The sequence below is a fragment of the Gymnodraco acuticeps genome, unplaced genomic scaffold (assembly GCF_902827175.1).
Source record: "Gymnodraco acuticeps unplaced genomic scaffold, fGymAcu1.1, whole genome shotgun sequence".
Taxonomy (NCBI): domain Eukaryota; kingdom Metazoa; phylum Chordata; class Actinopteri; order Perciformes; family Bathydraconidae; genus Gymnodraco; species Gymnodraco acuticeps.
In genome coordinates this window covers 1-537,500 of record NW_022990398.1, presented here as the reverse complement: position 1 = coordinate 537,500, position 537,500 = coordinate 1, and the positions used below count along the sequence as shown (strand labels likewise).

At 41.3% G+C, this 537,500-nt stretch overlaps 21 protein-coding genes across 36 annotated transcripts in view; 9 read left to right on the top strand and 12 right to left on the bottom strand.

The window, feature by feature from the left end:
- clmpb (CXADR like membrane protein b) overlaps positions 1–59,563 on the top strand; it is a 77,402-nt gene extending 17,839 nt beyond the window's left edge. For both annotated transcript variants that reach the window (XM_034224773.1, XM_034224774.1), the window contains exons 2-7: positions 30,708–30,859; positions 42,774–42,978; positions 48,244–48,411; positions 49,704–49,826; positions 50,283–50,424; positions 54,501–59,563. In XM_034224773.1, coding sequence (XP_034080664.1) covers positions 30,708–30,859; positions 42,774–42,978; positions 48,244–48,411; positions 49,704–49,826; positions 50,283–50,424; positions 54,501–54,834 — 1,124 coding nt within the window. In that variant the 3' untranslated portion in view covers positions 54,835–59,563. The remainder of the gene's footprint in view (positions 1–30,707; positions 30,860–42,773; positions 42,979–48,243; positions 48,412–49,703; positions 49,827–50,282; positions 50,425–54,500) is intronic.
- Positions 59,564–75,886: 16,323 nt separating this feature from the next.
- LOC117551722 (lebercilin-like protein) lies at positions 75,887–94,576 on the top strand. 2 transcript variants are annotated; one of them, XM_034224699.1, is made up of 10 exons: positions 75,887–76,016; positions 86,057–86,244; positions 86,625–86,890; positions 87,988–88,230; positions 89,027–89,164; positions 89,242–89,311; positions 89,400–89,491; positions 89,686–89,797; positions 93,655–93,720; positions 94,050–94,576. In XM_034224699.1, the coding sequence occupies exons 2-10, from the start codon at positions 86,076–86,078 to the stop codon at positions 94,412–94,414; spliced, it is 1,521 nt and encodes a 506-aa protein (XP_034080590.1). In that variant the 5' UTR covers positions 75,887–76,016; positions 86,057–86,075; the 3' UTR covers positions 94,415–94,576. The 2 variants fall into 2 exon arrangements, with proteins under 2 accessions (XP_034080590.1, XP_034080591.1); XM_034224700.1 differs by lacking the exon at positions 93,655–93,720.
- A 71-nt stretch (positions 94,577–94,647) lies between these two features.
- Positions 94,648–100,752, bottom strand: get1 (guided entry of tail-anchored proteins factor 1). The gene is made up of 5 exons (XM_034224701.1): positions 100,643–100,752; positions 98,679–98,844; positions 96,720–96,787; positions 96,123–96,237; positions 94,648–94,965 (listed from the first exon to the last, which is right to left on the bottom strand). The coding sequence occupies exons 1-5, from the start codon at positions 100,730–100,732 to the stop codon at positions 94,892–94,894; spliced, it is 513 nt and encodes a 170-aa protein (XP_034080592.1). The 5' UTR covers positions 100,733–100,752; the 3' UTR covers positions 94,648–94,891.
- A 485-nt stretch (positions 100,753–101,237) lies between these two features.
- On the top strand, positions 101,238–104,630 carry LOC117551724 (glutamic acid-rich protein-like). Its single transcript, XM_034224702.1, has 5 exons — positions 101,238–101,465; positions 102,565–102,588; positions 103,330–103,407; positions 103,515–103,658; positions 103,747–104,630. Exons 1-5 carry the CDS (start codon positions 101,442–101,444, stop codon positions 103,849–103,851), a joined length of 375 nt encoding a protein of 124 aa, XP_034080593.1. The 5' UTR covers positions 101,238–101,441; the 3' UTR covers positions 103,852–104,630.
- Positions 104,631–107,357: 2,727 nt separating this feature from the next.
- On the top strand, positions 107,358–138,181 carry brwd1 (bromodomain and WD repeat domain containing 1). Its single transcript, XM_034224703.1, is given in 49 exon segments — positions 107,358–107,875; positions 107,974–108,032; positions 108,141–108,170; positions 108,859–108,918; positions 110,047–110,197; positions 111,295–111,393; positions 112,228–112,388; positions 113,193–113,414; positions 114,391–114,491; positions 115,951–116,021; positions 116,328–116,428; positions 116,754–116,794; positions 116,899–117,000; positions 117,760–117,913; positions 117,991–118,125; positions 118,445–118,573; positions 118,717–118,865; positions 119,067–119,143; positions 119,267–119,485; positions 119,908–120,091; positions 120,357–120,438; positions 121,878–121,976; positions 124,459–124,529; positions 125,345–125,582; positions 125,794–125,910; positions 125,993–126,100; positions 126,192–126,316; positions 127,518–127,600; positions 127,711–127,822; positions 128,516–128,577; positions 128,677–128,832; positions 129,272–129,392; positions 129,496–129,621; positions 129,715–129,781; positions 129,987–130,037; positions 131,086–131,211; positions 131,297–131,449; positions 132,657–132,811; positions 132,938–133,089; positions 133,176–133,302; positions 133,946–134,145; positions 134,227–134,562; positions 135,468–135,641; positions 135,743–136,510; positions 136,513–136,619; positions 136,621–136,674; positions 136,676–136,791; positions 136,793–137,036; positions 137,038–138,181. Coding segments are annotated over 49 exon segments (6,723 nt in total). The 5' UTR covers positions 107,358–107,838; the 3' UTR covers positions 137,149–138,181.
- A 1,547-nt stretch (positions 138,182–139,728) lies between these two features.
- Positions 139,729–179,724, top strand: LOC117551766 (mitochondrial intermediate peptidase-like). Its single transcript, XM_034224784.1, has 19 exons — positions 139,729–140,172; positions 141,265–141,438; positions 142,412–142,500; positions 142,626–142,712; positions 142,849–142,912; positions 143,214–143,396; positions 146,293–146,449; positions 146,651–146,699; positions 147,684–147,744; positions 148,097–148,149; positions 150,470–150,623; positions 151,098–151,175; positions 151,767–151,974; positions 152,591–152,700; positions 154,096–154,170; positions 154,704–154,820; positions 159,256–159,377; positions 160,370–160,443; positions 179,211–179,724. Exons 1-19 carry the CDS (start codon positions 140,026–140,028, stop codon positions 179,309–179,311), a joined length of 2,103 nt encoding a protein of 700 aa, XP_034080675.1. The 5' UTR covers positions 139,729–140,025; the 3' UTR covers positions 179,312–179,724.
- Positions 179,725–181,244: 1,520 nt separating this feature from the next.
- Positions 181,245–205,694, bottom strand: tnfrsf19 (tumor necrosis factor receptor superfamily, member 19). Its single transcript, XM_034224787.1, has 10 exons — positions 205,432–205,694; positions 202,982–203,073; positions 201,837–201,950; positions 194,602–194,780; positions 194,005–194,090; positions 187,719–187,883; positions 184,236–184,364; positions 183,619–183,721; positions 182,642–182,859; positions 181,245–182,002 (listed from the first exon to the last, which is right to left on the bottom strand). Exons 2-10 carry the CDS (start codon positions 203,045–203,047, stop codon positions 181,998–182,000), a joined length of 1,065 nt encoding a protein of 354 aa, XP_034080678.1. The 5' UTR covers positions 203,048–203,073; positions 205,432–205,694; the 3' UTR covers positions 181,245–181,997.
- A 2,368-nt stretch (positions 205,695–208,062) lies between these two features.
- On the top strand, positions 208,063–240,431 carry sacs (sacsin molecular chaperone). Of its 3 annotated transcripts, none has more exons than XM_034224671.1 (12): positions 208,063–208,247; positions 214,976–215,037; positions 215,253–215,369; positions 216,121–216,271; positions 220,464–220,554; positions 220,632–220,717; positions 221,364–221,475; positions 221,955–222,101; positions 223,544–225,017; positions 225,312–225,403; positions 226,303–226,329; positions 227,400–240,431. In XM_034224671.1, the coding sequence occupies exons 3-12, from the start codon at positions 215,347–215,349 to the stop codon at positions 238,943–238,945; spliced, it is 13,749 nt and encodes a 4,582-aa protein (XP_034080562.1). In that variant the 5' UTR covers positions 208,063–208,247; positions 214,976–215,037; positions 215,253–215,346; the 3' UTR covers positions 238,946–240,431. The 3 variants fall into 3 exon arrangements, with proteins under 3 accessions (XP_034080562.1, XP_034080564.1, XP_034080563.1); XM_034224672.1 differs by lacking the exon at positions 208,063–208,247 and adding an exon at positions 208,284–208,396; XM_034224673.1 differs by lacking the exon at positions 226,303–226,329.
- A 572-nt stretch (positions 240,432–241,003) lies between these two features.
- On the bottom strand, positions 241,004–261,681 carry sgcg (sarcoglycan, gamma). Of its 2 annotated transcripts, none has more exons than XM_034224790.1 (8): positions 261,531–261,681; positions 254,488–254,689; positions 253,211–253,315; positions 249,297–249,384; positions 247,800–247,919; positions 245,784–245,856; positions 244,295–244,418; positions 241,004–242,600 (listed from the first exon to the last, which is right to left on the bottom strand). In XM_034224790.1, exons 2-8 carry the CDS (start codon positions 254,680–254,682, stop codon positions 242,433–242,435), a joined length of 873 nt encoding a protein of 290 aa, XP_034080681.1. In that variant the 5' UTR covers positions 254,683–254,689; positions 261,531–261,681; the 3' UTR covers positions 241,004–242,432. The 2 variants fall into 2 exon arrangements, with proteins under 2 accessions (XP_034080681.1, XP_034080682.1); XM_034224791.1 differs by having other exon boundaries at positions 249,324–249,384.
- A 3,386-nt stretch (positions 261,682–265,067) lies between these two features.
- Positions 265,068–267,778, bottom strand: rps25 (ribosomal protein S25). Of its 2 annotated transcripts, none has more exons than XM_034224663.1 (5): positions 267,710–267,778; positions 267,032–267,121; positions 266,515–266,698; positions 265,235–265,408; positions 265,068–265,130 (listed from the first exon to the last, which is right to left on the bottom strand). In XM_034224663.1, exons 1-4 carry the CDS (start codon positions 267,710–267,712, stop codon positions 265,239–265,241), a joined length of 447 nt encoding a protein of 148 aa, XP_034080554.1. In that variant the 5' UTR covers positions 267,713–267,778; the 3' UTR covers positions 265,068–265,130; positions 265,235–265,238. The 2 variants fall into 2 exon arrangements, with proteins under 2 accessions (XP_034080554.1, XP_034080553.1); XM_034224662.1 differs by having other exon boundaries at positions 265,239–265,408; positions 267,710–267,777.
- Positions 267,779–267,857: 79 nt separating this feature from the next.
- trappc4 (trafficking protein particle complex 4) lies at positions 267,858–271,129 on the top strand. Its single transcript, XM_034224660.1, has 5 exons — positions 267,858–268,195; positions 269,463–269,637; positions 269,937–270,040; positions 270,449–270,575; positions 270,666–271,129. The coding sequence occupies exons 1-5, from the start codon at positions 268,021–268,023 to the stop codon at positions 270,742–270,744; spliced, it is 660 nt and encodes a 219-aa protein (XP_034080551.1). The 5' UTR covers positions 267,858–268,020; the 3' UTR covers positions 270,745–271,129.
- Positions 271,130–271,371: 242 nt separating this feature from the next.
- On the bottom strand, positions 271,372–277,135 carry slc37a4a (solute carrier family 37 member 4a). The gene is made up of 8 exons (XM_034224659.1): positions 276,371–277,135; positions 274,890–275,122; positions 274,142–274,385; positions 272,785–272,943; positions 272,617–272,702; positions 272,291–272,404; positions 272,074–272,212; positions 271,372–271,753 (listed from the first exon to the last, which is right to left on the bottom strand). Exons 1-8 carry the CDS (start codon positions 276,516–276,518, stop codon positions 271,584–271,586), a joined length of 1,293 nt encoding a protein of 430 aa, XP_034080550.1. The 5' UTR covers positions 276,519–277,135; the 3' UTR covers positions 271,372–271,583.
- Positions 277,136–277,308: 173 nt separating this feature from the next.
- Positions 277,309–285,476, top strand: cfap45 (cilia and flagella associated protein 45). The gene is made up of 12 exons (XM_034224658.1): positions 277,309–277,518; positions 278,067–278,177; positions 278,891–279,000; positions 279,388–279,532; positions 279,616–279,786; positions 280,107–280,285; positions 280,697–280,826; positions 282,212–282,358; positions 282,503–282,616; positions 282,873–283,066; positions 283,266–283,490; positions 285,328–285,476. The coding sequence occupies exons 1-12, from the start codon at positions 277,516–277,518 to the stop codon at positions 285,392–285,394; spliced, it is 1,596 nt and encodes a 531-aa protein (XP_034080549.1). The 5' UTR covers positions 277,309–277,515; the 3' UTR covers positions 285,395–285,476.
- A 71-nt stretch (positions 285,477–285,547) lies between these two features.
- LOC117551693 (clathrin heavy chain 1) lies at positions 285,548–328,135 on the bottom strand. Of its 6 annotated transcripts, XM_034224652.1 has the most exons (34): positions 327,648–328,135; positions 322,962–323,169; positions 322,571–322,573; positions 319,194–319,462; positions 317,973–318,134; positions 317,715–317,828; positions 317,297–317,470; positions 313,278–313,475; positions 312,250–312,450; positions 311,684–311,836; positions 311,094–311,216; positions 309,364–309,501; positions 309,009–309,173; positions 308,744–308,924; positions 308,491–308,654; positions 307,053–307,178; positions 306,718–306,860; positions 305,713–305,947; positions 304,071–304,193; positions 303,809–303,954; positions 303,371–303,554; positions 302,967–303,159; positions 302,500–302,657; positions 302,240–302,404; positions 301,855–301,962; positions 301,078–301,245; positions 297,982–298,131; positions 297,724–297,855; positions 297,493–297,603; positions 297,173–297,343; positions 296,197–296,418; positions 294,425–294,445; positions 288,148–288,223; positions 285,548–287,111 (listed from the first exon to the last, which is right to left on the bottom strand). In XM_034224652.1, exons 1-34 carry the CDS (start codon positions 327,687–327,689, stop codon positions 286,978–286,980), a joined length of 5,061 nt encoding a protein of 1,686 aa, XP_034080543.1. In that variant the 5' UTR covers positions 327,690–328,135; the 3' UTR covers positions 285,548–286,977. The 6 variants fall into 6 exon arrangements, with proteins under 6 accessions (XP_034080543.1, XP_034080544.1, XP_034080545.1 ...); XM_034224653.1 differs by lacking the exon at positions 322,571–322,573; XM_034224654.1 differs by lacking the exon at positions 294,425–294,445 and having other exon boundaries at positions 327,648–328,134.
- A 1,170-nt stretch (positions 328,136–329,305) lies between these two features.
- vaspb (vasodilator stimulated phosphoprotein b) lies at positions 329,306–361,837 on the bottom strand. 3 transcript variants are annotated; one of them, XM_034224649.1, is made up of 15 exons: positions 361,372–361,837; positions 343,249–343,420; positions 340,250–340,430; positions 339,334–339,366; positions 339,127–339,190; positions 335,550–335,647; positions 334,921–335,222; positions 334,012–334,145; positions 333,837–333,888; positions 333,661–333,688; positions 333,001–333,040; positions 332,773–332,829; positions 331,420–331,492; positions 330,909–330,966; positions 329,306–330,827 (listed from the first exon to the last, which is right to left on the bottom strand). In XM_034224649.1, the coding sequence occupies exons 1-15, from the start codon at positions 361,374–361,376 to the stop codon at positions 330,793–330,795; spliced, it is 1,332 nt and encodes a 443-aa protein (XP_034080540.1). In that variant the 5' UTR covers positions 361,377–361,837; the 3' UTR covers positions 329,306–330,792. The 3 variants fall into 3 exon arrangements, with proteins under 3 accessions (XP_034080540.1, XP_034080542.1, XP_034080541.1); XM_034224651.1 differs by lacking the exon at positions 332,773–332,829; XM_034224650.1 differs by lacking the exon at positions 339,334–339,366.
- Positions 361,838–374,396: 12,559 nt separating this feature from the next.
- snrpd2 (small nuclear ribonucleoprotein D2 polypeptide) lies at positions 374,397–380,740 on the bottom strand. Its single transcript, XM_034224637.1, has 3 exons — positions 380,600–380,740; positions 378,212–378,391; positions 374,397–374,773 (listed from the first exon to the last, which is right to left on the bottom strand). Coding segments are annotated over exons 1-3 (357 nt in total). The 5' UTR covers positions 380,602–380,740; the 3' UTR covers positions 374,397–374,598.
- Positions 380,741–384,299: 3,559 nt separating this feature from the next.
- Positions 384,300–385,460, bottom strand: foxg1c (forkhead box G1c). The gene has a single exon (XM_034224634.1). It carries the CDS (start codon positions 385,458–385,460, stop codon positions 384,300–384,302), a length of 1,161 nt encoding a protein of 386 aa, XP_034080525.1.
- Positions 385,461–389,775: 4,315 nt separating this feature from the next.
- pglyrp5 (peptidoglycan recognition protein 5) lies at positions 389,776–392,619 on the bottom strand. The gene is made up of 4 exons (XM_034224633.1): positions 391,747–392,619; positions 391,010–391,205; positions 390,579–390,697; positions 389,776–390,049 (listed from the first exon to the last, which is right to left on the bottom strand). Exons 1-4 carry the CDS (start codon positions 391,793–391,795, stop codon positions 389,877–389,879), a joined length of 537 nt encoding a protein of 178 aa, XP_034080524.1. The 5' UTR covers positions 391,796–392,619; the 3' UTR covers positions 389,776–389,876.
- Positions 392,620–393,579: 960 nt separating this feature from the next.
- Positions 393,580–397,963, bottom strand: polr2i (polymerase (RNA) II (DNA directed) polypeptide I). The gene is made up of 6 exons (XM_034224632.1): positions 397,790–397,963; positions 397,601–397,655; positions 396,491–396,564; positions 395,272–395,346; positions 394,019–394,070; positions 393,580–393,847 (listed from the first exon to the last, which is right to left on the bottom strand). Exons 1-6 carry the CDS (start codon positions 397,849–397,851, stop codon positions 393,785–393,787), a joined length of 381 nt encoding a protein of 126 aa, XP_034080523.1. The 5' UTR covers positions 397,852–397,963; the 3' UTR covers positions 393,580–393,784.
- A 33,191-nt stretch (positions 397,964–431,154) lies between these two features.
- LOC117551750 (hydroperoxide isomerase ALOXE3-like) lies at positions 431,155–464,802 on the bottom strand. 3 transcript variants are annotated; one of them, XM_034224766.1, is made up of 15 exons: positions 461,705–461,732; positions 447,698–447,859; positions 446,926–447,130; positions 446,726–446,807; positions 446,509–446,631; positions 446,254–446,357; positions 443,010–443,182; positions 442,714–442,857; positions 442,383–442,586; positions 440,115–440,201; positions 436,102–436,268; positions 435,865–435,986; positions 435,637–435,737; positions 431,816–431,986; positions 431,155–431,714 (listed from the first exon to the last, which is right to left on the bottom strand). In XM_034224766.1, the coding sequence occupies exons 2-15, from the start codon at positions 447,848–447,850 to the stop codon at positions 431,535–431,537; spliced, it is 2,016 nt and encodes a 671-aa protein (XP_034080657.1). In that variant the 5' UTR covers positions 447,851–447,859; positions 461,705–461,732; the 3' UTR covers positions 431,155–431,534. The 3 variants fall into 3 exon arrangements, with proteins under 3 accessions (XP_034080657.1, XP_034080656.1, XP_034080658.1); XM_034224765.1 differs by lacking the exon at positions 461,705–461,732 and adding an exon at positions 464,713–464,802 and having other exon boundaries at positions 431,156–431,714; XM_034224767.1 differs by lacking the exon at positions 461,705–461,732 and adding an exon at positions 464,713–464,786 and having other exon boundaries at positions 431,157–431,714; positions 446,926–447,126.
- LOC117551751 lies at positions 450,294–452,322 on the top strand. Its single transcript, XM_034224768.1, has 2 exons — positions 450,294–450,395; positions 450,569–452,322. Exon 2 carries the CDS (start codon positions 450,699–450,701, stop codon positions 452,142–452,144), a length of 1,446 nt encoding a protein of 481 aa, XP_034080659.1. The 5' UTR covers positions 450,294–450,395; positions 450,569–450,698; the 3' UTR covers positions 452,145–452,322.
- Positions 464,803–537,500: the final 72,698 nt, after the last annotated feature.

Sequence of the window (537,500 nt, the reverse complement as noted above, 5' to 3'; positions counted from 1 at the left end):
GTGTGTGTGTGTGTGTGTGTTTTTTGTTGTAACTCTGCATTTCAGCTCAGGACAGCATAGCATATTCGCACATCCATGCTAATGTGTTATGAAAGTCTGAATTTATGATTATTTGTTTTTATAGATATATTAGCGTGCAGGTCTTTCAGTGCATTAGCACGACCATTAGCCTTCTCCTGTCTGGATGAACCACTCTCTTCTGCTTTATCCTCTCGTTGCATGTGAGCCGCTGTTGGTAAAAGAAGGAAAAGTAGTAGACATATTTGCCTGATTCAAAAATGATATACCCAATTTGGTACTTAGTGTTAATTATTTTATTTCTATGGCGGGATTTGATCAGCAACTCGTGAAAAAGAGTCGTTGTTCCTCTCTTTTCTTTTCCACAGTGTGATACATTGGAGATCATGGGATTGAGAGGCATTACAGCACACTATGATTTAGGTCTTTATACCTCATCCTTGAATGTGTGCTCTGCTATGCAATTAGAGAGAAAAGACAGTCATATGTTGGTTGTAAAGTCTGTGAGTGTTAACCCTGCAAACTCTTCATGTGAGCTGAGCAAGCAATATTTATTATTATTGTTAAAATACCCAAATCGGATAAATATCAACTGAAATTGACACTGAGAGTCTATTAGTATATGAGTATATATATGTATATATGTATATGAGTATATTCACACAAACAAACATGAATGACAAAATAAAAAGACATAAGAAAATATAACAACACACATACAATTGAGTAAAATGAAATGAACCAAATACAAATATTAAATGTAATATATCATATTGTTACAAATGATGTAATATTATGACAGATAGTGGTAACTTAGCTGAGGTTGCAATGCTTCATGAACTAATCAGCAGATTTAGTTTTTCAAATGATATTTTGGTCTTTAAAATATCAGTCAATTAGGAAAGTCACATTTTACAATATATATTCCTCATGTGAATGTTTTCAAACAACAACATGGGGAATATGCAAAGAAATGAAATGTACTATAACAGAAAACTAAGACCAGCAAATATTCACAATAAATCGGCTGGAGTTCAGTAAAATGTTTACATGCTTAAAAATTGACCTGGTTAAATGTTTAATGTTAAATGATTAAAATGGTCCATCTCTTAATCTCGCTCTCACAAGTTAGCCAAGCATCACAAATGTACAGACAAAATATTGGTGTCTGATCAAATGAGATCAGACAAGAAACAGCTGCCCAATGCACAGTGTTGATGTAAGAGAAGAAATTGGCAACTGCTTAAAAAAGTATTTATTACATTTGTTTACGCTTTTTGCTACACACGCGCCCAACGATTATGTAACCTAGAAACAATGCTTAATGATATTTCCACGGATTGAAAGCCTACATGTGTGATGGAGTCATTAGAGAAGATATTTAGATAGACACCTTTAACTTTAAGACTTTATTAGTCCGAATCTTTACGGGACAAAGCCTGTTTCAAGCTTTGGCTGTGGAGCAGATTCCACAAGCATGAGGCAAAAGAGGCTAGAAAAACATGGAAGATGAAGAGGGAGAGAGGAAGAAGAGAGAGGACGAAGAAGAGGGAATAAATGTGGGGCAGAAAAATAAACAAAGAGCCACTTAAAAGGATATAAATGATGAAATAGTGCAGATGTTTGAGAGTGTTTAGCAGTTCCTGTTGTGAAGCTCTCAGTAAGTCATAATAAACAGACTTAATGTGCAATCAAAGACACCTGGAGCGCCTCCATCACGTATGAAGTCAGGCTTATAATCATTGGGGGGCAAGTGTGTGTGTGTGTTTTGATTGATTGATTGAAAAGTTTATTAACAGCTTGTATATTGGGTACAGTACAGTACAGCTCAAAACATACAATTGTTAAGGGGATGCAGACCAGAGAAAGACTTTCGTCTTGTTTACATCAGGGTCCCCCATTTCCAATTCATCATATCATTTAAGACATATAAGACATATTTGACATACAGATGGCTTATTTACAATTTACATACAGGTGGTTTTTTACATACAGATTGCTTATTTACAATTTTCATTTTAGATTTCGTTCTAATACATCCTAACCGGACATTTAAGACATACCAAGTCTACAGATATACAGTTAGTAACAGAGTCTAAAATGCGAGTATATACATAGATGGGGGGGGGGAGCTGTCCATTGAACGACAGGTTGAGATTTGTACCATTACCGGGGCCAGTTTTGCAATGCTCTCCCCCGAAGGTGCTCTTTAAGAGAGGTTTTGAAGGTAAGTATAGTTTTACTTTCCTTTACAGTTGTGGGAAGAGCGTTCCACCTTGATGTGGCATAATTGCGAAACGTGTATTCCCCCTTTTTTGTGCCAAATCTGGGTTTCACATGATTTGTGGAGCTCCCTCTGGTGTTATGATCATGGTATTCCTTGACCTTTGGGAAGAATTTTGACATGTAGATGGGTACCATAGAGGTGTAGTGGATCTTGTAGACCAGGCCCATTGCAAGTAGCTGTACTCTGTCGTCTACTCTAAGCCATCCTAGGTTGTCAAAGTGGGCAGAGGTGAGGTGGGTTCTAGATGAAAGGTCAAGCAGTAGTCTGACCAGTTTATTTTGCGATGTTTGAATTTTTATTTTTAGCGCCTTGGAGGTGCTATGGTACCATGACGTGCAAGCATAGTCATAGTACCCTTGAATGAGTGCTCCTGCCAGAGTTTTCAGGGTGTTTTTGTTTACCAGAGAGGAGATCCGGTATAGGAATCTAGTTCTTTGATTGACTTTTTTTATTACATTGGATGCCATTTTGTCACAGGAGAGGTTTGCCTCAAGAATAGATCCTAGGTATGTAATTTCCTTCTTACTTGTGACAATAATGTCACCCCACTGCAACTGAGAAGTCGTCGGATTTGCTGAGATTATGTTTCAAACCGAAGAGAATGGACTCTGTTTAACCCAGGTGTAATGATAATTTATTATCGGCGAGCCAGGTGCAGATTCTGCGTGCGTGCGTGCGTGTGTGTGATTCCTCTGTCTTTCTCTCCCACAGCTTTGCAAATGAAGGTGTGACCGAGCCCGAATATGAAATCTCCAAAGCCAGGACAAACACCATTATTGGCATTTCCAACACAGACCATATATTATTTTTCTGAGACGGGTGTGCTGCATTTTATATGACGCCCGTGTTTTCATTGGCTCTGGCTCCTGGTGATTATTCCTTCAGAAATGTGTGGATGTATGACTTCATGATCCAGACGATTAGAATTGCACTTATAGTATGTGTCTATGTTCAAAATGGTTGCGGATCAGAAAACCTATAGGTGCTTTTTAAGCAAAGAAATGCATTAATGACACATTTGTTTAAAGTGAAATTGGAGCAGATCGCCTGGGAAGAGCTGTATTTGACTTTGGATGAGTGCTAAAATTCAACATCAGAAAGTGATTGTGTAATCAAATGGCAGTAATGTCAGTGTAATTCAAATTTATAATCAATAAAAGACAACAACTGTGTCTGAAAATGAAGATCTTGAGTTACTTTTGGATTCTTGGGGAGCAACCTCTGATATAATGTTTGTGGAACAACTGGGCTGAAACTAAGATAGTTGTCCCAATTTTTTTTAAATCTCTGGAGGTGTAAACTACACACTAGGTTTGAATAAGTAATGTTTCCCCCCTTTCGGCTGTGGACTGTGAGAATTATGCAGCAGGTTGCAGGAGGTGTGTTTACCTTGGACTCATCTTGGGGGTGAAGCTTAGCACGGAAGCCGCAAAAGCTCACAAAATAAAAGGCTTTTATCCCCGATGTTGTTCTCCCGCTCATATCCAGGGCCACATTTGTGCTTGCTATACAGTTTCCTGGTTGTTTGTGCAGCTGGCCTCTGGAGGTAGAGCAAACAGAATTCAGCAGAACTTTGAAGTCCTCCGTTCTTTCCTTGTTTCTGGATTTCTCTCTCATGTAAAGTTGCCACCCAGGGTTTCTTCATCTCCGCTTCATTTGGCAACGCAAGTCTGGTAAACAAACCTTTTGAGCTCTGACTAAGGTTCCTTTAAACAAGCAAGCAGAGGGAATCATCCAGCGGCGATGAAGGAGTTGAACCAATCTAAATATTTTATCACTTCCAATTCTGCGTGCTGGCTCGGTGGAAAGCGGGGAGGAGGGAAGATGAGCTGATGTACAGTTTCTCCAAAGTGACTGCATCGACCAGACTGAAATTATTACAGAGAATTTCATTAGACAAAAAAAGGTGTGTGCTAGAGGCGGCTTAATCACAGCCCATTGCTTAGAGGGGCCTTAGTATGCTTTTAGGGTGCTTTCATGTGGTGTGTTATATAGGTTTTTGTGCATGTCAATGGTCTGCAAAGACTCAAATCTCAAAGTTCGCCACAGAGGGAGTTTCTCTCTCCCCCTGTCTGAAATGCCTCCTTTGGACTCCTTTGTTTCCTTCTGTAACATACATGACATCACTTTGTAACACTCACGCTTCTATTGGCTAGTGCTCCAACACATTGTACGTGATAGGGTGATATGGTGATAGGATAAGGAGCTGGACATCTCTAAGCGCTTATCCAATCACAATTTTTTTTTCGAGATGGCTGTTTGTGATGATGATGATGAAGCCATGTTGAAAGTGGCCAGTGTGGGAACCAATCCTTATCACTTAAGTTCGTGTGGCTTTTGCCAGATGGAGCTCTTGATGGTCATCTCTGAGCTCCAGCACAGTGAAGTATGACACACTGATGATGGAGGGCTCTTAATGGTTTTAAGTGTTAAACGTTGCCTCCCCACACATCCTCGAGGACTGTTAGAGTTTATGTTAATTCGCTTGTTTAACAGCCTGGCTGACCTCTCTTGGTCGGTCTAATATGTATTTTCTCCAATTGTGCTGCCCACAAATGATCACAGGTACTCTAATCCGAGTTGGGGTTTTAAAAAAGCACCATTAGCTGATGTACTAGACCCTTAGGATTTATTTGCTTTTGGTGGGGCTAAGATGGCATTAGTTAACCCTGTCCCTTTGTGTGAGTTAAAGTGCATCTGTCTGGGACCGGGACAATTTAACTACATCAGTGTCTTCGTTGAGACTCTCGCTGTCCCTACAAATTATCTCTTGCTCCACCCTGGGAGCTGGAGCGCAATGAACCATTTGAATAAGAGAGACACCTCCCCCATTACCCTCAGATTGAGCTTGGCATCCCTCACACTGCCACACTGGTCATAGAAAGGGCAGAGTGGAACTCATTTGTGTGGAAAAAAGGGTATTTGAGGGCATTAATCTGTCTTAAATGGATAAATCTGGTACATGTAAGCAGCTCCTCCTGCATCCTAATCAGTAAACACACCATTTACCAAAGCTCCTTTTTACAAATGCCATTGCAACACTGAAAATTAGCAGGGCATACAAAAGGACAACAACAGCAAAGCTTAAGATTCAGACATGACTGATTATGACATGATTTAGTGAGTGAGAAGTGGTTTTGACTCACGGAGAGAGCCATTGAGGACAAGCATCAGAGGTTAACAGAGTGAGGTTTGTGCTGTTTCATCGCTGCCTATCTCTGAGGAAAACATGACACTCAGCTCAAGGTGTGTGCTGTTCCTTTTTCAGGACAAGCAGAGATCACAAGAGCTCTGGTCAATAAAACACTTTCTCAAAATAGCTCCTTACTTTGTCTCTCTGTTGGGCTTTTCCCCCCAATATAATACTCTGTTTGAAGGCAGAAATGAAACATGTCTGCAGCACAAATAAAATGGAGGAAGCATGAGGCCCTGGAGGTGTACCAGATCGAGCTTTGCATATATGACAGTTAGTTTGCGTTGGTTTGCTGGAAGCTGGAGGATTTTTGACACCTCGGCTCCACCTCATCTGCATAGCTGCTAATTTGCTAATCACAATAAAGCTGCTAACAATCTAGCAAATCAGGAGGAAATGTGAATCCCTTGATGACAGCAATATTAAACCCTCTGGCGTGCAATCAACATGGTTTTATTTATTTTGTGTTTTCTTTTATTCAAGAACTATTCCCCATCAGTGTTAATCATCTCCTCTTGTACTTTATACTGCTATGTGTTACGTTTTTTTAAATTATTTTGTTGAATTAGCAATTCAGATGAACTGCATATCCAACACAGTACATTCAAATCCAGCTCCATTTATTAAAGCGGACCTATCATGCAAAATGCACTTTGTGATGTCTTTTATACATACATATGTGTCCTCTGTGCGTCGGGGAACTCACGCAGCGTCAGAAAATAAAAACCTCTCTCTTTTCCTCCGTACCCAAATCTTTTAAAAACGGGTGTACACGAGCGGATACAGATTTCCATCCGCTGTGACGTTGGTGGACCCACAGAAAGTTGCTCTCTAATGCCTGACGTGTTTTGGGCGTAATCTCGTCTTTGTTTACATTAGCAAGCCTCGCTAACACTCTAGAGCTAACCTGTACTGGAGAGCACATGTGTTTAAAAAGCAGGAAATAAAAAAGGAACTCACCTTGTGATAAACCTGCAAGCGAAAAAGCATTTGAGCTCCATACTATTTCAGAAATAATCCTTGATGTGGTTTAGAACAGGATGGCGTTTTATCACAGCAGAATTTTACTTTATCTCCGGTAGAATTCTGATTAGGCATTAGCTCCGCCTCCTTTTTTTTCAAGCTAAGGACCCAAGATCTGCGTTTCTCTAACAGGGCTTCAAAAGAGGGGTTTGAGCAGTATGAGGCATGGCTATAATGGGTGATCTGTTTGATATTTTGAAAAAAAAACTTCACAGACATGTTTTGCATAGGTATGGCCCTACAATATATTATGTGTTATATATATTAATATATAATGTGTCATAATTGTCTTTGCTGTGGATTCTAAAGAGTCCGAATCCATTTTGTTAGAGGAGAAAGGTTCAGGGACGTCACTCAGATGGTATGTGGACATGGAAAGGAGAAGACGATGAGTTTCTAACCTTCGGAGAAGCTTGTGAAAGCCTCGATGGATTCACTAAATGAGGGGCCCGGGGGCCCGGGGGATCGAGGAATCCGGTTTCTCCCTCACTGATGGGCCAGGCTGGGTTGGACCAGATGTTTGTGGACATGCACGGAATATGGTAAGGCAGCATGCGGCAAGATGTGAAAAACCTTGGCAGTTTCGAGGCAGCTTTCTCCTTGGCACAGTGTGCAACCTGGTCTTAAGCCGAGCCCTCTTTCTCTCCAGCTCCAGCCCCGACCCCATCAAACATTCCCATGAAGTCATTATATCCAACCATCAACCATTTTCTCTTCCTCTTCCATCCCCCTTTCTCTACTAACTAATGGTATGCCTTAACATAAAATGTCAAAGAGCTTTTTTTTTCTCCTCTACCCCAAGGAATGATGTTATTTTATTACAGAGCTATGATATTTCTCTAACATGCGCTTATGAAATAAACAACCATGTCTCGACTAGCGGAATGGAAAAACAGAATTTAATTACAGCAATTACCAATCACTGTCTTGAGTGCAGCTCTTTCTCGCTGTATTGGCATCCGGTGGATCTTTGCAATCATCTCAGCAGAGGCTCCCGCATAATACTGACTGTCTCTCCCCCCTCAATGTGCATAATCAGCTATACTGAACCTAGATTGAAGTTTAACCAATAGTAGTGCGAAGATAGATTGAATTAACTGTTTGTCCACCGTCCTAATTTATCTTTCTAATACGTCTGGAGTCAAGGTTGTTACTTCCTCTTAGCCCCTTGGCTATATCATCCTGGCTTTATGGTGCAGCATTTTGCTAACGTGTCACTATCAGGCCTCAGGGGTCAACTAGAGGGCTTGATCGTTTACCTTCTCTGTCTATACGGCCATGCTTCGACCACCTGACCGATGAAGGATGCCTGTTAGCATCACAGGGAGCGCCCATGCGTCCCTGAAGCTGATTAAAACACAGGTTGATGGGCGTTATTTACAACACGGCCCTTGTGTGTGTGTTGCGCGATCTGTTTACGCGTGCATGCGTCTCAAGGACTCTAGCCCCGGCAGGCTCCTGGTCTTGTAACCCTCCCCCACCATCTCCTCGCCCTGCCATTGATCATGTGGGGGAATGAGAGAGGGGAAGGCAGCCCAAGATGGCTGTCATGTCTTTCTGCTGGATGTGTCACCTCTTTAGCCTTGGCGAATAGCTGGTTGAAGGTTGAAGGCTGCTGACATATGCTCAGACCATGATATGCCAGAATGGGTCATGTCTTTGTGCAAGTGAGTGTCTGGGTGCTCATGATGGGTTTGTGTGGCCTATTAAAACAATTGTATGTGTTTCAATGTGCATGGGTGTTTGTGTGCACCTTAGACGACATTGCAGTTGATAGCTTGTCACTGATAGTGGCCCCTCCGTGAAACGAAGGTCACTGTACTCTCAGGGTTTCATCTGGCACTCTCATAGGAGTACCGCTGTAGCTGTCAGCTAATGAGACAGTGGAGGGGAGCGAGGGAAACAGAGGATAGATAAAAGAGCCAAGAGAGAGGAAAAGAGAAAGGGATATGGTGTGCTAATGAGGGAGAAGAGAGGAGGAACGTGATGAAAAACTATGAGAAAAAGAGAGGAGAAAACAAAAAATGTGGAGTAAAGGAGTGGACAAAACAAGAGGAAGGAAAGAAAGTTAAGAAATGAGCCACGGCAGAAAAAAAGGAGGGTGCAGAGAGATGTTGAGCACATGGGAAAACAGCAGACAACAGGGACATGGAGGGGGAAAAAGCAATGAGAGGATGAAGAAAATGAAAAACAAGAGACTGTTTTTGAGCCTGCCATAAAATGCAACTGTACAGCGCAGCAGAAAAGCATTGCAGGAACAGTATGGGAGTGGCCTTCTGCAGTTTGCCATGCACCACACCTCCTTTCAGAGATCACCTTGCAATCTTTCCTTCTGTCTCCTTGTCTTTCGGTGCTTGTCGATCTGTTTTGCTCTCTTCTTTGACTTCTCCTCCTTTGCCCCCCTCATTCCTTCAGAGAGAACTCCCAGACAGTGCCTTGAGGCCACCGTACTCAGGAATGATGGATTGGGTCGAGGGTGCTTGGAACGAAGGGGGTTGCAGAGCACTGCGGTGTAGCATGACTGATGGGAACATGCATTATTTTCCTGGAGGGCCAGAATGTAGTATAAATCGCCCGCGCCCGCTGAAAGGGCCTGCGTCACAGAGAAAGGGCAATTTTTTTTAATGGACATTTTGTAACCCTGAATCATGACCGGCTTCTCCTCTCAGTGTGCATTAGCTCATGGCAGCGACAGAGTAGGATTTTGGCGAATGTTCAAGCTTCACTACAACATTGGTTGCTTGATGGCTTGCCCAACAATCTTCCTGCACAGACTTCAGGGCAGAAAGTGTGTCCGTAAAAGGCTGCTTGGCTCAGACACTACGCAGTGACTCACCTCCACCATGGGACGTCATCCCCAACCCACTCGCCCTCCTGTCATACAGCATACATATGCATTGCTTTGGCCACCACCTACACTCCCTGTTTTTGTTTTCCCTTCTCCGGGGCGAGCCCATTTTACACACACACATGGAGTCATTTACAAAACAGCCATAAACATCCACCCAGCTGCTCTTGCAAAGTCAGATCATAATGGTTTAACTTCAAATCAATATTCAAGACAGCGAATTCCCTGCAACTTGGTTAAAAACGTCTGTAAATGCCGCCTTCCGTACGACTGGGCCTGTCGTGCTGTGCATATGTACTGTAGCCCCGGCCCGACTCATTCATTTATAATGAGTCTGTTATGACTCCCCCGAGTCATGCTGGAGACCAGAGTCTAACTGCTCAGTCAACCAGAACCTCCTGTTGGAGCAGGAAAGCAGGGATGTGTCACCGTACAGTGTGCGTAACCTAAGAGCCGCTGTTATATAAGCTTTCGGTGCATAAGGGGGCTGAAAATTATAGTTCTATTTAGCGCACCACAGTTGGTTATAATTGTTAATGTATCATGGCAGAGCAGAAAGGAACAAACCTCCCGCTGTGGTGTTTATTTGAATTGAGGCTCTACATGACCCATTTGAGTGGATTTCATAAAGTCTGAAACCAAAAAAAGGCTGTAGTTATGATTGAGGAACAATTATACATCTAACATTGTTTCAGAATGAACAGTATGTGTGTGCATGGTTCAAAGGGGTTGGGGTTATACTCCTTTCAACACCCATGACACCATTTCCTCAATCCTTATATGATTTGATTTATACTTGGCCAATTAAGAGCTTTTAGACTCCTTCATTGCCTGCGGTTTCATATCTTCCTAGCTTTATGTTCAGGTCATTTAAGGAATAAATTCATAATGAATATAAGGCACTTAAGGAAGCCCACGTGTCTTGTCCTACACTTCCAGCGTCAATGAGCAGAAGATCTTTATGATCCTTATATGTAGCACGTCTGGAATTTTACCGCCAAAATCATGCCGCTTGATTTATGTAGCCTACATGCAGAGCAGTCAATTAAATGTGAGTATTAATTGATGACCTCCGTGCTTCCTCACGTGCTTTGCCTTAAGTGGTATACTCATAGGTCTTCATGCTTTTAAAATGATGTCTGGGAGCTGGCCAGGAAATTAAGATAAGCAAGTAATCAGATATTTTATTCAAGCTTTTTAAAGTACAATAATCACAATCATACTAATCGCAAAGGTGACACCCTAGATACGATTGGCCGAGGTCACAGGTCGTTGCATGGTCCACAATGCAAAAGGTACTCCAGAACCAGAACTGTAGGACTAATCGGCATTTGTGAACAATCACTACAAAAACATGCCAACCTTTTCCATGACAGTTGTTCTTCTTAATTATGTAGGTTTGTTAAATTAGCATTTAGCATCTGCATTATGGGACACAGTGACAATTGCAACAATATTGTCTTATTATAGATGATATTGTGTAATTGCTTCACTACTTCTCTATTATCAAACAGATCCTGCAGCCTGATATTATTTTATACAATTCTATAATATAAGATTGATTATTTTTGAAGTTACAGATTCTTGGTTTGTTTTTATAAACCTCAGTATCTTCGTGTGACGACTGTTGTAATGTCCTCCATTATTTTGTTACCACCAAGCAACACATGATTCTCCATCTGCTCACCAACTATTTCGGTTATTTCAGATCATCTCAAGCTGGTGCATTTTTGCCCTTCGTTAAGTTGTTGTCACAGCGCAAGTTGTTTGAATACATTCTTGGTTCAGTATTTACTTTAACAAAGTGTCATCACTAATGTTAATCCCTGTGCCATTACTGATTCATGTTAAGGTCTATTTTAATACATCACATCATCCTGTGTTTTATTCAATACGCTCAGAATGCAAAACAAGTGCCAACCCATTTTATGTTGCACGTCAGAAGACAGGAATCATCTGTAAAAGGATGAGTGTATGTATAATAGAGACAGGACTTAGTGTGAATTAACTTTAGCTGTTGAGATGCTGAAGGCATTCGCTGCCGTCACAGTCCAGCCATCTCGACTCGGTTTGGATCTGCTTGAGTCTCTGAGATGTTTTGGAGATGGGATCAGAGGCTTTGTGAGGGGAAGAAGCTGGTGCCAAATGACTAAAACCTAAACACTGTAAGAGCACACTTCATCCCCCGTCTCCTGCCGCGTGCCCTTTGTGTCTTTCATCTCTCCCTCCTGTTTTCACTTCTTTCTCACCCTCTCCACCATTCCTCTTCCTCCAGCCCTGCTTTTTATCTTTCATTCTCCATCTTTCTGTCCCCGGCCCTCCCTCCACTCCTGCTGTGAACTAGTTGGTCTGCAGAGCCTGAGGATAGGATGTCAGGAAGTCAGCTCCCATGAAAGGCCTTGGGTCGCCACCATGCCTGTATAAGGCCAAAAGACTGGCCAATGTCACCTAAGTTAGTGAGTGTGTGCACATGTCGGTGTTTATCTACGGCCGTTTGAGTATACGCACTTACCTCGGTGTGTTCTTGTGCACGTAAAAGAGGTTTCGAGCTTGACTTTATGTGCATGTGCCCTCACTTATTATGTCATGTCAGCGCATGTGTGTATTTTTGTGTGACTGCAGCCTAGCAGCAGGCTGACGTGTGCCGCAAAGCCACAGGGACCGAAGGGTTCTGCTCTCTCTCAGCTAATCCAAACAAAGCTCGGGCTGAGCCAGAATGAGGAATGTCGGCGCTGTTGGTCATAGACGCAAAGGGTCAACCCGGATGAGTGTGTTTGTTTGTCTGTGTTTGTGTGCGAGAGTCCTGGCCTTTCTGTCCTTGAATTCTCCTGCTTTTCGCCAGTGTCTATGCACTCTTGTATGCGAGTGCCTGAACACAGCTCAGTATTCTCACCGTGTACTTGAGCTGAAGAGCTGTGTTAACTTGCAGGAGCCTCTTTGTGGGCGGGCTATTCTTATCCCCAGACTTACCTGATTGCCATGTATAGTCACAGAGAGATGATAAATTCCCTCTTGCTGGAACATAGTCGGTCTGCACCAGAATCATACACAAGGGAGTTAAGGAAGGGAAAAAACCCTGTTCACATCCGCACTTGCACACAAGGTCACAAACACCATTTCAACACTTTTATTTCTCTCTATATCTACGTGAGGTTTTTATAGTGTAGTGTTTATTCTTCGTCTCTGTGTGTTTATGTGAGTCTAAGTGCTTCCTCTAAGACGTCAAGCTCCAGAAACAACTCATTTGATTTCCTGAGAGTAGAAACCACATTGTTTTCCGATTCCATTAACATTTGCGCAACACATTCTCATTTTGCAATTTCTTCAGATTCCAGTTTTCAAAATTCCTCCAACCCCTCATTGTGGATCTGCAGTTTTCTCGGGTGACTGGTGGAATACAGTGGAGGTTTGGAAACTTGACTGTTTGCCTGAGCCAGAGGGATCATTAGCAGCTTGTCATCAACGGGGCTATTGCATGTCATGAGTTTTCCAGAGAGCTAATGGGCCCTGATGAGAACACATGAGGTTTGCATCCACGGCCAACTTACTCTGAAGATCACAGCAAACTGTCACAGCACACTGTTCCCTTGTCTTGAACCAAATACCATCACATAAAGAGGGATTTGAATGCACAACCCAGCATACAAATTAACAATTTAGCTGAAAGAATGTAAACAATTCCCTCAGAAGACATGACCCAGATGTTTTACTGTGGAGTGTGGGCACAGTGGGCTTGAATCCTGATAGCCACTTCCCTCTGAAGACTCTTTATGTATGTGAGCAAACAATAGGAGCTAATTTTACTGGAGTGTTTCCAAAGCACCGCGTGGACAAGAGGTTGTTGTGAGGCCGCTAGTCTGGCTCAAGTGAGACCCATCTCACACATTAGTGTCACTGTGGTCAAATGGCAGAAAGAGATAGGCAATAGTTTGGCATCTGATGGGCAGTGAGCGTCTGGAGGCTTTGTGTCTTTTATAAGGATCCTCATTAGCACTAGCATTAGCATTCTTCCTGGGGACATTCAAACACCCATTTACACAGTATAGCAACATTAACACAACAAACATAAACAAACAAAACAACACTTTAATTACAAATATGTCATTTGTGGAAAACATGAGTCTAGAATAACCTTAAATTGAATATGTGTGTTTCCTGCACTTTCAAGCATATTCAGTTACAAGAAAATAGACCAATAAAATGGTAATACGATAGGTCAAATTCTCTGCCAAGGGAGATTTCTAGTTTCACCCTTTGTTTACAATTAGTTTCTAAATGTTTACACTATCTCTCAGATCATAGTGTACACAGACACAGATTAATGTCAAAATTAAGATAATGTTTTTATAAAACTATTCATATTTTCTTGAATAAAATGCACAGGCCCTACAACTGGTCATGGCTCTGTACATGGCGGTTTTTTGGGTCGTATTTGTTTTTGCCTGAGGTAACACGAACCCTTTTTCTGTTGAATATCATGTCTGATTATAAGTGTTTTGTATACTCAAGTTTGGTAAACGTGTCGCTGTTACATTTCTGACCAAATGCAACAAAGCAAAGAGGAACAGAACAACTATCCCATTCTAATTTAGTTTATATGTTGGTATATTTTTGTATCTCGTCTTATGGATACATTCAGTCTTTGTATAACCTTTGTGAACACAGCCGATCTGATGCTACACACTGTGTCTCATTACATGATGTTTGTGTCCTGTAATGTCACGGATGCCCTTTCCGGCTTTGTTGGGCTATATGCTGTATGTGTGTGTGAGACAGAGACAGAATGTGTATATGTGTGTGTGTCTGATTAGTCTCCATGTGTCCCCAGAGCCCATAGGCTATGGACTTTAGAGCAGCTGTGACTGGTTTGACCTCTGACCTCTGAATGTTTTACTCTCAGGGTACATCCCAGGGTACTGCATTTGCTTCTGCAGACTGCTATTTTTTTTCTTGACTGTATTTGAGATTAAGTGCATAATTTGCCGTATGATCTATTTTTCCAAATACATTATCATCTGTACTGCAGCACCGAACCCCCGTGGGACCGGGAAGTATAAAGCAGTGCATCAGTGGCCCTGCAGAAGGCTTTTTATGTGTGGTGATAATAAAGAAAACAGCATTATTTTTGCCGTGGGAAACGTTTTCCTTCTGTGCACTTTCCTCCACACTTCATCATGTTGAAATCTGGCAGTAATGAAACAATGCAGCAGTTAAGCAGTCCATTTAGGACGAGGATCAGTCCATTTGCAATGGCTCACTTTCAAACACTTTAACTATTTGGCGTGGGTTCTGGTGCACTGTACCATAGCGCAGTCCCAGAACTAAAAATAGATCAAATACAATAACACGACTCATTTAAACCCCCTCTTTCATCCATACATAGCTGCCAGACACAAGTAACACTGCCATTTCACAAGAAGGCCAATTAAAAGCCAGTGACATTCAGGTGTGGGAGACGGAGTGACATTAAAACTAATTCCTGCTCAAAACCAGTGACATTACAGCAACAGTCGGATAACTAGAGAACTACTGCGTTCTTTAGACTCACTGCTGTGTAGGGAAACTGCCAGTGGGATCTCTATATGTAAGGCAGCCCTTCAAATGTCATTAGGCATTTCTCTCTGTGCTTTTCGAGATGATCTACATATACTGTGTACAGGGTAGCTGGGGGATTGAAGGGGAGGGGCACGGCCTCCCTCTAGGCGTGATCAGAATTTGAATCACCTTTATTACAGAGGACATTAACATGTTAGATGCATTTGTGATGCATGTGTTTAACACCTTAAGCATACACAATGGAGACATGTTAGTTAAAGATATGCATGCTGCCAGTGTGTAAAGGGAAATGCAAATTGGGACTGTAGTGACGAGAATGCATTATCTATTCAGTATGGATCTGCTAAGACAGAAGGGGACCCCCCTCACACACACATTTCCCTGTTATATGCTATCTCTTGTGCTCATGCAGATGTGATTCCCACCCTTTGCATTAGCGTGGGATTGGAGCAAGGCAGCGATAAAGGACATCTCAGGGACGAAGGACGTTGGGGCTTGAAGGTCACACCATGGAGTCAGTAGCACATTGCTTAGGGCAGCATTAACCCCTCAGTGTGCATGCAGACGTGCGTTTACGGATCTGCTAGGTATGCACAACCGAAGCAGTGTGTACGTGAGTGCTCACATTAATTAGGTATGGATGCTCTATCTAGTGAGTGTATTGGAAGAGAAGAGGACATTCTGGCTTTACGCTGGATGTGTGTTTGCTCCCAAAGACCTCGCTCCAGGCTAAACTCTTCTGCTCATTAAACCATACAGGAGTAGTCTTCTTACCCATCACTCCCGCACAGAGAGCCTTAATCAGCATGCGATGCAGCGCCGCGCTCACTGCTTACACACCGAGTGAACATCTGCATTAAGAGGTCCAGCAGATCGCACTCTAATGTGCTTATATGCTCACACCATATGCAGACACACACTGCGTCCGGTGCATGGGTGTGTTCTCACACTGGCTCAATCTCAGGTGGAACGAAATCCTCTTGTCTCCCAGACCGACCTCCTCTTCTATCTTCGCATTAGCCTGGCTTCTCATGCGGACCCATAAGTGTCACATCACATCATAGCAAGGCACCACTAATATAAATATTAATACTGAGAGGATGAGAGAGAAAAGCTTTTTTCCCTCCCTTTCTCTCTTTTTCCCCTCAGCAAACAGATTAGTAGCTATTCCACCAGGGATAAGGGGAGATAAATTGTTCCTGATTGGCTACATTGGAGTAAATAAACACATGTCTGTTGCAAATGGATCTATTCTACACAGAAAAAAGGCAATTTTTATCTAGTCATTTCGCCTCGTGTCTAGTCTTTAAATCGTACTTTCCAAGATAATTGAATTCTGCCAGTGGGATGACTCCACTTGTTTTCCGGAGCAGTTTTTTGGTCCATGAGTGTCCTCAATACTTTGTACGATCAATTTTCACGGTTTAAAAAAAAAAACATATTTATTTTTACAGGATGCAAATTGTATTTTTTTCTCGGTACATCGCTAAATTACTTGGATAGATCTCTAACTCTTGGTCTCTCTTGGTAAAAGACTCATCTTTGTGGCTTCAGCTACATCACCTCCTCGATCGGAGCGGTGGCGTTGTACTTGAACCCCGATGCCTCTTCAGATGGAGTTAGTGGTTAGGGATGCACCGGGGCCAGCATGTGGCACGTAGGAGGAAAGCTGAGATGTCTGAACAGTTTCTTCTTCTGAGCTCAGGGCAGAACATTGTCATCGTCCTGGCATTGGTCCAGCCATGCATGGCACAGGCATTAGGTACTCTCGGATGATCAGGCGCCATGCAGGGGCAAAAAGTGTGCTTTTACCGCCTCGACTGTGTGTTCTTTATTACTGCTGATGTAAAGGCACAGTGATAAGAAAGGTTTATGATAGGTGGGGATTAGTAGAACTGGTTGGCTGTACACTCTTAACCCTCTCCATCTTTGTATGTGTTTTTCTAACAATCCCAGGTTAGCCAGATGGACTTTCCTTTATGGCAAGATCAGGATTCTATACTAATCTTGAATATGATCATCCAAGACACACACCTGCTTCTTTTAGCCCCATCATAAGAAAGATTCCCACCCAGAATTCCCTGTCTTCAAAACCTGTTGCTCTTCGGTTTCGTGGCAACACATTCAGAGTGACTTAAGAATACATGAGACTGTTTGTAAATCATGTTAACCAGACAGACATATGGGACTTGTAATCTCCACCTGGCATCCTGAATCCCTCCTCCAGATAATAATAGTCGTGCCTGCATACCCATGGAAGATCCAGGGTATTGTTACAATGAGGCCGTCTTCTGACATAAACATGCATTAACCAGTTATTAGTGTCAGCACAGTGTAATATGCAGCACATACTGTACTGTAAGCACACCTGGTGGAAAGATAGACACACATGGTTTATTCTGCAGGCTGCAATTGAATCCTTCCTCGGCCAGAAAATGGTTTGAAATACAGCCTCAGTTTCTCATCTATTTGTTGTGTCGGTAAAAATGTTAGAGAAAGTGTAGGATGAAATAATTGCTTCCTCGAGTGAGCAGAACATTTTCGTTGGCATGGCCCATAAACCTTTCACTGGTCAGGGGCTTTTTTTGACCTCTGTGTGGGATCCAAAATGCCACCGAGCCAAACGTCTTTCATTAATCTCGAGACAAAGGCGCCTTGCATCAGCACAGCTTGCAAAGTGAGAATCATACCCCAAACTTTTAGAGGAAAAAAGAAAACACCACCGAGCTGGACTGCTCCCACCTCTGTTACAGCACACTGCCTACACTGTTTCTACCCTGCACCTTGTTCTGCTTTTAATTAGCAAGGAAATGGCAAGGGCTGATGCATAAGGGACAAAGCACTTAGCATGTCTGGCCCTAACCAAGATTTTTCATTCTGGTTCCTAAAATAAATCCATTTATTGCTCCCTCCCGGGTATGCTTTCTCATGCCTAAAAGGAGCACGATGTTGATTATAGCAGGAGCTGCCACACTCTGTAGACTACCCAAGCTTAAGCTGTGTGGCCAAATTTAAATGAAAGGACTGTGGGACATGAATTTGCATAATACACACATGGAGGAAAAGAAGGAGCTCAAAGGTAGAGCCTGAGATGAAGCGACTGCTACTTTTATGAAGCAAAAATTAAAGTCCCTTTGCCCCCCTCTCATTCCAAAAAAAGAATCTCCAACAACACATCCAGATGCGTTAAATTACTCCTTCAACTCGATGACATATCCTCAGATACACCTCATTCCTCCTAATGTTTAATTCACTTGCATTTTGAGCACAGGGCATGTTTTCCTTTTTCCCCGCTCCCTCCTTTCTCTTTGTCCCTGTGGCGATGTCACAGGGGATTAAGTCACAGAGGCCAAGAGACTTGTTTATGATTCATCTGCAGCGAGGAGCCGGTAGTGGTTCCCACAGGGCAGGCAGCTAGCAGGCTACCTCCTCATCTCCCTCGCTCTCCTGTATGCTAACAAGGCACACAACACTGAAAAGTGCCTAATGCCTCTCATAGACATAGACATAGAGGGGGAGTTCTTGTAAAGTCAGATCACACGTTTCTGGATGACGTAAGTCTTAATGACGTAAATCCAACGTCACGGTATGCGATATTACAATTATATGAAGCGAGGCTGCTAGCATAGAGCATAATGTTTGTCATTTGTTGGATTACTAATAGATTTTTACCGGAATACTGTAGATTTACCATTAAAATAGGTTAGTTTCAATATATTAAAGGGGCCCTATTATGCTCCTTGGGGTTTTCCCATTTCTGTAGTTTGTGATTTTGTGCATGTTAATGGTCTGCAAATGCTAAAATCCCTGTGTTCCTTCCAGAGGGAGTTTCTCTCCCACACTCTTCCCCCCCTGCCTGAAAGGCATCCATTGGACTCCTTTGTTTACTCCTGTAACATAGTGACATCACAATGTAACACTTGCGCTTATATTGACTAGCGCTCCAACACATTGTATGTGATAGGCAAAGTAGCGGGACATATCTAAGCAGTGGACCAATCACAGCCAGCTAACCAATGTCCTCTTTAATCTCTGTACGTTGAATTAATTCCTTTGGCTACGTTGTTGTGCATCTCTAAAACATTCCTTTCCATTTTCCAAAGTGTATGCCTCAAACTAGTGTTGTCGGAGCACCAAAGGTAGAGTCAAATTTGAAACACCACTTTAATAAATGATCCTCATCGATGACATTGAGGTCTCCTCCAATCCAGGCTAGACTAATTAGGTGTCCGATTTTTAACAACCTGTAAGAGTTGATTAACTGCTGTAATAGTGTGCGTGTGTATAGTGTTGAGGCTTGTTTTTAATAAGGCGCCTCACAGTAGGTAAACCACAAACAGTGTTGAAGGTTAGTTTGAAGCACATGTTCAACCACAAAACAAGCTAATCTCCTGCCAGTGTTTTCTATTGCTCCGCTATTACTAGTCTCCTTTGTTGGTAATGAGGAGTGGTTTGTTATTAGTGACAGAGACTACTGTAGAACATTGTAATTCAACATCGCTGTGCTGGTGTCAAGGGAACATATTACCACTGTTCAGTTGGACTTACTTTTCTTTTAATTGCTCTTTTAATTAACTTGTGTCTAGCCTTGGTATTGTCAGAGGATGCCCAAGTACGCCATTTAGCAAAATGTAATGAGATTAACCTCTCGTTGACCAAGCAAATGCTGATTAAACATTATGTCCAAATGAAATGAGCTGGGCCTTATTTACTCATGTGCACAGGCAGGCGGCAGGCAGGCGAGCCACAACTCTCTCAGCGGTAACATTGCTAAAATGTCAAGGGGATAGAGGGGAGTGTGTTTGGCAATGAGTGGCGAGTGTGGCCGACCAGCTGCATTTGAAGGAAAGAGAGAGAAGCCAGCGCTGGAAAGTAGTACGAAAAATTCTCCCACTCTTCATCGCTATCTGAGGAGAGGCGACTGCAGACAGTGGATGAAAACTGGCCGCTAATCAGTCAGTCACACTCACACACATGTGTTAAGCTTCACACACAGACACACACCTACAGACTCCTTCTCTGTCTCTTGCTGTGATGTAGACCCAGAAAGAATTCAAATAACACTCTCTTTACTCAATCTACCCACACACACATGCATACAATGACCTCCAGCATGAAGACACACTCATTGGGTGAAGCACTGTAACTGGTCAAGGCAGAAGAAAACAACACGTGGCATGTTTGGATGTTTTTTTCCTTTCCTCTTAGTCCCACTGAATTCTTGTCCAAAGTTTGCAGCATTGCACAACATTGACTGTAATGTGTGTGGACACAAACATGAACATTATGCCTCAGAGATCCTGAAAAAAGTCATATCCTCTTCAGTGTTCAGAGTTTATTGTTGACTTTTTTCCCCAAAACACAAACCTTTTAAGAGCATAATGCTCTACAGGACCTCTTAAACTAACCTTACATTCTCTCAGGAACATTATTCATTCAAGCCTTACTCTTACGGTTTAACATTTGGCCCTAAAATGAAAAAGTTATAGTGATGTATCTATAATTCAAACATTGACACATATCTTGGATGTCTGTCTACAAAAATCTAATGTCTCGACAGTATCATTGCCTTTTGTTATCACGGTGATCTATACTATACTATGTTATGTCTAAATTATGTATGATGCTAATAATTCAAGCTCCACAATCCTTGCAGTTAGCCCTCGTTTCCTTTGGCACATCAGTGCATAGTTTCCACACGAATGGCCTACTTTATACCTCCTCAGTCGCCCCTCAAAAAAAACACGCAATTCAAGATTCCTTCTTGTTTCAGGCAGAATCAAACATATTCAAATCCATCTTTCACTTGGGATTTTATCACTGGAAGTTTAGGAACTTTCTTCGCTTTATCGAAGGAAACCTTTTTACAGGGGCAGGAGGAACGAAACTTTATTTGTGACCTTCGCCCCGCTTTCTCCTCGCCCAGAGTTTCTTCGAGCAAATGTCCTTCCCCGAGCTGGAATAAGCTGCCTTGGCCCAGCTAGTCCCTCACCTCGTTTTAATCAGGCTTTGGGGAGTGAAATATGGGCCTGGCGAGCAGGCAGTACCCAAGCTCAATTCATCTGGTTTCAATCTTCTTTCCGCCCTCGGATGTGGCCGCGTGGGCATTCCTTTTCTAGACACGAGGGGGGTGGGAAGAAGTGGAGCCGAGCAGCACAAAGGGCAGGCGTTTGTTTGGAGGAGTGTGTCAGTCTGTGTGTTTTTGTATCACTGCTAGGAGACATTGAAAACTCTGGTTACTTTTTAAAAAGCTACAAAGCACTAATGCGTTTGTATGGTCCTCTCAGAGGGACACAAGAAAACACTTAAACCGTCTAGAGCCATCATTCACACACAAGATACGGTGTCTTTTTCATTATTTCTCAACGCCAATATTAATGCACTTAACCTACTGTTAAGTATGTTTCACTAGGTTTGTTTTAAGTATGCTTGTGTGTCTAGCAGGTGAAAAAGGTTAGTTTCCTTTATGAGTTGGCTTAGCTCATCTTAAGGACAGATGGTCTGCTGGTCCATTAACTCTCCTAAATGAGCCTAAGTGAGGCCTTTCCTGGAAGCCTTGCAGCCCCCTGTTGACCAATAGTGCAGTCACCACTCAGCCTCCGTCAGCCGGCCCACAAGTCAACACCTCTCAGTATACAGCTGCCAAAACAGACGTGGCATCTGCTCACCTCTGGGAAAATGGCAGCCATCGACGTGTCCTTCCTAGTCACGGTTTGGATGGATAGGTTATCTCTTTGTCCTTTGCAGTTGCAGCTAGAGCGGCTGTAACAATATCATCCTGTTGTTTGTGTATGACGCGTCCCCAGCTTTTTATTTTCTGCTTAACCAAGCAAAGTCATATGTCAGATGCATACCAGAGGACTGGCGACAGCACTAATATGTCAGTGACGCAGCGTGTTAGAGCTGGGCGGATGGAGAGAAGGAGTTAGCGGCCCGTCTGTTTTCAATTAGCCGCTGAAATGTACAACATGGGAGCTGCTCTGTTGTGTTCAGTTCCTATTTTCCCGTGGACACAGCAAAGTAAATTAGAATTTTTTTTTCCTGAAAGAGGCTTCGCCGTCCAACCCCAAGTGAACTTGGACTTTGGATGGTGACAGAATATCGCAGTGACCTAGATAATGGAGTTTAATCTGCGTGTGTAGAAAGGCGATAAAAAGAAGGACGTCCAGAATCCCCACACCATTCTGACTGTGAGCTCCCAACATGTAGTGCTTATGTATCCAGATTGGGGCTATTTTACAGACTGAGACTTAGTGCAGCTCCAAATATAGCATATAGCTCTGGGCTTGTTTTCTCTCTTCTTTGTCACGTGCACAAAAACGTAACCATATAGCCCTCTGTGGCTTTTATTGTCTTCCCACAAGTTGTTAAAGGCTTCTTTGAAACACCACTGGAGTATTGAATTGCATTTAATAAAAGTCAGGAGTGTAGCACTTTATAGTCCATGAGGTGATATTGGTTGAATTTTCATCGGTCTCGCACTTTTGTGCAGCATCCATCATCGGAGGGAGCCCGGGCGACTGCGTTACATTCCACTTCCTGTGGTCATACACATAGTCAGCTCTATTTTCAACCTAATGGACATTTAAAAAATTGCAGATTGCAGCAAAATGGACTTGGCAGCACAAAAGCTTATTAAGTATTGATCCGCTGAGGTCAGTGCCCATGTCCAGTCACTCCAACAATGTGAGCGGAGTTCGTTCACACGCTTGCCAGCCACAAATTGAGATTAGACCACATAAATAACGGGGGAAATTGAAGAGCATTTTGTGTCACGGGGAAAATAACTGTGCCCACGGTTGTATTATGTGCCAAGAAGAGAAGCAGGAGATAAATGGTTGTTTATGTGTGCACTGTTGGCATTATTGGTGTTTTTATCAAAGTTACCCCATCTGTCCGTGCTCCGGCAGTGCTTGGATATTATATCAAACCACACCAGTGCCCAGCAGGAGAGCTTTAAGTTGATCAGCAGCAGGCAAACCTGTCTTCTAGTGTTTTAATGAATACAGCTCATCTTGTTTCTCTCTGCACCATCTGGCAGGCATGCATGGTCAAAGAGCTTGAAGTCAGCAAAGAACAACTTTCCACTGTCGTGTCCGTACCTTTACTGGAGATCTCTGTGATGAATATTTTCCGCTCTTATTCACAAAGCCCTGCCAACAAAAATACTGCGATGCCACACAGACCAAGAAATAAGCTCAGCCCCGGGACAAAACCCTGTTGAATAAGAAGGAATGGGAAAAATGTTCCCTTTGCAGGAATGGAAATTGTGAGGGAAACCAAATTTGATATCTGTCGGAGCAAATATCCTTTCTCTAACCGGATTTGGAGTTGTTTTTCTTTGATAGCCCAAATTGCTGACTTACCACTTGGAAATGAAGGAATCATTTTCTATTCAGCTTTAGACACATGCTAGTGAAAATGAGTATCATGGAAATGTGTTGAGCAACAGCGAAAAAGAATAAATCACTTTTTGAAGATTTCTTTATATGTCAGAGGGATTACTCTCCTCGGTCCTCCATTAAATGTCTTCAGCGAGCGACGGCAGGTTTATTCAAGGCCATGTTCATGCTCTGTAGGGAGGATGTGCCCTTAACACACACACATACCCACACACAGCTTCTATTAGCTTCATTTTTACAATACTTTGCTGCTTGATTCTTATAGTCGCTCATGCAGAATAAAGTGAATGTGCACACATGCTGGTCTGTTTAGGCTCCTCCAGATGTTGGGTGGATCCGTTGCTGCAGCAAAGTGGAGAGGTCACTGTCCAAGCCCCATTTAACTGAAGCATGTTATCTTGTGCAAAACAGACCGTTTGACTTTTGGACCTTGCTCAGTCTGAACACTTTAAAGGGAGAACATTGTCTTGAATGGTGTCTTTTGAAGCCAAATGTAACCTTTTAAACAACACAAAGGCTTCTGCTGATTACTCTACAAGTCAGGCTAAAGTGTTTAAGAAGCATTAATTAAAGTGTATAATGAGACCATCCTTTCCAAAATTATGATTTAATTTTCCATAAAGAAAGACATTTAAAAAAATACAGCCAATGACAATCAATGTGTTCTTGGTGATAGAGAAGTCCACTGCTCACATTTAAAGCTGTGTTTTTTCTTCAAAAGCCACATAAGGTGGAAGGAATTAAAAGCCTGTTTGCTGTGGCTGCGAGGGAGTGCGGTCGTCTTTCAACCAGAAGGTTGTGGGTTCGATCCCAGCCCGTGCAGCCAACATGTCGATATATCCTTGGGCAAGATACTTAACCCTGAGTTGCTCCCGATGGCATGGCCAACGGTGTGTGAATGTATATGTTAATTCCTAGAGTAAGGTACACTGCTCTGTATGAATGGGTGTGAATGGGTGAATGACATGTAGTATGTAAAGCGCTTTGAGGGGTCGTAAAGACTGGATAAAGCGCTATATAAGTACAGTCCATTAACCATTTATTGTGTCAGTGTTCGCTTTCTCTACGTTTCTGTAAAGAGAAAGCCTTAACCCAGCAAAGTTGACTTGTGCATTGAAAGAAAAACAGTGTTTTCCATACAGGAGAGAAAGACTTTGAACCAAAGTGTAGCCCTTTATGAGACGCTATGTGCTCCTTGGACCATTTCAGGCTAAAAGCAGAAGATTTATGGCGCAGCTATAGCATCTTGGACACACCCATGAGTGTGGGTGACGCCACCAGATGCAGCGCTGAGAAGATGTGTATTGCACTTTAATACTCTCTCTCCCTTGGAGGATTGGCGTAATTAGCTTTTTTCCCCCCCATCTCATCCCTACTTCCTTATTTTGCTGAGAGAAAATGTAGAATACTTTGGGGGAATTAAAAGTACTCTGCGCAAAACTAATTTTGGATCTATTTTGGGTCTCCGTCAGTGGGATGGTGTCCCAATCGCTTGACATGACAGCAACGATGAAACCATGAAAGGCATGCAAATGAGGGCAATAAGAGTTGAATATACCACAGGGCCGTACGTTATTTAGACCTCAGTGGTGATTTATCTCCCATGTCCCCCTTACCATTGGTCCTTTATCTCTCTTTTTCCAGCCAATCCACCCTTCCAGGTTCAAGGGATTATCGTGGAAATTATTCCCTTTCTGTTTTGGTCCTCAAACCCATCCATTACTGCTCAAGCAGACTTCTTCGAAACCTCTCATCAAAAACGAACATGAGCAGGATGGCTTTTAATTGTAGATGTTTTCAACCTCCATAAGACTCACTCAAGTAGCCTTCAAGGTGCTCCAAATAATGCAAAATAGGGGTAACACTCTGAAGCTAAATTGCATATAGTCAAAAAGTAATCCTTTCTTTTCTTCTGTTCTGTAAGCAAAGCAAATATCTCAGCTGTCTCTGGTCCCATTCATCAATGACTGGTACAGTGTATCAATTGTACAAGCTGCTTGTTAGTGAGATGTGAAATCTTTCCCTCGAGGAGAAACATAACAAGTCTTGCAAGATATTCCTAAAGCAGTGGCACAGATGTTGTAACAATTTCCATGTGAGGGTGGAACAACAACAGAAATATTTAGGCTATGAAGAAAGAGGAAGGAGTTATTCCGGATCTTCTTGTAAGCTATTGCTAATTAGCATTTAGCTCTTATTTGCTCCGTAATGACACTACAGACCTTATTGTAAAGGGTTATCAACAAAAGCTCCATGTCAGCAGAAGGGAGCATCAGTCGCTGGGTGTGAGACGAGGAGGATTATGGGATTTTATCCCTTCAAAGACTCAGCCTCCAGTCAGGGGGGAAAAAAACAGCCCCTTTGATTTTTCACAATATATTCATGAGTTTGGACCTTGAAACTACAAGGAGACTAGTGTAGTGTGCCATATGCAAAACATGTGTTTTAATGGGCCATGATAACTTGGTGCATTTAAAGAGATTTACCCCTTAAGAAGCTGTAATTAAAAAGGGAGCTGTGGCTGTATGACTTCTCCCGCACAGACACGGGGGTTGTTTTTGTAGGCACTCATTTTGCACTAACAACTGGAGGCGACTTCTTGTCTGCTGAGACATCTGAAGAGAATGTTGGTGTTTCAAGCAAGTCTGTCTCGCAATCTTCAAAGATATCAGGAAAGAAGAAAAGGCAGGATGTAACCTACTCTGTGAATATCTGTGTCACTTGTAGTATTTATAGCGTATATGTTTGGCATCTCAATAGCCAATTCAGGTCACACAGGATTTTCTGTATTGGTGCGGGCCGACTCTTTTAAACAGTACGCTGAGCTGTGAATATTTCACTATTGTCTCATCAGCCCTATGCTCCTCTCAGCATGTCCCCAACTCAGCTAAAAACTGGCTTCATGTCAGCAATATGAATGGAGGAATTGTATTAATATTTGCCTCGTCAGATTTTGATAGTTACATGCATAAAGTCCTATGTGTTATAGAATATCTATGGAGGTCATAGCCCAATCAGTTCTCTTTCTCTTGCATTCAACCCAGTTTCTTGATAAGTCTGTAATTTACCGGGGAGCAGTTCCTGGCAGATCTAAAGGGTTGGAAGATGATTGCTATGTTTGCCTGCTGCAGTGAGACTGTACACATTAATCAAATGTGATTTGAGTCTTGTGACAGCTGTATTCTAAATCAAAGGTTTGTATGCTGAAGCGATATTTACTGTCGTCAAAAGATAGTCATTGCATCTGCGTGTCGACATCAAGCTATACGCACGTCAAGAAAATGTAGACGGGCCCACGTGTATAATGGGGCGAAGCCTGCGAGCTAGTTCACGCAGTCAACTCGAGCACCAATGATACATTAACATGTGACGCACCTCGTCCCTCTTACAACCAACCAAACACATTCTCCTAAATATGCCGCTCTATTTAAGCTGCCAGGTCTTCCTGCCTCTGCCTCGCTATGCTGCCACTGCTGTGTTCACTTGCTATTGCTATGTTCATGTTCCTGCTGCTGTGTTTCATGTTGCATGCTCGCCTGCCCCACCACCACCCCAGCTTCCACCTGTAGGCTCGGGGGATAGTTATCTAATAATCACTCAATGTTCTTTGTAAATCTGTGGAGTGATGAGGCCCGAGCCTAGACGCCAAACTCAAACTATATGCTGCTTATAATAAGCATATTAAGAAACACGTGAGTTGTCTGACTGAAATGTACATGAAAGGCATCTTGAATGCACACAATAGGAAATAAAACTATAATACCTCCAGTCTTTTTCTGCCATTGTGCTTCTGCTTACCTATATCTAAAACCACCTTTGTGATTCTATAATCCATCCTCCACACCAGTGACTTACAGTAAGTACTCAAAATAAGGCATTGCACCATCTCTCCAGCCCTCCCTCAACCCATTTCTCTCTGCCCTTTCACTTCTCTCACCCCCTGTATCTCCCCCTGTCCCTCTCCCCTCTGATCTGCTGTGTTTGAGTACCAGAGGTCAGAAGCTTTGGACATAGCACAGGCTCCAGCCGGCCAATGTGCTGACTGAGGGGATATGGGGCTTGACTTTGGGCGCTGTGAAAGATCCAGGCCTGCCTTGTTTGTCTGTCTGTCCGTCTCACTGGCCACACTATAACAAGATTGCAGCGCTCTGTAAGGCGGATTTACTGGAGCACAACTCCCCCTAGGGCCTTTTCATAGAAATGGGTTCCTCCATATTTTACTGTAGCCTCTCACTCCCTCTCTCTTTGTCGTATCTGTCTCTCTCTAATGCTCCTTCTCTCTTTCCTCTGGTGTTAGCTTCCACTTTCTTTTGTTAATGATATGCTTCATTCCTTCCTTTCTTTTGGTAACGATTGGACTTTGCTACAAATGAAAGCACGAAGCTGAGCCAAACAGAGCTGAGAAAAGCAGACACAATGCGTGAAAAAAAACCCGATGGAGGACATGGCCTGGGATTTGGCACCAGCTACCATTTCACAAGTCCTCTCGACATTTATCTCTCCCTCAAGATGGCTATGTTTATGTAGATAGCCTTTGCCATGTCCTTATGGAATCTCATAAAGACATGTGGTTCAGGCGCAGCACTGAGATGAGCAACGTTATCTCAGTTTCAGCTCAAATGGTCCTTGTTTGTTATGCTTTCTAGGTCACCTTACTGAGGATTTGAAAGCTAAGGTCATAAACCCAAACTTGACTGAGCAAACCATTTTTCATACTGTGTGTTCATGAATTACGTTGTCTCATAGTTTGATGTTGACACAAATGATGGGGTCTTGCAGTCCAATCATCCCAGCTGTGCACACGGTAAATGAGGCCAACCCAAATGCAAACGCACATGAAGGCGAGCTTATTTTGGGAGCACTGTGTCATCCATTCCACAGCACAAAAGCCCCTCTGCAAGACCATAAATAAGTCGGAAAGTGGGGTGCAGCCACGGTGTACCAACCAATCCCCCTTTTGGATATGTCTGCCAACTCTTTCTGGCAAAAACTAAGACAATGTTCTGTATGTCACAGATACAGCATATTTGCTGTACATTTTCCTCTGTAGAACACACGTCATTTATCACTCAAATCCTCATTGTTGGCCAATGACTCAATGCCAAAGATAGACACAATTTAAAGTCAGCTTGTGGAAAGTCTATACCACGATTGCAATGCCCCCGATTTCACCCTGGCCCTGTCTATCTTTCGGGTTAACTCTTCCATTCACGGAGCCTATAGTTAAAGCGGTGGGCCGTTAAGTAGGAGGTGGGAGGTGAGAACAGAAGAAGCCGCTCTTATCAGGCCCGCTACACAGTTCTGGGTTCAGCCCGGGGCCCCTGAGGGTGTGGGAGCGCTGATTACAGAGGTTAGCCTGGGGAGCTAAAGGGGAGACAGTGGGAAATGGTCTCCCAGCTGAACCCTAAAATACCATCAAGCATTTACTTGCACCATTAGATCCCACCAACACACACACAGTCTTACCATTCTTCACCTTGAAATGTCTTTTCACTGCAAAACTCTCTTTTCTGACATCCAAAGTAATATCGGTGGGGAGCCCCACAAGATGAATGACCCTGCAAAGGCCACATTAAGAAGTCATAAGCGGGGATACCTTCAGGGTGCTGAAGCTCCTCTGTTAGGACGGGTATGCCTTACTTTTCTGCTGACTAATGATTTGAACCGAGCATGTGGTCCAACAGAGCAGAAGAACCTCAGCAATGCATCCTGTCACTCCTGGGCTGCCAAATAGACTCACAAACACTCAACCGTGAAGTGCCCTCTCGCTTTCCAACTCGTGAATACCAATTGGAAAACTCAAACTTGATTGACAGTGAGTTGCCCGGAGCTCTGGCTTTTAGCAGACTCACAAAGTAGAGACGGAGCTTTAACAAAACTTGAAGAACTGCTGAAATCCAGCAGATGATGTGATCCGTTTGACTGAAGCTCCCTTGGAAGAGGTTGTTTGTGTGAGGCTACTTCTCTGTGTCCTGCGTCAGCACTGACTCATTGGTTTCACAGCGCAGAGCTGACATTTTCATTGGCCCTGAGATCACTTATGGGACTGGGTGTTGGCTCCTGTGAGGGTGGACCAGGGAACAAGTGGACAGGCGCCCAGTGAGTGCTGATGCATTCACTGGCCACATGTGGCCTCCGGTGGAACATTTGACAGCATGCGATCGGGTCTGTTGAGCACAAAGGAATTTTTTCAAAGATTGTCACTGGGTTGAATCACTCCACCGCAGACACAACACCTGTGAATGCTCATCGTTTCTTTTTAAATAAATGCTCCACACACAAGGAAATATTCAAATGTCATGCTATCAAGCAGCAGATTTATGAAGAAGAGATTTAACAATATTTACACAACCTGTACATTCCTGCATGAATCTAATGATCATCTGCTGGCTGGATGACTTTATTGCAAGCACTCGGGAAGAGCTACTGGCTTGTTCAGCAATTAAATTAAAAGGCAAGTTGAATGTTGTAGAGCCAAAAATATCTTGTCACATTTGAGTGCGTAAGCTCAGTGCTGGAGGTACTGTACGTTCTCTCTACCAGGTGGAGGGGTCGGATATCTAAGCAGTGCACCACCCCCTTCTTAACACACAAAAACACACACAGACAGAATCCATCGCTGCAGCTTCCAGCAAACCCCCCTGACGCCTCTGGCTAATTCCACTCAAGCCCGCCGGGCTGTCCAGCATCCTCCAATATATTAGCCTTGCTACTCCCCCGCTGAGACTCAGGCCCTAACAGTCTGGCATGTGCCCAAAGTCAATCTCTTGTGCCCACAATTATAATTATTGCTTCTCTACTGCAACGCAAGTTCTCTAATGTGTAGACTTTGGGATTTTTTGGGTATGTGTCTTTCTCTGATTGCATGTTGTGTTTTAGAGAGTGTCAAATGTCAAGCCCATTTTGACTGCTTTTCGTTACACATATGAGTAGTAGTTAAAGTCACTTCAGTAGCTGTATTTCTTCAGTTTTTAAACAGTGTCCATGTGCAGGTAGTCCTCCTCTGTAATCAAAAAGCTGTGAACCTTCCCTCACAATTCCCCCGGCTGTTGCTGTGAATAACAATGTGTTCTTTGACTGCCCTTGTCAAAAAGGGTTGACGAAAAGATCATCATAATACCTCTCTCTGACCTCCTGTGCCAAACTCTATTACCCGCAAAAAAAGGATGCTCTCTGTTCAGTGTCCTGTTGTGACGTATCTCAGCAGCTGTCAGATCGTGATTGGGATTCTGGATCATATCTCTCGCTGCGTCTCTATTTCCTCTATCGGCACAGGTTTTGCTTCCAATCTGCAGCATCTGCCTTTTGTCTCAAGTTTGGATTGTGCAAGTGTCCCCATCTGACATCTCTCTACCTCTCCCTCCCTCTCTCTTTTTCCAGTCCTATGCAGCCTGCTGTTAGTGGGTGCCCAGACGGAGATGAAGAAGGTCGTCGGGGACAATGCCACCTTACCATGCCACCACCAGTTCCCGTCATCCAACTCTCTCGACATCGAGTGGCTACTGCAGAAGCCAAACTCCAAACAGAAAGTGGTGAGATAAGATCCCCGTCCCGTCCTCAACTTTATATTGTCATATGGTGTTGTCAAAACATTCAATTCAACTCAATTCTGTTACGATGTGTGTAGGAAGCAGGACCCAAATGCAGATTCAAGTGACAAAAATAACTCCTTTATTTCAAGGCTAAACGATTTAACAAAGACTGACCAGAACACTCACCGCAGACCAAGTCATTACACAAGACGAACCGACAAAGACAGACAGAAAAACCAGAACTTAAATACACACAAGACTAATCATACAAACAAGACACAGGTGAGGAGGGAGGAGAAAACACAGGGACACCAGGTGAACACAATCGGGTAAATTAGACACACCAGGGAAACTAACGACAGGGAACCACAGACAGATCTAAACCAGACAAAACACAACGCAGACAGAAAACCAAAGACAGATCTAGACAAGACACAACGCAGACAGAAAACCAAAGACAGATCTAGACAAGACAAAACACAACACAGACAGATAGTGACAAATTCTAATGCATTTATAAGGCACAGTATACATTTGTCTCAGTTTTACAGTCCATACATATAAACAAAACAGAAATGATAGATTAAAGAATATATAATCAATTAAGCATAGGATAAATCAACTGGAAACCTTGGATTTTCACTGTATCATTGTCAACAATTAATTACTGTATCTAATTGCCAGGCCAACAGTAAACAGTAAAACCCAATCAAATAAAAATAATGCTTCTTTAATTGGTCATTTACAAAAGGAGCAGCCTGGTTTCGGTCTCCTTCGTTAGTAAAATTGTATGTGCAAAAAAGATCTCATTAACTCACTTTTGATGACCTCAAATATGGGGTTACAGATTAGAGAACATTAAATATAGTTATTTTGAAAGGACAGTGATGACATTTCAGACCCAACATTTATTTTCTTCTCCTCCTTCCTTCTCTCCTTTACACATCCACTCAGGTCATGCTGATTGATTTCCAACAGGAGCCATAATAGTTACACATAAACTCAATGCCGAAAGTTAATGTTGCACTTTAAGTTTACGTGCCGTTCACAAAGAATAACCATTCCCAGAATGTTCCCAACTCATTTTGTAGATGTAACCTTGGACCCTCTAAGTTGTTACTTTCTCCAAAGTATTAAGGGTAGAAACATAAAGTGGCAATGATTTAAAAAATGTATTTAAATCTTGAACAAAGAAACAGTCTTTATTCCCTTTTCGTCACTTTTCATCATTTCTGACTGTTGCTGAATATATTAAAGGTCCCATGTCTTGGCCATTTCTACTGATCATAATTCCATTGTTGAGGTCTACTAGAATAGATTAATATTGTGCAATTTTCCAAAATCACATTGGTTTCTCATACAGCATGTCTGTATAGTATGTGTATTCACTCTCTGTTCTAAACGGCTTGTTGGAGCTCCTGCCCCCCCTCCCTGTGAGCCTAGTGGCCGTCTGCGAGACAGCGAGACACAGCAAAACCCAGCCCGAAACCAGCCCGAACACACACACCCGCAGCCTGGCTGGGAGTTTGTGTGTGTGCTCACACACCGACTCACAGACTCACAGAAATCGGTGGAGCTGCAGCTGTGTGTGTTACTTAATGTAACGGCTCCGCGGATGTAACATAACGGCTCCACGGATGTGTCCATTTGGGTATGGGCACGTCACTGTACCCAGGAAGAAAACAATGGAAAAGCGAAATCTCCAACGAGGCGTTCTGGGGCAGCATAGACAGGTCTTTTCTGTGTTAGAGTTTTACTCGCCACAGGGTGTACTTTGAGGGTTTGTGACTCTGCAGACCGTTTACATGCATAACAAGCTACATAACACACAAGGGGACGGGTAATAACCGGAAAAGCATGACATGGGACCTTTAACGCTCCAACACATTGTACGTGATAGGCTAAGGGGCGGGACATCTCAAAGCGTTGGACCAATCACAACAGAGCCGGCCAGCTAACCAATCAGAGCAGACTGGACTCTGGTTTCAGACAGAGGGTGAAAAGAGGTGCTGCAGCACAGAAGTAGTAGAAATGAGAAAAAAAAGAGCTTTTAAACATTAAAGCATGGGGACATGTCACAGTAGAGGCACAACATACGAATATGATCCTGAAAATGTGCAGAATATGTATGTATTCAAGCTAGTTATTGCTAACTGAAGCTAATGTTGGATAACAGACAGAGCAGCATCCCAGCAGCATTTCTCCCTAAAACGGCTTCAGCAGAGACTTTAGATTGTCCAGAGATTTTGCTGTACACTGCTTCCCCAACACACACTTGACGTGATACCCCACATGCACTCCCTTAAGCTCCAAGGAAAGCACACAAGTTTTCCGAAACGTCAGCTCATAGAATAGAGAGTTTACGCTGCATATCCGTCACTCTAAAGTGCTCCTGCTTTCTTTGCAAGTTTTGATAGTTTTTTGCAAATAACATATGTTGTTAAACCTTTGATTGTTAAACCTTCACATCCTGAGATTCACGATATCTGAGCATACAAGCACCATATACTTTCTGTGCTTTAGATGATTTACTTAAGTCAGACCCCAGCAAACTATAAATTGTTAGAAATAGATCATTTATGTTATCATTATGTTGGGAAATGTTCTTTCACTGATATTTCTTTGGGTTGTGTGTGTTTATAAATCAGTAGATGGCCTCGTGGATTTGAGGCTCCATCATGACAACTTCATATCAACTCTCCTAAGTAAACCTGGCTGAAAGTCTGAAAATAGCTGTATCTGAAGACGTTGTTTGTATCGTTTCACTGGTTTTGAATCATTGCCTTTCTTCACCTAAATTGAACGTAGTATCTGATGACCGCCGTAGCGTGCAATCTCACCAGCTTTCTGTCGGAAAAAGCGATTCCTTTCTCTTTGAAAGTGGTTTGTTCACGCACTGATGTGTTGGTTAGCACGTAGAAATGTGATAAAGGAAGAAAAAAAATGTGTGGGCTAGGATTGAAATAAACGGAAAAACAAGTGTCTTATGCTTTGATGATTCAGAAAGGGCGCCTGCCACATTGCGATGAATATTTAACGGGAAGATAACATTCAAGGCGCCATTCATTAAAATCAAACGTCTGAAAATTTGATTAGGAAGGAGACTGTGCCTGTAGCTGAATGAATAAATCATCCTTTTGTTCTGCTGGAGCCGAAGGGCTGTGTTGAGGGGGAAGCAGCATCTTGTCAACATTTAGCCTCTGTTAACAAATGTACAGCCTACATGTGTTTAAGGACAGGGGCTCGAGACATTTCACCAAATTGTATTGACTTATGTAAAAATTCTACATTTTTACTGCGCTGACCTGCACCCAACCGTCCCTCAGAAACACAACGGTATTAGCATAGCAACAGCAGTGGCACAGTCCTGGAAGGATGACATAGTGTTTTTACAACCCGGTTTCACAGTCTGCGTACAAATGACACGACTTTGCAAAGGCGTGCAATAGATACGCAGAAGTCCGATTTTGCGTGCATATGATACGCTGACCTCAAACATTAAAACAAAGAGCTCTGTGGCTTCAGGCTTGATCGCCGTTCCAATGACAGTTTTAATGTTTGCGGTGCAATAAACGACACAGCAGCTTATTGGGTTAGGGTTAGGGTTAGGGTTAAATAAATGGCAAAGATATGTAGAAAATAAACGCATTTAAGATACGTTCATAACAAACGTAACGTGGGAGAAAATTGTAGAAAAAAAACGTATTTGACATACGTTCATAACAAACGTAACGTGGGAGTATCATATGCACGCAAAATCGGATTTCTGCGTATCTATTGCACGCCTTTGCAAAGTCGTGTCACTTGTACGCAGACTGAAGAGAGTGGGCTGGTTTTTAAGAGGCCCCATATGCTCATTTTCAGGTTCATATTTGTATTTTGTGTCTCTACTCTGACATGTTTCCATGCTCAAAATGGTCTTTATTTGTATCAGAACTTTGGAATTTTAGCCTTAGCAGACCATTTACATGCACAAACACCTTGAAACACACTACAGGAAAGAGAAATCCCCAAAAAGCACAATAGGGCCTCTTTCAAGCTCAAATTCTGTCCAAAACTTAGCATCCTTTCTTGGAAAACGTGATAATAGTATGTTATGTTAATAGTTATGTCGTTGATTTTCTATGTAAATTTGCTGACCTTCCAGCCCACAATTTAAAATATACTTTATTGGCATGTATTCCCAGACAATTGTAGCCATATGAGATGATTATTATTCATGAATAGGAAAGTGGAGAGTGTCAAACATTGGCAAAAATGCAAAACGTTTGGTTTTCCATATTTGCTTTTGTTCTGTTGTTACTATACTATTCAGATGGTTAACAATATACCACATTTGGGACAATGTAAAGGCCTTGAATATTGAATCTAAACATTGGTGTGCTTTGTGATCTAGTCTGAATAATCCTTAACAAACCATTGCTTTATCTGAAAAAAAATGGTATAGCTATCATCTTAAAGTATATGATAGGGAAATGAGATAAATAGAGGAATCTGATATTTGATATTTTCCGGTAAACGTTTTACCTTGAAAGTCAACAGGAACATTTTACTCTAGTTGGTAAAAAATGAATCAAGCTGATGTTTTATCTAATTTACAAAAGCTCTGGAAGGTAGAGTCGCTCCATGTCTACAGCATTTTCAGATTTTACTGAATAAACAAAAAACTCATTTGAATTGCAAACAATGCTAACAGCTCGTGGCACTTTGACTAAATTCTGCTTAAATTCCTCACACTCACTGGCACTCTCACTATCTCTCTCTATCAGTGTCATAAATATGTGTTCAGAGCACATCCCGACAAAACCAGAAGCATAAATAAACAGTGTAGTCTATACAAATGTGCAAGTGAGGAATACATGTCCAGAGTGCAGGGGAGGCAGCAGGAGGGCGCCCAAAGGCAGATTTAATGTCCCACTTTGTTCAGGTGCCAGGGCCATGTCGCTCTGTGCCTGTAGCTGTGGCACAGAATGTATGTCTGTTTGTATTCAGTCTACATGCTTGCATAGAAGTGCCTGTGTGTGTAGGTCTGAGCATGTGTGTGTGTGAGTGTGTGAATGGCCAGTCGTCACCTGTGCTCACAGCAGGTGCCCCGGTCTCTAAGGCCCTGATGTGCTGTGGCACCGGCATTTAGCAGTCTCCATCTGCAGGCTCTCACTCGCCCTGAGTTATAGGCCACTGTGACAGCTGTGTTTGTTTGTGTTTGTGAATGTGGATGCAGAGAGGGGGGGGGGGGGGACAAGTAGTGTGTATAGAAATAAGCCATGCAAAGACATTAACAGGCAGGCAGAGGAGAAGAAATTAAAGCTTTCAAGTTCAGGTTTACTGATGTTTAGATGTCTGCAGTGAAGGTTCAACAATTCAGATTACTCCTTTGAAGAAACCAGTCGTTGCAAACATCAATGAACCTTGTGCTAAAAATAACAAGAGGCAAGAAAAAATAGATTGTGTCGATCGCAAGTCATAAAAGGAAAACCTTTTTCCGTACCAGCCTCATTTTAATGTTTGGTTCTAAGTTCTGATAAATATTCACTTCATCTGATTTGTATTGCTTTTGCTGGATATATTTGATTTGTTTTGTTGTATTTTTCAAAATGTACCAATTTATAAGTTATCTGATGTAATTATCTTATAATACATACTGTACATTAGGGTGGTCCTTAAAATTGAAAGTCAGAAAGTCTAAGCTCCAACCCCCAGAATTAATTATATTAGTCAAGAAAACTCTCCTGGTGAAGTTTTTCCTCAATCTGACAACATTTACCCCTCCCTCATCGACCTTGAAGTTTAGCCTCAGTTGCAGCACCGTGGCAGCCCTGGTTGATGAGGGAGGGGTTACATGTTGTTGGAATTTGAATAAAATTCACCAGGAGAGTTTTCTTGACTATCATAACAAATTCCTAATGTACATACATACACACACACACACACACTCAATCAATCAATCAATGTTTATTTATATAGCCCAATATCACAAATGTTACATTTGTCTCAGTGGACTTTACAGTTTGTACAAAATATCAGTATGACAATACGACACCCTCTGTCCTTAGACCCTCACATCGTACAAGGAAAAACTTCCGGAGAAAACCCACAGTTTAAAGGGAAAAATGGGAGAAACCTCAGGGAGAGCAACAGAGGAGGGATCCCTCTCCCAGAACGGACAGACGTGCAATAGATGCCGTGTGTAAATTGAAAAGATAATACATTTGCAACATAGGTAGTCCAAATGTTTGGAAATGCATGTGTGTATAATAGGAAGATGAATCCACGAGGATATCCATCCAGGACCTATGATCCAGGACCACAGCCACGACTCAAGATCCAGGGCTCGCGATCCAGGACAGAGGAGCGCAGGATCATCCATGACTCCGGATCCCGGCGTATATAGACACCAAAAAGAAAGACATTTGGGGAAGCTGGGTTAATCGGAACATGAGAGTACACAGGTATAGACAGAGAGAAGGAAGAAGTAAGATGTCCCCCGACAAACTAAGCCTATATCAGCAAAACTAGGGGCTGGATCTAATCAGCCCTAACTATAAGCTTTATCAAAAAGGAAGGTCTTAAGCGCACTCTTAAAAACGGATAGGGTGTCTGCCGCCCGAACACAAACTGGAAGCTGATTCCACAAATGTGGAGCTTGATAAGAAAAGGCTCTGGCTCCCATTGTACTTTTAGAGACTCTAGGAACAACCAACAACCCTGCATTCTTGGAACGCAATGCCCTAGTAGGACAGTAGGGTATAATGAGTTCTTTAAGGTAAGATGGCGCCTGCCCATTAAGGGCTTTGTAGGCGAGAAGAAGAATTTTAAATTCTATCCTGTGTTCTATAGGGAGCCAGTGTAAGGCAGCCAGAACAGGAGTAATGTGGTCCCTTTTCCTAACTCTGGTTAGTACACGAGCCGCAGCATTTTGAATCAGCTGAAGCGACTTGACTGACTTCTTGGTACACCCTGATAATAAAGAGTTACAATAATCCAGCCTTGAAGTAACAAATGCATGGACTAGTTTCTCTGCATCGTTTTGAGGCAAGATATGCCTGATTTTTGCAATGTTACGTAGATGGAAGTAGGGCGGTCCTTGAAATTGATTTTATGTGGGCGTTAAAGGATAAATCCTGATCAAATATAACACCAAGATTCCTTACAGTCTCACTGGAGGCCAAATTAATGCCATCCATAGTTAATATATCCTTAGATAATTTGTTTCGTAGATTCTTCGGGCCAAGTACAATAACTTCAGTTTTGGTCGTGTTTAACATCAAAAAGTTTAAGGTCATCCACGTTTTTAAGTCCTTAAGGCAGTCTTGAATTTTATTTAGATGATTAATTTCATCAGGCTTGATTGATAAATATAGTTGAGTATCATCCGCATAACAATGAAAGTTTACAGAATGATTCCTTATAATATTGCCTAACGGAAGCATATATAATGTGAACAAAATAGGTCCGAGCACTGAGCCCTGTGGCACTCCATGGCTAACTTTGGTTTGCGTGGAAGATTCATCATTGACACGTACAAACTGAGAGCGTTCAGATAGATAGGACCTAAACCAGTCTAAAGCAGTTCCCTGTATGCCAACTAAGTGCTCTAGTCTTTGCAATAAGATATCATGGTCGATAGTATCAAATGCAGCACTGAGATCGAGCAAAACAAGAATAGAGACACGTCCCTTGTCAGAGGCTATTAGAATGTCATTTGTGACTTTAACCAGAGCTGTCTCTGTGCTATGATGTGTTCTAAAGCCAGACTGAAAAGCTTCAAATAAATCATTGTTTTTTAAGTAATCACACAACTGTTTTGCGACCGCTTTCTCAAGAATTTTTGAGAGGAACGGAAGATTAGAAATAGGTCTATAGTTGGCTAAAACCTCTGGATCGAGGTTGTGCTTTTTAAGAAGCGGTTTTATCACTGCTACTTTGAATGATTGTGGAACATAGCCTGATAATAAAGACATATTCATAATATTTAATAAATAAGTGCTAATTAATGGAAAAACTTCCTTCAACAGCTTAGTTGGAATTGGGTCTAACATGCACGTTGATGGTTTAGAAGAGAGAATCATTGAATTTAATTGTTCAAGGTTTATGGCTGAAAAGCATTCTAGTTTATTATCTAGTGTAATATTAGAACTTACGTTTCCGGGAGCTGTTGATAACACTATACTGGTCAAAGGCAAGAGGTCATTAATTTTGTTTCTAAGAGTAACAATTTTATCGTTAAAAAAGCACATAAAATCATTACTACTGAGTGCTATGGGAATAGAAGGCTCAATCGAGCTGTGGCTTTCTGTCAGCCTGGCTACAGTGCTGAAAAGAAATCTTGCATTATTCTTATTCTCATCTATTAATGAAGAGTAGTAAGCTGCTCTCGCTTTACGCAATGCTTTCTTATATTCATTGAGAGTAATATGCCAAATTAAACGAGATTCTTCAAGTTTAGTAGAACGCCATATCCTTTCAAGTTGTCTCGACTTTTGCTTTATTTTGCGGGTTTCGGCATTATGCCATGGAGCTAGTCTATGTTGTTTTATTTTCTTCTTTTTCAAAGGAGCAACAGAGTCTAATTTTATTCGCAGCGCATCTGTAGCACTATCAACAACATGATCAATTTGGGGTGGTGTACATTTTGTATAAGTTTCCTCCCTTACATGCAGACATGCTATCGAGTTAAGTATTGGTGGAATCTCTTCCTTAAATTTGGCTATAGCACTAACAGATAGGTTTCTGCTGCAGGAGCTTTTGACTAATGCTTTGTAGTCTAGTAACAGTACTTCAAAAGTTACTAAGAAATGGTCGGATAAAGCAGGATTATGCGGTTCGACTAATAGTTGCTCAATTTCAATACCATAAGTCAGAACAAGGTCGAGAGTGTGATTATAGCAGTGGGTTGGTTTATTTACACTCTGACAAAAACCAACAGAATCTAATATAGAGTTAAATGCAACAGTAAGGCTATTTTTATCATCGTCAACATGAATATTAAAGTCACCTACGATAATTACTTTATCTGTTTTAAGAACCAAAGTTGATAAAAACTCAGAGAATTCAGATAAGAATTAATAAAAAAAATTAATAAAGAACACACGCACACACACACACACACACACATACATACATACATACACACATACATACACATACACACACACACACACATACACACACATACATACATACACACACATACATACACACACATACATATACACACATACACACACACACATACATACATACATACATACATACACACATACACACACACATACATACACACACACACATACACACATACATACATACACACACACATACATACACACACACACACACACATACATACATACATACATACATGACATTGCATAACAGGGGCCTCTAATTATTGCAGTTTAAAACTAAAATAAACTTCTGCTATTTATTTAGCAAATTAAAATAATTATGACTCCATTAGATTGCATAACCTCACAGTTGTAAAATGTATAGTGCTTTCGATGATTTAAATGTGGTAATAGATCTGACCAAAATTGAACATGACCCAGGACCTAATTTTCATTTATTACATTGAAATCAGTCCAGTGTATCTTCTATCCTTTATTGCAAATAACAAACTGGACAAACTGAGTAAATAAAGAACACTTTTCTGCTCCAGACACGGTGTGTTCACTTTGAGCTGTGGACAGTTTTCCCAGTGAGAGACATTTGTTAGTTCTTAGCCTTTATTTTAGCTAAAGTGCTAACATCACATTAGTGCCACAGTGGGTATTTTAATCTTTTATCCCAGCCCCAGAATAGATTTTATTTGGTCAATTTGACGGCTCCGCTTTATAAAGACCAGAAGGAGATAACAGCGCTCTCAGATAATTAGCTAAATGAACACTGGCAGGATACTGGCATTCCAGCAAATGCGTTCATTTGTAAAATATTATTTCCCAAGTGCTAATTTTAAAGTGATTGTTAACAATGTTTCCCATGAGTGCTGGTATTTCTCTCAACATTGTTCCAGGGCCTATGTGGATATGGTGGAGCTGTACGTACAGCATCATTATAGTTATATAAAGCCATTTTAAATGTTAAAGTCCAGGATATTACTGTAGAAATTACAATAAGTTAACTAAATGTGTGGTAATGGGATATTAAAGGCTTTATTGTTGCATTATTTGGATGAATACTGACATCACCAACATTTAAAGAGTTCAGGTCAAAGACGAAATTGAAGACATTTTTTTCTAAAAAAGGAAGTCAAGCGTTTTAAGTGGAAGTGGGACAACTGTGATTTGATCTAGTTCTTAGTGCTGTAGAAGGAGGCATTAGGGAGTAGTCTCACAAGGGTTTGGTATTTAGGATTAGGTCAGAATCAGTGTTGGCCAGTACAATTACTCAAGTACCTTACTTTACGACACATTTGAGGTACTTTTACTTTACTTGCATTGTCCAATTTGGTGCTACTTTATACTTTTACTACAATTTCAAATATTGTCAGTGCACTTCTCTCCATTAATTTAACCGTGTACGGTACTTACTTAAAACTATAAATGAACTATGGAATAACTGTCAGTTAAAAAAGACCTTGAAGTTAGCTCCACCTCTACTGGCTACACACACTCAGGTATTCAAAGTATATTTTGATTCTTATACTTCCGTACTTTTACTTAACCCTTAGATGCATAAGTGGGTCTTTTTTGACCCGGTGAGGTGGTTTTATTTTACCTTTGTAATTACATATTTATATCATTTCATATTCCAGCTATTCCTCAAAAAACATGTTTTGGATATCATGCCATTCAACATTTTTATTTAGATTTTAAGAAATGTTAGTTTTTGTATTAATACCCCAAGCTTCCATAAGTGGGTCAAAAATTACCCGCATGCATTTCCTATGGAATCCTATGGGGGAAAAAAAAAATTCAAAATGTAAAAAAAAATTATAAAATTATAAATAGTGAAAAATTAAATATAACATATTTCTAGTGTGAACCAAAATATAATACTAAATATTATACAAGTGACTTTTCTTAACCAAAATGACAAAAATGGCATAAAAACACACTTATGGAAGAGTGTAGGGTCCAGCCACTCGTGCATCTAAGGGTTAAGTAAACAAATGAATGCAGGACTTTTTTTTCTTGTAACAGAGTATTTTGGTGCTGTGTTATTAAGACCTTTACTAGAAGATATGAGTACTTTGTCCACCTAAATTCCTGAGCTCTTCACTTACATATATGTATAGCACATACACAGTTTACAGTCTACACTTTTATATATTGTTACAATAAGCTGTTTTTTAAAGTATTTAAGTTTACACTCTGTTCATCTAATTCAATTGTACATGTGCAAAAGTGAACTTATTCCTATGTTTTAAATGCAACTGGTGCCTCTTGCACTATTTTCTTTCTCTAGTTTATGTATTTTGCTCATTAAGTGTAAAGAGATTCTGAAAGTTTCAGGAGAAAAGATTATCTCACTTTTTGTCCTGATCCATTTATAACCTGTGTGAAAATGAGCGGATCAGATTTTGGCCACTTTATGATATCATAACGATGTTTTGCCCCCTTTTTTGGCTCCTTATTTTCATCTAAAGTAACAGACAGAGAATCAGCACTTTTGAAACAGGGCTGAAACAGAGGGGATTATGGGTAATGCTGGCATGATCTGAGGGGTATTTCAAGCCAAACACTTCAGAGACATGTTTTGTATATATCTGAGACCTATAATATATTGATGAAAAACAGTATAATAGGGGACCTTTAAGTCTACTGTATGTTGTACTGTTGGAAAAGCCTTTGACTTTCATTGTGTTCATGATTAAGAAACCTGTGAATCATTGAAACCTGCTGTCAGAATGCTCCGTGAATTCAGTGAACGATGCTTAATTTAATCTCAAATGTTATTCTCTTCAATTATCTAGATCATCACCTTCTTTGGGGGCCAGGTGTACACCAATGAGGCGACGAGCAGCGAGGCCAGCCGCCTGTCCTTCGCTGGCGAGTACCTGGGGGGGGACGCCTCCCTGATGATCAGCGACCTGCTGCTCAGCGACTCCGGGGAATACTACTGTAAAGTGAAGACTGGGGGAAAGTACCACTGGAGCCAGGTCAACCTCATTGTGCTGGGTGAGTGTCGTCAGTAGTGGCGGTTCTAGACCAATTTTACTGCGGGGGCCAGGCTGGGGCCAGTTATTTCATGAGAGGGGCCCAATAAAAGCGGGTTAAAAAGACAAAGACAGTATAAAGTAATTGTGTAAAATAAACATAAAATACAGTAATTGGTATTTGTTTTTGTAAAGTTATTTGTTTTTGTAAATGTAAGTTACAGTCCTTTGTAGTTTTTTCCATTTATAGTATTTGTTTTAGTAAAGGTCCCCTATTATACTGTTTTTCATCAATATATTATAGGTCTCAGATATATACAAAACATGTCTCTGAAGTGTTTGGCTCGAAATACCAAACAGATAATTGTAGCATCCCATAATCCCCTCTGTTTCAGCCCTGTTTCCAAAGTGCTGATTCTCTGTCTGTTACTTTAGATGAAAATAAGGAGCCCCTCCCCACGCCCCTCTGAGAGATATTTGGTTAAAAAGAACTCAATGGTGCTGTAGGAGGAGATTCAGGTGATAAGGTGGGGGGGGGGGTTACCTTGGTTGCTGATTGGCTAATGGTTATACAAGCCAAAACATCATTATGACATCATAAAGTGGCCAAAATCTGATCAGCTCATTTTCAGACAGGTTTTTATATAAATGGATCAGGACAAAAAGAGAGAGAATCTTTTTTCCTGAAACCTTCAGAGTCTCTTTACACAGAGGGGACACATGTTGATGTGTAAAATACATGAACAAGTGGATTTTGCATAATAGGTGACCTTTAAGTGACATAAAAAGTATTTACTTTTATATAAGGTTATGAACAGTTTAATCTCCACCGTACATCCGGGTCTCTGATTTGATCTAGTTCCAATAAATCGTAATATTGTAACCTTTTTTTGGAGAGGGGCCATAGGGGGGTCCCTGGTCAGTGTTATGGGGGCACTGGCCCCTGTTGCCCCCCCCCCCGGAACCGCCCCTGGTTGTCAGACACATTGTATGAGACATGAAGAGACCCACACCCATTTGTACACACAAACAAACACACACACACACACACACACACACACACACACACACACACACAGACCTAATCACTGAATCATTAGCCTGGCACATTTCCTCCTTCATGCTGACTGTCCTAATGATTCAATTTGATTCAGACAGTGTGATTTGATTTTGCTCGTGCTGTTTGGGTTCGTTTGGATTGGTTTGTTGATGAGGTGAGACCAGAAACATGCGACAGGGTCTGGAGAACTATGATTGATGATGTTTATGAGTTATACGGGCAAGCACCAAGTTAAATTATTGATATGCCTATTGCACTCGCTAATACATTTGTGTCCTCTGTGGGAGAAACAGACCCTTCTCTAAGTTTGAGCAACATCCTGTAATAAAATGTTATGGTTGAAGTCATGTATTTGCTTTTGCAACTATATTAAAGTCAGTCTTGGCGTCATAAGCCACAGCAAAGTCACCATTGTTCATTCTTATTCAGTCTTCTTGTTTTCCTAATATCCCAGAAATACAGATGGTTTTTAAATGGCTTAGCTTACAACTATCTCAATGGTGGTGATATGTGTCACTTCTCTCAGATTGCTAAGTAACTCTGAAGGACAGACAGCAAAAAAGGGAGCGTCTTCGCCACAAAGCCAGCCACAAAGTCCAGCGGGAGGAGCACGAGCGTTCTCAATGTCAGAAAGCAGGCGATTTATTAAAACATCATGGGAGATTAGTTCAACCCGCGGTTATTGGTTTTCTAATGGAACATTCTGTTAATCCTCTCGCACACACTCTCCGCTCTCTTCCATCAAGACATTTCAGTGTAGTGCCTCCATTTTTACAAATTGCCCTCAGCTTTGCGGTGACACTTTCGATTTTGAGAGAGACGAACATTTGCATTTTTCCCTCGCTCCCCACGCTAAGATAATAGCTTGGCAGCCGAGCTAGTAGCTGGCTTGGAATGAGATGATGTGTGAGTGTACGTATCTGTACGCACGCCATGTGTGTGTGTGTGTGTGTGTGTGTGTGTGTGTGTGTGTGTGTGTGTGTGTGTGTGTGTGTGTGTGTGTGTGTGTGTGTGTGTGTGTGTGTGTGTGTGTGTGTGTGTGTGTGTGTGTGTGTGTGTGTGTGTGTGTGTGTGTGTGTGATTGATTGATTGATTGATTGATTGATTGAAAAGTTTATTAACAGCTTGTATATTGGGTACAGTACAGTACAGCTCAAAACATACAATTGTTAAGGGGATGCAGACCAGAGAAAGACTTTTGTCTTGTTTACATCAGGGTCCCCCCATTTCCAATTCATCATGTCATTTAAGACATATAAGACATATTTGACATACAGATGGCTTATTTACAATTTTCATTTTAGATTTCGTTCTAATACATCCTAACCGGACATTTAAGACATACCAAGTCTACAGATATACAGTTAGTAACAGAGTCTAAAATGCGAGTATATACATAGATGGGGGGGGGGGGAAGCTGTCCATTGAACGACAGGTTGAGATTTGTACCATTACCGGGGCCAGTTTTGCAATGCTCTCCCCCGAAGGTGCTCTTTAAGAGAGGTTTTGAAGGTAAGTATAGTTTTACTTTCCTTTACAGTTGTGGGAAGAGCGTTCCACCTTGATGTGGCATAATTGCGAAACGTGTATTCCCCCTTTTTTGTGCCAAATCTGGGTTTCACATGATTTGTGGAGCTCCCTCTGGTGTTATGATCATGGTATTCCTTGACCTTTGGGAAGAATTTTGACATGTACATGGGTACCATAGAGGTGTAGTGGATCTTGTAGACCAGGCCCATTGCAAGTAGCTGTACTCTGTCGTCTACTCTAAGCCATCCTAGGTTGTCAAAGTGGGCAGAGGTGAGGTGGGTTCTAGATGAAAGGTCAAGCAGTAGTCTGACCAGTTTATTTTGCGATGTTTGAAGTTTTATTTTTAGCGCCTTGGAGGTGCTATGGTACCATGACGTGCAAGCATAGTCATAGTACCCTTGAATGAGTGCTCCTGCCAGAGTTTTCAGGGTGTTTTTGTTTACCAGAGAGGAGATCCGGTATAGGAATCTAGTTCTTTGATTGACTTTTTTTATTACATTGGATGCCATTTTATCACAGGAGAGGTTTGCCTCAAGAATAGATGTGTGTGTGTGTGTGTGTGTGTGTGTGTGTGTGTGTGTGTGTGTGTGTGTGTGTGTGTGTGTGTGTGTGTGTGTGTGTGTGTGTGTGTGTGTGTGTGTGTGTGTGTGTGTGTGTGTGTGTGTGTGTGTGTGTGTGTGTGTGTGTGTGTGTGTGTGTGTGTGTGTGTGTGTGTGTGTGTGTGTGTGTGCCTCCAGTGGTGGCAGTGTTTGTGTTTTATGGAACTTGCACGGTAGCGCCTGGATGCTTGCACTGTTCTTGTGAGTGTAGAAAAATCAGCATGTGCAGATGTATTGACTTAATATGTTTGAGTATGAATGTGGTCACATTTTTGGGAATTTGTGTGTGTGAGTGTGTGTCTGAGGCTCCAAAATGCCCCTGCTGCAGTTAGGCCTAACTGACCCTGACAAAGCTGCAAGAAGCACACACGGATGAGGAGGGGATGGAGAAAAAGAGGGTTATAAGAACAAAGGCACATGAGATATCTGGCATTATTGACCGGACTCACAAACTCTCTACATTTTAGCATTTTGCATTGCAGGAATGAGTTCCAAAACCCAGGAATGAGTTAGGCTTTTACCACTTCTGGTTCCTTTGTGTAAAACCAGAAATCATGTGGTTACTAAAAGCATAAGAGAATTTCATGTTTTATACAAAAACGTTATGAAAACCAGTTGTGAATGTCCGAAGCTTCTGTGTGTCATAAAAAAGCTGTTGCTAACAAGCGACTAAATGAGACTGCTGAAGGTCATCATGCCATAAACAAGTCCGCCTTTAGCTGAGCAGTGGTGACATGCAGAAATACAACGTGATGCAATGTGTTTATACCCTTACGTGGGCTATTTCATTCTGTAGATTTACACTTCAAAATCATAAAATGGTGTGGAGATTATCCTGCTGAACAAAACGTGGCTGTATCACAAACGTTTGTTTGCCACAGGCCTTACTGTATTTTCTGCATTATTCCAAAACCCAATTGGCTTTTTGTTGTGGGAGCCCTTGCGATTCCTACTTCCAAGTCGGCCTTCAATAATACGTCATCACTGCGCCAATCTATAACAGAATAACTTCTAAACATTAGTGACAAGCAGCAACAGCCAAATACCTCAAATCTGACCTCCCTAATATGACAGCATAACAAAAACACAAAAGAGACGTTCAAATTTCGCACAACACTGATCTAAAAATATCCCTTGGAGGGAGAAAACAGTGTGCTGTGTTCTTGCTTTTCTAGCTTTGCAGTGCCTCTCAGCATGTATCTAAACAGAGCAGCTGTACAGGGCTCAGCGGGCGATACTGTACTGCGCCTCCAGCTACTGGACCATGACCAAAACCTTTGACCTGTGGAGAACATATGACCACAAGCGTCCACAGCCAAGTCTGCGGTCACATTGATCCTTTCCCTATGGGACTGGGGGTTTCTATGTGTGTTACCAGCCCTGGAGGAATGACAGTGAGGCGAGAATCATCCCTGTTAAGAACTCTAAAGGACACTAGTTACAAATATATAAATAGATATCTTCAAATAAAGTCTGACTCGCTGACATTTTATCTTTTGCAATTTAACAAGCCTTTTGTTTTCTTAGTTTCTCACCTTTATGTCTTTGCTCCTTTTATATTGTGTGTTATGCTGAGGTGATACACTCGTGTTAGACTATTTCACTTGGCTTTACATTATGGCATAATTTATGTATCAGTAATTATGTTTTTTTTGTAGAAATAATCAATTTTATTCAGCTAATTTAGTCAACATACAACCTAACCATTGATAAGGATTGGGGATACATTTGTCTTTTGTATAGTAAAAATAGTTCAAAATTAGTAGATGTGCTTTTATTCCCATTATTTGTCAAAGGCCAAAGCTTCAGTATTAAACATCTCTCATTTATGTCAATGAAATAACTACAAATCCTAATGTTTCATGTTTCCAATAAAAATAGAAAATCCTATTTAAAAAAAAATAATTAACATTAAAATGAATTACAATTTTCTAAATAATGTTATTTATTTTAAATGAAACATATAACTGATACAGAAAAGCAATATGTTTGATAAAAACCTTATTAATGGCTGAAATGTATGAACTTAAACGACAGACCCTTGCTTGTTGAAGCACATTTGTATTGACACGTTTCTGATTCCCTTGCCTTCTTTCAGTCAAACCCTCCAAGCCGAGGTGCTGGATGGACGGCAAACTCCTGGGGGGAAGTGATGTCAAGCTGAGCTGCAAGTCGAGCGACGGCTCGGACCCCATCAACTACAAGTGGGAGCGAGTACTCGACAAAGGCAAGAGTCTGGGCAAACTGCCAAACCTGGCACTGATAGGTAAGGAAAATAATTACCACTACACTGACTTGCTGATTCATCATACAAGGCTTCTGCAGACGAATGCTACAAAGATTCAATTTTATTACATATAAGTAATTTTTATGGGCAGCATTTATCCTAGGAAGTGTTCTGCTGAGCACAGCGTCTGTCTTTCTTTCTTCTCCTCCCAACTTCACATTTTATAACTTTGCGAACACGGACACCTAAATCTGCCCAGTACAACTACTATCCTCTCTGATTCACCACATCATTAAGTTACAATGCTTTACTAAAGGGCACTTGGATTGTCCCAATTAGGCCACCGATTCTGCAAGTGTTTCTCATCTAAAGAACAGTGCCAGTACTACCATCTACAGCTAAAGACCACATTATGCATACTACATGTGTTTTTCCGGGAAATCAAACAGAACACGTCCCTGTGATTCCTTCTTGAACTCTGTTGGGATGAGTTATATAAACACGAGGCTCCAGTCTGATACTGTCATCTGCTGGAGATGTCAGTGACGCTGAGATGTCAGTCTGGCTCAAGTGATCTATTCCTGCCTGCATTCAGTGAGAATAAACGGAGCGTTTCCTTGGATTGTGTGCAAAGTGGAGAAAATCAAATGTAATACACTGGCAGCTCCGACTACATCCTGCACCAAAGATAATAAAAAATTGTCTCTGTAGTCGCCCTGAGGCACGCTTCAGTCACATGGTGTCGGTTCTGGCATTCCTTTTGGATCATAACCAGGCATATCCACCTCTAAACAGTAACAGAGACAGTTTATATCAGAAAAGCTAATGGTAGGGTAATTCTCCCTTCTGTGTATATTCTCCAAAAACTGCGTAAACACCCCCAGGCTGCCAACCTCTCTGCCTCAGTTTTCCCTTCAGTGTTCAACTGGCATCCATGACGGCTTATGCACAGATAAAAACCTTCAAATGAATGACCTTCACCGAGCAACACCTGTTTAGTCTAATTAATTTTCATTGGACGATAACACACCGCGTCGGTAGCCATTATTTATGAGTCTGGTGAAAGGTAATATCACATGGTTGTCATTGGTGGGATGACTAAATATCCCGTGGGGCTCCACAAACACGCTCCTGCTATTCTCTTCAAGTCCTTCGCCTCGCTCTTAAATAAACACTCCATCAATGTCCCTCTGCTCAACCACAAAATACATTTCAGCTGTCTCTCGAGTGCTGCAGATGTAATTGACGTTGTTGATAAACGTGCAGGAATGTGAAACAATATAGAGCAGACACTTGCACGCAAATATTTATTTTTGTTTTAAACGTTGCAGATCTCAAGAACCCCGAGCTCGTGACTCTGAGGAATCTCACTATGGACAGCACAGGAGTCTACAGGTGCACGGCGAGCAATGACGTGGGGGAGGAGAACTGCACCATTGAGGTCACAATGCAACGTGAGTTTTGGGAGAGGGGAAAGGGAGAGTCGACCTCTCAGCGTTCTCCTCACACCAAACTGCCACGCTGATTGATGGTTATTGTTTCAAACTGCAGCTGGAAATACATGTATACCCCTCCCTGCCTTTCCATCCACCTCCCCTTCTCTCCCTCCCCCAGTTCTGCAACACTTCAGGGACTCACTAAACACAAGCTGGTGGCTACTGGTCAACACCAATGCCCCAACATATATGTTTCACTGTCACACTAATACCTTTTCTGGAGAGGCCCAGGACTGTCAGGGTCATATGTGGAGAAAATGACACATATAGTAGCTCAGCAGAAATAACCCTTGTGTGAGATTGGATTTTGCCACTCCCATGTTGGGGTACTTCCAGGAAATGAGCATGGAATATAAGTATTTGTGAGCGATAAAAAAAATATATATTCATCACTTCCTTTTTTTCCATTCACAGACGTGAGGGATGTAGGAATGGTAGCAGGTGCGGTGGTGGGCATTTCCCTCGGTGTCCTCATTGTCATATTAATCATCTGGCTCGTCTTCCGGAAGAAAGAGAAGAAGAAGTACGAGGAGGAGGAGACTCCAAATGAGATCAGGTGAAATACCACTCTTTATTCTTCTTATGTGGTTTAGTCTTATGTGATTATGAGTGCTGTCATATTTCTCCATGTGTGCTTTCATATCTGCATCTGTTAGTTTAGTTCACACTTTTAAATTAGTTTAAAGGGGCCCTATTATGCTCCTTGGGGTTTCCCCTTTCCTGTAGTTTGTGACAAAGGTTGTTGAGCTTGTAAATGGTCTGCAAAGGCTAAAATCCCTTGGCCAGCACTCAAACACATTGTACATGATAGGCTAAGAGAAGAAGAAGATTGAAGAAGATTGAAGATTCAACTTATTGTCATTATGTAGTACAGGTACTATGTAACGAAACGGTTTCTCTGCATTTGACCCATCCTAGTGTTAGGAGCAGTGCGCTGCCATTATGTACGGCGCCCGGGGAGGCGAGACATCTCTAAGCGGTTGACCAATCACAACAAAGCCGGCCAGCTAACCAATCAGAGCAGACTTTCAGACAGTGTAAAAAGAGCACAGGTAGTAAGAGAAAAAGAAATACCTTTTTGTCACAAAAGAGGTACAAAATACTTAAATGAACTCTCTAAACATGCTACAATTTGTAGAAATTCAGATAAACTACTCCTCTACTACTTAAAGTGCTAACCTAATTTAATATTAGGTCATTATATGAATTTAATGTGTGTAATATCTTCTTTCATCATGTTTAAAGCCAGTTAAGTGTTTTGATTATCTGACGAACTAAACTGGAACATTAACAAAACCATGGATAAGCCGATGCAATATCTCTTGCAAAAAGAGATTTCCAGTGAGGGAGAAAAAGGCATACAGTAGGGGGGCTGATGAGACAGAAAAAAATATATATTGCAACCAGAGATGGGGTCGTTACTAAAAAAAAGTAATATATTACATATTACTTTTTTTTAAAGTAATTTATTACACTACTTCGTTACTCTCTGCATAAAGTAACTCGTTACTTTACTCGTTACTTTACTCGCAGGGCCGGCCCGCCCCTCCCTACAGGCAGATCACGCAGACTGTGGTGCACCTACAGTGTAAGCGCGCCACAGTTTTGCCTCTGCGAGACTCCACTTGCACCCCCAATTACTATTGCATTAAGGAAGACATAACACAAGTCTTTCTTTTTATATGCTCTAAAATAGGCTACCAGCCACACAACAAGCTAACAGTCTGTGAAACGTCAAGACACTAATTAATGAAACCAGTTCAAGACGCATTATTCTTATCATTCTTTATGAGCGCAGTAACGGTAAGGTATCTAATGACTTATGTATTTAGTATTCCATAACTTAGTAACAGAGATGATCAAACTAAAGTGGTAGAGACATAGCAGAATTCCTACAATGAAGCGGGACATTGAACTGTTCACCCGTGAGAGGGCGATCAACAAAAGAGAGCGAGCGCCCCGTTGAGGGAGTTTACAGATGAAAAGACTCATCCATGTTTATGCAGCACTGCACGTGGAGATGTGGTCTCGCAAATCGCGCAGATTACATAGGCCTACATGTATATGAACCTGCGGCGGAAACCCCTCTTGTCTGTCAGTGAGTGTGATTATTTTATAAAAGTAACGAAGTAACGCGTGTCGGGGCAATGTTAGTAACTGTAGTGTGATTACTGAATTATAAAAGTAACGCGTGACACTACTTCGTTACCGACACAGTATTATTATTACAGTAACGTGTTACTTTGTAACGCGTTACATCCAGCTCTGATTGCAACACAGTGTGTGTGGCATCAGAGCAGAGGGGCTGAATGAGTTGGAAAAAAAAATCTGATTGCAATATATTTTTGACTAATATTGCAATATTATATGCAATAATAGGTGTATTGCCAAGTACGTTTACACATACAAGGAATTTGCTTTTGTGAATAGTGGAGCGAACACATATAATATAAGGAAATAAGCTGTAAATTGACGATCAAAAATAGAACAATTATAAAAACAATTAACATGTAAAAAATATATATATATTTACACAGAAGTGGAAGGATGTGCAGATTTTCAAAGAGGTAGTGTTAGATAGGGACCTCACAGTATCAAAAGTAACAATCATTTGCACATAATTAGTCTTATTTTCATTGCTGGTATTTATATAAGGTTCTGTTCAAAACAACGTTTATTTTCTCTTTTTAAGTCTTAAAATAACCACAATATTTAATTTAAAATGGTATTTGTATTTCTCACTTTAGTCTGTGTCAGCCCCTGTGGACTGCTAATGAAACTTGTAAAAGAAACTGCCTTTTTTTGTGACAGACTGGAGTGGGTGCATATTTACTGATGTAACAATGCATAATACAGAGCGGATGAGGAGACAGCAAGCAGTAAATAATGTAGATGTGGTGTTTTCTGTTTTCGTACCATGTTCAGAGTCTGAGTCTTTCCTCTAATGAGTTGAACCAAACCTTTAGTGATGCAGAATCTCTTGGATTTAGACCAAACCTCTCCGCTGTTTAAAAACTTTCATTTTTTTTCAAGAGTTATAAAACCTTCTCTGGTGAAAGTACCGAACAGCACACAGTGGAGAGGTTTCTATTTCTGTAGCGAATATAAGCCTTATATCAATGGGATAATATTACCTGCTGACTTCGCCCCGCCGCCCACACACCCTGGTTACCTGGTGACAGAGATGTATAATAACTGCAAAGACCCACTGCCATTCCAATCCATCCAAATTCCATCACAGCATAAATTGTATTGGTTTCCGTGATTAATGCTACTGAAAAGTGTTTTTTTTACCAGGAAGTTTCTATTCTTCTGTGCTAAAATAATTGAGTTACAAAGCAAAGGTTTTATTGTGTTCTCAGCAGAAACCTTTGTGTCATTTAACAATCGTATCTGGGAACTAGTGACTTCCGCAGATTTCATTATTCAATGCAAATTTGTTTCACAAAACTAAGATGCTGAAATAAATGAGGTCTTCATATTAGATCAGATTCAACTTTATTGTTGAATGTAATCTATAAAACTGGTCCCATGTGAATATGGTATTTGAATAGTGTAAGGGAAATATACTTTGCTTAGCTCTTGTCAGCAGGATTGTGGAAAAAATCACTCGCCTGATTTATATTTAACTTTGGGTAAGAATATACCTTGGAAAAACCCAGTAAATATTTGAGCAGATAAGTATCATGGGGTGGGTACACACATTGTTCTATACTTTGGTAACCTTAAGACATGGTGCAAAGACATGGTGAAGGGGCGGTGGTGGCGAAGTCGATAGGGACTTTGCTTGGCAGCTGGAAGGTCACCAGTTCAAGTCCCGACAAGACCAAGTGCTACCGAGGTGTCCCTGAGCAAGGCACCGTTCCCTACACTGCTCCCCGGGTGCCGTTCAAAATGGCAGCCCACTGCTCCTAACACTAGGATGGGTCAAATGCAGAGAAACAATTTCCCCACGGGGATTAATAAAAAGTCCATCTTCATCTGAGATACGACTAAAAAAAACAAGATATAAGGCCTTGGCATTGGTCTTTTCGCTTTGAGGGCCTCTATAGTTGTCTTTCTCTTCTCTCATTTAAAGGGGCCCTATTATTATTGCTTGTGTTAGGGTTACCTCTCCTGTAGTGTGTTATATAGGTTTATGTGCATGTAAAATAAACATACCCCCCCCCCTTTTACTCGCGCTTCTATTGGCTAGCGCTCCAACACATTTTAACTGATAGGCTAAGGGGGCGGGAAATCTTAAAGCGGTTGACCAATCACAACAGAGCCACATGGAAACATGTCACAGTAGAGGTACAATATACTAATATGAACCCTTTAAACCTGCTACAATTTGTAAAAATTCAGATAAACTATTCCTCTACTACTTACCTAATTTAACAGTAAGTCATTACATGAATTTTATGTGTGTAATATCTTCTTTCATCATGTTTAAAGCCAGTTAAGTGTTTTGATTATCCGACAAACTAAGCTGACCTAAGATCTATTTGAACATTAAAGCATGGAAACAGTAGTGGCACAAAAACTAATATGAACCTGAAAATGAGCAGAATATGTCCTCTTTCAGAAGCATAGCTGATATAAGTAATACACTTTGTCATCACTGTTTGATGTCTGTGTTTCTCCCCACAGGGAGGATGCTGAGGCTCCCAAGGCCAAGCTAGTGAAGCCCAACTCCCTGTCCTCGTCCCGCTCCGGCAGCTCCCGCTCCGGGGCCTCCTCCACCCAGTCCATGGTGCACAACAGCGCCCAGCGCGGCCACCGCCCCCGCCCACCGGCTGTAGCAGCTCTCAAGGAAAATGGACAGCCTCCAGGCTTCCCCCAGTCCCCTCCAGCCTACGCTTCAGTGGTGCCCAAGACCCCAGAGCCCCCCGCCACTCCCAAATACAACTCCAGGAACACGTCTGGGCCCACACCCCCAACCCTCATGGTCCCCGCCCAGACCAAGGCCTTTCAGACTGTGTAGGACTGAAAGCCCACCCCCTCCTGCAGCCTCATGAGAACCCCATCCCAGCCCAAACCCCCCGAGCCCCCTCCCAAAGACTGAGACTCTTCCATAGACAAAGAAATGCAACTAGTTAAAAGGATGTAATTACAAGAATCAATACTATAAGTCTAAAAGTACTTTTAATGAATGCATACTTAAAAATGGAAACAAGACATGCTTGCCCCCAACTGAATTACATAAAACAACAAAATAAAATAAAAAACAAGACCCGAGATGCAACACTGTTCGTGTCTCAAGGCCAAAGGCAAAACTTGTTTGTCGTCTCTTTGGCTTTGGAAGGCAGAGGGAAGTATTGTGTGCAGCGTGGTGGAAGGAGCCCCCTACAGTAGGAGAGCTTTTATGTATTCTTCAAATCAAAGGGTTAGGCATGCAGGAGAGGAGAGGCGGGGGGAAAGGAGACAGTAAAGACTGGATGACGAAGTGGATCCAAACTCTCAGCCAGACATCAATGGAGTCATACAGCTGTTGAGCTTTGAAAGATGGATAGAAGCACGGTGGAAACAAAGAGGGTAAAAACGTGAGTGTGAGACTGCTTTTTTTCTCTCTGGGAGGACGGGAGGGGGTGATTCTCTGATTCATGTCACCCTGCACCTCCGACTCGCTGCCTCCAGCACCTGCTCCGAAACCACAAACCCTCCCAACGGCCGGGCCGGTGTGCCCATCCATGTGGATAGACACCGTGTGCGGCGTGGACATCATCCGCCTCACTGCTCTCGCTCTTTTTGTGCTCTCGTAACGAACCCGTGAAAAACCGCAGCGCTCCTGAGACTGACTCACAAACAGCTCGTCTGATAAACCAATCAGCAGGGGAAACTTCAGGTACAAGGATGTAGCAATGACAGTGAAGTCAGATCAATGGAGTTAATATGACCCCGCTCCCCGCATCCTGTCTATGGACATCCTTTTCTGGTACTGAATATCTTTCCTGAATAATAAAATAGTATGTATTAGGCCTATAGCGAGTCAATACTTTAAATATAGTGGATAAGCATCTATTAGACCAGCTGGACTTGTTTTTTCTTTTCTTTCTGTTTTCCTGTGTTTCTTCTTTCTCTCTGAACAGGTTGTAAAAGGGGTGACAGACAGCTATATGTCCTTTCATCCATATGAAGAAGTGCCACCAATCCTTAGGATGGGTTAATTATTGTTTTCACTCTTTTGTTTACCTGCTACATTTCTGAACTGAAACCAAAATCTGTCACCGTGAATGTGAGATGTACAAAGATGGCGGATCCCATTCCTTTGAGGTACTGAATCAATATTGGAGCTAAGGCACAAAGAATTGACCTTGACGTTCAATTTTACAATTTCTTTGTCTGAATGAAGGGAGTATGATTCCAGAGACTTCAATTGTATAGGGTGTGTATGGTATCATTGACAGTGCTCTCCCTGGATCCATAACAATGGAGTGTTTCTCGATTGCTTTCTCTCTGAATAACCGGCACCTGCTTGGTTATTGGTCGAGCCGTGCTATCAGCCAATTCCCCTTTTTGTCGTCTCCTCAGACAGACCCAGTGCAGTTTGATTGAAAGTATCTGAAAAAAGGGGGCAAGTAGCCTATCTCGTGTGCCTTTGCAATCCCTCTTCTGCTTTTCTTTCTTTCTCCTTATCTCCAGCACACCAGTGGTTAAGTCTCTGTTCACATCCAGCTTTGAGGGTCAACAGTAGCAAATACTGAACGATACAACGTCACAGAACTTGCCCTATAATAACAGATGTAGCCTATAGGAAGCACCCAGCAGAGTAAATTATCCATGGGGAGAAAGCATTCCCATGCCATGGGACAATGTACTGTACATTCTGTAATCAGTCTTGTTTTATATTGTATATACAGATAGATATACGCACATGATGTCATTTAATTTAAATAAGGGTATGTGAGAGGTTTACCTCTTACAAAAAAGTCAAATGGGAAACCCAGAAGTGAAATTAAACCTTGTTTTTTGTGCACATGTTGTAGGAACAAGTGAATTCTGATGTCACCTCTCACATATTTGGTCTGTATTAATGTAACTATTATACTGCAGGAAAATAAGAATATAAATCCATATCCAGCAAGATGCTCATGAGATGTAGTATAGATTTTATTGATCCCCAGAGGATAAATATTCCTATGTTTGGTGACTACGTGACCTATTCTAAGGCACCTCTATCAAAATGTCCCCTTGAGCAGGAATGAGGCGTTAATCTTGAAAATAAATTGCCATGTTTCCATTTAATCTGCAATGACTATTTAAAGTCATTTTGGTTGACCCTAGACTTTAATCTGGCACACCATACTTGTATTCCCACTTGTGTATAAATCACCATAGAAATGTGTGAGGCCGTTCTTCATAGTGTCAAAGGAAATAAGAGGTTTTTATTTTTAAAGTACTCTCAGGATATACTAATTACGCTCCAATTCAGGTTCTAAGAGGGACCACTTATCAGTATGTCCAAAGCGTTCAATATTATAGCTTGGCTTTAACCCTCAAAATGTCCACACTGATCCACAAGATGAATAGAACCTCAAAACTTTGGAAACCAACATCTGTCTAAAAAGCACCTGTGTTTTAACTTCACTTGCGGGATTTCTCACGTGACTTACCTGTAGGGGAAGTTAAGAAAAAAAAAAAGGCTTTTATATTCAACTACAGACAGCGGTTCATACTGAGCAGGGAAGCTACTGTGTGTGTGTGACTGTGCGTGCGTGCATGCATGCATGCATGCATGTTTGTGAATGTGTGTGAGTGTGTCTCTGTGGGTGTGTGCATGTCAATTCAGTATAAGCCCTTGGGCCACACCCACACACTCTCATGTTAGCCATTCAATGAGTGAGGAGGATCCAGTCATGCAAAGTAACCTCTATCCAAATTGATATGACTGCAGACTGGCAGGGTATATTTTAGTTTTCACTGACTTTTTATGCATATTGAACTTGGCTTCACAGGCAACAGTCGTGTTTTTGCTTGTGGGGGTGGTGTTTCGAGACAAAGTACGTCCATAATTCATAATATTGTCAGCTCTGGAGGCCACTTGTACGCTCTCTCCTTGCTCTTGCTGTCTTTTAACATGGCATCTCAAGGCGCACACACATCCAAAACCGCTTAAACTTGTATATACACACACATAAACAGGTACACATGGCACATTCAGGTCCGCACGGAAACACAGGTGTGTGCTTCATGCACATTCACAGTTGCACATGCACACACACACAGTTTGCACAAACAAAAGCCCAGAAGTCATGTTATTTCAGCTCCTTCAGAATCAATTTGATGGATTGAATGTCTGAAGTTATTACGACTGACTGATGGAACCAGGATACAAAACGCAGCACAGAAAAGGCTCACTCTACTCTGCATCACACAGGACACACACACACACACACACACACACACACACACACACACACACACACACACAGCTACTGTAACAAAACACACACAAATGTGCATGCAAACACACATGCACTCAAACTCTCCTATGCATTTCAACAATCTGGATAGTATAAGCTTCAAGAGGTTTTTTTCCCCATGGGAGTCTGTGAGAGTAGTACTGAGATTCAGGAGAAGTATAACAGGATTGATTACGAGCCATTGAAATTCCCTGCACTACAGATGAAAGTAGCAGTGGAGGTGGAGGACGGGATGCAAGTCTTCCAGTTGTTAAATTCCTCCAAGCTTTTTGATTTGCTTCCCAGCAACTGCAGGTCTCAGGTGGCAGGTTCCCCAGTTTATGAGCCCTCGCGTTGCGTCTCTCCTCTCATGTGTGCAGCTTTGTGGCCTGACAACTTGTGCTCTTTTCCAACAAATGAATTTTAAGGAGCTTTTGTCAGTTCAGTCAAGAGTGCAGGAGGGAAGTCTTAAAACGGCGTCAGCAGCACATCCAATATCATTCTTTAAAACAGTATCCATCAGCACTATACGTATATTGTCTTATTATCAACACTGAAAGGTGCAGTAAACATTAAAATCATTAAGTGGTTATCCTGCGTTATATGATAGGTGTATGAATCTCATGTAGCCACTATTTTTTATGTTCTATTAAGCAGTTTTATTTCTGATTAAAGCTGTTGAGCAGAGCAAAGTGATGCTAAGGCTGTGGTTTGGCCTTGTTTGTCAGTATAGGGGAATGTGATGTATTGCTTCTTTTGAGTGAGGAGATGAATGGGGGCTCCACCTCAATAAGGAAAGCAACGGTACCTGCATGTCAAAGGAGATTGAGCAGACGAACGGGAATGCTTTGCTTTGATGTAACATAACTGTATTCGACTGAAAATATTAGAAAAAAAAATCTACAATTGTAAATATACTCACAGAAGATTTTCTGAAGCTTTATTTTTGTCTTCTTCTTTGCTTTGAACTCATCATCCATGTACTTTGCACTTTTTTTGTGTGCTTTGCTCATCACGGGCCTGCGTGGGATCTGTGTGGTCCGCGGTTTCCCTTGACGACATTGTCTCGATGTCAGGGGAAGACACGCTGAGCGTCACTAAAGGGAAATGTAAGACACTTTTGTTTTCTTTACTCTCATCTTTTCTCTGCCGTGGCTTCTCTTTGGTTTTATAAAAACAGTACAGAAATGTTTTGTTTGTTCGTTTGATGAAAACAATCCATGTAAATATCACAAGTAAAAAATGTATATTTTTACGACTTCTGAGTTATTACTCTTTCATTTGCAAATAAAATATTCAATGACAACTTAATTGGTCTTGTTGCATCTTGATTTGGAGTATCGCCTTTTTTGAAAAGAGTAACATTTGAAAAAAATCAAGAATCACACTGAATATTTGTAACACTCCAGTCCTAAGTGAGATATATGTGTTGTGTCTTTTCTGTGCAATGGGTTTAGAAAAGTATTATTGCAAGTCTCCCTTTCATTGTCTTCACTCGGAAAGTCCCTGCTAACGTATTCACATAACAAATTCTGTTAACTAACTTTTAGGTATTTTCAGTTGACATGAAAAAACATGAAATACCTCAAAAGGACTCTATGGATTGCCATTGCATGTTGGACAGATATACATAGTCCCCAAACTGTCTTTTTAGTAATGTAAAGTCACTTTTCACTTATCTTGAAAATATCTCAAAATGGATTTATCTTGCCCCCCTTCAAGATGACGTAAAATAGCTTGATCAAAATATGAACATTTCAGTTTCTCATTTGGAAAACCTTGAAAACAATTGAACTTCCCATCAGCCTCTGCTACTCTTGGTACACTAAAGAGTACTTCTTAGTGCTTATTAGCAAAGATTAGCATTCCATCATGCTAATCATAAATGTTGAACATGGCTAACACCTGCTAAACACCAGCATGTAAGCATCGGCATGCTCACAACAGGGCTACTGTTTGGGCATTTATAACTGAATACAGTGGCAGAATGTTTAGTAGTGATTTTTATTTCTTTATACAAATGTTGTATTCATGTAAGAGTAATGAAAAGTATGCACTTTCATTTTAATAAATAGGAACCATTCAGATTCTTTACACATCCATGGCTTAAACATACCACAACACTAGAATGGGCCTTTAAAGTATGTTGTTACACATATAGACGTCCTATTTTATAGAGCTGTAACTAAGCCCAGTATTATCTCTGTTCTTATTATCTGTGTTCTTAGAGTAGCTGAGGATGCAGACACTCGGTAGAAGCCTCCTATTCTCCTCCTTTTCAACGTGACACTCAAGCTTGTAGCAACAGGGTCAGCGATATCCATGACCTGTCAGCCACTTATTGACTGACATTTATCTCCTCCCTCTAAAAAGTTCTTCCTATGTTGATAATCTATTGAACTGCCAAGATGGATTGCCTTTGTCGCCCCCGGTTAAAGAGACAGTGTGTGACTTTATCTCTAATTCAAGGATGCACACAAAAGGTACGAAAAATACTGGCAAGTGGGTTAAAAGAGTGGAAATAATACTCTGAGTAAATGCACTTGAACGCGCCATGGAGGATAATGCAATTACAGGCATCAGCTTGTTGAGGATTGGGCTGCAGACTGCTCGCTGAATTAAACACAGCATCCATATTAAGCAAGATCACATTTTTAAGGCCTGATCACTTTTCACCACTTTCTGTTTAATGCCTCTATGCCTTTTGTTCCACATGACTAGCCATGTGTGAAGACACTGTCATAAGCCCTGGCATGCCCACGCACACACACGTATAAATACAGGCTGTGTGTTTTGCTACTGCTTGGACCATCAGGAAACTCAAAACCGTTATTTGTATTGCCTCAGAATTATTATTTTTTTAAATGTTGTCTATTTTTTTGCCTATTTAGGTCACATCAGTGTTGTTGCAAATCATCTAATAGCATGATGTGTCACAATCGGGGATTAACACGGACACTTACACACTAATTAGCCCCAATTCGAAAGTGATAAATATGTTATCACACAGATAGGACATGTTTTGCTCTAAGCGAACTTTTTAGACTAATTAATACCAAATCTTTTTGCTCTTGGTCTTTCTCTGTAATCTGCTAAAGTAAATACTCGCAGATTGCCACACAAGCCCTTCAGAATTGAAGTCCGTGATATAATTGCACCCCCTGGTGTTGATTGGGGATAACTCTGGTGTTATCTGTGACGCGTATCGGCTCTTAATGAGATGAGAGAAATCATAAATCACACATCATACACCATCAGATTAGTTATTTGGAAATCTCATATATAAATGAAAAGGGCAGCTTCTGGCAAATGTGGTAACATGACAGTCTAATTTCAGGAGCTGAGCCATGTTAGTAAATCCCTTTTTAATCTAAATGTGTGAGGCCTGCACAACGTTTTCCTCTTTTGTTTTTATCTTATCACTAATCACCAGATCCCATTTCCAGCGTCCAGACACAAGACAACTGTAACCCAATTCAACCAGGATTTTTTTTATGGTTCAAGATTCTAATTAGGAGATAAGTAATAAAGGAAGTTATTCCTTCATAGCCACTGCAAGTTTTCCTTCTTAACTCGAAGAAAGAACATAACTGTAGTAATTTTAGTGGGTACAGTGGCTTTGATTAAAGCTCCCTCTGGTGGACTCTTTAATGTGCGCCACTATACACAGAGGAGTAGGAGGGCAGCATTAGAGTAGACTAATGTTACTGTTTTCATTTTAATAAAACACCTTAAATCCATGGGTTTTATTAATCCGAAAGCAAATACCCTTCAGCCGTAAAAAGAGTGAAATATTTTAACTCACCACCGATGGTATTAAATTGACTTCCTTTATTGTCGGTCTGTTTGAATAACACTATAGTCTCACCAGTGCTTTGTGTGTATTTGCTCTGATTATCTCTGGGTTATGAAAATTGCACTGTGACCCAAATCTACTGCACAGTTCACTCTCTGACAACTACACTAATTATAGGGCTGCCATCATTTCAGATAGAGAGGTTAATAGCATGCTATTTTTGACACTCATCCACTGCTCCTGCTTTTCCACTTTAAATACTCAAGTTTACTTTGCATATAGATAGATTAAGGAGAAATTAACCATTTATGGAGACTACATTGTAAATGAACGCATACTGTGACAGGCTTAATTATGATTAATGCAAATGTGACATCTCTGAAAAATTAGAGCATTAATTTACATTGCTATTGTCTGACCATTAAAGCTTAGCGAAACTATGTTAATGCAGAGCTTCTCATTTACGAAGAATCACATTTGTTGGTGCTGTGTCCAAAAATGTCTGCACGCTAGCTTCACAAGCTTACAATAGTCTCAATATTTTATCGTTAAAGAATTAGATGTTCCTTGTTAAAGCGAGGAAGCAAGATGCATGACTATCAATTCAACTAGAATCTTAATTCTCAAAGCTATTAGTCCATCTAATTGAAAAATTAGGCAAAAAATGATAGATTACATTTTGAATAGAGCAAGCAAGTCAAATTAACTGCAGGCTAAATTAGACAAAGGAGATCCATAATGTTATGCTCTAAAGAGGAGAAGCACTCAGCTGTGGATTTCACCCTCAGACTCTCAGACTTCAGACATGTGTTATTTCTCCCAAACTTACAGTTAGAGCAGTAAGCGATTTAAGGAGCGATGCCATTCAAAATGCATGCCCTTTGCTAACCCCCTCTTCGTTATTCAGGAGCACCGAGAGAGTGCAGGGGCAGAGGATTTGTTGGAATATGTTAGTTTATTGCCTGACTCATTGATCCTCCATCTGGGATTTGTGCAAGTTAGAATCTATGGCCCCGACATGAGCTGTGAAATATCAGTCTAACTGTGCAGTGTATTGATAAATCCATGGCGTTGCCCGTGGTGCTGAACTAGCAGACAGATTTGTAATTGTGAGTTTGTCTCTGAGGCCCGTCTTTGATCTATAATATTCTCTAAACCATGGAGAGGAACCATCAATACAGAACCATAAGAGATCGTGGGGCTCCGAATGAAAAGAGCCAGGATGGTCCTCTCTGTAAAAAAATGAACAAATGTCATACTGATAAGGGGGACTTCAGTTTGCAAGATCAAGATCAATTTTCAACATCACAAATGGACTGTGAACAAATCAGTGTTTATTGGAAGAATCTGAAGGGCTCAGGCCATCAAAAGGTTGCTGCCTTATACAGAAAAACCTATAAGTACAGGCAGAGCTAAGGAACGGCTTTAATTATATTTATGTAAGCAACAGAAACTAATATTGTTGGTTTTATGTCATACACAATAAGACCTATATAATTTACTGTAACTACAGGCAAAATGCTACCCTATATTGCTTTGATAAAATTATACAAATTTAAACAAAAATTCTCGAACACCTGCATACAGATTTTCCGGTACCACTTTTCAATAAGACTACCCTTATAAAGGGTTCTCGAATAGTTTGTAATTAATTTATTAATTAGGTTGTGAACACTTTATAAATCATTAATAAGCTTTTATAAGACATGAGATAAACAGGGCAACTATGACCGGTTGCTTGCCAAATAGTGAGCCCACATTTATCTGTACTGCTAAGCCTTATATTGGCTACTTAGCTTACTTCGTCTTCTTCATCAGCCAGCATCTTTGGTATCTGTTGCTCACCGAGTTGATTCTCGCTAAGTAGCCAATATAAGGCTTAGTCATCTTGCCAAATAGTGAGCCTGTGTTGATGTGTGAAAACTATGTTAGAACTGGTTTATAAAGGGTTATTAATGATTAATAAAGTGTTTACAACCTAATTAATAACCTAATTATAAACCCTTTATGAATCCTTTATAAGGGTAGTCTTATTCTGTACTTTGCAATCTTGAATAGTCAGGTGTTTTATGTGCTTTAAATTGACCTTATAAATAAGTCAGTCAGTTTTAGGGGGTAAACTGTGTTCAAATGCTCTTTATTTTTTATTGTATGTGTTCATCCCATTTTTCTGATAGACAAAGAGGACGACGTTCATAAACATTATTCTTGTAGCTCGTGAGGCACAAAGTGAATGAAATAACATTAACACTCAGCTGGAAGCCTCACGAGGACACCAGCAGGTCCCCAGACCTCCCTTTGAACACCTAGCCTTTCAAATAGCAGATACAAACACGCTCCTCTTGCAGTATATAACAGTGTGATCTCCAGTAAGTTGTGTCCCCGCTCAGAGAACTTCCAGATAGCAAGTTTTGACATTATTAAAAGTGTGCAAACCGGTACAGGCGACATGGCCTTTGGGGATTTTTTCCCTCAGTTCAGGCTGGAGGTGCCACCGACAGGACAACACCGGCCGCTCGGTAGCGCATGGACACCTGTGGGCAGGGGCGGACTGGGGGGGAAAAGTGGCCCGGGGATTAATTACATGCGCGGCATGTATCGGCCGGCCGGCGAATAAAGTATGTTACTTAACAAAAAATCCTATGCATTTAATGTTATTTTCGACCATTATTCATATAGTAATCACATTACCTGAGCCCTTGAGTTGCCTAGAGCAAAATAGTTACAGCATATATTTAGTGATTTTAATGTTAACAGATCATTGATGCAATAACATTTGGACCCAATTTTCCTGACTTGACGCATGGAATAAAACATGGTCGTAAGAAGCATCCTCAATGTGGGTGAGACAATTTAACAGGGGGTGTGGGCAGGTGGTGGACCTCACCTCCTCTAGGGGGTCCGGGGGCATGCTCCCCCAGGAAGAGATTTTTTTAAATGTTGAAGTTAAATGCATCAATCTGGTGCACTTTGAGAGCTAAATTAGAGACTAAATCTATGGCAGTCAGTAGGGGCTTGGACAGGGAGCCGTAGGGTCGCCGGTTCAAGTCCCCGACCAGACCTACATTTGGAGTGTGGACTTCTACTTGGAGGGGTCCCAGTTCACCTCCTGCCCTGCCGTGGTGCCCTTGAGCAAGGCACCGGACATCCCCCTTCCCCCCTCACTCTCATTGCTCCCCGGGCGCTGTACAATAGCTGCCCACTGCTCCTAGTACTAGACTCCTGGTACTAGGATGGGTTAAAAGCAGAGAACACATTTTACTGTGTGTGCTGTGTGCTCTGCATGTGTGACCATTAAAGAGGGTTCTTCTTCTTCTTCTTCTTCTTCTTCTTCTTCTTCTTCTTCTTCTTCTTCTTCTTCTTCTTCTTCTTCTTCTTCTTCTTCTTCTTCTTCTTCTTCTTCTTCTTCTTCTACACCCATATAAAACAGAACTGTAAACAGATTTACTTTTTCTTTCAACATGTATTTGAATAGCAAGTGGAGGCAAAAGTGACTGCACCCAAAACAATAAACCTGCTAGCTAACTAGCCTAAACTCAGTAACAGAATGTGGGCAACACGTTCTTCTCCACAGCCTGTGGAGAAGAGGTCACAGCCAGTGACCTCTGAGTCAGACGTCACTTCCCCCTTTTCTATCAAGCTAGGTCTCTCAGTCACTCACTCCTGATTGTTCACTGCACAGTGACAGCTGCTACGGGCCTGATGTGTGAAAGTGAAACTATCTGATAGATAGAACATAGGTAGCCTATCAAAACGGCCCAGCCCAGCCCAGTGGGCCACCCACACCCCACTGGGCTGGGCCGGGCCGGAACACTTACAAATGTGGGCCGGTAGGATTTAGGCAATTTTTTTTTATTTTAATTATTTATTTTTTTTAAATGTGGCCCTACGGCCCACGCACAGCACCGGCCCACCGGGGAAACTATAGGTTACTTACGTAACCCCAGTTCTCAGAGTAACATGAAGTGAGATGTCTCACTATGGGATGCGCCTCATCGCGGAGCAAACAGAAGCATCAATCTCATTTCGCCAATCCTGATTGGCTGGTGATCTTGACGTCAACGTCAGGGAATCACCCCCTATAAGTAGCTTGCACCACGACGCATGCTTCATTCAAAATAAGCACCTCTTCTCGCTTCACCATAGCAAGGAGGGCCGTCTGGTGAGACATCTCACTTCATGTTACTCTGAGAACTGGGGTTACGTAAGTAACCTATAGTTCTCATTCATAACACTCCGTTCGATGTCTCACTATGGGAAATTGTAGCTCCCATATTGCCAGACGAGCTTATCTCGAAAATCACCAACCAACCAGAACTTAACAGGTAGAGTCCTGACTCAACGAGGTGCCCAGCACTACTCGGGCCACGCTTGGAGCGGAGACGTCTAGCCTGTAAAAGCGGACAAAAGTGAGCGGCGAGGACCAGCTCGCCTCGCCGCTGCACAGATGTCTTGGATGGAAACACCCTTGAACAAAGCCCAAGATGTAGCCAGGCCCCGAGTCGAGTGAGCCCGCAGACCCGAAGGTGCTTGCAAACTCTGACTCGTATAGGCCAAAGCAATTGCCTCCACAATCCAGTGGGAGAGCCGTTGCTTAGTAACAGGCTTGCCCTTGTGAGGGTTAGCCCAGGACACAAAGAGTTGGTCATTAAGACGAAGCTCCTTTGATCTGTCCATATATGTGCGTAAAGCACGGACTGGACACAACAGATCCTGCTGCTGTTCCCCGGAGGAAACCAGCGGCGGAGGAAATGCCTCAATGTCAATTGGGGTACACGAACCAACCACCTTTGGTGTAAAGGCAGGGTTGGGCTTCAACAACACTCTCGTTTGCCCTGGGGCGAACTGAGTGCATGAAGGATGTACAGACAGCGCATGAATATCACTGACCCGCTTGGCGGATGCCAGGGCCAGTAACAGCACTGTCTTGAGTGACAGATGTTTCATGTCAGCTCCTTCCAGGGGTTCAAATGGGGTCATTCTGAGCCCATTTAAAAACCACTGCCAAGTCCCATAAGGGCACCAGTGACCTGGAGACAGGGAGGAGCCTGCGAGCTCCCTTCATAAAACGGCAGAGCAAAGGATGTTGGCTAGCCGTCTTACCCTCAAAGCCCACATGGCATGCAGCAATAGCAGCCAGGTACACCTTGATCGTGGAGAAAGCTCTGTGTTTATCGATCAAGTCCTGTAGAAATGATAAAATCACCCCCACAGGACATTGAAAAGAGATGTGTCCTTCTTGAAGGCACCACTCCTCAAACACCCTCCACTTACAGTCATAAAGAGACCTGGTGGAAGAAGCTCTCGCACTCTGAATAGTGTTTATCACCTTCTGAGGGAGTCCCACTGTATTCAGATTGTACCACTCACGGGTCAGGCCCATAGAGAGGCGAAGTCCCTCCCCTTCCGAAAGCCTCCATGGGACCCCGGAAGCGGAAAATTATACATTGAAGTCAATGGAGAGAGAAAGGTTATCTTTTGATCCCGTTTGAATTGTGCTACGAATGACACATATGATGTTTGTCAATTTAAAAGAACATTTTGCAAGTCAAAAAAATAAAAATGTGTCGTAAAACTGTGAAGTTACACATTTTTTCGTGTGAAACCGCTCAGTGAACTACAGGTCTCTCGTCTCGCACAATACGCGTCACCAACATAAAGATGGCCGTCACGTTAGCACATTTCACCACATTCTTTCAGAATGAGAATAAAAGTATTTTACGAGGTGAAAATCACTACAAGTCTGGGCACGTTGAGAGCTGTACCTATATGAAAGGGGAGTTAGTCGGTTCTGTAAGAGCCAGCATGCGGGACCGGCTTTACAAGGTTTCGGTGAGTAATATGAGTGCAATGTGTAACGTTAATGTCAGCTAGCTAACATTAGCTAACAAGGTACACTAACGTGTTTTGTTTTAGCAACTAGTTTTCTCCTTAAGAACTTCGTGGTCTCTGTGTATGCTGTGGATAACATTAGTGTTCACAAGAACAAGGTACACTCCCGTGTTTTGTTTTAGTTGCTCTTCAGATTGAAGCGGCCAGTTTTATATCGACTATACTGTATGTGTGATCTCCTTTTTCTCGTTGTGTCATTTGAGTTTATTTGCTGTGTGTCGATTCAAGGATTTTGGTTATCTAGTCACAGCTGTGTGTGACTCCCTCTGGTACACCGGTATGTGTTTTCCTAATGTAGAGAGCATTGATTAATTAATAAACTACACACTGAGTCTAGATCCTGACCAAATCCTTTTTTATTGTTGATCAAATGTTTTTCAAAAACGTATTCATACACATTTAGAAAAATACAATGTACAATCACAACCAATACAACACAAATTACAAAAAATACAGAAAAACAAACAATAACAACAGACAAGAGGACAAAACTATGGAAAAATAAACCCTCCCACCCCCAGATCCGGACCATCCTTGTATTATTGCTCATTCAATCTATTATAGCATGCTAACAAATGGTACTTACTTTATTTTTACAGATCTGCATGGGAGACGATGGCGCGATGCAGAGCGCTGTCTGTGATTGTGCACAGGAGATGTACAAATGCAGCCACGCTGCAGCATTGGCAATATTTGCCATGTGGCAGATCAGCTCCACAGATGTTGAGTGCCAGTGGAGGAAGCCTGGCACTTCCAAAGTAGTCCAGCCGGTGTCTCAACTTTACCATCAGCGAGAGGAGACATACAACCCACTGGCCAGAGACATCGCCAACTGTCAACTGGGGGGTTGTAAACGAGGCCGAAGGGGTGAAGGCTTTTGTGGAGGCCTATCAAGTGACAGTGTTCGAATCGAGTCTGGTCTCTTTGTGAGTGAGTCGGGTGTTCTGGGAGCATCACCCGATGGACTTGTGCAGCCATCTGCCCTGCTGGAGGTGAAGTGTCCACACAGCCAGAGGAACATGACCATCGCGGAGGCAGTCCAGTTACCATCCTTCTGTCTCCGTGAGGAGGGTGGGTCATATATTCTCAAGGAGAATCACCCATACTGGCACCAGGTCCAAGGGCAGCTGCACATCACAGACCGGAGTCTCTGCTACTTTGTTGTGTGGACCACGAAGGAGGCGATCATCATCCCCATCCCCAAAGACCCTGCATGGCATGGAAATCTCCTCCTCCTGGAACAATTCTACACCCAGCATATGCTCCCTGTGTTGGCCAGTAGAGAGGAGGACATTTCAATAAACATACTCTTAACACCCTCGGACTCTGCGTTGTGTTTCGTATGTGTGATGGGGTGTTATGCAGAGGGGAGGAAAACAGGACACAGCAGATTGGGATTGTGGTGGAGATGCTGAGCAGTTATTTAATTGTTGCATGTAATTATTATTATACTGCGTGCTTCTTAGTTATTCCATCTTTTGCTGTAACATGGATCTGTATGTATATTTACTTGTTATCTACCACACTTCCTTCTACATCATACACCATCATTATACATGATGGTGTATATAGGATATATATATTTGTATACATATCTGTAAATTGTATAATTGTATTTAAACGTCTTTTTGATCTCTCAAACTGAGTAAGATTGACAATAAAGTTGACTTTGAAAAATATATATATTCTTTATGAAAATAGTTGACTGTTGTCAAATGAATCCAAATGAAACGTTGGACTGAACTACAACTACGCCTTTAAATCTCTACGGACTGTTTTTCAGTGGGATGGCAAGTTCCTATCTTTAAACATTTATTAGTTTTTTCTCAGAACAGATTTAATTTTCTGAAGTTAATTTAACTTTGCCGACCATGTAAGGTCATCATTAAAAGGTACAATCAATTTGTTAGGGTTGACTAAAATAATGAAAAACATTCATTTGGATAATTTACTGACAGAATAAGAAACTCAATGATGCTCTACTCACCTGTTCCCTTTTTATAAAGTGAAACAGTTGAAACGATAGATTTTAGTAAACTTAAAAACAACCTTCTCCAAAAGCTATCAAGGAATATACCGAATACTTGTTTTAGAACTTTATTACATATTACATACAATAGTTTGAATGATCCATAATTGACAGAAGCTTGTGTTTACACTGACCTGTTACTCATATATTAATGTCTTTGTAACTTCAGTAAACCACTACCTCACTAATTTCTTTCATTCATCACGGTTCAGTAAACTAAGTGATACATGAACCAGTTTAATCATTATAATAACGTAGGATTGCAACTCTTTGAAAATGTATGTGGCTCTTAAAAGAGCTGTTGTGTTTGGGTGTGCTGGTCTCAGGTCAGTCTAAGCCCTCTCTCCGCGGATGCGGCGGGCCAGCTGGATGTCCTTGGGCATGATGGGGACCCTCTTTGCTTGGTTCATCTTACTGGGGGGCAGCTACATGGATGTCGGTGCAGTCCACAATCATTGCGCAGTTGAAGGCAGAATGAATTTATTATTGACTCCGAATGAAGCACAACTTCATGTCATACAATACAATGACTTTATTTGTAATTGTGTAAAAAAATATGAGCATTGATTAGCAAGCAGGACCTGCAGGAACAGAGAATGGTGATGGAGCTGGGAAGAGAGAAGAATAAAGAAAACAGATCAACTTTATTATCGGATATTAAAAATTCAATTTCAAAACAAGTTGCCGCTCCTACAGTTTTCTAGTATGTAAAGATGATTTCACATGACCTATGCAAAATATCACACTCAATACATGTGTGTCTCTGGGGGGTGCATTGTGCCTTTGATGTATATAAATAATATATCATAACCAAATACTATTACGTACAGTGGAAATCAGGTTGCCAGAGCAGGTCAGTGTGCATGTTCCTCAATGTCTCAGCAGTTACAGGTGAGGTAAAGAAAATAAAGAGAAAAAGGTCAGTAACAACACTTTAAAGTAACAACACTTTGAATAATTATCTCTTCTAACAATTTTCTCTCAATAAGCACACAACGACTGTCTTTCCAACAAACAGATTGTCATCACAATGAAACACGTCCAGAAGAATGTCATGCAAAGCTCCATGCCTGCCTTCGACTCTCCCTGAACTGCTTCCTTAGCACCCGGTGGAGGGCGCAGTAGGCTACTCTTCAAAAGTTTCACGAAATACTTACCATCATGTTTGGTTACTGTTTAACATTTTGGTTTACTTCATGTAATAAAATAATAACTTCATGGTAAGGCTACTAAAAATGACAAGGCTAAGTAATGTAATGCTAACTAACGTGCTCGCTACTCGTCGCTACTAGCTAGGTAGCTAACTTGACTATGTTCCATGCACAACATGTATATTACCTATGATATTACCTGATATGTCTGATCCAGCGACTCCTGGTCCTTTCATCAGACGGGAAGCGATAGAAGGAGCAAGTGGTATGATCACTTTTATGACTACAACCTGGTACAAAGCACACAGGCATCTTGTAAAAGTGAATTTATTTTTAGCGATCTATAATTTATTGGAGGGAATAAATCAGTTATGAGATCTTCTTCTTCTTCGCTTTAATTACGAGTCTTATTATAAATCACCGAGCATGCCTGTGACATCACTTACGCGACCCAGAATGGGATTTGGGATTTGTAGTCTTTGTAGTAGCGTATTTTTCATAGTCTTATATTTCAGCAGTTTTACGACAAAATGTGACTTTTTTGACATGGAAATGATTGTTTAAGATTGACAAACATCATATGTGTAGTTCGTGGCACAATTCAAACGGGATCAAAAGATACGTGTTCTCTCTCCATTGAATTCAATGTAAATGTTTCGCTTCCGGGGTCCCATGGTCCGGAAGTAGATGGGCGTGACTTCGCCTCTCCATAGTGCCCCGCGCTCTGGGCGTGGGTGAAGGATCGCCCACCCCCCCCTGCCTGAGACAATCTGTCCCTGCGTAGCCCTCTACGCAGGGACAGATTGTCTCAGGCGGGGGGTTGTGCTGCCATGGCTGCCCGCACAACAGCTGATATATCTCCGCCAGCCCGTACGTTGCGGGCTAGGGCGGAGCCATCAGGATAAGTGTGTGGCATTGCTCCTTCACTCTGGCCAGAGTTGGGGGTATCAGAGCCAGGGGTGGGAACGCGTACAGAAGACCCGGAGGTCAATCGTGTACGAGTGCGTCCACACCTAACGGTGCGTTTAAATCGTGCATTAAAGAGAACAGCTGTCATTGAGCATTTTGTCTTTATGCGAGCAGATTTAACACGGCTCTGCCGTAACGCACCCACAGCGGACTCACGATCCTTGGATGCGGAGTCCAGTCTGCATAGAGTGGTGCACCTCTGGACAGTAGTTCTGTCCCGAGGTACATCACTCCTGGTACATGCGTCGCTCTCAGAGAGAGGAGACGTCTGCCGCTCCAAGGGATAAGTTTGTGTGCCAGTGTGTGTGACTGGAGACAACGCAACCTCCCTTGGCGGTTCATACACGATACTGTGGTCGTGTTGTCTGTCCTCACGAGGACATGGTGTCCTCTGAGAGAAGGCAGAAAGCGTTTTAGGGTGGGGAACACCGCTAAAAGCTCCGGGTGATTTACGTGCGCCCGCTGGAGGTCTCTGCTCCAGAGACCCCTCACCGGGCGACCTTCGTAAATACCCTATCAGCCTGTCAGACATGCGTCCGTGGTGACCACCTTCCGTGAAAGGACAGCACCCGTAGGCGCGCCCCGTACTAGAAAAGTCGGGTGCGGCCAGTGGCGTAGTGCCACTACGTATTTCATAATAACCAATACTCTCCGCACGCCGTGGCGCGCGGGGTTTAGTTTTATTATGAGACCCATGTTGAGCAGGTGCTTTACGAGGACATTTGTCTGCGTAATCTGACTCTGCTCGGCGGGCATTATAGATAAAACCCTCCTTTCTAGGAGAGAGAGAATCTCTCTCTCCAGAATATGGGTTGACTCTCCCCGAGTCTGTAGCTCCGTGTAACTGTCTTGAGAAACCCAAGCAGATGTCGTGAGCATCTCCCGCTGTATGCTCCTTAGAGCCAGCTGAGATGTCATGTCTCTTCCCCTCTGAGTCTCTATTTGTTGTGTTATGGGGCCCTCCAGTGTCTGAGCACTGTGGTGCCCCATTTCGACAATCCCCATCGACACAGCGCATGCGTGTGGCGGTGGTGCCCTTACGGCTCCAGCCGGCACTGCACATGCGCGTGACGGTGGTGCCTTCACAACCCCAGCCGGCACTGCGCATGCGCGTGACAGTGGTGCCTTTACAGCTCCAGCCGGCACTGCGCATGCGCATGACGGTGGTGCCTTTACAGCTCCAGCCGGCACGACCCCAGCCGGCACTGCGCATGCGCGTAACGGTGGTGCCTTTACAGCCCCAGCCGGCACTGCGCATGCGCGTGACGGTGGTGCCTTCACAGACCCGTCAATTGTCCGCCCTTTGAGAGAGGCCGTAGCTGCTCTCAGAAGGGGAACAGTTGACGGACTGTTTATTGTTTTTATTGTTTTTCTTTTCATTTTTTCGAGCTGCGCCCTTGGCTCGAAGCCTGGATGCGTCAGCGGAAAATGTTTTATGACAGAAAAATCAATAAGTGTGTGACATGTGTTTATGCGGACTTGAGGATGGTGTTGAGGCATCTCTCGAGGCGGCGGGAACACATTTAGAGCTGGGGAACCGTAGACTTCCAGCTCTGTCACAGAGGGGAGAAGGAGGGGCTGTCACGCCGCTCGCTTCTTCTTCCTCGACTGCTGGCCAAAATTCTGGGTTGGCTGCGCCTGGGTTGCAGCCGGAACCGGAGATTTTCTAGGCCAGTTCGCCCTCGTCCCCTGCCTGGGCTGGGGACTCGGGGCGGACAGCGACCTCTGCGTTTTCGGTATTTTGAACCGAGCAGGGTTCGGGCAGCTTGGACGAAGGGCTGCCGCTGCGAAGGCAGCGGCTGGGCCCTTCGAGGGAGGCAGGGGTGGAGGGCCTCGTCCTCCTTCTTTTTTGACTCGCATCTCCTCTGCATGGAGGCAAGAGCGGAGCCGAAAATCCCCTCGGGAACGATGGGCATGTCCAGCACCTCCTCCTTTTCCCGGTCTGGGAGGTTGGTGAGGTTGAGCCATCTAGCTCTTTCCTGCACCACCATGATCCCCATTGTTTTGCCCGTGGCCTGGACGGCGCAGCGTTGGACACTGAGACAAATGTCTGTGACCGCGGCCAACTCGTCCAGAACGGCCGGTCCAGAATTACTCGACATATCCTCACAGAGCTCCGCTTGGTATGCGGTTAGCAGTGAAGAAACGTTCAGAGCCCTGGCGGACAACGCTGCGGCTCTGTAGGACCGTTCAGTCATGGTCGACTGGAAACGGTCCACCTTCGCTGGCAGCGTGGGGTTCCTGCTTGGTGACGGGCCCATCCTCGGTAGGAGGTGGGCTGCCACCAGCAGTTCCATCGGCGGTATGCGGAGCAGGCCGAGCCTCTCCATACCGTCGCAGTCTAGGGAGGAGGCACCCTGGATTAGGGCCTTGTTGCTAAAGGGTCGGTCCCTCCACGAGACCGACACCTCATCCAGCATCTCCGGGAAGACCGGGAGGAGTTGCCTCCTTGTCCTCGTTGCTTGGGGAGAATGTTTCCCCTCGTAACGGGACCTGGCGGTCTCCTTGGCCCTTTCGGGCCACGGGATGTCTAGCCTGGACGCAGCGCGCTGACACGCGGCCTGCAGGTCCATGCTCAGACAGGGCGAAGCTGGTGTGCTATCGCCCGGGAGAGCAGCCATCGCTCCCGGCTTTGCCGTTTGAGCCGATGACATGAAGATATCTTCTTCTTGCTCATCCGAATCAGACAGGAGGGACTCAGAGGTGTCCTCTTCGTCCTCCATGTAGTCTAATTCCAGGACATCCTCTGCGGGCGAGACCATGGTGAGGTCTCGCCGGGAGCTCCCGCCTGGTGAGGCGTGGGGCTACGTTCCCGCATCTCTTGCCGCCACCGGGTCCCGGCCTGACACGGCGTGGGATCCCGGTTCCGCAGCTGCCGCTGTTAGTGAGCCCTAGACCGACACAGTGAGGGGCTCGGTCTCTGCGGCGGACGCCCCCGTGTCTTGATTGCCTAACGGCGAATCAGTGGACATGAGGGAGTCCTGTTCCAACAAGCTAGCTTGGTGTGCTAGCCGTCGGTGGAGGCTCTTTCGGGTGAAACGGGCACAATGCCCGCACGAGCCGGGGTTGTCGATAGCCTCCTGGGCGTGTTCCAGCCCGAGGCAGGACGAGCAGATCTGGTGTGAGTCTGTGCCTGCTATCTTCAACCCGCAGCTGCATGACCGAGCCTCCGAGTCCCTGACTCCTCTGGTGTGAGGGGGAGAGGCGTCCATCTTGTTCGCCTCGTGGCGTGGAGAGGACCCGCTCGTAACAGGTACGTCGTTGAGAGAAAAGTGTTACCAACCCGTCCTTAATCCGGAGAAAAAGGGACGGTGTGGGTCCTTTGTTCTCAAAGAATATTGACTGGTGTGTCAATATACTTCTAATCCTTTTCTCCTCCGTGAGAGAGAAAAAGAAAAGCGTCCTCGCTACCGTGGTGTCGGTAGTAAGGGGAAGCTAGCTAGCAACAGGTGCGTAGCTAGCTTGAGAAAAATCAAAAACTTACCTTACTTTCCGGGGAAAGAAACGGCGAGGTCGATTTTAATACTAACTGGCGTTAGTATTACCGTCTTCTTGCGAAGCAGAAGGAGTAGCCGGCGAGCACCCGTCGACCGAAATGTTTTGGATTTGGGTTCAGTCTGTGGACTGTTAAGCTTGTCCGGCTACTGTAGAGATGTGCTCTGAAGCGAGAAGAGGTGTTTGAATGACGCATGCGTCGTAGCGCAAGCTACTTATAGGGGGTGATTCCCTGACGTTAACGTCAAGATCACCAGCCAATCAGGATTGGCGTAATGAGATTGATGCTTCTGTTTGCTCCGCGATGAGGCGCATCCCATAGTGAGACATCGAACGGAGTGTTATGAATGAGAACTCCCGGTATTCCCAATGGCCGCCCCTGTCTGTGGGTAATGTGGGAAGTTATTCCTGTAGTGACAGAAAACCACACAGGTAAGGTTTGTTTACACCCGTGGGGTTGATGTGACAAAGTGTGAATATTTTTAAATATGCTATGATATAAATCAACTAAACTACAAGACAGGTAAGGTAAGCAGAGAAAGTTAGGCCTATTACTGTTTACTGTCATTGTACATGAGTACAATGACAGTAAACAGTAATAGGCCTACTGTAAACTCAATGATGCATTTTCGCATGAAGTCAGATTGTAGTCGTTTAATTATACAAAAACACATGAGAAAACAGTTACTGGTGCACTGCAAACAATAATTAAATGAATGTAACACTTGTGTAGGCAGCACCAGTGCAAATTGTTAATTGTTCTTAGTAAAGTAGTCCCTTTCAGTGTGGATAACTGATACAGTATGTTTCTCAAAAGGGAGCTACAGCTTTTCTTTCTTACCAGCTGTTTCAAATTGTCTTGATTACAGTTTCACTGATTGCAATGTGGGAGTGTAACATAGCATATAGAGCTTTTTCACAGCAGACATTTTTGGATGTCATAGCATGGAAAGTGCTTGTGTAATTGCTCTTGTAAACAACTGCTTTCCATTTAGTTAAGCTAGTTCCAGGCTCATTGGGACTTCTGGTGTTACTAAGACATCCGACCGTAAGCACATTTATTTCGCCTGTGTTTTTCTTCTGACGAGACAAAATGTTATGTTGTAGAAAAAGGTCTCTAGTGAGTTCTTTAATTTGCCGCAACTATAAACTGGAACTACAGAGGGTTTTATTTCAGACCACTAATGCCAGTTAATGTATGACATATCCTATGTCATTATTGTCATATTGCTAATGTAAACTAAAGGCTAGAGATACAAACAAACTGCAGTAAATAGCTTTCATTTTCTAGGAGTGTGATGTAATACCCTGGTTTTATATAAATATTGTGCTCAGTATTCCAACTTTTCCATGTTAGTGTTTGTGTGTGTCTACTAAAAATGACCCTTTTATATACTAAGAATCAAACTAATTTGTTTCACAATATTATTATATATTTTCAGTGTGGTTGTGGTGGGCCTGCAAGAGGCTGACAGATAGTTTTATGAAACTTTAGCTCACAGTAAGTTAAGGTTTATAGAACTATATTGCAAGATGCTAATATGACTGTGGTGTGAGAGATTGCTGTGAAACCGCAGACATCCCAGCCTTGTTGCTATGGGAGCCGTCACCTGGGACAGTTAGGATCTAATTGGGGCTTTGTCTAATATGAAACCTGGCTGTTAGGAGCCACAGCGGTGCGGTGATTAGGCATCTATCTTTTCTTCTGTTCAACAGTTTGCAGCTTTTCCGACGTCATGAATCTATCTTGTAATTCTCTGCATGCCAACTGTGTCAGAGCCCGATTACACAGCTCAGTGAGAGTGTTAGAGCGCTAAGGGGCAGCCGTCTAATGATGGGGCTTGTGAAGAGAGCTTCTGGGCTCTTAATAGTTTGTTCTGTAATGTGATCAGATTAAATCAAAAGTGTTGGAATATGCCAAATCTCTTACGACATACGCTCACTCTGGGCTGGGTTTCTCTATGGTGCTTTCTGGCCTAAGGAGCTGCTTCAGTGCTGTTGCTATAAACACACAGGAATCATGTTCACAGGGAAATCAATTTACAATTGTGTGTGTGTGTGTGTGTGTGTGCGTGTGCGTGTGCGTGTGTGTGTGTGTGTGTGTGTCTTTTCACACTGCAAGAGTGTTTTTCATCTTTGATCTATTTGAGCTTACAGAGACTGTTTGGCTCTATTGAGTACCAAGTATTTGTTCAGGTGCACCAGCTTTTCAGGGGTGAATTTAAATTGAGGTTTTAAATAATTGAGGTGCCCGCCCCTCTAGCTTTCTCTGTTGCAGTGAAACACTGCAGAAATGTCACTGCTGTCCTGTCAGTTTGTTTCTGTTTCTTGCTTTTAGCTATTTATAAATCTAAGGCATTATTCACTGATATTCTTTTGTTTGTATTGCCCTCAAATATGCTTGCTGCCTTGACAAAATGATATATAGAATGTCTACAAAAGAGGAAAGTCATTGTGAGCTAGCTAAGGAAGAGCAAGGTCGCAAAGTTAGCTTACGTAAGCATTAGCTTTTCTAGCTACTGTAGGTTGAAAACGGTATTTGTAATTTACGCTAGTTCTTATAGTAATTGAGAAGCTGATTTTAGCAAAAATTATGCTTTAAACTTTACTAAGTGTGAAGAAATTAAAAGCTAACATCTTAGTTTATTTTGTTTTTAGAATGCTGAACAATGATGGGTTAATGACGCCCTACACAGCATACTCCGCTTTATTCATCTATTTTAGTCTAATGGAATAATAATTTAGACTTGAAGATACAAGCGATTAAAACGATAAACTAATTAAAAGATGTTTACTGAGGTAATAACTCAGTGAGAAGTAGGGTACTTTTCTAATAGATTTCCACTTAATCTGACTTCTTTTACTTAGAAAACTCGTGAAGTGGCCATTAGTAAGAATGGAAGTTTCCCATTGTATGGTGTTCACATGCTGAGCGATAATGATACAACTTACAAGACTCATGCTATGTACGTTTGTGTCAGCTCGACTTCATCCATGGTAATTCAGCAAACCCCTGACTCCTGCCCTGCTCTTTTGGTGCATACTGTAGAGGTTTGGTCAGCAGGAATTTAACTGCCAGTTGATTAAACTGCTCTTAGGGAAGCACTTATAAAGAATGCATCTGGTCCAGCACATAACACTTCCTCTGGGCTGGCATCACCCCACATACATGAGCATCGATGTTTCCTTTACTTCACCTACTCACTACCAATCAGCAGAATTAACTGCTGCAACCTATGATGTTACACAGTACCTGTTTGAGATGCCAAGGACAAGGATAGAAAGAGAGGATTCATTCAACAGCAACATATCATATGGTGTACGTTTCACTTATAAGGAAAATTATACTTGTTTTAAGAGAGTTCTGTTCATCCCTTTTCAAATATATTGCCTTAATCAACTTTGAGAATGTTTTTTTGTCCATTTGTGTCAGAGTTGTATACATGTATAATTGAGGGCATTAAGAGAAGTATATTTTGGAATCACATCCCGACCTGTATTATATACAGTATTATTATAACCAGTGGTATACATCCAGGAAGCTTGTGTCACAATGTGCAGTGATGGTGACATGGTTAGAAATCTTCCTGTTGTCATTACTGTCAGCACCTCTTCCACTGAGCTTGTCACAGCTCATTAGGAGCACATACTTCTTTTGTTACCATGACATTAAGTCAGCTCTCAGGTAGCACATGGCTCATGCTGATGGAAGTGAACCTGTCTGAGGTGAGGGGACACAGTCAGGGATTTACTGGCGCTTTTCTTTGCAGTGAGAATATAAAGTCTAGTGAGGCTGACAAGGCTGGTGGAAGATCTGCTGAGACCTGAGCCAGAAATAGTTTCTTCATGAGTTTACAAACAATTTTGTGGATGGTTAATTGGAAGAAGAGTGACAGTGGACACATTAGCACACATGCACAATGAATGGATGCAGAAAGTGTGAGGTTAACCGAGTGTGGAGAAAATTCTTAAGAGAAACTGATAAATGATGGCCAAAGTTTGTCTTTTGTTATATTTAATAAAGTAATAAAGAAATTCAATATATAAGTGAAATCGATCCCAAATGTAGGAACAGAGCTACTTCATCCTCAGAGGATAGAGAAGTTCTGCAGAACACAGCTTACAGTTACACTATATAGTAGAGAATAGCCAACTGGTCCCACCCTTAAATTCCTTTAGGCATCATCTAAACCAGTGTTTCTCAAACTTTTTCATACCAAGGACCACTTAACCAATAAAAAAACACTCGAGGGCGCTCACGGACCACACTTTGAGAAGCACTGATCTAAACATCCCCACCATTAAACCATAAAACCCCCTCATCCTTAACCATTTGCATATCCCCCTTGTAGGAGCCATTTTATGGGTGTTGTTGGTGTGTCAGTTTATTTAAGTTATATGTATAGTGCAATATTATTTTTGAACACTTGGTGGCGGGGTTTAGCTGCACCGGGTGTATATAAAAAGGTCATAGGTGACAGGAGAGGAGGACACAGAGGGAAGAGAGCATACCGATTCCACCAGCCCAGCAGATGCTCACCACACAACTAAACTGTACAATTAAACCCTGGTATGTAAACCCTGAATAAACCTCATTATAAACTGCAACAAAGGACCGGAAAGTCATCTGTTTGTGTCTGCGTCTGGATCACTCTTCAGCCCTTCTGTGACGTAATGACAAAAATATATTGGACATAGAAACAGGAAATTGCCATTACACCCCTTTTACACTTCCTTTTGCCCTCCAGAAATATAAATCCTTAAAGGTCCCATGACATGCTTTTCTGGTTATTATCCGTCCCCTTGTGTGTTATGAAGGTTTTTATGCATGTAAACGGTCTGCAGAGTCACAAACCCTCAAAGTACACCCTGTAGCGAGTAAAGATCTAACACAGAAAAGACCTGTCTATGCTGCCCCAGAACGTCTCGTTGGAGATTTCTCTTTTTCCATTTTTTTTCTTCCTGGTCATAGTGACGTAATGGTCATAGTGACGTAACGGCTCCGCGGATTTCCACACACACACTCACAGTGTGCTCAGGCTGAGTTCCGCGGTGTCTCGCAGACCCCACCCAGCAACCAGGAAACGACACCAGTAATCCAGCTCACACTGTCCGCTCCTCAAGCCTCAAAGGGCGGAGCAGCGAGCCCCGCAACGTCCCGCCAACACGGCACCCAGACTCCACGCAGCATACTCATCTGTTTGTCATTACTGGTGTAATTTTCTGGTTGCTAACAAACGCCATTTTAACACAATCACTGATGTTCCGCTGTAACGATGGTGGACTCATCAGAACAGAGTGGGCTCATATAGGGAGGGGGGAGGCAGGACCTCCAACAAGGTGTCTAGGACAGAGAGTGAATACACATAATATACAGAGATGCTGTATGAGAAACCAATGTGATTTTGGAACATTGAACAATGTAAATCTATTTTAGTAGACCTCAACAATGGAATTATGATCAGTAGAAATGGCCATGACATGGGACCTTTAACATATGTCTCTGTTAAACACATACAAGACTAAAAATACAATTCAACAGTGTAAAAGGCAATCGGAGTATAAGACTATTATAATATTATAATAATAATATTTTGATATCACTTAATTATTCGTTTAATACATTTAAGTGAAGCTAAGGTACATGTGATGGTAGCTAGTTAGTGCTCTTACCTGTGAGGCCTCCTCCAAACAGCATAATAACCAGACTGTATCATTAAAACTAAGTACCAGTTCTAGATCCTTGACTTTAGACAAACAAATCAAAAGACAAAATGTATTTAAAGACCAATCTTTATTTGAATGTGCCTCTTAACCTGAGATATTAGTTATACAGTAATATTATTGACAATCTAAAAAAACTGAGCAACTCAACAGTCAACTCTATATTTCTTAATGTCTAAAGCGTCTAAATAACGTATCTATGCCACAATTTTAGATGCGGATTTTGTTAAACTAATACGTTTGCGCTGTGGACCAACACTATACATTGACGGGGAAGGGGGTAGCAATAAAGATTACACCATTAAACTGTTACACAACATAACAGAAATAATATCGATAGCAGCGTCCCTAGCAACCACCTTGGTGACAATGAAAACGTTGTATAGACACAATTTCCTGAAGTAATCTTCGTAATAACTAGCAAACTAAAGATCATGTACATCCACTGCACACATAATCTGAAATAACAACTCATATTCCTCGCATCAAATTACATCAAAACGCATTTTAATGGCCAAACTAACTTTAAAATAGGCACCGAGAATAAAACGAAGTTCGGCCATGTTGTTTTTCTGCAGGGAGAAATGTGAAGATCACGTGACAGACGCCAGCCATTGGAATGAATGGTGAAAAAAAACGTAGCGATCTTACAATTTCAGAGGCGTTTTTGTAGAAATACTACGTCCTACGTTGTGGACCAACGTAGTTATTACACGTTTTTTTATGAGACTGGGTTGGGGGGGTTTGTGTCAGAATCTCAAACAAAAAGTGAAGAAGCGCAAATGAGAGAGCTGCAGCGAGAGCAAAAGTCTGATCATTGAGAAAGAAGAAACAAGAACTGCAAACAAAAACCTATGTTAAAACAAAGAAAAAAGACTTATAGTTTACAAGGGGTCGGCAACAGGAGGACCGCGGTCCGGATCCAGACCCAGACGCCGACCTATACGGACCCGGACCTATAATCAATATCAATACATTAATAGGGGATTTCAATTTTGACGGGGCGATTCTATTTTAACCGCTGCCGACAGGGGGCGAAAGAGACGAGTGAGCGATACAGGGAGGGAAACACAGAAGAAGAGATGAGAGCGCGGCAGAGAGAAGCGGAGAGGAAAGTGAGTGAAGAGAATAATTAGCGATACAGAGAGAGAAGCAGAGAGGAGAGTGAACATGCGTGTTAGCGGCAGACAGGGTGAGACAAATAATTACACATGTCGCTCTCCAAGAAGAGGAAAGTGGACAGTGAGAACAGAGCTTTTAACCCTGAGTGGACGGACTCATTCATGTTCATCCTGGGAGCACAGAGCAAGTGTGTCTCATTTGTTCAGAGACCGTGGCGCTCATTAAAAGTGCTAAAACGCCACTATGAGACAAAACACAAAGTATTTGACCAAACATTCCCTTTCAAGTCAGCACTGAGGTCACAAAAACTAAATATCTTTCCAGGGCAGGCTAACCACTGAGCACCTGCATGTGTGTATGAGAATGGCCCTGACACCATTTCAGCCCAAATGTAAACTCCTGGCAGGACAAGCTTAAGCTCAATTCTCGCACTGAATAAAAAAAAAGTGAGTGAGGGACTGCAATATAAGAGGGAAAGAAAAAGAAACTTTAAAACTGTTCAATTGTTATGATGTGTAAAGACTGATATTGTTCTATATTCATCTGAAACTGTTAAGTCATGATGTGAAACGGTTAACAAAGAAAAAGGGAAACTCAAGCTGCTGCTACATTTTATTTTATTCATCTAAAATTAAGTACTTTTAAGATGCACACATTTTCAAAAGCTATTTTATTTATTTTCTCTATTTTATTTTGAAATGCAGCCCGAGAGGAACATTACACATATCCACAGTATTTTACTGTAGGCCTATATCTGTATAGTTCAATGTTCATTGACAATACATATTGTTGTTTATGAATTGTACTTTATTTGATTGGCAGTCAGTTGTTGATTACATGCAGATGTTGATAAAGCTACAGGCTACTTCAATATATATCACACTAATTCATAAAGCAAGTTAGACATTTTGAAGTTCCGGACCTTTGCATGGGGACATTTTCTCTAACTGGACCTTGTTGAATTTTATTTGAATACCCCTGGTTTACATGATTACACAAATGATTTGTTTGCAATTTATAGTTTTATTTTTGAAATGTATTTTATTTTGCTTGAATCAGTTTTTTTTCCTTTTAAACTCATAGTTTTGCTTTATTCTGAGAAAGTGTTGCTTTATCTTTATGATACAAAACTAATCCCATACAGTTTGCGCTCACGTGGGCAAAACTCAAACGGACTATAAACTTTAAACACAAGTCATGTGCACATTTACTACGCCACTGAACATACTTACATTTAAATGTGTAGGCCTACTGCCTGGATTCAGCCATTTTCCGCCAAATATTTTGGAAATTGGTCCGTGCGCAAAGCATTGTGGGGCTTTTAAGACTGCGGAGGATACACATGTGCATCCTCGAAATTTCCCGCAACGAAGGACTCAGTCCTCGGTATAATTCCAAGGATCCTGGACATTGGAACATTCCTTCGGCAGGATTCGATGACGTAGCATCCTTGAAATAGTGGCTCTGAAGGATCCTTCCGAGACATTGAGAAACACCCTTCACTTGGCATGGAAGCTATTGAAAACATTAAGACTTTTTGAATAGGATAAATGCTCAATTTCAATAAATTATTCATATAACTAGAGGGAAAAAAAACTAAAATCCCCAAAAGAATGTATGACAATAAATGAAAAATAATGCTACACACACAGTCCTGGATGTGCATTCGGCTGCAGGTAGAAGCTGCAGCTCTGTGGACGGTGTGTATCGGCTTGTTTTGATATAAATTAGGTTGAACCTCCCTGTCTTCCTTATGGTTGTTAAGAGACGTTTTTTTGTGTTTTGATATCGTTTCTGTTGGAGTTATTGAGCCGTCAAATTCGAATCCTAATTTAAACAAACTAGGAAAGCCCTCACTCCACCGTCTTTTACACTGGTGTTATCGGCTCTGAGAGGACATTTAAGCCTGACTCTACGTCTACGGCCTCTCGCTTGTATTTTCCGTCGATATCTTAAAACCTTTAGGCCTATCTATCAAGTGTCTTTTCGGATCGCTCAAAATATCCTTTGACCGTTTTATAATTGAAAAGCCAAAAAAGCATTGCAGTCGTTTTTCTAGTTTACGAAACAATATGTTTTATTGTTATATAGTAGGCCTATTTGTCTTTGTTTTCCATTTTACAGTATTTATTTTTCATTTTCACCGCGGGTTACCAAGACAACCGCTCTAGTAACGGCGCTAATGTAATTCGGCGCTAATCTGCTATTAATTTAATCTAACTCATTGTTTACAATAGGTTAGCTATAGGTTTGTGTGGAGCAGGTGCTCATGGTGGACCAGGACAGAAAATAAAAGGTATGGAGCTGGTTTATTTTTAGGTTAAATCGGTACAAAGAAAAACAAATACGTTTGTTAACCCCTGTTTTGTATATTGGTTGAATTAGTGGTGGAAGAAGTAGCCTACTCAGATATTGTTGTAGAAGTAGAAATACCAAAGGAATAATCTGTTACAAGAAAAGGTCCATTATTCACAATGTTTGGTAAAAGTTCAAAAGTATTGGCTTCAAATTAAACATAAAGTAACAAAAGTAAAAATACTGTGTTGATAGGCCCATTCCAACATAATTTTTTATATGTTTGGATTATATTATTAATTTATTATTGTAACTAAACTAATTTGAATAATTGTATTTACTGTTGGGTAGCTTGAAGTTAATTTATTCCAGGTGTAACTATTTATTTAAGTAGAGTAACCCAAAAGTCAAAATAACATGATGTATGGAAGATACGTCCCCAGCTGACACAGAAAGCGACTCAGGTTCTGGTCCAGGCTCTCGTCATCTCACGCCTAGACTACTGCAACTCCCTCCTGGCTGGTCTACCTGCATGTGCCATCCGACCTCTGCAGCTCATCCAGAATGCAGCGGCTCGTCTGGTCTTCAACCTTCCTAAATGTTCCCACACCACTCCGCTCCTCCGCTCCCTTCACTGGCTTCCGGTAACTGCTAGAATCCACTTCAAGACACTGGTACTTGCTTACCATGCTGCGAATGGATCTGGCCCTTCCTACATCCAGGACATGGTTAAACCGTACACCCCAGCGCGTGCACTACGCTCTGCATCAGCCGAACGACTCGCTGCACCCTCGCTGCGAGGGGGACCCAAGTTCCCATCGGCGAAAACACGTGGGTTTGCTGTCCTGGCTCCAGGATGGTGGAATGAGCTCCCCATTGAGATCAGGACGGCAGATAGCTTGCACATCTTCCGGCGCAAACTGAAAACTCATCTCTTTCGACTCCACTTCGAGCGATAGAACTATTAACAAAGCACTTATATACTAATAAAGGACTGGCTTATCTAAAGCCAGTTGAGTAGCACTTGAAATGTTTGGCTCTATGAAACCTGATGTACTTATATGATTCTGTTTTCTTCAAGGTTGTGTCTTCCTGGTCGAATGTACTTATTGTAAGTCGCTTTGGATAAAAGCGTCAGCTAAATGCAATGTCATGTAATGTACCTTCTGAAGTGTAATGGTGTACAAGTGTAAAGTGTTATAGAATGCAAAAATTAAACTACAGTGCATTTATTGACTTCCATACCTTCCTTGACTGCATGCTAAATTATCTACTTAATTTTCCCTTTGTGAAAGACCCCTCTATCTTCCTCACTGTTCCTCTTCTCTCAGTGTGTGAGCAGATGAGCAGATGACGTGTGTGCGGCAGCAGAGCCTGATGCAGCAGGTCCTCCTCGCTCTCAGGGAGGAGGGCGATGGAGACGCTCTGAGCTGCAGCACTGACTGTGAAGAGAAGGCTGACTCGCTTACATACAAAACCCAGGAAGTCAAGACATCAAATGAACACCGAAGACAAAAAGGTATTTCTTTTGACATTACATTTTAAATCACATATAAGCAAGGTAACCAAAACAGCTTCCTTCCATATATGCTGCATAAATGCTAAAAGGTTTAAGTGACCTGAATTGAATACACCTGTTTAACTTGTGTGTTCCATATTGTTAGAGCACGTTTTGCTGCATAATGTGTAAGAAAAAGTGCCATAAAGCTTTATTATTATTATATATATATTTATTTTTACTTATTATTATTTTACTTTTAAAAATTACATTATTATTTATTAAAAATATATATATTTTATTATTTGTATTATTATTATTACTATTATAACCTGTGTAGTAAGACTTGTTGTTTATTTGTATTGAATTTAATTCTCACTATTATAAATGTTTCTCTTCAGGTAACAAAGAGCCCCAGAAGCAGAAGACCAATCAGAATGCAAACCGCCACGTCCTGAAGCTGCCCCCGATCAAGACCACGCAGGTCTTGCAACCGAGGATCCAGTCTGCCAGCTCCACCTGCATCAGGGACCTGACGAGCCGCGTGGTGGATCTGCTGCAGCAGCTGAGCGCAGCCCGGACAGAGACCCGGCTGCTGAAGAGCCTCCTGCACCGCCAAACGGTGGCACTGCAGCACTTCCAGGATTCTGAGAGCAGCATCTCACAGGTGGGGTGGTTTTTGTCCATTTTGGTATTGAATTTGTTTTAACCAACTTCTTATTAAACTTTCCAGTCATCTCAACAAGATGTCACAAACATATAGATACATATTATATTAGTGTAAATACAGAAAGAAGACATTAGCGACACCCATCCTGCCTTTCCACACAAATTGTAGATGTTGTTTGTTTTCAATTAGGAGTTCATCTCTTCACACAAATGTAATAATAACAATTAATTATCCAAACTTGTTTTGATATATCCTTTGATCTTTGTACACTTAATTGCATTAGGTGGAAGTAGATCTTATTATGAAGTAAAAGTAATAATATGTCTGTGTGAAAATACTCTGTTACAAGTAAAACTCCTGCAATGTTACACATTTCCAAATCTCCAATTAATGTAATGTTCTCGAGGGTTTCTCCCTTAGCATTGTTTACAGAGGGGATACAAGGTTCTGATATGAGTTGGAAAATATCCATTTTTTATAAATATAGTATGTGAGTGTTCCCACCTTGTGATGAGGATTTCTTTTTGGCAGCAGTTTAGCCAGCGAAAACATGGTATGTATTTAAGCAGGAGGAGAAGTGTCATTGAGATCTCTTATGCAAGAGAGTCCTGGCCTAGATACAAGAACCTTAACAAGAACAAAGAACATATCACTATCAGAAACGCCGCCATACATCATCTACAGACAGTCATCCTCTGCGGTCACTAAGAAGAGCTTTAAATCTGTTTCGAGGGACCAGCTCCCTGAGTTTCAGTTCATATTGCAGCTGGTTCAGAGCAAATGAAGCAACGTAACTGAATGCCCTTTTTCCAGCTCAGTGTGGACTTCATGGACAGTTAGTAAAAACAAGTTCTCTGAGTGAAGCCTATTTATACCTGTACATTTCAGCAGCAAGAATAGCCTTTTCAATAACATGATACTATGTCAATCACTTGTCTCCAGAACTGTTTAACTGCAGTATATATTACCAAAAAAAGCATGTCTACCTATGTACCAATAGTCTTTTGATTACACAGAAGGATTATTGATCAGATTTGAATAATGAAAAACATGTGACCAAAACGTCTTATCGGTCCTCTTGGTGACATCCCCAGATCCTCGCCAAGCACAGCAATGAGGCCCGGGTCCTGCAGCAGCTGCTCAGTGAGACCCGCGCCTGCCGGGACAGTCTGGCCCGGCAGCTCCAGAGCACAGAGATCAATCTGCGCAGCACCAAGGCCAGTCTGCAGCACCTGCAGCTGCTCAGCCAGGACCACAGCCTGCTGCCCAGAGAGAAGCTCTCCCTCAGGCTGGACAGGGCCTCTGCTCAGCTGGAGAGCAAGGACCGGAGGATACAGGTACGGAGGGGCAGGGGGGCGGGAGAGACAGACAGACAGATCAGATCAGAGGTCAGAACTGTAGTCCAGGGTCACTGCAGAGCTCCTGACAGCACCCATGATCACAGCCTACAACTGTGGATTATATTTGAATACCTGGGAATGTAAATGGGAATCTATATGATTATGCTGCAGCTGAAAGGCACTCTTCTCGCAAAAGTAAAAAAAGGTTTTAATCCTTGAACTTTGAATGTATTGACTTTGTAAGTACAACAAAGAGACAGGCCTTATCATATGACTCAAATCCAAGAGCAAAAGGAAAATAATGTATGCACATCATGCAAGTAAATCTTGTTCCTTTTAACACTGGGTCCTGCACCATTCCCTTTATATTTTGCACATGTTCTGTTTACCTCCACCTTGCTTTAAATCTGCAAAGCTCTCAACATTCATTCTAGTGTGTGTATTTATATGTGTGTAAATATTTCAATTTGTTTTTATAGTTTTTATAATTTCTTTGCTCTTTCCTACAATATATTCCTCTCTTACTGTGTTAATGTATGCATTACTATACACCAGAACAAATCTCTCGTATGTTTAAACCTACTCTGAAATAAATAAATAATAGAAAATCCTTTAATACAATGGATATTCCTGCCTGTGTACATGACATAAGCTGCTGCTCATAACCAATTGCCCCTTGCGGGATTAATAAAGTTGTTGATTGATTGATTGATTGATTGGATATGTCATTGTGAAATAAAAATAAAACAATCATTCTTGTCATGCCCTGGTTTTTGTTGTTGTTGTATTTCAGGACTTGGAGAAGAATCTTGAGTTGAGCCAGGCCTCATTTAACCGCCAAATATTCGCCGCACAAAGAAAGATCAACGAGGCGAAGAAGATTACCGGCTACCTGCAAGAGCAAATATATCACCTGAACAAAGAGATCCAGGTAAGTGAAAAACAGCTGTTTCAGCATTAGACATGTCCTACTGACTACTACAGATATCATTTGTTCCCTCTTCGCAGGATCGAGAGAGAGAACTGGAAACACACAATATTTACTCCCATAGATTCCTGAAAGGATCTCCAACAAAAGGTAAACAAACCCAACAAGCTGCTCTGACTGGTATTTACTTTGTTTAAGTTTAGACGTTTTTTCTCTAAGAGTCTTTTCTTTTTAACAGGCAGCAAAAGTAAGATGGTTCAGACGGATCCATTAGTCCGTCTCTCCTCTGCAGCTGGGACTCTTTTGGAGTTAAAATATACAGAGAAGCAGGTACGACTCAAATCATTTATTTTCTGGATTTCTTTCACAACATTTGACTCGTTTTCCTACATCTGCTAGAGTTAACTTGTTGATATAAGCTGAATGTAGTTGTGACCTTACAAGATGTTTCCTTACTTCTGGAGACTTATGTAATTTATGAATTTATTTTACTATCTTACATATAGATTCTGTATACCTTTCAGGGTCCTTACAATCCAGTAGAGGAGTCTTTGGTTATAGACAATCCAGAGACGGGTCTTTCTGCAGATCTCACGTTCGAAGAGAATCACCCAGAGGAAACTGAGACCTGTGCAGGTGAGCAATTCATTCATGTTGAATATGCAGCATCACAACAAACAACGTAAACATGCACATGTGTCCAGCCATCTTCTACCGCTTATCTGGGGTCACTGAGGAAGTAGTTCCAGCAGAGGGCGCCAAACGTCCCTTTCCCTGCCCACATCAACCGGCTCTGACTGGGGGATTCCAGGGTGCTCCCCTGCGTGGAGATAACATCCCTCCACCTGGTCCTGGGTCTGCCCCTCTGTCTCCTCCCTGTGCCAGTGTGCCTGGAAGATCTCTCTAAGGAGGCTGCCATGTGGCCTCCTTACTAAATACCCAAACCACCTCAACTGGCTCCTTTCTACGTGAAGGAGCAGCCGCTCCACTCCGAGCCCTCCCAAGGCTGCTTCTCAGGTCGACTATTTTCATTTCCTCGCTCCTCGGTCCTCGGTCTCACCGGAAGTTGATTTGCCTGCGCCATCTTGAGTACCGTCCCATGGCTCTTATTTCTGCCGGAGGACCGAGGAGCGAGGAGCGATCATGGAGGAGCGATAACCGAGGAACCACCAGACCATCCTCCGATGAAATCCTCAGATACTCACCCCGCCCCCTTACTGTGTATCGCTCACTGATTGGACGAGGCAGTGCATGCACTGATCTGATGCTTCTTGACATGAGAGCAATACCCCAGCGGAGTGAAGAAAATACATGAACCTCACGGGACTCACTCCTCAGTTTATACCGTGTTTTGTTTCAATTACTGTATCATTTAGTTACAAATATGAGATATATCTGAACAACAAAGTGGTCAAAAATCATTTTATTCATTTATTGGAAACATTTTCATGATCGCTTTTTTCGTTTTACATTTTCATTTATTGTCATTTCCATTCAGTCAGTCATTAAGTGCTATTTTAAAATATGAATTTGCTCCACACAAACAAACAAAGTGTGCAGTCCAATGAATGTTAATCTAACTGGGTTTTGATAGATAACATATCTGTTTTTGATCTCTGAATAATTGTATTCCTATTGTGCACTGCACTCTAATCAATATTAATCAAACTATTGTTCGTTTAAATACATTTTAAGAATGGCGTTTATCTTTTTGGATAATTACTTCTTATTTTATTTCATGTATTTGGATCTACAACAGATGATACTAATGTTTATGTCAGTAAATGTGCACTAACAGAGGCGGGGGTGTTTGTGGAAATAACGGGGACAGAGCTGGCTGCTGTCAGACGATCAGCTGTGCAGCGTCATCACAAACGGACGTCGCTTGCTTCACGTGACGCTCCAGAGGAAAGGACGTCCCATTGCTCTTAAAACTAATTTCCCTGCTTCTCGTGGTTTCCTTGCGTCCCTCCATGCTTCCCTGGTGGGAGGGACTAGACGCAGGGAAACGACGCAAGTGAGGGAAGCAAGGATTTCATTTAATCGACCTGAGAAGCAGCCAAAGTCTCACCTTCCCCCTAAGAGAAGATGCCAGCCGGCCTCCATAGTTAACCCATTACAGCCGCTTTGATCCGCAGTCTTTTAGACCATAGGTCAGTGTAGGAACAAATATGGACTGGTAGATTGAGAGCTTTGCTTTTGGGGTCAGCTGTTGGCAGCTCCAACTGCTGTGATTCTCCGGCCCATTGATTGATTGATTGATTGAAAAGTTTATTAACAGCTTGTATATTGGGTACAGTACAGTACAGCTCAAAACATACAATTGTTAAGGGGATGCAGACCAGAGAAAGACTTTCGTCTTGTTTACATCAGGGTCCCCCATTTCCAATTCATCATGTCATTTAAGACATATAATACATATTTGACATACAGATGGCTTATTTACAATTTACATACAGGTGGTTTTTTACATACAGATTGCTTATTTACAATTTTCATTTTAGATTTCGTTCTAATACATCCTAACCGGACATTTAAGACATACCAAGTCTACAGATATACAGTTAGTAACAGAGTCTAAAATGCGAGTATATACATAGATGGGGGGGGGGAAGCTGTCCATTGAACGACAGGTTGAGATTTGTACCATTACCGGGGCCAGTTTTGCAATGCTCTCCCCCGAAAGGTGCTCTTTAAGAGAGGTTTTGAAGGTAAGTATAGTTTTACTTTCCTTTACAGTTGTGGGAAGAGCGTTCCACCTTGATGTGGCATAATTGCGAAACGTGTATTCCCCCTTTTTTGTGCCAAATCTGGGTTTCACATGATTGGTGGAGCTCCCTCTGGTGTTATGATCATGGTATTCCTTGACCTTTGGGAAGAATTTTGACATGTACATGGGTACCATAGAGGTGTAGTGGATCTTGTAGACCAGTCCCATTGCAAGTAGCTGTACTCTGTCGTCTACTCTAAGCTATCCTAGGTTGTCAAAGTGGGCAGAGGTGAGGTGGGTTCTAGATGAAAGGTCAAGCAGTAGTCTGACCAGTTTATTTTGCGATGTTTGAAGTTTTATTTTTAGCGCCTTGGAGGTGCTATGGTACCATGACGTGCAAGCATAGTCATAGTACCCTTGAATGAGTGCTCCTGCCAGAGTTTTCAGGGTGTTTTTGTTTACCAGAGAGGAGATCCGGTATAGGAATCTAGTTCTTTGATTGACTTTTTTTATTACATTGGATGCCATTTTGTCACAGGAGAGGTTTGCCTCAAGAATAGATCCTAGGTATGTAATTTCCTTCTTACTTGTGACAATAATGTCGCCCACTGCAACTGAGAAGTCGTCGGATTTGCTGAGATTATGTTTCGAACCGAAGAGAATGGACTCTGTTTTACCCAGGTGTAATGATAATTTATTATCAGGCGAGCCAGGTGCAGATTCTGTCCGAGCTCGGAGCTGAGGGTTTTTTCAACCTACAACCTGCTTCCTGCCAGAGACCAGCAGGGCTGAGTCGTCCGCGAACAGGAACAAGTTGCAGTCACATGCTGATGACATGTCATTTACATAAATTAGGAACAGTAACGGACCTAATATGCTTCCTTGTGGAACACCACAGCTCACTGGGAGGGGGGGGACAGAGTACCGTTTACCTCCACCATCTGTTCTCTCCCCTCCAGGTAGGATTGCATCCAGCTCACCGATAGTTTATCAAAACCAATTGCTTTTAGCTTGTCAATCAGAATGGGGTGATTGACAGAGTCGAAAGCCTTTTGTAGGTCCAGCATCACCATGCTGCAGTACTTGCCCTCGTCCACCTCTTGTTTGATGTGGTCGCTCAAATAAAGAAGGCATGTGTCAGTGGAGTGGGATGTTCTAAAACCAGATTGAAATTCATAGATTAGTTTATTTTCCGCGAGGTACTTTTCGACCTGTTCATATACTATTTTTTCCATGACTTTCGAGATGGAGGTAAGTATAGAAACAGGGCGGTAGTTGCCTGGGTCCAATTTGCTGCCGTTTTTGTGCAGGGGGGGAGTTTGTGCAGTTACTCTTGCAATTTTGAAGTCTTTGGGTACTTTTCCCTGTTTTATGGAGAGGTTAATTATGTGAGCTATGACTGGTGAGATGGCGGTTGCTGTGTCTCTGAGGAATTTGGAGGGGATATTGTTGTGGCCAGTGGCCTTGTTAGGTTGGAGGGCGCTCAGTTTAATGAGTACCATCTCAAGCTCCATTATCCCCTCACTCAAGACCCTAAGATACTTGAATTCCTTCACCTGGGGCAAGGATCCTTACTCGGCGTGGACAGTCAATCGGTTTCCCGTTGATAACCCTTGATCGAAAAACATAGTGGTACTACCTCACAATCCACACTAAACAGCATTTTGTTATCTTTGATTATAGAACAGTCTTTTACAATTTAGTTTTGCTACTTTTACTTAAGTAAAAAAGTACTTCTTCCATCTCTGGCCTAACAACACTTTTTTGTTATCTTTGATCATAGAAAATCAAAAGTCAGAGTGTTCTGCAAATCTCACATTAGAGGAGAATCAACCAGAAGAATGTGCAGGTGAGTACTTAATGTTAGCCAATAACCAATCAGAGCAGACTGAGCTCTGGTTTCAGACAGAGGGTCAAGACGTGCTGCAGCACTCATTGAATCATGAGGGTTTTATTCAAATGTGCAGCATCTGTGGTCTTTTTCTAAATCTATTGAAAACGTGTGGTAAAAGTTGGGATTAGGTAGTCTTAAAAAGGGTTACAGATTTAGGTGATTTATATATTGTATGCTTTATAAATAGACGAACCCGGAGGACATCAGTTGCTTAGTTGACAAGACAACACAAAGGTCATTCAGTATTAATGAAAAATAAAGTCTAAAACCTATTTGTTTTTCAGATGAGCAGAGTAGTGCAGATGAGGGCAAAGAATATCTATCTGAGGGAGACTATGCTGAAGAAGAGGCACTCGAGGCCCCTGAGGCATCAGCAGAGGAGCGGAAAACAGAGGAGACATCCTACATTCTGGAAAAATCTCTGAATGCTAATGGAGGTGACCGACAAGGATACACGCTCCCCAAAATCAGAAGCAGCTACACTTTTAAACAAACTATTGAGAACATGCACATTGGAAAACCGGCCTACAGCATCTTCAGTGCCTATCAGAGCCCGATGGAGACCCTCAGCGGCGAGGGGGGTCCTGAACTCTGTCTACCTGCTGGGAAATCCAGGAAGGGTGTAGCAGGCAGCCCTCAGGGCAAGTAGAGGGCAGTTTGAAACACAACGAGCAGGTTCATCAGGAGCACTTCAGTCCAGGCTAAGCCGCTGATTCCGGGGTTCAAAAATGTAAGAACCATTCAAACTGTACAGCTGGGAGTTTCCTCTATTGTGACATATTTCTCTGAATAAACGATTGTTTGACTCAAACAGTTCATTGTGATAGATCTGATTTGTTTTGCTTTGGTGTCTCTAATTACTAGAAATAACAGTACAATGAATACAAGCTTTTCGTGTTTTATTTTTCTTAAAAAGGCATTAACAAATCATTGTTTTTAAATAATACAGTCCAAACATCATCCAAAGGTCAAAATTCACCAAAATAATATAGAGCAATATAAACCAGCCAGAACTTAAACGCACTGCATTTTAAAATGTTGACCTGGAGCAGCAGACAAAAAAAAAAGACGAAATACAGAGGCTGTCTTCATCTTGAACGATAGGTTAGGATGCCAGTGTTGTCACTCAGCTGACGGCGTGCAGACCCAGAGACACCACCTTGTTGCAGACCACCAGCCAGCAGGTGATCCCCACTCCACCTGAGGAGAGAGAAGAGCTCTGTCAGTCTGTGGATAGAGTGTTGGAATAATAAATGCATGATAAACTTGAAAGAGAAATCAGGTGGTTTTTTTACTTTATTAATACATGATTTCTGAATGATTGGCCTGAAGTCCAACAGATTTCCGACACTTAAAGGTGGGGTAGGTAATTCACTTCAGACACACTTTGTTATATTCCATGGAATGCTCTTAACATCCCGATGGCAATGAATATATTAAATGCTTTGACAATAAATACACAAAATGTCATCTGTGGAAGCTGTAATACTGTAAAAAGCACGACAAATCATCTGAGCCGGCCCGGCTAACATAACTGGATGGCCTACCTGCCTGTCAGCCTTCCATCTGTGCACAAACTTATCTCGTGCCCTCATTGGTCATGTGCGCGTTCGTGTGTGTTGGAGGAGGGGCTCTGTGAGGAAGTCTGACGGAAGGGGCACATTTTTTTCGGGCTGCATACTTTCAAATTCTAGCGCACTCAAGCTGGTTTCTCCATTCTTACCTACCCTACCTTTAACTTAAGCATGAACAAAGCCTCTGTATAATGTGAGCGACACATGGCATATTATCTCTGCTGCTATCAGTTCCTACAGTGGAGACCCTGTCCACTATCTCCCACTCCAACAAACTAGAGCATGGTTCAGCTAAAAGCCTTTCCTCTGTTTTCACCACACCTAAAGAACTAGTGCATTGTGGGAGTTATGGTTGAGATAGTGATGGTTATACTGATGTCCAGTGGTCTCCAGTCAGTGTAACACACGTCTCTTTAGCTGATTCCTTCCCTTTTTCGTCTTGTCACTGCCATGTGATTCATGATCAAAATCAGTGCTTGTAGTACGGGAGCAACTTTGGGTCAAACTTGCTATTGTGATTCATTTGAGTCTTTTGTTTTGCTATTAACACGTTAAGGTGTCCAGATGTATTGCGAGCGCTAACACATACACATCAGCACTGTGTTTGTATAAATGCATAAAGAATCCATCTAAAGAAGAAGAATGGGTTTTCTACCTATGGATTTACACTTTTCTGGAGTATTATTTGTGTATTTTATATAGTTAGAAATGTGTTGACCTGCATGTTTCTTTTTTGAATAAATGATATTTTATTAAATGAAGTATGGAAAATAGATTGATTACCTGCCACTCCTGTTGGAAAGGCCACCAGGCGCTCCACAGGGGCGATCCATTTACTGGGGACCACCGTCACTGGGTCAGCGTAATACTTCCATATCAAGGAGACCATCAGGGCAGCCTGGGAAATAAAGACAGAATAAATACGTAATGCATTTTCTATTTGATTTATGATAGAAAAAAGACACCTTATATATTGCGGCAATAATATTCCAAACAAAGTGCCGCGAGGGACTAAACAAGAGAAAAACATTGTGGACGCGCAAAAACTCAGTCTTTCCATTGACCTTTTATTTCCAAAGCAAACATGCAATAGTCCATACCCATATGCGTATGTTCTTTTATCCGTACGTGCGGTCAACATAAATTGTCCTTCTCCAGCTCACTCCCCCTCCATCTATCACAAAGTGCGCAGGTAAAAGCAACCGGATATAACCGCAAACGTCACCACACAAATCCAATGACACGCCCAGTGACTCAAAAACATGTACCGTAACAAACACAGAAAAATACTTCATATGTGGCTCCTACGTTATATATCAAAGATTGACAGATTTGTCACAGTAAATACAAATGTTTTGGATTAAATATTTAATGTCCTACCTGCAGTATGTAGAAGACGATGTTCACAACCCATTTCATTTTGGCTTGCCCTGCCGTTCTTGATTTCACTGCAAAATAATAAAATACACAACTGTTAGACTCAATGCAATTTAATTTCAAAACATATCTAATACCATCATTTATATTTCATTTTTTAAAAGGTGGTTTTACAATAATCTGTCCAGGGACTACAGATAAAAAATAGCCTCTTGGCAAACTGACGCATTTACGAAAATGTTGATTCATGTGCACAGTCTCTATTCAATACATTAACACAATAAATTAAAAATAAAAGTGTTTTGTGGTGGTCAGCTTAATATAGGTATACTACATGAGTAAACATGTTGTTCAAACAGTGGAGAGTTCTCTTGATGAACACAACTGCAATGACAATGAGTCAGCTCATATTGGCTACAGCTTGATCAAGGGATATTTTAAACTGTCAGTCGAGAGAAAGAACATATAGAAACAGATACAATTAAAAATTGCCTTAGCGCTTCTGTATGCGTTTCATACTGACGCTCTGATAAGGCACTTCCTGTCTGTGCACAAGATAATCCTGAGGGAGAACATCAGCCGGCTGCAGCTGTCGCCACTGATCTCTTCTGTCACTTATTTAAAACCGTTAACAATTTCCTGCGGCTGTTATTTTTACTGTGTGGATCTGATTTCCTAGGCTTAATAGGAAAGTCAAAATACGGTTTACTAATAAAATATGTGGATCATCAATATAAAAAGGGATTATAAATTCAAATTTGTTCAAGGGTATTTTGCATTTTAGTCGCCCATTTCACGTAAATGTTTTTTTTAAACTTTATTTAAAACCCTCCTGTTGTCTTCGGGTAAAATCTGACCGATTTACTACTTTCATCAATCATAACTTTTTTTGTTTTACATTCGATTGCATTAAGGCTTTATGATATCCTTCACAGTAGACATTTAAACATATCAAATTGCTGATCACCACTTTCATTGAATTTTGGACACCCATGGTGTTCTCGGTCAAAAATGACCGCCATAAAGAAAAGGAATTAGTAGCCATCCGGATCAGATAAAACACACACACAAACACCCACACACATACTCTAGATGTGTGTCCCACACTTATGTGCCCAATCCCCCATGTAAATCTCACCTGGCACACGCAATACATGTTCAGTGTCTATTCTTTGTATATTCACTGCAGTTTTTCATGTATACCAGTAGTCTGAAACAATATTTACAGCTTGAAAGGGTGTTAAATGACATTTGGTGATGATTAATGTTTTTGTGTTAATGTAATAGCAGTTAAAATTGTACTGCGAACACCAAAGTAAGGGGGGGGAAACAAAGACAATAGGAGGGTAAGATAATTTTCTAAAAACATCAAAAAATATTTTAAATAAATTACAAATTTGTAAAACTGTCGGGGATTTTTTTTTTTTTTTACATTTAAATGAGTTTTGAAATGGTACCATGTCATTGAAACATCTATAAATACGGGAGAAATGTGAGAACGAGATTTGTGAATGAAACATTTTGCCAATATAAATCAGATTTCCCCAATTCTTTTTTCTCTGTTTGGTTATTATAAGTTGGCCAATACTGGAAAAAAGGTTTTAATTATGCTTTAAGAAAAGAAGGGATGTTCTAGTGTTTCAATATCTGCATGACAAAAGGTACATGTTTTTAAATCTCAATTAAATCCTTGGTGATTATTAATTAAAAGGGTACATCTCTAAAATGTATCCCTTTAAAATTTGACTTATTTGACTTTTGGAAAGGTTTTGGTTCTAATCTTTATTGAATAGTTATTTGTATATTTCCCTTTTAGCGGCGGGGTTTCCACATTTTTTTAAATCAGCGTTTTTAAATTGTAAAAAAAAAATGAATGCTACTTTATTATTTTACATTTTGGGGCTCATGTCAAACTGTGTATTCTATGCATGTCACTCATAATAACTACGTATTTTCTCTCACCATGTGTTTTCAGCTTGTCAGTCATCTTGTTGATTTTGCGCTCCAATCTGGCATATCTGGCAAACTCATCCATCATGCTTATTGAGAGCTGCTCCTTCTTCATCTCCTGCACCTCAGACCTCATCTCACTCTCCTGCTCGGCATCTTTTTGCACCAGTCTCGAGAACTTTAAAGAAAGACACAGAAAGACAAGACTTTAAATGTAATGTGTATATGTGTAGGGACTCAATACCACAGTTAAAGGTGGGGTAGGTAATTTTGGAGAAACCAGCTGGAGTGCGCTAGAATTTGAAAATACACAGCCGGAAAAAAATCTGCCACTTCCTTACAGAGCCCCTCCTCCAACACACACGAACCTGCACATGACCAATGAGAGCACGAGATAAGTTTGTGCACAGATGGAAGGCTGACAGGCAGGTAGGCCATCCAGTTATTTTAGCCGGGCCGGCTAAATTGGTCGTGCTTTTAACAGTACCACGGCTTACACAGATGCATTTTTGGTCAAAGCACTTAATATATTCATTGCTATCGGGATGTTAAGAGCATTCCATGGAATATAACAAAAAGTGTATATCGAGCCGGTTTCTCAAACTTACCTACCCCACCTTTAATGCATGCCCCTGCTTGCATTGGTGTAAGCAACAAAGTAGATTTACTCAAGAACTGTACTTAAGTAGAATTTTGAGGTACTTGTACTTTACTTGAGTATTTCAATTTCAGGCTACTTTGTACTTCTACTCCACTACACTGCAGAGGTAAATATTGTACTTTGACTGCACTACATTTCTGTAGTAGTACCTTTAGTTACTTTGCCGATATGAATTAATGATACAAAAAATATGATCAACACTTAAATACAACTTTGAAACCTGGAGTAAAATGTTCAAGCTATACCCTGCAGCAGACAAATTAATTAAAACTAGCTGCACCTTTACCAGCTTGACAACACATTAATGTATCAACATTTATAATCAAAACATATAATGTATATGATTCGGAAATCTGCATAATGAGTTCTTATTGTTTTTTAACTTTATCTATATTTTTCATGCTAATACATTTGTACTTTTACTTAAGCACAATTTTGCATGACGAACTTTTACTTGTGCTTTGAAACTGTAGTATTGCTACTTTTACTAAAGTAAATAACCATAATACTTATTCCACCTCTGCCTGCTTGACATTAAAAGGCTGTATCACTGACCCAGTGCTTTTTAAGCTATCTCTTTAGCAGTTACACATTGCCTAGCGTTACAATAGGCTATTTACATTTGAACAATGATGCAGAACAAAATGTTCCCCCCTATAGGCACTAAATAGCGGGATCTCAGAGAAGACCCCACCCTCTAACTGTAGCACAGCATTTACGTTTTTTTTTTTTTAAGCTAGCTATACATCAAGCCTCCAGGAAGTGAGCCAGCCATTGAAGCAGATTTGTATGAATCGTCTTAGTGGCCAAATGGTGGTACGATAGCATCCGTTACGTATTCGTCCGAAAAACTATTTTCCCCCACTGACTTACATTGGGAAAGAGACGTCTGTATATCAGCGTATACGTTTTGAGGGGCTAAATGAACTCCGCAACACTAACAATTGTATAAACCTTATTTAAATCATTCGAGTCGTACATTTGTCAAATGCGCTAAAAGCAGAATCGAGAGTTATGTTCTCCCTCCATTCATTTGACTAAACAATGAGCGGGAGATCTCCAGTGCGCATGCTCTGTGGGCAAAAGTACCCGGATGATCAGCCATATTTTGGGCTTCATGCGCCACTGAGCGACTTTCATAAGAATGAATGGTTTCCACTTCTCTTTAAACAGCCATGTAGCAAAAAGCGTAGAGTAGGCTAAGCTAGTGAACAACAGTCTGCAAATTTAACTCACATCATACATAACCTAGACATATTAAGTAACTTCACAGCACGCACGCCATATTTTTTAACACAAAGACCCGTATACATACGAAAGAGGATATGGACGGAAGGAGTGTTTTCATGAGGTTGACCAGAAAAACCGAGCCCAGCACAAGGAACCACGCATAGCTGGCCGCCATGTTTGTTTCTCCTCCTTGTTGCAGTTACAGAGGAGTTATATAACAGGCTAATTAGGTCATAATAAATAGCCCATACAGGGTTTTCTTGTTTTGTTTTTAGCCTAAACACTTCATAATAATTTGTGTTTATCATGAGAATTTCAGTATATTATTTCGTTTGTTATCTTTAGGCTGCAACTGTTATACACTTCATTGTATAAGGGTTTGTCAGTATGCATGTGAATACTTGGCGTGCTTGGGTGATAGCTTATTATGCATGATCCTTTCAATCTTGTAGCTCATAACATGTTCATGTTTGTCGTGCATTTTTTCAAGTAATAAACACAGACACAGAGACAATCTGGGAACAGGCTGTGATTAAAATGTGAGAGTTGGCTCGGGCACTGGCAGAATGATTGACACACGGTCCTGCCCACACAGGTAAGATGTTTTGGTTCAAATGTGTGTTTCCTCGACCTCAAAGCCAATCACTGGAAGCAAGGGGCGGGTGGTTACCCTCCCTGCTAGGTTGGTAGGATAAGGGATAAAATATACAAAGAGGAGGATCCAATCCGGTTGGAGCTAGTTCTAGTACTGGCCGGACGCATATGTTAAGTTACAGACTGATCCGGAGGTGTAAGCAGCAGAGGTGTACCCACATTCATTTAGTTTCCGCCACTGTGAAAGGCTGTGTTTTTCTTCTGTCTCTGCCGCACCACTTAAAGCAACAATGGGAAGAAGGAGCGCCACCAAAGTAAGTGAAAATGTGAAATTATGATAAATACACTCGGACTTTTTTTTTTTATAAAGTAAAACATTTTCAACGGTTTATTTACAGTTCGCTACAATATATGTGTGTTACCACGGCATACGCTTTATAAATGTTCGCTACAATGTGACCATGTGGCTGCATGAGGTCCATGGTTGCTGTGCTCAGGTCTGTCGTATCTCCGCTGTTGATACAGGGAAGTGGCGCCTTTTTACTTAGTGCAGTGAAGTGTAACACACTTTTCTCATCGAACACTGTTGCAAATATGCACGGCTTCCCTTAATACTGCGACTTTGTGGATGCTTTGTTAAAATGCACAGCTCATCCGACCGTGGTTTAATATTATTTAGTCCTACCGTGTGCTGGGATCAAACAAAGGGGTGTAACCACTGTCGATGAACAGGTTGCCTTTTCGGAGACATTTATTGCGCAATTGCCTCGGGATACTTGAACAGATTGCATGCATTACTATTTATGTAGGTATTTGCACTGAGTAAATATCGAGTTGTTATTTGCAACACACGGTGACCTCTGCCTGCGCCTTACTGTAACACTGATCATCCAGATCGTCATCCTGTGGCCGGAGGCGTAAAAATCGTTTCTTTGGAGGTGTCATGGCAGCTGATATATGTTTGGAAAGACGGCGACACATGTTGTGGTAGCCCGAAAAACCCTGTCGACGGTTTTTTTTTATTACCGATTTGCCACAATAGAGGGGCATAAAGAGGATAATCGTGATTGATGAGCGTTTTTAGGAGCGCATCGTGAGGTGGGGGTCCCCTCTTCTTCCCCTTCCCGCTTTTATCGGTTAAAAAGTAGCCACAGCACCAGGCTTACTCAACAAAAAAACATGCCCGTCTCGTGAATGATAAACAACAGTGTTCGGCGGGAAGAAACTAGAACTGGATGAACCTCTGTAACTCAGAAACTTCCCCACTTCTACGTTGCATAATTTCTTTGTGACTTGAGGGGAGGGAGAGTTGCCCATCCCCCTCTTTGCGCTACACACCCACTTTAGCTCAGTCATGAATGGCTCTTGTTTCTTTTGCATTTTTTAATTGAGTTCTCCCTCTTTCCTCCACAGAAATCCGCAGAAGCAGCCACAGAGGTTAGTATGCACGTGTTTACCCATTTATTGCACCATACTGTCCTCGACACCCCAACTTTAACTGAAATGAACATTTTGTTCTACTTTTGATCAAGACAAAGAAAATGTCTCTGTTGGTTCAGACTGACTTTAAACATCATTTAGTGCATCCCAGTTATACTACTGCCAGTAAAAAACAAATATTCTAGGGATGAAATATTGAATTAAATGGCTAAAATGCTGATATGATCCAATCCTGCTCTGCCCACTGCATTGATCAGCCACAAGGGGGCACTGTTAACATTCACCCCAAATCGTTTTTCTTCTTTGGTCATTTTAATTTCCGTTTAAAAAAAATATATTTTATAGTTTGGGCCATTTCACACCTATATTTTGCTTCAAATTGCACTATGCCTCACATTTGGCCATTTAGATTAAGTAAAATGAGCCTTTGCAGTCTTCAATATCTGAATTTGGTAATCAATAGAGTTCCCTGTTGAGTGCCTATTATCAACGTTTATTTAGCAAGTAATTGCAGTTCATTGTGAGTTTTATTGAAGCTTATTTGCATATAAGCTAGATATTTTGATTAGCTTAAAATGTGCATGTTTTAGTATATACCTTTTCACTCTCACAAAGAAAGGAAAAGGCACTTATTACTCCCGTTAGGACTCATAGCATTTTTCGAATGGGTTACATTTATTTGTGGCATTATGTGTATCAATTACTTACATCTTGTGTTTTGTCTTTTTTATATTTTAGCAGCCACTGAGAAAGTCTCAACGGTTGTCGGTGAAGGATACACCAGAAGAGAAACCAGAGAAGCCTGAAAAGACAAAGGTAATTACGAGACGCATCAAAAAGCACTGTCTCCATTTCAAATGCACTGTTTCTCTATTCTCTATTGCATTCATTTCATGTTCCTTGATTGTTTTTTGTCATGGTAGGCACCTCCCAAGAACAAAAAGGTAGCCAAACCAGTAAAGGCCAAGCCAGAGGAGAAGAAGAAGAAGGAAGAAGAGGAGGAGGAGGAGGAGGAGGAGGAAGAAGAGGCCACTCCTGCAGAAAACGGAGAGGCCAAAGCTGAGAAGGTATGACAGACTTGTGAAATTGGGAAATATAAGTAACATTCAAAGAGAAACTCGATAATAATGCATGTTTTTCTTCTCCATCCTCCAGCCCGCTGCAGCAGAAGACGCAGAGGAGGCGGAAGAAGCAGATGAGGCAGAGGAGAAGGACGACAAAGCTGAGGAAGCCGAGGAGGAAGACAAGGACGCCGAATAGCCGTGACACACCTAGACTAACTTGCCAGAGCCCCCCTGTACCTCGTTTCTTGTACAATGCAGAGACTATTTTTATCTACTATTTTCATAAGACAGTAATGTTTTTAGGCACGTGATTGCAGAAATGCATTTTTAAAGAAACAACTACAAATTTCATTCAGTTTCTTCTCAGTCGTTTTATTTTTTTCGTTCCATTGTTCGTTCTCTCTGGCTTCTTACTTTGCCTTTTTGTTAGGTTTGTAGTTTTCCTGCATGACAAGAATTCGTGCCTATATCAGGAATTTGATGTTCGGCTCCGGGGGAGTTTACCTGAGACATTCCCGAGGCGCTTTGAGGGATTTTTGTAACCTGTACTGTTTTTGGATTTAATACAGCATCAAGTGTTGGTATGATTGAAGAGTTGTGCTAAATCAGTCTTGTTCATAATATTCACTTTAATCACGTTCACTAGTACTGGATTTTTTTCTTTTCCAAATGCTGTCAGAGAAGGTACATGTGAGGATGGTTGGACACATCCATGCTCTCCGCTGTGCTCAATTCAAGAAGCATTACAAAGCTAATCGTGCGTGTTTTAGTTAATCCTATTAGGATTACTGTATTCACACCTCAGTCAACAAGATATATTCGCCACCTCTCTGTGGATATATTCTTTGTGGTTTTTTTGGGATTTATCTACCAATGTACAGTTTCCTCATTTTTTTAAAAAATAAAAAAAACAAAAATACATTTTCTTTGTTATGAATGGTATGAAATGCCAAATAAAGTGGGAATTCCTGTAAACTGTTTCTCAACTATTTTGTGTGGGATTACATCATATGATTGGTGATTGTTACGTGTTGTAGATGTTCACCATGTCTAACCTGAAATTACTTTTTGTATTCACCACCAGGGAGAAGTATGTATATATAGATAGATATATATATATGTATGTATATATAGATATATATATATGAGACCAATGATAAGCTGGCAGATTTGATCAATACCAAATTTGTGAATATTTACATCTTATACATTCATATAGATTTCATTTACTTTAAGTAAAAGTCCTGCATTCTGACCACATACTTAAAGTGTGAAAGTACAAACTATGTAACCCATATGTGAATACAGCATCATGCAACTCTGAATATACTGTAGCTGCAATATCTAAACTGCACTCTAGTTGGAGCAAAACTGCATTATTGTACTATGTTCAATGACAAATCTAAAATATAATATGGTTAAAGAGTCATTATGCATATTGAGTACTTGTGCATTTATACTAGAAGTATATATAGCAGCTATGCACTTCTACTAAAGTAGCATTGTGCATTCAGGACTTTTCACTTGTAATTGACTATTTTCAGACCCTCTACTTATACTCAAGAAAAGGATGAGTACTTCGTGCACCTCTGATGTGAAGACTACAAACTAAAGTTTATGTATCAATCAGGAGCTAATTTATTCTGGAGGGAACATTGGGATTTTAGCCTTTGTGGACCAAAACCTATAGAACACACTACATGAAAAGGATCACCACAAAGAGCTTAATAGGGCCCCTTTAAAATGTACTTGACTCAACAAGAGTCAGTGACACAGGTCCCCTCTCAAAAAAGGATCATGAGTTAATGCAGTAAACCAGTCAGTATTTTCTTTAAGTTTATGGGGCAAATTCCCAAACAAATGTGCATGTAATCAAATTACCCAAGGGCAACATCACACGAGGTGAATCTAGAGCCTTCGGGGCAATAGGGCTCTTTGCCATGTTGACCTAGCTTGGGAATTTATGTCATATCCTTCAGGATATCTAATACATGATATACAGTATGATTACAAAGATAAAGCATATAGAGAACCATAGATGGAAGAAGTATTTTTGACGTAAAAATAGCAATACCACACATAAGTCAATTCACACATATGAGGAATTTGCCTTGGTGTACATAGTGCATACATAAACACAGTTGAAGAAGATAGTTGTAAGTAAAGGACCATAAAATAAAACTATTATAGAAAACTTATTTAAAAAAGAAATTCATAACATTAAAATGTAGAGAGATATCTACATAAAATATACCAAAAAAACTATGTACGGTACAGTATGATATATGACTACCTGTACTTGGCATTGTTTATTAAGATTCCTTTTCAGAGTTTTGTGTATTTCATTTTTATATCATGCGTTATTTAATACTTGTGGAGCTAAAAGATCCAAAATACACATTACGGTGTTGGTTTTAATAGCTACTCTTTATACATTTGCGTCCACTAAATTCCCCAAAAGTCAGCACTATGGTGCCTCATTTACATATTTAAACATAACATTTCATACAATTTAAAAAAAGAAAAGTCTTAATGTAAGTAGCAGACTAAGTAGATATATAGATTAATAGTAGCCTATGGAATTATACCATAATTCCTCTTTTAATTATTTTGTTCTCTGTGCCAGAAATCTCCACTTCAGTAGCATTACACCAAGCATACAAGTTTGTATTCACTATTTATATTTTTAATTATTCACTATTTATAAATTATATTCCTGATTTCTGAAGGTGTTTACTAAGGGGTTTTATTAAACATCATTCATAGCCAGGTTTAGCATATACAACTTTTGTTCCTAGGAACATGGGGGAAACTTGTTTTTGTTACGGTTTTTTATCATACGGTCTACAACAGTTGACATTAGTGCGGATTTATGGAGGGATAACAAGACAAGAGATATCAAATTAACCTAGGTAAAAAACAAAAAAAAACACTTGACTCTAACAAGTCAACAAAATAAAACAAAATGTAAGAATTTTGGATAAAAATATTAACATCGTTATACCTGGCTTTAAGTAATATTCAGATTTCTATCCCGGTAGTTAGTGTAAGCTACTTATTGTATAATTGTATACATAATACAGTATTTCAGACTTGTACTACAATACATTTGTACTTATTCACGTGTAGTATCTCCCCCAAACATGACGTTTTGAGATATATATTTTTTTACAATAAAAAAAGAGCTGGTTTAATTATTTTACAAAAATAATAAAGCATATATATATCGTCAAGAGCAAATTGGCAACCGTTACTATGACGTCATGTGCAGAACTCACGAGCTCGGTGAGAAAAAACAAGTGGGCGGCCGTTTGTAATATATATTTGTTGTTATTTCTTTAATATGTTATTTTTTTTAACATTTGGATTTCGAGACAATACGTGACTCACATAAAATAGTACCGATGTTGCTAACGGACGAGCTAACGCACACTTTAGTCTTTTGCAGAAAGTGTTCTTCGCTTCCCAACCCCCTTTTTCCTGTGTTACTCATGGATGTATAAAGAGAACTGGATACAGCGCCGGAAGCGGAGATCCGTTCATTCATACGAGAGCCGCTCAGTGGCGCATGAAGCCCAGAATAGAGCGACTGTAGATTCAGAAAGTACCCGGATCATCCGCACTGAGCATGCGCACTTGAGTTCCCCTTAAGCCCCGCCTCCGATCTGCCGCTCTCGGCTCAGCCAAATTAATGGTGGGGATATTGGTGGTGGATTCAGCTTTCAGCTCTTTTTACAACTTTTACAACCTAATGATTGAAATAAGGGCTATACAAGTGTTCGTACTGGGTAGATTATATATCTAAAAAAAAATTATGCGCGGATTTACTGACGTCTCTTTTCCAATGTAAGTCAATGCGGAAAAGTCTTTATGGGCCTAAATTACGTCACTGGAGCTGTAGTGCCACCGTTTGACCACTACGAGCGTTCCAAAACTCGGCTTCAACGGCCGGCTCACTTCCTGGCTGCTTGGTGTTACTCCGCTGTGGCGGAAGTAAGTCGTATCGCGCTGGGGCCCTCATCCTTCCAATGGCGACTGCAAACAGGCTGAATAGAAAGCGGGAGCAACCGTGGAGGGGGGTCAGAGCTGTGTAACCGAAATTAAATAAATATATCCTCGTCTGTGTAGTCCTAAAGTTAGCCTTAACATTTGTTTCACCTCTCCAAATCACGGCCGAATCACAATGGCCAAACATCGGAACATTTCGCTCCTTGAGTCGGGTAAGCCGCAAAAAGTAAACCCAATGATAGCTTAATTTACAACGTGAACGCTCCTGCTAATTGATATCTTTTATTTTCTCTAATCTGTTTAATTTCAGAGCTCTATTACCTGATTTCTCGTTTCCTAACAACGGGTCCATGTCGAAGAGCAGCTGAGGTGAGCTGCTGTGCTTTGACTAGAACAGTGTGTGTAGTATTTTCAAAATAGTTGCCTTAGCTAGTTTTGTAATAGAGGCAATCTAATGTGTGTTTTGATCCCTTGCAGGTCCTGGCGAGTGAACTGGAGGAACATCAGGTGTGTATGTCCCTGCTGCAGAGGCTGCTTGTTATCTGCTAGCTGCTGTCTGTCGGTGCTGAACAGTGGTGTAAATTAACTAAGTATATTTATTCAAGTACTGTGTTTAAATACCATTTTGAGGTACTTGTACTTGAGTATTTACATTTGTTGCTGCTTTGTACTTCTACCCCATTACACTTCAGAGGTAAATGGTGTACATTTACTTAAACCTTTAGTTACTTTGCACATTTGGATTCATTATGTGAAATATAATCAACACTTAAATAAGACTTTAGTTACACCTACACAAGCTACCATACCAACTAATTCAAACTAGCTGCACCTTTAGCAGCTTTGATAGACCTTTAATGCATTCATAATTATAATCAACACACATGATCTATATTATTCTGAAAATGGGTCAATCTGCATAATTAGTACTTATAATTGAATGCCACTACCTTTCTACTTTTACTTGAATACCATTTTTAATTCAGGACTTTTAGTTAATACTGTGGTGGTGCTGCTACTCTTACTTTAGTACAAGATCTGTGTACTTTTCCCATCTCTGCTTCGGACTGATTCTGGACCTCAAACTTGTCCCACTTATTTTTTAATACCTCCATGACTTTGATCACCGGCTCTTTTTGTACTATCGTAATGTGTAGCTGCTGGTGTTCGCTTTAACAAACTCTGTTTTCGACAGCTATTACCCGGTAGATTGGACTGGCTTGGAAACGAGCACCCGAGAACATACGAAGACGTGGTGAGTTTTAACTTAATATCTGTGTTTATGTCTTTGTTATTGTGTTGTGACAGGACTCTGTGTCCATGCGCTGTGCTTGTTTACGCTCTTTGTTCTATTTCCTGCTTAACTACTGTGGGATTTTCTCGAGTCGGAATGATTGACAAGGTCACAAGTCGTTCCCGCTGACTTAATTTGTTGGATTGAACGACATTTTGGCTCCGAAAACTGTATTTTGATAGATGGTTTTATGATATTTAGCCCCGACTGTTGTGCTGCAGAAAGGGTCGGTTGTTCGGCTTCTTTGCTACGTCGAGGCGGCTCAACTGGCCAATCAGAGGCCGAGATGCACTGTCTCTGCGTTGTTTTGCATGTGACCTGCGCTGTGATTGGTCCATAAAAGGAGAAGGTTCTGCATAATAAGCCCCGCCTCTCAGAATACGAGTGGTGAAGCAGCACATGAAACCACCAACTACGGCTGTCAGTCAGACATTTCAAGTCGTTCTTAGAGCAACCTGGAATATTATTTACAACACTTTATCACAAATGCATTCAAATTCACCTTTTATATATACTCTCAGACCAAGAATCCACCAACAAATGTGTTTTATGCTTGCTATTTTTATGAGGAAAACTTTCAATTACTTGACAATACATCTGTTTTTCATTATATCCTTTAAAACCCGAGTAAGGGGCAGTTTAAAACGAATTTCACGTCTTGATTAATTATTTAAAAAATATCAGAAAACATTGAAGTATGTAATTTTACACTAAATACAACACAACTCTAAACCCTGACATACTGGACATTTAATATTCAGAGTAATTTGTCATATCTTTATTTCTTTTACATTTTTTCAAATGTATATTTACTGTAAATATTTTCTCTTTATTTTTAAATGATATAATAGTTCTATTTTTGCTCCTTCTTTACCGCTTCATTTTTCTTACTGTATTTATGTAAGCAACATTTTGCACTAACACAAATTCATTGTCTGTGTAAACCTACTTAACTGTCTCTGATTTACAAGAGAGCAGGGTGTCTGGGGTTTACATTTCATACTCTATTATCTAAACTGCCGTTGATTTGACCAATTCTTTAAGCAGTGATTATTCACGTCACTATTCTGTCTTTGTTTGCCCTGACAGGTTGCAGCAAACAGACATATTTCACCAGACCATTTGCTACAAATATGCAAGCAGATCGGACCAATTCTTGACAAAGATGTGCCATCATGTGTCCCAGGAGTTCACTCCCTCCTGGGGTCCGGGAAGCAGTCAATGCTCAGGACGGCAAAAGGTAAACAGTCTTAATGGAAACTATAGTGTGGATGTTACTGAGCTTCTACATGCATCTTACCAGGGTGGTTACTTCAACAATGATTTCAGTTACAATTACTAGTTACCTATACAAAAAGAAAATGTCATCAGTATTATGGGACGGGTGGCGCAGTGGTCTGTGCATCTGATCATCAGATCAAGGGGAACTCCAGTTCGAAACCCGCTCCTGCCGCCACTGCGTCAGGCCGTTGTGTCCTTGGGCAAGACACTTCACCCGGATTTGCTCCTGTGGGTAATGTCCACAGTACATGTATGATACTAATGTGTACTTGTAAAAGTGAAGATGGACGGTGTGGCGCAGTGCGCTGTGCAATGATCATCAGATCAAGGGGTGAAACCCGCCGCTGCTGCGTCTGTAAAGCCGTTGTGTCCTTGGGCAAGACACTTCACCTGAACTTGCTCCTGTGGGTATTGTCCACAGTGACCATTGCATGTATGATATGTGTAATGTGTATTTGTAAAGCCCTTTGAGCATCTGGAAAAGTGCTATAATAAATGTAAGGAATTAAAGGAATTATTATTATAGTATCCTAATCTATTAACTAACATATGATCTGATTAACTAACTGTATTATGTTAGACAACAGAACCTTATAAAAGAAGAAACCAAGATATTTAGCATAATTTTATCTATAGGAAAATCTGCCTTTCTTTCAGCATATTCAGGCAGTGACCTAAACACCATCAATGAACACATGAGCACATACTATAGTTTCAAAAAGCAGAAATAAGATCTGATCCTTTTACAACAAACGCAATATGCTCTTTTCAGGTTTTTACTAACATGTTGCTAATTATCCACCATTTTTAGAAATGTAACAGTAATCTGATTATTTTCATGTAACTGGACGGCATACAGTTACCATTTTCCTGATTACGTAATCATGTAACATGTAATCCGTGTCTCCCCAAGCCTTCCTTTTACACTGATAATATTTACTTTGACGTTATATAAAGATATGAATAGTTTCTTGGCTTGTGCAGATGGCAGACATGATCATATCCTCTCCCACACACAGCTGGTAGATCCACTCTGATCTGTTTTGTGTTTCTCAGACTGCGACAGTGTGCGGTTCAAAGCTTCATCATATGCAGCCCTTCATCGGGGCAGACCACCAGAGAGGCCTTTCAACTGCAAAAAACCTCCACACCTCGGTAAGTCCGACCTTCCTCAATATTTCTCTATTATTCTTAAAGGCCCATGTCGTGCTTTTCCGGTTATTACCCGTCCCCTTGTGTGCTATGAAGGTTTTTCTGCATGTAAACGGTCTGCAAAGTCACAAACCCTCAAAGTACACCCTGTAGCGAGTAACCCAGAAAAGACCTGTCTATGCTGCCCCAGAATGCCTCATTGGAGATTTTTATTTTTCTTCCTGGGTACTGTGACGTGCCCATACCCAAATGGACCAATCCGTGGAGCCGTTACGTCCGCGGAGTCGTTACGTTAAGTCCGTGGATTGGTCCAAATTGACCAATCCACGGACTTCCTCACACACACACACTCCATCTTTTCTCAGTTGCAGCTCCACCGATTTCTCCTCCCTGAGACGGCGGGACGCGGCAAGGCTGTGAGTCGGTGTGTGAGCACACACACAAACTCCCAGCCAGGCTGTGGGTGTGTGTGCTCGGGCTGGGTTTCGCTGTGTCTCGCTGTGTCTCGCAGACGGCCACTGGGCTCACAGGGGGGGGGGGGCAGGAGCTCCAACAAGCCGTTTAGGACAGAGAGTGAATACACATACTATACAGAGATGCTGTATGAGAAACCAATGCGAGTTTGGAAAATTGCACAATATTAATTTACTGTAGTAGACCTCAACAATGGAATTATGATCAGTAGAAATGGCCATGACATGGGACCTTTAAATTAAATGGATTAATGGGAATTGGAACATTTACTTGGAGCTGCTTGGCTTTTTTGAATGCCTCTCCTTGTCGCAGCCATTTAATTGTATTACTGTATTCTGATGGTTGGCATCTTGTCACCTGCAGTGGAGATCCATCGAGGCAGAGAGCTGACAGGAGTGCAGCGCTTCAGCTCCATCAACCCCATCAGCAACTATGAGCGCATGCGGCTGCATCGGCGGATCCTGGGCCATCTGTCTGCAGTGTACTGTATCGCCTTCGATCGCACCGGTCTCAGGATCTTCACAGTAAGATTTCACCTGGGAGCACATCCCAGTCTCTCTGACCATATACCTCAATATCAATAATGTAGTGTTGACTGTTAATGCTTTCACACAAAATGTTAACAATACAAGTAAATCATAGGCAAATTATATATATTTGAAACAATCTGCTGAATTACGAAAATTACATCACTTATTGTACTGCAGCATTTACCACTGGATAAGACGGCACCTACGATATTATATTTAGATGTAAGAGGATTACCCTGCCCTTGCAGTGCGTATTCCTTGGTAAAGCTAGACAGCTAGCTCACTTGCACAAGTTTTCCAAAAAAGAGACGAGGCTTGTCTTTTCTTGAAATTTGAAAACTGTACTGTATAAAATAAACACAAGATGTGTACTACTACTGCAGATACAGTGACATTTCACAAACAGAGCTAGCTAACATACTGCTAGCTTAAATACCACATGTTTAGCTTAACACATGCTAACACATAAACACATAAAATACAGCAACACTCATCAATGTCTACTCCGTACAAAGGAGTCACATCGTCATCGTCACTCACTCTGTGCCAAGAAAAATGACCCAACGAATGGACTGATCCACCTCAAAGGCACCACAATGATATCTAGTCTCGTAAAACAATATCAATCTTAAATTGAACATATTGCCATGCCTTATTTGGGACTGCACCTACATATGATGTTGTTATGATCTAAGTTGCTCCAGTCATAGGAGGATTTTAATCGGTAGGTCGCCACCATCTTTGAATGCATACTAGAATAGATTATTAAACAAGAAATTGGTATGTTTTTTTCGTCAGGGCTCAGACGACTGTTTGGTGAAGATTTGGTCTTCGTTCGATGGAAGGCTTCATTCCACGCTGCGAGGACACTCCGCAGAGATCACAGACCTGGCGGTTAATTATGAGAACACGCTCATCGCCGCAGGAAGCTGTGACAAGACCATCCGTGTGTGGTGCCTTCGTACCTGTGCCCCCGTGGCTGTGCTGCAGGGGCACAGCGGATCCATTACCTCCCTACAGGTAAACACACCTCTGGCATGATGATGTACATTTTCCATCCATCCATCCATCTTCTCCCGCTTATCCGTGGTCGGGTCGCGGGGGTAGCAGTTCCAGCAGAGAGCCCCAAACGTTCCTTTCCCTGGCCACATCAACCAGCTCTGACTGGGGGATCCCAAGGCGCTCCCAGAACAGCGAAGAGATATAATCCCTCCACCTGGTCCTAGGTCTACCCCTTGGTCTCTTCCCAGCTGGACGTGCCTGGAACACCTCCCTAGGGAGGCGCCCAGGTGGCATCCTAACTAGGTGCCCGAACCACCTCAACTGGCTCCTTTCGACGCGAAGGAGGAGCGGCTCAACTCTGAGTCCCTCCCGGATGAGTGTACTTCTCACCTTATCCCTAAGGGAGACACCAGCCACCCTGCGGAGAAAACCCATCTCGGCCGCTTGTATCCGCTACATTTTATTTTCCAATAACCAGTCTTTAAACCCTGCCAGAGCCCATACATTGTTCCCGTTATTATTTACTTCCTCTCTGTCTTCTGTTGTTCGCGTTAGTGTTTACTTCCTGTCCGTCGTCATCTGTTGATCTCTCTGACGTCCAGTTTAGCCACCATGAATCCAACGTTTATTTCTATCCACAAATATATAAAAACAAATATTCACAGTATTCCACACTAATACATTCATTCATACATTTCATACTTTAAGAAAACATTGGGGGGCAGTATATGCTTTTGCTGCATTGACACTACCTTAAAAGAAATCAGGAGGAGGGGCGGTAGCAGCTCTAGCAAAGACTTGTTTTGTACAAAAAAGATGTCCCCATCAGCCATCATTGCATCATCTCTTTCTTGCAATGACATCTTGCCTCGGCTAAGTGTACAAACATGTTTGCACAGGATTCTGTGAGGACGCTTCATGAAGAATGCATAGTCTTGATTTTAATATAAATTGAGTGATTGAGATGTTGATCTGTGGATTTGTTGTTTTTCAGTTCTCACCGTTTGCTAAGGGCTCAAAGCGCTACATGCTCTCCACTGGAACTGATGCTACCGTCTGCTTCTGGCAGTGGGACGTCAACAACATCAACTTTAGGTGAGTGCTGCTTTTAAACGGAACATGTTCAAGAGGCTTTATTATGCTTGTTGCGGTTTTCCCTCTCCTGTAGTGTGTTGTATACAGGGTGTCCGCGGGGTCTTAAAAAGTTGATAAATCTTTTTTTTAAAAAGATAAAAAATTAAGGCTATTAAACGGCATTTTCCAAGGTATTACATTTTGTAGCTTGTTTTCAATAAGTATATAAATTGTCCAAAGAGGTTGTATTCTACAGTCTGCCTGAATGTAATCATGGCGTAGGTGTGTAGTGTGATTCTGTGTCGTTTATTTATGGCATCCCGTTGGGTTTGACGTCATCTGAACAGGACATCGCGCGCTCACTGCTTGATAGCGCGCGAAGGTCCGTTTACGCCGGTTGTTAAACAACATCGTTATGGGGAAATGCAAGTCTGCGTCCAAATGGTGGGAAGATAAGGAGGAAGGACAATCAATACTGTATATAGTCAATGTGAGGTAAAGTGTGTCGTGCGTGCGTGCGTGCGTGCGTGCGTGCGTGCGTACACTTCGCCACTGCTATATCGATATTTCGGCATGATTTTGATACATGCATTGCAATTAAATCACTGCAAAATGTGTTTATTTTGGGTCCATACGACTGTGATAAATAAGATCAATTCAGCTGACTTGTGACCTCTGAATCACGCTCTGTCTTAGCAATGTTTGTCCCTGGGTGATGTGATGAACCCAGAGACTGCAGTGTTTGGCTTCTTTACGTATCTGGGACTACGACACAAAACACAAGGCAGCAAAAGTGGTGATTTTGACCATGCTTGATTAATCGTTGTTAGTATCTACATGGCGATAAGCCGGCACGTCTAGTTTGAGTGACACAAGTAAACACAAGTAATAACGCGGGAAACTTGATGCCAATTATCCCGTTGTGTCTGGTGTGAACGTAAGCTTATAAAGAAGCAAGTAAACTGTTATTTTAACATTGTTCATCAGTTGAACCGACGAGGCTAAAAGCAAACATGGGCTGTTATGTAAACGTTTACTGCAGCAAGGCGAGGTGTTACTCACAAGCATGTAGTTGTAAAGACAAGCAACTACTTAAAAAGATAAACGGTAAGATATCAGCAGAGCAATACTCCTTTCCCTGCAGGTATGTAGAGGAGTCCTGCATGACAAAGATATGAGACCAGTATCTCACCTGACTGTAAATCCTTTCTGTCATGCAGTTGGATGAGGTTAAACTCCGATAGATTTGAAGGATAGACCATTAAATAAACACAGATGAAAAGGTCAGCTCTGGTTCTGCATGTTGAACATCTGCTAACGGAAAGTCTCTTAAAGGACTCAGAGATCTTTTATTGTTTTTCTGCCAAATATTGTGTGTTTTTACTTAGTATTTTAGTTTTTGTGTTACATTCAATGCATTTTTGCAGTAAAATATATCCTATTCTGTATAAAATCTGTAACATTTTCTCCTGTCCTACAGCGATCGGCCACACAAGTTTACAGAGCGTCCGAGGCCAGGAGTCCAGACGGTGTGCTCCTCATTCAGCCCGGGTAATTTTTCACATTCATTTTTAGGTAGACTGTTATTTGAAATATTAGTATCTGTTGTATTGAAAAGGCCTGAATGTGTTCTCTTCATGTGATAAGGCATTTCAAACTTGTATTCATTTACTTGATCTGTCCCCAGATGCTTTTCGTTCAGAATAAGAATTCATATTTTTACATAAAATATAATAAACAGGCGTATATGGTATGCCTTTAATCTAACAGAAAAATAATAAATACTATTATTATTATATATATTATTATGAGCATATCTTTATTACCGACATTAAAGTTAACTTTTTATATTTTCAGGTGGGATGTTCTTAGTAACAGGAAGTACTGACGATGTCATCCGAATATACTACCTTGGAGGCGGGAGTCCAGAGAAGATATCCGAGCTGCACGAGCACACGGTGAGAAACGTCTCTAAAGCCAATCTCTGTGTAGCATGATGCAACACACAGATACCATTTAACATGGTGGCTGTGGCGCAGTGGACTAGTACGTTGGTGTTCGGATCAGGGGGTCACAGGTTCAAACCCCACTGCAGTCAGCATGTCGTTGTGTCCCTGAGACACTTCAGCCCAAATTGCTCCTGTGGGGATTGCCCACAGTGTTGTAGTGTAAGTGGATTTGGATGAAAGCGTCTAACATGTAATGTAATGTAACATATTAAACTTTCAGCAGTTACATTACAAATGACTCATGATCACTCTCCATGTCTCCGCTCTCTTTTAGGACAAAGTTGATAGCATCCAATTTTGCCACTCAGGGGAAAGGTATAGTGCAATCACTTTGCTTACTCATCATTGATTATCTGTCATACTGAATTAAATACAGATGTGTACACAGTGGTGTGATGTGTGGTGTTGTCCTGTCTCAGGTTTGTGAGTGGGAGTCGAGATGGAACCGCCCGGATCTGGAAGCTCCACCTGCGGCAGCAGTGGAGGAGCCTCCTGCTCAACATGGCCGCCACTCTGCCGGGGTAAGGAGCTCTTTAATGTTCGGCAGTGAGGATTCCTTAGGGCCTGTGTGTCCACATGGCGTCTTTGTTCAGGCAGTAAGGCGCTGGGCAGAGCCTACTCTATGTATTTCATCAAAAAACACTTCATTTTTTTATTGGAAACCGATATCTCGATGTATCGTTGCTGTTCTATGAAAGACCAGCGTTTCCCCTTTGGATTTTATCAGCTGTTTACGCTACTATATATGTGTGTGACCTGTTTCTTCGCTATTACAATCAACCGGAAGATGCTTACTCTGAAACGTTGCATGGATGAGCTTCACTGCTCAGTCTGACAGTCGTATAGTGAGGGAGGAGGACGATAAAAGTCCCACACTAACCGCCAGGGTCCGTCCAGCAGATCTGCTCTTTGTCATGACAGTTTCCATTCGCCAAACACTGTCAGAAACAGCATTTCTTTTTTGGAGGCGGATGCATGTGACGGCATGTTCTCGATGGGATCAATTGAAAAAAGACGCTCAGAAAACATGCTATGTGGAGACGGCCCTTAGATGTGTCCTCTGTATTTGTGTTCATCTGAAGAAGACATGGAGAGAGAACTAGAGAAAGATGAACAGGAAATACAGAAAAAAGGGATCATTCAGGAAAATACATCATTGGATACAAGCTGACAATTTGTATTCTCGTTTGTGTTCAGATATAATGAAACTATAAGATCATATATAATGAGGTGTACCTTACTGAGTGTTTTTTTTCTGATTTGTTGTGTTTTTTTCTCAGCGTTGAACCAATGAGCGAAGAGGAGAGCTACTTCAAACCCAAAGTCACCATGGTAGCGTGGGACCGCCACGACAACACAGTCATTACGGCCGTTAACAACCATCTCCTCAAAGTGTGGAACTCCTACACAGGACAGCTGCTACATATCCTTAAAGTAATCATGTTTCTGTTACTAGAATACAGAGCTAACCCCCCCCCCCCCACACGGACTAACAGGAGCTGTGTTTTCAGGGCCACGAGGCCGAGGTGTTCGTCCTGGAGCCGCACCCGGTCGACCCCCGGATCATCCTGTCTGCCGGCCACGACGGGAACGTCTTCATATGGGATCTGCTGCGAGGAACCAACACACAGCACTACTTCAACATGGTACAGTGACACTATGAGAACATGACATTACATCATGGTAAACAAAACCATTCTGTGACACGATAAACAAACAATACTAGGGATGCACCTTTTTAAATAGGCAGGCATTCGCCCTATATACTGCCATAGGCAAAAAACTGTGACATTCGCCCATGGCAGTAGCCGGGGTTTACATATCTAGCTGGGCCAGGTGACCAGGGATTAAAACACTGACTGAGGAGATGTGCTGTAACTTTAAAGTCTTTCACGGTGTAGTTCTCTGCTGCTTCACGATCTACATAATGACTTTTGTCCTGTTGTGATTTTGTTTCTCTCACAGATTGAGGGCCAGGGACATGGGGCCGTTTTTGACTGCAAGTTCACCCCAGATGGTCATCGCTTCGCCTGCACGGACTCTCATGGCCATCTGCTCATCTTTGGTTTCGGCAGCTCCAAGCCGTATGAAAAGGTATGGAAACGTGTCACATGCCCATTTCAATTTTTACAAAAACAATGTATTATTGTAACCGGATGAAAGCTTATATTTGTGTTCACTTGAGTGACCAAAGCTTCAGGGTGTCTTACACTTCCTCTCCCCTGGTCTCCTCACAGCTTCCAGACCAGGTGTTCTTCCACACAGACTACCGGCCGCTGATCCGGGACACCAACGGCTTCGTGCTGGACGAGCAGACGCAGCAGGCCCCCCATCTCATGCCCCCACCCTTCCTGGTGGACGTGGACGGAAACCCCCATCCACCAAAGTAGACATCCAATGTTTATTTATACCTGCGGCTCATGTTTTTGAATGTTAGGTCCATGCAATCAAATAATAAAAACCGTCAGGAAGTAGCAGTTCAAAATATTGGTTTGAGTTAAAGATGGATGACCCTTCAGCTGTGTTCAACATAAAATATGTCTTCATTTATTCATGCAGTTAAGTAATGTCTTTACTTGATTTCCAGGTACCAGCGTCTCGTCCCAGGCCGGGAGAACATTGCTGCCGAACACCTGGTTCCTCAGCTGGGATACGTCGCCACCAGTAAGAATTGAACCAACCACACAATTGTATTTTTTATATCCATTTCACAGTTTTAGTCTGGACTTTTAAGTTCTGTGAACCTGTGCTACCATCTCACTTCCTGTTTCATGACTTTGCCTCCAGGTGACGGCGAGGTGGTGGAGCAGGTGATCAGCCAGCAGACCTCAGAGCACGACGAGGCTGCGATCAGACGCAGCACCCTGTTGGACGAGGCCATCCGAAACCTGCAGCTCCAGCAGGACCAGCAGGGGGAGGCCGCTCCGGGGGCCACAGCAGCACCGGAGGGGCAAGCTGAGGCTCAGGGACTATTCTTGGTACCGGCACCAAGCACCCCACGCAGAGGTATCAGTGAGGACTAAAAACCTATCTTTTAGACACTAGAATCAAAAGGAAGTCACAATCCGTTTTACAATCTAGTGTTGTTGATGAACTTACTTCATAAAAACATGCTTGTCAGATTATAGCTGAAAGCTTATTTCTGTCTGCAGTCCTTAGGCAGGAAAACACATAATCAAAGTGGCCTATATTAATGAATTTATGAACATTTTGAAACATCATTGTTTATACAGACAACAAAACAACATAACCTTGTTAGTTACATGCTACAATTATGGTCACTCAATTACACACATATATAAAATAATGAAACAAGCAAATGACTATATTAATCTTGGAGAAATATCTCTTATAATGAAATAACAACATTGTAAGGCTACACTTACAGCTTCCATTTACTGAAGGTTAATGTTTGTCCTTCTTTACAGCGTCTGTGAATGAACGAGCGGACGTGCAGTCGCCCCCCAACGTGGGTCTGCGCCGCAGCGGGCAGGTGGAGGGGGTCCGGCAGATGCACCAGAACGCCCCTCGCAGCCAGATGGCCACAGAGAGGGACCTGCAGGCCTGGAGGCGCAGGGTGGTGGTGCCGGAGGTGGCGCCCAGCAGCTACAGGTACCTGAGAGGGACAAACTACATCTACCATCCAGAGAAACCAACCACACACACAGACTTTAGGTTGACCATAATTAGCTAGTTTACAGAGGAACATTTATCATTTTTAACATCCGTGTGAAGCTCTGCTACCATCCCACTTCCTGTTTTGGACTGAAAAAGTCTGAGCTCTCTGTGGTGTTTTAAAATGTTTAAATGCGCCCAGCAAGCAACAGCATTTTTTTAAATGTTGCGCTAAATGTTGTTACTATTCATTGTTTTTCAGGGAGCAGGAGAACTTTCGAACAGCCAGAGGAGATGAGGAGATGTCTCTGTACAACGCCAAGAAGAGACGCATTATCTGTCGAGTACGTTTCTGTTTACTTTGCTTCAATGTAGGAGGTCTAAAATCAGTCAGTGGCGCTTGGACTGGGAGCTGTAGGGTCGCCGGTTCAAGTCCCCAACCAGACCTAAAATATGGAGTGTGGACTGCTACTTGGAGAGGTCCCAGTTCACCTCCTGCCCTGCCATGGTGCCCTTGAGCAAGGCACCAGACACCCCCCTTCCCCCCTCACTCCCATTGCTCCCCGGGCGCTGTACAATAGCTGCCCACTGCTCCTAGTACTAGACTCCTGGTACTATGATGGGTTAAATGCAGAGAACACATTTCACTGTGTGTGCTGTGTGCTCTGCATGTGTGACCATTAAAGAGGGTTTCATCCCTCCCAATTCTCCTTCTTCTACTTTATTGATCTCAATTTGGGAAATGTTTGGCATTTTAAAATAAAAATTCAAAACTAGAAATAAAATAGAAAGTAGAAAATATACATGTTGAATTATATAGGTATTATATATACAAATATATATATATATATATATATATATATATACACATAAATATATGACATAATGAAATATTAATATTGAACAGATTATATAAATGTACAATGTGGTTTTATTCCAAGAGTAACTATGGAAATATGGTAAACATGTACCCATATTCTGTAATGTATCAATAGAAAGTCTCTACCGTATTGTAAGAAACGGCAGGTTTGAAACCAGATGGAGGAGAAATGTATGATCTCTCACAGCCAAGGCTCGGTCACCTTTTTAGTTTTTGATATAATCTTACATACAAGACAACGTCTGTGATATAAGATGGGGCCTGACAGAATAACAAGCTCTTGTTGTGTGGATATAAAATATTTCCAATATGATGGGTGACAGATGGCGACAGCGCTAATGCTAATTTGGTTTGGTTCTTACTCGTCAAGTAAAGATATCTCCAATAATATTATGAGTTCAGATTAAGGCATTGTGACACGGCTGCTGCTGCGTTTCCATATGCAGCGAGCGCACCGGAACAACACTCCGGGAGTTTTTTTTGTGCTCAAGTCATTTTTTGTCAGCCACTACGGCTATGCCCAGAATGAAAAGTAACTTTTTGAAGTGGGAAAGAAGCTGTGATGCGCCCCTCCTTCAAACTACTGTATAACACTGTTAGAATGACCCACATACAATCATAGATCGATGCAGACTGGTGAACTGACTCTCCTGCTGCCCTGGACTCTGACTCAGCCCAGCCCACACAAGTGGTGCCATGCAGGGGTGGAGTTTAAGAACCGGGTCGAACCTTTAACCTACAGTTGTGGCCGGTTTTGAATGTTATGTAGCCCATGTCAATTAACTCTTTCCATTCAGAAATGTTATTGTTTTTCAGTCCCAGTCCGTCCCTGTATGATTTGTTTACAACAATTTCTGTACAAATATTCGCACTGGTGTTGAGTCCGCTCCATCTGTCCCTCAGGACGACTCGGACGAGGATGAAGTTGCGAGGCGAGCACACGGAGTGCTGGAGTTCATGGACTTGTCCTGTGAGGAGGGGGAGGAGACGGCCAGTTCAGAGGTACACAGCGAGGTATCACACCCTCCACTAACACTGGGACCAGGGGCCTCATTTATAAAGGGATATACGCTCAAAAAATGGCGTACGCCAGTTTCTACGCAATGTTTGTGATTTATAAAATACTAACTTGACGGGAAAATGTGCGGTCCTCCACGCAAACTCTAAAGCCCCTGTCACACTGTCCCGAAATTGACACCCGATGGACACACGATAAAGGAAATGTTCAAATTCGGCTGTGATCGTAGCAACATCGGGCCATTCGTGAGGGCATCTAAGCCATCCGGCTCCATCAGCAACTTCGTGAGCGGCAACTTCGTAAGGCACTCGTGATGGCATCTTGTCAAATCGTGTCATCTTCGTGTTATCATCGGTGCATTCGCCCTCACTCTGATCGGGGCGAATGCCCGATGGCACCGATGATAACAAGATGCCCTCACAATGGCCTTACGAAGGGCAACATTTACACACGAATTCAACACGAAAATGAACCTTCGCAAGGTCCTTCGGCAATTTTTTGGCATGCCAAAGATTTTGCCACCGCTCACGAAGTTGCTGCCGGAGCCTGAGAAACTCCACCGGCGGTCATACGAAGGCTTAAGATGCCCTCACGAATGGCCCGATGTTGCTACGATCACAGCCGAATTTGAACATTTCCTTTATCGTGTGTCCATCGGGTTGTTTTATTGCACAACAAAATCATGTAAATATATTATGTAAATAACCCAATTTGTGTTCTGTGAAACTGAAAAGGATATAATATATTATTTTGAAGGACAGTTGACAGGAAGTTGTTGTTGTTATGGAAACAACATTACGGAGAAAACGTAATATTTTCTACATATAACGACGGATAAAGTAAAGAACAAAGTCTGAAGATATCAGTACAGTATCATAGTACTGTAACACAATTATTTTTGGTACTTTCATTGCAGTTGTATGTCTTAAATGTAATGTTGCCTTCGTGTGTGGTTCGGGGCCATCTTCATGCAAAATTCACAATTCCATATTCGTGTGTCCATCAGGTGTCAATTTCGGGACAGTGTGACAGGGGCTTAACCCATGCGTACGCACTAAGCACAAACACGGGAGAGACAAGAAACTACGACACCGTTAGCAGAAGGAAGAATGGAGAGAAATATGTGGAAATAATACCATCAATAAAATGTTACCTCATTTATCATATGAAGAATTCATTTTCACAAATTGATTAAAGCCAATCTTAAAATGATTAAACAAACGCCTGTTTGCGACTCCTCAGTGCACACAAAAACATAACTTGGAGAAATAAATAAATACGGATATGTTATTTAAAACCAACTGGAATATGTTGTGTTAATATTATGAAATGTTTTCTCATAAATGATGCGGTAAGCAGGAGGACAGAATTACGTCTAAACTGACGCCGTGTTGCATTTCTATAGGTTGTAGACGAGCATGGTTTTATATACTATCACGTTTAATCGTGTTTTATGCCGTTTGCCAAGACTTGATAAGTCGCTCGTAAAACACAGGAGGTATGGAAGCTAAGAACACCATATGTGGTCAATTGTACAGCTAATATAACACAACACATTAGTTGTATTTCCTTTAACTGGTGGATATAGAGTTGCTGTGGGGGGGGGGGGTTGAGACGCACAGGCTGCAGTGGAGACGCTGCGCACAGCTGATCGACAGCTGGGACACAAACCACCAAATACAAACAAATAATTCAGATCCAGTCGTCATGACTCCACACCGGGGGGATTCCCGACTATTTCTTACAGTCTCTCATCAAGGGGGGGTCTCCTGTCCCCGGTACAAACACACTGCCTGAGGAAGGATGTGTATTGTTTTTGTCATGAACCTTTTTCGGACCACTTATTTATTTTGGTGACGATCCGACCTCCATGCTGCTCCCCTGTTCAAACTGCATCCACCAAACAATATGATTTATCTCGACCTCCCCAAAATAACCAAAATCTGACACGATGTGAGATGTCTGTTTTAGCTGTTCCGTCGTCATTTCCTGCGATCTTCTTCATGCAGTCAGTCAGAATGAATGGGCGTTTCTTTGACTATTTATAGGCAAATATGGGCGTTACGTGAAGCCCGCAAAAGCTGCACCGCATTTCGAATCGATTGGGATTTATAAAGGGAAACCGGCGTAGGAAGTGCCGTACGCACTTTCCTCGCCGGTACGCAATGTTCAGTGAATCGGAAAATGTATGTACCTATTTTTCGGATTTCTACTACGTAAGCAACCTTCCCACGTGAATCCTACGCACAGCGTTATACATGAGGCCCCAGTGCTGGGAGGGTTACTTTAAACATGTAATCTGTAATCTTTTTTTTTTGTATCCTGTATACGTAATCCCGTACATATTATCCGTTACTCCCCAAGCCTGTCTGTGACTCTGTTAAAGTGTTATTTATATGCATCTGCTGTTTTCTGGATCTGCTGGATTTGAAACAATTCCCTTTTTTATTTATTGTATCTCTTCAGGAGGGCGAGTTGGATGGCAGTGAAATGGATTCATCCAATGATGAGGAAGAGTGGAAAAGTGACAGCTCAAGGTAAAAAGTCGTTAAGTGTTCTTATCTGAACTTGTTAAGAGTACCAGATAAAGATAAAAAAGTTTCATCGTTGCACAAACATTGAATCACTACTTTTTAAAGAGGACATATTTTACTTACTTTCAGGTTCATGTTCTTATTTTGTGCCTCTACTGTGTTAAGTTTCCATGCTTTCATTGTCCCGACCATTAGCCTATCACGTACAATGTGTTGGAGCGCTAGACAATAGAGTGGTGCAGTGACGAGTCCTAAAACCCGCAAGTGAGTTAGCATTTGACCACTTCTGGTTCCCTCGTCTCAGAGCCAATGGGATTTCTCGCAAATAAGGTCTGTGGTTGACACAAAGTCAAGAGACGGATCACGTTTTGTTCTACGACATTAAATCCATCAGCAGTGACCCCACTGGTGATTTTTGAAGAGTTTACGTGTCTGAAAAACGATGGTTGTTAACAAGTGGCTGAATAGGACTACAGAAGTTGTCGAAGCCGTTGTACGTCATTACACCGAACACCTAGACACCCCCGCTAAGTTTGTTTTCCCTGTTCTGCTTGAAAGCAAGTACCTGCCTCCTGCAAACTGTTCAAACGCTTCAACTTCCATTTTGAATCTGTATTTTTGAATATGGATCTTAAGTTGGCGTGACGTTGAAGTCGTGCGACCTGCTGTAGTTCGTTTATAGCATAACGTTAGCATTTTGCTTCTGGCGACTAGATTTAGGATTCGAAAATTCTAAAAGTAGCATAGACATGTTCTATATTCGTTTTTTATTGCCTGTAATCATTTATGAGACTTTGAATTGTTTCTTTCTTCGACAGCCACACGTCCAGCGAGTACTCTGACTGGACGGCGGACGCTGGTATCAACCTGCAGCCCTCCACCCCGTTATCATCGCGGAAACGAGCCCAGCGCAGGATCAGCAGCTCCGAAGAGGAAGAGGAGGAGGAGAACGAGGAAGAGGAGGAGAAGCAGCAACAGCAGCAGAGCGACGAGGAGGAAAGAGCTGGCAAGAAAAGCAAAGGGAAATCCAAGAAAGCGAAGAACAAGACGCCCAGAGTGAGTTTTGATTCAGTATCCAAACTAATGCTGATGTGTCACTGACTAAATCCCTACTGGCTCAAATGACCGTAAATAGGCATCCCTAGCTAATAACCATTGTTCAGTCTTTGTTTCTGTCAGTGAGGAATTATTATGATATATTTTATAACAAATATTATAAAATAGGTTCATATTCACTTGCTTATCGTTCTACATCTTCTCCTTTCAGCGTCCAAAGGTCAGACCATCCATCAACAGAGAAGTGTCCAACGAGTTCAGACCGTCACCGTGGATCACCGACGTCATTCCCAGGAAGTCTCCTTTTGTTCCCCAAATGGGCGATGAGGTACGAACATGAGATGTTATAAAGAAACATTTCTTTAGTTGGGATGTTTAAAAATGCTGTGAATCTGTGTGTGTGTTGTCAGGTGATCTACTTCCGGCAGGGACACGAGGCCTACGTTGAGACGGTGAGCCGCGGCAACCTGTACCCCATCAACTCAGACAAACAGCCCTGGAAGAAAATGGAGCTGCGGGTAAGAAATATAAAGTCTCTCTCTCACAAAAAAACACAAACCCATTGCACTGACGTCAAATTAAATGCACTTCCTGCTGTTTGTATTCCAGGACCAGGAGTTTGTGAAGATCACTGGGATCAAATATGAAGTGTCTCCTCCCACGCTCTGCTGTCTGAAGCTGACGCTCATCGACAACGGCACCGGAAAAATATCAGACAAGTCCTTTTCTGTGAAGTGAGCAGCTCAACTTCATTTACTGCCTCCTTTGTGTGAAAGTTTTGATCCATGTTTTACTACCAGAAGCACCCCAAGAAGAAGGGGGTATTTGCCTGAGCATTATTTGAACTGAATGTACTTGAATTCAACCCCCTTGAAAAGGATCAAATTTGTCTCGATTACAAATGATGAAAAGAGATTTTGGTCTGTTTGTTATTTTAATTCAAAAAGACTGATGCTCTAAATTATGATGATAATAAATAACTAAAGGGCGGCCGTAGTTTTGGTACTGTACAGTGTTCATTTTTGTTTTAGTCTTAGTCTTTAGACGAAAATGGTTGTTAGTTTTAGTCACATTTTAGTCCTTTTTATCCTTCATAGTTTTAGTCGACGAAAACTCAAAACGTCAGTCTTCAGTTAGACACATACAGGTTTCTGAAATTGGAATCAAGGTGACAGCATCAAGTGTGAAATTCGTAAAGCAACATTTCACTCTCAACACTTTACTTGTGGAATATCTAAGGACGGTTATCGTTAAGGTTTATAACGGTACTACTACTCTTAAATCCTCTAAGGATAGAGGGTGTCGTTTTTCTCATACTGATATTCTGAACAATCTGTGCTGTTGTATTTGCTGTAAAGTGTCTCTACTGTAGGCTATTTTTATTATATGTACAGCACTTTGGCTCGACCAAAAATCGTTTATAAATGTGCTATATAAATAAAACTTGATTTGATTAAAAATCTGCACGCCGCTGCAGCGTCTGTTAGGCCCCGCACACACAGAGAGAGAGGCAGAGAGTTAGGCCCCGCGCCCCGCACACACAGAGAGAGAGGCAGAGAGTTAGGCCCCGCCCCCCGCACACAGAGAGACACAGGGAGATCGCCCTTCTGGAGTGAAGAGAGCGGAAATAATGATATTGCAAGTTAGAAACGTAAGATGCATTTTGACAGACAAGACGGACAATTGGGGGAAAATATCCTGCATTTTCACACCTTAGTCCCGTCTTGTCAACGAAAACAAAATATATATTTCATCATAGTTTTTATTATCAAGAATCTATTTTTAGCTCGTCATCGTGGACGAACATTTTTCGTCATAGTTTTATGAAATGGAAGCGAAGTCATCAGCTTGATTAGTTTTTCTATGGATAAAGTTGTATGTTTGTAGTACTCCCGCATTACAGTGACCACTGACCCCCCCCCCCCCCACACACAGGTATCACGACATGCCGGACGTGATCGATTTCCTCGTGGTGAGGCAGACTTATGACGAGGCGCTCCGGAGAAACTGGCAACCGAGTAAGTGTGTGCATCCTGTTGGAGATGTTTGCTTCAAGGCCAAGAAGCATCCTCTGTATTTTCTTTATCAGGCAGTTTACGTCCTCTTGAACATCTTCTCTCCTGTGCAGACGACAGGTTCCGCTCAGTGATAGACGACGCCTGGTGGTTTGGGATGATCGTCTGTCAGGAGCCATACCAGTCCGAATACCCCGACAGCCTCTTCCAGTGCTTCAAAGTCAGGTGGGAAATCATGCTTCTTCTCATAAGAGGGTAGATATAGTGGATGGTGCGGGACGTGCAGTGTATAGAAATGTGAAATTGCAAATTACACCAGAGTGAAGATCTGTATTTCCCTTCGGAGATGAATGAAATACATCTTAATATTCTGAAGCAAAGTTTGGCCACTGTTTGAGAGCCTCCTTAGATTGCCACAATAGCAAAAATGAGACTATATAATTAATTTCGTACCAACATGTTTTCAATAAACGTTAGTTGTTCAATTCTAATATGTTTTTGTGTTCAGTTGTATTTTTGCAGTCAACAGTATATCTAAATGGTATGTCTGCCCACTAGTGGTTATAAAGAGTCACGACAGGTGTGTTATCTGTATGTTATTTGTAACATGCATTACTATTCGGTAAATACACACACGCACACACACACACACACACACACACACACACACACACACACACACACACACACACACACACACACACACACTGTTGGCCATCAGCAGCAATTTGGGGTTAAGTATCTTGCCCAAGGATGTATGAACATGTTTCACTGCAGGGGCCGGGATCAACACCACAACCTTCAGATTGGGAGATTAACACATTGTGTGTCAATGTAATCTGAACTGGGACTAAGAAGGAAGCAGTCAGTGTTGCTGCAAATAGTGAAAACTGACTTTGGTTTTTGTGTTTCCACCAGATGGGACAACGGGGAAACAGAGAAGCTGAGTCCTTGGGATGTGGAACCGATTCAAGATGATGGTAATTAACACTTTCTACTTTAACCGTCTCAACCACACGCACAGCACAGAGCAGGGTCATTGAGGTTGGATGCATATTGAACTAAGTGTGTCTCTGCAGCCCCGCAGCCGGAGCTGGAGGGAGGCGGGATCCCTGTGACGGAGGAGGAGATGAGGGAGCTGATGTACAAGCCTCTGCCCGGGGAGTGGGGGGAGAGGAGCCGGGACGCCGAGTGTGAACGCATCATCGCCGCCATCGACCAGCTCATCACTGTTGGTGTGTATGCAACAACAAAAAGGACACACACGTACCCTCTTTCACATGTCTGGCCACAACTAAAGGTACATCCTGTCGCACAAGTCAGGACTTTAATATCTCAAACACACAGAAGCATGTAGGATGTGTAAAGACACCGACGCACTGGAGTCAAGCACCATGAATTTAAGAGGCCGTATTCTGCTTTTTATGGGTTTTCTATCCCTGTAGTGTGTTTTTTATATACGTTTTTGTGCATCTAAAAAGACTCAAATCTCCGCCCCAACTCCAGTACACGCCAACCACCAATAATAAGTGAAATATATCACATTGAGACATTACAAACAGCTCCTACAGATACAATTTTGGTTTATAATCTTAAAGAATATGATGTCCTTCTCCAAAACGCCCCCCTTGCTTCCAGAGTTTATGAATCTGACTCCTGGTGGTTGTGTTACAGAGATCGCAGCTCCTTTCTCTGGCCCTGTGGACTTAATCCAGTACCCCACCTACTGCACTGAGATCGCCTATCCCACGGACCTGGGCACCATCCGGCTGCGTCTCCTCAACAGATTCTACAGGCGAGTCCTCCTTCATCCTGCCTGTCTTCAGAAAGTCCAACAGTTGATGTTTTGTTTGTGAAGACTCTGTACTGACCCCCCCCCCCCCCCTGCTGACCCACAGGCGTCTCTCAGCATTAGTTTGGGATGCCAGGTATATTGCACACAACGCCCGCACTTTCAATGAGCCAATGAGCAAGATCGCCCACTCTGCAAAGATCATTACTAACGTCCTCCAGAAATTTGTCAAGTAAGTTTTACTTCTTTATTTCTCTTAGTCCCGATTTACTGGCACTGTATCGTTCATTTAAATGTAAACATGTTTCCCCTTTGACTTCCCCAGTAATCCGAGCTGCACAGATATCATGGAGATCTACAATGCTGTGGAGGAGATGGATGATGAGGATGAGGTAGGTCTGCTTTAAATTCAAACGGCTTGATAACAGTTTGATTTATAATGCTGTCAAATTACTATATTAGTTTAACTGACAAATAGAGGAAGGAGACTGATAATGAAAACCTAATTTGCCTCTAGAGAATACAGTTGATATTGATGTAGGTAATTGTCTTCTGGTTAATGATCAGATGTAACCTTGATTTGGTTACTGCCTACAGGAAGAGGATGCAGAAGCTCCAGGAACCTCCTCCGGACACAGACTGCGACAGGTACACCCATGCATAAAACACATAAGGCTCGTCTCGATACCCCTCCTCGACTCCTCTCTTCCCCTCCTCCGGGACTTGACCCAGAAATCGATCAAGACACGCCATTTTGAAGGACGTCCCAATAGCTGAAATGCACACGGAGGAGTCGAGGAGGGGTGAGGGAGGAGACGAAAGGGAGGATACACAAGAGCAGACTACGCGGACGTGTTTTCACTACTCGCGTATAAAAGTCCCGCCCCCACCTTCACAGCTGGTCGAGGAAAACGGAGAACTGGAAGAATGAGTGGAAAAGCGTCACATAAATGTCTAAGTGCTCACCGCTCCGTGCAATTAATTTCTTAAGGTTATACTAACAATTTAAGTCATGTTTAATGATCTTGAACGTCACTAAAACATAGCTATTAAGAAAGCTATTCATACATGGCTAGATCTTGATAAATAACAATTATTTTCATAGTTTTGTGTTAAAATATTCAGGAGTTAAATTATTTAAATGCACAGTCCTGAATGTGGGTTTGTGGTGGATGTGGGGATCTACAGGACACACATTTTCAGAGTAAAGGCTTGATTAGTATAATATACTTATATTTGTATTGAAATGTACATTTTACACCACAACGGATCACAAAAGCAGGACCAACCATCATACATTGAATTCCTTGACTAACAAGAGAAAGATTCATTCATTTAAAGAAATATTTAACAACAAGTGGGCCGGTTCTAAAGGGTTATTCAGTTGAGCCCGATGAGAGGGGATACAGCTGTGCACATGTCATCATTAACAGACGTCGTTTAAAAGTGACGTTTGCGTGAACGAGGATGTCCCAATTAATACCTGAGGACTCCTCTGTCCTCGCGTCTCCTCCTCGTGTCTCTCGCTCGGATCTTACGGAGGCGGAGCAAAGACGCAAGGCAGGGACGCGAGTGAAGGAAAGGAGGAGGTGAAATATTCAATTGAGACGAGCCTATAGACTGAGACCTGGACTGATCCAGCTGGGATGTGTTTCACGTCCTGATGTTTCTCTCTCTGTCCTCTTGCTGTTTGCAGCGCTCTGTAGAGGTGGTGCTGGACAGAGACGCCTGGAAGAAGAAGTGCAAGAATCTCCTCAACTACATATTTGAGTGCGAGGACTCGGAGCCCTTCAGACAGCCTGTGAATCCTCAGAACTACCCAGTACGTTTACGCAAAAAAACCACAACAACAACATACTGACGTCAGCAGGTTATGTTTCAAGTGTCTTAACCATGTGCTTTTCCAGGACTACCTGAACATCATTGACACACCCATGGACTTCAGCACCGTGAGGAGGACACTGGGGGAGGACCGCTATGAAAACCCCACAGAGCTGTGCAAAGACATAAGGCTGATCTTCGCCAATGCTAAAGCTTACACTCCCAACAAACGCTCCAAGGTGAGGACGTGATCATAAAAGTGAAATGGATGGAGTTCAGCGAATAAAATCTTCTTTTGGTACAGATTATGGCTTGAAATCTTAAAGAATCCCTATTGTGTTTTTTGTGTTTTCCCTTTCCTGTAGTGTGTTCTATAGGTTTTTGTAAATGGTATGCAAAGGCTACAATCCCTGTGTTCCATCCAGAGGGAGTTTCTCTCCTTTTTTCTGTACAACAGCCCAAATATCATCTCTAACTACAGAAAGACGATTATATTAACCCTTAGATGCACGGGTGACTGGACTCTTCCACAAGTCGGTCAAAAAGGACCCGTATTAGAATGTGTTTTTATGCCCTTTTTATCCTTTTGGAAAAATGACTTTTATAATATGTTGTATTATATTTTTGTTCACACGAGAAATATTTTATATTTAATTTTTCACTATTTATCATTTTTTTTTTTACATTTTGAAAAAAAACGTTTTGAACATATTGATGTAAAGATCTCCGCTATTCTGAGACCCTCACAGCATTCCAGTCCCTTTTCAAAACTCATCTCTTCTCCTCTTGTCTACTCATAGCCCACCCCCCATCAATCCATGCCGGTTGATCAAGTTTGATAGTCCTATACCCCCACCCTAACCTTCCCTTAAATTTAAAAGCGATTTTGAGTCCTTGAAAAGCCCTATACAAATATAATGTATTATTATTATTATACTGACAGGTATCAGATCTTGCTGTGTAAACTAATCTTCCAGGTGTCCCTTGTGATGTAGTCTGTGTGCTCTGCAGTGAATGTATTCCCGACAGCCACAGGTGATAAGAATCAAAGGTTCCCGTAGGATTCCATAGAAAATGCATGCGGGTCATTTTTGACCCACTTATGGAAGCTTGGGGTAGTAATACAAAAACTACAATTTCTTAAAATGTATAAAATTTACATTTAAAATGTGAATGGCATGATATCCAAAACATGTTTTTTGAGGAATAGCTGGAATATGAAATGACAAAAAAATGTAATTACAAAGATACTTCAAGAAAACTACCTCGCCGGGTCCAAAAAGACCCACTTATGCATCTAAGGATTAACCCGAAGCACAATATGTAATAAGCTGAATATGTAATGGAGAAACAAAGATACAATTCACCATCCTATTTTAAATAAGAAATGTGTCTCCTACTGTATCCTGTAAACTTATCTGACATGTCCATTTTGTCGTCTTCTAGATTTACAGTATGACCCTGCGGCTCTTGGCCTTCTTCGAGGAGCAGATCAGAGCGATCACATCCGAGTACAAAACGGCCATCAAGAGCAGCGACAGGCTCCGCCGCAGTCAGCGCTGCCGCAAGAAAATGCAGCCGCACGATCAGTCCACGTCCAGGTCGGTTTGAGTTACACGTTTATTCAGCTAATGTAAATGTTAAAACAATAATCTGACAGGAAACGGTTCAGGTGTATGAAGTCAGTCCAGGCCTGTGCCTTGATGGTTATTCATATTGTTTTCCAGTCAAAAGAGAGCTGCAGCTAAAACTCAGGAAAAAGTGGAGTCCGCGTCAGTGACCAAATCTACCTCAGCCAAAGTGGGTGTTCCCGATCGAGCCAGGAGGAGTCGCAGGAGGAGCTCCTCCGACGACTCCAAAGGTGCTTCATCAACACCAGGTACACATAGTGCTTTCTTCTGGCAGAAACTTTAAAGCAACACTGGATTACCCTAATTCATTACGTGTCATTTGTATTTGTTTCAGAGTCTGACAGTGAGAGCGAGCCGAGTGAGTCGGAGGAGGAGAAACGTCCTGGCTCCTCGAGGCACCATCGACTCAGACACAAAGCCAGAGTTACGAGAAGCAACCCGGGCCAAGCAGAGGAAAAAAGGTCAGTTCAGTTTCAATTCGGTCTAAAATACTGATAGCTAGAGACGGTCTCCTTCTTGTTCTCCTCCACTTCTTGTTCTTCATTTTCCACTATTTCTCTTTCTTCCAATAATCAGAGAAAACAGATTACGATTATGGCTGGCAACGATTACGAAAACAACGTAATCAAAATAAAACGATTTATCTTTTATTATTATTATTACTTCTTTTTCTTTTTTTTCTTAACTTAACTTAAAGTTCAGGGTAATCAACTGTTAAAAACATACTGTTCACATTTTTTTCTCCAATAAATTGATGTTTTAAAAATAAATGGATAACCGTTTTTAATAATCGTGATATCAATTATTGACCCAAATAATTGAGATTATGATTTTTGCCATAAAAAGCTCACGGCTTCATAGCGTGAAGGTCAGTTTACGCCGGTTGTTAAACAACATCGTTATGGGGAAATGCAAGTCTGCGTCCAAATGGTTGGAAGATAAGGAGGAAGGACAATCAATACTGAATATAGTCAATGTGAGGTAAAGTGTGTCGCCAAGGTAACCGGTTAAAACTCAAAGTGGCGATGAGGTCTTAAAATGTATCGAAAGGGTCTTAAAAGGTATTACATTTGACTTCAGGATTCCTGCATATACCCTGCTGAGGTTGTGTTTGTGGATTTCTGCTGTTGCAGAGAGCGATAGTGAAGAAGAGGAGGAGGAAGAGGAGGACGACGACAGTGCGGCTGGAGAGGATGGACATATGTCCTCTCAGTCTTCAGGTCGTCGCTACCCTAGCAGGAGTAAGAGCAGCAGGAGCACACGGCTGACCAGGAACAGCTCTAGAGCGGAGAGGAGGCGCACAGGTACGACAACAGACAACCTCACACTCTGTAAACACACACACACACACATGTTAAACACTCTTCTTCACGGCTGGTTTTCAGAGGGCAGAGCAGAGGCGAACGGTCACAGCAGCCGAGCGTCTCGCAGGGCAAGGCGCCACCACCGGGACTCTGACGGAGCCTCGTCCCCGGGCTCCGACGGGAGGAAGGGGGTCACGCTGCGCAGGTCGCTCAAGAGGAAGACGGCGAGGGCAGCGGTGAACAAGATGAAACTCCTCAAAGTGTCGGAGGAGGAGGAAGAGGAGGAAGAGGAGGAGGAGGAGGAAGAGGAGATGCAGATGAGGAGCAGCAGCCGCCTCCGCCTTACAATCCGGACCAGCAAGCGCACCGCGGTGATCCAGAGCAGCTCCGACTCTGATGAAAAGCCTTCAAAACGGGGTAGGAAAACCTTTATCAAACAATCCCGTTTATGAAACTGTCTGATTCAGAAACAATTGGACAAAAACAGAGGAAAGGCATTTAGCTGAGTCATGCTCCAGTTTGTTGAAGTGTCACAGGAGTGTGAGATAGTGGACAGGGTCTCCACTGTAGGAACAGATAGTGCTGCAGTGTGATAGCAGCAGAGATAATATGCTCACATTATACAGAGGGGGATCACAGCTGCTTTGTCCGTGCTTTAGCTAAGAGACTTCAGGCCAATCATTCAGGAACAATGTTATAGTAAAGATACAAAAATACCATGCGTTGTCATGCATTTCGTTATTCAGCGTGTCCGCGGGGGCTTAACAAGTAGATAAATCAATTTAGTGAAAATTAAGGCTATTAAAAACTGCATTTTCCAAGGTATTACATTTTGTAGCTTGTTTTCAATAAGTATATAAATGGTCCAAAGAGGTTGTATTCTACAGTCTGCCTGAATGTAATCATGGCGTAGGTGTGTAGTGTGATTCTGTGTAGTTTATTTATGGCATCCCGTTGGATTTGACGTCATCTGAACAGGACATCGCGCGCTCACTGCTTGATAGCGCGAAGGTCCGTTTACGCCGGTTGTTAAACAACATCGTTATGGGGAAATGCAAGTCTGCGTCCAAATGGTTGGAAGATAAGGAGGAAGGACAATATATAGTGAATGTGAGGTAAAGTGTGTCGCCAATGTAACCAGTTAAAACTCCAAGTGGCGATGAGGTCTTAAAAGGTCTTAAAAGGTCTTAAAAGGTATTATGTGACTTCAGGATTCCTGCATATACCCTGTTATTACAACACCACATAAGGAAGTGCTAGGATCTTAAACTTGGTATTATTCATGAATCACAGATTAACTCTGCCCTTGTTTCTCTTTCTAGCTTCTCGGGAAAAAAAGGAATCAGGTGACGAATCCGAGGAGGAGGAGGAAGAGGAGGAGGAGGAGGAAGACCAAGACAGCGATGCTTCATCCTTCTTCCCAAATGAACAGAATGGAGACACGAGGTCCCGCAAACAGAGGACGTCAAGACAAGCTGCTAAGGCGAAGGGAAATGGTAAGGAGCATCCTCATCGCTTATCATTAGATTTCTTGTTGACACTTGCTTGGAAAGGTTTCTGTACTCAGTGGGATTCCTCTCCCTCTTTCCTCCTGCAGATACTCTGAGCCAAGTGAACGGACACCGCGTGAAGCCTCACAGCAACTCTGAGCCAGAGGAGGCTGCAGAGGAGAGCTCTGGAGACGAGGAGGAAGAGTTGGTGTCTCGGAAATCCTCTAGAAGCAAAGCAACCACTTCCGCCAAGACGAAGAAGAAGAAGATTGAAAGCGAGGAGGAGGAGGAAGAGGAGGAGGATGAGGAGGAGGAAGAAGAGGTAGAGCACACTGAACACAGGACCACAAGACACAAACTTCCCGTCAGCTCAGACGAAGAGTACAAAGACCACAGCTCTCAGAAACGCCCACACCAAAACGGAAGAAACGTGGAGGAAGCCATCCACAAGGACTCTAAGAAGAAGTATAAAGTTTCACCAGCCAAACAAAAACCTGCCTCAACCAACAAACCGGACGGTGCCGAGTCAGAGGAGCTCAGCGACCCTCCGAAGAGAGCCAGCCCGCGCAAGAAGAGCCTGAAGAGAGACGAAGAGAGCCATTGCTCCAGCGAGGAATCTGAATCCAATACTAAGAGGTCGACGAGGAACAAGACGAGGAACAAGACGAAGTCCAAGCGGCCTCGCAGCGAAACCTCGGCCTCGGAGAGCTCCCAGCAGGAATACAAACCCAAGAGGAAGTCGAGGAGGAAACGCTCCACCGGCTCCTCGGACGAAGAGTCGGACAACTCGGACAACGCGTCCAACAGACGGCGGAACCTCCGAGCACTACCGAAGAAGAGTTACATCAGCGACAACTCGGAGGAAGACTCTGCTTCAGGCGCAAACAGGGGAGTGGGTAAGGTAAAAAGACGGCGTCCAGGGAAGGCAAGCGAGAGTCGAACAGAAGCTCTCCCAACGGAGCCAGGAGTCAGACGTCTTCCAGCAAAAAAACGCATTTACACCTCAGACTCTGAAGATGCGGAGGAGGAGGACGGAGAAGGACAAGCCGGTGTCAAAGAGCGATAAAAACAGCAGGTCCTCGAAACGTTCCAAAAGGGAGTCCAAAGGAGAGGGGGACACCTCGTCACATTCTGAATCCAGCAAGGAGGAGGAGAGGAGGAGGAGGAAGGAAGAGGAGATGTTGGGAGCAGGAAGAAAAACGCCAGGCAGCCAAACTAAAAGACGGCACTCGCAGCTCCGATTCGTCTTCAGCCGCCGAAAACTCATCTGCCAGCTCAGGGTTTCGCAGCAGTCCAAAGAGGAGGAGTCACAGGCGGTCGGGCGTCGCTGAGAAGACGTCCGGCCGCTTGCTGAGGCCGCGCCGCCGTGCGTCCGCCTCAGAGGAGGGAGGAGAAGGAGGACAGCGACGAGGAGGAGGACAGCAACGAGGCGCGCCGCAAAACACAGCAAAAAGCACGCGTGAACACCCGCAACCGAGGGAAGCGGACGGTGAGCTATCACGACAGCGAATGAAGGACGGGAAGAGAACTGGAGACCTTTAAATAAAGACACGATACGGTAGTAGCACTGGAGTCCTGGAGAGAAAATGCTGTGAATCTGTTTCATTCAGGGATATTTATATTTTCTATGAAAAACATGTTTATAGATGTAATACGAATTCAAGCATTTGAACTGCTGGGTCTTTTTTTCTCACAGCGAAAACACCACCGCCCCATTCTGCTCGTTGCGACTGTCCGCGTGGGTGCTACTCTTATATACCTCTCGTTTAATCAAGCATATTGCTGGCTTGCACTAAGATACACTGTAATGAGGTATTTCATACACTAGTTTTGCATTAGAAACTCAGGGGTCAAATATGTTTACTGTAGTCTCAGACATGCGGTTGTTTTCTGCGCAACAGAATACAACTCCAGATGTCCAAGCACACTCACTGGGACGAAAAGAAAAACCATGCTCAGACGTTTGACTACAGCACTCCTTTGTAAATCCACACACTCAATGCTCGTCTGTATTTTGAGTTATGAGCCAAAATGAACTAAATATTCTTTCCCCCATTGCATTAGTTTTTTTTTCTCTAAGTTAGTTTGTGTTCTAGATAGATGTAAATATTTGATCGAGGAAGACGTCTGAGGTTCAGTAGACATTTTTATTTAATTATGTTTTTTAATTTCTTCTCTATCTTTTTTTACAATTAACTGCATTGTCTTGCCATATGTCACAAATTGGTACTTGTTTGCCAAGTACAAAAGTACTCTTTGCAAAATACTGTGATTTCTCATATTGGGAAGGCCTGTTATTGTTCTGTGTTACCTACTTTCAGTGTTAAATTCTTTTTTTCAGAGTTGACTTAAAAACATTTTGCCAGTCACATGGTTTAATTTTGTTAACGGGGAAGGTTTCTAAATAAAGTCGCTTTATGACATTTTGCTTAATGTTTTTCATACTACACCTTTATTAAATCACAGGAAAACTATTATTGCGATGTGGTTGTGGAGTGCAATGGATGAGTTATTCCTCACAATAATAAAGACATCATTTCAAGGTGTGTTATGTTTCTGACTTTGTTACATGTGTTGCAGGTACAAACTTAACAGACAGGAAGACATGAACTAACATGTGCTTTTTATCCTGGCTTGTAGGGAGGTAATACATTTGTTGACACATTATATACAAAGATATTTCTGCCCCCAAGGATTTTGTTCTTAGATTCAAATGAATAGTTTGGAGATATATCCCTACACTTAAGTATCGAGTTCGCAATATCAATCCATGTCTATTTATATAGCCCAATATCACAAATGTTACATTTGTCTCAGTGGACTTCACAGTTTGTACAGAATATCAGTATGACAATACGACACCCTCTGTCCTTAGACCCTCACATCGTACAAGGAAAAACTTCCGGAGAAACCCACAGTTTAAAGGGAGAAACCTCAGGGAGAGCATCAGAGGAGGGATCCCTCTCCCAGGACGGACAGACGTGCAATAGATGCCGTGTGTAAATTGAAAAGATATTGCATTTACAACATAGGTAGACCAAATGTTTGGAAATGCATGTGTCTATAATAAGAAGATGAATCCACGAGGATGTCAACAATCCTGTGGGAGCCATCGGGGAAGTAGTATGATGAGAGTCAGGCAGGACTGCAGAGACTGGTTCAGCCACGACTCGAAGTCCAGACCAGGACCTCAGCCACGACTCAGGATCCCGGCGTAGATAGACACCAAAAAGAAATGTGGGGCAATATGTACAACATTTACAATATTTTTGAGGGTTTCCTTCTGTCGTGTGTTATATAGGTTGTTGCTTGCAAATGGTCTGCAAAGGCTAAAATCCCGTTGTTCCCTTCAGATAGAGTTTCTCTCCCACACACTTTTGCTCTGTTGTAATCCGGTATGTGGTATAGTTAAATATCATTTTCAACAGGATATAAATACTCAGGTAAAGATGTGTTGTTGTTATTTACTTTATTTTCCAAGTGTCACTCAAAAACTTTCCAGGGTCAAGACAAATACTTTAAATTGTTTTAATATAGATACAGATTTTTCACGGCTTGCATCAAATATAAACAAAACTACAAACAAATGATTTAATTAACTAAAGAGTGAGGGTATTTTCAAGTAACAAATAAGTCAAATAATGAAAAGGGGTTTCAGGGCTTTTTATTTTTCATGTAATAACGTGATTTTGAAAAGTATTAAGATCTCACTTCTAGTAATTTTGGCTTACCCTTTAATTGTTTGCATTTTATGGAAAAACATCCAATTATTTATCGGAAATTCAAATTAAAAGGTCAACGTGATGTGCTTTAACGATTGTTAGCTTATTGGTCGAAATTAACAAGCTTTTAACGTGAAAGGGCTTCTTCTGACGACATCACGTAATGTTTTTCTTAAACTGGTCGCACTTTCGACTCTTTTGATTAGCAATGTTTTTAATTTCATTTGGTAACACTGGGATAATAAATAACTAGTGCAAAACATGTCACATTTATATGTTCATTTATATTTGTTAGGAAATACTTGTTTTATTAAATGTTTGTACATTTAAGTTTTTTCGCGAAAGTAACACCTGTCACCGTTATTTACATTTACGTTGATAGATAGCCAAGGAGCTAACATGTGAGTAGCTGCTTCTGTTGACTTGACAGCTACACCTCTTAACTCATGACAATAAAACAACTAGCATTTAATGAAGAGAAAGGTTTAGAATAAACGGACATTAATACATTTTTTGTTTTCCTTTTTAACATATCCTGCTTCGGCAAAATAAGCTAACGTTGAAGCTAAAGTTAGCATGTCCTCTGTCAGCCACTGTCAACACTACAGGCTTCAGTAAAGCTTCAGTAAAGCTTCAGAACATCAGAAGAGCTGCAGCTTCAGTACATCATGTCTTCCTGCACAAGGTTGCTTTACTTTGTGAAGCACAGAAGCTTGTGGGCTCATGTTCGGAGAAATGTCACAACATGGTCTCCTGTTGGAGCTGCTTTCAATGCCAAACCTCAAAGAAGACAAAATCTGTTGGAGAAAAACGTGGTAAGTATTTGGGTACCACTTTACAATAAGACTACCCTTATAAAGGATTCATAAAGGGTTTATAATTAGGTTATTAATTAGGTTGTAAACACTTTATTAATCATTAAGAACCATTTATAAACCAGTTCTAACATAGTTGTCACACATCAACACAGGCTCACTATTTGCAAGATGACTAAGCCTTATATTGGCTACTTAGTTTACTTCGTCTTCTTCATCAGCCAACATCCTTGGTATCTGTTGTTCACTGAGTTGACTCTCCCCCCATCCATCTTGATGTTTCTTGGCATCTCTTTATGACCATTTATTGACGAGTTACTAACATTTATAACTGCCAAAATGGAGCCTTATTGTAAAGTGTAAAACACATTCCCATTTATTAATGAGTTACTACCATTTCTAATAAGGCTTAGCAGCACAGATACATGTGGGCTCACTATTTTGGCAAGCAGCCGGTCACAGTTGCCCTGTTTATCTCATGTCTTATTATTATTAAGGATTTATAAAGTGTTCACAACCTAATTAATTCATTAATTACAAACTATTCGTAAACCCTTTATAAGGGTAGTCTTATTGTAAAGTGGTACCAGTATTTGTTTTAAATGTGTCACTAAAACGTGTTACAACACTGCTATGTTAAAGCACATAACCTGCATTTAAACGGGCTTAAATGTGTGTTAATAAGCCATATTGATTTTATAAAGGACCACATTCTATATATTTTATTTCTAAGAAGCCGTTTTATAGATTTACTAAATTGTTGTTTATAATTGGGGGTATATTGGGTGGGGAATGAGCCATTTTAAAGAATGTAATATTACATTTTAAACTGATTGTTTTGCATACTATCAAGTGAAAAATGTAGTTTGGATTAACAATGTCATGACATTCATGTAACTATTTATTATTGTTATTAGTGGCTGCCAGTTCACTTACTTTTATAATACTGCCACTTCTTTATTTGTGTACTGATTTTATTTCATTTCTTTATTAAACATGTTAGTCTAGTGATTTTGATGTTTCCCTTTGCTGCTGTAACACTGTAAATGTCTTGCTGCGGGACAGATAAAGGATTTCTGGTTCTGCTTTCAGGGTTTGTTTGGAGTGTCTGAGCTCAGCTGTCCTGCAGGCTTTCAGGCGGCCACAGAGACGGCTCTGAGGAACACACGGCGGCTGGTGGACAAAGTTATTTCTGGTCCTTCGGGGGTGGAGACAGTCGAGTCTTTTGATCAGCTCTCAGATGAGTTGTGTAAAGTGGCTGATCTGGTGAGTGCTCCTTCTCTCTGATGACTACTGAAACTGTGCTGCTCTCCACAACTCGTGTGCAGAGGGGGTGCAGTGATGGCCTTTTTTTGTAGGTTGACCCGGAAGTCAGCATCTCCCTGGCTCACTTCAAAAAAAGCGAATGGGATTTCTCCATTGGATTTTGTATTATTGCAGAAAATAATCTCAAACGTTTATGACACTTACACGTTTTATTCAGCAGGATTATCCAAAAATATACACCACTTTATGATCTTTGAAGTAATAAGCTAACGTTAAACTATAAAGGAACTACAGCACCCTAACATGACTTCCCGTCACCACCGCTAAGCTAATGTTGGGCATGATGATGTTTAGTCCTCTGATTTAGACACTTGTTAGCAAACGCCAATTTTTGTATTCACTAGTGGGGTATTTACTGACGTATTTATGTTGCATAAAAAAAAAGTAACATTTCTTCAGCTGGTGTTAACCACAGACCTTATGTCAGGCTAACAACCAAAAGCACATTCAGGAAACCATTGACTTCCAGACGAGGGAACAGGAAGTGCTAAAATGCTCACTCATATCTGGGTTTTAGGACTCATTCCTGGCCCGCTCTATGCCCCATGTTCCTTTCTCCACTCTGAGATCCTCAGATGCTTCCCTCCTCATCGTTCCAAGGTCCAAATGTGTACTTAAAGGAGATAGGAGAGCCTTTGGAGTCAGGGCTCCTGGACTTTGGAAATACCTGCCAGATAAGATCAGCGCTGAAACCATATCTCCTCTTTAAATTGTCTTTGAAAAACCTGCTTTGTAAATATTACTTAAGTTAATTGTAATCTCTGTTCATTTGTATCCTTTGAGTTTTAAAGGGGCCCTATTCTGCTTATTTTAAGGTTCATATTTGTATTTTATGATTCCTTTATACTATCACTATGCGTCATGTGGTTCTTGGGTTACCTGCAGACCAACTTGCTTTTCTCTTCTCTCACAGGCAGACTTTGTTAAAGTAGCTCATCCAGACCCAGCGTTTCGCGAGGCTGCAGAGAAGAGCTGCATAGAGATCGGCACGGTGGTGGAGAAGTAAGACGAACCTTTCAAAAAGCAATCATGATGCATTTGTACAAATAAATGGAAGTATAAAGTAGCATAAAATAGAAATACTCAAATATAGCACACATGTCATTTTGTAATTGTGTTTTTTTCAGATTGAACACTAATGTGGAGCTTTGTAATAGTCTTAAAAAATTGCTGGATAACCCAGACACCGTGTCTCAGCTGGATCCTGATTCCAGGTAATTCCACTGCCATTTTGTTTAAAACATGGATTAAATAACAGTGTTTCTCTTTCTTTATTATCACATCAATATGTAATGTTTATATCATATCTAATGATGTAAATAATGATTCATTTCTGTTTGTTGTTTCCAGACGAGTGGCAGAGTTGTTCATGTTCGATTTTGAAATCAGTGGGATTCATCTGGATGAGAAGCTGGTGAGATGGTTATAATAGGTGGTTGTTATATTTCCTAGGGGGAAAGGGAAGTAATAAAAGATGACATAACCAAAACCACTGTTTGTCCACAGTTACACCATACTAGACCATATAGCATTGGTGTAGTCATAGAAGGATATTTTCCATGGGACAGCGCATGTATTTTGATGTGGTAGCCAGCAGGTACATTTTGGTTGTTCATCTGGGAAAGAAACAGACAAGTTGTGAATAAAACATAAAGACAGCATGCTTGAATATGCCTCCACCCCCTGCTGTGTTTACTAACTTCTTTTCTCCACAGAGGAAGGAGGCGGTGGCTCTTCATGTGAAGCTTCTGGATCTAAACAACGAGTTCCTGGTCAATTCTCACCAGCCCAACAGGATCGCCAGGTCTGCGATTCCCGAACATCTACACCTGCACTTTGCCAGTGAAGGAAGCTTCATCCAAGTGGGGGGATTACACGCTGACTCCCCCGATGACTTGGTATGTGCCTGAAATGATTTGGGAACCTTTATACTTTTTGTTCAGCAGGTGGCGCCACTGCCATGTGTCAGATTGTAGGACTGGATGTAAGGGCAGGTTGAAGATGTGTAATATATACTCTGTCCTGACAACATATGATACGCCATGAGTTGTAAAATCCTGAATAAGCAGAGTAACTTACATGATCTGCATTTCTAATGACAAACGTCTGAATGTTGTGTCATGTTAAATGTTGCGGCTTCAGAATTGTGGGACAGCATTTTTCCTTTCCTTTCCTTAAGGATGGTCCAGTGTATCCTAAGCTAAAGAAGATTTCAAAGGAGGCATTGAAGCTCCTTTCCTATCATCTAGAGCAGTGTTTCTCAAACTTTTTCATATCAAGGACCACTTAACCAATAAAAAAACACTCGCGGACCACCTAACTCCACAAATATAAAAAAACACATCGTTTTTCTAGAACAGATTACAAATCGCCTGAAAATGGTACAAACAAGTGGCAACATGTGTGATGAAGGTGTTGCGCTGGGCAAACTTAACCTCGCTCCATTGCGGAGATATTCCCGCGAGAGTGCGGAAAACTGAAATGTATTTATTTATTTCAAATGTGAAATGTTACCAATATACTCACGGACCACTAGGGGGTGCTCACGGACCACCAGTGGTCCGCGGACCACACTTTGAGAAGCACTGATCTAGAGCACACGTGTCAAACTCAAGGCCCGCTTGGTGGATTTAATTTTGGCCCGCAGGATAATTTCTAATTACTATTAGATCTGGCCCGCCGGTATATTGCACACACACTAGGGCTGTGCGATTATGGCAAAAATCATAATCACGATTATTTGGGTCAATAATTTATATCACGATTATTTTGACGATTATTCATTGACCATTTATTGAACTTTAAAACAAATAATATTTTACCAATAAACAAGATCAACAAATATGTTGGAGCGCTCTTCCAAAACCATACTAAACATATATTATTAATATGATAAATAAAAATAAATTAGACCAAAATAAATGAAATCAAACATGATGCAGTGCACTGTCACAACCTACTGAAAACTCCTTAACATATAGCCAACATTTTGGTAAAACATATTCAACATATTCCACTCAGTTAAACGTTGAAGGCTGGCCCACCGTCATGGTCCAGAAGTAACAGGAAATAAATGTTGAACTACAATTTAAGACCAAATAAAAATGTTTAGGCCACCATGGCAAAGGCTGGTAGGGCTGCTCGTGTTATCTCTTAAAGATGCTTTGCAAGAAACACCAGCCTGTTTACATGGTCTGGTTTCAGAGATGAGCGCAGGCAGGTGACGATATTGCCACCTGTACTGAAGACCCTCAGCCACGCCCCGACACAGGGGTGACGCCGGCCAATCACAAAGCTTTGATGCGTTCAAGTGCATTATTCTGGCACAGGAAGATTATGTTACAGGACATTAACGATAAAACTGAATATTGTTGTTCTATTTTTAGACACATCTCGCGATCGACTGGTTGGGCACCCCTGGGCTAGACCATAGGTATGTTGTGGTAGCAAAGTAGTCAGCTGAAGCCACATCTCTCTCAACTTCCCCACGGCATTTGTCATATAGTGCAGGCAGCGCAGACCTGCTGAAATAATACCGAGACGGCATCGCGTAACGCTTGTCCAACGTGTTGACAAGTTGCTTAAAGCCCTGGTTGCTAACAGTGCTAACTGGGCACATATCTTTAGCGATGTGAAATGTAATGGCAAAGTACTTGCAAATAGTGGAAATAGTTTGACCCTTCTTTTTAACGAGTTTCTGCTCTTGTTCTGACATCTTCGCTCGCGCTGAACACTCACAACACATGTCACTCCCACGTGGCCGAGTGGGCTTTTAGGGAGGGGCGAAAGCGCACCCAGCAAAAATAATCGTATTTTGTCAATTATGCTGTTTTCATAATCGTCGCAAACCATAATCGTAATCGCGATTAAAATACGATTAATTGCACAGCCCTAAGTCACACACCTTCACTCCATCCTGAGGATTTCCTCCGCTCAGAGCCTGACCCCAAACATTGATGAACTTGCACCCAAGATGAGATGCCAAGTATCTGGCTTGAACTAGCATCACAGAGCAGCACACTGAGTTTAATGGATGTTTCCTTCTGCACTTGTTTTCTTGCAACAACAGGGCATGTTTGTTATTTTCTTTGAGGGGAATAGTTTTGTTGAAGCTGCTGTCGGCCTGTGGAAAAATGTAATCATATAAAATGACTCCGGAAAAGCTGCAGATAGAGCCATAAGAAATGAATGCAACTGATTATTTAATGTTTAATGTTGTTTTTAAAGGCAATAATTTAATCCGAATCCGAATCCCTTTATTAGTCCCACAGAGGGGAAATTTGCATCGTTACAGCAGGAAAGAGCCACAGACAGCTTAATGTTACATATGTTAAAAAAAGTACTAAGTTATGATATAATAAAAAAGATAAAAGTAAAAAAAAAATACAGCTTTGTTTGTTCCAGGTTTAAAATGTGCAATAAGTTCAATTAAATAAGTTTTGCAATAAACATTGAACCAGTCCGGCCCTCGACTAGTACCGATTTTTTAATGTTGGCCCACTGTGTACTTGAGTTTGACACCCCTGATCTAGAGAATTCAAACAGCTCTTATCATGGCTGACACTTAGAAACCTCTGAGTCATTTCACTTCGTTAGGAACCTTCTTGAGAGAAATTGAGAATTCGACCCCTTGTTCCTCACATGATGTGGAGCAGTATAATGTAAACGTGTGTTTTCTAGCACCACATAGTGGACACAGGAAGTGGTGCAAGATGTGCGTGGGATAACGAGGACCCATTCAGTTAAATATTCTGTAATATCATGGATTTTGTTCTGTCCTGGTTCCACTTGCAGGTTCGAGAAATCGCCTACAGGATTTACCTGTATCCTAACGCAGATCTGATGAAGTGTCTGGAGGAGCTGCTGAAGTGCAGATACAAAATGGCCAAACTGGTGGGCTACGAGTCGTACGCTCACCGAGCCCTGAAGGGAACCATGGCCAAAACACCAGGTTTGTACCTCTCTCTGCTTCAGCATTAATACAGTATCTTTCAGTCAGTGCCGTGACTGCAAATATGATTTCAGTATTGGCATGAAACCATTTTTAAAAGACACAGATTAATATAAGATACAGACATTATTTTTGCTCTTTTTGTGCTTTTAGTCTCCGATTATTTACAGGCTGTTTATTCCTTTTTGTTTCCCTTTGCAGAGACGGTGATGAGCTTCCTTCAGTTGTTAACAGACAAGCTGTCAGACAAGTACGGTCTCATTTTAATAAATCATTAAGAAATATTCAGATAAATTATTCAGTTTGATATTTTTTCTGAATAGTTGTGAACATTTTTCTCAAAATGTGTTATTTTTCGGGGCCAGTGATGGAAAATAACTTAAAAGCGTTTGTACAATTTTGAGGTAGTTGTACTTTTAAATCACTATATTTATTTGACAAGATGAGTTACTGTGAAGGTTCATATTTCTGTTAGAAAAATATAATGGATTCCTGGAAGTACAACATATTATTTAAGTTAGCTTCACCTGTGACAGCTGCAGAATTGTTATTTCTTTAACATAAATGCATCATTAAAGAGGCCATGTTGTGCTTTGGGGGGTTTTCCCTTTCCTGTAGTGTGTTCAATTGTGCTTGTAAATGGTCTGCAAAGGCTCGCTCCTATTGGCTAGCGCTCCAACACATTGAACGTGATAGGCTAAGGGGCGGGACATCTCAAAGCGTTTGACAAATCACAACAGAGCCGGCCAGCTAACCAATCAGAGCAGACTGGGCTCTGGTTTCAGACAGAGGGTGAAAAGAGGTGCTGCAGCACAGGCAGTATGAGAAAAAGAAAGAGCTTTTTGAACATTAAAGCATGGAGACATGTCACAGGAGAGGCGCTAGATACTAATATGAACCTAAAAATGACTCGACTGGGGCCCCTTAAATTAGAATCCAGTCGTAAATGTACACAAATTCAGTTAGTTTAATAAATATTATCAGTAAATCAGTTTTTTGTCACATTCCCTCCTCTGGTTTCTAACATCTGGAGTCGTTAAACAGACCAAAGATATGTGAGTCAGGTGCACCTGAGCCTCTAAATTACCCACAGGATAAATGAATGTCCAGGGTGTTTCCCCGCCTTCAGCCAAATGCATGCTGGGATATGCTCGCGCATAGGTGGGTACTGGAATGAAGCCTCGAGTCAATTAGCTCACGACTTGTTGTTGTTTTTTCCTTTAATCTCTCACAGGACAGCCAAAGACTTCACGATGATGAGTAACATGAAGAAGAAACTCAACCCACTTAATGCTGTGAGTCATATCTTCTTTCCTATGAGGATATTTTTAAGTTCTTTTGCTGGTTTTTAAAGTCTGTCTAAACTTAAAAGGCTGCAGGACAACAGGGGATACCTCACATAACTCATTTAATGGATTGTTTTATAGTAATAAAGACAAAATAAACACATAAGCAGCAGCCCAGGCATCATAACCATTTTTATACTCAATGTTTTTTGTTTTTTTTCATATTTACCTGCAAATATTACACATTTCATATTAAAGCGGCAACATACATTTGTTACATTTACTTTTATAGTCACTTTAATTAAATGTAGTCTATTTTATTGTGATTCTTTCATCACATGTTAAACATTTGTTGTTTTAGGAGCTCATGCCGTGGGATCATCCGTACCTCAGCGGTGTCCTGCGTGCTGAAAGGCGAGTCGTTTTCTATTCGAGTTTTTTTATTATCCTGCTGTCATTTGATAAAGTCAACATGATCTGTATCTCTTTTGGATGTTTGTAATTTCATATTCCAGCAGGGTGTGAGCTGTTGTCGGGTTTCAGCTCATCCTCAGGTGTTACAAAAGGTTTCACAGGGAGGAGAATGAGAGTCATCTCAGTGTCTCAAACTCCTTTATAATCCAGGACAAATGAATCTGCTGCTCCAGGGGGCTTTTACTCTTCAACAGTTTTTAAAGGTCTCCTATTATGCTATTTTTAGGCATATAATATGGTTCTAATATGGGAAATTATGTATTGAAGTCAATGGGGAGAGAAAGATTATCTTTCGATCCCGTTCCACGAATTACACACATGATGTTTGTCAATCTTAAAAAATCATTTCCATGTCAAAAAAGTCACAGTTTGTCTTAAAACTGTTGAAATATAAGACTATGAAAAATACGCAACTAGAAAGACTACAAATCCCAGAATCCCGGTCCCGCATGCTTGCTCTCACAGAACCGACTAACTCCTCTTGTGTGTATTTACAGCTCTCAACATGCCCAGACTTGGAGTGATTTTCACCTCTTTTAATACTTTTCGCCTCATTCTGAAAGAAAGAAGTGAAATGTGTCAATGTGACGGCCGTCTTGGTGTGTGGTGCGAGACGGGAGTTGTAGTTCATTGAGCGTTTCACACAAACAAAAGTGTTACTTCACAGTTTTACGACACATTTTTATTTTTTTGACTTGCAAAATCATCTTTTAAATTGATCATATGTGTAATTTGTGGCACAATTCAAACGGGATCGAAAGATAATCTTTCTCTCGCCATTGACTTCAATAGATAATTTTTTCCGAAATAAGGTCCCATGGAGGTCCCCCGGAAAGGGAGGGACTTCACCTCTCTATTACGTCCAAAACACGTCAGGCATGTTTTCTGATAGCAACGTTTCTGATAGGGCCGTGGGTGGGAAGCCAGCCCACATTTCCGATATTACGTCATATCGGACGCAAATCTGGATCAGCTCCGTTGTAGCCCCGTTTTTAGAGATTTGGGCACGGAGGAAAAGAGAGAGGGTTTTATTTTCTGACGCTGCGTGAGTTCCCCGACACACCGGGGACACATAGTTATGTATAAAAGACATCAAAACGTGCATTTTGCATGATAGGTCCCCTTTAAAACATGTTGCCGCCCTCACCAGTATCTACTCTTGTAATAGTTTCGAGATGTTTTGATTGTAGACACACTTTTTATTAGACAGACGCAGCAGAGAGATAACAGGAAATGAGGGAAGGGAGAGACGGAGATTAACAGATGTTTCTCTTTTCTTAATGAGCTGCACTTCTCCCTCCCAGTGCTCACTAGAGACAAGACCGGTCCAAACGTCCTGGAGGAGTTATATAAACAAATATTTATTGCAGACATGGATACCTCAAGAGAAAATAAATATCAATAACATATTATTACTGTGATGTTTTTTAATAACATTGTCATCCTAGTAATCCACAATCTTTGGAAATGTAACAGTAATCTAATTACATCTTTTATTATGAAACTGTAGGGGAATACTTAGTTGTATCCTGATTACCCATTACGGTAATCCTTTACTCCCCAAGCGTGGAAATGCAGTACAGATTGTGTGTGTGAGGTTAACGGAGCAGCAGTCTGTTTTTCATCACTGATAAAACACTACAAGCATTTTGGTTTGGTGGGTTATCTAAAGTGCTTCATAGCGTCCATATTTAGACCCCCTCCCTTTTGCCCTGAGCTCTGTCTGGTAGCTTTGTCTAACAGTTGATTTCACAATAATCAGGGGAGTTTTAGACATGTGTGTTTGTTGAGCAATTGGGGAAAAAGCAGTCACTAATCCGACCGTATACATTTGTTCCCCTTCATACAACAGTTAAAAACATGAATTAACTGTCTCTGGCATACATTACATTACATGTCACTTGTTAGACGCTTTTATCCAAAGCGACTTACATACTCAATACTGTGGGCAATCCCCACAGGAGCAACTTGGGGTGAAGTGTCTTGCCCAGGGACACAACGACATGCTGACTGCAGTGGGGTTTGAACCTGCTGTGACCCCCTGATCCGAACACCAACGCACAACCCACTGCACCACACACCTCCCCTTTACAAGGCTTTCAACCGATTCATAAAAGTTGTGATCCTTAACGCTTCAAATAGATAAGGCCATAACAGCTGATCAAAGGCCTTTGCAGCGCCTCACCTTTCCCACCGGAAGAGAAATATCTATAATGTTCGTTTGGATTTGTGATTCTGATTGTGTTTTGGTAAACGGCAGGTTCAACATCGAGCCCAGTCTGTACAGCCCGTACTTCTCTCTGGGCGCCTGCATGGAGGGTCTGAACCATCTCTTCTCTCAGCTGTACGGCGTGTCCCTCATGTCCGAACAGCCGAGCGCCGGAGAGGTCTGGAACGAGGACGTTCGCAAACTGGTCTGTGCTTAATAATCATATCAAGATATCTAGGATAAAATATGTGTCCTCTTAAATTATATGTATAGTTTACAAATGCTGCTTTAGTTTAACACATGAAGTACAAGCAAACAGTATTTTTGTCAGCCTGTATATTGTAACACTGTAAAACTGCTAGTAATCCTTATTCTTTTTTATTTACCTGTAATGTGTAAGGGAATTCTATTTCATGTTTCCTGCTTAAGTAATCCCGTTGCATGTAATCCATTACTCCCAATTGTGTGTGTGTGTGTGTGGTGTGTGTGTGTGTGTGTGTGTGTGTGTGTGTGTGTGTGTGTGTGGTGTGGTGGTGTGTGTGTGTGTGTGTGTGTGTGTGTGTGTGTGTGTGTGTGTGTGTGTGTGTGTGTGTGTGTGTGTGTGTGTGTGTGTGTGTGTGTGTGTGTGTGTGTGTGTGTGTGTGTGTGTGTGTGTGTGTGTGTGTGTGTGTGTGTACAGGCTGTGGTTCATGAGACGGAGGGATTATTTGGATACATCTACTGTGACTTCTTCCAGCGGCAGAATAAACCTCATCAGGTGTGAAAACGTTATCATGTTTAAATCTTCTTGTTAGTTTCTCCTTTGAAATACGGGCTCATAAAATGTAGAGTAGAATAAATACTCAAAACTGTAATAATGTATTTGTTTATTCCACACATGGCAGTTATTTTAAAACAAAACATGTACACTTATACTGGTTGTTTTTGTTATCGCGCATGGTGGAAAGGAGCATGGAGAAGACAATCTTATTCGACCTTCCCCTTCTTGCAAAACAATAATAAAATAAATAAAAATGAAATAACCATTAAAAAGTAAAATAAAAGCAATATTCTTTCAGTCACAGTTGCTTACAAATACTGAAACATAAAACCAGAACACAATCAAAAGTCAACTTCATACTGTCTAATTACAAATATAATCTTATAATATATACATATGTTGATTAAAAACAAAGTAAAACATAAAGACAGAATCAGAATACCTTGATTCGTCCCACATAGGGGACATTTACGTTGTTACAGCAAAAGGGAAGATCGAGACTAGACTATTAGATAAAGGGCATGGAGGAGTCTTCCACGGCCCCATCTCACCTTCATCCTCCTCCCCCTCCTCCTCCTCTCTCTGCAGGACTGTCACTTCACTATCCGAGGGGGCCGCTGGCTCCAGGAGATGGGTAAGTACCAGCTGCCGGTGGTGGTTCTGATGCTGAGTCTGCCGCATCCCACCCAGAGGGCCCCCACCCTGCTGACCCCCGGCATGATGGAGAACCTCTTCCACGAGATGGGCCACGCCATGCACTCCATGCTGGGACGCACCCGCTACCAGCATGTGACAGGTGGGGAGGGGTCACTCATAGTTTATATTAAGAGAGATAAGAGAACTTTATTGATCCCAATTAGGGAAATGTTTGTGTTGCAGCAGCAGAAACAGACATGGCATTGTACAATAACAATTAAAAGAAATAAACAAGAAAGTAGAAAATATACATGTTGAATTTACAAATTAACAATAACAAGATATAAAGCAAGGTATTGTATATACATAAGTATGTGACAGATGGAATATTAAAGTGAATATATACATAAAATGTACAGTGTGATTGTATTCCAAGAGAAACTATGGAGCTACACAAGCAACTTCAACAAACTCCTACTGTATACATTTGTACTAACATATTCATATTCATCCATTTAGTGTCTACTACTTTTATTTTTTATATATATATATGATTATATAAGTGGGTGTACACGTGGGAATGTATGTATATATACATGTATTTATATATTTGTATTTGGCATGTTGGGAAACAGAAATGTGTTCTTTCTGTCTATTATTAGTAAATTAAGACATTATTTTTGATTATAAAGTATTTTGTATTATTCACACGTTTCATTCATTGATGGATATACTGTGTGTGTTCTGATATCTGAGCCCTGACGTCTCTCCTCTAGGAACCAGATGTGCGACTGATTTTGCTGAAGTCCCGTCCATCCTCATGGAGTACTTCGCCTCCGACTACAGAGTCGTCAGCCAGTTTGCACGACACTATGAAACTGGACAGGTAACCATAACCCCATAAACGAATGAGTTAGGATTTTACCACCTTCCTGTCCCCTGGTCTGGAGGTCAAGGCAAGGCAAGGCAAGTTTATTTATATAGCACTTTTCAACACAAGGCAATTCAAAGTGCTTTACAAAAAATGAAAGAGATTAAGAAAATGGCATTTAAAATCAGTCATCAAAAAGAAAAGCTAATAAAATAAACATTAAAAGAAAAAATACATGGATAAAAGTTACAGTGCAGTTTAAGATATGAATAGTTCAATTAAAAGCAGCGACAAAAAGAAAAGTCTTCAGCCTGGATTTAAAAGTAGTCAGAGTTGTAGCGGACCTGCAGGTTTCTGGGAGTTTGTTCCAGATATTTGGAGCATAATAACTGAACGCTGCTTCTCCATGTTTAGTTCTGACTCTGGGGACAGAAAGCTGACCAGTCCCTGAAGACCTGAGAGATCTGGATGGTTCATAATTTAGCAGGAGGTCAGAAATGTATTTTGGGCCTAAACCATTCAGTGCTTTATAAACCAGCAGCAGTATTTTGAAATCTATTCTTTGACACACAGGAAGCCAGTGTAAAGACTTCAGAACTGGAGTGATGTGATCCACTTTCTTAGTGTTAGTGAGGACTCGAGCAGCAGCATTCTGAATTAGCTGCAGCTTCCTAATAGATTTTTTAGTGAGACCTGTGAAGACACCATTGCAGTAGTCGAGTCTACTGAAGATATATTACAAGGTTTTTTTTAACGTGTTACTGGTTGTCGGACACAAAATCAGTATTGTTACCCTGAAATAAGTCAGTAAATTTAAAAACAGTGGTTGCTAACAAGTGTCTAAATGAGACGACTAAACGTCATCACGCCCAACATTAGCCGCTTTTAGCTTAGCGGATATCCTGCTGAACAAAACGTGTAAGTATCATAAACGATTGTTTGCCACAGAGATTTGATTCTGCTATAAACCCAATGAAAGAAATCCCATTGAGCCAGCGAGATGCTTCCTTAAAGAACAGCCTAAGCCAATACGTCATCACTGCACCACTCTATAAAGTTTAAAGGTTTTTAGAGTGATATCGTCCAATACATTATAATTATAATGATATCAACAGCTTCATTTGCCAGCTGATTTCTATTCCATATTTTATTCCTCCATTTCATTCCATTGCAATGTAAATACTTTTATATTTTACTATATATTTTTAATTATTTTTAATATATTTCCTGTTCTTTACCTGTGTTTTTAATTCTTGTTTTTATGCACCACGACACCAAGTCAAATTCCTCGTACGTGTAAACCTACCTGGTAATAAACCTGTTTCTGATTCTGATTTGTCGTTTTCTAAAAAGGCAGACCTGTACGAGAGGAGAATGATGTCTTACTGTGTTTTCTATTCTGTCTTTCAGCCTCTGCCTAAGAGTATGGTGGCTCGTCTGTGTGAGTCTAAGAAGGTGTGCGGCGCTGCAGACACTCAGCTCCAGGTACAATCACACAACCTCACACACCTTCACCTTCACAGATATCTAAAAGTATGTTTCACTTTTCAGAAAGAGTTTTGAACAATGTTTGTAGCTTAGGAATAGGGTATTTTATTCTGCTGTACAATACTTAATTACACATTCAGTTTTTTCTCATTCAATTCTCCATTAACTTTGAACTGCGTCTTGTTTGGCTTTTGAAACCTATCTTTTTCAGATATTTTTACCTAACATTTTTAAACATCATATTAAATGTTTTGTATGATTTTAACTGTTAATTATTATAAATATTATCATTATCAGCACTACTATTGTTTTTGTTTTTTTATATATAGGTTTTTTAATTATTTATATTTATTTATTTCGACTTTTAAGCTGGTTATTTTGACAGGAATAACACTTCTTCAAAATTGGTAAATATAGGAAGTTCAATGTCTAGTTTTCCCCAATTTCTATGCAATTCTTTACCCCTAACTCTACCACTGCAGTTCACATTATTAATATATTTTTGATGTTGTTTTTTTCTCCCTGGACAGATTTTCTATGCCGTCCTGGACCAGATCTACCACAGCCAGCCTCAGAACCGCTCCACCACAGAAATCCTGCAGGAGATGCAGAATAAATTCTACGGCCTTCCTTACACGCCCAATACGGTACGAACACGCCGTCTTCCTGCCATTTAACACTCTACTTCTTTTGAGTAGCTTGTCTCTTTTATACTGTGCCTTTTAGATCCATTACAGTCTTCAAGGTTTGATCATTTAGGGAACTTCTGCTCATGGCTCTCCTTTCACTTCTCATTCAGATTACGTTATTGTCCGTTAAATGTACTTTAAATGGAAAGATGTACGGTGGCCGACCGGTGCAAACGCGCTACAGCGGCACAAAACCTTTCCATTTGCATGTGTTGTGGTACACTTGTGTTTTTATATTGAAGCTCCAGGGCATTTCTCCTAATTGAAGTGTTTTGCTCAGTTGTAGCACGTATACATATGCATCTGTCGGCCACTGTACATTTGTCTTTGGCACCAGCAACTAAAACAACACTCCCTATACACAGCACCACATACAGTTCACACACAATGCACTAAAAAAGAGACTTAATGGCAGTCGTAGTGCCAAGTGGATTTTTCTTCAACTGGTGTGTAGTCCATTCAAATATCACAACAGAGCATGAAACACAGTAGTATAAACAACAGATACATTAGTATACACTAAAAATAGGGGTTAGTTGCAGTATGTCCTAAGAAGCATCCTTGAGGCTTGGTGAGGGTTAGTTGAAAGGAGTCACATCACAGACTGAGGAGTCCTCTTCCCTTTCTCTCTGCTTTTATATCTCTTTCCCAGGCGCAGCAGCGGTTCAGGGATTAAAGCCCTTTTTTTTTGCAGCCCTGCTAAAATAACAAAGTATTCTTTGAATGAGTTCTCCCCGGGGGAAATATTTGAAACTCTTCCTCCCGGTGCTTTAATAAAAAATGAAAAGCTCTCTCCCCACTTTTGCAGCTGTGGGCGACGGGCTGAGGCCTGGAGGGAGAATCAGACGCACACGGTCACACTTTAGCCAGGAATGGCCTTCATAGAGCTTTTACTCTGGGCTATAATTATGTGGGAATGCCATCAGGAATAGAGATTAAAGAACTTCTGTATACCCTCCTTAAACCCAGTTTCTCCCACTCTTCTTCTTGTGTCCTGCTTTGTTGCTGCTTCTCTGGACATTTATGCCGTCTAGTTTCCCCCCACTGTCATTCCTCTTTAACTTCTCAAACCACACTGAAGCAGACTTCTCTCCTCAGCGTGCGCGGCAGGATCAGTTTCCTCATTTGAACTCCACAGAAACGTCAGATGATTGCGGTGTAATTGGGTCAGAGCAAGTGAAAACAGATTTGTTTAGATCCTCCAACGACCCAATCCACTTTAACTTTTTTTATATAAACTTGCGGCTCTGTGTCTCCCTCTCCTCTTCTTAGGCAACGTTTCCACCGCAAAGTGAACATTTGAGTGGCTAATAGGTTACGGAGAGCTGCAGATGATAAACATTGGGGTGATGCTGACATGTGTATAGTTTACAGAGCGGGGGCTATCGTTTCCCAGCAGAGAGAGGATCAGCTGTGAGTAACACAGACCACATGCTCGCCCTTGAGTCGAAGATAATATTTGGAAATAAATGGCAGAAAGCAAGATGTTCCTCTCGCCTTTGTTGACATTTCTTTAATCTGCGATTCTTGGCTCGTCTCATCGGGACCATCTCTCTCTCTTCTTTAATGAGCACATGTAATCCCCACTCTGTTGTACAAATGTGGAAATGCATATTAACACCACAGGGTTAGAATGGTCAGAAAATATGTAAAAAAATAAGTTAATTACTAGCCAACAGTTTATAAAGGAGTGCTTGTTACTGCACAATCAATCATTTTACAGTATAATTAGGAAGGGTGTTTAATGCAGGACTTTTGAATGAAAGGAACAAAAGGTGCCTTTAATCTCACTTAACCAGAGGAACAGAGTAAAAAGCATGTGCTGACTTTGTCTTTTTTTATGTATGTATCAAAAGACACCACCCTCTTCAAAAAGATGACATTAATCATTTGATGTGAGGCGGTTGGAAACAAAGAGGATGTTGGACGTATGTCAGAGCGTGACACAAAAAGCCAGAGGAAACGGACTCAAAACCTCTTCAAATGAAAGTCTGGTTCTCCCATTAGATGATAATATAAGAAAGAGTGGAAGATGTGAAACTAAAAGTTCCTTTGCTTGAATTCATTTAGTTTTTATGCATCAGAAAAACCGTTTTATCAGTTTAAATGAACTCCTCTAAACTTCATGACACTGTGTTACTGCTGCGTTAAGCTGACAAAACAAACTGGGTCTGTTTTAGCTGGCTCGAGTTCTCTCCTCTCAGGAGAGCTGTTTACTCTTATTAAAGTCACCGCAGCCCAGAGGAGACTCATCAAGTCGACACTCAGGAGCTTAAGCTTTTTGAGCGCTGTTGGAAAGAGGGGATGAGCTCTCAAACAGCTGTCAGAAACTTAGTACACTTTGACATCCAGCCACATCATTTTGAAGGTATTCATCCATAATGAGAGTGTATGTGAAATAGAGCTTTTATGTTGACAGGTGGCTTTTAGTGATGCTGTTTTCAGATGAGTTGCAGTATTTTCATTTAAAGTGGACCTATCATGCTATATTTGAAACATATATTGTAGGGCCATACCTATATAAAACATGTCTGTGAAGTTTTTTTCTCAAAATACCAAACAGATCATGCATTTTAGCCATGCCTCATTTCGCTCTATTTGCTCTTTTCCAGCCCTGTTTTTGCAAGGGCTGATTCTGTGACTACAGCGCCACCTACAGGCCTGGCATATGTACTACAGTGTCTCCAGCGCTTTCGAGCGGTCTCTCATTCCCCTGATAGGTGGAGAGTTGCCCATACTGTATAGGCGGAGCACCCCTTTTCTGACGTCAGAAACATTCAAATAATAATCAGCTCCGTTGCAGCCCCGTTTTTAGAGATTTGGGTATGGAGGAAAAGAGAGAGGGTTGTGTTTTCTGACACTTGGTGAGTTCCCTGACCGGGGACACATATTCATGTATAAAAGATGTACAAAAGTGCATTTTGCATGATAGGTCCCCTTTAATGTAGAAGGACTTAAAATGGCTTTATAACAGCTCAATGCAATACAATACATCATAGCTTTATCCATTTTAAACGGCTATAGAAACAGTTTTACTGCCTTTGAATGAACAGTTTTAATCACAATGACATGCACCAGAGTTTTCTTTCCCACAGGTAATGCGTACACAAAGACAGTACATACATCATTTTCATTTAAACAATTATTTCACTCGAGTATAAATCATCACAAGTTATTTCTGTTCTGTGAAGGTGGAGGGAGGCGTCTGCAGTCTGTTATGGTTTTGTTAACCGTGGCAGCTGCTGTCTTTTCAAACAGGCTGGATGTTTGAGCGTTCGCCAGCTGAATTCCCCCACAGTCTGCAGAGATCATAAAATAGCTGGGGGGGGGGGGGGGGGGGGTTGGGCGGCCTCAGGCTGAAGAGAGGAGAAGGGGGCTTTTCAACCATTTAGGAATTTCCATGTTTGGTCCTTTTTAAAGGAGGAGCTGGCAGGTTGTGATTAAATGTTGAGAAATTGAAGTCTATTTGTTTCACCGTTTAAATATCAAAGTTTTATGATTTATATTTCATTAATATCCACTTCAGTTTTAGTGCTGGAACTAAAACTGACAGTTCCCACATTTACGGCTTTTACATGCTGTAATGTCCTAGCACTGATTTATTATTAAAATATAACACATAGTTTAAATCTGCTATCATTTCTCCCTCGGTTTGCTCTTCCACTTCCTGTCGGCCGTAGAAACTGTTTATCCAGATTATCTTAAATGGGCCCTTTTGGGGGTTTCCCTTTCCTGTGGTGTTCTATAGTTTGTGTGCATGTAAATGGTCTGCAAAGGCTCAAATCCCTATGTTCCCTCAAAAGGGAATTTCTCTCCTACACCCACCTTTACTTCAGTAACATAGTGACATCATGTAACACTCGCGCTTCTATTGGTTAGTACTCCAACACATTGCACGTGAGGCGGTTGCAAGGGGCGGTGGTGGCGAAGTCGATAGGGACTTGGCTTGGGGACTGGAAGGTCACCAGTTCAAGTCCCGGCAAGACCAACTGCTACCGAGGTGTCCCTGAGCAAGGCACCGTTCCCCACACTGCTCCCCGGGCGCCGTTCAAAATGGCAGCCCACTGCTCCTAACACTAGGATGGGTCAAATGCAGAGAAACAATTTCCCCACGAGGGATTAATAAAAGCCCATCTTATCTTATCTTACCAATCACAACATAGCCGGCCAGCTAACCAATCAGAGCAGACTCTGGTTTCAGACAGAGGGTGAAAAGAGGTGCTGCAGCACAGGCAGTATGAGAACAGTAAGAGACATGTCCCAGTAGAGACACTAAACACTAATATGAACCTGAACCTCAGCTAAACATGTCCTCTTTAAGACATCCTGTATTTTTGCAAAGATGAAGGTGATAATGTTGTAGCTTTAATTTGATATATTATTCCCTCCATAGGCGTGGCAGCAGAGATTCAGCCACCTGATTGGCTACGGAGCCAAATACTACTCCTACCTCATGTCCCGCGCCGTGGCCTCCATGGTGTGGAAACAGTGCTTCGTCCAGGATCCTTTAAACAGGTGAGGCACGGTTAAAAAAGGAAGTGGGAGCACAAATGTTCAGCCTTACTTCATTCTCTTTGTGGTTACCTTACACATTGTGCTAATGCTAACAGTCACACAACAATGTATAAGCGCAATGTCAACCTGTTTTGCGTTTGGAGACTGGAGTCCGCCTCCCCTGCATTCTGTTTTAGCCGCTTGACATTGAACATGACGTTATTATGATACTCATGTCTGGTGTCTGCTTTGATTCACACACACTCACTACTCCCCTATCACAAGTGTTCGCCCCTGGACATGACACAAAAGCTTTTTGTTTGGAATAACGATGCCTCAACGGTCTCTCTATCAGGGGCCGCCCTGCAGCGTTTTCCCTCTGTCTCTCTTAGCTGTCTCCCTATCTTCCTTTCCCTCTGAGATTGTTTTAGTTTCACCTGTTGTTGTCAGATCTCTGTTTCCTGTCACCTGTCTGTGGTGAAAAGGCAGCTTATGGGACTTGGTTTGAAGTCGACTTATACAAATCTCCTTACCTCTTGTCCTTAACCTCAGTAATAAACAGTTAAGGAAAGAAGTGAAGTAACATTCATCAGGACTTAGGAAAAGAGACTGCGGTGACACTGGGAGACGTAATGATGGAGGATGTTACCGATCTGCTGTTTCCGTACAGAGGACTACAATAAGACATCTAGATACTTTGTTAAGCCTTCCTATCAGGTAGTTTTATGCAGGCGGAAGAGAGACAAATATATTCTTCATCACCATGGTTGGAATTGAAATTAAGAAAACGTAATGGTTGCTTCTGTATGATAGTATTAATCCACATGAAACCTGATGAGTGCAAATATCTCAAATAAATGAAGAAATACAACTTTATGCAATATATGGACAACTTGTGAGGCCTGAACATCAATTACTGCGCATATAACCATTAAAATATGTTGAACAAAGTTTAAGAAACCCTGCACTGCTCCGACTGAACACTGAAATGTTTTTGATTTGTATTTTTTCAGGGAGATGGGTGAGCGCTACCGTCGGGAGATGCTGGCTCATGGAGGAGCCAAGGAGCCGATGCAAATGGTGGAAGGTAACGAATCATTTCCAACACTTTTTCCCCCCCAATAGTTAGTTATCAACACTGTGTCTCATCTTATACATGTGTGACGATTAAATATTGCTTTGAATCCTCTATTCCTTTAAATTACCACTGTTAAATCCAGGATTCAAATCACCCCGAAAAGTTTGATGAAGCACTTTTTTTAAATTTGATTAATCTCTAAGTGGTTTGGGTTCCATCATTATTACATTACATTACATTACATTGCATTTAGCTGACGCTTTTATCCAAAGCGACTTACAATAAGTGCGTTCGACCAACAAAATACAAGCTTGAAGAAAACAGAATCATATAAGTACATCAGGTTTCATAGAGCAAAAACATTTCAACTGCTACTCAACTGGCTTTAGGTAAGCCAGTCCTTTATTAGTATATAAGTGCTTTGTTAATAGTTCTTTCGCTCGAAGTGGAGTCGAAAGAGATGAGTCAGATTTAGTAATTGTTCTTCTAATAGTTTTGGGGGGCTCTCATGTGACCTTTTGTCCCCACTGCCTTGCTGCAAGTCTTCTACATGTGGCTGTTTGGTGCTATAGCAGTTTTAGGATTACCAAGAGTTCCACTGCAGGTTTTGTGTCAGGTCAGGTATTAAGGTGTCAGTCTGTGAGCACCAGTAAAATGGGCTTAGTGTAATTACTGTAACGTGATGCTGGTGGATTTGTTTTGATAGCCTGGAGGCTCGTCTGCTCTTCAATTCATTGTCTTTCAGCAGCCTCCTCTCATGAGAGGCTGGAAACGTCCTCAGAAACATACTGGTTGCATTTTGTGGAAGAGAGTTAGAAAGTTAGATGAAGAAAGAAACCACATTTTAGATTTTAGTGTACTAGTTTTTGATTTGTATCCCTACGGTGGCCAACAGGTGTAAACAGCTCTTAAAATATCCATTAGGAGGAACGTGCTGCAGCTTCACAAACGATACAAATGTAAAAACACAAAGGTGCCTTAGCGCATGCAAATGAAGAAACAACTTCACCAACGTGATGAAACATACACAGCATTTACTAAAAGTGCTGCAGAAGCAAAACGCTGCAAAAAGCTTAAAACACGGGGGGCTTGTTGACGTTCAGGAAATATAAAGTTGGCCAACTGTCACTGTTGGAGTTAGTCTGTTTCATTATTCTAAGTGTGGGGCAAAACAAGCTTGCCTCTTTTTCCCGAGGCGTCCGCATGGCGCTGTGTTCTCACTGGAGTCAATTGAACTCGGACCCTTGATGAGACTATAGGATAGATTTCCATTATTAAAAGATCTCCTCACAGTCTTCTACCCTCACTGCTGTAGGTTGTTCTCACCTGAGGGGAGGTTTAGTTTGTCATCAGACAGAAGCAGCTGTGAGTCCATTAGTCAGCTTGTAGTTTTTTCAGGTGCTGATGTGGTTTGGCTCACTCTGTAGCAAATATTTACACATTCACACACCTCCCACAGTGTCCTCCTATCTTTGTTTACAAGAGCAAACCAGAGACTCTGCCAGTCCTGCTCTGAAGTCAGTTATTTGATATGTTGAAAAAAACTCTTACCTCAACTACTTCTTTTAAGCAAAATCCAGAAGGCAGACAGACGGATGATTATGGGTTTGAGCCCTAAAAACTGCTGAGTCTGCAAGGGTGCTTTCCCCTTTGCGTTTAACCAACATTTTTCAGCCAGGCTAGAACAACTTTGATCCAAAATATCTCTACATGTACTGAATGGATTTTCATGAAAAGTAATATTCCCCTCTCAGGAATAGTTTTGTAAAATGTGATTATCTTAATCAAATACCGGCAAAACTAATGACATTCCAATCAGCCTCATAGAGTGGTGCAGTTATGAGTCCTACAACCCTGAAATGAGTTAGCATTTTACCACTTTTTGTTCTACGACATAAAACATGTGGGTAAATACTCCACTGGTGGATTTAAAGATGGCTGTTGTTAACAAGTGTCTAAACGCCCAACATTAGCCACCTTTAGCTTAGTCTTTTCCACTACAGAAATACGTCATCCCAGCACCACTCTATTGCGATCGCATAATTATAAATGATAGATATAGATAGATAGAACTTTATTAATCAAAATTCATTTTCCACTCTGTCGTACACACATGCGTTTTTATACAGGTAATAAGTACACACTTTTTACAACATGCACATACATATACAAATACACACAGTTATATGCACACATGTACATGCAGTTGAGAGGTCAGAGCGGAGGTAGCCAGTCTAGCCGGCGCCAGTGAGCAGTTAGGGGTTAGGTGCCTTGCTCAAGGGCACTTCGGCAGTGGCCCAGGAGGTGAACTAGCTCCTCTCCAGTACCAGTCCACACTCCGTATTGTTTGGTCCGATCGGGACGTGAACCGGCGACCCTTCGGTCCAAAGTCCAACCCCCTACAGACTGAACCACTGCCGCCCCATAGATACTTTATTGATCCCAATTTGGGAAATGTTTGCGTTGCAGCTGCATAAAAAACAAACAAGGCAATGTACATAAGAGAAATTAAGACACAGAAATAAACAGTCCAACATTTTTCAGAAATATAAATAAAATAGCATAAAGGTGATACAAATGATGTTGAATTATTTAATATTGCAAACAAAGGCTAATACCAAAATATAAAACCACCAGATTCAGGGAGAGTTTCATCCCACAGGCCATAAGGATATTAAACACATTAACTTTTTAAAGAACGTCCATAAACATTCATCTGTATGCATTTTGCTAATGATTTATCTAATATATCATATTCCTTTTACTTGTATATAGACTCTTTTGCACTATTTCTATTTTATTTGTATTTACTTGCACATCTCCAAACATTCTCTTGCACTTATCTGTTTTGTTTGTTCTATGTCCTATATATTCATGTTGCACTGTTGGAGGAGCCTGTGACCTACGTGTTTCATTGCCATGTCTACTCTGTAGCTAATGTGCAAATGGCAATAAAGCCTTGAGCCTCAACGAGGATGTGGACTATATTCTGGCAGCTTTTAACAATTAAAATGGAGTTAATCATTTTGTCATTTTAGCAGAAGCTGTAATTTATCTATATGTCACGACAGCAAAAATAAACGACTTCCTCCCGTTGCCCTCTGCCCTTCATCGTCACCTCCTCGAGCCAGCGTGTCTGCACAGGACAACAGAGGAGGAGGTGAGAGGAGAGGGAGGATCAGGTGACGTACAGTCAATCTCTCCCTCAGGGTCACCTCCACCCCCTGCATGGGATTGTGTCTGTGACAGATCCAGCTTCTGAAATTACAACCAGCAGCAGATAGGATCCTTGTTATAGATCTACTGTCCAATTAACTGTTGTTGAACTGACAATATTTGCTTTTATAGGCCCGCTTTGAAGTGAGTGCTCCTCTAATTATAGGCCAAGCCCTGAATAGTTATCAGGGTCATATTGATCCCTCTGGCTCTCTTTCTGAACCATAAGTCATTTTACAGGGCTGTTAAAATGTCTGCTTTGGGAATAATACTTTTCATTTTGTGACAGAAAACATGGATCAAATAAAAAAAAAAAAGCCTTGAAATGGAAAATATGTTCCAGTCTGAATAATTGGCAGTTTCCCGTAATTTCTGATAATGATCTTAACAAATTCCTCTCTTTTTATCATAATAAAATCTATTCCATGTCTGGAGAAATGTTCAAACTAAGATAAAAACGTATCTATCTTTTATCCAGCCGACTTGTTGGCTACACGTGTCCTCATAATTCACCCTAACATCATGAAAGTTATTAAAGTACATCAGGGCATGTGTTGAAACATTTAGCGTTTATTCGCTCCGGGGTTGAGCGGTTCATAGAAACCATCTTGAATTCCTATCGAGGAATGGAAAAGGATTTGGAATAATAAGAAGGGCTCTTTTATATCTGAGGCAGTATTAGGGCCAGGAAGGACACGGTATCCAACCTAGTACACATAACTCTCTCAAACAAAGACCCTTGTAAATGGAGGTGTGTAACATTTCCCCTTGGTGAGGTGGTCGAGGGGGCAAGAGGTCACATGGGGAACCGGAGCAGACCCCGGCGAGGCTAACCAGAGGACGGTCTTTATCTGCGGGGCGGCTGCAGGTTTCCCAGGAAGCATGGTGTTGAAATGTAAACCCAGAGCAGCAGCAGGAGTGGCTGAGCAAGAAAAAGTGAGAATGAGGGGAAAGGGAAGGAGAGAGTGAAAGGGAAACCACAGAGAGGGCTTTCATGGCCCAGACGGTTCACATAGCCCCGACGGCCGAGCACAGAAAATGGATCTACTACGGCTCGGTGGCCCGGCTCTTTGTCCGGGGGCAGCGTGGCTGAATGGTCCTTATGACCGCTCGCTAACCACTAATAAACCCCCAGTCAGAGCACGGTGGTCTGCACAGTCCCACAGCACTTTGTGACAGTGATGTACCGTCTGAACCGGAGGGGAGGAACCTCACAGAGAACATGTGGAGCTGCACAAATACATGATTTATAGCCTTTACTTAAAAACCAGACATGATTTGTGATGAAAATGATCGTTCAGTTCTCCATACAGCATGTTCAGAGCATGGATGCATAAAGAGAACTGGAAACAGCGGTGGAGGTCCTGGTCATTCCTATGAGAGTTTCTCAGTGGCGCATGAAGCCCAAAATGACCTGACTCAAGTACTAAAGTATACGTAACTGAGCCTATAGAGCATGCACTCTAGCATTAAGCTTAAGCCCCGCCTCTTACCATTAACCACGGCCATTAAAATGCCCCGCCTCCAATCGCAGCGTCACAGGCATGGATGTATAATAAGAACTGGATACAGCGTGGGAGGCGGGGCCTCGTTCATTCCTATGAGAGTTGCTCATTGGCGTATTAAGACAAAATTGCCCAACTTTTGAGAGAGCGAAACGTCACGAAAGTATTCATATAATCTGTTCTTATTGAGCATCCATGGGTAAAGGTAAAACTCATGTAGTACTGAACACGTAACATGAACGTGCCGGGCGGCGCGGTCCCGTGGGTTAGATCCGCGTTCATAATGCCGAGGAAAATAACTCTCAGAATAACGTTATTAGCACATTTTACAACTTGAGGAACGAATGTTTTTAATAAGGGCTATACAAACGTTCATACTGGGTAGTTTATTTAGTTCAAAAAAAATTATCCAACGATTTACAGATGTCTCTTTCCCAATGTTAGTCAATGGGGAAAAAGTGTTTACGGGCCCAGCGACTGATACGGAAGTGTAGTACCGCCGTTTGGCCACAACGAATAGTTTCCTCAGAGTCCGGCGTACTTCCTGGGGGCTTGGTCACAGGCGGTCTCGGCTCAGTCCAAAGAATGGAGGGAATAGATTTGAACACAGGGTCGATATTTGATCGTAAATCAAACAAACATTAAAGCTGCCTTCACATGATACTCTGTACAACGACTCTGCACTGACTGGATCACACTCTATAAGTAGCTAAAAATCATATATTTGTCAAAACGTTCAAATATATTAAACCCTTTTGGATCCAGGGTACAAGCTATTCATACAGTTTGGACATATTAGCTTCCATACATCTGATTGTGCACTTTGATATAGATTTATTTTATGCAATGAGTGGTTAGTTGATGTAGTTTTGAAGTGTCTATCCTCAATAACACTGCAGGTTTTTCTTCTTTTGTAGAAAGGGGCCTCCCTGTGCAGTTGTTTGTCATCGCCCTTGTCTTGCTTGCTTTCTGGGCCTGTCTTAAGTGTTGTTTGTAGAAAAAGCTTCCTGAACTTCAAAGCAGTAATTACAGAGGCAGTAAGCCAGAGTCTGCCTGGAGGATTGACAGAAGGAACCGCTCTTCACACCTCGACATGTTTCGAATGGTTACAAGCCGCAGCTGAACGGCTTCTGAAGCAGCCACAAACGTGTTTTAGAAACGTCTGATCGGAAACTCTGCAGTGACTTAGCAAAATGTTTTATTCTCCTACAGGGATTGTGACACTACGATGGCTCAAGTTACTCCAGTTTGTTCCCGTTTTAAATGCATTAATGTGGCGCACTGCTGCTCCCTGCAACCTGCAAGTGGGTGTAATTGAATAATCTATAAAACAACCAATTAAATCCTGAAAGAGCAGAAAGCCAAGCCCGAGGGACTGTGGGATCAATGGCTCTTATAAAAAAGCTAGTCTCAGCTGAGCCTTCTGATTGGTTAGAGACACTTTCCAACTGTGCGCTTTATTGCTCTTAAAGCAGAATATAGTTTTGTTTGTTTCAGCTATTCTTGCACTAAAGGTTTTTGTTCAACTTACTTCCAGTGAGCCACGAAATAAATATATGGGTTTTTGTAGAAAATCTGCACTAATCCAAAGGTTGTTTTGAAAAAGCAAACCAATGTTTAAAATGTTAAGGAGGCCCTATCATGAATTAGGGGTTTTCTATTTCCTGCAGTGTGTTATATAGGTTTGTGTGCATGTAAATGGTCTGCAAAGGCAAACATCTCAAAGTTCCTTCCAGAGGGAGTTTTTCTCCCCTGGTTTCAGACAGAGGGTGAAATGAGGTGCTGCAGTATAAAATTACCTTTTGAACATTAAAGGTCCCATGACATGGCCATTTCTACTGATCATAATTCCATTGTTGAGGTCAACTAGAATAGATTTATATTGTTCAATGTTCAAAAATCACATTGGTTTCTCATACAGCATCTCTGTATAGTATGTGTATTCACTCTCTGTCCTACACGGCTTGTTGGAGCTCCTGCCCCCCCCCTCCCTGTGAGCCCAGTGTGCTCTGATTGGTCGCGACGTTGAGGCTCGTTGCTGCGAGGAGCAGACAGGCTTCCGTGTCGGCGATACAGGAGAACAAGCACACACAAACACTCTCAGCCGAAGTAAAAACAATAAGTGTGGCTTGATATTGAGTAAGAAAAAGGTTTATAACGCTGTGAGAATGGGTCTGCATTTCTCTGCAGACCCAACTTAGTAGCCCGAAAAACGTTTACCCATTTAAACAGTTGTGGTAGATATACCTTGTTTGTTTTAAACATCATAAATACACAAATAACAATGAATACTTACAGGTTGTGTACCCGAATCTCCCGCTGGTCCAAACAAAGTAGGAACAGCATCGTTCTTCAGTGCCCTACGCTGTACGTATCCGGCATGAATCGCTGAAAGGTTTGGGAAGCTTTGTTTCGTGAAAGGCTGGCAGAGGGTGTGGCCTCTGGGTATTGTTATGGAAATAATTATCATAGATGCCAATTTGTAACATACAGGACAAACCTTGATGTCTGTTTACCTTCTTTAAGGACACAGGCTGCTTAGCCAATAATGTTATTGTTCCCATTCTGTGACCGGTCAATACTGGGTCACAGATGGTCTGTGTTGTGGGTACACTGGGACACTTCCTTCTCTGTATTTGTGGACTCCAAGGTGAAATCTTCGAGGTCATAAGTGTCCGACGCAAGTAACTCAGTGTTCCCACACTGTTTAGGCTATCTTCTCAAATATGTTGTTTACTCTCTGCGAAACCAGTTAGATGGGCTGGCAAGAGAGAGGCTCTCCAGAATTGACGTGGCAACTCTACCGTGAAGTCAGAACCTCTGACTCTTGGACTTGTGATGTGAATCCTCCGGCCGTAACTCCAAATAAACCATCATGTGTTTGACATCAAAGCTACTGCTCTTCCCGTGTCTCCTTCCTGAGTCGGTGACTCCCACTGCATAGCTACACAGAAGTTTCCTCTACAGGTATTCACACGTAGCAATACCCAGGAAGTAAACAATGGAAAATGAGAAATCTCCAACGAGGCGTTTTCGGGAGGTATTTTCTGTGTTAGAGTTTTACTCCCTACAGGGTGTACTTTGAGGGTTTTTGACTCTGCAGACCGTTTACATGCATACAAACCTTCATAACACACAAGGGGAAGGGTAATAACCGGAAAAGCATGACATGGGACCTTTAAGGCATCGAAACAGTAGAGGCACAAAATACTAATATGAACCTGAAAATGTGCCAAATCTGTCCTCTTTTAAAATCCTGACCAAGATAGTCAGCATCACAGTTACAGACAACAGATTGAAACCAAGAACATAAATATTAACATTTATTGCATAAAAAATATGTATATATAATATATACATATTTGTTCTTAGCAGAATGAAGGTCAGAATCAGAACTCTTGTATTTGTCTGCTTGGGGTGAATTTGACTTCTCTCAGCAGTACGTTTCAGATAAAAGGAAAAAGAGTAGACTTGCATAATAAATAAAGAGTCCAGCAAACATTAGTAAGAACATAAACAAATCATTACAAACAAATAAGCACAACAGAGAAAACTTTTTCCAGGCAGTAACTCCGATAAATGAACCAGCAGTAGCTGCAGGCTGCGCAGCAATTTGAAACATTTCTACTGAATCCATTCCCCCAGAGCTGTCATTACCCAGCCACATGGTCTTTATTTCACTGATACCCATCACCCACCACCCTTTAAGTAAATACACTATTCTGTTTACTTGAGAGATGTTATCTCAAATTCTAGATGTACGTGCAGTTATAGAAACAGGACAGCTGAAGCTTGGGTTACAGAATAAGCCATTCACCAGGATTTACATGTTTAGGAATTTTGTTATTCAAGCAGCTGGCATTAGTGGAAAAGCAGAGAGGTTGTACACTGTTGACATTCAATTAGTTTCCATTTCTCACAGGAGAGAATCGCTTGTCTGTTTTGAGTGAACTCTTTCAGACGAGAAGAAGTGGAGCTAAAGAAGAGTCTGTGATTTCCCACAGCAGCTTAGAAACATTGTGCAGGGAGACAGAAAGAGTGCACTGCACTTTGCCCCCCCACAAGTACTCTTGAAGTACCCTCGAGCAAAGTACTTCAGTGCCAACAGCTCCGATGGGGAAAGCAGAGTTTGGCCTAAAATGTACATTCTTATAATCAGCCATTTGTCTAAGAGAGATCCACTGTTATTTAAAATACTTTTATTTCACGGCTTAGTTGAACACTTGATTCTGATTGGTCAATTTAGACATTCCAGAGGCCTGCTATTTTACGCTAGCAGACCGTTGATAAGAAGGATCAAGGGAATATGTGCAGTCATATCACTCCGCAAAAAGAAGTCCGGTCAATTCAACGTCAGGTGTGGACAACAAACATAAGTCTTCATCCGTCAGAATACGCTGTGGAATACTTTTTGAATATTGTATTTTATCTTGTGGAGAGCAATAATCTTTGGATTCATGATGGCTAAACTTCAAAAGAGGTTCAAAAGACAGAGAGCTGGACATCAGAGAAATCAACAGAAGAAGACAGAGAGGAAGTAAACACTAAAGGGAACAGCAGAAGAAGACAGTCAGGAAGTAATCACTTACGTGAACAGCAGAAGAAGACAGACAGGAAGTAAACACTAAAGGGAACAGCAGAAGAAGACAGTCAGGAAGTAATCACTTACGGGAACAGCAGAAGAAGACAGACAGGAAGTAAACACTAAAGGGAACAGCAGAAGAAGACAGACAGGAAGTAGGCTTGTTTGAGACGAGCTGCGGCTCGCCTCGAAAGTAGACGAGAATAGCCGATCGCAGCCGGGGGAGGTCTCAAAAAGCTCGCCTGAAGTCGGACAGCTCGGAGTCGGCTTCGTCTTCTTCTTCTTCTCTCGTTTTTTTGGGGGATTGCAAACAACTTTAAGGTGCATACTGCCGCCTCCGGAGTCGGCTTGACCCGGTTTGCATTTATAAAGAATGCACAAATGTGTTTAATCGTTAATGTCAGATATGTACTAAGTAAATACATTAATTTATTGCATTACATTACATTGCATTTAGCTGACGCTTTTATCCAAAGCGACTTAAAATAAGTGCATTCGACCAGGAAGACACAACCTTGAAGAAAATAGAATCATATAAGTACATTAGGTTTCATAGAGCCAAACATTTCAAGTGCTACTCAACTGGCTTTAGATAAGCCAGCCCTTTATTAGTATATAAGTTATTTGTTAATAAATCTAACGCTCGAAGTGGAGTCGAAAGAGATGAGTTTTCAGTCTGCGCCGGAAGATGTGTAATGTTTCTGCTGTCCTGATGTCAATGGGGAGCTCATTCCACCATTTTGGAGCCAGGATAGCAAACCCACGTGTTTTTGCTGATGGGAACTTGGGTCCCCTTCGCAGCGAGGGTGCAGCGAGTCGTTTGGCTGATGCAGAGCGGAGTGCATGTGCTGGGGTGTACAGTTTAACCATGTCCTGGATGTAGGAAGGGCCAGATCCATTCGCAGCATGGTAAGCAAGTACCAGTGTCTTGAAGTGGATTCTAGCAGTTACCGGAAGCCAGTGAAGGGAGCGGAGGAGCGAGGAGGAGTGAGCAGGAACAAGATTAGATTCAACTTTATTGTTATTGCACATATTACAGGTACTGAGAGAATGAAATGCAGTTTAGCTTCTAACCAGGTGCAACAAGCAGTGAAGTGAAAAGTAATGTACACAATCTACAGAATAAAATATAGAATTAATTGAATGATGAATAAACAGTGAGGAGGGGTATGAATAGATATACACAGCAGCCTGTGAGCAGTATGAACAGTGTATGAATATGCTTATATATATAAAGTATGAAAACGGTAAGCAGTGCAAGTATAGTATAAAATATATAGATATTAATTTCATGATAAACATTGTGGAACAATGATGAAAAATGTGAATGGATGTGGCGACGTAAAACCACCAATGAGCGCTCAGCTCGAGATACCAGCGAGTCGTTTCCCATCAAGCATTTCGCTTCCGCAGCCCGTGGAGAGGAACTGCGCCGCCTCGCCGCGCCTCGCTCTCAAGGCTGCGGGCGTCTTTGTCCCGCGAGATTTCAACGTCTCATGTAGGCGAGCCTCCAGAGCAAGTCGGACAAAATGACTAACCATCATGCAAAGCACTAGCAAGACGTTGATCGCAATTGCGCAGGTCTGCGTCGGTCTCGCTTGTCTCAAACAAGCCCAACGTTACGTCCCGACTAGGGGAAGAGGAAAGCAACATACACCAGATTGGAATTGGTAATAATCATAAATGGTTTTATTATACCAGGGTGAAACAAAATGGCAGGCAGGCAGCCTGAAACAACCAAAGTGGCCACAAGGGCGCAAGTTTAAATGAACAACCAAACAAAGGGAGGACTCTAAAAAGGGAGCCTGCTTACATACAAGGTATATACATACTAAACAAAAATAACCCTCACTATTGCAGTGGTACAAACTAAAGAAAAGGAGGCTGTAAGAAAACACAGCTGAGGTAACTATCACACAATACTAACCACACAATACTACCACACGAGTTAACCCCTGTTAACAGAATCACAATCAATCCCAGAGCACGTAGCGAGAAACGTCTGTTCACATACAGAGCCTCCAGAGTGATGATTTTTACCAGTCTTTGTAGTCATCTCCAGCAGGTGTGCGCCGTCTGATTGGAGTGCCCAGCGTGCTCCAATCACAATCTTCAGGGGGCGGACCAGGAGATGGCAGCCAATCACGTCAGTGCAATCGCACAGCTCATTTACATATAACACAGCTTAACACAATTAAGATGACCAGGAAGGCAGCAGTCGTAACAGGAAGTAAACACTAAAGGGAACAGCAGAAGAAGACAGACAGGAAGTAAACACTAAAGGGAACAGCAGAAAAAGACAGACAGGAAGTAAACACTAAAGGGAACAGCAGAAAAAGACAGACAGGAAGTAAACACTAAAGGGAACAGCAGAAGAAGACAGACAGGAAGTAAACACTAACAGGAACACAGTATGGGCCCGTTGGTATGAAACACAATCATTTGTAAATCAATGAAATCAGTTTTGTGACCGGATCGCTGCACATTATCGCTGACTTAACAACACCTGCCCAGACTCTGCTGCCCTGGTTGGCTCTCGCCTCAGGCGCTGAGATGACTGTAATGTAAGCTTTGTTCTTTAACGTCAGTGGCTTTATGAATGGAAATGGAAACTCTTAAATATGAGACGAGTCACACGGTAAAGCCTCTGTCCTGATGAGGCTCTCCTCTCAATGGACATAAAGCCCACCCTACTGTATGTTTGGTTTGGCTCTGCGTTTCCTTGTTCCTCCAATGAGTTCGTCCAGTGTGTAGAGACAGAGGTTCTGACAAAATAACATCTTGCTATTTATTTGAGTTGTTTTTTTTCAGCTATTAGCACAGCACATATCATCCTATTCACTTACACAGTGTCTCAAAACCTGAAACAAATCATTCATTCATGGGATTTAGGAGAGCCAATCCTGTAAATGCAATCGAAAAATGTTTGTTATAAAAACCAATACAACTCACAGTCTAGGTTTTTATGAATGAAATGAGAAAATATGCCATAAAAGCTGTTGAATATTGAACATTACATATTACTTAGTGATGGCATTTATTACATTTTTGCAGTTATCAGTTATGCTGTTATTTTCCAAATCATTTCGGCCAAAAACATGCCGATATCCTCTTGCATCGCTAATAGAAATGCAATAAAAAAAACGTCATAAATATTCATAGTTTAATATGTCATAAATTGTATTTGTTATGTAAAAGTCATAAAACTCTTAGTATTTAATTTTAGAATACATTCATAGTGAAGTATGACATAAGTGTAATGATGCACGCTCTGCTGATATCTCATTACTCATGATGGCCGACTGCCATGCTCATCATAGTATTTTATTTGAAAGTGACAGGACAGATATTAAAGTGTTTCTGTGACTTCTCACTGCAATGCGATTCATTGTAAACATCTTCACTGGAATTACTGGATCAACCCTGGGTCAAACTTGGCAATGTGATTCATTTGCATCAATGCTTTTTAACGTGTTAAGGTCTCCAGATGAATCGTTGACAGCCCTAAGAACGACACATTGTGCAGCCCTGCTTTCTGTGGTTCACACTGTAGTTTACTCTCTTTACAGATAGCACTGCGCCACCATAAACATGTGCAGACCCCCCCCTCCCTGTGTGTATCTATACCAGCAGCTTCTCACATCAGATCCTCCTCCACAGTGTTGTTATGACTTTGAGGTTATCTGTGCATTCCTCTCAGACTCTCCCAGGGATGAGGGCTGAGAACAGACTCACTCCTCGCCCCTCGTTGTGTCCCCCTCTCTCTCTCTCTCTCTCTCTCGGTATGAGCGCCAGGTGCTGACACCCCGCACTGAGGGTGATGAGAAGCCGGCGAGTTGTTTTGTTTACCCGACTCACCTCCTTCACGATCACGCCTCCAACTTTCTCCCTGGGCCTCCTTCATCACTCTTGTCATGTAAACAAAACACAGAATTTATTTTCTCCGCAGCCTTAGGTGGTTGCGGGTGAGTCGATAAATTCTTCTTTTGTTTTTTTACAGCTGTGTCCTACAGTATCGCAGTACTATTCAATTCAAAGGTTTTATTGTCATATGCACAAAGTTAGTGTAGAAATGGCAATGAAATTCTTCTGACCTGAGCTCCTCCAACAATGCAACATATATGATAAAACACAAAAATACAAAGTAAAAAGTAGTGCAAAAAGTCTATATACATGTTAATAGAATATAGGATATGTACAAGAACAGAATAGGAAATCAAATAATGTAAATACTACATGATACAAGTGTTTGTCCACCATTTTAAAGACTTAAAAACTGCTCCACCAAATGAAAATCTGCTCAAAGATTGAGAGAGTCGTTTTGTATCACTTTATTTTCCCACTCTAATCCCATTGGCTTTTTGAGGAGGGAACCAGTGAGATGCTGCCTTCGGGGTCGGCCTCCAAAAATCCATCACTGCTCCTCTCTATTATCGCTTATAAATGCAGCTTGAGCTCCACTTTAAAGGGACCATCAAGTGACATTCAGTGGTCACAACAAAAGAAATGTCCCGCAGCGCTTTAATTAGGGTTATCATTAATGGTTGGAAATCATCACTTTCATGTGGCTTCCTCGGCCCCTGGGATCCAGGGGCGTTGCGGTTGTGATGCGTTTAGGGACCCCTGCATGCTGGTATCATCTTATAGCTGAGGGGCAGGGAGCGCCCGGTGGGTAAGAGGAGATGATAATCTCCCTCTCTGCTCTCAGCGGGCCAAACCTGCGCTCACTTTATACCTGTTCCAGAATAAAAGAGTGTGTGTGTGTGTGTGTGTGTGTGTGTGTGTGTGTGTGTGTGTGTGTGTGTGTGTGTGTGTGTGTGTGTGTGTGTGTGTGTGTGTGTGTGTGTGTGTGTGTGTGTGTGTGTGTGTGTGTGTGTGTGTGTGTGTGGGTGGTCTAGCATTACTATACTTGGGGGGACCTAAATCTGTTTACATAGTCACGTGTGGGGACTGGCTTCCCTTATGGGGACAAATTGGAGGTCCCCATAAGGGGAATCATTAATTTTAGGGTGAAGACTTGGTTAGGTTTAGGATTAGGGTTAGGGTAAGGGTAAGGGTTAGGCTTAGGCATGTGTTGGTTATGGTTAAGGTTAGGATAAGTCTCCAGGAAATGCATGGAAGTCAATGTAATGTCCCCTGAAGTGATGTATACATGGTATGTGTGTGTGTGTGTGTGTGTCCATATCTTCCTGTGTGTCCATGCATTCAGGTTCCCTGTGTGAAACTCTTTGCGACTCCATTCATGCGTGCCTGTGCAGACATGCTTGTGTGTGTTTGAGTGTGTGCGTTGGAAGTGACCCATGCAGGAAAGAGGGGGGGGGGGGGTGAGTGCCTATTTACATTGGCAGTTACACAAGGGGAAATGAACTGACTTCAAAGCGGGCGTGCAGCTGAATTGTAAAGCGAGTGAGGGAGTCCTCCACGCATGAGCGGCCTCTGAAAACACAGACAGACATTCCCAGCGCCGCACACTCATATCTGCTCTACGGCAACACACACAGTGTGTGTGAGCGCTGTGTGAAGCACTGTAACATACAGAGAGAGGAGGGAGATTTGTATGTTGTGCCTCTACTGTCACATGTTTCCATACTTTAATGTTCAAAAAGCTCTTTATTTTTCTCATACTGCCTGTGCTGCAGCACCTCTTTTAAATATATATATATCCTTTATTTAACCAGGTAAAAGACTCATTGAGATTAAAATCTCTTTTCCAAGAGCGACCAAGAAGGGCAGCATGTACAAAGTTACAACAAATAAAACACAGACATGACAGGCAGACAAATACAGCTGTAAAACACAAATAAAATGGCACATTAGCCAGTCAATATGCGAAGTAAAACAAACTATTAAAATCATTCAAAACTGGCAAAATTTAAAACGATTTTAGGATATACGAGCACTCACATCTACCAATGGTGTCGTGTTCTCTGTCCTTTAAGATGGACCTGAATTCCCCCATAGTGATTACATCTGAGAGTTTCAGCTCCTTCTGTACATTGTTCCAAGCTGTGGGGGCAGCATATCTAAAAGCTGTTTTACCCAGTTTTGTTTTCACTGTAGGGACCAGCATCTGAATAAAATCTTGGGAGCGCAGGCCATACAGACTTTCTCTTTGACACATATATGTGCAAATGTAGGAGGGAACCAACCCAAACAGAGATTTATAAATAAAACCCAACCAATGGGAAAGTCTGCGAGCAGACAAAGATGGCCAATTAGCAGCAGCATATAAAGTGCAATGGTGTACTCGATATTTACATCCAGTGATAAATCGTAAGGCACAATGGTACACAGTATCCAAGCTCTTTAGGCATTGGTCAGAGGCATTCATGTATAGCAGGTCACCATAATCTAATACAGGTAAAAACGTTGCAGATATCAAATGTTTCCTTGTCTGAAAAAATAAACAGGATTTATTCCTGTAAAAGAAACCTCATTTTATTTGTAGCTTTGAAACAACATTTTCCGTGTGTAACTTGAAAGACAAGTTCTGTTCAATAAGAAATCCCAGATATGTGTAAGTAGTGACCCTCTCAATGTCAGTCCCTTGTGCAGTACACATCTTGGGTAGAATAGATGGTAACTTTTTGCCATTCGAAAATATCATCACTTTGGATTTTTCAGCATTTAATACCAACTTTAGTTGATATAAATGGGTTTGTATGACATCAAAGGCAGACTGGAGGAAATCTAGACTTTGCTCTATAGAAGCGGAGGAACAATAAATAACAGTGTCATCTGCATAAAAATGGTAAGAAGCATTTGCTAAATGATTACATAGATTATTTACATATATGGTAAAAAGAATGGGTCCTAATATGGAACCTTGTGGCACACCCTTTGCTATCGGGAGGAAGGAAGAAAAGGACCCAGAAAATTGGACGCATTGGGTTCTCGCTGATAAATAATTTAAAAACCAACCTACAGTATGCCTAGATAAGCCGATACTGTGAAGTCTTTCCGTCAGGATGATATGATCAACTGTGTCAAACGCTTTGACAAATCAATAAATAGAGCTGCACAATACTTTTTCCAGTCCAATGCCTCAATTATGTTGTTCACCACTTTAATAGCAGCAGTTGTTGTGCTGTTTTCTAAAACCGGATTGGTGTTCTGACAAAATATCATTTGTGTCCAAGAATAATTTAAGTTGTTCACTGAGAAGCTTTTCGAGGACCTTCGCTACAACACATAATTTTGAAATTGGCCTATAATTATTAACAGATGAGGGATCCCCTCCTTTCAGTAAAGGAAGAACATATGCAGATTTCCATATGTTAGGAATCTCATTGTTGGAAAGAGTTAAATTAAAAAGATAAGTAAGCGGCTCAGCTATAAAGTCTGCTGCTAATTTAAGAAAATGAGGAGGAAGTTTGTCCGGACCTGCCGATTTGTGTGGATCCAGATTCTGCAATGCTTTATGGACCTCTATCACCTCGATAAAAGTAAAATTGAATGGCTGAGCCATGGGATGGGATGAAGGTGGTGAGCAATCAACGTTCTGTCCAGGGCCCGAATGTAGGGACTCAAACAAAGAACCAGATGAAATAAAATGTTCATTAAAGCAGTTGAGAATGGCCGATTTGTCAGTGAGGGTTTGCGAGTCTGTAACAATGCAGGCTGGTAATTCATTTTTAGTTTCTGTTCCAAATGAGTTTTTTATTACCTTCCAACATTTCTTTGGATCATTTAAGTTACTAGTAGTATTAGAAATGTAGTACTCAGATTTAGCCTTTTTAACTAGGAAGGTGAAATGATTTCGGAGCTGTCTAAAAACAATCCAATCCACTTGGGATTTCGATTTTCTGGCCCTTGACCAGGCAATATCGCTTTCTTTTAGAATGCTGGCCAGTTGAGGACTAAACCAGGGATTTTTTTAGCCCTTTCACCCTACATTTGCGGAAAGGAGCATGTGTGTTTATAATTCTAGTAAAAGCCTCATGAAAATAATCCCATGCCAGTTCAACATCCCTAATGAGAGAGATCTTGTTCCAATCAAAATCCCACAGGTCATGAAAAAATGCTTGCTCGCAAAAATGTTTAAAGTCACGTTTAAAAACTATTTGTGGTCTTGTTTTTGGAAGCTTAGCTTGCCTGATTGTAGCTATAGCGCAATGGTCACTCATATCATTTACAAAAATACCAATATCCAAAAACTTATGAGGCGCATTTGTTAAAAATAAGTCGATAAGAGACCATATATCTTGGTGTTTAAGATTAGGACGAGTTGGGCTATTGATAAATTGCATAAGATTAAAAGAGTCACAGGTTGATTTAAAACTATCGGAGACAGAGGACAACCAGTCCCAATTAAAGTCTCCAGCAATTAAAATCTCATTAAAATCCAAGCAAGATAACTGATGACTCAATGATGATAAAGCCTCAATGCTTGCTGAAGGGGGTCTATAGCACCCTACAACAGTGATAAACTGACCCTTAAGAAGTTCCAATTTCAGCGCAAGTAGTTCAAATTGTCTGCTAAGAGACACAGATGATTGGATGGTAGCATGACATTTTGTTTTTACATAAATTGCAACACCACCACCTTTTCTGGGACGGTCACAACGAAACACATTGTAACCCTTAATTGCAATGTCTTTGTCCGTGATAGATTTCTTTTCACCCTCTGTCTGAAACCAGAGCCCAGTCTGCTCTGATTGGTTAGCTGGCCGGCTCTGTTGTGATTGGTCAACCTCTTAGAGATGTCCCGCCCCTTAGCCTATCATGTACAATGTGGCTGAGCGCTAGCCAATAGAAACGCAAATGTTACATAGTGATGTCACTATGTTCCAGAAGTAAACAAAGGAGTCCAATGGAGGCATTTCAGGCAGGCTGTGGGAGAAAAACTCCCTCTGGAGGGAACACATGGATTTTAGCATTTGCAGACCATTTACATGCACACAAACCTAGAACACACTAAGGAGAAGGGGAAACAGCAAAAAACAGAATAGGGCCTCTTTAAATAAAAGTAAATGGTCTGAAAATACTCCATTAACGATAAAAGTCCTGAATGCTAAATGTTACTTTAGTAGAAGTATTATCCGTTGACAGTACAGCTTACAAAGAAGAAATGAAATCTGATCATTTTACAATGAACACAACATACTCTTTTTTACTGTAATCCCCAATTTATTGAAATGTAATCTGATCAAGCCTTTTTTTATGTAACTGTAAGGGAATACAGTTACCTCTTATAGTATCCTGATTACCCATTACATGTAATCCCACACACACACACACACCATTTATACATCACTTCAGGGGACATTACATTGACTTACATGCATTTCCTGGAGACTTACCCTAACCAAGCCTCACCCTAAAATGAATGATTCCCCTTATTTCCATTTTGTCCCCATAAGGCAGGCGAGTCCGCACACGTGACTGTGTAAACAGATTTAGGTCTCCACAAGTATAGTAATGCTAGGACACACACACACACTCTCTAAAGCCTGCTGTGTGTTCTCTAACAGGGATGCTGCAGAGACAGCCCACCATGGAGGAGTTTGTGGACGCGCTGGATTCTGAGCTCAACCCGAACTTTGAGACCTTCCTCATGGACTCTGAGAGCTGAAGGACGACGCTGTAACCATGGAAACAGACGAGAACTTTTCAAAAGAGACGATGCACTGATGCTGCACACAGGATGCACGCTCATTACTCAGCATCTCTCTTCTGTCTGTAAATGAACTTTTTCTATGTTGCTTTCTCTGTTAAAGTCACATTGACTTATGATTATATAATGTGGGTAATTATACTGATAATATAATATGGTAAGAATAAACTACTTTATACTTGATAATCTCTGAATGTTGATTATTGCAGATTATGTGAAATTGTGTCCCATTGACAGATCTTCTGGGATCCATTTTGTCATATTGTTCATTTAATATAAAAAAATGTAAGTTTGTACATGTTTTATCACCTTTTTATAACACTGAACATTAAATAATAAGCATGAATTTCACTAAAGTCACATTTTTCATCATTTCATTTGCCTTTTATTTCCATTGACTAGTTCCTTCCCCTCATGCCATATTTTCCTCTCAGCTCACATACTGGCCGAACCTTGTTTTTTCCTGATCAAATCAGCGTGAGGAAGAATACTTAATCTGCTCTTCCTGTCATGTGATCATTGTTTAGACTTCAGATTAATACCGCTCCATCTGTTTTGTCTGTCAGGAGGACGAGGTCTGAGCGGGACGTTCACTTTATGTAAAAACCTTTCAGTGAGAAACGAAAAAGTTGTGTTCAAGTCTTAAATGGAGTTGTTGCAACACAGTGTATAAAATACTGTTAACTTCACACAGCGTTGAAGCTGTTTACACACCACTTTAAAGTAGAGACTCCTATCCAGCTTGGTTAACAAAGCTGCCGGCATCAACAGACTCACTCATTATGGGCTGTGGCTGCAGCTGCTCCCTGTTACAGTGGCTTTGCCCGCAGAGATATGAGACCTGTATCTGGTCCTGACCTGAGCAGCTAGGTTACCACACACACACACACACACACACACACACACACACACACACACACACACACACACACACACACACACACACACACACACACACACACACACACACACACACACACACACACACACACACACACACACACACACACACACACACACCACACACACACACACACACACACACACACACACACACACACACACACACACACACACACACACACACACACACACACACACACACACACACACACAGCAGCCTGATTGATGGCCTGGACATAGAGAGGTGCAGGAATGATTACTAAAACACATACATTTGTCAGGATATGACCACTTCCTGTTCCCTGAAGTTAATGGTTTTTGAATGTGTTATCCTGAAATAAGGTCTGTGGTCAACACACGCTGAAGAGACTTGAACGTGTTGTTCTTCGTCAGTAAATACCCCACTGGTGGTGAATTTAAAATTGGCAGTTGCTAACAAGTTCCTAAATGAGATGACTACTTTCCCCCAGGAGCATTTTCCCTTTGATTAGTTTTGATTTGAACAAAGACAAGACAAGCTTGAAACAGAATATTAAAAACTTGTTGTACCTTTGAGCTACCTGGCCCTACAGTGTAAGTAATACAGTCCTTTTAACCATTATTTTCCTCTCATGTTGACCCTTGCAGGCCAGAGAAGCTCAAGTGATTCAACTGAAAAATAATTTGAGCTGTTGTTTTTGCAAGAGATAAAAACACCCGGTCCTCTATAGCCTCATGGTATTTCTGGAGATTGACTTTACGCTTCAAAAATCACAAATTGGGTTGTTTCATGAAGACTATCCTGCTGATCAAAATGTTGTATTATTATAAGACTTGCAGATATGAGACCTAGTGAAAATGTGCATTAAAAAGGAATGGGGTGTGGCTGAAAGGCTGAATGGCGGCAGCCTGAGGCATTCATTAAAATCGTACTTTCTAACTGCTTACAAGAGATACATAAATCACTTTGAATGAATTCACTGGAGAACAACACAAGAACTGCTCACTATTTAAACGTATTCAAGTGCTTTATTTACAAAAACAAAATGTTTACAATAACACTATAACAGGGGGAAGGGAAACAGTCTATGTTACAAAAATATTGACCTATGTAATATTTTACAGTATCTACATCACATTCCTCGTCTTAATTGTTCCATGAAAGATTGTCTTCAATGTGCAACATTAATAAACCACTTTCTGACACTTTTTTCTTTTTTTCTTCACGCCTCACATTTTTCTTACACACAAAAAGCTTCATAACACCAGCTGCAGGATCAGCGGCCATGTTCTCCTACATGTGAATAATATGCAAAGCAGCGGCTCGCTTTGATTCACCGTCATAAATCAATACTCCAACTTCATTCAGTTCCAACTTCTGGGCCAGTGAGTTCACATTCTGTGTGTGTGTGTGTGTGTGTGTGTGTGTGTGTGTGTGTGTGTGTGTGTGTGTGTGTGTGTGTGTGTGTGTGTGTGTGTGTGTGTGTGTGTGTTTTTTATCTCAGTGCCCCGGTGCTTTCCTCAGCAGTGCTTTTGTTTGCATGTATGTACATACTGTATTCTGACCCTGTGAGGAGGGGCTCTGAGGTCAGCACAGCAGGAGGCATTTCAAAGAGGCGGCTGCACTTGATAGTGTCTGTATGGTGGAGGTGGTGGGGGGGGGGAGGAAGTGGCTGCTGGGTAATCTGATCCGGGATCTGGCCGCGGCTGTTGTTGAGTCCGGGGTGGTTCAAGGGTGCAACACGAGCCAAAGACATCCATGTCATCCTGCAGAGAGAGAGAGAGAGAGAGCAGGAAGAGGCGCGCGGTGATTAGTAACAAATCTACCCAGAGGCACGGGGGGGGGAATCGTCTTGTCTACATCAAAGAAACCCGTCTGGTATGTCTTGTTTTTTTAACCAGCTGCTCCTCATGGACATCAACAGCAGAGGACATCACACAGCAGGAATTACAAGCAAGCAGTTCATGTCTAAAGTAATTATAGAAAAACTGCAGATTTATTTAAGATATCCTCTTTGTTCTCCAGAGGTGGAGCACAGATTATTAATTTAAGTGTAAAACAAATATTGATATACGTCAGTAATTACCCCACTGGTGAATTTCAAAACGGCGGTTGCTAACAAGTGTCTATGAGACTACTAAACGTCTTGACGCCTAACGTTAGCCGCCTTTAGCTGAGCGGTGGTGACATTAGCTTTTTGTTTAAAAAAATCATAAAGTGGTTTTAATATGTGAAGATTACCCAACTGAACAAAACGTGCAAGTTAAATAAACGTTTGTTCGCCACAGAGATTGTTTCTAATCTAAAATCCCATGGAGAAATCCCATTGGCTGTTTGTCGAGAAATGCTAACATCTGGGTCGGCATCCTAATGGTCTCCTGCAGGACAGTCATGCGTCTCCTCACCGTCCTGACTTGATGCCTGCTGTTTGGGGAGAAGTGCATCCGTCACAGCTTCACTGTAGCTCCGTCTGCTCCTCTCAGGTGAGTTCTCCCTCGACGTACACCTTTCCTCTTCCTCTCCGTGCTCCACACTCTCTGCAGGCTCTGGAGCTCCTCTCATCCCAGCGGCCTCTCTGCAGCCTGACTCTGGATGTCCTGCCTCCTCATCCTGGTGTGTATTTCTGTGAATCATAGTTTAAAAAAAAAAGCTGTGGTTATTATCTCCAGGATCTCTGTTCACAGCCACACCCTGTGGTGCTTAACTTTAATGCAAGATTCCCCAGTTGTTTCCCAGCGTCTCCTAGAATCCAATTAAATGTAGAAAATTCCCCTCTGAGAAATGTTGACTGTCCGCCCGGTGCTAATATGCCAGCACTGAGTAGGTATTGAAAGCAGTAGCTGTATTGTTGCTTTCTGGGGCTTTTATTTTGAAAGACATGCATCATCCAGCGCTTACTGTTCAGATACAGTTCCTTTCTGAGTCTTTTATTTTGAAAATAAACCTCACCTTGAGCTTCCTGTTAGGATTTAGATACTTTCTGAGTCTTTTATTTTGAAAATAAACCTCACCTTGAGCTTCCTGTTAGGATTTAGATACTTTCTGAGTCTTTTATTTTGAAAATAAACCTCACCTTGAGCTTCCTGTTAGGATTTAGATACTTTCTGGATCTTTTATTTTGAAAATAAACCTCACCTTGAGCTTCCTGTTAGGATTTAGATACTTTATGGATCTTTTATTTTGAAAATAAACCTCACCTTTTATTTTAATTTGAAAGATAAAGCCTTGAGCTGAGCTTCCTGTTAGGATTTAGATACTCTTTGGGGTTTTCATTTTGAGTTCTGTTCAGGGGCAAAAATGTGCAGTATTTATACTTTAAAAAGTGAAAGATTATCACCGTTATTTCAATGAATTTTTGTTTCAGTATATTGTGTTTCCTCACCCGTCGCTGAGGCTGGTCTGGGACGGGAAGGCGCTGACGTCCAGGCTGCGGCCCAGACTGCAGCTCTCCTCACAGCACAGAGACGGGATCAGGTGCACCGGACCTGAACATCACACACACATCAATTCACCCACCTGCCATCACACTGTACAGAGTGGTGCAGGAATGAGTCCTACAACCTGTGAATGAGTCAGCGTTCTACCACTTCCTGTTCCCTCTTCTCAAAACCAACTGTTTTTTAAATGTGTTTGTAGTTAGACGCTTGAAATAAGGTCTGTTGTTAAGAAAAGCTGAAGAGACTTTAAAGTTTGGTTCTACGACTAAAATACGTAAATGTTTACCCCACAGGTGAATTTAAAAACGGTGAACAAGTGTCTAAATGAGACTAAACATCATCACGCCCTACATTAGCCGCCTTTAGCTTAGCGGTGGTGATGTGAAGTCATGTGACCGTGCTGTGGTTCCTTTACAGCCTACCGTTAGCCTTTTACTCTAAAAACCATAAAGTGACGTTTATATAACTGACGGGTTAGTGGCCTAAGAACTCTTTACTTTGGACAAACGGCCACTGAAGTGAGGATACACTAATAGTTTGATGTTCTGCAGCTGAGACGTACCGCAGGTGTGTCCGGGGCCCAGGTGGCACCGGCAGCAGTGTCTCTGGGGGAAGTCGTGCAGCCAGCGGGGGTCCAGGCAGGACAGCTCGGCCCCGCTGTAGGGACAGTCCTGGGACCGCAGAGAGGCCGCTGAGGGACCACAGTCATTAGAAACAGCAACACACAGGACAGTATTGATAATATTATTTTCCTTTATAATGGTTTTTACATCACACTGAAAAAAACTGAATGAAATGTATTATGTCAACAGATTTCATATAACTGTATTAGGTTAGTTGAAAGCAATAATATTAAGTTGAACCTCATTTTTTTTTTTTTAAAACTTAATATTATTGCTTTCAACTAACCTAATACAGTTATATGAAATCTGTTGACATAATACATTTAATTTAACCCTCCTGTTGTGTTCGGGTCAAATCTGACCGATTTACTACTTTCATCAATCATAACTTTTTTGTTTTACATTGGATTGCATTAAGGCAAGGCAAGGCAAGTTTATTTATATAGCACTTTTCAACACAAGGCAATTCAAAGTGCTTTACAAAAAATGAAAGACATTAAGAAAATGACATTTAAAATCAGTGATATCCTTCACAGCAGACATTTGAACATATCAAATTGCTGATCACCACTTTCTTGATTTGATTTGTAACACCCATGGTGTTCCCGGTCCCAATGCGGACCGCCATAAAGAAAAGGAATTCATAACCAATAATAAGATGTGTTTTCCCCCCCTTATGTGCCCATCCCCCCACATGGATCACACCGCGCACACGCAATACATGTTCAGTGTCTATTCTTTGTATATTTACTGCAGTTTTTCATGTGTACCAGTAGTCTGAAACAATACAGTATGTACAGTTTGAAAGGGTGTTTCATGACATTTGGTGATGATTAATGGTTTTTGTGTTAATGTAATAGCAGTTCAAACAGGACCGGTCAAATTTGACCGCGAACACCAAAGTAATGGGAAGAAAACGAACACAAGACGAGGGTTAAGTCAACATTTTAGCAGTTACCTGCGACAAAGACTTGTTTTGAGTTGCCAGGTTGCAAAAGTGACATTACCTATCTTTTGGAAATGTTTATTAACAACCTTTAAAAGTATTTAGTTACTAAATGTTTTATAAACCATGTAATGAGAAGTATGCAAATCTTCCCCTTTGCTAAAGTAAGGTAGTACTTTTATGACCTGTAAAGAATAGCCCGCCTTTTTACTCTCTTTTCCTAAATTAACTAGATTCTCATCATTTTTTTATATACTATATATATTTTATTTTTTCCTGTTGGTCGTTTTGTTCTGCATGTTTATTTATTGCATTTTATTCGTTTTATTTAATTTTATTATATTTTATTCTTGTTGTTCATGTTTAGCTTTTTCAGAAATATGTACCCTTTTGCTTCAATAGAATAAAAACCTTATTAAAAATGGTAACAGAAACAACCTGGAATTTTGATTTGTTGTCTAATTGCCGCCGTCAGGTGAAATCCTCTTGGCTTCAGATCTGACTAAACTTCTTTCATGCTCTGTAAAGTGTTGAGGAATGCCTCACAACCCTCGGGTCCATGAGGGCGATTAAAATTCTTGAGTATAATTTAAACTGTGAGTGTTTAGTAGCAGCTTGGGCGAAGGGTGGCCGCATGGTTGGAGTAAAACAATAGTTCACTTGTGTTCACCCTGCACTAAAACATGGGTACAAACAGGTAACTGGTCACGCCTTGGTAACTTCTATCTTTGTTTTCAGGTTCATCAGGAAAACGTGATGTCATTAACTCCTCGCCCCGGGACGTTTCACATACTCCAGCGCTTTTAGTCTGATGAATGCGGCTCATTATACAAGTTCCCACAAATATGTAACATCGGGGTTTAATGAAGCTTAACACTGGAGATCACGGCTGACAGATGAACTGGCACCGTGTTTGTGAAGCTGACAAAAGAGCGATTATTAAGGGATTATTATTATTATTAAGTGCCACTCATATTTTAACATGCACTTTCTTGCACAACTTTAATCGCTGTGGTGCACAAGGAAATAAAACACGGCAACAAAACATGGGCTTCTAGTTTCTACAGAACTCAGTAAATCTCAAAAACACATCATATATCCAGGGGTGGAGGAAGTACTCTAGTAGTCATTCTAAATTGTAAAAGTACTCTGTTAGGAAAAGTCCTCTATTCAAAATGTCACTATAGTAAAAGTACAATAGTATTGGCATTACATTAATCTAAAGTACCACATGTAAAAGTTTCTAATGTAATTACCTTGTTGTACATGAATCAGTTAGTAGAGATGCATTATGTTTATCACATGTTTTCTAATGCAACATCTGAAAAGTCACTAGAGCTGTTTAATAAATGTAGTAGAGTAATACTCAAATATGAACTTAAGTGCAGTACTTACGTAAATGTACTTTCCACCACTGCTAGCTCATCACTATGTACATCTTCATTGTTTAGTTGTTCTGAAAACTGAATATGTTTCAGAATATGTGCAAAAGTAGGAACTTAAGCAGAAGTGCATGAATAGTGTTTTCTAACTTCAAGCGTTTACATTGATCTTTGAAGACATGTATCAAAGCACCACTCATCAGAGGTACACCTGTCCTGATTCAGCCAATTCTTTTTATCAGAGATCAACTTGAACAGACTTTGTTCAGCTCTGGGAGCCGTATGTGCACATCATGAGGGATGGGAATGTCTCTGAAAGGAAACTGTGAAATGATGTTGTTTTATTTATTTGATTTGTATGCTTTTAATACTCAAATCAAATCAAGTTTTATTTATAAAGCACATTTATAAACGATTTTTGGTCGAGCCAAAGTGCTGTACATATAATAAAATTAGCCTACAGTAGAGACACTTTACAGCAAATACAACAGGAATACTAATACCTGGTGCAAGTTGAGGGTGTGTGTATGCGTGTATGTGTCTGTGATGTACATGGTTTTTGGTTGTTGTTCAATAGAAAATACCAATAAACATGAAGCTTAGCGCAAGTTCAATGAGGAAGACCAATACCCCCTGGTGTTACACGTCACTTCAATCTCCTCTTCCATTAAGTAATCAGGGGCGTTACTCCCCAGCTAGCCAATCATCGCACCTGCTAACCCCTTTAAATCTGCTCTTCCCTCTCTGTCAGTTGTCATTTCAGGTGTCAACGCACAACCCTCCTCCACCCCTTCGCCTCCTGTCTCCTAATTCAGGGCCAAGCTAATCCTTCTTCCTTCAGACCAGACCGAACCACTTATCACCACCACCAGTGTCTAGACCCCGGGGGGGTTCATCGGAGCGGTTTTCCCCTCCCGAATGATCATCCTACAAACCGGGGCCTAATCTCCAAACATCAGTTAATTCATTGTTGTAATCTGTCAATCATCATTTTCTTATACCATGTGTCCCGGTAATAAACATGTATTTCATACATCACGTCTCTCCTGATTGAAATATTGTGAACAAGCAGATGTGCAGAGGCTGAGACTCACCGCTGGGCTTCTTCTCCAGCAGCTGCCTCTTGCAGTAGATGACGCAGAGGACCAGCAGGGCGAGCAGCACGGTGGCCAGCGCGCTGCAGATCACCGCCGCCAGCGCCATGTCCCGCGGGCTGGTGACCACCGGGGGGAGGGGCACCAGGTTCACTCGCCCAATGCCTGCAGGGAGAGGGAGGGAGAGACATGAGAAACACGATAAGGGTTTATACATGAGAGCAAACCATCAGGGTACTTTCAATCTACGTGATGCACCTTTTAGGGTGAATATAGAGTTGTGCAGGAAGGAGTCCTGAAACCCGGAAAAATATATATATATAACCAAAAGCTCATTTACTGTAAAAATCACATATATACTGTATACATATATGGTTCTTTAAATATATTATGATGTTAATGCTTGTTTACCTACTTAGTTTTAGTTGTAACCAAGTATTGTAACTGTAGTTTTGCTCCTTTTGCTTAATTAAAGAGGCCCGATTCTGCTTTTTGGAGTTTTCCCTTCCCTGTAGAGTCTTCTTTAGATTTGTGTGCACGTAAATGGTCTGCTAAGGCTAAAATCCTTTGTTTACGTCTGTAACATAGTGACATCACTAAGTAACATTTGCGCTTTTAATGGTTAGCACTCCAACACATTGTACGTGTCCCGTCCCGCTAAGGGACGGGACATCTCTTAGCGGTTGACCAATCACAACAGAGCCAGCCAGCTAACCAATCAGAGCAGACTGAGCTCTGGTTTCAGACAGAGGGTGAAGAGAGGTGCTGCAGCACAGGCAGTATGAGACAAAGAAAGAGCTTTTTGAACATTAAGTCGTTTTTTTTTAGAGGAGAAGCTACATCATATTATCCGTCGGGTAACGTGAGACAAATAATTTCGTTTGCGCCTTGAGCCAGTCATCTCTTTGCTGAAAATCTAATGAAATAGGTGTTCAAAGAGAAAACGCCTGTGGTGGATTCTCTCTGTCTGGTTCCCCACAGAAGATGATTTACAGACACCTTCTCCCCCACCTCCCACCGCCCCGGGGCTTCCTCACCGCTCGTCACACAGACATGAAATCAGGAGAAAGACATGTTGGTCAGGCTTTTGAAATAGGAAATATATGTGTGGGTGTGTTTCTTTTAACGCTTCTGTGTGTCACTGTGTCTGCGGTGGTGAGTTAGTGCAGTGATTTCACGATTAGGCCGCTTTCAAACAGCTCTCATCTTCAAGACCCTTCAGACACTCTCATACAGAGTGGAGCAGGAGTGAGTCCTAAAAAGCAGAAATTAGTCAGCACTTTTCCAGTTCCCTCGTCTGGAGGTCAATGGCTTTCTGAATGTGTTGTTGGTAAACCTTAAATAAGATCTGTGGTTAACACAAGCTGAAGAGATTTTAACGTTTTGGTTTACGTCACAAAATACGTCATTAAATTTAAAAACGGCGGTTGCTAACAAGTGTCTAAATGAGACGACTAAACGTCATCACGCCCAACATTAGCTAACTTTAGCTTAACGGTGTTGACATGAAGTCATGTGACCGTGTCGTAGTTCCTTTATAACCTTATGATGCTAACTTCCAGGTCATCCTACACAAATACGTCATCACTGCACCACTCTATTAAAGACTTTTAAACCTCGACAATGCTGGTTATAGATCCCAAAAATACAGAACACCAAAGTGTAATACTTCTAAAGGTTAGATATCACAGTTGATCTGGCACTATTTTAGTGTCTGCTACAGGTAATTATCCTTTCAAGACCTCTTCAAAGAGAGAAGCAAGTGATCCAACAATAGAGTAGTCACTCTCAAATAAAGGCTAATCCTCCACCACAACAAAAGAGAGTAGCAACATTTAAAAACACAACAGAATGTAATGTTTAAATACGTAGATCACAAAACAACCGAACAGTATGACATGTTTCAGGACTGTTTTGCTATGGGTATGTACATGCCTCAGTCATTATCAGTAATCAAATACAATTCTCCTCATCAATGTACGACAGGGAGGATGTGTGTTATTGCAGAGCAAATATTAGAAGTATGCAGGTTTGACGCTATGAAAAAAAGGAATTGTGAGAGATTGTTGATGAATACGACGATATAAAAAGATGAATGGCTTTTTGTTTGAGAAAATCTTTTTCAGTGAGCGCTGCTGTTTGCTTTTCAGAACATTAATCATAGAGGTCCAACCTTTTCATAACACATAGCTCTTTGTCATGCACTGTAAACATTACTTTAGCTCTGAGCAGCTTTTTCATTCAACCACATGGGGGATGAGGGTATTTTGACATGCCTTCCAAGGGAGGACAAAAAAAGAAAAAATTCTAAGAACGAGTTTGACCCAGAGGGTCTAACTAAACTAACTAACTAACTAACTAACTAACTAACTAACTAACTAACTAACTAACTAACTAAAATACATATAGCGCTCGATTCACACAGGTGACAGGTGCATATTCGTTTTTTTGTTTCTCTACTGGGACATGTCTCCATGCTTTAATGTTCAACAAGCTCTTTATTTCTCTCATACTGTATGTGCTGCAGCACCTCTTTTCACCCTCTGTCTGAAACCAGAGCCCAGTCTGCTCTGATTGGTTAGCTGGCCGGAGAGAAACTCCCTCTGGAAGGAACACAGGTCTTTTCACACCATTTACATGTAAAAGTGAAATAGCTGAATCCAAAGTTCTTGGTATAACATCATGCATTTATATGTTCTAATGTATGGCCCTTCTACACACAGGCATTGGTGCTGAAACTTGTCTAAATATGCATAAAAATCACATAAAATAGAAAACTGAATACACCAGAAGAGAACAAAAGTTTGAAACCCCTGTGAGGTGTAAAGAGGTGCCTCTTATATTTGGAGTATGTGGCATCCCATAAAGTCAACATGCAGGGAGGAATGAAAGGCTGCGGGTTATTGGTGTGCAGATAATATCAGCAGGTGTGTGTGTGTGTGTGTGTGTGTGTGTGTGTGTGTGTGTGTGTGTGTGTGTGTGTGTGTGTGTGTGTGTGTGTGTGTGTGTGTGTGTGTGTGTGTGTGTGTGTGCTGCAGCTGCTGCGCCTCAGATAACAGGAGGCCTTTGTTTGGGTGGGGGGGGGTGGGGGTGGGGTGCAGGTGATGCTCACCTTGGACGAGATAAATGTGACCAGAAGAACAAATTCAAGCACAATGGAGAGATGTTACATGTTGAAAATACAATACCGTGTCTGTGTTTATGAAGATTATCACGGTAATCTCTGCTTTGAGGGCTCAACAGACTGAAATATAACACGAGACGGTCGGGGAGTAATAGATTACATGTAACACATGTTTGTATCTTAGTAATTAGGATACTAAAAAGTAACTATATTCCGTTACAGATGAATAGAAAAATATGTGATCAGATTATATTTTAAAAAATGGTGGATTACTATCAGGATTACAATGTTAGTGGAAACTAAAAAGCGCATAGTGATTGTTGTTTGTTGCTTAATGAAAGGCAGGTTTTCATATAAATAAAATCTCTGAACAAATGACCCCTAATTATCTTGGTTACTTCTTTCCAAGGTCACATTGTTCTGTTCTCCTACATAATACACTCAAGTAAAAAACATCTGGTTGATATTTATTTTATCTTGGATCTATCTGCATTGCATTTCCTATTGAGGTAACCCAAAAGACAGTAATCAGGTTCCTTTTATATTGTGATACTCAGATGAGGTTAATGGAAGAGTAATGCTTTAATTAGAACATCTTATGTTTGTCTTTTTCATTCCTCAATCATGCTGTTTCAGTGTTTGTGTGATGAACGCCGGCCTTGACATAACTGTCTGCTCGTCCGTCCATCTGTGAGCTCTCGGTTCAGACACTAGGAGGCCTGCATGCCAGACAAAATGTCCATTGTGTCTGGTAGTTAGCTCCTGATGGGACTCTCAGCGGAGCATTTCCAAATGTTTGAAAGTCCTGCGCCTCCCTCCCAGTGTTATCTCCAGGAGGGTGGTGAAAACTTGAAGGGCAGATCTTTTTCTAAAAGGCCACGCTGGCCGGGGGCAGCGGTGCATCTATGCAGGGGAGGACTGTAAATCTTAACTCCCCCTTCCTCCTCTCTTTCCCCCAGTGGCTTTTTGGAGCCGAGTAGAGAAACAAGACTGTGTTTTATGGATTCCTTCAGCCTCTGTAATGTGTTTTATCTGCTGGAGTTTTTCACTGTCACGGTAGATCTTGCAGAGCTGACTAAACCTTGCTAACACACACTGAAATCATGCAGACAGACACATGCATACTTGCCCTTTGTAGTTTATCCCTGTATTGTTCTAATTACTATTTCCAACTGGATTACACAAAGCAGGTATGCATTTCATCTTTCTTTGCTCAGTAGAAAGAGAAACAATGGTTTGAGTTTGAAGTAAAGCCACACAACATCAGTTATCAGGATTCCTCAAATTAGATGTTTGTGAGAAATGGGGAAAATAGAAAAAACAAGTGCCTTAAAGGTCACCTATCATGCTATTCTAGGCAATAGCATAGGTCTCAGATATATACAAATATATAAAAACCATGTCTATGAAGTGTTTTGCTCAAAATACCAAACAGATCACCCATTCTAGCCATGCCTCATATCCCTCTATTTCACTTCCTGTTTCAAACGTGCTGATTTTGGGAATAAAGTTTTTAAAAAAAAGAAGTTGATAAAAAAAAGGAGGGGGCTGAGCTCATGCGGGAGATGCTACCGGCAAATACTGCGGTGATGAAACGCCATATCATGGATTATCAAGGATTCTTTCTGAAACAGTCTGGAGCTCAAAGGCTTTCTCTCTTGCCGGTTATACCACAAGGTGAGTTCCTTTTTATTTCCTGCTTCTTCACACACATGCTCTCCAGCACAGGTTAGCTCTGAGTGTTAGCGATGCTAATGTAAACACCGACCATATTACGTCCAAAACAGTCGGGCATTGTTTCTGATAGCAACGTTTCTGATAGGGCCGTGGTAAAGCCAGCCCACATTTCCGATATTACGTCATATCGGACGCAAATCTGGATCAGCTCCGTTGTAGTCCCGTTTTTAGAGATTTGGGTACGGAGGAAAATAGAGAGGGTCTTATTTTCTGACGCTGCGTGAGTTCCCCGACACACCGGGGACACATAGTTATGTTTAAAAGACATCAAAAAGTGCATTTTGCATGATAGGTCCCCTTTAAATATATGTGATGTAGTTTAGTTTAGCACATACAGTAGAGGGAGAAATGTCCCCCAGGTGAATTCATTCTCTGAACTACAGGCCATGATGATGAACTGAAGATTAGCTCAGGTTTGACTGAGACTTGTTTCTCTGTGAGACTCCTGAAGGGTCGTAATGTGTGCATTTGCTTTATTATACATCGTTTTTTTTACGTTATCCCATTACATGTAATCCATTACTCCGCAAACTGTTTCCATTTATCTCGCTAACCCTGGCTGGGGTCCTTCTGATGCTCACGCTGCCAAAAAGTGTTCCCAGAGAAACAGCTGCAGCCTCCTCTACCACCAGGAAGTCACACTCAATTACCAGAGGTATAAGTTCACTGGCTTGTTGGTTTTTATGTGGAAACCTGAAATCATGAGGTTGTACTTAACCGTTTCTAATGGCCGGAAGAAAAGACGTTAATTGGATCTGCAGCCTACTGGAATGTGCGTCCTGCTCTGTGAACACACTGTAACACACCTCCGTCTTTCTTTCTTTTTTTGCACAAAAGGTAATACATTGTGCTGCCTTCAACGAGCACACTACTGTACCTGTTGTCGTTTTTTTTTTAATGCTGCTGAGACATGTTTTGTCTATAAATATTAACAGAGGTTTTGTTAAGGAAGTTTGCTCATTTAATCCAAATTGAATGCTGCAAATGAGTGACATTCTGAGCTAATATAATCCAGCGTTGGCAAATCCAGCATTATGTTAGTGGTATCCATTTCAGCTTTTCAACTGCTTAGCTTTGTAAATCCAAGCATTTATTTGCACAAATGGCGCTGCAGCTTGGCACAGGGAGACTTACTGAATGAACTGCTCTAACGTCTGCAGTTCTGGTTACACCAAAGACCTTGAGCGTGCGTGAACAGGCTTTTTTTTCATGTTTGTGGCACTGCAGCCTGCGTTTTGGTATCATTTGGCTTAGAGTTCAATAGTGTGCTGTTTGCTTTTGGACTATTGTATCCTAGTTGTTTCATCTTAAAAACATATTGTGGGGCTGGGATGAATAGCCTTCATTCATGGAAACATTTAACAAAATGTCCCACTGATGTGAGGCCAAGCGTTAGAAGAGGAAAAAGAAAGGAGAGGAGCTTACAGTGCGGCTCATAAGGAGGCGGAGGGTCTCCACAGGGGATACACTCCATGTCCTGGAAACCACTTAGTTTGGTCTTCCTGTAATATCTGTTGAACACACAAAGGGAAATATTTTAAATCTGTCATGAACATTTGCACATTGTGTACTCACACTACCTCACTGGATTAACATTTTAATCAACAGAACAGCTACTTTGCACAATTTGTAATGTATGTATTACATAAGTTTTATTTAACACGTTGAATATAGAGTATTTTAATTCTACCATCCTACCTACCTAACATCCTTCTTACCAATATACCTTCCTCCCTAGTTACCTACAGACCTACCTACCTTACTACTACCTACCTACCGACCTACCTTCCAAACATCCTTCCTTCCTACCTACCTACGTTTGTACCTTCCTACCTAAATATTTACCTACCTACTTATTTTGCACTACCCAATACTGTTGTAAAAAATCATTGTGCAATATTTACTTTACTAATTTATCTGGTAGCTACTTTATTACGTTTTAGATCTCACTGCTTCTTCCACCTTTTCTCTATCGTCGTTGTGAAAAGTACACTTTTTCTGTGCTGTGTGTGTCGCCCTCACCCTGCCAGACAGTCTCCACACACGGCGTTGCTGGTGGTCGAGCAGTTGCCCTTCTGGAGGCGGTTGATGAGTCCGCAGTCCAAGCAGGGCTTGCACTTCTGCAGACTGCGGTCCTCCTTGAAGCGGCTGCTCCGGCAGGGCACGCACCGGGCATCCTCTCCATAACCAAAGCCACATTCCTGGGGGGATTAACGGGAGAAATACACCGCGTAAGAGGTGGGGTTGGTGATTTGGGGAGATGTGCAGCTGGTGAAAAGAGGGCTTGAATGTGGACTACCGGGGGTCTGAATTAAAGAATGGTCTTGGCTCGCAGGATCAGAGGAGAACAAAGGCCGGCCTCTTTTGAGAGTCCATTTTACACTGGCAATAATCTCCCTGACTCTCTCCGTTTCAAAGAGCGGCCTTCCGCTGCAAGACCCAGAAAGGCCAGTCATTTGAATAATAAAGGACCTGGGGGACACCCACTGTTGTATTATTGCAAGTTTATTGCTGCGTTTTTGTGCAACTCCCTCTCCAAGCAGACTCTGTGAGTGTCCCGTTGATTGAGTGGCCAGTGGGCAAAAGGAAACGCTTCAGGAAGGGGGTAAGGATTATGGAGAGGTATATGGAGAAAATAAGTTGAATACTCTTTTCGTCGTCTTCAACAATTGAAACAGCACTTTAAAAGCACAGCTTCCTCCTGCTATGTGACTGATCTAATGCTCAACCACCTTTTGAGGATTTGTTCACCTGAAACCAAGACGTTTTTGAAAGATTATTTTTTGGGAAAAATATGTTTTTGCCAGCTCTGACAAATGTAGACAGAAAGAAGAACTATGTTTGGTTCGTTGAATTATTTATTTTAGAATGAGTATAACTTTTTCACATTCCACATTGTTTTATACAACAACCGGCAATGTAGAAATGAGGACCTCTGGTCTGATATATAAACGACGCGATACGAAAAATACAATTTAATACGATACGACACGACACGATACCAAAACAACTTTATTGTGTTTGTCCATTGATCATAACACCCAAGTATTTATATGAATCAAATACCTGCTTGATTATTTCAGTATGGAGGACGATAGGGACTTTATTTCCTCTGTTTTCTTTGTGTTAATCTCAGAAGCAACAGTGGGCGACCAAATCTTCTTTCTTCTGCCCTTCCCCTCTTTATCACTCATCAGCCACCCCCTCTCTGTTTCTCACTCTTTCTCTGTCTCTCCCCCCCCCCCTCCACCTCCACTTTTCCCTTCCCTTCCCGGCCTTATATGGAGAGTTCATAACAACAGCTGCAACGCTCCATATCGCCGGTCCACCTCGGGCCAGGCTGGCTCAAGGGTTCAACGTCATGTGTTTGGCTGGAAGGACTGAAATCCTCATCTTCTGCCATCGGACGATCGCATCTTTACCCCCCCCCCCCTCCCTCCTTTCTTTATATCTTGCCAGTCTGCTTCCCCTAACCCAACCCCCCCCCCCCCCCCCATATCAGACTTGTTGTGCCCACATTCCTGCAGGACTGCATGCCCAGGCAGTGAAACGGGACACGGGCGAAGAGAGAAGAGAAGCCCCGTTTGAAGCTGGCCCCCCTCCCCATGTCTATCCTCCTGGCTCATGATTGCTCCGCTGGACAACAGGTGGACAGCTGCTTTGGAGCTGATAATGAAGGATCAATGCATGATGTCATCCCTGCCGAAGCTTTTCACTCAGCGCGGTGTACAGTAATATCAGCTGTCATTTAAATGTCAGTTTGTCATTGAGGTCTTTCAACACAACGTTTGAGGGATTTGAAAGAGAACGAATTACAAAACAAGAGATGGAAATGAACAGCTGGAGTAAAGAAATACAATTAATATATTCGGTGTTAGTTCAGTGTTGAGTTTTAGTTCTTCTCACCATGACCTTTGCTTCTAAACTACACCAATGTGGATTGTTACCACCTATGATGTTAGACCAAAGCATTAAAACATGTAGAGTTTAATCCCAGGTCAAATGTACGGTAACGGGTCTTGAACATATTGTATCGTATTGTAACGTATCGTGTCATATCGTATCGTTAGGTGTCGAAACGTATCTAATCGTATCCCAAAGTAACGCATCATACCGTACCTTTCGTATCGTAAGGTGTCGTGTCGCATCGTTACGTATTGTGGTGTATCCGATTGTATAGTATTGTAACGTGTGGTATTGTATCGTAACCACATCGTAACATATCGTAACCGATATCGAATCGTATCGTATCATCGTGCCCCCGTGCCTGTGGGAAGCTCAGACTGAGTGAAGGGAGGCTGGAAAACTACCAAAGCACTCAACCCTAATACTACTCCTCAAGAAAGTGCTGTAGGTGACCCACTTCCACAAGAAGGATGGTTCCCTTCCCCCCCCCCCATGCTCAGCACTGGCACTAGCTCTGCCTGCGGGGCCTCACATGGCAGGACGGGGGCCGATGCCACGTCGTCAGGAGCGGGTCAGAGCACTGAAACAAAAGGAATAACAGGCCAACTTCTGGCCCTCTGATCCAGGCGGCACAGATCATCAAGGAGTGATCTCTTTCTTCTTTTATCCCCGCTAACAAAGCTGCATAGCCAACATCCTGCACTGACTGAGCAGCTCAAAGAAACTCCTTACTCTGTGGTAAACTGTGACGTTGTTGTTATTATAGGAAAGGGTGAGAACAAAATGTGTAAGCCTTTCCCAACACACCATTAAAAAGCCACCAATAACTGCAAATGAATACACATTAAGCAGTTCTGGACAGTAACAAAAGAACATTTACTTAAAGGTGGGGTAGGTAAGTTTAAGAAACCGGCTCGAGATACACTTTTTGTTATATTCCATGGAATGCTCTTAACATCCCGATAGCAATGAATATCTTAAGTGCTTTGACAAAAAATCCATTAAAAAATGTCATCTGTGTTAGCCGTAGCGCTGTAAAAAGCACGACCAATCATTTTAGCCGGCCCGGCTAAAATAACTGGATGGCCTACCTGCCTGTCAGCCTTCCATCGGTGCACAAACTTATCTCGTGCCCTCATTGGTCATGTGCGTGTTCGTGTGTGTTGGAGGAGGGGCTCTGTAAGGAAGTGGCAGATTTCTTCCGGCTGTGTATTTTCAAATTCTAGCGCACTCGAGCTGGTTTCTCCAAAATTACCTACCCCACCTTTAAGCACCATAATTAAGTACTGTTTTGACATAAATGCACTTAACTTAAGTAGTCGACTTCCCTAACATATTGACATCACTAAACACTTGTGCTTCTATTGGCTAGCTCTACAACACATTGTATGAGATGAGGATAAGGGGCGGGATATTTCTATGCGGTTGACCAATCACGACAGAGCCGACCAGCTAACCAATCAGAGCAGACTGGGCTCTGGTTTCAGACAGAGGGTGAAAAGAGGTGCTGCAGCACAGGCAGTATGAGAAAAATAAAAAGCTTTTTGAACATTAAAGCATGGAGACATGTCCCAGTAGAGGCACTAAATAAATAGTAATATGAACCTGGAAATTATCATAATAGGGCCCCTTTAAGCAAATGGACATTCATGTGTGAATCCTTAAAAACAGATGCTAAACATCCCATTTCCATGCCCTATCTCCCGATCCAGTTTAGTGGGACTGCCAAGCATAACAGCAGAGGAGTGTAGAGGAGAGAGAGAGCTGAAGCATGTTCAGACGCAGAGATATTTCTCAGATTAGTAGGGAATCACAAGGGGGGCAGCAAGTCATCTGATCTGGTAATGAACCAACACTGAAAACAAAGTATGAGAGCTAGAGCAGTGCTCTGTCTGGGATACAACACACTCCTCTCTGTTACACTTTTTTCCCCACTCAAACTTGATTTGTTCAGACAATTAAAAAGCAACATCCGCACAGTAACCAAACAGCCTGTGTTCTAGAGTTTTCAGAAAGTTAATTATTGTGTATTATGGACACAAGATGGTGATTTATCAATGCATTTTTCCCCGCAAATAATCAAGGTCAGTATAAATCCCAACAGTAGATGAATAGGGTATATCTCCAATCATACTAATTCAAGATATATGTTAACTATTGAGACCATTTTACAGTGTATAACTCTTTTATTAGTGTTATAAACATGTCAGTCTCTCCATCTCATGAATGATTTTCATTCAATGCTGTAGAAGGTTCTGCCTTTACGAGTAATTGCTTTTTTCACGGCTACTTTGAATATTTGTCTGTCCGTAGCAATTCCTCTGTTAAATTATAAAATGATATATATGATTGGGCTGTCAGAGTATGTCTTCACTCTATTACAGCTGGTTTATGTTTTTTTTATACACATAACAGTGAAGATAATGCTTGTTCTCTGAATTTGACAATTGTACATGTTGCTTTTACACCCTTTTGTCTCTCATTCAGAAGTCCTTTGCCCTGGAAGTGTGGCTGCAGGAAATGTTTCACTCTTGCTACAAACTACAAGACACATCAAAGTTGTGTTTTTAGGCTGCTGGCAGTCTTCCAGCATTTCCCCTCGCATGCTTGATACAGCACAAGTCCAACTTACTATGAATGAAAAATGTCTGAGACAGAATAAGTGGTTTTAATGTAATGCCGTTCCCTCTGTGTGTGGTTATTTTAGCTACAGTTAGTGTAAAGGGGCTAATTGATGTGTGTCAGCCCGCCTAAGAGCAGCTTCCAGAGGCAAACTTCCAGAGCAAACTGGGGCACATTCCTCTGGGATCTCCATGGCAGCTGCACAGAGTGACTCCAAAACTCTGCTTCCCTCTGAGCCCTGCCTTTCAGAACATGCATGGATTGTCTCCAGATCAGAAGTTGTTTCTCTGGGAAACTTTCTCTGAGTTGCAGGGCCGGGTCGCCGCTGTGAGCGGGACTCCCGCTACCTTCAGAGAAAGAGCGAGGCGGCCAATTATTAACCAGGACCCCGGGGTGGCTAGCAGCATTCATGCCTGTGGAGCTGAGGGAACACGAGGACTACTGAAGCGTATGACCGACCACAGAGTGCATGTCTGCGTGCACGGAGATTAAAGGCAACCAGGCTTAAATGCATGTGTGCAACAGATGTCAAGGGTGATGCAGAGTTTTTCCACCAGTAGGGGAAAGCTGGGATGAGAGTAGAAGTGTTCAGTCATTTTGAAAGAAAACTTTACAGACAGAAGACATTTTTCATTGTGACTCCTGACAGATAAACCTGACTTGCCTCTATACTTAAAAACATGGCAAACCTCCGGATGTATTAAAGTACTAATTAACTTTTTTAATGTTTATGAATGATGACGAATAAAACCAAAAATGTACCACTACAGTAAGTAACACAATGTTCTGTTTGCCTTGACTGTACTTTCACTCTTGGTCTTGGAAAACTTTACAAAGGATGCACTCGAGAAAAAACTGCAAGAAAAACTATTATCATTAAGTTTACATTATACTCTTCTTTTTCACAATGCACTGTACTACAGTATACAACTATACATATCATTAAAGAAGACACATTTTTAATCCTAAATATCTTGGTTTCTTCTTCTTCTTTTTTTTAGAGTCACTGATTTTAAGCATTTTTACAGGTAACTAGTAATTGTAACAGAGTACATTTTTTAAGTAACCCTCCCAACGCTGGCTGCCAGAGAGGAAAAAGCTGAGTCTATTGAAGCCTGTTTGTACAAAGCACACATAAACCTGTGGCTAAGGTAGGTGGAGGAGAGGAGAAGTAGTCCCAGTTGAAAGAACAGCAAGCTTAGGCATGGCTGGCTTCAAACGGTGAAGACAATGAGTTGGACAGGGAGCAGCGGGGAGAAACAATGGAAGCCATTCAGCCGCAGGAGGTCAGGAGTATGGGTGTGACTGATTAAAGAGGGGCCGGTGTTCGACTAAAGCTAATACCGGCCCGGCTGCTCTCTGCATGAAAGAGGAAGTCATAAATAATGTTGGATACACTTTTCTCAACATTGTCCTTGCTTTTCATTTGCAGAGAGGTTTTTTTTCACCATCCCACTTCCTTTAGGTACAGGAAGTTGATTCAACTGACCGATAATAGATCCCTCATTGGACTACTAGTGGTGGAAAGTACATTTACTCATGTAGGCTATATTTGTACTTTACTTGAGTATTTCCATTTTATGCTGCTTTATACTTCATTTCCAAGGCAAATGTTGTAAGTTTTCCCCTTTTGTTAATTTTTTTTGACATGTAAAACCAGAAAAACAGCAACAAAAAAAAAAACCTTGTTGAATCAGCCGTATAACGTGAAGGCATATTTTAAGGATTCACAGAACTTCACAGGTTGCAAAAGAAAATGACATTCAGGCACAGTAATCATTTTAGCACCATTTAGCAAATGTTAGCATGCTAGCTAGCTCTTGTAAGATGGTCAAAATAGTACTTAAATATGGTGCTTTAGTACATTTCCTGAGTTACTTTCAAGCACTGGTAGGCTACTAGGCACAGTGTGTGTTAGAGCTAGTCAAACAGCATATCCCTTGTGAACATGTTAGCATGCTGATGTTAGCATTTAGCTCCAACAGCTGCTGCCTAATACCAGCGGTGGAAAGTAACTAAGTACATTTACTCAAGGACTTAAGTACAATTTTGACATAATAAAACTTTATTTTAGTTAATCCACTCATATTTGAGATAATTAATCAGGTTACTTTTTATATTGTGATACTCACATTACATTACTTTTTTTGGTACAGTTATTGTAACGCAAAATATGTTTTAAAGTTTTAAAGGTCCCCTATTATACTGTTTTTCGTCAATATATTGTAGGTCTCAGATATATACAAAACATGTCTCTGAAGTGTTTGTCTGAAACACCAAACAGATCATTGCAGCATTACCCATAATCCCCTCTGTTTCAGCCCTGTTTCAAAAGTGCTGATTCTCTGTCTGTTACTGTAGATGAAAATAATAATAATAATAATAATAATAATTTCAATTTATATAGCGCCTTTCACGAAACCCAAGGAAAAATAAGGAGCCCCTCCCCACGCCCCTCTGAGAGACATTTGGGGGGGGGTTACCTTGGTTGGTGATTGGCTAATGGTTACACAAGCCAAGAAATAGTTATGACATCATAAAGTGGCCAAAATCTGATCAGCTCATTTTCAGACAGATTTTTATATAAATGGATCAGGACAAAAAGAGAGAGAATCTTTGTTCCTGAAACTTTCAGAGTCTCTTTACACAGAGGGGACACATGTTTGAATGTGTGGATTTTGCATAATAGGTGACCTTTAAATAACCCTGTTTATTGAAGGTGTACTCACCTTTGAGAGCTCCTGTCCTGCATCACACTGCCTGCAGGGTCTACAGCTCCCGAAGCGGTCCTTGTACTCCTGCTCTCGGCACTCCCTCGTCTCCTCCTCGGCCCCCACAGGAATCTGAGGGGACAGACGTTTGGTGAAAGTTAGAGATTCCTGTGTGTCATCACTACTTTCATCCACAACAGACTGAATCCACAGCTAATCTCTCTCATAATAGTTTAAAAGGGATTTCTTCAAAAACAAGTCTGATACTGTTGGGATGAGATAACATTTAATGAGCCCTGTGGGAAAAGCAGCAGATTCTTAATCAAAAGCAACAATACAAGGATCGCAAGAGAGAAGATAGCAAATACAATACAAATACAAAAAAGTAAAATGACACTCAGCCTTGTCAGTGTTACCAGCCGTTGCCTGTTTAGCAGTTCATGTGTATGTGTGCAGAGGTGAGGTAATTAGGTAAAAGCAGAAATACTTCAACAGTCACCAAATGCTCCAGTCCAAGCTGTGTGCATCACTTTTAAGTGTCCCCTGGTTTCCGTTGTGTTTTGAGCTTCTTGCAGTGTTTTGTTCATACAGCAAAGGATGAGAGTAAAACGTTTCAGTCATTTTGAAAGAAAACTTTACAGACAGAAGACTTCTTGATAGGGAGTCCTGACAGTTAAACCTGATTTGCCTCGATACTGAAAAACTCTGACATGGCAAACCTCTGGATGTATTAAAGTAATAATTAATCTGTCAAATGATTATGGATTTTGACGTAAATGTTTTTTTACCACTACAGTAACGCCATTTTTTGTTTGCCTTTACTGTACTTTCACTCTTGGTCTTGGCCAACTTCCATCGTGCAGTGTTTCGTTTATACAGCGCTTTTAGTAAATGCTGTATTTGTTTCGCCAAGTTGGTGAATGTTTTCTAAATCCATGTGTTGTCAAGTTGGTGAAGATGTTTCGTCATTTCTATGTGTTTTGGCACATTTGTGTTTTTATATTTACAACGGTTTTGAAACTGCAAAGCGTTTATCCTAATGGAAATGTTTTGCACGGGTCGGACACTGTAAATTGTGGTAATTATAGGTTGTAAGCAAATCAAAAGAACGAAATGATCTTGTTTTCTTTCTTGTGTTGAAAATAAAATGATGAAATGCTTACCAGAGCTGAATATATGACATGCACGGTGAGCAGAAGTGAGAAGGTGTGTTGAAGGATCCTGAACATGTTGATGAAGCACTTGTTGCCTGCAGCTGTAAACAGGACACAACAGAAGACAACTCAGTACTAAAGGCAAAAATCAAAACTAACATTTTCTTCTGAGTTGTACCACCAATACAGGCAGGTTTAGGCAGTGGTGGAAGAAGTAGTCAATTTGTAAAAGTACTCAAGTTACAGGTGAAAGTCCTCCATTCAAAATCGTACTTAATAAAAGTAAAACGTGTTGGCATCAAATTATACTTAAAGTACCAAAAGTAATGGTAATGCCTAAAGGCCCATTTCAGGATCTTATATTTAAATGTGCTGGATTATGATCAGTGGAAGAAGTACTCAGATCCTTTACTGAAATAAAGGTAGCCATTCATTTTGTCAAAATACTCCATTCCAAGTAAAATTCCTACCTTCTGATCTAAAGGTACAGGTCGGCAAAATGTACTTAAAGTATACAAAGTTAAAGTACTAACTATGCAGAAATATGTGATATATTATTTTATATGACATTTTGAGATTATTAATATTGTTGCATCAAGCAGCATTTGACTGTTGTTGAAACACAGTTTTGATGCACACATTATTAATGCAAATACTTTTTTGTAATATATTGTTTAATTGTACTTTGTTGTACCTTAAACATGTTTGTCCACTAGTTACATTTTTAGAGATGCATTATGTTGAACGATTATCACATGTTTTAATTCAACATCTGAAAATTCCCTAAAGCTAAGTGAAGTAGAGTAAAAGTATAGAAATACTAAAGTAAGGTACAAGTATGTACTTAGTTTCCATCTTATTTATTTTAATGTAATGTTCCTATGAGTCTTCTTAATGTAAATCTGTGGAGGTTGTAATAAACAAGCATAAACTAACTTTGCTATACTTTAAGTTCATTAAACTGATTTGTACTTCATAATGTAGGAATTGTACTTGTAATGGAGTATTTTGACATTAAGGTATGGCTACTTTTACTTCAGTAAAGGATCTGATCACTTTCTTTCACCTCCGATCATAATCCAGTCATTTCATATACACCTTATGTTTCTGAAATGGGTCTTTAGGCATAACCAGTACTTTTACTTTTAGTGCTTTAAGTCTAATTTGATGCTGATACTTTTTTACTTTTACTTAAGTAACATTTTAAATTACTATTATGTACTGCTACTTGAACTTGAGTAAAACATCTGAGTACTTTTCCAGTGGTGGAATGTAACTAAGTACATAAAGACAAGTATTGAACTTAAGTACACAATTTAGATACTTCTTCTTTACTTGAGCATTTTCACATTATGCTACTTTATAGTTTTACTAATCTACATTTATTTAACACATTTAGCTACCACTATTATTAAAAGATATCAATTAACTCGTACAATATCACATTATATTATAGGTAAAGCTACCCAGCAGTGTATAATGTAATTCAAATAAACCCCACCTTTATCAAGTGCCACAGTGAAGTGATGAACACATTAATGCAATAATAATTATCATTTTAAAAAGTACCAATATATACGGTGCCTAAATGGACCATTCTGCACAATGACTACTTCGGTACAGAAGGTTACATAATTAATAATAACTTAATGTTGCTAATACTTTTTTTGTACAATTCTGAATGCAGGATTATTAATTGTAACTGAGTATTTTGACTCTGTAGTATCGGTACTTTTACTTAAGTAAAACATCTGAGTAACTTTTCAACCACTGCAAATTTTAAAGCCACATTACAGTCAATTTATCTTACAGTGTAGCTACAATAACAGCATCATTATTGTAATAGTCTGAGATGGAAGAAGTGCTCATATCTTGGACTTAAGTCAAAGTAGAAGTACCAGAGTGTAAGAACCTACTTAGTTACAAGTGAAAGTTCTGCAATCAAATTATTACTCAAGTAAAAGTACAAAAGTATCAGCAGTATTATATGTTTTGATTATAATTATTGATGCATTAAAGTGTTATCAACGCTGGTAAAGGTGCAGCTAGTTTTAATGACTTTGTATACTGCAGGGTAGCTTGAGAATTTGACTCCAGGTGTAACTAAAGTCTTATTTAAGTGTTGATTATATTTCACATCATCAATCCAAATTTGCTAAGTAATTAAAGGTATTAAATAAATGTAGTGGAGTAAAAATACACAATTTACCTCTGACTTGTAGTGGAGTATAAGTAGCCTACTATAGCAACACATGGAAATACTGAAGTCAAGAACAAGTCCCTCAAAATTGTTCTAAAGTACAGTACTTGAGTATGTACTTAGTTACTTTACACCAGTGGCTATAGTGCACATGTAAAACTTGCAAACTAACCGAAACGAACCAAAGGCTTGTTCTGTGTTCATTGTCGTAAGAGCCCAAACATCGAAAGTCTAGAAACGAATGAAAGTCTCTTCTTACCTGAGAGAAAAAGAGTATTTAAGTGAAGTTGTTGGTGGTTTTAAGTCGACAGCAGACCGGTGAGAGGTGAGCTGTGTGTCCCGCACCGGTCCGCTCACCATGTCAGCTGCAGAAACACAGCGAGCAGGACTACACTCTGCCACAGATCAAAGACGGGGAGAGGGGGTGGCTTCATGGATCTGACGCGCGAGTATCTGATCCCTAATCAGCCTGCCTCACATCAAAGAGCCGTCCCCGCGAGGCAAACACACACACTGGCTGAGAAATGTGATCAATAATAGCGTTTCCTCTACCGCTTTGTTATCAGTCTCTCTCCCTCTTCACTCTGTGTGTGTGTGTGTGTGTGTGTGTGTGTGTGTGTGTGTGTGTGTGTGTGTGTGTGTGTGTGTGTGTGTGTGTGTGTGTGTGTGTGTGTGTGTGTGTGTGTGGTTTATTTAATGGCTGTTTCATGGAAGTTGGTCTCTTGGTTTTTGAGCTCCAGCCAAGTGGCTTCCAAACTGTGGTCCGTCGACCTATATAATGGTCCTCCTTCACAGGGTCCCTGTCGGTCCCAATTTGCTTTTGTTGTCATTGTGCAGAGTGCAAGCCAATGAAATGCATATACATCTAACAAGAAGTGGATATATATATTTTGTATTCTTATTCAACTCTGAGGAAGAGCAGGTTCAATGACATCTTACTGATTGTGTCTGCATGCTGGAAAAGATACTGTATTCAAAAGGGAAAGGGATCATTGCTTGTTATGTGTTGGAACTTTTGCATCATGGCTGGACAACTTATTTAATAAAGTTCAATACAAAATATATCCATGCGTCTTTTCTTTTTTTTTACAAAACTTGTGCCATTGAAAGTAAAATCAGTCCCACTGAGTAAAAATAAACCTTTAAATAAAGATTCTGAATCAAGTAAAGATGTTGTTAAACTACCTAAAATGATTTTCCATTTTCTGATTATTATTTTCTTCATATTCCTAAATGTGAAATTTCATTTTTTGCGACCGAGTTGATTTGTGAGGATTGTGACTATAAGACTATGACAGTGACTGTGTGTGTGTGTGTGTGTGTGCGCGCGCACGCGCGTGCGTGCGTGCGTGTGTGTGAATGTCTGCACCGAGGCAAAGACACAGAGGACAAAAGTTCAACACTGCAGTTTGCAGCTAAAGTGGACAATTACTGTAGCCTACATGTCTGGGCATGTTTTGCATCCATTCAAGCAGTCTACTTTGAAATGTAATTACTTTGCAAATGTAATTAGCTGTTGCTTAGTTTATTTATTCACATGTCTCTTGTTGTGAAATATGCCACAAATAAGTTATTATTAACACATTATGTGTCAAGTTGAAGGGGCACTACTATGCTCATATTCAGGTTCATATTAGTAGGCTACTCTGTGCCTCTACTGTGACACGTTTCCATGCTTTAATGTCCAAAAAGCTATTTATTTTGCTCATACTGCCTGTGCTGCAGCACCTCTTTTCACCCTATGTCTGAAACCAGAGCCCAGTCTGCTCTGATTGGTTAGCACGGCTCTGTTGTGATAGGTCATGTCCCGTACAATGTGTTGGAGCTCTAGTCAATATAAGCGCAAGTGTTACATATGTCACCTTATTACGGAAGTAAACAAAGGAGTCCAATAATTCAGGCAGGGAGAGAAACTCCCTCTGGAGGGAACACAGTGATTTTAGCCTTTGCAGACCATTTACATGCACACAAAACAATATAACACTCTACAGGAAAGGGAAAACCACAAAGAGCAGAATAGGGCCGATTGAAGACTCTAACTTTTTCATCAGCTTTATTTGTTTTTAATGAATAATTTACACTGTGGCAGTTGCATTAACATATTCTTATGTCTGTTTGTAACTGTTATTGTTAAAATGCATGTATGTTGAGGTTAGATTTGTACACTGGTGATCTGAATGTCACTCTGACATGAGTCTGTCTGTATCATGGTCTGTATACTGCAGTCAAAGGTCTTCCTATCTGAGTTAGACACTTCAGCCTTGCAGTTGTCTCCATCTACTGGAACATTGGTGTCATTATTTATTTGTTAGTCTTCTTGAATAAACTACCAGAGAACTGCTGGTCCACTGCAACTTTTTATTCTTAAATCAAGACTGAATACCTTCTCTTTTTTCCCCCTGAGAGTGTGGGCGACAGGAACTCTCTATGGAGTGAAGGGATTTTAGCCTTTGAAAACCATTTACATGCACCTTTATAACACACTTCAGGAAAGGGAGAACCGTAAAAAGCAGAATATGGCCTGTTTAAGAACTTGTTGTAATATTTTGTATAATTGTAAGTTGTAACTTGAACAGTTAGTCCACAAATATATTGTTTAGAGTTGCATTATTTTCAAACTTTTCAAATGCAAAATCTAAAAAGTCACTAAAGCTGTTTAATAAAAGTAGCAAAAGTAGGCTAAGACGCGTTAAATGGAAATACTAAAGTAAAGTACTTCAAAATTGTACTTAAGTACGGTCAGTAGTACTTGAGTAAATGTACGTAGCCTAGTAACAATCCACCACTGGTTCTTGTCAGTGAATTCTAATCTACTCGACCAGCCCGTATCGCTGAGTCCCATCGGGGCTTTACACGACAGCTGTCCCTTTAAGAGACCTGTGCTCTAAAATCCTGCAGTATATGAAACTGTCCGAGATTGTTAGACATCTCAACTGAAGACATATTCCATGCAAACCAAAATCTCTGTGTTCACGTTGGGTACCTTTTCTTGTCATGTTTACGGTTTAAAGGAAGTTGTGTGCGGTGCAGAGGACAGAGATGCGGCAGTGATGCTGCTGCCAGCCTGCTGCTAATGTAAGTATCTCTGTCTCCCTCTCTCCAATGCGGCATTAAGATGTACCCGGGTGTTGCAGAAGGATATTTTAAGCAAAACATCTGGATGTAAATGATTGAGGGAATGTAGGCTAGCTATAGCCTGGGATTGCTGACAGTGAAGTACTCTGGTGAGTGACGTATTTTTGCATATTTATTGTTGGAGTTTTGACTTCTAAGAGTTTTCTTATATTGCATATGATGTTCAGAGGATGTATATTAGGAAACCATCATGGTGTTTTATGGTGCCGGGAGTCCTTGACTTTGAGGAGATGATGTCACTTTTCTACGTAATACTGCTGTTTTTTCCCACATTGCACCACTTTGAACGAAAACATAAAATAATTGTTGTATGCATCAAATCACCTATCAATGTCTGAACATGCTATATAGACAGTCAGCATCACATTATATGGTTATTTGCATTTGAATATGTTGCTCTAATGTAGTGTAAAAGGTTTTAATCTAATCTCAGCTTCATGGAGATGTTAAAGCAAAGTTGATGTGCGCATCACTGCAGTGTGCTGACTACAAGTCCCAGAATTCCGCGTAATAAGCGGCTTAGGCTAATCAAAGTAATGCACCTGCAAGCACCATGGTGGGGACATGTGTGTCACCCTTGCAACCTGCAGTGCCATCTACACAGAGAAAAACATACTATATAAATAAATGTTGTTATGCAGGCTGTTATTTTTGATTTATTACATTTTTGCATGACTTTTTTCATGCTAAAATAATCTAAAGTTATTGTTTTCTGTTTGCAATAAATGTTTGTTTTTATTAATGTCCCTGTTTATTCATCTCCTTATGTGTTCCAATGTATTCAAGCTTTAAAATCTCCATGCTCTTCTGCCCTCAAATAGACGTTTCTGCACTGTTTGTATTTATTTCAATATACAATAAAACACAAATCTATAAATTAGTCAATATATCAATCAAGAAATATGTATAGAAACAATAAATAGGCTACAGGTTATTATCAAAAATAAATACATTTGCAAAGTAAAATAACAATAAATAAATAGAAAAATAAAACCAATTTTTTTTCTTTTTTTTCATTCTAAATACATCCAAATGTATTATTTTCTGTTTAGATATTTTTTTGTTTTTATTCACTTCCCCAGTTTATTTATCTCCCTATTTATTTATTTTTATTTATTCATGTATTTATAAAAATGGAAGCATATCCTTCTACCCTCAAATTGACATCCCCTCGAAAATTAAAATGATTGCAGCACTAACGTCTATAAATCACCCTTCAGCACAGATGCCCATTGTTTGAATAGATGGTTCAAGCCCACCCAGAACTGGGCAGTGCTCCAGCTGCAGTTATCAATACATGTACTTCCGGAACACTGCACCAGTTTAATAGGACGGAGTGAGACCACTTTGTTTTTTCATATAGTCTCTGCAGAAATGTGACTTTAAATGACATTACATTACATGTTTTATCCAAAGCGTCTTACATACATTCAATACTGTGGACAATCCCCACAGGAGAAATTTGGGGTGAAGTGTCTTGCCCAGGGACACAACAACATGCTGACTACAGTGGGACTCGAACTTGCTACCCCCTGATTCCAAGTCCAGCACACTATCCACACGTGGCGACCTATCAGTCCCATTCAGGAAGAGTACTTTTGGTCAGTCATCATTCTCGGTCAGAGCAATACAAAACTGGAACTCTCTACCCACTCAAATCAAAGACATACATACACATACCACCTTCACAGCTCACTTAACAACATGGTTCACTGAGACCTGTACACACTAGTCTGTGTTGAATATCGCGTGTGTGTTACATGTTGTGTTACATGTTGTGATCATGTTGCCCCTCGTTTCTGTTATGTGATTGTGATGTGCTATATGTGACATGTACTGTATGTAGTAACGTGTGTTGTTTATTGTTCTCTTTTATCCTCTCTTATCCTTTCGCCTGTATCTACTTGTCCTTCATCCTTTTTATTTTATTTTATATTTTTTTATAACTAATGCTGTTGATATATCGTAATTTTAAGGGTGTCTATTACCATCTGGCCGGGAGCTGCTCCATTTACTGTTTTTGTGAGAGTTCATCGATGGGGACTGTCCACGACACTATAAATAAATAAACTAAACTAAACTAAATCCACTGAGCCACAGCCTCCCGCTCAATAAATGAATTGAAGATGAACTCGCACCCAGTCTACAATAGAGATGAACAGCATACAACAAATAGTTCAAATGCCTGGCCCATAGCAAAGAGTTAGCTGAAGTATGCAACTTTTAAAACGTAAATTAATGAATAAAGACTCGTCAGAAATCTTCTATAGGTCAATGTCTGGACTAAATGTCAATGTTCATATCAACAGAATTACATATTTAATAATAAATATAGCTTGTCTTAAAGGACTCCTGTTTTTTACATTTGTTTGAGCGATAGAATTACTAACAAAGAACTGCTAACAAAGCACTTATATACTAATAAAGGACTGGCTTATCTAAAGCCAGTTGAGTAGCACTTGAAATGTTTAGCTCTATGAAACCTGATGTACTTATATGATTCTGTTTTCTTCAAGGTTGTATCTTCCTGGTCGAATGTACTTATTGTAAGTCACTGTGGATAAAAGCGTCAGCTAAATGCAATGTAATGTAATGTAATGTTTGTAACAGTGTCTTTACTGGCTGATGTAAAAATCAAAAAGGAAATAAGACAACTGCAGCTTATCAAAAATGCTCACAAAAAAAGAAAGTGGAACCAGTACCCCAGTTTAAAGCTTTGTAGTTGCTCCCTGTGAATCAAATACATGATTTCAAAAATACTATTCATATTATTGTTGACCACTGAATAGTTTGAGGCCAAAATAAATCTCTCATATGCTGCTTTTTCACAAGCCATGCAGAGCTCTTATATCCTCGGGAACAGAACAAAACATGTAGAATCAGCTTTCAGTTTTTATTCTCTGCAGATCTTTTGTGTTTGAATGTTTTGTATGTCTGTTTTACTTTAATGGTTGAATCTAGCAATCTTTACAATCATGAATCACATTTATGCGTAACAAGTGACAGGAACATTATTTGCTATTATTTCCAGACTGGATGAATTAAAGGGTATACAAATTATTCATTTGAATATCAGGAGTCTATTGCCCAAAATTGATTTACTTCGGATATGGGTTGTTCTACATAAACCTAAAATCATCACACTCTCTGAAACTTGGCTTAATAGTAACATTTCCGATAGTGAACTACAAATCACAAATTATTTGCTTTACAGATCTGAAAGATGCAGCAGGGGTGGAGGTGTGGCTATTTATGTCTCCTCTGACCTTGTGACTGAGCTAATTGCTACTTCTATAGAGCCTCTACATTTTGAATGCATTTTTCTTAAAATAATTTGTGATCATGAAAATAAATGCTTAACTATTGGTAGCATCTATAGGCCACCTTCTTCACCTGCAGAGTCTTTTAACCACATCATTGACACTATCAACTCCATTTCCTGTGGAAATGAAATAATCTTGCTTGGTGATTTCAACAAAAATTGGTTGGATAAATCATCTGATAGAGAGAAAAAACTTTTCAGTAGTCTAAATGTTAAACAGCTAATTAATGAGCCAACTCGTATCACTCTTAGAACCCGATCTCTGCTTGACTGGATACTGGTGTCAGTCACACCCTGACAGAATCTTAAAAGCTGGTGTCATGTCAGATTGCTTCAGCGATCATTCAATTGTTTATTGCGTATGGAAAATCAAATTAATTAAACTACCTCAAAAACTAGTCAAAATCAGACAATATTAAAAAATTGAATGTTGATTTATTTATTAATGATGTTGTTGCCCTTAATTGGGACAGATTTCAACTAATACCTTTTGTACAAGATGCTTGTGATTTTCTGCATAAAGAGCTCACTGATCTCATGAACAAACATGCACCTGTGAGAACGGTTAAGGTCAAAGGTCAACATCTCCCTTGGATCAATTCTGAACTCATCAGTCTCTTTAGGGAAAGGGATAAAGCATGGTCGATATATCGTCATTCAAGAACTATAGCCGATTGGGAAGTATACAGGCATCTCCCGAAATCTGACTAAAACCAAAACCCGAAATGCTAAATCAAACTACTATAAAGAATCTCTCACATCGGACTTTAAGAATCCCAAGCAATTTTGGACTAAAATTAAATCTATTTTAAATAAATCAGGTAAACATTCTATTAATAAAAGAAGAACTGCTGATACAATAATTCATGACCCATTATCCATTGCCCAAATATTTAATCAGCATTTCGCTAATGTATGTTCCACACTACTATCTGACTCCTATTTGACGACTGGTATTTCTAATAGTAACTCATACTGCAACAGTTATTTTTCTTTTAAGAATATTCTACCACACGAAGTTCATAATGCTATCACAGAATTAAAAGTGGATGGCAGTGCAGGACTCGATGGTATAGAAAACAGGTTCATAAAATTGGCGTCCAATATTCTCATGTACCCACTTGCTGATTTGTTCAACCTGTCTTTGTCCACCTGTGAGTTGCCGACTATTTGGAAATGTGCACGCATCATTCCACTGCATAAAGGTGGTGATTTACTTGATACAAATAATTATAGACTAATCTCTATAATCTGTTCTATTTCCAAAGTTTTGGAGAAAATAATTTATAATCAACTGTCACATTATCTCAATACTTCTAATATTTTATCTCCGGTTCAATCTGGTTTCAGGCCTAATCACTCCACAACAACTGCCCTACTTAAATTTACGAATGACTTGTACTCTGCTGCAGATGATGGTGAACTCACAGGTGCCATTTTTATTGACTTGACAAAAGCCTTTGATTTCGTTGATCGATATCTGCTCTTGGATAAACTTCACGGCATTGGCCTTTCTAATAATACAGTGTTATGGTTTAACTCGTACCTTCACAGTAGAAAGCAATGTGTGGTTGTTAATGGAAAACAGTCTGACCTGTTGATCCAACAAAAGGGTGTACCCCAAGGATCAACTCTGGGCCCACTTCTGTTCTCTATTTACATAAATGATTGATCTTCTTGTCTCATTAATTGTTGTACTCACCTTTATGCTGATGACACTGTCATATATACATCCAAATCTGATTTTTCACAAATTCAGATCTCTCTTCAATCGGATTTTAATATCTTACAGGACTGGCTATCACACAATAAACTGCTTAACTAGACAAAATCTTATACCATGGTCTTTGGTACCAGGCAGAAGCTCAAATCCAAACCTAATGTAGTAATAACATGTAAGGATGGCACTTCTCTGCATAAAGTTGATAGCTTTAAATATCTTGGTGTATGGCTAGACTCTGAACTTACATTTAAACTACATATAAAGCATGTAATACAAAAAATCAATTACGGAATCTGTGTTTTACACCGCTCTCGCAATTGTTTTGCGCTCAGTGTCCGAAAGAGAATTGCTTCTCAAATTATTCTTCCGATTATGGACTATTGTGATGTTGTCTACCAAAATGCACATAAATCAGATCTTGCTCCACTCAACATAGCCTACAATAGACTATGCAGATTTGTTCTTGGTTGTCCTTTTCGTACACATCACTGCACAATGTATAACCAACTTAAATGGCCTTCTTTAAATGTAAGAAGACACACGCATTGGCTTCAGCTGATATTTAAATGCATTTATCTTAACTATCCCCCTTATTTAAAGCAGTATTTCGTACCCTACTCGTCAAATCATCAAGTTAGACATTGAGTTCAGATTTATTTCTCTGTCCCCTCTGCAAAGAAATTGATTCGCAGAAGAGCGTTCATTTTCAAAGCCCCAATAGACTGGAATACTTTACCTGCTGCTATTAGATCTCTTGCATCATTGGGTATGTTTAAACATGCATTATCATCTCACTTTCAACTGGTCTGTATTTGTTATTAATGAAACTGATATTGATGAAACTAATTTGCTCGACTGTCTCTCAAATTGTAATGATTGTATGCATTGCTTGAATTGTACTTAACAGACTGTATGTGGTTTGTCTTGTGTGTCATGTTTTGCATTTTGTCTTTTTATTTATGTATGTCTGTAAGTTGTTGCTATTGTCGGGACCCCCTTGAAAACGAGATGGTGCATCTCAAGGGGTTTATCCCAATGAATAAACATTTCTATATATATAATAAACATTTGTTCTTTTCAAAACAAGGCTAACATATATTTTTGTTGAAATATTTGTAATTCTTATACCTCCGCAACTATTTAAATCTACTATATTCCCAGTGTTTATTTTTTATCTTTTAAGAGTTGTCCTATTTTATTAGTTTTGTATATACTTATGTTAAGCACTGGAACGTGTTGGACGAAATAAACTCGCTTTGCCTTACTACGCATGCGCAAAAGTATCAACAGTCAATATTAGGTTAAGCGTCGTAGAAGATGCCTCTTAAATACAAAATAAACCTCTCAAAGGAAATATATATTTATATTAGTTTACCTAATAGACCTTTGTTGACTCCTAGCTCAAAGGCAATCGGTATTTACTGCCAGACTCTAGCTGACGGGCTTTAAGACAACCCGGAAGTAACCGAGAGGGAACCTCTCGCTTCGCCTCCAGCGCTTTTGCTCCCTCACACTGAGGGTAATTCATTATTATTAGAACATCGCCTTTGAAGGAGTTAGTGTGTTGTTGAGGGGGAATTAAACAATTTCCCTTCATATTGTTGTTGTTGTTATTGTTTCCAGGAACATAGCCTGTCGTGAGATGTATCCGCTTTTTGAGAGGACCGTTAACCGGACAAATCCAAGTGAGTATTAGGGATAACTCTCCCGAAAGAGGCTAAACAAAATCACCGGAGGTTAAAAGAAAGCCTCTTATCCATAATCACCACAACTCTTTGATTTTAAATGTCTTCTTGTTTTGTATAAATTACTAAACCAGGTTTGCGTCACTGTGTTATAGACTGTATATCAGGCAGGTGTTTTGGGGGAAATAACGGGTTTCTTCTTGTTTCCACGACAGCCGTTTTCCGGGTGGTGTATTCATGCGCTCAGTGCAGAAGATAGTCCCATGAGTGTGTGTGTGTGTGTGTGTTGGGACACATTGCAGCAACGAGATGGCCAACTGTCCAGACCCGTGGTGAGTTTTTACTGTGGGAAAGGCTCTCCTCCACACTGTTCAAATAGAAAATAAGAATAACAACATTTCCCAGGCACACACCAGCATACTGTCAGCCTATAAGGTCTGTATATTACATTAAGGCACTACTGGTCCAGTAGTGTTTATTATGGGCTGCATTTCAAGCATCCTGTGCAGTCAGCCACACCCACCCCAGTGAATTATTATGCAGCACTGTGGCTGCTTGGATCCAGTGTCCTGCTGCTGAATAAGCAAGAATATGTGGAGAGGCGAGGGTCACATAAATACGATTTTCCTAATCCAAAAGACTGATTTTGAGAGTGATCTGCTTCTATTGTAAAAATACATGCTCTTATTTCTTAATGTAAACATATAGAAAAGGGAAAGAAATCCGGTTTACTTTTCTGATTATATCACTGGGGTCTTGGGAGTGAAAAGTAATTTTTTTGCCACTTTTATTTACACATAATATTAATGTAGACTCCATAGAGCATTTTAAACAAAGGCTTCAACCTAGTTTCCTAGTGGACACAAACGATATAACTGCACCAGCCCCTGTTCCCCATATTCTTTCTCCCTATGTTTCCTGTCTTTACTGTACCAACAAATGAATACAAATCAGAGAAGAAAGTCTTTAGATAGTCAAGTGTATTCTTATGATGTTGTTAGTAATTCCAAAGGTCTACCAACACCCAACACAATTAATAATTTCCTCCAAACTTCAAACTAAATGTGTACCTCTGTTCTTCAGGTTGCCTCGGCTGACAGTTCGTCATGAGTACATGGGTCTGAGGTGCTACCAGGTGTCTCCCTGCACATGTGTGGAGGAAGTCAAACAGCTGCTGTACGAGGAGACAGACCTGCCCGTCACAGAGCAGCAGCTGACTCACAATGGGAGAGTGGTACGTTTCCCCCTCAGCCATAACGGCATAATACATATACCACTTATACTTACCAAATTGCATTTTATGCAAAAGTGTTTTTGGTTGTTATCCTGAAATAAGGTGTGTGGTTAAAACAAGCTGAAGCGATTGTAACGTTTTGTTCTACGACATAAAATACGTCAGTAAATACCCCACTGGTGAATTTGCTAAAAAGTGTCTAAATGAGACGACTATTTGTTTGACTCAGAGATTATTTTCTGTTTTATTCTGGATTCCAATGGAGAAATCCCATTTGCGTTCTCTCTTTGCTCTACTAACTTTCAGGTCGGCCTTCAAACTTACACATATAGATAAGAAAAGAGAGAATGTGTGATTTCTGTGATTGTAGATCATTTTCAGCAGCAGCGTGCTATAACTGCAGGACAGATAATGTGACCTAAAACATTCACAGAGCTTTCATTCATTGAGGCTGTGAACCAAGTTTTCCTCACATGTTTAATTGTGAACTAATAATTGAACTCTTTTAATGTTGTTATTGAGCATATGACTGATTTTAACTTTGTTATGGTCGTCTGTTTATTTGATCTTGACTGCGTACTTGGATTCCTTCAGAGTAATGCAGAGGTGATAGACAAAGTATCAGCTCGGATGACTGCAATGATCTGACTCAAACTGCAACATAACCTCATAACAGTATGAGTATTAAATAAAAGGCAGTAGTATACTTACTACATTATTAGCATATGAAACAAGACCTACAAACCAAAGCTAATAACAATAAACAAACGTAATGATAAACAAATGATTTTCTATTTATTGGCTTATATTTTTTGGATACAATGTGTAGTTATTTCTCCCACAGCTTTATATATGTCAGATTTTGGATCAGTAATGTATATCGGATAATAAGTTATTATTGAGGCAGATAGATGTTGTGAGGCTCTTGTTTTGGGTGTGTCAGTGTGTGTCCCAACATAACTGCAGTTGTCCCGGGGTTCAGCTGATGGAGAGCAGCAGGTGGTGGTAAGTTCTCTGAAGCCCTCACTGATCTCATGCGCAGAAATAGAGTGGTGCAGTGATGACGTATTTTTGTAGGCCGACCCTGAAGGCAGCATCTTCCCGGTTCAGATTTTGGACTATAAATATATTTCAATCAGGAGAGACTTCATTTTGTTTAAAGAACATTTATTGACACATGCCATATGATCAATGTTAAGTCTTTGGCGATTAGACCCCGATCCTGAAATCGTATATCTAAAGGGGGAAATGCAGCCGTGAGCATATAGGGAACCCTCCCGGGGTCTAGACACTGGTGATGATGCTGAAGATCTGGATTTGATGAGGAGATGGGATGAAGAGGGGATGTGATGAGGTCTTTGGATTAGCTCTCCTGGCACTGGATGTGATGAAAGGAGGTGGATGGGGAGGAGGTGGTCGGCAGCATGAACACCTGAAATGACAGCTGACTGCAGGAGAGAGGAGAACCATTTTGAAGTTTGGCTGCAGCACGATGATTGGCTGCTGAGATTGAGGTGAATGTAATAGGTTAGCAGGAAGCCCGAGATGAGCTGATTATAAGCAGCTGCGGAGTGAATGTATACTAGTCTTCCTGAAAGAACTTGCACTGAGCTTCATATATAAATAATCTCTTACATGTTTTGTTCAGCAGGATAATCTCCACATATTAACACCACGTTAACATTTTTGAAGTAAAAAGCTAACATTAGGCTATAAAGGAACTACAGCACGATCACATGACTTCACGTCACCACCGCTAAGCTAAAGGCGGCTAATGTGAACATGATCACATTTAGTCACTCATTTAGACACTTCGGCATTTTTAAATTGTCCAGCTGGTATTTACTAACTTATTTTATGTCGTAGAATAAAACGTTAACATCTCTTCAGCCTGTGTTAACCACAGCCTTATATCAGGCTAACAACCAAAAACACATTCAATAAACCATTGATTTCAAGACCAAGGGAAAGGAAGTGGAAAAATGCTGACTCATATCCGGGTTTTAGGACTCATTCCTGCAGATTTCTATTAGCTGCAAGCTAACCACGAGGTCAGAATACTTTTAAATCAAACAATATTTCAAGTTGTTCATTATCTTCTGGCTATTATAACTATATTATGTGAACTGTTTGTCAGAGAAAAAAACAATATAAAAAAGGAATCCCATGGTTCCCTCCAGATAAGGGGTTCAAGTTGCCTTGCTCTGTCTAATGCAATTAAAATGTGCTGCAGTCGGATGTGGGAGGCACACACTGTATTAGCCGAAGTGTATTTTCCTTTTAGAAGGCAAGTTAGGCTTGTTCTCTTTGAGTTTTAAAAGCATTCGTCAAAAATAAAGGCTTGTGTGTGAGTGCTCTCTAATTAAATAAAACATTCAGAATGAGGTGAATCGCTGCATTACACTAGTTTATATTGATACAGAGAGAGACAACCAAAGACAGGGGGAGTTTAAGGGGTGGACATCTCTAAGTAGTTGACCAATCACAACAGAGCCGGCCAGCTAACCAATCAGAGCAGACTGGGCTCTGGTTTCAGACAGAGGGTGAAAAGAGGTGCTGCAGCACAGGCAGTATGAGAAAGATAAAAACATTTTTCAACAATTCCACCGGGTCCGTCAGCGCCGCGACGGTGACCTGGTGGAATACATAGCGGACTGGCCAGATCTGTGTGTTCTGGAGAATCACAGAACGGCCGGCTCGGTACGCTGACGGCCGGCACCGCCCTTAATTTTTTTTAAACGGCATCATATAAATTGCGCTGACAGGCGACAGAGGTCCACAGTTGCCCCGCAGCGAGGCTCCCCCCGCCCTCCAGTAGACAGTTCACGAGCTCAGTCACTTCATAACACCAAAGATGGATCGCGGTAAACGCTCTGAAGTGAGGCTCCACTACACTGAAAAAGAAAAACACAAGGCACAGTGTAATGCCTGTTAATAGCTTGCCACAGGCATAGCTCAGTTACAATAAAGCACATATTGTGCAATACATTTGTATTGCATGTATATTTTTTTATTTGTAAAAATGTCAGTTAAAGTTTAAAAGAATAAAGATATTTTTGTTATCTAAACGTTTGACCTCTTTCTTTTACAATTTTGGAATCGAAACGGGGAATCGATAAGAACCGGAATCGGAATCGATACATTTCAAACGATCCCCACCCCTACTGCTGAGTGCAGCGGGTCACACGGTCACCTTGAGAAGCCCCACCTGGCAGCAGCATCCGTTCTGAAAGATGCACCAGGAAAAGATTTTTCCTTCACATTAATGTGTGCAATAATGCAGGACAAAAGATTTTACAGTGGCTGGGGTGAGATGCTGTTGACACATTAATGTTGATGGGCAATCAGTTCCAGTGTTATGAGTGCATTAAGTAATATAGTAAAGAGTTTATGATAGAAATGATGACTGTCCGGACATACCAGATTTCCTTTGCTACTGAAAGCTTCATAATTATGTTAAAGAGGTCATATGATGCTCATCTTCAGGTTCATATCTGCATTTTGTGCCTCTACTGTGACATGTCTCCATGCTTTAAAGTTCAAAAAGGTCTTTATTCTTCTCATACTGCCTGCACCTCTTTTTACCCTCTGTCTGAAACCAGAGCCCAGTCTGCTCTGATTGGTTAGCTGGCCGGCTCTGTTGTGATTGGTCAACGGCTTAGAGATGTCCCACCCCTTAGCACATCAAGTGTTAGAGCTTAATTAAAATATATCCGTCACCATACAGTAGGGCTGCTCGATTATGGCAAAAATCATAATCTCGATTATTTTGGTCAATAATTGATATCACGATTATTAAAAACGATTATCCATTTACTTTGAAAACATCAATTTATTGGAGAAAAAATGTGAACAGTATGTTTTTGACAGTTGATTACCCTGAACTTTAAGTATAATTCAACTGAAAAACCAATTAAAAAAAAAGTATAATAATAAAAAGATAATCGTTTTATTTCGATTACGTTGTTTTCGTAATCGTTGCAAGCCATAATCGTAATTGCGATTAAAATACGATTAATTGAGCAGCCCTAAGGGCAGTTGGTTACAGTCTCCTAAAGCAATTACTTCACTTTCATTGTTTTATTGAGTCAATACATCATTTGTTGTCACCTTACAGACCATTTAAATAATTTGTTTTCCTAAATAAAGCACATTTTTTCTTGTTAAATTATGTGCTTACTCCACATCCCAGCTGGAGGACAGCGTGCAGATCGGGGAATTGGTGCCGGCTGGAAGCCCAGAGATATCCGTTACTCTGGAGGGAAGAGGCCTCAAAGGAGGAGGTAGGAATAAAGCACAAAATGTCTGCAAGAAAAAAAAAAGGTTCTACAGTGAGGCTTACTCAGTTTGGGTTTTACAGGCAGGTTTGGACAGACTACACCACCACTCGTCGAATTTCTGAAAGATATTCTGAGGAGGTACCCTGAAGGCGGACAGATTCTCAAAGTAAGTAGGCCTATTACGCTACGTTATTATTAACAGACATTTTGCATTATTTCTTTCGATGTCAATTTCCTAAGTATTTAACTTATATATGCCTAAACCCTGAACCTTATTTATAAATATGTATTCTATATTTAATAAACCTTGTCTGTACTTTGTCTTATACATGCAAAAGCTTGGAGTCTGTAACCTGATATGTGAATCAGAATCGGGTTTATTTCCAAGGTTTCATTTAGAGATTCCTCCCAGGCAAAGGCTAGAGTCAGAAACCCCAATGTCATAAGATCTGGAGGGAGGAAATATGTTAAGCTTGCAGAAAAACAAAGTGCAATGTTTTATTCTGGCTTTACTCGCTGGCATCAGCTATACATTACGATACATGGTAGCAACATTAGCAGGGTGAAGGGCTAAGGTTCATCCACTTAATGAGCTCATTTTACTAAAAGGCTATTTGGATGATAGCATGCTCCAGAAAATATTTGTATTGTACGCGTAACAAGGTAGCAGAAGAAGTATTCAGATCCTTTACTTAAGTAGAAGTACACTAAATAATCCAACTGTAAGGATTAACTGTACAGTTACAGTTCTTTGTACCCATTACATGTAACCTGTTAGTCCCCTTAAACCTGGTATTTGTTGTACTCTGTAGGAGTTGATTCAAAATGCGGAGGATGCTGGAGCCACCGAGGTGAAGTTCCTGTACGATGAGACGGAGTACGGCGTGGAGTCGCTGTGGTCCCCTGACATGGCTCAGCATCAAGGTCGGTAATTACAGAGAACACAGACCTCGTTAGGAGGAATCTGATTAAGGATAATTAAGCAGGCGTCTGATTCTCTGAACTGTATACCGTGGAAACATCTGTCACAGGGATTATTTCAATACTACATTTTACACTGTAACTGTATATGTGTTTCACTTCTTTGTAATGGAGGAAGAAAGCTGTCGTTATAATAAATAAATGACTAAATAAATAATTACAAAATAGAAAGAAATGTGGAAAAAAAGTCTTAATCATCAAATAAATCTGCAGGTTAATTTGAGAATAAATATATATCCACAGAAATAGAAAATAAATAAAACAAATGTATTTATTGAATCAATAAGGAAATTAATTAATTAAAACGTGGATTATTTGAGATTTTCTTCGGGTTTTTCAATTTTTAGGTTTATATTTTAAGGTTTTTATATTTTTAAGGCGTCAGAGTTGATGCTGCTGAGGCCAACTGTGAACTGTTGCAGGTACGGCGCTATATGTCTACAACGATGCTGTGTTCACGGACGAGGACTGGAACGGCATTCAGGAGATTGCGAGGAGCCGGAAGAGAGAGGACCCTCTGAAAGTCGGTCGATTTGGGATCGGCTTCAACTCTGTTTACCACATCACAGGTGAGGACTGTCCGGACATGCTTATATTTTCTGTCATCACATTGTTACTTACAGAACATCCTATTTCCTCGTGTGATCATTGTTTAGAAACCAGGATAGTTTTATATCCCTCAAAACTCACCTTTTCACTCTTGCCTTCAAATCCTAATCCACTAACTCCTCGCCCTTATTCCACCTAGTTTAGCACTTTTTACTTTTTATTTGTTTCTTCTTTACTTGCTTGTAAAGCGCCTTGAGCGCCAGGAAAAGCACTATATTAATGTAATGTATTATTATTAGGGCCGGGACTTTAACGCGTTAATTAAGATTAATTAATTACACAAAAATTAACGCGTTAAAAAAATTAACGCATTTTAATCGCACTTATTTTTGCACTGCGGAACGTTTCTCACTGGATGAGTTTCAGGCGTACCGATTATACTGGAGCACCAACTAACGTTCATGACTTCAGACAACAACAAACCACAGTGAACAACAGTGGGAAATGTTGTTTTAAAAAACGGACGGATGGAAGCGTCGATAAGAGCACGGTTGTGTGCAAATTATGCAAAAAGGAATTCGCATATCACCGCAGCACATCAAGCCTCAAGTATCACCTCAATGCAAAACATATAGCAGCTAGCGTGGACGTTAGCCTCTTTTATCGCGTTCACACCAAAAAGAGCCGGTACTAAAATGAGTTCATGAGAACCTTTTTACCCCCACGAAAGTCCCTGCTAGAGAGCAGAGAGCTGCTAGAGAGCAGGGACTTTCGTACGGCTCTCTTGTGAGAAAAGAGCTATATTTCTGATTGGCTGGGCGGATTGCAAACCACGCCCCATAAAACTCCCAAAAAGTTTTGTGAAGCCGCCATTTTATTATCCTCGCATTAGCATTATTAGCATTAGCCCAGCGCAGAAACGCAGAGAGACTAACTTATGGCAACACAAAATAAAACATGGGAGCGGTGGAGATGAGGAGGTGTCGGCGTTCTGGCGATTTACTCGGAAGGCTTCAGTAGAAGCTGCTGGGACTCCCAGCAGCTTCTACTGAAGCCAGTCCCCAACTCCGGGGACTTCCGGCCGGGGACTTTGGGCGGCAGTATACGCCGTGAAGTGGTTTGCGGCCTGCCAGTAAACCCAAAGCAGAAGAAGAAGAAGTGACGTCAGCGGCTTCATTTGCCTAATCCACCCCCAGGTTCAAAGAGTTCTCATGAACTAAATTCTCATGAACCTTTGTGGGAAAAGTACTGCGGTGTGAATGCGCCTAATGGTATACTAAAATCCATGTGAAAAAAATTGCTTCTCACTGTTCTCAGGTCAAATATTTATATGTGATTAAAAATGCGATTAATTTCGATTAATTAATTACAAAGCCTCTAATTAATTAGATTAATTTTTTTAATCGAGTCCCGGCCCTAATTATTATTATATATTTTTGCATTTTTTCCTCTTTCTGTTCAGATGCTCCCTGTATATTCAGCGGAGACCAGATCGCCATGCTGGACCCTCACCAGACCCTGTTTGGAGTGCACGAGTCGGGGCAGTGTTGGAACCTGAAGACGGACATTAAGGAGATCACAGAGCTGGCCGACCAGTTCACTCCCTACGTCGGGATTTTCGGGAACACCGAGACAACTTTTAAAGATGGCAGCTTCCCCGGGACGTTGTTCCGCTTCCCGCTCCGTCTGAAACCCTCCCAGCTCAGCGGCAACATTTACAACAAGGAAAAAGTTCTGGAGCTCTTTGAGTCGTTCAAAGCCGACGCGGACACGGTGCTCCTCTTCCTCAAGAGTGTGCAGAAGATCTCCTTGCATGTGCGTGAGTCTGATGGTACAGAGCGCATGTTGTTTCAGGTCACGGCAACGGAGAATACTGAGGATAAAGAAGAAAGGCCGAACGCTCTGAATACGCTGGGAGAGGCTGTGGACAGCTACGGCAACGGGGTTCACAGCTCCACCATCACCTGCGTCACTTACCAGGTGAGCATAGAGACTCTGGATGAGACGGCTAAAGAGACTCAGAGGACGACGTGGCTGGTGTGTAACGGAATTGGCGGCAGAGGGATGTGTGCTGAGATGGACTCTCTGGCGGACGATTTGAAGTTCACGCCCACCATTGGAATTGCTCTGCCTCTCACTCTGATCAATGAAGAAGACAAAGGTGCCACATCAGGATTCTCAGGACGAGCTTTCTGCTTCCTTCCTCTTCCACCCGGGGAGGAGAGCGAGACAGGGCTTCCAGTGCACGTCAGTGGCTTCTTCGGCCTCACGGACAACCGTAGGAGCATAAAATGGCGGGAGGTGGACCAGTGGAGGGACCCGGCGGCTTTGTGGAACGAGCTGCTTATAATCACCGTCATCCCCAGGGCTTACTACGTGCTCATCACAGAGGCTATCAAAAGGGTACAGACGAAAAAGGACCAAGACTTTCCATTATCTCCTGCAGGGACCTATGGAGCCTGGCCAGATCCCAATCAGGTGAAGTCCCGCTGGAAACCCATCATCCAGCCGCTGTTTCAGGACTTGCTTCAGGAGCAGGTAATCTATTCCCTCAGTGACAGCTGGATCCGGCCGGATCAGGCTGTGTTCTCAGAGCTGGACGCAGACAAGGACATTTCAGAGTCCGTCATCAACTACCTCCAAAGCTCAGGGACGCAGGTGGCCAAGGTGCCCGCCGCCGTAGACTTTGTCTTGACTGAGTCCATCGAAGTGATGAAAGTGACGCCATCTTTGCTGCGGCTGGTGATCAGGAAGTGCAAACACAAAGGGCCGTCGCAGGAGAAGCTGCTGTTGTTGGAGTTTGCATTAAGTGACGAGAACTACAGCGAACTCATTGGACTGGAGCTGCTGCCGCTGCAAGATGAGACGTTTACGGCGTTTTTATCTTCTGTCAGTGAGAAGGACTCCGTTTACATTGCATCTGAAGAATACCCCAGGTAGAGATAATGTGAAAACGATTTTTACTGCCTAGTTGTTTACACTAGCCTAGAGGATCAGTTTGCAATATAAATCCAAGTCAACATGTACATGTTGCCTTTATTTATATACCAGAGCTGATAGAAGTGTGAATCCTGTATTACTTGTGTTATTTAAGTCAGCGATCATTTTAAATCAAATTACTTAATCCATTAAATCAATCGAGCATCTGTACATTATTCAAAATTAAAACACAAACATACACAGGTTTGTAAAAGATTCGTACTTATTTTTTCCTTTTGCTTTATCCTCAGCTCTCTGTATCCCGGACTAGAGGGTCGCTTCCTCCTGGAGAGCATCAAACCTTCAGTAATGGACATTTTGAAAAAAGCAGCCAAAAGCAGAGGTCAGTAATTCACATGTAATCTGTCCTACATAAAAACATGTATGCATGAATAACCTTTATCCCAAACAGTGACCAGGAGACTTTTTAACTGTAAATTATTTGACTAATTTATTTGTAATCTTAATACAAGGATCTGGCAGTAGAGCGTATGTATATTTAAAGATGACTTAAAGCACTGTGCAAGGTATGACATTTATAACATGTCCCTGTGATGACACTGCGGGTGCAGCCATGTTGTAGAAACACAAGGTCACCTTACTCTCCTGCAGTGCCAGCAGTGCATTAAAGCACTGCTAATGCACCATGAAAGGGAGAGAGAGAGGGAAGATGCTGATTCATGGAAGAGCTGTTTTTTTTGGCTGCACAAGATCAGATCCTGTTTGCTCTCACTGCCGTACATGATTATTACAAAAGGGCAACGAGATAATAACCATAGATTCTCTATCATCCCCCTTCTCATGCCATAGCTGCATCCCATGTTGCTTAACTTGCATCAACGTTTCCCTCACTCAAGAAAAGAGAGGAAAAATGTAATGTGTTTTAAGTGCAATGAAACGCCCTTTCCTCGGAGCGCCACGTTAAGCGACTTTTTGTGATGACAGCAGCAGCTGATCGGCTGTCATTCGCTTTAACAGCTATTTGAGATGAAGCCAATGTCAGTCTCTCTTCCTCACCGTCCACAACAGCTTTTTTTCTAACCCTAACCCTAACTTTTCAAAGCCCTAAATTAATTTATTCCGGACATGCTGAAATGTCCTACTGTGTTTTACCAACTATGCTGTCTCATCATTAAAATACCTATTTAGTGTATGAGATCCTAAAAAGGTTTTTTTTACACAAGAAGGAGAAAATAAATCTCATCCCCTAAGTCTGAAAATGTGTCCCTTTTTTTATTTCAGTGCAACAATATCTTTGGGGGTGCTCAGGTAGGTACAGTCTGTCAAAGTGTGCCAAATATTGAACCTTTTTTCTGAAGAGCTAATACATGACTTCTAATGAGCAGCATGATAACTGCAGTCAGAAAAAACTCACGACTCACTTGTTTATTGAATGACTTGCTGTGTAATTCTAGTTATTTATGTCTTTGAGGAATGCTACGGAGAAGGATTAGGGAACATTTTTTTTTAGATCTGACCAAATGTGAATTTCTTTTTTAGACCTGAGATTGAAGCCCGAATTCTGAAAAAGTTGAGTTCTGCAAAAAGTCTGAAAACTGAGAAAAAAGTAACAATTCCGGAAAAATAAGTCAGAAAACTACGGAGCCCCCTAGTGGACATAGAGAAGAAGAAAACAAATTATTTGAACAAAAAATGAATAAAAATGTTTTGCGAAATATCGCAAAACCCCTTTGCGAGATCTCGCAATACTTTTGCGAGATCTCGCAAAACCCCGTTGCAGTTTGTCCCTCCTCTAGCTGCAGATTGTGACCAATTCTTGATGTTTAGCTCGGATGACGGCACGTATCGAACTGTTTATGATAAAAACAACTCTGTAGCTCGTTGTCTACCTTGCTATGATTGTAAAGTCATGTTGTTTGTATTTTTACAACGTTATGTTCATGAGTTATTGATCCGTGAAATTCTAATCTGTCAATAACTCAGCTCAGAGGGACGTGCATGTCCCCTCGCTCTGAGTGTTCTTTTGAGGTGTCTTCACTTATATGAAACCCGTGCCTATTGCCAAGCACTGATGTTATATCTTTATATTTAAGGCCAAGCTCAAAGTAAAATCGATGAACCGCTCCATTGTTGTGGTTTCTGTGTTGCCATAGCAGCCGAACTGACCAGGAAGTACATTGAGCTAAACGAAAAAAGTATTGCGAGATCTCGCAAAACTTTTTATTTTTTTTAAATCATTTATTTTTTCTTCTCCATGTCCCCTAGGGGGCTCCATAAATAACAACAACAAACCTATATTGTGTCTGCTTTCATAGTTAACATTAACTTCTTCTATATTAACTGAGGCTAATTTCATTTTCCCCTTGTTATTTGAATAGGAAGACCCTGCACTCAACTACAAGTGCTGAACACTGAACGATCGTCTCGACTCATCAAGGAGATCCTATCAACAGCCTGGCCAGGTCGAGACTTTATCGTCCAATGGGAACCTGGAAACAGAGAGCTTAAACACCCAACAGTTTCCTGGCTGAAGATGATTTGGAAGCATCTATACATCCATTTTGCTGATGACTTAAGTACTTTTGAGGACATGCCTTTGATCCCACTTGTGCCACTTGAGGAAAGCGTTGAAACATTGAAGCTCCTACGTCTCAAAACTCCTTCCCCTATAATCCTTGTGGATGAGGAAGAATCGCTGCTCTCTGAAAACCTTCTTGACATCATGGAAAAGCTTGGAGGAGTAGTGATGAAAAAGCTGGATTCATCTTTGCAGCACCCCCTGCTAAAGAATTACATCCACCCTTCCTCTCCTGGTATGCTTCTGCAAATTATGGGTAGATTGCCAACACAACGATTATCCAGCCAAGTTGCTTCTTACTCCGTCGAAGGAAAGATTGCACTCAGGAACTTCCTTGCAGGAATGTCTGACATTACAGAAAGGGAAAAGCATACTCTGCTTGAGCTTTCAATTTTTGAGAAAGTGGGGACCTGCTCTGGAGGTAACTCTTCATTTACATCACTGAGAGGAGCTAGAGCTTTACATCACAGAGCCAAGTATCCACCAGATGTGAAATTATCCATGAACCTTGTGGGTTGCTGCGACGAGGAATCAATCCGCCTCATCAAGCTGCTGAATGTAGAACAAGTGAAGACGACAGAATGTCTGAAGATGATTATTAGGGATATTGAGAAGGGATTCTACACACAAGATGAGATAACCCACATCATGCTGTGGGCACTTAAACATCTGGCGTTTCTAAAAAATGAAAACTCAGCTGTGATTGGATGGCTTTCTGCTCTGAAATTTATTCAGTCGTCTTCTGGAAAGCCTGTCAAAGCCTCAGAGCTTTTCGATCCTGAGCTGGAGATTCTTCAGAATCTGTTCTACATGGAAGAGAAAACCAGGTTTCCCACAAGTACATTCACGTCCTCTTCTGATATTCTTCATTCACTCAGACAACTGGGACTAAGAAATGAGGTACAGCTTACTGAAAAAGATATACTCAAAGTAGCAAAGAAAATAGAGGAGCTACAAAGCACCAAGGAGCCTGAGTGGGACTCCATAATCAAAAAGGCGAAAACACTCCTGCAAATACTTAACAGACAAACAAAGCTGGTGAAATCAGCTGATGCTCAGGCATCTTTGCTAAAACTGAAATGGGTACCTGTCTGCAAAGAAAGACCTCTTACTTACCCTAAATCCCTTGCTTGGGTTGGAGATACTCTGAATATCAGCTCTTTGTCAGAGATGTGTGACTTGTCCCAAGCAGTGCTTGTGGGCTCTTCAGTAGCAGTGGTTGAACACACATCTGCAGGTATGAAAAAGGCCCTGAAACTAACTATAGAGCCACAAGTTGATCAAGTACTACAGCACCTACAAGCAGTGAACGACTGGCATAAATCCCAAGCATTCACCACAGAGGATTGGTATCAATTCCAGCAGATCTTGTTTGAGATATACGGTTTCATGCAGGCTCACCTTGAAGACGCTAGAGAGGCGATGAAGTCACTGACTTTTGATTGGGTGTGGACCGGGAAGACATTCTCATCTCCGGGCCAGACAGTCCTAAAGCCCCTCCTTGACCTTGACTTGCAGCCCTACCTGTACTCCCTGCCAAAGACAATCAGAAAGTTTCACAAGCTTTTCAAGTTCTGTGGTTCAGTTGAGGAGGTTAAGTCAAGCCATGTGTTTGAAGTCATCAGCACCATCCGACAAAGATGTGAAGGAGAGATTACCAAGGAGGAAAGCCAACATGATATCCTACTTTTGGTCAACATCCTGAGATGGCTGAACAACAATCAGATACCTGTAGATATTAACATGCATGTGCCGATTCTTTGTTACAAGGACCCAAGCAAATTAGCGATGAGGCCCATTCACGAATGCACCTACTGTGATATCAAGGTTGACGATTTGAATGACTTACTTGAAGATGCAACAGAGCCTATTGTACTAGTGCATGACGACATCCCCATGAAAACTGCAGAGTGGCTGAAGGTGCCATGTTTGAGCACAAGGTTGATAAACCCGGAGAACCTTGGCTTTGAACAATCAGGCCAACGAGAACCTCTAACAGTGAGGATAAAGAACATCTTGGAGGAATATCCATCTGTAGCAGACATTTTTAAAGAGCTCCTCCAGAATGCTGATGATGCAAGTGCAACAGAGTGCAGTTTCCTCATTGATATGAGAAAAAACATTGACATTCGAGAGAATCTCCTTGACCCTGGCATGGTTGTTTGCCACGGACCCTCGTTGTGGTCCTTCAACAGCTCTGTGTTCTCTGACACTGACTTTCTGAACATCACACGGTTAGGTGGATCAGTAAAGAGATGTGAGGCGGACAAAGTGGGCAAGTTTGGCCTGGGCTTCAACTCAGTTTATCACATCACTGATATCCCCATCATAATGAGCAGGGAGTTCATGATCATGTTTGATCCAAACATCAATCACATCAGCAAGCACATCAGAGACAAGTCTAATCCAGGTATCAAAATCAACTGGAGCAAGCAGCAGAAAAGGCTGAGAAAATTCCCCAACCAGTTCAAACCTTTCATTAATGTCTTCAATTGCCAGCTTCCTCTAGCTCAGGACTCCCCATACAAGTACAACGGCACACTGTTCAGACTACCGTTCAGAACAGAGCAGGAAGCCTCAGTAAGTGAAATCAGTAGTCTGTACTACAACACCACTGACATCTATTCCCTGGTTGATGAGTTCAGCATATGTGGCCATCGATTCATTCTGTTTACTCAGCATGTTGGAAGTATGGTCTTAAAATATCTGAAATATGAGGAACCAAGTCCAGCAGGAGCACAAGATGTTGTTTCCATCAACAAAAGTGTGTGGTCCTCCAAATCCTCATACGGACCTCTGAGCATCCTAAAATCTGCAGCAAAGCTTATGAAGAAGGTAGCAAGCACCAACAGGGTACCAGCTGATGTTCCAAAGTCTGGGTGCATCATACGCGTTTTGGTGGAGGAGTTTCATAACGTGTTCAAACGCATTGTCGATCTCCATTCGCCACTGTTCAGAGGTCCAGAGGAAGATCCAAATCAGTACTTTGAAATGGCTGCTAAAGGTGTTCAGTCAAGAAGACTTACAGATGAAATGCCCCCAAAGGTAGTTGAAGTCACCAACTGGCTCATTTGCTCATGCATGGATGTAACTGAGGCTCTCAAGTTTGCCCTAAGTGATAGCGGAAAAAGACTTGGATTAGTGCCTTGTGGAGGAGTAGCTGTTCTGCTCGCAGAGGAAGAAAACCGCAGATGGACAGTGAAGGCAAATAACGCACCAATCGGAGAGGTGTTTTGTTACTTACCCCTCAGAATCAAAACAGGCTTACCAGTCCACATTAACGGCTGCTTTGCTGTGACTTCCAACCGCAAAGAGATCTGGAAGACAGACACCAAGGGACAGTGGAATTCTGTGTTCATGAGACACGTTATTGTCCAGGCGTATTTAGCAGCACTCACAATGCTACGTGCAATGACTGAAAGTGGAGAACTGCTCAACTACAACTATTACGCAGCATGGCCAGATCCAAGTCAGGTGCACGATGACTTCACACTGGTCAGCCAAGGTGTCTACCAAGAAATAGCCAAAGGGGGTGACAGTGAGCATGCAAAGGTTTTCTCAGATGGCAATACCTGGGTGTCTATCAAATTTGTCAGGTTCCTTGATGACGCCTTACTCTGCAGGCCAGATATTGGTCCTGCTGCTTTCAAGATATTCTTGAAATACCTCAAGAAGAGTGGCTCCCAAGACCTCTGTGCAGTTGAGCTGCCTGACTGGGTGAAGGAGGGATTCGATGATGCTGGATGTAAAGGAAGGTTGATGGAAAACACCCTGACAGAGAAGCAGTTCTTTTCAGACGTATTTTTTCCTCACATCCAGGAAATTGACGAAGAGCTTAGAGATCCCCTGATGCATCATGTCCTAAATGAAAAACTTGAAGACTTTGCATCAATCCTCAGGGTAACTCCGTGTATCCCGTGCTCTGGGCCCAATAAGGAACTGGTTTTACCTTCAAGGCTCATTCACCCCGAGGGAAGAGTTGCTAAACTGTACAACAGTGAGGATGGAAGATTTCCTGAAGGGACTTCTAAAGACTACCTGAACCCTGTGTGTTTGGTGAAGCTAGTTCAGTTGGGCATGGTCAAAGATGATCTGTCATGGGAGGACCTGATTGAACGCGCTCAATCCGTTATTGATCTTAATGAAAATGATCATACAGCTGCATGCTTACGTAGCAGTATAATACTAAGTCTCATCGATGAGAAACTGAAGATGAGCGATCCAGGAGCTGCTGAGCTCTTTGAGAAGCTACATGACACCAAGTTCCTTCCATTCCTGTCAAGACCTGCAGGCTTCTCACTGCCATGGCATGGGAACGACTATTCCCCAATAACAATGTTCTCTGCTAAAGAACTCTTCACAACTGAACATCAGGAAACAGTGTGTCTGATGAAGCCAATCTTGAATGAGAATTCTCCATCTTTCAAAGGTTGCGGTGCAATGTCATTGGCTGTGAAAGACTGCCTTGGTCTGATAAGAAAGCCCTCAGTTAGCCTGGTAATCAGTCAACTAAAGAAACTGTCACAATCATTTGATGGTGTCACACTGTACCAAGAAAACATAACAAATGCATGTTACAAGTTTCTTCATGAGGAAATGCTACAGGATGAGGAATCAAAAGGAAAAATAACCGAGGAACTGAAAGAGTTCAATTCCATCCTTGTGGAGAACACATATGTCAATCCCTCCAAAGTTGCATTCCACTTGAATTTTGATGCAGCTCCACATCTTTACCAGCTCCCTAACAAATACAGAAACAGCTGTCGTGAGCTCTTTGAAAATGTCGGGGTACAGCCTAGCTTCACAGTCATGGATTTCTCAACAGTTCTTGAAACTGTGAAGCAAGAATGTGGAAGAAAGGTGCTCACAGAGGAGAACTTCCAGTTATGTCGCAGAATAATTAGTGAAGGAATATGGAGCTTGATAAGAGACAAGAACCAAGAATACTGCCAAGCCAACCATGGTGGAATTCTGTTACCTGACTTAAATCTGACATTGCAGCCATCAGAATCGCTATGCTACAATGACTGCCCTTGGATCAAAGTCAGAGACACTTCAGTGAAATACTGTCATGGGGATATTCCAAGAGAGGTCGCTGTGAAATTAGGAGCAGTCCCAAAACGTCACAAAGCCTTGGAGAGGTATGCTTCAAATGTGTGCTTCACCCAACTGGGGAGTGAGTTTGGACAGAAAGAAACACTCACAAGCAGAATAAAAAGCATTCTCAATGCATATCCATCAGAGAAAGAAATGCTTAAAGAGCTGCTTCAAAATGCAGATGATGCCAAAGCCACTGAAATTTACTTTGTTTTTGATCCAAGGACACACCCCTCCGACAGAATATTTGATGATAAATGGATCCCAATGCAAGGCCCCGCTCTCTGTGTATATAACAACCAGCCTTTCACAGAGGATGATGTAAGAGGTATCCAGAACCTTGGAAAAGGGACAAAAGAGGCAAATCCAGGCAAAACTGGTCAATATGGAATAGGATTCAACTCTGTCTATCACATCACTGACTGCCCGTCCTTTATCTCAAACAATGACATTCTGTGCATCTTTGATCCACATGCACAGTATGCACCTGGGGCTACATCTGTGAGTCCTGGAAGAATGTTTAGAGACCTGGATTCTGACTTCAGATCTCAGTTTTCAGATGTTCTTAGTCTTTACTTGGGAGTCCATTTTAAGTTAGAACGCAGCACAATGTTCAGGTTCCCCATCCGCTCTAAGAACATGACAAAGACATCAGAGATCAGTTCTGTTCCAGCTTCAGACAGAATGGTGCAAAACCTTCTGGATAAGCTCAAAACCGATGGTGCAGAGCTTCTGATGTTCCTCAACCACATGGAGAAAATATCTATCTGTGAAGTTGATGATGCATCTGGAAAACTAAAAGTGCTCTATTCTGTGACAGCCAAAATAGCAGATGGAGATCGGCTAAAACGCAAACAATTTCATGCATCAGTCATTGACAGTGTGACCAAAAAGAAACAGCTCACTGCTATCCCAGTCCAACAGATAACCTATACAATGGACATAGAGGATAATGATGGAAATGTGACCACATGGATGATTTGCAACCGCTCTGGCTTCCCTAACATTGAAAATGTCTCAAAAAGTGTGATCTCAGCTCACAAAAATGAAGACATAACACTGTTTCCCCGTGGAGGTGTAGCTGCATGTCTAAGCCACAACTACAAAAAACCTCACAGAGCCTTCTGCTTTCTGCCCCTCTCACTGGAGACCGGCTTACCTTTTCATGTCAATGGCCATTTTGCCCTAGACTCCGCTAGAAGAAACCTATGGAGAGATGACAACGGAGTGGGTGTAAGAAGTGACTGGAATAACAATTTGATGACATCACTTATAGCCCCTGCCTGTGTGGAACTGCTGATTCAGCTTAAGCGTAAATACTTCCCAGGTCCTGATTCCACCATGACTGTACTCCAAGGCACACCGCTTCATGCTGTTAAAGATACTTTGCGGAAATATCTGTTCTTCTTCCCAGTCAACAGAGTTGATATACAGCCAGACTGGTATTGCCTGGTTAAAGCAGTGTACAACTGTATCCATGCTGACATGAGGCGTTTGCTTCCTGTTGTCAGAGCAGCGCACATGGAGAACTCTGACCTGCACTCTGTCATTTACATTTCATGGGTGAATACATCGAATGCAAACAAAGGCAGAGCCTTTTTTGATAATCTGCTTCAAGATGAGCTTCAGTACTTAAAAAACACAGAGTACAACATAACCTCGAGGAAGTCTGTGGCTGAAATTGTCTACAGGCTCAAAACCTTGCTCCTGGATATTGGTTTCAACCTGGTACACAGCTGCGACGAAACAGCAAACCTCTACTTCTGTCTGGAAGATGCAGGGATACCAGTCAGTTATGTAACACCAGAGGATGTTCGCAGCTTTCTCCACACTTTCTCACTACCAGACACATCTTGCCACGTGGGAAAGCTCCCCTGCCGTCTCCAACAGTCCAACTACAAGCTAGTTCATAACGTAAAGCTTCTAGTTGACTACTGCTTCAAGGACATAGAAGTGGACAAAGTCACCATTGAGGGTTTGCCTCTGCTGTTAACAATGGACACTATGCTTCAGGTCTTTGATTCCAAGAGACCAAAGTTCCTGACGACACATCATGAGCTAATCACATCAAGGAAAGAAATGTTCATGAATACACTGTACATCAAGTACAGCAACATCCTTTTGAAGGCAGGAGCTGCAAAGATCTTTGACATCAGCTGCTTTGCGGAACTACTTGGGTCGGTTCTTCCAAGAGAGTATCGAACAAGGATCCCTGTTAAGTGGAGAGACAACTTTACAAGTGAGTCTTGGCTGAAGAATGTGTGGAACTTCATCAGTGAGAATATTGCTGTTAAGGAAGATCAGGTGGACATCAAACCCAGTTTTGACATGGTGCTGGACATACTGAAAGAATGGGCTCTTCTGCCTGGGATCAAATTCTTGGCAAGAGAAAAAATTGTCGTCCCTGAGCATGATGTGCTTCTACCTCTGGGTTTGATTAACATAGCCATATTTCCACATGGCCAAAATGACAAAGTCTTTCACACCCTAATGAAAGCAGGGTGCATTCAGCTTGCAGTGAACAAAATCTGCGTCAAAGAGAACCCCATCATGCCTTTTCTGGCACAGCACACAGCAAGCATTGAAAATCCTACAAGTGTTTTAAAGGCTGTAGAGTACATGATCCAGACGTCTGCATTCAAAACAGCAAATCTGACTGACAAGGACTTTGAGGCTCTTCTGTTGTATTTCAACTGCAACTTAGCTAACCTCACACAACAAGATGCACAAAGCCTGAAACTCCTCCCATGTTTTAAATCAGTTAGTGGGAGATACATCAGCATTGCAAACAATGGGACAAACTATGTCCTTGAAAAAAGCATTCCCACTGAGGACATCGACAAATGGGCTCACACACCCTCCTTTGCCTTTCTTTTTGACAATCCACAGCTTAAAGAATTGTACACTTTCCTTTGCTGCAAACCAATTGATGACTTAGAAATCTACCTTCAACATCTCCTGCCAAAGTTTGAAACGTTCTCTTATAATGCCAAAGTCGAACACATTGTGTACTTGAAGGAGAGACTTCTGTCAATTGAAGAATCATGTGAGATAAAGGATCAGCTCTATGAGAAATTGGAGGGACTGTTGTTCATCTACGACTACTCAAACAGACTCAGGCCAACCAAGTTTTTCTATGATGAGACGGTGAAGGTGTTTGAAGTCATGCTACCTGCAAAGTCATTCATACCAAGTGACTTTTTCAAGAAAGTTGAGCAAGTTTCAAAACCCAAGAACGGGACACTGTTGCTCACCTCATGGATTACCTTTCTGAGAAATATTGGTCTCAAGCATGAGGTATCACAGCAGCAAGTGCTTCAATTTGCAAAAGAGGTCAGCATCAAATCCCAAACAGAGAGCTGGACCAAAGAAAAAGTGCAAAACATTGTCGATGTTCTCTTGAACCACATTTTCACAGATAGGACAGATCTGTTCCAGAGTAACTTTCTCAAAGAGCTCTCAATGATACCATTCCTGTGTCCAGAGAGAGCCCCCAAAGAACTCATCAAGCTTCATTCGCAGTACCAAGAGATGAGCGGCTCACTTCCTCTGATTCGTTTCAGTGGGTCTCAGGTAAATCCAAAATTCAAGCAAACAGATATCATTCACTTGCTTTGGACATCATGCCCAATTTTACCAGAGAAAGCTACACCCTCCAGCATAAAGGACCAGGAGGAGAACCCTCTCACTGGACAGGAACAACTTGACCAAGTTCTAAACATGTTAGGCGTCAACTTGGACCCACCCTTGGAGAAAGTCATAAGCAACTGTAAGAACATCTGCAATATATCCAATCCTGATGATGACGTGGTGAAAACAAGGAACAAAGTTTTAAAGTCCACCTACGAGTTTCTCAATGCAGATAAAAGAGACTTCCGTTACCAGCTCCGTGGGGTGGCTTTTGTCATGGTGGAAGATGGCTGGAAACTGCTGAAACCTGAAGAAGTCGTGATTAATTTGGACCATGAATCTGACTACAAACCCTACTTGTACAAGTTGCCTCTGGAACTTGGTAACTTTCATCAACTGTTCAAACTTCTTGGCACAGAAGACGTTGTGTCAACCAAACAGTATGTTGAAGTGCTGTCACGAATCTTCAGAATTTCAGAAGGCAAGCAGCTTGACCCAAATGAAATGAGAACTGTGAAAAGGGTTGTCTCAGGAATGTTCAAGTCGCTCCATAATGATCCTGTGGAAATTCGCAAAGATCTTGATAGTCTCAGAGAGTTGATGTTTTATATGCCAAGTCATGATGGTAAATTAGCTAAATCCAATAGCTTGGTGTTTGATGATGCCCCACACTACAAAAGCAGAATTCAGGGTAACGTTGGAGTTCAGATGCTTGTGGACATGAGCCAGTGCTATCTGGGCAAAGATCACACCTTCCACACAAAGCTGATCATGCTAGTGCCACAGAAACTAAGGCCTAGACTATTGAGTAGCATTCTTGAGGAACAACTTGATGAGGATTCTCCAAGAATGTGCCAGTTTGGAGCTCTTTGCTCACTTCAAGGCCGTCTACAGCTCTTGCTGTCTTCAGAGCAATTCATCACAGGACTAATCAGAATAATGAAACATGAGAATGACAACGCATACCTTGTGAATGAGGAAAAAGCCATACGTCTCTGCAAAGCACTGTGTGAAGGGTTGAAAGTTTCTTGTTTTGAGAAACTCCAGACAACACTAAGAGTGAAAGGATGTAGCCCCATTCAACACAGCCGCAGCGAAACACTTGCCTTCCTCAAGAAGTATGGCACAGCTGTGATTCACCTCTACATCCAACATTCAGACAGCAAAGACATTAATTTTCTCTTGGCACTGGCAATGACATTGAAGTCTGCTACAGACAATTTGATATCTGACACATCCTACCTAATTGCCATGCTGGGCTGTAATGATATATACAGAATCACAGAAAAGCTGGACAGCCTTGGGGTCAAGTATGACTCAACAGAGCCTTCAAAACTTGAGCTTCCCCTTCCTGGAACCCCAATACCAGCTGAGATACATCACACACTCCTCATGGATCCCATGAATGTATTTTACCCAGGAGAGTATGTGGGTTACCTTGTAGACTCTGAGGGTGGAGACATGTACGGGTCCTACCAGCCTACCTATACGTATGCCATCATTGTTCAAGAAGTGGAAAAGGAGGAAGAAAACACAAATTTCCTTGGGAAATACTTCCAGATTGACATTGGTTACACTGAGTACAAAGTTGTCAGTTCCCTTGACTTGTACAAATTCTCAAGGCAAGAAGAGAGTACCAATGCACGAGAAACTAGTGCCCCGTCAACTCCTACAAGCCCAAACAGTCGTTCCTCTGGTTCACGAACAGTCCCTCCTGTTTTTGCTGGTAAGGAAAACCTCAAACCACCTTCTCAAAAACAGTCACCGAAAAAGATCAAGCTTCACACAATTCCTGAGATTCTGAAAGAAGTTACCTTAGTAGTTGAACAAGCTTGGACGCTTCCTGAGACAGAGAGAAAGAAGATAATCCGCCGATTGTATCTCAAGTGGCATCCAGACAAAAATGCAGAGAATTTGGACGTTGCCACCGAAGTCTTCAAGCATTTACAGAATGAGATAAACAGGATGGAGAAACAAACTTTGACCGATCAGCAAAATACAGAGAGAGCTTCTAGGAGGTCCTACTCCACAACATCATCCCGCTTCCAGTCGGAGAAGTCCTCATATCAAAGGTTTTATTCATCCTGGAACCAAGAAGCCACAAGTCACAAGTCAGAAAGGCACTTCAGGGAACATTATACCAGCCATGCAGGTTCATCACAATCCCACCGTTTCTTTGTTCCCCCTACCTTTAAGACAGTTGGAAACCCAGTGGAAGCCCGTAGATGGCTGAGGCAAGCAAGAGCAAACTACTCTGCTGCTCGTAATGATCTCCATAAAAATGCCAACGAGTGGGTCTGTTTCAAATGCTACCTCGCCACAAAGCTTGCACTGATAGCTGCCGACTACGCAGTCAGAGGAAAGTCAGACAAAGATGTGAAACCAACTGCACTGGCTCAAAAGGTGGAGGAGTACAACCCTCAGTTAACCGGCCTTTTGAATGATGTTCAGATCCTGGAAGGCTATGGTGTGGACAGCCTGAGAACTCGCTATCCCGATCTTCTGCCGTTTCCTCAGATTCCCAATGACAGATTCACTTCTGAAGTGGCAATGAGAGTCATGGAATGTACCGCACGAATTATCATAAAGCTTGAAACCTTTGTTCAGCAAAAAATATAAACCTGTCGTCAAAGATGAGAATAAAACAACAGTATGCATAGATCCTCGCTGGAATGGAGGACACCCATGGCTGTGTGCAATGCAGATCATGTGTTTCACTTTGAATAAAATTGGAAGTATCCAGCTGGCAGCTTATGGTACATGTGAAGTTACTACCTGTGATGGTGGTGCTGTGGTCTATGCACCGTAAATACATGTATGGCTCCCATAACATTTTAGGCTGTCTCAATTTAGATGTGCTGTAATATGTGAACAAAATCTGCATATGCTGTACATACATTTGCCTAAGCAATACGTTTGGTTTACTATAGTCCCCACATTGACTATGTTTGCTCTGAGTTAGATACAAATATGCTGCTTTTTTTACTTTATATTTTATAAAAATAATATATATATATATATATATATATTTTCTTGCTCCAGAAAATCAGTTGAGTGTATTGAAAGAAATAAATAACCTCTAAATGTCAAATACTGTCATGCAACGTGTGCTCATGCAAGAACTCAGCATGTCAAGGAAATAACAGTTACGTTTGTAAATTATCTTTTTGTATCTTCACGGTTGATTTAACATTTTTTCGGTAACAGCCAGTCACAAAGCACTTTTTTGAAACGCCTCATGTACTTGCCGAGCGCTTGTGTCACCCCATACATTTGTGGGAGTCGAACTGTGAATGGAAAACTTTTTTTTTTGTATAGCCATGTTAAATGTTAAATGACTGTTTTGAATTATTACCTGTTCTTATGAACCACTTCTGGGGCGCTATAGTATGACGGCAAACAGGTGCAAAAGCGTTACAACGGGCCAAACATCCATTAGTAGAAATCCGCTGCATTTTCCAAACGATACAAATGAAGAAACATCTTCACCAACATGCAAAGCGTTTACTAAAAGTGCTGCATATACGAAACGCTGCAAGAAGCTCAAAACAACACCAGAGGACACCAGACGAGTGACGCACACAGCTGGGACCAGAGCGCTTCATGATGTTCGGGGATTACAAAATTGGACAACTGTCACTGTTGTTAGAAGCACCTAAAATGTGTGTTTTATTGGCTTTATTTTAACAATGTGATCACGTGATTCCTTTGTAATGATCCAACCTCAATTTAAACTAGTCGTAAACCTGTAGGAGAGATGCTAAAATAAAGAGCCCATGTGATTCTTTTGGCACAACCCATAACAAGGTCACTTTTGGTCCTTGGCTTTTCCAAGGAACATGGAGCTGCACCAAACTGGTGCTAATGGGTTTTTACTGCAGCATTGGCTTTATTTGACCTTTAGTAGGACTATACACACACTGACCATGAATTGTAAATGTCATTTTCAAACCGTTTAAAATGTGTATTTGTTATTTTATTAAACCTCAGGCTTGAGGTTACTCAGCCGATATCTCCTTGAGCAAACAGTGGAGAACATTTGGTACCATACATGTTGATGTACACTGTGCCATAAGGCCTAATAAATCCCCCTTAATACATAAAATGTCTCTGTTTTTGCACCTATGTTTAAAAACATTACATGTTCATGTTGCACTTTTTTAAATGTTAGCAAAACACCCCATTGGTTTACAGGATAACTATGAATAATTATTATTACTGATACTATTACTTATTACTGATTATTATTATTACTAGTATTAACATGAGAATGTTGCAGCATGTTTCTCCAATTGGAAGTGTTTTGGGCCATTTTCCGCCTCCGTAATGACGACATGTTTAACTTAAGCAAACACTGGATTTGACGCCACACATTCTTGCCAAATATAGATGGGAACCAATGACAGAAAGATGGCTCACTTGCTGGTCCATGGTGTGTGTACCTTCTTTATTGAAATGCATCCTGGTGGTACTGCAGTACTTTTCCACAAGAGTGCACCAGAGAGCCAATACACTTTGATCAAAACTCTTCATTTCCACATTATGTCTTCAGCAGAAGACAAGAGTCCAGATTAAAAAAGGACACAGCCAGTCCTCTGGTGCCTTTATGTTTATAAGATTTGATCAAACAAGAAGTGACAAGTCTTGAGAAAAAAAAAGTAAATGAGAGACACAAAGTAGAAGAATAGCACAAAGTTTATTCAACATACAAAAATAATAAATACACATTACACACTTATAAAATATGTCAGAACACTTGGGAAAACTGAAAATGATCTTCTACATAATACTGACAATGATAACACTATTGAGATAATGTTTTAAAAACAGTGATGCAGATTCATTGATGAATATTTGGATCATTTAAAAATATTGCCCTTTTTATTCCTGATTTTACGCGAATGTCACCTGACATGCATATTATATAAAAGATAATCCCGTTATTTTTCCATTCAGAATCATATAATCTACAGATGTTATTAGCATTACATTGGCTGTATTGAAGTTGCTGAACAAACTCAGACCAGTTTATTGCAATAAAATTATATTGCTAAAAGCATAACTGCATGCTTATTGTGGCCAACGTGCTACAAAGGCCCGAAACACTTTTAACGGGGACACTAAAAAGTGAGGCATGGGACCCGAGCGCTTGTTGGTGTTCAGGGATTAGAAAGTTGGTCAACTTTATAATGTCCCCTGGTTTGTTTTGAGCTTCTTGCAGCATTTTGTATTCGTTTCATTTACGCAGCACTTTTAGTAACCGCCGTGTGTGTTCGTCATCGTTTCTGAAGCTGCAGTGTATTTCTCCTAATGGAAATGTGTTGGGTCGTTACGTAAAGCATTTGCACCCGTCGGCCACCGTACATAAGGGTTGGGCTTTAAAAAATAATTACAGGCCATACACACATACTTTAACCAAAGAACAAAAAACAATTACACACGTGATACATACCAAGAGTAACACTTTATTAATCTAAGCACATGGCTTTAATCTAAACCATATGAATAATTGTGTTGTTTCCAGATTAAAAAACAAACAAGATAAAATCCATCTCTGAAGTGACAAAATATTTACTCTAATTAAACAAAAACATGCTAAACAACAAGTCAAGCACACTACATACCAAGGGCTTGGAGCCAAAAGGACACAAACCAAAATAAATATTCTGCTTTTGAGATTTATTTTTTGATTAATCCAAGCCTTTGATATGTGTCTGTGTATTTATTGCACCACAAGATAATATTGCATAGGATGTAAGCTGTTTCCAGCTCCTCATTGCCCAGCCATGATACTGTGCGTGTTAAAGATCCTCCACAAAGCTCTGATGCAGATACATTTGGAACCGAGTGCCAATTTGTTTCAGCTGAATGGTTAGAAGGTCATAAAAGCAACTAAAAGGATGCGTTTCATGACATCTCCAACATGTACGCCAGCAGGCATTTGTATTTTTACCGGCCTGGATGCACCAGTGGGAGATCAGAACAGACCCAGTGTGGTACAAAGATAAATAAAAAAATATCAGGCCAGATATAAACAGTTGCTTGTTGCCTCCCAGAAGATGCATCTACAGAGAGATGGAGAATCGATTACCTTGTCAGAGTCTTTTTAGCACTCCTGATTCTCGCTGCAAGTGGAGGTGACCCCGGCCTTGGACAGGAAGAGCTTTCCGCTGGGACACACGCAGACCTCTAACAGACCCTGAGCGTTTCCAGAGACCCCTTCTTCGCTCAGGGGCAGGCGCGGCATGCGCACCATCTCCGCATCGAGCACCAGCTGCACGAGCAAGGACGAAACAAGGAGAGAGGGATTTGAATCCACAAGGAAACAACATTTTCCACTTAAGGCGAGTGCTCAAACACATAATGGCACACAGCCAGAAGAAGTCGATGTTTTACTTAAGAAGCAATACGTAACAGTAGAAATACTCTGTGACAAGTAAAAGTCCTGTATTCAAAAGTCAAAGTACAACGTATCGGCATCAAATTAAACTTTTGCCTAAAGGCCCATTTCAGAGTTATATATATATGAAATTACTGGATTATGAATCATTTGGGAAGAAGTACTCCTATCCTTGACTTAAAGGGGTCCTACTATGCTCAGGTTCATATACTGTAAGTATTTTGTGTCGTTGTGTGATGTCACTATGTTGCTAAACAAAGGAGTCCAATGGAGGCACGGGGAGGGATTGTGTGGGAGAGAAACTCCCTCTGGAGGCAACACAAGGATTTTAGCCTTTGCAGATCATTTACATGCACACAAACTGTTGGGGAAATATTTTCCAAGGCTCATAACTTTGACCCAGTTGATCAGTTCAAACTGTCCTGACTGAGCACATGCACCTGTAACCTTGGCTGCTGTGCTCTCAGTGTTTTGTCTCCCTGTTCCTGCCTGTTGGCGTCAGCTGATAGAGGTGTTATCAATCTATCTTGTTATGCTCAATGTTGATTATTCTCTCTGGACTAGCTAAATACACGGGTCTGGGGTCGAGTTCTTCAGAATTGACGTGGCAACTCTACCGTGAAGTCAGAACTTCTGACTCTTTGACTTGTCTTGTGAATTATTCGGCCGAAGCTCCAAATAAACCGTCAGTGTTTGCCATCAAAGCTCCAGCTCTCCTCGTGTCTCCTTTGAGTCCTGACTCCATAGTTTCCCCCACACAAACCTATAGAATACACTAAAGGAAAGGGGAAACCCCAGAAAAGCATAATAGGGCCCCTTTAAATCTGAAAGATACAGTGTAGTGTTTACCTTTCTAATAACATTCAATGAATTCATGTTACTTTTTACAACAATTTAAAGTAGAAGAAATATAGCACTAAAGTAGAAGTTGTGTAATGAGCTCCCTCAGGGCGATCTGTCAGGTGCTTTTTACTAAATCTGTCCAAGAAATGGAAAAGACTGAGCTACTGTCCAACTGAGTGAGGCTCACCTCGAAATGTGAGCCTGAGAGAGATTATAGAAGCGTGAAGCGGCATGTCGCTGGAAAAGCATTATTCCCTTGGTACATGGTAAAGCAGCGTTCAGTTATTATGCTCCAAATATCTGGAACAAACTCCCAGAAACCGGCAGGTCCGCTGCAACTCTGACTACTTTTAAATCCAGACTGAAGACTTTTCTTTTTGCCTCTGCTTTTAATTGAACTATTCACATCTTAAACTGAACTGTAACTTTTATCCATGTATTTTTTCTTTTAATGTTTATTTTATTATCTTTTCTTTTTAAATGCCATTTTCTTAATGTCTTTCGTTTTTTGTAAAGCACTTTGAATTGCCTTGTGTTGAAAGGTGCTATATAAATAAACTTGCCTTGCCTTGCCTTGCCTTGCCTTGCCTTGCCTTGCCTTGCCTTGCCTTGCCTTGCCTTGCCTTGCCTTGCCTTGCCTTGCCTTGCCTTGCCTTGCCTTGCCAATAAAAAAAGAAACAGTTGGTGTTCTGAAGACGTCAGGAAGTTTAGGATGTTTCTCTCACCATTCCTATACTAGACTGCAGAAGGATGTCCATGTTGGAAGCAGCTTCGATGTTTCCAGCCAGCGCTTTGAGATGAACTCCTTTTGGGGCGTCCAAACTGAGAGAGCGGGTGGGACACTCCAACCTGAAGAGGAAATAGAGCATGGCTGTATAAAGAGAACTGGATTCAACATTGGAGGCAGGGTCCTGTTCACTCCTATTAGAGACGCTCAGCGGCGCATGAAGCCAAAATGGTTGAGAGTGGTGCAGTCCTGAAACCTGGAGAAATCTTAAATTGTACTACTTCATGTCCCCTGGTCTGGAGGTCAATGGTTTTCTGAATGTGTTTTAAACTTTTTGGTTGTTAGCCTGAAGTAAGGTATGTGGGTATCACAAGCTGAAGAGATTTTAACATTTTGTTCTACGAAAACAACAAGTCAGTAAATACCCCACTGTTGAATTTAGAAATGGCTGTTGCTAACAAGTGTCTAAATGGACGACTAAACGTCATCACGCCCAACATTAGCCACCTTTAGCTTAGCGGTGTTGACGTGAAGTCATGTGACCGTGCTGTAGTTCCTTTATAGCCCAACGTTAGCTTCTTACTTCAACAATCATAAAGTGGTGTTAATATGTGGAAGTTATACTGCTGAACAAAACGTGTCAGTATCATAAACGTTTGTTTGCCACAGAGATTATTTTCTGCAAAATCCAATAGAGAAATCCCATTGCTTTATCTTAAGGGAGCCCTTTTGGGTTAGCCTACAAAAATACATCATCACTACGCTTTTTTTCATTTTTATTAAACACTACTTATCTAACAGTAAAATATGATCCTTTTAAGTTCAATTCCACATTGTTTATGAGACGATATCACAGGATTGTGTCCAACCTTAAAAGGTCACCTATCATGCTATTTCTAGGCAATAGCATAGGTCTCAGATATATAAAAACATGTCTATGAAGTGTTTTGCTCAAAATACTAAACAGATCACCCATTCTAGCCATGCCTCATATCCCTCTATTTCACTTCCTGTTTCAAAACGGCTGATTTTATGTATAAAACTTAATTAAAAAAAAGAAATTGATTAAAAAAAAAGGAAGGGGCTGAGCTCATGCGGGAGATTCTACCGGCAGATACTGCGGTGATGAAACGCCATATCATGGATTATCAAGGGTTATTTCTGAAACAGTCTGGAGCTCAAAGGCTTTCTCTCTTGCCGGTTATATGCTCCGTTGTAGCGCCGTTTTTAGAGATTTGGGTATAGAGGAAAAGAGAGAGGGTTTTATTTTCTGACGTTGCGTGAGTTCCCCGACACACCAGGGACACATGTTTATGTATAAAAGACATCAAAACGTGCATTTTGCATGATAGGAGACCTTTAACATTTTTGCTTCAGTGGTTGTTGTGCATTATTCTGAACCTACTATTCAGAATAATTCCACATGACTTGTAGTCATCATGCATTATCTATTATTATGAACACTACAAGACGGCGGAAACGCTCACCTCAGGTCTTTCAAAAGTTCAGATCTCAACAGGGGAGTCTCCACCGAGTGCTGGAACAGCGCTCCTTCAGGACCTGATGGGGAAAGAGACACATAGTTGAGAGGAGGTTAAATCAAGTGTGAAACTACAACTTAGGTTTGTATAAATACATTTATTCTATTGAATTTGATCTATGTTGCACATTTTTACTTATTTAAATGTCTTCATTCCATTTTCATATGATTTTTTCTTTTGGACATTTTTACTTTAACCACTTTATTCTACTTATTTTTTTCTTTTTATTGAACATCCTGAGTTTAAATTCCCATAAATAAATTAAATAAATAATGCATTTTTTTTCCCGCACATTCTTACTTTAACTTGTGTAAATATTTTTGAATGATTATTTTATTTTTATTTATTTTATTTTTCACCCCGTAAAAATAAAAACATTTGTTAAAGAATATTCCTTAAAATATTCATTTATATACAAAACATATATTTATTTGAGTACTGACTTTTTTTGGATCAGCTGGTATTATACCAGCGAGCCACAATTTGTATCTTTGAGTGAAATATCAACAATCGAACAGCCATGGTCTTTTACATTTTGAGCTAAATAGCACATTTTAGCATGCTAAACTAAAATAGCTAACAGTAGACTTGATTTGCATCTTCATTGTGAGCATGCTTACATTAGCATTTAGCTCAAAGCACGCGCTGTGCTGTCTCACTGAACGAGTTGCTGTCAACTCTTTGTCTTGTTTTTATTGTTTACTGCTTTAATTTGTGAAGCTTGTTCTAAAAAAGCAAGAGTGTGCTAAGTCTATAAATCAAAATGACCTTGGGCATGAAGCTATCAGCTGACACTCCCTTCAACATAAATCAGCCATCCCAGTGTGTGGTCAGTGACCCACAACACACACACACACACACACACACACACACACACACACACACACACACACACACACACACACACACACACACACACACACACACACACACACACACACACACACACACACACACACACACACACACACACACACACACACACACACACACACACACACACACACACACACACACACACACACACACACACACACACACACACACACACACACACACACACACACACACACACACACAATTAAGGATGGCTCAGCCTGATAATAGCCTGTGATACTTGTACCCTTTGTTGTTTAATATGATATATATAATGTGGTACCGAGGTGTGATATTTCTTTTGTAGGCTGAAAACTAAAGATGAAAATACTTGATTAGAATTTTAATGTGGTGGATTTCACCTACTCTGGTATAGATACCTTAGCTCCTGACTTTATATGCAGAGATATCCGTGCAATAAACTTTGGTTGTGAACGCTCTATAGGAACTCAACCTTGCAATAATAAGATGTTCTTATTAATGATTTCCTTTCATTTATCGACAATAACTTAAGGCATAATTCAAACCTAAAATAAATACTGCTGTGAAATGTAGTTGTAAAAGTATTACGTTGCATAAGTTGACATTTTACAATGGAAATGGAAATGGATATGTACGATTATGTCCTAATAGAACTTAAGTATGGTACTTGAGTAAATGTGCAAAGTTAATTTCACCACTAGTCACTTGGCACAGTGGCTGTTTGAGCTAAATGCTGACGTTAGCATGCTAAACTGATGTTTAACAGATTCCCATGCCCGCTGTCTTAGAAGAGCCTGCTAGCATGCTAACAATTGCTAAATGGCACTAAAATAAACACTGTTTTGTCTGAATGTCATTTGTTTTGCAGCCATTAACAAACCTGACATAATTTCCATCAAGTTCTGTGAATCTTTAAAATAGTCTTTTACATTATACAGCGGATTTATATTTAAAAATGTCTATGCAAATGTAAAGATGGACACACAATTCATGGTAAAAAGTCTCTTTCTTGTCTTTTCTGTTTAGGACACTTCACTTCTCACTGAAGAACATTGTTTGGATGTGAGAGTATTATTTCCCAGCAGGCTGCAGCTGTCGTTGTACCTGTGACTCGCAGTCTGTCTGGTCCAATCACAGCCTGGTCGCCATCTGCAGTGAACAGCATGCTCTCCGTTTGGGAGTTAATGAGCACGTTTCGAGCTCGTCCCTGAGCCTCTCTTGGACCTGCAACAACAAAAACATTACGAATGACCTGAAGGGGGTTTGGCAAAAGTACATGGAAATAAATCAATATCAAATCTCTATTTGTTTTCCTGTTTGGCTTTTAAAATCTGCCATGAATATAATGAAGCAGGTGTGGCATGTGTGGAAATACCTTATAAAAGAAAATGTTTAGCTAGAGAATTTGTAAGAAATTATCAGTAATATAAAAATAAAGTGACAAATATCTGAGGTGATTTGATTGTACCTCACAGACAGCCTGTGTGTGGCAAATGTATGTGTTCTTTTTATAAATGTTTACATGGACTGCCCCCCCCCCCCCTAAGGGGAATACATCCACAGAAAACACACTGGACGCTGCACTAGGTCAGAAACCAGAGGAGACTGTGAGGTCCACCGTAGACGGACCACTTTTGGACAAAATGTCCTCTCCGTTAAAGACAGCTCTTTGTGGAACAGCCTCCCAACTGAGATACGGGATTGTCCCACTCTCAATATTTTCAAAGGTCAACTCAAAAATCACCGCTAAATGCACTTTAATACAGGGGTATCTCCTCTTACACTTTAGGTAGCTCTTGTATCTTCTCTTGCACTTTACATATCGTTGCTGCTATATTGTATTACCATGTCATAAATACTTGTATATGCTGCTCTTGCTCTCTTGCACTTTTTGCATAACATGTATTTTGTTTTTGCTATGTTTGTAAAATATAATTTTCTTAAATGTTTTATGTGAGGAACTGCGGATGGAAATGAGTTCAAAGCTAAATCTGGCACTGTTACGCTTGAGACATTTGAATGTTTTAAGTGTTCATTACTGTGTATTGTCCCTGCCAAATAAATGATTAAATAAAAAAAAAATAAAAAAATCGAAAGCAGGTGGATTAACCAGAGAGATATTAACTCGCTGAAGCACCTACAACTGTGAACCTGCATGTAATCTTCTCTAACAAGCATTTCGTTTTCATCCACAGAGGGCTGAGGGGATGCTTTTTACGGCTTAATGATCAAGGACACATAACGGCGCTGTGGAACAAGGCAATTAGTCGGGTCATTTGTTTACCTTTTAATTATGACAAAACACCCCAACGTAACAGTAAAAAGACGTGCAAATATGATCCTCCGCAGGCCTCGGGTCCCTCTGTGTAATGCAGAACGACCCAGAAGCAGTGGCACAGAGAGGAACGTTGCATTTAATGGATTTTAAATGGAAATCAAAGAGATTATAAATGGAAAGACGGCTTCTTGTCACTGTTAATGTTGGATAAGGAATCGCTGCAGGAAAAGTGCATGAATGGCTTTACTATTGCCCTCATACATCAATGAGATACTTTGTTGCATGCTCTGTGCCTCTCTGTGTGTACATGTGTCCTCTCTTACCCACTGATATCCTCCCCGTGACATTACCATCTTCATTTCGGGCATTAAGGGAAACACTTTCCGACGAGTGCACCAGAAGTGAAGTGTCCTAAAAAAGACAAGAAAAAGCCATTTTATCATGCTGTGTCTATGCAACTGAAACAGCAGCATAATGTGAAAGAACATTTTTAAGATTCACAGAACTTGATGGGAATGATGTCAGGATTGTTTATGAACAAACCGCTGCAAAATGAATGACATTCAGACAGAGCAGTATTTATTTCAGTGCCATTTTAGTAAATGTTAGCAATCCACAGTAGCAAGCGCTCCATGTATGGCGAGCATGGGGGATCACAACATCTGCAAAACATCCGTTAGCATTTACTTCAAAATGCCACTGTGCGTAGTGCCAGTGGTGGAAAGTAACTAAGTAAGTACCATAATTAAGTACTATTATGACATAGTTGTACTTTACTTCATCTACTTTATCCATTTTATGCTACTTAAGTTAAAATATTGTAATTTTTACTTTTGCTACATTCATTTAACACTCAGTTACGTTTGACATATACAACATATTTTATGATATATTATATAACACATAAATACAACCCAGTATTTTCTAAGTTGACAAACTACAACAATAAAATGCTATTTGTGGTAAAAACAGAAACATATATAAGAATATCATTTTGTGAAAGGAGTCTTTCTGCTTATTGAGTACTTTTGATACTGTATGTACATCCAGCTGATATGTACTTCTACTAAAGTAACATTTTGCATTCAGAACTTTTACTTGTGATGAAATATTTTCAGACGAACGTATTTCTACTTTTAACTTAAGTAAACGATCTGAGTACTTCCTCCACCTCTTTGTAAACTATGCCTTTTTAGAAAGTGATGTACACAAATCTGATTCAAAGGGATTGAGTGAGACAAAGTCATTGATGTTGAAATGAGGCCGCCTCAGCAGTAAACCACCACTGTTTCCCTGCAGCTGTATGGCGGAGAAGTTTACAGAAATGAAGTAAGAATGTAACTTTCATTTGAAAAGCCAATACGGTGGCTCACCAAATCTCATTACCCATCCATAGAATACATTAGAGAAAGTGTCCGTCCATGAATGAGGAATACATTACCTTTTTAATGAGGCGCACAAAGAAAAACAATGGTTAAAGAAAATGCTGCTATGAGCAAGAAAAGCCATAACTTGTAAACAACTGCAGCAAAGTGTTCCCATCTGCTACGTGCAGGCGAGCCATAAACTGCTTTCCACTGCAAATATCTGAGGTTAATGGAAAGCTCGCTGCTCCACAACGCGGCCAAATCCAGTTTGTTCCTTTGACGCATCTCACAGAAAAAGTCTGAAATATGCAATTCACTCACTGCAGCTGGATGAAATGTGCTCAAGTGTCTGCAATAAATTAGATTGAGATGCTGACAGGCAGTGGTGGAAGAAGCACTAAGATCATTTACTTAAAGGTCACCTATCATGCTATTTTTAGGCAATAGCACAGGTCTCAGATATATACAAATATATAAAAAAACATGTCTATGAAGTGTTTTGCTCAAAATACCAAACAGATCACCATAGGCGGCGCGGCGCGTGAGGCTCAGGTTTGGGAAGGCTAAATAACTTTTTGTACCTGACGCTGCCCGCCTCCGGCGTCTATAGAAAAGAGATCAACTCAGTGAAAGCACCGCCTGCTGACCAATCAGAGCTCAGTGTGCGGAGTTTAAATCTATCAAGTCATATTACAGGAAAAAGGAAATACAGTTTAAACTGCCGTATGCAGGGAAGACGCCGACGTGTCACACTTTATCATTCATATAATATCATAATATATCACATTTCCTTATCTGAGTCAGCTTCTCGAGCCGTATCTGGCCGTGCATCACCTACATTACATACTGTATGCAGAAGTATTATTTTAAGCAACACATGTCATTAAGTTGACTAAACACTTAACTCAAATGTAATTAAAGTCAGATCCACTCGTGTCTTAGATGGGGCAGTGAGATCATAAAACTGTTGTACGCTTTCAAACACTCTGTAATTATTTTTTAACCAGTTGTTCTATATTCACCTTGCAGGTGCAGCTATGTGGCTTGTATCCTGGATTATATGTTTAAGTCATGGATGTTTAAAGCTCATATTTGTCTAATATTAGTTTACTTTTCATTAATGAAGTATGACGCTGCGCTGTCCCTATTTGTGATTGGTCAAATGTAGCTAACCCTGCCCCTTTCATGTGAACGCGCTCTCAGCTGGAGAGAGAAACCCTGGCTTGATTTACCGAGTTGATATTAACCAGCGTCGTAGGATCTCGTTTGTTAGGGTTAGTTAAGATAACTCAAACATATCCAGGGTCTGTTGAACTGGCTTCGTAGTACAGGGCACAGGTGGCTGCATAGCGGCGCTAATGTCAAAAACACAAACATTATATTTTTATTTTACCAGGATGCAGTGATACAAATATTTGGGAAGGCTTAGCCTTCCCCAGCCTACAGCACCCGCCGCCCCTGCAGATCACCCATTCTAGCCATGCCTCATATCCCTCTATTTCACTTCCTGTTTCAAAACGGCTGATTTTATGTATAAAACTTAATTAAAAAAAAGAAATTGATAAAAAAAAGGAGGGGGCTGAGCTCATGCGGGAGATTCTACCGGCAGATTCTGCGGTGATGAAACGCCATATCATGGATTATCAAGGATTCTCTCTGAAACAGTCTGGAGCTCAAAGGCTTTCTCTCTGGCCGGTTATACCACAAGGTGAGTTCCTTTTTACTTCCTGCTTCTTCACACACATGCTCTCCAGTACAGGTTAGCTCTGAGTGTTAGCGATGCTAATGTAAACACCGACCATATTACATCCAAAACAGTCAGGCATTGTTTCTGATAGCAATATAGTCCTATCGGACGCAAATCTGGATCAGCTCCGTTGGAGCCCCATTTTGAGAGATTTGGGTACGGAGGAAAATAGAGAGGGTTTTATTTTCTGACGCTGCGTGAGTTCCCCGACGCACCGGGGACACATGTTTATGTATAAAAGACATAAAAAGGCGCATTTTGCATGATAGGTCCCCTTTAAGTAAAAGTTATGTAGAAATACTATTTTAAAGTAAAAGTGTCACATTAGAAGTGTTACTATTAAAAGTACAAAAGTATAAGCATCAATATATACTTAATTGACGCTATTCGTTCACAGGGTGCAGCTTAATGTGCGTTCACAATATGGCACATAAAAACAAATAAACAGTTAAGAAGACATTCATTTCTGGTCACATGTTAAAACCATTTTGCACATGGAATAAAAGGAGGTTAAATAAGATAATTAAATATATATAATAAATAAATTAAAACAATTATAATAATAATAATAATACAATAGAACATACATTATTCTACTTCTGATAATAACACAAAATAAAATAAATAATTATAATAACTTGTACTTATACTTCCAGGTATTCTAATCCTTAATAATAATTTGTTATAATTTATTCTATTTTCATATTTAATATGAACCAGCAAGGTAACTCATTTGGTAAAATAAATGTAGTGTAGTAAAAAGTATATTGTACTTTTTACTACACTACATTTATTTTACCAAATTCTCCAAATTGTAGTGAATTAGGATTAAGAAGTAGCAATAAATGGAAAGAACAAGTACCTCAAAAATATACATTACTTAAGTAAATGAACTTAGAAACTCTCCATCACGGCTTTCAATCTGACGTTTGGTAAACAATGAGATGATTAATGGCCGGTCTGTCACACCACTTAACTGAGCAAGCAGAAGTGTGAGTGAGCTTAGAGGAAGAGGGAGGAAAGCAGAAGGTAGACGGAGGAGGAATGATGGATGATGATGGACAGCAGAATTAAGAGGAATGTGGGAAGAAGAGCAAGAACAGTGTGTTCCTGATTATCTTACTTCTCTGGAGTGGATCTCCTGAGCGTAGACGGGGAAGAGAAACTCTGACTCGCCCTCCTCCAGCTTGACCCCCTCTGAGTTCACTTGCAGGAGTCCCATCCCATCCTACAGGTGGAATAAAAACACACACACGTTTTCAAGATGGAGCAAGGCAGGTTTAACGGAGGAGTCTTAACTGTACATCAACTGAATCTGCAAGGTAAGAATCCAAAGTATGACACCTTAGAAATTAAGATTTGGGAAACACACTCCGCAAAGTTTTACTGTATAATTAAACCAGCCAGTACATTTAGTGTGTGTGTGTGTGTGTGTGTGTGTGTGTGTGTGTGTGTGTGTGTGTGTGTGTGTGTGTGTGTGTGGTGTGTGTGTGTGTTGTGTGTGTGTGTGTGTGTGTGTGTGTGTGTGTGTGTGTGTGTGTGTGTGTGTGTGTGTGTGGAGGTTTGGTCATGTCCGCTTCTACATAAATCCATGGATGGCATCAGGACTTAAGAAAGCTAGCAAGACTCATAAACACAAAACCATCCTGTTCAGCTCTTCTATTGCTGATAATAATACAAAATAAAATAATATATATATATATATATATATATATATATATATATATATAAACATACATAAATAATAGCATTAAACAATTATAATTTAAAGTATATGTTTTATTGCTGATAATAATAACAAATAAAAAAATGAATAATTCAAATAATAATAGTAGGCAGTGTTATTGGGCCAATGAAATGAACATTTTAAATAAATAATACAATAATAATATCAAGCAGTGTCAATGGATCAATAATATGTATGCACATCAACACTATGAAGGGACAATGATTACTGACATAACACTGAAGATATTGATTGATGCATTTTATTTCGAACAAGTAAAATAAACAATTACAAAACAAATGTTGCAGTGCATAGTCATGTAAGAGAAATAAAAAAAAAAATTCATTTACAACAACAGCATTAGCAACATAAACAGTCCCACATCTAGTGTTCGAAAAGGAGTGAGAAGAAGTATAATTTATTTCATCTCACCCCCTTGTCCCTAAATTATTTATTTATAATCTATAATAATTATCATTATTATTATTATTATTATTAATCTGCTTTACCTGTTGATTGACATACATACACACATGCATACACACACATACACATACACACTTACATACTCACACATATACACATATATAAAGAGAAGCATGACGACAGGTGGGAAAGACAGGGGTAAAGCTTTCCCATCTGAAAACACAAAGTGGCGATGGGAGCCAGCTTACCGTGTTGAACCACATCACCCTGAAGACCCAGATGGTGAGGGCGAAGTTCACCACCAGGATGATGATGAGCAGCAGGACGAACAGGTAGAGGCAGCGCTTCCTCCAGCCGTAGATCCCGATGTTGTAGACATTGTTGGGCACCGACCTGGGCGGGCTGCTGCCCTGGGTGGTGCTGACGTACTGCTCCCGCACCATCTGCTGGCTGATCATCACACAGAGGCACAAACATGGGCAACACGTGTTAAAAGCAATTAATAAACACAAAGTCCTTTAAAAGATCACCTATTATGCAAAATCCACTTCTTCATGTATTTTACACATCAACATGTGTCCCCTCTGTGTAAAGAGATTCTGAAAGTATCAGGAGAAAAGATTCTCTCTCTTTTAGTCCTGATCCATTTCTATAAAAACCTGTCTGAAAATGAGCTGATCAGATTTTGGCCACTTTATGATGTCATAACGATTGTTTGGCTTGTGTAACCATTAGCCAATCACTAACCAAGGTAACCACACCCCCCCCCCCCCCACCTTATCACCTGAATCTCCTCCTAGAGCACCATTGTGTTCTTTTTAACCAAATATCTCTCAGAGGGGCGTGGGGAGGGGCTCCTTATTTTCATCTAAAGTAACATATAGAGAATCAGCACTTTTTAAACAGGGCTGAAACAGAGGGGATTATGGGATGCTGCCAGGGGCGGCGGGTACTGTAGGCTAGGGAAGGCTAAGCCTTCCCAAATATTTGTGTCACTGCATCCTGGTCAAATTAAAATATAATGTTTGTGTTTTTGACATTAGCGCTGCTATGCAGCCACCTGTGCCCTGTACTACGAAGCCAGTTCAACAGACCCTGGATATGTTTGAGTAATCTTAACTAACCCTAACAAACGAGATCTTGCTAAGCGGTCCTACGACGCTGGTTATCAACTCGGTAAATCAAGCCAGGGTTTCTCTCTCCAGCTGAGAGCGCGTTCACGTGAAAGGGGCGGGGTTAGCAACATTTGACCAATCACAAACAGGGACAAGTGTACTGACAGCGCGACATCATACTTCATTAATGGAAAGTAAACTAATATTGGACAAATATGAACTTTAAACATCCATGATTTACACATATAATCCAGGATACAAGCCACATAGTTGCACCTGCAAGGTGAATACTGAACAACTGGTTAAAAAATAAATGAACTACAGAGTGTTTGAATGCGTACAACAGTTTTATGATACTGCCCCATCTAAGACACGAGTGGATCTGACTTGAATTACATTTGAGTTGAGTGTTTCGTCAACATAATGTGTTGCTTAAAATAATACTTCTGCATACAGTATGTGACACTGTAAGTGTTGCACGGCCAGATACGGCTCGAGAAGCTGACTCAGATAAGGACATATATGATATATTATGATATTATATGATCGATGATCTGATTGAATGTGATATGAATGATAAGTGCGACACATCGGCGTCTTCTCTGCATACGGCAGTTTAAACTGTATTTCCTTTATCCTGTAATATGACTTGATAGATTTAAACACTGAGTTCTGATTGGTCAGCAGGCGGTGCTTTCACTGAGTTGATCTATTTTCTATAGACGCGGAGGCGGGTAGCGTCAGGTAAAAAAAGTTATTTAGCCTTCCCAAACCTGAGCCTCACGCGCCGCCTATGGATGCTGCTGGATGCTATGGAATCTGTTTGGTATTTGGAGCCAAACACTTCAGAGACATGTTTTGTATATATCTGAGACCTACAATATATTGATGAAAAACAGTATAATAGGGGAACTTTAAAGCTGTTCAGAGGTCTGATATTATGTAGTTTGGTTACAGCAGTGGTTCTCAAAGTGGGGGCGCAAGAGACCAGGGGGAAATATGGTTATTAAAAAAAAAAAAAAGGTTAAAAAACATATTTTGAAAAAGTATTGATTGAAAATAATATGATACAGTACAGTACTATTACGTCTGGGTCTCTGTGTTTCATTAAAGCTCGGCTCTGTGTGTGTGTGGAACGAGTCATTTTGTGTGTGTGCGCGAGCGAGAGAGAGCGCACCGGTACCGGAGATTGTTATTGTTAGCTTCTGGTGCTAGCGAGCTACGCTAACGGATATAAGGAGTAGAGGAGAGTCCTCTCCTGTCAGACTGAGAGACTCAGTGAGCTAAAGGACTCTCTCAGCGTTATCTCAGTGGGTCTCAAACGTTTTGGTCAACATTAATGTAAACAATTATTTCCGAGGCACACATTTATATGATCATTATAGTTATAAAAAAATAACAGAATAAATTAAAAACAGGTATGAAATACTATATGACATTAAAAAAAGAATAAAGTTTAAAAGGGGAGTGATTTGTAAAATATCCATAAAGAAAAAGTAAATCTGTTTACAGTTCTGTTTCATCTGGGTGTTGAGAGAGGTATCCATAGATCTCTTCATTTTGCTCTCAAAGTGCACCAGATTGATGCTTTTAACTTCAATATTTATAAATCTTCCCGGGGGAGCTTGCCCCCGGACCCCCCTATGTGAGGTCCACACACCACCTATAAAAATATCACTTGACCCCTGCTTACACCTATATGCCGTGAGCTGATTATCGAGCCTTCATTGTAACTGTCGCGGGTACACTGTGTATTTGCGTGGGGATTGTTGCAGTAGAACATTCCTCTGTAGCGCCCGGTACATTAATGGGAAACCCTAAATGTTTGAGCACCCTCTATGAAACGTCAAGCTACCCCCCACAGCACCCCCAAAAGAAATCTCTGGGCCGCCACTGAGCCTGACTATTTGTGTTGGGGGGGCCCGACTTTTTTTTTTCTCCAAAGGGGGGGCCTGACATAAAACGTTTGAGAACCACTGGGTTACAGTAATACAATACTTCACGGTACAAGTGTTTGTCCACCAAGTCAAAACTGCTCCACCAATGATATTGAAACTCATTCTTGAAACTCATACCATAATCACATATTAACATTGTGTCTGACCTCAACCATGTCTTGACCAGTGAATATAAACTGTTTCCATGGTTTAATAACCTGAAATGTACAATGACTTTCAGAGCTTTCTTGCCAAATACAGCGATCTGCTACGTTGAGATTTAAAAAAAATTAACATTACCGGCTGGAAAACAAAAACATTAGCTAACAGTTGCTATACATCTCCCTCAAGCTGGGGAGAACTGCTATAACATTTTCTCTGTTTACTAACTTCAAGTGACCTCTCTCCCCCTGGTAAATCAAGTTTGATAAGAGCAGCCTAACGTTGGATTGAATTCATACTTATTACCCCTTTTATTGGCAGCACAAGTGCCAGTTCAAGAGGAGCATACTGACAATATTTCACTACATAATCATTTAGTTTGAGCCATCTTCATTTTGAGCATGAATACACATTTTCAGATAGTTTTGAGGATTAATTCAGACGTCAATGTGAATCAATATCTGAAATCAATAACCTAAAAGATGGTTGTCAACTAATCTTTTTATGGAGATGGATTTCCGCCATCTATCAAGCACACTGAATTCACTGTCTTAAGGTCAAGCCTTTACATATTGCTGCATAAGTACACACTGCCTATATGCAACTCTATATAATAGCTTGTTCAGTCACTGCACAGTATTTCATTCACTAGCCTCGAGCACGTGCACAGAGCCAGTGGATATCTGGCTCAATGCACCAATGGAAAGCCTGATGTCATTTCCAGCAGTTTTTCAAGAAGGCAAAAAGGAAAATGCCACTTATTACAGCGGGGGTGGTTCTGCCTGACTTCACAGCAGCAGGACATCACTGACGGAAACCAAGGAGCTGAATGTCAGCACATTTCAAACCGCAGCAAGATTTACAAGCTATGACAACAACAGTAGTTTTCATTTTCATTGTTTTTATTCTATAAATTGACCAATCGGAATTGAGTATTCAACTAATCCATGTATTGATCAACATAATAACCAGAAGAACTGCAGAGAGAGCTGCTTGGGCCAAGGCCTGAAGCAAATGCCACAGATTGTAGGTTATACTATAAAATACCCCAAAACAGGCAGACTTCAGCTCTCCTTAAGCAACAGCCTGCTTCGAATCTTCATCAATACTTTAGAGCGGCCACATCTAAACTTTATGGGAGAAGTTATCTGAACAACAGAGACATTTAGGGTGTCTCAGCAGTGTTTTCTGAACCTGACAGCAGCCTGGCTGATTTACATACGGGACAGATGTTGCATCTTAATGACACAGTTAAAGGGGTTTTCCATCATGTTAAAAGAGACACTTTTCAAACAAAAAAAAGAAATTATTTGAAATTAACAGATGTTCAGCCAGGCACATCATCCTGCTGCTGCTGCCGTAACTCCCTGGTGATACAAGCAGAAAAGGGCAGGCAGACTCTGCATAGTCACACGCTGCAATGTTTCTGTAAATAATGAAGTAAAAAGGCCGCCCTCACAGCGAGAGGTAATGACAAAAACCAAAATGCGCCCCTGCTGCTGGAGCTCACTGAGGTCCGGGAGATAATAGAGGCCCAGAGTCTGCACAGCTCGTTTCTTGGCGTTTTGCATTAAACAGCGAAGGAGACGTGTTGGCTTTAAAGGCTCAGAGTTTGTCTTTGACTGAACCCGCCTCTCCACAGGACCTGTCACATGGCCCGCGAGCCACGCTGTGATGAATAGCCCTTATTTCATAAACTAAACAAATGAATATCGCCTGTAAACGAAAGAGGGAAAAAATGACTTTTCCGCAGGGAAGAGGAGATTGAAGGTTGATAAGTATGTGAGATGCTCACACTTCCCCACGTCTCTCCTCATTTATATTTATTAAATCGTACTAGTATGAGTCACGATGACAAATTGAATCTCAGAAAAGACACTGCAAATTATAACGAGGGTGTCTGGCATTGCCCGGCTAGTTCTATCCACATGGATTAAGTGAGGTTTTATTTTGTATTTCTCCAATGATGCCCAAACATTTTTTTAGATTCACCTAGTTTGTTAAAGAGGACGTATTCTGCTCATTTACAGGTTCATATGTGTATGTTGTGCGTCCACTGTGACATGTCTCCATGCTTTAATGTTCAAAAAGCTCTTTATTTTTCTCATACTGCCTGTGCTGCAGCACCTCTTTTCACCCTCTGTCTGAAACCAGAGCCCAGTCTGCTCTGATTGGTTATCTGGCCGGCTCTGTTGTGATTAGTCCACCGCTTAGATGTAGCCTATCACATATACTGTGTTGGGGCTCTAGCCAGTAGAAGTGCGAGTGTGATGTCACTATGTTACTGAAGTAGACAAAGGAGTCCAATTGAAGTGTTTCAGGCAGGGGGGGGGGGGGAGAGAAACTCCTACTCAAGGAAACAGGGATTTTAGCCTTTGCAGACCATTGACATGCACACAAACCTATAGTACACACTATAGGAAAGGGAAAACCCCCAAAAGCCTTTAAATTGATCCAAATATCCTCCCTCTCTACCCAACCACAACTACAGATTAATTTATGATGCAGATCAGCCAACTGTGTCCTTTGGGCAAACGAGCAAAGAGCTGTTCATTATGCCGTTAATGAATTTGATCTAACCTAGTCTAATGACTTTAAATATAGGCATTAAGAGGCTTCTGCACTTCAGGGGGAAGCAGCTCTGAGGGTGGATCTTTTAAAAGGCGTCTTCCAGCTCCGGTTTCAGTGTTACCGCAGACTGCTCCTTCCATAGCAACCCAAATACACAGGGCCTGCACAGTGGCTGTTAAGGAGCCAGGAATGCTCAGTTTATGATCGGAAATACAGTCTGTCCTTTAGAGGCAATCGTTTTCATGATATTGCTTTTTTAAGGTGGATTATAAGACACTTGGTCAATAATATGTAATCAGGATACAAAAAAAGTTACTGTACTACCTTACAGTTACATGAAAAGAGACAGATTACTGTTACATTTACAATGTTAGTAAAAAACCGCCTAGTGCCTGAATCTGCTTCATGGTTTACACGTTTTTAGGATTCTGTAGGATTAGCTTGTCCTTTTTTTATTCACTAGGAGAATTTATATGTTCATAAAATAGTGTGTGTGAGCTTAAATGTGTATTAAGCTAAAAACAGAGCATTTTTTGTTAGTCAGATTTTATTCCTGCTTTTGTTTTTATCGCCTCCATTGGACTCCTTTGTTTACTTCAGTAACATAAGTCACCACCATAGGTCACCACGTAGCTCAGTACGTAATGCGGGACAAACACAGTGGTTTACCAATCACAACAGAGCGGGCAACTAACCAATCCGAGCAGACTGGGCTCTGGTTTCAGACAGAGGGTGAAAAGAGGTGCTGCAGCACAGGCAGTATGAGGGAAAAAAACACCTTTTTGAACATTAAAGCATGGAGACATGTCACAGTAGTAGAGGAACAAAATACTAATATGAACCTGAAAATGAGCAGTATATTTCCTCTTTAAAGTGACGCTCCTATCCGGCTCTGACCTCTGGGTTACAGCAAGGGGTCGGTCAGCTAACTACTTGCCAACAACTATCATGGTCTAGCTGTTATTGAGAAACAAGTGGCCCCTAAACCAAATGCTGTGCGTTTCAGTGAGTTAGAAAGGATAAAATACATCTCTGGAGGGACTTCACAGAGAAACACTCAACATGAAGAGTGAGGAGTGATCATAAGCTGAGCACAAGTTTCTGTCTGTAGCCGGCGTCATGACTCCACTCCGCTGTGATGCCTTAACTTCTAAAAATAGGGCACAGCATTGCGAACTAAATTTAAAACAGCAGCACAGGACACTCACACACAACACAAGGTAAAACTAATGAAAGATAAGGCACTGGATTTGCTCATAACACAAACAACAGTAAGGTGCTCTTCAGCTAAAGTTATTTTTGTATTTCAATATGTCTAACCATGTATGGTAAAACAAACGACAGCTGGCAAGACTTTTTCCTAACTTCTTCTGTAAAGACTACAACACAAGGTGGGGTACAGAGAAAGAAAACTCATTTAGCAGTAGGTCAAAGGTTGGTATTGTCAAACAATATCTTATAAAGAGGAGAAACCCCCACAGAGTGTTAGAGAGCGAAAAGGCTCACCCTTTGTGTGATCAGGCGCAGCAGTCCTCGTCTTTTCTCCGCGGCAGTGAGCAGCAGAGCTGGTAGGAGCTGCACTGTTTGAGTCGCTCACACGTCTGTCAGCCGCTCAACAGCTGCGAGCCATAAATCCAGATCAGGGAGAGCCTCGTGTGATCACCACGAGGCGGCGCTCCCACTCACTCCCTCACTCACTCTCACACACACACACTGCTCTCTGCCTCTTAAATGTGCACACGTTAGAGTATCATCAGAGTGTATGAGAGAGAAACAGAGGCGAGGGGGAGGAGAATTAACCATCAGTACACATTATATCCCGGCTATTGTACAGATTGTATTTCCTTACAGTTCCATAAAGAAAGATGTAATCAGATTCCTAAAATATGAGGATTACTCTAAAAAGCATTTAGTGTTTGTTGTAAAAAAAACTGTTCTGTAGGTGAATACTTCAAGTGTGAATCTATACGCCCACTGCCTGAGTCTGCTTTATGGTTTCACTTTCTTTGGTTCATGAGGAAAAATAAAGAGCTTTTTGAACATTAAAGCATGGAGACATGTCACAGTAGAGGCTCAAAATACAAATATGATCCTGAAAATGAGAAGAATATGCTAATATATTACATTATAAAGAATACAATCTCTGAGCAGAGGACACATTTGTTATCGTAAATATCTTGGTTCCTTCTTTTCTAAGGTCACAATGTTCAAGTAAAACACATGTTATTGACATTTCCTCTTGGATTTCTCTGCATTGCATTTGTTATTGAGGTAATTCAAAAGTAATGGAAATAAATCAGATTACATTTATGTTATATAAATCAGATTAGATTGTTTTATGGCACTACTTCTATTCTATTTTATTGTATCACTTACATATGTTATTGTGTTGCAGTGTTGGGGGAGCCTGGGCTGGGACCTAAGATTTTCATCGACATAATTACATTATGTACGAATGACAATAAAAGCCTTGAATCATTCTTGAGATTACATTGTTTTACATGTAACTAGTAATTGTAACACATTAAAAAAAAATGTAAGAGTAACCCTCCCAACCCTGCTGTCCGTAATGAACAGAGGCAGTTGTTTGTAATGCAGCCCAGTGAGTCACTCTCTCTGCAGCCCGAGGCTCCGCGCAGTCCGGTCTAATTTGGGGCTTCAGTCATGGCTCTCAACACGGAGTTAAACTGGTGTTTCAGAGCTGAGCTGAGCGACAGGCAGCAGGAAGGGCGGACCTTGAAGGGGGCAGAGAGTAAGTCACAGTGGCGGTAAACACACAGAAGGGGGGCTGATTCATGATCCTGAATTATTTAGCTTATTTTCACAACTCTGTGTTTTAGGTGTGAATAACTCATCCTTCAGTATCACTTAATACAGATGACTCATGTGGCTTCAGGGGGCGTCGTCAAACCCTCTCTGAAGAACAGGGTTTGACATCTGAACCGGCTTGGGGAGTTTAATCCACCACGAAAAGAGAAAAACATCTGTGTGCAGCGGCTTTGACAATGTGATGTATTTAAGAATTAAAATATAGGGATTCAGAGATGGGACTATTAATAAATGATGCAGCAGAGTGAAAACAGGATAACAGGGATGGGAGGGTTCCTCTAAAAAGTAGTCCATTGCAATGACTAGTTACCTTACCTGTAAAAGAAAGTAATCTGAATATCACAATATAAAGTCATGTAACCTGATTCCTTTATTTTGGATGACCTCAATATCACATGCATTGCAAATAAATCTATAAGAAAATATATTTCAATGAGTATTATGTAAACAACGTGACCTAAGAAAAGACGAAAACCAAGATATTTGAGATACAAAATGTGTCTTCTGACATGTGTAGTTTACCAATTCTGTTTTAGTTTAAAACCCAGTCTGCTCAGAACAAAAAAGCAGATATATTCACTTCAAATAAGAACAAACATAAGTGCTGGTGCCATAGTTTCAATAGTTTGAAGGCTGAAGCAAAACAGGTGGGTTTTTTTAGTTTGCAAAGGATGCAGCTAATCCCCTGAAATAATTCAGCAATTTGACAAATAGTCGGCTAAAAAGCAACTGGTATATTGTGAGAGAAAGCCACCTCCACCTCCAGGCATGTGTTAGTGTTCACAGATGCTGCACCGTCAGTGTGTTGTGCAGCTGGGGGTATTGCTGAGCTTTGACAATCAGACGCCTGAAAGCATCCATCACCTCCTCTGTCACGCCCTGAGCTAACATCTGACAGGGGGGGGGTCGCTTCATCTTTATACAGTCTCTTATCAATATCTCATAACCTTTCAATGCCTGTGGCTTTTAACAGACGAATGGAAGACATTAATGATGAATCCCTGGCACCACGTTGGAAATGCTCCGTCTTTGTTGGATGTGAACGTTAGGTACACCGTGTGCACGCAGCAGAACTGAGAACTCATTGATAGTAATTGAATGCAACGCATGCATCAATTTGAGGTGAGAACGCACCCAGCAGCACAGGTTAGTAACAACCTAATGTGCTGCTAAGAGGAGAGAATGCCTGGAAAGGTTATAATGAAACACAGCATGTTCCAAGGTATGCAGCAACCCTGAAGTCAAATAAAATACCTTTTAAGTCCTTTTTTAAGACCTCGCCACTTTGAGTTCTAACCGGTTACATTGGCGACACACTTTACCTCACATTGACTATATACAGTATTGAGTGTCCTTCCTCCTTATCTTCCAACCATTTGGACGCAGACTTGCATTTCCCCATAACCATGTTGTTTAACAAGCGGCGTAAACGGACCTTCGCGCTATCAAGCAGTGAGCGTGCGATGTCCTGTTCAGATGACGTCAAATCCAACGGGATGCCATAAATAAACTCCACAGAATCACACTACACACCTACGCCATGATTACATTCAGGCAGACTGTAGAACACAACCTCTTTGGACAATTTATATACTTATTGAAAACAAGCTACAAAATGTAATACCTTGGAAAATGCCCTTTAATACCTTTCATTTTTCACCGATTAGTTTATCAACTTCTATTACTTGTTAAGACCCCGCGGACACCCCGTTCATTTTTAGAATATCCAAAATAAAGTGCCAACAAGAATTCTCTCCAATAATCAAAAAGCCCATTGCCTTGTGGAAGTAGAGGGGTTACAAAAATAAGCTTTTATCATTGGATTAGGATTCAAAACACATTTAGCCAAAACAATGAAGCCATTTTAATGTTTGTTTTTGGAGGACCCATACCCCTTCAAATGTACCTCAGAAACCTGTACCGTGTTTTACACAAATTATTTTTTCATTTAACAGGGAAAGTGGCCATTAATAGACATTTCTGTAAATGCGCCAGTGAGGCTATTTTTCAAGTGTAGTCCCTGGACAGATTAGGTAAAGCTACCCCAGCAGCAGATATTTAAGGTTTTGTTCTACCACATAAGACCGACTTAAATACCACACTGGTGAAATAAACCAGCTTGGCCTACAAAGCCATTTCTTCAGTGCCACTAATACAAAATGACCAGGTTTGACCCATCAGTTCTCACATGAACAGTAATGAAAGAACACGGTATGATTTTGTCTTTACATTTTTATTCACCTTGTCCTACAAACAGCTCAGAGGAAACCGGAGACCCTGTAAGACAAAAGGGAATTGAAGTCAGTGAATGCAGCTTATTAATAATACATATATACAACTCATAGTAATGTACATTTCATCTTGTTTCCATGTTGTTGTACCTACTTATGCCTTTTCTGCCTTCTCCGCCTTTTCTGCCTTCTCTGCCTTTTCTGCCTTCTTGTCCTTCTTCTCCTCCTTCTCCTTCTCCTCTGGTGCTGCCTCCTCGTCTGGACCCTTGGTGTTACGGGTGTAGATCAGCTGTGCTCTGTGTTTGGACACGAGTTTGATCATGCCTGGAAGACAAAACAGGATAATGTTCTCCATAAGTTTTATCCACACATTAACAATTCACATGTGCCCTTATTTGAGTTACTTTGCTCTGCAGATCAGTTAAGGTGTGCTTAGATCATTTTAATGAAAGTCTAAACGTCTCAGTTTAAAGTTGACAGATTAATCTGAGCTTTTGGAATATTATTATGAGAGGACAGAGTGTAAACACAGTATATGCACGTCAGCAATGCGGTTCCAGCTCTAAAATCACTACTATAGTATTTTAAAAGAGAACAAACTCATGAGGTTGAACAGTTTTTGGACCAGAAGGGCATGTTTCCAATACGATATAGATATGCAATAGAAACAAAGCTCAGTCTTAAAATGCGTTTGCTTTACAAAAGGCTAATGCCGTTCAATTCAGGTAAACTTAAACAAAGCGAGCGATGGTTACTCCCACTTCATTTTGAATAGCAAACATGTCTTTTGAAACGGGCGGCAGGTTGCATAAAGACCGACACAAGCCATCACCACTACGTTAAGGGTTTGTGAAATTGGGTGGGATGCAAGAACATAGATGTTTGGGAAAGTCACCGTTGTGCTTTCAGCTAGCAATTTATCCTTTCAGTATTTTGAAGAGAATTTCTAAATGTAATGACAGCAATGTTGCCGCTATGATTACTGATGAAAGCAGGAGACAAACTAAATGTCAACCATACAAATCACTGCCACCTGAGAACACTTGAAAAACACTTGGTGTGGATACGCAGAGTGAGCATTTATAGAAGTCAGACACAGCCAATGAGCTGTGCCGATGACTGGTGGGGATTACTAATGATGCATGTAGATATTTGTGTTAAAACACGGCACGTTGCAGTTAGTTCAGCCGGTTTTCTGCCACCAATGTCAAATATTATAGCAGATTACATTAAGAGTAAAACAGCCCAGGTCCAACTTGACTTTTTGAGATATGATTTAGTGGGATAAAATTAAACTTTACCACAAATAGCTTTGCAGGACAAACAATGGAGCAAATTCTGTCAGGACTCGCTGAGATTAGAGCAGCAAAAAGGTGCTTAAATATTTAATTGGTTGATCCGAATGTAGGCATGTTGTCAGTGATATTCACCTTTGAAGAGCAGCTCCTGGAGGGCGTTCCTGGCCAGGGAGCCACGGATCTTCAGCCTCTCAGACACAACAGCGGGGGTGATGAGCTTGTAGTTGGGCACCTCTTTGTACAACTTTTCGTAGGTAGCCTTGTCGAAGAGAACCAGGTTGTTGAGCTTGTCCCTCACCTTTCCCTTGGACCACTTCTGCTCGGAGACAAATATTTTACGGATTAAGAACAATCTTGGGCAACCAGTCTTGCTAACATTAATATCATAACATCTGAGAGGTTGGTTTAAATTAATTGTTAAGTTATAGTTACATTGGCAAATGTACCAGTGTTTATATTTTATACATCTTTATATTTGGTCTGCTTTAATTGAAAGTTGATAGAAACTAGAATAGGTGTTGAGTTGATTGTTCTGAGTGTCCCTGCCGAGGGAATGCATATGTAATTTAGCAATAATCTGGAATTTAACAACTCTTGTCTTTTTGAGATTAAGATGCATGGTCCTTGTTCAATAGATATAAAATCGTACCTTCTTCTTGGCCTTGCCCCCGGACTTGTTAACTGGGTCCTTGTCCTTCTTGGACTTCCCAGCGTCCTTCTTCTTATCCTGCTTGGGAGGCTATAAAGACAAGATAGAAAAAACGTCATTAATTTACAATATGTGTGCTGCTCGCATGGTTCCAAAACAAATCAAACAAGTATTAACTGCTTTTACAGTAAGGTATTGAAGACAGAAATTGCACTGCTGGTGTGAGGAGCTAGCAGAGTGACGTTAACTTCGCTGGACGGCATGGGATGGCCTTGTCAGCGTCCTCAGAAAACGTTGCAAGCCTCACAATTTGTTTTACATTGGACATACTTAAGGTTACAATACAGTAGCATTGTACTAGTTTCACTGACAGCGCCATGTATACATTCATGTAGGTCTCATGTTAGCGAAATAACGTATTGGGCTTATATTTCTTTACCAGTGTAGCATGAAAGCATGGTGGAATTAGCAAGATAGCTAACGTTAGCTAGCTAAATAGCCGACCGCTAAATGTGTAAAATGTAACAACTTGACGCTTCATCCACACGCTTTTGTCACAGCATAGGGAAGTACAACACTATCGACAAACGCTCCGAAAAATAAGAACTCGAAAAATGTTTCAGAAATGTTTTACATTTGTGATTTGTTTCGAAAAAAACGGGTAATAACTGTCCTCACCATGTTTCCTCGTCAAGATGTCGGAGTGAAAGGAAGTTCAACCCGTGGAAGAGCCCCTTAGACACCCCGTATATGCGGAAATGGAGAAGAGATTTGTGGGTAATTGAGTCCTTCTGTTTTTCCGAAGGAATGGTTTTTAATCTGTATTGGCTCAACATATAGCGGCACAACAGTTATATATGTTTGTTTGAAATAAATAAAAACATACACATGATAAATAAATACAAAATTGCCAAAGCTAATTAAAAAAAATTCTGACACTTTGTGGTCACCTGATCTGAGTGTAGTCAGCTGGGCAGGACGTCGCAAAGATGGTGATCTTCAGTGTGTATGTGGTGAACAAGGCTGGAGGTTTAATTTACCAATATGACAATTATGTGCCGAGAGCAGAGGCCGAGAAGACTTTCAGCTACCCTTTAGATTTAGTGCTGAAGCATCACGATGAGAAGGTGGTCGTGTCGTATGGACAGAGGGACGGAATCAAAGGTAACGTTAGCACAGTGTTAGCTCAATGCTAGCTGGGGGTATTGATTAAAGACCTATACATCTAAAGTAGATATACTTCTAATAATTGCACCGATTGTCTTATTATCCTTTTAAAGACACGCATTTCTCTGTAGCTCATTGCATTTACATTTCATTTAGAGACAAATGTACATACTTAATAATGTATAGTACCCTATATTTATATGTTACTATTTGTAGTTTGGTATATTCCTCTATATGTCATAGTGTGCATGCAGAGGTGGAAGAAGTACTCACAGATCTTGAACTTAAGTAAAAGTAGAAGTACCAGAGTGTAGGAAAACTCTGTTGCAGTAAAAGTCCTGCATTCAAAATGTTATTCAATTAAAAATACAACAATATTAGCATAAAAATATACTTAAAGTACCATAAGTAGAAGTACTCATTATGCAGATTGGTCCATTTAAGAATAATATATATGATATGTTTTGATTATAATTATTGATCATTAAAGGTCTATCAAAGCTGGTAAAGGTGCAGCTAGTTTTAAAGACTTTGTATTGTGAATGTTACTCCAGATGTAACTGAGTCTAATTAAATGTTGATTATATTGCACATCATTAATCCAAATATGCAAAACAAATAAAGGTATTGAATAAATGTAGCAAAAAATGGAAATACTCAAGTAAAATCCCTGAAATGTGTACTTAAGTACAGAACTTGAGTAAATCTACATTGTTACTTTACACCACTGAATATACATGTATCTCTCTACTGTTGATATGTCCATTTGTTTTTGTTTTACATTTTATTTCCAACTTCTTTGTGCAGTGCTTTTGATTACCTTCAACACAATTATTTAATCTATTTGTCTCTATATTCATTTGAAAGGGATTCATATTCCCAGCAATGTTTGTTTTCCTGGATCATGCTAAAATCACCCGCCTACCGATATTATACTTTATGAGAGCTACGCATTCACATTTGTGCTGTCCAGTTTTGTGTTTCTTTTTCCTCTAGAGGTTGGTTGCTGCACGGTAGCATTTGAAACATCCTTCTCCGTGAATTAATTTGCAATTTGAATTGTGGCCTTAACAAAGGACACTGAGAACATTGGGATTACCCCTACAATGTTCCTCCTCTGCAGTCTCTCTGTCTGCATAATTAATTTGACATGAAAGTGTACTACTCCTTATTATTCTGGGATGCTCAACTCAACTGCATGCCTTGTCAAAGTCTAACTTTTAAACTGTATTTGCTGAAACTTGTGTGTGTGGTTATTCTCCAGTGGGCCATGCTGTGCTGTCCATCAACGGCGCTGATGTGCTCGGCAAAAACACGGCAGAGGGAAAGGACATCCTTGAATATTTGAAGGATTCCTCAAATTATCCCGTGTCTATTCGCTTTGGACGGGCGCGCCTGAGCTCCAACGAGAAGCTGATGCTGGCCTCCATGTTCCACTCGTAGGTTACATTAATGTTTAATAAAACAGCTCTGAGTCTGTGTTTCTAACCTTTACATGCTTCTCTGATCCCCAAAGTCAGTTATAGTACAGGTAAGGAGAGGCTGTTCACATCTATTTGTAACTGAGTCACAGACGTGGAAGACTATTTGCTTAAGTACAAATATTCAGTTATCCTTTTTTGTATCCATTTGTACCTGATCCTCATGTGGATCAGTTGTATTGCATACTAAAGTATTTTGTTGTTGTATGTGTAGATCACCATGTAAAGCATTGTATTTCTCCTGTGTGCTTTCACAGGTTGTTTGCTATTGGTTCACAGCTGTCCCCAGAGGTTGGCAGTTCAGGGATTGAGATGCTGGAAACCGACGTGTTCAAACTCCACTGCTACCAGACTCTCACCGGTCAGTAGATAAACAAGCTTCATCAGCCATTGTTTTTAAAGATAAGTGGGATTTTTAGTCCAAGTGAAGAGGCCAGAGGGACTTTCAAAGTAACTCGGTATCTTCTTTGTAATACTTCCCCTTTAACCCAACATAATTACTTGTTTTGAGTTTTTTAAACTGATGTCTTTCTCATTGGGATAGGCCTATCAGAGTGTACACTGAATTCCATTCTGTATATTTATAATTGTATACACGACTTTATAGACATATATATATTTCACTGCCAGTATGTATATTTATTTGTTACCGTCTCTTTTCTATTGCTTTTCATTTTGAAGTGCATTGCCTTGTTTACAATCCCAATTTCCCCCAAATTGGGTTCAATAAGGAGTATCCAATCTAATATAAATCCTATTGTTCCTTCAGGGATAAAGTTTATCGTGCTGGCGGACCCCCGACAATCTGGAATAGATGCTCTGTTGAGGAAGATCTATGAGATATATTCAGATTTCGCCCTCAAGAACCCGTTTTATTCACTGGAAATGCCAATCAGGTGAGAGAGCCTTCCAATCTGCTGTCCTAAAATTAGAATCTGGTACTTTCAGATTCCATGTCAGATTTCTAACACTCATATTTCCAACAGGTGTGAACTCTTCGACCAGAATCTGAAGGGTTCGCTGGAGATCGCAGAGAAAGCTGGCAACTTTGGAGCGGGATCTTAAAACCAATCCAGACTTAGAGTTAGTTTTCCAACAACAGATTTCCAGACTTCAAATGAAAGTGGATTTTCTTTGTTTCTTTTTCCAAGTTGATATCGGACCGGAAATAGAGCGGTGCAGTGATGATGTGTTTTTGTTGTCGGCTCTGAAGGACAGCGTTTTTAAATTCACCTGTGTGGTATTTACGGACACAACATGTTAAAATCTCTTCAGCTCGATTTAACCACAGACGTTATTTCAGGATAACAACCAAAAACACATTTAAAAAAACAAAACAGCATGTGCTACTCATTTAGGACTCATTCCTGCATCACTCTATAAACACATTGTAAATACGTTTTGTTTTGTAAATACTTGAAGAATAAATAAAATACTGTCTTTAAAAGCTTTGTCATATTTTTGAATTTAGGTATTTTAGTACATTTAAAAAATATATATATCCCATTTACTTTTGGTACTTTGAGTATACTTTGAAGCCAATCATGTTGTTCTTTTACTTAAGTAACATTTTGAATGCAGGACTTTTACTTGTAAAAGGTGAGTAGTTTTACAATTTTAGTATTGCTACTTTGACTGAAGTAAAATGTCTGAGTACTTCTTCCACCTCTGCATTAAATACAATATATGCAGTTGTTTTATTATTCCCTTTATTTATACAGTTAGTGAAGCCATTTTCAAAGTGAAAATACTGTACGTATGTAGAAAATCCCCTTTCAAAAATAGAAAAGTGCTCAACTTCTCAGAGCATAATGTCCTGTGGAACAGAAAAATACTGCAGTATACGATACGAGGGTAGAAAAATATGAGGATGGTTCAGAGTTTTTCGGAGGTGTGATGAGGTTTCAGTCAGAAGCCTTCTTGGACACATGGCCCATTTTGGTCCTGATGTTGCGCAGCAGGACGAATCCAACCGTGGTGATGCCGCAGGTGACCTCCGCTACCCAGAATGCAGTTTCCCAGCCGTGGTGCTTAGCGATGGTGCTGAACGGGAGTCCAGACAGGAAGCCACCGACTAAGGAGAGCAAACACAGAGGAGTTTACTCCGAGATTAGAGGATATATCTTACAATGAGGCTTGGCGAGTAACATATTGCATTTAACAGGATCATCTCATCAGGATACAAATAATGGTAACTATTCACTTACAGCTAAATGACAAGAAGACGTAATCAGATTACTGTTACATTTCCTTTTTAAAAAGGGGATTACACACAGGATAACAGTGTTAGAATACATTTTAAATAAAGATCGGTTTATTAGAAGGAACATGCATAAAGGTCTGGCTCAGTATGTGTAGTTCATGAATGATGTGATAATGTTTGAATCAACTTACTGTTGGCCATGAGGGCAACGATGGCGTGTGATGTCCCGCAGTAGTTGGACGGTGCGCTCTCATTGGCTATAACTCCAAATAATGCTATTGGTCCATAAGAGGAGAAACCGAAGGCAGCACCCAGGCAGAGTATCCACACCTGAGGGAGCAAACGAGAGGTTCAGCCATGCATGTCTCATTATAAATGAATAGTTTTCTAATGTGTCAGAGATGTTACCTTCGGGCTGTCTGCAGTGACGGTGACTCTGAACAGGAACATGGACACAGACATCCCCACCATCATGCAGATCAGGATGAAATGGCGAGGGTTGCCGTAGATTTTCTTGCCTTGCTGTACAAATAAGGACATGTCAAATAATTCCACTGGCAAGAACTGGAGAGAAAATTCAAATTAATATGTAAGGCTGTGATACATCTGAGACTTTAGCAAAAACCTGTGGTGCAAATCAATATCAATAATAAATACACTACAGGAAAGGGAAAACTCCAAAAAGCATAATAGGTCCTCTTTAAAATGCAAAAAATGACTAAAACAAAACTCACTTTGGCCACGGCCTTGTCAGAGATGTACCCTGCTGCCAGACTTCCCAGCAGGCCTCCGACCTCCAGGGCGCTCATGTATGAGCTGCCTATGAAGAAGAAAAGAGTGACTCACAAGAAATAATAAAATAGAAACCTCTCAACATACAGAAATTATAATCTCTTCCATACCCATGAGTGTCGACTGGCCCTTGTCCTGGATGAGGAACAGCTGTCCCCAGTCGGTGCAGGCCGTCTTCACCCCGAACACCACCAGGTAGGACACGGACAGCAGCCACAGGTAGGGCGACAGCAGGAACTCAGACAGCGTGCTCTCATCACTGGAGGATCCTGAACAAGAGGAGTGTTATTATAGCAAGGTGGGCTCTCTGTTTTATCAGTATAGTGGCTAAACAAAAATAAATAAAACAAAAAAGTTAACTAAAGGAATCGAACTGCCATTGAGGCTTAAAAGTAAAACCACCTTGTTCCAGATTCTGTAACAACAATTAATGGTCGATAACATTAAAAAGCAGAACTAAAATCAAGAAAAACTGCACCCACTTACTTCCTATTATCTATTTCACTAAAGAAGAACTTTTCTACTGTTCCATGAAGATCTAAGTCAAAGAAGAGGTGCCCCCACAAATAGAATCAAATTCTGTGGGAAACACTGTAAGGCATGTGTATGAGAAACAGCCAGTGATTGAAGAAGTACCATACTAGGTGACAATAGTTTCACCTTTTTAACAAAACAAAAATAAACTGGCTCTATAGTCACTTGCCCTTCAAAATGTAGTGGGGTAAGATTACAGTAGCATTAGATTAAGTACTTGATAAATTGTTCTTAAGTACAGTACTTAAGTAAATGTACTTTCGGTAACACTCGACACAGCTCACACAGATGACATGTGACGGGCACAGTGGGTACAGAGTCCAGAGAGACACCGACCTTTAGTCACAACAACACAAGAGGCAAAACACACTCACACATGCACAACACACAGCTGCATGTAAACCCAGTGTGTTTTAAAAGGCTAACCTGGTCACAGTGACAGACAATTACTGAGAGAACATTTGTAAATTAGGCCCTATTCTTCCTTTTGCTTTCCTTTAGTGTGTTGTATAGGTTTTTGTTCATGGACATGGTTTTCCGCGGGAGTTTCTCTCCCACACCCTCCCCCTCTGCGTGAAACGCCTCTATTTAACTCCTTTGTGTACTTCCAGAACATAGTGACATTACTAGGTAACACTCAAGCTCCTATTGGCTAGCGCTCCAACGCCATTGTACGTGATAGGCTAGGGGGCTAAGCAGAAGATTAATCACATCTTCAGAGCCGGCCAGCTAACCAATCAGAACAGACTGGGCTCTGGTTTCAGACAGAGGGTGAAAAGAGGTGCTGCAGCACAGGCAGTATGAGAAAAATAAAGAGCTTTTTGAACATTAAAGCATGGAGACATGTCACAGTAGAGGCACTTAATATAAATATGCACCTGAAAATGAGCATACTATGTCCTCTTTAAAGCGTTCATTAAAACTCAGTCTCACCTGCTTTGCTCTTCTTGGCTGCTGTCTCTATGTTGGGCAGCCCAACCTCGCTGGGCTCGTTCTTGATGAACAGCAGACAGAAAACAGAGGCCACCACACAAATCATCCCAGAGACGGACAGGATGGTCCTCCAGCTGTAGCTCTGCGTCAACACGGTGGCGATGATGGGGCCCAGGCTGCCGGCCAGATTCATGCTGCAGGAGAGGATCGCCCACCATGTCCCGAACTGAGAGGGCTCGAACCACTGACAAGAGGAGGGGAAAACGTTAAATAACGACCGGAAATCATAACAGAGGTGACAACAAGTGTCATTATCTTTGCCTGTCATATACAGGAGGGATCAAATAATTGAACCAGTTGTGACCTGATCTGAGTGACAGCTGATGTGAGAGGACACATGAAGAACACCATTTGTGGAGAAAGTCTGTAAAATGTATGATGTTCATATATTTTCTTGAATAAATAAGATTAAATCATATAAAATATTTTATAATAAATAAAATATTTAAAAAAAAATGATAATATAAAGATAATAAATAGGTTTTAAAATACACTATTTATTTATTGAATCACGAAAAAAGATGCTATATGGGAACGAAAATGGCCCGGTAGACAGAGAGCTTTGCCTTCTGGCTGAGCTCCCTTTTCGTCACAACGGTGCGGTAAAGCGACTGCAGAAAAAATCACATCTATAATAATATCATAATGTCAGTGTGTTGCTAGCAGTGACATTTTGTGGCTCAGGTACCTTGCGCAGCACCCTGCCGCAGGGGGGCCACCCGAGGCCCTGGCCCAGCCCGTTGAGGAACCACAGGGCGGAGAAGGCGGCGACGGTGGAGGACCAGGAGAAGACCACGTTGATGCATCCCACCGTGCACAGGCCGATGGAGAAGAGCCAGCGGGCGCTGATCTGGTCCGAAAGCACGCCACTGATGAACTTACTGATAGCATAGGCCAAAGACTGGCTGCTGGTGATCATGCCTGGAGGAAAAGAAGGCGGGAAAGGGGAGTTAAAACAGCCAGATACAACTGCAAGAAATGATGGTGCTACATTAGGGTGGTCCTTCGTGAGAGGTACATTTTTTTAAATTAATTTACTTTAAGCTCCAACCACCGGAATTCGTTATACTAGTCAAGAAAACTCTCCTGGTGAATTTTATTCAAATTCCAACAACATTTTTTCCTCAATCTGACAACATGTACCCCTCCCTCATCAACCTGGGCTGCCACACCAGCAGCCACGGTGCTGCAACTGAGGCTAAACTTCAAGGTTGATGAGGGAGGGGTAAATGTTGTCAGATTGAGGAAAAAAATCACCAGGAGAGTTTTCTTTACTAATAGAATGAAATCTGGGGGTTGGAGCTTGGACTTTCCGACTTTCAATTTTAAGGACCACCCTATGCTACATATATATTTTATTTTACAGGGACGACGCACATTAATAGCCACTTTTGTAAAGATTATCCAAGAGGCTATTTTTCATCTGTAGTCATTGGACATACAGTATGTTGTTTAGTCTGATATACCATTCTTCCTGTAAAGCTAATGTTTAATGTATGAATGAATGAATGTTACAAATGCATGAAGCATAGATGTCGTAATACAAATATAATGTGTGAAGAAAAGTCAATGTAACAGCATGTATTGAAGCAATTATACTTAAGATGATGACATTGTGGGGGTCAATAGTTCATCCAGCTTTGGAATTCGAAAACATTCTAGTTTAGAAAAAGCTACCAATGTTCAAATTGGCATTTATCTAATCAGATCAAAATATTGTATTAATCCCAGGGAAAGTTGCACCATATTATATGCTTACACGCTATATACACTCAAGTAAAATTAAAGTTTAAATGCTTTGCAATTTACTTACAATTTGTAAAGTTACTAGCTCCTTTGACACTTTTTGATATTTGCATACATCTTTAAATACTGTTAATAATTGGTTTGTGTGTACTTTTACCTATTTTTTTTATTGTTTGTATGACATATGCTTACCTTTTTGTTTAACATTTAAGTCTTCTCTTTTTCATTTAGCCTTTTTATCTGTAATGTACCTTTACTGCTGGACGAATAAAGGAATTCTGATTATGATTCAAATAAAAATAAATAAATATATAAAATATAAGAAGGTGAAGTAAAAATGTGCAATAAAAGTCCTGGATTAACGTGTGTTCTTGGAGTTTGCAGCATAGATAAGGTGAATTAATAGTTTTAAGAGTCTCATACCCAGGTCATCTTTGTCCAGCTCAATTTCCTGCATGACAGAAGGCATCACAAAGGAGAAAGTCTTTCTGTTGAAGTAGTACAGCGTGTATCCCACAAACATGGCCAGGAATATAGTGCCTCGGTAGTATCCATAACCTGCTGAAGCCATGGCTGCAGATTTAGACTGTAAAAATGTGGAAAACTGAGAAAATAGAGGCTAGAGAGAGGAGCAAGCTCCTGCCTGTGACAGTGAACTTTGCTTCTGGATCCGCTGGATAAAATCAGCTGCTCACAATCAGTCAGGGAGGTTAATGGTCAACTTCTCTGCCCCCAAAATGATTTAATCTGAGCTGTTACCATGTAGGCTACTGCAGGCCTTGGGGGATGGAAAAGAAAATCAATCTGTGTGTCACATCAACGCTGTGCATGATGTGTTGTTTTCTGTATTTATAAAAAGGGTCCCTCCACTTGAACAGCAACCTACGTGTTCTTTTCCTCTTTGGTTGTTTGTCCATCTGAGGCGGTTGTGGTAGGAGTCCTCACATTGAAGTGGTTAATGATTTATTGTGGAGTCCAATAGTTACAGCAGACCAGAGGGAGGCTCCTCTCCCAGTGAGGTTATGCGTGTTTAACAGCAGCAGACCTATCAGACACAAACAGTGTGCACAAAAAGAGACATTTATTGTGGGTTGTGGGAAAGTGCATGTGAGTAAGACATGAATACAACGCCAATTATTATGTCGAAGAACAACAAATCTCGGAAGAAAATAACGTCACTACGGTTGACGAAGGAACCGGAAGTAGTAAAATGCTAAATTACATCCGGGTTTCTTTTTTTCCTAGAATAAATGGCAACAATTTTATTCTTGTAAATTACAAAAAGTAAACGAATATTCAATATCATGTTTAAATATTTGCAATGTCTTTTTACATCTGGGTTTTAGGACTCTACTGACTGTTACGGACGATGACGTCACATGGTCCCGCCTACGTTTAGCTCTCCCGTTTGTTCCCATGGCAACAGACAACAAACATTTCCAAATGTCGCCTCGTTGTAATCGAGCAGCATATAAATCGTATTGTCAGTTTTGTACCAATTAGCTTCACTTTTTTCAGATTAGCTAACTTGATAACTCATTCTACGTTGCCACCAATAACCGAACACCATGGTAAGTTCCATTTATTTTACATTAGGTGCTAAATCTCTTCTTTATTTTATTTCCCTTCGTGTTTATTTATGGTTTTTGCACTTATATGTCGCCTTGTATAAAAGCGTCAGCTAAATGTACTGTAATTTACTGTAATGCAATCTCTTTATCTAATCATTTAGATAATAATACTTGTCCTATAGCCTATAATGTGTCTGTTTTTGTATCTTACCTATTTTAAACCTTTGTTTAAACTGATGAAATAAGAATTGTAGACCATTTAGTAGTTTGGGTTAGTGTAGTTTTTAGGTTTTTTGTGGTCCTGTGGTCTGTCTTTGGGGGGGGGGTAATGTTTCTGAATAATACATGAACCCTCTCAGTCTCAGTTTCAATGCTATGAAATGTATTTACTTTATGTTTATTGTCTGGGCCACTATTCTCAAACTTACTATAGCTTATTGTGGTGTCCCATTCCACATGTCTCCATTATTTCTTATGATTGTACTTGTATTTTTATTTAAATTTGTGAATAAATAAAATGATGATTAAAATGAGGTTACTCCCTGTAGAGACTGGGATCCAGCTCCACAAACTCCAGGAACAGCACCGACACCCGGCGGTATCGCACCCGGGCCCCCACCTCTCAGGTGGATGAATCCCTGTTTGCGAGCCCCAACCCGGTGAGTGAGTGTTGTCAATATTGCAACCACTCTAGAAAATAAAATTATGCTAGGTGAGTTTTTATTCATTTCTAAAGGTGTCATTATATTGCTATAGGCTGAGGATCCTCCTTACAATTAAAAGTCCTCAATGCAAAATGTAACTTTAGTAGAAGTATTATCAGCTAATTATACTTACAGCATCAAAAGTAAAAGTACTCGGTCGGTATGCACAATGACTCTTTTCCAAAGATGATATTTAAGATGGGATTCCATTTTATTGTCATTGGACATGTAGTTTGCCTCCAACCAGAGAGAGAAGTGCAGCTGCAGTATATTCACAGATATATTTCAGAGTTGCAGGTTGCAGTATATTCACATATCCGGGTTACAGTATTTAAGTTGTTGCATATGTAAGTGCAACAGTGCATCATATCATATCAGTATATCACAAGTTGTATATGTCAAAGGAATTATTAGTGTTAAATTAGTAAAACGTACAATATTAGCCTATGAAATGTGTATAAATACTATGTAGCATACAATCAAAATATCAAAAAAAGTAATGTACAATCAAAAAAGTATGGAGTAAATGTACTTAGTTACTTTTCAACACTGGCTATAACAGTACAATGTAGGTCTACCTAGATTTAATCTTTAGTTTTTTAGTGTAGTGTGTTATGAATGTGTTTGGTGAGATGTTGCTTACACCCTCTCTCCATATGTCATCACAGATAGACGTGAGGCGTGGAAACTCCTCCAAGTCTACAAAGAGTCCACCTCAGAAACACCAGGAAGGAGCGACGGTTCAAATTGTGACCAAAGACCTCATCCGCAACATCAGGTACACACACACACACAACACACACACACACACAACACACACACACACACACACACACACACACACACACACAACACACACACACACACACACACACACACAGACACACACACACACACACACACACACACACACACACACACACACACACACACACACACACACACACACACACACACACACACACACACACACACTCTACAAAGAATGGAGTCGGTGGAATATTTAGATTTTACTTGAAGTACCAAAAGTAAAAGTACTGGTTGGTTACACAACCACAGTTTAAATACACAAATTATTGATGTTAAGTATCCTGATAAATAAGAGGTATAGAAGAGATAAAAAGCATAATTATTATATGCATTCTTGTAATGCCAAATGTTCCAGGATCCCATTCAAGGACCCTTCAGGAGAATCCGTCATTTTACCATTGGCTGATTTTAAGCGGATCACCTCAGAGTCCCTGGTCCTGACCAAGGAGGAGCGGGCGGCCCTGAAGGAGGCGCACCAGAAGAAAAAAGATGAGGACATTGTAGGAAAACATAAAAAACGTACATTTAAATATCCCTTAATAAGACAATAAGTATTTTCTCTTAAACATACCTTTTGATCCAGAGAAATGCGGAGGACAGGAAGCGTCAGATCTTTGAAGCGGACCTGTCCCGGCAGGAGAACCAGGCGCTGACGGAGCTGGAGCTGGAGGCCCGCGACCGAGCGCAGCACCTGGTGAAGAGAGCCAACAACCTGAGGATGGAGCAGGAGGACGAGATCCGGAAACTCAACAAGGTGGGGAACAGCTGCTCACATCTGGACCGCACATGTTTAACAATGTTGCCTATCTACTGTATAAGAGAAAGGTCAATTATTTTTGGTATTTCTCTAAATAAGAAACCCTCCTACCCTCATGAGTCCGTGCACGTGATTTTATAATAAGGTCCAAAATCAGCCTGCTGGGGGGGATCGCAGATCTTTGAAGAATAATGCATAAGTACCAGGTTAAAAGTTCCAATGAAGTGTGTGTGTGTGTGTGTGTGTGTGTGTGTGTGTGTGTGTGTGTGTGTGTGTGTGTGTGTCTGTGTGTGTGTGTGTGTCTGTGTGGCCCTCAGCTGATCTTGGGTGCTCAGTGTCAGGCCACTCGTGACGTGCAGATGGAGGAGAAGAAGCAGATCCAGAGCGAGCTGACGGAGGAGGAGCAGCGCCTGGACGCCATGATGGAGGTGGACCGCCGCCGGGCCCTGGACACCGTGGATCAGATCGACAAGCTGCGCAAACAGAAGAGGATCGAGTGAGGAGACACTACTGCAAAACACACACACACACACACATATAATAATTCATGCAGAGGTGGACAAAGTATTCAGACTTTTTACTTCAGTACAAGTGGAAAATGTTAAAGTACTCTAATACAACTAAAAGTCCTGATTTAAAAACCATACTGAAGTAAAACAAGTTTTGGCATCACAATATACTTATATATAGTATAAAGTAAAAGTACTGGTTATGTGTATTAGCCCAGTCTCCAAATCACCACGTTTGGATTGTTCACTGCACAGGACGGGTATTAAATTGTGTTCTCTATAAAGCTGTAATTTTGTGGAGTAAAAAGTACAAGTTTGTCTAACCCTAACTTTTGTTATGTGTGTGTGTGTGTGTGTGTGTGTGTTTGTGTGTGTGTGTGTGTGTGTGTTGTGTCCAGGGGGATGCAGAAGATCACAGAGCAGATCCAAAGACAACATGAGGAGAAGCAGCTGCAGGACGAGGTGAAGGAGCTGGAGAAGCAGCAGGCCCGAGAGAAGCAGGAGAAAATTATCCTGGAAGACCTGGAGGTGACCAGTGACCTCACTCAGACCCTGCAGAGACATACCAGTCTAATACTAGTACTATACCAGTACTAGTACTTTGGAGTAGGCTCATCCAGAAACCTGAAAAGGCCTCCTTCACTCTCTTCTTAACATCTTAGCTCCGTCCTCATACAACCGTTATGTAATTCCAGATATGAAATTGTCATAACTTAAATCTAATCTTTTGTAAAAGAAAAAAAAAAAAAAAAAAATCAATATTAAAGGTAAGAATGGAGAAACCAGCTCGAGTGGGCTAGAATTTGAAAATACACAGCCGAAGAAAATCTGCCACTTCCTTCAGACTTCCTTACAGAGCCCCTCCTCCAACACACACGAACGCGCACATGACCAATGAGGGCACGAGATAAGTTTGTGCACAGGTGGAAGGCTGACAGGCAGGTAGGCCATCCAGTTATTTTAGCCGAGCCGGCTCAGATGATTGGTCGTGCTTTTTACAGCGCCACGGCTTCCACAGATTAAATGTTTTTGTATTTATTGTCAAAGCATTTAATATTCCATGGAATATAACAAAAAGTGTTTCTGAAGTGAATTACCTACCCCACCTTTAATAGCCATAAATATAATAATAATAACAACAATAATTATAATACTATAATAATCTGTATGGATCTTATATTATGTTATCAGAGTTTTTGCTTTTGTTTTGGTTGTTGGAGGTTCTTCCGCAGAAGAAAAGCACATGTAATTCATGTGAAATTCAAGCACATTATTAAACATTTCATAACTTTGATCAGCCGCAGTATACGGTAGGGCTGTGCGATTATGGCAAAAATCATAATCACGATTATTTTGGTCAATAATTGATATATTATTAAATACGATTATTCATTGACTTTGAAAACATCCATTTATTGAACTTTAAAACAAATACAAATAACAATTTGAACAGTGTCTTTTTAACTGTTGATTACCCTGAACGTATAATTCAACTGAAAAACCAATAGAAAAATAAATTAAATAAATGATACATTTATATTTACATTTAAATAAATAATAATCAAAAATAATAAATACCAATAAACAAGATCAACACATTTTTTGGAGCGCACTTCAACAAGCTACTAAATATGATAAATAAAAATAAATTAGACTAAAATAAATTAGATCAAATATGTCACAACCTAGCAAAGCAAAATAATCCGTTTTTTCGATTACGTTGTGTTCGTAATTGCGGCAGGCCAAAATCGTAACTGCGATTAAAATACGATTACTTGCACAGCCCTATAGGCTATACGGCTCTCCTCTCTCCTCCGGGTGAATTTGAGCAATCCTCGACCACGCGATGTGACCCTAACCCTAACCCTAACCCTGTTTCCTCTCTCTGACTGGTTTTCCTCTTCCTCCTCCAGGCTCTGGAGAAGAAGAGGAAGAATCAGGAGTGCCTGCAGGAGGAGATCATGCGCATCAACGCAGAGACCATGCAGGCCAAGGAGAGGAGGCTGGAGGAGGAGAGACAGGCCGACAGGAGGGACATGGAGTACTTGAAAAACAAAATGGTCAGAAAACAAGCAGCTCTAAAAAAAAAAACAGAATCACTTTGTAACAGTGGTACAAATAATAACTCAAACATCTGTGATTTATTATCTTTGAAATATAGTTTTGTGTTTCCATATTTGATCCATATGTCATGACCTCTGCAGGAGCGGGCTTCAGAGTATGAAGCAGAGCAGAAACGCTTGAAGAAGGAGAAGGAGCTGGAGATTGCCCGGCTGAGGGCCCGACAGGAAAAGGCAAAAGACTACAAAGCAGAGCAGGTCAGAAAAAAAATACCAGCTGAACTATTTAGTATAACAATGGTGTCCTCTGCTCAGATATTATATTATAAAAAACCTGCCCTTCAGTAAGCATATTCAGCCCCACAGAAAATGTTTGAAATGTACTCTGATTATTTGATGTAGGCCTAACTGAAAGGGAATACATTTACCTTTATTTTTCTGTATCCAGTTATACGGTTACATGTAATCCATTCCTCCTCCGGGCTGACCGTTGATAATGTTTTGAGTGTGACAGGATGAGCTGCGTGCTCGGAGGAACCAGGAGTTTAAAGACAGAGACTGGAGGAGTAAGCAGAGGGAGCTCGCTGTGAAGAAGGCGCAGGAGGAGGAGATGCTGATGGCGGCGCGCACCGACCAGGTTCGCTGCAAAGAGCACTTCCTGTCCATCGAGGCCGGCCGTGAGAAGGCAGAGTTTGAGAGGGTGCTGAGGTTAGAAGCTGCACTTAAACGTTTTTTCACATCGTCATCCCTTTAAGTTGTGGTGGAATAAGTGGCAGGAAAAGAAAAATACTTGAGTATATAAGTAGCTCACATTTGTAGGCCTACTTAAGTGCAGATTCCACCACTGCATTTATCCACACATTCAGCTCCATCTTAATTACACATCACTGCCACTCTCTCCACACAGCGTGCAGCAGCAAGCCATCGTCAAACTGAAGGAGGAAGAGGAGAAGCGGCGTCAGAAATCAAGCCGCCACGCAGAGGCCATCAGGACCCAGGTGAAGGAGCAAGAGCTGTCGGCCGTTGCCAAGCGCAGAGAGCTCTTCAAGGAGGGCGAGCGGCTGATGGAGGAAGACCGGCAGAGACGCGTCCGCCTCGAGGAGATCAAGGAGAAGAAGCTCCAGGAGCTCAAGTCAGTACAGAGGCTCTAGTCTGCTTTTTTGGGGTTTTCCCTTTGCTGTAGTTCTATAGGTTTTTGTGCATGTAGTTAGGCCTTGAGGCCAGGCTCACTTTATGCTGCGTTTCCATTACAGTTTAGTAGCTGGGGCAGTAACTATAGCAGTGGTTCTCAAACTTTTTCTGTCAGGCCCCCCCTTTAGAGGAGAAATATAAAAGTCGGGCCCCCCAACACAAATAGTCACGTAATGGGCCAAGTTAACATTTATTAAAAATACATCAATATGAACATGAGCATTCCTTTCAAAAAATAAAAAAATCACTTTGCTAACAGTGATAATAAAACAATGCTCCATAAGTCTGTGTGCTCAAAAATAATAATACATAATACAATTGTGCAATCCCTTTGCTAGAACAATAAGTTATAATACTTTGCAATCTGTGCAAACAAATGAAAAGAAAGAAAATGCTGATATTTGGCAAAAAAGCGTGTCTTATGGCTGCAATGAGCCTGTTTTGCACTGCACATTTTGGGGGTGCTGTGGGGTAGCTTGACGTTTCATAGAGGGTGCTCAAACATTTAGGGTTTCCCATTAATGTACCGGGCGCTACAGTGGCATTTTCTACTGCAACAATCCCCAATGTACCCGCGACAGTTACAATGAAGGCTCGATAATCAGCTCACGGCATATAGGTGTAAGCAGGGGTAAAGTGCTATTTTTTTTACAAGTGGGGAGTGGACCTCACATAGGGGGGTCTGGGGGCAAGTTCCCCCGGGAAGATTTTTTGTTTTAATATTGAAGTTAAAAGCATCAATCTGGTGCACTTTGAGAGCAAAATGAAGAGATCTATGGATACCTCTCTCAACACCCATTTGAAACAGAACTGTATGATTTACTTTTTCTTTATGGATATTTTACAAATCACTCCCCTTTTAAACTTTATTCTTTTTTTACTGTCATACAGTATTTCATTTATTCTCTTTGTATAACTATAATGATCATATAAACGTGTGCCTCGGAAATAATTGTTTACATTAATCGTGACCAAAACGTTTGAGACCCGGCCACTAGCTCGCTAGCACCAGAAAGCTAACAACAACGATCTCCGGTACCGGTGCTCTCGCTCTCTCTCGCGCACACACAAAATGGCTCGTTCCTCACACACACAGAGCTGAGCTTGAATGAAACAGAGACGCACGCTTAAACCGCGCTGTAGTGGAAATGCGCCATTATACCCCAATGATTAAAATAAGGGCTATATTTAGCTGATTTACAGACATCTCTTTCCCAATGTAATTCAATAGGAAAAAGTATTTTTGGGCCAAATTGACGTCACAGACTAGAGCGTACGTGTAGTGGCCCGGCACTCTTCCATTGGACTCCTTTACTGTTTACTTACAGAACATAGTGACACCACTATGTAACACTTGCGCTTCTTTTGACTAGCGCTCCAACACAGTGTACGTGATAGGCAGGGGGCAGGACATCTCTCAGCAGTTGACCAATCACAACAGTGCCGGCCAGCTAACCAATCAGAGCAGGCTGGGCTCTGGTTTCAGACAGAGGGTGAACAGAGGTGCTGCAGCTCAGGCAGTATGAGAAAAATAAAGAGCTTTTTGAACATTAAAGCATGAAGAGATGTCCCAGTAGAGACACTACATACTAATATGGACCTGAACATTTGAATATGTCCTCTTCAAACTAACTTGTGCCTTCTCTTTGCTGCTGCTACTTTTATCTATTTGAGGGAAGCGTACATTACCTGAAAATATATTCTGATTCTTAAGGCTGATATTTTGACTGTCTTTAACTGAATGAACCTGGTGTGTGTGTGTGTGTGTTGCTCTGCAGGGCTACAGGGCTGTCTGATAAGTACTGCAGCGATGTGGAGAGGAAGGCCCGGGCCTGCGCACTCTGATTCGAAGACATCTCATTTACCCAACATGAACACTCACTAATGTAACTTGAAAATCAATAAGAATTAAAATGTTTGCACTTTAGAAGCTTCTGACCAGTGATTTGTAGACATTTCTATTTCCTGTCAGACAGACAGACTCCGCAGGACACCGGGTACAACTTTTTGTTTTTATTTCGGCTAGTATTTCCCTTTCAGTTGAGTCATATTCTTCCACTTATCAATGACAGATCCCCTTTTTTATTAATATGCATGACAACAGAAAGGAATTCAACTTATGTCAGGATTAGGATGACACTTTACACACACACATACACACAGCTTAAAGCATGTAAGGAAGTTAAAGTACATCAAGGTAAATACAGGCTCTTATTTCACAGCGTTCCTGACGGAGAACAGGAAGTAGTGAGACCTAATCTCTTTTCTTCTGAACCATCTAAACACACGACCTACAGGAGTGTTCATGGATGTAGCTGTCAGCGGGACACACTGCCGCCTACTGCCTCCTGGTGGTCTTGCATTAACGGAGGAGGAGGGCAGGACAGAAGTGCGGGTGGAGGACAGATGGGTGGGGGTGTCCATCGAAAAGTTTTCACATCTGTACACGCAGAAAAAAGGGGGAGTGGTGACCGAAGGGGGGAAACACTACAACACCTGGCGTACACGGACCTCAGCAGGAGGAGGCTCCGGGTAAATACACACACACACACACACACACACACACACACGGTACGGTTGGGGGGTTCGGTCGCCGTGGTCCCGTCACATACACAGATACAGTCTCACACAAGCACTGTACACGGCACAAGAGGTCACCTAAATACAGGGAACCAACGAAGGAATGCTAACATCTAGGCGGGGGGGGGGTTACCCATACAGGCTGAGAGGGGTTAAAATTCTTATTTAGACCCATCAGGTCACACTCTTGCTCACACACACACACATCCACACGGTGACATACGTCTGTATGCATTTAAAACTCCATAAAGCTACACGCCTGTGCAGAATATACTATCATTACTTAGTGTTGCTAGCTATAGCCGACGAAACGGCAATATATGTTCAAATATTATATGTAACCTTCTTTCCTCAGAATATACAATGATGATGCATTATACAGACAGACGAGACGATGGAAGCCGAAGCATGTTCGGTACGTCAGAGCAAGAGCTTCTCTACATTAATTTCTTCACGAGTGCAAAATCCAATGCTCCTCCACCTACTTCAAAAGGTTTGTTGCTGAGCTTTAGCAAGTCCACGTCTGCACAAACCATAAAACAATACAAAAAACAACAACATGACAATAACATAAAACACAAAAAATATTCTAAATAAGTAGTCATAAATATGGAATGTGAAAAAAAAAAAACACGTGGTCCAATTTCTTTTCAAACAATACAAATAAAAGTCCTTCAGTTAAATGTTTTCTCGCAACGACAGAATAATAAAAAAAGAGTCAGAATCAGAGTGGGCTGCTTGCTGTGGCCCCTGCTGTGAGTAGAGGACCATGGGAAGCTGGTGAGGAACACAGAGAGGGGGGGACGACAGATGAGGGGGGTGTTGGTGGTGGGGGAGTTGTTGGGTGTTCACATGCCGTAGCCGAAGCCGGGCTGCTGTGGTGGCTGGCCGTATCCGGGCGCTGCTGGGTAACCGTAACCGTACGGCTGCTGTGGGGGAACGGCCACGTTGGGCCCTGCCGTGAGCATGAGCTGAGGGGAGCCTGCAACACAGAACAGAGGGGTTAGAACTGTCCAATAATAATAATAATTCATTACATTTTCTCAAAGCGCTTTACATCACATATTAGACATGTAACAGCTTTTAATGTGGACAACACCCACAGGAGAAAATTAGGGTGAAGTGTCTTGCCCAAGGACACAGCGGCCTGAGGCAGGTTTTGACCCCAACGTCCCTTGATCTGATGATCAACGCTCTAGCCCACTCGAGTGCGCTAGAATTTGAAAATACACAGCTGGAAAAAATCTGCTACTTCCTTACAGAGCCCCTCCTCCAACACACACGAACATGACCAATGAGGGCATGAGATAAGTTTGTGCACAGATGGAAGGCTGACAGGCAGGTAGGCCATCCAGTTACTTTAGCCGGGCCGGCTCAGATGATTGGCCGTGCTTTTTACAGCGCCACGGCTTCCACAGATGAACATTTTTGTATGTATTTGTTGTCAAATCACTTAAGATATTCATTGCTATCGGGATGTTAAGAGCATTCCATGGAATATAACAAAAAGTGTATCTCGAGCCGGTTTCTCAAACTTACCTACCCCACCTTTAAGTTTGATTTTTTTTGCTTGTTTATATAAATATCTTGATTTTATTTCTTCTTTTTATGCACAATCTTAATGACTCTTTATTTATTAAAACAATTGAGCAACGAAACCCAATTAACCCCAGGTTAAATAAAGTATTACAAATAAATATGTAGTATTTTATTTTGTTTTATCTTTATCTGACATTTTACAGATGTCTATATAAATATCTTTATATTCCAACGTTAACTTCTTATGTTCATACAATTATTTTATACTATTTGTGACATTTATTTTTTTAAATGGAGCAGCTATCACAAAAAACAATTAACCCCAGGATAAATAAAAGTATTCTGATGTATAAATAGTTAAAATAAGTATAAATAAGTATTCCGATTAAAAACCTGCACATTCCTCCTAATTTAAGATAAAATAGGTGCACGTTTCTTCTGGAGCAACCACAACAAAGATCTGTGAGGATGATATTTACCGTAAACGATGGGTTGGGACTCGGTGTTCTGCTCCTCCTGTTTCCTCAGGGACTCGGAGGCTTCCAGTTTGTCGACCTGTTGAAACACAACGAGCCGGCGTCAGACTGCAGCGTCACCGCGGTAACGGCGCTGAGGCGACGGCTTGTAAAGAAACTGACCTCTGTGTTATTTCACTGGCTGACGGATGGGACCAGGCGCAGACGAATACAGTCCAGATTTAAATAAAAAGAGAGCTGCAGGAGGCACGCCCCGTAACATGTTGTAACTACAGCTAGAGAGCTACAGGCTACGCTATAAATCACATCCACCTCTTTGTGTTAAGGGTAAAGGAGACGAACACTAACAGCTACTACTGGGTTATTATGGTCCCACCATCCAGCCACCCATCTACTCAGTATGTAGAGAACAGACCCCCAACCAGCACAACCACTGACAAGAGAAATAGATGTTTTCACCTGTTTATTGCAGTTTATCTGAATAGAGTGCCGCAGTGACGCGTCCTAAAACCCGGAAGTAAACTCCTTCCGGTTCCTTCGACAAAAACCAATGCAATTTCTCCATAGGATTTTGGAAAATAGCTCGAAATAAGGTCTGTGGTTGACACACATTTAAGAGACGGATCACGTTTTGTTCAGCCGAATAATCTCCACATGTCTATGCTACTTTTATAATTTTCGAAGCATAAATCTAGTCGCCAGAAGCAAAATGCTAACGTTATGCTATAAACGAACTACAGCAGGGTCGCTGCTTCAACGTCACGCCAACTTAAGATCCATATTCAAAAATACAGATTCAAAATGGAAGTTGAAGCGTTTGAACAGTTTGCAGGAGGCAGGTACTTGCTTTCAAGCAGAACAGGGCAAACAAACTTAGCGGGGGTGTTTACGTGTTCGGTGTAATGACGTACAACGGCTTCGACAACTTCTGTAGTCCTATTCAGCCACTTGTTAACAACCATCGTTTTTCAGACACGTAAACTCTTCAAAAATCACCAGTGGGGTCACTGCTGGTGTATTTAATGTCGTAGAACAAAACGTGATCCGTCTCTTAAATGTGTCTCAACCACAGACCTTAGTTCCAGCTAACCCTATAGAGAAATTGTATTGCTTTTTAGCGAAGGAACCGGAAGGGGTCAAATGCTAACTTATTTCCGGGTTATAGGATGAGTCACTGCGGCACTGTATATTGTTGCATTTAAGAGAGGTTCTTCTGTCAGTAATACATCTAAAACAATGTCAGCTTTACATATAAACAGATTCTCTAAGACTGAGCTCTAAAGACGCGAATACAAAAGAAACGTTAAGTAAAACTGAGATATGCTTAATGCAGGCTTAGGGAGTAATGGATTACATGTAACGGGTATCAAGGATACAATAAAAGTATTTCCTTACAGTTACTTAAAAAGGAGATTACTAGCAGGATTAAAAATGTTACAATACATTCAATATAAAGATGAGTTTATATCACAGGTAGACGTACTGCCTGAATGTTGTTTTTGTTTTCATTTACTTTCATTATTTTTATTAAAATGCAGAAGGCGGACTCCTGACTTCTTAAACAATAATACTGTTTGCTTAGCTTTTGTAAACTATAAAACGGTATATTTAATTAAGGACACATTTTGATCCTAACTCTTAAAAAACTAACCTTATTGTGCTTTGTCGATTGATTTTACAAATATTCGTATGCGCTTCTGAAATTTGAAGTCATTGTAAAATAAATCCTACAGAGGAAGGTGATTTTACTCGTCCATAACTTTACTAATTTTTTTTTTTTTTTTTTTTAAATGGGTCATTTATTTATTGAACCTTGTTTTGCCTTTAGGGGAAATTATCAAATATTGCAAGAAAAACAAATTGTTTTATTTTTACAGGCGTGTGTTTGTGACTTTTAACATTTAGGGAGGCATGCTTCAGCCCACTTCAATAAATAAGAAATATCAAAAAACCCACAAGAAGCATGCAGAGAACTCATTTAATGTTTTTGTGCTTTAGTAGAAGCAAAGCAGCTCAGAGGCAGACGATGCTGGGAAGAGTTAGAGCTAAACAAAAATAAGACAGCTCAGATCTGACCCTGAGCTGAGACAGAGCGCAGGTTCAACTCTGATAAAAGGTGGTTCTGGGATCAGTTCTCTACACACGCTCTGGGTTCTACTCAACAGTCAGTCACTCTGGTACTGCAGGCTCTTCTGAGAGAACACGGGCTCTGCTTTGGTTTCAGAGGAGGGTTGAGACACATGCTGAAGCGGCAGTTGAGTTACTTTCATCTTGAAGAGTGCATGAGAGAGAAAGACAGAGAAGGACAGTGGGGGGAGGGGGGTGAGACAGGGGGGGTGATGCTTTTTGTACAGCCAGTTTTCAAGGTTTCCAGAAGCAGGCACAGCCACAGCCACCTATTAGCCTGGCCCGAGTGCTGCTGATGCTACAGCCACGGGGGAGTGCGTGCTAGCGTTACATGTTGTCCCCCCACCTTTAAAGATATCACTCAAACTGAATATTTGCTTAAGCTGTTTGTTGCCTAAAGGCCTGTGTCCACAAAGTGCCTTTTCCTGAGTCTTTTTTTGAACCGATGCCAATATGAGAACATGACGTTGCTAGCGGCCGACTCCAGCTAAAAAACTGCACCCAGCATCTTTTCTGTGCAGCCGCTAAGAGGTATAAATATGTAAACGTTTCAGGAAAAAGCGCAGCTGGCGTCTCTGTAGAAAATGGAGAAGTTTGTTTTTGACCGTGTCTGTCAGATGGAAACTATTGTAACAAAAACAAAAAAGCCTGTTTGGCCGACGAACACTGGATGTTGCTGCCGGTGAGTGTAGAACTTTAATATGTACTACATGTATGAGTGTTGTACTTTTATCTCTGTATGCGGATCGTCCTCCTCGTTCTACGGCTGTCAGACTGTGTGGTGAAGCTCATTCAGACAAAGCCTGAGAGTAAGAATCTTCCAGTGGGTGTTCGTGGTGTAAAAACAATGTCAAACTAATATATAGAAGCACAAGCGGATAATAAAATCCTAGCAGGCGATGCTGGTCTGTCAGCAATGATACGTTGCTGGGAGCATGTTCTGTTTGAGACGCTGAGAGGAGGCCTTTCTGACAGGAGACGCTCTGTAGACACAGGCACTACAGAGACCACACTTTACTGTAACAAAGAGACATTTCAAAAGAAATACCCCTCTGAAAAAGTCTGTACTGGCGTTTATGCTTTATAAAAGGTCTGAGATCAATTCAGTAATTTAGACAAACAAGGAGAAAGATAATAGAGGGATTACTTCATTAAAACTACCGCACTTCTATCACTAAATCAGGGTTTGGATGAAGCTGCAGACTTCCCTCTCATTAGTAAGGTCTGCCTGCAGCTGAGGGGAGTTACAGGAGAGTTAAATGTGTAGACATGTGGTGAGAGAAGGACCTGACCACAGCAGGGAGGTTATCTGCAGAGCGACGCTCCTCACTGAGGAAGGCTGCTGCAGTGTGTTCGAGGAGGAGCATCTGCAGACTGTAGGGCCAACCCTGCAGCTCATTCTTCTGCACTGTGACAGTTTTATTCCATAGATTCACTGCATCGTACGGCGAGGCTCTACTCTCTTATTTTGGGGTTTTCCAGTTGTAAATTGAAACTTTGTTGCATTTCCAAGCAAGTAGTGACGATACCAGAAGACCAGAGGTGGAAGGAGTACTCATGTATCCTTCACTTAAGTACAAGTAATAATACCACTGTGTAGAAATACTCTGTTACAAGTAAAACTGTTGTAATTAAGAAATGCATAAGACTGGTAAGAGAGTTTTTTTACTTTATTATAACATCATTTCTGAATTATCTCTGCTGCATTATCTGTTCCCACAGTGGAGACCCTGTCCACTATCTCACACTCCGTTCCCACAGTGGAGACCCTGTCCACTATCTCACACTCCGTTCCCACAGTGGAGACCCTGTCCACTATCTCACACTCCGTTCCCACAGTGGAGACCCTGTCCATTATCTCACACTCCGTTCCCACAGTGGAGACCCTGTCCACTTATCTCACACTCCGTTCCCACAGTGGAGACCCTGTCCACTATCTCACACTCCGTTCCCACAGTGGAGACCCTGTCCACTATCTCACACCTCCGTTCCCACAGTGGAGACCCTGTCCACTATCTCACACTCCGTTCCCACAGTGGAGACCCCTATCCACTATCTCACACTCCGTTCCCACAGTGGAGACCCTGTCCACTATCTCACACTCCGTTCCCACAGTGGAGACCCTGTCCATTATCTCACACTACTCTCTCGTTCCCACAGTGGAGACCCTGTCCACTATCTCACACTCCGTTCCCACAGTGGAGACCCTGTCCACTTATCTCACACTCCGTTCCCACAGTGGAGACCCTGTCCACTATCTCACACTCCGTTCCGTTCCCACAGTGGAGACCCCTGTCCACTATCTCACACTCCGTTCCCACAGTGGAGACCCCTTTCCACTATCTCACACTCCCGCTTTCCCACAGTGGAGACCCTGTCCACTATCTCACACTCCGTTCCCACAGTGGAGACCCTGTCCATTATCTCACACTCCGTTCCCACAGTGGAGACCTGTCCATATCTCACACTCCGTTCCCACAGTGGAGACCCTGTCCACTATCTCACACTCCGTTCCCACAGTGGAGACCCTGTCCAATTTTAAAATCTCACACTCCGTTCCCACAGTGGAGACCCTGTCCACTATCTCACACTCCGTTCCCACAGTGGAGACCCTGTCCACTATCTCACACTCCGTTCCACAGTGGAGACCCTGTCCACTATCTCACACTCCGTTCCCACAGTGGAGACCCTGTCCACTATCTCACACATCCGTTCCCACAGTGGAGACCCTGTCCACTATCTCACACTCCGTTCCCACAGTGGAGACCCTGTCCACTATCTCACACTCCGTTCCCACAGTGGAGACCCTGTCCACTATCTCACACTCCGTTCCCACAGTGGAGACCCTGTCCACTATCTCACACTCCGTTCCACAGTGGAGACCCTGTCCACTATCTCCACCCTCCGTCCCCAGTGGAGACCCTGTCCACTATCTCACACTCCGTTCCCACAGTGGAGACCCTGTCCACTATCTCACACTCCGTTCCCACAGTGGAGACCCTGTCCACTATCTCACACTCCGTTCCCACAGTGGAGACCCTGTCCACTATCTCACACTCCGTTCCCACAGTGGAGACCCGTCCATATCTCACACTCCGTTCCCACAGTGGAGACCCTGTCCCTATCTCACACTCCGTTCCCACAGTGGAGACCCTGTCCACTATCTCACACTCCGTTTCCCACGTGGAGACCCTGTCCACTATCTCACACTCCGTTCCCACAGTGGAGACCCTGTCCACTATCTCACACTCCCGTTCCCACAGTGGAGACCCCTGTCCACTATCTCACACTCCGTTCCCACAGTGGAGACCCTGTCCACTATCTCACACTCCGTTCCCACAGTGGAGACCCTGTCCATTATCTCACACTCCGTTCCCACAAGTGGAGACCCTGTCCACTATCTCACACTCCGTTCCCACAGTGGAGACCCTGTCCACTATCTCACACTCCGTTCCCACAGTGGAGACCCTGTCCACTATCTCACACCTCCGTTCCCCACAGTGGAGACCCTATCCCACTATCTCACCGCTGTGACACTCCAACAAACTGGAGCATGGTTCAGCTAAAAAGCCTTTTACTCTGTTTTCACCTAAAGAACCAGTGCATTGTGGGAGTTATGGTGGAGGTAGTGATGGTTCCTACTGATGTCCAGTGGTCTCCAGTCAGTGTAGCACATGTCTCTGGTGCTGATTCCTCCGCTTTCTTTGCCTTTTCACCGGCATGTGATTCATGCTAAAAGTCGTGGTAGTACAAAAGCAAGTCTAGGTCAAACTTGTTGATGAGATTAATTTGTTATAATTTTTTTTATAAGCGTTAAGGTTTGCAGATTACTCGCCAGCATTGACAGCCCTAGTTAACACAACTTCTCTCAGAGTTTTGGGCAGTTTGAATCAATAACTGTTGTGTCTGTTCAGAGCCTCACTGACAGCAGCAGCCCTGAGAGCTCGGTGTGAGCAGCGCCGCTCTGCAGGCGGGGGTCAGCAGTGGTCTACAGGAGATGTGGAGTTTACAATCAGAAGCAGCAGAGTGACACAGGAGAGGGGGGGGGCATGCAGTTTCTGCTAAGTTCACTCCTCCAAACTACAGACTACAGGCTACAGGACGGGGGGAGCGGGGTCAAAAATAACGATTAGAAAATGGATTCGACTTTCACCTTTTCCTTTATCGCATCAACCTGGAAAGGAAATTCAGAGAGGCAACTTAAAGAGGAAAAAAAAACAAATGGAAGTCTGACAGAGAGAGCAGAGCAGACACACGGCTCGTCACTTAAAGAAAACACTAACAACGCCACTTTTTATACAAATGCAGACGTGAGATCCTTCTGGGACTTTCACCTTGTTGATTACAACAGTGTGGTACATAAAATACAGGGCGTGCAGTTTCAACACTTAAGAGATGTTCTACACAATGTACACTGTATAATGCAAAGGCATAAGAACATTATTTACTGTGACTTTGCAAAGGATTCCTTGTTTCAACAAAGCGCTGATATTACACATACATGTATGTGACCCGCTCTATCGAAATCAGTCGGAAGTCGCAACGGTCGCTCATTTCAAAATAAACGTGGATTTGCGTAAAAAAAATTGGGGTGTTTAGTTTGATTTGAACTAAACAAAGTCTTGGCTTTCAGAATATGAAACTTTTATTTTCAAAATCACACGATAAATACATTTTTTAAGCTTGTAAAGGCAAGATGACAGCTCTCACTCGCACTCTGCTGTTCCGCAGCACCGCTCTCCCTCCCTCCGGCTGAAATTATGAATGAAAGGCGTATAGTAATCATAGATATCACGGCAGGGTCCGTGACAGTTTGTTTCCATCTGATTTCAAATAAACAAAGTCTTGGCTTTCAGAATATTAAACTTGTTTCGGCAAATTCAGATGATAAATACAACTTTGAAGCTTCGGCATAATTACAAGCGGAGAACGGAGTAACTTGACGTCACAGCAGGCATAACAACAGCCGGTGTTTCTCGTGAGGGTTTCCCCCGGGAAACAAACACAACACACACAAACACAAAAATACACAAACACACACACGTATACACACACACACACACACACTCGCGAGCTTCCCCAAGACCAGTAATCCAAACGAAAATATTTTCCCTCCGTAGTATTTTGATCATTTATTAGCCGCTAATAACCAATCAGATCGATCCAGAGAAGAGGAAACTTTAAAGGCCTTTTTCTCAAAATGATGACTCGGTGACAGTCATTACATAATGTGACATATTTTGCTTAATATTTGGAGAACAAAAACAATCCTGATATCATTAGAAAGCTAGGAATCTCCTCTTTCCAACAGTGTATATAACTCAAAATGTGTCTTCGGGTCAATGCGACTGATTTCGATAGAGCGGGTCACATATGTTGATCTGTTAAAATCCAACAACTTGGCACTTTTGAATGTTCTCTCAGGTCTGTGGTCTGTTATGAAAGCAGTAGGTGCCATGTAGCAGAGATAGATGTCAGCAGAAGCAGGTATGAATCTTCTCTGGAACACATTTGTATGGAAAAGCAGCTCGAATGGAAGAAAACCAAATGAAGAAGGAGGAAGACAGACAGAGTGACAGAAGCACAGAGCATGAATGGAGGAAAGAACAGGCAGTACTGGAGGGGGGGCTTTATCCTTTAAACTGTTTGTGAGACACTGCCTTTAGATGAATAGTATTCGCAAACATATAATGGCTACTGCTGTTGGATGGGCAAAGAAGCATATAAAGGAATTTAACTAAATATTCCATTTATGAACAGGTGGGATATTCGGTGGCTCTCCATAGATATGTACAGGTTTGCAAACACAACACCTGACAGCAGGAACAGACCCATCATCTACCCTACTACTTCCACCTCAGGTATCTAGAACACTTCCCTCTCTGGTAAACCTTCCTACAGAGGCGTTAGCTCTGGTGAACCCACCTTAGAGAGATACTCCCTCATGACCTGGATGAAGTATGGCATGGAGAAGTCCATGAGGTTGTGCCTCCAGGCCGTCTCCAGCACCACGTCGGGCCGCAGCAGGTCGTAGCAGGTGAACAAGCAGGCGGCGAAACACTCCTTCTTGTCCTCATTCAGGAACCAGGCCAGCAGCTCCTCGGCCAGCTCGATGTCTTTGGACTCCGACGCGTACTGCATGGCGTCCTGTGGGGGGAACACAACAACAGCTCAATGAAACCACTTAAAGGGGTAGGGTAGGTAAGAATGGAGAAACCAGCTCGAGTGCGCTAGAATTTGAAAGTACGCAGTCGAAAAAAATCTGCCCCTTCCTTCAGACTTCCTCACAGAGCCCCTCCTCCAACACACACGAACGCGCACATGACCCATGAGGGCACGAGATAAGTTTGTGCACAGATGGAAGGCTGACAGGCAGGTAGGCCATCCAGTTATTTTAGCCGGGCCGGCTCAGATGACTGGTCGTGCTTTTTACAGAGCTACGGCTTCCAGGGATGACATTTTTTATGGATTTTTTGTCAAAGCACTTAAGATATTCATTGCTATCGGGATGTTAAGAGCATTCCATGGAATATAACAAAAAGTGTTTCTGAAATAAATGACATACCCCACCTTTAAGGAGAGGTGAAACATCTGCCGTTTGGGTATCATTGAAATGTGACGATGTGGTTTATATAGGGTTGGGTAACGTTTGGATTTGAACAACTCTGGTTCCAATTTCAGTTTTGCTCTTAAAACTAAAATAAGCTCACATGCCTATTGCACAGAAAAGAAAGTCTTTATAAAAACATGTACTTGCTATTCACATTCAAACGTCAATTTTTGTCTTTGGTTACCCGGGATGGGGATATAGGATTTGGTTATTTCTCAGAACCCGAGTTTTTGTTCCCAACCCTAGACTTGAAGCGTTTATACTGAAAGTTATCATTTGTTTTGAATGTACCTTGTAGAGCTTGTCCTTCTTGCAGAGCTCGACGCTCTGTTTCCAGCGGTTGTTGCCCTTGAACAGGTAAGCTGCGATCCTCCTGAACTCGATCAGATCGTGCTTCTCCAGGCCCTGAGCCAGCGAGATGTTGTCGAAGTTGTCGTAGGCATCGATGGATGTACGCACGGCCTGGTGAGAGGGGATAATAGATTTAAAAACTGATCTGAACTTATCGAGTACACTGTGCTAGAAGTTACAAATCCCAACCTTTTCCTCACCTCAACCAAAATAAAACAATGTCCCAAACAGATTATCATACAATCAGTATTATTTCATACCGCATAGTCTTCCTCGATGATGAAGAGGTTGTTGAGTGCCTCATTGACTGACTTGTTGTTGTGAGTCTGGACTGACCTCAGGTAAGGTTTAACCAGAGGCAGCTGTTTCACCTGAAGAATCAGAAAGAGAAATCATTAATAAAGTATCCTATTAAATGCTTCTCTTGTATCACATATCATTTTGTAAAAACACGGCTCATTGAGTTTTAAGAAAGCAGTGATGTTCGAGACCTTGCTGAAGTTGTTGACGGCGCGTGAGTGGTCCAGCCGAGGAGAGAGGACGATGAGCAGGTCGTTCAGCAACAACGGTTTGAACTCCAGATAAAACTGAACAGCCTTGTAGTACAGCTCCACGTTGGCCACCTACAATCAAAAACACACATACAATTCCTATTCGACATCCATTAAGGAAGATAGAAGGATGGTAGAGTGTCACTGTTGTTAATAAAAAGACTGGGACTGCCCCCTGATAGCATTGTTTTATTTTACCTTGGTGACAATGTCTTTGAACTGGCCCTCCTTCCAGGCGTCAGCTGGGTGGCTCATCATGGTGATGATGGCGTTGTCGTATTCCTCGTACTTGTCGTAGAGGAACACCAGCTCCCCCCAGAGGTGGGCCTGCTCTGCTGCCCTGAGGACCTGAAACACACACACGTTAGATAGATAGCTATTGTTCGCTGGCTAAACAGCACAGTGACAGGTTCATTGAGTTGGGTCTCTAGGTCAACTTGTTTTTATAAATGTGAACTAGGGGTGCAACAACTAATTGACTTAATCGATTACCAAATTAGTTGCCAACTAATTCAGTCATCGATTAGTTGGTGACGTCATCACATGTGTTTTATGCACCGTTAAACTCCAACGTTATCGGTCTTTTTATCGGTACTGGAGACATTTAAAACATTATGTCATATGTATTATTCAGGGTATATGCAGGAATCCTGAAGTCAAATTGAATACCTTTTAAGACCTTTTTTAAGACCCTTTCCATACATTTTAAGACCTCATCGCAACTTCGAGTTCTAACCGGTTACATTGGCGACACACTTTACCATTTACTATATTGATTGTAAGATAGCACAACTAAACAGAGTGCAGACAGACTACTGAAGCCTCCTCTCCACATGAACTTCAACCTCTCTGTGAAGGTCAGGTTTAATGCAGTATGCTGCTTTGTTGCTTCTGTACTCTGTGCTCTTTCATTCCAGTTAAACTCCTCAGAAACCATTAGAAACCAGTATTTGACCAATAAATAAACAATATATTAAACTGTGGTGAGCTTCAGCGGGGTAATGCCATATAGGAGCTCCCTCACAAATACCCAGGGGTTAAATTGGGCTGGGGCTGTCCGGGGCTAAGCCCGGCACATAGGACGATGCTCTGACGTCATCACCCTCACACATTTGTCATATGTTTACAAAAAACAATATATATGTTAAGACTTTTCTCGTTCTTAATTTAGACTATATTTAGGGTCGATATGTGTTGACCTTACTTTAAAATAGCAGATCTCTGTGACCGGATATAGTTTGGCTTAGACCCCGGCCCCACGAGGACGCATACAGTAAAACACATACGCAAACGCAAAAAAGTCTTCCGTTCACACGCATTCGATTCATTAACGTGTCCGTTCACACTAGACTGCTGGAAATGCTGGAAACGCTGTAGTACATATGCCAGGCCTGTAAGTGGCGCTGCTGCCGTCACAAAATACACCAAAAGCAGCGAAGAAGACCCCGGAGCATGGTTGTCATGGTTGCCCTTCAGTTTATTCTCCGCGGTGGATGGCGTGTTCTCCTGCTGTATATCTCTCAGGTAGTCCACCAGCAGATAACAACCCCCCCCCCCCCCACACAGAGCGGAGCAAGGCAACGAAACTTAAAATAATGCCCCTTTCACACCAACGCGTTTTCAGCTCGGAGCTGGAGCCTGAAAAGTACCGGTTTTTCCTGTTCACACCGCAGAGGCGCCGCCTCTTAGCTCCGGATTCCGGTTCACTTCCAGCTCCAAAAAATTGTCGGTCTAGAGGCAAGAGCTTCGGAGCTAAGAGGCGGCGTTGCTTACGTCTCTCTTACGTCGAGGCGGGGGCAGGGGCAGATTAGTCGTTGAAGTAGATGCTGAAGACCACAAAGAAGTCTTGCATTTCGCATGTGATGTTTGTAAAGTTCCAAGTAAAGTCGTCCCTTGTAAAGTCGTCCGATGCCTTCCATTTCGTTTCGTAAGAGGATAACCAAAGCGAACAGCGCTTCAATACAATCGGCCATTGTTGTTGTTGTCGATGTGAGGGATTTCCGCGCGGTTTGGATTTTATGAAGCAGGCACGTAAACGGTGACGTCATGACGCAGCAGCGGCAGCTCTGGGCAGTGTGAACAGAGCGGGAGCAGAAAAGGGAAACCGGAGCTGAACCAGAAAAGCTCCCGCTCGGAGCTAGAAAGGGAAAAGCGCTGGTGTGAAAGCCGCACGAGAAGCAGCATTTTATGGCACGCTATGCATGGGGCCACCTTGAGGGGATTTCCCGACATGTTGTTTCAGTAAATTAAAGGGTGTTTCATGTTGTCGTTGCTGTGGACCTTCTTAATACCTTGGAAAATGCAGTTTAATACTTTTTAATAGCCTTAATTTTCGCTAAATTGATTTATCAACTTTTAATACTTTTTAAGACCCCGCGGACACCCTGTTATTGCTACATAAACATTATATCGCAGTCTTAGTGTCGCCAACTCCTTTCTAATATGCAATAAGACTACAAAATGCGTCGATGATGTATTTTAGATCTTTCCAATCAAGACGAGAGATCTCTCTCCCCCGTCTGTGTGCGAGGGGGCGGGGCAGTTTACACACACGCGGCTGCTACATGCAGCAAGCAGCACACACGGAGGAGATGGCGGAGAAAACGCGCTCTGAGGTGGTTCAACTTTACCCGTCTCGATGTGGACAATGCTCTTTGCCAAAAGTGCAATAAGAGTTTAGCATGTAAGGGCGGCAACACGAGCAATTTGTCTAAACATTTAGCAAAAGTGCTCCACATTCAGACGGAGAAATGCACCGGGTTCGACTGTCTTTCCAGCAGCTCTGTAGCTCCATCCACGAGTAACGTTTCCACGTCAGGTGTTCTGTATGCTAGCAGCACCACACGGAGTTAACTACATCATACAAACATGGGTTAATGATTAGAGGAAACTGAGTTATTTATTTTGTTAAAGTTTCAGCTATTCTGTTTACAGTTATCAGATTATTTAATACGATTTGTTAAAACATTGTTGTTTCTTTTGATGTGAAATATTATGTATTTAATTTAAATAAAAAGCAATGTTAGTTTTGTTCACAATTTCTTTAGTTAGTTTACCTTATTTTTTTTCAAAAGAAACGTTAAAGGACCGGATCGATCAGCAGTATCGATAAAAGTAGTAGTACCGTTAAAACCTTAACGATCCGAATAGTCGATTAATCGTTTCATTAAATCGATTATCAAATGAGTCGTTTGTTGCAGCCCTAATGTGAACACTGTGGACCTTTGTCTCCCCTTTGGCAGTGAGGGTTATTATAAACTGTCGACACAAGCTTTAGTTTACAGATGTGCCTACCTTTGGGATGTTGACACGGGACCAGAAGAGCTCCAGGTGCTCCCTCATCTTCTGCGGTTTGAATTTGGAGTAGAGGATGGCGAGCTCGGTGAACATCCCCATGTGAGCGCGCTCCAGCCCCAGGGCGGCCTCCAGCATGGTGATCAGCTCCTCGAAGTACCCGCGGTCCTGCAGGGAACACACGCACTCAATGACACTAATCATGACCCATTTAGAGTAATCATAGAGACAAAATAAACAACGTAAGTCCCTCAGAGATTAGCTGGTCTAAATATCAGAATCTGAATTTCTTTATTCGTCCCTCAGAGGGGAAATCGACATAGTTACGGCAGAGAGACAGTGCAGTAGGGCTGTGCGATTATGGTAAAAATCATAATCACGATTATTTTAAACGATTATCCATTTACTTTGAAAACATCCATTTATTGCAAAACAAACGTGAACAGTATGTTTTTAACAGTTGATTACCCTGAACTTTAAGTATAATTCAACAAAAAAAATAAAAAATAATAATAATCGTTTTATTTCGATTACGTTGTTTTCGTAATCGTTGCAAGCCAAAATCGTAATCGAGATTAAAATACGATCAATTGTACAGCCTTACAGTACAGTATAAAACGGTATTAAGGAAGCACACAATAATAAAATAAGCAGAAGCAGCTTCTCACACAAAGGAGACCGGGTCCAAGTTACATTACTTAATATACCGATGGCAGTTAATCGGGCAAACGTTTACCGATGCATTGGGGCATCTCTAAGCATGGTTACCCCGGTTACCTGGTAGTAGTTGATGAGTTCCTCCAGTTCGTCAGCATGGACGACAATATGCAGGCCGCACATCTGAGCGAGACGGAACTCCTTTCCTTCTACACACGCAAAACACACCTGCAGGAGAAGAGGATCAAATGTGTTTATGATAGACCAGCTCAGACACAGCTCACAGTACTTTGCTGACACTATAGGAAGGCTTCATGTCTCGGTTAAACAAATACATAATCTTTTATATTGTGATAAGGGCTAGGCCTATATTTATTTGTCTTTACTGTGATATTTACCTTCCTGGAGATATTAAAAAAACCTATATCGCAATAGAAAGTCTTCACAGCCCAACATTTGACACTTTTATTTCCACCTTGAAGACTTAAAAATAAAGCTCCCTCACCTCCTTCCAGGTGCGGGTGCTGTTGGCCTTGCGGGCTCCGTCCACGGCCGCCTGGTACTCCCCGAGGTGCACCAGAGTGGAGGCCAGACGGCCGAAGTTAGAGACGTTGTTGTAGAGCAGTTTGGCTGCGTCATACATCTTATCATCATAGCAACGGTCACCCACCTGTAGAGAAGAGTACCAAAAAACACAATCAGCAAAGTAGCAAACTGTAGAAAGAAATTGTGAGATTGTGAGATTGAGAGTGTGTGGAGACGTACTTGCTGAATGTGAGCGTTATTCGGTCCGTTGATGAACTCCTCCAGCTCAGCCAGGCGGTTTGTTTTGGCCAGAGCGAAGATCAGCTCCGTCTCAACGTACGACTCGCGGGCCTTCTTACGGGCCATCTGCAGGAACTTCACCAGGTCCTCCCAGTTTCCTGACGACAGGATCAACATCAGCTTCATGACAACATCAATCTAATGCATATTTACTAGGGCTGTACCCAAAGTTCAAAGCTTCCTTGATAACTTTGATATTCTTTTGAGGGTGCTTAGAAAGATTACGTTACTCTAATAGTACTATTTGTAGAATTCCAGGGAATATTACATTTGTAGCTTCATTTCAACATTTCAATAGAAGCTATAGACGTACACAAATGACCGTCAGTGCAGCCCGCCCCTTATACTTAATAATCTAGCGTCTCCTTTAAATGGATAGTCCTAAAGATAGCCAAAGCTCCTCTTACCGCTTTGTGCAGCAGCTTGTCCCACCTCCATATACGCAGAGGGGTCGTCAGCCTTGATGTACGAGTCGATGGCTTCCTTCACCAGGCCCTTCTGAAGCTGGGCCTTCGCCAGCTGACTCCACACCGGCGGCTCGTTGCAGCGCTCCGCAAACTCATAGGCTCGGTCCAGGTTACCAATGTGCTCAATGAGAACCTGGACAACCGCAAAACATATTTAGGGTGCGGTCAAATTGTCACGCAAAGAAAACACACAGCTACCTTGCACATCAGTCATTTATAATAAGAGCAGTTAGAATTCACTAGATGAAAGGAAATGAGCTTCTGTTTTCCTTTATCACCTCCTTAAGGATACACTGGTCCACACACTGTATGAAAGTATTTGTGTTCATTAGTAATCCACTGACCTGCACAGCAGAGGTGTTGACATCAAACTTTTTGAAAATAGCGAAGGCCTCCTCAAACAGCTCGTTGCTGATGGCGATGTTGGCGATGTCCGGGGCGTCGTAGTTGTCCAGGCGGTTGATGTACTCCATCACACGAGTACGGTCGGCTTTAATGGCTGTCAGGATCAGCAGGTTCTGCAGGTTTCTGAAAAACAAAACAGGACGTTTTCAGTGAGGGTCTTATTTTCTACTTTACTTAAAGGTGGGGTAAGTTTGAGAAACCAGCTCGAGATACACTTTTTGTTATATTCCATGGAATGCTCTTAACATCCCGATAGCAATGAATATATCAAATTCTAGCGCACTCGAGCTGGTTTCTCCAAAATGACCTACCCCACCTTTAATAATGTTTTATTTGCGTCTTTGCTTTAACAGTGTAAATGTCCCTCAGTGTCTCACCTGTGCTCACTGAAGACAGAGTTATCCAGGACGATCTTCTCCAGCAGCTCGATGAGCTCGTTGGGGAGGTCTGCGGTCATGAAGGCTTTGACTGTGACGGACACCTCCTCTGGGTCCTGGGTCTCAGACAAGGCCGTCTGCACCACCTGCAGCAGAGAGGGGCATTTGGTGTTGTAAGTACATATGAACAAGTCTATAACATGCATAAAAAGACAAGGGACGCAAATTGTGTGATGGTTACAATATGAATGCTAACTCTGACCTGGTCGATGAGCGGTCTCCGGTAGTTGTTGGTCTCCAGCAGGACGCTCGCCCACAGCTCAGCATCTTTACGACGCACCAGGTAGCGGGACAGACTCTTGAACAGCGAGTTCTCATTGCACACCTGAAGAAATACAAGACACACAAAAACTGTTAATATCACAGGCAACAGTTCAGACATGTCTTAGAACTAATAAATGAACATTAAAACAACGACAAAAGTAACCATTCATTAACAAAAAGTGCAACACAAGATGCAAACTATTGCATTTGTAATGTAGCTTGATGAGCACAGGGGAATGGAATTAGTGCCGTGTCCACATAGAGCTTTACTTGATGTACTGATACCCTCCACTAGACTCCTAGTTACGTCGCGAGCTGCGTGCATGATTTGGTTCGGCAGCCAAATACCGCAAAATAATCTGAGCCGCGTTTGTGTGTATTGTGTTTGTTTCCCGGGGAAACCCTCACAAGAAACACCGGCTGTTGTTATGCCCGCTGTGACGTTAAGTTGCCGCTCGTAAAGATGCCTTTACAAGCTTCAAAGTTGTTTTTATCATCTGAATTTGGCGAAACAAGTTTAACATTCTAAAAACCAAAACTTTGTTTATTTGAAATCAGATGAAAACAAACTGTTACGGACCCTGCCGTGTTATCTATGATTACTATACGCTTTTCGTTCATCATTTCAGGGGGAGGGGGAGCAGGCTGACAGGTGTCTGTGTGGACATTCCCCTTATTGTGGAATAAGGGGAATGCAGAGACAGACACCTGTCAGCCTTATTCCACTGTTAAATAACCTGTTCAATACAAACCTGCCACTTTAATGAAATAACATTTCTGTGAACTGATATTTGTTTAGTGAGCTTATTAGAGGATGTTCCCTGAAAGATTGTAACATGTCAATGAAGATGTCAGACTTAGTATATTTGTTAATAATTACATACATGGAATTTGTGTGTGTGTGTTCCAAGTGAATCTGTGGCCCCCTGGTGGCCAGTACAAGAATGACGTGGCCCCCACCACCGTCCAAATTGCCCATGCCTGACATCGAGCTTTTTCCGAGGAAAATGTTTCAATTGATTCAGGAGACATGCCGTCAAATGCGACCATCTCAAGAAAAAACATTTGTATTTTCTGAGCTCTTCGCTTTTTTTGAGCAGCCACTCCAAACTTCGAGATGAAAATATTTCATGCTGGCATCACTAAGGAATTAGAGAAGAAGCTTGTTTCTGGCCGTGTCTTTCAGATATGAACTATCATAACAAAGACAAAAAGCTAGTTTGTGGGAAGATGGGCCAGGCTGGGTGTTGCTGCGGGTGAGTGAAGTACTTTAATATGTACAACATGTACTTTAATATGTACACCATGTAGTAGTGTGGTACTTTTATCTCCGTACGCGGATCTTACTCAGTCTACGGCGGTCAGAGTGAGCGGTAAAACTCAGTCAGACAAAGTGGGAGAGAAGCATCTTCCAGTGTTCATGGTGAAAAAACAACGTCGAACTAATATATAGTTGGACTAACAGATAATAAAATGCCAGGGGGCGAAACTACTCTTTCATCCACATCAGTGATATTTTGTCAAGATATTGTTGACATAGAAACAAGTTTAATAGAAGTATGATTTGGCGTTAGACTCACATGAATCAGCTCCTGGTCACACTGTCCTCTCTCGTAGGCCACACAGGCCAGGTGGGGGTCTCTCTTCTCGCAGTACTTGCCCACCACGCGGCTGTCGTAGAAGGGGTTCTCTCTCAGGAAGCGCTCGGGGTTGTTGTTGCTGTCGATGTAGATCTTGGCCAGGGCGTTGTGGGTGGCGGGCTCCTCGCAACCTTCATGAATGCGAGCTTCTAACCACGGCAGCAGCAGCTTCAGTCTGGAGGAAGATGCACAGTCAGTAACAGAAATACATGTGCTGACTCATGACTCTATTCACCTCATGTTTGACCTGCTCTAGGGCGCTACCGCATCGTCTTATTTTAACTTGGTACTTCCGGTTAGCTGCTAGTGCTAACCAGGAAGAACCAAGCCCCCAGGAAGTATGCCGGACTCTGAGGAAACTATTCGTTGTGGCCAAACGGTGGTACTACACTTCCGTATCAGTCGCTGGGCCCGGAAACACTTTTTCCCCATTGACTAACATTGGGAAAGAGACGTCTGTAAATCGTTGGATAATTTTTTTGAACTAAATAAACTACCCAGTATGAACATTTGTATAGCCCTTATTAAAAACATTCGTTCCTCAAGTTGGAAAATGTGCTAATAACGTTATTCTGAGTTATTTTCCTCTGCATTATGAACGCGGATCCAACCGACGGGACCGCGCCGCCCGGCACGTTCATGTGACGTGTTCAGTACTACATGAGTTTCACCTTTACCCATGGATGCACAATAAGAACGGATTATATGAAAATATGAATACTTTCATGACGTTTCGCTCTCAAAAGTTGGGCCATTTTGTCTTCATGCGCCAATGAGCAACTCTCATTAGGAATGAACGAGGCCCCGCCTCCCTTGCTGTATCCAGTTCTTATTATACATCCATGGGAAGAACTGACACATGCAAGTAAACCAAAAGTGGGAAAAGACGCAGGGCTACTTAAGGTGAATAGAGCAAAGTGTTAAATGATTTCCCTCTTTTCTTACCGATTTCTCTTCTCTACTTCAGCCACCAGCTCATCGGTGGAGAACTGCCCTCTGACCACCAAGATCAGGTTCTTAATCACATCCTCGGCACAGTCCACATCCAGCAAACCCCCGATGACGACTGGCAGACGGCTTGGGTTAACCTTGAATAAATGATCATAAAGTTACAAACATATTCAAAGACAAATGCACAACTAAAGTCTATTTCAGCAGCTGTCCAATGTCTGAAGCATTCCTTGTATCAGTGACAGTATAAAACGTATAAAGCATTGAAGGAAGGGAAGAGAGGAAACAAGAAACACACATTTCCACTAGGCTATGAAGCCGTAATGTACCTTCTGCACGTAGATCTCGATGTATTTCTGCAGGCTGTTGCGGTACAGGTACAGAACCAGGTCGTGGACAAAGTCAAAGCGGTCGCACACGATGATCAGCGGCAGCTGGTCAGTCAGCTTGGCTTCCTGCAGAGAAACATAACAGATGAGAGGTGACAAAAACATGCTCCGTCTGGATTCATTAGTGGGAGAAAGGTTAGATGATGTTATAAATAGGGCTGCCCCCAAAAGTCAACTTAACATTAGCTGCAAGTAATGCAAGAAGGCTTTTTTTCATTTTCTGCGTATTATTTGTTTGTTGTATTTATTCACATTTTTTAAATAAACAGTAATGTATATTTTCATTTTACAAAATTGCTCATATTATTTTGTTGATATTACAATTTAGTTACGCATTCACAAGTTGTGTGTGTCCTTGCTGCTTGTTCTGACACACATTAAGAATCATTATCAGCGCTTCTGACGTTAATATTGTCGCATGTGTACATTTTAAATTTATATTTTAAAGGTCACCTATCATGCTATTTCTAGGCAATAGCATAGGTCTCAGATATATACAAATATATAAAAAACATGTCTATGAAGTGTTTTGCTCAAAATGCCAAACAGATCACCCATTCTAGCCATGCCTCACATCCCTCTATTTCACTTCCTGTTTCAAAAGTGCTGATTCGGGGTATAAAGTTTAAAAAAAAGAAATTTGATTAAAAAAAAGGAGGGGGCTGAGCGCAGGCGGGACCCGGCAGCTACTGTCTAAACTAAATACTGCGGTGATGAAACGCCATATCAAGGATTATCAAGGATTCTTTCTGAAACAGTCTGGAGCTCAAAGGCTTTCTCTCTTGCCGGTTATACCACAAGGTGAGTTCCTTTTTATTTCCTGCTTCTTCACACACATGCTCTCCAGTACAGGTTAGCTCTGAGTGTTAGCGATGCTAATGTAAACACCGACCATATTACGTCCAAAACAGTCGGGCATTGTTTCTGATAGCAACGTTTCTGATAGGGCCGTGGGGGTAAAGCCAGCCTACATTTCCGATATTACGTCATATCGGACGCAAATCTGGATCAGCTCCGTTTTAGCCCCGTTTTTAGAGATTTGGGTACGGAGGAAAAGAGAGAAGGTTTTATTTTCTGACGCTGCATGAGTTCCCCGACACACCGGGGACACATATTTATGTATAAAAGACATCAAAAAGTGCATTTTGCATGATAGGTCCCCTTTAAAGTCTCATTATTACAGTTTTATAATCAAATGTCCTCTGATGTTACTCATAACGTTTGTTCTCAGCCCTGGAATCATCATAACCATAAACGTGTGATGACTAGTTGATTAATTGCTCTGAATTTACGAATACTTATTAATTAAAAAAAATCCTTAGTCGAGGGAAGGCTTAGTTATAAAGAAATGTTTTTTTTGCACTGGTTCGTTTCTGACCTTGAGGAAGTTCTTCACGCGTTCGGGATCGTAGCAGTTGCTCTCTCTGCAGATTCTCTCCACCTCTTTGATCTGGCCCGTTTTGCAGGCGGCCTGGATGTATTTGAAGTGGACCTCTGGATCCTGGCTGAAGTTCACAATGGACCCCAAGAAGTAAAACAAACCTGAAGACAAAAAAAGGAACACAAACTGAGTGCAACCATCTTTTAAAACAGGGTTTTCTCTAAATGGACATGGTTTATTCCTTGTTTACCTTCAAAGCTCTTGAAGGACTCGAACAGCTCAGTGAGGGACTGGGTGGAGAGCTGCTCGTGGTACTTGGAGGCGACCTGGACGCAGATCTGCAGGTTCTGGCGGATGTTTGCAGACAGCATGGCCCTCAAACACTCCAGAGAGTCCTCCACTGACAGTGAGCCAAAGAAATTCACCAACCACTGCAGACGAAGAGGAAACATTGAGGAATACAGGGAACAAAATCACAGTCCCATTTCAGTATTTTCCCTTGGGCTGCGTTGTACCTCTGGGTTGAGAAGGTGTGTGTGCACCACAGCACGCTTAATATCATACAGGTCGGTGTAATGCTCCAGCGCCCTCTGCAGGAGACCGGCCTTCTCACACAGCTGAGCCACATGAGCGCGGTCGTAGTGGGTGAACATCTGATTGCCCAGGATGGCGTCTGCAACCTGCAAGACCGGACACAGGGGTAAAAACATTTCAACACTGTCTGAAGGTATGTCTGAGACAGCACACTTTGCACAAAGGAAATGCAACGAGAATAGATCTGGATTAATGGCAGTCATCAATTTGTAACTCAGCAATATGGTAATGTTGGCATGTATGATCAACTGAACTAAATTCAGTTAGTTTCTGTACCTGTGGAGCGTGCACCAGATTCATTTCCAGCAGGCGTGTCTGCAGGGGTCCCTCCATGGGTCTGTTGTTCTTCAGGGCATCGAGTAGGAAGGATGTGCACTGCTGGATCAGGTTGTACTCCATGAACACATCAACGATCTGGAACAGAGAGAAATAAACAAAATAATAATCATTAATGTCTCAAAAAGACTACATATTTTCAGCCCTATTCTGCTTTATTCATGTAGTGTGTTGTATAGTTTTATGTGCAAGTAAATGCATGTAAAATCCCAACGTTTCTTCCAGTTTCTCTCCCACATGTTTGCCAATATGATGACATGTAGGTGCTTGTGTTATGAATTCATGGTGAAAACGCAGGGACGCGGGAAGTCAGTCAGAGCTGGGGGTGCGCGGGGATTACACACACACGAAATGCAGCAGGTTGTTTTCTAATCAGAAGACGATTTATTGTTGATTGAGACGCAGCCGGGTAGCAATAACAACGCACTTGAATTTTATAGCGCGCACTGCGCACCGGATTGTATAACAATAACAGATGCAGAGTTAACAGATTCAAACGGAATAGGCCTACATGAATAATCATCGGTTTCTAACAGTGACAATTTACACAATTGCACATTTTTGTGAATTCGGCTATATGCTAGAAAAGCCATAAATGAACGTATTTATTTATTTTATTTAAGTGAACACAGAGCAAAAATCCGAAAATATTAATAACGAGTAACTCTGAACTTCTCTCTCACTCTCTCTTCGCGCGCACACAGCATAGGCTACAGAACACCGAAGGTGGTCTTGCGCTCAGGGGTGGTGGAAATAAGTCACAGTCTGTGCAGTCATTTGTTCCTTAGCAACAGCTTGTGAGAGCAGCGCATTAATTGGTGTTCGTTTTAATGTTTGTTGACAGCCTCCGTTGATGGGACTTCTCATGCTCCCTAAATGTTTCCCCTGCCTTTCGCCAGTTGTTAAACCCTCCTTTAACAAAGCTCCCATCCCTGTTCTTGTCTGCACTGACAAGCTTATTTTCTATTGCAGAGCAACAGAAGAAGCACACCGCATTATCATTTTCTTTTATATAGTGAAGCCATGTCCACTGTTTAAACCAGCCTGAATTGAAGGATTGGGTGAATGTTTCCTTTCCAAACCGCCTGGCAGGGAATGTAAAGTCATTGGGCTGGCAAGGCTGAGTTGTTGTTAGCTGCTGGACGGGGGCAACGTCGTTCTCTCCTCCGGGTGGCTGGAGTGACAGCTGTCTGTGTCCACCTGCAGGGACTCCGAGTCGATAGGGTTTTTTGGTTGTTTGGCTTTGGGGCCATTAAAGAAATCTAATATTGGTTTTTGAGACGTAGTAGTAGCAATACTAGTAGCAGACTATTACTTGTCAATTCAACCGGGATTTTTCGCGCGCAACGTTTTTCGTGTAATTACACAGAAAATATCATAACAAAAAATGTTACGCGTGAAAAATCACGGTTGAGGAGGTTGAATTGACCAGCAGTAATAGTAGTCTGCTACTTATTAATGATATTTTCTATATATCAACCATTTAAAAAACAACCATGTTTTATAGACTGCTTACACTAAAATGCTAACTCAAAATAAAACTTTTTGTCTTGATTTGTTTAGTGAACTTTTGGCGTTGCAGTTACAACTCTCCGCCAACAGATGGGGGTGCTGCAGCCCCCTCAGCACCCCCCCTTCCGGCGTCCCTGTGAAAACGTGTTTTTTTTTACCTGTGTAATGTCAGCAAGCGGCTCCTCGTCCTGGACCAGCATCTGGGAGAACTGCAGGCCCTGCTCTGGGCTGATGCGCATGACGTTCCTCAGCAAGAAGATCCAGTCTGGAGTGTAGCCCACCTACAGGAACAACAACAGCTTTAAACTACATATCCATACCACTGAGGTTCGCCATTTTACGGAGACATGTGAACTGCTCTATCAAAATCAGTCAGACGCCCCGATAATCATGAATTTGTCATTTATGTTTTGGTTATTTTGTGGTTTTGGTTGATTTTAAACAAATTCTTGGCTTTAAAAATATTCAAATATTGTTGGCACATCCAGAAGATACATTCGACGTTGAAGCGTGTAAAGGAATATTTGCAGGACGAACACAATAAGGATATTATTGGAAAGCTAAGAATATACTGGTTCCAACGGTGTGTGTAACTCTAGATGTGTTTCGTGGTCGATGTGACTGATTTTGATAGAGCAGGTCACAAAGGTAAAGACAACAGCAAATCACGACGCAGCAAAAGAGTTTCGTCTCCACAGCAGCCTAGTCGGATATTAAATATAAAATAAAGTCAGGCAGCGTCACAAACCTTCTTGGCGTAGAGGACAATCTTCTGGAACTGTCCGGTCTCTGCAAAGCACTGGATGACCTTGTTGGGGACGTTGGCCCTGAGGTAGACGCTGAGGGCCAGAGTGGGATCTACAGACTTCACCAAGTCTCCGAGCTCCTCAGAGCACTCCAGCTGCACACACACAAAAACAAAAAAATGTATCTCTTGCACACGTTGTTTAGGGTTAGGGTTACACCAGATTCAGAGACAGTTTCATACCACAGGCAATAAGACTGCTAAACAACTGAACTGCTGAAACAACATCTGTTAAACACCTGAACTTTTGAAACAACATCCATAACATTCATCTGTTTGCAACTTATTTATCTAATATATCATATTCCAATTACTTGTATATAGACTCTTCTTGCACTATTTTATCTGTTTTATTGTGTTGCACTGTGGAGGAACCTGTGACCTAAGATTTTCATTGTCATAACTACACTGTAGCGATGCACACATGACAATAAAAGCCTTGAATCTATAGAATTTCCAAAAAGCAGGTGTGTTTCAATACATTGACAAATCAAACACTGGACACACACCTTGTCCTCTTTCAGCCACTTCTCCAGGAGCTGCTTGCGGCCCTGCTGCAGGACGGGCCTGCACAGCTCCAGAGACTCAAACTTGTTCAGTTGGCCTTGATCCAGCAAGATGCCAAAGTACTGAAGCAGCGGAGACGTCTGCCCCGGCTGGGCGGGAACACTCTGGAAACGACGGATGGTGTCTGGGGTCCGCAGGATCCCCTGGGGAGAAAACAGGAATGGAGGTAATTTAGTAACAGTAGCATTAGGTTTGGGAAGTAACTGATTACATGTAACAGGATTACGTTATCAGGATCTAAAGGTAACTGTATCCCCCTAGTTACATTAAAAAAGACATAATCAGATTGCTGTTACATATCTAAAAAATGTCTATATGTTCATAAAATATTGTGTGTGAGCTTAAACGTGGGGGAAGGTAAGTTTGAGAAACCGGCTCGAGATAAACTTTTTGTTATATTCCATGGAATGCTCTTAACATCTCGATAGCAATGAATATCTTAAGTGCTTTGACAAAAAATCCATAAAAAAATTCATCTGTTGAAGCCGTGGTACTGTTTGGTCATGTGCACGTTCGTGTGTTGGAGGAGGGGCTCTATAAGGAAGTGGCAGATTTTATCCGGCTGTGTATTTTCAAATTCTAGCGCACTCGAGCTGGTTTCTCCAAAATGACCGACCCCACCTTTAACTGTGTGTATGAAACTAAAACGGAGCATTTTCTCAGCACAGATTTAATTTCTGCTTTTCAAACTGTAGGTGTGTGCTTATGTGTTTCATTGTTGGTGTATAGGCTACTGCCTGAATATGCTGAATGAGAGGCAGCTTTTCCTGTCAATTAAAAACATTTTTGATCCTAAATATCTTGGTTTCTGCTTTTCTAAGGTCACATTGTTCTGTTGTCTTACATAATACACTTCAGTAAAAAAACATCTTATTGATATTTATTTTCTCTTGGATTTCTTGCACTTGTCATTTACGGGTAACTAGTAATATGTTTAAGGTACCCCTCTCAACCCTGACGGTGGCAGTACCTTGGGTGCGTTGGCCGCCACCTTGGCAGCCTCGGAGTAATTCCCCGCTGCAAACAGGGTGTTGAATTTGCGGGCGAACAGCTCCTCAGCACCGGCGAGGTTGTTGCGGACGGCCATGCGCAGCGCCAGGTCCGGGTTCTGGAGCACGTTGGTGATGTAGGGAATAATGTTTTCCTCCTCCACGCACACAGACAACACCTAGAGAAACACATTTTGCACTCTTTATTATCTGTCAGAGGTGGGACCAAGTCATTGTTTTGCAAGTCCGAGTCAAGTCTCAAGTCAGGTTGGGCAAGTTCAAGTCAAGTCCTAAACTTTGACAAAACAAGTCATAAACAAGTCATTATGTGTTTTTCACCAAATGTAATGACATCGATCAACAGAATAATACTTAATAATCAAATTGTTCTTTATTAGTCACATTAATAATTTAATAATCCATTTTCTCTCTGCTGGTAAAGTAACGTGTGTTTTTCTAATTTAAGAGGGATCAGTAAGGTAAGGCTACCGTGACGGTTTGATTCAGAAGGAGTTTAATGTATAAGATCCCTGATGTTGAGGAAACCAGAATGTTTATTTCCACTGTGTACAACATGTTATAAGGGACCCACAATCTATCTTTATGCAAGGGATAATGTGCAGCGAGGCGGTCTCTATGGGGAAGAGAACACCTGCATCTAGATCCCTCTGCAGGTGGTACTTTAAGTATATTTTGATGCTAATACTTTTGTACTTTTACTTGTAACATTTTGAATTATTGTACAGGGTTCCTGCAGGTTTCACCAACTCAAATTTAAGACTTTTTAACACCTTTTAAAGACCACTTTGAATAGAATTTAAGACCTATTTCACGGCAATAAAGTATGAAGGAAAATGTATATAAAGAAGAAATACGTCCCATAATCACTTACAAAGTAAATGTATTCATGTTCAACATAAGAACAGTGACTGAACACAACAGCGTAACAGTACAGAACTGTGTTAGCGTGTTAGACAAAAAGTGTGTGTGTGTGTGTGTGTGTGTCTGTGTGTGCTTGTGTGTGTGTGTGTGTGTGTGTGTGTGTGTGTGTGTGTGTGTGTGTGTGTGTGTGTGTGTGTGTGTGTGTGTGTGTGTTAGGGCTGTGCAATTAATCATATTTTAATCGCAATTACGATTTTGGCCTGCCACAATTACGAAAACAACATAATCGGAAAAAAACGATTATTTTGCTTTGCTAGGTTGTGACAGTGCACTACAACATATTTGATCTAATGAATTTTTTAGTAATGTATCATTTATTTAATACATTTTTGTATTGGTTTTTCAGTTGAATTATACGTTCAGGTTGTTTTCAAAGTCAATGAATAATCATATTTAATAATCGTGATATTAATTATTGACCAACATAATCTTGATTATTGCCATAATCGAGCAGCCCTAGTGTGTGTGTGTGTGTGTGTGTGTGTGTGTGTGTGTGTGTGTGTGTGTGTGTGTGTGTGTGTGTCTGAGAGAGAGTGACAAGAGCTATATTCAGAGCTCTGCTGCCTTGGCTACACTATTTCATCGTTGCTGTTGTATGATTGGTGTTTAGCTACGGTATTTAGCGTCTACAGCACCTCCGCTTTTAGGGTTGACGTAGACCCAAACTTCGCCCGGAGGTCCCCCGGTGTTGTTGCAGGAGCTGCTGCATTAGCTGCTGCTGCTGCACTAGCTAACGCTGCATTAGCTGCTGCTGCACTAGCTAACGCTGCACTAGCAAAACAAACGCTAATTTGTTTTGCAAAAGGTGCAGCGGGCTTCAAACACGTTCCCTCCACTGGTTTCAACCAAGCACTAAATTAGATGTTTTCCAACCAAATACGGTTGAACTTACACTTCCCCATATTTATTTGTAAGTAGATTCGAAGATAGGCTACATGAGCTGAAGCTTGGTTGCTAGGTTACTAGCTGGGTGTTCTCCAATAAGGGGCCGGGGGAAACAAAGTTAGTGATTACTGGTTCCATGTTGATTTAATTCAATACAAATTGTTGGGGGGAACTGAAAGGCTATTACCGTACTGGTTACTTTGCAGCCCGGACATTTCCCCCAAAACACATTTAGACGCTCTCGCAACATAGAAGTACCTTTCAAATCCGATCATTTTTAAAACTTTCTGAATCATATTTAAGACCTTTTTAAGGCCTTAAATTCAGATTATCAAATGTAAGACTTTGTAAGACTTGTTAAGACCCCGCGGGAACCCTGATTGTAACTTTTGTAATTGTCTGAACTTCTCCCACTTCTGACAATAAATCCTGAGTGGTTACCAAAAAAAAAACCTGCTCTGAAGGTTATTTTAATTTTTACAAATCCTGCACTCAGCTTTGCTTTCTCCAATATCATTGAAAAGCAGCCAGATGCTGCTTCTTTTTTCGGTTTTCGCTCATTTGACTTTTTCCGACGCGCTTGCATTTAAATCCGTCTCCCCGTCGCTCTGTGCAGCTGGCCTGTACCACTACACATGCTGTGCCCCCACCCTTCTTTCACATAATGGTATGATCCTAGTGTGTCCTCGCATATGATTGGCCGCATGGTGGCCCAGCTAAATAAAGACCCGCCCCTGCCTGCAAGGATTCTCAGCAAGAGTAGGAGTGGCTGAAGATTCTGCTCTCCCCAACGGGAGTCTGCTCTTCTAGCGGCAGCTCGCGATCGGCTTGTTGGAGACCTCTGAATTAAAGTAGCAAGTCACCTCAAGTCAGAAGGCTCAAGTCCAAGTCAAGTCCCGAGTCATTGGTGTTCAAGTCCAAGTCGAGTCGCAAGTGTTTTGTGATGTTGTCAAGTCGAGTCTCAAGTCATAAAATGTGTGACTCGAGTCTGACTCGAGTCCAAGTCATGTGACTCGAGTCCACACCTCTGTTATCTGTACATAATAGACGATAAGTCATTTGACACCTGCCTGGTATAAACAGTGCACTCTATTAACGCTCAAATCTCTGGATGCAAAAATAGATTTAAGTGAATTAGATCCTAAGACCTGTACTTGTCACCTTCTTAAATTAAAGGGAGGGATTGCCTGGTGTAGTATTACGTGTGTGTGTGTGTGTGTGTGTGTTACAGAAAGCTGTACAGGCTAGAGCTGCAGATAAGAGCACAGAGCAGTAACAGGATTAGATTGTGTCTGCTTGGCAAGGCTTAGCCATCCTGCTGTGACTGTCACGAGATGCCCGACAGCGAATATGCTGCTGCACTCGGTTATTTTCAGAGAATTCTCTGTCAAGGTCACACGACAACACCCAAGGACACATGCTGAGAGACAGAGGGCTCAGGGAAAATAAATAACCAACAAATATCAGAAATAACATCAAAGAGTCCATATTCTGCTTTTTAGGATTTCTTCCTTTCCTGTAGTGTGTTCTAAAGGTTTGTGTGCATGTAAATGGTCTGCAAAGGCTACAATCCCTGCGTTTCCTCCAGATGGAGTTCTCTCTCCCACCCACCCCCCTTTCCTGAAACGCCTCCATTCGACTCCTTTGTTGACTTCTGTGACATCACTATGTAACACTCGCGCGTCTATTTGCTAGCGCTCCAACATATTGTACGTGATAGAGATGTCCCGCCCCTTAGCCTAAGAGGTTGACCAATCACAACAGTGTCGGCCAGCTAACCAATCAGAGCAGTAGGGGCACAAATGATGGCCTTATTATGCTCATAATAGCAATATTAGATGCTTATCTGTGCTTTAATGTGTGCTGGAATCGTGCTTCGATACTGCTCATGTGTTTGTTTTTCTTGACATGTCATCAACCTGCCAGGGACTGCAGATAAAAATCACCCTCCATAGCTAAATCTGCCACTTTTACATGATGGACTACATGATGAGTGCTCATGTTGAATCATGTCCATTCTTAAATAATTACACATTTGAATTAATCCCACATATATCCTACAAACATTTGTTAACCGATACCTGATGCCATTTCATCCAATCAATCCAAATAAGAAACGGCCTGCAGGAAGGAATTGCTTTTGATAGTTAGTTCAACATCTATGTCAGCGTACCTGTCCTTTCCTGTTGACTCCGATGATGCCGGCAGTTGGCTCATGGGGGGCGGTGACGAAAATGGTCTCCCCGCTGATCCGGTTCATGTAGATACACGTTCCAGTCTCCAGGTCATACAGGTGGATGTAGCCGTATTTGGTGATGAGGAAGACGACGTCTTGCTTGGAGCTGATCTGTGTGCAGAAAGAGAAATCTGGTTAGGAAGTGTAAAGGAGAAATTAAACCAGGGCTAAGTAATGCCAGGTCAGAGAGTGTGGTCACACCCTGAGGGGAGTTTTGGACTGGCCTTTTGGAAAATCTTTTTTGTTTGAAGAAATAACAATGATGCACCACAGGAGAGTTTTGACCCATGTGGCAAATAGTAGTTTGAAAAAAGCTAACAGGCTCTACGTGTCTTCTTGTAAGTGGTTTTGTTACCTGCATGGCCACAGGGAAGTCGTTCTGTGCTTCTGGAGGAAAGAACACATCGACAGCTTTCTTTGGGAACGGCTGGTTCCCAGTGGGCGGGGTCCCTACTTCAATGATATGCAGCTAAAAGTGAAAAGAGGCACAAGGAGAAGCAGTCAGGATACAAGAGCCTCTGAAAGGTTCCTTATACACATTTGAAATGAGTGTTATCCTGAGCTCTTTATCTCTGCAGGTGTCAGCGTTTAGTCTCGGCAGTGCTGTCATTACCTTTCCTCCGGCCTGTCCTCGCACCGCAAAGCAGAACAGGGTGGATTCTTCAGTGTTACCCTCCATTTTAAACTGTGCAAAGCCGGCGGCATGCCCCTCGATGGGCTGAGACACCTTCCTGTCCACAGAGTACAGCTGCATGGCTCCAACCACACGGTTTTGCTAGGAAAAGAAAAAATCCACATTAAGGCGTTATTGTTGTATTAAGATCCTTTTCAGTTGTGTTGATTCTTTAGCACCTCTGCTTGTGGCACAAATATTGGTTCCGAATTATAAAGGCATTTTTTCCTGTTAAAATAGACATTATTCAAAGTAGAAAAAAAAACATCAAAATGAAGGATGCACTGTTATCAAGTTTGTCAAACGATATCAATGCCGATGTTCATTTTATTAGAATTTCTTATTTTTTTATGAGCCAGGAAAACAAATATCCGTTTTCATTACGAGGCATTTTTTATGGTAATGAGATATATTTTATACCATTTAAAAAGGTAGGGTAGGTAAGAATGGAGAAACCAGCTCGAGTGCGCTAGAATTTGAAAGTACGCAACCGAAAAAAATCTGCCCCTTCCGTCAGACTTCCTCACAGAGCCCCTCCTCCAACACACACGAACGCGCACATGACCAATGAGGGCACGAGATAAGTTTGTGCCCAGATGGAAGGCTGACAGGCAGGTAGGCCATCCAGTTATTTTAGCCGGGCCGGCTCAGATGATTGGTCGTGCTTTTTACAGCGCCACAGCTTCCACAGATGACTTTTTTTTATGTATTTATTGTCAAAGCATTTAATATATTCATTGCTATCGGGATGTTGAGAGCATTCCATTGAATATAACAAGAAGTGTTTCTGAAGTGAATTACCTAACCCACCTTTAATAGATATTCATACAATTAAATTGTTTAATAATAATATACGTCACAAGCTTTTAGTTCATGCATGTACAGATAATGCAGATTAAGGAAGAACAGACATGGCCGCCCCCTTTTCAAGTTAACAAACAGAGCAGTTGAGAGGTTTTTATCCTACAGTGACAGCGGAGGATACTAAAAACACCAAGTTCAGCGTGCTTAAAGAGGTATATATGAACGATGCAGTTTTACTAAATTAAGTTTTGATTATAAATATTAATAAACTGTTGCAGTGCTATTCTGCCGCAATAACCGTTTGCTAAGGGTGAGTATTAAGTACGTTTATTAACGACATTCAGTCAGAGTGATCACCTGTGCCGAGATGCCGATGAGCAGCAGCCACTTCTGCTTGGCGTCCGTCCGGTAGTTGATGATCTGACATCCTGCCAGGCTGGAGTGACGGTCGAACACTTTGATTGGCTGAGAGTCGCCCTCCATGCTCCAATGGTAGACCGCGTTGTCTGTGACCAGGGCGACGGTGTTGAGGGAGATCCACTTCCAGAAGGTCACGTCGTCTGTCATGGTGTGAGCCTTCATCTTGCTCTTCATCTCGATGTTGAAGATCTGCAGGGTCTTTGCCGCTGTGGACATCAGGAGAGAAGGTTAACGCAGTGACCCCCACCATAAAAAAAATGATGATAAAAATAAAATAGAAGCACCACGATCATTAAGTGACAGAAAAACACACATTACAGCAGACTCTGGGAGTACACACAGGATTCGGGAATCGGGCATACCAACGTCCAATCACTGGATCCATGTGTTAGTGACACCGAAGGACCAAACAAGAAGCCAGAACCAGAGTGAAAACAAGAGGCAAGAGCAACAAAAGGGCAGCCACTGTGGGATCTGCATTCAGTTAGGTCTGATGCATTTTACTGAAAGAACAATAACACATCTGCATTAAAGAAAATGCAGTTTCCCCTCATTCATTTCAATGAGACCATTGTATTTGCAAAGCAAGGGAGATTTTTGAGCTTCAATGTGAACAGGTCTCTCTACTCTTGACCTGGTAGTCAATGTAATGGACATAAAGAAATGAATGTCAAAGGCTGATTTATAGGATCTAATAGGCTGTGCATTCCAATTAGCATTACAACTTGTGGCTCTATTACTCAAACTGGACTTCCTGGATACAATTCAATGTCTAAATATTAGTACTGTTTTAAGTTTGGATCCCTGCTTGGAGACATTAATATCACTACTATACTTTCTGTGTTTGCAGATTACAGAAGAGAATTAGGGCCACATTTGATCTGACGAAAAGTCATTTTTTTTTTATCTGAGAGATTCTGTAATTTAAGTCAGGATTCTTTGATTTCAGAATTCTCCCTTTTTTGTCGTAAACAAACAAAAAAGATCAGTTTTGGTCAGACATGAGGCCCTAATCCTCTTCTGTAGCAGAAATACATGGTGCCTGGTGCAAGTTAAAGTAAGGTCCGACCCCTCCTCCCCCCACCACCTACTGGAGAAATGAGTCTAGGCGTGTGGCCCGTTTCTCTTGAGAGATTCACCCTGAAATGTCATCCTAAAATGAGGGAGATGGGAATTTGGGGTGGGTCTGAATTAGGGCTGAACGATTAATCGATTTTGAATCGATATCGCAATTTGAAATGTTTTGTTCTTTTCTTCTTGTGTGTCAGTCATCCACACCAATCAGAAGTGCTGTGCTCCACATGTACCAGCCATTGTTAACCAATCAGAAGTGGCCCATGATAGAAGGTGATTGACAGATTGATCCAATCACATGCAAAGTATTTTTGAAAGTGCCTGCCCTTTCCAAATGGCTTCCAATGGAGCTTTCCAGATGGTTTGGTGAAACAAAGCATCTGAGTCAGGTTAGTAATGCTCCATCACATGTGTTACATCTATTACAGGGTGAATCTTAAACTGAAGCTTGACTTTAAAGCAACCCAACAGAAGTTTCATGTAAGTGTAGTTCTTTCACTCGTAGCTCGGGGTGCTAGAGACGGGAGCACGTTGATACGACCTTCCTAGCCGGAGATATGGCCGCATTTTACAATAAACCTCTGTTGGGCCGCTTAAAAACAAATATCGCAAATCGAATCGCAATATCTGTCAGAAAAATCGCAATTAGATTATTTCCCCAAATCGTGCAGCCCTAGTCTGAATGCAGATTGGCAAAAGACGACCACAAAGCACACAAACAGATGGGATGAGGGACGCATCACACCCATACTATTTGGTATCACTCCAGGAAACAAACACCAACTCTTTGTGACCAAGACATATATGTTAGATGGAATCTAACTAAAACACATAAGGGCAGTACAGCACATGAGTGACAATGCATAGTGATATTTGTAAACAAATGCTTTGGTCAAACTGGGTGTGGCTACAGGAAACAGACAAAAAGTGAAGTGACGATTATTCTCGAGCACAAACACTGTACAGTAACTGCACTTATAGAGGTTATTCAACACACACTGAAGAGGTTTTATAAGCCTGAAGATTACTCCTTTGACATAATGTGAAGAGGAAGTAGGTGAATGTCTTCCAACTGGCCAACAATGGGGAAATGACCCCGAAACACACAGAACACATTTGGATTCATCTCTGCAGATTCTCTTTACATGTGTTTGTTATGAGTAACTGTGCATCTCCCTGTCATCTCCGATCGTACCACAAGGGGCACCAAAGCAAGACATGTTCCAATACTTCATGGAACATCTGAATTATATCACAACAAGAGCCAAAAAGCATCCATTTGAAGGAGGTAGAGAACCAAACCAACGATGTGCCGGTCAATTTACAAATCTACAGGACTGTCTGCTAACCAACACATATATATATATATATATATATATATATAAAACTATTTAGAGTATATTTCATTCTAACAACTCAGGCCAATGGCACCAAATTCTAATAACAACAACTAGTGTTTCATTTTCGCTCCACACATACGTAGGCACATTAAATATCTTTATAGAAACACGTCCAAAGCCAATCCAGTACCTACAGTTAATCAATACATGTCACTGCTTGCTTGATTTTCCCATTGCTTAAATTATTATTTTAAACCCTTTTACTGCCAGGGTTTCCCACACATAGACTATATCTGTGGGAAACACTGACTGCATACTGTACATTACTACCAACCATTTTCCAAGGCACATCATATTTTAATCTATGAGGTATGTTGCTTGGTTCAGGGTTTGTCGTCTTTCAATGTTAAATTAAAGATTATTTAAAGAATTTTCTGGCAGATGATGGAAGAGCTTGCGTATTGTGACAGGCAGTTTTAAAGTGATGTAGGAACTGTACTATTGAATGCTGACATCCTTTTTCAAATGTATTTATAAAAAGGGCAGCCATTATTCGTTCGGTACAGGCTTTTCTGTTGCCTTAATCTTTTACCTCCAAATAAGAAGTGTTTTCTTTCAACTATGTTTCAGAAAATGGTCAGCTGTAATATCAAATATATGTACAGCAAATGGGACACACACACACACACACACACACACACACACACACACACACACACACACACACACAAAACAAAGAAGTCCTTTAAGCTGCCCTCTTGATTTTGCTATGCTTGCTTTGCGCTGTTATTGTAAAACCAAGCATTCATTACAAAATGACCAACTATGCAAAACATCTCAAGAAGACAGTGCAAACAGGAGTACACTTTGACAACTCATGATATGTAAAATTCAACTCACCGTCTGCAAACATAAGAAAGCAGTAGGAAATGAAAAAAGAGCAAAAAACAAGCAAAATAGACAAAGCATTCATGACAGCATGACAGTTTACTCTCTAGTGCTACGGCTACCTTTCCTCAAATATTACATTTGAAATTCTTACACTGTATTTCAGTTACCTGACAGACAGTTATGAGGTGGTCTACATATCAACATCAAAATGAAAAGCAGACTGTGACAGCTACGTAACTGACTGACAACACAAACCAAATCTACACAAATGACCCGATGTATTAAAAAAGCACCGTGTGTGAACGGCCCAAAAAATTAAATCTGAGTTTCCACAAACTTTCCTCTCTGGGTGTCACGTTAAGCTAACAGCGCTAACAGGTGCTTTGTAGCATTAGCTTACCTTTAAGGGCAATAACTTTGCTGGCAGGGTTCATGATGGCGCTGTCTGCGGAGATGGGCCGGCGGATGGGGTTGTTGGGGTCGGCCATGTCGATGATGACCACCTGGGCCTGCTCACCCACCTTCTCTCTGATGCAGATGAACTTATCAGACTCCATGGTCAGAGTGCTGAACCCAATGTTGGCCGGGTTGATTCCCAGGTTCTGGAGCTGAGATATGAACACACGACTTGTTTAAAGAAGCAGCCCATGGAAAACACAGCCCAACGCAACAAAATCGTGACAATACTTATTAAAAGGTGTGGTCTTTTAGGTAAATATATTACATATCTTAAAAGGCATCATCCATAGAATCATTTGAAAGCACTTTTTTAGACAGAAATACATCATACAAATAGATTCGTGCAGTGATGGCGTACTTTTGAAGGCCGACCTGAAAGATAATATTGCAAGGGTTCCCTCCAGAAAAAGCCAATGGGATTTTTCAATGTGATTTTGGGTTATTGCAAAAAATAATCAAGCGTTTATGATACCAATGAGTTTTGAGGTACAAAGCTAACATTGGGCTATAAAATTAACTATACAGCCTTTGTTTCTGTATGAAAAGTGTCTTTGGATTGCTTAAAAGATCATTAATTATTATTGTAAGTTATTCCAATTCTGCAATGGATGTCCACATTGGGGCTCTGGTTTAATAACCATTATGAACTGCAGGTATAGATGTGCAGTGCCCTCCTTAAAGACCCTTCTTGTGGTCCTTGTAACAGTTGCAATACATTGATGTGTGTTTCTATTATGTTGTCCATCCCATCTCTATCATTAAGACTTGGCTAAATAACAGAAAAAAACTCTCTCTGTATAAAAATACAAATGTAATAAACTGGAGAATATTGACTTATAGTTAGAGGTCATTCAAGGTGCTGCTTCCTGAATGGTTCATTTCTTACATTTCAGGGAGAACAATAAATCACAAATACATCAAGCAGCTGAGATCTTTGATTAAACAGACTATTCCCCATACCTTGGGACAATTACGGAGAACGCTAATTGTGAAGCCGTGTGCAAACGGGGGAACCGGTTTTCGTTTTGATTGAGGAAACCATGAAGATCTTATTTTATTTGTTGAATCTATTTTTATCTGCATCTCCCACAAGGAGAGATTCTCTGAATGAAATTGTTAAATGGTCTAGCAGGCTGCTGGTTGAGTCACAGCTTAACCCAGGGTCCCTCCCTGAACACCACACAGTAATGACCGGCTCTATTCAGATGACTCTTCCCACCCTGTGCACACTGCTTAGTCCTTCTGATGGAGGTTTAGATTCAGAAAAACACCCAAATAGTACGTTTTCACTTACAAGGAATTGGCTTTGGGGTTTGGCATATATAATAAACACATTGTAGAGGATATTTAAATACAGGGAAAGTACACAGTAAAGAACATAAATATTAAGAATACAAATATCCTTTAGAAATATAACAACTAGGGATGCACGATATTAGTTTTTTGAAACCGATACCGATAACTTCCTGCTTCTCAAGACCGATAATAAAAAAAAATGTACGCCACTAATTATTTTAACGCGATTAACGCATGTGTATTTTTTTTCCTCGGCCGCCCCGTAGTTTCAGAGCGCATCGAGTTTAAAATACCATCTACAAGCTGATGCTGACAGCACTTCCATGGAGATGCAGACCACACTTCCACGCTCACCGGCAGGCACCGACTGGCTGTTGGGAGGACCGGGAGGGTGTGTGTATGTGTGGCCCGAGCGAGCGAGAGAGAGACCTTACGTGCATTGTTGTTGTTAGCATCTGGTGCTAGCTAGCTGCGCTAACAGATATAAGGAGCTGTTTAAATGAAAACAGAGGAGCGACATTTCGCCACAACTGCGCCGAGCACTTGACTTTATGCAGGCAGCCAGACAGTGGAACATTGTACGAAAAGTCAGCACACTCAGCACGGATAGTGCGCAACATGATTGCAGCGTCCAGGCAGCTCCGGTTCGAGCATATGCCTTGAGTTGCACATAGCTCCAACGCCCATACCACCGACGACATGTTTGTTTACTGTCCTGGCTTCACGAGTTAGGGAGCGCTGGATTTGTGAAGAACTCCCCTCTTCCTAAACCACTAATACCACAGTACTGGCAAAACGGGAGGAGCCGAGTGAAAAACAAGCGCCCCTCATCCCAATCCACCCACACCGCAGTATTCTTTTTTACCCAAAAAATATATTGTATATTATCGGGGCTATTAATACTGGTATCGGGTTTATCGGGATGACGTCATAATTCCTAATATCGGACCGATCATTATCGGGCCGATAATTATCGTGCATCCCTAATAACAACCATATAAGAGTCCCCCAACAAAGAGTAAAAACATATTATTCCAGCAGCCATCACTCGTTGCTGAACATTGCACAGATGCTATAAATGCATTTATTTGATGTATTTGAGTGGTTCATGTTTGTTTATTGTCTTATAAGTTATTTGTTAAATATGTGACGAGATTGATGCCACGTCTACTTCAAACACATCTACCAACTGTTACGAATGCAGTTAGATGCACCTGATCCGGATACAGGTGTTTTATGAAATTAGGGGGAGGATGTAGCTCAGTTGGAGTGTGCTGGACTTCGAATCAGGGGATAGCAAGTTCGAGTCCCAAGACCTGTGTCTTGCCCAGGTTGTGTCCCTGGGCAAGACACTTTGCTCCTGTGGGGATTGTCCACAGTACTGAATGTATGTAAGTCGCTTTGGATAAAAGCGTCTAACAAATTACATGTAATGTAATGTGAAACATATGCATCAGAGGCGACATGTCTTAACTTAACGGAAGAATAGGTGGACCGTGCCTCACCTGCAACAGCTGGGAAATAAGATAATATATGTTCCAGGTCAAATCCACTACAGCCCTGTTGTGACACCACATTACTGAATAATGGCATACGCTTAGTTTGCAGCCGACCACGGTTTCACAGCTACTAGTTAGCTTAATATCTTAATATTAGAGATCCCATGTGATATAATGACTTTATAGCTACATGATAATAAAGGTTGAAGAGGTTTCAATCACACATTTACATACATGTTTCATACTGTGAAAAAGACCCTAGAGAGATTTAAAATTGATATTGACTTTGGGAAAAACTATACAACTTCAGCAGGAGGACACTTTTATAAACTTTAAGGGTGATGGATTTTATACAAATATTGTAACTACTTGTTGACATTCACAAGAAGAAATGGACTGTCTCTAAATCAAATTTTGCAGATTTTTACAAAGAATTACAAGAATATGGAACCACTATTAAAAAGATAAGAACCAAATGTGTATTTGATAAATATTTTACTTGAAATGTACCCATTTGTATTTAATCACAATTGTATGTATATGTTCCTATTTTATTTTTTAAGACAGGATAAAAGATAAGATTTATAGACTGATACTTTATTGATCACAATTTGGGAAAATAAAATCACAGCATAGATAATACATTGCATAAATTAAATAATATACAATCAACAATAAAGCTAAATATATCAGCAGTAGAAGATAAACAATATACGCCAAACAGTGAATATATACATGACAATAATGAAAGCTATGCATGTATAGGGTATATATATATTGAATACACAATATAAATATACAGAATATAATGTATCTCTGTACATGTACCCCTGATGTCAATCTGTTATGTGTATATAATGTTTGATGTACATATATATGTTATATATAATAAAATAAAAGAATAAGAGAGAAAGAGGGAAAATATGACAGCTACATCAGAGCAGATTAGCATTTAGCAGACTGAATACATCTCTAGTGACGTGAATGCAACATCACGACCCATCTACTGTAACGATAGCTAATATACCTAATGTTTGCTAACCTAAATGTAGCCATGTAGATATCAATAACACAAGAACTACACACTGAAGGTCATGGAAGCCTGTTTAATGTAAGTATTATCCCCCTGTCCGTCGATGACAGCTAACCTCGGCTAGCGTAGCAACAGCATCAGTGCAATGAATGAGAGATGCTAGCCGTTAGCTGCTGACTAAACGGGGGAGGGGAGGTCATTCATTTGCTGCGGGTTTTGAACTGAAGATAACTGAATACACCGTTCATTCCTATGAGAGTCGCTCAGTGGCGCATGAAGCCCAAAATAAAACGACTGTAGATTCAGAAGGTACCCGTATGCGGGCCCACAGAGCATGCGCAGTTGAGTTTCCCTCAAGCCCCGCCTCCGATCTCCCTCCCTCTGCCCAGTCAAATGAATGGGAAGAGAAAATAACACTGCATTCAGCTTTGAGCGCATTTTACAACTTTTAGACCCAGGTCATTCAAATGAGAGCTATACAAAAGTTCGTGCTTAGTAGTTTATTAAGCTAAAATAAAATTACACGCTGATTTACAGACGTCTCTTTCCCAATGTAATTCAACGAGAACAAGTATTGTTGGGCCAACGTGACGTCAGGGAAGCTGTAGTAACACCGTTTGTCCACTACGACCATTCCAAAAATTGTCTTCAACAGCCGGCGCACTTCCTTCCTGGGGGTTTGGTATTGACGTTAGCTTAGCTAGCTAGCTGTCAAACGGCAGCTAAGCGGGTAAAATTAAGATATAACGATAACGTTTGTTATGTGTTCACACATTGCTATAAAGGTTTGCTAACATACCTGCAGGTGCTCCTGGAAGCGGATAGGTAGGATTTGAGCCATGGTGAGGGTTTCCTTTTAGCTTCTCCTCCTCCTGAAATCCTAGCCGTACAGCTAGCTATGCACCGCACTAGCTTCGACCTCCTCACTGTGTAGGTCGGAGCCAGTCAGTGAAAACAAAAAGACACGATAAAAGGTAAAATATGGTGTTGGTGATCGTGTTTCCGGAATCTGCTACTGGTAAAAAATGTTAGATATGTCCCCCTTCTGTAAGTGCCTCCTGCCCTGCATCGATGGATAGCAGTGGCTGATCTTCTGTCCGAAATCCGCAATGGCGGCGGAAAGAGCCTGCTTCAGTCCGGAAGCATCCAGGGAGCTCTGGAAGGACACTGGTCCCTGAACGCCCCTGGGTTAAGGATGGAGGGGTTTCATAATTTATTATTTTTAACATAAGAATAATAAATACAATATCTGTGTTGTTGCTTATCTTTGTAAGAATTTAACAGTAGTTTATCCTCCTTAAACGAACCGCATACATCGCCCATGTGCGTCAGTTCCGTTACAATATAGTGCATTACATTAAAAAATAAATAAATGGTATCTAGTTCTATTACATTATATTAAAATAAATACATATCATCCAGGAACCTCTGGAAGGACACTGGGACCAGTTAATAATAATAAATACAATTTCTTTGTAGTTTCTTATATTTGTATCTTAATTTAGTTTAGCTTCCTTAAAACACACTGCATAAATCGCCTTTGTGTGTCAATTCAGTTACAATTTAGTAAATTGCATTGAAATAAATAAAGACGTGACAGCGTGATGTTTTAAAGCATCAGTCCAACTAATGTTATTAGAAAAAACATTAATTTCATAAAGAAACACATGCATATGGTGAAAATCAGTAAAACCACGCCATTCAATTTGAGTCACTTAGATTTGTTTTTGCTACTTGTATTTATATTTACACTATTTATATTTTTATAGTTTTGGTTTACACGTTTGTTCTTCCAAGAGCTGCAACGATAGGTCGATCATAAGTAACATATTTATCTATTTTGATAATTGATCATTACTAAAAGAAATTGTGCAAAAATTACAGAAAATTACGTTTTTAGGAAACTTCTTACTTAATTTTGAGTTGGTAAAACAATAAACTTAATGCAGTGGACATTTCATTGACCAAACAAGTTGACCAGATGAATCAATAATGAAAATAATCAGCCCTAATTATTGCACTTTGTTTGCACATAGCTCTGCACCTGAATTGATATAAGGTTGTTTGCACAATATTGTTCCTCTGCACTGCACTGTATACAGATGTTAATAAAGTCAGAGATGCATGTCAGTTCAAATTAGTACACAGTCTTTTAAATCCATGACAGCATGTTGTTAAAGCTACAGGCAACCCTTCTGAGGAAATATTAGTTTGAAAAACACAAACAAGCAAACAGCCAAAGTTAGTGAAACCAGGCAATTAAACACATTTTTTATAAAAAGAAAATCACTTTTTGTCAAGTTATGGGTATTTTTGGGACAATAATACTTTAACATTTCCAATTTAAGGATGTTAAGTCAGTCAGCACATTTTTATTGTCTAGAATTAAGTCATATGAAACACAGCTGAAATTGTTACAGAAGTTAAAATAAATTTGTTTTGAATCTAACAAAAAAATACGTGCATATCATTTTTAATCAGTCTTTAATTTAAATGCCTCGCCTTAACAGGAGTTTTCATTTAAGTGCAAGTTTGTGCAGTACAGCCCTCGTCAATTCATAGAAAATGTATTATAATTCAAAGAAATCTCAAAGCAGGAAGCAAAAGATGACTCAAGACAAAGAAATGCATTTCAAGAAGCAGCTGTATTCGACTATAAAGGCATTTCTAATCCAGTGTCTCTAAGCTGTTTTCTTAATATTTCAGTGTAAAAAGCCTAGACTCTATTAGAAAAAAGAAAACCCAAAATAACATTTCATAAGAAAAACAATCATTGAAAAAAAAAGAAAATCCCCCATTCACCAGTCATTTCAATTAAAATAGAAACACCATTTTATTTTTGCTAACATTTTCCCTCAAAACAAATATATATTTTTCCTTATATATATATATTTATATATTTATTCTCAAGGCAGTTGGTCATGGCCAAATTAATTGACCTCATCATGGCCGTTTGTCATGTTTTTTAAAGTTAGAAAACATAGCTAGAATGGAAGAGAAATAAACTAGCGGGAGCACAGTGAGGGAAGCACTGCACCGGCCGACACATATCTCATGTTGAGTGAGATGGAATAGTCTGTCAAGGCAGCGTGGCACACAGACACACTTCCTCTGGAACAAGTGCAATACATTTCTCACACATCACAAAACTACAACACACTCCTCTTTCACAGCACTCCGTAAGATTCCCTTTGCTTGTCTTCTCCTCGTCCTCTTATTTCTCGCAGCAGTGAAGGCTTGTTGTGCTGTTTTTTAGTCCACTTTGACGGAGACACACTGCAGCAGTCAGGGAGTCTCTGATCCGTCCTCCATTGTTGTTTTCCACCCTCCAACTACCATTACAGACTAACCACAGACGTCTGATGTGAGCTATCTGCAGCAGTGTTTGAGGTTAGACAATTGTTTGCCAAATGAGAAAAAAAAAAGGATCCCAGCATCTTGTTATTACAGTAAAAACGTGACTAATACATCGTCCCTGAATACTGAAGACTGCTCTATCAGTACATGGTGATAGCAGAAGGGAGAAGACACAAGTAGCAGGGTTTCTGCAGAAAAGAGGGTTATGATGAGTGTACATGATGGCAAAATGTGGCTGTAGCTATGTGCTCTGAATGGGATGAACAGAAAATCACGAGAGGGGACAGGATGAATGAACAGGGGCAGGGATGGGATGCATGGGACCACCGTCGCAATTTTGTTTAGAGAGGGATGATGAAAAGTGCCGGATGGCGACGTGAGGAAGCTCCCTGGGTTACATGAAGTGAATATGCACGATGCACTCGTAAGCAGGTATGCTCACATGTTTTTGTGTGAGGGAAAAGAGAAGATGTGTAGGAGGAAAGAGAGAAATCCCTGGGCTACATGGGAGGGTGCATTAGAGGAGAGGTCCCCAACTACCTCCATCCATCACACCCTCCCTCCCTCACACCTGAACCCCAGCAGGACTATGTGCTTCTCTTCTGCAGCTCCTGAACGAAGGCTGGCGGAGAAGAGGAGGAAACAAGTATTTAGTACCCAAAATACTGTATTTTGAAGATCAATATAAAATAATAATCCTTACCTCCGATAATTTCTTCCTTGACTTTTTGTAGTTCTTTCCGCACCTCCTCCAGGATTTCCTGCAAACAAATGGATTGTTAGTCATGGCACAGTTACTAGTGATCTGAGGCCTGTACTACAAAGCCAGTTTAACATACCCTGGATCTCTTTGTGTTATCTGGTTTGAAGGGGCCCTATTATGATCATGTATCTATTCATATTTGTATTTTGAGCGTTTACTGTGACATGTTTACAGTAAGCTCTTTATTTTTCTCATACTGCCTGTGCTGCAGCACCTCTTTTCAGCCTCTGTCTGAAACCAGAGCCCAGTCTGCTCTGATTGGTTAGCTGGCTGGCTGTTGTGATTGATCAACCATTAAGAGATGTCCCGCCCCTTAGCCTATCACGTACAATGTGTTGGAGCGCTAGCCAATAGAAGCACAAGTGTTCTATAGTGATGACACTATGTTCCAGAATTAAACAAAGGAGTCTGTGGGAGAGAAACTGTTGCTAGGCGAGGATGAGAAACTCACCTGTTTCATTTTCTCTAAATCCGAGTCTTCCATTCCTCCAGCATCGTTACCGTTGTTGCCAGCAGGCTTCGGCCTATAAGAATACAAGAAACACAGAAACAGAGAAGTATTTATTAAAGTTTGTGTTTCAGAAAAACAAGAAGAAGCCAAGACGGTCCATGGCACTGCATTGACAACGAGCACCTCACCAGTAGTAGTAACAGAGCGATGACGGAAAAGTGAGTAGAAATGTGTCCACAAACCAGAGATGCCAAGCCTTTCTGAACTGATAGCAATTCAGAAATGAACACCCACCGAAAAAACAGGAGGACAGCATCGAGCCCAGCACTCAGAAGTGACATTAACCATTAATCACACCATCAGGCCGAATTTCCTTTTTCAGCCATGACACGCCCGGCTGGAAAACCTACGAGTCCCCTGGGTGCATGCTACACTCTGATCCATTAGATGGTGCCATCCTCTCTGGAAAATGCTTATGTCTACTTACCAGCAATGAGAACCCAGAAATGTTGAGTAGTTTTATGTTAGATATGAATAGAAAGAGTCCCCAACATTTAAAAACTGAGAGATGCTAACTTGCATATGTTGGGCAATTTGCACAATTAGCATAGGTTGCGTTACTTAGCATTAATTTAAATAGTGAACAGGATACCTACTGGTCTACAAATATGGCAATTTACTGGTTCAATCTGCCGTTTTTTTAATGCTGAAAATACCAGAAAAGGATTCAGCTTGCTCAATAACCCCCATAACCTCCAATATCGTCCCAATTGGCCAATCCATTTTTGATTGTCCATATAAGCTATAATGCTAATTAACATCCAACATAGGGCTGCTCAATTAATCGTATTTTAATCGCAATTACGATTATGGCTTGCAACGATTACGAAAATAACGTAATCGAAATAAAACGATTATTTATTTATTTAGACTTTTTTTTTTTTTTATATATATATTTTTTGGTTTTTCAGTTGAAGTATACTTAAAGTTCAGGGTAATCAACTGTTAAAAACATACTGTTCAATTTTTTTTTCTCCAATAAATGGATGTTTTCAAAGTAAATGGATAATAATTTTTAATAATCGTGATATAAATTATTGACCCAAATAATCGAGATTATGATGTTTGCCATAATCAAGCAGCCCTAATCCAACATATGCAAAGTAGCAAGCAGCAGTTCCTAAATTCTGTTCACCCGTACTGGACATTTCTAACATGAAACTTTGTGTAACTCAACATTTCCAGTTTCACAATAGGACTCTTTGAGCGGTCACATAGACAAGATGCTGCGCTAACCTGCAAATAAAAGCACGGGGAGCTAAAGCCATGAGTGAAAAGGGGCAGCATGTATACCTGGAACCTTGGGACAATGAGGGGGTGGAGTCCATGCTCTTGGTGACGGAGTTATTCCTGTTAGTGAGACACACACACTCCTCTTAGAATGAAAATGGAAGACACACAAGAGCTTGACAAAGACGCATGTTCACACACTCGCACAGATGGACTCTCAGGGTGAGATAAAAGACCTGACACCTGCGGGGAAAGGATTTACTGCATGGAAATATGTAAAGGCTGAATTACCTGATCATAGACGACTTCTCCCAAGGTCTTCTCAGGGTGTCTGGGAAGGATATGCAAAGGAAAGCATGAGTTTTCATGCAAAGAAAGGTCCGATTAATTTCCGAAGGAGTGTATGTGGTCTACAATTTATTCCCATTTGTCATTTTGTTTTCTTTGCTTGTATGGACTATGGCCCCGGGGGCCAAATCCGGTCGGCGACTTCATTTTATGTGGCCCCGCAAGAGCTTGCAAAGAATATAATTCGTATATTATACGGTTACATGCCACTTTACAGAAGCAGGTTGCCCATAAACTACATGTCCCACAATGCATCTCGTTTTGTGACCTGCGCACTGAATAGACGTGCAATTATTTGCCCGAACTTCTGCTTTCAGACGTAGTTTTAATAAGTTATTATCCGATAATAATCCAATTCAGAGGCAATAATGTAATATATAATACATTATTTTATATATATTATATATTTATATAGTTACAACCAGCCCTTTGAGTGCAACCTTTATGCGAATGTGGCCCGCAATGAAATTGAGTTTGACACCCCTGATGTAGATAGAGCTGAATGGAAATGGAGAGCCGAAGACAAAGGTGTGAATATGTCTGTATAATGAAGCAGCAACTCAAATAAAAAGAAAGTGATAAATAAAAGTGTTCAGTTCTCACCGCTTTGACCTTGAGGCTCTGAATCATCCTGTAAAAAAAAAGAAGAAACCCTTAGTGTTCAGACTGAGTCATCCTCATCATGCCTCTTCTATTTTATAAATATCAGCTACAGTGTCAGGCCATATCAAAAAACACATTTGTTGATTTCAGGTACACAAATAAATGCCATCTCTTACATTTTCTTGTGGCTTCGCTGCCGGCTTGTCCAAAGTATCTGTAGCTTTTCTCCTAATGAGCAGAGGAATCAATTGAGTTGAAACACCACACAGACTTGGACAATACAGCATTTCAGTAGGATTTGTATGCAACCAATAAACAAGTCTTATTTAATCATTGTGTATTTTATCTAACCTTCGTGCTAGGATGGCACTCATTTCTCCCATCAGACCTCCTCCTCCTCCTCCTCCTCCCCCCCCTCCCCCGGAGGTGCTGCCGCGGCTGGAGTCAGCTCGGCCAATCGGAGCTGCAGGAGCTCCGTCCTCCTGCTGAGGGCAGCAAACAGCAGAGAAGAGTTCAGCGGGAGAGTGTGTGTGCGTGTGTGGGCATGATGACTCAGTGACTGACTACTGATGGTTGCAGGAATCCTAGCAAGGCAAGTAGGAACAACTCTAGGATTGGATCAATGCAGCAGCAGAAGGCCGTTTGTGTTATAGATGAGAGCAGTGCTACTTCACTGGCCGGCTAGATGATGCCACGCCCTTTTTGTTGTGGTAGCAAAGAGTCGACGCCAAGCTGAAAGTATGATTTATCGTGTTGAAAAGCCGCTTTGCTCTGTATTGCACGTCAAACAAAACAAAAAATATATTATTATTATTTAAAAAAAGACGATACAAGAAGATATCCGAGGCATCAGGGCTCCATTAAGAGGACGGAGATCGTAAACACTGGTCAGTCAACACACGGGGAACGCTTCATCACAGCTATATTATGATGCTAATGAGGTTAACGTCAATCGTCAAAGTAAACATGTGTAATGTTATAAGTCAAAGTAGTGACTGTCGGTGATGCATTCAAATCTGGCTGTGGGCGGCAATTCAGGCGAATAGTCGACTAGTCGTTGCAGGTATGGAATATATAATGATACGTTGGCAAAAATGACGGCAGATATTTTCACCCTAAAAGGGGCGGGACCATGACGTAGATGGAAATGTCCCGTATAAGTTGCTCTCGTGATTTAGAGAAGCACAAAATAAATGTAATTATGTTCTATGTTGCTTCAAGAGAAGCTTAAAGACAGGGCCGTAAAACCAGCGTACTCACCTTGGAAACTTTGCGCAGTTTAGCTCCTGCTAAGGCAGCCGCTAAACCCCCGGGTCCTCCGAGACCACCACCTCCTCCGCCTCCATCACTGCTGCCACCTCCTCCTCCACCACCACCTCCACCTCCTCCCGGAATGGGTAGGGGTGGTGCTGGCGGAGGACCTGTGGGAGGTGGTCCCGGTGGAGGAGGGATGCCAGAACTAGGTGGAGGTCCAGGAGCCGGAGGAGGGCCGGGGGGTGGAGGAGGAGCCGGTGGAGGGGGGGGGCCTCCAGTGGCCGGCGGGGGAGCAGGAGGTACAGGGACTAAAAAACAAAAACAGAAAGGCACCATCAGGAGTTTGAATCTTTAGACGGTGAGAAAGGACATTTCAGTCTCCCTGTTTGTACCACACACTCAGATATTGATAAATAATAATGAACATCTGGTAGTTTATGCATTTATAAAAAGGTGCTCATCAATCACCCTCATGTTGATCATTCATTTTTAATTGATCTGTTGGGCGTCGTAGCTTTAGCATGTTGCCCACCCGTGCTCTGCGCCTGTACATTAGCTAACCAACCCTGGTTACTCCCATCGTAGTGAGGTGCAGTTGTTTAGGCGTGTGCTGATCAGTCTGCGTGTTTCCTGACCTGCAGCAGCTTGTCGTTCTCTCTCCAGTCTCTCATTCTCCAGTCTCTCGTGCTCCAGTCTCTCTCTCTCCTGCTGCTCCAGCCTCTGCTGCTCCAACCTGCACATCAACAAACATCTGTCACCAACACACATCTGTAGACATGCTAAATAAAAACATGTCATCAACGGGACGGATAAATGAAGCAGAGCGTATTATCTCACACATGCATTTGTACGTGTACAATGTATTTGAAGGTTTGTATTCCTACAGTTTTATATGATATACATATTTTATTTATTTCTGTTATTATATTGGGCCGTTGTAGAGCGTTTGTACATGAAGGTCACCATAGGAACCAGTTTGTGAAGCCTAATCTCCTGAACTGAGGCCTACTGTTCAACAAGAACACACTTCAGTGGAGGGCAGCCATTAACCCTATCCAACACCTATTGTTTTCAAACAACTCTAAATCTCTAAATGTAGTACTTGGCACAGTGTTGAGCTATAATCAGCCTTTATTTTCAATATTTTGAAAGAAAGTGGATTTTACAGCTTCTGATTAGCCTATCGCTAAAATCGTCCACAGCTGGACAGGGTGGCCTAATTCCAGCCGCCTCAGTCACTACAGCCCCCCCCCTCATCACATCTGCCTCTCACAACAGCTGTATACACAAAAACACACACACACACACACTGACAAGTTCAGAGGTCCATACACACACAAGTGAGAGTCGCTGAGATTTACAGCTGATCCACTTAGGCGGAGTGCACAGGAGGGGGGGAGAAGGAGTGTTTATGTATTTCTACTGGTGAATATTGTGAATGTATGTTCATCAGAGCTGAACGCATTCATGTGATGTAGCACCACCTGCAGCCATGCTAGATTTACAACGTGTTAAAGGCTCGCTAACCAGCCACCAGGGAAGGGAGGGTTACTATGTAATCTGTTATGAATACGAGTTACCTGTAGAAAAATGTGAACCAATCCAAGTGTCACAATTAGGGTTGCAAAATTCTGGGAATTTTCAAAGATGGAAACTTTCCACGGGAATAAACTGGGAATTTTCTAAATTGAAGGTTGGCTCTTCATAGGGAACTTAAATATAGTTGGGGAAAGTATATTTCAGCATAATCTTGACTAAAACAGATGCCATTCAAGTACACTTGAATATCCATGCCATTCCTCAATCACATGCACATAGCACACTGCTTACTGCATGGCTATTGAGACCACACCCCCTACAGGCACTGTGCATTCCTCCATCACATGCACACATGATTTCTATAAGTAATATTTAACTCAACATTCATGTTTTTGTTCTTCAATGAAACAAATGATTGTTCAATAAAATAATTCAAACTTGTTCTGTTCTACTAACAAATAAATCTGTTTAAATGTGTTTTTTAATGAATCATTTTACATGGATGTTTTCTTATGACAAAACAAAATGTTTATATTTATGCTTGGATATGATACAATTCGATCAACTCCCAGTTAGTTCCCATGGAAAGTTTCCAATATGGAATATTTCCAAAATTCCCCAGCTTAACTTCCCATGGTCATTTACCGGAAACTTAGAGGAAATGTTCCGCCCCTTTGCAACCCTAATCACAATATAAAAGTAATGTTCCCGAATTACCTCAATATGAAATGTAATGCAGATACATCGAAGAGAAAATAAATATCAATAAGATGCCTTTAACTTTGTGTATTATGTAAGATAACAGAACAATGTGACTTTAGAAAAGAAGAAACCAAGATATTTAGGATCAAACATGTGGCCTCTGCTCAGAGATTTTATTGAAAGGAAAAGCTGCCTTTCATAAAGGATATTCATATTCAGCCTAGATACAGTACCAACGATGAAACGCATGAGCACATATTACAGTTTAAAAAAAATGTGAAATAAGATCTGAGCTGAAAATGCACTGTTTTAGTTTAATACACAGTTAAGATCAAACACACTATTTTATGAACATACATAGTTCACCCACTGAAATAACAGAACAAATGAACCAAAGAAAGTGAAACCATAACGCAGATTCAGGCCGTAGGCGTATAGATTCACATTTAAAGTGTTAGCCTACAAAACAGTTCAGCTTACAGAGAAGAAATAAAGTCTGATCCTTTTACGACAAACACTATCTGCTCTTTTTAGGTTTTTACTACATTTTAATCCTTCTAGTAATCCACAATCTTTAGAAATGTAATCTGATTACATTTTGTTTTATGTAACTGTAAGGGAATACTTTTTGTTGTATCCTGATTACATATTCCTTTTACATGTAATCCATTACAGGCCTGGTCATCAGCCGCTGGGTTTAATAGAAACCTGACAAGACAGTCCTCAGAGCCAATCACAAAGCCTCCCCTGCTGTGCAACATATTACCTTTTGGTCTAAATGAGATTAAAACGTTAATCCTGCGGCGTGCATGGCATCGCTGCAAGTCTCTATCCCACAGATAGATGGCGACGGGACTGATGGGAGGCGTGCGCCTTGCTGTCTTTCTAACCTTTAACCCTAAGGAGGCTGAGGGAGGGTTTAGCAGTGTCACACTAATGCCATCAAATCCTCTACATATGTGTGTGTGTGTGTGTGTGTGTGTGTGTGTGTGTGTGTGTGTCTCTGTGTGTGTGTGTCTCTGTGTGTGTGTGTCTCTGTGTGTGTGTGTCTCTGTGTGTCTCTGTGTGTGTGTGTCTCTGTGTGTGTGTGTCTCTGTGTGTGTGTGTCTCTGTGTGTGTGTGTCTCTGTGTGTGTGTGTCTCTGTGTGTGTGTGTGTGTGTGTCTCTGTGTGTGTGTCTCTGTGTGTGTGTCTCTGTGTGTGTGTGTGTGTGTGTGTGTGTGTGTGTGTGTGTGTGTGTGTGTGTGTGTGTGTGTGTCTCTGTGTGTGTGTGTGTCTCTGTGTGTCTCTGTGTGTGTGTGTCTCTGTGTGTGTGTGTGTGTGTCTCTGTGTGTGTGTGTGTGTGTGTGTGTGTGTGTGTGTGTGTGTGTGTGTGTGTGTGTGTGTGTGTGTGTGTGTGTGTGTGCAAAACAGGACTACCGCAAAGCCAAGACAGCTTGACTTGCTATTGATTGTTATGCAACTAAAACCCAGAGGGTGGTTTGCTTAGAAACATGAACTTCACATGGCCGTGCAGAACATCAAACAGTGAGTCTGCACGGTGAAACAACTTGCTTCTGCTTTTTTAACAAATACTGACACTTCTGCTTCTTTCTTTGTGCTGAATACAGCCTGCAGACTCAGAAGAAACCGGGCAGTATTGTGAAGGTGCATACACACTAAGGGGGCACAGTTTGGATACAAAAAACTATAGAGTGGTGCAGTGAGGAAGTATTTGCATCATAAGGGCTCCCCACAAATCCAATGGGATTTCTTAAATTGGAGTTTGGATTATTGCAAAAAATAATCTGTGGCAAATCGTTGTTTAATTGGAAAATCTCCACATATTACCACCACTCTATGATATATACTTTATTTGTCTCATACTGCCTGTGCTGCAGCACCCAGTCTGCTCTGATTGGATTCCCAAATAAAAAGTGGCTGGTGGTTTATTGAAATTAGAAAGAAAAAAAGTGAAGTTTGGTGAAATTACCTTCGCTGTTCCAGCTCTTCTGGAGTGGGTCCATTTGAGACTGGACGGGGGAGAGTTGCGTAGCCTGGCAAAGTTCAGAAAACATTATTAATTAAAGTGGAAAATTGTTGTGTATGATTTTAAACATTCTTGAACAGTTTATGATTTGTATTTTATGACACTCTTTGAATTGTATCCAGCTGTTTGTGCTTTTTTCGATGTACACACCTTCTTCTACCCATTCAGATGAGTGTGCAACCTCTGTAGACAGCCGTCATATAACAGAAGGGGCAGAAGAGGGTTTTATGGTGTTTAATTGCACTAGGTTTGCCACACTGTTCAATTGTTTCAACAGTAACACGTTTGCAACGGCTCAAATCAGATCTAATGACCCAGAATAAAACAGATATAACAAAACAGTGCAGTTAAAATCACATTTTGGCACAAAGAAATCTGCAGAAAAGCTTGGAAAATGTTTCCAACAGCTGGATTATGGCAGGATAATGTTATGGTTTTATGTAGGGAAAATACGTCTATTATTCTAGACTTTAAATCAATAATTGTGAGTCCAGTCGTTGGTTTGATTTAAAGGTCCCGTATTATACTGTTTTTCATCAATATATTATAGGTCTCAGATATATACAAACATGTCTCTGAAGTGTTTGGCTCCAAATATCAATCAGATCATTGCAGCGTCCGATACTTTAGATGAAAACAAGGAGCCCCTCCCCACGCCCCTCTGAGAGACATTTGGTTCAAAAGAACACAATGGTGCTCTAGGAGGAGATTCAGGTGATAAGGGGGGGGGGTACCTTGGTTGGTGATTGGCTAATAGCTATACAAGCCAAAAAATTGTAATGACATCATAAAGTGGCCAAAATCTGATCGGCTCATTTTCAGACAGGTTTTTATTTAAATGGTTCAGGACAAAAAGAGAGAGAATCTTTGTTCCTGAAACTTTCAGAATCTCTTTACACAGAGGGGACACATGTTGATGTAGAAGAGACATGAACAAGTGGATTTTGCATAGTAGGTGACCTCTAATATGTAAGCGTGTTATAAGGGGGATAATGTGCAGCGAGGCGATCATTATTGTGTTTTGTGCCCAACGGTTGCTGGTGAATCTTGTGACGTGTTTATTTACCTGCGTCTGCCATGGAGGTGATCACCTCCAGAGCGTGAGACATGCCGTTGGCGAACAGAGTGGCGTCCTCTTTGCTGCCGAAGTTCAGCCCCCACACCTGCCGGGCATCTCTCCACTGGTGGAAGTTGGGCGTGGCCTGGTTATACTTGAGCCCTTTCACTATTGGACAGTTAATAACCACCTGGGGAGAAAACAGCCAATCAATGCAAGGGTAAGAGCTACACATGTTTATCATTTTATTGAGATTCAATTCTGCATTTTCAAAGACAACAATACAATACAAGGACAATGGTGTTGCACATGAAAGGACAATTGAATAAGGGGTGGAGCGGAATTACAGCGTCAATTTATCTTATGCATCTGTATCCATTTAATACGTAGTGTAGACATGCATGCACATGGTCTTGCATCTTGGTCTTATTCGCTTATTCCACTAACGTTGATTATGTGAACGATATGCAGCAACTTTCTCCACAGAGGAATTTACTTTCTGAAAACTCTATAACCTGCTGTCTGGGAACAGTGTTGATGTACGGCTGATGTTTCTTGTGTTGTATATTGTGTGAAGAAACTCAATAAAGTCTAAGTGTGAAAAATGATATCTTCTGCTTTATTTGTGTTGGCCTGTGTTGGCTTGTTTTGCACCCAGCAGGTGGCGTGAAGCCGTGAGCCAGCAGGGGAAATGCTCTGGGTTTGAGTGAATGTGCTGACTCGCCATTTCATTATCTGTTTAACAGCCGCTGGATTCCACAGAGCAGATGGGAGGAGAGGAGACCCAACCAAAATGACCAACAATCGTTTAATAAAGCACAGAACCTCTCCTCTCCAGATCTAAGGGACATTTTTTATTTGATGAACAAGATGTACCCTTGTAATCATCACAGATTTCATTTAGATTGAAATATATTTACCTTCAGTCATTCAAAAACGTATTTTCTTGTCGCAAATTAAACATCCTTGTGATTTCCAAACATATAATATGCACCAATGAATTGCACCTGCACATATGCATGTATATATATATTGAACTATCTTCCCCTCATATCTGTATATGAAGATACAGCTGATCAATTCAATCTTTCTCTAATAAGAGATTCTTATTCAATTTATTTATTTTTCTTTCTAGCTCTCGTTTCTGCTTATAATTGCCTCAGTTTGATTTGACTATGAGCATGGATGGGATGGGCCTTTTTCTGAGGTTGTTGTTGTTGAAACTGTTGTTCAATAAAGTTTGGGAAAAAAAACATGCAGTGAAAAGAGAGGGTAGCAAGTGAAACATTACAATTAGGATTAAAGGGGGCATATTATGTTATTTCTTAAGTTAAAGAAGGTGTGTTCAAAAAGCCGTAATGCCTGTAGAAAAACATTTACACACCGGTCCTAGTGATCATAAAAATGGGCTGGGACACAAATCAACAAAAAGTTACTCTTCATAACGACAATCACAGGCAGTAGGAAACATGGAAGTACATCGAAAATACAGCCCCTTATATTCTGCTCTCATCCTAAACCAGATTGCATGTCTCCATTAGATACATATAGAGTCCTTATTGGGTGTCATGCTACTTCCTAAATTGTTGCAGGAAACGGAAGAACAAGCTAACTATCTGAGGAAACATAATCCACTTTAAGGCCCGTCTCTGGGGAACACGCTCACTCCTGAATGTTTAAAGGAGGAGAAACAGCAGTCGGGAATAGACCCACCCAGACATAGTGTACTCAGCTTTTTAACATCTGCCCACCCTTATCTATAAAGCGATATCTGGTGAGTCATAGCGTGTTGATAAGGAAACTTTTGTTCCCCTTTGACATGACAGGTTCACCGGACGGTCTCTCTTCTCATTGTGCCAACATCACGCCCAAAGATAACACTAGATGCTCCACAGAATCACCTTAAAGAAGCCATATTCTGCTTTCCCTTACATGTAGTGTGTTTTATAGGTTTGTGTGTATGTAAATGGTCTGCAAAGGATAAAACCCCCCACGCTCCCCCTGCCTGAAACTCCTTCATTGGACTCCTTTTGTTTACTTCTGGTATATAATGACGCGTGAATCCACGTTTTGGACTGAAATGTACCATGAAAACCATAACGGGAAGTTTTACACAATAAAAACATGAAACTCATCTGTAAGCTTGGTATTGTGTACTCGCTTCCTCTCGAGCATTTGCAGAAGTGTTCACATAAAAGCACACACCGTTACTATGGCTACTGGCAAGATTAAGTGTGCAGAGATTTGGCAATAGATCCAAATAAGATGAATTGTATCAGTGGAGGTGATACCAGTGCAGTTGTTCAGCTGTTATCAGTTGTACTGTAGCGGGTACACAGTCCAGGCTGTCATTATGCGAAGTACATTATCGCCAAATAATGCACTTAAAATAAGCAATAAAATGGGAGTGATTGACAATGATGCTTTCTTAGGTATTGTTAAATGATCATAAAGGATATCTATGAAGTCACCTAGGTCTTGGTGCAGGAATGAGTCCTAAATCCCGGGAATGAGTCAGCATTTTAGCCTTAATGGTTTTTTGAATGTGTTTTTGGTTGTTCGCCTGAAATAGGGTCGAACTGAAGACATTTTTGTTCTACGACGTCAGTTAATACCCCACTGGTGAATTAAAAAAACAACGGTCACTAACAAGTGTATAAATGAGGAATAAACGTCATCACGCCCAACATTAGCCGCCTTAAGCTTATGGTGATGATGATGTGAAGTCATGTGACCGTGATGTAGTTCCTTTTTAGCCTAATGTCAGCTTTTTACTTCAGAAATCACAAAGTGGTGTTAACATGTGCAGATTATCCTGCTGAACGAAACGTGTGGGTATCATAAACGTTTGTTTGCCAAGGAGATCGTTTTCTACAGTAATTTTTTGTGCAGGGAAACAGGGAGATGCTGCCTTCAGGGTCCAACGTAGAAATATGACATCACTGCACCACAGTGTGTACCAGATGTAAGGTTATAAAACGAATGCTAGCCCAGAAGCTGCTACACACCTGCTGGTCCGTCTGCATCTTGCGCCCCACTATCCTGAAGGCGTTGGTGGTGGGGTTGTGATAGATCTGGACTCGGCTGAAGGCCTGAGGCCCCGCGCCCGCCGGCAGCCACTTCTTGTTGCCATCGTCATAGATCATCACAGTGGCCCGAGCCTGGCAAATACTCGACTCACTGCAACACAGAGGGAAAGACAGAAAGAAACGTTAATTTGATGCAGTGTATAGATTTGAGATTTGACTTGTAGATAGCAGAGGAATCAGCACCAGAGACATGTGTTACACTGACTGGAGACCACTGGACATCAGTAGGAACCATCACTACCTCCATCATAACTACCACCATGCACTGGTTCATCATTTGAAAACGGAGGAAAAGCCTTTAGCTGAACCATGCTCCAGTGTGTTGAAGTGTCACAGGAGTGTGAGATAGTGGACAGGGTCACCACTGTAGGAACAGATAGGGCTGCAGTATGATAGCAGCAGAGATAATATGCCCAGTGTAGCTCACATTATGCAGAGGGGGATCAGAGGTTTTGTCCATGCTGTAGCGAAAAACTAAAAAGTCAGACTTCACGTCAATAATTCAGAAATCCTGTAATAATAAAGTAAAAAGCTTTCTGATTTCTCTCACCAGTTTGTCATGACTTTCTTTATCACAACACCCCACATGTTTAGACATATATACAAAAGGGAGAGAATGAAGGACTGAGCGATAGATTGCAGAAAAAGTGTTGATCTGAGAGGAGAGAGAAAGAGTGTGATGCCAAGCGAGATGGGAGGCGAGACAACAATGGAAGCTGACAAAGACGGGAAGTTGAAAATCTTCCACCTGCGACACATCAACCTCCACCTCCACACACTCCTCCACCAGCAAACATGTGCTGTGAGATCAGCGACAACACATTTATTTATAGTCTCACACACGAGTTACAACACATCCAGGAATGCATGCACATTTTGCAAGTTTAGCAAGCAGTATATTGGGTGCAGAGTGTGATGAGGAAACGCATTGTACTGTAGAGAGGAATACCACAGAATATAAGTATGAGGCCTAAACAAATGTAGTACAGGAAGTAGAACACAGGAAGAAATGGTGGCTGGCTGTAATTTCCCCCTTTTCTCCTCATTTTCCCCCCTTTGCTCTCCCAACGTCCCCTAATCCAAGTCCTCTCCCCCTCCCTCCATCTGTCCCGCCCGTGATACAATCTGCTACTTCCTGTGACCCAGCAGCAAAGCCACAACCCACTTCCTGCTGCCAACACTGCCTAAAAAGGACTGTCTCAGAATGAACAATCCATACACACACACAAGGTAGTTGACATTTTAAAAACACAACATATCTCTGGGGTTGCTGTCAATCATAGGAAAGTGTGTTATATAAAATTGGCTTCCTGTGATTGTGTTATTCAGCACACGTCATAGTAATTGTGCCCACAGTGGATGTCAGGCCAATTTTTCATAGGAGCTTCCTGTCCTCTACGCTATGTGGCCACCTGTAGCTGTAGAGATTGTTGTTTAATTTACTTTCATCTCCTTTTTAAGTCCTTTGTGAGTCTGCATTTCACATTTTAAATGACAAACACTGTATCATTTGTTGGGGGCACCTGGAATATTGTTGAAAGAGGATGCTAATGTTTAGGTTCATGTTTCTATTTAGTTCCTCGACTGTGACATGTCTCCATGCTTTAATGTTAGAAAAAGGTCTTAATTGTGTTGTGATTGGTCAACCGCTTAGAGACGTCCCGCCCCTTAGCCTATCACGTACAATGTGTTGGAGCACTAGCCAATAGAAGCATAAGTGTTACATACAGGAATCCTGAAGTCAAATGTAAGATCTTTTAAGACCCTTTCCATACATTTTAAGACCTCATCGCCACTTTGAGTTATAACCGGTTACATTGGCGACACACTTTACTATATACAGTATTGATTGTCCTTCCTCCTTATCTTCCAACCAACTTGCATTTCCCCATAACGATGTTGCTTAACAACCGGCGTAAACGGACCTTCGCGCGCTATCAAGCAGTGAGCGTGCGATGTCCTGTTCAGATGACGTCAAATCCAACGGGATGCCATAAATAAACTACACAGAATCACACTACACACCTACGCAATGATTACATTCAGGCACACTGTAGAACACAACCTCTTTGGACCATTTATATACTTATTGAAAACAAGCTACAAAATGTAATGCCTTGGAAAATGCCGTTTAATACTTTTTAATAGCCTTCATTTTCGCTAAATTGATTTATCAACTTTTAATACTTTTTAAGACCCCACGGACACCCTGTACATAATGATGTCACTATGTTGCAGAATTAAACAAAGGAATCCAATGGAGAAGTAGGGGGAGAAATGGAGGGAATTGCGGGATTTTTGCACTTGAAAAACAATGACATATTGAAAAACCTTTAGAACACACCAAAGGAAAGGGGAACACCCCCAAAAGCCACTTTAATTGAAAAGTGCAACATCTGTCCTGGGAGAGGGATCCTCCTCTGTTGCTCCCCCCGAGGTTAAACATATTTCTCTCTGCTAACTGTGGAGTTCCTTTGGGAGTTTTTCCTGCGAGGGTCTAAAGACAGAGGGCTTTCCGGCAGAAAACATTCCTAAAAAAAACGTCAGAACTATAAGGAAAGCGCCATCTAATCTTGAACAGTATTTGGACAGTTTAGAAGTGTTGCTGAGTGAGAAAGCGCTCCTAATATAAACATGTATAAAAACAGATAGTGATGCAATGTGGTCTGGATGAAGAAGGAACCTAAACATCAGAGAGGTTCATTTAAAAGTTGAGGATAAATAGAAAGAAACTGGTCGTGAATATTTATTGGATCCACACATTTTAGGACAGTCCTAAAATGCTATCATACTGTAAGGAGCCCTTACTTTAAATGTATATCTATAAGATGCATTTATGTCGACATATTGTTATAGGATGGATGTTTGTAACTCATATATCTTTATATTGACGAGCTCAAATCCAATATAGTTTAAACTCTTATGCTCATACAATAGTTTAAAAACATTCTCATGGACTTGGTTTGAATGTATATGTGATATCCTGGTTGTGTGATGTTAATCTTGGATCCTAAAGGGCACCCATCATGCAAAATGCACTTTTATACATAAATATGTGTCCCCGGTGTGTCAGGGAACTCACAAAGTGTCGGAAAACAAAACCCTATCTTTTCCTCCGAACCCACATCTTAAAAAAAAAAAACGGGGGGTGCTAACAAGCAGATTGAGAATTTTCGCTCCTATAACGTCATTGGCGACATCCGGCCAACGTGACGCGTCCCAACCCATCGTCTCCATATACAGTCGCAGCTGTGTGTCTGTGTATTCAGCAGGATGTCTGCTGGAGGCTTAGAGTAAAGTTGTTATATATATATATATATATATATATATATATATAATACATATAAATATATATATATATATATATATATATATAATACATATAATGGCACTGTTCTAGCAGTAAACACTTAAGAAAGAACATGTCAAGCTATGTGCTGTATCAGAAACAATGTGCGGCGTGTTTTGGGAGTAATATGCTGTGTGTTTACATTAGCAAGCATGCTAACACTCAGAGCTAGCCATGGAGCTAACGCTGTAGGCTACTGGAGAGAATATGTGTGACGTAATGTCCTTGTGGTATACCCTGCGAGAGAGAAAGGTTTGAGCCCCATACTGTTTCAGAAATAAATATTGAAGTGGTTAGGAGCCTAACATGGCATTTAATCACCGCAGCGTTTAGCTGAGCTTCTCCCGGTAGAAATCTCTAGCAGGGGAAAGTTGTGTGATGCTACAAAGGCTAGCAGAATCAGCCTGTTTGCAACAGGGCTGTAAAAGAGGGATATGAGCAGTATGAGGCATGGCTACAGTGGGTGATCTGTTTGGTATTTTAAGCAAAAAACTTCACAGATATGTTTTGTATAGGTAATATTAGGTATAGCCCTACAATATATTTTTCCAATATAGCTTAATAGGTCCACTTTAAATGAAAGGCAATCAATAGGATGCTAAATCATTATTTTTACAACAGTGGGAGAAAGGATTTTAAAGGAAGAGAAGGCACCTTGAAATAATCAACAGTGGACTAAAACCAATGGGCTCAATGCCCGTCTGTCACTTAGGCAGGTGAACTCGGGATGTATAAATACTGCAGCGCTCTCTGATCTGCATCAAGCCTTCTGCTGCTGATGGGAACTGGGAGGGGACGGAGACTTCGGACTGGGAAACAGATGCATATTTAATGTGAGAGAAAGCGAAGGGCTGAGGAGTGCGACTGAGAGTGAGCACATTCCTTATTGATAGAACTACAGACACAGAGATGCTAAAAGCACGAGTGGCAGAAACACAGAGACAGAGCCTCACACCCGTCATCTGACAACACCTGCCGACCCGGGGGTAACAACTGCAGGAACTCACAGCTGGGATGACTGGACAGATATTAAAGAGGCGTATTATGATTTGGGGGGGGGGGGGGGGGGTTCCCTTTCCTGTGGTGTGTTATATAGGTTTTTGTGCATGTAAATCAGAGGTCTCAAACTCAAAGCCCGGGGGCCAAATCCGGCCTGCGACTTCATTTTATGTGGCCCCGCAAGAGCTTGCAAAGAATATAATACGTTTATTATACGGTTACATGCCACTTTACAGAAGCAGGTTGCCCATAAACTACATGTCCCACAATGCATCTCGTTTTGTGACATGCGCACTGAAGAGACTTGCAATTATTTGGCCTGGACTTCTGCTTTCAGACGTAGTTAATTACCAAGTTATTATCCTATCCGATAATAATCCAATTCAGAGGCAATAATGTAATATAATACATTATTTTTTATATATATATATATATATATATATATATATATATATATATAGGTACAACCGACCCTTTAGGCGAATGTGGCCCGTGATGAAATTGAGTTTGACACCCCTGATGTAAATGGTATTTAAAGGAGTTTCTCTCCCACACACCCCCCCTGCATTAAACGCCTCAATTGGACATATTTGTTTGTTACAGATCCTCTAAAACCACACCATGATCATTTTTAATATACTATCCAATGATGCCAAAAATAATCAATCCTCCCACATTTCTGAAAATAATTGCAATAAGTTCCAAATCGGGCAGCCCCAATAGACGCAGCCTCTGGGTGTGTTGCTCACTTAGTTAGGGCGAGTGTTTTTCTCTTAAGCACAAAGAGGTCACGGCCTGATGCTGTGTGGAGGGATCTGAGCCCCCAAATACCTCGAGCAAATGGCTTGACAACAGGAAGTGATCACCGTGACGATATTCAAATTGTGCTTTGGCTAAAAACACTTAAAAACGGAACACGGTCTTCATCACAGGCAGTGAGTTCCTCCTCTCTTTGTGGTTTCTTGGTCAGCGAGGGGTTAACAGGAAACCGCAGGGGCTCATGCTCTCTTGGAAATGTCTGTATAAGGCTTTGCTCTGGGAACTTTCCCCCAAATGTGTTGGCAAGTACAGTCAGGCCCAGTGGCTCCGTCTTCTCCTCCTCCTCCTCTCTTCACCTGACCCTCCCACAGCGCTGCTCCTCCCCCTTCCCTCACTAGTTCCTCAAACACATAACCAAGATCTGTGGAGAGATGTCTCTTCTGTGGCATTCACGAGAGTCGGGACAAAATAAACACTTTTCAGTCATTTAAGAAGATAAAAACGTTACAGATAGAAACAGTTTTTCATTGTCATCGTCCACTCTTATGTCTTTTCTGTGAAAACCAGGAGCCGTTTGGTCAAATCTAGAACACATTTGGTACAATTTAGGTTTGAATAGAAGTTGTGTATTGTTATTTTAAACCTGTTGGTCGGGACGATTGTAACACAATGTTATGAGCTGTCCTGTCCTTGTTTATTTGTCTTTGCAAGCACATCACTTATCTTAGCCAGACATTAGGATACGTGTCTTTGAGAAAAACATATGCTCTACTGCAGGTCAACCCGACTTCTGTCAGTCTTTGTTAACCTCTTTCTCCAATTCCATTTGTTCAATATGAAACATGTGTTTGTTAAGTTCTGTTACATGGACAATGTGACCGCATTAGCAGCAGAGCTAATAAAACCCTGAAGAGCGACTGAAGAAACACTGACTCCTGACAGTTAAACCTGACAGCTGCTCCTAAACTGAAAAACTCCAACATGGCAAAACTTGGGATGTAATAAAGTACTAATAGTTCTGTCAAATGATCATAATTATGACATATGAAACAACAATCTAAACCAACCTCTTAATTCAACAAGATGTACTGCTTGTGTGAATTGATTTCCTGCAATGAAAAACAGCTTCTCTGGTGTATCGAAACAATGGCGTATATCTTGCAGTCAGTTCTGCGTGATGAACATGCGGACATGGTTAGGCATGATAAAGTTGGTTTGGCTCTGATACCTCATTCAAAACGGTGTTTCGGGGCCAGTTCGGAGCTGGAGCTTGAAAAGCACCGGGTTTTCCTGTTCACACCGCAGCGGAGCAGCTTCTTAGCTCCGGAATCCGGTTTGTTTCAAGCACCAAAAAATTGTCCGGCCAGAGCAAAAGCACCGCATACGTCACGCTTACGTCGAGGCGGGGGCAGAGGCGGGATCAACTCCTGAACAACAACAAGAAGCCCGCGTTGTATCCAGTTTGTACACAACGATGGAGAAACTTAACAAGCAGCAGTGGTCCACTGAAGAGACCAGCTACTTACTGGGAATATGGTCTTCCGAAGAGGTACAGAGGAAGCTGGAGCACAATCGGCCATTGTTGTTGTCGGTGTCAGCTGTGAGGGGTTTCCGCGCGGTTTGGCTTTAAGAAGCAGGCACGCAAACGGTTACGTCATGACGCAAACGATGACGCAATGACGCAGCATCAGTCGGACTCTGGGCGGTGTGAAAAGAGCCTCCGCTAAACCGAAGAACCGGTTCTGAACCTGAAAAGCTCTAGCACGGAGCTTGAACCGGAGTTGCGTTGGTGTGAATGAGGTATGAGAGAACTATCCCACGTCACTTTTGTCTTTCGTCCCGCATTACTTTCGTCCTTCATCTGCATTACTTTCCTCCCGGGTTACGTCTGCCTTTCGTCCCACAATATTTGCACATTTTGTTTCACATTACTTTTGGCCAACAATACTTTTATCACGTGTTACTTTGGTAATTTGTCTGGCAAATATTTAGCTTTCGTCCCGCATTATTTTTGTCTATTGTGCCGCATAACTTTTGACCCGTGTTACTATCGTCCTGTGTTACTATCGTCCTGTGTTACTATCGTCTAGCTTTACTTTTGTCTTTCGCCTGCGTAACTTTCATCCTGCGTAACTTTTGTCCTAAGTTACCTTCGACCCGCGTTCAAGTTCACTTTTGTCCAGTGTTATTTTGTCCTGGGTTACTTTTGTATATATTACTTTCATCCCATTTGACTTGTGTCTCTCGTCCCACATCTCCCCTACTGCATTCCATATTTATATTTGGTGCAGGGATAAGAAGTCCTCACATACAGTGAAATGGATAGGAGTACATTCATCCTGAGTATCATCATGAGACTGATTTACTGAGCACACATGACATCATCCCAGAGACACTGGAGGTTCTCAGTAATGTCTAAACACAGAGGAGTAATACCATTTGTCTCCGAGTCCATTTCTGGATCACTATCCCTCCTAATCCGTCAGACTTCTCTTTCTCCTCCAGGAATTCATATAATACAGACAAATATCATTTTTTTATGATGCTCAGGCTTTTTGAGTCAGTCTTGCCTCAAGGAATAAGTGTCTTTCTCTGTTTTTAGGATAAAAGAAAGACAGCAGGTAAGACTAAAACCTGCGTTGTGCAAAATCTAGCGCAATGCATGCATGCAGCTTTATGTCTCATCAATAGATGTTTTGATACTTGATTCAAACACATTAAGAGCCAAATGTGAACAGAGGTGAGAAACGGGTGTTATTTTCTAATGAGTAAACCACAGGTGGCCGCGCTGCACCTTAGATGAACAAACAATGATTCATTTCAAATTTCTACACTTCCCCTTCAGTTATACTTCACGTTTAAAACCAGACAGAGAACAATAAGTCACTAAATAGTGTCTGAGTCTAACCAAACCACTTCCTCCTTCACAGCCTGATAAAAACCACAGCTGTCTTTTTTCATGATGAAGATTATCATGAGAAACACACCACCTTTATGCCTCTTTATAGTTGGTAGAACATTGTTATATACTATTTTAACCATTACAAATATATTTACAGCAGCTCAAAAACATGTAGTTACTCCATCAGATTCATTTAAAAAATATCACAAAATAAAGAACCTTGATTTAATTTTTTTCAGCTTTTGTAAGGTTTAAATATGTTGTGCGGGATATTTACAGTAAAAGTCAATAGCTACAACTCATTCATAAGTAAACAAGGAAACATTCCCTTTCAACCACATAGTGAAGTTAAAACCGACACACATCGGAAAGTCACATTCGAGACGGACAAGCAATGTGCAGACACAAGTGAGAAAAGGGAAGTGAGAGAGGCTACGTGTGAAATCAAATGTGCCATCAGGTGATTAACTAGTTGCAAGAGAGAGACTGAACTTCGGTTTGAAGAAAATGTGGCTGCATCATAGTTCAGTGAGGACGTATTTTTGCAGGCCGACCCTGAACGCAGCATTTCCCCGTTTCCCTGGACAACAATCCTATGGAATATCTCCATGTGAACACACCTTTATGAAACTTACACCACTTTATGATTATTGAAGTAAAAAGCTAACGTTAGGCTGTAAAGGAACTACAGCAGGGTCACATGACTTCCCGTCACCATCGCTAAGCTAAATACGGCTAATGTTGGGCCTGATGACGTTGAGTCTAATGACATTTAGACACTTGTTAGCAACCGCTGTTTTTAAATTCACCAGTGGGGTATTTACTGACTTGTGTTTTGCTCTAGAACAAAACTTTTAAATGTCTTCAGCTTGTGTTAACCACAGACTTTATTTCAGGCCAACAGCCAAAAACACATTCAGAAAACCACTGACCTCCAGACCAGGGGACAGGAAGTGGACACAATTCATGGTTTTAGGACTCATACTCTATTGCACAATCTGCAATGAGGTCATGGTGAAGTACTTGACCTCTGATTCAGACTTAGGACGTCCACACAATAGCTTGTTGACGCTGGCCCGCTCATCTGACACTACGCTATCCTCGATCCTCCCTCAGGCAACGTAAATGGCTGTTAGTGAAGTTCAGCCGGGCCCACATGACTCAGAGTCCACAACACATCTTAGGAAACTTTGTTTCTTTCAGAGCTGTAAAGTACGTGCGAGAAAAGCTTTCCAACTGCAAGGTGTACTTCCTGTTTAGATGTTGTCGCCAGCTGTCCCATAGATGTCAATATATAGGTGCAGGTCTCCCTTGAAAAAGAGATCTATGATCTCAATGGGACCAATCTGGATGAATAGAGGTTACAAACAAACATAGGCAGACGCACAAAATCCAGAAGAAAATCCCCTTTTATTCAGTATAAAGTGTGCATTGGCCGATTACCTTCAAATTCTATTCATGTTATGATTTATTACATTGCATTCTTTTCTATACTGTAACACGGTTATATATTGCAATTCCATAAAGAAAACTGTCATAATGTACACAATCTAGCCCAACCTTTTGTCTACATCAAACCTTTGCATATTAACTATCAAATAAAATCAATAGTGTTTTTTATAATCCCAAAACAAAAAAATCTGATATATTTTCTTACAAACCGTGGTAACATTTTAGCGTATTTTCTTCAACACACACACACACACACACACACACACACACACACACACACACACACACACACACACACACACACACACACACACACACACACACACACACACACACACACACACACACACACACACACACACACACACACACACACACACACACACACACACACACACACACACACACACACACACACACACACACACACACACACACACACACACACACACACACACACACACACACACACACACACACACACACACACACACACACACACACACACACACACACACACACACACACACACACACACACACACACACACACACACACACACACACACACACACACACACACACACACACACACACACAACACACACACACACACACACACACACACACACACACACACACACACACACACACACACACACACACACACACACACACACACACACACACACACACACACACACACACACACACACACACAACACACACACACACACCTAAATATCTTTGTTTGACTCGTCTTCTCAGAGAACCTCTCAGCATTCTTTAAACGCTGACTCATCGCTTGTCCGGCATAGTTTATCCCGCATTGTGGAAAAAAGGTTTGGCCAAGAACTTTTTTTCTTTTTCTGTTGTGTGACCACTTCAAGAGTGGAGATGAATTCCTTCCTGCTTCAGAGGCTCTCTCTGTGTGTGTGTGTGTGTGTGTGTGTGTGTGTGTGTGTGTGTGTGTGTGGTGTGTGTGTGTGTGTGTGTGTGTGTGTGTGTGTGTGTGTGTGTGTGTTGTGTGTGTGTGTGTGTGTGTTGTGTGTGTGTGTGTGTGTGTGTGTGTGGGGGGGGGGGACTACTGGCAAGCTTAATGCCCATATTTGGAACCATCTCACCTCTGTCCTCCTCACCGAGCTCAATTCCTTTTACAGGTTGGAGCACATCCTCCTCGGCTACAAGGAAGAGACGGGTCTACTTTTCTGAGGAAGAACAATTCACTAAACAAGAACTCCCCCCTTTTACCTCCCCTGACTTCACACTCTTTCTTTAACAATACTTGTTTCCACAAAGGTAACAAAAGACAAAGCAGAAAATAACACAAGGCAACACCTAATCATATTTCCTGCTTTCCGTTGAGTGTGCAGACTTTGACCCTACGTTAGTCTCCTTTGCCGATACTGGCAGTTTTGATAATAGCTATATAATGTTGTACACCTTCAAAGCAGAACACCAAGTTTGCGATGGTATACAAACTTAAAGAAAAGAGTTTCAGTGCTCTTGAAGATCTTGACTACTAATTTTTCTTCTAACATGAACAATTGCAGTCAATGAGAAATGGTGGCTTGAACACTCAGCTGATTATTTGCACTACACAAACATACAGACACAGTATCAATTTTCAGCACAGCTATGTAAACCCTGTTACTGACTGAACAAAACAAAACCGCACAGGTAACATTCAGGCCAATGTTCACCCATGACTGAGCATCGAGGATTAACTATTTTAGCAAACACGTCTTTAACAGGAGAACAGTCCTCTCAATTGACGACAACATAAATTCCCCAAATGAACTTCTTATAGACTAGACGCTTAGAGAGAATGGTCAGAAAGAGACGGGTTAAAATTATGAAGTATTAAGGAAGTTAGCATCACAACGGGGTTTTTCTATTGGATTACTGTGAAGACAATAACTTTTGTGGCAAACAAACGTTTATGATACTAACGTATAAAGTATTAAGTAGCCTAATTCAGCCGCGTTTTTTCTCGTTTTAATGCCATTGAACACGTCTTTGATCAGATTGACAGCTACGGTGAGACGATCTCCCCTAGAAGCTCCGTAAAGGTACGTGTTGTGATGTCTGTTTGCTTCCCCTGTCGCGAGTTCGGATGACTCAGTGATGATACTATATACCTAAATAATCTGTGGAACCTCAGCTTTAATCGGATATCTTGTATGTGCAGCTACGATAAGTAATAAGGGTACTTTTATCTTGAGTTCTGTGCCAAAGCCCGTTAGCATTTTTCGCTCAGGGGTCATTTAGATGCTTCTTATGAGACTTGTGTTTTGTTTTGGTAAAAATGGTTTGTATCGTCAGTTAGCTGAGATTCTTCCCGTTAATCTGGTATAACACATTAATAGGTTCTTAAATATTAAGATCCCCTGAGACACTGTCGTGAAAAAAAAAGTAAAGTGCCCGACGGGACCTTGGGGCATAACAGGTTAAAAAAAAAAACGCAATATATATCACAGGGGAACAAAAAAACGCAATGTCAGTTTTTTTCAATATCGTGCAGCCCTAGTCTCCACATAAAGTAACCACTTTATGATTTTTGAAGTAAAAAGCTAACGTTAGGCTATAAAGGAACTAGGTTTCAAGTTGGGCGTGATGATGCTTAGTCGTCTCATTTAGACACATGAGAACAACAAAACGTTCAAATCTCGTGTTAACCACAGACCTCATTTCAGTTTGACAACCAAAAACTAATTCAGAAAGCCATTGCTTCCTGCAGCTTCAAGGGCGGCAACAACTGTCTCTGTAAACAATTTGAAATGCTCCGCTGATCCAGAAAAAACACTAAAGTGTCATCCATGCAGACAATTATTATTTGACTGAAGAACTTATTAAAAACAGGTTCTCCTTTTTGTAAACAACAACGCAGAGTGTAAGTGTTGCCAAACAGAAAAATGAAAGCAGTCATCTGCAACCTATACAGTTTTATCTGATGCAACCTTTGTGTATCAGCAATCACCATCATCCCAGATAAGTGAGGTTGGACCTAAACGATAGAAATGTTTAGGATGGCTGACAGCAGGAATCTGTTTTTATACTAACTGGCATCCATTAAGCAGCGGGCCTCAGATGAACCTGATGTCTCTTTGTGTCCATTAGCTGTGCTGACCATACAATACATCACTACAGCGTTTCTGCCCACAACAATCTTAGGTTTCACTACAGAGTTACACCCAGACTCCCCATCAGCTGGATGATGTCGCTCGGTCTGTCTAATGCAGAGACACCACAGGGTTTGTAGATGTGTCTTTAACTTCATTTGGCCACTTTAGCCATTTCTTCTGCTCCACTTTACATTGGCAATGGCCTGCTCTAGTGCTCTTTCACAGTGCCTTTGTTTTGTGTTGGTACTCCCTTATGCCCCTTTCACACCAACGCGTTTACAGCTCCGGCTCGGAGCTGGAGCTGAAAAGTACCGGTTTTTCCTAGGGATGCTCCGATCGATCGGTCACCGATCGAGATCTCTACCAATCGATCGGTGCTCTCTAAACATACCGATCGCGAGAGCCGATTGCATGACGTAAAATACATGACACGCCAAAATGGCTTCACCGGTCTGGCATTATTTTAAGGTGTCCGAAAAAGACAGTAAAATAGCGGAATGCAACGTGTGTGAAGCAGAAATCCTGCAGCTCCACCCGCTGAGACGGACCGCTGAGACGGACCGGTGAGCGGAGCGAAACACACAAGAGTTAGACCTACTTAGCTATTTGATCTACCTCTGGAACAAGCTAAACTAGTTATTATAAATATATGTATTCTTCACTGTCGGGTCACTCATTACTGGATCAGTGAGCTGCATGAGATACTGACAGGCTGTCAGGAGGGAGAGAGGGGGAGAGAGGAAAAGAGAGCGCTTCCGCTCATTTCTCCCGTGTTATTATCCAAAGTGAATGTAAACTTGAATAATGTATATCATTTGAATGTAATAATTAAGTTGATTGTTGTTTGTGGAAGCTCCAGTGAATGAGCCCCATTAACTGAGTTTTAAACATCACTTTAAATGGAAGATTTAAAGTGATATTTAAATCTTCCATTTCTTCTTCACTTGATCGGATCGGCGATCGGTATCGGCCGATACTGATTCCGGCCCCGAAATTGGCGATCGGAGCATCCCTAGTTTTTCCTGTTCACACTGAGCCGTAGAGGCTCTTAGCTCCGGAATCCGGTTCACTTCCAGCTCCAGAAAATTGTCGGTCTAGAGGCAAGAGCTTCGGAGCTAAGAGGCGGCGTCGCTTACGTCTCTCTTACGTCGAGGCGGAGACAGGGGCAGAGAAGTAGATGCAGAAGACCACAAAGAAGTCTTGCATTTCGCATGTGATGTTTGTAAAGTTCCAAGTAAAGTCGTCCCTTGTAAAGTCGTCCGATGCCTTCCATTTCGTTTCGTAAGAGGATAACCAAAGCGAACAGCGCTTCAATACAATCGGCCATTGTTGTTGTCGTCGATGTGAGGGATTTCCGCGCAGTTTGGATTTTATGAAGCAGGCACGTAAACGGTGACGTCATGACGCAGCAGCGGCAGCTCTGGGCGGTGTGAACAGAGCGGGAGCAGAAAAAGGAAACCGGAGCTGAACCAGAAAAGCTCCCGCTCGGAGCTAGAAAGGGAAAAGCGCTGGTGTGAAAGCCGCATTAGAGGGTGATTGCCATTACATTGCAAGCTTTGTCAACCTTTAGAAAACTGATTTTAAGCTTTTGAACAAACTCTTATTTAGTAATAACATATTTTAAAGCCAAAAACCTAAAAATATAGATTACCAAGATGTGATTGGTTTATCCAAATAGGGCATATTTTGGAATTTAAAGTGCTTGGAGGCAATTTAGCCACACAAAAAAAGGACAGCTAGAAAAAACACCAACCAGAGAGTCCATTACAGCACAATAAAAAGAATGAAAACACCAGCCACAAATAAGAAAACGGCATTTGCCGCCAAGTAGACAACAGTAGGTTTTGTATGTTGAGCAACCTCTGTGGCTAATCCAAGCGGCATAATGGCCTATTTATGAGTATCAGGGGTGGGAGGGGTAAATTGGTTCAGGGGAGGGGGCCGCAGTGTTTGGGTGTGATGCGGGAGACAAACTCACAAGACTGGTTTAATAACGGAGTGTGTGGAGGGATCATTTAGACACACCGACTCTACCGTCTTTAGGAGGGCATATCAACATGCAACTCTTTATGATGCATGAGATAAACCCATTATTCTAAATGTATTATAGAAAATAACTCCCACAAGCTCTTTACAATTATCTCAAATTGTTATTGCTTCTAGGGCGCAGGGTTAGTGTGGGTCTTAGGGGGTGTTTGGTTGAACAACGAAATTAAAAGTGCAGACATTTCAAGTATGCAGAAAGTCTCTAATGTATGTTTGCAAGATAAGGTGAATCCTTAACACATAGCTCTACCTACACACTTAAGTGTCCTTTGACAGAATTGTATTGAGTTTCATTGAATGCATGCAGGCGTAAACTCTGATAATGCTTTGCCACTGACATCAGACTTCAAAAGAAAACAGAAGAAACACTTTTCAGAGAAATTGGAAGAACAAGTAGAGACATGAAACACGCAGCATCCAACACATCACACAAATGTGAACATTACACAACACTAAGGCATGAACACGCAACCACCGCAACCCCAGTGAGTTTCATCTTGTTATCCTTACATGGACATGAACACAGCAATACTGCGAAGTGTCTTAAATTACAGTTACTAGCGGCCTGTTGGGACACGAGGTCAAGAACATTGTGATAGAGGAAGAGGATGTGACGGCAAAACGGCTGCAAAGATCACCGTAAGAGCTGCATTCCTTTCCAGTTACTGCCAACGCAGAAAGGAAAAAGAAGCTACAGGCGAGACACAAAGGAGTCGGAGGGGGAGGCCACCTCCCTGCTTTTAATGCTGATCAATAAAAAGCTACAGCGAGGAGCCGAGTGGAGCGGCGTAGCCCAGTTTGGCATCACTTCCAGGCATGTGCAGCTTTCAAATGAGCTCAGGGAAGTTGTGAGGTTGTGAAAGCAGATGCACTACACCTGTCTACTCACGTCACACACGTTACATCTCGAGCCTGAGGCAGCAGCATACTGGGCTTTTAGTCACAGAGACCCAGTCAGTGAGTCATGGTGGGAGACTGGACTCACCTCTGACAACAACAATGAATCATTATGCAGATGGTGCACTTCCTGTGCCACCTAACCAGAGCATAAAGAAAGTTTGAATATGATGATACAGTGCTGTTAGCATTCATTTCCATTTGGGAGCATTTGCTGGATGTCTCTAGAGTGATGGTGTATTTTTGTTGGTCGGCGTGTTCGCATCGCAAAGTGCTCCCTTGTCAAAAAGTCAACAAGATTTCCCCCATTGGATTTTGGATTATCTTTATATTATTTGCCGACCTATTTTATCTTGTAGAACAAAAGGTTGCTTTTCTTTAACTTGAACCGGAAGTGGTAGAATGCTACGTTATTGCCGGGTTTTAGGATTCCTTTCTGCACCACTCCACTGGCTGTAAAATATTTAAAAAGGCAGCTTAAACTTTGGGAAACATTTTCTGAACTGGGTCAAATTGTTGAACTTCTGAATGCACGTCTGTGTCAACATGCACATACCACAGGGACAAGTAACAAAGAACATGAGCAGAGCTGCATTCCAGTCTTTACCTATTATACGAGGTGACATCAACGGGTCAGACCACAGAACCGAGATAAAGTGTGACCTGTGATTATCAAGACGGACGTCACTTATCAACAGCTGGGAGAAACCACTTTAAAAAAGGGCATAATGATAACTGAATGTAAACAACAAAGCATTGAACGTACTCTGCGTGTCTATTTCCTGCAGGGGTTTATGGTTGGGAAGCATTGTGGTTTGCTTATTTTATTATATCATAATAATAAAATGGTGAATCATAGATATCAGTGTGTTGTCATGGGGTTGGCATAAACACGGCAGGCATATCTACAACAACAAAAAACAGTTCTCCTACTTCCTCCATATTTGGGTTGCTAACACTCACATTAAACTGCCAGTGTGTTCTGCTAAGTATGGTAGCAGTAATCTTTGCTGAGCGTAGCATTAACTTAATTAATGGCCTCATCAGCAGGCATTTTAAATGCATTACTGTGATTGAGGCAGGATTTCAGGGGGAGCTCAAGTGCCTCCTGTTCTAATCAAAGTTTCCGTGCAGAACTATGTACAAAACAAATACAAACCCTGGACCAACCCATGTGCAGAGCGGAGGTATATTGTTACACAGCTCTGGAGGTTTGAGATTAAAAAATAAACTAGTTTCACAGGTTATCAGCCCTTCGCCGAATTTAACCCGCATCTGTCAGGGTTTCAGATGACAAAAGCTGCTCCTTGACATAAGTGGCGTGTTTTAAATGTGAAGAAGTGAGGGAAAAGGCAAAGAGGGCGCAGGCTTCAAAGCATGTAATTGCCCACTGCACAGGCTGTAACAGGATGTGGAATTTGTGGAGCTTTTTCCACTGAGCAGCTTGGTGTCTGTGTTCCCAGAGGGAGATAAATAGTGTGTTTAATGTCCGCCTGGGGAATGCATGACATGATAGAAACAGAAAGTGTATTTGGGGCATTGTGCTGCTGAAGGAGCCCCTTTTATAGAGGGGCTCCACCATGCACACTGAACCCCTTTCACATGCTCCTATAAACTGTTGTGAATACACTTATATCCTCCTTGTGTTCTGCATGCAGAGGTGGGAGAAGTACTCAAGCCTTGTAATTAAGTAAAAGTAGAAATACTCTGCTACAAGTAAAAGCGCTGTGACCAAAATGTTACTCAAGTAAAAGTACAAAAGTATTGGCATCTAAATATACTTAAAGTACCAAAAGTTAAAGTAATGATGTGTTTATCAAACTGGTAAAGGTGGAACTTATTTCAACTGTGAATTGAATCAAGGTGTATCAGAAGTATTTTTTAAGTGTTGAGCTTTTTGTTTATCATTAATACATAGCTGCAAAGTAACTAAAGGTACTACATAAAAGAAGGGGAATAATAGTACAACATGTACATCTGAATTGTAGTAGAGTAGAAGTACAAAGTAGTATCAAATGGAAATACTCATGTACAAGTACCTCCAAAAAGTAAGTAGGCCTACTTAGTTACTTAATACCACTGTTTGCATGATAGAGGTTTAGTTGAGCACTAAAGCTGCCATCACAAAACATGGAGTGTTTGAAACCGATACAAACTTTGTTTTCGTTATCTGACCGGCTTAACAACCACAGCCTGGGAATAATGCCCCCAGAAGAAAGCACACATGAACAGTAGGAGCCTGCTGAGATACTTTCTGATACACTAAAGTCAAGTTCTCCGGCAGCAAAGGTCGCACAAACTTGCTACACAGCGTCCCTGTAGTTGAACCACACCACCCACTTATTATCTGTTTAATGTGGAAACTACTTGCTCTTCCCTGGCGTTTAAACCCGCACAAAGAGGTGGCATGGGGTCAGAAACGATCAGCGGTGGCCTTTGTGAAACCCGGTGGCCGAAAAACACAAAATGTAGCAACACAATGCAGATGAAGGGGATCTGAACCGCTTTACCCACCTCATTGTTCGGCCAGAGTGGAGCTCCTCTCCTCAAGTTTGTCCGACTTCAGAGCGGAAGCCCGGCTCTTCAGTAAAAAAAAAGTCCCAAATAAAAAAGAAATCGAGGGGAAAAGGGCGCATCTACCCCCGCAGACGGGGCAGCAGGAGCGGCGTTAGAGAAAGCACACCTCGACGATTTCCTGGTTGTGTGGAGAGGAGGGGTGGGGGGGGGGGATACAGTAGCTTGTCAACTCAAATCACTCTCCCACATTGGGTTAGTGCGAGATAAAGAGTGGCACGCCGAGAGGAAGCGGGATGTATGCGAATAAATCAAAACGAGGAAGTTCTCTTATCACACTTTGCGCAGTTTTGCGGTTCTGGTTGCGCAGATTAACGCCGTATGTTTGCGCCCGGACTTTTCTCCCCGCTTTCTTTCTTTCTGTCGGTCGGTCGGTCGGTCTGTAGATTCACCCAGTCTGGCCCAACCCGCCAGCTTCAAAGCAGCCTACAATCCCGTGCTGCGTTCACGTGTGCCTCCGAAAAATCAGAAGGACAAGAATTCCCAAGGGGTATATTTGGATAACATAAAATCAAATAAATTATAACATAAAATTATGCAAAAATAATACAAATAATAATAACATAAAATGAAAAAATAATCAAATACAAATAATAACATATAATCAAATACATGATAAATAAAATCAATAGGCCTAAATAATAAAATAACATAATATCAAATAACATAATACAACTAAAATAATAGTAAAATAAAATAATAGTAAAATAAAAGATAGAATACATTAAAAGTTTGAAGACCTCTAAATCGCTCTCTATACAAATAAAAAATGTAAAAAGTATGTATACAACAATCATAATTTAAGGCTACAATCCCGTGTTGTGTTCATGTGTGCCTTGGAAAAATCAGAAGAATAAAGATATTGGATAACATTAAATAAATAATAACATTAAATAAAAGATACAATTAAATACAAGTTTGAGGACCTCTAAAAAGTGCTTTAAAACATTAATAATAATTATTGTTGTTATAGTTATTAGTATTATTAATATAAGTAGTTTGAAGTCTACAATCTCATGATGCGTTCAAGTGTGCCTCGTAAAAATTAGAAGCATCAGGATAAGAATTTCCTAGGGGTATAATGGATAACATTTAAAATACATTAAAAGGTTTTATAATTTATTTCAGAATGTTTACATGAAGTTATAAAGTGTCTTTAAGTACCTTTTAAAATCAATTTATAAATAAAATATTTTTATTATAATTATTTATGAAAAAATTGAATGAAATTAAATAAAGTAAAGTATTATAGTAGTATATCTATACAACAATAATAATTTAAAGTTTAAACGTGCATATTGTATACAACATATATAATATATAACAACACAAATTATGTAAAAGATGTTTATTACAACAGCATGAGTATGTTCACTTTATGGAAACTGGGCCAACAACTAAATTATAGGAACTTAACACTTTGTTGTATATATTGAAGGTGATGGGTTGAGAAAATATTGTTTTTTGAACAAAATAATTGTGTATATTTTATTATCATTTAATTTTAAAATCCCCTTTTGTTAGTATTTATATTCTTTCATAAATTAAATGTTACTTTTAATAAGTGTGTTAAATGTACCAACAGTACCAAAAGTAAAACTACTTCAGAATCATGTATATTACATTACTGGGTTATTATTATTGATGCATTCATGTTTGTTTTTTCTTTGGTAGTTTTAATTTCCCACATCAATTGAAGGCAGCATCTCCTCCACGCCAGGGGCCTCCGCCCTGCTGGATGTCTGGGTTACTTCAGGTTCCTTCTCTGGCTTTGCTCCAGACAGACTTTCTGTAGCATGATGTAGGAGACATAATAAAAGACGTAATCAGATTACTGTTACATTTCTAGACATTGTGTCTCACCAGCAGGATCACAATGTTAGTAAAACACTAAAAAGAGCATATAAATTATAATGTTTGTTGTAAAAGGATCAGATGTTATTTTCTTTTTGTAAGATGTACTGTCCTGTATAATACCTTAAGTGTGAATCTATACGCCTACTGCCTGAATCTGCTACATGGTTTTCACTTTCTTTGGTTCATTTGTTCTGTTTTTAATTCAGTAGGTGAATTTATATGTTCATAAAATAGTGTGTGTGAGTTTAACTATATGTATTAAACTAAAACGGAGTATTTTCTGTCAGCTCAGATTTTATTTCTGCTTCTTTAAACTGTAGTATGTGCTCATGTGTTTCATACCGCCTGAATATGCTGAATGAAAGGCAGATTTTCCTATGAATAAAAGACACATTTTTCATCCTAAATATCTTGGTTTCTTATATTGTGATACTCAGATAAGGATTACATTTTTGAAGTAACCGTCCCATCTTTCGGCGCTCTGTAAAAGCTCCTCCTGACGGGGACAGAAGTGGAAGAGAGGAATGCATTACGTCGGCATGGCATGTGTAAACATCCAGAAAGCCAATATGCCTTCAGTCTCACACACACACACACACACACACACACACACACACACACACACACACACACACACACACACACACACACACACACACACACACACACACACACACACACACACACACACACACACACACACACACACACACACACACACACACACACACACACACACACACACACACACACACAAGCTGACATCTCTGAGCAACTGTTAGTCCGCTATTTCTTTTTTAACCATGTGTCCCCTGTGGTACTCTTGTTAGGCTTTTGAATGCAACACTTTTACTTGTAACAGAATATTTTGACACTTTGGTTTAGCTACTTTTACATAAGTTAAAGAAACAGTGCATCAGAAGTTGTGTTTTTTGTGTGTTTATTAAAGGGGCCATATTCTGCTCATGTTCCATATTTGTATTTAGTGCCTTTACTGTGTTTAAAGCAGCAATCAGAACATCTTTGTCCCCATTTACCAACTGTTATTTCATTTATTTTTTGTTGCAAAACATTTTGTAATGCAATATTTTTTTCAAGTTTTATATAAGCTTAATGTTTCAAACAAATCAATGTATTTAATTCTTATTTTGTATCACTTTAGTTTTAGTAAAACCATTTTTTTTCATATTAAATATCTTTATATATATATTTGTTCAAGTCAGTTTTGATGTTTTATATTATTATTTTATTTAATCTATTTAATAAATTATAGGAATGATCAGATTCACGTCCCTCTGAATCACGCACAGTGATATTTAAATGTTTCTTCTTGTGTCTATTTATTCCTGTATTTATTTTTTCCACATTTATAATTTTTTTATTCCTGTATCTATTCTGTATTTATGCATTTATTTATGTTTTACTTATGTCATGTGCTCCATACCTGTGTGCTCGTTGTGTGCACAAAGGTACACATTCACTCAAAATCACATCACAGCAACACGTAGGGGAGAAGGGGGTAAGTTGAGCCAGTGGGTAAGTTGAACCACCCCCTGTAACCAGGCAACGCCTTATAGTTGTAATCAAGTGACCAGAAATTATGCAAGCTCCACCCATTTCTCATTGCCTGTGAAAGAGGGATACTCATTGTGGTCTGGTAAGTAAACATTTTTACAAAAAACGTTTTTTGCTTGTCAAAGTAAATGTTCTAGATGTCAGCTATATCGGCTGTCATGTCAAAAAAAAAGTATCCAGGTTTAAACACATATATTGTATATGTTGATGTGTTGGCAGCGTATTAAACCATGTGAATCATTAAGCTAAAGATGACTCTGAATTTTAATGCTAGGCTATTTTTTCTAAAATGGTGGCTATGGGGTAAAGTGAACCACGGGCCTTGGGGTAAGTTGAGCCAGTTTTTCAATGGAGAAATGAATGAAAGTAGGCCAAGTTGATAATAAGAGCTCATTGTAGGTTACATTTAAAGTTGAATTTACCCTGTGTTTGATTGGTAAGATGTATGAAATTGTATCACCATTTGTACGAAATTTATATTACAAATATTTGAAAAACTAAGCTTGTATTTGGTTTGTTATTTATTGTTTATAGTTACCTTTAAGATTTGTTGCAGGTATGCCCAGGTTTGAACAGTGGTTCAATTTACCCCCTGACCTGGATCAACTTACCCCTACACTGCGGCAAGTTGAGCCACAAGACCCTTGATAAAATATTAATTATTATCATTGCCATTGATAGGAGACATCCTGAATTATAGGTGTGTGTTTTCATTTTTACTATGTGTCATTTCTCCTTGCTTAGAGGACAGCATAACAAAAAAATGTCTCAATTTACCCCACTCTCCCCTATAGTTGGGCGTTCATTGTTCTAAAAACACATCGGTGGTCCAGAGGTCTATGCATTTGTTTTTCATGAAGGTGCTCAAGGTTCAACACCCAGGGGGGCTATGCTGATGTTAAATCTGGAGAAATTGCCCCCACCACTTTTTCTAACAAAGTGACGCCCATGCACACATGTCTGTATCCTGGAGTATCTCTGATTATTGTGTCTCCAAGTGTCCTCAATGTTTTCTCTCTGTGGCTGGCGCTGACCGACTGACGTCAAGCTGTGGAAATAAAGCTGTGTTTCAGTGTGCAACCTACAATTAGTGCATGACTGCTGCTGAATCTTTACGAGCTACTTTCTGGGGAAACTTTTTGAGACTGAGCCTCCACACGTGTTTGACGTTCATCCAAGATCTGGAGTTAATATCTGCGGTAAGTGCTTACTCAGCAGTTGAGGGTAAAAAATCGGTTTACTGTATAGCTTCAGTTCAGCAGAGTCAACAGGAAGTGAGTACTCACATCCTTTACTTCAGTCAAAGTAGCAGTAATACATTGGGAAAGTACTCAATCACAAGTCAAAGTGCAGCATTCAAAATCTTACTGCAAAAGTACATTTTCCCCCTGTGCGATGGATAAAGGCTTTCTGATTCTGAAATACTCAGATAAAGAACCTTCAATTGCACAGTACTTCAGTAAATAAACCTCACCACTGGTTTGTAGGGAGGCTGTTATGTAAACAGACTGCACTCATGTCAGAGACTTGTTGAAGCACGCAGTCCTGAGGCAGCGTCAGAAAGCCTCCGCTGAATAAAGAGAGTATAGAATAAAGAGAATTACACAACTGAGGCTCAGTCGAGGGAAAAAAGTCTGGATCTGAAGTATGCAGTAGTATAACCAGCAGGGATTAGTGCTGACAGTGTAAACGAGTCCAGATGTAGGTTAAAAAAGGAACACAAAAATGTGTATAAATAAGAATGAAAATGGAGTAAAATAAGGAAAATAAATGTGAATAAACTAAATAAAGCAGGAATACATTGTGAATAACATGAAATAAGATATAATAATACAAAATAGAAGTATAATTAAATAAGAACAAAATAAATATTTAAAAAAAATACATTTAGAATAAAATCGTGTTTTAAAAGTACAAACACTGTCAAAGCTCTGAATCAAATACGACCCCAAAGTTCTTCAGTTCATTGTTGAGTCTTTGAGCTTTCTGTGGTCTTCCCTCTCCTGTAGTGTGTTATAGGTTTGTGTGCATGTAAATGGTCTGAAAAGGCTAAAATCCCTGTGTTCCCTCCAGAGGGAGTTTCTCTCCCACAGACACATTGCACATGATAGGCTAAGGGGCGGGACATCTCTAAGTGGTTGACCAATCACAACAGAGCCGGCCAGCTAACCAATCAGAGCAGACTGGGCTCTGGTTTCAGACAGAGGGTGAAAAGAGGTGCTGCAGCACAGGCAGTATGAGAAAAATGAAGAGCTTTTTGAACATTAAAGCATGGAGACATGTCACATTAGAGGCACAAATATAATATGAACCTGAAAATGTGCAGAATATGTCTATAAAAAGGGCATCGAACTGAAATATTTCTCTCTCCATTTCTGTCTGACGGGAAGGAGTGTGACTGGAGTCTGTAGACGAGCGAGATTCAGCTTAGAGGTCTGGGCTGGAGGCCAGTTTACGGCCACAGAAGGATTTTAGAGAGAGTCCAAGTGACGTGACCTGAAATGTAGGCCCTGAACTCATCATGGGGTCAAATCCAGTCGTTACACTCTGAGGAAGTACTTGGCCTATTTGTGGCTACAGTACAGTAGTAGTATTTTAATGAAGTAAAACTGTTAAGTACTCTGTTACAATTAAAAGTCCTGCATTTCAAAATGTTACTGAAGTAAAATAAAAATAAAGTATCATCATCGCAATGTACCAAAAGTAAAAGTACTTTGTATGCAGAATCATATATGTTAAATGGCAGGATTATGATTATTGATGCATTAATGTGTTCATCACAGCTGGTAAATATGGAGCTAATTTTAATTACTTTATACTGCTGCTGTGTATCTGAACCTATAATTATATGTTACTTTTATTTATTAGCTGATTTATATTTTGTATTAGCTGAATCTGGAAAAAAGCTATCAGATGAATAGTGGAGTAAAAAGTATGAAGCATAAAATGAAAAATAACTTGATAACAGGATGCTTCAAAGGTCAATTAACTGTATTCCAGTTTTTAGGACATGCTATAATTAAATCAAAAAAGGCTTTGTCACAAGCTGTGATGGTCTTTTTGAAAACTAGGTGCACTATATTTACAATCCACTAGAGGGCGACATCATCTTAGATACAGTACTTCCCTTTGGAAAAGTTCCTGTTGTGTTTCTGTATTTTCTAATGTTGTGTAATGTCTTCTTTTATGGTTTGCCAATGTTTCTGTGTTGGTCAACACTTCTTGAAAAAGCAAAAAAGGCAAAATTCTATTTTATTTGTATTTACTTTACTATTGATCTGTTTTATTGTGTTGCATTGTTGGAGGAGCCTGTGACCTAAGATTTTCATTGATATATCTACACTGTAGCTATGTACAAATGACAATAAAAGCCTTGCATCTTGAATCTATCATTATGGATGTGGCTCAGTGGGGTAGTGCACTGATCTTCGCATCAGGGTAGAGTAAGTTTGAGTCCAACTGCAGTCAGCGTGTCATTGTGTCCCTGCGAGACACTTCACCCCAAATGTCTCCTGTGGGGACTGCCCACAGTACCGAATGTATGGAAGTCGCTTTGGATAATAGCTTCTAACAAGTGACATGTCTTTTATTAAGCTGCCTCTGCATCAATTGCAAATATGTCTTCAGGTAATCTGAGAAACGTGTAAAATGCATTACATTATCCTAAATGCATTTTAGATATATTAGACAGTCTATATATTTCATAAACATAACAGAACGATTTGTGTTCTGTTTTTATAACATTACATTATTCTACTGTCTCCTGGACTAGGGGTACAAAGGGAAGTAACAAAATGTAAAAATAACCGGGAGAGGAGGAAACTGATTTCTGAAGCCACAAGGTGATGTTTTAATTAACCAAACAGTAAAGAGGGCTCACCAGCCAATTTGCAAAGTAAACTAATGATAAACAAAAAACAACTTTCTTATTAAAGAAAGTGACTAAAGTACACAAGATACAAAGGTACACTGGAGCACATCTCCTAACAAAACACAGGTTAAACTCTAAGGTCTCACACAGAGACACACACATGCTGCACTGGTCACACATGCTGCCCAGAGGAAAAGGGGGGGGGGCTGCAGCCTTCCTCAGGCCTTTATGGAGGCCCTGCTTGGGGATTGGGAGCACCTGAGGGAGAGGCTTGCACCTGGAGGGAGACAATGAGGGGGAGAGAGACACACACACAAACACAACACGGCACGTAACAAGTAGTTCATTTATTTTAAACACTGTGCCTGCTTTTGATGTTCCAAAATTAAATTAAAATGTTACTGTTTTTTAGTCAAAACACTGAAACATGTAAGAATGAAAGGGATTTATTAAACAACACAAAACATCTCGGAGGAAATGTCCTAAAAGTGTTCAGTATGTAAAGTTGTATATCTATATTGCAAAGCTGCGGAACAAAGCACCTCGATAGCAATATATGTGTTTTTAAATGTAGCAGGTCAAATCAAGGTCAACTTTATTGTCAATCTTTCAGTTTGTGTGTACAGACAGAGATCGAAATGCCGTTTCCCACAATCCCAAAAATACAAATATGTATATCCTATATATACACAATCAACAGAAACATGTATACATATGCACACATTAAGACATAAATAAAAGGTGAACATCGTAGCAGGTGAACACCAGCTTTCCTAAACAAACATGCTGTGTTTGCTTTTAATTCATGTGTTAAACTAAAATAGCATTTGTAAAATAATATATATAATTCGAGAGGACACATTTTTTATCCTAAATGTCTTGTTTTCTAAGGTCACATTGTTCTGTTGTCTCAAATAATACACCAATTACTGAGGTAATAAAGTACAACACATCTTATTGATATTTATTTTCTCTTAGATTTATTCGGAATGCATTTGATATTGAGGTAATCCAAAAGACAGTAATCGGGTTACATTTATTTTTTATTGTGATACTCAGATTAATGACATTTATTCAAGTAACAAGTCGATTACAGATTACATTTTTTAAGTAACCCTCAACACTGCTGAAGATACTAAAGGGTTATTGTGTAGACTCATAAATAGATCATCTCCAGTAAAACTGTTATTTAAACTGTAATTTAGCCAGTGGTGGCTCGCCCCCCCTAAACCACACACAGTGGCGGCTCGCCCCCCCCTAAACCACACACAAAAACATTATTATTATTAATAATAATATTAATAAATTATATATATTGTCAATATTGGTGTGTTTAAAATATGGAATGCACCAAGAAATATGCGTAAAATATGATTTTATAATAATTTGTGCAAAATATATGCTTTTCCTATACACTGTATGACTGAAGTTCAGTGCTGGGGCGATGGAGAAATCGCCCCACGGAGTCGGGTCTGTAGCAGGTTAGCCAATTGCTGATTCAAGATATGAACGTGTGTCATAACATGTAGCCAATCAGGGTCCTCAAAACTACTGGAGGAGCACCTAGCCACCGTTTTTAAAGGCACGTCAAAGACGTACACCACATTGATTTTAGAATAAGAATAATTATTATTCGTTTGTTACATCTTCTACATTTTGTATTTCTGTTGATTATACCATTGTATATTTCCATACATATATATATATATATTATACATCATACATACATAGCCTACATAGGCCTACATACATATGTATGCAAGTGTTGCTAATGCCATTGTTTTTACATTTTTGTACATAGTCTTCAGTCTCAAATGCTTATATTGTTTATGGAGGCATTGCCATTTAAGACTGGTAAATGAACAATGAAAACTCCTGTTTTTTTTGCATTAAGTCATACTGGGATGTTTGCTGAAATGTATTGCATGTGGCATAGCCCTAAAATATTCCACCAGCAGCCACTGAGTTTGGCCCACTTCCTGTTTCAGTCCAGTGCTTAGTTGTTTGTAAAGAGTCCCGGCTCTACATGCACCGGATCCCTCTTGTTTTGACTGTGTGTTGCGTTTACTGTCACTTAAAGAGAGATGAGTGTTTGTGTTTACGGAGCTGACACCCGCTCTTCCTCCATCTTCTCCTCCACCTGTGACACCCTGTGACCGCCCGGGCCTCGCGGGGTCGATGCCCTGCAGGGTGTCGCGTTGCCCGGAGGCTCGAGTATCGATGCATGGCCGATCGCTATCATAATCACACTTCCCCCCTCTTATCGCTTACCTCGTGAATAAAACATCTGCCTTCCTGCCCATGGATCACTCACCCCCCAACCCCCCAAAAAAGGAATCTGGCGGGAGGGAGACTTCTTGAAGTGTCTTTGAGATGTAACGTGAGAGCACCGCGCGATGATACCCAACATTTGCGGTCCCCAAAGTTGTTTTTATCTCAGGCATCTTAATATACCCGATCTAGTTGACAGCGCTGTGTCCCAAGATGATAACTGTGAGGGGCATTCATCGGAGGTGTGATTTCATCCAAAAATAATCTGCAGATAGCCTCACTAAACAGCCCTTCAGTGGAAAATTAGCTTAATCTTATTATTACCTAGTTTACTTGAACCGTAAATGTTGAGTAGGCCTACACACCCACGTGTTATGTTATAAATGCTGGATCCCCAGCATTTGGAAACTACTTAATGCTTCCTTGGTGGTTGTTGGGCAACTTGAATAGTTAGCACAAGTTGCATTAATTAGCATTACTTTGTGGACAGGGTTAGGGTACCTGCTGGAATCTGCACAAACTGACTGGCCATGGCATGAATCGTGTCAAGACCATAATGTCAAAGTAATTAACTCGACTATGGACAATTCAAATAAGCAATCTGTCCAATACAAACCATCCAGCGTCCTCAAAAACTTCAAAATTCATCAATATCGACGCACTGGGACTACAAAAATTGTCACTTTTTGGTCCCAACTGCAATTTTGGATCCTGAAAACACAACTTATCTGCGGTCCTCAGACACGGGCCTGCTCTCCATCCCCCGCTCTCGCCTCCGAACTGTTGGTGACAGGGCATTCAGTGTTGCGGCCCCTACCCTCTGGAATGCACTTCCTGCCGAGATCCGTAATGCTGCCTCCCTGGACATCTTCAAATCATCACTAAAACACACCTGTTCACCCTGGCCTCCGGGCCCTAGCCCTTTTCTGGTCCCCCGGCTTCCTTTATTTATTTATTTGGTTTGCCCGTTGATTGTCTGTTTGTTTTGTTTGTCCACCATGTACAGCGACCTTGGGTCCCTTGAAAGGCGCTATATAAATTTAATTTATTATTTATTTATTAACTTATACTTGTGCAAATTGCTGCAAGTTAGCATGCATCAGTTTCTATGTGCTGGGGACCCGTAGCACTGTAAATTTCTACATAACACTTTAGGGTTCTCAACATTTCAGGTTTCCCAATAGGACCCTGGCAAATAGACTATTAGCCTATAGCAAATGTAGTGGCTACATTTCTGTATAGTCTCTATAGGGGCCCCTCATACCTGCGGCTGGCAAAACGTGTCCCGGCTCCTGCAACTCGATCTCTTCAAACTTTGGGTACATGTTAAGATCTGCCTGTAGTAGGAGGCATATGAACCATTAATGTATGAGGAGCACCTGAAAGCTGTAAATCAGAGAGACCACACACAGCTGCTGGCCTCGGGCAGGTACGGTCAGCACCAGAGGTAGAAGAAGAACTCAGATTGTGTACTTAATAGAAATACCAAAGTGTAGAAATACTAGGCTATTACAAGTCCCGCATTGAAAATGTTACTCAAGTAAAAGTACAAAAGTATCAGCATCAAAATATGCCTAAAGTACCAAAAGTAAAGGAATCATTATGCATTGCAGATTGGCCCATTTCAGAATAATAGCCTATATATTATATGTTATGATTATAATTATTGATGCATTAACGTGTTGTCAAAGCTGGTAAAGGTGCAGCTAGTTTCAGTCACTTTGTATACGGCAGGGTATTTTGTGAATGTTTCACTAAAGTCTCATTTAAGTGTATGGGATCATATCGGATTCAATACAGAATTGAATCGTGTCAAACAACGTGTGTCGAATAATATCCTATTAAATTGTTATCATGCAGTTGATTTGTGTCTGATGGTATTGTATAATATCGTCCCTTTGCTGTAACAAGGTAAATTCCCCCGCTGTGGGACGAGTAAAGGATTTTGATAAATTGAAAAAATACAGATACGTTTTTAGTTACTCACTCCATCAGTCCCTTCCACTTGGACCACTAAAATCTGAGCTCACTAAAGAGTGGGAGGTTAGGGGCCGATTGTTAGAGGGGGGTAAGGCGAGAAGAGCTGTTAAGCTATTAGGACAATTAACAAAGTGGTCAGGAGGGGCTGAGCGGGATGAAATGGGTGCGAGGCGAGGGTGTGAAGTGACAGTCAGCACATCTGCTCTCATCAATAATGCAGCGCGCCTTTAAACGGCAGTTTGTCGCATATCGAGCGCTGCCAACTGAAATCAAGCCTGACACCCAAGATGTTGTCAGGGGAGAGTGAAAGGGTGACAGTGGGGGAGGAAGAGGATAATGGAGGAAAATTTAACTTTTTTCTGTGGCATTCTTTAAAGTGTGCAATAGAGAGAAAAAGACTAAAATCAAGTTTACAAGAAAGCTAACCCCATTGATTTGAATTCATACCGTCAATTGATTTTAATTTATTAGTTTCTATAATTATCTTATCCCGTGTTTCACTCTTAATGCCGTTGCTGTTACACCAGATTTTCCCGACGATGATCATTAAACATACAAGTGTTACATGATGTCACTATGTTCAGGAAGTAAACAATTAAGTCCAATGGAGGCGTTGCAGGCCCTGTCCACACGGAAACTAAACGGGTGGTATCCGCTATAGTTCTTTATCGTATGGACGGTTCGTCCACACGAGGCCGCATCGGAACCGAGGAAACGGAGCACTCAAACAATAACACATCTCAAAGTGGGAAGGTTTGGTAACACAATGCTTGCGGCACCGTGTACGCCCTTAACGATCATAGCCCTGCCTCTCCTGCTCACCCCCGCGTCATTGCTGATGCGTTTTGCCAACAACAACAACGGCGGATCACAGGGTTGTGTTCGTGCTCCAGACGCTAGACCATGATACAGATGTTAGTGCAAATCTACAGCTCCTCTACCACAAGCATCAGCAACAAGTGGACATGGAGAACTACATGAACTACATGTTGCTAAGTCCACCGCGGAGAATAACCAGAAGGGCAACCATGGCAACCATGCTCGGGGGGCCTTCTTCGCTGCTTTTGGTGTATTTTGTGGCGGAAGTACAGCGCCACTTACAGGCCCGGCATATGTACTACAGCGTCTCCAGCGAGTCGAGCGGTCTTGCGTGGACGGACACGTTTCTTGTGCCGATTCCGTGTGGACGGAAGACTTTGACCTCGGCTCGTTTTCGTCTCCGTGTGGCCGGGGCCTCAGGCAGTGTGTGAGAGAGAAACTCCCTCTGATGGGTGCACAGGGATTCTAGCCATTTACATGCACAAAAACCTATATCACACACTACAGGAAAAGGAAAGCTACAAAAAGCACAAAAGGGCCCCTTAAATAAAAAACATTTATCCAAAGAGAACAAAAAACATCTTTACAACACTTGAATCCAATAATCACTTTTATTATCAAAATGAAAAATACAGAGGACTGAACAGCTCTCCAGAAAGTACAGACATCATTTTGACTCCATGTATCTTAACCAATAGCGGCTGCAGTGATCAAACAAAAAACAAAAAAAGAACGACAGTCCGCCGCCGTTAAACCATTTGAAAAAGCATGAAAAAGAAAGGCTTTGAGAGAGTTCATTTCCCCGTGATGAGAGGGTTCCTCAGCACGATGATGACGGAGTCTCCTCTGAGGAACATTTTGGAAATGTAGCGGTCCTTATTCACCGGCTTCGACTTCTTCTTCCCCTTCCCGCTCTTGGGAACCTCCGTCCACATCTCCTTCACGTTCTCCAAGACCATGTTGCAGTGCCTGAAACGACAGTGAGCACGTTAAACAACTGAAATAACAACAAGCCTCATGCAGAACAAATTATAACACAATCAGATTTATTCTTAAGAGGCTCAAACGTGTAATTTAAAAGGAATTAGCACTTTTTGTTGCAAGTACTAAAAAAACTCGATCTGTCAGACAACCACTTTCAGATCAACTACATTGCATCTCAGAGGAAAACCACTACTTTGATTCAAGATCAGCTTTATCTGAATGGATTTAGAAGTTAAATATAAAACAAGAATTAATACATATAAACAGTGCAAAGGTTGAATTCTGTCCACCATATTATCGTCACCATGGTAGAGGATTTTGTGATTTTGATTGGCATATTCCAGAGCCGCAGCAGCTTTTAGGGAAATTCACGTTGACAGCTGGCTCGTGTTTTTGATGCAGGTCGCTGTTCACTATCATCCTCTGTTGATGTAAACTGCTACATTACCTACAGTCTGCTTTAAAATTATCAAATGAAATATTCCTGGGACTGCCACATCCCTCTGACCACCAACAGTAAATCGTTACTATTAACTAATATTATTATTTTCCTGTATCAACACATTTTTCACATCTGCTCAGAGATGGGGACTCGAGTCTGTGACTCGGACTCGAGTCGCACTTAAGTCGCACACACAGAGACTTCAGACTTGACTTGGACTCCTGCTCAAAAGACTTCGGACTCGACTTGGACTCGTGTTTTGGGACTCGTGAACAATCATTGTGTTTTCTATTTTTGGCGTATTAAAGGTGGGGTAGGTAAGTTTGAGAAACCGGCTCGAGATCGCTAGAATTTGAAAATACACAACCGGAGAAAATCTGCCACTTCCTCACAGAGCCCCTCCTCCAACACACACGAACGCGCACATGACCAATGAGGGCACGAGATACGTATGTGCCCCGATGGGAGGCTGACAGGCAGGTAGGCCATCCAGTTACTTTAGCCGGGCCGGCTATCGGGATGTTAAGAGCATTCCATGGAATATAACAAAGTGTATCTCGAGCCGGTTTCTCAAACTTACCTACCCCACCTTTAACATTAACATTAACATCATGGTAGCACCATGGCGACCGGCGGCACACCTGCAGCTGTACCGCTTGTACTTAGGTTCAACTATAAAAACTTCGAACAAAACGCCGGCGGCACCAACAAACGGAGCGCACACTGCAAAGTCTGCAATATTAAAATCAAGGATGCTGGTGCAACAACGTCAAATGTCATCAGGCACTTGAAAACTCACCCGGAGAGGTCAGTCACATTAACGCATATGGACGGTTAGCAAACATGTTTAGCTCAGCATCAGCTATGTAATGTTAACTTAGCTTGCTACTAGCTTTGTAACTGAATATTTGAAAAGACGAGTGAATGTTTGCTCGTCACACTTGTTTGCGTTGAGTGGCGTTGACATCCAACTCTTGACATGACATAAAAAAGGTCGGTAACGTTAATCATTACGTTCCGCTGCCACCATCTACTGGCTAACGTTAAACGTAGAAAAATACATCGTTACATACATAAATACATCTGTCGGTTTATAGGCAGGTTACAGGTTTATTGTTGACCACGTAACGTTAATGTTACAGGTTTATCAGGTTACCATTACACTGGGTTTGAGTGAGAGGATAGAGGAATATGTTTATTTATAGTAGACTTAAAAGATGTAATTAGAGACCCAGTGTAATTAAACAATACGGTTGCAGAGGTCAAATTTTAACATTTTTGTCCACTGGCCAAATGGCTAGCCTAGTGAATGTTGAAATGTTACCAGCCACTCAATAGATTGCCATTGTTATTTTTGGCTGGTGCGTGCAACATACAGTACCAGCCACGTGCATGATTTACCAGCATTTGGCTGGTAACTGGTGTTAATGGTAGATATCTCTTTTGGAACAGGTCATGTTTTAATATCACCAGTTCAGTATATTTCAGATAATATTGCAGCAATAGTTTTTTAGTTGCAAATGGCACAGAACAAATGTTTACTTTTAAGTACTTTTAACACAGTTTCCCTGCGGGGGATTAATCAAGTATTTGTGATACTGATTTCTGATTCTGAAGTGTTTTGCTTATAAGTTGTTTGCATTTAGCTAAAGTGTGATGTTTTCCTCATATTGCATTGCAATAGCCTGTTTAAAGTGATCATATAACAAACAACTAATCAGTACTGATACTGTATGCTAATAGATATATGAGTGATAATAATACAGTAAATGCTTTGAATTTCTTAGATATAGCTGTGCAGTATTCTTAACAGACTGGATAGCAGCAGACAATAGAAGGCTTATTACAACCAGAAGAGACATGAGACTTTTATTTTTTAGAGACTTGAGACTTGACTTGGACTCGTGACCAAAGACTTGAGACTTGACTTGGACTCGTGACCAAAGACTTGAGACTTGACTTGCAAAAAAAGACTTGTGAACATCTCTGCATCTGCTGGTTTAAAAATGCAGAATCTGAAATTGTCACGTTTCTTTGTGTTACCGTTACGTAACTTTTTTGGGTCGGGAAAACTTGCTTACGGTTAAAAAATCTAATTTAACAAAGCAGGGTGAATCATAAAATTAATAAATATATAAAAATAAATGTAAACAGCATTGGGATGCTGCAATTGATTACTGTAACTGCGTCAGACCCAAGATGCTGATATTGCACCTATATTAATGCAAGGAGTATTACTTTAGGGACAATTAAATGTTTTTATTATTCAATTATCTTCATGTGTTATTGTTATATTTATCTGTTATTTATTATTCCATTTTGAAGTTAATATGTTACTGTATTAATCTACAATCATTGCTTTACCATAATAAATGGTAAAGCCCACTATTAGAGAGTGAGACCAAAGCAATATTGTAATAGTTAATGATCAGTGAAAATACCATTTTGAATTAAATGTATTATATAATAACCCTAACAGGATCAAATTATGTATAAATAAGATATTATATTCACAAACATGGTGAGATTAATCAGAATCCGGTAGCTTTACACATACGAGAGATAAAAAGTAAGAAAAACAACCACAAAAAACAAATAATTATAAATGAATATATGAAATCTGGACAAAACTACTTACAGTATACTATAACAAAATACTCAGAATAATAAAAATATGATTATAATGTATTCATTCTTATTAATTTTCTCTGTGTGCTTTTATTTAAGTAATTGGTGTGTAAGCTGAGATATACTTCGATATCTTGCTACACGATTAAGGTGAGAATATTGTCCCCCATGGAGAGATGTTATATGTGCAATAACTATCCTGCACACATTTGTGTACGTATAAACGTTTACAAAAATGACAATAAAAAAGAGTATTAAAAAATATAAGAATAATAAAAATATGTGCAGTATTGTTAAGATGAGCTGTTCACGACAACACTGCACATATTTGATTCATTTGGCTCGGAGCCTACCTGTCGAAGGCCTTGACTCTCCCGAGCAGCTTCTTGTTGTTGCGGCAGTTGATGAGGACCTGCGTGTTGTTCTTCACGGACTGAGTGAGCACCGACAGAGGGCCGGTGTTGAACTCCTCTTCCTCGCGTTTCTGCAGCTCCTCTGGAGTCATCTCCGACTTGGGCTTTGTTAACAGACTCCTGATGAAAGACACACAAAACAATACCAATTAAAAAACAATCAGAAAGGGGCACACCACCACCACATGAAATACAACTAACTGTAATTAGCTCTAAATGGATTAATAAGTATTCTTTTGGTTTGCACTAATGTACATTTCCCAAAGATATTGAAGTGACTGTTATTTTGTATATATTGATTGTTGTGCTTTTATTTATGTCTTCAATTCAAAACCTTTATTTATCCAGGTGTAAATCCCATTGAGATCAATGATCTCTTTTTCAAGGGAGACCTGCCGTCTTAATGTGTCTGTTGATTTTATATATATATATATATATATATATATACATGTTTTTTATTTTACTTTTTCTATTTGGGATTGTGGGAAACGGTATTTCGATCTCTCTGCCTGTACACAAACTGAAAGATTGGCAATAAAGTTGACTGACTTATTGGGGTGTCGACCTAGTTGTCTTAAATGCTGAAGGAATTGGCTGTTTATTTTATTTGTATTGTTACTGCTAATTTCATCATCATTGCGTCCTTTATTGTCTGTACTAAATTAAAAAAAACATACCAATCAATGTGTTGATAAAAAGACATGCTGAGAATTGCTCCTAGTCAGAAAACCATTTCCCCTTTAATATTACACAAAAAAAGGCGTTATATTGAATTAGAGGTGGGCTTATTACACCATTGCTTCAACCTATTGATCTGTAGAAAATCGTATGTATTATTATTGGGTCCCTTTTGACTGCGTATGTTAGAGGAATGTGTTTCCTGGGTTTATTTACATTATTGACTTGGGGACTTTTGACCAATCAAAATAAGAGTTTACCATTACATTTAGGGTGTTACACAGAAAGCCTGCTGTCATTATGGTCCGACACTGAAGCTATTTGAAAAGTAAAAAACACAAGGTAACGCAGTTCCCTATGCCTGGGTATGTCACTAATGTGTAAAGTTTGAACACAGAGACAGTTCTGTTCACTACAAATGTATTATCAAAAATGCAGATAAAGATTGTATTAGTTTTCCACCAATAACAGCTATAAAGAAACATACAAATACACCACATATATAATTATTATCCCTCCAAACTATTTCCCGGTGCAGAGGATTTTAAAACACAAAGAAGTAAACATTTCCAACAACACAATGTAAATTATTATATTCAGCTTAAGTATTAATTGAAAGTAATTCCTTTTACATAAAGGCGTTAATTGCCATGGTTTAAATGATTTTAAAGGAGTGTGTATATTTGGTTAAATAAAGCTTAACAACTAAAATCACCATCATTATATTATAAATACACTGATAGTTCCTTCTGATGTGTTCCTTAATGCCCTCAGGGAGAGGAGCTATGAAGGAATCAATTGGAAATATGTGTTTTCTCCATAATAAAGTCAAAGAGGTTTCATTCACAACTTAAAGACAAATTAAGAAACAATTCGTCATTTATTTTATCACTAGGTACTCTAGGTGTTGAGTGTTTTCTAAAAGGAAAAACGATACAACTTCAGGATGAGGACATTTTTATAAACTTTAAAAGGTGATGGATTTAATACAAATAGTGTAAAACAAAATGTATTTTAAGAAATTGACAGATTTTCACAGTTTTTACAATATGGCACCACTATTAAAAATAAGGTCATAAAAAGCAAATGTGTATTTCATAAATATTTTACTTGAAATGTTACCTTTCGTTTTTAACCACCCTTTTGCTTCACATGTCTTTATTTTATTCTTTGACTCTGTATATGTCCCCTTGATATCACTAATGTGTGTGTGAGTGTATGTCATGTTTTATGTACATATATATTTTCTTGAATAAAAAGGAACAACACAATTCGCATCAACTGTAGTGCTTTTCGCATCAACTGTAGTGCTCGATATTAGCATGTGGCTAACTAGCTCATAGCAATGCTTTTGTGTACTACAGAAGTAACTTATCAACTGAACCACAGCAGTATGAAATGAATGAATACAGCACTTTATCTGTATAATGTAAACGTAACCGAGTTGCAGCATAGCTCGGCTGTAGAATATATAGAAGCAACAATACATTTAAAAAGGATTCATTAACTCCAGTTAACCGGCCTTGGCTAACATGCTAACATTGTTAGCTTAACAACAGTTAGCTTCCGGCTGCTGCGGTTTTAATTTAAGGATCAAAGACCGAAAGTGACCACAGAGCCAAAGAAAGGTTGATCATTAAAAGTACTTACATGTTTGCAGATTTATAAAAACAGTCTTCTCAGATAGTATTCCGCTCTTCGTCTCCGGAACGATTCAGCAAGACCAGCGTGGATGGAGCTACTTCCGGTTCACCTACTGCGCGCTTAAAAACCTTGGCAATAACTTCCGGGTCACTACTTCATTGAATAAGAACAGCACACATTTTGTTTCTTCCCTTTATTTATTCAAGAACATTATGAACATCATATTTTGTATACAAAAAAGTTGACATCATGGGAAGACATATAAATAAATAAATAAATGCATTAAAAGAAGAATACAGTTTCATATTTCAGATTAAATATTTGTTAAATACACAAAATTAGGTTTAGTCAGCCCATCTCGAATGTAACATTTCCCTAAAAATAAAATGAGTTACCTGAAATGTACTCTTGTTATCACCTTCTATACTAAATATCTGATTTAGATTCAAATACATGCTCCTTTTGTATAGATATTGAAAAACTAGAAGAGTTTGGGATAAATTCCATTAGCTTACTTTTACAAATATTCAAATGTCAAAATATGATAGCAGAAACATTTGGCCTTCAGATGGAAAGTAAAGGAGACTACATTTGTATTAGTATTATAGGCAAAATATTTAATTAACAAATGTTGTATTCTCAAATGTATCCCTTATTGATTATTTTAATGACATGGTACTATATCAAATGTCAATACAATTTTGCAAAACTAAAAGAAGCGTTACATTTTCACAAATATCTTTGTTCCTCCTTTTTATTAATTAATCTATTTTATTTTAAGAATTATATTACGTTTTACGCCGGGCATTATGCATTGCTTTTGCAGGAAATTGTCACAGAAAAAAGGCAGAAGGAGCCGCCAACGTGACACCGCAGACCCAAACAGATAAGTCTTTGTTTTGCTCATTAACACAACAAGAAACAGGGGAAAGTGTGTGTGTGTGTGTGTGTGTGTGTGTGTGTGTGTGAGAGAGAGAGAGAGAGAGAAAGAGACGGAAATGTAGGCTACACTATCTACACAGCAGTAGTGAGACATTGAGAGATTGTCTTTCCGGCGAGAGACAGACAGACGCCTGGGGGTGTACAACCCACCCACCTGCTTTCAAAGGGTGGCAGGTCTACCTGTGGAAGCCACTTGCTGAGGATAATGGAGACCTGTGTGCTGCTGAGAGACCCAAGTGTATAGGATTGATTTCCAGAGCTGTTCTTAATCTTTGTAAGCACACCTAGTTTAGCCAAAATACTTACAACTTAAACTGTGGGCATGTAAAGTGAGCTCAATGTATGTGATGTATGCAATTAGAAGAGCATAGATTCACATAAAGCAAGTAAATCAAATGGACAGCGAGAAGAAATTACTCTGAAACAACAACAGAGTGATGTGCAAAATGACAAACCCTCTCCTAACTCTCTTGTTCTCCTAAAAAATACACTATTCTGTTTTCACATAAAATAAAAAGTTAACAATTCTGCGACTCCCCATCATCATTTTACCTTTCGTGCAAATAATATAGCTGTTTCACTTTACATTGATTTTGGTGGTGAAATCTCACAAAGTGGCCTAAAGTGAACACAATCAAGAACAATGTCAAGAAAAAAACCATCTCATTGGCTTATAGCTGAATACTCAATGCTGATTGTTGCATTTGGACATTAGAGGTCTACTATTTTTTGCCAGCACTTCAATTTAACGTCAGCTGTGGAAAATAAAACATTAGTTTTCCTTCATCAGAAAACACCAAGGAAGACCAACAGGAAGTAAACACTAACGGGAAAAGCAGAAGAAGACAGACAAGAAGTAAACACTCAAGTGAACAGCAGTAGAAGACCAACAGGAAGTAAACACTAACAGGAACAACAGAAGAAGACAGACAAGAAGTAAACACTAAAGTGAACAGCAGTAGAAGACCAACAGGAAGTAAAAACTAACAGGAACAACAGAAGAAGACAGACAAGAAGTAAACACTCAAGTGAACAGCAGTAGAAGACCAACAGGAAGTAAACACTAACAGGAACAACAGAAGAAGACAGACAAGAAGTAAACACTCAAGTGAACAGCAGTAGAAGACCAACAGGAAGTAAACACTAACAGGAACAACAGAAGAAGACAGACAAGAAGTAAACACTAAAGTGAATAGCAGAAGACAGATTTGTTCGCCTTACGTTATCCCTTATCAACTTTTATCACCAAATTGTGTCAGTCCAACTGTCTGTTTGAGGTTTTTTTTTCATGAATCAGTATAGGTTGTGAGTATTAGCTCTGAAGTAATCAGTTGAGCTGTCGAAAAGCGATTGTTTATTACTCTAAAAGCAAACAGTATCATCTTACTCCTGCCTCAGGGTATAAAACTCTTTTGTGTGCCATAAACCTGATTCACAGCTCAGACACAATCACTGATGACAATATTCTTATCTTCACATATATCTATATTGAGAGTCTGCCAACAGTGAAGAGATCCATTCCCCTTTGCTCAACCACCAGGCATGTTTCAGGTTTGGAGAGGTGACGGGCCGGGGTCTTCTGATATAAAGAGGCCATTGTATCACAGAGGCAGCCGTCCAGAAAGCTGCTCGAATCTGTATCTGCAAACATTAATAATATGCTATTCTTATATGAATGTAGTGACAGGTGAGCAGATCTGCAGGTGAGTCATGTCTACCTGAGGTTATGTCTCAGTCTGTTTCCACATCATGTCTCTTCAGGAAAAGCTTCGGGTGCACATTTGAACTGTTGATCTTTAAAAAGAAAAAATCCAACATTATATTAGATCATATTATGTAGTGTATTTATCCCAAATTTGGATTTTTTTTCTTCTAACGGCAGCAGAAAGTTAATAACACATAAGTTACAATATGATAAATATAAATAAAATACAAATAGTATAAAAAAGGTGAACATATATATCAACAGTAAAAACATGAATAGAATATGTATGTTCTGCTGTTATGTATTTAGAGTTTATGATTATCTTTTATTTGATTCATTTTATTATATTTATCCTAGAAATATTTTTAAGGAAATTAAATTAAGAAAATAAATGCAACAAATGTAATATCGTAATTTTTCAATCTCAATTATTTTCTTTATTATAAAACAATGTCAACTCCTTCGATGAAACATACATTTAATAGCCAATTTTTGTCTCTTTTCTTTAAATTACGAAAATATAACTATTGTCGTTTTATCAGCACTTCCACAGCATTTTCACTCTAGGTCTCATCCTGCGCAAAAAGAATGACAGACAGATTCGTTTTTATTTTGATACATTTTTTGATTTTATTTTGCAGGTAATTCATGGGTGCAAACAACTCAATTTCTATACTGACAAGTGCATACACATATCTGGAAAAAACTAATTTCAGTGAATGAAAAATGACACTTTGTCCTTATTATTATGTACATATTTATTTTCACAATTGTGGAAGATGGCATTTCGAAATCCTCCTCACCTTACTGTTTATGTGTCAGATATTCTTTAGTTAATTTGACACAGATTGCACAACACACGTTATGATGAAATAATACAAGTCAGTGCAAAACATTTCCCATTTTAGTTCATATTTGAATTTAACACGGACATTATTTGAGAAATGTTGTGGGATATTTTTAATTTACGCAATAAAATCCAGTCTGCAGGCCCTTATAAATGGGCCTCTTTTTTTCAAACTTCTACAGCAATATTTTAAATCTTTAATGTCTTTTACTCTATTTTTCTATATTCCAAGACAAATAGGGGCTTGAACTGACTTGAGGGCAGTAATTCGGAAAGTCATTGCAGAATCCTCCCAGCTCTGAGTGGCCGCTCTTGGATAAAAACTGTCCCGGAGCAGAAGTCTTGGCCGAGGCGCACTCCTCTGGACACGGACTGAACGCCGCGGCACAGGGGATCTGGTGAGAGTAAAAGTAGCTGGCTTGTCCAGAGATCATGTTAAAAGAGTAGGGGTCCGACAGAGGCAGGGTGCACGCGGGGATGGACGTGGAGAAAGCGGTGCACGCGGTGCCAATCTGATGGCGTCGAGATTGCGCGCAGCTGAGTCCGATGTAAGACATCTCCTGGTGGGTCTGCAGGAACCGATCTGCGTCAGCGGCACTGGACGCACTCAGCCGCTGGGAGACCATGGAGGTGGCGTGGTTTGGGAACCGCGGTGTCAGGTAAGTCCCCGTGCCAAGGTGAGTGCGCACTGGTGTTTGGAGAGGAAGAAACGGTGGCCAGTAAAACGAACCAGCGGCGGCTAAAGTCACATTGGTGGCGGTGCTGGAGGACATCAGGCGACCTCCTCCTCCTCTTTTTAACGCAAGCTTGGTCCTGGATCCAGCCGTGGCTCTGCGCCGGAGCTTCCCAGATGTGCCACCAATAAACACGTCCTCGCTGCAGGGGTCCAGCATCCAGTAGTTGCCTTTCCCCGGGTCATCGTAGTGGCGCGGCACTTTAACGAAACACTTGTTCAGGCTCAAGTTATGCCGGATTGAGTTTTGCCACCCCTGTCTGTTCTGTCTGTAATAAGGGAAGTTTTCCATGATGAACTCGTAGATGCCGTTCAGAGTGAGCCGTCGCTCCGGGCTCTGACGGATCGCCATCATGATGAGCGCGTTATAGCTGAAAGGAGGTTTCTCAGGTTTAATGCTTTCTTCTTCTCCTCCTTTCTTCTGAGTCCCCTCTCGTTTCCCAGTCGTAGGCAGGGGTTTGTTCCCCCCTTTACCGGTGCTTTCACTGTCAAAGTTTTTCTCTTGGCTGGGTTTCTCCGGAGGTTTCTGGGACACAGAAGGAGTCTCCTCATCCATCACTCCCTCTCGTCTCAACAGCAGGCTGCTGATGCTGAATGAGGATTTGTGGAAAAATCGGTCAGAAGTTTTCAAGTCCGCCATATCTGTCATAAAGTCCTCAAAGACTTCCAGTGATGAGAGCAGAGCGACTCACTGAACTCTGATGCGAAGTGGTGAGGAGCCAAAGACACAGAGAACAAATGCGCATGATCACAGGAGCGTTAAAGTGACACAAGTGGTGCATTCAACAGCCTCTTAGGGTTGGGGGGATTACTTTACAAATCTGAGTATCACAATGAAGAAGCCATCTCCAAGTGGTTGACGAGCTGAGCGCTATAGCTAACCAATCAGAGCAGACTGGGCTCTGGTTTCAGACAGAGGGTGAAAAGAGGTGCTGCAGCACATTATGAGAAAAATAAACACCCTTTTCAACATCAAAGGAAGCAAACATGTCACAGTAGAGGCACAATATACTAATTTGAACCTGAACATGAGCAGAATATGGCCCCTTTAACCCATTAAAGAAAAAACAATCACTTTCAAAAAGGCCTATAAGTCACTCAATGTCCATTGTCAATAGAAACAGATCCATATAAACGGGATAATAATTGAGTTAAAGAGGCGTTTTTAAAGGATTAAATGCTGTCAATCTGTGTGACTGATCGGTGAACTCTCGGGTTCACTTATAACACTTCCGGGACTCATGAAACTCAACCTGCACAAGCCTTTCCCTCAGGGCTGGCCTCATCACGCTCTTTTACTCTTTTCTTCTTCCTGTGCACCTTCTCTGACACCATGATTTGGCAAAATGCCTTTAAAAGTATAAGAAGATGTGTGGCCCAAAAGGATCTCGTAAAGAAGTAAAACACTTGGAAATATCTGTGAATAGTGCAGGGTAATTCCACTTATAACTACACATGTTATTGTTTAAAAGAAACTGAAATTTCTTGATTAACTTCCCAACACAGGTAGAAGAAGTATCCAAAATTAAAATTATAATACCAAAAGAAACACAAATCTGTTCAAAGAAAAACATTTGAACGGTTGTGATCCTAAAATATCATACCCCCATTAACATTTTCAAAACAACAATTTTAGTTTGTGAAGTTTATTTATTAAATAATAAATAAAAAGATAAACCTAACAACCTAACAATTCATTTGTATTAGCACTTACTTAGGGTACTAATCCCCAATTTTCTTTTAAATGTAACAGTAATCTGATTACATGTTGTTTTATGTAGGCCTAACGGGTAGGGAATCTTTGTTTTTGTATCCTGATTACTCATTACATGTAATCCAATACTCCACAACACTGAAAAATGGAAACATTGACTTTAATTAAATGTATTATGTCAACAGATTTGACATGATTAGTTTAATGCAATAATATTATTGCTTTAACCTGTTACGCCCCAAAGCCCCCCTCGGCTGGGGCTTTGGGGTCTTTATACCTTTACGGAGCTTTTACGGGAGATCGTCTCACCGTAGCTGTCAATCTGATCAAAAGACTTGTTCAATGGCATTAAAACGAGAAAAAACGCGACTGAATCGGTTAACCCATAGGTTGATAATGTTTCTGTGGATTTGAAAAAAATATTTGTAATCCATAATTCCATTTGTATGTAAAAATCGGAGAGTAAAAGTTAGCTGCTAATGGTAGCTACCAGAGTTATTGCAGCTTCCGGTTTTGGCTATGCGTCAGTCTCACACACACACATTACCAAATACGGAGTATGTGGGAGTTCCCCTCGATTCCATTGGCTCTGACGGTTAGAAAGAGATGTCAATCAGCAAAATCGAGCAAGGGGGGCCAGAGATATGGAAAATCCACCCAAATGACCCCAGAAGTGTTTTTTTGGTGCTAAATCTCTCTAAAAAGGTCAAATTTAACTTGTTTTGCATCAATCTTGATACAGGGTACTTATTATATGTTGTAGTTTGGATTCCTAAAGCTTTTAGTCTCCAATCCCATCATTCAAGGCTGGTTTTCATTATAAGTAATTTTTTTTTTTTGGACGGACACAATCATTTAAATTTTTTTTACTGTTCAATCTGAATTTACTTTAAAATAAAAACATCTATATTGATTCTGACACTTCTACATCCAACTCACAGATGTAACCTTGCTTTGAGAAAAAAGATTATTAATTTAACCCTTTTAGAAGTGAAGATATGGTCATTTGTTCTGGAAATGTCATTTTCAAGCCTGAGACCTGAAAAACAGGCTCGGGGCACTAACCTAAAAACAGTTAACGTTTCAGTTTTTTCCCTATACAACTGGAACATACCATATTAAAGACTGTTCTAAAGTAATCCCCTCCTATGCTGTGTTTGACAGTTCATATGTCAGACATCAAACATGAGGAAGTACACATTTAATCTGTCATCATTACACCTCCTCTTTAGTTTATTTGAGATGAGTCTTCCTCCATAATCCCCGCGCTACACAAGTGAGCACTTGTTGGGAATGTCTCAGACTCTAGAAAGCACACCTTGTTTTCTTAATACCTCTAATCCCCTGGTTTATATATTTCTTTGTTTAATATTGAATATCAAGTCTTGTGTTGTTTACAGTGATTTATCATTAGCAGCCTCTATTACAATTATGAAATAGACTAACTCTGCCAACAGTTACAGTTGGACAACTTTATAATCCCTGAATGTCACTAAACCCTCAATCCCAGCTGTGCGCGTCATTTTCCGTTATGTTTTGAGCTCAGCCTTTTGTTTATGCAGCGCTTTTATTAAACGTTGTACATTGGTGAAGATGTTTCTTGATTTGCACGTGTTTTGGCACATTTCTGTTTTTATATTTGTATTGTCACTGAAGCTGCAGTGTGTTTCTGCTAATGGAAATGTTTTCAAATCTGAATTCAAAATCTCAGACACTCAAAATCCAGCACAAGACACTTTACGCTGCTATGGACAATCTGCAATAAATGCACATTTTATGGACAATCTTGCACCAAAGTTATTGATATTGAAGTGACTGTTATTTTGTGAATATTGATTGTTGTTTTTTATCTTAATGTGTGCATATGTGTAAGTTGATTGTGTATATAGGATATACATATTTTATACATATGTATTACTGTATCATTTTACATTCGGATTGTTAGAAACGTCATTTCGATCTCTCCGTCTGTAAACACAAACCGAGTTAGATTGACATTAAAGTTGACTTATAGGCTGTTGTAGCGTGTTTGAACCTGTCAGCCACCGTACAATTGCATTAAAACACAGCTCTATCAAAGACAATTGTTGTAGGCCTCACATTAGTAACAAAGTCAAATAGTCCAGAAAATATAGCATTTATTTCCAAAAGATTTGAATCATAAGCGATATACTCTTTTAAAGTTGAGCCTCATGCCTTGTTATAGAGCAAAGATAACTGAAATGTATTGCCTGCCATGTTAATACTGCACTAAAAAGAAGCATCGCAAAGTTAAAGAATGTGATCAAATAAAAAAAGTTATAAACATATTTATTTAAGTGCATTGATTTTATGTAACTTTTAAATGATAGTTGCTTAATTTATTATAACATGAGTCATTGTGAGCAACTTCAAAGTTGAATGAATGAATTGAATATTGTTTGCAAAGCTAAAGCCTGTAGTGGTGGCTCCCCCTGTCTGTCAGCCTGTGAAACATTCCCTTATTACCACTGGTGGAAAGTCACTCATTTACTCAGTTCCTGTACTTGAGTTACATTTTGGAGTACTTTTTTTAGAGTATTTCCATTTAATACTACTTTATACTTTTACTCCATTACATTCCTTAAACAGCTTTAGTGCCTTTTCAGATGTTCAATTAAAAAGCATGTGATACACTTTGAACATAATGCATCTCTAAAAATTGTACTAGTGGACTAACTGTTTAAGGTACAACAAAGTAAAGTTATACAATATATTACAAAAAAGTCCTCACATGAATAATTTGTGTATCAAAGTGCTGTTTGTGTACAACAGTAAAATGCTGCTTGATGAAACAATATTACCTAATTATCTAATAATGTCATATATATATAATATATCAAATATTTAGTTCTGCAGAGTTAGTACTTTTACTTTGTATACTTTAAGTACATTTTGCTGACCTGTACTTCAGAGTGTAGGACTTTTACTTTGAATGGAGTATTTTGACATTAATGCTACTTTTACTAGCACTGATCATAATCCAGTCGTTTCATATGATCCTGAAATGGACCTTTAGGCATAACCAGTACTTTTACTTTTGGTACTTTAAGTATAATTAGATGCCGATACTCTTGTAACTTAAGTCACTTCTTGAATGCAGGACTTTAGCTTGTAACAGATTACTTTTTCAATTTAGTATGGTTTCTTTTACTTCATGAAAAAAAATCGCAGTTCTTAATCCACGTCTGCTTATTTCAGATGATAAAAGAAAGCACAGAGAAAAAGTTAGGGTTTTATTTGAATGATCATGTTTATAGCTTTACAATGACTCTTTGTGAAGCCAGGGAACTGATTGGCACTCAAACCCTTTAAAGATAAGCCTTATGTGCTCTTCAGTTGTTGCAGCACACCGTAAAGCTTCGCCCCGGGACATTCAGTGTCTCCCACATCTCTGTGTCCACACAGGCCGAACTGGGGCTTTATGAAGCCCTGAGACACGCCGGACTGCAGCAGCTGCTTGACTGAAGCCAGCGCTTCACAGCTCGGTGCTTCACCTAAAATATAAAAAATGCATTGTCATCATATGTGACATCTTAACACATTACATTTCACGCTTTTATTGAAAGTTACTCACAATAAGTGCAATACACCACAAAGATACAAAATTAATTAAAATTAATTAATTTAAACTTGAATCCTTATTTTATTCTATTTTCTTTCTTTTTTAATTCCTTTTTTAATTCTTATTTTATTCAGTCCTATCTGTTGGCTTTTATTGGTATTCATGTATTTATAATCATGAAGTTATGTGTGACATGTGGTAGTGTTATTTTTCTCTTTTTGTTTTTGTTGGTGAAGCACTTTGTGTATGAAAAGTGCATTACATTAAAAAAGGAAATTAAAAGATAACATTTTCTACATATACAAGTTGAAGTCGCTTTAATGACCAATGACATATTTCTATTTCCTTGATATTTCCCTACAAATGATCTCCGTTCATTAGGAAACAGACAGGACTCACTGACCCGTGAGAACCTTGTCTTTATGTTACACAATGGATGAAAAGATTAAGAGCACGCCTACTTTTAAAGTTGCCCATGAAGGCAATCCCCAGTGAGTCATGATTGTTGCCTTTGGCATGAGCACCCACCGCGCCCCAGCCACGGCCCTCGAACACCGTCCCGTCTGCTGCTACCAGGAAACTGAAACATAGATAGAGTTTATGGTTAGACGGCATATTCTGCTCATTTCAGGTGTGTGGGAGAGAAACTCCGTCTGGAGAGAACACAGGGATTTTAGCCTTTGCAGACCATTTACATGCACACAAACCTATTAACACACTACAGGGAAGGGGAAATACCTGACACATAATAGGGCCTCTTTAAGGACCTAGGATTGGAACAAAGTCCAAACTAAAGAGAAAGAACACATAATTAAGTGTCCCTCCATTACGTCCACATTGTAAACACTGTATGAACATCACTCAGAAACCACATGTCCCTGCAGCTACTCACTTGTACCCGATGTCATCCCATTTTCTCTCAGTCATGTGCCCTCTCTGGATGCTGACGACGCGGCTCACACACTCGCTGCGGCTGCTGCAGCTTGGGGTGTCCGTGTGGTGGATGATCACTCTCTGAGCACAGGAGATCTTATCCGGCGCCTGCTTCGGAGCAGCCGCCCCCCACTGCTGCCTCGACACTATTTCCACTGAGGAGAAATCAAATAAATACTTTTTGAAAATGTCATCAGCAGCAGGGTTGGGAGGGTTATGTAATCCTTCTGAGGATCCAAATATGAAAGTTATGTAACCTGGATACTTTATTTTGGATTATCTCAATATCAAATGCAATGAAACACATGAGCACATATACTACAGTTAAAATAAGCAGGAATAAAATCTGAGCTAATAGAAAATGCTGTTTTAGTTAAGACATACAGTTAAGCTCACACACACTATTTTATGAACATATAGGTTCACCTGCTGAATAAAAAAAGAACAAATGAACCAAAGAAAGTGAAAACCATAAAGCAGATTCAGGCAGTAGGCGTATAGATTCACACTTAAAGTATTAGCCTACAGAACAGCACAGCTTACAGAGAAGAAATACAATCTGACCTTTATACAACAAACACTATATACTATTTTTATTTTGTTACTATCAATGTAATCTTGGTGGTAATACACCATTTTCAGAAATGTAATCTGACAGCGTCTCCCAGTGTAATGTCTGCAGTGTGAGGATGTTACCTGTAGGTGCCATCTCTCCGTCAATATATGGATTCAGCTTGCTGTGCATCGCCTTATCTTGAGTGACTCTCAGGAGGCGTGGTCTCGGGGAAATACACCTTCCTGGTTTCTTGTTGTTTCATGCCAATGCACAAAATACATTCCAACTACTCGTCTGACTGAGTAATGATTCTACAGTTGCCAAACAGGTCTTTGGAATATACGTGTGTGGATACAAAAGAGGAAGTTGATTAAGCACTCTCAATCATTTACATGGTGGCATTTTTTTTCTTCCCACAAATGAGGCATTAATACATAAGATAAATGATGTTTTAAGTCACAGGAGTTTTTAGGGGAAATCAGCTGTTTTGTAATATCAGTCATTATGCTAAAATCCCCATCAAGCAGAATGTAACAAAGTATTATATTTACATCATTTTACTTGAGCATTTCCATTTCATGCTACTTTATAATCCTACTTATTTAACACTCAGTTACTTTAAACACACTATGCTTACATTAATCATATCAATATAACATATCAATCATGTATTCTATAAAGTCTCTGAAATTGGCTCCATATTGAACAACAACATAAAGTTTGTTCATGTGATAAAAACAGAAACCATTCTGCTACTTTTACTTTTGATACTTGAAGTCCATTAGGCTGATAATACTTCTGTACTTAATATTTTTCTGAAATGGGTAATTTTACACGAGTACTTTTTGTTTTTGTGGCACTTTTTGTTTGAATTCTGGATCTTTACATGGAATCGAGTGTTTAAAGTAGAAATACTTTGTCCTAAAATACAAGATAGATCAAAGATGGAATCCTATCTTGGAGTCCTAATCGACAATTATCTCTCTTTAAGCCCCACATTCAACAACTGGTGTAAAAATTAAGGATTTCTTTCTTCCTTTGATGCCAAAAAGAGAGTTATTGCTGCAACCTTAATGTCGGTGCTGGACTCTGGTGATGTGGTTGATATAAATGCATCTTCTACATGCCGTCACTCGTTTAATCCCTTCTACCACTGATCATTACAAACCTTAAAACCCTTGAACGCACCACTGCTCCTTGTATGCTCGGGTTGCATGGTCTTCTCTGACCACCGTAGACAAAACCAGTAGCACACTATATTTATGAGCTCTTCCAACTTATTTTTGCATATTTTCATTGAAAAAAAAAAGAAGCAAAGAACTAAAAAGGTACCATGGGGTCAGATTAGAATTTTCCAAAGGCGGGTTCATTTGGCATGACACACTTGAAATAACTAAAGGACAAGTTAAACAAGAAAGTAGAAAGAAAGGGAGGTGATAGAAAACTATGTCTGCTAAAAAGTTGATTGAGAGTCAGACCTAAACATTTCAGATGTGTCTCACACTGCACTGTAACTTTTACTCATGCATCTTTGCTTTTAAATGACATGAGTGTTTTTAAATGCCATTTTATAGTTTCTTTTAAATGTGTGTTTTTAAATGTCATTCATAATATGTTTCTTAATGTCTTTCATTTTTGTAAAGCACTTTGAATTGACTTAAATAAACTTGCCTTGTTGGAAAAAGTGCAAGAATCCATCAGCTCCGTTCTGAGAACTTGTTTTTACTAACGGTCCCTGAAGTCTACACTGTGCGGGGGCAAAGGGCGTTCGGTTCGGCTGCTCCTTCTGCTTTGAACCAGCTGCAACATGACCTGAAACTCAGATTTAACGGATTTATACAAGTGCTTCTTAAAGCCCGAGGATTCATAAATAAATGAGTTCACGGTCTGAGTAATTCTTCTACCTCTGTTTAGTGTGTCTGCTGATGTGAACATTCGTTACACCTTTTCAATAAAAACGCAGAGACATTAGAAACAATTGATTCTTTTAATCTAACAAAACACACCTGAATGACAACTGTTATATAAAAAATAACTATTAATACAAAATATTCACATGATAGAAACTAAAAAGACAAACAAAAAGATGGTTTCAGAGTTTACAAACACCAGCAGTTAAAAAACTCTGTTGGAGATTTACTGTAGATAAAATGTCAGACCTCTTCACCATCTGCATCTTTACTCCGTCCATCTGTGTCCACAGTGAGGCGCTGTGCACACGTAGTACAGTCTCATCGCGTCCTGTCAGGAAAACACAATGTATGAGAGCTTTTAATTCAATATCAAATACCAAACTAAAGATGTGCAGACAACAGGATTAAGGTCTTCCTCAATAAAACGTATTCCTCGACAAACAATATCAAGACTTCAGGTCATGCATTGTGTTATATAGTCATTCAAAAGCATCATTACCTCAGCCTTCATACTGTGAGACTGGAAGAACACTGCCTCCTTGTGACCACACCTGGGGAGAGACATGGAGAGAGAACAATGTTAAAAACCCCTATAAACACAGCTAGTTGAAAACTCAATTCTGATTGGTCGATTTGGAAAGTAGCTCTGATTAATGTGCAGAAAGAAGTCTGGTCAATTTAACGTCAACTGTGGACAACAAACATTAGTTTCACTCCATCAGAGTCTTTTTGTAAGTTCACTTTTTATATTTGTGGAGAGCACGATACTTTCATGATGGCTAAACCGTCTCCAGTAAAGAAAAGAAAAAAGAGAACAAGAGAAGGAAAGAGACAGTGAGCTGGACGTCAGAGAAAGACCGACAGGAAGTAAACACTAACGGGAACACAGGTTGGGGTTGAATTGTCCAAAAATCAGCTCCTATCATCTTTTCTTAACCACTATTCCTTAACCTCTGTGAGAAACGTCACTGGGTTAACAAAAGATGATAGGAGGACTCATCAGGATTTAGGTGGTTTGCGAATCCATCTGCACTTACGCTATGTGACATGATCATTCATGAGACGCCAGTGGATGTTATTAATGTATTTCTGCCGTGGGTAAAGAATCATTTGCTTTACTGCGGACAACTTTTAGCGCACCTATAGATACTTTGCACTGTGCGCTTTTTGTCCCTGCCCGGTTTCCAAAGTGCTGATTCCCTGTCTGTTACTTTAGATGAAAATAAGGAGCCCCTCCCCACGCCCCTCTGAGAGATATTTGGTTAAAAAGAACACAATGGTGCTCTAGGAGAAGATTCAGGTGATATGGGGGGGGGGGGGGGGGGGGGTTACCTTGGTTGGTTATTGGCTAATGGTTACACAAGCCAAACAATCGTTATGACATCATAAAGTGGCCAAAATCTGATCAGCTCATTTTCAGACAGGTTTTTATAGAAATGGATCAGGACAAAAAGAGAGAGAAACTTTCAGAATCTCTTTACACCGAGGGGACGTGTTGATGTAGAAAAGACATGAAAAAGTGGATTTTGCATAATAGGTCCCCTTTAATGGTCGCTCGCACTCCCACTGCGGTGGACACGTATTAATCCACATGAATCCTAATACATATGATTGTATGAAAACAATTGTATGAAGACAGTTACGTTGCTGTCGTCGCGGTTCCAGTGGCTGGTACGCATTGGACCGGACTACCAACAATTATTTAAAGAATATTTATTTGATGCCAACATAAGTTATATTGTAAAAACTTACTTGGGGCATGGGTGGTCCTCTGTCCTGGGTAGTGTCGGATCCTGAGAAATATCAGCGATGATTTGTGTCAGCTCACTGGAGAAAGACAGAAGCAAGATGCTAGATTAGTTACTCACAATTAGCCTTCAAGTGCCTGGCATTACACAGGAAAGATGAGACTACTAATCGCCAAACATTAGCCGCCTTTAGCTTAGCAGTGGTGGCGTGAAGTCATGTGACCGTGATATAGTTCCTTTGTAGCATAACGTTAGCTTTTTTAATACAAAAATCATAAAGTGGTATTAGCATGTGGAGATCATCCTTCTGAACAAAATGTGTAAGTATCATAAACGTTTGTTTGACACAGACAATATTTTCTGCAATAATCCAATTGAAGATCCCATTGCTTTCTGCCAAGCGAACCAGAGAGATGTTGCCTTCAGGGTCAGCTACAGTAATTCAAGACTTTTATTTTCATTCGTACATAGCTATGGTGTAGTTATGTAGATGAACATTTTAGGTACCAAAGAGTAGAACAAAGCGGTTTAAAAACGGTTTTATCCCAGCAGCTATTGCACAAATTAACACATCATAGGAGTGTCACACAGATGCCTATTTATTTAATTATGAATTTTGAATGTCCATGTTTGTACTAGTGTTTTCCTTCCTTCTTAAATGTTTTTCAAATATTTTGAGATTCGACGGAGCAGGGTGTACTTGTACTTTTTGCTAGTCCTTTTATTAGAGATGTGTCTGTTGTTTGTGTTTACAGTGTGTCAGGATGGATCCCTTGTCTTTTTCTCTGCAAACAAAATCTACCTACGGGTACAAATAAATTACCTGAACCTGAGGTCAAAGGCTCATCCAACAGTGCAACACAATAAACAGATAAAATAGTGCAAGTAAATACAATAGAATAGAATAGAAGTAGTGCCATAAAAGTCTATATACAAGTGATAAATAATTTGTAAGTTGCAAACAGGTGAATGTTATGGATGTTCTTAGTTCAGGTGTTTAACAGTCTTATGGCCTGTGGATATGTCATCACTGCACTACTCTATTATAAGGACTGCCTAAAAGTGTTTGAGTAATGCATTTCATTTGATGTGCCGATGACCATCTTTGTGTTGATATTGATAAAGTGATGTCGCGGTGACCCAACAAACAGGAAGCAAATTCACACCACAAAGAAAAGTTTTAAACGCATTTATCAGAGACATAAGAACTGTCTTTTACTTACTCAACCTCGTGGGTGATCTTGTTGACGTAGATGCAGCTGTTGTCCGCCTCTTGTTGGTAGTCACAGTTCCTGCACTGATGGATGAAAAGAAACTGCTTATTCAGCGTCTCATTCAAGCTTCAAATAAGTGGAAATGCTACAGCCTCATTTATCAAATCCAACAGAAAAGTGCACATATTGCCTAATTTAGCATCACAACAGTTGCAACATATGTTTGAGAGCAGTTTCATGATTACCTTTGAAAATACATTCATTACATTTTTTTAATCTTGTATTTTTATGTCTTAACACACTTTTATGTGAATCTTTTCCCTTTGCACCGTTCTTTTTGGAGTTTACACTCACTGAGGGCTTGTTCCTTTTTCCTAGGTTTCTCATATAACCTTTATTAAAAAAATATGTAATAGTTTTGTTTTATCAGTTCTTAATTGTATGTCTGTTTGCATCTCTCTCTTTGTTGCACTCGTATTTTACTTTAGTATTTCAATCTTTTGCTACTTCGTCTACCCCACTTCCATTCATAGGTAAATATTGTACTTTTACTCCACTAAATGTATGTTGTACCTTTAGTTACTTTGCAGATATAGATTAATGATAAACAATAAGATCATCAACACTAAAACACTTCAAACAATTCACAAGCTTGTGAATTGTTTGAGGTGGAATTAATGTCAATTGCTTTATTTACTGCAGTGCAGTATATAAAGTAATTGACATTAATTCCACCTTTACCAGCTTTGATCAACACAACAATACATCAATAACAATAACCACAACATATAATATATATATGATTCTGAAATGGGCCAATCTGCATAATGAGTACTTTTACTTTTGGTACTTTTAGTATATTTAGATGCCAATACTTCTCTTGAGTTACATTTTGAATGCAGAACTTTTACTTGTAACATAGTATTCATTCACTCTGGTACTTCTACTTTTTTTAAAAATACAAGATCCGACTACTTCTTCCACCTCTGTTTATGCTGCACTCTCGAAGGAGCCTGGGACTTAAAATGTTCACTGTAATTACTGTACATATATGACAATAAAACCTTTACATATTTGACTTGATAGTCTCAACCATTGATATCTGAACCAGACACTTACCGCGTAAAGCAGGATCCGGTTTTCTTTGTCTTCTTTGGGGTACAACATGTTGTTACTGGGAAAACAGTTAATTATTTTACACATTAATACGAAACGTTATATTTTCATTAAGACACTGTTGAGTTAACATGCGTTTAGCTTCAGCTAGCTAGTATGACTTATCTAACTTCTATTCAGCCACAAACTCACCATTCTTGACAAAACCGGATCCCCACAAACCCCGGCTCGAAGCTCCCAGTTTCCATATCCATTTTGAAAACTTTAGGTTGAAGATAAACACGACAAACTGTGATGTTGCTTCACTTCTGCTACCGATGCTAAGGCTATTCCCACTCGTTTGAAAACAGACCGTCTGCGCATGCGTGAAACGTAATCAGAGCAACAGCCAATGAATAGGTACATTACCGCCACCTAATGGACTGGAGTGTAGAGCAGAAAAAAGAAAACGAAGGCCCAATTCCAAAACACACCCTACCTACTCCCCCTCCGTGATGGAGTGAACCCCGTATGTAGGCAAACACTCAGCTTAATGAGGGACCCTTCTTTCAGATGGAGGGTGTAAATACAGCAGCAAGTTTTGGGACAAACTCCCCTCTCTCCGGAAGAAACAGGTGTGGTGTGGATAGTAAATGGACAAATCGTGATTCTGAAACAAAGATTACCATCCATTTAAAGTTAATCTTCATTCATACCTCCATTTCCTTCTGCAGAGAGCTTCCCTCTTCCAGGAATGGCTTCACCATTTCCTCTGTCACCGGGAAGTTTGTGGGAAGCTCTGAGCAGCGCTTTATAACACCGGGGTTGACTCCATTCAGGAACTGATATCCATAAAAGTCATCTTCCATCCAGTGGTTTGCAACATACTCTGGAAGAATAGCAATTGATATATTAAAAATACAACATAATTATATATGTGGTTTAATACGAATAACAATTGGTAAATTTAATAAATAATATAATATAATTTATCTAAAATGTTTTTGGGTGTTTAAGGTTCAACATAATCATCATTGTCATTGACTGTAAAGCAAGAATGTTTGTCAGGTATTTAAATAATTGTAACTTTTACAGAAATACTTTGTAGAAAACAAAACATTTTACAGAACAGGAAAAACATCTACTGAATATCTATCTGTTGTTATGAAACCATGACATAGATGGGGTGAGTAACACTGACAACTGGTTAATGGGATAAAAAGAAAATACCTGACATTGTTGTCTTTTTATACCAGAATATTTTTGTTATGTCTTCAATGCTTTCCCATTGTGCAGTAGATCCTTGCAGCCCCTTAACCTTGAGTTCAATACCACTGAAGTAAAACAAGGAACAATTAGAACACAGGAATAAACAACATACGGAAATGAATGGCAATTTACCCTTTCCCTCAATATATAAAAATCTAAAGAACAGAGCATAATAATAAATATATACACATTTAATGACATATATTGACCCACATTTTAGTTTTTGAGTAATTTAAGTCAGCTGTTCTGGAATCGGAGAAGCAGATTTCAGCTGATTCCAGACGATCTTTTTCAAGTGGTCAGCACTGTATTACATGTGATGATAGCCCATTACGTCAACTAGCTGGGTTGATATTTACAGTATAGAATACCAGAGCCCAGTCTGTTAATATTAAGGTTTTTTCTTTTACAATAGTGACTTATTTCAAATGAGTCCTCTCACTCAGGATTTGGCGACTCATTACAAAAATGTGGCTTACTTTATTAAAGATCAATATAGGTTTAAGGCAGTGGTTCCCAAACTTTTTCAGTCGGGCCCCCCTTGGGTAATTGGAAATATTTTCGGGACCCCCCCCAATCCGGTTCCCATCTATATTGGTAGGATTAATTGTATATTGTTGTAAAAACATTACATTTTTCTCTGCTGATAATAAGAAGATATAAAGATCCAACTATAATTTTATATTTATTATGGATTACACATGAACAAAAGTGCTTGTAGATACTGTGAATTAATTTGGCCTAATTAAAACTGGTTGGCCTTCTTCCCTGAGTAGTAGATTTTTAAATTCAAATTTCTTGAAGGAAAATATATTAATTAACTACTATTTCTATCACATTCCTATTCCACACATAGCTTATCAATGACTTGTGTGTGCTTGCTTTCCCTTGCAGATCTTCTCAAACCGGGGCTGTTGTTTTGAGACTGCCACTCTCAGTTCATTCTCAATGTTCAGCTTTGATCTGTATTTGGTTTTGATGGCAGCAACAGCAGAAAAAGCCTATTCACACAAGTAGGATGTTGCAAAAGGCAGCATTATGCCCACTGACCAATGAGATATTTTCGAGCAGTGTTTGTTTACAATTGAATAATAATAATAATACATTTGATTTATATAGCACACTTTAAAAACAACGTCATCTCTCAAGGTGCTTCACAAAGCTAAAAGGAGAAAATAATAAAATCTTCCCGCGACCCCCCTGCAGTACCTCCGCGACCCACCAGGGGTCGCGCCCCACAGTTTGAAAACCACTGGTTTAAGGTATTTTAAATGTGTTGAACTAGTGTGGTATACATTTGCGCTAAGTCTTGCACTAAATTATGACTTTAAATCTAAAGTGCTTACTTGATGATGCAATCTGTTATGTACAGACAAGTGCAGATGTTTAACTGGGTTTTACTTACTGCCCCTGTTTGAAAGTCGAAGCCATAGTTGTCCATCAAAGTTCGCTCACTCTGCCCCTCAGTTCCAAATAAGGTGACATAAATATAGTCCGATGTTCCTGCATATTGCACGTCACCCGTTGTTATCTCTAGCTTGTACGCAGCCATGGTCACCTGTGGATACTGTTTGGAAAAATAAACACATTTGAGTCTCTTAATTTACAGAATGAAGGATCCAATACGCAGCAAAACAAAACAATGCTGACATTGCCTGTGGATTGTGAACCTTCTTTCATGAAAACATTTTAATTTGGATACATTGCATTTACCCAAAACATGTTTTTTGAAACTCGAAATATTTGTCCACAGGCATCCAAAAACCTTATTATTGTGGCAGTAGCCGCAGAGGGGAGGATAGGTGAATGTATTTGTTTAAAGTTGGTTTGATTACACCCAGGGGCGCTCCTTGCGAACAGGCAACTGCTTGGGGCCCCGGACCAGAAGGGGGCCCCCAAAGAAGGTAGATTAAGAAGGTCCACAGCAACGACAACATGAAACACCCTTGAATTTACTGCAACGACATGTCGGGAAACCCCCTCAAGGCGGCCCCATGCATAGAAACCGTAAAATGCTGCTTCTCATCTTAAGTTTTGCTGTCGACTGTGCGTGGTGATGAAAAGCTGGTTCGAGGCACCCCCCAGTGAATGTTTGCCGAGGGCACCCTCCACTAAGGAAGACAAAGCAGGGCTATCAATATCAATTCTATCAATACGCTGGCAAATTGCAGAACTTCTCCTGAAGCGAGCAATGTTGGTGTATATAGGCTACTGCCTGAATATGCTTAATGAAAGACAGGTTTTCCTGTAAATTAAATCATGTCAAATTCTTAATATGTTATTTTCTAAGGTCACATTGTTCTGTTGTCTTACATAATACACTTCAGCTTGTTTCAGCTGATTTCAGTTTTGGCGGCAGTTCTTCCTGTTTGTCCAGAAGTCTTCTCTTCAGGGCTCTATAAATAGAGAACTAAGGCAGATATGTAATATTTAATGCAGCCGAACCGTGTATTACAATGCCGTTATGTGATGACTTTCAAAGAGAAAAGCAAGCACACTCGGAATAAAGTATTTTATTTAAAAAAAATGTTTTCGGATTTCACATCGCATAAACACCATATCCCAACATGCATTGCGGCTAAACCATCCAATCACCGAGCTGAGGATCTTGCCTACGTCTGTTTCCGGTATTGCTTATGACGATGTGATGTGAGATGTGAGATGTGAGACTGGGTTGGAGAATTGCACAGGGGAAAATAATGTATCTATGCCACAATTTTAGATGCGGATTTTGTTAAACTAATACGTTTGCACTGTGGACCAACACTATAAATTGACGGGGAAGGGGGTAGCAATAAAGATAACACCATTAACAGTTACACAACATAACAGAAATAATATCGATAGCAGCGTCCCTAGCAACCACCTTGGTAATGTTGGAGATGCGAGTGGTCTGAATCCCACCTCGGCTCCGCGTGTCCTTTTGATGAGTTGGTCTTAAATCATAAAAGGAAGGAATTTAAAAGCACCAGGATACCATTTTCAACAATAATCTGTTTTAATGGTAGAAAATAACAATACACCATACAGAGCACTCTGCAAAAGTACTCCGGGCTCAATTCCTACCACCGTGTGATAAACGTACCACGACAGCCAGTCAGGAAGAGAGCACAGAGCATAAGAATGTTACAGTATTTATACACATAAGCGGGGAGGAGTTGTGTCGGTTCATCCTCCCTAGCTGTTTGTTATTGGCGAGTTCACTTCTGGGCGAGCTAGCCAGTGAGTTGGCAGTTCTCCATTGGCCGGTTTCACTTCTGGGCGAGCCCTAGGCAATGGGTCAGCGGTTTGTTGATTCCATCTCCTTACTGTGTGTGTGTGTGTGTGTCCTCAGGCAGTCCCCCTTATCATGCTTTGGAGTCATATAATTTCACAGACAGAGGACTCTTTAACAGAACGCACACACATTCCCCCTAAACAACAGACGTCTGTGAACAGGTTTTCTAAATTAATTGTAGACCTCCTATCTGCCAGTGCAGCTTCAGAATCTTAATACTTGGACTGTGCCAACAAAATGAAAACACCAACATCTTTAGGTGAACTAAATAACATATTTCAATAGCTCTGAATTTCTGACAAGCATCTGTGTTATTCTTAAATCAAATCCTTGAGATCCTATTTAAAATCTAAATATAATATGAACTGTTAATGTTTCTGGTAAAGAAACACGCTAATGTTATGGATTCAAAAACAACCAAAATCATGATACTGACAAAGTGAATGATTTCCTGGTGATACTGCTTCTACCTGTCAGTGCTTAAATATTATCAAGCTGAAAATGAATACAGAATTCCAACAAACTGTCATCAAATGTCTTTCTATTATGAATTTAGATGAAATGTATATCCCCATAATGACCTAAACAATAAAGTCCATGGCTTTTACTTCTTTACCAGGCTAGTTACATGATGTTGTCTAAATTAAATTCTGTCTCATTACATTACTATGTTTTAGCTTAACTGTAATATGTTCTTTCTACATTTCAAACCTCAGTTACTTTTATACCTGTTGAAACATTACAAAATTGTTTCATTATCACAGGTCAACTTCTTCAATATTCCATTCTGAAATTACATCTCTCACAGTAGCCCCTTGGCCACTGACCCTAAATGAAAAATGTAGATTGTGAAGTTTACACTCCCCCTTTTTACACATGAACTCATGTGTAACAAAATCCTGTATGGGAAGAAAACCTTCAGGTAATAATTGATTATAAGAAAATACCAAACATCATTCACCAATGTACATCCATCATTTCCCACAGTAAACACTTCAGTAAAATGAAGTGTTTCTCTCCATCTTTCAGTCCTAAAAGAAACAGAATCTTCATGTTTTAGTTTGAGCTTCACATTCTGCAAACCGCCACCTCCTGTGGGAGTAAAATATCATCAAGTAGATTAGAAACGGGTCACAAGTGCAGTTTTCCAATTCTGTGGAATGTTAGGAAACCTCTCATTTCCCACAGAGCCCCAGAATAATGTGTTAGTCCAAAAGCATGCTTGATTAGTCATTGTTTTAAATCATGCAGTTGCACTGATCACATGCAGACATACATTCACACTCACACTGTCAGGTTGTAAAGTCTTGGTCAGGTTTACCCTAGAGTCAGTCATTGACAGTGCCTTTCTCAAGTAACACTGTCGGTCAGGGTCAAAGGTCAGTTGGTCTCAGTCTTTTTGGCCATGTGTCGTGCTCTGCAGAGACTTTGATATTTCAGCATAGGCCAGTATCCTTTGTCTACAAAAATCTGTCATATATGGAGTGTGTTATCTGTGTTGGTTATTCTCGCGTCCAGGAGAGAAGCTTAAAAAGGAGACTAAATGGAGTCTCTGAGATGGTTTCAAATTGGTACTTTAATTAAAATAAAGGCGCGGTTATGTTCACAAACAGAATATTGTTCGACAGAAAAGCAGCTGTGTCTCTGGCTCTAACTCTCTCATGACTTTTCATTTAACACATTCTAAACGCTGTAATCAATACCACAAAAAAACAGGAAATACTTCACCGCAGTTTGGTTTCCGGTCGTTCCGAATGTTGTCACATGCTACCCACATCTGTAAACAATAACGTACTCAAATAAACTGTACCTTCATTTAATATTCAACAATAATAATATCTCGACGTCTATAGTTGTAGTGTTGAAATCAGTAGGTTTCGGTGTGCAACATCATATCGCTGCTAAATTCACCTCTATAGTAAATGGTATTTTAGCCTCATGCTAAATGCTAACCGGAGATGAAGGATTTTCAGAATAAAAGCTTAACAAGTGGTTGTGCACAAGAACTTCTGGTTTTTCAGTATAAAACAGCATTTAAACTGACGGTATGTTTAAGGTACTTTATGCCATTAAAAACATTGATTTTAATTTCTAACAAGTGCCATCATTTATTAATTCATGATTACAACTATAATTTTCCAGATATCTCTAACTTTTCATCGGGACAGCTGTTTCCCACATTTCCTGCAACTTGGTACAAAACTCACTTCCTTATAGTACTACTACTGCCATTCATTTACACCTAATCATTAGTACAATGTCTAACAGATCTAATTCAGAAACTTGTGTACTTAACTATTATCTTGAGTCAAACCATTACTAGGACCTGTGTAGCTCTGCATTTCATAGGTCATTATACTCATTTATCTTCAATTCTGGTCTACTTAAAAAACAATGTTAAACTCTTTAGCAGTGTGTGGAACCCTGGGTGTCCGAACATATACAAATTACTCCCTACTTTATCAAGGATTTAAAAACAGAAGTCATTTCGTATGTCCATCCGAAAGCCCTCCTATGGTAATAACTATGGCACAATGGTGAAATCAATACTTTATAGATTGGAATTATATTTGGCTTGGCACCAGCTCTCCCTTTAACCTTATCCATACAAATAAAGATTTGTCTTATAGAGTGGTTCCTAAAACTATCCTTTTAATGGTGATCAATATTGTAACAAATGTTATTATTACTTTATTCACAGGTGAATAAAAATCTCTTGAAGAATAATTTGTTGACATGATGAAAAGATTGAAGAATATGGTTCGACTCTGTACTCCAAAACACCCACTACTTAAAGTGTAGTGAATTTTCCCATCATGTCTCCCCCTTTTCCCCTCAGTGTGTTTTAGGATGATTTTCTCACTTCACTTTAATAGTTTCCTCTTTACTGCTATTTTTAATGTACCAATTGATTAATTCATGGTTAATACATCTTCTTATCTTCACTTATTTATCGAGTCAATTCAAGTTCTTTAAATGCGCGCTTATAATAAGTGTGTTTATGTGTAAACTCACTCATTCCCGTTCTCCTTTTCTCCTCCCCTGGTTTTCTCAAGCCGTGACCCCGGCCTCCTCACTTCTAATCGATCATGCCAACTCCTCTGATTCTGTCTTCTCTTCAGTCCATCAGCTGTTGAATCCATCCGATGTAACTCTTATAGGCAGCCCTTGGCCCAGTCACATCTGCAGCCCCCATCATGCCACTGTTGTTGCACTGCTTTGCATTTCATCTCCTCCTTTACAGTCTCTTTGCTGTTTTTATGGAGGGCGGATTCTGCTCTCATGTCCCACACTTTGCTCTTGCCAAATCTCGTGGCTCAGCTTGGAACTTCATGCCCTGCCTGAGGGACTGATGAGAGTAGATCTCTGCCTGTCAGCAAGCTGTTTGGTTCTGGATGCCACAGGTGGAGATAGTTCTCGTTACAGCTCTGGTTCTCTGTCTGTTCGATGGAGAAGGAGGAGTCTCCTGTTGGGTTAGGTCTTTTGTCTGCTTGGAGGGTCGGGGTCGTATCCTTTCTAACTCAGAGGGGGAGTCCAGGTCTCAGGACGCATTACCTATAAGAAGTCTAGTACACTGAGGTTAAATAAATCCAACCCTTTCCACTCTGTCTCTTTCTAATCATACTATCTGTCTTAGTAGTTAACTGCCATCTGAACAACACAATTAATGTCTACTAATGATATTACAAAAACTCCCTCTAATAATCGTGTCATCCATTGTGACATTGTTACGGTTGCTGTTTGTCTGCTCATTAATCTGCCTGTGAGTGTTTTCAGCTGTGTGTGTGATTATGTAAATGAGCTGTGTGGTTGCTCCAACATCATTGGCTGCCCATCTCCTGGTCCGCCTCTGAAGATGGTGATTGGATTGACGTCATCTAATCGCAGAGCACAGCCGGCGCACACCTGCTGGGGAGGAGTACAAAGGCCACGACTGTCTTCACTCTGGAGGCTCTGTTGAGGAACAGACGCTTCTCGCTATTTGCTCGTCGTTCTGTGTTTAACTGGTGTGGTCTTATTGATTGTGATACATTCTGTTAACAGGGGTTAACTCGTATGTGCTTAGTGTCGTGTTGATATTTGTGTTTAGAGTAGAGTGTTTAGTTACCTTATTTAGCTGTGTTTTCTTACAGCTTCCTTTATTTAGTTGTACCACTTTTAGAGTGAGGTTTTGTTTCGTTCTCTATATTAGTATTTACTTCTTCTGTATGCCTTTAGACTCCTTTTGAGTCCTCCTTTTGTTCGGTTATTTGTCAACCGGTGCCCTTTTGGCCCTTTTGTTGTTTCAGGCTGCCTGCCTGCCATTTTGTTTCACCTTGCTTTATAATAAAACCATTTATAATTATTACCAATTCCAATCTGGTGTATGTTGCTTTCCTCTTCCCCTAGTCGGGACGTAACAGACATATTCACCTAACCTAAGTCTTTCAGGAAACCATTTTCACCTATAATTTGAAATACCTACATGTTTCAAGCATCGCATATTTCACACACTATGAAAGAACATCTCTGTATTTAAAATCCCACTGCTACTTAGAACAATAGTAAACCTGCAGAGCACACTAATCAGATCACAGTAATGTAATTTGACCCAAGTGTAGGCCTATGTCTACTTTCCATTATACTTACTACTTCTGGTGAACATTTATTTATATTATCTAAATTCCTTGTTCCTGATATGCAAACAGTTTGAGTGTAAAAATGTGTCAATCAATGTATTTACACTCTACGGATTCTTGAGTTCACTCATCTCCTGGTGCTGTTGTTCCTAAAAATGTTAGCAAACACCAAACTCCAACTACAACATTTATAGATAAATTGATTTAGCAAAATGAACTCTTATGTAATTCAAAATGTGACAAAAGAACAATGATTTGTCTTTCACAAGATTGTGGTCCAACAGAATGACTCTTGACCTCATGGGGTCAAATAAATTGGATGCTGATCAACCTTAACATGTGGCCTGAAGAACAAAAGGACCTCTTAATCATTAACACAATGGACTCTCAGAGATGAGATCTAGCCATGAGGTGGCTAACTTTAAAATGAACTGTGACAAATAAACCACATGCGTGTGGGTACATTATAGTTTAGAAATATAACTCAAAACAACACTACATTAAAATAATAACCATTCAAATGAGCTTTGGTGAAAAGCATGAAAAACAAAACAACTTAATCTACTCTCATTGTTCGTGTACACCATCATTGTGTATTTAATCAGTAGTTACCGGTTGTATCTTTACTCAAACTATTTCACCATCTAGTAATGCCCACTGCCTGGCTAACTAGCTTAGCAGTATAGCATTAACCTCATGTGACTGTGGGAAGGGGAGGGGAATACTCAACATTGTGCAGATAAAAACCACACTGCTTGGAGACTGAGTTCAATAACAATTAAACCATATGACTGTTAGTCTGGCTTCAATAAAAATGTAACCAGCCAAAGCCAGTTCATAACACTCAGAGCTGAGCCTAAATTCCCCAACATCTCATATCCTATCAACACATCCTCACTCCCAGGTCGGCCTATGTTGACGTTATGTCAAGTCCCCTGTGTCGGCTTATTCCAACGCAAGGGGGGGCCCTTAGCGTCCATTTTCAACGCAAGGGGGGGGGGCCTTAGCGTCCATTTTCAGCTTTCCGGGATGTCCATATGCTTCTATGGACGCTCATGGAAGCACGGCATTCGTTTGTGTCGGCTGCCCTTAAAGGCAATGTGAGCGTCCATTCTCATTGGATAACGGAGAATTGTACACCCGGAAGTAAGTATTCCCCTTACTGTCGATTGATTTTACAGTGATACAAAGCTCTCAAGTCTCACGCATTTGGCGTGAGACACACGCATTTCACTCCATTCACACGCTCACACGCCACACCTTGTATTTCTCACGCAGAGATTTCTTTCCAGGGTACCGCCCACCAAGTTGCGCCGCAATTTTGTAAACAAACTAGTACAGAATCACTGTAGCCACGCATCAACCAATCAAAAGAATGTAAGCTGTCGAACAGCCAATTAGAAAATAACATGGCTGTATCCGGGTAGGATTTAGACATTCCGCTACAACATTACATTCTGATTCCATTCCAATGATTAAGATGCTCGCTGAAGAGTAACCAAAGAGGACGGCTGTGACATAGTCACTCACTGACATTTTGCGTGGCTACAGACTGCTCGACGTGGGAGAAGACCATATTTTCAGTACAGTAAGTCATCTCATCATTGATTTCCGTTGTTATGGAATATATGTCCAGGGAGCTTTTAGCTAACAGTTTGACTGACTAGACTAGAGTATGCATGAACTAGCCTAGCTAGCCGGTTGAATCCCTGCTAGCTCATTTCAGCAGCTATTCTGACGCTTGTTTTCTTCGGAATTTTGCGCCTACACTAACTTATTATAATGATTATTATTGTGATTTATTATTATCATTGTTGTTATTGTTATTGTAGTAAGCACCAAGGCTATTTGCTCCCTTGTTGGACTGTCCCTGTGTCTCCTATTTTCCCGGTGTGTGCGCGCGCCAGGACTGGAAATTAATTTTTCAAAACATTTGAATATTTACACAACACATGAACATTTACCAGCCACTGGGGAAAATCTACCAGCCATTCAGTAGTAAACCAATGGTACATTTGTATTATGTATTTAAAATCTACCAGCCACTGTTATGTTTTACCAGCATTTGGCTGATGGTTGGTGTTCATTTCCATCCCTGGCGTGAGTGTGTGTATATTTTATCAGAAAACAAAGCATATTAATAATTATTGCATTTGTCTTTCAAAGATGTCAGGAAAGAGGCAACTAAGCATTCTGTCATGCTTTCAAAACAATCAGCTCCCTAAAAAGGTGGCCAGATCAGAGGACACTGTAGAGGAGGCAGTAGAGGAGGCAGTAGAGGAGACTGTGGAGGAGGCAGTAGAGGAGGCAGTGGAGGAGACTGGGGAGAACCCATTGGAAACAGAGAAAAGGAGAGGATTATGTGGAGCAGCCACATATAGGTGTTCCTTTAAGAAGGAGTGGTCAACTCGATGGCCATTCATCACAATGGGAACCACCAGCTCCTTCTACTGGTGCTCAGTGTGCAGACAAGAGAACTCCTGTGCTCATCAAGGCGTGAGGGACATAAGCAGGCATGTGGAAGGCAAGGGACATCGGGCCAAAGAACAGTCTCTAAACTCAGTCAGCAGTATTGCACAGTTCTACGTGCCATAAACTTCTGTTGGAGGCATGAGTGTACAAGAGGCCAAGGTACATACAGTATAGTTTAGCACAGGAAAACTAAAAAGCTGGCGGCAATGTTTGATGAATTACATTTCTCTTCAAATTGATGGTCATATTACCTTGAAAACGTATTTAAGATTATGAGGTATGTAATCACTTGTTTCTGTTGCAGACCAGGAGGGCTGAGGTGAAGGTTGCTGTTGCAATGGTGCAGCACAATGTTCCCTTTGCCGTTGCTGACCATTTCAGCCCCTTGTACAAAGAATGTTTTAGAGACTCCCCTACAGCTAAGGGCTTTAAGAGCGCAAGCACAAAAACAACGTGCCTCATAAACAGTGTTGTGCTAGTTACTGAAAACCAGTAACTAGTTACCATTACTAGTTACTTCATTTAAAAAGTAACTCAGTTACTTTACTAGTTACTTACACCAAAAAGGTAATGCGTTACTGTGAAAAGTAACGTTTTAGTTAGTTACAAAAAGGGCTCCCATTAATGCCCTTATAGCCTTCATTTCAGTACTGTTATTGCATTGGAGAATAATACAATCTGTTGATCAACTTGACATGCATTATATGCAATCTGGATTGCATCGATATTAGCTGGCTTTCCATTTTTGTATATTCTTTCTCCAGGTAGTTGGAAAAAGTTTTCCGTCCCATATGCCGTGTGCCGCCCGGACATGCTATCATGCTAACTAGCTCCCTGAAAGCGGGTGACTCCACTGTAGCAATAGCCTGCATGTGTTCTACAACATACCGTGCAATGGCTTAATCGACTTTTCCCTGGCCAGCAGTCAGTCCCTTGGTTAAAATCCAGCCGCTGTTGCTTAGGTGGAGGTGGAGTGGCGTCGGCTGAGTCTCTGTGGTCTTAGCTACTAGCTTCGTCCCAGCATGTTGTTTTTGCAGATGTTTTAAGAGATTTGAATGACTGGTTTGGGCAGTAGATAGGATCTTTGACCCGCCAAGACACAACTTACATTTAACAGAGACTTTATTTTCTTTGTGCTCGACAAAAGTGAAATAGTGAGAATATCTCCAGGTGGAGAAACTAGACTTGAGCTCCGCCGCCGCCATGATAGTCTTGTTAGTAAACAACACAAACACGCCCACTGCCCGTCTCCGCATGTGACACAGGAAGTATCTAAGTACATTTACTCAAGTACTTAAGTACAGTTCTCATCTCTGTTCGCCTGGCTGTTGACTATATAAAAAAAACTAACGGAGTAACGCACCATGTAGTAACGGTAACTGTGTTAATGAATTAAAAAAATAATGCGTTAGAGTACTAGTTAACGCCGTTACAGTAACGCCGTTACTTTGTAACGCGTTAGTCCCAAAACTGCTCATAAATGAAGCAGTGGCACCTCATTTTAAGAAGGAACTGGTGATGAAGATGAGAGAGAATCCCTTCACACTTGTCACAGATGGCTCGAATGATACTGGTATGTGCTTAACAACTTCTATCAGTAATTAGTACTTATTTTTTATCCATTTCTACATGCACTAATACAATTTGAACAACATATTGTTTTAGTTATGGTCCTTATTGTTACAGGTCTAGAGAAGATGAATCCTCTCACTGTCAGCATTTTTGACACCAACAAAGTTGTGCACAGGTTCCTTGATATGTGCACCACCAGTGGGCGGAGCTGTGGCACCGCTGAAGTGATCTACACAAAAATCAATGACACCTTGCAGGAAAATGACATCCCTTGGAGAAATTGTGTAGGTCTCTCTATTGACAATGCCCCTGTAAATACAGGTGCCAGAAATTCTATCTCAGCCAGAATGTTGAAGGAAAATGGCAGTATTTACATCCATGGATGCCCCTGTCATATCATCCACAACACTGCCAAACATGCGGGGCAGAAGTTTATGGAAGTAAGTTCAAACATGTACACTCTATATTACCAATCCGTTAAGCCCAATGCCATGTAAAACAGTTTGCTGATAGTGTTGCAATAGATACTTGAATTCATGTATTGCAGATATCCGGATTTGATCCAGAGGATCTGACCGTGGATGTTGGGTACTGGTTTAAAGGAAGCACCAACCGTAAAGGTTACCTGGCAGGTTTGTGATTCAACCAGCTCTACTGTTATACAACAAAATGCAGACATTTTTAATTTGTTTACTGTTGATGTTACGTTTTATATTTTCCAGAATTTTGTGAATTCCATGAGAGCGAGTACATGGAAATGCTGCTGCACATTTCAGTGCGATGGTTAAGCCTGGAGAGGTGCATCACACGAATTCTGCGACAGTATGGGCCACTTACCAGCTATTTTAAGTCTTTAAGTATGTTGTTTGTTTCATTGACAGTAATACACACCAGACTAAATGTGTACTTTTAAGCACTGACGGTGTTTATTTACAGATGAGAAACAGCCAAGATTTAGAACGCTGGTGGATGCATTTTCCAACCCCCTGACCATCTTTCAGCTCCACGGAGAGGTAAAATGCAAGGGTTAGGCCATCCTGCTGCCAAATACAGTATGTCTGCTTGAATTGGCTGATATGTCCTTTTTCAAGTAATACATGGAAATGTTTTATGAACTACACATTTGCAGATGACAAAGTTCATCAAGAAACTATGAGCGAGGTTCATGAAGCCGTCAGCACTACAGGGCCGACAATTCCATGACATCCTCTACAACAGGGGTCGGCAACAGGCGGACCGCGGTCCGGATCCGGACCCAGACGCCGACCTATACGGACCCGGAGCTATAATCATTACATTAATAGGGGTTTTTTCGGCTCCTCCCGCTTTTTTAACGCTGATTTGGTTGACTTGTGTAATACGTGGAGAACCGAAGAGTTTTCGTTTTGGGGGTGGGGGGGGGGGGGGAGTCCGTCCGTCAGTCCGACTGACGGACAACTTCTCACTTGAAAAAAGAAGAAGAAATCTAGACCGCAAAAATAATTAAACAAGCGAGTACCTGTTTTTCCTGGCCAAGGACAGGTTCCTTGAACACAACACGAGTTTAACGTGTCTTCACGTGGTATATGTCTCGTCCGAAAGGAGTGCTGACAGAGAGCACCGGAACGCCGCTCCAGCTCTTCAAATATTGCAATACCCATAAGGAGCCGTACACATGCCGCAGTGTTTGCGTGGCTGTGTCTTTAGTTGTAAGCACAGTGGCGATCTGTTGTTATTAGCATCTGGTTAGCTAGCTATGCTAACGAATTTAAAGAGCTTTTCTACAACCAGGTGGAAGAGAGCTATCTCATGAGAGGCTCAAATAACCTCAGCTCAGTGAGGTTAAGGCACACCTTGATATGATCATTATAGTTATTAATGAGACTAAATGAAAAACAGGTATAAAATACTATATGACAGTAACAAAAAAGTTGTTAAAAATAACAAGAATAGAGTTTAAAAGGGGAGTGATTTGTAAAAATATCCAAAAAGAAAAATATGCTTACAGTTCTGTTTCATATGGGTGTTGAGAGATGTATCCATAGATCTCCTCATGTTGCTCTCAAAGTGCACCAGATTGATGCTTTTAACTTCAATATTTAAAAAAAATCTCCTAGAGGAGGTTAGGTCCCCCCCCCCCACTTAAATCATGTTCACATGGATAGGATACTAAATACATTTGCACACATCTTGTGTCCATATCTTTCTGTTTTGGTGGTCACGCCACACCGTGCACATGCATGCATGCATGCATGCGTGAGTCATGGTGAGATATCTGGATTGGTTGCTTTTTCTTTGCACAGCATGAAAGAAAGGCCAAATGAATGGGCTGTGATTTAAGTTTTTTTAAGCAGAGGTTGAGTTCAATAATTTGTATGGCCCTCGGAGGATGTTGTAAAAATTGAAAGGAAAAAGGTTCCCCACCCCTGCTGTAAATAATAATAAAAACCCTTGATTTATAACTTAACATCTCTGTCTCCTATTGATCTGAGTATATTATAAAGAATAGCAGTTAATTGAAGCATTATAGCACAGGCCTTTGTCAGATGGTATATTATGCTGTTTTTTTCCTGCTTCGAATAGTTCTCTCTTTTTTCACCATACCTGTGTTTGCATCACTGTAACCAATGAGCACCTGCATGTGTATATGAGAATGGCCCTGACACCATTTCAGCTCAGATTTACAAACTCCTGGCAGGACAAGCTCGAGCTCAATTCTCTCAATAAAAAAAGTGAGTGAGGGACTGCAATATAAGAGGGAAAGAAAGAGAAACTTTTAAACTGTTCAATTGTTATAATGTGTAAAGACTGTTGTTCTATAATCGGCTGAAACTGTTAAGTCATGAGTAGTTATACACATAACACAGTATGTATACACTGTTTCAATAACATTAGTATGCAAGAAAAGTGACAGGTGGTGTGACAGGTCACACCTCTCCCTACTTATGTTAATGAGCTAAGTCCCGCCTCCCTTTGTTCGAGGTGGATGTCCCACCTAGGTGTGAATTCACACGTAGGTGTGAGATCCTTTGATGTGAGGGGTGAGGTATCATCACACGTAGGTGTGAAATGCCCCCCTGTGTAGTGCCTTTGTTAGAGATCCTTTTGAAGTGTGTCATGTGAAAAACCCCGGGCTAGCGCCTTTGTTGTCTAATTCTTTGATGTGTTGATTAAGTCTCTTTATGCTGTCTGGCCCCTGTCCCCTCAGAGTTGTATAATCTAATTATGAAGTCTAATCTATGAGGTGTTATAACAGGCCGGAGTGACTTCACACTGGTGTGTTGTAAGCCTCTGATGTTAATTTAGGTGTTGATTAAAGCAGTCTCTTTGTGCTGTCTGGCCCCTGTCCCCTCAGAGTTGTAAAATCTAATTATGAAGTCTAATCTATGAGGTGTTATAACTAGGGATGGGTATCGTTTGAAATTTATCGATTCCGATTTCGATTCCGGTTCTGCTTATCGATTCCGGTTCTTATCGATTCCCCGTTTCGATTCCAAAATTGTAAAATAAAGAGGTCAAACGTTTAGATAACAAAAATATATTTATTCTTAAAAGCTTTAACTGAAATTGTTACTAAAAAATATACATGCAATACAAATGTATTGCACAATAGCTGTGCTTTATTTTAACTGAGCTATGCCTGTGGCAAGCTATTAACAGGCATTACACTTTGCCTTTTCTTTTTTAGTGTAGTGGAGCCTCACTTCAGAGTGTTTACCGCGACCTATCTTTGGTGTTATGAAGTGACTGAGCTCGTGAACTGTCTACGGGAGGGCGGGGGAGCATCGCTGCGGGGCAACTGTGGACCTCTGTCGCCTGTCAGCGCAATTTATATGATGCCGTTTAAAAAAATGAAGGGCGGTGCCGGCCGTCAGCGTACCGAGCCGGCCGTCAACGGCCCGCTGACGACCGGCCGTTCTGTGATTCTCCAGGTCCGCCCTGTATTCCACCGGGTCACCGCAGCACCGCGGTGCAGACGGACCCGCTGGAATACAGGGTCTACCGCGTTAAGGAACCGTTAAGCAGAACCGAAATTGTGTATTTTGTATGGGTACCCGGTACCCCGGCATTTTCTTATCGGTTCTCATCTGGAACCGAGTTTCGGTTCCCAACCCTAGTTATAACAGGCCGGTGTGACTTCACACCGGTGTGTTATAAACCTCTGATGTTAATTTAGGTGTCTCTTGAAGTTAGGTGAGACTGTCTACCAGCCCCCTCCTAGCCTCTCCCCCCCTTCCGGGCTATGACGCAGGCAGATAGTGGGGGGTGGAATTAGGTAGAAATATGCGCAAACTAAATGTGAGGTATCTATATTACTTTGTAAGGGTAAAACCCCAGCTCGGTTCAATAACCAAAATCCAGTGAACAGAGATAACAGTACTCGAGTTTCAAGTTTACTTGCTGCAAGGAGAATCGGCGAGTGACATGCAATGTCAACTCCTTAACCAACTCCAACTCGCCTTCTCTCAGTGCATTCTTTTTATTTCAACAATACAGTAACATGACAATCATGTGGTGTTGACCAACGCCTTATTTGTTAGTGTGAATCTTGTGACTCTCAGTCATGTGAATCTGTGTGTGTGTGTATGTGTGCCATTTGAACAGACTATTCTCTGTTCCTCCATTATGCTTCTTGTAACACAGCAATGAGAATACATTATGAAAACACATTTATCCTTCAATAAACTCTAACATTCCCTCCTGTTTTTCATAATTACTAGCTGGTTACAGTGTCTTTATTACTTTCAGAATTAATTCACTTGTTTTTGACTTTTTCGAACCATTCGTCATATGACAGACAGTAACCTAGCTTTAAGTCTTACACATTGGAGGTTAGGTGAGTATATTCGTCCTTCTGAGAGGGGTCTGTGTCAGTATAGTCACCGTTATCTGTCTGTTGCAACATCGTTGAGTAGTGACCATTTTTTCTCTCGATGGACTTCTTCTTTTGTTGAGGATTCCTCACTCAATTGTCTTATAGTCATTAGCGTCAGACCCAGCAGGGTCACTACAAACAACACCTTTCCCAACATAGTCTATTTGTGATAGTGGTTCTGTTGTTTTCTTCACCGGGGTTGAGACCAGTATTTCCTAATGAAACACCGCCCTTTGTAGCCGGACTTCCACCACTTATCCGTCGTTAAGTTGGAGAGGTATTATCTTTTTGCAGTGGCTCTGATGTATCCACGTAGTTCTTTCGGCGATTTTTAGTGCAGTCGGTGTTGTCAGCAGTACCGTGTAGGGACCGTCCCACCGTGGACAGTGCCAATGCTTCCTCTTAATCACCTTCACGAGGACCTGGTCACCAGTCTGCACTCGAGTATCCTGTAAGGGAGTAGAAATGTCTGGCAAGTTATTTGTTCGAGCTATCTCATTGCTTCTGAAGAGTCTGCTCATCCATTCAGCTAATGTAGTCTCTGCCTCAGCATCATCCTCCTCCCTCACCTCGTCTGTGATTGGTAGTCTGAATTGCCTTCCTGTTATGATCTCAAAGGGAGACAACCCTTTTGCCGTGGGCGTGATTCTCATGCATGTTTCTACCAGAGACACACATTCCACCCATGGTCTTCCTGTTTCCTCCATTGTTTTCCTTAGTCTTAACTTTACTGTTCCGTTTGTTCTTTCCACTAAGCCTGCACTCTGTGGATGATATGCACAATGGTTTTTTAATGTTATCCCCATATGTTCGGACAGTTTGGTAATAACCTGATTTACAAAATGGGAACCATTATCACTGTACAGTTTCTCTGGAATACCTCTGTTTGGTATTATTGTCTTGCATATGGCTTTTGCTACGGTAATAGCGTCTGCATGTTTTGCTGGGAATATTTCAACCCACTTTGAAAACGGACATATCATTACCAAACAGTATTTGTACCCTTGGCATGGTGTTAGTTTGATGAAGTCCATATGCATGTGTTGAAACGGGTATGTTGGTGGAGGGAACTTTCCTCACTGTGGTCGCTCATTGCCTTGAGCATTGTGTCTGCAACATACTACACAGGCTCTCCAAAGGTTTTAGAACATTTAATGTAGTTGTATGTATGGAAGTGTTCATTTATTATTGTCACCATCCCTCCTGTTGAGACATGGCACGGCCCATGACTCAAATGAGCTGCTGTTTTGTAGAGACTAACAGGGAGTACTATCTTGTTGTTTATTCTGAATGTTCCCTCAGGGTCTGTGGTTGCACCATCTGTCAACCATTTATTATTTTCTCTGTCGGGTGCGCTGTTCTGCATATCCCTTAATATCACAAGAGGTATCGGTTGTGAAACACTTTCCCCCTTCTGTAAGAGGATATGAAACCCATATTCGCCCATAGCTGCTAGCTTCGCTACCTTATCCGCGTGTGCATTGCCAAGTGTTACTGCATCCTTCCCACTGGTGTGCGCAGCACATTTGCATATAGCAATGCTTTTCGGCAACAACACCGCTTTTAAAAGATCAGTCAGCAGCTGTGCATGGGTGACTGGTTTTCCTGTTGACGTTTTCATGCCCCTGCGGGTCCATTGGGCTGCAAATATATGTACTGTTGAGTGCGCATACTGGCTGTCTGTCCACATAGTCACATCTTTTCCAACCCCCGCTTTGCATGCTTCTGTAAGAGCTACTAATTCCGCTGCTTGTGCAGAATATGTGTGGGGGAGTCGGCCTGCTTTTATGACCTGTGAGTGTGATACAACTGCAAACCCTGTTTGATTTTGGCCTGTTATAGATTTAGAACAGGACCCATCCACAAACCATGTTTCGCCACAAAGCAGTTGTTTGTCTTTCAAATCTGGTCTTGTTTTGCATGTTCTGTCAGTCTCTTCTTTACAACAATGTGGTTCTCCATCTTCTGCTGTAGGTATTAATGTGGCTGGATTTAAGATATTACATCTTTTTATCACAATGTGTGGTTGTGACATTAGTGTAGCTGTCAGTGCCAAATAACGTGCAGGTGATAAGAAAGCCATTTTGGTGTCATGTAACAACATGGTGACTGCGTGTGGAACCATCAGTGTGAGTGGGTGGAACAAAACTATTTCTGCTGTACAATGTACCGCCATTGCTGCAGCGCATACTGCTTGTACGCATACTGGTAATGCTTGTGCTACTGGGTCTAACCTTTTAGAGTAGTAAGCGACAGGCCTTAGTTTTGTGCCGTGTTTTTGTGCCAATACTGATGTCATAAACCCTTTTTTGCAGTCAACTGTTTGTACAAATGGTTTTTCATAGTTTGGTAATGCTAACACTGATGACCCTACGAGACACTGTTTAGTCCTTTCAAATGCAGCTTCTGCCTCTTGTGTCCATTCTATCTTGCCAGACATTTTCATGTCATTGTCTGAGTATATGCAATCTAGTAGGGGCTGAGTCATTCCTGCGTAGTCTGGAACCCATGCTCTGCAATAGTTAGTCAGCCCAAGGAATTGCATCATTTGTTTTTTTGTTGTTGGTTTTGGTGCGTTTAACACCGTCTGTTTCCTCTCTGAGTGTATGCGTCTCCCTTCTCGGTTTAAATTGTGGCCTAAAAAGATCACTTCCTCTTTCACAAACTGAAGTTTCTGTCTTGAAACCTTGTTTCCTGTTTTGGCCAAATGTGTCAGTACTTGTAGTGTGACTTTTGTGCTTTCTTCCTGTGTGGGTGACGCAACAAGAATATCATCTACATATACCAAAATCTGCGATGTGTCAGGTATCTGTAATGTAGCCAAACAATTTGCTATTTCTGGTGAAAAGATTGTTGGGCTATCCACATACCCCTGAGGTAATCTGGTGTATGTGTACTTTGTTCCTTCATGTGTGAACCCGAACCATCCTTGTGAGTCTTTTTCTACAGGAATGGATAAAAAGGCATTGCTCAAGTCTATCACTGAGAACCATGCCATATTTGGTTTAAGGCCGTTCATTAACGTGTGTGGATCTGGTACTGTTGGGGCTGTGCTTTGTACAGCGTCATTTACTGCTCTTAAGTCTTGAATCATTCTCCATGACTGCCCATCAGCCTTTTTTACTGGGAAGATGGGGGTATTGCATGATGCATCAGGGCACTCACGCAGGATCCCTGCTTTTAGCATTTCTTCAATTACAGGTTTGATGCCAACTTTTGCATCCTCTTTTAAGGGGTATTGTCTTATGTTAGGTCTGTAGTTAGTTTTTGGTCTAACGTGTACAGGTTTTGCGTTCACCATGCGACCTACATCACATTTTCCTTGTGACCATACGCATGGCGGCACCGTTTTCAGGACCTCTAAGGCCTCTTCACTTAGCATACATCATTGTTGTTCAGGGTCGTCTAGGTGGGCGTGTGGTGTCATCACTAGGGTAAACCCTAGAGTTTTGCGCTTTAACCCGCCTCCAGTTTGCCAACCGTTTTTGTCATCTGTCCATTTTGTTATCCTGTTACCTCTAGCCACTAATAAACCTAAGTCTCTCCATGAAGTCCCTGGGCCCCTAGCTACTGATATGTGTGGCGTGGAACCTGGTTCCATTATCAAGGCAGTGGTTGATGGGACCCTAGCGTCAATTACAACATCCCCGTGTTGGTTTGCATACATCGAGTGGAACACTACCCTCTGTGGTGTCAGTCGATGCACGAGCACATCATAGTCTTTGTCTGGGCCAGGGGTGTTCTTGTACTTTAGTGTACGTGCAATGCGTCAGGTTTCATTACTTCTTGGCCATGTTGTGGGGTGAATAGTGTTAACAGGTGTTCACCTGTGTTTGTCACGTCAGGTTGTGGCATGTCTAGTGACCAGTAGTAGTTGGGGGTGTTTATGGATTTTTTAAGGAAGACCTGGACTTCCACATTTTCTCCGGGCCCTACTGCTCGCATTCCCCCTTTGACTGGTACTACACTGATTTTTAACATTTCCATGCCGTCTCTCCCTAGCAAATTGACAGGGCAGTTTGAGATGAACACAAATTTGAGGGATGCCTGGAGGCCTGACCTTCTATCTTCCATAAAAAGTGGCTTTGAAATCGACCTCTGATTTATGTGTCCATTTGCTGATTTTACAAACATAGTGCCAGTTGGTGGCCACATTCTTTGGACCTCTTTTTTCACTACTGATGAGTCTGCACCGCTGTCACATAAGAATTCTAATTTTTCCCCATTGATTTCGATTGTCCTGGTAGGTTTAATACTGTTGTCTGACAGATTCAGTAATACTTCAGAAAGGTCAATGTGATGTGTGTGGACGTCCTCTTCTTCCTTTTCTACGTCTAGTCAGTTGTCATAACTATGTAGGTTATGTGAAGGGGGGGGGCCATGTCTTTCGTCTTTGTACTGTCCCTTTTGTCCCCCTTCTTTGTTCTGTGATCTCTGTTCCTCACAGTCTCTCGCCATGTGCCCCTCCTTTCCGCACCTGTAGCAGAGGAATTTGCCTTCTGCGTTTCTGCCTCCTCCTCTGCCTGTTTCTCTAGCATTCCCTTGTCCTCTGTTAAACCCGCCTCTCCCCTGTCCTGGTCCCACAAAGAAAATCTGATTTTCTTCCCCATCTTCTCCTATGAAGAAAGCTGATGCTGACGCTTTCTTATGTCTTTTTTCTTTGATCTGGGTTGCTGCATGTTCTGCATAATTTAGGCACTCTTGTAAGTCGCATGTCCTATGGTTAACATTATGCTTGCGGATAAAGTCAGCAATACCTGGGTGGAACCCATTCATCAGGCTTTGTTTCAGCTGCTGCACATATGGGGAGTCAACAGCAATGTTGGGTGGAATTCCGCTATGGATACGGAAACAATCTTCCATTCTGATTCTGAAATCTTGTACTGACTCTTTTTCTCCCTGTCTACACCCTGAGACTTTAGTAAAGTCTCGTCTCAGTGCAAAAACCCTCTTGATTGAGATATTTACGGGAGCGAGTGCATTGATGAGGTCCTGCTGACCTGGTTCCAGGGGGTTTCCATTGGGCCAGGACCCGGTGAAATCTCCCTTTACCCTGGCCCATTCGTGGCCAAAGATTGTCATAAGGGTTCTTAAAACTTCATGTCCATTTAAACCATATGACGCTATTAATGCAGTATGGTCAAGGACAAACTGCGCCGGGTCCTGTTTGTATGGAGTCAGTCCCTCACAAGCCTTTTTACACTCATCCATTGTCCATGGGCGGAACACTCTTAACATTCTTTCTAGGTCACCGCCAACTCCATAGTGCGGGTTGGCCACTTGTACTAATGGATAAGCGTCACCCTGATATGCTGTTCCGTCGAAGGATTGTTCTGCTTCTCTTAATTCTTCAACAGGATATAATTTGGTTTCCCCCTTATTTTTTCTGGTGTGCAGTGGGCTTAATGCATCTGCCATTTCTTTGTCAATGCGTTTTTGTGTCTCTCTTTCCCTGTCTTTTCTCTCTTTCTCTTGCTTCCTTTTTATTCTTTGTTCCTGCGCTTTGTGTTCTTCCACTATCGCTCTCTCTTTCTCGCGGCGTACAGCGTCAACTGACCCTGAACGCTCTGTCTCCTCGTCTGCTTTCACTGAAACAGCCGCTGCTATCATACCTTCTTCTGCTCCACCTGTCATTTTATGGGCTTGTTCAGCCCATAAAGCTGCAACCCGCAGTTGAGCTTCTAACTTCTTTCTTTTCTTGCCTTGTGTTGTTCCAGCTGTTGCTGCTCTCAATTTGTCACTTAATTCTCTTACTGCTGTTTTCTCCAACTTTCCTCGGAAGCCGTACAGTTTATACCATTTGCTACAATAACTGGTGCTGCCATGACTATATATTTCCATATATCTCATGTCCCCTGTAGCGGCAGGCTTACTCCCATTGGACCCCATGATTCTAGCTTGGTGTTCCTACTGGACAACGTGCCGGTCGGAACATAATTCACCACTACGTGTACTTCAACAGACCACAGAGTTTGTGTTATCACCGTTAGGTTTCCACTCTGTGCGCTGATTCCACTGGTGACACTTTTATACACCGCTTTCACTCAATCACTCATAAGTGTACCCAAAGGCACGTCGATCCTCCTTCTAGGCGGAGTAGCCTTTCTCTATCAACGTTTTATCAACCTCCTTAATGGCGGAGTAACCGTGTATATCAACGTTTTATCAACCTCCTTAATGGCGGAGTAACCGTGTATATCAACGTTTTATCAACCTCCTTAATGGCGGAGTAACCGTGTATATCAACGTTTTATCAACCTCCTTAATGGCGGAGTAACCGTGTATATCAACGTTTTATCAACCTCCTTAATGGCGGAGTAACCGTGTATATCAACGTTTTATCTTACCCGTTATCTGTGGTCACTGGTCCGGTTGGATTCCGTCAATCGTGCCTAGGATGAGGGAGGTTGGACATATAAGCACCGGCCCGGCCACGAATTCTGCGTCCCGGGTCTTTCTCGGGGTCGGCTGATGATCCCGGCTGTCGACAGACTGCGGCGTGTCTTTTCCCTCCTCCTTCCCGTCACGATGTATTGGATTCCGGCTCCGAAGGACCAATTAATGTGAGGTATCTATATTACTTTGTAAGGGTAAAACCCCAGCTCGGTTCAATAACCAAAATCCAGTGAACAGAGATAACAGTACTCGAGTTTCAAGTTTACTTGCTGCAAGGAGAATCGGCGAGTGACATGCAACGTCAACTCCTTAACCAACTCCAACTCGCCTTCTCTCAGTGCATTCTTTTTATTTCAACAATACAGTAACATGACAATCATGTGGTGTTGACCAACGCCTTATTTGTTAGTGTGAATCTTGTGACTCTCAGTCATGTGAATCTGTGTGTGTGTGTATGTGTGCCATTTGAACAGACTATTCTCTGTTCCTCCATTATGCTTCTTGTAACACAGCAATGAGAATACATTATGAAAACACATTTATCCTTCAATAAACTCTAACACTAAATAAAAAGACAGCAATTCCATTTACCCAGTCACCTTTTCAAAAAAGAAAAATGGCCAAGAGACGCCTCGAATGGGGGTTAATCAGTCTGTGACAGCTTACCGCATCCGTCCGGAGCGTCAGTCAAGAAACGAATGCAGCAGCAGCAATGCGGGGGTCTCTGTGCACAAACTTATCTCGCGCCTCTTTTGGTCATGCGCGCGTTCATGTGTGTTGGAGGAGGGGCTCTGTGAGGAAGTGGCAGATTTTCCCCGGTTTGACTGCAAAATACTTTTTACAGAGGGCTCCGCCTCCCCCTCAACATAACAAGCCCCGCCTTTTCCTCACCAGATCATTTAAAAGTAAGGGGGTGGAAATAGATGAAAAATAAATACGCTCAAACTAAATACAAGCCAGTCATTTCCATTTACCCAGTCACTTTTCAAAAAAGAAAAATGGCCAAGAGAACCCTAGATATGGGTTTAATCAGTGAGACGCCAGTGACAACTTACCGCCACCAGTCCGGAGCGCCAATCAAGAAACGAATGCAGTATCTGGGCCGGGTTCAGACGCCTCCAGCCGAAGAACTTCATGAAGAATGGACTCTGAAAAATGACGATGTTTGGGGTTATGTATTCAACTATATGGCGAATGAACTGCATTTCTACAATCTGAAGAATGGAGAAACATATGGACCCCGTAGTGTTAAAGCGACACTGACCTCAACAGATTGGGCTGTGTTAACTCTGGTGTCCTCCAGAGATCTCCACGCAACCACTGTATCGGAAGAAGTAGTGCATCAAGAAACAGGTGTGGAACCAGCGGTGTACAAGATATTTGCAAAGAAAAGCAAAGAAACGCAGACAGCATGCGAGATCAAAGAAGAGTTTGCACCGCTGCCCCTCAAGGTGGAGGAAGAAGAAGGAGATATTTCCCCGCCGCCAGAAGTGAGAAGAGTCCTGACAAGCACCGTCTGGGAAACTAAAAGCGGACCATCGGGGCGATGGTATTACCTCGCAAGCCGTATGGTGACGCTGATGATGGACCCCTCTGATGATTTTGTTTTGGAGTATTTCAACTCTACATGCGGGGTTTTTCAGACATCCTTGCGGGTGCCTCTGACTGCTTGGCTGAAAATGATTGATGGAAAAGCTACAAAGCTTAAAGAACTTTTTAAACAGAGTCAGACATCGATCGACATGATACTGGTGAAAAAGACTCTCACTTTTGCAGAGGCCCCAGCCTCCCAATCAACATAACAAGTCACACCCTCCTCACCAGATCATTTAAAACTATGGACCCCTCAAAGAAAAGCAGTGTGTTACCAATGTAAAAAGAGCGTCGAGGGTTGTCTTACGAAAATGTGTTATCTCTGTATCAAGATGATGTGTTTTAAAAATGAATTTTGTGAAAAATACCAACTCATAAAGACACTCATTTTAACCTCAGTGTTTGTTCTCTACAAATGTTTAAAGATTGTTACAAAATGTAAAAAAAAATAAAAAGGTCTGGAGACTAAATTAATTCAGGTGACTCTGTATTTATTAGGAAAACAAAAATATAATACAAATGGTTTAAGGGGTAAATGTAACCATCTTGGACTTAATAGTCTAGCAAAATACTTTATCTGAATACATTTTTTTCTTTTTTAAAAGCACTTTTTGAAATTATTTATTTGTTATTTCAGTGGAACAGTCCAGTTTTTGTTAACATCAATGCTTGCGCTATGACTGACATTGATATGGCTGACATTGATACGTATCAACCTCCATCTACTCCATCCGAGTCTCCAGGGGAATCAACAACTTGGCGTTCATTCGGTTCAATACAGCCATTGGGGACGCTCTACAACCGATATTTGCAGTAAAAAGCAAAGAAAACGCAGACAGCATGCGAGATCAAAGAATTAGACAACAAAAGGCTATACATTGTGTTACTAAGATACTTTTAGACACACTTTGGCATATGCAACACTTGTCCAGTTAAACAAGGTTTTTTCTTTTCTGATAACCTTACATATTTTAGTTATTTTCTGCTACCAAGATACTTTAAGATACACCTTGATGTACGCAACATTTAACAAAAGGGTATAATATGAAGTACTTGGTAAGGAAGGGGTTTTTTCTTTAAGGGGTGCAAAAACTTTTAAAACAGGGTAAACTATTCATTAATTTGTAATTAATTGAGTTTCCTTTCTTTTGATTTTCAACATACTATTTGTACACAATGACTTTTCCATATTTCTGACAAACTATACTTTTTGACTTTTTCCGTAAAATCTTGACAAACTATTACTTATTCTTAAATGTTGACCTATTGCTGCTTGGTTGGAGATGATTGATGAAAAAGCTACAACGCTTAAAGAACTTATTTTTTAAACTCTCAATTCTATAAATGACTCCCCCCATTCAACGCAATAAACCCCCCCACCCTCCACTCAGCAAATCATCTCAAACGAAGGACCCCACTAAGACGACCGCTGTAAACTAGACATGGAGCTGAGAAAAACCAAGACTCCCTCCCGCGAGTTGCAGCCAGGAACAGACGCCTGTAGGACTACCACCATCATCACCACCATTTTGGACACCCGAATCTTGCAATACTACTGCTGCTGATTTTGCTCCTTGGGCCAAAACGTCTCTGTTTATGGACACAGTGAAATCGGTGTTGGTTGATATTGTGGAGAGGGTGATACATCGGTACAGAGAAGAAATATGCAATGGATGCCGAGTCAGTCACCCCGGCCAGAGGCAACACGATTTCCTGAATGACATGTCCGATTTTTACTTCAGAAACAATTACAACGCGTTAATGAAAAGACTCTGGCTCACAGACTTCATTACTGAGATCGACCAGACTCTTATTGATAAAGACATTTTCACGGATGATTGGAGGATCCAAGGCGCTTCGGAGGCTTTTCTTCACAATCTCAAAAACTGCAGACGCCTCAAGGAGAGACTTGAAAAGATCCATGCAGAGTTGGATGGAGAAGAAGAAGACTAATAACCAGCAGTTGACTGAAGCCAGGGACTTGTTCGATACATTGACTTTTTTCTTTAAAGTAAAATAAAAATGGGAAACTACTATGCAAAACGCTCTGTATATATTGATCAGAATGTAGTCAATACCCTTTTAATAAGTGTGGTGATGAGGACGATTGAAAACAGAACGAGTAGTGACCCCTGTGTAAAAAGAATGGCTGAAGTTTGTAAACTGGAAGACATTTTGGATATCGTTCGTTCTGGCAGTACTATTCCGGGTCATTGGGAAACAATTGTAAACGAAACATTTAAAGTGGTCCTGGAATCTTCATTTTCCGAAACATTCTGTAACATTATCTCAGAAATGAAACAAAAGTGTATCATGTGCTATCAGTGTATGCTCTGTTTGTAGATGTAATGCATCTATGTGTAGAAAGCAGCATACACATGAATATTCTGACTGAAGTGAAAAAACTCCATCACGATATCTCCAGTAATATGGGGAATTCTAAGCTGGAGACGGTCCTGCGGATGTTACAATCAGTATAACTATTTGATTTTTGTGTGTGAAAAAATAAAAAAGTGTTTTTTTACATTTAAAAAACTGTTGTCTTCATTATAGCCAGGGGGGCGTGTCTGATACATGTGTATTACAGTCCTTCTTTTTTGTGTTTTTCAGTGTTTTTCTGTGTGTCTGTACACACAAAGCACAAATCATTTAAAACAAACCCTGAATCAAATTTAGAGAGGACCATTAAGAGTCAGAATCTTAACGAAATCTACTAATACAAAGTACTTCATTATCTACTTTTCAGCTTTTATACACAAAAGTGTATCCTTCAGTAACTTTCTCAGAGAATTTAAGCATACATCTGTCAAAGATTCTTAATGAAATCTACGGACACAAAGTACTTCATTATCTACTTTTCAGCTTTTATACACAAAAGTGTATCCTTCAGTAACTTTCTCAGAGAATTTAAGCATACATCTGTCAAAGATTCTTAATGAAATCTACGGACACAAAGTACTTCATTATCTACTTTTCAGCTTTTATACACAAATGTGTATCCTTCAGTAACTTTCTCAGAGAATTTAAGCATACATCTGTCAAAGATTCTTAATGAAATCTACGGACACAAAGTACTTCATTATCTACTTTTCAGCTTTTATACACAAAAGTGTATCCTTCAGTAACTTTCTCAGAGAATTTAAGCATAAATCTGCCAAATGTTTCAAAAAACAGCCTTGTTTCACTGAAATAGCCTCAAAATCACAAACTGCCATTAAGAGTCAGATGCTTTACGGAATCTAATAAAACAGAGTACTTTCATGGTAGTGGTCAGCTTTTAAAAAATAAAAGTGTATCCTTCAGTAAAGTATAATGGAAAAAGGAGAGAAAGACAAAAAACAAAATATCACAGTATGTTGAAAAAATATGAAAAAGTAATGTGTTCAAAATAACATGAAAGAAATCAAAGTAACGCTTCTAAAAAACATATATTTTAGAAAAGTAATGTTAGTCATGTCAAGTTATCAAGACTGCTGTGTTTCATCGAAACAGTGTTAAAATCACAAACTTGCCTTTTAGAGAGACATAAAGAAAATGAATTCCTTACAAATTAATGAATATTTTACCCGGTTAAAAAGGTTTGCATTCATTAAAGTGTAACTAAAAGTATCTTAGTAACACAAGAAAAGAGAATAAAGCATTGATGTCAACAAAACTGGATTGCTCACAATCAGTATAACTATTTGATTTTTGTGTGTGAAAAAAAGTGTTTTTTTATATTTAAAAACTGTTGTCTTCATTATAGCAAGGGGGGTGTGTCTGATACATGTGTATTACAGTCCTTCTTTTTGTGTTTTTCTGTGTTTTTCTGTGTGTCTGTACACACAAAACACAAATCATTTAAAACAAACCCTGAATCAAATTTAGAGAGGACCATTAAGAGTCAGAATCTTAACCAAATCTACTAATACAAAGTACTTCATTATCTACTTTTCAGCTTTTATACACAAAAGTGTATCTTTCAGTAACTTTATCAGAGAATTTAAGCATAAATCTGTCAAATGTTCAAAACAGCCTTGCTTCACTGAAATAGCCTCAAAATCACAAATGCCATTAAGAGTCAAATTCTTGACGAAATCTAATAAAACAGAGTACTTTCATGCAAGGGGTCAGCTTTTTAAAAAGAAAAGTGTATCTTTCGGTACCCTTTTTTGAGAGAATTAAGCATAAGTCTGTCAAATGTTCAAAACAGCCTTGTTTCACTAAAATAGCCTCAAAATCACAAATGCCTGCACACTGGAATGTGCTATAACAGATATGGCCCTCTTGGGCACTCTGGAACAAGGTAGCGCTCCATGGAACGAGCAAACCCCCCATCCCTCAGCATACAAGCTCTTGGATTTAAAACAGAGGGAGGGCACTGTAAAGACAAAGGATCAAACGTGGAGGGCAAAGAAAATCTAAAAATCGACTTAGTATCAAATAAATCATGTTTGAATGCAAAACGTTTCATATTTTCCGGCTAACCTTGAATTATCCTGTCCTGTCGTTTTCACTCACAGCTGTTTCTTACACATGACATGCATTGTTTTACAATTTATTACATAAGGTGAACATGTTTATGTGTTGCACAGGATATAATGGAGCCAAGTACGTATTAATAAAAACAAATGCTAGCTAACTGACTTGCATGAATCAAAAATATATGTAAACCTCTATTTATCAGTCCATCCTTTATGTTCTGTTTTTTATTCCGCTAAAACCATCTTCTGTGTTTTTCTACCCTATTAAGCAAAATAACTCTTAACACTGGAAATGTTATAACATGTTAAAAGGGCTTCTTATGCTATATACACAATTGTCCTTCATTCATTTTGTCACTTAGGTTGCAAATAACCAACATACCCACTGACAATGGGGCATAAAATCAGGTTTTTCCCCTCTTTTGGTGTAAACTGAGCTTGTGTCTAATCCGTTCGAGCCAAACCAAACACGAGTAAAAGGAGAACAAGACTTTTTCACAGGCTGTGGAGAATGCTGCTGAATAAGTCAAACAGACCAACACAGAGCAGAAAGGGGAACATTTTGTCGCCACATTAACATACCGACTCCTCTATCAGTTTCTGATTTATAAAGAACCTCTCCAAAACTTTACAGGCCAAATTATTCATGTGTAGTTCTGGGGACGGGGTGGGGGAGGGTGGGGACGCGGTGGACCCGTTCAAATCCAGTTTTGGACAGTCTGCCGTGGTTCCATTCCATTTCAAGTGCTGTTCGAGGCTCGGCGTAACCCTCGGAGCACACTCTCCAATCACAGAGCTTGAGGACTATCACGGGGTTTGTCAAACAGAGCACATGGTGTAGTCCAAACGATAGCAAGGATAATCTGGTGTTTTTTAGTCAATGAGTAGTGCAGATATCACTGTAAAATCAATCGACAGTAAGGGGAATTCTTACTTCCGGGTGTACAATTCTCCGTTATCCAATGAGAATGGACGCTCACATTGCCTTTAAGGGCAGCCGACACAAACGAATGCCGTGCTTCCATGAGCGTCCATAGAAGCATATGGACATCCCGGAAAGCTGAAAATGGACGCTAAGGGCCCTCCCCTTGTGTTGAAAATTGACGCTAAGGGCCCCCCCCTTGCGTTGGACAAAACATGAGGAAGATAGGTTATATTTACACCATAACGGTGCACAGCTGATATAAAAGGACTTGCAGTTTTTCAAGATATTACTGATTTTCTTTGAATATAAGAATGTAAATACTGAGTCTGAAATAGTATAGCAATATGTTGTAAAATTATGTGAAAGCATGAATAAAACTACACATCTTCAGATGTTGTACATACATAAGTGTCCTACACTAATAATACAAAGTTATTATGGCTGTGTGTACCTTGTTGAATTATTGTTTTTATGTGTTATATTAAAACAATATTAAGAGTACATACTTTCATAGGGGGAAAGTAGAAGGTCTGTGATAGAAATACAGAATATAAAAAATCAAGAATATACTATAAGTGATCTCTACAATAAAACAGTTTAGTGCAGGATGTACAAAGATATTAATAGGAGGAGGTGCAAAACAGAAAAACAAATTAACCTTTATTTAAACATTAAATAATACTTTAGATTAAGGTCTTCTTTTAAATAAGAAAACAACTTTGGGGGTATCTATCTACAGATACATATTAAGCCTGACAAAGTACTTAACGTCTAATATATTGCTTTTCTGCAATGTTAACTATGTTGAAGTACTTATTTTAACTGATATTATACATATGAATTATACTCTCATGTATGTAGATAGTATAAGAAATGTGCAGTATATGACAGTTTAATGGTGGAGGTATACAGACATATTGATAGATGTATTGTCTTTTAATGAGCTGTTGAGGAACCTGTGACCCAAGATTTTCATTCATTTTATACACCGTAGTTGTGTATATGATATGTCAATAAACCTTTGAAAATCTTGAAATCTTGAAAGGGATGTGCAAAATAGCCATAATATACAGTCTTTAATTAACTATTAGTAGAGAATAATGAGTAATGAATATACTTTATTACTCGTTTCCATTCATGTCAATTGCAGATAAATGTCTTCTCAAGCACCAACTATCAAATATCTCTCCTGATTGTTGGCACTTGACAATCACCTTACCTGAATTTTACTCAGGTGTAACTAAAGTCTGATTTAAGGGTTGTTTATATTTCACATCATTAATCAGAATCTGCAAAGTAACTCAAATAAGTGTAGTGGAGTAAAAATACCAGGTTAACCTCTGAATTGTAGTAGAGTAGAATTACAAAGTAACAATGAGCTGTCATGTGAGTATATATTAATACTGCGCATTATGGACACAAGCGATTTTCACTCATTTATTAATTATATGTTTTACATAACACTAATGTGTTTAATACTGGCAACTTCTAATTGTGGGAAAAACGAAAACGTTCAGTAGAGACGTCCCATAGAACATTTTGCGAAACACAATAGCCAGCATGTGTAGTTCTGGGTGGGGGGGGGGGGTGGGCGTTCGATTCCAGTTTTGGGTAGTTTGGCGTGGTTTCGTTCCATTTCAAACAGCTGTTTGACGCTCGGCGTAACCTTGGCGCACTGCCACTCCAACATCCAATCCCAGAGCTTGAAGATTAATCACGGGGACTGTAGTCCTAAATGATAGCTGGGGATTATGGGTAGTGTAGTGTCTTCGGCCATCCTAAACTCCTAGAGGCCTACGTCTGTTTCCGGTTATTTTTATTTTGAAATTCAGTTCCTCTGACGGACGCCAAAAAAGCCAGAGATTATGTAATTAAACCAATAAATAAAAGCAAGGATAATTGTGTGTTATTGGTGAGTAAATAAAAGTGTGTTATTTTGGAAAGAATAACAAATTAGAAGGAAAAAAAGATTTAAAAAATACAGATTTCAGTATTCTGAGGCTCTGAGCCCCATTTATTTTCCTCACAGACGGCAACATAAGTCCGAAATGATACGATTTAAAATAAAAGCAATAATTGTGGCTTGATATTGAGTAAGAACATGTTTTTATGAACCACACAGCTTCCGGTCTTCCACGACCCGACCGGAGATAAAAACGTGCTGCAGGCACGAAACACATTACCAGTACATTGCTTTTAAAATCGTGCTGTGCAACACGAAAAAAAGGGGAACATCGTGTTGGTGAACACGAATCAATAGATTAAAAATCGTGTTGGTGAACACGAAATGCCATGAGACTGGGTTGAAACATCACAAATATCAATTCCTTTGTTACTTCTTGCAATAAACCTACAAACATCACACTTTTTTGGCGTGGTCCCTGCTAGTGAATTATCCATTACACCTCATCTATCTGCCCCAGCTTTTATACAGTATGTATTATATTAAAAGTATAACTGACCTCCCAGAATGTAAAATAGCTGATGAGAAATACATGGATACAATCGCTGATCTGCTTAAATAGAAACACTGTTCTCTATCTCCGCAGGGTCCAGGTATGTGTAGGGTAGTTCAAGATGTGAGTTTCTTGTTGTTATTGCTTCACTGAGGCACGACAATGCTGCTTGGAATTCCTTTTTCATCTGCTTAGGCTCAGGCTCATCAAATCGTTCCTCTGGGTATGTTCCCAAGGGAATCTGCCAGAAGGACAACATCAGGAAACAAAAGTTTGTGGTAAAAAAGAAGAAAACATCAGGACAGGACATCCTTCTGTAAGTATTTATGACGCCAAACTTACATAGTTTGAGTATCTGTCTGAAAGCAACCACATTATTCCTGCCAAGATGACTGTATCGCCAACATTCGGGAGGGTCTCCAGGACCGTCTTCATGCTTGACTGCCCCTTGGTGGTTGGAGGAGGTTTGTGCAGACGGAGCGTGCTGTTGGGGGCCCAGGAGTTGTAGTCATACTAAATTATGAAGAAAACATTTTAGAAAAAAAGGCAACCTTTACTCCATTGAAATGCTCAGCTAATGTCCTGCAAACGGAATGGTTATTGTAAAGGAAATTAAAGCAGTTGGCTGGTCTGACAAACGTATACTTGATCAATACATTTTCGAATGCCCCAACTATTTGGGCGGTCATCGGCCAGTGGCTATCAGGCTAGCTAGCTAGCGGGCTAGTCGCCCGGCATCCATTCTCCGCACGGACGTCAGTCACTCCTTTCCACCTCTCCTCCGCAAACCGCTGACATCGTCCTCCTGTGATGCTGTGGATTATCCTGTGGCTTATACCCGGGTTCACACCACTTCTTCTGCCACGGTCATCCGGCCCCTGGTTTCCGGCAATAGCTAGCTCTTTGCCAGCACCACACCCCCCGATCATGCCACCGCTTTTCTCCGCTTCAGACCTCCACTCTCTGAATAACCACCTGCCTCCCGATTGTATGGATATCCTCAAGGAGATGGGTTTACTCCGTAGACGACGGCCTCCAGACAGACGCTCAGGCCGTAAGTTTTTCTCCCACTCTACGTCTCCACACTCCATCCCGTCCATCTGGTCGTGCTGCACTTCCGCATTACGTCACAAAAACACACAACACGTGAATCTGACCAATCTTCGACCACTTCCCCGGTCCAGCCATCCACTCACAGCGCAACGCCCTCTAAATGCGGCCCTCCTCAACACCCGCTCCATGAACAACAAAAGCCACATTCTAAACGAATTCATAACGGACAATAACCTGGATTTCCTCTTTCTCACTGAGACCTGGCAAAAACCTCTGGACTATTTCTCATTAAACCAAGTCACTCCATCAGGATTCACCTATTTTGATAAACCACGTCCACAAGGACGGGGTGGTGGTATTGCTGCTATTTTTAGGAAGGATGTGAAAGCCACCACCATCTCCATCCCTGATGTTCCCTCATTCGAGAACCTGGCATTCAAGCTCTCTGGTCCCACCCCCCTGGTCACAGCCATCATTTATCGCCCTCCAAAACAAAATCCCACCTTTTTCTCCGACCTCTCTGACCTTCTAACCCAGCTATGCGCAATATCTCCATCTGTGCTCGTCGTAGGGGATTTCAATATCCACATTGATGACCCAACCAGTAAATATGCCATCGAATTTCTGGAAACTCTACAATGCTTCAACTTTACACAGCACATCAATTTCCCCACACACAGCCGTGGACACATCCTGGACCTAGTCTGCTCCACTGGTCTCACCGCCCACCACCTATCCAGCCTTGACCTTCACATCTCCGACCACCTGGCCATCACCATGGACATTAATATCCCCATCCCCATCCAAAAACACAAGCGCACAATAACCTTCAGAAAACTTAAATCCCTGTCTCCCTCAGCACTCTCAGCCTGCATCACCTGCATGATGTCCGCCTTCCCTCCCCCCCTGCCTGACAATCCATGTCAACTGGTGGACTACTATAACACCACCCTCTCCTCCTGTCTTAATGAACTGGCCCCCCAAAAAAAAAAACTGTCTCTTTCACACACTCAGCTCCCTGGTACACCCCCAAACTCAGCCAAATTAAAGCACAAAAACGCCAACTGGAACGCCTTCATAAGAAAACCACTCGAACAGTTCATCTCCATGCCTACACCGACTACCTACATCAGTAGAATAACGCACTCAAAGCAGCCCGGTCCAACTACTACTCACAACTGATACACTCCGGCACCAGCAACCCCAAGGCTCTGTTCTCCACCATCAGCACACTCCTTAAACCCTGTGACAACGCCACCCCATCCTTCACAACCGCACAGTGCAATTCTTTCCTCTCATTCTTTCAATCCAAAATCGACAGCATCTATAGAAACCTGACCTCCTCAACAGCCCTCCCCATCTCCCCTCCTGGCTCCCCCCTCTTCACCTCACAGCCCCTATCCCGGTTCTCCCCTGTGACCCCAATGCAACTGTCCACTCTCATGATTGGAATTAACTCCACCTGCACTCTGGACCCCATACCAACTAAATTTGTCAGGGAATGCCTCCCTCCCATCTCCCAACTCATAACCACAATCATTAACTCCTCCCTCTGCTCTGGATCAGTCCCCCCCTCACTCAAACTGGCTGCTGTTACACCCATACTGAAAAAACCTGGACTCACACCTGACGTCATGTCCAACTTTCAGCCCATCTCTAATCTCCCCTTCCTATCAAAACTACTCGAACGTGTTGTAGCCTCCCAACTGAAATCCCACCTCAGCTCCAATAACCTGTTTGAACCCTTTCAATCAGGATTCCGCACAAAGCACAGCACAGAAACAGCCCTCCTCAGAATCACTAACGACCTCCTCCTCTCCTCAGATTCCGGCAATCTCAATCTCAACATCCTCATCCTCCTCGACCTCACAGCAGCATTCAACACCATCAACCATACCATCCTGCTGTCCCGCCTGGAATCATCTCTTAACATCACTGACACTGCACTCTCCTGGTTGAAATCATACCTCACCAACAGACACCAGTTCATCCACATAAATAACTGCACTTCCTCCACTGCCCCTCTGTCCCAAGGCGTCCCCCAGGGTTCGGTGCTTGGTCCTCTCCTTTTCATCCTCTATATCCTCCCCCTTGGAAAAATCATCCGCCGCCACAACCTCCAGTATCACTGCTACACGGATGACATCCAACTCTACATTTCCACAAAAACCATCACTGCCACAACTCACTCCACACTCACCAACTGTCTCTCAGAAATTAAATCCTGGATGCAAACAAACTACCTTCAACTGAACAGCGACAAATCAGATATCATCATAATCGGACCCACATCCCGCACCAACACCACCCAGAACTTCAACCTCACCCTTGACAACACCACTTTAACCCCTTCTCCTCAGATTAGCAACCTTGGAGTAATCTTTGACAGCCAGCTCAAATTCGACAAACACACAAACCATATCACCAGGACTGCCTTCTTCCATCTGAAAAATATTGCCCGCCTCCGCCCCTCACTCTCCTTCCCGGCTGCTGAAACCCTCATCCACGCATTTATCACCTCAAGACTGGACTACTGCAACAGCATCCTGTATGGCTCATCATCCAAAATTATAAATAAGCTACAATTCATCCAGAACTGCGCTGCCCGCCTCCTCACCCACACCAGCTCCAGAGACCACATCACCCCCATCCTTCAAAACCTGCACTGGCTCCCTGTCCGTCAACGAATACATTTCAAAATCCTTCTGCTAACACACAAAGTTCTCAATAACCAGGCCTCACCGACCTGATCCACCACTACACCTCCTGCCGCAGCCTTCGTTCATCAGAAGCGAACCTCCTCTCTATCCCCACACGAACCAAGCTCCGAACTTGGGGGGACAGAGCCTTCTCCATCGCTGCCCCCACCCTCTGGAACTCCCTTCCACAACACATTAGAGACTGCACCGATCCCCCCACTTTCAAAACACTGACCAAAACACACCTCTTCAGACTGGCTTTTAATTTGTGAATTATGCTGTGTTAATATTTATTTATTTTTTATTTCTATTCTTTATTCTATTTTATCCTGTTTTATCAAACCCCTGTAAAGCGTCTTTGAGCACCTGGAAAAGCGCTTTGAAATAAAATGTATTATTATTATTATTTACCTGCCCACTGTTTACGGCAGCATGTTGAACCGTCGGTGTGAAGATCACCATGGTTGTGAACTTGACCACTTCCTCGACAGTATGAAAGGCTGCTGGAAACCCTGTTGACAGCACAATATGTTAATAACCACATAATGGGTTTATTATTGTCAATCACTATGTGTATTAAAATATACTATTATAATATTTTGTATATATACATATGATATCAGAATATGGGACAAATACCTGAGGCTTTGTTTCCTAAGAAGCCATGTGTGAAGACCTCACTGATCCAGTCCTGCAGCTCAGTGTCTCTTTGCACCTCACAGTCTGAGGGATAATAGTGCTCCACTACTGCCTTCACAAAGCTGGTAAACACAAAACAGTTGTATTTTTAATAATATGAGTGCCTGAGAAAGTCTCTAATGGTGTTTGTACAATGAATCACTGTGGACAGTCACAATATTTATGAATAGGTAACACCTTTGGATGATGTTCCACAGCTTCAGGCCATCATCTCTGTAGTAAAAGTTGGGGATAGACTCCAGTCCTCGTGCAGCGATGTTCTCCGGCAGACAGAGAGAGCTGTAGGTCATTTCAGAGAGATCCCTTCTCATGAGCTCCTTTACTCCATCAAGTCCAAGTGAACTCTATCAAATCAAAAATACACTATACCATCAGACACGTTTATTGACATCAAATTAGAAACCATCCAAAACGGCCTAATCTAAGCTGCAAGGTGTGGTATGAATTCAACCTGATCTCACCAGAATGCGTGACTCCACCACGCAACCTTAACACCGCATTGCGTGGTGGAGAGCATTCTGCTACATTTACGTGTCGGCACCACGCAAAAAACCCCAATGTAAAGTGAATGAGGCTCTTTTGTCGTGGTGCACACACGCATTTCTACAACGTCCCGCAGTGAGCTTTTATTCTATACAAATTTAAATCTACTTTATAGCTTGTAATAACTCACAGGAGGCTTCTTTTATTTTATTTGTATTCATAATAATTTTTATTTGTCGTCAGAATGTATTATGGTGCATTAGTCACACATTTTTGTTCTAAAAAAACAGTGCATTGTGTGTAATACAACTGTGATTTTTATTAAATTAGTTAGGCCAGGAAGGAAGGAAGGCCAGAGCTTCAGCTGTGTCAATAGATTGTTCCCTTTAGTTAACGTTATTTAAAAGATAATGATCATGTCCCCTTTATTGTATTACGAGCATCCATTCCCATTGGATAACGGAGAATTTTACACCCGGAAGTAAGTATTCTCCTTACTGTCGATTGATTTTACAGTGATATCTGAACTACTCATCAACTCAAAAACACCAGATTATCCTTGTTAATTACACAACATTGATTGGTTTAAATTGTGTACAATGCTTTTGTATTTTCACCTTCGATTCGGAGAAACGAATATTTGTTCGGAGTTTTTGGATGGCAGAAGACACTACACTACCCAGAATCCTCAGCTATCGTTTGGGACTACACCATGTGCTCTGTTTGACAAACCCCGTGATCAGTCCTCAAGCTCTGTGATTGGTTGACCAACTGCATTCCATATGAAAAAAAAACGTTTCGTAAAAGATAAAATCATAATTTATTCAGCAGTGCTTGCTTTACTCTTTGAAAGTCATCACATTAATGCATTGTAATAAATGGTTTGGCTGCATTAAATATTACACATCTATCGTAGTTCTTTATTTATCTACAGAGATCGGGCATCAGAATAGACCGGAAACTATTATTTTACCGTTCTGTTTTAATTTCACAATAAAGTTAGTAGTAATAATCTGTTTTGATATTATTGTTTTTTATTAACTACTAGACCACTGGGTCATGTTAAGACCATCTTTTCTGTGTTACTGTGGGTTTTTTCCATCGCTTTTGTTACAAATATCAAAACAATAACAACATATATCCGTCGTAAACTAAACCAGAAACAGCAATATATTTTATTTTGTTAACACTTTAAACTTGACAGTTTTTTAACCCGCACCTCCTACTGGTTAAAGCACGTTATTACACGTTTGGAGTAATTGCAATGCAGGAAGATTATGTTGCTTTTTAATGACTGTTTAAAATGCATTTTTCTTAATGTCTTTCATTTTTGTAAAGCACTTTTGAATGTGTTATATTTGATGAAAACATTTAAATATTAAGAGTACATACAAAATAGTGGGAAAGTAGAAGGTCAATGATATAAATATAGAATAGAAAATATCAAGAAGATACTGTAAATAATATCTACAACAAAACAGTTTAGTGCCTGATAGGAGGATGTGCAAAACAGACAAACTAATAAGGCTTTATTTAAACATTAAAGAATACTTTAGGCTAAGGTCTTCTTTTAAATAAGAAAAAAGCTTTGGGGGTATCTATCTACAGATACATATTAAGCCTGACAAAGTGCTTAACGTCTAATATATTGCATGGTTTGTTTTGGAACTTGACAATCAACTTTCCTGCAATGTTAACTATGTTGAAGCATTTATTTTAACTGATATTATACACATTAATTATACTCTTATGTAGATAGTATAAGAAATGTGCAGAATATGACAGTTTAATGGTGGAGGTACACACATATTGATAGATGTCTTGTAATGCACTGTTGAGGAACCTGTGACCCAAGTTTTTCATTCATTGCATAACTACACCGTAGTTGTGTATATGATATGTCAATAAACCTTTGAAAATCTTGAAATCTTGAAAGGGATGTGCAAAATATCAATTATATGCAGTCTTTAATGAACGATTAGAGAATAACGAGTAATGAATATGCTTTATACGGATCTGCAGATAAATGTTTAGTCTTCTCGAGCACCAACTATCAAATATCTCTCGTGATTGTTGGCACTTGACAATCACCTTCACTGAATTTTACTCAGGTGTAACTAAAGTCTGATTTAAGGGTTGTTTATATTTCACATCATTAATCCAAATCTGTAAAGTAACTAAAATAAATGTAGTGGAGTAAAAACACCACGTTAACCTTAAAGAAAGCCCTCAGGATTATAAAAGACCCCCATCACCCCAGCCACAAACTGTTCTGTCTGCTGCCGTCTGGCAGGCGGTACTGCAGCATCCGGACTAAAACCACCAGACTCAGGGACAGCTTCATCCCACAGGCCATAAGACTATGAAATACCTGAACTTAGAAACAACATCCATAACATTCATCTGGCTGCTACTTAGAAATTATTTATCTAATATATCATATTCACAATGTAGTGACTGCTTTTTTGTCTTTTGTTTTCTTAGTTATGTTCTCTTTTATATGTGTGTGTTATGTGTTATGTGTAACGTTGCTAACTTCTTGGCCAGGTCAGCATTGAAAATGAGATTGTATCTCAATGCTTTTATCTGGTTAAATAAAGGTTAAATAAAAATTAAAAAAGATTCCAATCAATCTTGTATATAGACTCTTATTGCACTATTTCACTATTTTTTCTGTGTATCTGTTTTATTGTGTTGCACTGTTGGAGGAGCCTGCAACCTAAGGGGGGGTGGGGGGATAGGACACGTTCGATTCCTGTTTTGAATAGTGTGGCGTCGATGGGTTTCATTCCATTTCAAGGTGCTTTTTGACGCTCCGTGTAAACTTCGCGCACTGCCACTCCAACATCCAATCACAGAGCTTGGGGACTGATCACGGGGCTTGTCAAGCTAAGCACATGGTGTAGTCCCAAATGATAGCTGAGGATTCTGGGTAGTGTAGTGTCTTCTGCCATCCAAAAACTCCGAACAAATATTCGTTTCTCCGAATCGAAGGGGAAAAATACAAAAGCATTGCACACAATTTAAACCAATCAATGTTGTGTAATTAACAAGGATAATCTGGTGTTTTTGAGTTGATGAGTAGTGCAGATATCACTGTAAAATCAATCGACAGTAAAGAGAATACTCACTTCCGGGTGTAAAATTCTCCGTTATCCAATGGGAATGGACGCTCGTAATACAATAAAGGGGACATGATCATTATCTTTTAAATAACGTTAACTAAAGGGAACAATCTATTGACACAGCTGAAGCTCTGGCCTTCTTTAAAAACTAACTAATTTAATCAAAATCACAGTTGTATTACACACAATGCACTGTTTTTTGAGAACAAAAATTCGTAACTAATGCACCATAATACATTCTGACGACAAATACAAATTATTATGAATACAAATAAAATAAAAGAAGCCTCCCGCGAGTTACTACAAGCTATAAAGTAGATTTTAAAAACGTTTTATAGAATAAAAGCTCACTGCGGGACGTTGTAGAAATGCGTGTGTGCACCACGACAAAAGAGCCTCATTCACTTTACATTGGGGTTTTTTGCGTGGTGCCGACACGCAAATGTAGCAGAATGCGTGACTCCACCACGCAATGTGGTGTTAAGGTTGCGTGGTGGAGTCACGCATTCTGATGAGATCAGGTTGTATGAATTTGATTTGATTTATAATTGTAATAAATATATCAATTTTAAAAGTCCTTACCTTACTTAAAGACCCATCAGGGCCTAATACACTTAGGCGGGCTCTAATGTTTATGTGAAGAGTGTGCCGGAAGTGGGGAAGCAGCAGCTGAACAGACAGAGAAAAAAATAAAAGTCCAAGTAAGATGCTTGATTCAGCAGACAACAGGCAGAACATCACCAGTGTAACTAAAGGAACCTGTAAGCAAACACAACTGAAATCAATTACAATTTTTGTATTAAAAGTTTGACTTCTTCAATACATAGAAACACAAGTTCATAAAACCATATCCACAAACGATCTATGAAAAGTAAGTAACCAAAAAAACAGTGAATGACAAATAACAAAACGATCTTCAAATACAATCAAAGATGCAAAAACATTGAGACACACATTTAATACACACATGAAAGTTGTGTTTCATGCTTCAAAATATGTGTTTTAGATGTCTTGAACATCTTCACGGATACCTCTCACCCCAGCCACAAGCTGTTTGCACTTCTGGCCTCTGGCAAGCGTTTCAAAAAGGCCTTTCTTAGAGTACAGTAGTTTCCTTTGGAATTCACATGTTGTGTTCAACACACTCTCACTCCCTAAGCGTCTAGGAGCGACGTTTGGTCAGTGTCCGTGGCGTCCAGTTGTGACGCTCCTAGGCTCCTTCAGCGTCACAAAGGGACGCAAATAGCTTTCAACTGATTGCAATGTATTCCCATCTTCGGCGGGATTTGACGCTCATGGAAGCACGGCATTCGTTTGTGTCGGCTGCCCTTAAAGGCAATGTGAGCGTCCATTCCCATTGGATAACGGAGAATTGTACACCCGGAAGTAAGTATTCCTCTTACTGTCGATTGATTTTACAGTGTTATCTGCACTACTCATCGACTAAAAAACACCAGATTATCCTTGTTAATTACACAACATTGATTGGTTTAAATTGTGTGCAATGCTTTTGTATTTTTCCCCTTCGATTCGGAGAAACAAATATTTTTTCGGAGTAAAGGATGGCAGAAGACACTACACTACCCAGAATCCCCAGCTATCGTTTGGACTACACCATGTGCTCTGTTTGACAAACCCCGTTTTTTTTCACCATTCATTCCAATGGCTGGCGTCTATGTCACGTGATCTTCAAATTTCTCCCTGCAGAAAAAGAAAACATGGCCGAACTTCGTTTTATTCTCGGTGGAAAATGCCTATTTTAAAGTTAGTTTGGCCATTAAAATGCGTTTTGATGTCATTTGATGCGATAAATATGAGTTGTTATTTCAGATTATGTGTGCAGTGGATGTACATGATCTTTAGTTTGCTAGTTATTACGAAGATTACTTCAGGAAATCGCGACGTTTTCATTGTTAACAAGGTGGTTGCTAGGGACGCTGCTATCGATATTATTTCTGTTATGTTGTGTAACTGTTTAATGGTGTTATCTTTATTGCTACCCCCTTCCCCGTCAATGTATAGTGTTGGGTAGTGTAGTGTCTTCTACCATCCTTTACTCCGAAAAAATATTTGTTTCTCCGAATCGAAGGGGAAAAATACAAAAGCATTGCACACAATTTAAACCAATCAATGTTGTCGGAGAAACAAATATTTTTTCGGAGTAAAGGATGGCAGAAGACACTACACTACCCAGAATCCCCAGCTATCGTTTGGACTACACCATGTGCTCTGTTTGACAAACCCCCTGATAGTCCTCAAGCAAAATTTAAACCAATCAATGTTGTGTAATTAACAAGGATAATCTGGTGTTTTTTAGTCGATGAGTAGTGCAGATATCACTGTAAAATCAATCGACAGTAAGAGGAATACTTACTTCCGGGTGTACAATTCTCCGTTATCCAATGGGAATGGACGCTCACATTGCCTTTAAGGGCAGCCGACACAAACGAATGCCGTGCTTCCATGAGCGTCAAATCCCGCCGCAGATGGGAATACATTGCAATCAGTTGAAAGCTATTTGCGTCCCTTTATGACGCTGAAGGAGCCTAGGAGCGTCACAACTGGACGCCACGGACACTGACCAAACGTAGCTCCTGGACGCTTAGGGAGTGAGAGTGTGTTGTTGTGTTACGTTAATCTCAGCATAGTCACATACGTTGCATTCAACCTCGCAAAGTAATGGGGTTTAATCAAGGAAACTTGTTTGCAAGCATTCCTCTCAGCTTTATCAACCATCTCTATTATAGACATAATATACCTGGAAATCAATCAATACAAATTATAAGCATTATTTCAGAACAAGGGAATACAAAGAACCTGCACTACCTCTGTTGTGTGGAGTACTTATACCTTGTACATTGGGTGAATCACAGGGAAGCTGCTGAGAGCTGCAACAGCGAAAACCTCTGTCAGAAAGTGAGTTCTCATGAAGTGATGGACTGATTCGTGATCCATGCAATCTGCATTTTTAATGAACATCTTGGCTAGCAGCCAGTCAGATTCTGTATCACTGGGCAGGAAGATGGGGTTCTTCTCAGATGGTTGTTGATTCAACTGGAAATTGATAAGAAATTGATTATTAACTCTCCCTTTACGATACCTCAAAGACTGTTTTCCATAGACTGACCATGGTAAAGACCCATAACATTACATGCTGGCTTTTAAATGGATTTTACAGTACCTGTATTGCAATTGGCATCAGTTTGTTTTCTGGGTTCACGTTGAGCAAACAGAGACCAGCAGTCACGTGCAGAGGTTCACCATTATAGGCTGCAGGGGGAATTCCATCCATCTTCTTCTGGTCATAAAGGAACATGTTGCCTTTCTGGAAAGACATCAGAAAGAAGTGTTTAAGACATCGAGAGGTATCGCAGAATTGTAATAAGACAAGGAATTATGACAGAGTGATGGTAAATGGACAAATCGTTATTCCGAAACAAAGATTACCATCCATTTAAATGTAATCTTCATTCATACCTCCATTTCCTTCTGCAGAGAGCTTCCCACTTCCAGGAACGGCTTCACCATTTCTTCTGTGACCGGGAAGTTTGTGGGAAGCTCTGAGCAGCGCTTTATAACACCGGGGTTCACTCCATTCAGGAACTGATATCCATAAAAGTCATCTTCCATCCAGTGGTCTGCAACATACTCTGGAAGAATAGCAATTGATATATTAAAAATATAATATAATTATATATTGGGTTTAATACGAATAACAATTGGTACATTTAATAAATAATATAATATAATTTATCTAAATAGTTTTTGGGTGTTTCAGGTTCAACATAATCATCATTGTCATTGACTGTAAAGCAAGAATGTTGGTCAGGTATACCTGTTAAGCCCCAAGGTCCCGTCGGCGGGTCCTTTTTTTTTTTTTCACGACACTGTGTCTCAGGGGATCTTAATATTTAAGAACCTATTAATGTGTTATACCAGATTAATGGGAATAATCTCAGCTAACTGACGATACACATTTTTTTTACCAAAACAAAACACAAGTCTCATAAGAAGCATCTAAATGACCCCTGAGCGAAAAATGCTAATGCACTTTGGCACAGAACTCAAGATAAAAGATACCCTTATTACTTATCGTAGCTGCACATACAAGATATCCGATTAAAGCTGAGGTTCCATAGATTATTTAGGTATATATATCATCACTGAGTGATCCGAACTTGCGACAGGGGAAGCAAACACAGACATCACAACACGTACCTTTACGGAGCTTTTATGGGAGATCGTCTCACCGTAGCTGTCAATCTGATCAAAAGACTTGTTCAATGGCATTAAAACGAGAAAAAACGCAGCTGAATCGGTTAATCCCTAGGTTGATAATGTTTCTGGGTAATAATTTATTTTATATATAATGCATAATTCAATTTTATGTAAAAATCGGAGAGTAAAAGTTAGCTGCTAATGGTAGTCACCAGAGTTATCGCAGCTTCCGGTCTTGGGTATGCGGCAGTCTCACACACACACATGACCAAATAAGGAGTATTTGATTCCATTGGCTCTGACGGTTAGAAAGAGATGTCAACCAGCAAAATCGAGCAAGGGGGGCCAGAGATAGGTCAAATCCACCCAAATGACCCCAGAAGTGTTTTTTTTTGCTAAATCTCTCTATAAAAGGTGAAATTTCACTTGTTTTGCATCAATCTTGATACAGGGTACTTATTATATGTTGTAGTCTGGATTCCTAAAGCTTTTAGTCTACCATCTATTAGAAATTAAAATCAATGTTTTGATGGCATAATGTAGCTTAAACATACCGTCAGTTTAAATGCCGTCTTATACTGAAAAACCAGAAGTTCTCGCGCACAATGTCTGATGTAAAGCTTTTATTCTGAAAAACCTTCATCTCCGGTTAGCATTTAGCATGTGGCTAATATTCCTTTCCCTATAGTGGTGAATTTCGAAGTGAAATTACATGGAGTGATGCACACCGAAACCTACTGATTTTAACACTACAACCATAGACGTCGAGATATTATTATTGCTGAATATTAAATGAAGGTATAGTTTATTTGAATACGTTTTTGTTTACAGACGTGGGTAGCATGTGACAACATCCGGAATTACCGGAAACCAAACTGCCGTGAAGTATTTCCTGTATTTTTTAGAGTATTGATTACAGCGTTTAAAATGTGTTAAATGAAAAGTCATGAAAGAGATAAGGAGGAGAAAAGGCGTGTTTAGATTTGAATGTACAATGTCTGAATCCTCTGTTATGCGCAACAACGGACATTAAATACGTGGAGGGCCGGCTCCCAGTAGCGCCATCCGGCCCACAGGGAGGAGCCAGCAGAAGATATTTAACAGCTGGAAAGGTGGTGCTCGCCCTTTTTTCTTCCCTCTCGAGAGCCCGAGAACACAGCTGTTGCTCTGACTGAACCATCTTCTGCTTGTAACATTACCGCGCCTTTTATTAATTAAAGTACCCATTTGAACCTTCTCAGAGCCCCCATTGGTCTCGTTATTTTTAAGCTTCTCTCCTGGACGCGAGAATAACGAACAAAGATAATAACACATCCCATCATTCAAGGGTGGTTTTCACTATAAGTAATTTTTTTTTTTGGACGGACACAATAATTTAAAGAAGTACTTAACTTTGTAGAAAACAAAACCTTTTACAGAACAGGAAAAACATCTACTGAATATCTATCTGTTATTATGAAACCATGACATAGATGGGGTGAGTTACACTGACAACTGGTTAATGCAGTGGTTCCCAACCTTTTTCAGTGAGGCCCCCCTTGTGTAATTGGAAATATTTTCGAGCCCCCCCAATCCGGTTCCCACCGAGATTGGTAGAATTAATTGGAAATAGTTCTACAAACATTACATTTGTTCTGCTAAAGATCCAACTATAATTGTACACATTATTATGGATTGAACATGAACAAAAGTGCTTGTATTGGCAGATGATCCTGTGCCACTGTAAAATAATGAGGCTTAATTGAAACAATTACAAATACGTTTTATCAATCCGGTTCTTTAACAGTATTTTTATAGGTTATTTATGTAATTCTTTAGGGGAAAACTAAACAAATTAGAAACATAATTAATATTGATTAATGTTATGTATAGTGTGGATTATGGGCTGCTAGCACACATAACATTCCTGCAGTGGTGGTAGTAAGTAGATTTACTCAAGTACTGTACTTATATTGAGGTACTTAAAGGTGGGGTAGGTAATTTTGGAGCAACCAGCTCGAGTGCACTAGAATTTGAAAATACACAGCCGGAAGAAATCTGCTACTTCCTTACAGAGCCCCTCCTCCAATACACACGAACGCGCACATGACCAATGAGGGCACGAGATAAGTTTGTGCACAGATGGAAGGCTGACAGGCAGGTAGGCCCAAAGATATATATATATATATTACGGCTTTCAAACGATTACAAATTTTAAATCAGATTAATCACAGCTTAAAAATGTATTAATCATGATTAATCACCATTCAAACTATGTCCAAAATATGCCATTTCTTTATGTATATTGTTGTGGGAATGGAAAGATAAATGAAAGAAGGCGGATATATCCATTTAACATACAGTAGCCTATGTATGTACACTGAACAAAAATATAAATGCAACACTTTTGTTTTTGCTCCCATTTTTCATGAGATGAACTCAAAGATCTAAAACATTTTCTATATACACAAAATAACCATCAATAGCGCTGAACCACTGGGTTAATGGAATGAAAAGAAAATACCTGCCATTGTTGTCTTTTTATACCAGAATATGTTTTTCATGTCTTCAATGGTTTCCCAATATGCAGTAGATCCTAGCAGCCCCTTAATCTTGAGTTCAATACCACTGAAGTAAAACAAGGAACAATTAGAACACAGGAATAAACAACATACAGAAATGAATGGCAATTTACCCTCTCCCTCAATGAATATACATCTAAATAATAGAGCTGTATAATAATAAATATATAGACATTTAATGACATATATTGACCCACATTTTTTGTCTTGAGTAATTGAAGTCAGCTATTCTGGAATCGTAGAAGGGCATTTCAGCTGGGATCTCAGACACATCATTGAAACTGTTCATATGGGGTAGTCCTTCACCCATACTCGTCCATCTAATAAAACACACAAAGTTACCCAAAAGCACAAAGACATTTCTCCAGATAAACTTTGGCAACAAACGGCAGCTCTGCACATCTGGAAACTTACTGGAACAAGCTCTTTTTGAGCATCAGCTCTTTCTTCCGGTGGTCAATCAACAGGGGGTGATCATCCTCAAAAGCTTTCATTGCTGAGACATGAAAAGAGCATTATAGCAGTCAAATTTAAATTGACAAAGCCAACAAGATGTAAAAAAACCGACAATAATTATCTATATTAATCGGTTATTTGGGGACATTGATGCAGACCTCTCCCTCCTCTCAGCTCCACCATTTCTCCCCTGCTAATCCATCTGTAACAGGGGTAAAGAATAACATCTCCTTCTGGAGTCGTCACCACCATTTTGGAGAAGTACCACTTTTCTTCTGGGAGACATAAATACTGGTTCTTCTCAACCTTAACCAGCAGAAGTTTGCCCAGAGAAAAACTGGTTTTCACGGTGTAGCTCCCTGACTTGGAATAAGAATAAGAATAAGAATTATTATTATGATACAGATTATTAGAAGCCTCAGCCAAAACCAGATTATCTTTTTAAAGTGGTCAGCAATGTATTACATGTGATGATAGCCCATTACGTCAACTGGCTGGGTTGATATTTACAGTATAGAATACCAGAGCCCAGTCTGTTAATATTACGTTTTTTTTCTTTTACAATAGTGGCTTATTTCAAATGAGTCCTCTCACTCTGACCGCTAAAGTAAAATGTATCATTTGACTGTACTATAAATGTAAAAGGCTATTAAATTGTGTTTATATCATTGTTGCACATTGAGAGTAAGAGTTATAGCAGTTAACGTCACATAGATCACACGTTAATGGATTTGGCGACTCATTACAAAAATGTGGCTTACTGTATTAAAGATCAATATGGGTTTACTGTATTTTAAAGGTGTTGAACTAGTGTGGTATACATTTGCGCTAAGTCTTGCACTAAATGATGACTTTAAATCTAAAGTGCTTACTTGATGATGCAATCTGTTATGTACAAACAAGTGCAGATGTTTAACTGGGTTTACTTACTGCCCCTGTTTGAAAGTCGAAGCCATAGTTGTCCATCAAAGTTCGCTCACTCTGCCCCTCAGTTCCAACTAAGGTGACATAAATGTAGTCCGATGTTCCTGCATATGGCAGGTCACCCGTTGTTATCTCTAGCTTGTACTCAGCCATGGTCATCTGTGGATACTGTTTGGAAAAATAAACACATTTGAGTCTCTTGATTTACAGAATGAAGGATCCAATACACAGCAAATCAAAAACAATGCTGACACTGCCTGTGCATTGTGAACTTTCTTTCATGAAAACATTTTAATTTGGATACAATGCATTTACCCAAAACATGTTTTTTTCTGAAACTCGAAATATTTGTCCACATGTCAGGATTGAGCGAAGCAGGCAGGACCCAAATGTAGGTTTAACAGATAACAGATAACCTTTATTTCAAGGCTAAACGTAACATACAGAACTCTCCCTGTGAACACAGTCAACAACAAGGATCTAACAATGACGGACAGAAAATCAGAACTTAAATGCACACAAGCCTAATCACACAAACAAGACACAGGTGGGAGGGAGGAGAAAACACAGGGGCACAAGGTGAACACAATCGGGTAATCAGGCAGGAGGGAACACAGAGACAGAAAGCAACAGGCAAGACAGGGGGTCAACACTTTTCAAAACAAAACAGGAAACCAAAAACAGATTAAGACAAGACAAAACACAACACAGACAGATCGTGACACCACAGGCATCCAAAAACCTTATTATTGTGGCAGTAGCTGCAGAGGGGAGGATAGGTGAATGTATTTGTTTAAAGTTGGTTTGATTACACCATTCACAATTCCGACAACGCCACCTTGGGAGTTTCACCCAAGGAAATATTAACAGGTTTTCAGTTATAGATAGGACACACAGGTTTGAATACTAATGGAGCAGTGCCCTGTACTACGAAGCCAGTTCAACAGACCCTGGATATGTTTGAGTTACCCGGCTTAACTAACCCTAACAAAAGACATCTCTCGCTAAGCGGTCCTACGATGCTGGTTATCAACTCGGTAAATCAACCCAGGGTTTCTCTGTCCGGCTGAGAGCGCGTTCATGTGAAAGGGTCAGGATTATCAACATTAGACTAATCACAAACAGAGACAAGCTAACTGACAGCGCAGCGTCATACTTCCTGAATTAAAAGTAAACAATCACAATCACTGCCTCTAAGGGCCTTTCTCATTTCAATAATTTCCCCTCCTCGACTCCTATCCTCGTGTCTTAGTCCCGCCCACAGGAGATGTGAGCGGAGGAGCCGAGTAGGGGAACTGAGGAGAGAGGAGGGGAAGCAGCAGGCGGTTAGAGAAATGAGAAATCTCTGAGCGGTCATATTAAAGAGACGTCCATTAATGATGACAGGAGGCACAGCAGCACTCTGTCTGATGGACAGATGTGTTCATGATGACTTATATATTTACTTTTAATGAATTCACAGTGCGGTATAATGAGACAATAACAGGCTACAGATGCGGGCATATATATATATATATATACATATATATATATACACATATATATTTCTATAAATATATAACATTTCAGAATCAAACAAGTATGAGAGCACTCTCATAATAACGTAACACTATCAGAGACTGGATATATCTTTTTTGCCCTGGTTCTCAAAGGAGCACCTGGAGATGTTGCTTGGTGCTCATCCTTAAAATGAAATAAACCGTAACTTTTGAGGGGGTCTTGACTTTATTTGCCAGACACACGGCACATAACACGCAGAGGTGAACACAGAACACACATGCAGTGGTGAACACAAGACAACATTAGCACGACCAGTAATCCTACAAGCTGTCATCACTACTAGGCCGCAAGGTGAACCTCGAAAAGTCCTTTAGAAAAGAAATCCCGCTCCACAGAAGTGAAACTACACAATCTTTAGTTCATAAAAAAGAACGATTCATGCTTATCCACCAAAAAAAATTTCGTCGCTAAAATTCCTGCCAATTCTTCTAGGCACGTAATTATTGGCTGAACTATTCCCTTCGAAGCGTAATAATATCTTGGTCCAAAGTCGTGCCACGGTTCATCACGTGATCGTGCTACACCAATTGGGTAGCTGCATATTGTCAACAGAAGTGAAAGATGGCGGCCGCCATGGTTTCATCGAGTAGCGGAGACGAGGAAAACGCACCAGAAAGTCTCAAAAAGTCAAAATTGTCAACACACAAACATTGTTACATGCATATTACGTCTGTGAAGCACGAAAAGGTTGATTGTTTTACCAATACAAGATGGAATACGTACAGGACAAGCTTACAACGGTCGCTCGGCTTGAAGGGAGACTCTCGGAACGTGGTGGCTGAAAACCACAAGCACTGTCTTGATTTCGAGTTCGAAGATATTCCTGAGGACGCTGGCTTCCACCACACATGCTACATAAGGTTTACCGACACAAAGGCCATGACGAAGGTGGAAAGACGGCTCGCACGTGAGGGAGATCAAGACGTTAGGGAGGACCTTGAGGTCGAGCCCATCCCATCGACGTCTCGCAGCACGTACCGAAGCCAAACAGAGAAGCTACGATCAAGGTCAGGCCTGCCAATCGCAGGCTCTGGCCCCGTCCTTCCTGCCCTGTGCATTATATGCAAGATGAAGGAGAAAATGATCATCAAAGCAGGCAAGCGACAAAGGGATCAACTGTGTAAGGCTGAAACATTAAAAGCAGGTAAGCAAACCCCCTCCCCCACCCACACACCACACACACACTACACACACACCACACACACACACACACACACACACACACACACATTCTCTGTGGTTGAATAACTGAAAGGTACAATTATGTGTGAGAGATACGTCAACAAACTCATTGAGTTGTCCTTTTTTTCCGTTTAGGCAAATTGCAGAAAGCTGCTGAGAAGAAAGATGACCAAAGTGTTGACCAGCAGGCAAGGAAGTGATTTTGCGTGCTGACAAGAAGTTATTTTCCAGGCTCCTCATCCTTGGCCAGAGCAGGAAAATTGAAATGAGGGAAATTCTGTCATATTCCTTGGGAACTGTGTCATATCCATTAGCAAGTGCTGATGGTTCACTTGCCAAAACAAACAAATCAGCTCTCATGGATCTATTGCAGAGCAAAGGTGGAGAGTGCTTGGTTGACAAAGTTCCAATAGATGGTGCCATTCTTTTTGATGGCATGGCAGTCATGCAGGCCATGCCATCCAGACCAGCAACATTTGGAGAGCTTGCAGAGACCATACTGCAGAGCATACTCCAACTTGCTTTGCATCACAAGTGTACACGCATTGATTTTGTCACTGACCGGTATCCACCCATCAGCATCAAAAGCCTAGAACGGTCCCGTAGAGCTGATGCAGGGTCACAACTAATAACAATCTTCAGCCCAGATCAGAGAACTCCAACCCAGTGGAAGAAGTTTCTCTCTGACGGAAAAAATAAGGAAGCACTGGCCGAATTCCTTTATGTGGCATGGACACATGCAGACCTCACAACAGTGGGTAAAAACCTCAGCTTGTACATTGCCCATCAAAATCAATGCCACTGTGTAACTGTCATGGAGGGTGTACAGTCTGTTGATGTTGTTGAAGACCTGCAGTGTGATCATGAGGAATGTGACACACGGGTGTTTTTACATGCCCAACATGCTGCACAGGAGCACAAAGCTGTCATCATCAAGAGCTCGGACACTGATGTGGCAGTCATTGCTGTAAGTCTGCAGGCAGATTTGCCATGCAGCTTATATGTGTTCACAGGGACTGGCAACAGGACACGGATCATTGACATTGCCATGGTGTCATCAGCTCTCGGAACCAGTGTGTGTTCAGCCTTGATTGGAATTCACACGTTCTCTGGGTGTGACTCCACAAGCGCTTTCTATGGCAAAGGCAAAAGAAAGTCATTTGCTGTTGCATGTGAGAAAGATGACTACCTTAAGGCTTTCAGAAGTTTAGGTACTAACTTTGACTTGGAGCAATCAACATTTGCACTTCTTTGCCGGTATGTATGTCACCTGTATGATCAGCCAGCAGCCGAACATGTAAATGATGCTAGGTACAAGGCTTTCTGTATGGCATCATCGGCCTTGCCAGAATTAAGCATTCCCCCTACTCATGATGCCCTCCATCAGCACTGCAAAAGGGCAAATTACCAGGCAGCAATAATGAGGTCCTGTCTCAAAAGAGAAATGAATGCTCCATCACCTGCTGGATATGGTTGGGAAATAGAGGATGGGAACTTACACGTCACCTGGATGACAAGAAATCCTGCCCCTGACAGTGTGTTGCATGTGATACACTGCAGCTGCAAAGAGTCTGCCTGTGAGAAAGGCAGATGTTCATGCTTCTCTGCAGGACTCTGTTGCACAGACTTATGTCGTTGCTCAAATTGTGCAAATAAAAAAGAAACAGAGGAAGAGAACGATGACTGCCCTGACACTGACAGTGAGGAATAGGAATAAAAGAGCCTTCTTTCCATCTTTCTTAAGCTCTTTTCTGTTCTTTTGGTTTTAGTGCCTGGCCGACGCGCTCACACATCACTCATAGATACGTTTGTTTTTGGTACTAGAACAGAGTATAATCAGCAGGACTCTTTTAACCAGCTGAGGCAATCACAGCACCAATCAGCCGCTCCGCCCAGCCTGACACCAATCAATTATACTACATTACATGTCCTTCTACTGTTTTCTATGTCATACCTTTTATATTTGTAATAAATCTCGTTTTTATGGTTCATCAGTGTTGTTTTCATTTGTGGAGGGATGAATGAGTAAATAAATGAATCAATGGACATTGGTATAAGTAAGGCAAGGCAAGTTTATTTATATAGCACTTTTCAACACAAGGCAATTCAAAGTGTTTTACAAAAAATTAAAGACATTAAGAAAATGGCATTTAAAATCAGTCATTCAAAAGAAAAGCTAATATAAGAAACATTAAAAGAAAAAATACATGGATAAAAGTTACAGTGCAGTCTAAGATATGAATAGTTCAATTAAAAGCAGCAACAAAAAGAAAAGTCTTCAGCCTGGAAGTACTGCATTTTATTGATCTAAATTACTTAACGTAACAAGTTAACCTTCTTCTTGGACGCAGAAATCAAGTCATGTTTATTTTAAGAGTGCATTTAACGTGTACAGGGTAACAACAGACAGACAAAAAGTCCTCAGTCTAATGGAATAATCCCAATGAACCTAGCGATGTGAACATGGCAGTCCAGGAATGATAGTTTGATAAATATGAGTTTGATATACTTTATTAATCCCCGTGGGGAAATTGTTTGTAGCTGGAGTTGGCTGATAAACGCTGCTAGTCAATGTTGATTCGATGGTCAACTCTGTTCCCAGATAGTAAAACCTCTCACAAATACCGCGTATATAACGCAAATACCTCAGACTTAGTGATGTATTAAGACATATGACAAAACATGACATAAAACAAGCATACAGCACTGTTTAGAATCCATTTGGTCTGGTTTAGCGTAACCATGGCGGCCGCCATCTTTCACTTCTGTTGACAATATGCAGCTACCCAATTGGTGTAGCACGATCACGTGACGAACCGTGGCACGACTTTGGACCAAGATATTATTACGCTTCGAAGGGTCTAGTTCAGCCAATAATTACGTGCCTAGAAGAATTGGCAGGAATTTTAGCGACGATATTTTTTTTGGTGGATAAGCATGACTCGTTCTTTTTTATGAACTAAAGATTGTGTAGTTTCACTTCTGTGGAGCGGGTTGAAACGATAACAGGGTTCACCTTATGGCCTATACCCTCCTGACTGTTCTCCTCACTGTCTTCCTCTCTGTCAGACATGGTAGCTAATGACGTAGGCCTACTTCTTTCTCTCTGGTTGAGTCTGATTAGCTGCTTGCATCCACAAGTCAACAGCTGGGTTTGGGTCGAAAGTCTCTGTTGTCATCTTAGACAAGTGGATGTAATCCAATAAGTATGTGAACATAACCAATAACCTACCATAGCCAATAACAAATGAAACTTATTTTATTTGTGTTGTTCATTCATATCTTATTTTACCTTAACATTTATTTATTTATGGATCTTTTTTTTATCTCTCCAGTTTTAAAGGATATTTTTGGTTACTGTCCTATAGTATACATTGGAATGATTTAAAACCTGTTTATCCCAATAATTATAAAGGAGTGCCTTGGAAATGTGTGTTTACATCAATTGTGACCAAACCGTTTGAACTTAGACTAAAGTGAACTATCTAAACACTCAGAGTTCTTTACCTCACTGAGCTGTAGTATCAGCCTCTCAGTCTGACTGGAGAGGACTCTCCCTCCACATCATTGTAGAAACATCTTCTTCTTATATCCGTTAGAGCAGCTAGCACCAGATTCCAGGGCTGGACTGGCCATCTGGCATACCGGGCATTTTCCCGGTGGGCCGACGTGCCTTTTGGGCCGACACGTCATTTTTTTTTTTTCTGAAGTCCCGGCCCATAAGACGGGTAGATTGGCCCTCTGTTTAAATGTTTTTAGTAATTGACACTGGGCCGGCCCAATCAAATCTTTAATCACCTCCCCCTTTGGGCCGCTCGGTGTGCATCATTAAATCACGCCCCCAGGAGGTGAGCCGGCCGTTGAAGCCAAACTGCCTTTTTTTTCGAGAAAAAAAAAAGTTCGAGTTAGAAATGGCGAAGGCGAAGGCGAAGGCGAAGGCGAAGGCGAAGGCCAAGCGAAAAGGGGGAGCAGAAAAATTGCGGGCAAGAAAAAAAGCAGGCCCTTCGTGCTGATGCTGCCGCTTGTGTCAAAATAACCGACATGTTTAGTACAGGTGCAGGTCCATCTTCTTCTAACCCGTGGCCGATATTGGTGGTGAGGAAGATGATTCATTAATCATTTCATTTCAAACCTTGATGAGAGGGAGAGAGATCAGCGTGAGTGGGGAGAGGGAGGAGAACTCGCGGTAAGCAGAAGCTAAGAAAATTAGGAAAAGATTATTATTAAGGTTATGATACTCTGTAGTTCTGGAACCCATTAATATCCCTTTGATGAAGCACTAGTAATAAGACACATATTATAAGAGAAACATTCGTTAGCCTACAAGCTAGTAAGCTGGCTTTTTTAGGTTTTCCCTGGCAAGTTAAAATATAGCTTATTGGGACTCTGATACATTGTCTCATTGAAAGTTAACCAACATTCATGAACAATTACTGTCAGCTGGCAGCTTGTTTTTTTTAGTTTATTTACTTATTTGGTTATAAGGGCAACAGTGGTCTTTTGGGACCTGAACAATTTTTTTATAGTCAGCTTTTTGTGGTAGTTTTGATTGACAATATATAGAATGAATAATATAGAAATAGATAAAAAATTGAGGCACACATGTAGTTTTGACCATTAACTGTGTGGTATTGTTATGTCAATGCCTATTTGTATGGACCTCTATCAGGGAATCCATTAATTCTGTATCATTGTGTTGAGCCAGGTAGCATCCCCAGAGGAGGAGAGTGTCAGCGAGAGTGAGGAGAGCAAAGAGTAGGAGGACATAGATTACTTTGCCCGCCCCGAGCCATCTATGCTACAGATGTTTTTAGAACAGCACCCACAACAACATACCAGAAATCCAGTTGTGCAGAAGGTATTCACCTGTAAAGTTGGCACCAGCAGAAAGTGGCTTACATATTGCAAGGGACGTCATATGTTATTTTGTTTTGTATGTCTGGCATTTGGGAAGAGGACTGACACTGGCACATTTATAACTGGAATGTCAGATCGGAGGCACGCACACCAGCGTACAGAGAAGCACGAAAAGAGCATTAGACATTCAACCTGTGCTGAAGCTTTTTTCTTACGGTGCTCTAAAGCAGACGTTGAAAGCATGTTTGCTGGCAGTCAGATGTCTGCTCATAGGGAACAAGTCCGAAAGAGACGTCAGGTTTTGGAGCGTGTGGTGGATGTGAAAGTGCAGGCAGGTGGAGAATGAGGGAACATATATGCTAGCTGACAACACCGTGGACCACGGTAACTTTTTGGAGCTCATCCTTTTATTAGGAAAGTATGATGTCTACTTAAAAGAGCATCTGGATGATTGCGTAGAGAAGAGCAAGAAATTGCACCAATCCAGTGGAACAAAAGGTAGAGGGTCTCTCATCACCCTACTCTCCAAAACTACTGTTAACTCCATAATAGAAACTGTTGGTAGTCTAATCAAAGAAAGTATCTCCAGTGATGTCCAGAAGGCCGGAATGTTTTCTGTTCAGCTGGACACAACACAAGACATAACTTCTCAGGATCAGTGTTCAGTAATCTTAAGATATGTCAATGAGACTGTGCAAGAGAGGCTTGTGGCTTTAGTGAAGTGCCATGCATCCACCGGACAATACTTTGTGAACTTGCTCTCAGAGGTCTTAGAGCATCTGAAACTGGACAAGGGCATGTGTATAGGTAATGCAACAGATGGAGCATCCAATATGCAAGGCCGGTACAAAGGATTTTCTGCACTGATGACCTCCCAGTCACCCACTCATGTCCATGTGTGGTGCTATGCTCATGTTCTTAATCTTGTCCTGGCTGAAACTACCCAAACTGTCATCGAATGTGGAACACTTTTCAACCTAATCAATGACATAGCAGTGTTTATCAGGGAGTCATATCAGAGAGTCAATCTGTGGGAGAAACAAGCCCAAGAAAAGATGCCGTCGACTCATCCTGTAGACCAGTGACCACCAACTGGCGGCCCGCGGGCCACATCCGGCCCGCCAGACATTCTCATCCGGCCCGCACGACGGGGGTGACTGCGGCGTGGTTACTGCGTTCGCAGTACTGTGTGCAGTACCGGGAAAATAAAGCCCGCCCATTTAGAGGGAAGATATGATTGGTCAATTGTACTGTCATTTGACATTACTCTCTCATTGAGTTACTGTAAAGGGCCCTCTGTGAATCTACAGAGGGACCAACAAGCCCTCCCGTCTTCACATAACTCGCAGAGACGGCATTTAACCCTTCACATTCCAACAGAAACTGAACAGGCAGATTCTAAGGATTTATTTCTTTGGAAATATTATTTTAAATACAATTAAATCAAGTTATTTTGGTAAAACTAATGAAAAATGTAACAACAAAATTAAAAAATTAAAAAAAATTAAAAAAAAGATTTTTTTTTTTTTCATGTTTTCAAATATTATTTTTTAGAATATCTTAGGCCCTCACAGAGTGCCTAGAGGGCCCTGACGGCTCACCACTGGTAACGGCGTTACGTAATCAGAATACAAAAATCAAGTAGGCTAACTGTATTCAGCTGGCGTTACATTTGAAAAACGAGTAATCTGGTTACTTTCGTAAACCTGAAGTGAATACATTTTGGAATACTTATTGGAATTATTGGTGGAAAAATTTCCTCACAAAATGTAATATTCATTACCGGCAGAGCTGTGTGCACACTGCACGGCGCTGCAGCATGTCTGTGAGGGAGAGAGAGATGCAGCGCGTCTGTGAGGCCCCGCCCCCGCACGCAGATGAGAGAGAGATCTCTTTTAAAATATATTGAAAGTTAGAAACGGAGATGGTTAGATAAAATGTGCAAGATAACGTTTATGTAGCATTTCTTTATTGTCGAAATGATGACATTTCATAACGGGATCAAATCAAAGTGAATGGCCTGCTGCTGCTGAATGCCTGGGGCAAGTGACTGGAAAAAGTTTTAAAAGTTATAACATCGTTTCAGATAATAAATAATAATGATAATTCATTCTATTTAGGGGCGCCTTTCAAAGCACCCAAGGACACCTTACAATTCATAACATATTCTAAGGAAAGGTTTTAAGACAGTACAAAGAATGCAGTCCGGGTGATGTTTTTTATGTGTGGTGCACATGGGCGTCGCCTGGGGTAGGCATCCGGGGCTTAAGCCCCGGATGTTTTTTCTTTAGCCCCGGACAAATTCTCCCTCAATAATATAATACATTAACCGTACTTCACCTAGAGGATGGCAGAGTTGTAATTTCCCGTGTTCAGTGAATGCAACAGAGGCAACCACCAGACCAATCCGAGAGTTGCATGGAAATAAACGTGTGTTATTGGCTGACCTCTCCTCTGTGACAGTGTTTAAACTTTAAACTTTCATTCGCGGACGCGGAGTTTCTGAAGATGGACATTAGACATTTTTTAAATAAAAAATACGGCAATTCTCAAGTGGTGGCTCACACAACAACCCCAGAGCCACCACCTGAGCCAGGTGAACAAGGTATGTAAATGTCAGTAAACTTACAAGTTATGTCAACATGTAAGCAAAGCATAAATTATAGCTACGTTGACGTTACTTTGAATCGCGGGGGTAAGCTAAACCGTTAGCAAGTAGCTATAGCTAGCCAGATATATTAAATAAACACTTTGTCATAAAATCTAAATGTTGTGTTTTTTAGCGTTACCTGGTGATTTCAAAGAAAGCTCTCTGGTAAATGTTGACTTACTGTCAGTGTTCGACATGAAGCTAGAAGCTGCCTTACATTACACAGTTGATCCGGAGTCCTGTCAGTTAAAGTGTTTCATAGTTAGCTTAGCTAAGCATCAACCTAGCACTGAAATATATGGATGTTATGTGACGGTATTTCTGAGGAAAAGTCATCTGAAATGGTGGCATAGTTGCCACTGCTTTACGTGTCAACAGCATGTTTGAACGTATTTGCAGCAGTACATGTGGCTGTTTGGCCACTGACGTTGCCATAACAACACCTGAATTTAAATGTGCAACCTCTTTTTGTGACAGATTTTTGAATGAAATTATAATTCTTCTGATTGATATTCCTATTGACAGCTAGTTTCTATGTGTACATTATGAGATGGACAGCCAGCTAACAAGCTTTCAGATCAAAGCTAATCCAGTGGGGCTCCTGAAAGGGGGCAAGGGACACTATGCTCCCAAATATTAAGCCTTGACCCCCATCTTAAAATTGATATGATCACAAAATGATCTGCATTGTCGGAGGCCTTTTTTCCTCATTATCATGTCAAATTGTACAGCTTTCCTTAGTGTTGAATGCAGAAAGATGACTATATTAGAGTATCAAGTGAAAATGACTATATTAAAGTATGAAGTGAATATATTAAGTGAATTACTCAAACTGCATTTGTATAGGAATGATTATGTCCTATTGGCAGATAACTACTCTAACAGTGATATCTACAAGAGATGTACATTTAACTATTTTCAATTGGTTAGTATTACATTTTGTGACAGTGTGGTGACACTCATTTTAATGAAGACAAATGTGTGTATCTTGAAATTCATTTATTTGACAGAGCTGGAAACTGATTGACTTACATACTTGTTTGTGTTACCTACACAGTCATCACAGATGAGCCAAACAGAGTAGAGGATGAAGAAAGGAGAACAGGAGAAAGGGACACACAAGAAGGAGAAACAACAGACAAGAACGACAATGGAGACAACAATGAACAGGAACACCAGAACAGACAAGAGTCAATGGGTAACATGACTGATTTAGGGACTGCAGATACAGGGCCAAGGCAAGTGAGACATCACTGCTTTCCATCCAGCATGTTTGGCCAGCAAAAGAGATCATTTCAACCGCAAACAGCAAGAGATGAGGGATTATTATTTCCTCCTTCCATCCCTTTTTTCTGTTTAATCTGATTACTAACAACTTCTAATAATTTGACATAGTTTATGATTTAATTGGAAAATAAAGTGTTTTTAAATAATAAACCCGTTTCTGATTCTGATTCTTTGATTTTTGTTGACATATGGGTGTTGAGAGATGTATCCATATCTCTTAATGTTGCTCTCAAAGTGCACAAGATTGATGCTTTTAACTTCAACATTTAAAAAAAGTCTTCCTGGGGGACCCCAGAGGAGGTGAGTTCCCTCAAAATAGCACTTTATCTCTGCTTATGTAACTCCGGTGTAGTGTCCCCTCGGCAACAGATCACTCAGAGCTGGTGATTACTTTCCTGCATTTCAATGGACAGCATAAAACGACACGTGAGCTGGGGTCTGGTGCTCAGATTAGTTATTGATGATCACGTTGATAAATCATATAAAACCAATCACACAAAAACATGTTGCTGTGACTGTGAGCATTAAACAATTAACATTAAACTAAACAAACACAACAGTACGTTATTGTCCTTATAAAATAAAAACATACATTTTGTCCACCGAGATAATACAGGCACCTTACCCTCAAGAAATCCTCACGTGCTATGAGAATCTCCCACAATCCATTGCCGTAACAAAGCTAATGCAGACACACGTTTGTGACACCAGATGGCGCAATTGTGTATGTGCGTGTGGGGAGTCTTGCAGTAGAAAATTCGACTGTAGAGCCGCCACTGTGGGCTAAGCCCCGAATGTTTCCAGGTCCAGGCAACGCCCCTGGTGACAACACTAGCTACTCCTGACAGTTAAACCTGATATTTAGTAGGTCTGTTAAGTATTGAATGCTGATAATTCTGACGTAATTTGGCCGGTCAAAGTTGTTTGGGCTCGGATAAAATCGCTCCGTTACTTTCGTCCCGTGTTACTTTCGTCCCGGCTCTCCCTACGTGTGTATGTGTGGTGTCATGAGTCAGTATGAGAGGATGACAGCGTGTCTAATTTTGATGTGGCCCAAGAGCCAATCACAATAATACCTGTGATGCTGTGAACCAATCACCTTTGAGGGGGGGAAACCTATCGTTGATTAAACACTATCCAGTGTTTCCCCTACCATTGTCTTGGAGGGGCGCTGCGCCCCGCCAACGGAGCCCCGCGCCCCCCCTGGAATTCAAGGTGTTTCAAAATTATATATAATTATTATTATTTTTTAATATATACATAGCACCAAATTGCAAATAATCTATAACTACTGTCACTTTTCACATTGAACATGTGCTCTTTTATTAAATAAACTAAACGCTTTCATTTTAAGTTGTGAGTTTATTGTTTTTGACCCTAAGAAACACTGATGCATTAATCAATACCAATAATACACAGCTCCTCTCTCTGCTCCAGAGGATTTAAAAAAGATATATCCCAATGCCACAAAAATGCATCAGTGACGTGGTTGAAATCTTGTCTCCAGAAAACAAAAAACTGAAACAAGCGGTATCAGTGACTGTGTGTTTGATGTGGCTCTTTGCAGTAAAATAGAAAAAAATTGGCTCTTAACCTCTGACTGGTTGGCCACCCCTGGTCTATTGGATACATTTTGGCCCTTGGACAAATGTAGTTGGTGATCCCTGACCTACGTGGATGTTTAGCTTGTCACAGAGAGGCACACACACAGTGGACGAGGTGATTAAGTGACTGAAGCTGTCTCGACGCGGGAGAGTGTGGCTGTCTCCTCTCTGCTCTGACTGCAGCTGAGCTGCTGCGGGAGGCAACTGTGAGTCTGCGCGCCTGTGAGTACTATGGGAGGGCTGAGGGGCTCACGGTAGATCATTAACTGCAGAACAATACGTGAGTCTCCAAACACCAGAAAAGTCCCTAATAACACCATTAAAAGTCGCCGAATTGTCGCCAAGTTGGCAACACTGCCTGCGAGCAATGCTGGTGGAAAGGCTACTGCCTGAATATGATTAATGAAAGGCAGGTTTTCCTGTAAGTTAAATCATTTACAATTCTTAATATGTTCTTTTCTAAGGTCACATTGTTCTGTTGTCTTACGTAATACACCTCAGTAAAAAACATCTTAGTTATAAATGTTTTCTCTTGGATTTATTTGCATTGCATTGGGTATTGAGTTAATCCAAAACTGACAGAAAGTAATGAGGTTACATGTACTGTATAGTGTATTTTGTTATGAAATAATTGCAATGGGTAACATTGTACAAGTAACTCCCCCGACTCTGATAGTTTACCCTTATAAATGACATCAACAAAAATAAAGAGAACATCCTTTTAGCAGTAATTTACATTTCACTCTCTTCACTTGACTTTCATTGCATTTCTCAAATCAATTCAAAACAAAAACATAATAACTCTAAACGAATCATTTGCAAATCCTTTTAGTATTTTTTGTATGGGTCTAACTGGAACAAAGAGCTTCTTACCTGTTTCTGCCTGCACGAGAATGTAGGTAATGCTATTGGAATGTCTGGTTTTATAGGAACCAATTAATTCAGCTCGAATGCTGTTTTTATAGGCTCAGGGCCGCCCCTCCCTACAGGCCAATCACGCAGGCTGCATGGGGCCCCGCCCAGAGGGCCTCAGCTGCTGTGCGCAGTTCTCCGCGCACCCCCCGCGAGAGTGAGAGGTGACGAGCACGTCTGTAACCCATGCTGTAACCCGACACCGTTGCAATCGACATCTGACCAATCACGGCTTTGATACGGCCACTAGTGCAGGTGAAGAGATGTCGGTGAAAAGACAGTTTCAGTCCGGCACAAGCAAGAGGGGAAAAAAAAAAATATATATGAAGAAACTAGAGCATCACTCGAAGGTGGGTTATTGTATGAGTCAAATGTACAACTTGCGAATGTTGTATAAGTCAAATTGCCACTTGCCATATTAAAACATCAGCTGCAATTCACGACATGAAGAAGGCAGTCTCTGCAGCATAGGCTAATGGAGATGCAGTTATTTCCAGCATTCTTTATTTACCATTCATTCAAGTATGTTATGCCTGTTATCTGCTAATGTACAGGAGGAAGAGTGATACACTGTCTGTCTAGTTGGCTTACATAACAGTTCAAGTTTACAGCCTAAAAAACATGGAGCATTTTTCCCCCTTTTATTAATTTTTATGTCAATTTGCACATTTCATGGTGATGCTCAGCCCCTCCCCTTAACTCCTAACAGTCATCATCATGTCAACCACAACACAGAGAAATACTGATAGAAATGTGTGTGTAGTTGTTGATACATTGCTGACAGAGGGAACTAGAATACAGATTTAAGAAATATCAGTTTTTGAGCATGTCATAAGCATGTTTTGTCTTGACTATATTACAACTATATTATAATAAAATAATATAGTATTTATATTATTGAATTGATTATGATTATTATCATTATTAGTAGAAGTAGTTTATTTGCATTAATTATATTTTAATCTTTTTGAGGCTAGTATTTGGCAGGAAATGCAGACGTATTCACCTGTAAACGCATACTGAACGACATACATGCACATTTACCATTTACCTCACTGTATAAAAAAGTAACTGTTGATAATAATAATAAACAGGAATTATATTTGCAAAGTAGCCTACTTTGTTTCCAAAAAAACATTTTTCACTCCTGTCGGTTGGGGGGGGGGGGGCTCATCTCACAATGTCGCTTGGGGCCCCAAGTTGGCCAGAGGCGGCCCTGTGTAGGCTAATGATGTTCCAACAGAATCAGAAATCCTTTATTTGTCCTGCAACTGGGACATTTACGGGTGTTACAGCAGCAAAGGTACAGTGCAAAAGGAAAAAGAGTAGAATTACACATCGAATAAAAAAGGCAAGCACATGTTATTGACATCTGTCCATATGAATCAAGAAAAAATAAACTTTTAAAGGGAAAAAGTTAAGGCTACTCCTCTAACTGTATGGGGTGAGTTACTGTAAACACAGTTAAAGAAGATACACATTTGTTTCTAAAAGTACTACATTAAGATTAAGATTATACGTTACGATATAGAAAATTATTTACATGTAATCTGGATGTACCAAAATACTACGTACAGTATACTTTTGCAGAGTAATCAAAATAATCAAATCAAATATTTGCACTATTGTTCTGGAAAGTGGAAAGCTGTCGAGACTCTAGATCAGGGGTGCCCAACCAGTCGATCGCAATCGACCGGTCGATCGCGGGGAGATTCCCAGTCGATCGCGAGATGTGTCTAAAAATAAAACAACAATATTCTGTTTTATCGTTAATGTCCTATAACATAATCTTCCTGTGCCAGAATAATGCACTTGAACGCATCAAAGCTTTGTGATTGGCCGGCGTGACCCCATGTGTCGGGGCGTGGCTAGTGGGCAGTGCACTAATTCGCTAACGTTGTCCGTGTCAACAGGAGTGACAGTCCGCACACAAACAAGACCGCAATTATGGCAGAAGCAAAACATATATAATTTTCACTCCGAGTGGGAGGATGATTATTTTTGTATTTATTCAAATTCAAAGTCCATCTGTCTCATCTGCAATGCGAGCGTGGCTTTATCGAAGAAGGGTAATTTAGGAGCGGCATTTCAAAACAGTGCACAAACGCTACGAGACGGAATTCCCTCCTAATTCTGCCCTACGCTCCAAAAGGGGAGGGGCCTGAAAGGACAGCTAAATGCACAGCAGTCCATTTTCACCAGGCCCAACAACAAGAGCAAGGCTGCTACCATAGCACCTTATCGTGCCAGTCACGTTCTTGCGAAACACATGAAGTCTTTCAAAGACGGCGAAGTTGTGAAAGAAGCATTCCTGGAGGCTGCCGATGCGCTTTTGGGGGACAGTAAAAAACAGTAGCATTTCAACAGGTTTTTGATATAATAAAAACTCAAGTTAGATACCGTTATTAATCAGCTGTAAGTTTTTGTTTGTTTGAACTTATTCATTATAATTATTGTACAAAATTGTATAAGAATGCAAATATAGTCTATTATCAATTCAGGTTAAGAAACTAGTGTTGCTTGCATCCTATTTTAAAGGCATTTATTTTTATAATTTACTAAAATGCAACAAAAAAAGGGTTTGATTCTATTAATTTTGTCTTTTTTATTGCACTGTTGCAGCAGATTCCTGTGTAGTTTCAGATCTGAGTTGTCTTATTAGTAAGCCTAATTTATACTTTTGTAGCAATACTATTTTTATATAATGGCAAAGAAAGGGTTCAGAGTCTTTTCTTTTTTCCCTGTGTCACATATGGCAGCACTGTTCAAGGTTTCTTGAAAACATTACCCACTGTAGTATGTGACGTGTGAATAAACACCAACTCTGTATCAACAACACTGTTGTGTAACTTCAGTTAAATACTTGTATGTGTGTAGATTAGAAAGAGGTAAGATAAAGGATCTGCAGTATTTTATGAAGTATTAATCGTACAAAGGTCAGTTTTATACAAGTAGAAGTGTGTATTTACCTGGTAGTAGGCTGTCAGTAATGGCTACGCCTCTCTATTTGGCCTGGTAGATCTCGGCAGACTGGCAACTTTAAAAGTAGCTCTCGGTTAAAAAAAGGTTGGGCACCCCTGCTCTAGATGAACTCAATCTAACTGGAACAAACAGCTTCTTACCTGTTGCTTCCTGCACCAGCATGTAGGTAATGGTATTGGAATGTCTGGTTTGATGGGAACCGATTCATTCAGCCCGAAGGCTGTTTTTTTATGGCATTTAGCCATGGAAAAGTTCACTTTAGAATAACAAGTACATACTGGGACATATACATGAATTGCATACTATTAATGTAATGATGTTCCAACAGAATCAGAAATCCTTTATTTGTCCTGCAACTGGGACATTTACGGGTGGTACAGCAGCAAAGGTACAGTGCAAAAGGAAAAAGAGTAGAATTATCGAATAAAAAAGGCAAGCACATGTTATTGACATCTGTCCATATGAATCAAGAAAAAATAAACTTTTAAAGGGAAAAAGTTAAAGGTGGGGTCAACACACTCTCACTCCCTAAGCGTCCAGGAGCGACGTTTGGTCAGTGTCCGTGGCGTCCAGTTGTGACGCTCCTAGGCTCCTTCAGCGTCATAAAGGGACGCAAATAGCTTTCAACTGATTGCAATGTATTCCCATCTGCGGCGGGATTTGACGCTAATGGAAGCACGGCATTCGTTTGTGTCGGCTGCCCTTAAAGGCAATGTGAGCGTCCATTCTCATTGGATAACGGAGAATTGTACACCCGGAAGTAAGTATTCCTCTTACTGTCGATTGATTTTACAGTGATATCTGCACTACTCATCGACTAAAAAACACCAGATTATCCTTGTTAATTACACAACATTGATTGGTTTAAATTGTGTGCAATGCTTTTGTATTTTTCCCCTTTGATTCGGAGAAACAAATGTTTTTTCGGAGTAAAGGATGGCAGAAGACACTACACTACCCAGAATCCCCAGCTATCGTTTGGACTACACCATGTGCTCTGTTTGACAAACCCCGTGATAGTCCTCAAGCTCTGTGATTGGAGAGTGTGCTCCGAGGGTTACACCGAGCCTCGAACAGCACTTGAAATGGGATAGAACCACGGCAGACTGTCCAAAACTGGATTTGAACGGGTCCACCGCGTCCCCCCCTCCCCTCCCTGTCCCGAGAACTACACATGCTGGCTATTCTGTTTCGCAACATGTTCTCTATCTATGGCACGTCTCTACTGGGAGTTGTAGTTTTAAAAGACGTTTTCGTATTTCCCATAATAAGAAGTTGCCAGTATTACACTGTGTACATCCCTGGAGGTTTAGGGGATAGGAAACACTCACATTTAAAACATATAATTAATAAATGGGTGAAAATTGCTTGTGCCCATAATGGGCAGCATTAATATATATACACACATGCCAGCTAAGGTCAGAAGAGCTTTATTTAACAGCTGGTCTTATGTTTGTGACCCCTGTTGTTAATTGATAACATTACATTAATTGATAAGCCTGAAACATGCACTTGTCAAGGTTCAGAGGCACATTTTGCAAATATGGCAGTAGCCATCGATCAGCTTAAGATAAGATATACTTTATTGATCCCAAGTTGGAACATTTGCGTTACATCAGCATGTGTAACAGGTAAATATGCAGTGGTGTTTATTTGTAAATCATTTAGTATAATTACACAAATTCTGTGTTTTATATTCAACAATTCTGTGTTCTTTATTTATTGATTGTTCAATACCTGACAAGGCCGGAGATTAAATATCTACATACATCTTATAAGAGTATAATACATTATGTATAATATCAGTTAAAATAAGTGCTTCAACATAGTTAACATTGCTGGAGGTATGCACAAATATTGATAGATGTCTTGTAATGCACTATTGAGGAACCTGCGACCCAAGTTTTTCATTCAATGCATAACTACACCATAGTTGTGTAGCCCTATATGATATGTCAATAAACCTTAGAAAATCTTGAAATCTTGAAAGGGATGTGCAAAATAGTCATTATATACAGTCTTTAATTAACTATTAGTAGAGAATAACGAGTAATGAATATACTTTATACGGATCCTATTAATATCTAATAATAAAAATAATGAAATTCAATAACATGCTTTAACCACTAGGTTTCCCTTTATATCAGCTGTGCACCTTTATGGTGTAAATACAGCCTATCTACCAATTGGATCAAATATAAAAGTCAGCCGAATTAGTGTTGATACTGCAAGGAGACGTATTGTGTGAAAAGAAATGTAAGATGTTGTTTAATGGCTGATATATTTATGATCCACGTCACGTTTTCAGTTCCTCATGTTTGTCTAGAAGTCTTCTCATCAGGGCTCTATAAATACAGAACTACGGCAGATATGTAACATTTAATGATGCCGAACCGTGTATTACAATGCCGTTATGTGATGACTTTCAAAGAGAAAAGCAAGGACACTCGGAATAAAGTATTATTATTATTTTTTTTTATGTTTTCGGTCTGTTTCCGGTATTTGTTAATGACGATGTGCTGTGAGATGTGAGACTGGAATTGCACAGGGGGAAATAACGTAGGCTATCTTTAGATGCGGATTTTGTGAAACTAATATGTTTGCGCTGTGGACCAACACTATACATTGACGGGGAAGGGGGTAGCCATAAAGATAACACCATTAAACAGTTACACAACATAACATAAATAATATCGATAGCAGCGTCCCTAGCAACCACCTTGGTGACAATGAAAACGTTTTATGGACGCAATTTCCTGAAGTAATCTTCTTAATAACTAGCAAACTAAAGATCATGTACATCCACTGTACACATAATCTGAAATAACAACTCATATTTCTCGCATCAAATGACATCAAAACGCATTTTAATGGCCAAACTAACTTTAAATAGGCATTTTCCACCGAGAATAAAACGAAGTTCGGCCATGTTTTTTTTTTCTGCAGGGAGAAATTTGAAGATCACGTGACATAGACGCCAGCCATTGGAATGAATGGTGAAAAAAAACGGGGTTTGTCAAACAGAGCACATGGTGTAGTCCAAACGATAGCTGGGGATTCTGGGTAGTGTAGTGTCTTCTGCCATCCTTTACTCCGAAAAACGTATTTGTTTCTCCGAATCGAAGGGGAAAAATACAAAAGCATTGTACACAATTTAAACCAATCAATGTTGTGTAATTAACAAGGATAATCTGGTGTTTTTTAGTCGATGAGTAGTGCAGATATCACTGTAAAATCAATCGACAGTAAGGGGAATACTTACTTCCGGGTGTACAATTCTCCGTTATCCAATGAGAATGGACGCTGACATTGCCTTAAAGGGCAGCCGACACAAACGAATGCGGTGCTTCCATGAGCGTCATTACCAGTAGAAATACATTGCTTTTAAAATCGTGCTGTGCAACACGAAAAAAAGGGGGAAATCGTGTTGGTGAACACGAATCAATAGATTAAAAATCGTGTTGGTGAACACGAAATGCCATGAGACTGGGTTGTATATCCAGTCTTTAATTAACTATTAGTAGAGAATAACGAGTAATGAATATACTTTATAGGGATCCTATTAATATCTAATAATACAAATAATGAAATTCAATAACATGCTTTAACCACTAGGTGTCCCTTTCTATCAGCTGTGCACCTTTATGGTGTAAATACAGCCTATCTACCAATTGGATCAAATATAAAAGTCAGCCGAATTAGTGTTGATACTGCAAGGAGACGTATTGTGTGAAAAGAAATGTAAGATGTTGTTTAATGGCTGATATATTTATGATCCACGTCACGTTGTCAGTTCCTCATGTTTGTCTAGAAGTCTTCTCATCAGGGCTCTATAAATACAGAACTACGGCAGATATGTAATATTTAATGCAGCCGAACCGTGTATTACAATGCCGTTATGTCATGACTTTCAAAGAGAAAAGCAAGGACACTCGGAATTGTTATGGAAATAATTGTCATAGACGCCAAGATGTAACATACAGGACAAACCTTGATGTCTGTTTACCTTCTTTAAGGACACAGGCTGCTTAGCCAATAATGTTATTATTCCCATTCTGTGACCGGTCAATACTGGGTCACAGATGGTCTGTGTTGTGGGTACACTGGGACACTTCCTTCTCTGTATTTGTGGACTCCAAGGTGAAATCTTCGAGGTCATAGGTGTCCGAGGCAAGTAGCTCAGTGTTCCCACATTGTTTAGGCTATCTTCTCAAATATGTTGTTTACTCTCTGCGAAACCAGTTAGATGGGCTGGCAAGAGAGAGGCTCTCCAGAATTGACGTGGCAACTCTACCGTGAAGTCAGAACCTCTGACTCTTGGACTTGTGATGTGAATCCTCCGGCCGTTAACTCCAAATAAACCATCATGTGTTTGACATCAAAGCTACTGCTCTTCCCGTGTCTCCTTCCTGAGTCGGTGACTCCCACTGCATAGCTACACAGAAGTTTCCTCTACAAATTGGCGTTGTCGGCAGGATGCCAACAGATCTTCAGATTGTGGTAAGTGTGATTTTCAAATCTACTTTGGACATTGCCTTATCACAATCTGTGATTGACGGTATCCTAAAATTACCTGTGAAACTGATCGGCTGCGTTTCCTTTTGGTTAATGAACATTTGGGGATAATAAACCCAGGGAATCAGTGTCTGGGGACTCAGTCCTGGCTTATTTCCTCTGTGTGTGTGCTGCTCGGGACGGAAGTGCAATACAGGCATACACAGCTCATGTTTAGAGATACCTTAAAGAAAGAGCATCAGTGAAGTGGAGCTTCTGTGTGAATTGAAAGCAATGTAAAAGATTTGTATTGGACAAATCGCCGGATTTTGGGGGTCTTAGTGGCTAAGCACAGCAGTTGAAAATAAGCAGCCAGAGATATTTGCTGCTATCACCTCTCTGTAAAAACACGGCTCCAGCTGCAGCCTTGCATGTGTGTGTGTAAAAGAAACCTCACCGTGTGTGTGTGGGGCTGGAGCAGTGCAGGCTGAGAGGAAGAAAATCACAGTTTTTGTCTAGGTTTTAACTCACGGCACCGCCGTCCTTCAAACGGGACGGTCTAAAAGCACTCGTTGTTTAGGACCGCTTTTCTCATGGTTAGACGGGCCAGCGCGAAGTGCGTGCATCACCCGATGTGCTACGGCTCTCTGGAGCAGGTGGCGGTCAGGAGTGCATACATAAAATTATAGGCTAATTGATCATAGGTGTGTAGTGGCAAGCAAGCATAGGCAAACTGTGTTTCACCTTGAGGTGAACTCGATGGCGAGTAGATATAGGCTGGTCGTACGGACTACAGTCAACTGAGCTGTTGTTTGGATAGAAAGGGCAGGGAAAAAGTCTGTGGGCTCCGATCGGGGGGGCACAGCGCCACTAGAAACAAATAGCCTAGTGGTTGTCGCAAGAGGATAAGCTAGTTACCGCTCTTGGACGGCTTTCAGGCACCGATAAATCACTTGTATGCAAGGGTGAGGCGTGAGAAGACGCCGCACTGGAGAGAATTCCCCACCCCCTCTAAGATCTCTAAAATCCGGACTAAATTGAGCTGGAGAGCTTTGCTGTCGCGCTGGTGTTTATTAAGAGTTCATGTTTTGTTTGTCTGATTGTTTGTATGGGGGTCTATATTGGTTTGTCCCGCCGTCTTGTGTATGTTTTGTAACAACTAATTAATCAGTCCATAGACAGGGTAAAATGAACTAAACTTTAATTATCTCACCAAAAGTAAATGACCTGAGAAAAATAAAAAGTGTTTTTATGTCCTGCCTCTGAGTGCAGGGGAAAATGTAAACAAGAAGCCCACTGTGCAGGGTGTGCGCTGTAGGTGTAAGAAGAAAATAAGATTATGTGCTTTAATAATCCATTCTTAAATGGTATTGCTGGTATGTTAAGATATCTTTGTGACCTTGTATAAACCCTATGCCCCGTCCTGCGCCCCGAGACCCTCAGAGACTTGCCTGAGGAGATCAGAGTTGCAAAATCTGGTTTTAGGTCAATGTTGTATTATTTGTTTCATTTATTCTTAATCTATGTATTGTATAGTGATAATGAATGAAAAACGTAATGTATTGAACACATTCCGAAACAAAGCAGATAAGCAGAACTAGACTCAGACATAATACTAATTGTTGTTGAAACCTTTTGCGCTGTTGCAGCAAAATGGAAACTGTGTTAATTATTCTGTTCCAACTGGCCACTGGAATCAGGTAATTAATATAAGTTGAAGTTCAATTACATTTAAAAAAATTGTTTAACATTTTTTATTAAACTGCTTCAAATTATTTCTAGTATCAACCAATTGGTCTCCAGAGACAATACTAAAATTAAAATAGTTGTTAAACTACTGACAAGTTTTCTGAAACCGAGCTTATGAACAACAGAGTAAAGGTCGCTGGTTAAGCCAGGATCAATATATTTGTTGAAGTTTTTATTGTGTGCATAATAAATGTGTTAAATTAATTGAGCAATTCTTTAAAAGTATAATGTTGCAATTTCTTTAAAATAAGTAATCACAGTTAAAAAATAGATGTTGTTTTCCAAGGGCCTCTCTTTCACAGGCACTTTGAATCATAACATTTCCAAGTCCTACAGAGATCAGTATCACTTTGTGTTGCAAGCCAAATCCAGGGGTTCTACTCGAGCCCGATTTTAAATACCATAAAGAAAAGTATTGAACCCAGCTCGAGCTAAATGTGAAATGTATTTAATTAATGTGCAAGTGTTTTGATTTATTTAAAATGTTCCAGTCTAGCTTCCTTCGAGTTTAATATAAACAACAGATTGGTTCTCATAACATTCTCACTGCTGTGCTGTCCCAAATGTTTTAAACCTTGGGCAGATAAGCACACACACACACACACTTTGGATGAGTAATCACTTTATCCAAATTGTAAATTGTTGCCTTCTTTAAAGTTATTAGTAATTCAAGATTAATTATTAAATTAAATTAGGTACATAACAATAAACAAAATAACTTTGATTTGATCATTTTGTTCACAACATTAGACCTTGTCCTCTAATCTCTACTAGAATAAGATAAGTGTGCATGTTTGGGTGTGGAACACTCCTGTAATGTACCTAATCTGGTTATCCTTTTCATTACAGAGCTGGGGAAATGGTGTATTGCTTAGATTCGGATCCGTGCAAAGTCCAATTATGACTGACTTTAGTTCTAATGTTAATTTAATTTCAACCCATTAGGAATTATTTAGATGAACTCAACATTTCACATGATGATGGATTAGTGCTCCACATTTTTCCCACTAATTTGTTGTGCAATTAGGCCAATGGTAAAGAGAGACATTGATGACCTTGTGTCCCTTTTGTTGGTACGTGGTTCCATTCTGTCTATGGCCTTGGACGGCTTCACTAAGAATCACCCAGTTCTGACACAGTTCTGAGTGCAGTCACAGAGATGCTATGGCTGCTCTACATGAAATGACATTAATGGTCTGGTCTGAGAATGGACACCATTACCTGCTTCCAGAGACAATGCCGCTCCTCAGACTGAACAATACTGTCTCACGTGGGCCACCCCCCCCACCAAGCCATGAACTGAAAGCTTTGAACACCTGGAAGCCTCCCGGTCACACCAGCACCAACCCTTGGGTCAGTCAGATGGGACTAACGGCTTAACTTAGGGCATTTGGTTCAGAAATATGACTCTCGTTACCGCAGAGTGGGTTGTTTTTTTAAGGCTATTCATACTGCTATGCAGAGGATGCCTGTAGGTTGGCAAGCTGTTAAAAGCCCCTACTATTTTTTAAAATAGGCCTAAATGTCAGGGGCCTCTGAATGTCTAGTGTCTACATGTATTCACATTATATGGACAATGTTTCCACCTGGTGAAACTGAAGGCTGCACGGTACTCAGGCTACAATACGACCATTCTGTTCTGCTCTAACGATTCAATTGATAGATTCTACATCAAAACAATTAGCTTTTATTGTTTCCAATGATAACGTCATTTTAAGAGAAGGAATGCAAACCTGTTTTCAAATGTAAGGTTTTGAATGTGTTTGACATTTCTCAGTAATAACACCCTCAGACACCCACTATCATTTATGCTATGCTTTCAGTAATAACTCAGATGTTAAGGGGGTTGAAGCTTTTCCTCCCAAATCAGATATGCTTTGTTTTTTTTAACAAAGGTATGCATTTCCTGCATAATATATGTTTCTCACAATTGTTTTTTTTTTTTGTAAGCTGCACACAGGTGATACTGAGTCTTCTCGAGTAATAGATTATAAACTACACCATGCTTAAATAGACTCCTAAGTTATTATTTCATATGAGACATATGTAAGAAAAGGGAGGGAAGAGTCAATTATATTGAGTAATTGATTTTATATTGGAACATTTATTTCTCAAACCTGTTTTATGGAAGAGGAAAATATTTCTGATAAACTAATATTTTATCAAACGGTAAATGGTGAATTAATATAACATTTAGAATCATTGAGAAGGGGTGATATCCGCAGGGACTAGCTCACCTTTAAATTACAATAACATTTCTCTGCTTTGGACTGATGAGTTTATGATTCTTGCATGTTAAATGACTAACACAAACCTTACATTTATGCATGTGCATGTCTCAGGAAGGCTCCCAAATAATTCTGAGGGGCCTATCCTATTTTTGTATTTAAATGATAATGTGCTAATCCATTACCTTGAGTTGTCTGCACTCAGGAAAACATCCCTATCAAGTGTTAACCCAATAACTACAGTAGGACAGCTCTGAAGGCCAAGGGTCAGAGAGAGAGCTACGTGGGTCCACGCCAGCCACTGCAAGGTCCTAGTCACCAACAAAAGTAGATGACAACAAGTGATGTGTCCTAATCACCAACAAAAGTAGATGACAACAAGTGATGTGTCCTAATCACCAACAAAAGTAGATGACAACAAGTGATGTGTCCTAATCACCAACTTGCACCACACTTGCACTACATACACCAAAACACACTACACACAAGGTATCACAAGCAAGTGCCAGCTGAGCGGTTCCATATGCTCTCTGGTTCCTCGTTTGTGTCACCGGTGTGCGGAGTCTGACTGTCCGTGTCACAAAATCGACCGAAGGAATACACACACACACCCCATGGAGCATTCCCACCTCGTGATGACGGCTCGCCTGGGAAAACGACAACGCAACCGTGAGCAATACAACTGGCCTGGCCCAGTGATGTGGGGTTTAGCTCGCCACAAGATTACGTTTGGTTGTGCGGCGACAAGCTCTATCAAGTTCTGGCTCCCCTCTGGATAGGTACATGCACTCTAGTGGATTTGAATCCAGCAATCAGGCTTAACAACACTACTCTTTAATGTATTATCCATGCATAGAAAGACCTACAATGATGTTTCAAGTACTGGATTAATTTCAGTTTTGGCCCAAAACAAATATTTATAATATTTCATATAACAATTATGTAGCATATTTGATCCTCAAATTAGAGAAGTATAATTTAAAGAAATTTATATTCTCAACATTAGATAAACACAGAAGAATCCTTTCCAAGTACCATAAGTAGCTCAGGTAAGTATGGCTAATAGGAATACTTGATAGACTTAATTTGGTACAGATCAGTGGTAGCATTTACAAATGTAATAATTCAAGGTTTAAAAATGTTTAATCCTTCCTTTCCAGGTTTTTACAAAAGTCTTTGAATATTTGCCTAACTTTTCCTTTTCAGATTTTGAACAATGTACTTGACTAAAATGAATGTATTGATTTCACTAAGTGCCTTACTCTTGACTAAAGCGTATTTAAGTAAACGTAAAAGTAATCCTAAAATTGAGGACACTGCACTTTTGCAGATTACAGATTGATCAAATCCCCAGTGTGAATTCTATACTCTAACTGTGAATTTGTAGCTGGATCTCTTACGATCCTGAGTTTTAAAATGCTTTTGACTAGTGATTGCCTTGAAGTAAATCTTTAAAGCGGCAAGCTGGTTTTGATTTTATAGTTTGATGAATGAAATTAACTAATGGTAAATGATAAAATATATTAGTTTAAAAACAAATATTTAGCCATTGTGCACCTGTGTTTTATGTGTGTTCATTATTATGCTTTTGACAAAAGATGATCAAACACTGATGAGAGATGATTTTTTCTATTATGATTGGCTGTATCAATCATTGTGATTGAATGTTTCAATCTTATTCTACTTTGTGATGTAATTAATGTAAGGTGAGACCACACTCGAATCTGGAGACGCCTATTGAGTTAATTATTGACCAAATTATTATTAGACTAATGTTTTTAGGTTATCATAAATGATAAAAAGAGAGGACTGTTATGGAAATAATTGTCATAGACGCCAAGATGTAACATACAGGACAAACCTTGATGTCTGTTTACCTTCTTTAAGGACACAGGCTGCTTAGCCAATAATGTTATTATTCCCATTCTGTGACCGGTCAATACTGGGTCACAGATGGTCTGTGTTGTGGGTACACTGGGACACTTCCTTCTCTGTATTTGTGGACTCCAAGGTGAAATCTTCGAGGTCATAGGTGTCCGAGGCAAGTAGCTCAGTGTTCCCACATTGTTTAGGCTATCTTCTCAAATATGTTGTTTACTCTCTGCGAAACCAGTTAGATGGGCTGGCAAGAGAGAGGCTCTCCAGAATTGACGTGGCAACTCTACCGTGAAGTCAGAACCTCTGACTCTTGGACTTGTGATGTGAATCCTCCGGCCGTTAACTCCAAATAAACCATCATGTGTTTGACATCAAAGCTACTGCTCTTCCCGTGTCTCCTTCCTGAGTCGGTGACTCCCACTGCATAGCTACACAGAAGTTTCCTCTACAGGAATAAACTATTTTTTTTTTTTTTTTTTAATGTTTTCGGTCTGTTTCCGGTATTTGTTATTGACGATGTGCTGTGAGATGTGAGACTGGAATTGCACAGGGGGAAATAACGTAGGCTATCTTTAGATGCGGATTTTGTTAAACTAATATGTTTGCGCTGTGGACCAACACTATACATTGACGGGAAGGGGGTAGCAATAAAGATAACACCATTAAACAGTTACACAACATAACAGAAATAATATCGATAGCAGCGTCCCTAGCAACCACCTTGGTAACAATGAAAACGTCGCAATTTCCTGAAGTAATCTTCGTAATAACTAGCAAACTAAAGATCATGTCATCCACTGCACACATAATCTGAAATAACAACTCATATTTCTCGCATCAAATGACATCAAAACGCATTTTAATGGCAAAACTAACTTTAAAATAGGCATTTTCCACAGAGAATAAAACGAAGTTCAGCCATGTTTTCTTTTTCTGCAGGGAGAAATTTGAAGATCACGTGACATTAGTGTTGCACGGTGTACCGATACTTGAAAGGTACCGCGATACCCTGCCGTTAAAAACGGTACGATTCCACCGTTTCATTAGTATCGGTACTTTAAGAATGACGGGGAAAAGTACTCCGGTGAGAAAGCGCCGTTTTAATAAGAGCCGTGTGTGTTCAGCGCTCTGCTTCCACTCCCTGCACTGCAGCCGTGCCTGCCCTGCAGTCCCGCCCCTCTCAAGCACGTTCTAAGTCCCTCCCCTCTCTCGTGCACGCGGCCACGCGCTAGCTGCCAGAGCATGTGAGAAAACGAGAAGCATGGCAGCAAGTGGGAGTGCAACTGCCGCTGCGCCTCGGCTTGTTGACAACAAAGACGCCATAAGCTAAATTTGGAATTATTTTAGCTATATCTCTGACAGTGAGGGCAAGCCTACGGACACCACGAGGCCTGTCTGTGAGAAATGTTTTAGATCCCTGCAAACCAAGGGAGCCAACACATCATGAACTTGGCTAAGCAATGATAACTGTCTAATATGGCTATCTTTTTAGCTAACTTACCAATGTGGCTAACATCTGCAATATACATTTTGTCAATAATTATGTATATTACTGTACTATTAAATGTTAATAAAATATAAAAAAAATTATATTTTATAAAACAAAAAAGTTGTTTGAGATGATGCTTAATTTTATTTAATACGAATTATTGTCATTTATTTTGTTTATTGTTCTCATTGTTTAAAAGTTTGTGTTATGGTTATGGTTCTGGTGTGAAATAAAGCACAATAATTCATTACATTTAAGACTGTTTCCCCTTTTTTTCGAAAAAGAATCGGAATAGCAATTCTTGACTTGGTATCGGTATCGGAACCAAAATGTTGGTATCGTGACAACACTACGTGACATAGACGCCAGCCATTGGAAAGAATGGTGAAAAAAAACGGGGTTTGTCAAACAGAGCACATGGTGTAGTCCAAACGATAGCTGGGGATTCTGGGTAGTGTAGTGTCTTCTGCCATCCTTTACTCCGAAAAAATATTTGTTTCTCCGAATCGAAGGGGAAAAATACAAAAGCATCGCACACAATTTAAACCAATCAATGTTGTGTAATTAACAAGGATAATCTGGTGTTTTTTAGTCGATGAGTAGTGCAGATATCACTGTAAAATCAATCGACAGTAAGAGGAATACTTACTTCCGGGTGTACAATTCTCCGTTATCCAATGGGAATGGACGCTCACATTGCCTTTAAGGGCAGCCGACACAAACGAATGCCGTGCTTCCATGAGCGTCAAATCCCGCCGCAGATGCATACATTGCAATCAGTTGAAAGCTATTTGCGTCCCTTTATGACGCTGAAGGAGCCTAGGAGCGTCACAACTGGACACCACGGACACTGACCAAACGTCGCTTCTGGACGCTTAGGGAGTTGGTGGGGTAGGTAAGATTCAGAAACCGGCTCGAGATACACTTTTTGTTATATTCCATGGAATATTCTTAACATCCCGATAGCAATGAATATCTTAAGTGCTTTGACAAAAAATCCATTAAAAAATGTCATCTGTGGAAGCCGTAATACTAGGCTTGTTTGAGACAAGCGAGACCTGCGCAGACCTGCGCAGACCTGCGCAGTTGCGATCAACGTCTTGCTAGTGCGTTGCATGATGGTTAGTCATTTTGTCCGACTTGCTAAAATCAATGTTGGTGTGGCGTAATTTGAATGAAATACACTATTTAATTTAAATCAGTTTTATTCTGAAAAACCGGAAGTTCACTAACTATTAACTTAATAATTTTATTCTGAAAATTATTCACTTCCGGTTAGCATTAGCATGTGGCGAAATGCAGCATTTTCAAACCGTGAATTAAAGGTGAAATGACATGTGATGTTGTACACTGAGCACACTGGGTTTAGCACTCATTGATTACCGCTGAATAACGTTTATTAGGGAATGTTTAAATAACCACAGACACCAGAATGATATAATTTAACAACAGGAAAAGGCAGGAATTGCATTGGACCCGCCCCCGACGACGCCGGCCAATAGGAGAAGACCTCAGATGACAACAGGAAGAGCAAGCCAATAATTGACCTCTTCCACCTGCTGACCTGGACTGACCGGTCGGATGAGGAGAGCGCCTCCAATCGCACATTTCATTTTGTACACCACCGCATCTTTTGTGTAATTAAATGCTGTTAACTTTTATAAGCTTCCCTTGACTCTTTTCAGTCTCTCCTGCCTTCGGGGTTCTAGAATACACTAACATTTGGCGTCCCTGGGTGGGCTCTGAAGCGGGATAGAGCTGGAAGAGAGGGGAAGGCTGCAAGCTAACTAGCATCACACTAGGCTGCAGAAAATGAGTTTTTGGCTGGGCCTAAACGAAAGGTGAGACAGTGTTTAATTCCGTGGTGATTGCGAGTGGTGTGGAGATTGTATATAGTGTTTCTATTCGTCTCTGTTGTATCTTCGGCGCCGCCCGATTAATGTGAATATTACATAGACCTTCTGGGGAGGCACTAGATTTTATCTGGGATAGGACTGGGTCCACATTGTGTTAAATACCTCTGGGTAGGTACCAGACCTGATCTGTTTTACACTGGACTGGGTCCATTCATGTTAGTCTATATGTTTGATGTTTTAAACCTGCGTAGTCTGGTTTAATAACGTATATTGTGTGGAGTTTTCAAGCCGAAAAGTATATTTTTGTGTGATGTTCTAAGCCGAAACGATTGTGTACACGATTGGTATGAGATCAGCTTTTAAGGTCAGCATCTATAGAATTTAGAGCTAAGATAAATGAAGGTTGTTTTGTATTGTCAAGCAGTGTGGTTTTTTCTATGCAGATGTTGAGTGTTTCCATTGTTCCCCTTCCCCCAGTCACATGCGGTTAATGCTATACTGCTAAGCTAGCCAGTTAGCATTACTAGATGGTGAAATACTTCGAGTAAAGATACAACCGGTAACTACTGATTAAATACACAGGGATGGTGTAGATCAGGGGTGGGGAACCTCCGGCCCCCGGGCCGTATACGGCCCGCGAGACCATTTGGTGTGGCCCTCGACGTAATTTATAAACACACGCAAAAAATACCGCAAAAATAATTAAACATGTGAGTACCTGTTTTTCCTGGCCAAGGTCAGGGTCCTTGAACACAACACAAGCCTAACGTATCATCACGTGGTATATGTCTCGTCTGACAGGGGTGTAGTTCTGACGGGGAGCACCAGAACGCCGCTCCGCTCCGGCACTTCCAAAAATTGCAGTACCCACCCATAAGGAGCCGTACACATGCTGCAGTTTTTGCGTGGCTGTGTCTTAGTTGTAAGCCCAGTGGCGATCTGTCATACTGATCTTACAGTCAATAACTTTGTTGTTATTAGCATCTGGTTAGCTAGCTATGCTAACGAATATAAGAAGCTTTTTCTACAACCAGTGAGGTAAAGGCACATCTTTATATGATCATTATAGTTATAAAACAAATAAGAGAATAAAGTAAACGGGTATAAAATACTATATGACAGTAAAAAAAAGTTGTGGAGAGTGATTTGTAAAATACCCATAAAGAAAAAGAATCTTCTTACAGTTCTGTTTCATCTGGGTGTTGAGAGATGTATCCATAGATCTCCTAATGTTGCTCTCAAAGTGCACCAGATTCATGCTTTTAACTTCAACATTTAAAAAAAACAAATCTTCCCGGGGGAGCATGCCCCCCGGACCCCCCTAGAGGAGGTTAGGTCCCCCCCCCCACTTAAATCATGTTCACAGGAGTCTAAATACATTTGCACACATATTGTGTCCATATCTTTCTGTTTTGGTGGTCATGCCACAACCGTGCACGTGCATGCATGCGTGAGTCATGGCAAGATATCTGGATTAAGAGGTTGCTTTTTCTTTGCACAGCATGAAAGAAAGGTGAAATGAGTGGGCTGTGATTTTAGTTATTTTAAGCAGAGGTCAATAATTTTACGGCCCTCGAAGGATGTTGAAAACATTGAAATGGCCCTTGAGAGGAAAAAGGTTCCCCACCCCTGGTGTAGATGAACGTTGAGAGTAGATTGAGTTGTTTTGTTTTTCATGCTTTTCAAAGAAAGTAATTTGAACTTTATATTTTGAGGAAATAAACAGGAAGTAGGTTTATGAATCGGAAGTACTAGTTGATACATTTGAGGAGTTACAAATAAAACAGCTCCCCTAGCGGACATAACCCACCACACAGATAAAGATTACATGTGGTTTCTTTGAATTGAAGTATTGTGGTTGACACATTTTGTGACATTTGCATAATTTCATAAACTTGAGTATACACTGTACACGGTTTATTTGGATTTGCACGATATTCCTATTTTCATATTACAAAGTCAAAACCATACACTGTTCATTTTAATTTATTTATTCAGATTTAAAGAATGTGCATAATTTCAAATTTTAATTTAATTTGTCTAATTTTGATTTTCCATTCTCAGTTTTACAACATTTACATTTATTTTTCCAAATTCTGTAAAAAAAAATTAAAAAAAAATTACCAGATTTTAAAGTTAAGTTCAGATGACATAGGATATCTTTATAAAGAATACAAAGGTACTATTCAGAGGATTAGTAATTAATTTTGATAACTTAATAATATTATCCGTGTACTTAAGAAACATGTCGCCAGAGTTAAGAGCACTCGCTGTGCCAGGCACAACTGCAGATATTAAGGAGAGATTAAACATCAGATCAGATGCTTTAACGTTTCCAAGTCGAAGACATGGAACCAAATAGAGAAACTGTTGGAACAGTGGCAAACGAGAAGATTGATTCCAGCAGATGATCAACCGGCACCAACGAAAGCCCATAGAAAAGCTGTAATTGACTGAGAATGGAGAATACTTGCGACAGCAACAAGCATGGATCAAAGCCGGACAACCCCCTTGGTATGGACCTGCTAAAAGCGCTATGAAAAAAGCTGAAAAAAGAAAAATTAGGGTTACATGTCTGTTAATCCATCTGACATCCATCGCAGAAGATCTGCCAGTAAATGAAGACACAGCAGAAATGACAAAAGAGGCTCCACTTATCCAAACTCCAAAGCAGTATCCAAGCCTGACCGAAGTGTCTCCTCCAGACATATCAGAGAACAACCCTTCTCACCAAGCTTCGATTCAAGCCCCAAATGAGAAATAATTGGCGTATGAGGTAAGAATCCTATCCAGTGTCAACCAGCTGATGGAAGAACTCGGCAGAAGAATGGAAGGAGAACTCAGCAGAAGAATGGAAGCAGAACTCGGCAGAAGACAGGAAGAACTCGACAGAAGAATGGAGGAACTCGACAGAAGAATGGAAGAGGAGCTCAACAGAAGAATTGAAGCAGAACTCATCAGAGGAATGGAAGAGAGACGAAAGGCAGATGAAGCCCATAATGACATTATTGAAGAAAGACGGAAGGCAGATGAAGCCCATAATGACATTATTTTAGAAAGACAAAGGGAGGAAGATAAATACCAACTACTTCTGGTGGAGAGGCGACAAGACGATGTAAGATTCCAGGACATGATGGCAGATAGACAAAGGAAAGAACAAGAAGAATGAAGAACTCAAAGAAAACGCCGAACAAACTACTCTCCTGACTATTCCAATGGACGGGGAGATGAAGATGACAACAGCGGTACACAGTCTGAAACCAGTAGACACTCCCCATACCATGAACAGTCACAGCAACAACGCAGTTTTGCATCTCCTCCTGAGAATAATAGTAGTGATGAAAACGAGCAACATTACCCTGGGACATGCCCCAAAACTAGAAGAACCAAGACAACTAAAAGAACCAAGACCGGTGCACATACCTCCATGCCATTGATAGCGGCTGGAAGAGGAGGATTTCAATACCAATCATGGACTCACAGGGACATGGAAGCATTAGTGTCAAAGCTACCTCCACTCACGAAAGGAGGTCAGAAGTGGGTGAATGATCTGGAGAAGTACACTGTCCAAGACCACCTGTGCTTGGGAGACATGAGAGCCCTGCTTGGACGGATAGAAGGAAGACTTGAAGCGAGAGCAATAGATAACGAGGCCAATTGCACAAATGACCCAGATGACACTCCATTCAACTACATCAGGTCGAATTATTGGGCTACTATTCGTCACATCTACCTGACAACACGCAGTTTACATGCCCTCAACAGCCTGAGAAAAGAACCGGGGGAAGACATGCATGCCTTTTTGAAGAGATGTGTGGGAGGACTACACTGGAGAACGGCATGACGTTTCTCCGGCTGTTGTAATGTTGTGGAAGAACGCTGTCATTAAAGCCCTTCCCCGATCAGTGCAGGCAGGCCTGGGAGACGTGGTGGGATTAGTCGCTAAACCCATTGAAGAATGGAGACTACATCTCATTCACCACGATATGAAATACCAGGCAACAAAGGGGGAAAATGATGAAGAAATTAAAACACTAAAACTAAGACTTTTGAAGATACAAGTAGCTGAGAAAGATGCCAAAGCTAATAAAAACAAGAAATCGACAAAGCAGATGGCCATACTAGCAGAGAAGGCAGGGCGGACACCTCCAACAGTTCAACAAAGCGGAAGAGGAAGTGTATGTCCACAAAACCAGGTTCAGCAAACACCTGTGTATCTTCCTACGCAAGAACAGCCACAAGCACCACAGTATCTTCAACAGCAAACACCTGTGTATCTTCCTACGCAAGTACAGCCGCAAGCACAGGTATACACTCCCATACAGCATCAACAAAAAGGACAATGGAGAGGAAAGCAACGATCAAGAGGAAGAAGGGATGATGGCTGCTTCATATGTGGAGATTGTAGACATCTGGCCAGAGATTGCCCCACTCAGCAATATCCACCACAAGGTAGCACCTCACAATACAGAGGAGAACCAGTGTTAGATATTAGAAATATTGAGGCGGAAGCATATGCCAGGGCCATGACGAATATTTCTGTTGGATCAGGTAATTGGGTAAAAATCCACAAGATGAACTTGTTGCAACCTGTATGGAGTGGACCATGGGAAGTTGTAGAACGCACTGCAGATGCGCTCCGGATCAAAGTTAAAAAAGGAACATGTTGGCACCTTCTTACACATTGTGTAGCCGTACCGCCACCTTTCCAGAAACGGCACGGCAGTTAGAACTGATTTTGGAAAACTGGTACAAAACAATAAGGAATTTAACATTTTTTACAACGACAGCACCAGGAGATGAGTAAACTCAAGAATCTGTAGAGTGTAAATACATTGAGAAAAACACATTTTACACTCGAACTGTTTGCACATCATAGACAAGGAATTTAGACAATATAAATAAATAAAGCAAAAGTAATAAGTATGGTGGAAAGTAGACATAGGCCTACACTTGATTCAAATTTCATTACTGTGATCCGATTGGTGTGCTCTGCAGGTTTACTATTGTTCTAAGTAACAGTGGGATTTAAAATGTTGGAGAAAATATGGAGATGTTCTTTCGTAGTGTGTGGAATATGTGATGCTGGAAACATGTAAGTATTTCAGAGTTGTGTTGGGTAAATATGTAGCAATGGATAAAACAATTTTTTAGAGTGAGTTTTTGTAATATCATTAGTATACATTAATTATGTTGTTTAGATGGCATTTAACAACTAAGACAGATAGTATGATTAGAAAGAGACAGAGTTGAAAGGGTTGGATTTATTTAACCTCAGTGTGCTAGACTTCTTATAGGTAATGCGTCCCGAGACCTGGACTCCCCCTCTGAGTTAGAAAGGCTACGATCCCGACCCTCAGACAAAAGACCTAACCCAACAGGAGACTCCTCCTTCTCCATCGAACAGACAGAGAACCAGAGCTGAAACAACAACAACAACAACAACAACAACAACAACAAGACTACATCCAGAACTGCAGCCAGAACTATCTCCACCTGTGGCATCCAGAACCAAACAGCATGCTGACATACAGAGAGATACTCTCATCAGTCCCTCAGACAGGGCATGAAGTTCCAAGCTGAGCCACGAGATTTGGCACACGAGCAAAGTGTGGGACATGAGAGCAGAATCCACCCTCCATAAGAACAGCAGAGAGACTGTAAAGGAGGAGATGAAATGCAAAGCAGTGCAACAACAGTGGCATGATGGGGAATTGTGAAATTGTTACGTAAATAATAAGGGGGCTGCAGGGGCCCTCTGTGCGCATCGTGCCGGATGAACACGTGCTCCGCCGAGCGGAGCTCTGCGGGAACCTGGGACACCTGAGTACCGTGCTGAGTAGTAGGGATCGGAGCAAAGGCCTCAGCGGCGTCACGCAGGAAAGCCCGCTGGGCCGACGCCGACCAGGGAGCCGATGCATTTGGGAGGAAATCCCCCGGAACTCTCAGCGGCTGACCGTAGACCATCTCCGCTGTAGAACACTGCAGATCTTCCTTAGGTGCGGTCCTCAGGCCCAGCATCACCCAGGGCAGCTTGTCGACCCAGTTACCGTCCGTAAGGCCGGCCTTGAGGGCCGCCTTCATGGAGCGATGAAAGCGCTCGCAGAGGCCGTTAGCCTGAGGGTGGTAAGCGGTAGTCCTGTGCAGCTTAACCCCCAAACCGCCTGCCACAGCGTTCCAGAGCTCGGACGTGAACTGAGAGCCCCTGTCTGAGGAAATGTCTGACGGGGTGCCAAAACGACACACCCACGTTGCAATGAAGGCCCGGGCAACGTCTGCGGCTGATGTCGAAACGAGCGGAACCGCCTCCGGCCAACGGGTCGTTCTGTCCACCATGGTGAGGAGGTAGGAAAACCCCTGAGAGGAAGGCAACGGACCAACCAGGTCAATGTTGACGTGATCAAACCTCCTCTCAGGCACCAGGAAACGCTCCAACAGGGCCTTCGTGTGGCGGTGCACCTTAGCGCGTTGACAAGCCACGCACTCCCTGGCCCAAGTCCTCACGTCCCTTTTCAGTCCTTGCCAAATGAACTTCGACGCTACCAAACGCACCGAAGGTTTAACGCCGGGGTGTGACAGGCCGTGCACAGCCTCGAACACAGGACGCCTCCAGCTGGCAGGGACGACAGGCCGCACCAGGCCCGTAGAGACGTCACACAGGAGAGTAATGCCCGCGTCGCCGAACACCACGTCCTCCAAGCGCAACCCCGCGCTCTCCACCTTCAGGGCCTGGACGCCGGGATCTGTGACCTGGTCTGCCGCCATGCGAGTATAGTCCAGGCCCAACTGGACGGCACCGATGACGACCCTGGAGAGGCAATCAGCAACCAGGTTCGACTTGCCAGCCACGTGCTTAATGTCCGTAGTGAACTCCGATATGTAGGACAGCTGCCGCTGCTGACGTGCCGACCAAGGCTCCGCCACTTTTGACATGGCGAAGGTGAGCGGCTTGTGGTCGACAAACGCCGTAAATTCACGGCCTTCCAGCATGAAACGGAAGTGCCGCACGGCCAAATAAAGTCCGAGGAGCTCCCGGTCAAAGGCGCTGTATTTGCGTTCTCTAGGCGTCAGCTGGCGGCTGAAAAAGGCGAGCGGCTGCCAAGCGCCCTCCACCCACTGCTCGTGCACTGCGCCGACCGCGTAGTCTGACGCGTCCGTGGTGATGGAGATGGGAGCCGTAGATGATGGGTGTGCCAGCAAAGCCGCCTGAGCCAACGCGGTCTTGACCTCAGCAAAAGCGCCGTCCGCCTCTGCTGTCCAGTCGATCTCCTGGACGGGGGTCTTGCCTTTCAACGCTTCATACAGCGGCCGCATGATGTGTGCGGCCCGGGCGATGAAACGGTGGTAGAAAGTCACCATCCCCAGAAACTCACGGAGCGACCGGGCTGTGAGCGGGCGAGGAAACGCCGCAACAGCCTCCACCTTCGCTGGCAGAGGTGTCGCACCGCCCTTGGTGACGCGGTGCCCCAGGAAATCGATGTCCGACACCCCGAACTGGCACTTTGCAGGATTGATGATTAATCCGTGTTCGTTGAGCCGTGTGAAAAGGGCTCGGAGGTGGGACAGGTGCTCCTGCACTGAAACGCTGGCGACGAGTATGTCGTCGAGGTAAACAAACACAAACGGCAGTTCCCGCAGCACCGAATCCATCAGGCGCTGGAACGTCTGAGCGGCATTCTTGAGTCCAAAAGGCATCCGCAGGAACTCAAAAAGTCCAAAAGGCGTTATCACTGCTGTCTTGGGAATGTCCAGGGGGTGCATGGGCACCTGGTGGTATCCACGCACCAGGTCCACCTTGGAAAACACCCCCGTACCGGCCAGATGCGCCGAAAAGTCCTGAATGTGCGGCACCGGATAGCGGTCAGGCGTAGTGGCGTCGTTGAGTCGGCGGTAATCCCCGCACGGGCGGTACCCGCCGTTTGATTTGGGAACGACGTGCAGGGGGGAAGCCCAAGGACTGTCGGAGCGGCGGACAATGCCCAGGCGCTCCATGGTTGCGAACTCCGCCCTCGCTACAGCCAGCTTAGAAGGGTTCAACCGCCGGGCCCTGGCGTAGACAGGAGGCCCCCCGGTAGTGACGTGGTGTTCCACGCCATGCTTAGTGGTAAGCGCAGAGAAGGTGGGTAGCGACAGGTCTGGAAACTCGGCCAACAGTCTGAGAAACGTGTCTGCACCTGACAGCGAGCCTGACAGCCCGTCGTACGCTGCGCTGCCAAGTGTGCACACGAGGGAAGAAAACGTTAAGGCATCAACCAAACGCCTATTCTTAACGTCCACTAAGAGTCCATGAGCACACAAAAAATCCGCTCCGAGGAGGGGAAAAGAAATGTCCGCTGTCACAAAATCCCAGCTGAAACGCTGTCCTCCGATGCACAAACACATAGGCCTCACGCCGTACGTGCGAATGGGACTGCCGTTAGCCGTCGTCAATCGCGGTCCGTGCCCCCCACGGGCGACGTCTTCACTCGACGCTGGAACTACGCTCCGTTGAGCGCCCGTGTCACATAGAAACAAGCTCCCCGAAACGCTGTCGCTGACGAAGAGGAGCCTGCACGTGCCGCCGACGCTCAGAGCCACTACTGAGCGCCGGCCCCTCCGTTTCCCGGGGGTTTGTAGCTGCACGGAGCGATGCATCTCTTCGCCCTTGTCCCGAAACGTGCGTGGTAAACGCACTCTCCGGCGTCTCCACGCCGGCTAGCCACAGCCGTGTCCGGCCTCCGCCACGCTTTCTTGACTGCCGATGGGCCGCTGAGCGTCGCGGGTAACGTCTCTGCCCCGGGCTGTTGCGTAGCCAGGAAAAAACGATCCGCTTCCTCAGCCAAAGCACGGGGCTCCGTTACAGGCGTGTTGGCCAGCGCCGTCTGTACCCGGGGAGGCAAGTGACGCAGGAAAATCTCCGTGAATAAAATCCGGGGATCTTCCCCCCCTAGCAGATTTAGCATTTTCTCCATTAGCTGGGATGGCTTGCTGTCTCCTAGGCCTTGAATGTCAAGTATCTGGCGGGCCCTCTCCTTAGCAGATAAGCTAAATGTCTTAAGGAGAAGGGCCTTAATCGCCTCATATTTGCCATGATGTGGGGGGGCTGCGATGAATCCCACCAACCTGGACGACGTGGAGCTCCCCAGCGCTGCTACCACATGGTAGTATTTTAGGTCCCCGTCACGGACCTGTCGGCAGGCGAAATGTGCCTCCACGTGTGCGAACCATGCCTCCGCGGCGTGCTCCCAGAATTCCGGCAGCTTTATGAAAACATCGCGCTCAGCCATGTTCGTTAATTTTCCGGAAACTTTCTCGGAAAAGTCAGGGTCACCAGTGTAGTGCCGTGAAAAGAGAGTCGGAGGCGGTGTATTAAGAATGGAGTTCCAATCTTTATTATCCATTACTTTCAGAGAGGTTAACACATGCACTGCTCTGCCTGATGAGCTAGCAGGAATGGCAGCTAAAGCTACAGGTGTTCCCCACTAAAGGGTCCGTGTGGCAACACAATAAGCAAGGTGAATTATGTCCAATAACGTGTCACCACACTCGTATCTACAACCTATAGAAATGCAACACGGCGTCAGTTTAGACGTAATTCTGTCCTCCTGCTTACCGCATCATTTATGAGAAAACATTTCATAACATTAACACAACATATTCCAGGTGGTTTTAAATAACATATCCGGATTTATTTATTTCTCCAAGTTATGTTTTTGTGTGCACTGAGGAGTCGCAAACAGGCGTTTGTTTAATCATTTTAAGATTGGCTTTAATCAATGTTTGAAAATGAATTCTTCATATATGATAAATGAGAGGTAACATTTTATTGATGGTATTATTTCCACATATTTCTCTCCATTCTTCCTTCTGCCAACGGTGTCGCAGTTTCTCGTCTCTCCCGTTGTTGTGCTTAGGGTTAGAGTTTGCGTGGAGGACCGCACGTTTTCCCGTCAAGTTGGTATTTTATAAATCGCAAACTTTGCGTAGAAACTGGCGTACGCCATTTTTTGAGCGTATATCCCTTTATAAATGAGGCCCCTGGTCTTGTCTAGTCCGCCCAATGCTGCTCTTCTGAGAGCAACCGCTCTGACAGCTCTCTCTAGTCTCTACTGGGAAACGGCTAAATGTCGTTCTGGAGGTAAGCAACGCTACACAATTACACCCAGTCTGAGAATAAAATATGTCTCGAAGGTTCGTTTTGCTTTCTTACAACGTTAAGTTAATGTTAACGTAACCGTACGTTTGCTAGGAGGCTATTGTTACGAGCTAGCTGTCTTAGCTAACAACAGTTAGCAGCTAACGTTTTCTGCAGTTTGTGTTGCCCCTGAAAAACGTGATGTAGTTATTTAAGGGTATGTTAAATTAAAGTTATTTTACAAGTTGAGAGTTAAGTTGTGTTTAAAATCGTCAATGTAATGCACGTTAGAGGTTTTTAGTTGGACATGAAGTTAGCTAACGTTAGCTAACTCTACCAGGTTAGCATGTTAAGCTGTACTTTCTGTGGCAGCTAACTTAATACAAAGAGGGGTTTTGTGCTTCATTGCAATGCAAACTTTTCTTTGTTAATCTACCTGAAACTGTAGGGACAGTTTGTTTCTACTCAACTATACAGACCATTGTTGAGGAGATGCAAAACATACTGTACATGAGTTGGGTCCAACATATACCTTGAGTAATGTTACTTTGCTGCTAAAAATGAAACATCATTATCAGATGAGGACATCACCAAAGTGTGTGAGTCTGTCAAGGGATTTGATCTGTTCTCTGCATGTCCTAAACACTGCTCTGGTATTACTTGTCTTGTAACATGTAAGTCTCCCACTCTTGTCATCGTTCAGGCTTTGCATTTGAACTCCTATGACTGGTTGCGGACTTGAAGGGAACGCCTTCCTGACATCCAGGAAAAAGGTGAGATTCTAATACATTTGAATGCCAAAAGCAAGTTATTGTTTTTAACTTTTTAAATATGATTGTTTTGGGGCATTTCAGTTTTATTGGACAGAGGCAGTAGATATCTACTGGAAACAGTAGAGAGGGAGGAGATGATATGCAGCAAAAGCCGGATGGTTGCTGCTCTGTGTGGATGTGACGTGTGAATAAACACCAACTCTGTATCAACAACACTGTTGTGTAACTTCAGTTAAATACTTGTATGTGTGTAGATTAGAAAGAGGTAAGATAAAGGATCTGCAGTATTTTATGAAGTATTAATCGTACAAAGGTCAGTTTTGTAGAAGTGTGTATTTACCTGGTAGTAGGCTGTCAGTAATGGCTACGCCTCTCTATTTGGCCTGGTAGATCTCGGCAGACTGGCAACTTTAAAAGTAGCTCTCGGTTAAAAAAAGGTTGGGCACCCCTGCTCTAGATGAACTCAATCTAACTGGAACAAACAGCTTCTTACCTGTTGCTTCCTGCACCAGCATGTAGGTAATGGTATTGGAATGTCTGGTTTGATGGGAACCGATTCATTCAGCCCGAAGGCTGTTTTTTTATGGCATTTAGCCTTGGAAAAGTTCACTTTAGAATAACAAGTACATACTGTACATATAAATGAATTGCATACTATTAATGTAATGATGTTCCAACAGAATCAGAAATCCTTTATTTGTCCTGCAACTGGGACATTTACGGGTGGTACAGCAGCAAAGGTACAGTGCAAAAGGAAAAAGAGTAGAATTATCGAATAAAAAAGGCAAGCACATGTTATTGACATCTGTCCATATGAATCAAGAAAAAATAAACTTTTAAAGGGAAAAAGTTAAAGGTGGGGTCAACACACTCTCACTCCCTAAGCGTCCAGGAGCGACGTTTGGTCAGTGTCCGTGGCGTCCAGTTGTGACGCTCCTAGGCTCCTTCAGCGTCACAAAGGGACGCAAATAGCTTTCAACTGATTGCAATGTATTCCCATCTGCGGCGGGATTTGACGCTAATGGAAGCACGGCATTCGTTTGTGTCGGCTGCCCTTAAAGGCAATGTGAGCGTCCATTCTCATTGGATAACGGAGAATTGTACACCCGGAAGTAAGTATTCCTCTTACTGTCGATTGATTTTACAGTGATATCTGCACTACTCATCGACTAAAAAACACCAGATTATCCTTGTTAATTACACAACATTGATTGGTTTAAATTGTGTGCAATGCTTTTGTATTTTTCCCCTTTGATTCGGAGAAACAAATGTTTTTTCGGAGTAAAGGATGGCAGAAGACACTACACTACCCAGAATCCCCAGCTATCGTTTGGACTACACCATGTGCTCTGTTTGACAAACCCCGTGATAGTCCTCAAGCTCTGTGATTGGAGAGTGTGCTCCGAGGGTTACACCGAGCCTCGAACAGCACTTGAAATGGGATAGAACCACGGCAGACTGTCCAAAACTGGATTTGAACGGGTCCACCGCGTCCCCCCCTCCCCTCCCCGTCCCGAGAACTACACATGCTGGCTATTCTGTTTCGCAACATGTTCTCTATCTATGGCACGTCTCTACTGGGAGTTGTAGTTTTAAAAGACGTTTTCGTATTTCCCATAATAAGAAGTTGCCAGTATTAAACTGTGTACATCCCTGGAGGTTTAGGGGATAGGAAACACTCACATTTAAAACATATAATTAATAAATGGGTGAAAATTGCTTGTGCCCATAATGGGCAGCATTAATATATATACACACATGCCAGCTAAGGTCAGAAGAGCTTTATTTAACAGCTGGTCTTATGTTTGTGACCCCTGTTGTTAATTGATAACATTACATTAATTGATAAGCCTGAAACATGCACTTGTCAAGGTTCAGAGGCACATTTTGCAAATATGGCAGTAGCCATCGATCAGCTTAAGATAAGATATACTTTATTGATCCCAAGTTGGAACATTTGCGTTACATCAGCATGTGTAACAGGTAAATATGCAGTGGTGTTTATTTGTAAATCATTTAGTATAATTACACAAATTCTGTGTTTTATATTCAACAATTCTGTGTTCTTTATTTATTGATTGTTCAATACCTGACAAGGCCGGAGATTAAATATCTACATACATCTTATAAGAGTATAATACATTATGTATAATATCAGTTAAAATAAGTGCTTCAACATAGTTAACATTGCTGGAGGTATGCACAAATATTGATAGATGTCTTGTAATGCACTATTGAGGAACCTGCGACCCAAGTTTTTCATTCAATGCATAACTACACCATAGTTGTGTAGCCCTATATGATATGTCAATAAACCTTAGAAAATCTTGAAATCTTGAAAGGGATGTGCAAAATAGTCATTATATACAGTCTTTAATTAACTATTAGTAGAGAATAACGAGTAATGAATATACTTTATAGGGATCCTATTAATATCTAATAATAAAAATAATGAAATTCAATAACATGCTTTAACCACTAGGTTTCCCTTTATATCAGCTGTGCACCTTTATGGTGTAAATACAGCCTATCTACCAATTGGATCAAATATAAAAGTCAGCCGAATTAGTGTTGATACTGCAAGGAGACGTATTGTGTGAAAAGAAATGTAAGATGTTGTTTAATGGCTGATATATTTATGATCCACGTCACGTTTTCAGTTCCTCATGTTTGTCTAGAAGTCTTCTCATCAGGGCTCTATAAATACAGAACTACGGCAGATATGTAACATTTAATGATGCCGAACCGTGTATTACAATGCCGTTATGTGATGACTTTCAAAGAGAAAAGCAAGGACACTCGGAATAAAGTATTATTATTATTTTTTTTATGTTTTCGGTCTGTTTCCGGTATTTGTTAATGACGATGTGCTGTGAGACTGGAATTGCACAGGGGGAAATAACGTAGGCTATCTTTAGATGCGGATTTTGTGAAACTAATATGTTTGCGCTGTGGACCAACACTATACATTGACGGGGAAGGGGGTAGCCATAAAGATAACACCATTAAACAGTTACACAACATAACATAAATAATATCGATAGCAGCGTCCCTAGCAACCACCTTGGTGACAATGAAAACGTTTTATGGACGCAATTTCCTGAAGTAATCTTCTTAATAACTAGCAAACTAAAGATCATGTACATCCACTGCACACATAATCTGAAATAACAACTCATATTTCTCGCATCAAATGACATCAAAACGCATTTTAATGGCCAAACTAACTTTAAATAGGCATTTTCCACCGAGAATAAAACGAAGTTCGGCCATGTTTTTTTTTTCTGCAGGGAGAAATTTGAAGATCACGTGACATAGACGCCAGCCATTGGAATGAATGGTGAAAAAAAAACGGGGTTTGTCAAACAGAGCACATGGTGTAGTCCAAACGATAGCTGGGGATTCTGGGTAGTGTAGTGTCTTCTGCCATCCTTTACTCCGAAAAACGTATTTGTTTCTCCGAATCGAAGGGGAAAAATACAAAAGCATTGTACACAATTTAAACCAATCAATGTTGTGTAATTAACAAGGATAATCTGGTGTTTTTTAGTCGATGAGTAGTGCAGATATCACTGTAAAATCAATCGACAGTAAGGGGAATACTTACTTCCGGGTGTACAATTCTCCGTTATCCAATGAGAATGGACGCTGACATTGCCTTAAAGGGCAGCCGACACAAACGAATGCGGTGCTTCCATGAGCGTCATTACCAGTAGAAATACATTGCTTTTAAAATCGTGCTGTGCAACACGAAAAAAAGGGGGAAATCGTGTTGGTGAACACGAATCAATAGATTAAAAATCGTGTTAGTGAACACGAAATGCCATGAGACTGGGTTGTATATCCAGTCTTTAATTAACTATTAGTAGAGAATAACGAGTAATGAATATACTTTATAGGGATCCTATTAATATCTAATAATACAAATAATGACATTCAATAACATGCTTTAACCACTACGTGTCCCTTTATATCAGCTGTGCACCTTTATGGTGTAAATACAGCCTATCTACCAATTGGAGCAAATATAAAAGTCAGCCGAATTAGTGTTGATACTGCAAGGAGACGTATTGTGTGAAAAGAAATGTAAGATGTTGTTTAATGGCTGATATATTTATGATCCACGTCACGTTGTCAGTTCCTCATGTTTGTCTAGAAGTCTTCTCATCAGGGCTCTATAAATACAGAACTACGGCAGATATGTAATATTTAATGCAGCCGAACCGTGTATTACAATGCCGTTATGTCATGACTTTCAAAGAGAAAAGCAAGGACACTTGGAATAAACTATTTTTTAAATTTTTTTTTAATGTTTTCGGTCTGTTTCCGGTATTTGTTATTGACGATGTGCTGTGAGATGTGAGACTGGAATTGCACAGGGGGAAATAACGTAGGCTATCTTTAGATGCGGATTTTGTTAAACTAATATGTTTGCGCTGTGGACCAACACTATACATTGACGGGAAGGGGGTAGCAATAAAGATAACACCATTAAACAGTTACACAACATAACAGAAATAATATCGATAGCAGCGTCCCTAGCAACCACCTTGGTAACAATGAAAACGTCGCAATTTCCTGAAGTAATCTTCGTAATAACTAGCAAACTAAAGATCATGTCATCCACTGCACACATAATCTGAAATAACAACTCATATTTCTCGCATCAAATGACATCAAAACGCATTTTAATGGCCAAACTAACTTTAAAATAGGCATTTTCCAAAGAGAATAAAACGAAGTTCGGCCATGTTTTCTTTTTCTGCAGGGAGAAATTTGAAGATCACGTGACATTAGTGTTGCACGGTGTACCGATACTTGAAAGGTACCGCGATACCCTGCCGTTAAAAACGGTACGATTCCACCGTTTCATTAGTATCGGTACTTTAAGAATGACGGGGAAAAGTACTCCGGTGAGAAAGCGCCGTTTTAATAAGAGCCGTGTGTGTTCAGCGCTCTGCTTCCACTCCCTGCACTGCAGCCGTGCCTGCCCTGCAGTCCCGCCCCTCTCAAGCACGTTCTAAGTCCCTCCCCTCTCTCGTGCACGCGGCCACGCGCTAGCTGCCAGAGCATGTGAGAAAACGAGAAGCATGGCAGCAAGTGGGAGTGCAACTGCCGCTGCGCCTCGGCTTGTTGACAACAAAGACGCCATAAGCGAAATTTGGAATTATTTTAGCTATATCTCTGACAGTGAGGGCAAGCCTACGGACACCACGAGGCCTGTCTGTGAGAAATGTTTTAGATCCCTGCAAACCAAGGGAGCCAACACATCATGAACTTGGCTAAGCAATGATAACTGTCTAATATGGCTATCTTTTTAGCTAACTTACCAATGTGGCTAACATCTGCAATATACATTTTGTCAATAATTATTTATATTACTGTACTATTAAATGTTAATAAAATATAAAAAAAATTATATTTTATAAAACAAAAAAGTTGTTTGAGATGATGCTTAATTTTATTTAATACGAATTATTGTCATTTATTTTGTTTATTGTTCTCAAGTTTGTGTTATGGTTATGGTTCTGGTGTGAAATAAAGCACAATAATTCATTACATTTAAGACTGTTTCCCCTTTTTTTCGAAAAAGAATCGGAATAGCAATTCTTGACTTGGTATCGGTATCGGAACCAAAATGTTGGTATCGTGACAACACTACGTGACATAGACGCCAGCCATTGGAAAGAATGGTGAAAAAAAACGGGGTTTGTCAAACAGAGCACATGGTGTAGTCCAAACGATAGCTGGGGATTCTGGGTAGTGTAGTGTCTTCTGCCATCCTTTACTCCGAAAACGTATTTGTTTCTCCGAATCGAAGGGGAAAAATACAAAAGCATCGCACACAATTTAAACCAATCAATGTTGTGTAATTAACAAGGATAATCTGGTGTTTTTTAGTCGATGAGTAGTGCAGATATCACTGTAAAATCAATCGACAGTAAGAGGAATACTTACTTCCGGGTGTACAATTCTCCGTTATCCAATGGGAATGGATGCTCACATTGCCTTTAAGGGCAGCCGACACAAACGAATGCCGTGCTTCCATGAGCGTCAAATCCCGCCGCAGATGCATACATTGCAATCAGTTGAAAGCTATTTGCGTCCCTTTATGACGCTGAAGGAGCCTAGGAGCGTCACAACTGGACACCACGGACACTGACCAAACGTCGCTTCTGGACGCTTAGGGAGTTGGTGGGGTAGGTAAGTTTCAGAAACCGGCTCGAGATACACTTTTTGTTATATTCCATGGAATATTCTTAACATCCCGATAGCAATGAATATCTTAAGTGCTTTGACAAAAAATCCATTAAAAAATGTCATCTGTGGAAGCCGTAATACTAGGCTTGTTTGAGACAAGCGAGACCTGCGCAGACCTGCGCAGTTGCGATCAACGTCTTGCTAGTGCGTTGCATGATGGTTAGTCATTTTGTCCGACTTGCTAAAATCAATGTTGGTGTGGCGTAATTTGAATGAAATACACTATTTAATTTAAATCAGTTTTATTCTGAAAAACCGGAAGTTCACTAACTATTAACTTAATAATTTTATTCTGAAAATTATTCACTTCCGGTTAGCATTAGCATGTGGCGAAATGCAGCATTTTCAAACCGTGAATTAAAGGTGAAATGACATGTGATGTTGTACACTGAGCACACTGGGTTTAGCACTCATTGATTACCGCTGAATAACGTTTATTAGGGAATGTTTAAATAACCACAGACACCAGAATGATATAATTTAACAACAGGAAAAGGCAGGAATTGCATTGGACCCGCCCCCGACGACGCCGGCCAATAGGAGAAGACCTCAGATGACAACAGGAAGAGCAAGCCAATAATTGACCTCTTCCACCTGCTGACCTGGACTGACCGGTCGGATGAGGAGAGCGCCTCCAATCGCACATTTCATTTTGTACACCACCGCATCTTTTGTGTAATTAAATGCTGTTAACTTTTATAAGCTTCCCTTGACTCTTTTCAGTCTCTCCTGCCTTCGGGGTTCTAGAATACACTAACATTTGGCGTCCCTGGGTGGGCTCTGAAGCGGGATAGAGCTGGAAGAGAGGGGAAGGCTGCAAGCTAACTAGCATCACACTAGGCTGCAGAAAATGAGTTTTTGGCTGGGCCTAAACGAAAGGTGAGACAGTGTTTAATTCCGTGGTGATTGCGAGTGGTGTGGAGATTGTATATAGTGTTTCTATTCGTCTCTGTTGTATCTTCGGCGCCGCCCGATTAATGTGAATATTACATAGACCTTCTGGGGAGGCACTAGATTTTATCTGGGATAGGACTGGGTCCACATTGTGTTAAATACCTCTGGGTAGGTACCAGACCTGATCTGTTTTACACTGGACTGGGTCCATTCATGTTAGTCTATATGTTTGATGTTTTAAACCTGCGTAGTCTGGTTTAATAACGTATATTGTGTGGAGTTTTCAAGCCGAAAAGTATATTTTTGTGTGATGTTCTAAGCCGAAACGATTGTGTACACGATTGGTATGAGATCAGCTTTTAAGGTCAGCATCTATAGAATTTAGAGCTAAGATAAATGAAGGTTGTTTTGTATTGTCAAGCAGTGTGGTTTTTTCTATGCAGATGTTGAGTGTTTCCATTGTTCCCCTTCCCCCAGTCACATGCGGTTAATGCTATACTGCTAAGCTAGCCAGTTAGCATTACTAGATGGTGAAATACTTCGAGTAAAGATACAACCGGTAACTACTGATTAAATACACAGGGATGGTGTAGATCAGGGGTGGGGAACCTCCGGCCCCCGGGCCGTATACGGCCCGCGAGACCATTTGGTGTGGCCCTCGACGTAATTTATAAACACACGCAAAAAATACCGCAAAAATAATTAAACATGTGAGTACCTGTTTTTCCTGGCCAAGGTCAGGGTCCTTGAACACAACACAAGCCTAACGTATCATCACGTGGTATATGTCTCGTCTGACAGGGGTGTAGTTCTGACGGGGAGCACCAGAACGCCGCTCCGCTCCGGCACTTCCAAAAATTGCAGTACCCACCCATAAGGAGCCGTACACATGCTGCAGTTTTTGCGTGGCTGTGTCTTAGTTGTAAGCCCAGTGGCGATCTGTCATACTGATCTTACAGTCAATAACTTTGTTGTTATTAGCATCTGGTTAGCTAGCTATGCTAACGAATATAAGAAGCTTTTTCTACAACCAGTGAGGTAAAGGCACATCTTTATATGATCATTATAGTTATAAAACAAATAAGAGAATAAAGTAAACGGGTATAAAATACTATATGACAGTAAAAAAAAGTTGTGGAGAGTGATTTGTAAAATACCCATAAAGAAAAAGAATCTTCTTACAGTTCTGTTTCATCTGGGTGTTGAGAGATGTATCCATAGATCTCCTAATGTTGCTCTCAAAGTGCACCAGATTCATGCTTTTAACTTCAACATTTAAAAAAAACAAATCTTCCCGGGGGAGCATGCCCCCCGGACCCCCCTAGAGGAGGTTAGGTCCCCCCCCCCACTTAAATCATGTTCACAGGAGTCTAAATACATTTGCACACATATTGTGTCCATATCTTTCTGTTTTGGTGGTCATGCCACAACCGTGCACGTGCATGCATGCGTGAGTCATGGCAAGATATCTGGATTAAGAGGTTGCTTTTTCTTTGCACAGCATGAAAGAAAGGTGAAATGAGTGGGCTGTGATTTTAGTTATTTTAAGCAGAGGTCAATCATTTTACGGCCCTCGAAGGATGTTGAAAACATTGAAATGGCCCTTGAGAGGAAAAAGGTTCCCCACCCCTGGTGTAGATGAACGTTGAGAGTAGATTGAGTTGTTTTGTTTTTCATGCTTTTCAAAGAAAGTAATTTGAACTTTATATTTTGAGGAAATAAACAGGAAGTAGGTTTATGAATCGGAAGTACTAGTTGATACATTTGAGGAGTTACAAATAAAACAGCTCCCCTAGCGGACATAACCCACCACACAGATAAAGATTACATGTGGTTTCTTTGAATTGAAGTATTGTGGTTGACACATTTTGTGACATTTGCATAATTTCATAAACTTGAGTATACACTGTACACGGTTTATTTGGATTTGCACGATATTCCTATTTTCATATTACAAAGTCAAAACCATACACTGTTCATTTTAATTTATTTATTCAGATTTAAAGAATGTGCATAATTTCAAATTTTAATTTAATTTGTCTAATTTTGATTTTCCATTCTCAGTTTTACAACATTTACATTTATTTTTCCAAATTCTGTAAAAAAAAATTAAAAAAAAAATTACCAGATTTTAAAGTTAAGTTCAGATGACATAGGATATCTTTATAAAGAATACAAAGGTACTATTCAGAGGATTAGTAATTAATTTTGATAACTTAATAATATTATCCGTGTACTTAAGAAACATGTCGCCAGAGTTAAGAGCACTCGCTGTGCCAGGCACAACTGCAGATATTAAGGAGAGATTAAACATCAGATCAGATGCTTTAACGTTTCCAAGTCGAAGACATGGAACCAAATAGAGAAACTGTTGGAACAGTGGCAAACGAGAAGATTGATTCCAGCAGATGATCAACCGGCACCAACGAAAGCCCATAGAAAAGCTGTAATTGACTGAGAATGGAGAATACTTGCGACAGCAACAAGCATGGATCAAAGCCGGACAACCCCCTTGGTATGGACCTGCTAAAAGCGCTATGAAAAAAGCTGAAAAAAGAAAAATTAGGGTTACATGTCTGTTAATCCATCTGACATCCATCGCAGAAGATCTGCCAGTAAATGAAGACACAGCAGAAATGACAAAAGAGGCTCCACTTATCCAAACTCCAAAGCAGTATCCAAGCCTGACCGAAGTGTCTCCTCCAGACATATCAGAGAACAACCCTTCTCACCAAGCTTCGATTCAAGCCCCAAATGAGAAATAATTGGCGTATGAGGTAAGAATCCTATCCAGTGTCAACCAGCTGATGGAAGAACTCGGCAGAAGAATGGAAGGAGAACTCAGCAGAAGAATGGAAGCAGAACTCGGCAGAAGACAGGAAGAACTCGACAGAAGAATGGAGGAACTCGACAGAAGAATGGAAGAGGAGCTCAACAGAAGAATTGAAGCAGAACTCATCAGAGGAATGGAAGAGAGACGAAAGGCAGATGAAGCCCATAATGACATTATTGAAGAAAGACGGAAGGCAGATGAAGCCCATAATGACATTATTTTAGAAAGACAAAGGGAGGAAGATAAATACCAACTACTTCTGGTGGAGAGGCGACAAGACGATGTAAGATTCCAGGACATGATGGCAGATAGACAAAGGAAAGAACAAGAAGAATGAAGAACTCAAAGAAAACGCCGAACAAACTACTCTCCTGACTATTCCAATGGACGGGGAGATGAAGATGACAACAGCGGTACACAGTCTGAAACCAGTAGACACTCCCCATACCATGAACAGTCACAGCAACAACGCAGTTTTGCATCTCCTCCTGAGAATAATAGTAGTGATGAAAACGAGCAACATTACCCTGGGACATGCCCCAAAACTAGAAGAACCAAGACAACTAAAAGAACCAAGACCGGTGCACATACCTCCATGCCATTGATAGCGGCTGGAAGAGGAGGATTTCAATACCAATCATGGACTCACAGGGACATGGAAGCATTAGTGTCAAAGCTACCTCCACTCACGAAAGGAGGTCAGAAGTGGGTGAATGATCTGGAGAAGTACACTGTCCAAGACCACCTGTGCTTGGGAGACATGAGAGCCCTGCTTGGACGGATAGAAGGAAGACTTGAAGCGAGAGCAATAGATAACGAGGCCAATTGCACAAATGACCCAGATGACACTCCATTCAACTACATCAGGTCGAATTATTGGGCTACTATTCGTCACATCTACCCGACAACACGCAGTTTACATGCCCTCAACAGCCTGAGAAAAGAACCGGGGGAAGACATGCATGCCTTTTTGAAGAGATGTGTGGGAGGACTACACTGGAGAACGGCATGACGTTTCTCCGGCTGTTGTAATGTTGTGGAAGAACGCTGTCATTAAAGCCCTTCCCCGATCAGTGCAGGCAGGCCTGGGAGACGTGGTGGGATTAGTCGCTAAACCCATTGAAGAATGGAGACTACATCTCATTCACCACGATATGAAATACCAGGCAACAAAGGGGGAAAATGATGAAGAAATTAAAACACTAAAACTAAGACTTTTGAAGATACAAGTAGCTGAGAAAGATGCCAAAGCTAATAAAAACAAGAAATCGACAAAGCAGATGGCCATACTAGCAGAGAAGGCAGGGCGGACACCTCCAACAGTTCAACAAAGCGGAAGAGGAAGTGTATGTCCACAAAACCAGGTTCAGCAAACACCTGTGTATCTTCCTACGCAAGAACAGCCACAAGCACCACAGTATCTTCAACAGCAAACACCTGTGTATCTTCCTACGCAAGTACAGCCGCAAGCACAGGTATACACTCCCATACAGCATCAACAAAAGGGACAATGGAGAGGAAAGCAACGATCAAGAGGAAGAAGGGATGATGGCTGCTTCATATGTGGAGATTGTAGACATCTGGCCAGAGATTGCCCCACTCAGCAATATCCACCACAAGGTAGCACCTCACAATACAGAGGAGAACCAGTGTTAGATATTAGAAATATTGAGGCGGAAGCATATGCCAGGGCCATGACGAATATTTCTGTTGGATCAGGTAATTGGGTAAAAATCCACAAGATGAACTTGTTGCAACCTGTATGGAGTGGACCATGGGAAGTTGTAGAACGCACTGCAGATGCGCTCCGGATCAAAGTTAAAAAAGGAACATGTTGGCACCTTCTTACACATTGTGTAGCCGTACCGCCACCTTTCCAGAAACGGCATGGCAGTTAGAACTGATTTTGGAAAACTGGTACAAAACAATAAGGAATTTAACATTTTTTACAACGACAGCACCAGGAGATGAGTAAACTCAAGAATCTGTAGAGTGTAAATACATTGAGAAAAACACATTTTACACTCGAACTGTTTGCACATCATAGACAAGGAATTTAGACAATATAAATAAATAAAGCAAAAGTAATAAGTATGGTGGAAAGTAGACATAGGCCTACACTTGATTCAAATTTCATTACTGTGATCCGATTGGTGTGCTCTGCAGGTTTACTATTGTTCTAAGTAACAGTGGGATTTAAAATGTTGGAGAAAATATGGAGATGTTCTTTCGTAGTGTGTGGAATATGTGATGCTGGAAACATGTAAGTATTTCAGAGTTGTGTTGGGTAAATATGTAGCAATGGATAAAACAATTTTTTAGAGTGAGTTTTTGTAATATCATTAGTATACATTAATTATGTTGTTTAGATGGCATTTAACAACTAAGACAGATAGTATGATTAGAAAGAGACAGAGTTGAAAGGGTTGGATTTATTTAACCTCAGTGTGCTAGACTTCTTATAGGTAATGCGTCCCGAGACCTGGACTCCCCCTCTGAGTTAGAAAGGCTACGATCCCGACCCTCAGACAAAAGACCTAACCCAACAGGAGACTCCTCCTTCTCCATCGAACAGACAGAGAACCAGAGCTGAAACAACAACAACAACAACAACAACAACAACAAGACTACATCCAGAACTGCAGCCAGAACTATCTCCACCTGTGGCATCCAGAACCAAACAGCATGCTGACATACAGAGAGATACTCTCATCAGTCCCTCAGACAGGGCATGAAGTTCCAAGCTGAGCCACGAAATTTGGCACACGAGCAAAGTGTGGGACATGAGAGCAGAATCCACCCTCCATAAGAACAGCAGAGAGACTGTAAAGGAGGAGATGAAATGCAAAGCAGTGCAACAACAGTGGCATGATGGGGAATTGTGAAATTGTTACGTAAATAATAAGGGGGCTGCAGGGGGCCTCTGTGCGCATCGTGCCGGATGAACACGTGCTCCGCCGAGCGGAGCTCTGCGGGAACCTGGGACACCTGAGTACCGTGCTGAGTAGTAGGGATCGGAGCAAAGGCCTCAGCGGCGTCACGCAGGAAAGCCCGCTGGGCCGACGCCGACCAGGGAGCCGATGCATTTGGGAGGAAATCCCCCGGAACTCTCAGCGGCTGACCGTAGACCATCTCCGCTGTAGAACACTGCAGATCTTCCTTAGGTGCGGTCCTCAGGCCCAGCATCACCCAGGGCAGCTTGTCGACCCAGTTACCGTCCGTAAGGCCGGCCTTGAGGGCCGCCTTCATGGAGCGATGAAAGCGCTCGCAGAGGCCGTTAGCCTGAGGGTGGTAAGCGGTAGTCCTGTGCAGCTTAACCCCCAAACCGCCTGCCACAGCGTTCCAGAGCTCGGACGTGAACTGAGAGCCCCTGTCTGAGGAAATGTCTGACGGGGTGCCAAAACGACACACCCACGTTGCAATGAAGGCCCGGGCAACGTCTGCGGCTGATGTCGAAACGAGCGGAACCGCCTCCGGCCAACGGGTCGTTCTGTCCACCATGGTGAGGAGGTAGGAAAACCCCTGAGAGGAAGGCAACGGACCGACCAGGTCAATGTTGACGTGATCAAACCTCCTCTCAGGCACCAGGAAACGCTCCAACAGGGCCACCTGGTGGTGCACCTTAGCGCGTTGACAAGCCACGCACTCCCTGGCCCAAGTCCTCACGTCCCTTTTCAGTCCTTGCCAAACGAACTTCGCCGCTACCAAACGCACCGAAGGTTTAACGCCAGGGTGTGACAGGCCGTGCACAGCCTCGAACACAGGACGCCTCCAGCTGGCAGGGACGACAGGCCGCACCAGGCCCGTAGAGACGTCACACAGGAGAGTAATGCCCGCGTCGCCGAACACCACGTCCTCCAAGCGCAACCCCGCGCTCTCCACCTTCAGGGCCTGGACGCCGGGATCGGTGACCTGGTCTGCCGCCATGCGAGTATAGTCCAGGCCCAACTGGACGGCACCGATGACGACCCTGGAGAGGCAATCAGCAACCAGGTTCGACTTGCCAGCCACGTGCTTAATGTCCGTAGTGAACTCCGATATGTAGGACAGCTGCCGCTGCTGACGTGCCGACCAAGGCTCCGCCACTTTTGACATGGCGAAGGTGAGCGGCTTGTGGTCGACAAACGCCGTAAATTCACGGCCTTCCAGCATGAAACGGAAGTGCCGCACGGCCAAATAAAGTCCGAGGAGCTCCCGGTCAAAGGCGCTGTATTTGCGTTCTCTAGGCGTCAGCTGGCGGCTGAAAAAGGCGAGTGGCTGCCAAGCGCCCTCCACCCACTGCTCGTGCACTGCGCCGACCGCGTAGTCTGACGCGTCCGTGGTGATGGAGATGGGAGCCGTAGATGATGGGTGTGCCAGCAAAGCCGCCTGAGCCAATGCGGTCTTGACCTCAGCAAAAGCGCCGTCCGCCTCTGCTGTCCAGTCGATCTCCTGGACGGGGGTCTTGCCTTTCAACGCTTCATACAGCGGCCGCATGATGTGTGCGGCCCGGGCGATGAAACGGTGGTAGAAAGTCACCATCCCCAGAAACTCACGGAGCGACCGGGCTGTGAGCGGGCGAGGAAACGCCGCAACAGCCTCCACCTTCGCTGGCAGAGGTGTCGCACCGCCCTTGGTGACGCGGTGCCCCAGGAAATCGATGTCCGACACCCCGAACTGGCACTTTGCAGGATTGATGATTAATCCGTGTTCGTTGAGCCGTGTGAAAAGGGCTCGGAGGTGGGACAGGTGCTCCTGCACTGAAACGCTGGCGACGAGTATGTCGTCGAGGTAAACAAACACAAACGGCAGTTCCCGCAGCACCGAATCCATCAGGCGCTGGAACGTCTGAGCGGCATTCTTGAGTCCAAAAGGCATCCGCAGGAACTCAAAAGTCCAAAAGGCGTTATCACTGCTGTCTTGGGAATGTCCAGGGGGTGCATGGGCACCTGGTGGTATCCACGCACCAGGTCCACCTTGGAAAACACCCCCGTACCGGCCAGATGCGCCGAAAAGTCCTGAATGTGCGGCACCGGATAGCGGTCAGGCGTAGTGGCGTCGTTGAGTCGGCGGTAATCCCCGCACGGGCGGTACCCGCCGTTTGATTTGGGAACGACGTGCAGGGTGGAAGCCCAAGGACTGTCGGAGCGGCGGACAATGCCCAGGCGCTCCATGGTTGCGAACTCCGCCCTCGCTACAGCCAGCTTAGAAGGGTTCAACCGCCGGGCCCTGGCGTAGACAGGAGGCCCCCCGGTAGTGACGTGGTGTTCCACGCCATGCTTAGTGGTAAGCGCAGAGAAGGTGGGTAGCGACAGGTCTGGAAACTCGGCCAACAGTCTGAGAAACGTGTCTGCACCTGACAGCGAGCCTGACAGCCCGTCGTACGCTGCGCTGCCAAGTGTGCACACGAGGGAAGAAAACGTTAAGGCATCAACCAAACGCCTATTCTTAACGTCCACTAAGAGTCCATGAGCACACAAAAAATCCGCTCCGAGGAGGGGAAAAGAAATGTCCGCTGTCACAAAATCCCAGCTGAAACGCTGTCCTCCGATGCACAAACACATAGGCCTCACGCCGTACGTGCGAATGGGACTGCCGTTAGCCGTCGTCAATCGCGGTCCGTGCCCCCCACGGGCGACGTCTTCACTCGACGCTGGAACTACGCTCCGTTGAGCGCCCGTGTCACACAGAAACAAGCTCCCCGAAACGCTGTCGCTGACGAAGAGGAGCCTGCACGTGCCGCCGATGCTCAGAGCCACTACTGAGCGCCGGCCCCCTCCGTTTCCCGGGGGTTTGTAGCTGCACGGAGCGATGCATCTCTTCGCCCTTGTCCCGAAACGTGCGTGGTAAACGCACTCTCCGGCGTCTCCACGCCGGCTAGCCACAGCCGTGTCCGGCCTCCGCCACGCTTTCTTGACTGCCGATGGGCCGCTGAGCGTCGCGGCTAACGTCTCTGCCCCGGGCTGTTGCGTAGCCAGGAAAAATCGATCCGCTTCCTCAGCCAAAGCACGGGGCTCCGTTACAGGCGTGTTGGCCAGCGCCGGCTGTACCCGGGGAGGCAAGTGACGCAGGAAAATCTCCATGAATAAAATCTGGGGATCTTCCCCCCCTAGCAGATTTAGCATTTTCTCCATTAGCTGGGATGGCTTGCTGTCTCCTAGGCCTTGAATGTCAAGTATCTGGCGGGCCCTCTCCTTAGCAGATAAGCTAAATGTCTTAAGGAGAAGGGCCTTAATCGCCTCATATTTGCCATGATGTGGGGGGGCTGCGATGAATCCCACCAACCTGGACGACGTGGAGCTCCCCAGCGCTGCTACCACATGGTAGTATTTTAGGTCCCCGTCACGGACCTGTCGGCAGGCGAAATGTGCCTCCACGTGTGCGAACCATGCCTCCGCGGCGTGCTCCCAGAATTCCGGCAGCTTTATGAAAACATCGCGCTCAGCCATGTTCGTTAATTTTTCGGAAACTTTCTCGGAAAAGTCAGGGTCACCAGTGTAGTGCCGTGAAAAGAGAGTCGGAGGCGGTGTATTAAGAATGGAGTTCCAATCTTTATTATCCATTACTTTCAGAGAGGTTAACACATGCACTGCTCTGCCTGATGAGCTAGCAGGAATGGCAGCTAAAGCTACAGGTGTTCCCCACTAAAGGGTCCGTGTGGCAACACAATAAGCAAGGTGAATTATGTCCAATAACGTGTCACCACACGTATCTACAACCTATAGAAATGCAACACGGCGTCAGTTTAGACGTAATTCTGTCCTCCTGCTTACCGCATCATTTATGAGAAAACATTTCATAACATTAACACAACATATTCCAGGTGGTTTTAAATAACATATCCGGATTTATTTATTTCTCCAAGTTATGTTTTTGTGTGCACTGAGGAGTCGCAAACAGGCGTTTGTTTAATCATTTTAAGATTGGCTTTAATCAATGTTTGAAAATGAATTCTTCATATATGATAAATGAGAGGTAACATTTTATTGATGGTATTATTTCCACATATTTCTCTCCATTCTTCCTTCTGCCAACGGTGTCGCAGTTTCTCGTCTCTCCCGTTGTTGTGCTTAGTGCGTACGCATGGGTTAGAGTTTGCGTGGAGGACCGCACGTTTTCCCGTCAAGTTGGTATTTTATAAATCGCAAACTTTGCGTAGAAACTGGCGTACGCCATTTTTTGAGCGTATATCCCTTTATAAATGAGGCCCCTGGTCTTGTCTAGTCCGCCCAATGCTGCTCTTCTGAGAGCAACCGCTCTGACAGCTCTCTCTAGTCTCTACTGGGAAACGGCTAAATGTCGTTCTGGAGGTAAGCAACGCTACACAATTACACCCAGTCTGAGAATAAAATATGTCTCGAAGGTTCGTTTTGCTTTCTTACAACGTTAAGTTAATGTTAACGTAACCGTACGTTTGCTAGGAGGCTATTGTTACGAGCTAGCTGTCTTAGCTAACAACAGTTAGCAGCTAACGTTTTCTGCAGTTTGTGTTGCCCCTGAAAAACGTGATGTAGTTATTTAAGGGTATGTTAAATTAAAGTTATTTTACAAGTTGAGAGAGTTAAGTTGTGTTTAAAATCGTCAATGTAATGCACGTTAGAGGTTTTTAGTTGGACATGCAGTTAGCTAACGTTAGCTAACTCTACCAGGTTAGCATGTTAAGCTGTACTTTCTGTGGCAGCTAACTTAATACAAAGAGGGGTTTTGTGCTTCATTGCAATGCAAACTTTTCTTTGTTAATCTACCTGAAACTGTAGGGACAGTTTGTTTCTACTCAACTATACAGACCATTGTTGAGGAGATGCAAAACATACTGTACATGAGTTGGGTCCAACATATACCTTGAGTAATGTTACTTTGCTGCTAAAAATGAAACATCATTATCAGATGAGGACATCACCAAAGTGTGTGAGTCTGTCAAGGGATTTGATCTGTTCTCTGCATGTCCTAAACACTGCTCTGGTATTACTTGTCTTGTAACATGTAAGTCTCCCACTCTTGTCATCGTTCAGGCTTTGCATTTGAACTCCTATGACTGGTTGCGGACTTGAAGGGAACGCCTTCCTGACATCCAGGAAAAAGGTGAGATTCTAATACATTTGAATGCCAAAAGCAAGTTATTGTTTTTAACTTTTTAAATATGATTGTTTTGGGGCATTTCAGTTTTATTGGACAGAGGCAGTAGATATCTACTGGAAACAGTAGAGAGGGAGGAGATGATATGCAGCAAAAGCCGGATGGTTGCTGCTCTGTGTGGATGTGACGTGTGAATAAACACCAACTCTGTATCAACAACACTGTTGTGTAACTTCAGTTAAATACTTGTATGTGTGTAGATTAGAAAGAGGTAAGATAAAGGATCTGCAGTATTTTATGAAGTATTAATCGTACAAAGGTCAGTTTTATACAAGTAGAAGTGTGTATTTACCTGGTAGTAGGCTGTCAGTAATGGCTACGCCTCTCTATTTGGCCTGGTAGATCTCGGCAGACTGGCAACTTTAAAAGTAGCTCTCGGTTAAAAAAAGGTTGGGCACCCCTGCTCTAGATGAACTCAATCTAACTGGAACAAACAGCTTCTTACCTGTTGCTTCCTGCACCAGCATGTAGGTAATGGTATTGGAATGTCTGGTTTGATGGGAACCGATTCATTCAGCCCGAAGGCTGTTTTTTTATGGCATTTAGCCTTGGAAAAGTTCACTTTAGAATAACAAGTACATACTGTACATATACATGAATTGCATACTATTAATGTAATGATGTTCCAACAGAATCAGAAATCCTTTATTTGTCCTGCAACTGGGACATTTACGGGTGGTACAGCAGCAAAGGTACAGTGCAAAAGGAAAAAGAGTAGAATTATCGAATAAAAAAGGCAAGCACATGTTATTGACATCTGTCCATATGAATCAAGAAAAAATAAACTTTTAAAGGGAAAAAGTTAAAGGTGGGGTCAACACACTCTCACTCCCTAAGCGTCCAGGAGCGACGTTTGGTCAGTGTCCGTGGCGTCCAGTTGTGACGCTCCTAGGCTCCTTCAGCGTCACAAAGGGACGCAAATAGCTTTCAACTGATTGCAATGTATTCCCATCTGCGGCGGGATTTGACGCTAATGGAAGCACGGCATTCGTTTGTGTCGGCTGCCCTTAAAGGCAATGTGAGCGTCCATTCTCATTGGATAACGGAGAATTGTACACCCGGAAGTAAGTATTCCTCTTACTGTCGATTGATTTTACAGTGATATCTGCACTACTCATCGACTAAAAAACACCAGATTATCCTTGTTAATTACACAACATTGATTGGTTTAAATTGTGTGCAATGCTTTTGTATTTTTCCCCTTTGATTCGGAGAAACAAATGTTTTTTCGGAGTAAAGGATGGCAGAAGACACTACACTACCCAGAATCCCCAGCTATCGTTTGGACTACACCATGTGCTCTGTTTGACAAACCCCGTGATAGTCCTCAAGCTCTGTGATTGGAGAGTGTGCTCCGAGGGTTACACCGAGCCTCGAACAGCACTTGAAATGGGATAGAACCACGGCAGACTGTCCAAAACTGGATTTGAACGGGTCCACCGCGTCCCCCCCCTCCCCTCCCCGTCCCGAGAACTACACATGCTGGCTATTCTGTTTCGCAACATGTTCTCTATCTATGGCACGTCTCTACTGGGAGTTGTAGTTTTAAAAGACGTTTTCGTATTTCCCATAATAAGAAGTTGCCAGTATTAAACTGTGTACATCCCTGGAGGTTTAGGGGATAGGAAACACTCACATTTAAAACATATAATTAATAAATGGGTGAAAATTGCTTGTGCCCATAATGGGCAGCATTAATATATATACACACATGCCAGCTAAGGTCAGAAGAGCTTTATTTAACAGCTGGTCTTATGTTTGTGACCCCTGTTGTTAATTGATAACATTACATTAATTGATAAGCCTGAAACATGCACTTGTCAAGGTTCAGAGGCACATTTTGCAAATATGGCAGTAGCCATCGATCAGCTTAAGATAAGATATACTTTATTGATCCCAAGTTGGAACATTTGCGTTACATCAGCATGTGTAACAGGTAAATATGCAGTGGTGTTTATTTGTAAATCATTTAGTATAATTACACAAATTCTGTGTTTTATATTCAACAATTCTGTGTTCTTTATTTATTGATTGTTCAATACCTGACAAGGCCGGAGATTAAATATCTACATACATCTTATAAGAGTATAATACATTATGTATAATATCAGTTAAAATAAGTGCTTCAACATAGTTAACATTGCTGGAGGTATGCACAAATATTGATAGATGTCTTGTAATGCACTATTGAGGAACCTGCGACCCAAGTTTTTCATTCAATGCATAACTACACCATAGTTGTGTAGCCCTATATGATATGTCAATAAACCTTAGAAAATCTTGAAATCTTGAAAGGGATGTGCAAAATAGTCATTATATACAGTCTTTAATTAACTATTAGTAGAGAATAACGAGTAATGAATATACTTTATAGGGATCCTATTAATATCTAATAATAAAAATAATGAAATTCAATAACATGCTTTAACCACTAGGTTTCCCTTTATATCAGCTGTGCACCTTTATGGTGTAAATACAGCCTATCTACCAATTGGATCAAATATAAAAGTCAGCCGAATTAGTGTTGATACTGCAAGGAGACGTATTGTGTGAAAAGAAATGTAAGATGTTGTTTAATGGCTGATATATTTATGATCCACGTCACGTTTTCAGTTCCTCATGTTTGTCTAGAAGTCTTCTCATCAGGGCTCTATAAATACAGAACTACGGCAGATATGTAACATTTAATGATGCCGAACCGTGTATTACAATGCCGTTATGTGATGACTTTCAAAGAGAAAAGCAAGGACACTCGGAATAAAGTATTATTATTATTTTTTTTATGTTTTCGGTCTGTTTCCGGTATTTGTTAATGACGATGTGCTGTGAGACTGGAATTGCACAGGGGGAAATAACGTAGGCTATCTTTAGATGCGGATTTTGTGAAACTAATATGTTTGCGCTGTGGACCAACACTATACATTGACGGGGAAGGGGGTAGCCATAAAGATAACACCATTAAACAGTTACACAACATAACAGAAATAATATCGATAGCAGCGTCCCTAGCAACCACCTTGGTGACAATGAAAACGTTTTATGGACGCAATTTCCTGAAGTAATCTTCTTAATAACTAGCAAACTAAAGATCATGTACATCCACTGCACACATAATCTGAAATAACAACTCATATTTCTCGCATCAAATGACATCAAAACGCATTTTAATGGCCAAACTAACTTTAAATAGGCATTTTCCACCGAGAATAAAACGAAGTTCGGCCATGTTTTTTTTTTCTGCAGGGAGAAATTTGAAGATCACGTGACATAGACGCCAGCCATTGGAATGAATGGTGAAAAAAAACGGGGTTTGTCAAACAGAGCACATGGTGTAGTCCAAACGATAGCTGGGGATTCTGGGTAGTGTAGTGTCTTCTGCCATCCTTTACTCCGAAAAACGTATTTGTTTCTCCGAATCGAAGGGGAAAAAATACAAAAGCATTGTACACAATTTAAACCAATCAATGTTGTGTAATTAACAAGGATAATCTGGTGTTTTTTAGTCGATGAGTAGTGCAGATATCACTGTAAAATCAATCGACAGTAAGGGGAATACTTACTTCCGGGTGTACAATTCTCCGTTATCCAATGAGAATGGACGCTGACATTGCCTTAAAGGGCAGCCGACACAAACGAATGCGGTGCTTCCATGAGCGTCATTACCAGTAGAAATACATTGCTTTTAAAATCGTGCTGTGCAACACGAAAAAAAGGGGGAAATCGTGTTGGTGAACACGAATCAATAGATTAAAAATCGTGTTAGTGAACACGAAATGCCATGAGACTGGGTTGTATATCCAGTCTTTAATTAACTATTAGTAGAGAATAACGAGTAATGAATATACTTTATAGGGATCCTATTAATATCTAATAATACAAATAATGAAATTCAATAACATGCTTTAACCACTACGTGTCCCTTTATATCAGCTGTGCACCTTTATGGTGTAAATACAGCCTATCTACCAATTGGATCAAATATAAAAGTCAGCCGAATTAGTGTTGATACTGCAAGGAGACGTATTGTGTGAAAAGAAATGTAAGATGTTGTTTAATGGCTGATATATTTATGATCCACGTCACGTTGTCAGTTCCTCATGTTTGTCTAGAAGTCTTCTCATCAGGGCTCTATAAATACAGAACTACGGCAGATATGTAATATTTAATGCAGCCGAACCGTGTATTACAATGCCGTTATGTCATGACTTTCAAAGAGAAAAGCAAGGACACTCGGAATAAACTATTTTTTAATTTTTTTTTTAATGTTTTCGGTCTGTTTCCGGTATTTGTTATTGACGATGTGCTGTGAGATGTGAGACTGGAATTGCACAGGGGGAAATAACGTAGGCTATCTTTAGATGCGGATTTTGTTAAACTAATATGTTTGCGCTGTGGACCAACACTATACATTGACGGGAAGGGGGTAGCAATAAAGATAACACCATTAAACAGTTACACAACATAACAGAAATAATATCGATAGCAGCGTCCCTAGCAACCACCTTGGTAACAATGAAAACGTCGCAATTTCCTGAAGTAATCTTCGTAATAACTAGCAAACTAAAGATCATGTCATCCACTGCACACATAATCTGAAATAACAACTCATATTTCTCGCATCAAATGACATCAAAACGCATTTTAATGGCCAAACTAACTTTAAAATAGGCATTTTCCAAAGAGAATAAAACGAAGTTCGGCCATGTTTTCTTTTTCTGCAGGGAGAAATTTGAAGATCACGTGACATTAGTGTTGCACGGTGTACCGATACTTGAAAGGTACCGCGATACCCTGCCGTTAAAAACGGTACGATTCCACCGTTTCATTAGTATCGGTACTTTAAGAATGACAGGGAAAAGTACTCCGGTGAGAAAGCGCCGTTTTAATAAGAGCCGTGTGTGTTCAGCGCTCTGCTTCCACTCCCTGCACTGCAGCCGTGCCTGCCCTGCAGTCCCGCCCCTCTCAAGCACGTTCTAAGTCCCTCCCCTCTCTCGTGCACGCGGCCACGCGCTAGCTGCCAGAGCATGTGAGAAAACGAGAAGCATGGCAGCAAGTGGGAGTGCAACTGCCGCTGCGCCTCGGCTTGTTGACAACAAAGACGCCATAAGCTAAATTTGGAATTATTTTAGCTATATCTCTGACAGTGAGGGCAAGCCTACGGACACCACGAGGCCTGTCTGTGAGAAATGTTTTAGATCCCTGCAAACCAAGGGAGCCAACACATCATGAACTTGGCTAAGCAATGATAACTGTCTAATATGGCTATCTTTTTAGCTAACTTACCAATGTGGCTAACATCTGCAATATACATTTTGTCAATAATTATTTATATTACTGTACTATTAAATGTTAATAAAATATAAAAAAAATTATATTTTATAAAACAAAAAAGTTGTTTGAGATGATGCTTAATTTTATTTAATACGAATTATTGTCATTTATTTTGTTTATTGTTCTCATTGTTTAAAAGTTTGTGTTATGGCTATGGTTCTGGTGTGAAATAAAGCACAATAATTAATTACATTTAAGACTGTTTCCCCTTTTTTTTCGAAAAAGAATCGGAATCGCAATTCTTGACTTGGTATCGGTATCGGAACCAAAATGTTGGTGTCGTGACAACACTACGTGACATAGACGCCAGCCATTGGAAAGAATGGTGAAAAAAAAACGGGGTTTGTCAAACAGAGCACATGGTGTAGTCCAAACGATAGCTGGGGATTCTGGGTAGTGTAGTGTCTTCTGCCATCCTTTACTCCGAAAAAATATTTGTTTCTCCGAATCGAAGGGGAAAAATACAAAAGCATCGCACACAATTTAAACCAATCAATGTTGTGTAATTAACAAGGATAATCTGGTGTTTTTTAGTCGATGAGTAGTGCAGATATCACTGTAAAATCAATCGACAGTAAGAGGAATACTTACTTCCGGGTGTACAATTCTCCGTTATCCAATGAGAATGGACGCTGACATTGCCTTAAAGGGCAGCCGACACAAACGAATGCGGTGCTTCCATGAGCGTCATTACCAGTAGAAATACATTGCTTTTAAAATCGTGCTGTGCAACACGAAAAAAAGGGGGAAATCGTGTTGGTGAACACGAATCAATAGATTAAAAATCGTGTTAGTGAACACGAAATGCCATGAGACTGGGTTGTATATCCAGTCTTTAATTAACTATTAGTAGAGAATAACGAGTAATGAATATACTTTATAGGGATCCTATTAATATCTAATAATACAAATAATGAAATTCAATAACATGCTTTAACCACTACGTGTCCCTTTATATCAGCTGTGCACCTTTATGGTGTAAATACAGCCTATCTACCAATTGGATCAAATATAAAAGTCAGCCGAATTAGTGTTGATACTGCAAGGAGACGTATTGTGTGAAAAGAAATGTAAGATGTTGTTTAATGGCTGATATATTTATGATCCACGTCACGTTGTCAGTTCCTCATGTTTGTCTAGAAGTCTTCTCATCAGGGCTCTATAAATACAGAACTACGGCAGATATGTAATATTTAATGCAGCCGAACCGTGTATTACAATGCCGTTATGTCATGACTTTCAAAGAGAAAAGCAAGGACACTCGGAATAAACTATTTTTTAAATTTTTTTTTAATGTTTTCGGTCTGTTTCCGGTATTTGTTATTGACGATGTGCTGTGAGATGTGAGACTGGAATTGCACAGGGGGAAATAACGTAGGCTATCTTTAGATGCGGATTTTGTTAAACTAATATGTTTGCGCTGTGGACCAACACTATACATTGACGGGAAGGGGGGTAGCAATAAAGATAACACCATTAAACAGTTACACAACATAACAGAAATAATATCGATAGCAGCGTCCCTAGCAACCCACCTTGGTAACAATGAAAACGTCGCAATTTCCTGAAGTAATCTTCGTAATAACTAGCAAACTAAAGATCATGTCATCCACTGCACACATAATCTGAAATAACAACTCATATTTCTCGCATCAAATGACATCAAAACGCATTTTAATGGCCAAACTAACTTTAAAATAGGCATTTTCCAAAGAGAATAAAACGAAGTTCGGCCATGTTTTCTTTTTCTGCAGGGAGAAATTTGAAGATCACGTGACATTAGTGTTGCACGGTGTACCGATACTTGAAAGGTACCGCGATACCCTGCCGTTAAAAACGGTACGATTCCACCGTTTCATTAGTATCGGTACTTTAAGAATGACAGGGAAAAGTACTCCGGTGAGAAAGCGCCGTTTTAATAAGAGCCGTGTGTGTTCAGCGCTCTGCTTCCACTCCCTGCACTGCAGCCGTGCCTGCCCTGCAGTCCCGCCCCTCTCAAGCACGTTCTAAGTCCCTCCCCTCTCTCGTGCACGCGGCCACGCGCTAGCTGCCAGAGCATGTGAGAAAACGAGAAGCATGGCAGCAAGTGGGAGTGCAACTGCCGCTGCGCCTCGGCTTGTTGACAACAAAGACGCCATAAGCTAAATTTGGAATTATTTTAGCTATATCTCTGACAGTGAGGGCAAGCCTACGGACACCACGAGGCCTGTCTGTGAGAAATGTTTTAGATCCCTGCAAACCAAGGGAGCCAACACATCATGAACTTGGCTAAGCAATGATAACTGTCTAATATGGCTATCTTTTTAGCTAACTTACCAATGTGGCTAACATCTGCAATATACATTTTGTCAATAATTATTTATATTACTGTACTATTAAATGTTAATAAAATATAAAAAAAATTATATTTTATAAAACAAAAAAGTTGTTTGAGATGATGCTTAATTTTATTTAATACGAATTATTGTCATTTATTTTGTTTATTGTTCTCATTGTTTAAAAGTTTGTGTTATGGCTATGGTTCTGGTGTGAAATAAAGCACAATAATTAATTACATTTAAGACTGTTTCCCCTTTTTTTTCGAAAAAGAATCGGAATCGCAATTCTTGACTTGGTATCGGTATCGGAACCAAAATGTTGGTGTCGTGACAACACTACGTGACATAGACGCCAGCCATTGGAAAGAATGGTGAAAAAAAACGGGGTTTGTCAAACAGAGCACATGGTGTAGTCCAAACGATAGCTGGGGATTCTGGGTAGTGTAGTGTCTTCTGCCATCCTTTACTCCGAAAAAATATTTGTTTCTCCGAATCGAAGTGGAAAAATACAAAAGCATCGCACACAATTTAAACCAATCAATGTTGTGTAATTAACAAGGATAATCTGGTGTTTTTTAGTCGATGAGTAGTGCAGATATCACTGTAAATCAATCGACAGTAAGAGGAATACTTACTTCCGGGTGTACAATTCTCCGTTATCCATGGGAATGGACGCTCACATTGCCTTTAAGGGCAGCCGACACAAACGAATGCCGTGCTTCCATGAGCGTCAAATCCCGCCGCAGATGCATACATTGCAATCAGTTGAAAGCTATTTGCGTCCCTTTATGACGCTGAAGGAGCCTAGGAGCGTCACAACTGGACACCACGGACACTGACCAAACGTCGCTTCTGGACGCTTAGGGAGTTGGTGGGGTAGGTAAGTTTCAGAAACCGGCTCGAGATACACTTTTTGTTATATTCCATGGAATACTCTTAACATCCCGATAGCAATGAATATCTTAAGTGCTTTGACAAAAAATCCATTAAAAAATTTCATCTGTGGAAGCCGTAATACTAGGCTTGTTTGAGACAAGCAAGACCTGCGCAGACCTGCGCAGACCTGCGCAGACCTGCGCAGTTGCGATCAACGTCTTGCTAGTGCGTTGCATGATGGTTAGTCATTTTGTCCGACTTGTGTAGTGGAAATTTCCTAATATCCTGATATGTTAAAACCAAATGCTTCTCATTTGGTTTAGATGTGCTGTTTGCTCTATCTGTTCTACTTCAAGGCCACAGAGCTGTTTTGGCTACTAGGTTGAGACTCACACAAAGTCACACGAGAACTTCTACAGCTCAAGGCCAGGTGTCTAATAACAATGTGACCGTGTGAAGACAGATTTCTTACCTTCTCATCATTTCTACTATATAAGCTTCGCTATAATATTGAACTGCGCACACTCGCGCAGACTATCCTATACTCTGTGAGACCTGTGTCTATATTTTATTGTATCTGATGTTTATTCGAATAAACATCACCGGAAAGACAACTCTGTCTGTTTCACCATTTATTTGTTTTCTGACTTGTACTCTACAGTATTGGGGTTTTTAGATTTCCATAACACTTGCTAAAATCAATGTTGGTGTGGCGTAATTTGAATGAAATACACTATTTAATTTAAATCAGTTTTATTCTGAAAAACCGGAAGTTCACTAACTATTAACTTAATAATTTTATTCTGAAAATGATTCACTTCCGGTTAGCATTAGCATGTGGCGAAATGCTGCATTTTCAAACCGTGAATTAAAGGTGAAATGACATGTGATGTTGTACACTGAGCACACTGGGTTTAGCACTCATTGATTACCGCTGAATAACGTTTATTAGGGAATGTTTAAATAACCACAGACACCAGAATGATATAATTTAACAACAGGAAAAGGCAGGAATTGCATTGGACCCGCCCCCGACGACGCCGGCCAATAGGAGAAGACCTCAGATGACAACAGGAAGAGCAAGCCAAGAATTGACCTCTTCCACCTGCTGACCTGGACTGACCGGTCGGATGAGGAGAGCGCCTCCAATCGCACATTTCATTTTGTACACCACCGCATCTTTTGTGTAATTAAATGCTGTTAACTTTTATAAGCTTCCCTTGACTCTTTTCAGTCTCTCCTGCCTTCGGGGTTCTAGAATACACTAACATTTGGCTTCCCTGGGTGGGCTCTGAAGCGGGATAGAGCTGGAAGAGAGGGGAAGGCTGCAAGCTAACTAGCATCACACTAGGCTGCAGAAAATGAGTTTTTGGCTGGGCCTAAACGAAAGGTGAGACAGTGTTTAATTCCGTGGTGATTGCGAGTGGTGTGGAGATTGTATATAGTGTTTCTATTCGTCTCTGTTGTATCTTCGGCGCCGCCCGATTAATGTGAATATTACATAGACCTTCTGGGGAGGCACTAGATTTTATCTGGGATAGGACTGGGTCCACATTGTGTTAAATACCTCTGGGTAGGTACCAGACCTGATCTGGTTTACACTGGACTGGGTCCATTCATGTTAGTCTATATGTTTGATGTTTTAAACCTGCGTAGTCTGGTTTAATAACGTATATTGTGTGGAGTTTTCAAGCCGAAAAGTATATTTTTGTGTGATGTTCTAAGCCGAAACGATTGTGTACACGATTGGTATGAGATCAGCTTTTAAGGTCAGCATCTATAGAATTTAGAGCTAAGATAAATGAAGGTTGTTTTGTATTGTCAAGCAGTGTGGTTTTTTCTATGCAGATGTTGAGTGTTTCCATTGTTCCCCTTCCCCCAGTCACATGCGGTTAATGCTATACTGCTAAGCTAGCCAGTTAGCATTACTAGATGGTGAAATACTTCGAGTAAAGATACAATCGGTAACTACTGATTAAATACACAGGGATGGTGTAGATCAGGGGTGGGGAACCTCCGGCCCCCGGGCCGTATACGGCCCGCGAGACCATTTGGTGTGGCCCTCGAGGTAATTTATAAACACACGCAAAAAATACCGCAAAGATAATTAAACATGTGAGTACCTGTTTTTCCTGGCCAAGGTCAGGGTCCTTGAACACAACACAAGCCTAACGTATCATCACGTGGTATATGTCTCGTCTGACAGGGGTGTAGTTCTGACGGGGAGCACCAGAACGCCGCTCCGCTCCGGCACTTCCAAAAATTGCAGTACCCACCCATAAGGAGCCGTACACATGCTGCAGTTTTTGCGTGGCTGTGTCTTAGTTGTAAGCCCAGTGGCGATCTGTCATACTGATCTTACAGTCAATAACTTTGTTGTTATTAGCATCTGGTTAGCTAGCTATGCTAACGAATATAAGAAGCTTTTTCTACAACCAGTGAGGTAAAGGCACATCTTTATATGATCATTATAGTTATAAAACAAATAAGAGAATAAAGTAAACGGGTATAAAATACTATATGACAGTAAAAAAAGTTGTGGAGAGTGATTTGTAAAATACCCATAAAGAAAAAGAAAATCTTCTTACAGTTCTGTTTCATCTGGGTGTTGAGAGATGTATCCATAGATCTCCTAATGTTGCTCTCAAAGTGCACCAGATTCATGCTTTTAACTTCAACATTTAAAAAAAAACAAATCTTCCCGGGGGAGCATGCCCCCCGGACCCCCCTAGAAGGAGGTTAGGCCCCCCCCCCACTTAAATCATGTTCACAGGAGTCTAAATACATTTGCACACATATTGTGTCCATATCTTTCTGTTTTGGTGGTCATGCCACAACCGTGCACGTGCATGCATGCGTGAGTCATGGCAAGATATCTGGATTAAGAGGTTGCTTTTTCTTTGCACAGCATGAAAGAAAGGTGAAATGAGTGGGCTGTGATTTTAGTTATTTTAAGCAGAGGTCAATAATTTTACGGCCCTCGAAGGATGTTGAAAACATTGAAATGGCCCTTGAGAGGAAAAAGGTTCCCCACCCCTGGTGTAGATGAACGTTGAGAGTAGATTGAGTTGTTTTGTTTTTCATGCTTTTCAAAGAAAGTAATTTGAACTTTATATTTTGAGGAAATAAACAGGAAGTAGGTTTATGAATCGGAAGTACTAGTTGATACATTTGAGGAGTTACAAATAAAACAGCTCCCCTAGCGGACATAACCCACCACACAGATAAAGATTACATGTGGTTTCTTTGAATTGAAGTATTGTGGTTGACACATTTTGTGACATTTGCATAATTTCATAAACTTGAGTATACACTGTACACGGTTTATTTGGATTTGCACGATATTCCTATTTTCATATTACAAAGTCAAAACCATACACTGTTCATTTTAATTTATTTATTCAGATTTAAAGAATGGGCATAATTTCAAATTTTAATTTAATTTGTCTAATTTTGATTTTCCATTCTCAGTTTTACAACATTTACATTTATTTTTCCAAATTCTGTAAAAAAAATTTTAAAAAAAATTACCAGATTTTAAAGTTAAGTTCAGATGACATAGGATATCTTTATAAAGAATACAAAGGTACTATTCAGAGGATTAGTAATTAATTTTGATAACTTAATAATATTATCCGTGTACTTAAGAAACATGTCGCCAGAGTTAAGAGCACTCGCTGTGCCAGGCACAACTGCAGATATTAAGGAGAGATTAAACATCAGATCAGATGCTTTAACGTTTCCAAGTCGTAGACAGAAGACATGGAACCAAATAGAGAAACTGTTGGAACAGTGGCAAACGAGAAGATTGATTCCAGCAGATGATCAACCGGCACCAACGAAAGCCCATAGAAAAGCTGTAATTGACTATGAGAATGGAGAATACTTGCGACAGCAACAAGCATGGATCAAAGCCGGACAACCCCCTTGGTATGGACCTGCTAAAAGCGCTATGAAAAAAGCTGAAAAAAGAAAAATTAGGGTTACATGTCTGTTAATCCATCTGACATCCATCGCAGAAGATCTGCCAGTAAATGAAGACACAGCAGAAATGACAAAAGAGGCTCCACTTATCCAAACTCCAAAGCAGTATCCAAGCCTGACCGAAGTGTCTCCTCCAGACATATCAGAGAACAACCCTTCTCACCAAGCTTCGATTCAAGCCCCAAATGAGAAATAATTGGCGTATGAGGTAAGAATCCTATCCAGTGTCAACCAGCTGATGGAAGAACTCGGCAGAAGAATGGAAGGAGAACTCAGCAGAAGAATGGAAGCAGAACTCGGCAGAAGACAGGAAGAACTCGACAGAAGAATGGAGGAACTCGACAGAAGAATGGAAGAGGAGCTCAACAGAAGAATTGAAGCAGAACTCATCAGAGGAATGGAAGAGAGACGAAAGGCAGATGAAGCCCACAATGACATTATTGAAGAAAGACGGAAGGCAGATGAAGCCCATAATGACATTATTTTAGAAAGACAAAGGGAGGAAGATAAATACCAACTACTTCTGGTGGAGAGGCGACAAGACGATGTAAGATTCCAGGACATGATGGCAGATAGACAAAGGAAAGAACAAGAAGAATGAAGAACTCAAAGAAAACGCCGAACAAACTACTCTCCTGACTATTCCAATGGACGGGGAGATGAAGATGACGACAGCGGTACACAGTCTGAAACCAGTAGACACTCCCCATACCATGAACAGTCACAGCAACAACGCAGTTTTGCATCTCCTCCTGAGAATAATAGTAGTGATGAAAACGAGCAACATTACCCTGGGACATGCCCCAAAACTAGAAGAACCAAGACAACTAAAAGAACCAAGACCGGTGCACATACCTCCATGCCATTGATAGCGGCTGGAAGAGGAGGATTTCAATACCAATCATGGACTCACAGGGACATGGAAGCATTAGTGTCAAAGCTACCTCCACTCACGAAAGGAGGTCAGAAGTGGGTGAATGATCTGGAGAAGTACACTGTCCAAGACCACCTGTGCTTGGGAGACATGAGAGCCCTGCTTGGACGGATAGAAGGAAGACTTGAAGCGAGAGCAATAGATTCCGAGGCCAATTGCACAAATGACCCAGATGACACTCCATTCAACTACATCAGGTCGAATTATTGGGCTACTATTCGTCACATCTACCCGACAACACGCAGTTTACATGCCCTCAACAGCCTGAGAAAAGAACCGGGGGAAGACATGCATGCCTTTTTGAAGAGATGTGTGGGAGGACTACACTGGAGAACGGCATGACGTTTCTCCGGCTGTTGTAATGTTGTGGAAGAACGCTGTCATTAAAGCCCTTCCCCGATCAGTGCAGGCAGGCCTGGGAGACGTGGTGGGATTAGTCGCTAAACCCATTGAAGAATGGAGACTACATCTCATTCACCACGATATGAAATACCAGGCAACAAAGGGGGAAAATGATGAAGAAATTAAAACACTAAAACTAAGACTTTTGAAGATACAAGTAGCTGAGAAAGATGCCAAAGCTAATAAAAACAAGAAATCGACAAAGCAGATGGCCATACTAGCAGAGAAGGCAGGGCGGACACCTCCAACAGTTCAACAAAGCGGAGGAGGAAGTGTATGTCCACAAAACCAGGTTCAGCAAACACCTGTGTATCTTCCCACGCAAGCACAGCCACAAGCACCACAGTATCTTCAACAGCAAACACCTGTGTATCTTCCTACGCAAGTACAGCCGCAAGCACAGGTATACACTCCCATACAGCATCAACAAAAGGGACAATGGAGAGGAAAGCAACGATCAAGAGGAAGAAGGGATGATGGCTGCTTCATATGTGGAGATTGTAGACATCTGGCCAGAGATTGCCCCACTCAGCAATATCCACCACAAGGTAGCACCTCACAATACAGAGGAGAACCAGTGTTAGATATTAGAAATATTGAGGCGGAAGCATATGCCAGGGCCATGACGAATATTTCTGTTGGATCAGGTAATTGGGTAAAAATCCACAAGATGAACTTGTTGCAACCTGTATGGAGTGGACCATGGGAAGTTGTAGAACGCACTGCAGATGCGCTCCGGATCAAAGTTAAAAAAGGAACATGTTGGCACCTTCTTACACATTGTGTAGCCGTACCGCCACCTTTCCAGAAACGGCACGGCAGTTAGAACTGATTTTGGAAAACTGGTACAAAACAATAAGGAATTTAACATTTTTTACAACGACAGCACCAGGAGATGAGTAAACTCAAGAATCTGTAGAGTGTAAATACATTGAGAAAAACACATTTTACACTCGAACTGTTTGCACATCATAGACAAGGAATTTAGACAATATAAATAAATAAAGCAAAAGTAATAAGTATGGTGGAAAGTAGACATAGGCCTACACTTGATTCAAATTTCATTACTGTGATCCGATTGGTGTGCTCTGCAGGTTTACTATTGTTCTAAGTAACAGTGGGATTTAAAATGTTGGAGAAAATATGGAGATGTTCTTTCGTAGTGTGTGGAATATGTGATGCTGGAAACATGTAAGTATTTCAGAGTTGTGTTGGGTAAATATGTAGCAATGGATAAAACAATTTTTTAGAGTGAGTTTTTGTAATATCATTAGTATACATTAATTATGTTGTTTAGATGGCATTTAACAACTAAGACAGATAGTATGATTAGAAAGAGACAGAGTTGAAAGGGTTGGATTTATTTAACCTCAGTGTGCTAGACTTCTTATAGGTAATGCGTCCCGAGACCTGGACTCCCCCTCTGAGTTAGAAAGGCTACGATCCCGACCCTCAGACAAAAGACCTAACCCAACAGGAGACTCCTCCTTCTCCATCGAACAGACAGAGAACCAGAGCTGAAACAACAACAACAACAACAACAACAACAAGACTACATCCAGAACTGCAGCCAGAACTATCTCCACCTGTGGCATCCAGAACCAAACAGCATGCTGACATACAGAGAGATACTCTCATCAGTCCCTCAGACAGGGCATGAAGTTCCAAGCTGAGCCACGAGATTTGGCACACGAGCAAAGTGTGGGACATGAGAGCAGAATCCACCCTCCATAAGAACAGCAGAGAGACTGTAAAGGAGGAGATGAAATGCAAAGCAGTGCAACAACAGTGGCATGATGGGGAATTGTGAAATTGTTACGTAAATAATAAGGGGGCTGCAGGGGGCCTCTGTGCGCATCGTGCCGGATGAACACGTGCTCCGCCGAGCGGAGCTCTGCGGGAACCTGGGATACCTGAGTACCGTGCTGAGTAGTAGGGATCGGAGCAAAGGCCTCAGCGGCGTCACGCAGGAAAGCCCGCTCGGCCGACGCCGACCAGGGAGCCGATGCATTTCGGAGGAAATCCCCCGGAACTCTCAGCGGCTGACCGTAGACCATCTCCGCTGTAGAACACTGCAGATCTTCCTTAGGTGCGGTCCTCAGGCCCAGCATCACCCAGGGCAGCTTGTCGACCCAGTTACCGTCCGTAAGGCCGGCCTTGAGGGCCGCCTTCATGGAGCGATGAAAGCGCTCGCAGAGGCCGTTAGCCTGAGGGTGGTAAGCGGTAGTCCTGTGCAGCTTAACCCCCAAACCGCCTGCCACAGCGTTCCAGAGCTCGGACGTGAACTGAGAGCCCCTGTCTGAGGAAATGTCTGACGGGGTGCCAAAACGACACACCCACGTTGCAATGAAGGCCCGGGCAACGTCTGCGGCTGATGTCGAAACGAGCGGAACCGCCTCCGGCCAACGGGTCGTTCTGTCCACCATGATGATGAGGAGGTAGGAAAACCCCTGAGAGGAAGGCAACGGACCGACCAGGTCAATGTTGACGTGATCAAACCTCCTCTCAGGCACCAGGAAACGCTCCAACAGGGCCACCTGGTGGTGCACCTTAGCGCGTTGACAAGCCACGCACTCCCTGGCCCAAGTCCTCACGTCCCTTTTCAGTCCTTGCCAAACGAACTTCGCCGCTACCAAACGCACCGAAGGTTTAACGCCAGGGTGTGACAGGCCGTGCACAGCCTCGAACACAGGACGCCTCCAGCTGGCAGGGACGACAGGCCGCACCAGGCCCGTAGAGACGTCACACAGGAGAGTAATGCCCGCGTCGCCGAACACCACGTCCTCCAAGCGCAACCCCGCGCTCTCCACCTTCAGGGCCTGGACGCCGGGATCGGTGACCTGGTCTGCCGCCATGCGAGTATAGTCCAGGCCCAACTGGACGGCACCGATGACGACCCTGGAGAGGCAATCAGCAACCAGGTTCGACTTGCCAGCCACGTGCTTAATGTCCGTAGTGAACTCCGATATGTAGGACAGCTGCCGCTGCTGACGTGCCGACCAAGGCTCCGCCACTTTTGACATGGCGAAGGTGAGCGGCTTGTGGTCGACAAACGCCGTAAATTCACGGCCTTCCAGCATGAAACGGAAGTGCCGCACGGCCAAATAAAGTCCGAGGAGCTCCCGGTCAAAGGCGCTGTATTTGCGTTCTCTAGGCGTCAGCTGGCGGCTGAAAAAAGGCGAGCGGCTGCCAAGCGCCCTCCACCCACTGCTCGTGCACTGCGCCGACCGCGTAGTCTGACGCGTCCGTGGTGATGGAGATGGGAGCCGTAGATGATGGGTGTGCCAGCAAAAGCCTCCTGAGCCAACGCGGTCTTGACCTCAGCAAAAAGCGCCGTCCGCCTCTGCTGTCCAGTCGATCTCCTGGACGGGGGTCTTGCCTTTCAACGCTTCATACAGCGGCCGCATGATGTGTGCGGCCCGGGCGATGAAACGGTGGTAGAAAGTCACCATCCCCAGAAACTCACGGAGCGACCGGGCTGTGAGCGGGCTAGGAAACGCCGCAACAGCCTCCACCTTCGCTGGCAGAGGTGTCGCACCGCCCTTGGTGACGCGGTGCCCCAGGAAATCGATGTCCGACACCCCGAACTGGCACTTTGCAGGATTGATGATTAATCCGTGTTCGTTGAGCCGTGTGAAAAGGGCTCGGAGGTGGGACAGGTGCTCCTGCACTGAAACGCTGGCGACGAGTATGTCGTCGAGGTAAACAAACACAAACGGCAGTTCCCGCAGCACCGAATCCATCAGGCGCTGGAACGTCTGAGCGGCATTCTTGAGTCCAAAAGGCATCCGCAGGAACTCAAAAAGTCCAAAAGGCGTTATCACTGCTGTCTTGGGAATGTCCAGGGGGTGCATGGGCACCTGGTGGTATCCACGCACCAGGTCCACCTTGGAAAACACCCCCGTACCGGCCAGATGCGCCGAAAAGTCCTGAATGTGCGGCACCGGATAGCGGTCAGGCGTAGTGGCGTCGTTGAGTCGGCGGTAATCCCCGCACGGGCGGAACCCGCACGGGCCGTACCCGCCGTTCGATTTGGGAACGACGTGCAGGGGGGAAGCCCAAGGACTGTCGGAGCGGCGGACAATGCCCAGGCGCTCCATGGTTGCGAACTCCGCCCTCGCTACAGCCAGCTTAGAAGGGTTCAACCCGCCGGGCCCTGGCGTAGACAGGAGGCCCCCCGGTAGTGACGTGGTGTTCCACGCCATGCTTAGTGGTAAGCGCAGAGAAGGTGGGTAGCGACAGGTCTGGAAACTCGGCCAACAGTCTGAGAAACGGTGTCTGCACCTGACAGCGAGCCTGACAGCCCGTCGTACGCTGCGCTGCCAAGTGTGCACACGAGGGAAGAAAACGTTAAGGCATCAACCAAACGCCTATTCTTAACGTCCACTAAGAGTCCATGAGCACACAAAAAATCCGCTCCGAGGAGGGGAAAAGAAATGTCCGCTGTCACAAAATCCCAGCTGAAACGCTGTCCTCCGATGCACAAACACATAGGCCTCACGCCGTACGTGCGAATGGGACTGCCGTTAGCCGTCGTCAATCGCGGTCCGTGCCCCCCACGGGCGACGTCTTCACTCGACGCTGGAACTACGCTCCGTTGAGCGCCCGTGTCACACAGAAACAAGCTCCCCGAAACGCTGTCGCTGACGAAGAGGAGCCTGCACGTGCCGCCGACGCTCAGAGCCACTACTGAGCGCCGGCCCCTCCGTTTCCCGGGGGTTGTAGCTGCACGGAGCGATGCATCTCTTCGCCCTTGTCCCGAAACGTGCGTGGTAAACGCACTCTCCGGCGTCTCCACGCCGGCTAGCCACAGCCGTGTCCGGCCTCCGCCACGCTTTCTTGACTGCCGATGGGCCGCTGAGCGTCGCGGGTAACGTCTCTGCCCCGGGCTGTTGCGTAGCCAGGAAAAAACGATCCGCTTCCTCAGCCAAAGCACGGGGCTCCGTTACAGGCGTGTTGGCCAGCGCCGGCTGTACCCGGGGAGGCAAGTGACGCAGGAAAATCTCCGTGAATAAAATCCGGGGATCTTCCCCCCCTAGCAGATTTAGCATTTTCTCCATTAGCTGGGATGGCTTGCTGTCTCCTAGGCCTTGAATGTCAAGTATCCTGGCGGGGCCCTCTCCTTAGCAGATAAGCTAAATGTCTTAAGGAGAAGGGCCTTAATCGCCTCATATTTGCCATGATGTGGGGGGGGGCTGCGATGAATCCCACCAACCTGGACGACGTGGAGCTCCCCAGCGCTGCTACCACATGGTAGTATTTTAGGTCCCCGTCACGGACCCTGTCGGCAGGCGAAATGTGCCTCCACGTTGCGAACCATGCCTCCGCGGCGTGCTCCCAGAATTCCGGCAGCTTTATGAAAACATCGCGCTCAGCCATGTTCGTTAATTTTCCGGAAACTTTCTCGGAAAAGTCAGGGTCACCAGTTGTAGTGCCGTGAAAAGAGAGTCGGAGGCGGTGTATTAAGAATGGAGTTCCAATCTTTATTATCCATTACTTTCAGAGAGGTTAACACATGCACTGCTCTGCCTGATGAGCTAGCAGGAATGGCAGCTAAAGCTACAGGTGTTCCCCACTAAAGGGTCCGTGTGGCAACACACTAAGCAAGGTGAATTATGTCCAATAACGTGTCACCACACTCGTATCTACAACCTATAGAAATGCAACACGGCGTCAGTTTAGACGTAATTCTGTCCTCCTGCTTACCGCATCATTTATGAGAAAACATTTCATAACATTAACACAACATATTCCAGGTGGTTTTAAATAACATATCCGGATTTATTTATTTCTCCAAGTTATGTTTTTGTGTGCACTGAGGAGTCGCAAACAGGCGTTTGTTTAATCATTTTAAGATTGGCTTTAATCAATGTTTGAAAATGAATTCTTCATATATGATAAATGAGAGGTAACATTTTATTGATGGTATTATTCCACATATTTCTCTCCATTCTTCCTTCTGCCAACGGTTGTCGGCAGTTTCTCTCGTCTCTCCCGTTGTTGTGCTTAGTGCGTACGCATGGGTTAGAGTTTGCGTGGAGGACCGCACGTTTTCCCGTCAAGTTGGGTATTTATAAATCGCAAACTTTGCGTAGAAACGTGGCGTACGCCATTTTTTGAGCGTATATCCCTTTATAAATGAGGCCCCTGGTCTTGTCTAGTCCCGCCCAATGCGGCTCTTCTGAGAGCAACCGCTCTGACAGCTCTCTCTAGTCTCTACTGGGAGAACGGCTAAATGTCGTTCTGGAGGTAAGCAACGCTACAACACATTACACCCAGTCTGAGAATAAAATATTCTCGAAGGTTCGTTTTGCTTTCTTACAACGTTAAGTTAATGTTAACGTAACCGTACGTTTGCTAGGAGGCTATTGTACGAGCTAGCTGTCTTAGCTAACAACAGTTAGCATGCTAACGTTTTCTGCAGTTTGTGTTGCCCCTGAAAAAACGTGATGTAGTTATTTAAGGGTATGTTAAATTAAGTTATTTTACAAGTTGAGAGTTAAGTTGTGTTTAAAATCGTCAATGTAATGCACGTTAGAGGTTTTTAGTTGGACATGAAGTTAGCTAACGTTAGCTAACTCTACCAGGTTAGCATGTTAAGCTGTACTTTCTGTGGCAGCTAACTTAATACAAAGAGGGGGTTTTGTGCTTCATTGCAATGCAAACTTTTCTTTGTTAATCTACCTGAAACTGTAGGGACAGTTTGTTTCTACTCAACTATACAGACCATTGTTGAGGAGATGCAAAAACTACTGTACATGAGTTGGGTCCAACATATACCTTGAGTAATGTTACTTTGCTGCTAAAAATGAAACATCATTATCAGATGAGGACATCACCAAAGTGTGTGAGTCTGTCAAGGGATTTGATCTGTTCTCTGCATGTCCTAAACACTGCTCTGGTATTACTTGTCTTGTAACATGTAAGTCCCCACTCTTGTCATCGTTCAGGCTTTGCATTTGAACTCCTATGACTGGTTGCGGACTTGAAGGGAACGCCTTCCTGACATCCAGGAAAAAGGTGAGATTCTAATACATTTGAATGCCAAAAGCAAGTTATTGTTTTTTAACTTTTTAAATATGATTGTTTTGGGGCATTTCAGTTTTATTGGACAGAGGCAGTAGATATCTACTGGAAACAGTAGAGAGGGAGGAGATGATATGCAGCAAAAGCCGGATGGTTGCTGCTCTGTGTGGATGTGACGGTGAATAAACACCAACTCTGTATCAACAACACTGTTGTGTAACTTCAGTTAAATACTTGTATGTGTGTAGATTAGAAAGAGGTAAGATAAAGGATCTGCAGTATTTTATGAAGTATTAATCGTACAAAGGTCAGTTTTATACAAGTAGAAGTGTGTATTTACCTGGTAGTAGGCTGTCAGTAATGGCTACGCCTCTCTATTTGGCCTGGTAGATCTCGGCAGACTGGCAACTTTAAAAGTAGCTCTCGGTTAAAAAAAGGTTGGGCACCCCTGCTCTAGATGAACTCAATCTAACTGGAACAAACAGCTTCTTACCTGTTGCTTCCTGCACCAGCATGTAGGTAATGGTATTGGAATGTCTGGTTTGATGGGAACCGATTCATTCAGCCCGAAGGCTGTTTTTTTATGGCATTTAGCCTTGGAAAAGTTCACTTTAGAATAACAAGTACATACTGTACATATACATGAATTGCATACTATTAATGTAATGATGTTCCAACAGAATCAGAAATCCTTTATTTGTCCTGCAACTGGGACATTTACGGGTGGTACAGCAGCAAAGGTACAGTGCAAAAGGAAAAAGAGTAGAATTATCGAATAAAAAAGGCAAGCACATGTTATTGACATCTGTCCATATGAATCAAGAAAAAATAAACTTTTAAAGGGAAAAAGTTAAAGATGGGGTCAACACACTCTCACTCCCTAAGCGTCCAGGAGCGACGTTTGGTCAGTGTCCGTGGCGTCCAGTTGTGACGCTCCTAGGCTCCTTCAGCGTCACAAAGGGACGCAAATAGCTTTCAACTGATTGCAATGTATTCCCATCTGCGGCGGGATTTGACGCTAATGGAAGCACGGCATTCGTTTGTGTCGGCTGCCCTTAAAGGCAATGTGAGCGTCCATTCTCATTGGATAACGGAGAATTGTACACCCGGAAGTAAGTATTCCTCTTACTGTCGATTGATTTTACAGTGATATCTGCACTACTCATCGACTAAAAAACACCAGATTATCCTTGTTAATTAACACAACATTGATTGGTTTAAATTGTGTGCAATGCTTTTGTATTTTTCCCCTTTGATTCGGAGAAACAAATGTTTTTTCGGAGTAAAGGATGGCAGAAGACACTACACTACCCAGAATCCCCAGCTATCGTTTGGACTACACCATGTGCTCTGTTTGACAAACCCCGTGATAGTCCTCAAGCTCTGTGATTGGAGAGTGTGCTCCGAGGGTTACACCGAGCCTCGAACAGCACTTGAAATGGGATAGAACCACGGCAGACTGTCCAAAACTGGATTTGAACGGGTCCACCGCGTCCCCCCCTCCCCTCCCCGTCCCGAGAACTACACATGCTGGCTATTCTGTTTCGCAACATGTTCTCTATCTATGGCACGTCTCTACTGGGAGTTGTAGTTTTAAAAGACGTTTTCGTATTTCCCATAATAAGAAGTTGCCAGTATTAAACTGTGTACATCCCCTGGAGGTTTAGGGGATAGGAAACACTCACATTTAAAACATATAATTAATAAATGGGTGAAAATTGCTTGTGCCCATAATGGGCAGCATTAATATATATACACACATGCCAGCTAAGGTCAGAAGAGCTTTATTTAACAGCTGGTCTTATGTTTGTGACCCCTGTTGTTAATTGATAACATTACATTAATTGATAAGCCTGAAACATGCACTTGTCAAGGTTCAGAGGCACATTTTGCAAATATGGCAGTAGCCATCGATCAGCTTAAGATAAGATATACTTTATTGATCCCAAGTTGGAACATTTGCGTTACATCAGCATGTGTAACAGGTAAATATGCAGTGGTATTTATTTGTAAATCATTTAGTATAATTACACAAATTCTGTGTTTTATATTCAACAATTCTGTGTTCTTTATTTATTGATTGTTCAATACCTGACAAGGCCGGAGATTAAATATCTACATACATCTTATAAGAGTATAATACATTATGTATAATATCAGTTAAAATAAGTGCTTCAACATAGTTAACATTGCTGGAGGTATGCACAAATATTGATAGATGTCTTGTAATGCACTATTGAGGAACCTGCGACCCAAGTTTTTCATTCAATGCATAACTACACCATAGTTGTGTAGCCCTATATGATATGTCAATAAACCTTAGAAAATCTTGAAAGGGATGTGCAAAATAGTCATTATATACAGTCTTTAATTAACTATTAGTAGAGAATAACGAGTAATGAATATACTTTATAGGGATCCTATTAATATCTAATAATAAAAATAATGAAATTCAATAACATGCTTTAACCACTAGGTTTCCCTTTATATCAGCTGTGCACCTTTATGGTGTAAATACAGCCTATCTACCAATTGGATCAAATATAAAAGTCAGCCGAATTAGTGTTGATACTGCAAGGAGACGTATTGTGTGAAAAGAATGTAAGATGTTGTTTAATGGCTGATATATTATGATCCACGTCACGTTTCAGTTCCTCATGTTTGTCTAGAAGTCTTCTCATCAGGGCTCTATAAATACAGAACTACGGCAGATATGTAACATTTAATGATGCCGAACCGTGTATTACAATGCCGTTATGTGATGACTTTCAAAGAGAAAGAAAGCAAGGACACTCGGAATAAAGTATTATTATTTTTTTTTTTATGTTTTCGGTCTGTTTCCGGTATTTTGTTAATGACGATGTGCTGTGAGACTGGAATTGCACAGGGGGAAATAACGTAGGCTATCTTTAGATGCGGATTTTGTGAAACTAATATGTTTGCGCTGTGGACCAACACTATACATTGACGGGGAAGGGGGTAGCCATAAAGATAACACCATTAAACAGTTACACAACATAACATAAATAATATCGATAGCAGCGTCCCTAGCAACCACCTTGGTGACAATGAAAACGTTTTATGGACGCAATTTCCTGAAGTAATCTTCTTAATAACTAGCAAACTAAAGATCATGTACATCCACTGCACACATAATCTGAAATAACAACTCATATTTCTCGCATCAAATGACATCAAAACGCATTTTAATGGCCAAACTAACTTTTAAATAGGCATTTTCCACCGAGAATAAAACGAAGTTCGGCCATGTTTTTTTTTTCTGCAGGGAGAAATTTGAAGATCACGTGACATAGACGCCAGCCATTGGAATGAATGGTGAAAAAAAACGGGGTTTGTCAACAGAGCACATGGTGTAGTCCAAACGATAGCTGGGGATTCTGGGTAGTTGTAGTGTCTTCTGCCATCCTTTACTCCGAAAAACGTATTTGTTTCTCCGAATCGAAGGGGAAAAATACAAAAGCATTGTACACAATTTAAACTAATCAATGTTGTGTAATTAACAAGGATAATCTGGTGTTTTTTAGTCGATGAGTAGTGCAGATATCACTGTAAAATCAATCGACAGTAAGGGGAAATACTACTTCCGGGTGTACAATTCTCCGTTATCCAATGAGAATGGACGCTGACATTGCCTTAAAGGGCAGCCGACACAAACGAATGCGGTTGCTTCCATGAGCGTCATTTACCAGTAGAAATACATGCTTTTAAAACTCGTGCTGTGCAACACGAAAAAAAGGGGAGAAATCGTGTTGGTGAACACGAATCAATAGATTAAAAATCGTGTTAGTGAACACGAATGCCATGAGACTGGGTTGTATATCCAGTCTTTAATTAACTATAGTAGAGAATAACGAGTAATGAATATACTTTATAGGGATCCTATTAATATCTAATACTACAAATAATGACATTCAATAACATGCTTTAACCACTACGTGTCCCTTTATATAGCTGTGCACCTTTATGGTGTAAATACAGCCTATCTACCAATTGGAGCAAATATAAAAGTCAGCCGAATTAGTGTTGATACTGCAAGGAGACGTATTGTGTGAACAAGAAATGTAAGATGTTGTTTAATGGCTGATATATTTATGATCCACGTCACGTTGTCAGTTCCTCATGTTTGTCTAGAAGTCTTCTCATCAGGCTCTATAAATACAGAACTACGGCAGATATGTAATATTTAATGCAGCCGAACCGTGTATTACAATGCCGTTATGTCATGACTTTCAAAGAGAAAAGCAAGGACACTCGGAATAAACTATTTTTTTAATTTTTTTTTTAATGTTTTCGGTCTGTTTCCGGTATTTGTTATTGACGATGTGCTGTGAGATGTGAGACTGGAATTGCACAGGGGGGAAATAACGTAGGCTATCTTTAGATTGCGGATTTTGTTAAACTAATATGTTTGCGCTGTGGACCAACACTATACATTGACGGGAAGGGGGTGGGTAGCCAATAAAGATAACACCATAAACAGTTACACAACATAACAGAAATAATATCGATAGCAGCGTCCCTAGCAACCCACCTTGGTAACAATGAAAACGTCGCAATTTCCTGAAGTAATCTTCGTAATAACTAGCAAACTAAAGATCATGTCATCCACTGCACACATAATCTGAAATAACAACTCATATTTCTCGCATCAAATGACATCAAAACGCATTTTAATGGCCAAACTAACTTTAAAATAGGCATTTTTCCAAAGAGAATAAAACGAAGTTCGGCCATGTTTTCTTTTTCTGCAGGGAGAAATTTGAAGATCACGTGACATTAGTGTTGCACGGTGTACCGATACTTGAAAGGTACCGCGATACCCTGCCGTTAAAAAACGGTACGATTCCACCGTTTCATTAGTATCGGTACTTTAAGAATGACGGGGAAAAGTACTCCGGTGAGAAAGCGCCGTTTTAATAAGAGCCGTGTGTGTTCAGCGCTCTGCTTCCACTCCCTGCACTGCAGCCGTGCCTGCCCTGCAGTCCCCGCCCCTCTCAAGCACGTTCTAAGTCCCTCCCCTCTCTCGTGCACGCGGCCACGCGCTAGCTGCCAGAGCATGTGAGAAAACGAGAAGCATGGCAGCAAGTGGGAGTGCAACTGCCGCTGCGCCTCGGCTTGTTGACCAACAAAGACGCCATAAGCTAAATTTGGAAATTATTTTAGCTATATCTCTGACAGTGAGGGCAAGCCTACGGACACCACGGGCCTGTCTGTGAGAAATGTTTTAGATCCCTGCAAACCAAGGGAGCCAACACATCATGAACTTGGCTAAGCAATGTAACTGTCTAATATGGCTATCTTTTTAGCTAACTTACCAATGTGGCTAACATCTGCAATATACATTTTGTCAATAATTATTTATATTACTGTACTATAAATGTTAATAAAATATAAAAAAATTATATTTTATAAAACAAAAAGTTGTTTGAGATGATGCTTAATTTTATTTAATACGAATTATTGTCATTTATTTTTGTTTATTGTTCTCATTGTTTAAAAGTTTGTGTTATGGTTATGGTTCTGGTGTGAAATAAAGCACAATAATTAATTACATTTAAGACTGTTTCCCCTTTTTTTCGAAAAAGAATCGGAATCGCAATTCTTGACTTGGTATCGGTATCGGAACCAAAATGTTGGTGTCGTGACAACACTACGTGACATAGACGCCAGCCATTGGAAAGAATGGTGAAAAAAAACGGGGTTTGTACAAACAGAGCACATGGTGTAGTCCAAACGATAGCTGGGGATTCTGGGTAGTGGTAGTGTCTTCTGCCATCCTTTACTCCGAAAAAATATTGTTTCTCCGAATCGAAGGGGAAAAATACAAAAGCATCGCACACAATTTAACCAATCAATGTTGTGTAATTAACAAGGATAATCTGGTGTTTTTTAGTCGATGAGTAGTGCAGATATCACTGTAAAATCAATCGACAGTAAGAGGAATACTTACTTCCCGGGTGTACAATTCTCCGTTATCCAATGGGAATGGACGCTCCACATTGCCTTTAAGGGCAGCCGACACAAACGAATGCCGTGCTTCCATGAGCGGCAAATCCCGCCGCAGATGCATACATTGCAATCAGTTGAAAGCTATTTGCGTCCCTTTATGACGCTGAAGGAGCCTAGGAGCGTCACAACTGGACACCACGGACACTGACCAAACGTCGCTTCTGGACGCTTAGGGAGTTGGGTGGGGTAGGTAAGTTTCAGAAACCGGCTCGAGATACACTTTTTGTTATATTCCATGGAATACTCTTAACATCCCGATAGCAATGAATATCTTAAGTGCTTTGACAAAAAATCCATTAAAAATTTCATCTGTGGAAGCCGTAATACTAGGCTTGTTTGAGACAAGCAAGACCTGCGCAGACCTGCGCAGACCTGCGCAGTTGCGATCAACGTCTTGCTAGTGCGTTGCATGATGGTTAGTCATTTTGTCCGACTTGTGTAGTGGAAATTTCCTAATATCCTGATATGTTAAAACCAAATGCTTCTCATTTGGTTTAGATGTGCTGTTTGCTCTATCTGTTCTACTTCAAGGCCACAGAGCTGTTTTGGCTACTAGGTTGAGACTCACACAAAGTCACACGAGAAACTTCTACAGCTCAAGGCCAGGTGTCTAATAACAATGTGACCGTTGTGAAGACAGATTCTTACCTTCTCATCATTTCTACTATATAAGCTTCGCTATAATATTGAACTGCGCACACTCGCGCAGACTATCCTATACTCTGTGAGACCTGTGTCTATATTTTATTGTATCTGATGTTTATTCGAATAAACATCACCGGAAAGACAACTCTGTCTGTTTCACCATTTATTTGTTTTCTGACTTGTACTCTACAGTATTGGGGTTTTTAGATTTCCATAACACTTGCTAAAATCAATGTTGGTGTGGCGTAATTTGAATGAAATACACTATTTAATTTAAATCAGTTTTATTCTGAAAAACCGGAAGTTCACTAACTATTAACTTAATAATTTTATTCTGAAAATTATTCACTTCCGGTTAGCATTAGCATGTGGCGAAATGCTGCATTTTCAAACCGTGAATTAAAGGTGAAATGACATGTGATGTTGTACACTGAGCACACTGGGTTTAGCACTCATTGATTACCGCTGAATAACGTTTATTAGGGAATGTTTTAAATAACCACAGACACCAGAATGATATAATTTAACAACAGGAAAAGGCAGGAATTGCATTGGACCCGCCCCCGACGACGCCGGCCAATAGGAGAAGACCTCAGATGACAACAGGAAGAGCAAGCCAAGAATTGACCTCTTCCACCTGCTGACCTGGACTGACCGGTCGGATGAGGAGAGCGCCTCCAATCGCACATTTAATTTTGTACACCACCGCATCTTTTGTGTAATTAAATGCTGTTAACTTTTATAAGCTTCCCTTGACTCTTTTCAGTCTCTCCTGCCTTCGGGGTTCTAGAATACACTAACATTTGGCGACCCTGGGTGGGCTCTGAAGCGGGATAGAGCTGGAAGAGAGGGGAAGGCTGCAAGCTAACTAGCATCACACTAGGCTGCAGAAAATGAGTTTTTGGCTGGGCCTAAACGAAAGGTGAGACAGTGTTTAATTCCGTGGTGATTGCGAGTGGTGTGGAGATTGTATATAGTGTTTCTATTCGTCTCTGTTGTATCTTCGGCGCCGCCCGATTAATGTGAATATTACATAGACCTTCTGGGGAGGCACTAGATGTTATCTGGGATAGGACTGGGTCCACATTGTGTTAAATACCTCTGGGTAGGTACCAGACCTGATCTGGTTTACACTGGACTGGGTCCATTCATGTTAGTCTATATGTTTGATGTTTTAAACCTGCGTAGTCTGGTTTAATAACGTATATTGTGTGGAGTTTTCAAGCCGAAAAGTATATTTTTGTGTGATGTTCTAAGCCGAAACGATTGTGTACACGATTGGTATGAGATCAGCTTTTAAGGTCAGCATCTATAGAATTTAGAGCTAAGATAAATGAAGGTTGTTTTGTATTGTCAAGCAGTGTGGTTTTTCCTATGCAGATGTTGAGTGTTTCCATTGTTCCCCTTCCCCCAGTCACATGCGGTTAATGCTATACTGCTAAGCTAGCCAGTTAGCATTACTAGATGGTGAAATACTTCGAGTAAAGATACAATCGGTAACTACTGATTAAATACACAGGGATGGTGTAGATCAGGGGTGGGGAACCTCCGGCCCCCGGGCCGTATACGGCCCGCGAGACCATTTGGTGTGGCCCTCGAGGGTAATTTATAAACACACGCAAAAAATACCGCAAAGATAATTAAACATGTGAGTACCTGTTTTTCCTGGCCAAGGTCAGGGTCCTTGAACACAACACAAGCCTAACGTATCATCACGTGGTATATGTCTCGTCTGACAGGGGTTGTAGTTCTGACGGGGAGCACCAGAACGCCGCTCCGCTCCGGCACTTCCAAAAATTGCAGTACCCACCCATAAGGAGCCGTACACATGCTGCAGTTTTTGCGTGGCTGTGTCTTAGTTGTAAGCCCAGTGGCGATCTGTCATACTGATCTTACAGTCAATAACTTTGTTGTTATTAGCATCTGGTTAGCTAGCTATGCTAACGAATATAAGAAGCTTTTTCTACAACCAGTGAGGTAAAGGCACATCTTTATATGATCATTATAGTTATAAAACAAATAAGAGAATAAAGTAAACGGGTATAAAATACTATATGACAATAAAAAAAGTTGTGGAGAGTGATTTGTAAATACCCATAAAGAAAAAGAAAATCTTCTTACAGTTCTGTTTCATCTGGGGTGTTGAGAGATGTATCCATAGATCTCCTAATGTTGCTCTCAAAGTGCACCAGATTCATGCTTTTAACTTCAACATTTAAAAAAAACAAATCTTCCCGGGGGAGCATGCCCCCCGGACCCCCCCTAGAGGAGGTTAGGTCCCCCCCCCCCACTTAAATCATGTTCACAGGAGTCTAAATACATTTGCACACATATTGTGTCCATATCTTTCTGTTTTGGTGGTCATGCCACAACCGTGCACGTGCATGCATGCGTGAGTCAGGGCAAGATATCTGGATTAAGAGGTTGCTTTTTCTTTGCACAGCATGAAAGAAAGGTGAAATGAGTGGGCTGTGATTTTAGTTATTTTAAGCAGAGGTCAATAATTTTACGGCCCTCGAAGGATGTTGAAAACATTGAAATGGCC

Coding starts and splice junctions, on each gene's coding strand:
- LOC117551722 (XM_034224699.1), top strand. CDS start 86,076: ATGACGTGTGTGCGGCAGCAGAGCCTGATGCAGCAGGTCCTCCTCGCT. Junction 89,165..89,241: donor ACCTGAACAAAGAGATCCAG/GTAAGTGAAAAA, acceptor CCCTCTTCGCAG/GATCGAGAGAGAGAACTGGA. Junction 89,312..89,399: donor GAAAGGATCTCCAACAAAAG/GTAAACAAACCC, acceptor TCTTTTTAACAG/GCAGCAAAAGTAAGATGGTT.
- get1 (XM_034224701.1), bottom strand. CDS start 100,732: ATGGCGGCCAGCTATGCGTGGTTCCTTGTGCTGGGCTCGGTTTTTCTG. Junction 98,845..100,642: donor TTCCGTCCATATCCTCTTTC/GTATGTATACGG, acceptor CTTTCTTTAAAG/TTCTCGAGACTGGTGCAAAA. Junction 94,966..96,122: donor CTTTCCAACAGGAGTGGCAG/GTAATCAATCTA, acceptor CTCTCTCCTCAG/GTGGAGTGGGGATCACCTGC.
- LOC117551724 (XM_034224702.1), top strand. CDS start 101,442: ATGGGAAGAAGGAGCGCCACCAAA. Junction 103,408..103,514: donor AGAAGCCTGAAAAGACAAAG/GTAATTACGAGA, acceptor TTGTCATGGTAG/GCACCTCCCAAGAACAAAAA. Junction 103,659..103,746: donor GAGAGGCCAAAGCTGAGAAG/GTATGACAGACT, acceptor TCCATCCTCCAG/CCCGCTGCAGCAGAAGACGC.
- LOC117551766 (XM_034224784.1), top strand. CDS start 140,026: ATGTCTTCCTGCACAAGGTTGCTTTACTTTGTGAAGCACAGAAGCTTG. Junction 148,150..150,469: donor GGTGTCCTGCGTGCTGAAAG/GCGAGTCGTTTT, acceptor GGTAAACGGCAG/GTTCAACATCGAGCCCAGTC. Junction 152,701..154,095: donor GACACTATGAAACTGGACAG/GTAACCATAACC, acceptor TCTGTCTTTCAG/CCTCTGCCTAAGAGTATGGT.
- tnfrsf19 (XM_034224787.1), bottom strand. CDS start 203,047: ATGTTCAGGATCCTTCAACACACCTTCTCACTTCTGCTCACCGTGCAT. Junction 201,951..202,981: donor ATGTCATATATTCAGCTCTG/GTAAGCATTTCA, acceptor CTGTCCCCTCAG/ATTCCTGTGGGGGCCGAGGA. Junction 184,365..187,718: donor GCTGGAGAAGAAGCCCAGCG/GTGAGTCTCAGC, acceptor GTGGTCCCTCAG/CGGCCTCTCTGCGGTCCCAG.
- sacs (XM_034224671.1), top strand. CDS start 215,347: ATGGCCAACTGTCCAGACCCGTG. Junction 221,476..221,954: donor TGACATGGCTCAGCATCAAG/GTCGGTAATTAC, acceptor GAACTGTTGCAG/GTACGGCGCTATATGTCTAC. Junction 226,330..227,399: donor ATATCTTTGGGGGTGCTCAG/GTAGGTACAGTC, acceptor TTATTTGAATAG/GAAGACCCTGCACTCAACTA.
- sgcg (XM_034224790.1), bottom strand. CDS start 254,682: ATGGTGCGGGAGCAGTACGTCAGCACCACCCAGGGCAGCAGCCCGCCC. Junction 249,385..253,210: donor AGGAGATCCACTCCAGAGAA/GTAAGATAATCA, acceptor TGTCTTTTTTAG/GACACTTCACTTCTGGTGCA. Junction 247,920..249,296: donor CACGGGGAGGATATCAGTGG/GTAAGAGAGGAC, acceptor TTGTTGTTGCAG/GTCCAAGAGAGGCTCAGGGA.
- rps25 (XM_034224663.1), bottom strand. Junction 266,699..267,031: donor GGGGCAAGGCCAAGAAGAAG/GTACGATTTTAT, acceptor GTCTCCGAGCAG/AAGTGGTCCAAGGGAAAGGT. Junction 265,409..266,514: donor CCAGGAGCTGCTCTTCAAAG/GTGAATATCACT, acceptor TTTGTCTTCCAG/GCATGATCAAACTCGTGTCC.
- trappc4 (XM_034224660.1), top strand. CDS start 268,021: ATGGTGATCTTCAGTGTGTATGTGGTGAACAAGGCTGGAGGTTTAATT. Junction 269,638..269,936: donor CTGGCCTCCATGTTCCACTC/GTAGGTTACATT, acceptor GTGCTTTCACAG/GTTGTTTGCTATTGGTTCAC. Junction 270,576..270,665: donor TCACTGGAAATGCCAATCAG/GTGAGAGAGCCT, acceptor TATTTCCAACAG/GTGTGAACTCTTCGACCAGA.
- slc37a4a (XM_034224659.1), bottom strand. CDS start 276,518: ATGGCTTCAGCAGGTTATGGATACTACCGAGGCACTATATTCCTGGCC. Junction 274,386..274,889: donor GCGGCAGGGTGCTGCGCAAG/GTACCTGAGCCA, acceptor TCCTCTTGTCAG/TGGTTCGAGCCCTCTCAGTT. Junction 272,703..272,784: donor GGGCCAGTCGACACTCATGG/GTATGGAAGAGA, acceptor TCTTCTTCATAG/GCAGCTCATACATGAGCGCC.
- cfap45 (XM_034224658.1), top strand. Junction 279,787..280,106: donor AGATCCGGAAACTCAACAAG/GTGGGGAACAGC, acceptor TGTGGCCCTCAG/CTGATCTTGGGTGCTCAGTG. Junction 282,359..282,502: donor AGTACTTGAAAAACAAAATG/GTCAGAAAACAA, acceptor TGACCTCTGCAG/GAGCGGGCTTCAGAGTATGA.
- LOC117551693 (XM_034224652.1), bottom strand. CDS start 327,689: ATGGCTCAAATCCTACCTATCCGCTTCCAGGAGCACCTGCAG. Junction 311,217..311,683: donor TTGTCCTCTACGCCAAGAAG/GTTTGTGACGCT, acceptor TTGTTCCTGTAG/GTGGGCTACACTCCAGACTG. Junction 288,224..294,424: donor TTGATGCGATAAAGGAAAAG/GTGAAAGTCGAA, acceptor GTGTTTCAACAG/GTCGACAAACTGGAAGCCTC.
- vaspb (XM_034224649.1), bottom strand. Junction 332,830..333,000: donor GAGAAGTCGTCTATGATCAG/GTAATTCAGCCT, acceptor TCTCACTAACAG/GAATAACTCCGTCACCAAGA. Junction 331,493..332,772: donor TCATTGTCCCAAGGTTCCAG/GTATACATGCTG, acceptor GTATTCTTATAG/GCCGAAGCCTGCTGGCAACA.
- snrpd2 (XM_034224637.1), bottom strand. Junction 374,774..378,211: donor AGAGTCAAGGCCTTCGACAG/GTAGGCTCCGAG, acceptor CTGTCGTTTCAG/GCACTGCAACATGGTCTTGG.
- foxg1c (XM_034224634.1), bottom strand. CDS start 385,460: ATGGCGGACTTGAAAACTTCTGACCGATTTTTCCACAAATCCTCATTC.
- pglyrp5 (XM_034224633.1), bottom strand. CDS start 391,795: ATGCACAGCAAGCTGAATCCATATATTGACGGAGAGATGGCACCTACA. Junction 391,206..391,746: donor CGGAGAGATGGCACCTACAG/GTAACATCCTCA, acceptor ATTTCTCCTCAG/TGGAAATAGTGTCGAGGCAG. Junction 390,698..391,009: donor TGGGATGACATCGGGTACAA/GTGAGTAGCTGC, acceptor TCTATGTTTCAG/TTTCCTGGTAGCAGCAGACG.
- polr2i (XM_034224632.1), bottom strand. CDS start 397,851: ATGGATATGGAAACTGGGAGCTTCGAGCCGGGGTTTGTGGGGATCCGG. Junction 397,656..397,789: donor ATCCGGTTTTGTCAAGAATG/GTGAGTTTGTGG, acceptor CTGTTTTCCCAG/TAACAACATGTTGTACCCCA. Junction 395,347..396,490: donor AAGATCACCCACGAGGTTGA/GTAAGTAAAAGA, acceptor GTCTTTCTCCAG/TGAGCTGACACAAATCATCG.
- LOC117551750 (XM_034224765.1), bottom strand. CDS start 447,850: ATGACCATGGCTGAGTACAAGCTAGAGATAACAACGGGTGACCTGCCA. Junction 446,632..446,725: donor CTCAAAAAGAGCTTGTTCCA/GTAAGTTTCCAG, acceptor GTGTTTTATTAG/ATGGACGAGTATGGGTGAAG. Junction 443,183..446,253: donor TAAAAAGACAACAATGGCAG/GTATTTTCTTTT, acceptor CTATTCTTCCAG/AGTATGTTGCAGACCACTGG.
- LOC117551751 (XM_034224768.1), top strand. CDS start 450,699: ATGAGGGAAATTCTGTCATATTCCTTGGGAACTGTGTCATATCCATTA.